Source organism: Pseudopodoces humilis, chromosome 18 (genome assembly GCF_049639895.1).
Source record: "Pseudopodoces humilis isolate 2021_Gansu_Grassland_sample_001 chromosome 18, ASM4963989v1, whole genome shotgun sequence".
Lineage (NCBI taxonomy): Eukaryota > Metazoa > Chordata > Aves > Passeriformes > Paridae > Pseudopodoces > Pseudopodoces humilis.
Genome location: NC_142217.1, coordinates 15,550,678 through 16,049,326, shown reverse-complemented (window position 1 = coordinate 16,049,326; position 498,649 = coordinate 15,550,678). Strand labels below are relative to the sequence as shown.

Genomic DNA, 498,649 nt, shown 5'->3' with positions numbered 1-498,649 from the left:
TTCAGTCCTGTCCATTTATCAGCCAGACTCTGCCCCACCACTCTCCATTCCAGCAAACCCACAGTCCTCAGGGATGGGTGCTGTGTCCATCTGGGCTGGCCCAGAGCCACCTCAGCAGCCTTTGAGGAGCAGGAATCAAACAGGGATTAAAAACCACCACGCTGAGGAAGGAAACCATCACAGGGCCTCTGCTTCAAGGGTAAATCTCAGATGGCATCGATCTGAAATTCTCTTTGTCATGCTGGGGAGGAAAAAAAAAAGCTTTAAAAAATACCAACCACCAAATCTGACGCCATCCTGGGTGCAATTAGCCCCAACCTTAATCTGTCGGAGCTGTGAGATCATACAGGTTGCATGAATGCTAATAAGCATTTGATATTTGTACAAGCTTTCTGGGGATGAATAATTCAATTGACTTCATCCATTAAATTTCCCCTATTAAGTTTTCAAGCCGTGGCTGGGTTTTAATGGCTGGGGCCACCTCATCCTCCAGACGAGGGGGCTTAATTAGGAATTTCAGCACACCCTGACAGAGCCACAGGGGCTGAAATCTCGGTGGCTGTTTGGGTTTTGAGCAGCTCGTGTCTCTCTGCTGGAACCTGCTGAGCCCCTGGAATAACTCCAGCTCACACCAGGTGGGTGCTCCATCCTCCTGCAGCATTCTGGTGCTGCCACAGGCTGGTTTAGCCCTTTCCATGGGGCCAGCCCCTCTCTGGATGCTGGGAAGGCGCTGAGGGGCTGCTTGGGATGAGGGATGTGCATTGGCACTGATGCACCCCCTGGATTTTGGGCACCACTCGATGATTCTGTGGGTCCCATCCAGCTCGGGGTATTCTATAATTTTCCATGATTGCCTGGCATTCAGTGATGCAGAGACGTCACCAGGAGCGTTCCATACCCAGCTTGGGCTGCTCCTCGTGCCAGGACCCTTCACTCGTGTACCCTCACTTGTAGGTCAGAGTTGGGCTGGTTTGTTCCAGCTGTGGATGAAAAATAATAAATAAATAAAAAAATAAAAATAAATGTTCACAAAGAAAGGGAGAAAATGCCAACGACCCTCATTAAGTCACACCACAGGGAAGAACCAGCTTAGTGATTTGAATATTTGATTGAAGTCCCCTGGAGCAGCTCATTCTGATTCTGCTTTGCCCCACGTGGAGACACAAGCTGCTGAGGGCCCGTGGCCACGTCTGCAGGATCTGTTGGATGCATGGAAAACAGCGTTCCCACCGGAGTTATTCCCAAAAAATGCAGTCACCACTGGACAACAAGCAGGGGGGCTCCATGCCAGGCAGGAGAAGGAGCTTGCTTACCCTCCCCTCCTCTCGCTGCTTTTATTCCTTATGTCCTTATCAAATCCAATTGTCCCGCTGGGCACCATCTTCCCAGGTCTTCCTCACTCTCTCCCCTCCCTGCCTCCGTGTCAATTTACTCTGACTAGCTCATTAATTAATTTTGCTCATTAACCAAAAGAAATCTCACCAATGATAACGAGTTCCAACACAAATTAATTCTTCAGGGAAGACCAGGCACTTCACAGCTCCTTGGCAGGGAATGTCCGTAGCCAGCAGGGCCCCTGGCATGGGGCTGGTGGCCACATGGACACAGGGATCATCCCAGGAAGTGGCCAAGGACAGGCTGGCCAGCAAGCTGGGATGGTGGAAGGTGTCCATGGAATGGGATGAGCTTTAAGGTCCCTTCTCACACAAACCATTCTGGGACTCAGCCCCATAACACAAAGGCCAGCTGGCTTCACCCAGGTGCATTCCCACCACACTCATTCTCCAGGTAAACATATTCAGCAGGAATTACAGCAGGAATGCCCCCCTCTGTGTGCTGCTGTGAGATCCCACTCCTCCCCTGTTTGATTTGAGCAGCAGGAGCAAAAGGCAGGGAAGACAAAGGGCAGGGAAGCTCCCTGCAGCCTCCTGGCAGGCAGGGATGAGTCAACGCTGTGCAAACAACTCTAAAAATACAAAGGCTTTATTGCAGATTAATGACACCATTAAATGTATTTCGCTGGCCATTTACCAGGTGTCGATCATAAATATTTGGGATTCGAAATAAACTTCTGTGCTGTGCCACTGTGGCGGTGTTTGTGTCTCTCCCACCTTCCCTGGATCAGCCCCGGGGCTGCTGATGGGGCTTGAGCAGGTGATGGAGACAAAGGAGCTGCTCCTGCTCCCTCCCTGCAGCACTGGGTGTCTTTCCACTCTTGTTTTCCAGGGATCTGCTGCTCCTACTGCAATGAGAGAGGATGAGCCCAGAGCTGGGCTGGTGGGCAGCAGACACATCCCACAGGTATCCCCTGCTGGCACTGCAGCCTGGCAGCTCTGCCCCGGGGGAGGAGAGCCCCTGGCTGCTCTCCCCAGGGCTCAGCCAGAGGCAATTCCAGGGGGAAACCCAGGGAAAGGACTCACCACAGCTCTCCAGCCTCCCTGGAAATTCCTGCCAGGCAGCCTGGGCAGGTCATGGTGTCTGGGTTGGATTCAGAAGCTCCCGGTGACAGCTCCCAGCAGTTTGGATTTTTCCAGCCCCTGGCTCTTCCTGGGAATGAAGCAAACATAATTCCCTCAGCTGTTTGATGTGCCTCCAGCACAGAGCTCCGTGCTCAAGGGACACTGGGAATGTTTCTCCGGGAGCTGGGATCCAGCCTGGAAATGGAGACAAGTCAGTGATCAGCAGGAGCGTGTCCTTCCTCCCTGTGAGGATGACTGCGGCTCCAAACACCCCAGGGAGGCTTCCCATGAATCCCACCACAAATCACAGGATTGGGACAAATCCTGGAGAAGAGGAGAACGTTTTAAATGGCCAGGAGAAACAGCAGCATCGCTAAATAACACCCATGGGGTCACCATCATCCACAAATCTTCATCATGCTTGGAAATCAAAATCTCTGATGGAGCATTAATTAAGTTTTCCAGCAGGATAAAACCACTTCCTTGCTTGGGATTTCACTCTGCTCACGAAGATTAAAAATACAGCTAATTAAAACAAGGCTGCCATGCAAGGAAAGGAAAAATAAAAGGTCTTGTTATGGCTGGGAGGGGACAGAGTCCTTCCAGATGCAGGTACAGATGACTCACGGCTGCTGAATAACCCCCCTGCTGTCTCTCTGCCATGGGGAAGGTCTCCTAGTGCTGGGAGAACTCCTCCAGCAGTTGTACATCACCTGCCAGGCAACAAAAATGTCCTGAAATTGGCTCCAAGGTAGCTGGTAGCCAAGTGGAGTGTTAATTAAACAGCCTGACTGGCTGTTCCAGACAGCTGCTCCAGAGCTGCTCTGCTTCCCCCCCAAGCCCTGATCATTTTCGGTTCAAATGAATTATTTTCCCTGAAGCATTTCTGAAGGACTGTGGAGAAAGGCTATCATTTCAGGCATTCCCTGCCATCCCTCCTGCTTTGCTGTCCCATTCTTCTCTTGGCCAAATTTATTTGGCCTGAAAAACCGGATTGAAATAGGTATTGACAGAGAGTACATCTACTGAAATGTGCAGGGGCTTCCTTCACTCCTCCCAGCCTTCCCCAGAGGCTCTGGCAACAAGCAAATATCCCGAAAATTCCCCGTGGAGAGGGACTGGGAAAGAGGAGAAGGGATGAACCAGGGCAGATGGTGGCCAGGCTGGGGAAGCCTCCATGGCGTTGATGTGTGTGTGGGCAGCAAATTTCCTGGCACAACCAGGGAAAAAAAAAAATGGGTCAGCACCATGTGAGCGTCCAGAAGTGTCCCAGCACCGGGCCAGCCCCACACACCCTCACACCCTGGTTTTGTGGGGAAACCAAGTCACCATTTCAGCTCCTGCAAAGCCCCAATACATTAAATCCCCCTTATTTACAAACCCAGCTCACCCTTTGCTTTTAATTACAGCGGGATAATTAAAGCAGCACCGTGCTGTTGCCTCCTTTTCCCACCCACATCCAGAGCCAGCGGTGGGAGGGCATGGATATCTCCTGGATATCTCTTGGATGTCTCCTGGATGTCTCCTGGATATCTCATGTATATCTCATGGATATCTCCTGGATGTCTCCTGGATATCTCCTGGATATCTCATGGATATCTCCTGGATGTCTCCTGGATATCTCCTGGATATCTCATGGATATCTCCTGAATATCTCATGGATATCTCCTGGATATCTCCTGGATGTCTCTTGGATGTCTCCTGGATGTCTCCTGGATATCTCATGGATATCTCCTGGATATATCCTGGATATCTCATGGATATCTCCTGGGTATCTCCTGGATATATCCTGGATATATCCTGGATATCTCATGGATATCTCATGGATATCTCATGGATATCTCATGATATTCAGAATTAAAAACCGCCGCGCTGAGGGTGAGGAGAGCCCCTCTTCTCATCAGTGGGGCTGAGCTTCCAAAGAGCACAAAATCCAGCATTTCCCTCTTTCTCCCTGCTAACTCCTCCCGGCTCTGGCCCTTGCCGGCAGCATCATCTAGCGGCCATGGGCTCCACACAAGGAATGAATGGCAGGATCGGGAATATCCCGAGCTGGAATCATGCCGGCCCATCCTGGGATCCCGTCCAGCTCCTTCCCTGCCCCAACACCCCAACAACCCCGCCCTGTGCACCCCTCAGGGCCTTGTCCCTCCATCTGGCAGCCTTGGGGCCGTGCCCATCCCTTGGGCAGGCCGAGTCCCGGCTTGCTGTTGCTTTTATCTATGAAATAATAATAATAATAAATAAAGTTCTGGACACGTGGCGGTGCGAGGATAATGGGGCAGCGCCGGGCGGGCTGAGGGGAGCGGGTAGGATCTGCCTGGGGTGCCTTGAGGGGGTGGCCGCGTTTTGGGCGATTTTGGAGCGTTTTGGGGGCGATTTTGGAGCGATTTTGGGGTGATTTGGGGGCGATTTTGCGGATCGGGAGTCCCGCGAAAAGAAGCGAAGCGCGGCGCCGGGGAAGTTTGTCCGCTGCGCCGCCCCGTCCGTCGCCAGGGCAACCGGCGTGCCCGCCATGGCGGCGCCCAGCGTGTTCCTGCTGGCCGTGAGCGGCGAGATCGAGAGCGGGGAGGTGCGGGAGGGCCGGGAACAGCACGGGAAACACAGCGGGACAACACGGAGGGATGGGGGGATCGTTCTGGCTCGGTCTCGGTGCTGCGTGCGTCCGCGCGGGATGAGAATCTGTCCGTCCCCGTCCCCCCCCACCCCGGCCGAGCCTGGCCGACCGCAACATCGCAGCCCCAAACCCATCCCAGCCCCAAACCGATCCCGGTCTCATCCCCAAACCCATCCCAGCTCCAAACCCATCCCAGCCTCATCCCCAAACCCATCCCAGCCCCAAACCCTTCCCATCCCCAAACCCATCCCATCCCCAAACCCATCCCAGCCTCATCCCCAAACCCTTCCCATCCCCAAACCCTTCCCATCCCCAAACCCATCCCAGCCCCAAACCCATCCCAGCCTCATCCCCAAACCCTTCCCATCCCCAAACCCATCCCAGCCTCATCCCCAAACCCTTCCCAGCCCCAAACCCATCCCAGCCTCATCCCCAAACCCATCCCATCCCCAAACCCTTCCCATCCCCAAACCCATCCCAGCCTCATCCCCAAACCCATCCCATCCCCAAACCCTTCCCATCCCCAAATCCTTCCCATCCCCAAACCCTTCCCAGCCCCAAACCCATCCCAGCCTGTCCCGGTCTCTCAGCACAGGCTGCCCTCAGCTCCCTGCCTCGGGCAGATCCTCACCCCCAGCTATTCCCAGGGAATTCCCGCTGAATCTCTGTCTCTCTCTCCCGCAGTTCCCGGGATTTGATGATCTCTACTGCAAGTTCTCCTTCGTCTACGGCCAGGACTGGGTCCCCACGGCGGTACAGCCCCTGGTCCCACCCTGTCCCCCTGCTGAAATGGAATTATTTTGATATAATATATCAATATAATAATATAGAATAGTTTGTAATCATTTTTAACTGCTGTTTATATAGTGTCGTTTATCAGCATTTTATGGTTAATGCCCGAATCCCTGTGTAGATCATAGGTTTTAGTGTGAGAAATATAGTTTAGGCTCTTGCAAAATATTATTAATATTATAATTATATTAAATTATTAAATATATAAATTATAATATAACATATAGTATATATAAATCATATAAAACACATAAAAATTGTATTAAGTTATTAAATACAAAGATAAATATAATTAGTATATTATATTATATAATATAATGTATATAATATATATAGTATATATAAATAATATATAATACATAATTGCATTAAGGTATTAAATATAAAAATAAATATAATTAATATAATATAATATGATCAGATATATTAAATATACCATAATATCATTATTATATAATAATAATTAAATTATATATACAATAATTATATTAAATATAATGGTCAGATAGATGAAATATAATATTATAATAATTACAATAAGTTATATCTTGTAATTATTATATTAAATATAATATAATAACGGTTAGGCCACAAAACAGGGCCTTGTGAAGAAATAACATCAATTTCATCTGCAGTGTGACACAGACTTTAAAAGAGACAAGAATCAAACCAAACTAAAAAATTCCCAGAACACGTAAAAAAGCTCAAAAGAATGTTAAAATACATCTCATCTCCATAAATACCTTTTTAACCAAGGCAGTGAAAGTATATAAGCCAACTGATTGTGGTGGAGTGTGTGCAGGTGCTGGGCAGGTCCTTTTGTCCCTTTTGTCTCCAGTTTTAAGGGTGAAGCTCTCTGGGGGCACAGGGCACGCCCTGGTGAGCCCGGGCTCAGCCCCCGATTCCTGCAGGGCCTGGAGGAGGGAATCTCCCAAATCACCTCCAAGAGCAGCAGCTCTCCCACCACGCTGGTCTGGAACTTCCCCATCGACATCACCTTCAAGAGCACCAACCCTTTTGGCTGTGAGTGCTGGGGTGGGGGCCTGGCCCCGCTGCCAAACCCCAAAGTCACCCCCGTTTCCCCGCAGGGCCACAGATCGTGCTCAGCGTCTACGGGCCCGACTTCTTCGGCCACGACGTGGTCAGGGGTTATGGAGCCGTGCACGTGCCCTTCGTGCCAGGCAGGTGAGTGCCAGCCTGACCTGCAGGACTCAAACACAGCCCTGGCTGGTTATTCTGTTGTTTCACAAATAAAAAACGTCCCAAAGATCTCCTCATCGTGTCAGTTCACGAGGATTTTCTGGCAGAGCTCTTTCATCAGATTAAGTTTTGGTAATCCTGTAAAATGCCCAAACTGGCCTGTAAAATGCCCAAATGTGGAGCTCAATTGCTCACACAATAAATTCCCATTCCCACCACTAGGAATGGAGGAAAAACCTCTTGTTCCTGTGCAAACAAACCCTTTCTGTGTGAGGGGAAAGTACCTGATGTGTCAGGAATTCTGTGCCTTCATAAACCTAAAACTCCTGCTTTTTATTCATCCCTGAGGTTCTGGGGGTCTCCTCTTTGTTTCAGGCACAAAAGAACCATCGCTATGTTCGTCCCAGAGTCCAGCTCGAGGCTGCAGCAGCTCACAAGGTAATAATTAATGACTTTAATTCATTAAGGAATTAATTTCTCTCCTGTCCTTAGCCACAAAGGCATTTGCAGCCACTCAGTGGTGCAGAGGTGAGACTGCTCTGTGCCATAACCAGCTTTGTGTTCTCTAGGTAAAAATCACATTTTCAGGTGCCTGGATCTTTTGAAAAGCTTTCATAAACATACTGACAACAATATTAATTCTGTTAATATAAACATATTAATATATGATGTTGATATATAATATAACAAAAATATTAATTAACTGCTAACTGCACTAAATTACTTCCTGAATTTTCTTGGGGCTGTTTTGGAAGGACAGAAAAAACACGAAAAACATGAAAAAAACAAATCCCATTCTACATTTTTTTAAGAAATTCAAGGTCTCCAAGCTTCTCTGGGTGATCAAGAGGAATTTTTCAACAACAGCTTTGCCACAGGAAGATTCTTCTAGCCCAGGAAAAAAACTGATTTAACAAAATCCGTATGAAATCAGTTGCATTTTTTTCCTTAAGGCAAAACTTCCCTTTGATTGCAGTAGATATAAAGAGAATCAGGTTTCCAAGCCCTCCTGGCAGTCTCAATCCTGTTCACCCCGTGCCCTTCATCATCCTCAGCCCCCCAGTTCATTATTTGGTGTTTTCCCCTCCCAGCTGGTTCACAGGGAGACGCCCAGAATTCACCGACCCCAAGGTGGTGGCACAGGGAGAAGGACGGGAAGGTGAGTCCTGGCAGCTCCTGCCTGCTAAAAAAAGAGCTCCACAATTAATCCCAAACCCCTTTTTTAACTGGATTCACCCCCATCCTGTCTGTGCCAGTGACCAGGGTGCGATCCCAAGGCTTTGTCACCGTTTCCTTCAACGTGGTGACCAAAGATCTGCACAAGCTGGGCTACGACGTCGGCCCTGCCGAGGGACCCAGCCCAGAGGAGCTCCACAGGTTCTGAGCTCCCCAGCACGTGCTCAAAGCTCTTTGGGCCTTTTTTGGGGAAAGGAGGAGCTGCTTCAACTCAATCATCCCAAAAAACACCAGCCCAGGAGGATTTGGGAAAATGACCAAGCCTAATCCTCTCAGTGAGGTTGAAGCGTGGTAGAAATTGATGTTATTGGTAGCATTCTGTGTTTTATTGATAACATCCAGTGTTTTATTGATAACATCCAGTGTTTTATTGATAACATTCTGTGGGTTTAGGGGTCAGACTAAAGCATGTAAAAAAGTATTTTTATAGTAGCCTTTTATACAGCTTTTTATAGAATTAATGACGTGGAAAGTTTCAAGCTGTAGCAGTTTCCCTGCAATTAAAACTTTGCAAACCAAATTTCTTTTTAGTGTTTTTTTTTCTGTTTGTTTGTTTGGGGGTTTTTTTTGGGTTATTTTTTTTGTGTTGCAAGTGAGGAATTGAAATTATTTCACCTCCCAAAAATAGTCCTGTGAAATGCATCCTCCCTCTAAGCTCTTTTAGGCTGAATAAAACTCTGTTGTGTCAATAGATTCATTTGTCTTTCTGCTGCTAAAAGGGTTTATTTGCTTGTGCCAGGATGTTTTTAAGGCCTAAATCATCCAAGCTCTGCTAGACTGAAAGGTAAAAGAGAAAAAGAAATGTTTCAATGCAGTGACTAATTGCTGAGTCATTTTCCTATAGAATTTTGGACATGTAACCTCTTGTGTTTGACTGCAAATCCCAGCAGAGCGACACCACCTCCCTAAAAGGGAACTACCAACACCTCCAGGTGTAGAAATCCCAGGAAAAAACACCCAGGGATGAACCACAAACCCTCCAGGACACAGCTCACCAAAACACCCAGGCAGAGATTGTTCTTACCCTCAGTGGGATGGAATAAATTTAATTTCTGGAAACATGAAGTGGTCACTGGAACCTTGCTGGGAGCAGCAGCATCTTTCATACAACATAGAAACACTTCTCTAAATATAATTTTAGGGATAATTTTTCATCTCCTGCCTTGGTTTTTGTTGACTCCACACTTGCAGTGGAGTTGTTTTGGTAATTTGTAATCTCTGAACTGAGTCACATTGGAATCCAAATTCAGAAGCATTTCCTGTTGGCTCAGAGGAGACTCCAGGAATTTTTTTGCCTCCCAAGCCCTTCGAACACAGATATTTATCCTGCTACTGGATTTGAGCGCTTCCCAAACTTCTGAAAAGGAAAACACTGAACCTCCTGCTGCTGCCTAAAGACCCAATTTCCCCTGGAGCACAGTTCCTGCCCACAGGGGATTTATTCACACCCAGCTCTGCATCCTGGTGCTCCTGAATTCCTCCTGTTCCAAAGGAGCTGTGGATGTTCAACCCCAGTGGGACCAAGCAGACCTGGGGCAGCTCCCCCTGACAGCTGAGGGGAAGGGAGGTTAAAAACAGTGAAAATCAAAAATCCTGAACTCTGTAAAACAAGGATTGAAGACACCCTGAGGTGTTTGAGCTGCTCTCTAAGCAGATCCCACACTGCTACCTGCTTTATTAGGGCTTTTTGCCTATTTTCTCTGGGTTTAGTTGGATTTTGGGAGGGGTTTTGGGCTCCTCAATGGCTGGAGCACATCTGAGAGCTTCACCCACCTTCCTCAAGGGCTGGGCAAGCTCCTGCAGTTCCTGTGAGCGTTTCCCCCAGGGGCTGATGTTTGGAATCAGCGCTTCCCAAGCCCAAATGCCATTCCTGGAGGGGCAGCTGTTGATATCCCTCAGAAACTTCTCCCAGAAATGGCCTTGCTGCTGCCTTCATTGTTTCCTGGTGAAATCTTTGCTCCTCAGGTGTGGCAGAGTGTTTTATCTCAATAAAGATGGGCACGACGCCGTGAGCAGGGAGCGGTGACAAGGAGGGGATTTTGGATCCCTCATTGCTCATGGAAGTTAAACCCTAGAAGAACCAGTGCTTTAAAACAGCCAAATCCCAGTAAAACCCAGCAGCAGGGGCTCCTGGTGATTTCCTCTCTGGAACACCCTGCTCCTTTCCTGGTTAATCATTCTCCCTTCTCCTCAAAGCTGCACTGAAATTCCCAACCCCAACAACAGCAGCACGAGGCTCTCGCTGGAGCTCTGCTGAAATCTCTCCCAGACAGAGAAATTGGTCTTTATCCCCCGAATTCCAGAAGGGCGGGGGAAAAAAATCTTCCTGGAGATGGAGTCCCGACACAGGAGAGGCTCCATCACAAACCAGGGAGGCTGGGAGATGTTTGGGGTCTCTGCAGCTCTCCCGGCCTGGAGAGGCTTTGGATTCAGTCCGTGGGAATTTTCCTGCTCTTACCCAGGGAGGGAGACAGCCAGGGACGGGCTGAACAGCAGCCTGGGGATCAAACCCTCCAGAAAAAAGGAAAATCATTGGGATAACCCTTAGGAATCGGTATTTTCCGCCTTTCCTAACAAAACGAGAAGCGGCAGCAGCGGCTCCTGCCCTCTCGCGGCTGTTCCCAACATTTAGGAAAACGCTGGAAGTGATTAATAACAATTAACTCCGAGGCTGAACGAAGAATTCCGTATTTTTCCCGTTCCTCCATGGAAATCGCTCGGTGGCTGCCCTGGCACTGCCCCCTGTCCCCAGAGCAGGGGCAAAGGCGTCCCGGGGCTGCTCCGCGGGGATCTGAGCATCCCCCGGCGCTGGGGGAGCGGCTCTGGCCCGAGGCTGCTCCACAGCAGCACTTCTGCGGCAGCTGGGAACCATCCCCATCTGAAAATGAGATGGATCCGAGCTGACAGCAGCTTCTCCCCAGCAGCAGCGTCGGGAGATCTGTGAAATGCTCCAAAGGAAATAAGAATAGGAATAAAATCAAGCGCTCAAGCACGGAGCAGCCACATTTGAAGAAAAGCAGGGGTTTTCCTCCAGCTCTTGACGGGTTTGTAGCGTTTCCTGTCATTTGTGCCAGTGGAGATCGGTGGGGATAAAGGTCCTGGATCCTCAGCTGGACACGGATCAGGACAGGACGGGACAGCCGGGGTGGCAGCACAGAGTGGAGCATTCCCCACTGCTGGGGACCAGCAGGAACATCCAGCCCGGGCGGTTCCTTGGGGTGGCAGCGCCCTGTGGCCACAGCTGGACGGGCTGGTGGCCTTGGAGAAGGAGCCAGGACATGTCCAGGGTGCCCCTCAGATCCGAGCCCCCCGTGAGGGCACTGAGAACCCCCCAGCACCCAGCCCAAGGTCCGGGCACAGCTGGGCAGCACATCTGGAGCAGCCACCCTCTCCAGTCTGTGATGTTTTGCAGACCCCACAAAACCCAGTGAAGAGCTGGGCAAGAACCACCCCGAGCCCAGCCCTGTCCCCTCTCAACATCCATCCAGGGGATCCCTGAGGGCTTTTTCCATCTCCTGAAGACTCCTCTGGGAGTGTGAGGGAGCTCAAACCGGAGTTCTGAGACACTCGTGGGGATTTGCAAACCCAGGAGCCACCTCCACTTTTGGGAGTAAAATCTCCCAAACCCGCAATTCCCGCACGGGCTGCAGAGCTCTGGGACCCTGCAGTGCATCCCCACGGGGGCTGGGGAGCACAGGACAGCACAGATCCCTCAGAAGCCATCCTTTGGGCAGGGAAAGCAGGGCTGAGCCCTCGGGAGGGAGGGAATAACACATTCCCAGGGGGATCTGAGGGATCCGTCCTTCAGAGCGAGGAGCAGCAGACGCACGGAACTGCTGAAGGCACCTATTTTTGGCTCCCTATTCAGGCCAGGATATTTAAGTACCCAAATTCACCTCAGAGAATATCACCAACTCCATTTAGTGCCAGACTTGCTGATGAAGACATTCAAAAAGCAGAAAAATCCCCACCACCATCACCCAGCACAACCGCAGGCAGCCCATGGGCTCCAGGGCTGCTACAGCGCAGCAGAGCTGGCTCCCCGGAGCTTGGAAAATCCAAGAATTTCACTCCATGGCCAGAAAAAGCCCTTTAGGAAGAAGGCAGACCTGATTTTCACAGGTTCCAGGGAAAGAAGGACACAAAGGTGTCTGATGATTTTCCATCGCACGCTTTACCCGAGGTGGTTCAGCCGCGGCGCTGAGGAGAATTCCCAGGAGGGTTCGGGGGTGGATGGGTGGGATCGGGAGGGTTGGGAATGGATGGGTGGGATCGGGAATGGATGGATGGGAAGGATGGGTGGGATCAGCCCACGCTGGGTCAGGGTCCTGTGGAGGATCCTCACCTCCATCCGCTGCAGCCCGGCGGGTGCTGATCCCGCAGGAGCCGGGACAGGGGTGGATTCACTCGGGAAAGTGAAATCCCACATCCCTGCTCCAGCAACGTTCCCCTGGCTCGGATGGAGCTCTGATCCAGCCTCCAGCGGTTAAACAGAAGCCAGGATGGCATTCCTGCCTGCCAGGATCAGGCTGCAGAGCTGGCAGCAGCAGTGTCCCAGCGAGGTTTCCTGCCGGGAAGCAGCGGGCAGGGAGCTGGGAAGACAAACCCCACCTTTGCTCCGGCTTTATCCGGGTGGTCTGAGGGGTCATTGATTTTCCTTCGCCTGGAATGGGAACGTGTTTGCTCAACGAGTGCCAAGAGCAGCTCGGGCAGAGCGATGGACACAGGTGACCCTGGAATGCTTTGGACAAAGGTCTGGAGTGACAGGACACCGGGAATGGCTTCCCACTGCCTGAGGGCAGGGATAGCTGGGATATCGGGAAGGAATTGTTCCCTGGCACAGGGTGGATCCCTGGAAGTGTCCAAGGTCCATCTGGACAGGATTTGGAACAACCTGGGATAGTGGAAGATGTCCCTGCAGGGGATGGGATTTTCTTTAATCTCTCAGGGAGTTTTCCCAAAACCGTGAGGGTCCCACAGCTCAGTCCAGGTCTGGGACAGCTCTGGGCTCTCCCTGCACAGCCCAGGATGTGCCCCAGGGTATTCCCCACTCCCCCATTCCTCATTTACCACCTCCCCATTCCCTGTGGATCACCAGACCCTGCCAATGAACCTCCCTCATGGCAACTGGCACCAAGGGGAACTTCCCACTCCTTGGCTTCAACAATTCCAGGGTGCAGCCACTCACCAGAAAACAGAATCGCCACCACCACATCCCACCCTGGCTCTTCACCATTCCCAATCCCGAGCTCCCAGACAAATGCAACTCGTCAACAGGGAAAAGGTGACCTGGGAAGCGCTTGACAGTTGAAAAAGATGGAAGTTTTGGACACGAGGGGTTCCTAAATCCCGCTGGTTCCCTGAAATGCAGCTTGCAGGGTGCTGCAGAGCAAGGGGGGGGCCCAGCCCCTTCCTCACAGTTCCACGGAAAGCAGCAGAAGGGGCAGAGCTGCACAAAGAGGCAACACAAACCTCAGCAAAACCTTCAGCAGCAGCAGCAGCAGCGTGGGTGAGGGGAAGCCAAAAGATAAATCCTTATCCAGAGCCCTTTTCCTCTGCAGGGCAGGAAAACCCTCCTGACTCCTCAGGAGAGGAAGAGGAAATGTGGGATGGGAGAGCAGCTCTGCAAGGTCAGCAGAAAGCTTGAGCACAGGCACAGCTCTGCTCACCATGGGCTGGGGCAGCTCGGGCTGCCCCGGCTCACACAGGCACTGGGACCCACTGGAACCCACCAGGAGCCACTGGAACCCACCAGGGACCCACTGGGATCCACCGGGACCCAGCTCCTCTGGAAGAGATCAGTCACCCCAGTTCCCACTCTGAGCCATTCAACACCTTCCATACAGCAGATTTAGCTTTAAATGTGCAATTCCAAGAGGGAATCAGAGAATGCCAGAATGGTTTGGGTTGGGAGGGACCTTAAAGCCCATCCAGTTCCAATCCCAACACCTCCCACTATCCCAGGGTGCTCCAAGCCCTGTCCAGCCCGGCCTTGGACATTTCCAGTGGTCCAGGAGCAGCCAGAGCTTCTCCAGGGAAGTTGGGGCGTTCCTGGGGCAGCAGCTGCCCCCAGCACCCCCGGCTGAAACCAAACCAGAGCCTTTTCCCCCCAAAGGCGCCTTTCCCACCTCCAGCCCCGCCGCAGCTCCAGCGTTAATTAGCGCTCATTGATTAGTGATCAGCCTGATTGGCAGCAAGCTAACCAGGGAACCTGGAGGGGCTCTGGAGAGGCAGCTCCTGCTGGAGCCTGCTAATGAAGTGCCCTTCAATTAGAGCAGCCAGAATTAGAAGGCTGGGAGTCGCTTCCAGGCTGGGAGCGCTGGCGCGTGATGAGTGGGACGGAGCCCAGGCCGAGCTGCAGAGCTCTCCTGGGAAGGGAGAACTCCCCAGGTCCTGTCCCAGCTCCCCAACCCTCCTTCCACAGCCTCCTTCCCTGGATTCCTGCCAGGACACACATCCAGAGCCTCCAGCGGGGCTGTTCCAGCGGTTTAAAGAAGGAGCTCAGTCACCTGCAACACAACAAATCTTCATTTTTATTGAGTCAGTAAGGTCTCAGCTGAGCCTGGTTTCAGTGAGCCATAGAAACCCTCACTCTCCCACCGGGAAAAGGCATGGATGCATCCAAGGAATCCACAGCACCCCTCAAAGCCGGGAGATCCCTCCTGCCACAAAGCTTCCACCAGCTCACCCCAAACCCATCACCTTCCTGCAAAACTCCACTGAGCAGGGCTTGGGTGGGAAGGGGACAACAAACACCAGGCAGAAGCTTGGAAAAAGCGACACAGCTGGAATAGAAGCAATACAATTTTAATTCTGACCAGTCACCTCCAAACCCCTCGTCTTTCCACTGTTCTGATGGCATCGTTTAAATATCACATCTGTGACATCGCTTTTTTGGGGGGGGGGAAGAAAAAAAAATGACACAAAGATACAGACATTATGATACAATAGTACAAATGATAAATTATTTATACAGTAAATAATGGCAATAGTCAGCACAAATCCAGAAAAAAAAAAACAAAGCAGCCGGGCTCCCAGGATTATGAGAAGTTTGGGAAATATTGGAAGGCTTGGAAGGGAAGAGTTGTGTGAGATTCTGCTGGGAAAAAAAGAGATCTCCTGTTTCTCCCCACCTGTGCAATATCCAGGCAGGGAGCACACCTCCAACTGGAACAGCCAAGGGGCACAAGGGGAACGAGAGCTGTCGTGGCCACGGGACTTGCCAAAAACTCTGACCACCACAACCCACCAGGGCTTCCCTTCCCTGCCCCCTCTAGAGAATAAAACTGAATAAATAACTGAGTTTATCTGGGGGGGGAATTATGCCAAGGAGTGTGTGTGTGTGTGTTAATTTTATTTAATTTTTTATTTATTTTTTTACAAGATATTTAACACTTTTCTCTTTGGTCAATTTGACCAGTAAGGCTATTTTAGGCTACTAATGTTTTAAAAATCAACAAAAGAAAAAAAAAAGCAAAAAAAAAAAAAAAAAAGCACTTGGAATATTTGCAAAGTGAGAAAGAGGAGAGGGGGGAAATGATGGGGCAGAGGGGATTCAATGGGACACAGAAACGTCCTCCAGAAATGTGGGAGGGCCAGGAGGGAGGGAGGATTATCCTGGAGAGCAGGAAAATCATCACAAAATGAGCTGGACCATTCAGAGCATCCCCAGACAGCGAGCAGCCTGTGTCACCTCTTGAGGACACAGCCCAGCCCAGGAACATTTACCAAACCAGCTCTTTCTCCTCCTAAACTCAGCTCCTGCCACAAGCCCTGCGCCAGGCTGGGATCTGGGCTTGCTTAGTCTCAGCTTAAACGTTTCCAGCACCACAATTTGGGTTGTGGCTTCTCAGGGAGTCTCCTCGGGGTTTGTTGTGCCATAAATGTCTCTGTTTAGTATAAAAGGGATAAAGTTCTGGGGGCTTGGGAGGAAAAGCAACAATTTGCCATTCAACAGCTTCATCAGGCCAGGGCTCCCTCCCAGAGCCAGAGCTTCAGCAATTCACAGGGACAGCTCCAACTGCAGAGGATTTCAGCATTTGATATTTCTTATCAACCTCATCTTGCCCCTAAGAAGTTCCCCAGGACGTGGCCAGGACTCTCGGCTGGAGAGACAATGCCCCATCCCGAGTGAGCTCAGCTCCAGTGCTGAGTAAATCCCAGTGGGAAGCGAGCCCTGGAGGAATCCTGGCACAGATCAGCTGGAATCATTTCCCCCCACACTGCAAGAATCACCCCCTTCCTCCTCCACACTCTTCAGTAACAACAGAAAAAGGCTTTTCCCTGCTCTGAAAGGCAACATCAATGGGGTTTGGTTTTGTTTTAAGGACAGGCTGGGTGTGGACAGCAATCCTCTTCCCTCCTCTACAAAAACAAGGATTGGGAATGCTCCTTGAGGATCCCAGAGGATCCAACACCTGCACAGGAACATCCTCACATTGAGCATTCCCTGCACTACCAGAGCTCCCCTGACCCACACAGCTCCAGTCTGGGATTGTGTCCCTGAATCTGATCATCCTTCATGGATCCCAGTCCTTCCACGGGATCCAGCCCCTCTCTGGCCCCACAGGGAATTGTTCCACCACAACACAACTCTGGAAAATTCTGTTTTACCCCTCTAAGGAAAGGCACCGAGTCCGTTCAGAGGTGCCCTGCAAGCAGGAAAAATCCCTTTGCGTGGATTTTTGGGAGAGCAGAGCTCAGCCCCCTCCAGCAGAACCCCTGAGCGTGGTGAGGAGTCCAGACATGGAAATTTATTAAAAAGGGATAATTCAGCTCCCAAGGGATTGCTGGACATGGAAGCAGTCATCCTACAGAGTGCACCTTCCAACAGGAAATATCAGTGGATAAAATGAAACAAGCTGTGTTTGTACATCAGGATTTTGAACAGCTCCACACGTTTTACAAGGAAAATAAAACCAAACAGCCTCTCTTGGGACCTTCATCAAGGCTAAAAGTCTGGGGATTGGGAAATGGGAACAAATCAAGGGAAAGGCGACTTTAGTGTTTTTTCTTTTTAATGTAGTCTTAAATCATGTTATGCTCAAATTCAATTCATCTAAAAATAATTAGTCACGAGGATTTGTTTTTGATTTGCATTATGAATACTTCATTTAAAAGTAAATATTTTAGTGTTAATCTTCCCTTTTAAACTCTCTTTACAGACACAAAGAGCTAAAACCATAAATAAGAGGGCATTAAAACCATAAAAATGACATTTGCCAATATCTTAATTTTTCAGCCAGACTTGATAAATCTATCAAAACCAGACAGTTAAATAAGAACCACATTATAAAAATTAGCAAAAAAAGGACTATTAGGTAACTCTGCAAACTCAAAATATGAAACTGTACTAAACAAAATATGTGCAAAAGTATACAAGAGTAACTGCATATAGCAAGGTTAAGCCTGAATTAGTTTTAAAGCTTGCCCCGGTGAAACTGAATTCAAAGTTGTCCCACTGTATTTCTCTTTTTTTTTTGCTTTTCTTTTTTTTTTTTTCTCTTTTTTTTTTTCTTTTTTTTCCTTTCAACTCACATTGTAAGTCAAATAAAAACAAAATACACATGAAAAAACTTCCAAACGAAGCTGGTACTGGACAAGCACAGAGCAGGACACTCACTCAGCACGAGTGCAGCCACTCACAGAGAGTTCCAGGAGTCCTTAGAGTAGTGTAGGAATTCAACACTGCACACGACAGCACGACTCGAGCATGGTCTTGGGTGTTTTGTCTGGGGTTTTGTGTTATTTTCCTTTCGAGACAAGCTTGCTGTTGTCAGTCACACCTCAGAGATACCAAAGCAGTGCAGAGTTTGCAATGTTTAATGCATAAAAACCAAGCCCCCCTGGGCCCTCCGGGTCGGTCTCTTCTAAGAGTAAGGACTATGGGTGAACCAACAGTCTAGAACTGTGTGTAGTTATGTGCAAAACATTCACTAAGCACTCGGAATCTCAGCTCTATCTTACTGGCAGAGGAAGTGACAGATGCAGGGGAAGAGTAAATTCAGGAATCCAGCACATGATCTGACATCTACAAAACAGCCAAGGGAGTTTTCCGATGGTGGCTTCTCCCCCTAGGAAGTGTGTTTGAAATGATTAACAAAGTAACAAAAATGGGCAGGATCTAACTTTGGTGGAAAAGTCTGAACATTTCACATGATGCTCAACAAGCCAAAGTAAGGTACCATCTGTAGCAAAGACTAGATTTAGATTAACTGGTAAGTAGAGACAACTCTTCAAAGATCATAACTGTAAACTGCAAATCTACTTCCAAGTCTCTCACACACCGTTCAGTCCACACAGGCCACGTTCGTTTCGCTGGAAAGACTTCAGCCTGGAAACACTAGGAAAAGAAAAGTTCCTTTAATTGGGTCTTTATAGGAGGAAAGGGTTAGTTGTATTTGCAGCCTGGGAGGCTGCTGGTGGCATTCCTGTACTGTGCAGAGCTTGGGGCATTGATCCTGCAATGCTCAGCCCCTGGCCCATCCTGATGGTGCCCATGGCCGGCAGCGGTGCCATCCCCACGGGCACGGGGGCCATGGAAGACAGAGGTATTGGCTCCATGCTCATCGGGGGCACGGCGCTGAAGGAGGGGCTGCTGCCCATCACGGGACTCGCTCTCATCTGGTTCAGGGTCAGTGGCTGAGGCTGGTTCACCTGGAAGGGGTTGATCGGAGTCGCTGTGGTAGCGGCGCCTGGGCGGGAGAGAAGGGAAGAGACAGAGGCGCTGCCATCAGCACCAGGGGCTGGAATCGTCTCTCCTGGCATCCCCATGCCCAAAACACCCTGTGGAGCACCTGCCCCCCCAGCACAGCACAGTCTGTTCCCCTGGAGCAGCCAATGCCTCCAGCACCCCTTCACTGACCCACAGCTCCCCCCTCTCACAGCCCTGACCGCAGGCAGAGGTTCTCTGGTTACCTGCAAAAGCCCTCCACATCCACAGCACTGATTTGATTTCTTGAACGCTACTTTGCAGGCTCTCCTTTACTGCAGAGAGTGAGTTTACATCGGATACCGGGGAGAAATCCTTCCCTGGGAGAGTGGGGAGGCTCTGGCACGGATTCCCAGAGAAGCTGGGGCTGCCCCTGGATCCCTGGAAGTGTCCAAGGCCAGGCTGGACAGGGCTTGGAGCAGCCTGGGATAGGGAAAGGTGTCCCTGGCCATGGCAGGGATGGTTTTTAAGGTCCCTGCTAAACCACCCTGGCATTCTGTGATCTGCACGTTTGCTCCAAGCTCTCAGCAGCCACCTCCATTTTCATGTTTCTGGCACCGAGCTCGGACAAGAATTCCCAAAGTAAACAACTTGTTTCCGAATTACAGCGGTGCTCAAAAAAGCAGAGCACAACTTTCCCAGCCTTTGAGGTTCCCTGGATTGCTGCCAGCCCTGCAAATTCCTTTTGCTGCACAAGCCCAGGATTATTTGGATGGCCCAGTGACCCCTCACAAACTTTCTGTAGTACCCGGGAAGGGCAGATACACAGATTTCCTCTCTCCCTGCTCACTGCCAAGGCTGCTCAGAATCACTGCTTTTTTCCTACTCAAGGGTTTTAATAAATTTACTTTTTCTTCCATTGAAAGAGTGATGAAAATAAATACTCAAAGAGCATTTCCAAGTGTTTAACCCTGTGAGCAACACAAGAAAATGTCAGTGCAAATTCATCTTTTAAAAAAACACATCTGCCACATGTTTGGTGTCACCATTTCAGTCTGCTCCAAGCAAGGGATCATTTTAACAGGCCCAGCTTGCAGGAGAACTGCAACAGCCATTTTTTTTTTTCCAAAATACACTGAGAATGTGTTTTCAGATCAAAACTGGCTCACTGTGCCAGCCTAGGACAGACTAGCCAGCAGATCACTGAATTACCCTGCAGTTCGCTCTCTGGGACCTCAGGCTGCAGTCAGAGATCTCCTGTGCCTGCTGCAGCTCCAGGAAAAGGACAATTCCAACCTTCTTCCACAGGAAACTCCTACCTGTTACCTTCCCAAGGCAATCTTACCTGTTTTGACAAAATCCAGCTGAAGTTTAGCTATTTGTAACAACCCCAAACCTCCTAACACAGATAATTCTGGGTGAGGGGAACTGCAGGAATAAAGTTCAGCTGCAGACCCTCTCGAGAGCAGAGACTCCGTGTTCTCAGGGACTGTCACTGTGCTGGGTGAGCCCAGGATGCCTCTCTGAGAGCCTCCTGCTCTTGCTCACCATCTGTTGGCCAACGCAACCGAGAAAACCAAGCCCAAATCTTTAACCCCAACAGCACTGAGCAGTTCAGGGTTTTCCTGCAGGAAGGGAAAGCTCAAACAGAAACGTGAGGAGTTGTGCAGAAACCAACCTGGTGCCAAGAATGGGTTCAGAGAAGTAACAGGTTGTGGTGGTTTAGACACCAGAGAATCCAGGTTCACCAGGGCAGCGTTGGGGCCCAGGAAGGACTCCGGGGTTTTCCGGGCCGTGCTTTGTTTGCCTGATGTCCCACTCGAGTGCTGGGACTCAAAGAGATCAGGACTCGTGGTACCGCTGTGCTGAGATGGCAGAGTGGAACCTGATTCAGCTGCAACAACACAAAGGGACAAACAGAGCTCCTGGTTAATCCACACAGGCAGGCACAGAGGGAAGGCTCAAGTGTGTGAGAGCAGAAATGCTTTTTGCTAAGTCTGTGTTAGTCAGGCTCAGTGTTTCAGGCTGTTACACCCTCTCAGCATGCAAGCAGGTCAGTGTTCTCTAGCAGAGCATGAAGAAGCTACAAGGCAGAGTTGCAGCGCTCTACTGATGGAATTCCCACAGCTCTGCTGCTCCAGGTGGGACTCACAGGCTCCAAGGAACAGATACTCCAAAGCCCTGGCTTGTGTCCTGGTCCTACACCACTGCTGTGCCCTTCCTGGCTGGATCCACCCAGGGTTTTCTTCTCAAAAAGCCCAGCTGTGCTTCAGGCAGAACCATCCTGAGAGCAATGCTACCACAGCACTGCCAGCTTTGATTTACTGACCACTGACCAGAGGAAAAATAGATCAGAGTATTCATAGAAGGTATTTTCTCATCTTCCTACTGGAATTTATGCATTTGAGAGATTCAGCATGGTTCTGGTTGAGTCTCTGAGCATAAGCCCTGCTCCAAACATGTTGGACATTGGAAATTAAGAAGTCCAACAAATTTCTGGGTCACTGCAGCAAAAGGTCACACGGTGCAGTTCCATGGATTACAAAAGGCCCATTCCCCACGAGTTCATGCACAGGCCAAAATGTGAACAAGGAGCTTTTACTGCTGCATCATCACTTCCTTCCCTTTGTGAAAACTGATTTTTTTGTCCAATAAAATTTAAGAACAGAGACATTTGTTGCTGTGACTGTCACCCAACCTGTCCACATGCTAAGAATTTGATTCGTACCTGGCTTTTTGGAAGTTCGAAGTGTGTCAAATTCAGAAAAATCATCTTTAACTGTACCATTCAAATTACTGAAGAGGTCAAAAGATGTACTTCCTGTTCAAAACAACAAGACAGCCCTGTCATTAACACATCTTTGGATGCATCACACAGCTGATCCTCCTGGAAGCAATTCCTAACCCATTCCTGTTACCAAGAAGCCACCACAGGTTCCAGGGCAGCAGATGGGAGTGCTCCTACTCTGAGCCAGGAGCTGGGAGGAGGAGAAATGTCACAGAATTGTCCTTTCTGGAACAACTAAATCAGAGCAGTTTGCTTTTGGATCAGTGTAGGGCACACCTGAGCATGCTGGGGTTTGGTTGATTGAGTGTCTGCATTAGAGACAAGCAGATCTCGCTGTGGAAGGAGAGAACAGAAATGGATTTACAGCCTCAATTATCAAGTGTTAATTTGCCCTCAAGGAAAACACCACCAGTGATGATTTCACTTCTGCATCCCAAGTGGAAAGGAGGAGGAATGCCAGAGCAAAGGTTGTGGAGATGGTGAAGCCCCGTTAGCTGAAGCACCAGCGCTCGCCCAGAGTTTGAGATCAATGGAACATCACCCTTGCAACGCTCTTACCTCGGACTGGAGGCAGAAAAATCACACCTGAACGATCAGCAATCACACTCCTGAACAGCTTTAAGGCTTGTGTGAGTATTTTTAATTAGCTGAAATGTTTTCTTAATTTACTTTTAACCTTCAACACATTTCAAGAAAGAAGAGCTCAACATGACAAACCCCAAGAGAAGGAGTGAAAACTGAATATAAAAACAATATTTATCAAGAACAAAGAGCCACCATAGCTAAAGGCTCGTTTCACAGTGCTCCAGTTATTGCCCTTTGCCCAGGGAAAAGCTGCTTTGACAACTTTTTGCAGCGCTCAGATTGCTTTGTCTGTTGTGTACTGGGATGAATGACGAGCAGAAAATGCATTTTGGATGCTTTTAGCCACGGTGCCAATATGAAAATGCCAGGTATTAACACTCATCAAGGTTGCATTAGTTACAGAGCATGAACAGACAATTACAGCAGCACCTTCTGCATCTTTACCAGGGCTCAGGGAGGGTTTCACACCCTCGCTCTGAAGGAACAAACCTTCATTTGCACCTCTAAAAGTCTCCTCTGAGCTGCTCAACCTGTCAATCTCCATCTGCAGAGACATCCATCTGCAGAGCTGTTTATCATGAGGAAAGGTGAAATTAGAGTATCATTCATTGTCAGAAATTAAGTCCTTGTCTAATTAAAGATAAAACCCAAGAGCAGCAGCAGTCCCAAGTACTCAGCAGGCAGCCACAAATACCAGGAGGAGACGCAGAAGGGACAGAGCAGGAAGCAGCACCACGAATTCAGAGCTTTAATTCCGAATAATTACATTTAAATTTCTTTTTCCTGCTGGTTCTTACAAGTCTCTTTTATTTTGAAGACCAATTCTGCTAATTGTTCCGCTTCTTTGAACCACACAATGCAAGTAAATAATTTGGACTTCTCCTCATTACTCAAATAAGTTGGATATGGGATGAGACCGTTGCTCACCAGAAGTAGAGAGAGGTTTGTTTGCAGGTGCTGATCCCCAAGGATCCACAGAAGATTTTGCTGCAGTAGAAGATGGCTGAGCAGGAGCCCAAGGGTCCACATTTTTGGCCAGAGGCTGAGCTGTGGATCCTGCTGGTGCTGCCCAAGGGTCAACAGAAGCAGCTGGTTTGGCACCTGCAAGAAGAATCAGCAGGAAGAGAAGTCAGTGCAGCTTCCCTCTGGAAAGCTTTCCTTGGAGACTGACCCCTCCCAGGGATTTATCTTTTACTCCCAACTGATCCTGGGATAAATGGGAGCAACAGCAGCTCCCAGCTTTTGTCACACTCTGAGCAACAACAGCACCAGGAAATTCTGAGCACGGCACAGGAATAAACAACTCCCCTCTCTGAACCTGAATACAAATACCTGCAGTTCCACCAAGAAAATAAACCTGCTGCCTTTGTTCCTGACATTGCCACCACGAGTGACAATCCCTGGCTGCAGGTGACCTAAATCACAGGCTCTATTTATGAACTCGGGGGAAAGTGAGTTTATAAAAAGCCCAAAGGTAAAAGGTGTGAGACACACAACATTAACCCTTGGACAAAGGAATCTGTAAGATTCAAAGGGAATGTTTTCCTACTCTTTTAACCACACTGCTATTTTATAAAAATATAATCAGCTTCCCTGAGCCAGCTGTGCTTTTTTATTCCCATTTCTAAGCACTCCTGACACACATCTAAGCTGCCCACTGATACCTTTATTTTCTTTTTAACCCAATGACTGTATGTTCAGGGTTCTCATTTTTACTGGAAGATGCTGACAACTCCTCATTTCTACAAATTCAATCACCAAAGGTTTAATTCCCAAATGAGGATTTTATAACCCAAGAGAACAGGACAGCATCACCCACACACAACAACTCTTTACCTTCAATATCCTGTGGGTTTCAAGTTACAACTGAGAATTATTTTAGCTTTTGAAACTCCATTTAACCCCCCTGGCATCTCAGTATTCCTGTAAATCAACAGAGTGCTGCACACAGTGGCACAAATTCCAGCTGGAATTTTGGGTTTTGTTTTATCAGCAGGCACGTGGTCACTACAGCTCTGGAGCAGGAAATGCCAAAACTCTCCAAGGAAGGCCCATTATTCCCACACCAGTACTTCCATTTCCTTTATCTGCCCCCAGAGCTGAGTTAGGAGCAATGCCACACTAATGACAGCATTTCCCATCAACAGCAGCTTCCCAAAATGTCCTTTCTTTCCTAAAAGGAGCACCCTGAGAGCCCTCAGGAAAATCCCTTCCCGGAGCTTCCATCAGCCCCACAGAAACCGGCAGGATTTGGGAAATGCAGTTTCATGAGTCATTTTTTTAATTCATAAACTTGCATCTTTGAGATATTCCTGGGAGAATCCAGCAGGCAGGGCTTGTGCTGTGGTGTAAGAAAGTTGGGAAGCACCGAGGAAACGCCACGGCTGGAACTGGTACAAGGAAAATCCTGTCAGAGGGTGACACATCAGGCAGGAGATTTGAGGAAAGTGGATTTTGGTTGCTTTAAGCCATGGAAAAATAAACTGAATGGCCTCAGGGCCCAAAATCTGGGCTTTTTCTCAGTTTCTATCACCAAAAAAAACCAGGTGACACTTGGAATGATGACCTGGCAGCTGGCCCAGGAGTTTTGTAGGTGCTTTTAATGCCATCATAAGCAGGGGGAAAAACCCCAAACAAGGCATTTCATTATTAAACTTCCAAATTTTCATCAGGAATCTGATGGTGGTGTGTGGAATGCAAATGACTTTGAGGAACTTTAGAGCAGAGGTTGTAGAATCACCAGCCCGAAGCAGAACTGACAACAAAGCTGTCAATCCTCATGGAAAAGATTCCCTTTGCACAGGAACAACCTGCCCTTTAAAAAAGTCAAAAATTCCAACAAAAACACAGATCCAGCTCCAGTTCCAAGTGTAACACTGTGAGGAACCAAGCAGTTTCTTATTAAAGGAGTAACTCCTTGGACAATCTGTGGCTGACCCAGACACCAGCCCACCACACAGGCAGCAACACACACACAAAAACCACACAAAAATATGGCTTAGTTGCCATTTAAAATGTGAAACACCGCATCTTTCCCTTCACAAATATTCCACGGATTTTGCATTGAATTCCTATGGAACAGTAAATATTTTAAATGGCAACCTGATTATTTTTTTTGTGTCTGCTACAAAAATCTTCATTTAAGTAATTTAATCCTATTGGTTCTGACCATACACAAACACATCACAATTCTCCACGAGCAATTCAGGATGTGATAAATTCAGACTGATGACCTTCCTAAGCTCAGCACCCTGCCTAAATATCAGATTAAATTCTGGGAATAGTCTAAATCCACGGCACTGGACACAACCAGCAGTGAGACACGAGTTGGTTTTGCTGTAAAGACAACAGAAATGCCACTCTGCTCTTCCTTAGGATCCAAACTGCACACACAAAAAACCCAACTGCTTAAAAAACAACGCAACTGCCATTGGTTTCTGCTTGCAAACGAGGAATTCAGTGGAATGAATGAAAATGGACTCATACACAAGCTGGACATGGAGGAACTTTGAAATGCTCGAGGTTTAAAAGCAAAACCTTTCCAAAATCCCATTGCTGCTGGCAGTTTGCTCTCACCAAATGATTGCCAGGGGTCAGAGGCAGGGGCTGCAGCTGTGGATCCTCCCCAGGGATCCGTTTGGTTGGCAGCAGCAGCGGCGGTGGCGGTGGCAGGAGGTCCCCAGGGCTCACTTTTGGGTGGGGCCGGTGCCGAGGAGGGCAGGGCATCCATCAGGTCCAACAAAGTGGTGTGCTGAGGGCAGGAAGAAACAGAGCTTTACTCAAGAGCATTGTCAGGCTGAAGTACAAACCCGTGAAGAGTGAAGAAGTAATTATTATTATTATTGTTATTATTTTCCTTTTACGCGCCTGTATCGACTAGTTCCAAATTTAACCCACATGGAAGAAGCTTTAAGCTACACAACAAAGCAAACCCAGAAGCATAAAAGAGCTCAGTATTAAGCTAAGTTTGTGTTACTGTATTTCAGCTTTTGGCAGCATAACCGGGAATTTCTTAGGCGAAGGCACTACCTCCTTCTTTTTGGGAATTTTAATTGTGTCTCTGCGACTCTCCTCCAGAGCCATCTGTAATCTCAGATCATCTCCGCGTCTGAGGCGCTCCTCCTGCAAAGGAAATCAACACTGGTGATATAGACCATGAGCCTGCTCTGAGCTGCTGCTCCCTGCAGGGCTCCAACCCTGCCACCCTGTGCTCCACAGGGCATCTCTGGGCTGCAATCTCCACACAACATCAATGAGGGAAAGGAGTTTTCCTGTGATTCTTGCCTGGGGAGCATCCTGTGCTCACAACAACAGCCAGTTTTGCTGGTTGGAATTTACCCTGCTGTTGTTTTATTTGTTCCAAAATTAGAAACACTACAGAAATTCAAGTGAACAACCCATTTTTTAAGTCTCACGATGGTTTTTCAGCATTCAAATCACCACTGAGGGTTGTAGGGAACTCCAATTTCCCTGGCTTTTGTTCGCTTCTCTCCACGCTGGTGCAAGATCCACCAAGGGAATCAAGTCTTGCCAACTTCACGTGTAATTTGAAAGTTTAAACGTCTGTAACTACAATGTTTATGCCACATTCAACTCCTTTAAATATCTTTTCTTGCATCATGTCTCTCAGAAGTTGACTAATAGCCCAGCTGGTATTTCCCTTGTCACTTTTGAAGCTACTTCAAATGCTTAGATTCTGATTTATATTTTTGTTCCCTTTATTGCCCAATAATGATAAAGTTTATTGGGTGATAGTTTCCCTTTCCAAGCACTCATGCTTAACTTACAGCTGTAAACTAAATTGCCACAGGAAGCCTCTAAAATATTACAGGCACTCAGCATGGCTGACTGGGATTTTCACTCAGAGATGAGATTTGACTTTGTTATATATTAAAATGCAGTCGTTTTATCCAAATTTACTCCAAATTCAGAATGAAGCTCCTAAGCATTAGCACAGTAACATAACACAGGTGATAGATTAGGAGTCAATTTACTTTAAACCAAGTTTTTTTTTATATTCTGGTACTTTGTGTCAGGTCACCCTCCTGTTCCAGGAACTCCCACCAAACGAACAGTTCCAAATTCCACTGGAATCAGAATCCACTGACATTAATGAAGCTTTTCAGGACCAGTCATGTTTTCAGCTCTTCCTAACTGAAAACATCTTCAGTAATGTGATGATTAACATCCTCCCACACAAAGTCTTCTCACAAAGTGACTGTCATCTTCCACTAGTCTCAACAGCTCGGAGGCTGAAGTTACTTTAAAAAGAGATTTAAAGAATAAAAATAATAATAAAAAAATAAAAAATAAAAACCAACAAACCACACACAAGATTCCACCTGGAACAAAGCCAAGCTGCCATAGAAAATAAATAGAAAATAAAATAACATAAAATAACATAAAGTAACATAAAGTAACATAAAATAACATAAAGTAACAAAGTAACATAAAATAACATAAAATAACATAAAATAACATAAAATAACATAAAATAATATAGAATAGAATAATAAAATAGAATAAAATAGAATAGAATAAAATAAAAATAGAATAGAACAGAATAAAATAGAATAGAATAAAATAAAAATAAAATAGAATAAAATAGAATAAAATAGGAAAATAAAATAAATTAAAAAATTTAAAAAATTAAAAAATAAAATAAAATAAAATAAGATAAAATAAAATAAGATAAAATAAAATAAGATAAAATAAAATAAGATAAAATAAAATAAGATAAAATAAAATAAGATAAAATAAAATAAGATAAAATAAAATAAGATAAAATAAAATAAGATAAAATAAAATAAAATAAAATAAAATAAAATAAAATAAAATAAAATAAAATAAAATAAAATAAAATAAAATAAAATAAAATAAAATAAAATAAAATAAAATAAAATAAAATAACCAAGTTGCAAATCTGAACTCTCCAAATACTTTGGAAAACCTACACGGGCACCGACCTGCTCCGCCACCTCCCGGCTCATGGCCAGCGCCAGCTGCAGCTGCAGCTCCTCTTCCCCACTGGTCTGGGGCCGTGCCTGCTCCAGCTCCGAGGACACTCGAGGGGATGTGGCTGTTGGGAGACAAAACCCAGCAGGTTCAGCACAGCAAACAGCAAAAACAGGGCTCAGGGTCACTTCCTGCACCCCATTTTCACTGTTTGGTCCCAAAGCTCCTTCGGGGTGAAGAGGTGAAGCTCAAGGGTGAGGGGATAAGTTGGGATAATTGAGCTCTGCATGACAGTTCAGCTGTTTAAAGGGGAAAATATTCCTGGAAAACAAAAGGGTTTTTATGGGGCTGTGATATCAAGAAGTACCCCCAGCTCGTGCTGGACATAGCCTGAGTGTATCAGAGCTCCTGACTTTAAAATGTTCAGATTTCACTGCTGAAGGAAACATTTGTGGGTATTTCTTCCATCTCCCAGTGTCAGTAAGGATCTGCTGGGAGTGGGCCAATATCAGGGTAAAACTGGATACCACCCACTTTTCTGTAAAATAATACAGTCTTAATGGGAAGATAAAGAACTATTCTTAACTGCTGAGCAGGCTTGGGGATAAACAAACCAGCTATTCAGACTCCAAATTTACACAAATACAGGACCATTCTCTGTTAAAAAAGAGTTTGGTAAATGGGTTGGGGGTGTTGGTTGGCTTCTGGGGTTGGTTGGGGTTTTTTGGGGGTCATCTCTTCCCCTCCACTTGAAGGAACAGTCAACCTTGACAGCTAAAATATGCAATTTCTCAATACACAAACCATCTTTTAGTGATGTTATCACACCAGGAGCATGTGAAATTCCCATCCTACACCACTAGCAGGTTTAGCACTATACAATAATTATACAATTTTGTGCTCTCTCTCTCTCTCAGACAATCCTTTAACATCCAAATCATTCACACAGAGATTTTATCTCACTTTGGCAAGGAAGTTTGTATTTAGTGGCTGGAATGATGATTAGCTTGGCAAAATATATCTTGACATTTAATACATTTAATTGAATGTTTCAAACTAGCCTGTCAAGCTCGAAGAAATCAAGTTTCTTTCTACCAGGTCAGCTGGGCACATGAAAACGAGATTGGCAAACTCAGTTTGAAAATCACTTTTTCATCACTGCTTTAATCCTCCAAACACATTTCCCAGTCTTGTTTCTCTCTCCTTAAGTTTCAGGCCAAAATGACATCACAAAACAAGTGGAACTTTCTCACCCAGCAGGCCAGAAGGAAGGAATGACCTTTCCTCCTTCCCACCACACCCCAAGGTGCCATCCCACCCCATCTGCTTCCAAAGGCACAAATTATTTTATCACCCACAACGATTCTTCCACCTTGTGCTGATCCTGAAGCTCTCAATCCAACCTTATTTCAATTAAGATGCTACTCATAGCTCAATTCTATTACTTTTTCGAACTTTCTCATATAAAATAATTAAATTTAGCCTGGTTGATGAGTACTTACTGCTCCAAGTCACTGCCAGGCTCTCCAATATATTATATTAAAAATATGATGATTCAAGAATGTGATCATTCCCAGCCACTCACCTAAGACAGGTAATAAATTAGCACGAATTCTAATCATTCTAATTCAAAATGGATGATTTTAAACCAGGATGGAGGTGGAGACACTTCCCTCTGGAGCCCAGAGAATGTTTTCTGTTTATCTTTGCCAGAAGAAGATTGAGCAGTTTATAGTTGTTCAATACCTTAAGCTTGCAAATACCAGAGAAAGAAAAACTATTTCATATAAAGAGGCAAGAATTCATGGTATAAACTGGCCATTGATAGATCTGAGATACAGATGGAGAAGAGCAGCTCTGCAGCAGGGATTAGAGAAGGAAAGAGCCCTAACTGGTTTAAATCAGAGCCTGGGACAAATGGGACACCAGCAGAGTCACCTGAGAACAGATGGCACCTGGACTGGGAGCAGGGAGGAACCTTCTGCTCTGCTGGGCTTAGAACCCTGAAGGAAATGGGATTTCCTGCATCCCAGCTTTTCCATCTCTGCTCACATCACTGCATTCCACAACAACCAAGAACCTGATGGCAGAATGACATTCAAAATGAAATGATGCAAAACGGGTTAAATCCCATTGCTCTTCCTCCTATTTCCACACACAGGAACAGCTGAATGCACCGCCCAGTGCATTCCTGCATGGAAAAGCTGGAAAAAGCAGGGATTGCATCCCACTCTGAGCCTTTCCCTGGCTCTCCACTCCCAGCTGAGCATGGGAAGGGCTGGCTTGGCTCTGGCAGGGAGTTCCATGAGCTCACAGCAGATCCAGGATCCCCACATGGATAATGCAGGCTCACACACACATATATACATTATTGCTTCTCACTTTTAGTCTTCCCAGCAATTCATTCTAATTGCTTTCATTAATTCTAAAAGGTATTTCCAGCTCCTTTTTACTTAAAATAAAAGGGGAAAATGTCCATTTGAAGTTTTTCCTTGGCCCTCAATAAAAAAACAAAGGATGGGAATGTTGCTATTTTCCACGTAAGCCTCTGCAGTGTTACAAAACCATCCACGTTAAAGAGCTGCCAGCACATATTTTATTTTTTTTGTTAAAGGATTAAGAGAAATTCAAAACACTCTTTTTGGGAGTAACCTGAGATTCCCATCCATATGGGACTCATCCTGCTCTAAGGTCAGAATTCCCAGGATCCAGCAGAAAGGTTATGGTGCCACACAAAGCATCCCTTATCCCCCAGCACAATTTATTCAGATGTTTATGTAAGATGGGACTCAATAGATCGATTTTGACCTGTTAATTCCTGCTTTGCTGGTAATTTAGAGATCCCAGTCCCTCCAGGCTGCCCAGGAGCAAATTTGTGGGGATCTGTTCCCACAGGGAGCACGGGGCTGGCTGCTGAAGGAAATCATCTGAAGGCTGAGTTAATCACTAAAGCAGGATTCTGCTGCACCATCTGTGCCTGGCCAGGCTCGGACAGCTCCCAGACACATCTATTGATAATTTCCTGTATTTTGGCTCTATTAAAAGGCCTCTGTAGCTGGTTATAGATCCTGGCTGAGTTAAAGTGGAATACAGGACACAGAGAGCAGAGCCTGCATTAATAATAAAAATCAGACTGTGTTTTCATTCAGAATGCTGGGCTTGGGGGCTGTTTTTGTTATTTCTGGGTTTTTTCTTTAGTGTTTTTTCTTTCTAATTTGCAGGTGGAATTCTGAAGAACAGGATTCAGCTCTCAGTCACATTTGCTCAGAAAGAAAAGCTGGTCCCTCACTCACTCAGTGAACCTACAAAGGTGGGCAAAACCAAAAGGGACTTGAAAAATTGAAGTAGGATCAAGGTAAGGACTCAGAAACCAACAGCAATTCACTTGGGAAGCAGGCAGAGATCCCATCTGTCAGTCTTCAAGTGAAAGAGCACTCAAATAAAGATGGGATAATTTTAAAAAGCCAAATGATGGAAAGGCAAATGCAAACTGCTTAATCTAGAAGAATTGTGTAATCCACCTTTCCCTTGGGAATGAAGGAATCTTTCAGGTACAAGAAGCGAGCTGGTAACGCTGATGAATATGACAAGGTGGAGCTGCTCAGCCTTCCTGCAGGATTCTGACAGCACTGAGCAGACTGAGAGCTTCTGAAATTCATTTAACACTCAACCAATTCCTTCAGGTTTGTTTTGTTGGGAGCATTTTCCTCTCAGGTGATCCCCACACCCCTGTGAATGGACACAGTTGGATAATTCAGTGTCACTACAAAGTCTGGATACACCTCCCACCTTCACTCTCAGCACCAGGAAAATAAATGTACGATGAGAGGATTTAATCAAGCTGTCAAATGACATCTGACAGGAGTCTGCCACATTCCTTCAACACCTCACAGTACGGGAATTTGCCACACTGCTCAGCCAGATTCACTGCTGGGTGATATTCCCTACATTCCCTGACTAAGATGGAAGGGTGGGGATGTGTTCCAACCTGCAGAGATGCTGAACAGCTTATTAAAGAAATAATTATTAAATAAAAGCCAAACCCTTTAAGGACAGGAGTGTTCTGAATGGAACAGGGTGGCCAGAGAAGCTGTGGCTGCCACATCCCTGGAATGTTCAAGGCTGGAGCAAGCTGGGATAGTGGAAAGTGTCCCATAGCAGGGAGCTGGGACAAGATGAGCTTCAAGGTCCCTTCCAACCCAAACCATTCTGGATTTCATAAATTCTTATTGTGTCAAACACCAAACAGCAATTTCTCTGAATTATTTTCAAGCAAAAGGGGAGACAGAACCAAAGCAGATGAGTGAACACAAACTTGCTGAGGCTTCACCAAACTCATTTTAAATAACAAGTCAACGTGAATAATCACTGGAAATATTAAACTGATTAATTCAGCTACAGCAAATTGCTCCCAGAATTCTTCCAGGTTTAAGTTAAAAACTTGGCATTTCCCAAGATCCATAAAAGTCCTTCCCAGTGCATCTTTCAGCATCTCCTCTCCAGCAGGCTCCTATCCCAGCCCAGCTTCCCAAACCCTCCTGGAGCACAGGGAAAAAGGGAAGGATGTGGGCACAACCCAAAATAACACCAGGACATCCCAGCTTGGGCATAACAGGATTGGATCTCTTCAAAAGTGTGGCCTCAGTAAACTTGGTTTTAAAACACCACCAGCATTTGCCAGGCTGGGAGCAGCATCCCAGCTCAGGCTTAAGAGGTCTAAATTAAGAACATCCTACTTTTCCCCATGCAGCCATAAATCCAGAATCCTATTTAAGTGGTCACTGGCAGCTGGAGATGAAACAAGGCCAGGAACAAGAGGCTGAAGTTTTTGAAACTGGATGACAAATGTCAGAAAAAAACCCAATTATTTAGACCCAAAGGCAGATTAGGAGTGAGGGACTATTGCTCCAGAAGATTTTAAATATGTACTTTATATCCCTCCCTCTCCTCAGTTGGTTTAGTTTCAGCACCACACAAGAATATTTCTTTAAGGTGAAATAAAACCTGATATCAGATTTGATGTAACTCTACAGAATTGGCATATCTTCCAAAATAAATAAAAATTATGCATTTTGTCATGGAAAATTTAATAGCTCCTAATCTGAGCATTAATTATTTATAGAGGGAAGATAAAACTAATTTTTCCCAGTATGTCAGAAATTGCTGACAAGATGGAGGTTGGGAGGAGTTTTATTTTTGCTTTTGAGTATCTCTCTTGGCTTCCATTTTCAGGTTATGAGACTGGATAGGAAAAAAAAACCCCACAAATACTTGTACAATTCACATGCTATAATGTGCTCCCTGGAATTATCCAAGAGATCTTCAGGGCCAACAAAGCCATTAAGGTAAAGCTTTGGTGGGAAGGATTTTATTAAAAACAATCAAGTCGCACCATTTCATTCTGCACAGTTTCTAAAGGATTTTTAGAGATGAAATGAAAATATTCACAAGGAAATAGGGAAAAATTTCCGTATTTGCTGCAGCAGTGAGGGATGATTCGACATCAGTCAAGAGATCCTTTTCCATCTTGAACTCTCTCACACTACGCAGGGTATCAATATTGCTTTTATTTTGTCACAAAGGATGAATCTGGGACACAAAAAACAGCAATTCTTTAAGAAAACCCCTTGTAGAGCAAAAATCCAATTGTTCCCATGCAAACCTACCCAGGCTGGGAAGCTGAAGGAGGAGTTTGAGCAGAGTTCAGTCAGTGCTGGCTGTGCACTGCAGCTGATTCAACATTCTCAACAAATTGACCCAAAAAGGCTTCACTGATTTAACCAAAATTGCACTTTTAGTCCCTGAAAGGAGAGGGCAGAGATCCCAATCCAGTATCCCAATATCCACTGGAAGTTACTGGTAAGCCGTCCTGCAGGGACTACCAAACTCTTTCAGCTCTTTCTTCTGCAAGAAGGCACTAAAAATGAGATTTTATAACCCAAAATAAATTCCTCAAGCCAGGGGAATGAATTCTGCAAGCCTCACCCGTGGTGTGTAGAAGGACCAAGAGTAAAATGTGCTGATAGCAAACAACTGAGGGACAAAACATTTCCTGTGGTGGTGCTGGCAAAAAGGCTCTGCCACTCTCCCAAACTTTATTTCTATTTGCCTGGTAAGCAGGTGTGCTAAACATTCAGCAAAGAGGGTGGCTGGACGTTTTGAAGAGGACAAATCTCATGCTGTAGATGGTAAATCTAAATGTCTCTGATCTCTTCTTCAAAGGCTTAGAGGAATGAAAGAGAATTCTGCCAGAATATACAGAGCAGCAACAGCATCTTCGGGATGTTCTAAGGGGAGGATTTCCCAGGAGTGAAGCAGAAATTCATTCCTTTTACAGATTCTTTTCTGAATCCAGATTTTTCAGCACAAAAGACGGGTATAATTAAAAAAAAAAAGAACACATGATAGATACAATCTCTTTCACTTTAAATAATGAAAAGCATCTTTTCTATCAAATTTAGCAGGCACAGGAATAACCCTACATTGATGTAACAGATTAAATGTCTGGATTTTAATGAAACTCCTTCCTTGTTTCCTGGGATAAAGCTCTTCCCAGTTTCCCAATATTAGAAGGACTTAGCACAGCTGTTCTGGAAGGTGCTGCTTTGCTTTGCTCCACTCAATTAAACCAGACAAGAAACACATTAAAAAACCTCAAAATATACAAAGTGACAGCCACCTGGATTTTTTTGCTGATCCACAGTGAAAAAAGTCCAGGAGAGTTGGAACAGAGGAAGAACCGAGGTGGGGGAGGAGAAAAAATCCTGAGATTTCTAAAGCTTCTTAGGGGGTGAGGAAATAAAAAAAGCTTAAGGAATCTTTACCTCCAAAGCAATCCTGCCACAGGACACAGACAGGGGAGTGGGAGCAGTAAATCCACACTTGGAATACTGAGAGAACAGCCAAAGTCGCTGCTTCTCCCATCAAAATTCCTAAAGCATCCGAGGAACAATTGAGGAAAACGCCCTGCATTGCTCAGCCCTGCTGGGAGGAATAGTTTGGAGCCTCTGGTAACATTTAAGATTCCAAACAATAGTTCCAGGCATTAATTAAAGTTGGGACTGGTGGAGCAATAACCCTGTGAAACCCAAGGTGTGCTCAGCATACCTCAGTCACTCATTTCAGCCCACCAGCCCAAGTTATAATTAATATTTCAAGCTAACTCTAAATTAAGAATTGTTGTTGTAGTCAACAACAATCTATAGATTTGAAAAGTAAAAATGTTGTTATTACTGAGGTAACAATATAGGAGTTTTTCTTTAAAAATTCACAGTGCTCAAGCATGGTTATTATAGAAAAGCTATATAAATATAGAAAAATTACTGTTACAGAAAAATTATGATGTTTGTTATCCTACTGCTAATTAAAAGCCAATATCAAAAATTCTCATAGCTGGAAACCTTCATTCACATTTTTTGTGCCCTCTATCCTAAAAATATTTCCTTTTGGAAATCATTTTATTCTGCTTGTCTCCAGAGCTTGAAACAGAGATTTTCTCCATCCTGGTTTGATTTTCCTGCTATCTCCTCTTTCAAATGTCAGCAGGGCTGACCCCACTCAAGGATTTATGATTTAAGAAGCACTTTGGGATCCAGGACATGACAAACTTCGGATTCCTAAAGCTGGTGCTCAGTGGTTTCTGCAGCCTGGCTCAGTCACAGCCCTCCACACACCCTAAACATTCATTTAAAGAAAAGATTTTCCTTCAGAATTAGACCACAACCACTGACATTCCAGCCAAAGCAGCTTTCATCAGATCATTGCTTACATTAAGGAGGATTTAGTGCCAAATCAGGCCTCTTCCTGACATGACAGGGAATCCCACCAAGCAGTGGTGGAAAGAATTTGTTCTTCCCACATCACTCTAATCATTTTTTAAGAATGAACTATAGTATTTAGTATTTAGTACAGACACTCACACACCAAATACTGAGAATATAAATACTTAAATACAGATTCAAAGCTCTCCTCCCCCAAGAACTGCTCAGTAAGCAATAAAGGAAATTAAACAGCAGCACTGTTGCCAAAGTACAATAGGAGCAGCATAAAGTAGCAAAATGATTCAGGAAATATTCTCTATTTCTTATTTATTCTTAATCAAAAACCAGTTTGGATGGGATTTGGAGCAATCTGGGATAGTGGAAGGTGTCCCTGAGCATGGCAGGGGGGTGGAATGAGATCAGCTTTAAATTCCCTCCCAACCCAAACCATCCCATGATCAAAACACATCTTCAAGAGCTCATTTTAAAACCAGAAACAAACAGAAAATCCCCTTCACACCCTCCCCATCACACCAAACACTGGGAGTTCCCAAGAGCAGCCTGGCAGCGCTACCTTTGGAACTGACAGTAAACAAAGGCTTCTGAAATCAATTTCCATCACTACATCCGTCCTCTCCAAAGCAAATATTTACCCAGGCCATCAAGAGCAGGGAGCAGATCCACAGAGCTCCCAGACCCCCTTGCAGGCAGCATTTCCACCCTCCCCAAGGCACCAATGGCTCCCACCTCCAACAGCAACTCCCCAAAGCGAAGGAGCGGCACTTTGGCATGTGTCTGCCTGTACTCACAGCCGTGGTAGGATGCTGGGGATCCTCCAGACTTTCCATACTCCTGCTCTGAGTAGCTGGTGGACAGGTTGGGCTGGCTGGAGCCTCGGCCAAAGGTGATCTGGTTGCTGCCCACCCCAGTGGCCACCTGAGCCATGCGTTCTTTGGTCTTCAGGGCTTGGGCCCTCTCTGTCTTGAGGCGCTCGTCGTCCTTCAGAAGGGACACCAGCTGCTTGGATTTCTCCCTCACGTTGATGCCCTGGTCTTTCCCATCTCGATCGATGTACTGAAAATCTTTCAATGTCTGGATAGCAAAAATATTCTCTTTACACTGCTGGGCCACCCTCTCAGACCCAGTTTTAATCAGGTAATCTAAGAGAGTGAGGGCCTTGTAGACGTGTCGCCAGTTCTTGCCGTGGTCGTTCAGTCGTTTCCAGATCATGCTCATAATTTCAGAAAAGGCCACAACATTGTAGGTCAGATCTGCTATTTCAGTCATCAACGAACTGGAAGGACCCCAGGGGTCATTTGAGGTCGCTTCCCGAACTTTTATTTCGGCCTCTGAGTAATTGTTCACAATGTTCTTCATCTGCCGTCTGATAGACGAAGTCGTCATTTTTATTTCCCTTTTCACCAAGCCAGATTCCAGAACACAAACAGCAAAGGGCTAAATCTGCTCTTCCAGGAACGTTTCTGAACTGCGAAGGCTCCGTAGCAGTGGCGTATTTGTGACACGTTCCACTACAATCATTTCCTCTCCTCAAGAGAATGACACGAGAAAATGAAAATCATGACCTGAGTGAGGAAAAAAAACAAAGCAGGTTAGTGGGGTCTGATTGCTCTGCACACTTGGGAGAAATTTTCCTAGATGCATTTTTTTCTCTTTGAATTTCTTCTGATTTTTAAAACAATTTGTTCTTCTCATGTGTCACATGAAACATTTAAGATTAAAAACCTGAAGTGCTGAGCAAAACAAAACCAAGAAGACAATCATGCTGATACAAAGGCAAAATTTTAAAAGCAAACCAGAAACAAAGTCCAACCTGGAGCCTTAGTTTACACAAAGCAAAACCTACCCAGAACTTTTCATTACAGAAATTACAGAGCTCAGATGAAACCACATGAGAAATTCCATGTTCAGCAGCTCTCTAGCAGCAGGAATTTGCATGCAGAGAGAACAAGCAAACTTCCTAAAAATCAACCAAGTCATTTTGGAAACCCTGGGTAAGTTTAAAGCCCTCTCGGCCTCAGGGCAGAGATCCTGTGGCCCAACACACTCCAACTCAAGGTGACCTTTCATGATAAGCAGATTAGAAGGAATTTTTTTTTTCCCCAAATGCATTTACTTTGTTCATTTGACAACACTCGGCACATCCACGCTTTCTGCTCTGTCTTTCACCCAAGCACAGAAGAATTTTTAATTCTATGAGAATGGAATTGTAAAGCCAAAATGATTGGCAAGAAAAGGCAAGGACAAGCTGTGGAGCTGGAAAGCTGTGTCAGTTCTTTAGTTAAGGTCACTGTTTCAAGTAAACAGAGGCCTATTAAGCTTTGGAATAAATTACTTGAGCAAACTGGCAGATTGGTCATTCCATTAACACAGAGCAGCCCTGAGAGCCCCAAACACTGAGCAGGGACTCTGGAACTGAGCTGGCCACGTTCACAGAGATGCCCATTCCAGATGTGCTTTAATAATCTTCCTCCAAACTCCCTAGAACCAGCCCCATCCCTTACAGAGATACTGCAGACAAGGAAAGCACAGATTTCAAGCCTGACATTGTTCTCATTCTTCAAATTACTGCAATGCCATTTGGAATGGAAGCAGAATTCAGTGTCAGTACAGGTCTGTAATAGCTTTTTTTAGCATAAAGACAAATTCCCTTCCTTGGAAACCTTTCTGGGCAGGTTTAACTACCACAGAACACACCTAATGAGTTATTTCATTTGATCTTCTTCCATTAAAGTTGATTTTTGGCAGAGTAAAAACCTCTTATGACATGATGGAAGATTAATTTTGAATGAAACCACTAAACTTCAGGCAAACTGCATCCCCCTGTTGTTGTCCCCAATATTTAGAAACAGCTGTAGGAGAGGAGCTGGCTAACAGCAACAGGAATAAAAAGGGGCATCTCCTGGAACATTTAAGTTCTGTGTGGATCAAAACCAGAATTTGAAAATGTTGATCCTACACGAACATTCCATGACTGGTCCTGACCTCTAGAATTTCACCTGCCCCTTTGATCCCTCTCTAAGATGTGACTGGTAAAATGTGAGGAAACAATAAAAATTAAACAGAAAAAGGACAGTGTGCATCTTATTTAACCTAAACCATTTCTTTTTGCCGAGAAGGGGTTAAGGCAAGTTCCCAGCAAAGCTGAAACCAGTTATCCAGGGGATCTGGAAGGTCACACTGAACTGGGAGGCAGCACAGGATCCAAGTGCCAGGGGGATCATGGACACAATCCTGATGACTATACAGATCCCAGAGCAGAAGAATCCAATCCCCCCCATAAAAACTGAGCTTTTTCAACCAGAAAAGCAGTGAAGAACATGAAAAATCAAACCCAGGAGAACTACAAAACCTTCTAAACCAGTTGGATAAAAAGTTCATCAAGCCTGACATCCTCAGGCACAAATCCTTGTGCAATGAGGATGAGAAAGAATATTTCTATTTCCTTGTATTATCAGCAACTGGGACACCCTGGATGCCAGCAGGGGCACACTGGGCTTCTCCCAACCCCTCTGGAAGCCACCTGAGCTCCCTGTGTCACCCTCAGCACGTAAAACCACGGTGACCACGCTCAGCTGACATGTTTCTCAGCTCCTTCATGTTTCTAAGACAGAAAACATCACCTTGGGCTTCTTTATGTCCCTCATGGTTTTATAGGAATTGGCCAGCTCCTTCTGAGCTGAGGTTTCTGAAATTCAGGCTATTTACAAGCTTCTCTGTATCTCCATCATCCCTGTGATGTTTCCATGCACGGATTAAACTCCCATTTCTTGGGATACACACAGTTCTCAGCACTCTGCATTTCAGATTTGGCAGCAACAAAAGTTTGTATCACAACACAGTCATTTACCGCTTAGCACTCCCCATTTATTAAAGGCTTCCTAAAATTCTACGTGCCTCTTGGGAGTTGTACTTCTACTGCACATTTCTTCTCCCTGTGCATTTCACCTGCCACTTTATCCCTCAGCAGGTCTCAATCTTTCATCATTCCTTTCAATTCAAGATTAATTTCAAATTTTACTAATTTGCTTCAATTTGGCTACCGTATTATTTTGGGCCAATCTGCAAAAGGGCCCTGATCTGTGGCAGGACATTTGGCTGGGAACCCTGTGAGAAACAACATTTACTCCTAACCCCATTTCCTGACTTTTAACTCACTGCAAATCTATGAAAAACATTCCTGCCTTATGAAAGTTTTATTTCTTTCAAGGCCAGGGATGAGAGGCCTTCCCAAAATCTTTTTACAAGTACACTACAGGAGCAAGTGCCTCACCTGTATCTCCCCAGTCAAAAATAAGTTTTATTACTTTACAACTTCACAAGCTTTTGGAAAAATCATTTTAATAATCCCTGAAGAATTAACCACCCTCACAACACAATTTTGCTTCCCTTTTCTCTTTCTTGCACCAAATCCAGCCATTTTTACACAACAGCACAGGAAAAATACTCAAAGTCTCCTAAGCTTTGGTGCACAGCAGACTGCAAGACAAGAACAACCCAACTCTGGCCCACTTTTAAAGCTGATTAAATGCAACACAAAGCTGTCAAGCTCTGAAAAAACAGAGCAAAGAGCCTTCATTCCCTCCCAGTTACACCCCAATGGGAAATCAGGCACTTGGTTTTGGAGAAGAAACCAAAGGAAGAACTCCAAACAGGAAGCTTTTCCAAGTCCGGAGTAGCGCTTTGGAAAAACAGCCCCAAGGGAAACACAGGGGAGAACACACTGGATTAAAAGAAACCAGCAATTTACACACTTCCAGGAAATGAAATATTTCACTTGTTGTTCTGTAAACCCATCAATCCATCAATGCTAAGTGATTCTTCACTTTTTTATCTTCCTGAAAACCAAGGCCTTTAATGAGAGAAACATTAAGGTTTGTTTTTTCCTTTTCTTGATGGACATGTTTTCATCTTACTCTACTCATAACCATAAAAACCAACTTATTCTAAACCTCATAATGAACACCCAAAGGATGACAGGATGGAAAGCTGATGGAGCTGGTGCTCCCCTCACCAATGCAGCTGTACCAATACTCAAGCTCCTGTCCTGGCAGTGGGACTGACCCTCACCTAACAGCCCTGTTTTTAACACTGCTTTAAACACTGCTCCCTCAATGGAAGCCTTTTCCTGGATTATCCCAAGCCTTGCAGCACTTCAAGAACCTCTTGTATCATTAAACAGATCAAAAAGCCAAACACCCCAAGTGCATAAAAGTGAGGAACCGTTTCTAACACATGATCAAACTCTTACACAGAAACTTTAGATTTTTTTTTTCCCCCCGAGACCTCAGTGAATTAACTTCTCACAACAAACCACAAGGAAGCACAATGCACTTGCAACTTCAGCAAAAATGTGAGTTTGCATTTTTAACAGCAGAGTTGCAAAGAAAGCAAAAAGTGAGACCAGTTGATTAAAGCTGTTTCTGGTTAGCAGGAAAAAGGCTCGAGCAGATTTCTGTCAAAGTTCAACAGTTTAGTCTTGAGGAGCCTTCCTCATTTTCACTCTTGGTCCCTACAAGCCATTTTCTCTGATTTTGAAGTATCCTGACATCTCCAAATGGCAAAGCAAACAGATGTGCAGACGAGCAGGTGAAGCTTCCCTGTGTTACCAGGGGGAACCTGGAGGGAAACATGCCGTGCCCTCTTCCCTATCCCAACACTTTCATTACCCAAATAATGAATTCTCCTGGTGCTTTCCTCCACACAACGTGCAGACAGAAGGGATTCTTGCCTGAACTCCTCATCTCTCTCACAAGATATTAAGCTCAGTGAATGAAATCTGCATGAGGAAACATCTTTAACTTGCTGAGACTAACACAGAACCAAGGCCAAGCCACAAAGTCCTTCATAAACTCAGTTCAAAGAAAACAGCCCCACAAATCCACCTATAGACAGGCTTTCAGCAGAATCCATTCACACCTCTGGAATGTAAAACTCCAACCAGGATTTGTCTGCACTGATAAAATGCCCTTCATATCAGCCTGAAGGTAAATATCTGCATAGCCCAGCTAAGCATACACAGGAAATATAGGAAAAGCCTTTAATATCAAGTGTGAAAATTAACATTAAGCATCAGGAGTTCACTGGATATTTGCATAAAATTTTAATTAACAGTATTACAGACAACATATATCCTTAGATTAGACATTTACAGTAAGTCACATGCACGGAAGGTGAGGTTTGGAAAACAGCCATTAATTCAGTCAGTCTCTGATCTGAATCTGCAGACATCAATCTACATAAAAAATATCCCTGCCTTGCAGCCTCCCCTCTCAGGTGGGAATACACACACCCCCAGAGATCTGCTCTCCTTGCTAGCAGGCTGCAATGACAGAGGCAGGAGGGACCTTTATTCTGGGATAAATCAGGGAATTCTTGCCAATCTGCAAAGGATCAGGCTCAGAGAAGGTGCTGATTGATGAAGAAGCTCCCCCAGACAGACACCAACACCCACGTGCACACACAACCCCAATCCCAACAAGAAGTCAGCTCCTATTTATGGCAAAGAAAAAGGATTCCCATTGCCTGACACTAAATTCTTATCCTGGTTTTCCTGGGAAAGCTCAATATGTGTCTAAATCCAAGCCCACTGTGTTTTAGGAAGTCTCACTTTCCACAAACAGCTCAGAAATCAGAAAAAAACCCGAGCACAAACCTTTATATAAAAATCAGGAATACAATGCAGAAAAAAACCCATTTTTCTTATACTAAATCCACACTGCCAGACAGATTTTCAAACCTCAATATTTCTCTGATTTTTTTTTTCTCTCTTCATTAATTATTCTCAGAGAACAACTGACCAGAGGGTACCATTACCCTGCCTATGATACAATATTCAACTGCAATCCAAATGTTGTTCCCAAAACCAAACAGGAAAAGGGGCAACTGTGCATCGTGGCCACTTGGAGGAGAGGACTGAGTGGAGACAAGACACTTGGCACTACACAGAAAATCCAACAAGCAGAACACTTATTAGCTCTCTTTTGCTATTCTACAGCAGAGAAAACAGCAATTCATGGGAATAAAACAGCAAAATGAAGAGCCTGAAAATCCCATCAATGCCCTTCCTCAACCTTCAAAGTTATTTAGGAAACGAGTTACAAATACAGATTGGCAAAGGGTTTGGAGAACAGGGTTAACTCCAGAGGAAAGGTTTCATTTCCATCTTTCCCAGCTTAAATGCTTGTCTTCTTCAGTGTAATTTCTGAGGGGAGGAAATGGTTCAAAATTCAAAGTTTTGGAAGCTTTCCACTCCCTTTTACAAATGAGAGAACAAGGTCAGCTTTCACAGAGAGCAGGTGGCCAAATTATTTCTTTATTTAAAGAGTTAATGGTGAAAGATAATTCTCCTTCAAATTTATGCATATTCATGAGTGCCAAGGTTTGATTCTGCACTGGTTTTACAGTCCTGTCTCAGCCTCACTGAAGGGAAAGCAGCTCCAGCCTGGGCAGACTTTCAGGCATAAAAGAGATTTACGGACACAAATCTGGTTCTGTTTTCTCCATAGCACCTTTTCTTACTCCTTGTCTCCTTAAATTCCCAGGATTTGAGTTCCACAGGGAGCTCATTTCTCAGAAGGTATGGGAAGGGGGGTGAGGAGCAAATCTCTAACACAGCAGCACCACCTGGCCACGTCCCTTTGGGACCTGCCAAGCCACAGGTGCTGGGGTTTTGTCACCCTCAGTTCCATCAGTCTTTGTGGGGTTTTGTCACCCCCATTTCCACTGGCCTCTGCAGCTGGAATTCTTGACAGGGTGGCTGTAAATGTGCTCTGAAGGGCTGGGAGAAGGGACAGCTCTGCCAGACCTGCAGATCACCACTCACGCCCCAAATCCGACCTGCACTGGGATCTAATTTTAGGATTACGAGCTTTGACAACAGCTCTTTAAAAATAACACTATGGCCAGGTCAAGTGTCACCCACAGTGCCACCTGCACTCTGGGCACATCCCAGTTTATTCTTCATGCAGCAGGTGTGCAGTGAATATCAGAATATTGCAGAATTACAGACCAGTGTGAGGTCAGGCCATTACGCACTGAACCAGAAATGCCAAATGCAAATTAATCCAACAGGGCAGTGAAAATACCTCCCCAAACTCCCCAGAGGGATTTTTTCTCTGGGGATTACCTGCTTCAACAAAAGCATTTCATCTGTTCTCTCACAAAATGAGTAGAAAAAAGATCACCTGATGTGTGCCTTGACTGAAAGGTAACAATCTGAAATAAATTCAGCTTACCAAGTACACTTGAATTGCATTTTCAACTGAATTAAGGGCAGTAGGAGACACTTCTCTCCTTTCATATTTTCCTTTTGGAAGGGAAGAGGATATCCAATATTCTTACCAGAGGATGTGCCTTAGAATCCATTACTAATTAGGGAAGTCCAGCCTTGTCACTTAGGCTGTTATGGGGTGACAGGCACCTGCTCAGGCCCTCACAGAGCAGCCTCAACACAGACAGAACTGCAAAAAATACAAGACCACAAAATGCCAGCTCTCTTCTTTAAGCCCCAGTGTTTTCCTACAGCACTGCAATTTTTCCAATTCATATTCACCTAAGATGTGTGCTCATGCATCAGACTCCATCCATATTTTGGGAATGTATTTTTGGGAAGATACCTGATACTTAAAATTACCCGATGATTTCATTAACTAAATTGATTTTGTACTTTTATTAATATGAAGCAGACGTCACCAAGTGCAGTTTCTCCCATCCTCCTACACACACCAGACATGAAACCACATTAATACACTCAGTAGACCAGAGGCAAATGCTCACCATGACAAAGATTAGGGGGGGAAAAAGAGTTTAACTCTCCGTGTTACTACTGGTAGGAGCTGAAGGATTAATACTTTTATTTTATGACATGGATTTCTAAAGAAGAGGATTGTTCAAGAAGAACAAGATGCCAAGAAATACCTGTCCATACATCCAAACACTATTTTTTCCAGTTTAATTAAGTGTGCTGCCTGCAAGCACCAACTACAAGCCTGCAAAGAAAACAAGAGATTGATTTAATATCCTACTCACATTCATCAATGTCCATTCATGGCATAAAATTTCAAGTGGCTTCCCTCACAGCCACCAGATTTTGCACAATCATCTTGAAAAGTCAACAAAATGTCTTTATTCAACTATCAGAGCTGGTAACTACATCAGATTGCTTTAAACCTCAGAAATTCAGGTACATGAGCTGTCTGCTCATGAGATTGGACTTGAGAAAATCCTTCCCTGAGAAGGTGGAAAAGCCCTGGCACAGATTCCCAGGGAAGCTGTGGCTGCCCCTGGACCCCTGGAAGTGTTCCAGGCCAGCTTGGATGGGGCTTGGAGCAGCCAGGGAATGTGGAAGGTGTCCCAAACATTCCCAAACAACCCAAACATTCTGGGACTGTGTCAATAAATTGTTGTACGACTGCAAAGTAGAAAACACATCCCCAAATCCTCCCTGCCCATCCCTGAAGGAACACTCTGGCCAAAGGCCAGGGCTCCAGAGGAGGATTTGCTGCCCAGCAGTGGGGCTCAGAGAAGAACTGAGGATGGGATTCTCCCAGCTCCTGCCTGCTCCCCTCTGCCTCCCAGCAGATCCGCAGGTGGAACGCTCCGGTGCCCGATCCCACACACCCGGGGAGGCAGCGGCACAGGGAGGGCTGGGGCTGCTCACTCACCCAACCAATTAATGCCAAGGTCACTCTAATTATTTGAAAGAACAGCCCAAATGAGGGGAGCAGAAGTCATTTCAACAGCAGTCTCCAGTTACAGCTCACTGGGCAAAGCTGCACCTGGGAAGCTCAAACTGGAGGTGAAGCCGATGGTTTTGATTTGGGACTTGGTTCAGCAGGAACTGTGCAAGGACTGCCAACAGGGGTGCTGGGAAATCTCCTTTTCCTGCCTAGTGACACAGCAATTCCATGCTGAAGACATCCATAGAGGAGAAATGTGGTCCTTCACTCTCCAAATTTACCAAATTTCATTAAATCTTAGCCCTGCCCTTTTCCCACCCTGATTTTAGCTCTGTCCTGCAACACCAAGTGTTCAGTTTTCCCTCTGACTCCTCCACATCTCCTATCTTTTCATACTATACACAGCACAGTTTCCAAAATCCTTCCCAAACCAACCCACCTCTTCTCCCCCTTCCTATCAGACCTGTCTAACGTGTCCAGCACCACCACCTTGGCAGGAGCAATTCCAGGAGAGGTTCCAGCTGTGCCAGCAGCAACCTGGATCTACCCTGGATTCTGGTTCCCAGGAAACAGAACTCAAGAATATTGAATAATATAAAAATAATTCGCTTTGGTCAACTTCTGTGGTGCCCCAGTTCCTGATTCTGAGCTGTATTTTTAAATTCAGCTTTGATGGAAGTCAATCACTCAAAGATTTTTTTTTTTCTTTAAACATCAGCGCATTTGACATAAGGATTTTGCCTCATTTTGCTGCTTCAAACTTTCCAATTCCTTCATTCAAGAACAAAAAAGAGTCATCCTTGTTCAACAACAAAAATATTTGTTATTATTTTATTATTATTTTGATGATTTTTGTGGAATTAGGAAAAAAAAAAGATCTGGTTTGAAAATGACAGTGAATCCCACATTCTCCTATGCAGACATACAGAAATTTTCAGCTGTCAGCATAACAATTCCTCAAGTTTTCTGAATCCATCCTCCAGCAGTAAAATTCTACCTACTCTTTTATCTATTCTGGATATTTAGACGGAAAATTATTTGAGTGGGAGGCAGCTTGTTCGTTTCAAAGAGGATGACAAAGACTTGTTACTCAAAAGCATCTGTGCCTGTTCCTTCATTAAAGGTCATTTTCTTCCAGTCAGATCTTGCAGAGAACATCTTCTACCCCCTTAGCTTTGATACCCTGCAAGCAGCAACTGGATCATGTCCTTGGAATTCCAGATATCTCCTAAGGAATCCACATGGAAAAGGCAATACCCACCTCTGTTTCCAAAGCAGCCAATTGTGGTTTGGGATATAAAATGCAATAAATCCCCTGTGCAGCACTGCTCCTCCCTGTCCCTCCCAGAGCTGTCTGGTGATTATTGTTTTGACCATTGTTTTCATCCAAGTCATTAAAAACATTCTCTCATTAGATTTAGAAGCAGAACACAAAAGTGGTTTAAAAACTCACCCGGCTCCATTTTCTCTTTTTATGTTTTTTTTCTTTTTTTCCAAGAGCTTTCCACCTAGTCCAAATGCAAGAAGAAATTCCAGCCCATTAACATCCATCAGAGAGCAGTAATGAACTCATCAATACTGCCCCAACCCGTGGGCACGGCATCTTGCTGAATCATTTGGTAACTACATCCTCAGCAGGAAGGGCTCACACATCCCTCCCCACACTGCCAGCAGACACCTCCCTGATGAAGGAAAAATGAATGTATTGAGATCTCCCTCAGCTCTGTTATCCCTCTGGATGGGGTTGGTGGTGCCTCTCCACACCAGGATTCCCACAGCCATCAAATCCTGCCTGGAGCTGCTCCCCCTGGACATGTCCTTCCTTTGCCAAGCCACCTGCAGGATTGCAAGGAGCTTTCAGCGCTCTTTCTTCCTATAAATGACACAAGGATTTGGTTTTTCCCTGCTTTTTAATGTACAATGGAAATACGTTAAGCCTTAAATTGAGTATTTAATTTGCAAAGAAAAAAACCAAGAAAATCCCCTCCACACCAGGTTACTGCAATCACACTGAACTGTAATTTTATTTTTGTGCCCATTTACAGAGCTGTGGAAGGAAAAACATCTTCCTTCAGCAAGAAGTTTTCCTAACAGTGACAGTTCTATGCATAAGGAAAGCTAAAAGCTACCAAAATCAGCCAGTCTTAAAAGAAAACAATTATCAAGTAACATGCAAGTTTAGCTGCCAAAAAAAAAAAGCCCATACCTGTGGCTGGAGTACAAGAGTATTAAGTTACAGTTCTCACAACAAAGGAAAAGGAACCTATTCTTGAAAAAAAAATTAAAAAATCAGTTAATGATATAAACAAAATTATCCTTAAATGTAGATTGGAGAACACTCTGCCAGCTTTGCCTTGCCCAGGGATGGCACAGCTGGGGGGCTCTGCAGTTTTCCATCTCTCTAAGTCCCCTCCTTGTGTTTACACTCTCAGCTCTAATGAAATCTCTAATTAACCCCACGAATAAATAGGGGTTTGTTAAGGTAGCCCTTAGAAAGCAAGGCGAGCTAATTCAGGTCTCAGCACCTCTGCTGCCTTAACACAGATGATGTCTCAGAACATACACTCACACATGTGTCTACATATCCTCAACTCCCACGGCTTAATTCAATTAATACTATTAAATCTTTAATGCTTGCCTTCAAAGGCTTTTTTTAAATTTTTAATAGCTCTCATAGGTGAGCACGAATGTTTTAAGTCTTTCTGCTATATTTTAAATAAACTCCTCTTTTCTTGCCACTTTGATGTTTGCCTTTCTGACAAACCTCTGCTCTGTGAAGCTGCTGCGACTTTGTTTTGTGTGCAAGGATGACATTACAAGCTCCAAAAGATATGTTAATCACCGAGCTGGAATCTGGGATTTTTTTAATTCCTCTCACCTGCCCTCTGGGCTGGGAGTTGGCACCAGAACAGCTTTCATCAAAACAATGAAACCCAGAAGGAGAGAAGAGGCAACTGGAGGGAGGGGGCTCTGATTTGCATCTGTTTAGCATGGAAGTGACAGGCGGAGCTTAATTCTCTTTTACTCTGCTTTCCCATGAAAGGAGAGAATGGCAAAGTCACCGTATTTTATTTAAATAGTTAAAATAGGAGATTTGACAAAAGACTGGTCAAGCTGGATGGAAGAATAAGCTTTGTGGTATTTAAAGGCACATCCATTTCACAAGTTTGATGGGCATTGAATTAGGTTTTAATTCTCCCCTTCTCTCATTCCAACTACCTTGAGACCCCTCCCCACTTTGCCCCGTTTCTAAATTTTGAATTTGTGAGACAAGAGACAAAGCTTTGACAGCATATTTCAGGCTTTTCTGTAAAGCATAAACTACAACAAGAAATTAAAAAGAAAAAAACAAAACAAAACAGCACAGACTTTCCTCCTCCTTTAAAGTTTATTTTTCTTCTGAGTAAGAAAACCCTTCTTAAAATAAAACTAAAAATCAGCATTTCCAGGGACAGGAAAAGGCACTATAGTATTATATACACTATCCAAGCTGACACAAAAAAGAAGAGATTAAAAGCCTGGCTGGAAGCCAAGGCATCCAGACACAATTTTGCACGGAGCGTAGAGAACAAAAGTGTTCCTGCATTCAGGATGTTGGAGCGTGTTTCCTGCACTCACACCTGAGAGCAAACAGCACTAAAAATCCATTTCAAACCAGGGATCCCAGTCAGGCCCAGATCAACAGGTCCCTCACCCCTCCTGAGTGAAAGACATGTTTGATCCAGACCATCTCCTGCACAACACACCCCTCCCTCAGAAAGCAAATTAAAAACAGAATAACAAAGACAAGCTACAAAACTCTCCTGCTGTTCTTCACTCCTCAACATTTCAGCAGAGTTCTCATCACACAGAGCACTCCCCAAAATTCCAAATCTCCAGCCATACACCACGTCCTGACTTTTAAAGCTGATGTAAATACTCCTGGAGGCATCCTACGGTCGTATTATGATGAAATTAAATATACACAGACACTATTGGTTGGCAGACAGACACCGAAATGGCAATTGCAGCACTGAGTGTGTTTAAAGCAGCAGGCCAGGCAAAAGGAGATTATTCACTAGGTAGTCAAACGTAAAAAAGAGCCAGACATTTCAGTCTGTCTCAGTGTCTCACAAAGGGGGCAGCGATTTGTAAATTTTAAACACAACACTTAAGCAGTTTTGCAGACTAAAAATCCTTTGATGATTTACCTCAGTGGTTCTCTGCAGTATACCAGTATAAAAGTGATTTCGCTGTACTCGAGCTTTTATACTTCTCTACAAGAATTCTGAAAGCCAAGTCAAACCAATCATAAACATTCCTGTATTTTACTTCCTTATTAAAGCTTCCCAAGAGAACCAGTAGACATATAAACATAAATATCTTTCAGAGGAGTCACCCAAGTACCAATAAAATCTTCAGAAAGTAGCTGCTTTGCTGCAAAAGTATGTAAAACCATGGGCTGCATAATCATAGCCTCGTGCAAGGACAGTCATGCTGTTCCTCTGAGCAGCAGATAGAAATTTCTGCTTTAAAAATATACATAAATTGAAAAGATTCTCAAAAATTACAGTATTAAATATTGATTTCTGATCTGCATTTGCATACTCCTAAGAAAAGTAGTCTGTGTCACCTTATGTCGTTTATCTAAAAACATTCCAGCAGAGGCATTATCTTGACTTTCTGAGAAACTCTTCTAAATTGGTAGACAAAGTTTAACTTCATGAACTCTGCTCAACAACAGCAGCAAAATATAGTAACACTTCTCATAGGTAATATGCATTCTGTCCTTAAAAAAGAAAAAATCACTGCAAGCAGCAGAACACTGCAAGGAGCAATCAAAGCCCTGCAATAAGGCAGGATGGGCTCAGAAGACAAATATTTCATTAGATAACACAACAGAGGGGAGCTTATGCTTTCCAGTGGTCATTAGAGAAAGAGGTTTTCATCAAAGAATTAAATACCTTGGCAGGGACATTTTAAAGATGCACCAGATCTTCCCTGGATCTGAATTTTGAGGGTAATGCCTGATCAGGAATTTCTAACCAGACATTACCAGTCACAATCCAGCAATGGCACAAAATGGGAGGCTGTTTCTCTGATTAATTAAAGTGAATGATTTAAAATATTAAAGTTCTGGTTTTCAAATAAAAATTGAAGTGCTTTCCTTTACATGCACCATGTGGCAGAGCACACTGTGCTTGACCATCCACCAGAGAACAGGCATGGTAAAACAGCTCTGCAGATAAGGATTAATTAATGATCTTCAATTCTGGCTGATTTCATAGGTTAGAGCAAACATCTCTGCCTTACTGCTGTTGTCACAAGCCTCATCCCTGTCCAAACAGAGCTGAAAGTCAGTAGAAAAGCAGCTTCAGCAGCAATTGGGTCAACAGATTTGGCTGAAGAAATCCTCATCACTAAAAAGAAAGAAATAAATAAAAATCAGAATGACAAAAGTGAGGTGATGCTTGGGGTGTGCTCACCCCATCAGCAGCACACACGAGGAACCTCCTGGGAACAGAATTCCTACCTAGAGGGAGACATGTCTGAAGGATTCTTTTGTGCTGCCATCTCAGGGGAGGAAGTTACCTTTAAAAATACTTTGTTTGCTCTGTCCCTGAGGAATATCAGAACTGTCTGTATCAGTTGCTTCAGTGGGGTTTGGCCCACAAAGGTTTTACTGGTGAACTGCACAGCCCTTACACCAGTGAGCAATTTACTCATGACATTACTCCCTTTGGACTCAGAAGAACTGCGTGAGAAAGAAGGAGCTTTGCCAACCTAAAGGTTGCACAATCAGGTGGGAAAAAAGAAGTACAAGCAAACCAGGGAGGGGGATAAATTGCAACTGACAAAAACTACAATCAAGAAATAGCTGGTGACAGATTGTTATTTAAGTACAAGGAAGTGATTTAAACAGGAGCAGTTGTAATAAGATTATACGATTCTCTATTAAGATTCTTAAAATGTCTTTGTTCTAGCAAAGCTCTGAAAAGACCATTGCCCTTGCAAAGGTTCAGAAACTACTAAATTGATGTTAAGTCCAGAAATTAATATGATTTGGGAGAATAAAGATAAAATGTAAAAGAACATCCCAGACATCATTAGGGGACCACGGGTGCTGTGGCATTTCTTGGTGGCAAAACTCAAACCAAACAAACAGAAGTAGGGAGCTTGCTCTGCTTGGGTTTCTGCTTTTAAATAATGAAAACTCCCAGGTTGATTTTAGAAGCCATCACATTATGTAAGTGACATCTCCAGAAGGGCAGGGAAGTCTCTATGAGGTTATACTGGAGAGATTAAACCAGTGTCTGGCTGCTGAATTTTAGCCATGACCCCCAGATTCCACCATGTATTTTAATTAATCAGTTCTAAAACTACAGCCCCCAAAACTGGCCATAACTCCTGCAACACTGAAAAGCAAACAAGGCAAGGGAGTCTTCAGATTTCTGCCTGGTAGGGTGAACATAAAACAACTCTAACTAAGGTGTCTGGCATGGTTTTAAACTAATAAGCAGCTTAGAAATTTCAAAATAAAACCAATTTATTACTTAATTTGTACAAATATTGTTCACTGAGTGCTGCATTCTGAGAAACAAAAAAGCCTCCAAGAGACAGGTGTGTCCCATGCCTGCAGAAGCAGCACAGAGGCCTCTCCTGCCTGGGTGACCCTCCAAACTCTCCTGGACCTCATGACCATTCAGGATTTATTATTATATGGTGACATGAAAGGCTCAGGCACTGCAGACAACATGGCTAAACTAAAACAGCTCTGGGAGGAGAGGCAGGAGCAGGGTGGAAGGAAAGGCAGGAACAGGGTGGAAGGAAAGGCAGGAACAGGAGCAGAAGCAGGGTGGAAGGAAACTGCAGAGATTTCAAGCACATATTCCAGCTAATTACTTGAGGCAGCTCAGGGAGCTCCGCTCCTGACAGGGGAAGGAAAACTATGCCTTGAAAACAATTTGTATGGATCATGACAACAAAACAAGATTTGTGTATTTGAGATTCCTTCAAACTTCCCCAGCCACCTCCACCATAAAACACAGATAAGGGGAGCCTCCAAGGCGGAGCTGCATCCAGGCCTGGGCTGGGACTGGTTTTACCCAGTCCCAGAGGCAGCTGCACTCCCACTGCCAGTGGGGACCTGTCCGAGCCTGAGTTCCTGCCTCCCCACCTGCACAGAGCTGGATTTTGCAAGCCAAGGCACAGGAGGCGTGAACAGCCCAAGCCTGACCTTGAACACAAGCTCGAGGCACCAGTTAGAGGCATTTATGTTAACAGCCCTGGGTGACAGGAACCAGAGAAACACAGTTAACAATTAATGCAACACAGGGTATTGGCTCTGAGATCAATTCAAGTTCAATTTTTGTAACAATACCAGAAAAATTAGCTGAAGGTTATCTATACAGAAGAAAAGCATCACGCTAGCATAGTAACTCAAAGTTATATTTTTATGTAAAAAGGCACAATAGTGAATTACAAACTGAATTCTGCAGACATCTCCAGTGCCAGTGCAACCAACAAACACAAAACAGTTCTATACTGACTTTCTAATTAGTATCATCATTCATACAAACTCCACTATTAGATATTTACATAAAGCTCAATCTTGGTAACTTAAGATACTCTCTTTAAACTCTGCCTACAGCCACTGGTTACCTACAGAAACCACCACAGAACCTTCTGACCCAACCACTTTGCCTTTATCAATGGTCTGGAGCAGCATCATAAAATCAAGCAAACCCTAAATTTGGAAACCAGAGACAAAACTGTTACTTGTAAAATGATAAATAAAGAATACCAGTTTTCCTGTAGCTTTCTACCACTCAGCGAGAGGCTCAGCCCAACAGCCACTGAGTTCTAGATCCATCCTGAAGCCCACAGCCTCTGAATTCACTCTCATGTTCAACCATTCTGGATTTTTTCTCCATGCAGAACAGGAAACAACCAGCTAAACTGATTAACTCAGACCTTTTAGGGTCTGTTATTCAGCACAGCCCAGTCCTTACCAAACCTGGAGCACACCAACACTAGCAGACCTACAATCAGCCCCAGCAGGTTTTATTCCAGAGGACAGCAATCCATGTTGTTCTCCTCCATGGAGTCTCCTGCCTTCTTAATGAGCAGCCAGGCTACTGAAACACACAAAAACCTGCTGTTCTTTGAAGCACTTAAGCCAGCAGGATACTGGTATGTTTCGATATTTTCCCTGCACAGATCAGAGCGAGGCAAAGTGGGAAAAGAACATTACAGGCGTTCCTACAAAGCAGGCACATTTCATTTTCTATTAGCAACATCCCAAGGGACACTTTAGCGCTCTGCAAATATGGCCCTGGAAGACTGGGAAGTTGCTTCCTGAGTACCAGTCATTAAAGAAAGATATTAGAATAACTTATATTCTTCTACACCAAGCAAAAGCCAGAGTCATTTCCCCATCCTACGTACGAGACCTAAGAAAAGCAAGATCAGGAATATCATAACTACTCTTTAATGTATTTCCCCTAAACTGATTATCATTTAATGATTTCTCTCTAAAGGAAAAAAAAAAAAAAAACAACCAACCACAGAAACAAAACCCCGATTTCTGTATCAAGAGAGACTATCAGCATTTTTATGAAGCAACAAATTAGGCCTTTGGCATTTCCCAGCAGTGATCCAAGATTTGAGGCTCCATAAAAGCTCCAAGTTTTAAAGCAATCAAATGGCTGACAGCTGGAACAAAACTAGCGTGATTAACCAGTTATGTAAATAATGATGTGGTCAGTGCAAGCTGAATTCATTTCTGCATTATGCCTGCATTATACCGGACATCAGATGTTTGTGAACTCTTCATTAAATGTGACTGTAGGAATAATGGAAGTGAAAACCAACATGAACATCACCAGCCAGGCTACCTGACAGCCAGGGACCTCTCCTCTGGTCCTTCCACAACCACCAGGTAACTCATAAACAGCACTTTCTTAGCCCAAATATTACCCACCACTGCTTAGCTTCTACCTAGTGAACAAGTCAACTTCTTTTTCTCAGGAGACAAGTCCATGGAGAGATGGAGAAAGATGGAGAGAGCCCATTTATTTACAAGGGTCTGGAGTGACAGGCCAAGGGAGAATGGCTTCCAACTGACAGCAGAGCAGGGTTAGATGGAATATTGGGAAGGAATTCCTCCCTGTGAGGGTGGGGAGGCCCTGGCACAGGTTCCCAGAGAAGCTGTGGCTGCCCCTGGACCCCTGGCAGTGTCCAAGGCCAGGTTGGACAGAGCTTGGAAAAAGCTGGGACAGTGGGAGGTGTCCCTGCCATGGCAGGGGTGACACTGGATGAGCTCTGAGGTCCCTTCCAACCCAACCCATTCTGGGATTCAAAGACCCTGTGAGTGCTACATTACATTTCTTAAAGGCTGATAATAATTTTCATTCCTCAGCAGATGTAAAAGTCAAGCTGCTGTGTCAGAGAACTTTTGTGACACAAGGCTAGCATTGCAGAATTACTTCATGGAATCAAGGAAATGACAATCAGCACCCCCAAGTCAAACTTCCTCAAATGGAACCCACAGTTAATTTGGCCTTATCAGAATTTGCCTTCAGGAATGCACACTCATGGGTCGTTTGTGCTTGATAATTTTTGATAACATAGTTAAATATTTAATATGGGTAAGATTATCGCTGAAATTCTGTCGAGCTAGTTTACCATTACTTCAAGCTTATAAAGGAAAATTTATCAAAAGTTTTGATTCTTCCCAGTAAAACTCCATACTTGAGTTTGTTCAAAAATAACACATCTGAGAATCAGCCAAGACAAACATATTTAGAAGTAACTCCTAAACAGGCTGCATTTCACTAAAGATACCATTACAATATATTTCTATTTCTAATTTTAAAAAATCATTCATCCCACATTTCACACCCCAACAATACAATTTCCTATGACCTCCTGTCTCACAAAACACAGCAACACACCAGAATTATGCAAGAGTTCTGTATTACCATAAAACAGATATTTCAGTGGGGAGAACAATAAAACTTAATCTCGTGGCCTGATTTGCATTTTGAACTCCTCGAGTCGGACTCTACAGCCCATAACATCTGCAACAGCTTCACAATCCTAACAAGTCTTTTAGGCCTCCTGTTGAAAATGGATGAGCATGTAGATAATTCAGGTTATTTTCTTAATAAATGAGAAGAAAAAAAAAATGTCCAATTGCTGTAAATTTAAAATCTCACTTGGCTTTTCAGATCAGTGTCGATACGGCACTTGAGAAGGGGGAGGGGGAAGAATTACACACCCATAAAACTGAGACCAAACGCTGCCAGTTTTAAAGCCTTAGAGCTTTAAATCTGAACATGAATATTTTAACATTTACATTAAAGCCTTACGGCTTTAAAATAGGGGACTTCCATTGTGGGCAGCCTGTGATAATTACTGCTTCAATATATTTTACAGCAATAATGTAATACAGCTCGCTGACTACCCAACGTTAATCTGTAGCATCACAGGTACTGCAGGTAAAAAAATTTAAAAAATATATATGAAGTACGTATCAGTGTAAATATATAGAGAGAGAATATCACAGAACCACAGAAAATCACGGAATTATTAGGGTTGAAAGGGTCCTCTGGAGATCATCTAGTCCAAGCCCCCCCCTATAGCAAACAGCCCCTTAAAAATTATTAAAAGCATTAATACACATCTCCGGAACAACGATATTACTGAAAATACAACAAAATAACCCCCGGCCCTCCGGGATGGAGGTGAACAAGGCGGGGGGGGGTCGGACAGGGCGGACCGGAGCCCCCCCGCCCCCGCGCCGCCGCCGGGAGCCCCCCGAGCCCGCAGGCCCCGCCATCCCCCGCAGCCCCGGGAGGCCCATCGGGAGCCAGGCCCAAACTTGGGGCCGCGGGGCCCGAAGCCATCCCCGCCGCCGCCCGCCCAGCCACCCACCGGCGACAACAAAGGCCACCGCGGCCCCGCGCCCTCCCCGCGGGGACCCCCGGGGGCCCTTCCCGCGCCCACCCCGCGCCCCGCGGAGGGGAAAGGCGGGGCCGCGGCGGGCGCCCGCCCGCTCCCCCCCCCTCCCGCAGCCCGCGGGAGCCGCGCTGACCTGCGGGCGCGGGGCGGGCGCGGTGTCCCGGTGTCCCGGTGCCCGGCGGCCGCGGGCTGCGCTTGACACCCACACGCACCATCCAACATGGCGGCGGCGGCCGCGGGGAGGCGGCGGAGGAGGCGGAACCGGCGGCCGCGCGCGGCCCCGAGGCGCGGCCGCGCTGAGGGCGGGGGGGACGCGGCGCTGCCCGTCCCCTCCTTCCCTCCCTCTTCCCTTCCTTCCCTCCCTCTTCCCCTCCTTCACTCCCTCTTCCCCTCCTTCCCTCGCTCCCGGGGCGGCTCCTCGCAGCCAAGCCCGGCGCCAGTGAGGAGCGAGGCAGGATCGGCCCCCGGGCAGGGGCGGCTTTTTGATGGAAGGAGAGCGCCTGGGGAGCCCCCTCAGTGCTCGCAACGCCCGGGGTCCCCCAAAAACCTGGGCGAAATAATACAAAAAAAGTCTGTCATTACAAAATAACCACAGTTATGGGACAAGGGAACGCTTTAGAGAAGGAAATCAACCCTTTAGAGAGGGTTCAGAGCTGGTTGTGATGGAAGGAGAACACTGGGGATCCCCTCAGTGCTCACAGAACCCAGGAGGAGCTGGTTTCAGAGCTAGAGATCCCCCAAAATCCAGAGACAAAAAAAAAAAATACAAAATAATGGCTATCAGTACAAAATAACCACATTTGTGGATGAGGGTACACTTTAAAGCAGGTTTGGGGCTGCCTTTGATGGAAGGAGAAGGCTTGGGGAACATACTCCCCCTCCACACTCAGCACCCAGGGGAAACTGATTTCAGCGCAGGGTAGACTCCCAAAAATCGAGGTCTGGTGTGGGCTGGCATCCCTCAAAGCAGAATCATAAAATGAATTAGTTCAGAAAAGAACTGAGATCAAGTCCAACTTGTGGCCAAAGACCCCTTTGTCAACCAGACTATGGCACTGAGTGCCACATCCAGCCTTTAAACACCTCCAGGGACAGCGACTCCACCACATCCTTGGGCAGCCCATTCCAATATTTAATCCATCTTCCTATGAGAAAATTCCTCCCAACGTCCAACCCGAACCTCCCCAGGGGCACAGCTCCCATTGCCTCACACGGCACAGATACTACACTTTCCCCTCTCCCAGTGGAGATGCAAATAGGAAATAAACAGATTTATGGCTAAGGGGACACTTTATGGACACATTTGTGGATCAGGGTTGCCACTCTGGGTGATGAAGGGGAGCTCAGCAGGGACACAGAGGCACGAACGTGGCAGGAGGAGCCGGGAGGTCTGGGTGGGTTGGAGCTCACGTCCTTCCCCTCGGGATAATGATTAAACCTGTGTCCGGCATTGCGGGCTGGAGGAGGTTTTGCTCCCATTGTAGTCCTCCCTGAATATATTTGTTCCCATCTTAAAACCATGAGAGACAATTCAAGGAAACAGGACTGCTCAGGAGACAGTCGGGATTGGCGCAGGCCAGGGGAGAAGCTGGATAGCAGAGCTCTGCTTGGATCACTGCTGGCACAGGGCAGTGCCGCTGGTTATTTAAAACCCAAATTCCTGAGGAATCGTGCCTTACGAAAGCATAGGAAAACAGAAATATAGAGCAAAATCCAGTTTATGAGTCACTGCTTTTAAGTGAAAGGAAGGTCAAGCTGAGCACTGCAAACTTCATCAAATCCCAGAATAGTTTGGGAAGGGACCTTAAAAACCATCTCGTTCCAAAGACACCTCCCACTATCCCAGGTTGCTCCAAGACCCATCCAGCCTGGCCTTGGAAACTTCCAGGGATGGAGCATCCACCACTTAGAGCCCAACCCTTCCTCCCATGGAGCCACTATCAAATCTGCCACAGATTTGAGGCTTAAATACAGAAGAACGAGGACTGCAGTGAAACACCGAGTGAGCTGTATTAAAAGCAACTTGTTTAGAAATGCTGCACATTCCAATGCCTTGAACACCATCTGGGAAGCTCCAAATCTTCTGCGGCGAGCTGTGATTCTGGCTTAGCTGCTAACCTTGAACTAGGCAGGATTAAATTCTGGGTGAAAAAAATAAGGGATCAGCACACATCTGATGGTATCAGCAGGAGCTGAAAGAGTACTTCCCCCTCTTCTTCTTTGCAAGAAAACAGCAATGATGGAAACCCAATGTTTCTGTGCACGTTTATTAATCCTAATGATCTGGTGCTGACAGCTCTAAAGGAGGAGAAGAAAGCTCTTGGTTAAAATAAAATGGGAAGAACAAGATTGTTCCTGCTGCCTTCTCTCCTGCCTATGTTCCTTCCAGATCTGGGCAGACAGCTCTCCAGAGCAGGAGGCAGCTTCCCCTCCATTCTCAGCTCCATCCCAGGTGTCTGTCTACATCATTAAGTGTGCAAAACAGCAAACCCAGCAAAAACCTCCTGCAGCTGGCACACTTCCACCAAAAAAACTGTTTTCTATCAACCAGATCAAGCCCCTTAGTGCAAGTAAAACAAACCAGCCAAGTAAAATCACTTATTTTTTGATTATTATATCCTTGTTAATGCCTTAAATTGCAGTGTTCCTGCTACCCTGGGCAGGCACATGAGTGCTAGAGCTGCACCAGCAGAGCTTTTCCCAAGGTGCACAGGGATGTTCCCTCCTGGTGGCCTTGTGGCAGTGGATTTACATCTCTTGCTTCATATTAGCAACAGGAGGTCGCTGTCCTGTGATTTTAAACCCAGGAGCTGGTGTAGAACACTTCCCTTTGGAGCAGGTTGTCCTGGATATTGACCCGAGCCATCTCTGATCCTTCCCAGCCCACAACATTTCAGCTGCGTTGGCAGAACCAGAGTCCAAGGCCACGATTTGCAGTCTGAGTTGGGCACCAGGAGCTGGCACCACCCTGATAACCAGCGGAGCAATTCACACGGAGAAGGCAGCTCACAGACTCCAAGATATCCTCGGATATGGAAGGAACTCACAAGGAACATCAAATCCAACTTGTGGTCCTGCACAGGACAACACCAAGGATCAGGGACACATTTCACTAGACCAGGTTGCCCAGAGAAGCTGCAGCTGCCACAGCCCTGAAAGTGTCCAAGGCCAGGTTGGAGAGGGCTTGGAGCAACATGGGATAATGGAAGGTGTCCCTGCCCATGCCAGGGGTAGAACTGGAGGGGTTTTGAGATCCCTTCCAACCCAAACTGTTCTGTGATTCTATGAATCCCACCCTGTGCCTGAGAGCATTGTCCACACATTCCTGCAGCTCTGGCAGCCTTGGGGCCGTGACCATTCCTAGGGGAGCCTGTTCAGTGCCCCAGCACCCTCTGGGTGAAAAACCTTTTCCTAATAACCTAAACTTCCCTGGCACAGCCCTTGGGTCCTGTCACTGGTCACCAGAGAGGAGCTGGTGGCAGTGGATCCAGCGAGTGGGAGTAGAGGGACCATTACAATGCAAGGAGCAGCAGGATAAGGAGTGGGATGTCTGGAATGCAGGAGGCTCTCCCAGAGAAGATGAGGAAGGCACATCCTCCCCCAGCTGCCCTCCCAACAAACCTAGGGAAGAGCAGCTGCCAGGGAGCCCCAGGAGGGCCTGTTCCACAGCCATAATGGGAATATCACCCACGTGGGGCTGAGCACACCACTAATTAGCTAATGAGTTTGTTCCAAATGTCTGGCCACGGTGCGAGGGACAACAGGAGCAGCACTTGAAAAGCCCTGAACGATGACAAGGGCATTTGTCTCTTGTCGCTGACCCCAGCCCCGCATTAACAAATAGGTCACAAACAACGGTGCTTTGCAGTGATCTAATCCTCCAGCCATATGTCGGCTGCCCGAAAAAAACACTGCACAGAAAACGCCCCAAAGCTCTGCAAAAATCCCAAGGAAAACTCGATAAATATATCCCTGCCGTTTGAAATTTGATTTCCTCACTCTATTGTTCCTCATTTCCTGAGAGCTGGCTTGGTGGATCACATTTTCTGCTTCAGTCTCCAGTGCTTGTAAGCAAACAAGGCTGAATCTCATTATCCTGATGCACGGCCCTGGCTGCGTGCAATCCGATCTCTAAATCACAGTCATTTTGCTCCTTTACTGATTTTCCTTCCCACTCCTAACCTGCAGGTCCTTCAGAGGAATCAATGCAGAAATAGAGACGAGCATCATCTAATGAAGGTGTGTTTAATGTTCAGCGTTTCAGGCTGGATTAAATAGCCAAGTGAGAAACGGCCTCGTGTCTCGGGAGGTTGGGCACCCTCCACTCCAGCGGCAGCTGGAGCTTCCCAGCCTTCCCAGGAAGCCACATGCTTCCACATGGGATAAATGGGGACTTCAGTCCCTAAGAGCCCAATTTGGGAAATCTGCTAATTAAATAGTCTGGGCAAACACAATCATCATTGTCCTTAGAGCCAAAGCAGCGAGTTGTTTCTCAACAAGCACAGACCCTCCCCGGAATTTTCTGATCTGTCTGCATGTTGCTGACAGTTATAGAGAATATATTCAGATTATACAACTTGGTGTTCACCCCGGGTTATTCTCTCCTGGATTCATGAATATTTCATTGAAATATGCAAAGTCTGAGTTACAGCCTTGTCTGCTTCAATTAGACACACGGATCCACGGGGTCTGCAGCCCTACCACGCTTCCAGGGTTTGTCTACAAAGCGAGGAGAACCAAAATAAGAGTTTAGCTCCCATCATATTTAGCCTGGCTTCTTCAAGCATCTTTAAATAAGGCAGAAAAGCAGAAGGATGGGAATGAGGGAGAGTAGAACCCAGTGAGCCTGTGCCTGAGTTCAGCTGGAAGCAACCCAAGCTAATCAGAACAGAGCCAGCAGGAGGGGGTTTGTTCCCTTCGTGATGCAGACAAACTTGCAGAACTGTTTCCAATGCAAATATTCCTTTTGACAAGTTCAAAATTAATACACCTCTAATATGGGTATTCAAACCAGACCTTTTCTGAACACGCTGGCAGATTCATGAAAAGAGAAGGGAGAATGCAAGCCCAGCACATTCTGATTTTCTCAAAATGAATGTGCTCTGACAGTGCAAGAGGCAGTTTGAATGTGCTTAGTTCTAGTAATTACCAAGTGTTGTGTTTCTTTAGAAGATGGAGCTGTTCTCATCATGTGGGCACCTTCCCTCATTCCTTTCTCCTTACTGCTCCGGAGGTGCAGTTTCTCCCATGCCACAGCAAGGAGCCAAGGCTACTGTGCTGCTTACATTAAATCCCACAGAAGCCTCGGGGTGAAATTCCACAAGTTTTAATTGACATAAGTCAGGGTGTTGTGGTTCCTGCCCTTCCTCCACCACCCCTTCCCATTCCCTCCCTGCCACCAGCACCGGCTTATACCACCTGTGGTGAAGATTAATCACTTTTTTTTGGAGGGGAGTGTTACTTCTCAGCCAGTTCAGCTCCCTGAACCAGCTCACCAGGGGCTCAGATCAGCACCCACATCAGCAGCAGAGAGAGGACAGGGCCATGCAAGGCCACACCGACTGCTGAGGAGGTATTTTTCTGGGTTTATAGGACACAAGGAACACATTTGACCTAAAGAGCCTGGATCTGCTGCTTGTTTCCAGGCTGGGAGCACTCACCCATTAGGACCATCTGCACAGTTTGGAGTGGCAGGCTCAGGCCCAGCAAAGTCAGGCTTATTTATTGTCACCATCTGGTTCCCCAAAGCAAGTCACCAAGGCAGAGCCTGTGAGCTCCTGCTGGAGGACAGGCATTCCCTTTTGCTTGGTACAGTTTGTTCTATCCCTCTTCACTTCCTCCTTGTCACAACAAGAGGACTTCCTGCCAGGATGGAGCTGATGGACAGAATTCCTCCTGCTCATTCCTGCAGCCACCCAAAGAATGTCACCCTGAGAGTCAGACCCTCCCTTTTGCCCCGGGCCCATCCTCAGGCTGATAGAGGCTCCATAATAACTTCCCAACTGCAGGATGACCTGGGCAGTTGCACAAGGATCTCACGTGGCCAGGGATTGTCCTCACTCCTCCCAGCTGTTTCTAACCTTGAGGGAAAATGCCCTGAGGAATGTGTCAGGAGATACGGTCCTGGCTCTGCAGAATCCTCTTGGATTTGGGTCTCCTCTCTCCTGCTGGGACAGGGATTTTTGGCTGGTCCTGGCTGGAAACTGTGACAAAAGACTTTGTACACTTGTAGAAGGGGGGGAAATGACGTGTACCTACAGCCAAGCACCCACTTGGCCACTGCTGGCAGAGGACGTGGTCCAACACAAGGAGTTCCATTTTTAAGCACAAAACCCCAGAAAGCGCCACATTCCCCACAGGAATCGGATGCAGCAATTCATCCACCCCTTACCTGGGGTGAATCAGGGGCACCAACACTGAAATCAGCATTGTCACACACAGTGTGGTGCTCACAGAGAGTTGGGGCATCACAGGGACAGCTGGAGCTCCTTTCACGTGGGCTCTGCTCCCAGAACATCTGATGCCTGGAAAGCCACCTCAGCTCCAGCCCTGGGAGCTGAGCAGCACAGCTACAGCCAGTTTTAGCTCAAATTTCAGAGCCTTGCTCTCAGACACAAAGATGTGACCCCCAAAGTAGAGCAAGTGCTGGAAGCTGCAGGTATTTTGTGTCTTTTAAACAGAGAGGCTGGAACAGTGCTGCCACAGCCCTGGATTACAGCTGGATGCCCATCACTGAAAAGCTGGTAGCTTTCCCCCTTGACAGATGAAAACTGAGAGCTGTCTGTTTGGTTTGTGTTTGCACAGCACCCAGCCAGTCACTTAATTAGTTGGCCCAATTTCTGGGTTTCTGATTCCCACTCTTGCAAGTAACTTCCTCCATTCCCAGGCTCACAGAGCCAGTTGAAACTTTCATATCTGCATGCACGGTTGTGACTCCAAACCTGTCCCTGCTGCCCCATCTCATCCTCAATGGGGCTTCCCAGAAGCTTTCACTCTGTAAAAAACCCTAAACAACGCTGCAGAGCTGTAAATACACGGTCCCTGTGTAATAAACAAGCAGATTAAAAAAATTCACCAGCTGGGCTGGAAGAGATTCATGACAAGCCATCGGGGCTCCACAAAGCAAACAAACTGCACAGCACTGCAGGCAAGAATTCCCCCAGAACGTGTTCAATCCTAACACTATCCAGCCAAGCTGCTCCATGGATCTGCCCTGCTCTGGGCACCTCGAAAACTTGGTGGAAGGAAAATGTCCCTCCTCAACAACAGCAAGTCTCAGGAGCCATTTGAGGACCTTAGCCAGTCAAGCAGGTTATAATTGGCTGTAATTAATACTCCTACGAGCTTCCACATTCTTATGGACTGAGATGGAGAAATACAGGACTGCTCCCTGACCCTGTGAACACGAGAGGAAGTCAAAGGGGTCTGTTGCCTTGTGATTTTTAGAAATCAAACATCTCTGATAGGAGAAGGTGACAGGCAAGCACCAGCACTGCTGGGAGCTGGCTGTGCACAGCCCCATTTTTTCTGGGGCACAAACCACAATAACCTCAATCAAAATAACTGCAGAGCGAGTTGCTACAGACAGCAAGTTTCCTCTGTCCCTCAAGATGCTTCCCACGTCACTCAGAGCGTTTTGGGAGGGACATGGGGTGCAAACCACACAAAACCACAACAGATTCCAGCAGTACTGAGAGTGGTCTTTGGTGAAACATCAGCTGAATAATCCAATCCAGGAGGGGTGAAAACTAAAGAAGCCCAAAATGCCTGATGTCATGAAAACCCCACATGTGTCAGCAGTGGGCTGGAAGAAGGGCTTGTGGCACCTGCACAGCTCAGCTGAGGAGTTCTTTGTGCTCAGCAGGATCTCCAGCACTCGGGGAGGAAGGGCTGGGCTGTGCAGGCCATTTCCTCCACAAAGCCACCGACTGACCCTCAAATGCAAACTGACAGGCACTTCCACACAGCACCCTGTGCCTTGTTCCTCATTACAGGCACCTTCCAGAGTGTGTCTGCATCAGCTTTTGCAGCTTGCCCTGGAGAGAGAACCGTGAGACTCTGATGTTTTCCCTCCAGGCAGGGCAGGACCTCTTGTTTTGCTCTGAGATCAGAGCCTGGGGGGAGGCAGGGAACTGGAGATGCTGTCACTCAACGAGTGCCTCTTTCAAGATGCATCTTGCAGACACAGCTCCAGTTTGGGAGGTGCCCAGAATTCCTGAATCCAAGGAGAACACAGTGTGCAATTCTGTCTGCTCACTCACTTATCAGTGAGGATCACAGACTGGTTTGGGTAGGAAGGGACCTTAAAGATCATCCAGCCCAAACCCCCTGTCATGGCAGGGACACTTTCTGCTATCCCAGGTTGTTCCAAGCCCTGTCCAGCCTGGCCTTGGACACTTCCAGGGATCAAGGGGCACCCACAGCTGCTCTGGGCAGCCTGTGCCAGGGCCTCCCCACCCTCACAGGGAAGAGTTTCCTCCTAATATCTAATCTAACCCTGCCCTCCTGCAGCTTAAGGCCATTCCCCCTTATCCTATCACCACACACCCCTGTGAAAAGTCCCCCTCCAGTTATATCCTCCCATTATCCTCAAACATTTGCTACAAACACTGCCAGTGCTCAGATTTTGGACTGGACACCTGGTTTTAAGCAGGATGGATGTTCTTATCTTCCCACACATTGGCTCCAGACCTTCATGTTTATCATCCTGCAGAGCAGAGGCCGAGAGCAGCAGCCACGTGCTGTTTTCCCCAGCCCTCCTGGGTTTCTCCCAAAAGCTCCATCCCTGTGGAGCTCCTTTCCCCAGACTCCCCATGGACTGGCACGTGTTCCACCCTCAAGCCTAAAGCCTCCCCTGAGCCTTACAGACACTTGGCACTTTCCCTAAGCCTTCGGCACCCAGGGGTGCTCAGGGAGATTTAAACATATGCTAAATTGATTTACTGAACTGTCTCTGCCCCGGGGAGCCAAGAACAGCACAGCTGCAAACCACTGGAGGCTGCATTCCTGATCCCAGCTGAGGGAGCAGCGAGCAGGTATCAGGTTGGGATATAGGATTTGTGCTAACCTGGTTTCCAGAGGGAGAAGACACAGGTGCCCACCCTGGAGAGGGGCTGGAGCCCCTGCTCAAGTTGTTTTTGAGCATCTCCCACAAGAGATTCCAGTCCTTTGCACCCAGTCCAGAATGTTCCTGTTGCTCCAGAGGTTTCCTGAGCTCCTCCAGCCACCTGGCCCTCCACATTAACCCCTCCACTTGGAGCTGGAGCTTGCCCACAATCAAACTCTTGCCCCTAATGCTCCTCTGAGCCCTTCCAGGGCATCCTGTGCCCTGTGGTGCCTCCAGCTCCCTGGCAATGCCAGAGGCTCAGTCATGGAGTATGCCGTGCTGGGACACACAAGGATCATTGATCCAACTCCTGGTCCTGCACAGACACCCCAGCAATCCCACAACAATCCCTGAGAGCATTATCCAAACACTCCTGGAGCTCTGGCAGCCTTGGGGCTGTGACCATTCCCTGGGGAGCCTGGGCAGTGCCAGCACCCTCTGGGGAAGAACCTTTTCCTCATAACCAACACCTAAACCCCCCTGACGTGAAATGGCTCTGAAATCCCAGTTTCTGCAGCACAGCAGGACATCACCGTGTAAAATGGCAAAGGTAACACACCACCGTGCCCTGCTGCCCTCTCATCAGCAGCTCCACCAGCTGCTCACCCTGTAGTGACCATCAGCCCCCCAGAGCAAAGCCCAAAAACCAGCAAAACCCAAACCCAGTTCCTCTTTCAGCCTGAGGGAGGAAGAGAGGGGAGGAAGGAAGATGACGAATCTGCATTTCAGATGCTGGAAGGAACACGGCGTAGAAACAAATACTTTACGGGATTTTGCCAAATGCTTTTGCTTGCTGCTGCATCTTGTGCCAAACACACCTACATGGGGAGGGTTTTTATTACCTGTGCTAATGTTAGTGCCTGACATCATCAGCCCTGTCAGAGCAATGCTGTTCCTTTGCCATCAGCTTCACAGGAAGGGGGCTCAGGTCCCCATTTTCCTGGGGATCTCAAATTCTTTCTTTGAAGCAAATGCCGTTTCCAGCTCTACAGGAATACTTCAAGAGAAAGCAGTGCCTTGGCTTTCTATTTAAGATGCAGAACTGCCCTCCTAGGAGTGCTGCATTTGCTAAGAGAGCAGAAAGCGAGAGCACACATCTTGGAGCAAACCCCTGGGCAGTGTTCCTCTAACACAGGCCAGATCCTGCTCTCATTTACACACAGATATCTGGAGTGAAATTCACTGAAATTACCCTGGATTGCCACAGCTGTGTCAGAAATCACAACCCAACACAGCCCCTGGGAGGAATTCATCACTTTTATTGTGGCTTCCTAAAAAAAAAAAAAAAAAAAATCTGCACTCAGTTTTTCCTCTTGCTTTGCACAGGTGAAAAATCTCCACTCAGGACAAGTGCCCTGACAGGGCTCTGCCACCAAACTGCAGCTTTATTCAGCTTGGTTTTCCAAGTGGATACAGGAAACACAGGGACAGGCAAGGCCACGTGTGTGGATTCTCCCGTGTATCCTCTGAGTCTCATTTCAGCCCCAGCTGATGACAGGCTGGGCAGAGTTTTCACAGCTATTTAATTAGTAAACATTTCCTGCAGATACTCAGCTGAGGAGAGAGGTCAGAGCAATGAGGGACAGCCCAACCCTGCATGAGACTTCAGAGAATCCACACAGACCTAAAGGAAGAAAAGGCAGCAGTGGAGAGTGTGGAATAAATCAGAGTGACAGCAGGGCTGGGGACTCTGAGGGGACTCAGGAGGGCAGGAAAGGGCAGCGTGGAGCATCCAGGGATCCGCAGCTGCACCTGCATCCGTCCGGCCACACACACAGAGCCCTTCAGTGCTCCATCTCCCCTCCGCTTCCTCCCTCTTGTCCTGCCCGTCTGGGCCCTGAATGGAGGTTTCAGGAGGAGCACAGTGCCCGGATTCTCTCTGGCCTTTCGTGGCGCATCCGGAGCTCCGCTCCAGCGGCCCCTCCGCCTCCTGCGCTGCCCGGGATGTGGCACCGCGCACATCCCCAGCGAGGGAACCTCCTCCTCCTCCTCCTCCTCCTCCTCCTCCCTCCGTGTCCCCACGGCTGTCACCATCTGCCCTGGCACTGCCCAAATTCCTGCCACGCGCGGTTCCTTCTCCCACCAGCAGCTCAGCCAAAACACCTCAGCCTCAGGTCAGCACAGCCCTGGGAGCTGTCCCCTGGGCATGTCCCCCACAGCCCTGGGAGCTGTCCCCTGGGCATGTCCCCCACAGCCCTGGGAGCTGTCCCCTGGGCATGTCCCCCACAGCCCTGGGAAGTGTCCCCTGGGCATGTCCCCCCCTCCAGCAGCCCTGCAGGGAGGGGACACCTCCCCAAAGCCCCCCCAAGGCAGCAGGATGGATTCAGAGCCGAAGGAGGAACCAGGGCCGCTCTTGCCACACTTCCAGAGGAAGGCATGACGTGAGCTGTGGCTTAATTGGTTATTAATAACTTCTTTGTTAACCAGCCAGCCCTAAGGAGGAACAGAAATTTGACTAGCCCTGTGGAGAGCTCAGTCACCCATCATTCACAATTTCTCCCCACGTTTATTTTTTCGCTCCCGGGAATCGCAGCTCCCCCCGGGTGACTCACGGCGGTGACAGCACGGTCCCCTCACCTACGCACGCGGCACAGGCTGCTGGGGTGGGGTTTTCTTTTTAATTCCTAGAAAAATAACAGATGCTCTTGTTGAGGGGGAGATTCTTGGACTCTGTTCAGGCCCCGGGCTGCGCCTGGATGTGACCAAATTCCCGGCTCCCCTCAAACGAGCCCTGTGGGAGCCTCGGAGCTCCCCTGCCCATGGGTGGTTACTCCACCAGCCGAGGCTGAGGAGCCTCTCCCCATGGCAAACACAGACAGCAAACAGCCTCCACACCCAAACCCCACACCTCCTGCCCGCCTGCTTTGGAACTTCCCGTTAAAGGAACCCTTTTCATTTGTCTCCCGTGCGAATCACGGCGGTGCCGTGACCCCCTGTGCTGACAGAACGTGGCACGGGGGTGTTTTCCAGCTTCAGGGGGCTGGGAATGGCTTCTGAGGACCCTCCAGAGCTGGCAGAGCATTCCCCACTCCCATCCATGCTGCAGCACCAGCCTATCTAGGAAACTTTAGCACGGGGACCTCGCCCTCTCCACGGCCAAGGATGAAGATTGGAGGCCAGACGCAGCTGCTCATCCCAGGAGCGGCCATCAGACATTTCCACAGCAGGATTCAGCAGAAAACATTCCTCCCACAGCTTAAAGCAGAGCCTGACCCGCATGAGGACACCCAGCAGGTCCCAGAGTTACCCCCAGGTGTGCTGGTGACCACAGCAAAGCCCCAGGACATCACAGCCATGGAGCACATGAGACCTGCTGCCAGCTGGGCACCGAGTGCCTGCTCCAGGTGGATCTGGACAGCTCCAGCCTCTCCTGGTGACAGGGAAGGAGCAGCCACCATACAGAAGGACAGCTCACCTCTTCTCCTGGTGCATCCCAGGGAACAGCAGGATCTCAGGAGTAGCTCCAAGACACAGCCACAAGGCAGAACACTCCCTCCTCAGCAGCCCAAACCCAAGAAATGCCCTCCACATCCTTTTATAGGGCCCAGGGAGGCAAATAACCTCCAGCTATGCTGGCCCTGATGATTAATTCGTTAATGGTTCACACCTCTGTAAATGATCCTGGCCTGAGCCCCCATGCCAGCCGCTGACAGTGACCTCATCCTGCAGCCCAAAACGGAGTCCTGGGAACTCCCAGGAAGCCCCCACTGTTTGTTCCCCTGAGGCTGCTCTGTTTGGGCTCTCCCTCCTCATCAAAACCGTGTTTGGCCCTTTCCCAGGAGGCCAATCCCAGCCCCATCCAAGGCTGGATCCCTCTCCAAGGGGATGACCCCATCAGTGATCCTTTCTTGTAGGTTTGGGGTTGAACTCCACACCTGAGGTTTCATGTCTTCCAGTCCTTTTCCAGGTCCATTTTTGGGACCAAAAGCAGAAAGTGAGGTCCTACCACCAGCTCCTTGCCCTCAGGCTTCTCCCATGAGAGCACAGTCCCACTTCCCAACCCACCTACACCACCAGCAAGCAGGGCCTGCTCTGATTTACCAGCCCAAAAACCCCAACACCAGCCCCAGCCTCCCATGCTGACCCTGAGGAGATGCAGCTCCACGTCTGGAGACCACCAGCACCTTCAGGAGCCTTTCACAGCCACACTGGACCCAGTGTGGCCAATTGTCCCTGGTTCTGCTCCTCCTGGAAATGTTTTCCTGCATTTGCTGTGAGGTCCAGAGGGGTCTGATCCTCTGTCCTGCAGCTACACCAGGGTGTAAATTGTAAACAGGGACACAAGTTCCTCAGTGTGGGCTGAGAAGTTGGGTTACACACAAGATCCGGCACTCAGGAGTCACTGACGCGGCCTCTGCTGGGGGGGAAAAGTGCTGAGGCTGAGATCCCGTCTGGGGGCCCTGACGTGGCCTTTTCTAGCCCAGGATGTCACCTCCTCTCTGCACGGGGCCTCAGTGGGGCTCCTGCTTCCTCCAGAGGCATCTGGATCCCCATCCCAGCTAGAGCCTGGATCCTGCAGGATTGATCCACATTCCCATCCCAGCTAGAGCCTGGATCCTGCAGGATTGATCCACATTCCCCATCCCAGGCAGGAGCCTGGATCCTGCAGGATTGATCCACATTCCCCATCCCAGGCAGGAGCCTGGATCCTGCAGGATTGATCCACATTCCCCATCCCAGGCAGGAGCCTGGATCCTGCAGGATTGATCCACATTCCCCATCCCAGGCAGGAGCCTGGATCCTGCAGGATTGATCCACATTCCCATCCCAGTTAGAGCCTGGATCCTGCAGGATTGATCCACATTCCCATCCCAGTTAGAGCCTGGATCCTGCAGGATTGATCCACATTCCCCATCCCAGGCAGGAGCCTGGATCCCGGCTGTGCTGCATTCCCAGCTCCCAATGCCGTCCCTGGGAGCAAAGCCCTGGCTCTGCACGGAGCCAGCTCGCCTTGCCCAGCCCTGCACCAGCCAGGCCCAGCTCAAAGCCCCTCGGGGGGCAAAGCCAGGCTTGAGACACCCCCTCCCCTCCCATGGGCAGAGCGAGGGGTCACTGAGGTCCTCAAGGGGCCGCAGAGGAGCCCGGAGCGGTGCCCAAAGCTCCCCAGGCTGCAGAGGAAGGGGAAAAAGCACCCCTCCCTCCTCTTCCTCCCTCCCTCGTGGGGATTTTGCAGCCAGGTAAACACAGGATGTTGATGAAACAGGGCTGGGCAGATTGGGCAAGCCGGGAGTCAGCAGGAGCTCCAGGCAGCTCCCAAGGCCTGGAATGGCCCTGCGGCCGGGAAAGGGCAAAGCTGGAGCCCCAGGCACCTTCCCCCACCTGTCCCCGGGGTCACGGAACTCCCCTGCTCGCAGGGAGGGGCAGCGTGGGCTGGTGGCCAAACCCGGGGCAGGGTGGGCTCCCACGCTCTGCTCCGAGCCCTCGGGGGATCCGTGGGATCCCTTGGGATCGCCTTGCAGGCTGAGCTGAACTCCAAAGCTCGAGCTTTGACACCCAACCAACAGCAACCGTGTGGCACCACACTGGGGACGCGCAGGGCACGGGGCTGAGGGGACAGATCCACCAGGATTCCCCCAGGATCCCCCAGGATCCCTCCAGGATCCCCCCAGGATCCCCCCAGGTTTCCCCCAGGATCCCCCCAGGATTCCCCCAGGATCCCCCCAGGATTCCCCCAGGATTTCCCCAGGATCCCCCCAGGATCCCACCCTGCTCACGGCTGGCACAGCGGGATGGGGCACCCGGGGACCCTCCGGACGCTGCAGGGTTCGGCTCCCAGCCCAGAAAAGGGGTCACACACTGCTCGGGCACCAGCCCGGCCTCTCCTGGGGTGCAGGTGCTGCTGTCACCCCCACGGAGCGGGAGCGGAGCGAGGGAAGGGGTTTGATGGAGGAGGTGACAGAGATGTCAGAGGGGCTGCCTGCCTCATTAGAGCCGCAGTGGAGGGGCAGGTGGCGCTGTCCCCGGTGTCCCCAATGTCCCCGGTTCCCCAGTGTCCCCGGTGTCCCCAATGACCCCTCAGTGTCCGTAATGTCCCCGATGTCCCAGTGTCCCCAGTGTCCGCGGTGTCCCCAGTGTCCGCGGTGTCCCCAGTGTCCCCGCTGTCCCTTGGGGCACTGCTGCCATCTGCTGGCAGGATCCCATCCTGCTCCGGTCCTGAGCCTGGCCGCTGCACCAGGCCTGGGGACCCTCTGTGACCCCACTGTCCTGTGCCCCCTCCCAGGCACTCTGGCACCACGTGTGGCTCCAGCCCGGACACCCCAAGGTTCCCCCAAATCCTCCCTGCTGCCCCAGGAAGCCAAACCCCAGAACTGCTCCTGGTGTCCCCCCTGGCACAGCTGGTTGTCACCCCAATAACCTGGGCTGCAGGTTTCTCCCACACCAACCCCTTCCAGTGCCCTGACACCCTCCCTGCCCTACTGTTCTCGTGTGGGATGGCCTGGAGCAGCCTCTGTGACAGTGTCACAGTGTCTGTTGGACCAGGGACAGGATCAGGCCCTTGGCCGCAGCGGTGCTGGAACAGCGGCTCTGCTGGGCTGCTTTCCCCAGGGAACAGCCAGCTCCATCCTCCCCAAGGCTGCCGAGGGGCAGAGGGAGATCATCCCAAGATGATTTCCTGCTGCATTCCTATTCCTTGGGTCTCTCCAGGATGTGGGGATTTGCTGAATCCCATCCTCCGTGTGACAGCCGAGCACATCGGAGCCTCTTCCCACGGCCTCCCTGACCCTCCTGGCCTTCTCCGTGTCCCCTGGGACCAGCAAAGGTTATCCCAATGCTTATCCCAGGATAAGCAGTGGGGATTGTGCCTCTCTGGACACCCAGCGATGCCCTGCACATCCCTCTCCTCTTCCCACGGGCACTGGAAGTGGCCTCAGTGGGGGTATTATGGGGCATTTGCTTTTTAGAAGCATTTGGGAAGTGGGAATAAGGTTTGGGAGAGGTGAATCGCCGAGCCCATGTCCCCACAATGGCCCTACAAGCAGCATGGCTCATCCCACCCCGGGCAGATGGCAGCAGCATCCTGCTCCTTGCTGGAAAATGCCCAAATCCACGGGCAGGGACTGCGCTGCAGCTGTCCCTGGTTTAATTCCTCGCAGCAAAGCGAGGCAGTGTCTGGCGGATTTTCCGTGCGCTCCATGCCCCAGCCCACACACAGGAAGGCTGAACAGCTCCGGAGACCTTCCCGCTGGGAATGCTCCCCAGCAGCGAGCCCTGCAGACTCAGTGCCTGACGCCCACGGGAGCAGTGGGAAGTTTTAGTGCTCAGTTTTAGTCTACAAGGGATTTTTTATTTTTTTTTATTATTATTCCCTAAGCCCTGCAGAAGAAAACTGGAAAAAAATCAACCCCTGCAAGGGGCCACAGCCCAAAGAGGCACTATCAGTTGTGCTGAAAGCTCGCTGTTCAGAGCTGAGCCACGGAGTGCTCGCTCTGAATTCCAAAGAAATCAGGTGTGCGCATCCACCCACCTCCCGCCGCCTCCGCAATTCCCACCCGCCGCGATTTTCTTGCTTCTGGAACAACCATTCCCACCAAGCCCCCTCTTGGCAGCTCAACCAGAGACTCCCCCACCAGCGCTGCCTGTGCTCTCCAAAATCTCCAAGCCGATCTTCCCCAAATCCTCAACCCGTGCCCAGTCCTTCGCCGTCCTGTTCCCATCCCAACCCCGCTGCCCAGCACTCACCGCGGAGGAAACGCCAAATCCTTCTGCCATCCTTTGGCACATGGATGCCCTGGCAGCCGGCTGGGGCTGGCGCGGCTCCCCCCGCCCCCGCCGCACATCTGGGCAGCTGTGGCCGCGGCAGGCCCCGCGTTCTGCCCCGGCAGCGCTGACATCAGCGCGGTTTCCTGCCCTCCGCCGCCGCACCGTGTGCGCAGAGCCCCGGGACAGCCCCGGGACACCCCCGGCAGAGCCCCCAGAGCCATGGAGTCGGTGGCCCTGTACAGCTTCCAGGCGATGGAGCAGGACGAGCTGCCCTTCCAGAAAGGGGACACCCTGAAGGTACAGGGGGGACCAGGGGTCACCAGCTGGGATGGGGTTGGGTGCTGTTGCTTTTGGAGGGGAACAGAGTGGGCACACGGTGACACCGGTGCTTTCTTTGTCCCTGATTTTAACGCTTCTGGGGCTTTCTGTGGGATATAAGGAGCCAGCCTCGAGGATTTGGGAGGGTGGAGTAGCGTTCCCTGCTCGCCTGTGCTGCCAGGGACGGACTCCTGCAGCTGGGACATGGCGTGTGGCCTCCCTGGCTACCAGTGCCACCAGCTGTGCTCTGTGGCAGCCCCTCGGGGCTGGGACACGTTTTCCCTGTCTGGGAAGCACTGGAGGTCACAGGGATGCAGCAGCAGGGAACACCCCTCAGGCACTGGCGTTGGGGTGGGCTCTTAGATGGCACCTGGGAATCCCAAAAAAAGCTCCAGGAGGGCTCAGAACATGGCTGGGGGACAGCAGCCCTGCAATGGGACTGAGGACACCCCTCCCTGCCCATCTGCTCATCCCTCTCGGGCTCCTCCCGCACCCCTGGCACCCTGGAGCCCCTCGGGGAGGGTTAGGGTTAAGGTTGGGAACCCAGAGCCCCAAAGCCTCCGTGCCATCCCTGCCTCCCGGCGTGTTTTCCCCGTGCCCTGACCCGGGGTTTCAGATCCTGTTTTCACAGCTGTGCCGGCCCCGGGCCCCTGCGTGGGAGGCTGGAAAATGTTGTCACACGGAAGCAGTGTCAGCACCCACTGCCACCATCCCCGGGGAGCCTGGCTCGTGGCCTGGCTGCCCCAGGGACAGATTTCACCCTCTTCCCTGGGCAGGGGCTTAGGACAACACCAGGCTCTGTGACCCCAAAACCCCCAGAGTGTGTGGGAACTGTCAGAGCCCCCCTTTTCCCCCAGGGGATGCTTGGTGGGTGTTGTGGGGTCTGGGGCAGCAGTGGGGTCCTGCTCAGCCCCTCTCCCAGGGGAATGGCAGCCAGGCTGACACCTCCCTGCTCCTCTCCCACCTCAGATCCTCAACATGGAAGATGACCAGAACTGGTACAAGGCTGAGCTGTTCGGCTGCGAGGGCTTTGTCCCCAAAAACTACATCAAGGTCAAGCCACACCCGTAAGTACCATCCCACCAGCCAGGCAACAATCCCAATTCCCAAAGGTCTGCCACGAGCCAGGGTAGTCCCACACGTGGGGAAACTGAGTCACAGAGATGGGGTCTGCCTGCCGGCTCAGTTTGTCGGTGCCACCACAGCCCGAGGGGACAGCAGCACACCCATGCACCCCCAAAAATCCAACCCTCACACCGAGCTGCCACTAAATAAATAATTGGGGAGCAACAAAGCGTTACGGGATTACGACTGTATTAAACACAATCCTATTACCGCGCTATTAAAGCCCAGCCTAATCCATCCCTGATTGAACCTGTGTTTTATGTATCCTTAGCCCCTGGTAAATCACATTTAAATGCCAGAGCGAACGCGTGGGCTCGGGGCAGCCCGGGGCGCATCCCACTGCTTCTCCAGCTTGGGATAACAACCGGGATGGGCGAGACAAAACCTCTTCCATGCAGCACCTGGAGGGCTGGCTCTGTGCTAAACTCCGTGGTTGATCATTCACCGGACAATTTTTACGGTAGCAAAGAATCTTCCCGGCGCAGGGAGCTGAAATACCCCGGCCCAGCCTCGGCAGGGGTGGGACGCGGGGATTCCGCTCCTGGGACTCCCTCGGGCAGGAGGGGTTTGTGCTGGAACCGAGGCTTTTCTGCTCTCCACCTAGAGGGGCCAAGGGAGGGGACAGGCGGCCGAGCGGGGGCCGAGGTGACAGCCCAGGTGACAGGATGCGGTCGCGGCTGTCGGTGACGCTCGCCCCGCTCGGAGGGGGCAGCGCGCCCGCAGCACCCTGCGGTGCCCCCCTAAAATACCGGGATGAACCAGGAGGGGGAAAGGAAGGGAGGAACCGCCGGGGGAGGGTCCCAGCCCTGTGAGGAGCCCGATGGAGGCCCCTCTCCCGGCGGCACCGGGGATCTCGGTGCCTCCACGCCGCAGGGTGCGGATGCGGTGCCGGGGTGTCCCCGGGGGTGCCCGAGTGGCTCAGCCCGGTGCCCCTCGCAGGTGGTACGCGGGCAGGATCTCCCGGTACCTGGCAGAGGAGCGGCTGCTCCAGCGCGATCACCTGGGAGCCTTCCTGATCCGCGACAGCGAGAGCGCCCCGGGAGAGTTCTCCCTCTCCGTCAAGTGAGTGCCTTTGGGACAGGAGGAGGGGAAGGGGTCCCCGCAGCCCCCGCTTTGGGCACCGAGGAATCGGGCCCCCCTCGTGTGTGCTGGGCAAGGGCTGAGCACCCTGCCCTGTCCTGGCCTCCTCGGAGCCGTGTCCCAAACACATCCAGCACAGCCTCGCACAGACCTTCCCCTCCTTCCTCGCCTCCATCCCCGCTGCTTCCTGCTCCCCCCACCGCTGCCTCGCTTGGGGTCCCTCGCAGGGACACCCCTAAACACAACCCTGTGGGTGATGATGGGGCTGGGGCCGAGCTGCACGCACAGCCCGGGGACACGGGAACAAAGCCCGGAGCATCCCCAGGGATGAAGGGCTGGAGCATCCCCGGGATGAAGGGCTGGAGCATCCCAGGGATGAAGGGCTGCAGGATCCCCAGGGATGAAGGGCTGCAGGATCCCCAGGGATGAAGGGCTGCAGGATCCCCAGGGATGAAGGGCTGCAGGATCCCCAGGGATGAAGGGCTGCAGCATCCCCAGGAGTTCAGCACTGGCTGTACAACGGGCAGAGCGTGTCCCCGGCTATCTCACCCCTTCCGTGCCCCGGCCAGGGGAGCGGGGGGGGGGCGGCCCCAGGCCAGGCAGGCACTTTCTCACCCTTTTAATCCCTAATTGAACGTTTCGGGAGCTTCTTGCCGCTAATGAAAGGGAGCCGCGCTCTGCCGTGCGTCACCAGCAGCGCGGCCGGGTCCTGCCCCTGCCTCTGGGCAGTGTGGGCACCCCAACCTCTCACCCCAGGCACACCCTGTGGGGTGACAGCAAGGGAAATCCTGCCTGCCCCATCCTCCTGCAGCGCGGGGGTCCCCAGGGGCACAATCTCAGCATCTGCAGCCTCCTGGCGTGTGGAGACCCGCAGCTCTCACCACGCCTCCCTCAGATGTGGCCCTGGACAAAGCCACCTGCCCTCCACGTGGCTGGCACACTGCCACTCCCGAGCCCCGCTGTGCCAGGGCCTGCACCCAGCTCTGGCTGCCCGTGGGGTGAGGTGTAGCAGGGCTCAGCTGTGGGTCCTCACTGCAGGGCCAGGAATGACCCCAGTCACCCCCACCACGGCAGGAAGGGTGCAGAGAGACCCATGGGCTCACCCCGACTTTGCCAGCACCCCCAGGCTTTACCCACCTCAGGGGATGCTGCCAGGATGTCCCCAGGGTGACCCCCATTCTCCTTCTGCAGCTACGGGAAGAACGTCCAGCACTTCAAGGTGCTCAGGGAGAGGAACGGCAAATATTTCCTCTGGGAGGAAAAGTTCAACTCCCTCAACAAGCTGGTGGATTTCTACAGGATGACCACAGTTGCCAAAGAGCAGCAGATTTTCCTGTGGGACAAGGACCAGACCCAGGAGGTACCACCATGGATGGGGCCACGAGTCCCAAACCCCTGCGTGAGCCCCCTCAGTGTCCCTGCAGAGGGGGACACGGACATCCCTGGCTGGCACTTAGCCTTTGGCTCGAGGGGTGAGGAGCAGGAGAGGGTGCAGCAGCCTGAGACAGGCAGTGCTGCAGGGAGGAAGAGCTCCTGGAGCAGCTCAGTGGGGCAGGGCAGGGCACACATCGCTGTCCCTTGGGCCAGGGGTGATGCCCAGGGCAGGGGGCACAGCCAAACACCAGCGAAGCCCTGGGGCAGTGCTTGTGGAGGTAGCAAAACTGGACTTTGGGAGCTGGGATGGGGAAGGCTCCAGCACCTGGAAGGACCTGGGAAGGAGAGGAGCTGCCTCCAAGGGTCCCCTGGGCACCCGCCTTGGGTGTCCCAGCAGCAAGAACAGGGAGCCTTGTGCCCTGGGGTGTTCCCCTGCAGCTGGGATCGTCCCCAGCACTCCACTCCTTCCTTTTCTAGCTTCTGTCTCTTCCAAGCAGGCGTCCCCAGGCTCGTCCCCATCCCGTGGTGGCACAGTGTCCCCATCACCCTGAGTGCCCAGGCAGTGCCACCACTCTGGGGGTTGGCAGATGGGGACCCCTCTCCTCCCACCAACCCCTGCCCTCGGCTTCCCTGCAGGTGAAGAGACCCCGATACGTGCAAGCTCAGTTTGATTTCTCCGCCCAGGAGGGCTCCCAGCTGCCCTTCCTCCGTGGGGACATCATTGAGGTCCTGGACTGCCCCGACCCCAGCTGGTGGCGGGGGAAGATCTACGGCCGCGTTGGGCTCTTCCCCCGGCGCTACGTCCACCCCATCTGCCAGTGACCGTCACCGCTGGTCCTGGCCCCAGTGTCCTCACTCACCAGAGCTGCCTCGTGCCTGTCCTGAGTGTCCACTCATCCCTGAGTGTCCCCAGGATGGTGCCTGACCCTTGTGAAACCTCAGCTGTGGCTCCCCTGTTCCCCAGAGCTCCATGACCCCCAGGGACGGGGCTGGCAGCGCCGCTCCCCGGGGAGGGAGTGGGCAGTGTTCAACCATGGCCATAAAAACTTTTCCAGAGCCACAATCCAGTGGGATGAGAGCAACAGAGGGGGTGAGCCCAAAACCCCAAACTTTGGCTCTTCTCCAAATCCCCAGCTCCAGGGAGAGCTGCAGGCAGCCGGGACACAACCAGGATCCACAACTCCACGGAGGAATTCCAGGACTCAGGGTACCAGGGAAGGCTGATCCAGGGGGATTCCATGCAGCAGGTGCTGTTCAGAGCTGCAATTTGTGGCACTTTTTTATATTCTTTTTTATTTAGGGCTGGTAAAATGTGTCTGGGCGTTACCTTCGAGTGTAGCTGCTTCTTTTCCAGCACTGCCAAAGTGGTCCCGTCCCTCCATTCACGCAGGTGCTGCTTCACTGTGGCTTTGCTTCCCTGCAGCCCCCATTTCCCCATCCCAATGCCTTTCCCAAACCCCTCCCAGGGGTTTTCTGCCCCCACAAATGCCCCCCACACCTCGCACCCTCTGGGATGTGCTCAAGGAATGCAGTGCTCAGAACACCCAGCTCGCTGCACCAGTGGATTTGCCACCCCACAATCAAAGCCCTTCCCAAAGGAACCTTCCGGCCCAAACTGTGATCCCAGGATGGGGCATCCCCACCCTGGTGGGTGCGGGGGCGCTTGGGACCCCCTGAAAACTACTCGGGACCCAACCCACCTTTCTCCACGCTGAGGAAAACCTCAAACTTGAGGCTTAAACAGTTTTTTTTTCCCTCTCCCAAGCACATTTCCTCGGCTCTATCCCTACTAATCACCCGACACTGAGGAAGTCGCGGCAGCGACTCCCGCCTCGGGCGGGCAAAGCCCTTCGCAAACATTCATTATCCATCCTGGGGAAAGCTGTCCTGCCGTGTCACACCCTTGTCACCCGCAGCGAAGCCAGTGCCAGGGAGGGGCTAAACAGGCCCTGAGACAAGGGGGACAGTGCGGACCCCCATTCCCCGGGATCGCTGCGCATCCCCTTCCCACCCTCTGGAGGCGGAGGATGCCAAGGAACCGCCGCTCCTGCGGCCGCTGGTGCGGCCGAACCTCCGCACAGCCCAGCCGAAGCCCTGACCCAGATTCGCTGCTTGTTGTTGTCTGCCCGGCCGGGGACGCTGCTGGCCCCGCGGCGGTGCCGGGACATCCATTCCCCAGCGCTGACTGCGCCGCCCCGAGCGGGCTCTGCGGGCACTGCCGGGGCTCGGCACCGGCACCGGCACAGCCACCGACACCGGCACCGGCACCGGCACAGCCACCGACACCGGCACCGGCACTGACACTGACACCGGCACCGACACCAATACCAGCACCGGCGGCCGGGGATGTGCGGGCAGCGCTGCCCTCTGCCCCCCGGTGTGTGACCGGGCTGGAGGCGGCGGGGAGAGGCTGCACCGAGTGCTCCGTCTGCATTTCCAGCGCTTTCATCCCTAAAATAATCCAAGGGCTTGTTTTCCTTACACAAACCAGGCTGAGTGGAGGCACTTTGCAGGCTCGACCGGCCCCACCAGTCTCCCCGAAACCCCCCGGGTCCCCGAAACCCCCGGTCAGAACCTGCCCACGAGGAGCAGCTCCCGGTCACCGGCAGCTTCCCCAGATGTCCGTGGTGAGGGGCAGGGTGCTGCTGCTGCTGAGGATGGAGGTCGGGGATGACACGAGCTCTGCCACCGTCACCGCGATCATCAGACCCCGCAGCCCTGAGGGGGAGCGGCTGAACCGGGAGGGATGGGATGGGGCAGGATAACCCCGGGACGGTCCCTACCCCTCTGCAGCCAGACCCTGGGATCTCCCCTGGGGCGAGGATGGAGTTTGGGAACGTTCAGCGGCACCCCGGGACCTCACATCCCCTGACTTCACTTTTGGGCTGTGCCACGCACAGACCCTCCCAGACCATCCCTGGGGTCCCCCCAACATCCAAGCCCTGGCAGCAACCCCGGGGTGCAGCAAAGCCCGGTGGGGATGGGGTCACCCCCCGGCACCTCCCCACCTCAGGGCTCCACCACCGGCTCGGGGTAGGCGATGCTGGAGCAGCCCAGGGCAGCCTCTCACACACGGCTGCACTCCTCGGGGTCCACAAAGGCCACGGGGGCTGGGGGACAGAGACAGGTGACATCTTGAGACCCCCCTTGGCAGGGTGGGGGCCAGCCCTGCACCCCTTCACCCCCTTCATGCCCCCTCCCACTGGGCAGATGTTGACCCTTTGCCGTGGCCACGGTTTGCAGACCTTGGCAGGACACCGGGTGGAGAAGCGAGGAGCACATCCCACGGGAAAATCCACCTATGCTTCCCCCACCTCATTCCCACCCTCAGCTCCAACACAGCAGGATCCATCCCACCCCTCACCTCCTGCTGCCCACACCCAGCCCGGCTCAGGTTGGACCTATTCCCACATTAAATCCAGTGACAGCTGCCCCGGGGGGATCTCCAGAGCCCCACCAGGACCTGGGGCTACAGCTGGAGGCAGCAGAGCTCTGGGGCAGGCACTGCCCATCCCCACCCACGGGGCCAGCCGGCTTCGTGCACCGTTGTGGCAATTTCCTGGGCATGGGCAGCAGCAGCAGCTCCTGGGATTTGCGTGGCAGCACGCCAGGACCATCAACACCCAATTATTTCTATGTCTCAACCAGCGCTGAACCCCTTTTTTTTTTTTAAATTGTTACGCTCATAAAATATTGAAATGAATGGAAATTAATGTCAGGCATAAATATGGATGGGCTGCACCCGCCCAGGCAGGAGCACGGGGACGAGCACGGGTGATCCCTGCACAGGACTGGCAGCCTTGTCCTGGTTCTCCTGCCTGATGACCTCCACCAAAGCAACCCTCAGCCTCCCAGTTTGTCCCAAACTCCAGTGGTGACACCTTGTGACTTTCCACAAAGGGAAAAAAGCCATGGGAGCATGGCTGGGTTGTGGGCAGACCACAGGCCGTGCTCAGCACATCCCAAGGATGCCAAAAAGCCCAACCCCGGCCGCCTTTCCCCAGGGTCAGAGTCAGTGCTGAGGCTCCGGTGACTCCGTCCTGCAGCAGCCGTGAGCAAAGCTGCCATCAGCGCTCCGTGCCTCAGTTTCCCCTCTCTAAAACACCACGTTGTGCACGGCTCCATGCAAATCATTGGCGGCTGGAGGGTGGAAAACGCTCCGAAGGGCAAGGCCGTGTCTGGATGTTGTATTCCAGCTGAAATGCCAGCCCCAGGCCTCAACTCTACCAATAAACACTTGGTGGGGCCTCAGAGTGGGTGGGAAGCAGGAGCAGAGCCTAGTGTCATACCCCACTGCCTCACTTTTAGACCCTCTGCTAAAAATGGGAGATTAATTAGGACCTTGTAATTAATGCTTCCATCTGCAGGAAGGGGGCCGTGTCTGCAGCGGGTGCTGCCTGTCCAGCTGGATCCAGCAGGAATGACGAGGACCAACCCGCTCAGCCACAGCAACCCAAGCCTGCAAACAGGGGCTGCACCCAATCCAGGGGTTAAATTCACCATGTGGGGTGAAGAAACCCCTGGGATGGGGAGATGGGGGACCCAGGTGCCACCACCCCTGGTGAGGCTCAGGTGGTGATGCTGCAGGTGTGGGGCTGTGCCAGCCCTGCAGCAGAGCCAGCACCCAGCACACCATGGCTGGGCTGCAGCATTTACCCCACATGCAATAAATCATTAGTGCACACACCCTGTGAAAGAGTCTGTAAATCTCCTGGCACAACAAAAACACCTGCAGCGAGCGGCTGAGGCGGCGAAAACCACAGCACGCTCCTGCCACGCCACGCACGCCCACACCCCAGCGCCCATCTGGGCCATCTCCCGTCATACCCAGAGGTCCTGGCTGCTGGCTCAGTGCTCCCCTCTGTCCCATTTGCTGTCCCCATCGCTGCCAGCAGCGCTGGGGTTTCACCTAAAACACCCAGGTTTGGTTCCAGCTCCCTCAGTCTCTGCTGCACCAATCACTGAGGTGTGGGGATGTCATCCCACCACTGGGAAATCCCTGCAGGGCCACTCTTAAAGTCACCAGCTCCACCCAAAACACCTCCTGAGCTGATTTTCTTTGGGAGCCAAACACTTGGATCTTCCTCATGTTGATGTGACACTTGGGGACACAGTGTAGTGTTTGACCTGGCAGTGCTGGGTTGGACTCTGATCATTTCCAACTTTAATGATTGTGTGATCCCAACAAATCTGTCATGTTCCTGCGTCCCCCAGCCCTGCTGCCACCTCCTGCAGAGGCCAGGCCAGGGCAGGGCACAAACCCACACACGATTTGTCACCGTGGGACAAGCAGGGCCACCGTGCCTGCAGAGAGGAGCGCTTTGATGGCCGAGCACCCGGACAGACGGGCGGCTTCGCCTCGGGAGCCTGACTCAGGCAGGGCCCTCATTTATCCGGTTGTGAATCCAGATGAGCCACACCAACGCCAGGGACAGACACACAGCCCATGGCACCTCTGCTTTTTTGCATTGGCGCAAGAATCTGACCCCAATTCCTGAAATTCGTCTCCAGCTGAGCTTCCAAGAGAAAAGCTCAGGAGAGCTTCCACTTCTCTGGCTTGTGAGCACCAACTGGAGAACCCAGGGTGTGTTTTTTTGCCCATCTCACAGTTATAAATGAAATGTGTCATAGCCAGATCTGGTGATGTTACCGTGACCATGCTGCAAACCCTACAAAGGAGGGGACAGGACAGGACAGAATAGAATAAGTAGTTTTCATTTGGAAGAGCCTTTCAACAATCTGGTCCCATTGCCTGACCAACAAACAATTAAGGGCATTGTCCAAATGCCTCTTAAACACTGACAGGTTTGAGGCCCTGACCACCTCGCTAAGAAGCCTGTTCCAGGATTAGAATGCCCTCTCCATAAAGAAATGCTTCCTAATATCCAGTCTAAACCTGCCTCAGTGCAGCTTTGAACCGTCCTGGCAGCTCCCACTCGGTGCTGCCGCCAGGACCCGCCCGGGCTCCGAGCCCCTGCACCAGCACAGCAAGGGTTAACCACAGGACAGAGCTCTTTTCCTGGAAAATACCGACTTACCAGCCGGCACATCGGGAAAGAGGGAAATCTCAGAGAAGAGAGACTTTTATTTTAAAAAAAAGAAAAAAGACAAAACACCCAAAGCCCTCTGGAGCCGCCCAGGACCCTCCGGCACCCGCAGAGCTCCGGGGGGCTCCGGGCTCGGTCCCGCAGGTGCGAGGGCGCATCAGCCGAAAGAGTTAATCGGGCTGGGCAGGGAATGTGTGAAGGCAGCATGTGACTGCAGGTGGGGCAGGGCGGAGGGATGAATCACTCTTTTCCTTTTCCTCTTTTCACTTCTTGCTGTTACCTGTCCGGCCCCGGCACTGCGCGCTGGCAGAGCTCCGAGCCCCGAGCGATGCGCAGGAGGCTGGGGCACAGCGTTCGCCTCCGAGCCACCCCCGGGCTGCCCCGCTCCTCCGGCAGCGAGAACCCGCCACGGAACCTCGGCCGAGACATCCTGCTCCTGGCCGCCCTGCGCTAAGCCGCTTTTCTCTTTGTTTCTTCCCCATTTTTTATTTCGTGCGGTGTTAGCGTTGTCTTGGCAGGGCGGAGGATGAGGAGGGAGCGGAGCCGGGGGTGAAGGACCTTCCTGGTGGTGTGGCTACACCTGGGGCCGGCTGCAGCTCCTGCTGGGGGAAGCTCCGAGTTTTCCTTGCCTGGAGCCCTCTGGCCTGGAGCAAAGCCTCCTCCCCGGCAGGAAGAGCTCCGGCGTGGCAGGAGCCCTTGGAAAAGGGAGCGGTGCCTTCCCCAAGCTGCGCGCTGAGCCGGGGAGGGTGAAGCAAACCGTGTGTTTAAAGACTGGAGAATAATTAATTCCTATTTATTGCCGACATCCGGCGCTCGCTGGGGGCACCGAGCTCCCTCGGGAGAGGGGACCGGAGTGCGGGGTCACCATGGCTTTCTCCCAGGTGCAGTGCTTGGACGACAGCCACGTCAACTGGAGGTCCAGCGAGTCCAAGCCTGAGTTCTTCTACAGCGAGGAGCAACGCCTGGCCCTGGAGGCACTGGCCTCCCGCGGCCCCGACGCCTTCTATGAAGTCCTGAAGAGGGAGAACATCAGGGATTTCCTGTCCGAGCTGGAGCTGAAGAAGATCCTGGACACGCTGGAGACCTACGACCCCGGCTCCGAGTACATCCCGCGGCACGGCAGCAGCACCGGCGACAGCGAGGGCGAGCGGAACAGCCAAGGGGACGAGCAGGACATGGCCCCTTCCCTGGAGTACTGGCCCCAGAGGTCCGACCGCTCCATCCCGCAGCTGGACCTGGGCTGGCCCGAGACCATCGCGTACCGCGGGGTCACCAGGGCCACCGTGTACATGCAGCCACCCATCGAGGGCCAGGCGCACATCAAGGAGGTGGTGAGGAAGATGATCTGCCAGGCTCAGAAGGTGAGCTGCGCCGCGGGGACGGGGCAGGATTGGCCCCAGGGCGTCGTGCTCAAAGTCCTGCCCAGCCGAGCAATCCCTGTCCTGCGGGAAGCTCTGCCCCAGCAGAGGCAGCAGGGCCGAGCGCGCAGGTTTTTCCTTGTGAGCGATATTTGGGGGGTCGGGTTTTGCTGAGGATGCTGCTAGCCTGGTTCAGCACTCCTGGCAGCAGCACAGCCCTTCCCAATATCCCCACAGCAGCGCCGTTCATCCCAGGGTCCCTGCGGGCCTCTGGGGGAAGCTGCTGGGGAGGAAAATGGGCTGAGCTGTGAAAAATGGGTTCTCCAGCTGTGAGCCCACAGTCCCAGCCACTCCACGGGCGTTATTCCCGCTGTGACAGCACATGGGAACCTGGGATTATGGTCTGGCTTCTGCATCCACCAGCTGCCCAGCACTGACCCTGGGGTCAGTCCTTGTGTCCAGCATCCGCCCACTCCGTGGCCCTGTGGTCAGAGCTTCTGGTCTGGCACTGACCCACACGAGGTCCAGTCTGGCCCGAGATGGCTGCGGTGCTCCGAGCTGGCTCATCCTGGCTGTCAGAGGAAAAGGATGAGCTGGTGAGCGGGACAAGGCTGGGCAGATGCTGAAGGGATTTGGGTTGAGACTTGTCCTCCCTGTGGCGTCAAACGCAGGAGCAGGGAGTGGGGATGCATGAGCCATCCCAAGGGCAGGAGGACCAGCCAAGGAGGGAGGTGGTGGCCTGTGCTAAAGGTCAGCAGAGGTGGGCAGATGTTGCTGGGCTTTCCCAGTCCAGTCCCAGCTGGGAAGTGCAGGAGGGGTTGGGACCTGCTGCTTTCTTGGTGCTTTGAAGCTCTTTGAGTTGTGTGCACCCAGTACTGTGAGAACTCCAAGGAAGGAGCTTCCCAACCCAGCAGGAAAATGGGGAGACCTTGCCAGGGTAGCTGTGGAGCAGAGGGGACAGGCTGGGATCCACCTGCACCAGAGATAATGCTGGGGTTTGCAGATCCTGGTAGGAGAGAGGGAAACCTGTGACATGCAGCCAGCAGAGCCTCTTCACAGCAGCTCAGGCAGAAAAATGAATCCCTCAAAACACTGAAGGCAGCAGGATCACAGGAATGGCTGTTGGGGGTGTCAGGGCAGCAGGAGCCATCTCTGGCCTCTCACAAAAGTCGAGGTGACTTGTCCTCACCTGGGACATTTTCCCTGCCAAAGTGCTTTGCAGCGAGGGCAAAGGGAAGGGAGAGCTGACATCCCATGGGATGGAGGATGGGACAACAAATCCCACAACAAATAATGTCTCATCTTCGGGTCTTTCCGGCTGCCTCTGACTCGGGCTTGCAGCTCAACCCTGGCTTTGCCTACTCACCGCTTCCCACCTGTCCCCACGCAAGCGGCTCCTCCTGAGTCATCCCACACCCTGCTCTGCTCCTGGAGCTGAGTCAGGCACATCCCCACCTCCCCTGGAGCCTCTCCAGACACAGGGACTTGGCCATGGTTGATGCTGCTGTGCTCATCACTGGCACCTTGATGCCCCCTGAGCAGGGCTGGGCTCTGCCTCCCCGTCCAGACGGTCCCTGATTGTGGGATGAGCCATGGTGACACCACTGGTGACATGCAGGAGCCTGCTTGGAGCTTCTGGTGCCTCAGGAAACGTAGAGATGGGTGAGTGCTTCATGCTGCAGGGTCTGGGGATGGCAGGAGTTACAGGGGCTGGAGAGTGGGGCTCTTCCGTGGTCTCCCACCACGTATCTGGGGACAGAAGTCCCTGTGGCTAAGCCTGCTGTCACACAGTGGAGCCCAGGTGACAACTTGTGCTCCTAAGGGTGGGGGACACTGGGCTAGACCACCCTGCTGATTTCTGCCAGGGCTCAAGGTCTTCACAGCAGCTCAGAGGTGAAAGTGTTTGGCTGAGGAAGCTGAGAGTGGACAAAGGGACCGTCCTGCTGCCACCACCAGATGTCACACACACTGTCCATGTGCTCTGTCCTCCCTGGGGAGATCCCTGCCCAACTGCCCCATCCCACCAGGCAGTGGAAGTGCTCTCCATCGAAGGAGAGGCTTGGGAGAGGTTCCCAGCTCCCTGCCAGAGGATGACCCTTGCTCCAGACCTGTCCCAGACGCTCGCTCTGCAGCGCTGCCGGTGCCACCCCCCAAACGCCACCGTGTGAGTCGCTGTCCCACGGCCAGGAGGGCAAAGGCCGAGGTTCAGAGCCCTGGGGAGCACTGACAGAGCCAGGGTGAGGAAGGCCAGGGATGTGAGGCCGCTCTGAGGGTCAGAGGAGCCCTGGTGCTGGCAGGAACGAGGCCAAATGCTGCCGAGCTCAGAGCCTCAAAGCCAGGCGTGCCAGAGAGGGAGATGCAAATGATCCCCTCCTCTTTCTGGGAATGAATGGGAGAAAGGAGAGGCAGGATCCTGTGGCCACGTCCCTGCTCTCCCTGAAAATCCCATCGTGGCCAGCAAGCAGGGGGTGGTGAGGGAGGTGGGGCACCGGCAGCTTCACCCCTGAGATTGTCACCAGGATGAGCCGTGGCACGGCCGCCTCTTCCTTGCTGCAGATCCCCTCAGGCTGCACAGTTCACAGGCTGGACATCAGGAACAATTTCCTCATGGAAAGGGTGGTCAGGCACTGGAAGGGGCTGCCCAGGAAGGTTTGGAGTCCCCATCCTGGAGGTGTTCAAGGAATTTGTGGATGTGGCACTCCGTACTCCGGGCTGCTGACAAGTGGTGATGGGTCCAAGGTTGGACTTGACAATCCTGAATGTCTTTTCCAACCTTAATGATTCTATGATGGAAGGGAGGAAGATCTCCCTCCTCTCCTCTTGGCTCTCTCTGACCAGAAACCAGAGCATGAAAACATTGACCTTGGCCCAAAGCCACTGCAGAGAGCAGTGACTTTGACCTCCTCTCCTCGCTTGAGGTTCCAGATTGGGGTTGTGGTGATGTAATTACCCTGAGCAACTTCCAGCAAAGGTTGGGAGGCCCTATTAATTACTGTTTACAAAACCTCTGCCGTTCCTGGATGAAAGGGTAGACAGGGGAGAGCAATTATTAATGTTACTTGTCCCACCTCTCCTCCATCCCAACACTCTTCCTCTAATTGTGCCTTGGTGCCTGCCTAATTTATTAAATACCCACGTGGTGCACCCCAAAAGTCATTATCTGATGATTCATAGTGAGACAATAAAGAGCTGCAACTTCCTCTATAAAACATGATCCTGCAGTTTATGTGCTCATCAAAGCTGTTCCAAAAAATCCCAACAGCTTCTGCCCGGTGTCCAGAGGGATACAACACTCGCTGTTCCTCAGGGATTGGGGACCTGCACATCTGCTGAATCTGAGGGGTTCTGGCAGCTCCGGGGATCCCAGCTTCACCTGTGTGGGCACTGGGAGCTGTAGATTTAGGGCTGATTTCCTCTGCACCCTCCAGGAGAACGGCAAAGGGATGGCAAAGCTTCCTGGGGTGACACAGCAGCAGAAGGGAATGTCCCAGCACCCAGCACTGCCCTGGCAGAGGTGACAGGGACAAGGGACAAGCTCGCTCCTCACAGATGGCACAGCTTGCCCCAGACTGTCCCATTCCCCAAGCTGGGAAGCAAAGAGCACGCAGGATTTCACTGCTCCAGAGCAGACAGGCCTCCATTCTTTGCAGATTATCCCTGTGCCAGGGTTTGGCATCCCAGGGCTCAAGGCCAGCAGCAGATTTCAGCCAGAAAAGGACAGTCATGGCATCGGGAGCGCTGCCAGCACCATCCTTGCTCTCCTGCCCACCTGATGCCAGGCCAGTGTTGGCACATTGGCGTGAGATCCCGGTGACAAACCGGGGCCAAGCCTGTCCTGCAGGCAAGACGTGGTGGGGAGGGAGCAGGAGCTGAGCAGTGACAGGATGCACCAGCTGAGCAGGAGGAATTGGCTTCAAAACCTGGGCAAGTGGGTGAGAGCTGGGCTCCCTTCCCGTGCTGGCCACCCTGCCTGCAGTGCCCTGCAGAGCTGGGGATGGGGACAGTGCCCTGCCCACAGCCCTGCAGAGCTCCCTCGCACCTTCAGAGCCACAGCTGCGAGCCAAGGCCTCGGCACTGCTGGGGCCACAGTGGGAAAAATGTTCTTTTCCCTTCAAAATGAAGGTCAGCGCTGTTCTCATCCCCATTTGACAAGTGCTCAGCTTTTCCCGGGGAAAACACAGCGCACAGGCAAAGTGACATGAGCACCAGGGTCAGAGGCAAATCATCTACCACCAAATCATCTGCCACCAAACCCTCTGCCACCAAACCCTCCTCCTCAAGCCAGGCACACACTGTCCCACCAGAGGTGTCCCTTGCCCAGGACTGATGGAAGACAGCTCAGCTCCTCCCCAATTTCTTGCTGAACAGGGTAAATCTGAGCCCAGAGCTCCCAGAGAAGCTTTGAACCTGTCCCACTTTGCATCCATGGCAATCCTGCCTCAGTTTCCCCACCAAGCCAACACGGATGAGCAAAACGCACGAGTGGGTGCACAAGGGAGTGAGGATTTAGCCTTTCACAGCAAAGCCTGGGGAGAGGCTCACAGGTGAGGATAATTGGGAATTCAGTTAAAATCGAGTGGCAAAGCCATAAAGTGCCCCCTCACCTGGCTCACATCTCCCAAAACACTCCTGTGTGGTCAGGGCTGGGGACACCAGCGTGGCATCAGGGACAGCAGGGCTGGGGCTCCCCACACAGCCTTGCTCTTCCCCCCATCGCCTGCAGAAAAGGAAGGGAAGAGCCAGCACTGTCATAACAATCCTCTGCTTAATTAAAGCTCTCCACGTCCTGTGGCACAAAACTAATTAAAAGGCAGCTCGGTGCTTTGAGAGCTCTGGATGTGTCTGAGTGTACAAGCACCCAGCACCATCCCAATCCCTTCCTTCCTGAGGGAGGAGCACCCTGGGGTCTCCCTGGTGTCCTCCCTGGCTCAGCCATGTGCCGTGGCCAGCAGGGCCCTCCTGGAAGGGCAAGTGGCTGAGAGCAGCCACCTGTCCCCAGCCCAGGGCACCTTCCAGGAGCAGCCACAGGGATGGGAGCGCTGCCAGCTTCCCAACCACGGGACAGTGACAGCACCCTGGTGCCTTTTCCCTGGGATGAGGGGAGGCAGAAATCCCTGTGGAGCTGCCCTCCAGATCCCCTGAGCTGCCACTCACCGCCACAGGTGATGCCATCACCAGGAAATCATCACCCATGGGCACAGAGCGACCTTTGGTGCCCAGGCAGGCATTCCAGTGAAATTCCCATTTTCCTCTCAGCCCCACCTGTGGCTGGGGGAGCAGCAAACACCCTGGGTACAGAGGCAGCTCCAGCCTGTAAATATCAGTGACATGTGACAAACACAGCTGTCACTGCCCTGCTCCTTCCCTGCAGCCTGGGGGGAAGGAGGGGTGCTGTGCAGCAGGAGCAGCACCCAGGGCTGGGCAGTGAGACCAGGACAGATGGACACACCACTCAATGATGATCTTGCAGGTCTTGATCAACCTCAACAATTCTGTGATCATTGGGCATCGAAGGTCTCCCCTTCTGATGCTCCCTGCAATGCTGACAGCAAAGGGACACCAAACTTCTCAGCCAGAAGCTGCACTCTGAATTTTGTGGAGCCTGTTAAAGGCAGGGAAAGTAGATTCACCTTCAGTAACCGGTTTTTCATCAGTAGATTATGCTGTGCATCACCACTGAAATGGTTAGGGTTGGAAAAAATATCCAAAGACCATCAAGTCCAACAATTAACTCAGCACAGCCAGGGCCACCACTAAACCGTGTCCCCAGGTGCCACATCTACCTCTCCTGGAGATCAAACTTTCCACAGGGACAGCAGAGGAATGGGAGGACTTTCCATCCTCAGGCTGTCTGGAGCTGGGGGCAATCCCGGGCTCCCCAAATTCCAGCCTCCTACAGGGAGCACTTTGCTTTGGCTCTCACAAAACAAGTGTTGACTGTACCTTGGGTTGTCCCTGGCCACGCTCCCCAGACTCACCTCTCCTCTCCCCTCTCCAGGTCATCGCCGTGGTCATGGACATGTTCACCGACGTGGACATCTTCAAGGACCTCCTGGACGCCGGCTTCAAGAGGAAAGTGGGAGTCTACATCATTTTGGATGAGACCAACGTGAAGCACTTCCTTCAGATGTGTGAGCGAGCCCACATGCACGCTGGACACTTGAAGGTAGGGATGGCCCAAGGGTCTGGAGCTAGGGAACCTCCTCCAAACGCAGGGAGATAATCAGAGTTACCATCTCTGCTCCCTCCTGTCTTGGGCAATCACAATCCTCAGTGCTAGAAGAGTTTAGTCCATTTTTCCTGTAGCCAAATCTGGAGGTGATGCCCAAATTCGGGAGCAGCAGGATGGAGGATGATGGGTGAGAGGTGGGGATGTGGATTTGCAGCAGAGCTGGATGCAGAAAGCCCGGGGGGCTGCTGGTACCCTGCCAGTGCTGGGACTGGGGCAGGAGCTCTGGAGGGGCACAGCCCCACAAGGATGGGCACAGGGAAAACCTGAGGGCTCAGCTCCTCCCGAGGAGCGAGCTGCCAAGAGGGAGGGAGCAGCAGATGCTGTGCCAGGGCCAGGTCCGTGCTGTCAGCAGCTCCCTGCCTGCTGCTGCCCCAGGGGCAGGACCGGCAGCAGCGGCCGCCGGCCCTTCTCGCGCTGTCGGGCCCTCCCGCAAGTCAGAGGCTGGAATTAAAAACTCGATTTTCCCCTTTTCCGGAGCCTCCGCCCCAGCACAGGGCCGGGAGCGGAGCAGGGAGGCTCCCACGCTGCCTGAGGCCCTGGCAGCTGCCAAGGATGCCCTCACTGCTCTCGGTGTGCTGGGCAGTGCACGCTGGAGGGACTGACCTGCCCGCACATGCCGCCTTCTCCGGCCATGGATGCACATGGAATCGCTCCTGGGCACGAATCCCATGGAAAACCAGGGAAGGCGAAGCACAAGGGGGATGTCTGTCAGTGCAGGGGTCGGTTGGGTGGGGCTTGGAGCAACCTGGTCTAGTTTAGGGTGTCTCTGCCCATGGAAGGGGGTTGGATTTAAGGTCCCTTCCAACCCAAGTGATTCTGGGATTCCCCTTCCACGTCCCTGTGTGAGCAAGGGGTGCAGAGAAAATCACCCATCACAGTGCTCATGCAAAGGCAGAGGAAGGCACAGAGGAGAGGACAGGGGGTTATGTCAGCCTCAGGAGCAGCAGCCAGAGCGGGGGATCCTCACTCCAGCCACAGGACAGTCCCAGGCTCTGCCCCGGGCACAGCACTCCCATCACCAGCATCGGATGCAAACACACCTGGGCATCCCCACAGCCCCACTGGGGGCTTGCAGACCCCCCCACGATGGCTCGGCCTCGCCTGTTGCTTGGCAGAACAGCGATGTTGCCGCTCCTGACGTCAGCCGGCCGCGTGCCCGCTGCCAAACACCCGCCGGGCAGGCCCGTGCCTGGGCAAGCTCCCCAGATTTGCTTACGGTGAGGGCCAGCCCCTGGCTGAGCAGGAACACGTAGGAGCCACGACAGCCTCACACCTGGCTGGCACCAGGTGAGCTCGGGGACCCCCACGCGGGGAGCGCCGGCTGGCCAAGCCTCGCACCTTCCCCGTCTGCAGTGCCAGGCCGGGCTTAATTGCTGCTCCCAACAATTAAAACAAACACAGCCCAGCTTTTCCCTGCGTCCAAGCTCCCTGCAGAGTCTGGGATCCCGCAGGCTGCTGCCGCTTCAAGACCAGAAAAGCCAGCGCTGACGCGCTCCGGTGTTTTCCTGCATTAGCAGCCCGGTGGCTGGACTGGAAAAGCAGGAGAACATCTGCAGAGCTCGGCAAATGTCTGGAAGTTGGGATTTGCCACATATTGCAGCCAATTCGCTGGCAGGGGATGCGGGAGGAGGTGAGGAAAGTAGGGCAGAGTCTGGGAGCTGCTTCGTAAGGCGGGAGATGTCACCGAAACGTCCCTCGTTATCTCGGTGCCGCCGCTGGGAATCAGCAACCGGCTGGGGCAAGGCGGGAGCTGCGTTGAGCAAGGGCTGCCTGGGCAGTGATTCACCCGTCCCGCTGCCTCGGCAGCGATTAAAGAAGCAGATTTTACTTAGCAGCAGTGGTAGGCCAGGAGGAAAAGGGACCAGCAGCAGGAGCGTTGTTCCCTGAGAGAAACCCAGAGCTGCTCCTTGAGTTTGGGTGAAGGTGGGCTCTGAGTGGGTGGTGGGCAGAGGGTGAAGCCGTGGGTGTCACTGCTCTCTGAGCAGCCCCAGGAGTGGGGATAACACGGGATAGGGGTGGGAATTGCCATCCCAGCCTGCTCGCCAGCCGGTTCCCAGCCCCCTCAGCACAGCACTGACAGAATTTAGGGTGCTCGGCACCACTTTCACCCCAGCCACAGCAGGCAAAAAGGGAAATGCTAGGAAAAATTCACAAAAAATTCCCCCCAAACCTTCTCTGTTCAGTGTGTGGAAGTGTGTGGAACTTCCCTGGAAACACAGTCAGGAAAGCTGTTGCTTTCACATCACCTGCACTGGATTTTCCTGCCAGGCATGGGGGAGCAGGGGCTAGGGGTGCATCTGGGCTCACACTGTGCCTGCTCATGGTCTCCAGGGAGAGAGGAGAGCCCAGGGAAGCAGAGGAGAAAGGCTGGAGGAGGGGAAGACAAATTTTTGATGCTTTTCTTTAAAAAAACAAAACAAAACACACAATGAAACAGCCACGGAGGGCATGACCCAGTGATGACACAGAGCCTTTTGCAACAGCATTACCAACATCCCAGCAGGAGCAGGAGGAATGCAGGTGCTTTCTTAAGAAAATACTTTCTCCCCACCCAAAAGGAGCCCATTTGCCCTGGGAGATGCTATCTGCTCTGCTGTGGAATGTGCCAGTGCCCTCCATGGAGACATTGGAGACAGGAGCCAGACTGGGGATAAAAACAAAACCCAAAAAAATCATTCTCACGGAGGCAGGGCTGCCCCTGCATCACTGGGTTCCCTGGGGAGGACACCCAGCTCCACACTCCAGGGACCTGCTCCCACATCACCAGGTTTCGTCTCCCGAGGGTGAAAAGATGTTTCCCCACTGCCTGATTTCCCACCAGCCCCTACAAAAAGGACTAGATGCCCAAATTTAGGAGCAGAGCAAAGGGGGAGCGTGGGGAAGGACAAACCCGCTGCAGCAGGTCCAGGTGGGCTGTCCTGGGGTCACCACCTCCCCCTGAAACCCCCTGCAGATCTCCTGCTGGGAGCAGGCGTGGAACCTCCTCTCCCATGGTGGCATTTGCATGGATTGCAGGAGCTGGGGAGCTCTTGGCAGCGCCACCACACAGCCCTCGCCCACGGACACCGGTGGCACCGGGTTCAGGAGCTGCCAAACACAGCCTGGCACATGGGCAGAGCAGGAAACTCTCCAAGCCGAGTCCACGGCTCACTGCGTGGCCTTGGGCGAGTTGCTTTATCTCCCTATCACTGTGGGCTCCTCTGAGCCGGCCATGATGAACCTTCCCACTCCTCAGAGGGGCTGTGGAGCATCCAGAGGATGGAGCTCTTGGAGGGGTGGGAGATGCTCTCACAGCAGCTCCTCACTCCTGCTCACACCTCTGCCTCTGCCTTGCAGAACCTGCGCGTCCGCAGCACCGGAGGGACCGAGTTCTTCACCCGTTCGGCCACCAAGTTCAAAGGGGCTTTGGCCCAGAAGTTCATGTTTGTGGACGGGGATCGAGCCATGTGTGGCTCCTACAGGTAAATCAGTGACATCTCCCCTCCCAGCCCATGGAGGGGTCAGTCGAAGGATCGGTGTGAACCCACGTGGTCCAAGGCCCTGGGACCCCTTGCCAGCCTTGCTCTCCTCCTCCTAAACTGGGAGATGATTTTCCCGAGGAGATTTGGAGTGTTTCCCGCTTTTGGAGTATTTGGGAGGGTTTCCCAAACACTCCCTACACCACCAGGTCTAGGACACCCACCCTTCTTGGGGGTGGTGGGACACACCAAGTGTTTCTGTGCTGATGAGCACAAGGAAGGACCAAAGCACCAAACCACAGCCAGTCCCAACTTTCCCACCAACCTCATCTTCTCCAGTCAATCTCCTACACAAGCTCTATTTCAGTTTGTTCAAAGGAAAACTTCCTTTGGTAGAAACAGACCAGCCCTGATCAGGTTTCAGGTCTAAAAGGCAAGTTTTATAAACATGGAGCTGAAACATTTCCTCATTTCTGGCCATAACAAATAGCACATCCAATTAGGAGTCACTTTTCTTAATTAACCCAAACTGAGACAGGAAAAGTAACCAACACTAAGGTGAAAAACTGACCCACTGCAAATACCTTTTATTTTTACTTCAAGTCCCACTGCTCTCACGACTTCAGCCCTTCGCTCTAATTTGGGATGGGAGCTATTTTGTCAATGCCATTATTATTATTATTATTATTATTAATGTTTACAGTGAGATCATGTCCCTGCTGGCACCATCGGTCCCCTGGGGAAGGCCAGGGCTGGGGTGAGGTGTTATTTACCAGGGAGTGCTCAGAGAGTCTCCAATGTGTTTCTGTTCCAGCTTCACCTGGTCCGCAGCGAGGACGGACCGAAACGTCATCACGGTCCTCTCGGGCCAGGTGGTGGAGGCGTTTGACAAGCAGTTCCAGGAGCTCTACCTCATGTCCAAGGGGGTGAGCCTCAAGTCCATCTCCATGGGCGAGGAGCCCGAACCCGAGCCCGTAACGCTGCCCTCCGTGGTGCCGGTGACCCCCGCCAACGCCGTGGTGAAGAAGCTGATAAACCCCAAATACGCCCTGGTGAAGGCCAAGAGCGCCGACCAGATCAGCAAAACCTCATCCGAGAACCAGGACAAAAACCAGAAGACTGACAACAAAGGCAAAGCACCCCCCGAGGGCCAGGGGGGCGAGCGGCACGGTGACGGGGCTGACCTCTCCCTGCTCATCCACCCCGGCCTCCTGAACCTGGAGAAAGCCAACATGTTTGACTACCTGCCCACCTGGGTGGAGCCTGACCCCGAGCCGGGGAGCGAAGTCCTGGGCTACATCAACATCATTGACCCCAAGGTCAAGAACGTGAAGCTGTCGCAGATGAACCGCATCAAAGTCTGCGACGTCTCCCAGGCCAGCGCCCAGCACCGGCAGATGCTGAAGAACAGGGAGATGGAGGCCAGGAAGAACTCAGACCAGGAGCTGCCTCTGCTGTCCCCCGGCCATAGACAGATCCCACAGCCCCCCGTGGAAGCTCCTGCAGCCCCCACTACCAGCCCCATCGAAAGCGTCAGCTGGACAACGAGGCAAGTGGGGACATTTGCCTCTTCACCGCTGGGCCACCATTTGAAGCCACAGGAGGAGGCATTGGAGGACGTCAAGCCTCCAGTTCCAAAGCCAAGGACCGTCCCCGTTGGTGTCCTCATGACCAAAGTTGTCACAAGCTGTGATAGAAGCACTGCCCTGGAGGGTGACACTCGGCCACCCCTGGCCGACCACACGGGTGTGAAGCAGGAGCGGGAGGAGAAACCCAACCGAGCTTCCATGGAGACCTGCCATCTCCAGCCAGAGCGGCCAGTGGCAGCTCCACAGGAGGACAAAGGGCCCCCCTGCACCCACAACGGGCTGGGAGAAGAGGAGGAGGAGGAGGAAGAGGAGTACATCACCCTCAGTGACCAGGAGAGCTACTCCAGCAGCTCTGCTGACCACAGCTACCGCCGCTCCAACGCCTCCTCCATCTCCGACGAGTACTTTGAGGTGAGGGATCGCTACGGGCCCCTCCGGAGAACCAACTCGGACGTCACCCACAACGGGGAGATCCTGCCCATGCAGAGGAAGCTCAGTGACCCTCATATCAGCCGGGGCACCTTCATCAGCCCCCTGGGCAGCCTCCCCTCCCTGAAGCACCTGCGCTTGGAGGACATGACGAAGAGGAGGAGCAACGCTGTGGAGATCAGGCGTATGCTGCCCCGCAACATCCTGGATGGCAACAGCTCCTACCCCAGCAGTGCTGCCCAGGTAGGACTTCTTGCTGTAACCTTATGTTTCTCTACCCTACAGAGGTTTGCAAACCTGGAGGTGACCCAGTCAGCTCAACCAAGGTGTGGTGTCATCCCGAGTTTTGGCATCATCCCGACCTTTGGCGTTGTCCTAGATGCTGAGATCAGACTTCCCATACGGGAGAATAACACCCTGCACGTGGCCATGGCCACCCAAGAGGTGGCCAAAGACGTGGTGGCCACACCACAGCTCTTGCTGTCCAGCGATGGGGACGGCTGCTAAAGGTTTTGGTGATTGAAGATTATCCCACAGCCCAGCAGCTCCAGGCACAGCTGTACAGATGTGCTGGGACTCGCTGGGCTCCATCCGCAGCAGCATCACACCCAGCTGGGGACAGGCTGTGCGTGCAGGCGTGTCCTTCCCAGGATTGTTTTCCTGCGCCTTGCCAGGGTGATTAGCATCAAAGGGAAAGCGCTCGGACACATAATTAGGCAGAGCAAGACAGCGGAGGAACAGGGACAGCAACCTCTGTGGGCAAGTGCCACAGTCAGCAGCTTTGTGGCTGATCCGCGAGTGACGCCAGGCCTTGTCACCCTGCTGCAATTCCACGGGGAGCCTGCCAGGATCCCACTGCCAGGAGCACGAGGTCACAGCAGCCACCCCCACCACATTGTCCCATCCAGGGGTGATGACACTGTGATCCCCCGATTCCCACCTGAGCTCTGCAGCCTCTTGCACCTCTGCCAAGCATTCTGGCTTCTCAAGGCTCCCCGCCCGCTGTTTTTGGGGCATTCAAACCCCCAGGGCAAAACCAGCAGCTGAAATCACTGAAATGGCCTGAGGTTACCCCAGCTGAGCATCTAATCTGTATTTACAGGGAATTAAATTTACTATCCCAGAGTCCACTTGCTTCTCCCTTCCCAGCCAGTGACAGGGAGCTCAGAGCTTTAATCCCTGCACATCAAATACCCCTGAGCCCTGCAGGGCAAGGAGCATCGAGCTCTTTGATGCTCTGTGACCCAGGTGCCACCTTGCTGGGGACGGCTGGGTACGCTGGTGTTCCTGCAGTAACTTGTTCTGGCCCTTTGATGAGAGGCAGATAATTAGCACAGCATCAGGGTTAGGAAAGCCAGCACTCAGTGGAGATGTGCAGGGAAGACTTTCTCTCATGTGTAAAAACAATAAATCAAAGTAACCCTTGATTAACTCTTGAAAACTCAAATCTGACAGAAATCACTGTCAATTCTCCCAAATATATATTTTTTTTTCTGGGTCCACACTTCTTAGGTGCTGGCCCATTGCCCAGCAGAGCCCAAAACACAGGTGGAGGCTCACTCAGGGCAAACATCATGTTTTCCATGTTGTGGAATCCAGTCCTCTCCCAGTTTCTCTCTGGAAATCACCTTCCCTAAATACACAACCCCATTCACACCTGGATGCGCAGCAGGATTGGGGAGAGCGCCAGGGACACCTGGGTCCTCTCCTGTCCCTAAAAGACAGAGATGTCTTTTAGCAGAGATGTCTTTTAGCAGAGAGATGACTCCAGGCAGGAGAGCTGAGCAGCACCAACATCTGTTCCTCATCATCTCTTCCTGGCCTAACTGCATCCCAGATGCTGGAGCTGCTGGGCGTCAGGCCCAAATGCAGTGCGGATGTGCACCCAACCCACAGTGGGGTTTCTCTCCGGAGCAGTAACGGGCTGGGGTTACCCCACAGCACCAGTGCAACCACAGCAGCACATCCTCCTCCAGCCAGGAGCAGCCATTCCCCACCACCATCCCACCCCTCTTGCCCCTTCTGTCCAATCTCCTCCCCAAAGAGTGCCCACAATGACATGGAAACCGAGTCCAGCCTCCTCCTCCTCCCACAGCTCCACTCAAACCATCACACCTCAAAGCTCTGGCCAAGCCGTGTCCATCCACAACACAGCCACCCCTTGGGCTTTGATGGGGTGGCTCAATCCCTCTTAAATGGGCAACATCCATAGGAATTGCTGATTTGAAAGAGCTCAGAGTCTCTCCAAAGGCTCCCAGAGAAGTGCTCAGCACCCAGCAGGATTCAGGCTCTGCTGAGCAAGCACTGCCTCATTCTGCTGGTGGGCAGGAGGGACAGGGTGTTGGTTCCTGGGGTGGGATACTTGGGAAAACCATGGCTTAACTTCTTCCCAAGAGCCAGAGAAAGTCAGGAGCCACAGGAGCCACCACCCAGCTCAGGCACATGATGAGCTCAGAGGGAGAAAATAAATAATCCTTAATCCTTCTCACCTGAAGCCATCTCAGACCTTGACACTGAATTTAAGCACCTAATTAAATCAATCTCAGACTACCTAAGCTAAACTGCTTTAACACAACCCTCCTGGTCACAGCAGCAGGTGACAGCTCCAGGGAGGCCTTTGGGACATTGGGACTGCCTGACAATCGGGCTGGTGCCAGCAGCAGCACAGTGAGGGCGATGGCAGAGGCAGGGCAGGTTGGCACAGCCAGCTCTGCAGCCTCCTGGCCCCAGCTCCTCCTGCCATCAGCACCTTGGCTCAGCAGGTCCCACCTCCCTGGTACCTCCACACAGGTGCAATCGCACCTCCGGATGGCGGCGCCGGCACGCCCAGAGGGGAGATAAACATCTGACCACAGCCATGTGTGATGGCCTTACCCAGTCCAGAATTGAGGTTAATGGTGCTCAGACCCGAGCCAAGCGTGTGTCTCAACCCAGCTAACGAGAGCCACCCCCGCAGTGGTGTTGCAGCTCACTGTTGTCTCCTGATGCCACCTCCTCTCCCAACCCTCCATCCTTTCATCTGATCCTGGCAGGATCAGATCCCACAGGCTGGGTCTGGATGGCTGAATGCTCTTCGGGCCTGACACGAGGGCTGAGATGATTGAAGTGGGTGTTTGGGCTGCTGCTGGAGAGAAGGTGTTGAGGTGCCTTGTCCTGGATTTCCAGGCAGGAGGAACTTGGCTCGGGACAGCCTCCAGACTGCCAGGGCTGCTTGGGAAGTGGCTGCTGGGAGTGCTGGAGCTTTTGGTACCACAGTCAGGAATCAAAGCAGCCATGGTTAATATTTGAGGCAGTTTTGAGCCACCACTGAATTTAGGTGAGGGACCAAGGGACAGAGGGGTTTGTCCATGAGCACACCTGGCACAGGCAGGTGAGGAGCTGGCCTTGCAGGGAGCAGCATCCTTCCAACAGCCAGAGCTCACCTCTGTCTCTGCTCTTTCCCAAACAGGGGACGCACATCTACCGCTACCGGCCCCGGACCCCCGCGGGCAGAGAGCCGGGCAAGGAGATCTCCTGCTCCCCGACGCACGAGAAACCCCTCGGGGCCGCCAAGTACAGAGGGGAGGGAGCAGAACCCAAAAAGACCATTGCAGGCAGCCAGCCCTACTGGCAGAGCAAGGCCTTCAGCCCCAGCAAGCCCACAGCACCTGGCCACGTGCCCCAAAACAACCCCAGAGCGTCAGGCAAACGCTTCACCTCCCTGCCCGAGAGCCAGAAGCCGGCCGAGGAGATGAGGACACCCCTGGGCATCCCGCTCTCCAAACTGTCCCAGTCCAAGCACCTCAAGAACAGGGTTGTGGGGGCCCAGGGTGCTTCTGTGGACTCCAAAAAGCAGCCCCAGGAGACCACGGGCCAGAAGGAGCAGTAGGGGCTGGTGATGGTGGCCTTGCAGAGCTGGTGGAACCCAGGCGCCGCCGCCTTCCTTGGGGCAGGGGGTTCTTGTTTACATTTACCTGGTCGGTGCACCAGTACCACATGGCCATGATGGACAGCCCAAAAGGCATCCCTGTCCAGGGTCCAGGAAGAGGTGCACAGCATCCACCCTGGGCAGGTGGCAGGGAGTGTTAGGAACGATCTTGGATGCCTCCTCCAGGTTGGGGTGACCTCCGATCCCGTTAAAAGCTGGAAAGCATCGCTGGGGAGCGGGTTGGAGCAAAACCCAGCGGTCTGTGAGATCAGCTGGCTAAACCCAGCCAGCTCCTTCGCCCAGAATGCTGCCTGGAAAGGGAGGGATCGTCCCTGATGGTGTTTTCTTCTGGTTATTTAAGAGACTTCTGTTACCATTTTGCACAGCAGGTCCCACTGCAGTCTGCCCTCCCTACGGAGGGTGAGCCGTGTCCCGGGACAAAGACTCCTCAAGGGACCCACCTCTTTTAACCTTGTACTGTAAAAAAGCAACCTGTTCATTAAAGCTCCCTGGTCCCACGGCAGGAGAACCTCACCTAAGACTATTAAAATGCAAGATTAGGTGGCCTTGGACTCAATAAACTGCAGCTCAAGGTGCCTTGGCACAAATGTCCAGCTAAATATTTTCTAACCCCCAACCCAAGCATTTCCCCATGTGCTCCCATCCCCAAACCTCCAGCAACCAGTAAAAGAAAAATAAGAAAAGAAGCCCCTTTTCACTGCATTTTTCCTAGGGAATGGGACCCAAGGTCTGAGCCTGAGCCCTGATGAGGAATATGTGCCATGAACAAGCCCTTGCAAGCGAGTCCCGCATTCCACTGCCAGCCAGCCTTGGGCTCTGCCCTGGCTCCGCACCGCCTCCCTGCTCCTGGGGGGCACTGAACCCTCCTTGCAGCTCCCCTGGCACCTCCAGCAGAATTTTGGAGCCAGAGGCATCACTTTTTGGAGGGAGGGATGGGAAGCACCCACCCCGCACCCCACGGCCACCCACGCAGCAGCCTTGGGATACGAGCAGGGAGGGCATTGGCACCCCCAAACCCACGGCAGCTGCTGATGCTTGGGAGAGGAGAGGAGGCTCCGGAGGCCTCATGAAGGGAAGAGACAAAGGGAAGAGCATCCCTTGGTGGATTCCCCACAACAGGTCCTGCTGCCACATCCTGGATCCCTTCCATCCCTGCGGTCCAGACCCTGTGCTCTGTCCCCTCCAGGGCAGCAGGATGAGGTGGGAATGTGCTCCTGGGCAGTTTCCCTCTCTCAGGACCGTGCCCACGAGTGCTGCTGTCTTTAGAACAAGTGCAGACCCCTCAGGCATCAGGCACTGGGGTCACCATTAAGCCCAGCTTGAGCAAATCCCAATTTCCAAGCATTCATCCTCTTGTGCTGTCCCCTCCTGCCTGGGAGCAGTGTTCCCATTTCTGTGACCATCCTACAGGCCTGTCCTCATCCCAGCTCATCCCCCTGACCTGAGGCTTTTGGGGGGCTGGCAAAGGGGCATCACCCACCCTATTCCCCCTCAGTCCAAGCTCCTGTGTTTCACAGGGAGTCAGCATTTGGGAACTCCTCCTGCTCTTGTGCAAGAACCCCTGGCCCCCCTCCAGCGCTCAGTTTATCCAGGCGCCAGCTACTCCCAAGATTTGCCTGGGCGTTGGGCACCAACAAAGGCTCTCCAGAGGCAGAGGCCAAGTGCTGAAAGCAGAGATTTGTGCCTGGGGCTGCAGACCTGCTCCCTTCCCAAAGGTGTTCACCAGCAAGTCACGGCACCCACGCCTGCCGAGGAGGAAGAGCAGGGAAAAACCCTGCAGGCAGCAGGAGCTCAGCTGGCAGAAGCTGGGACACAGCCCATGGGCTCTGCTGGGGTTAAATCCTGGTGGTGAAAGGCAGGTGGGGCTGGGATGGCCCAGTCTGTCTCATCTGTGATGCCAGAGCTGGGCAGAGCCATCACCAAGGTCTCTGTTCAGCAAAGGGATTTTAAACTGCCAGAGGGCAGGGATAGATGGGATATTGGGAAGGAATTCTTGCCTGTGAGGGTGGGGAGGCCCTGGCACAGGGTGCCCAGGGAAGCTGTGGCTGCTCCTGGATCCCTCGAAGTGCCCAAAGCCAGGCTGGACAGGGCTTGGAGCAACCTGGGACAGTGGAAGGTGTCCCTGCCATGGCAGGAGTGGAACAGGATGAGATTTAAGGTCCCTTCCAACCCAATCCACTCAGGGATTCTACTGAGTGTCCTTTATTAGCTGAGCCTGACAGGAGCTGGAGCAAAGCGAGCACCCTTGGGGCACACCCACCTCCTGTCCTGAGGCCTCCTGAGACCTGAGGAAAAACCTGTGCAACCAGCAGCTTGTCTTGTGGCTCCCCTGGATCATTCCCTCTGCCAAGCACCCTCACCTCCCTGCAAACACCGTGCCACGTTTGCAGGCAGCAAAGCCAAAACAAACCAGGCTCTGCAGCTCCCCGAGGGGATTTTCCAGACTTTGCCTGCCTGCCCTCCTCCTCTGGCTCCTTTGCATGGCTGCACCTGGCAGAGACAATGCTCAGAGAGCCCCACGGCCAAGGACAGCTCCAAACAACCATTCCCAACATCCAGGCGCTGTCTAACGCACAGGCCGATCTGCCCTGACAGGCAAAGTGCTCCTGTGCCTGGAGCAGCTCTGTGCTGCTCTTGGGGTAGTTAAATGCTATTGTCCCTTCTCCAGAAAGCCTCTGTCCTTTCATCTGACTTTTGTAAATATGCCTTGCTGCGTGCAGGGCTCTGCTTGGGCACAGGGGAGCAGCCACAGGACTGGGCTGGGGCTGCTCCCACCTCGCAGCTCTGGGTCAGAGCCTTTCCTGCCTGCCTGCACAGCCTTCCCCAGGAGATGGTGGAAATCATCTCAGGAGAGCCTCTAGAAATCATCCTGTAGTTAAACACCTGCCTTTGAAGCTGGGACCTGACTTTTTGCTTCCTGCTCCGCAGGGCCAAGAGCCCCTCTGGCAGAGGTGGGTTGACGAAAGCTCCCGGCCTCCCGAGGGTGCTCTGGGGCTGACAGAGGGGAGACACAACAGTGCTGGGGGTTCAGGAAGGGCTGGAGATGAACCACCCTCACTCCAGCCCAGAGCAGAGCACCGTCATCCACATCCCAACCCTGCAGCGGTGCCTCGTTCCGGCACCACCTCCTGCCAGGCACGTCCCTGGGCTCTGCGATCCTGCTTGATCCTGTTTGACCCAAAACTCCCGGAGCAGAACCGGGAATTCTGCTTTGCTGCCAAACCCTCCATCAGTCTCGGAGCGAGACACAAACCTGGGGAGCAGAGGTGTCCGCAGGAATGTCACCAGGGCAGGGGACAGCCCCACATGGAGCACCAGGGGGATGTTTCATGGCATCTGTCCTGGTGGAACGGCACACGGGGGCAGAGCGGACACAGGGGGACCACAGATTTTACTGACTGCTACAAACCAGGGTCCTGCTGGGCATCTCGGCCACCAGACTGAATATTTATTTCCAAGACCACCCTGCTGGGGAGAGAGGGTCCCTCAGGAAGGATCTGTGCTGTCCCAGCTCTGACCCTTCACTGCCAGCACGATGTCCCAGGACCACAGTGATGTCTGCAGTGAGTTGTGTAGATGACAGCTGCCAGCCCCCCTGCACGGGACACTGATCTCACCTTCATCCCACCTCTCCCTAAATCCCAGCCTCCTCTTCCTGCACCCCTCAGCTCTCCTCCCAGCCCTACAGTTTTATATTCCCAGCACCTGGTGCAATCCCCTTTGGCCATTCAGTGTTTGTCCCTTTCCATCCCAAGCTCTCCCTCCGGAGCTGCTGCAAACCCCAGCTCAGAACACCAGCAAAAGCACTAAAAAGTAGCAGAATTTTAAAAAGTGGGTCAAAAATTGAGCTGCCAGTCAGTAAATCAGATCCAGGGAGGTCAGGGCTGCACCATCCCCAGCCCTGCTGGGATCAGGGTGATGCAATGATCACACCTGGCTGAGCTCACATCACAACAGGCCTTGTGGGCAGGAAAAACCCCAAATGGGATTCGCCTGAAACCAGAGCCTTGCAAAATCCACTGTGTTATGGATACATTTTAAATTGTTTCCCGTTTGGATGGCCGGGATGAGATAAGGAGGGAGGATTCACTGCCTGGGTGTCTCCACTGGAATTGCCAGGGGAAGGAATGTCCCAGCCAAAACAATCCCCCAAAGGGCTGGCAGGGGTACACAATCCCATGGGCTGGGAGTGGGGCTGGGAGCCAGGAACCCACAATTTCCAACTCCAGCTCCAAACCCTGATCACCTCCAGGTCACAGAACCACCACATGGGCTGACCCTGCACAGGAACAGGGAGCCAAGAAATATTCCTGAAAGCTTTGGGAAGGGAGGGCAGCAGCTTGCACTGAGGGCAGGGCCAGAGGAAGGGAAAGGAGCCAGGTCAAGGGCTCTCAGGTTGTGGATTCCACAATAATAATCCTTTAATAGGAGGAGCCCAGATCATTGCTGGTACAAATAGGTAAACACACGGGAAAGTGCTTCAGCAGCGGTGGGGGAGGAGTTATTACAAATAAAAAGATGTAATGACAAAGGAGAGGTGGTGGGCTGAGTCATCACCTGCTCCAGAGAGCTGAGCAGACGCTGGCTGGATGGGGCAGGGACACGAACCCCGCTGGTATAACCCCTTAAAAACCCTCCAGGAGCAGAAATAACAATAACCAAATAAAAAAGCAGAAGGGTGAGGGGTGTGTTTCAATGAAAGAAGGAAATTGGAGGCCAGCAGATGCTGAGCAACCCACCTGCAATGGTGTAGAGCCCCGTGAGCAGCAGCACCAGGACAGGGGACAGGTGAAGGTCCCAGCCCAGGCAGATTTGAATTGAGAGGGCCCTGAGTACAGACCTGTGTGTGGAAAAGGAAACACAGGAGCTGGGACAGGGCACAGGGGACATCCAGCACCCAGGGGCTGCTGCAGGGGTGACACAGCAGGGAAACTGTGGGTACAGTGAGGACATGGAAACCTGGAATGGTTTGGGCTGGAAGGACTGTCACATTCACCCCCTGCCGTGGCAGGGACACTTTCCCTATCCCAGGCTGCTCCAAGCCCTGTCCAACCTGGCCTTGGACACTCCCAGGGATCCAGGGGCAGCCACAGCTTCTCTGGGCACCCTGTGCCAGGGCCTGCCCACCCTCCCAGGGAAGGGTTTTTCTCCTTGTATCCAATCTAAATCTCTCCTCTTTTATTTAAAACCATTCCCCCTTGTCCTATCATTATCTCCCCATATAAAAAGTGTGTCTCCCTCTTTTTTATAAGCCATTTAAATACTGCAGAGCCACATTCAGGTCTCCATGGAGCCTTTTCTGACAGCCAGTGGCACACACCAGGACAATGCTGAAGTCCCAGGGGGTGTCCCCCAGCCCGCAGGGAGCAGAGCAGGCAGCTCCAGCTGTCATTGCACCCCCGTGGGGGTGGTCACAGCCTTGTGGAAATGAGATATGGAGCAGAGCCTCAGAGCTGGGACACCTCCCTCAGCAAGAGCCGTGACACCGTGTGGGGATGGTTCCAGGCACCGTGACAGCGGCGGTGCCACCAGCACATCTCCACCCAGAGCTGAGCTCAGCCATCCCCAGCGCCCAGCTGGGGCATCTCCACAAAAACCTCCTCTGGGGAAGGGAATGAGGCCAGAAGGGGCAGGAAGAGGCAAGAAGAGCTGACTCCACACCCTGGCCCCGAGCTGTGATGGGTTCCCACAGCCAAGACAGCGGCTCTGATTTGACATCTCCTCACACACCTCTCTCCCAGCAGCAGGGCTGCCTTGCCCTGTCATGTGGGAGCAGCCTCTCGGGATTAGGAAGGTGCTGGGCAGGAGTTGTTTCCCATGTCACCCTTCCTGGCCCCAGCTCTGTCCTCCTGCTCTGCTCCAGCACATTCCCACACGGAGCTGAGGATCAGCACGGGGTGATGGAGAGGGGCCAGGCAGGATCTGGAAGAGCTGCCCAGGAGGGCTCCAGCAGCCCAAAACCCAGGAGGGGAGCACACATCCGGCTTCAACACGACACAAAAACCGTTCCCCAGCGGCTGAGCCCACGTTAGACACAACCTCAGTTAAATCAAATCAATCCAGCCACAAGAGCACTTACACCGTGATCTTGAGGATCCCAGTTCAGGGCCTCTTCCATGGCATCAGGACCTGGATTTACCCCACAGTCATGCCCAGCATTCCCAAGGGAGGTGCTGCGTGTCCTCAGCTGCACTTGGGATTGGCCGTGTGTCTGGGAGAGGCCTTGCCAGCACCAGGAAGGAATTCAGCCCTGGAATGACCTCTTGAAGAGGAACGAACTCATGGCCAGCCAGGCCATCACCTCCACCAGCGGCTCCTCAAATGTTTTCCCACTACAAACGCAACCCAAGCACAACTTGACAGCCCTGAGCAGCCCTAAGAGGACAACTGAACCCTCACACTGCACAGGCTTCGGTGACAAGGCAGAAAAGCCCCAACCGAGGGCTCTCAGCCACCTCCTGCCAACACAGCCTGAACTGGGAACCCAAAATAGTCCAAGCCTTCCTAGCACAGTGCCAGCCAAGCATCCTTGGTGTCTTCCAGAGCTCCTGGTGTCCCTCAGAGGGATCCATCACTCGTCATGTCAGCACCACCCAGGAATCTTTTTCCCCCTCGATTTTCTCCCCCTTCTCCAGCAACCCTGACCCACAGCCCTGGACATGATATTTCATCATTCTCGTGGCTTTCTCAATGCTTAATCATTTTTGCAGTCGTCTGCAAATGAGTCGAAGCCTTTGCTATGAGGAAGCAGAGGTATCTCCACCTCCCTTCCTGGCAACTCTGCAAGGGTGGGAAAAAATAAAAGCACATGTGACCGAGGCACTAATAAGACATCCCAAATACAAAAACAAGCTAATTAAAACCAGGTATGACCTATTCATAAAATAAGTCCTTTCAACCTCAAGAGGAGAGGAGAAGCCTTTGAAGTCAGGCTTCATAATCCAGAGAGATCCCTGCCTCCACCGGTGACCTCACCTGGAAACTTGTTCTTACCCAACTGTCGCTAAAGCCTTCCCAATAAAAGCTGACTTTGGAGACAGCTTGGGATTAACAATTGGTGAAGCCAGAACCTCGGCAGAACGAGTTCCCCAGGGTAGAGAGGAGTCCCCAGGGGCTCTCTGCCAAGGCTAGGACGCCTGTGCAACTCCTCACATGTTCCTAACTGGGTGGGAAACCATCTCCCAGCAGGATTTTGGGGGTTTTGGGCTGCTCTGCTGCACCCTGCCACGAAATGTGGAAGGCTGGGGTCCACCTAAAGGAGATTTCCAGAAGAAGAGGGTCTGCTATCCCCACTGGCAAAAAGAAGAGCTAAGGGAGCAGCGTCGATGCAGCGTCCCAGCCTGGGAGAACATGGAGCAAAAAATCCCTCTGTAAACACAAATCTGCAGGGAAAGGAGGCAGGAAAAGCCGGGATAATCCTGGGCTTTGAGGCGGCCCCCAGCAAGGACCAAAGAAATCCCTGGGGACACAGCCCTGCCTAATTGCTGCGAGTTTCACACTTGCCTCCCACACTCCCCATTGCGGCCACCACAGGGATGGGGACATCGGGCCACTTTGGCAACGCCCGGCGTGTCTGGAGACACTCATCCCAACCCACCGCTGGAAACAGCCATTGTCTGTAGGATTTGCTGCCAATGGAGCCAGATGCCAAGATAATCCCCTTATTAGCCTGATTCCTCTTCTGTTGCATCCTGCCTGACTCAGAGATCAGAGAAAGCTCAGCAGACCAAAGAAACGACAGCGCTGGCTGAAGGAAGGCTCGGGAGGAGGAATTTGGGAGTGTCCAGGGAGCTGCAAACACAAGGCTGTGTGGAGAAGGGCCGGGAGAGCCACAGAGGTTCCCACTGGAGCAGGCCCTGCTCAGGGGTCATCTGCAGGTTCATCTGGTGTTGGGCAAGAGGTGACACCACAACCACCTCCCAGGCTAAGAAGGAGCTTGTAGGACATCCAGACCTTCTGGGAAAAGCCATGGAGAGGCTGGAAAACAAAAGGACCAAGCGTGTCCCCATGGCTTAGTAGGACATCATTTGGTGAGAGAAGAGGGGACATGGGGGGTGCCTGGGAAGAGTCTGAAAAACAACCTCAAGCTACCAGTGATGTCCTTCTTCAAATTCAGACCAGCAAGAACAAATTACCCCAGCAGAAATCCTGTCCCAGCTTCCTTTCCTTTTAACCCCGGGAGGGATCTGTGGGAGCCCCACAGATCACAGAACCAGGGACCACAGACACACCACATGCTCCAGGATGTCCCTTGAGCTCCTCCTGGGTCTTTGCTGGGAGCAGGAAGGAGATGTGACTCGTGAGGAGCGTGACATTGTGTCCTGGACATTGGGACAATCAGAGATTAATCCAAGTGTCACTGCCCAAACTTGCAAACTGAGCTCCAAAAGCTACCAGGATGGTTTCAGGAATAGTGCTGTAGGGTTTGTCAGCATACACATGACTGGGATATAAAGAACATGAGTTATATGGAATAATTCCCTCCAGCAGGACAGAGCATGGTTCTGTGGAGGGAAATACAGGGGACAGCTGCAGCAACAGAGTCACCAGTGCCACCTCTGCCACTCTGGAAGCCCCGAGGTTGTGAAAAGAGCTGCCATGACCCTGCAACCTGCCTGTTAAAGCCAAAGCACGGTTGTCCAGGGTCAGAGAGCAGCTCAGGATGGCAGGACAGGGCTCTCCCAGAGCCAGGAATTCCCAGGAGCAGCGCTGGGCTCTGTCCGAGGTGATGCAGCCCCTGGTTGTGGGCTGCTCCATCCTCCACATCCCTCGGAGGGACAGCCACAGGATCCCCCCTCGGCTCAGCCCTGGGCCTGGAGCTGCAGAAACGCCCTGCAGGGAGTGATGGAACATCCAGAGGCTGGAGCTGGTGAACACAGGGACAGACACTGATGTGGGCAGTGCCCCTCCTGCCTCAGCTCGTGCAAAAGCGCTTTTCTTGCAGCCAGCCACCTGCAAAAGCACATTTCTTTTAGCCCCAGCAGAGCCCAGGTCAGATCCACCTGTTCCATCAGAGCAGGATTGCTCCCTGAGGCAGGTTTTCTCTCCAGCTTTTCTGAGCTCTTTGCTCTTGATCTCTGTCTCGCTGTCTCCAGCCCCCCAGGGCTGTCTGTGCCAGGCTCTCTCCTGCTTGTCCTAGACCTGGCATCACAGACTTTAGAGCTGTTTTACCTTGGATAAACTCTTCCCGTGGTTACCAGCTGTGAGCAGAGGCTGCAGGAAGCAGAGGGAGTTGTGAATGAGGTTAAAACGAGAGGAAAACCTCCCTGTGGAAAAGTGCCTGATTTCCAGGCACTGTACAGGCTTGAACATCTTGTAGCTGCAGCAAGGCTTCCTTTCCTGAGAAAACCCATGAGCCCCAAAGGAATTAATCCATCCCCAGTTCAGTCCCTGGCTGTCCCAGGTTCTTTGGGAATGCTGGAAAGCATCGCTGCCAGAGACTGGAGACAAACCCAGGCAATGCAGCCCAACCTCTGAGCATGTTTCACCCACAAGCTCTGCTACAAGGCAAGTTTGGGAATCCTGACACACAGCCTCACATCCATCGGGGCCCCATGCAAAGAAACATCACTGCTGGATCTGTCTTTGAACTCGTGGGATGTCACAGACAGCATCTGCCCACAGATTCCCACCTTTTGTCCCACTTCTTCCTGGAGCACCCTTCAGCAGATGTTCTCCCCTCAGTTTGGCTATAGAAGGTGTGAACCCAAAAATAACCTGATAGCTGGAAATAAGTCCTGGATTGGTCACAGAGTTGGAGGCAGGGCAGAGATTTTGGTGAAGATGAGAGCAGGAGTGACAGGCTGGAGAGGTACATCGGGATCCTCTCCCTTCCAAACCCCTGCTGGAGATACTCAGGAATTGTGATAATTTACCAGGGAGGGAGAGCCACCACTGCCCTGTGCAGGCCCCATCCTCCTGGGACAGTCCAGCATTATTCCCAGAGCAGAATTCAGGAGTCCTGCAGGATTCCTGGGAGTGGGGGACATGTCCAAGGCCACACTCCCCACAACAGGCTCAGGGCAGCTGTACAAAGCCCAGATGAGATGCAGACAGGCACAAACACCCAGGCCAGTGCCAGAAGAGCATAAATTGCCTGTCAGGAAGGAGGAAAGAGACAGAAAAAACCAAGGATATTGCTGCAGCTCAACGCTGGCTGCAGTCCCAGACCCTGTCTCTGCTCCTGATCCAGCCCTGGCTCACCCTCAAGAGCACATTTACACCCACAAATGGCTTCAGAGACCCTTGATACCCTTTTGGGTGTGGGGACATGGTGGACACCCCCTGGCATCCCTCAGCCCTTCAGCTCCTCACTGGACAATTCCCACCAGCTCCAAACAAGCCAAATGCCTTTTTATCCTTTTCCAGCAGGACCCAAGGGCTTTGGATAGGACGCTTGGGGAAGCAGGGAAGGGGTGATCTATTCAGTCACGCCCCTGTTAGGACCTGCAGGGGCTGGATTAGGAACTCGGCTCCTAAATGTCCTTTTCCCTGAGTACGTGGAGCTGACTCCAGCCTCACCGAAGGGCACTGGAGAAGCTGAATTAGCAGAGTTGTGTTAATTACCCCCCTGCGCGGCTCCTCCCAAACCTTTCGAGACTGTGAAATGGCCCATCTGCTGCGACAGAACTCGTTGTCTTAATCACACGACACATTTCTTACATTCCACTGGAAGCGACAGCGATTCCCCCGGCGGGGCTGAGGAAGAGCCCGGAGCCCTGCGGGGAGCAGGGGAGGAGCTGCAGGTGCTCACAGGTGCCCCAACCCCGGCTCCCCGCGGCTTGGCACGGCTGCTGTGCCAGCTGGACCAGCTCTGGTGCTTCCCCAGGGGATAACTCGGGAAAAGAAGGTGGAAAAAATAAGGTCCCCATCGCTTCTTAAAGTAAAATGTGGCCAAAGAGCCCCAACGTGGGATGGAGGGGAGGGGGGGTGTGTGTATTTAGCAAGAAAAACCTTTAAGACATAAAATTCAGGTAGCTGAACGTGATGCTCCCACAACTCAGCTCATCTGGACATCCCTGCTGGGTTTGGGAGTGATTTTCTTGTCTCCAGGAGGATGAGGAGCCACACGCTGCTGTGTTTGCCACAGTGGCCACAAACCCTGCTAGAGGTGCCCCTGTGCATGGAGCCACACAGGAAGGACCAACAGCCAGTCTGTCAAGGTCAGACAGAAATAAGAGGGAGAAAAAAAGAAATATGGGAGAGCCATAGCTCGTTGGAGTCAGCAGGAGCATGCAGGAATGGTTGGAGATGGATGTTTGGCTCCATGGATCCCTCCCCAAGCTCAGAGTAGCCTGGGGAAGACCCAATAAACTCCAACAAACTCCAGCATCCTCTGTGCAATGAGAAAGGAAACGGAGCTCCAAGGACACAGATTCTGGCAGGAGGAGGTGGACAGGGTGAAGGAAAGCGTGGGCAAGCAGTGGAGAAAGCAGGGGGGAATTCAGTGTGGCAGTGGTGGTGATGTCCCCGTGCCCAGGGTATCACAGGAAGGACAGAGGTCTGTCTGTCCACCCAAGCCATGTCTCTCCCAGCAAGGGAACAGCCACTGATGGTGTTCCTGTCCACCCTGCAGGAAGACTGGGAGGAGGAAAGATCAGCACAGAGCACCCTTTCCCTAAAAAACCCAGACAAGTCACCAGGACCAAGTCTCCCAGACAAGAAGCCAAGAGACAGGAGACTCGATAATTAATGGGAGCTCTGCAACTCGAACTTAATTACACGAAAGGGTGGCTGCACCCCAGGTACCTGGAGCCATGAATAGCAAAGGAAGCACCTGGAGAGGGGGAAGCAGGGAGGATGTTCCTGTCCTAGTGCCATCCCCAGCAGACAGCTTGGCTAATAGGACACTGCTCTGGCCAGGATTTTTCTGCGAGGCAGAATAAATGCAATTGGAGTGTTTCTGTGAAACTGCTGTAGCTGATCGTTGTTGCTGTTATCAGGGCTGTTCTCAGGGCATTTGGCTCAACACCCTGTAATAGACAAGGGGCAGAGCTGCTCACACCCAGCAGACTGAGGCTGGGGGAGAGATGGTTAATTGGTTAATTCTGTGGTTAATTCCACCTTGCTCCCAGGCTATAGGAGCCTTTCCCAAGGGGGGTGAAAGGGGCAGAGGACTTATACAAAACAGAGAAGTCACAGAATCTCGGAATGGTTTGGATTGGAACTTACAGCTCATCTTGTTCCAAACCCCTTCCACTGTCCCAGGTTGCTCCAAGTCCCATCCTTGGACACTTCCAGGGATCCAGGAGCAGCCACAGCTTCCCTGGGCACCCTGTGCCAGGGCCTCCCCACCCTCACAGGCAAGAATTTCTTCCCAATATCCCATCTAACCCTGCCCTCTGGCAGTGAGAAGCCATTTCCCCCTGTCCTATCACTCCAGGCTCTTTTTCCAAAGTTCCTTCACAGCTCTCCTGTAGCCCCTTTAGGCACTGGAAGGGGCTTTAAGGTATCCCCAGAACTCTCTCTTCTCCAGGTGAACACCCCCAGCTCTCCCAGCCCGGCTCCACACAGCACAATACACAAAATACACAAGTGAAAACAACAAGAAAATAATAGAAGCTTTCAAATAGTCCATGCAGAAAAAACAGCCCTGAAAGGAAAACCTATTCTAACAAGAAAGCAGAAAGGAACAAAAGACTCTTACCCATATTCCCACGCCAGTGTTTAAGGAAAAATAAACCACTACAACAACAAGGTCAGCAACGCTGAACTGCTGTGAGGGGGTAACAGATCCAGCAGTGGAATTGAGCTCCTTCATTCCTCTGCCTCCTTCTTCATCCTCAGCCTCACAGGGACAGTCACCGAATCAGTAACTCCTTAGCAGCCCAAGGGCACTTATCATTAAACAGCCCAGCAGCAGGAATTGTGCTTCCAAAGGTGCCTGGGTGGGCAGTCTGGCCTTGGCTGCTTCCCACCCCTCTCCACTCCCCAAAACGGCTTGATTTTGGTCTCTCACTAATGGGCAGGGTCGAGAAATGTCTGAGTGATGCCTCATGTGCTTCCCCCCCTTTCCACCATTCCAATACTATCAATAGCCAAAGGACCAGCAGTCCAGCCTTATGGATAAAGTTTGTTCCCAAAGCCCTCATCAATATCATAATTGCACTGCATGAAACCAGGCAAAGTTGGGGGTTTTCTGTGTTTTAAGGCAGAGATGAAACAGGAGTTGGGTGAATGCCTGAGCTGGAGCCTGGCATGGCAGCAAGGGCTGACCACGAGAGACCCCCAGAGAAGGGATCACAGAGTCATTTGGCCTGGAAAAATCCTCACAGACCATTGAGTCCAACCATCCAGCACCCCCACTAAACTGCTTTGCAATCCCTGGTGATCCCACCACTGCTCCGGGCAGCCTGTGCCAGTGCTTGACAACCCTTCCCATGAGATTTTTCTTAATATCCAACCTAACCTCTCCTAGTACAAGCTGAGATAGTTTCCTCTTGCTCTGTCACTTGCTAAGTGGGAGAAAAGACCAACCCCCACTGGCTGCATCCTCCTGTCAGGGAGCTGTGGAGAGAGGAAAACACAGCAATTCCTCTAAAGGCCAACACGAGATAGGCACAGGAAACCACCTTAGAATTCCTTGTTTGGGGGTATTTAGCCATCAGTTCGCTGTGCTGGATGCTTGTCTGGCTCCACACTTCCACAAGGTCTCACTAATAAAATAATCAGGGTGCAGTTAATGTGCCCATCGCTGAGCCAGGTCAGTGTTTCTCCTCTCTTTGAAGGAGCCGCGGCAGCACCGGGAGCAGCTCTACACATCTGTGAGAGGAACCAACCTTCCCCCTCAATGCTCAGCTGGAATCTGACCTGCATTAACACATCCAAAGTACCCACACATGTCAATAAATCAGCCTGGTGTATCCATTAACATTAAGGAAAGCACCTGATTTTATACTTTAAAGTCAATGAACCCCTCCAAAGTCCTTGGAAGTTTGTCTCCAACATAGAAACGGTGTCAACAAAGGTTAATTTTCACTTCTGAACACGCCAAAAGCTTTATACTCATTTGTAGGACATGATGGAAAGATTAAACCAAACAACCTCCAAATGCTCATCAATTCCACCACTGTTTTCTCTGCAACAGGTGAGGAGCTTGGAGTCTCTGGGACTGGGAGCTGCCTGGCAGCCAGCCGGCCATTCCACCCACACCTGCCCAAAGAGGGCTGGGAAAACAAACCTGGACAAGTTCAGCTCTGCACTATGGCGTATTTTTTAGCTCATCATTCAGGGCAGGCAAGAAACCTCAAAAAAACTCCCCAGCTTACCTGTGACGAGCTGATTTGGGTTTTACCAGCTGGAACCTACACCCCCCCACAATATTCCCAAGTCAAAGAATCATAGAATGGTTTGGTTTGGGAGGGATCATCTCATTCCAAAACCCTGCCACTGGCAAGGACACCTTCCCCAATCCCAGCCAGCTCCAACCCCATCCAACCTGGCTTTGGACACTTCCAGGGATCCAGGGGCAGCCACAACTTCTCTGGGAATCTGTGCCATTGTTTGAGCAAGTCCCTGACATCCACCTGCCATATTTAAGGACACAGTTTAGAAGATAAAGGAGCAGCACATGAACATTTTTAGAAAGCTCACACAAAACAAGTCTTTATTCTTTGTTGCAGAAAATAAATACAGGTGCATATTCCATATGCTTTTCTATAAAAGCACTCCTACAAAATCACTGAACTGCATACAACAGTACGACCTTTTTGGCTTTTAAAATGAAAATATTATACAGTCACTTCATTTTGTTATCATTTAAAGCACTTGTAGCAAGCAGCTTTGGAAAAGGAATGATTAATTTAGAAGCCAAATTCTTGCCTCAAGTGTTTTGTGGGATTTTTCCATCCTGTATAGTGCAACTAACCTAAAAGCAACTAGAACAGTTTTTTGTAAAACGTTTATTCCCACCAACCCCCCAAAAAACCCCTGCGAAGGGAAAAAAAACAACAACCAAACAGGTCTTAAAAACTGTTCTACCTTGATATTTAAACCAAGAGAAAACAAGAAGTGGCTCAATGGAAATATTAAGGTAAGCACGATGCTTCACAGCTCATTCTCTGTTCGCTTCCAGTTTGGCCCGGGGTGCTTCTTTAGAGGGAGAAGCTTTAATCATCCACTCCTATATTCCTGAAAAGGTACGACATGGACTCCCCATTGTGGATCCTGCGAATGGCTTCTGACAGGATCATGCTGATATCCACAGTCTTGATTTTGGGGCACTGAAGTTTTTGTATTTCGTGTGGAATTGTGTTTGTAACAACCACCTATAGGAAGAAAAAGTGATCAGGAAAACGTAGCTCTGTTATGTTTTCCACCTTTCATATGTGAAATGGAGTTTCACAGATCCCACAAAACCACTCTGGCTGACAAAACAATGTTTTACATTACTGCCAGGGTCACAATCTTTGGAAGAGCCATGTGTTGCCATAGGTTTCATGTATCCATGGATACTAATGGCACTGACCCTCCTTCCTTTCATTCAGCCAGACAAATCCAGAGGAGGTACAAAAATATCCCACCCACTGCAGGGAAAGGTGTCCAGCATCTTGCCACTTCCCACATTTCCCACTGCTATAGTTAAAAGACATGTGGATGCTAATATTCCAGCCACACAATTCCAGAGTAAGAAAGCCTGAACCAGGAACCTGGTTATTGACATATGTGTCAATAATCAAAACAGGAGAGAACTGCTTGCTTAGAGAAGCCCCAAATCATTGGATCAGAGCTCAGATTCCACACTTACTTCATCGATGGCAGACTCCTCGATCAGCCGGGGAGCGTCTGAGGACAGCAGGCCGTGGGTGGCCATGACAAAGATCTTGTAGGCCCCTCTCTCCTTGAGGGTCTCAGCTGCAGCCAGAAAGCTGTCAACATCATCTATGATGTCATCCTGCCAAAATCCCAGTCACCAAGGGTTCACCACACCAGACAAACCAACAGAGCACATCTGACTGGCAGCACAGCTTTACCAAGTGTAACAAACCCCAAACTATCTGAAAATTGCTCTTTTTTCTTGACAAGCCCAGAAATTACACTCTGCTTTAGAGAAATCATGAGTGCATCAAGGAATCATGGAATGGCCTGGGTTGGGAAGGGACGTTAAAGATCATCTCATTCCAAGCCCTGCCATTAGACCTTTGCTCAGAGTTCCACACAGCCTGGCCTTGAATGCTTCCAGGGATGGGGCAGCCACAACTGCCCTCATAGGGAAGAATCTCTTCCTTATATCCAATCTAACCCTACTTTCCTGTAAGTCTGAAGCCATTCCCCCTTGTCCTGTCACTGCAGGCCCTTATAAATAGTCTCTCTCCATCTTTCTTGCAGGCCCTCTCCAGGTACTGGAAAACCACAATTAGGTCACCCCAGATCCTTCTCTTTTCCAGGCTGAACAATCCAGAAAAAAAAAGCTTTCAGCCTCCCCTCACAGCAGAGCTGCTCCATCCCTCTGATCATCCTGGTGGCCTCCTCCAGACTTGTCCCAACTAGTCCACGTCCATCACTTCAGCTTCACTGGCATTTCTAAAGTCACCAATAGGAACAGGGTGACTCTCCCCTCCTGTGGTGTGCATGCAGCAGCTGAACCCCTTCAGGTAAGCACTGAACTGAATTTCACCTGCTCTGCTCATGGAAACAAGGTCCCAGTGCTGCTTTCAGAGTGGATCCCTTCAGAGCTCCCAGCCAGCTTTGTGAGTGTACTCAGTGCTGCCCCATCCTCTCCAGAAGTCCACCAGCAACCAAAGTTTAGTGGCTGATATGGAACAGATACTTGATTTCTGCAGCTTTAACATGTTTAATATGATTTAGGAGAACTGATGCCATCTCACTTACCACAATGATAGCTATTCTTCCTCCTACATCTCCAACAACTGTGATGGGTGGTTTTTCCTTGGGAATCAGCACTGATTAAAAGAGAAAAGAAAGAAAGAAAAGAAAGAAAAAAGAGAAAGAAAAGAGGAAATTTATATAATTTATTTGAACTATGGAAATGGCTGATGGGTCATCACTATTAGAGACATGAAGCAGCAACTATTTCAACAGCACTACTGAGAAAACCAGCAGGATTCTAATACATAAATCATTTTTTAAGCTTAATTAAAATATTAACTGTATTAATTTATACCTGAATTCTTTACCAATTCAATTAATTCTTAATTTCAACATAGAAACAGAGCGGCTCGCAGACACAACCAGTTCAGTCATCCATTGACAGCCACGCTGGGTTTATGCCCTGCAGTTTTGGAGGTGCAGCTGTAGGTCATATCCACATTCAAGCAAAAAGGAATCATATTCTCCCCACTATGAAAGATGTATTTTTTCTTTTTTCTCTGCGAAGAACCGCTCCTTTTAGACTGTCCATGCCTGCCAAACCAAATCCCTAAACCCACAAAAACACCAGGTAACACCTTCCCACACACACTTACTTACTGGGGATCTCCAGGCTGGGGTGGATAGCAGCTACATATTTGGCTGTAGGAGGGGAGTGCCGACCATCCACCATGTCAGACTCAGCATCCTGAGCTTCCCCGTGGATCACAGCGATTCCCAACCGCAAGCGCTCGGCAAACGACTGTGCCCTGCAGGGGAAGGGTTAACAGAACCCAGGAAAAGGTTAAATTTAAAATAATTCACCTGTGTACAATCCTAACCTATTTTCATTTTATTTCTAATGTTTCAGAGGGAAGTCAAACGATCCAAAAATTTTAGGAGAATTCACAGAAGAAATCAGTTGCCCCTCAGTATCTTGTTTTTATCAGGTTTGTTAAAGTTAGAATGACTTTCAGAACATCCATATGGGCCTTAAAGCAACAGGATAAATGCTGCAAGTCACAAAATGCTGACTACTCCCTTCTGCTTCACCCAACAGCCAAAATAAAATAACACTTCCCAGCCTTATACACTTCCCAGTGTAGAAAATAACACTTCAGCATCCTTGGAATCCCAGGCTTTAGCAGGACACATCTAACAGTAACCAAGAACAGCCCTGATGTCTGAATTGTCTACATTTAATAGGAAAAAAATTACTCATATCAAAAGAGAAAACAAGTGTTCACCTATTTATTTACTACTAAATAAAGACAATATCCCTGACCTGCTGACACATAACCTGAGATACCTTATGGAAAAGGGGATCTAGATGATCATTCTGCCTGACAAACCACACTTGGAGTTGAACAGCTTGGATTTTAATTAGCTGACATGAAGTTCCTTCACACTGCAGCATTTCTTCAACTAAAATTAGAAATTTCTGTAAAGAAGTGTAAGGCTAGTTGGGGGAGTGGGAAAAGCAGAGAGTCAGGAAAATAGGAATTTGCATCCCAGATATTGGAAGCAGCAAATACAAATTAGCACATCCATCCCACCTTACTTTGCACACCCAAGGGTTTGTGATCCTGCCTAAGCCACCCATCCAAGCCTCCTCTGGTCCAAGCAAGGCCAGCACATCCAGAGTGATTCACTCTGCTCTAACATCAGCACCTCAGACCTGTGCCTGAATCACCTCCTCTGTCCTTAAGCCTTATTTCACTATCCAAACAATCCAAAGTCCAGAGAATAATTTGCCCATTGTGACACTCAGTTAATTAAAAATGGAGAATCTTCCACCCTGTGGTTATCATACAGTTATAACGTTTTTGCAAGTATTAAATTACAGATAATTATTATTACAAACATTAAGAGTTATGACTTAGCAGGAATAATCCTATCAATAAAACCATATTAATTACCTTAAAATGCAGTATTAAACTGAATAAAGTTCAAAGTAACAGCCAAATGATTTATTAATTTTCCAGTGAGCTCAGAAACCACAGAGGCATTCTGAACTTCCCCACACAGGGGTTCTTTTTCACAAGCAGGCATTCATCAAAAGTATTTTCCTAGATTGTTTTCAGCCTGGATTAGGCTGAAACATCCAATTATCCCTCTCCCAGTACAATGTAACTCTTCAAATACTGTCCTTAAATACTCATAGGAACATGTGAAGAAGCTAAACAATAGAGTTCTGGGATCCTCTCCTCCATAAATCACTGCATGATGTGCAACTCATGTCTCTTTGCTGGCATTGACAATTACTGGATAAGCATTAAAATGCTGCAATAAACACTTGCCTCCACCCAAGAGGCAATACTCTGTGGAAAAGAAATGGAAAAGAAACAAATGTAAAATTACCTGGCCAAAACAAAAGAAATCACAAAAAGTACTGCTGGAGAAAAAGATGACAAAAACTGATTTGTTACAGAAAATAAGGAAAATATGGAGTATCACAATTTGTTGGCATGGAAGTCTAAATATCTTTTCAACAAACCCTTGGTTTGTCACCACAGCGAATACAGCATCTCTTAAACCATCATCCAGCTCTTACAGCACCTGCTGACAGCATTGTAATTCCAGAGTTTAGGAATGGTCAACTAAAAAGCTTCATGGATTAACAACAGTCATTCAACCACCAAAGATTTGACAATCACAATCATCTCAAACAGCAAACCCCATTTCACCATCTGTATTTAGGATCTGATCAGCCATGTTCTTAATTATGCCAGTGTTAAGAAAGTCATCTGGATTAATGGCATTATACTCCCAGCTGCTTTTCCTCATTTACAGCAGGAGTTTTATAATGTAAATGCACACAAATATAACATGATTAAAAACCTTCTTAATCATAAGCACTGCACTGATTTACCACATCCTTTTGTATATTTTTTTTCACTCTCAGATTTATTATGATTACAGCGATGATGTAAAAACTACACAGCTGACAGAGGAGAACTGGGAGGGGTGAAGGCTGCATCTTCTAATTATTGGGTATTTGTCCTTCACTTGATCCTAAGAAGAAAATCCCGACAGAGATTTCCTGCTCTAAGGCAAGAGAGCAGATCTTACCCACCTCTTTGCAGACGCAGGAGATTTGGCCACAATTACAGCATTCCTGTAGTCTGGTATCTGTAGTAAATAACAGATAGCAATGTCCACTTCATATCTTTAGACAGATTTAAACTCAGTAAGAATCAGAGAACTTTATTTTGCCAGAAGAATTTTAAGCATCGAATATTTTACCTATGAAAGCAACCTCAAGAATCCATGGTACATGATCAGGACTGACAGCTCAGTAAAAACATGTATTTAGAAAATTCAGATATTAACTTCAAACTGTACCTTTTATAAAGCCCATTTTATAGTAGAGATAACAGAGAAGTGACTGCTTTAGGACATCAGGGTTACACCCACAAGTGTTAAAAAAACCAGGAAACCATCAAAATTAAAGTTTCCTGTTCAACCCAAATTGTCTTTAATCACTAAAACCCAGAATTTTACAACTTCCTATTGTCATATAGAGCACCCCAAGAAAAGTCACGCCTCTCCATCACCTCATACTGACTTTCTATGGACCATCAGAAGGCATAAAACTTCCACAGTCACTGCACTGATCCTGGAGGCACAGTCTCACAGTGCTGCAAACTCTCCCACGCTGGTCAGCACGAGGAGATGCTGCTGCAAATGCTGACAGCACCAGAGGGATGAGACCAGGAACTCTGTGTTTCCCTCTGATGTCTGAGAGGTGCTTCAGGCTTCCCAACACAGTCTGCTCCTGAGTTTGCTGCCCCTGCCCCATTCTCATGCTGGTTTTTCACTCCAGGCTCCTGATCCCCCTTTAACCAGCATTTTACTCCCCAGCTCTCAAAAGTTTCTTACCCTCATGTCCATTTTCCCTGCTAACAGTGACTCTACATCAGATTTATCTGGCTTGTAACTTCCCAAGCATTCCACCATTCACACTTCCAGTTCTCCTTTCCAACAGCAACTACAACTGCACTTCTCCTGGTATCTCATCTTACCCCACTCCTTGCAAACAGAGACTTTTCCTTCACTGTGCTGCCCTGGGATGATCACCTATTTATTTATTATATATTTATTATCTGTTATGATCCTGGGATGATCTCTATGGAGAGCAGCTTAAAGAGAACCTGTCTGTCCTGAGCCAAGCAAAGTCCTACAGAGCAGGTCCAGTCCTCAGAATCCCAGTGTTAAGGGATGGAATACTCATCACCAAATACCTGCAATTTGATCTGTTAGGGATGGAATTCAGAGATTTGTGGGGATGACACCCTGTCATGCAGCTCACCACCTTGTCAGATGTCAAATACCCATTCTAGAGCACAGAAATACTTGGGGTTTCTGCAAACACAGGCAAAGCAAGTTCTTCCACAATACACAAACTGCACTGGCTGATTATTTTCAAAAGCTCTACCTGGAATGGGGGTGGGAAAAAAAAGGGAGTTCTGAATTTGGGCAAGGGCTCAACCAACAGAAAGCAAGAAATTTTCTAAGGACATCAGGCAACATTAACAATCCACACTGTTAGTAACTCCACCTATAAACTGGGAATTCAGCATGTTCTGTCCTTTACAAACACGGAGTTATACAAGGCTACAAAGATTAACATGACGGAAGGCATGGACAAGGCAGGACCTGTCACTTGACATAATAAAGGCTTTGATCTAGTTCAGACACCATTGCCTCATTTTTCCCCTGCCAAATTACCAAATTTGTTCTCGGCTTTTCAAAAATGAAGTTAGAAAGCCAGAAGTGTCATCCCAAAGACACTGAGGTGTCAACAAATCCATGTAACAAAGGGCTATGTCACTCTGGGATTAACACCTGCGTAAAGGAAAGAAGCCATAAAATATCCAACATTTGCCAAGCACACAGAGGAAAACACCAAATTATTTTCGTATCACAGGGATTTCACTGATTGGACTGACTTCATCCCAGAACAGCAAGTGATTCTCTTCACACCTAGGCATAAATTTCCAACGGGGAACAACTACAAGCCCTCATCCTCCTAACTTTCAGTGAAATGTTTTTTAAGTGACCTTCATTCTTATTAAGCTGGACTCCATTTCATGCTCCTCGGTACATCCCACCATTTCCACAGCTTTCAAAGCTCTGGCACTCCCAGCACAGGATATCCAGCAAGTTGTGGCCACCAGGAACTTGAGATGAATTCTGAATTCCCCCTGAGTGGCAATGGATCAAAGTTTGAAGCACAGATAAATGATCTGGCTGGTGAAGGTATTTGCCAGTACAGATCCCATGATCAGATCCATTCAGTTAACTCTGGTTTTAGAAAATCCCCTCATGGATGAGCAGAGAGGGATGAAGAACTGAAAGTATCTTTTAAAACTTCTCTACACATACTTCAGATCTCTACAAATGGTCATTTGTTGGACTGCACAGCAGACTCAAAGCTGCAACAATCCTGTGTAAACCATTAAAAGCTCCAGAATCAAAATGTGCTTCAAGACCAAATCTGGACCATGATCGTGTAATTGACCATAAACCACACTTTCAAGCAACACATCAAGGCAAAACTTGTCTTGTGTCTGTGTATTTGGTTTTCCACTTTTGTTCTTTGGTGGTTTTTTTTCAAGTTAGGAAGTGCTTACAATGTGCAATACTTCTCTCCTGGAACACAAGATGAATGACTGTGGCAAAGCCAGAGCCTGGAATTTTGTTCTGCCAATAGAGTCTTTGTCTCTATTACCAAATGAAATGATAATGAGGAATTCAAATGGTAACTGATACCCCAAACAGATTTTAACACTGTCATAACAAAATCATGTTGGTTTAAGTTTCTTTAAGGGGGTGAGGTGGGGTGTGTTTTGTTTTTTAAACTGAGGCATTCCTATCTCTATAAAAAGAAATAGCTTAGATTCAAAAGCAAGAGTGAGCTAAACCTTTTCTCTCACCAGGAAGAAAGCACTTGCTTTATTCCAAACTATCATTAGTCAGAGGCTTAACATGCATCTTATACCTACAATTATCATTTGCACATTTTGTACAGGCGAATCTACCATTAGCACTTCTCAAAACCCTTATAAAAATAAGATGGAGAAACAGAGGCACAGAATATCCCAAGTTAAGCTCCTCAAGTCAAGACACGCAGTCTGAGCAAACAGTGGGTGAGATTTCCACCCACCAGCCTGACTTTCAGAGCACAATCAATAGGCTCTCTCATAGTTTACAACTTCCAAAGTGTTTCTTCTTATGGGATTTAAATTTATACCCACATAAGCAGCCCAGCCTATAAATGTCAAGGAAACTGGAAATAGGAAAGGAAGAGGACATTAAGAGCAAGAAAATACTTTTTTTTCTTTCAGTGTTAGGGGAATATATCTAAGAAAAAAACAGCATTGCTGCATGGGTAAGAAAACATCAGCTCTTCAGGAAAGCAAAAGTTAAACCTGCGAAGAGAAGAACCAACAGGTCCTAACACTACTCGCTGTCCCAACATGACCCTTCCCCTCTTAAAATTCAGTTTGAAGAGTTAATCTTTTCAGAGGGATTTGCTTCAGATGCCCTGAGACATGACAAAAAAAAATAATTAAAAATATCAACTGTAATAACAGGCCTTCCTCACCTCTTCTTGGATGTACTGCAGTAAAAATGGGGATGCTCTCAAGTTATCAACTGGAATATTGAAGAAACCCTGAATTTCCTTCTGATGTAAATCCATGGTAATAAGATGAGTTAGTCCTTTAAAACAAAATAATATGACATACAGAAAAGCACATCAAGGAAAGTAAGAGAGAACAGACACCTGATTTTTCTAAGTTTCACTGCAGTCTGTCCAGAAAATCTCTAAGCTGCATGAGAACACTAAGTGAAAGTACACAATAAATTAATTTCAGTCCCTCTTAAGCACACTGGCATTAATGAGTTTTAAGGTTTCTACAGGGATTTTTTTAAAAGAACCTCAGAACACTGCACATATCTGACTCTGCAGTGCCACACTGAGGCAGGCAAGAGCCTTCTCCACTGGACATGGGACAAAATGGAAGCACTGATTTGTCCGATGTCACACAGCAAGACCCTGGCACACTCATTAGTTCTGAATTCCTGAAAAATGGGCCAAGCTCCTAATCAGAAACCTCAAAATAACAACCCAGATCACACAGTTTGTTGTAACTGTCTGCTTTTTCCCAGGGATGGCAGTGAAAGCAAAGAAGCAGAAAATGTGTTGAAGGCTGTGAAAATGAATAATCTCATTCTCCCACATGGTCTCAAATGTAAAGGACAAAGTGCATTTATCCAACAAGTAAAAAACAAGACAGAAATGACAAGGCACAACTGTTCCAGACTGTAAGAAAGGCCCAGGATGGTATTATGAGAGGTGAATACCACAGCCCAAAGCAGCTCAGCCCAGCAGACTCATTTTACCAGCTCAGTACAACTCAAAGTAAAACGGTCATATCAAATTTAGGTTTTTTATGAACTCATCATTTGGAAACATTTCTAATTACATTCTCCTTTTTACATAGGTTTTAAACCCATTAAAACCTTGGCAGTTATTTTTAAACAGAGTCCAAATTTGTGTGCAGATCTCTCTAAACCTGGAAGCTGACAGCAGGAGCCCCCTTCGCTCTGATTATTTAAGGACAGCCACATTCTTACCAGCTTTGCACATCATGGAGGCCAGCAATTTGGAGACAATGGAGCCCCTTTTCCTCATCTTGCACTGTTTGCTGTAGGGGAAGTAAGGAACCACTCCAATAATGCTTTTGGCACAGGAGGTTTTACACGCATACACCATGATCAGGAGCTCCATGATTGTGGTATTCACATCCCTGCAACGAGAAACATCTGCTTCTGTAGCTGGTGCATAAAAATCCTGTATTCACCGAAGTATTTAAACCCAGCAGAGATGAAGAGGGCACAATATTAGAGAACTGGTCATCAGCTAAGACCTGCATTTCTGCTGCCATTAAAAAAAAATGTCTTCACATTTGTAAAGTCCTTTTCACATAAAATTAAAGAATTTCTGAATCACAGGACACATTACCCAGGAAATGTTCCTCCTACATCTTAACTTGGTGATGGTGCTAGAGACAGGGAGCTGAGCAGAGAAGAATTTAAAGAGATTGACAAAAGCAAAAGAATACACTTAGGGAAGGAATGCAGAGACCATGGAGAAGGTTTTATTGCTATAGTCACTAAAAATTAAAATCAGAGAAGCTACCTTATGCCAAGGCTGTCTTTGTGTACATATAAAAACCCAACAAAACCACTATCAAAAACGCACCACAAAGAAAAGCCTCTATCCAGTTAATCTAAGCTTATTACACTGCATCACAAACATAAAAGGTGATTAAAAATAAAAACCAGAAGCATTCCTATGGACAGCCCACATCAAATGCTAGCAAAGGGTCTTTAAGCAGTTACTCACTTTGAAACCGTTTGGATGATAAATACATCCTTTCCTCTCACAGACTCCTGAATCTGCACTCGCGTTTCTGCCAAGAAGAGAAATATGGAATAGTTGCAAGAGCAAAATTCTTTTTAGAGTCTAAGAAAAGGGGAACCAATACATTCAAATTAGTATTTTAATCAGGTACATTTCCAATTTTGTTAATTTAATGCTCACCTCTGTTTGGCTCTTGATAAACCTGAACCTTCCCCATCTCAACTCCCAAGCGCCTGTGGGATCAGAAAAAAGGTATAAGTCAAGAAGGGGAGAAGAAGAGCAAATCTAAATGTAATGCAACAGTTACTGAAAAGGCTGCATTCTGTGGGAGAAAACCAAGGAAACAAAATCCCTAACCATAAAACCAGTAATTACAGTGAACATTTCTTTAAAAAGCACCTACAATTTCCAAAAGCTGCACTGCAGACTATGCCAAGCTTATTTTCCAGTCAAGCTCAGAACAAGCTGCAGGAGAAAAAAACTCTGGAATACTAAATCATGTAACATTTTATAATTTTTAATGTATTTCCTGCCCTACATATAAATATATACACACATGTGGCAACATACATGTGCACAATACTTAAAAAATCTGCTTTTAAATTATTCTTCTCTATAGAAAAAAGTCAATGTGGAGTGAAGAGGAAAGAGTAGCAAACACTATTTTATGGGCAATGGAAGAATAATATCTGCTGTATTTATTCCTTGTCAGCATTAGCTAGACCCCATCACTACAAAAAGGAGACCAGAGTATGCTGTGCACTCAGGCCCAGATTCTTTCCACATGTATCCTGAATTCCTTTGTACTCCCTGTTCTCTTCCTATCACACCCAAATTTGGGTAAATAAGCTTCTGGAAGAAATCCATCCTGTCTTAATATTCCCATCATGCATCCTGAATGGCACAGTAAAAATGTACTTAAGTCCTAAAAGTTCTGCAGAAGCTATTCATGGATTTAAGCTTAAGAAATGTTCCCATCCAAAATATACAGAGAGCAGAAGGGATGTAGCTTTCCTGCCTAAAAATACACTACAAGGAGTAAAAACTTCTGCTGTGATGATTTAACATTATGCAAACATTAATTATGCCACGTGTTTCCTATAAAATGCTGCAGCCAATCACAACCTGCCACAGAACAATTCAAACACAAGTTACTCCATTATTGAGCTGTTAAAACACACTCTCCAATAGAGCACACTCCATATTCTTGCAAATCATGGCAGTTTTCCCATGTAACTTTCTTTAAATAGGGAAATCAGGTGTCCAGTAAAACAAATCCCACCAGAATAACCCCAAGATTCCCTGCAGGCTTTACTTACTCAGCAATCCTCCTGGACAGCTCCATGCATGAGGGATTGGAATTAGCTGAGAACAGCACCAGCCCACCCTTGGTGATATTCATGATGGCCCCAATTTCAGTAGATGGCACACAAAACATCAACCCTAAGTTGTTCTGCCACTTCTAAAAGACTGCAAGAGATCAAAGATCATTTAAATCCATGTTAAGAAACAAAACAAAACAAAACATGACACATTTTCTGTTTAGAAAGTGAGTCTCCCAGAACCCTGGATATTCCAGCATTCTTAAAATCTGTTACCCCACTTTAATAGCTTCCCTACAGTGTTTCAAAGATTCCCCAAGACAACCCTCTAGCACCAAGGTTTTTTTCCTTTTTAACTGTTTTCCTCAGGCAATCATCCAGTAACACTGATACTTTTTTCCATCAGCTTGTCCAGTTCATTTTCCAGAACTGTGCAATGTTCATTGATTTTTCCAAAATCACAAAGACAGTCAGGGGTAGAACTGAGCTAAAAAGAGCTCCTGGGCCCTGGCGAGAAGAGTCTATTTCCATAGCTGAGTCTTTTTTCACTACTTTGCAGTAACTTATAAACTTACAAATAAGGGTGAAATGTAAGGAAGAATTCAATAAAGCTGGCAGCTGTAAATAATGACCTCTTGCACAGCAAATCCACTTGCTGAAGCAGCTGTTGTCATTCTTTGAAAGCAATATTTCACCTGTGAAAACAGGAGAAAAATATCAGGAGGAAATCAGTATCATTTGTTTTTTGTTTCAAATATAGGCACAAACCACTAATCTCACCAAGGATTTGATGGAATTCCATCTTTTTATTATTCTTTGTAAATCATATTTTCATGGTTACTTCTACTATAAATTTTAGTCAAATAAAAGGAAAAAAATGATCCCTTTGACCAGCATAGATTGAAGCAGCATTCAACTCAAAATCCTGCTGCACTTCACTTCAGCTGCATAAATAGTCCAACCCTCCACCACCCATTTCAGCATTACGTAGGAGACTGGAAATATGAAATACGAGTGGCATAATTTAAACCAAAGTAAACAGAAGTTACAGCTAAATCAGTAACTTCTTTCCTGGTAAACATCTGCCTGCTGAGAAACAGGATTATCTAATAGTCATGTGTAATTGGTTAGAAAAAGCTGATGATGTATCAACTATTAAGTACTCCAAAACAACAACTAAAAGAAAAAGAAGAGTTTTGTATTTACAGGAACAGCTGGCGAGGTCTGTAATGCAACTGCTTCACACCTCCTTTACAACCAGACAGTCTAGCTCAATTTAACTTTGTCAGAGGAACCCAATTCACTCTTGTGAAGAGCCAAAGTCAAGTCAGGAACTTCCTAACAACAAATCTGTTGGTGCAAGTCTGAGCTCTGCTCAACTGCCGTGAATGAAAACCTGCCTGTCATCAGAACTCCCAAACTCTGCACAGACAGAGCACAAACAGCAAGAACTTCTACCCCCAGAATGTCTGAATGTTTCATTGCGCTAGAAACAGAAGGTACCTCCATACCCCCAAAGCAAGACCTGTATCCCTCTCAAATTAAATACCTAAATAAAACCCCATTTCTTAGCTAGTGTTTCTCTGCTCTGCTGCTCACTCACTCCCTACAACTCCCAGCTGTCAACTAATGGCCATCACCCATCAAATATTCATGGTGGTGTTCAAGATCCATCTCAGCTCCACCAGAGCAAGCACAGACCTGAAATGTTTAGGTCTCAGAAGAGCACCTGAGAGCACCCTGCTTGTGTGCCTGGATGGGAACAGCACGGAGGCAACTTTCCATGCTACTAAAAGCATTCATAGAAGGCATATTTTTGTCCAATTGTGTGTGTTCCTTGTTTCCGTAGATTAGGGAAATAAGGAGCCTTAAGAGATCTGAAAAGATGAGTTGTTGGCTCCCAGCTATTGCTGAGGGTGCACTTTACAGCACAATAAATTGATGTATTTACAAGCAACAGTGAACACAGCTCTTCATGTAACTACAGGTCAAGGACTTGCTTGTGTACCTCAGCAGCTACAAGTGGGCTATGGTGCGTTTGGGCAGGGAAGTTGCATTGCAAGAGTAATATGGATATATCAACCTTCAGACAGGCGTTGGGATGAAAGCAAGCTCACAAAACTTTATTAAATGTGCAAAGACACGACTCCACAGGGGTACATGGGACCATAACCTTCTGGTTTGAGGTGGGCCAGCCTTCCAAGGTTGAACACAAGCAGCACAGAACAGGCTGCAGGACAAACTCCTGCCTTTGCTTTTGGGCTGCACACAATTACACAGACACATCATGATGAGCACAAGAATTACTGGGCACACATGGCTTTATGCTTCCATGAACTGAGCATGTCCACACAGGAAGCAACACAGGCAGGAATACCTGGATGGAATAACCATGGTACTAAGGAATGGGATGGAGGGAAGCCGCATCCTCATCAATCTCCCCATAGGGAATTTTCCCGTCCCTCCACACTCGCCGATCCCCCTGGGCTAACAGACCTTTCCAGCCCACACCTCCCTACCAGTCCTTCAGATGCTCCAGGTGGGTTACAGAGGCCCCGAGGTCCCCGTGGATCCCATCCCTCCGCCCCGAGAGCGGCCCGGGCACGCCGCAGCCCCACGCCGCTGCCCCTCACCTGTGGGACTTGCGGGGAGCCCGAGCAACCCCGAAAAGGGGCCGCCCACGAGAGGGTCTCCATCCCCTGAGGGGAGGGCGACGTAGCCCATTCCTCAAGCGTCGGAACCCCATGCGGGGAAGGGGGATGTCCTGCCCTCACACAGCCGGCTGAACTGGGCTGAGCGGGCGGGAGTGCCCCTCGCTGAAGGCCTTACCTGCCGGCTCCGGCCCCCCGGCCCCGGGAGAAGGCGGCCCGGCCGGAGGGGAAGGAGGGGGAGAGGCAGAGGCGGCGGCGGAGCTCAGCCCCTCCGGTGCTCCACGGGCAAGATGGCGGCGGGGCGTGAGGGAGGGAGCGCGGGCGGGCGGGGCGGGCCCGAGGCGACGCCCCCCCCCCCTCCTTTCCCCCCCGCCGCGCTGAGGGGACCCGGCCGCCGCCATCTTCACCCTCCGCCCGCCGGGGTTGTGGGTGCCGGGACGGCGTCTTGGAGTCACAGAATCTTAGAATTTTAGAATCGGCAGTGTTGGAGGAGACCGTCAGGATCATCCAGTCCGACCGTCAACCCAGCAGTACCACGAAACCGCATCGCCAGATGTGGATGCCTCTTCCAACACCTCCAGGGATGGTGACTCCGCCACCTCCCGTGGGTACCTGTTCCAATGCCTGACCACACGGACAATACAAGAATTTTCCTGGTATCTAATCTGAATCTCCCATGTCTCATCTTAAGGCCATTTCCAAGACCAGCCCGCTCCTCACTACAACATCTTTTCAGGGAGTTCATTAAGAGCCCTTGAGTATCCTCCAGAGTAAACAACCCAGCTCAGCCATTCCTTATAAAATACATTTTTTTCTAGACCCGTCCTGAGCCTTGTTGTCCTTTACTGAAAAAGAGAAGTACAGATCTGAGTCACCAACTGGGATGATGGGGGAACCCCAACACCACAATTCAGCTGCCCCCACACCAAAAATTACCCGTGGTGCAAAATCCATGTGGAATAACGTGGTGATGTCCACAGGGTGCCATTATTTTGGAGCTCACATCTGCATTCCCAGCAGAGAGGAAGCTCTGGGCATCTCCATCCCTGCCGGACACCGCGCTGCCATCTGGCCTTGGCCATCAGCAAAGTGTTTATAGAAAAAGAGACATTTCTGCAAAGTAAATTAAGAACAGAAACTATCAGTGGCCTCTCAGTTCCTTGTCAAAAGCACACGTTTATCCAGAGTCCTCTCAAGACTTTCCTTGCCACGTAGATTGATTGAACTGCACAAAGATTCTCTTTACATCTGAAATGAGACTCTTATTTCAGTCACCATGTTTAAAAAGAAAAAAAAAGCTTTATCCCAAGACACCCATGACAAAACTGCTTTGAGGAAGTTATAGTCATCCCACACAGACACACATCCCTCTTTTAAATACAAAACCCAAACACCATGTTTTTTCCCCAGACTGCACAGCTACAACCTGTTTTAAATTACACTTCTCAGTACACCCAAGCTGAACAGCATTTTATGGATCAGAATTTTAGCATAAAGATACAAATCAGGTAGTTTCTGCTGCAGCTTTTCTCATACAAAGCAATTAAATTTGATTATTCCTAGACTGAAGGGTGCACTGGAGCAAGGCTGATCATCCCAGCAGATATTTCTGTCCATGATGGCCTTAACGTAAAAGAGGAAAAGCCACAGACCAGCTCACCAAGCATGCCTGCAAAGGCACAACATTAAATTCATAGCTTGAAACCATGTTTCTGCCACTACAAGCTGCATTTTATACTTTAAATATTCACAGGCCAGTGTTTTCCCCAGATTCCACATTTGCTTCTTGCATTCCAAGACTTGGTCGTCTCCTTTTTTGATTTTTATTCAGCAGAATCAGAGCTGGGGAAGAAGAAGCCGTTTAACGTGGAGCCGTGGAGCAGATGTTGAGCACTCCACTTGCAGGCTCACAAAGCCAGGACATCTGTTAGAAATATGTGAACAGAGAGGCCATCAGCCTCTTAGGTGCTGCAGTGATCCTCTGCCTTTCCTACATCCCCTTCCAAATTACTGAGGTGGAAGGGAATAGTCCCGTCCCTCGCCATCCCCAGTCCATGTTTTTCTGCTTCCAGGCTGGTTGCTTCCACACAGTTGGTTCAGGATCATTGACCCAAGCAGGTTTTGTTTTGTTTTGTTTCAAGGCTTTCAGGGCAAAAAGGAAGGAGGGTGAACTTTTTGTTGGTCTCTTCACAGAGCAGCAGAGATTTCTCTTAGCATCAGTCTCCCTTGCAGGATTCTGCTACAGGCTGGTGTGACAGAACAGTTTAACACAGAACAACCAGAAACAACACATGGTGAAGCACTGACCCATAATGCAATTAGCAGCCTTCCCCAGAAGCATTTTTCAATACCCCAGGGCACTCAGAATTTGCTGACTGTTTGATTTGTGCTGCCCCAAATTCCTGACGTTGCTTAAGCAAACCACAGGACCGGGAACTAAATGATCCTGTCTTCCGATCCCTTTTTTATAAGGCTACTGCCTTTGTTTTCTTAGAGAAAAAAGATTAATTCCTTCCCCACCTCTGTCTTCCTGACCAGAGGAATACCAGTTTAAATCTCAGCTCCCAAGGGAAAGGGATTTGTTAATTTGACAATACTCTATCCAAACACTAGGAGTTCAACAAACAGTTGCTCCAAGATGAGCACATGGATTTTATTTCGTTTGCAATGATTCAATTAGCAGCCATCTAAGGAATTCTGAAAATTTGCTGGGTGTGAACACTGGCTCACAGAGGTTTATTGTTCTTAATCCAGATGTGACCCTGGCAAGCAGAGATGTGCAAAAAAAAAACTCCCCCCACACCACACCTAGTCCAGCCAAGGTGAAGGGCACTGCTCATCCAGCACTGGGCTGAACGACAGCCTGCATCCATCACCTGAGAGAAGATAAATGCTGCTGTCATCCTGGCTCCTGAACTCCATCCATCACTGCTCAGCCATGTTGACTTTTGTTTGTTTGTTTGGAGTAGTTTCTGTTTAAAAAAAAAAAAAAAAAAAGTGGGTATTAAAGCTCACCTACCAAACCAGCAGACAGTGAGAATTATCAGACATGGTGCACCAAAGAAACGCTCTGATTTCATCCTGACAGAGCTCTGTGGGTAGGTTTGGTCTCTCCCAACAAATAAAGGCATCCCCAAAACATCTTCTACTCTACACAGCCTGCAGGGAGGTTCTGCAGCACACCTTCACACTGAACACAGACCAAAAGCCATCACCTCCCTGCTCCCCTACCTTCAGCTTTATTGCCTGGGCGACAACTGTGTCAAATTTCCAGAAGATTCTGCCTTGATAGGCAGCTAGGGAGGCAGAACTCAAAACAACTACAAATGCATTCTGGAATTGATGGAAGGAGATGCAATTTTATCATATCTTGGGAGTGATCTGGAAATAGCATTCCCCATGTCTGGGAAGCAAAGTGCTTTAATAAGGGTCCTGGAGCAGGGAACACATCTTCCCTTCTTGAAGGGCTGTGGCAGTAAACAGCACTCATTGCTTTATCAAATATTACTGCTTGGCTGTGTGTGGGAAACAGGCACAGACTCATTTGTCACAGGCTTGTTTCCCCTGAGTCACAAAGCTCTGACTGAAGGAGCCCTGAGTTCAGGGCTTTTTTTCCTGTTTCCAGCTGCTCTCCCAGTTCCTGGTTAGTCTGTAATGTTTAACAGATCTGCTGCATCAGCTCCAGCACAGACACGGGGTTATCTCCACCCAGCCTCCCAACAAGGAGATGAGGTTTGTGGAATACCTGCAGTGTGACAGGTCCTGCACAGAGAGGTGGCTCGAGCTGGATATCAGGGCAAGGGTTTGGACAAACACTGCCCTGAAACAAAACCCAGCAGTGGAGCCTCCTGTTTGGTTCACAGATTCCCTCTGCTTTGCTGTGCATGGGCAGCTCTGTCCTGCACAGTCTGTGGAACATCCTGTTCACGTCCATCACCTGATGTTTATGGGTGTGGTTTGCCCTTTGAATGGCCTTTAGGCAAAATTGGTTGGACTGGACAGTGAAATCGTGTCATTTTAGGAATTTGAACAGCTACACAGTCCGTGACAAACACTAATTAGTGCTCTGTTCCTCTTTGTCCTACCGGCTGGGTCCCAGCATGATTTGCCATTTGCCTCACTAAGCTGCACCTCCTCTCCAGAGAGCACACAGGCACCATGCCCTGTGCAGGCATCCAGTGGGCACAGCAAGGGCTTGACTCGGTCACTGGAGAGACACTTTGCAGATGAAAGCAGAACTCAGTGTACAAGAGCAGCTCCTGTGCTTTGCCTGCACAGCTGCAAGGCGCAAAGAAAGATTTGGTACCAGCCTTGGCCCTTACGCTAAGCAGGAGCTGGGAGAGGTGCAGGGAAGCAGCAAAGGGCAACCAGCAAAGAGTAGCCTGTGTCCTCCCCAGTTTGGTGCCAAGCAGGAGCAGCCCTGGATCAGCAAGAGCAGATTAATGCCCGTGCTGGGAGTGGGACCCTCACCCAGCTGCTACACCAAAAAAAGGCTGAGCCTTACCCAGGTCTCTTCAGCCTACCCCACTTACTGATACCATTACCAGCATCTCCTTCACAGAGAAGCTTTCTACCAGAACCTCTCCTCTAACTCCCTGGATTATTTCCCGCCTGATTTCAGCAAGCTCTGGAAGAGACTCTGCTCTCAGACCCCTGCACTGTCTTTGACCTCATCAAACAAGTCAATTACCCAAGTTCAAGAGCAGGATACTTAAAAATTTTACTCACCAGGGAAGTCTCACCAGAGAAGAGGTGTGAGGACTGTGAGGCTTCCCAGAGGCTTTTACTGTCTCATTAAGCTCTCCTTAATGAGGATTTCCTCACCTGCTGCAGTGTCCCTCCCATTCATTTGCATTCACTAGCCTGCTGCTGGTACTTTCAAGGCTGTCTTAGCTCCCATTCCTTCCTCTTTCCTTGTAACTATTCTGAACCCAGTTTTTACCTCCCTGCTGCCATCCAGGTGCCAGGGAGAAAATGCTTTCTCCTCTTTTGTTACCGCTTGCCACGTCCTCCTTGCCTGGTTTCCTCCCTGACATCTCTGCAGCTTCTCCCAGCTAGAGTCACCTGCAACAGTCTCTCCTCCAAAGCAAGGCAGCAACAGCTACTCCTGGTGAGATCTCTGACTTAAATTCTTGCTAAAAGCTTGCTTGTTCTCTCAGCATAGCCTGGGCCACACACACCTCAGTGCCTGGACCCTGAACACCCCGGTGGCTCTGCCCATCCCAGCCCGCTGTTTGTAGGAGCGGGGCTGTTGGATCGGCCCCTCTGCAGGACCAATGAGACCTCACACCAGCAGGGCAGCGGGTTCAGCACCTTTCTCAATGACTGCAAATACTGGGAGGTTCAGGCTGTTCCGCTCATCCCACGGCATCTGAAAGAGCATTGACAGCAAAGCTGCGTCAGAGCGGGGCACAGCTGACAAAGCAGCCGTTCAGCCTCCTCCGATTGCCTGTTGGAAAGGATTTCCCCCTTTTTTCCTTCAAGCTTTTCTAGATAAGCATATGGCAAGTGGAAATATCAGAGAGAATGAACTGCCTCCTAGTTGGGAATGAGAGACTGACAATTATCCCTGTGATAATGAGATAGTCTGAACATGAGGGAACTTGATACAATGGGAGATTTATCTTGGAAGCAATCCCTTGGCAGCCTGGCCTGTCTTGCTGTCAGCACGGTTTCCCATTGCACAAAGGGCAGGGATCAGACTCAAGATGACAAATCCATCTCTGTCTCAAGCTCATCCTGCTCCATTACCAATGGCTTTTCCAGGGGTAATTCCTTAGGTCATCCAGATGCTCTGCTTCACTTAAATCATGTTGTCCCATGGGAATCTGTAGCCACCTTGGATCTCCAAAAGACCTGGAAAATTGTTTTCTTTCCTACCACAAACCGGGTCAACACTTCAACTCGTGACCTTCAAGGCTGCCATGACTGAGGAGAGAGGCAAGACAGGAGTCTGAAGCCTTGGTCCAACACTCACAGAGACTCTTGTCACAATTACGTGGACTCTGCAAACAGATAAGGAAAACCAGAAAGAGCAAACGTGGGTCTGCACAACCTTGACATGGCAATCGATGCTGTAGTTTACCTCCAGGAGCAAGTAAATAGCCCCAGAGTTACATGCTGCATAGCAAACATTGCAGTTTTATCTGCATGACAGGCAGCAATTTGTGGCAAAGGTTAAAATCTCTCTGTTCACTCAAGCTTGACAGATGATGGTCATGTTCCATTCCCTGTTCTCAGCGGGTTTGTGCATGAATGTGAGGTTAAGTGCATGTGTGCCTTTAGGATCACGACCTTCATTCAATACTGCATGGCCCAGCAGGCTCATAATTAATCCCCAGCATGTTGGAGTGACAGCGCTCACTCGTAACGTCATCCATGCAGAGCTGTGAGCTACGTGTAAATTCCTACATTCCGGCTGGGAGTCAGGGATTTTCCAGCTAGCAGAGTGGGGAGGCTCCAAGGCAGGTTTCTGACAGGACAACTGGTAGATTGGACTAATTTACAGGTAAATTGGGTAGGGCAGGAGAGGGAGGTGTGATACAGTGACTGCTCTCTCAGCTGCCAAGGATGGGCTGGGAATGACGACACTTCAGTGCTGTCTGTTATGTGGCCAACATTTTCTGCTCACAAAAATATAAGAGTTCCAGAGGCTTATGAAGCCTGTAAGAAAGTCCCCACCTTCTTCATCCTGGGCAGTTTGCAAACATGAAGCATGACCAGACTCAGCTCAGTCACTTTTTCTTCTTTCTCCTCCCAATTCTGGTTTTCAAATGTACCCAAAGGTCTGAAACTCAACAATAAACCATAACCACAGTCTGGCAATCAGATCCATGTGCCCCAGGCAAGTCCTCACACCCAGGTCATGTCCTGTCTGCCTCACTCATAGACCTGCTGCTAATACCAGTGGTTTGTTTCCAAATTCTAGATATTTAATCTTTTTATCTACTTGTTCTGTTACCAAAGACGAACCTGCTCAGTCAGGTTGGATCAAGTATTTTATCCCACAGGTGACACAACAGGCTGGGTATGTTTTACACAAGTTTATTAGGGGTTAATATTAATTCACCAACAGCACAAACTATCAGATCTCTGCTATTTAAGGGCTGCAAACATGACAAACACAGAGCATTGCTCAGAAATAGTTATGCTGTACATCAAATCAAATCTGAGTAACAGCAGCACGACCACTGATTTGTCCTGCTTGAGGAGAGAAAAGATGAGTGTCTTACTCACTGTTCCATTCCCTATACATACAGCCATTGCATTTAACTTTCTTTCTAAAGGCTCCATAAACAAGAGTCAAAAGGCACAAGGAGTAAAATGCCGCTACTTTGACCCACCTTGCTGCAGCTCCAGAGAGTTCTTCCATTCCCATTGCATGTTAAATCACAGCATATTCGAGATACCTCCAAAACACGAAATCACACCTCGTTAGCAAGTGCAGCCCTTCACAGTCCCCAGTCCCATGATCTGAGTTCTGAAATGAGGGAAATTGTAGAGAAAAGAAAGGCCCCTTCCACACCAGCACCTGCTCAGACCCTCGGGATCTCTACTTCCGAAGCAGACCTGGACTTTCGCCGGCTGGTCAGGCTGCCCAGGACCGACTCCTCGCTAAAGGCCCCTTCAAAGGTTGACAGGATGGACTGGCGAAACTTCTCCTTGAAATCTGGCCCCACAAAGACGTACAGGATGGGGTTGATGCAGCTGTTGAAGAAAGCAAGGCTGGAAACCAAGGGGATCCCTATGTAAAGCGCCAGTTTCATCTCATGGCTGGAAGAGTTTTTGGATATTTCCAGCAAGGAGAAAACATGATATGGAAAATAACAGAGGAAAAACGAGACTGTGACTGCAATGATGATTCTGTAGGGCTTTGCAGAGTTGGCCAACTGCCTTCTTTTCAGCTTGACAGCCACGACGCTGTAGCAGATGAGAATCACCACGAAGGGGATGAGGAACCCACACAAGAATCGCGTGATGATCATCGCTTTGTGCCGCACCCTCCACAGCCTGCGCGTTGCCTCGGACGTGTAATCATCAGACAGCGCAAAATTATTGTAACAGCTGGTGACGTTCCTGGAACTGACCACAGTGTCCCGAAAGACGAGGTACGGGGAGCTGAGCAGGACAGCCAGGACCCACGTCCCCAGCGCGATCCTGGCCGCCAGCTCCGGGCTCCTGCGGTTGTGAGACCAGACAGGAAAGGCCACAGAAACGCAGCGGTCAACGCTGATGACCGTCAGGAGGAAGACGCTGGCAAACATGTTGAGGAAGGCGATGGTGCTGTTCAGCTTGCACAGGAGCTTCCCAAATGGCCAGTGGAAGCCCAGGGCGGTGTAGGCGATACTGAGGGGCAGGAAAAAGGTAAAGATGAAGTCAGCTATGGCCAGGTTGAGGAACCAGACGGAATTCACCGTCTTCTTCATCTTGAAGCCTGCAATCCAAATGACGAGGCCGTTCCCTGTTACCCCCAGCAAACAGGAGATGCTGTACACCACCATGGAGAGGATGTGCATGGTCTTCTGGAGGCCAGAGTAGTAGTCATGGTCAGTGGCGTTCTCAGGCTGCTCCGTGGGACAGCTGGCAGAGAAGGGTGAAGGGGAAGAAGTGCTGTCCATCGTTAGCAAGCCAAGACCTGAAATCACAACAGATCTGTTTTCTGCAGCTCAAGAGAGGTGAAATATTTGTGAGCAACTGTGCACAAAATGTGTATGAAAAGCCAGATTACATAAATGAATTTATAATTAATATAAAGTCCTCTATAGCACGAGCAGCTGCACCTCACAGAAACCACCTCGACCAGAGAAACCAAACCCAGTTTTGCTGTTGGTGTCAGTGTCAGAACAACACCTTTATCAACAGTCCACAGCAGCAAGCCAGCATGGGCCAGCAGCAAAACTCTGGAAACCCAGATCCCCGCACTGTGATGGGTCCTCTTTGGATGACCAGTAACAAATTATGACAGCAAAAACTATCTAGGCTGGTAACAATGATGTTAACAGACTATTTCCTCACTGAGCCTCTTCCAGGGAGGTGCAGAGTAACACCCGAGCTGTATCCAAGTGTATCCATAGGCACTTTACCACTACGCTCTGCTGAGCCCACCCTCCTCTTCATCTCTCTCCTGTTCATCCTGGCACTTGCCTTGGCAGATCCCGGCAGGATTCACAGTGCTGTTCCTTGGCAGCCGGTGGTCTCACCCTCCTGACTGTGTCCCCTTCTGCTGCTCCTCTCCAAGGTGACTCACACTGCCTCACCCCATTTTCCCATGGCTTGGGATCACGAGGAATTTAGTAGGGTCACTTATGCCCTAATCTTCTTCCTCAATTTGTGGTGTGTTGATTTAACCCCTGAAGACCCAGAGGGTGCAGGTTCCCTGGGGCTGGTTGGCCAAGCCCACCCATTAACTCAGATTTGAAGAATGATGAAAACACGGCCCCTCTCCTGCCTGTGCCATTCATTCCCCTGGCAGCTCTCCCTCCTGAGCACCCAGAAATCCTTCTGGGCACCAGGGTGCCCTGCTGCGACGGGGGACAGGGCCAGCTCTGCTCCCCACAACAGCAGCAACGTGCCCAACCTGTGCCAGGGCCTGGCACCACCAGCTGTCCTGAAGACACTGTCCTGGAGACAGGCTGGGGGGGTTTTGGGGGTGCCTGGAAATGCTCCCTGCCCGGTGCAGGGTGTTGAGGTGCCCCATCCTTTGGCTCATAGGGGAAGTTGTAGGACAGTGGGAACACCACAAGGCTGGGGGAGAAACACCTGGGGGTACACGGCAGGCAGGGCTGGAGTTGTGGGTGACAGAGGAGGGGTGACAGCAGAGGGGTGACAGCCGCGGGCCCCCCGCCCCTTTCGGCCCGGCCAAGGTCACCCGCGCCCCGGGCGCCACGTGCGGGCCGCGCCGCCAGCCCCGCCCCGGCGCGGGCCAATGGGAGGCGGGGAGGGAGCAGAGCGCGGCGCTGATTGGTCCAGGCGCTTCCCGAGCGTATTCCCCGCCGCCGGTCCCGGGGCGGAGGGCGGCGCTGATTGGTCGCGGCGCGGGGGGGCGGGCCCAGGACGGGCTATGGTAGCGCGCGGGCTCCCGCGCAGTGGCGGAACCAGGATCGGGTAAGGACCGGGGCCAGGACCGGGACCAGAATCGGGGCCAGAACCAGGATCGGGGCCCGGATCGGGGCCCGGATCGGGGCGTGCGGCGTGGGGAGAGCAGGGCTGGGGCACGGCACGGTATCCCACGGCCGGTGACAGCGGCCAGGCAGCGCCGGTCCCCGCCACCCGGAGCAGGGCAGAGAGGCGCGTCACCAGGCTCTCAGGATGAGGGAGGTGATGGAGTCGGGATTCGGGGCGTGCAGAACTAGCTGGAGACAGAGCTTCGGGGATGGGGTTCCCCAGGTGAGGTGCCAGGTGTCCACCATCAGAGGGGACATGGTGGGGGAACTCATCCTGGCTGGGAATGGCAGCTGTGTCCCCCCCTGAGCCAGAAGCAGTGAGTGTGAGTGCTGCAGCAGCCTGTGCTGGGGGGACATGCAGGACATCCTGCTCAGAGCCAGAGCACATCCCTCGCAGCCATTTGCCCAGCCCAGCCTCTCTGGCAGTGAGGATTCCCACCCTGCCAGTGAGGCCTGGGCTTGGGCCAGAGCATGGCTGAGCATCCCTGCCCAGCAAGGGCGGCATGAATGGACTTCGGCAGCTTGGCACAAGGAAACCATGTGGGATTGGTTAATAACCTGCTCATGGTCCTTCACCCGTCCTTGCAGGGTTAATGAGTAAAAAGATTCATTGTTTTCTGCCGAGGCAGCAGCTGGGCTGTTATTCCTTCCCCAAGAGCAACAGTGGCATCAACAGGGCCATGGAACCAAGCAGAGGCAGAGCTGCTGCCTCTCAGGGCCTCTCAGCTCCACAAGATGCTTCAGTCAGGGTTTGGGGCAGGACTCTGACCTGCTGGGGTTTTGCCCAAGGGAAAGCAGGCAAGAGGTTTAAGCGTGCTGGGTATTGCAGCACGTGTTAAAATTGAGATCTGTGGGTTTGAGCACTTCACTGCCCTTGAAATTAAAGATCAGGCACTGCTGAGCTGGGCAGGGGGAGCTCAGGGAGGGGTGGTGATGGGAGAGTATCAGACATTATCAAAGCACTGTAATTAACAAACTGATCTTAAATCAGCAGGGGAAGCCTGAGGGTTGTGTGTGTTTTCCTCACCCAACAGCCCATGGCTGTTCCCAGGGAATACATGGGATGGCAGCAGGCAGCACACAGGGAGATGAGGAGGCACCCAGCCCTGCTGCCATCCCACACTCCACACTCCCCTGGCAGGTGATTCAGACCCAGCAGCAGCACCATGGCGAGCTCAACACAGGGCCTCCCCAGCGCTGAGCTCTGGGCCTCCCATAGCAAGATGCTGATAGAGCCACTGGACACCAATGACCCGGAGGTGAGAGCCCCTTCCTGGCTCCTGCCCAGCTGCTTCATTCACCCCCCAGCCAGCTGTGGGGATGCTGACCTCGTGGAGCCAGGGACATGGCAGAGCTCCTGGAACCCATCCATCCTCTGTGCCCTCTCTGTGACTGATTGGGAACAGCTGCACCAAGAAAAGATCACATCTCCCTTCTCCAGCACCTTTCCAAGCCCTGTCCCTGTGGTGGAGCATCCACATCTCCGTGCAGAGCCAGCATGGGTGAAGCCATTTCTCTCCTCTCCCAAAGGTGCACAGCATCATCAAGAAGGAGAAGCAGCGGCAGAGGTTGGGGCTGGAGTTAATTGCATCGGAGAACTTTGCGAGCCGAGCGGTCCTGGAGGCCCTGGGATCCTGCATGAACAACAAATACTCTGAGGGTTACCCAGGACAGAGGTATGGGGCTGGGCCAAGGCCCACCGACCCAAACCTTTGCAGGGTGGGAGAGGAACCACCCATCCTGCTAGGCCTCCCCTCAGGGAAGGAAGCAATGTCCTTATGCTGGCAGCCAGGCTTTTCCAGGACAGGCTCTGACCTTCTCAGCCTCTGTCCTTGGTCACACATGGGACAGTCTCAGCAGGGCCACATCTGCTGTGGCTGCACTAATGGGGCATCACTCCAGTTTCTCCCCAGCTTGGTCACAGGAACTGTTCTGAGTACTGAGTTTGGTTTTATGCCCTGCCCTGTCCTTTACTGCAGGTACTACGGCGGGACGGAGTTTGTGGACGAGCTGGAAAGGCTGTGCCAGAAGCGAGCCCTGCAGGCCTACCGGCTCGACCCCCAGAAGTGGGGAGTCAATGTCCAGCCCTACTCAGGTATTGGGGTGCTCAGGAGAGCCAGTTGGACAGGACAATTGCCCAGGCCTCCGTGTGCCCCAGCATTCATAACCAGCCCGGTGCGCTCTCGCTGCAGGGTCACCCGCAAACTTTGCGGTGTACACGGCCCTGGTGGAGCCCCACGGCAGGATCATGGGGCTGGACCTGCCCGATGGTGGCCACCTCACCCACGGGTTCATGACGGACAAGAAGAAGATCTCTGCCACCTCTGTCTTCTTTGAGTCCATGCCCTACAAGGTACAGAGAGCTGCTCCAGCCAGAGCCAGGGCGCAGTCATCATAAGTGCTGGTGCCTATTAAAGGTACCAGCATCAGGCTGCCAGCACCCCTCCTGCAGGACAGCACTGCAGCTGATCTTCACCACAGAGAGGTGGCTGAACCCTCCTCTTCCTCTTCTAGGTCAACCCCAAGACTGGTTACATCGACTATGACCAGCTGGAGGAGAACGCCCGGCTCTTCCACCCCAAGCTGATCATAGCAGGTAAGGATCACACCTGTACCAACCTCCCTGGTGGCACAGCCCGGGTGGGGGTGGCTCCCCGAAGCCAGCAGCACCCCCATAAGCCCATGGATGCTGCAGTGCCAGGAGGAAACCCCCAACAGCCTGCAAGGAGCTTGTGCACTGTCCCCAGCTGGGCTGTCCACACTGCAAGCCTGGTCCTGGGGCTGTCTCAGAGTCCTGCACATGTGCTCCTGTCCCCTCCTCATCGCCCGTCCCCGCAGGCGTCAGCTGCTACTCGCGGAACCTGGACTACGCCCGCATGCGGAAGATCGCCGACAACAACGGGGCCTATCTCATGGCTGACATGGCCCACATCAGCGGGCTGGTGGCCGCCGGCGTGGTGCCCTCACCCTTCGAACACTGCGACATCGTCTCCACCACCACCCACAAGACCCTGCGGGGCTGCAGGGCCGGCATGATCTTCTACCGCAAAGGTGATGGGAGAAACGCTGCAAGTTAACGCTCCTTCCTGCTCCAAGTGGGAAGGAGGCAGGGCAGAAAAATCCTGGGAGCATCTGGGGAGCCTCCCTGGGCTAACTCTGGCTCAGATTTGAAGAGGAGCAAGCACTGTGCCTGCTCTGAGCAGCCAGGGGGTGAAAGCAGCTCGTGGGAGAAGCTGCCTTGTGACCGTGTCCTCCCTGTCTCGCAGGGACCCGCAGCGTGGACCCCAAGACAGGCAAGGAGACCCTCTACAACCTGGAGAGCCTCATCAACCAGGCGGTGTTCCCGGGGCTGCAGGGAGGCCCACACAACCATGCCATTGCAGGTATGCAGCCAGGCTGGCTGCCATCTCCAGCATGGCACGGGGAGCTGGTAAAGGTGTCCTGGCAGGGCTCTGGTCCCCAGCAGCAGCACGGGAGCCTCCAGCTGCCCTACAGGGCTCACAGCTTGGGGACACTGTGGCAAAAAAAAAGGCAGCTGGTTGATCCAGCATTGCCCAAGGAGTGACCAAGCCTGTCCTATCCTGTGTTTTGGCTCATGGTGATGCCACCAACCTGGTTAGGGGAAAGGAAGGATCAGTCCATTCATTTGTTCAGCTCCAGTGTGGCTTCTGCTGGCAGTGTCAGTGCTGGTGGGAGCCCCCCAAAACTGACCCTGGCCTGCCTGTCTCCGCAGGGATCGCCGTGGCGCTGCACCAGGCCATGACACCCGAATTCAAGGCTTACCAGCAGCAGGTGGTGGCCAACTGCAAGGCACTCTCATCAGCACTGATGGAGATGGGCTACGACATCGTCACAGGTGAGGACACATCTTGCCAATGGGACGGGGCTGAGCCTGGGGTCTGACCAGGGCAGCGCTTCATGCCACGGGCAGGGCTCTGTTGGCACAATTCCTCATCCCTTGTTAAATCTCAAGTCTTTTGCTGAAGTTTCCTGCGGGAGCAGCATTTCCCCAAGCCCACGTGCCCACCAAACCCCTCTCTTTGCAGGGGGCTCTGACAACCACCTGATCCTGGTGGATCTGCGCAGCAAAGGCACAGACGGCGGCCGGGCCGAGCGGGTGCTGGAGCTCTGCTCCATCGCCTGCAACAAGAACACGTGTCCTGGTGAGGGATCCCACAAGCTCTGCCAGCTCCAGGAGCCAGGCTGAAATCCCTCAGGTGCTGGTTTTGGTGCCAGGTTTGGTGACGTGTGCCTCGTTGTGGTGCAGGTGATGTCAGTGCCCTGCGCCCCAGCGGCCTCCGCTTCGGGACGCCGGCTCTCACCTCCCGCGGCTTCCGGCAGGACGACTTCCGAAAGGTGGCCCAGTACATCCACAGAGGTGAGCCAGGGCTGTGGGGCTGTGTGCTCCAGGGCAGCTCCCCCAGCTGAGGAGGCATCAGCTGAGCCCTGCTGGAGCCATCCCCACAGCTGGCAAGGGAACACACCCACAAATGAGGAGTAGCCATCCTACCTCCACATCTGGACACTGGCCACAACTGGGACCAGCCAAACTCTCCCCTCTGCACGGGCACTGGGCTGAAAGCCTGTGTCTCTTGCAGTTTTCTCCCAGTTGTCCTCAGGAATTCTAACTTGTTTCCCAGGGCAGCAAGTCCCTCAGAGGGGAAGGAGGGAGGGAGCAGGGCTGTGTCCCAGGGGCTGCAGGGCTGGGAGAGCCCTGGGATGCAGCAGCTGCAGGGGCTGACCAAGACATCTCCCATCCCGGCAGGGATCGAGCTGGCTCTGCGTGTGCAGAAGGAAATGAGCCCCAAGGCCACGCTGAAGGAATTCAAGGACAAATTGGAGGACCCAAAATACCGTGGGGAGCTGAAGGCACTGAAGGAAGAGGTAGAAGCCTTTGCAGCCACGTTCCCACTCCCGGGGCTGCCTGTCCTGTAAGGGGACACATCCGTGCCTGCTCCTGGAGACACGGGAGTACCTGGGGCACGCTCACAATCCCCAGCCTGAGACCAACACCCCAGTGCCTTCTCCCAGCACTTCCCTGTGGAACTGCAGCAGCAGCTTCTCCTTTGGCTCTTACTCCCCTTTCCCCTCCCACATGGGGCACAGGGACCCCATGAGTACAACCCCTGTGGGGACACCAGCCCTTCACCACTGTGTCACCCTCACCTCATGGCCCGGTGCCATCCGGCTCCTGCTGGCTGTGGAGCAGCAGATGAGATTTCGGCTGGTCTGTCCACATTCCCTGGACACCCTGCCCATGGCAGTGTGAGGGACGGGGCTCCAGCTGCACAAGAAACCTCATAGGCATGAGAAGTGCCCCTGGTTTGAGCCTCAAGGATTTGTCTTCACCCAATGTGCCTTGCCACCTCCACAGGCTATGACAAGGCAAAGCCTTGTCCTGAACATCCCTCCTGGGATCACCATCTCATCCTAACCAGATCCTCCAATATTTTCTCAAACCCCTTGGCACAAAGCTTAGGTTGAACCATTTTTTAATAAGCACGGTAAAATTAAGAATTTAACCACCAAGAATTATAGGCTTTAAAAAATACGACAAATTTTTTTTCTTTTTTTTTTTTTTTTGTATTTCAAAAATATCTGAACCCAAATAAATATTTTTTTTTTTAAAAGTACATTTCTCAGACTAGTCATTTGGTGTTAACATCTGTTAAACTCTTGTGCAGTAACACTTACAGCACGACACTAAGACATGCTTCTTGGATTTCTCCCGGTCACACTCGCCCTAACTACTGACGCAAGCATTCGGCACGCACAGGCACACACACGGAACTCAACATGCAGGAATAGGATACAGTGCTTTTAAAATGAGAATTCATCACAGCCTCCTGGCAGCCCTCAGAGGCAGCTCCGAGCCCAGCCCCATCCCCGTGCCAGCAGCTGTGCCACCGGCAGGACCGGGTACCCTGCTTCTGCCTTCCAGTTAACTCTGATTCGGGGAGCAGTGGGGTGGGGGGTTTGTGACCCCTCCAACATCGGGGTGCAGTTTGGTGCTCTGACATTGTGCTCTGGGGCAGGTGTTCTCCTGCAGCCTGGGCAGCTCCCTGGATTCCCTCAGATGCTGTTACAGGAGCCTTCTCACTGTGCTGCTACAAGCCCCGGGTCCTGCCCAGCTCCTGGAATCTGCAGCGTGGGCTGGCCCCCACCCCCAGACCAGGGGGCTCAGGAGCCTCACGCTCAATAAAACCCAAAGAACTGGCCTGGAGGCACCCAGCCATCAGCTCCCACCCCTGGGGTGCCTCTCCCACCACGGTGAATATTGCTAGAGTATAAGCAGCTCCTCCCTGCCGAGGCAAGGCAGCTGTGGAGCTGCTCAGAAGTGATTGCTATCAGATGAAAGGAAATCTGAGCACTGTTCTCTGAGAAATGAAACCTTTGTAGGGTTAAGATCACCTACAGCTATGGCTGGGCCTCCTGGGGTGGGAGCTGGAAGCGGCAGGTTAGTGGAGAGCAGAGCAGGGGCTGGCAGCTGGGAAGAGCAGGTGTGGGAAACAGGAGCCCTCCGTCCTGGCCAGGAGAGGCTCCTGCTCTGAGGAATTCTCGGTCAGGTTGAACACTTCCTCTTGCTGGCAGCGAGGAGGGAGCCAGCGTGGCCGTGCGGGAGCGGGGACATGCTGGGCTGGCAGCACTCACGGAAGCAGGGGATGGCCATGCAGGGCACCACTGGCTCTGGCAGCTGAAAGGCTGGTGAGGATGGCACTGCCACTGCCAGGAACCTGCCCTGCTCCTCGTGGAACAATGGCCCAGGCAGGACGACAACACACGTGCCAGAACTCGTGGCAGGAGATATCAGTGCAAAGGTTGTGGCTTGTTGCTAGTCTGTGAGTATCAGAAACTGGAGACAGGGGAAAGTCCTAAAGTGCCAATACAGGGATTTGTACTGTACAGGAGCAGAACAACAGAGACAGAGATATTACAGAGGAAAGAGGAATTCAGCTCCCAAACACCAGCTGCGCTCGGAATCCCCCCAGTTTCTGCCACCACAAGCACAGAGGGCTCCAAATGCACAGACCAGTGTTAACGCCTCCTTTCCAGTCCACATTCAGAAGTTACACTGCTGAGAGGGGGACAAGCACTCCAGGATGTGTTTCTCCACTGCTCCCAGCTGCAGATAATCCCAGAGCTCCCATTGGGAATCGGGTAATGTTCCAGCCAAGCTTCCCAGTCAGAGCTGCTTTGTGGCAGAGGTGAAGCAGGTCAGACAGGTGGTAGTGCAAGTATTGCTCAACACGGCCTTGAAAATCAGATACTACAGGTTGGACAGAGGGAGCAAGAAGTGAGTTATTTATCAATTTATGAGCACAGCTGAACACCACAGGTCAGGACCACTGTGACTAAGATGAGCCACCATTAATCATCTGTGCCACTCCGTGCTGGAGGAAGACGTGAGTGAGTCAGCAGGAAAAAAGTCTGTCCCTCCCTCCCTCCCTTCTTAAACCCAAACAGCACTAGACTGCTTCTCAGCAGGAAACAAGCTCCTGTTTTGAGCTCCAGAGCAGGATGCTGGGAGCTTTCATCTGTCTGGTGTCACCTGCATTACTCATCTACCAAGATGCCTCTTCCCCCAGGGAATCTCACCTCAGCTTCAGTGTGGAAGTTTGGGTGTGCATGAATCAACCAGGGGGCACCTTGAATCACTTCAGAAAGCCAATTTGATGGACAGGGAGGCCTTTCACCAGCAGACTCAGTTCACATGAGACAGGAGGGCACAGGTAGGACAGGAAAAGGCTTTGAGCATGCTGTAAAGGTGAGCAGCCCCACAGAGACACTGCTCACCTTCAGCAAAGGCCACGCCACACTGCTTCCAACCACCACCTCAAATCACTATCACAAGCAACCCTTGACCCAGGAAATCCCTCTGGAGAGAACCACGAGGCCAACTTGGCTGAGCCACCACAAACAGCAATAGCCTTAAAAACAGCCTTTCTGCCCTGTTGGTTTATACCCCAGAGAGCCCTCTCCAGGGCAGAGGAGGAGGTGGCATGATCCTGAGGCACAGATGCTGGTGCAAAATGACAGCCTCCCCAAGGAGCCTCCCTGCCTCTAGGACACGGTTTTGGAGGAGTGCAGGTCTCACAGCAAGCTTCAGTGGGGTCTAAGCCTCGCTGGGGAACCCCAGGCTGTACACAGAAACTTCCCGGGCTCAGAAGGAAGATCACATTCATCTCCAAAGCTGCCTCACATTATTACCATAAAAAGAAGTTTAAAAAAAACCCAACAAACCAAAGAACAGATCAGCTCTTGTATGATCTTAGCTGTTCTCACCCCATAATCAGCATTAAAAAGAATTAAAACCAAGATTATCTTTCCTAGCAAGACTTCTCTTACTTAGAAGTACCTTGGGAGCTGCTACTGCCACATGGCACCGGGCAGAGCAGCCTGGGCCCAGAATCACCTACAAGACTCCAGAGGGAAGCGCTGTGCCAGGGCACAAAACTTTCAGCACTGACAGGAACAATCTTGGAGTGTCACCACCTTGGTGGTACATCCTTTATGGCACAGAAGCTTTGAAAGGAAAAGCTCTCAGTACTCAGGCTCAGAGAGCAGCAGTTCTGCCCTACCCAGAGCCATCTAGGAGCCCCAGGAGAGGTAGTCAGGAAGTGACCATGGCTCAGCCAGGAGCAGCACGCAGCAATGCCAGCCCTGTTTTACCACAAAGCACAAATGTTCCCAGCAAAAAAAATTATAAATAAATAAACTATTATAGATAGAACATAGAATCCAGTACATTCATCCCCAAACTCTCCTGAGCACTTGTACCTCACCAGCCAGGCAGCCTGTGGTTAACAGCCTGCTGTCTCACAGCGTGGCTCCAGCTGAATCACATCGTTTCCTCATCACGAAAAGCACCTAAAAAGAGGGCCCTCACCCTCCTTCAGTTCCCTTCTGTCTTTAAAATGCCACCCCTGCCCTCAAACGCTTTGAGGATTCCCAGTCTCCCTCCAGCCTGCTCGAAGGCGGCCCGACAAATGGGGCGTGACAAATGAACAAGGCACAGTGCTCTACATTCACAGCGGCCAGCCCTCGGGGCTCACCAGCGCTAGGGAGTGCTTCCACCTTCCTGATTCTAACCAAGCTGGAGAAACGGGAAACCCCTTCTGGAGAGAAGCATCTGTGCCTCTGCTGTGCTCCCACTCACCCAGGGACAACCTATCCTGGGAAGTGCTCAGAAACTTAGGAAGATGAGGGACATCCTCCACTGGCTGTGCACAAACCTGTGAGCTGCCGCCCTGCCAGGGGGCTCTGAGCTACACTCACATGACAGACATATCCGTGGATACAAAACTTCACATGGCCTTTACACCTCTGGTCACAGCCCTGGCTCCCTGCAAGGGACTGACAGTGCTCAGGCAGAAGAGTGCAGGACACTGTGCTCTGTGGAGGGCTGTACACTCGTCAGTATTGATCCCCGAGATAGCCCAACCTCCCCTCATGCCATAACCCCCCTGGGACGCTGCTGTGATCCACTTTAACAGTGCCCCTTCTAACATTTACAGAGTGCCCGATGGTTTATGTGATTTTTACACTTTTGGCTACAGGGATCACCAGAAATCCGCCCCCGCAGACCCAGATTTCTGCGGAGCAGAGACGCCGACACCTCGGCCCCTTCCCGACGTGTGAGAGCTACTGCAGGCAGCGGCAATGTCAAGCACGGATGGGCTCTGTCAGACTCCGAGCACGTGGGCACACAGCCTGTGCAAGGCTAGATTTTGTACAAAAAGCTGGGAACATAGTCAAATCTGAGCAGGGGGTTCCCCCCCTGCCCCGGTTCCTGAATGTAGTGCAGCTTCAGCAGCTCGGCCAAGTACTGCACGATTTTGATATCTTCGTTGGCAAGGCCCAGTTGAAGCTTTAGGAAGTTCATCCTGCGATTCACAACGGATTCCTCCGGTTCCCTTTCGCTGATGGGAAGGTGCAAATGATGGCAGAAGGTGAAGAGGAAGGCTTTAGAGCACAGCTGGGTGAGGATGCTTTGGACGTGCATGTAGTAGGTGCTGCCACGCTTGATCTGCGTGCGGTGGTCGGCCAGCCGGGCCACCACGGTGCCCTTGTAGAGGGGGCAGCGCAGGGTCTTGCTGTCGGCGTCCAGGATGCTCAGGTAGCGGCTGTAGCGGCTCAGGGCGTGCAGCACATTCACCCCAGCAGGGGACACTGCCCTGCAACAGCAAGAGAGAGGTCACGGATGGAGGGCAGACATAATTAAGCAGCAGGGTGTGTCTCTGTGCCTTGTATCCCGTGTAGTTTCCCCTCTATGAGGATGAGCTGGTGCAAGACCTCTGTGGGTGAATAAAGCCTAGGGGGGGACAAATAGGTTCTCCAGCCTGCCAGATCCCAAAGAAAGCTCCGTTCCCCGGATCCCCACATGCCCTGATCTGTACTGTGCATACTACAGCATAAACCACCACAGTTCAGGTCAGCTTCCTCCCTCTGTGACATGGAGAGGGAGCGATAGGACATCCCTGGTGAACAGACACATCTTACAGCAGCTGGAAGCCTCTCAGTGTGACTCAGAAACCCACAGCAGCTTCCCCTTTCCAAGAGCTTCACGTTCCCCCCAACTTGCTTTGGGAGGGGGCTGCTCTGAGGTGGTCAAAGAACCTTCTGAATTTCCTAAAAGAGAGAACCGTCCTTAACCCACAGCATTCCGTGTCTGAGCCTGGCCTGGCTATTTGTCACTCAGGTGCAAACCCACAGCATGCTCACAACCATACAATTACCCACCAAGCTTAACCTACTGTTATTGAAATGCAAATCACAAGCCTACGCAGCAAACCCTTCATCTCCTCCATTCTTTGTGGTGACAGTTGCTGGGCTCAGATATGGCTCCCAGCCTCAAACTGGGAGCCCCAACTGGTGGAGGGGCTGCCCGTGTGCCCAGGCAGCACCTTGCCTTAGGAGACACAGGATCCTTAAGGGAATAAATCGTTCAGCCTCTAAATTCCTTCCCAGAGCCATTCCTACAAATGGTTTGTGGAGAGCACCCACATTAAACTGAACACTTAATTAACATTCCACGGAGGAGAGCTGAAATGACTGACACATGTTACAGGCAGTTCTTAAATAAAGATTTCTGTTTATAAAAATTGCATCAAACCACAAACATTGAGCAAAGAGTAAACACTTGGGGTTTTTAAAAACATCACTGACAGAGAGCTTGCAAGCAGCTGTTGGCAGAGCTGTCATCCTGCCTCACAAGCACAGAAATGAGAGCAAACTCAGAGTTTTGGATAATTTCACCATCCACATCTCCCAGAAATACAATACCCTGCATCTAAGAAAGGAGGTTTCTGTGTTTTAATTTTCCTGCTGTTTATAAACGCTCCTGCAGGAGCTGTTCCAGCTGTGAGCACTTCCTGACACTCTGACTCATGTTTTCCACACTGGTGACAGCAATGGCCATCCCCTGCCATACCTGCACCCAAAGCACAGAACACATCCTGGAACACACCAAAAAATCCTTTTCATAATGTCAACAAGGGCAGGGCCCTTGGGCTGAGCAAACACTCTTTGCTAATATGAGCTGTGAAGCCACGGTTCTGGGTGTTGGGAAGGGGCACTTGTTTTGGGGACAGTTCTCACTCTCAGCAGAGGTTTCCTACAATCCCAACACTGTTCCTGCACAGCTCCAGGGGCCTTTCTTCCTCACCAGCACAGACCATCGTGCTGCACTCCAATTCTGACCTACAGATCTCATCACCTGCTCAATAGGCTCCACAAGAAAAAACCCTCCCCTCCAGCACAGCACCATTTACCCTAAAATTCCAGCTAGAAATGTGAGAAGAGTTCCAGTAGGAGATGGCAAAGCAGAGCGCACAAGGGACTCCAAGAACACTCCTATCAGATCATTCAGGAACCCAGCAGGACTCAGGTGTTTGTTCTCTGCTTTGCCAGGCAGAAATCTCCTGGGCAAGTAACTCACCTGAGGCAGGCAGCAAATGCCCAGCAGATGTTACAAACATTAACTCTCAAGTGAGGCTGGCTACGAGGAGACAAGACTCCTTTTCCAAAATAAATCCCACCAGCAGAAATCTGTGTCAGCTATGCTGACACTTAAGATCCCATACACAACCACTGCCCTCTGAGATGGGTACGTTCTTACCACACACCTCAACCCTACTATAGCAAACAGATCCTTGATTTTACCTCTGGAGTCCAACCAACTTCCACTTCTGGAAATCCACCAAGTGCAGAGCAGAGGTGACCCAGTGCTTCACGGGCTTGGCGTACGCGCCGCAGCTGGGCACGAAGATGGAGAGCGCCGTCACGAGCCTCTTGACCATGGCCTCGTCCTCCCCCAGCACGACCAGGGTCCTCCCGCTGAGCAGGGAGTAGATGGCGGGGTGGGCGAAGGGGTACTGGCGGATGAAGCGCAGCGCGTTCTGCCCGGCCTTCTTCCTGTGCCTTTCCCCGGCCGCGCAGCCCAGGTGGGCGGGAGAGGGGGTCCTGTCGGAGCACGTGGAGGCGGCGCTGCTGATGTAGCTCGTGGAGTCCGAGCACTCGTCCAGGCTGCTCTTACTCACCTCCCTGCTGCCCGTCAGGTAGCGCGAATCGAGCTCGTAGGGCAGGAGCCCCCCCGAGAGGCCGTCGTGGCAGGGGAAGCCCCCGCGCAGCCCCTGCTCGGCCGGCCGGTACGGCTGCGGGGGGATCCGCACCACCCCGTCCTCCTCGCACGGCTTCTGCCCCAGCTCGGGCAGCGGCTCCAGGAAGTTGGGGCTCTCCTTCCCGATACAACAGGCAGCATCCACCTGCACTAAGCTTTCCTGCTTTGAGATGTCATCCTGCCCATCATCGATGCCCGGGTTCAGTCTGGGGGTGAAGCGAAGGCCTCCCTCATCGTCATCCGCGTGGGGCTCCTCGTTAATGGCACTTGGGTAGCTCGCTTTGAAATCCTCTGGGATGAGGGACTCGGAGGGACACGTGCTGAGCACCTCGATGCTGTCCTCGCTGACCGTGCGCCGGCTGCCCACCTTGCTCCGGCCGGCCTGGGGGCTGGGAATGACGGGCAGGCTGGCCTGGCTCTCCGATTTTGTCAGCCCAGATCCTGATTTCTCCGTTCCGAGCACCTCGATGCTCTCCCCGCTACTGATGCTCCCTTTGATATCTGCATCCAGATAGTCCAGGTTCTCCTGGTGCTCAGACATCATGGACTCAGACATTTTGGGTCCTTCAGAGTCCTCAATTTCCTGCTCCATCTTGATGGGCACGCACTCCACACTGGACTTGTAGGAGCCCAGGCTGATGACCACTTTAGGAGCAAGGGACTCTTCCGAACACTTTTCATCTGTGGCATCTTGGCCGAGCCCCTGGCAGCCTCTGTACTGCTTTTCAGGAGGTTTTTCATCCAGGAAAGACACATCCTCAAAGAGGAAGTTGGTGACACTCTGTTGCTTTAGGAGAGCCCGGCTTATCTGCTCTGTCAAGAGGTAACACACATCACCTCGAAAAGTCCTCTCGATATGGTGCAACTGGTCAAGGGTCTGGGTGAAAAAATAAACATCACAGAGTTCCTCCAGTGTCTTCAGCTTCTTGTCAAAGCACTTGGCAGACTTGGCTTTGATGAGTTTGGGGGTGTAGGATGGCACATGGGTGTAAAGAGCAGTTTCACCAGGCTCAGCAGGGTCAGAGGCAGTCGGGTCTTGGTCGCTGCCCACGTCAGCCCGGTCCAGGGCACACTCTGGCTCGTAGGGGTGGAATTCAGAGTCCTTCAGCTTCCTGTAGGGATACGACCGGATTTGCCTCAGCAGGTCTTGGTGCTCGATGATTGACTTTTCCACACTGGCCAGCTCATTGGCCTTCTCAATGGCCTGGGTCGTGTAATACCCTTTGTCGTTGGCTTTCTTCTGTTGCTCAGTCTCGTTGTGCAGGACGGTCCTGGTGTAGTCAAGGTCTTTCAGTTTCTTTTCCAGTTCATTGGCAAAAGCTTTCCGGTTCCCCGTCTTCAGGCATTCGGAGGCTTTGGAGAACTCGGTGGAGAGTTCCTGAAACTGCTGCATGATTTTGTGCTCGTCAGCAGAAATGTAAGCCATGCAGAAGGGCCTGACAAAGCCCCTGGCCTCCAGGTCGTACAGGGTCAGGTGGTGCACGTAGGCAAAGGCCCCTTCCTTGGAGTCCCCCAGCACCACCTTGGAATCCTCCACAAAGTTCAGCTTCGGGTAGGCAGAGCCAGGAGGGTGCCCCACGAAGGATGCCTGATAATCCACAGACATGATCCGCAGGGAAAAATAATTGAGATCGAAGGTGCCTGACACTTTGGCGTCATCGGGGATGGTCAGGAGGGGCTGGGGCCCCACTTGCTCCGAGAACTCGGAGATGAGGATGAAGTCCCGGGTGAACTTGGAGCCGGCGACCTTGGCCCAGGGGTTGGCGCCCTGGCCGGTGAAGGGGAACAGCGGCACCGAGTACTCCTCGGGCAGGGGCGGCTCGCGGTACAGATCATCCTCCAGCTCCTCCTCCCTGGTGAAGGCCACCACGTCAGGGGCGCTGATCATATTTCCCGCAGGACGGGACCGACATGGAGCAGCGACGCGCCCCCGGTCCCCCCGCCACCGCCGGGCCCCGCGGGAGGCACCGGCGCAGCCCCGGCCCGGCCCCGCCGCAGCCCCGTGTCCCCCTCACGCCGCCGCCATGGCCGGAGCCGCCGCCTCCTCACGGTCCCGCAGCCATCTTAGAGTCACATGACCCGCGGCCTCCGACCTCGCTGGCAGGAAGCGACGCCACCGCCTCCTCCTCTTCCTCAGCTGCTGTTGTTTATTTTTACCGTCGTCGCCCTTTGTCGTTACCGACCCCGGGACTGGCCTAGTGGCGGCGGGAAAGGGGGAAAACCGAGACGGAGCGGCGGCGGGAGGGGACACTTAGGGACGCCGCGGGGCATCTCGGGAGTTGTAGTTCCCTGCCGTCTCCGCGGCTGCGCTTTACGGCAGGACGTGACGGTGAGGGGGAGCGACAGCGGAGCGCGGGAGGCCTGGGAGGTGAGGGGGGAACGGGGGGAAAAGGGCGGAAGGAAAGGGAAAGGTCTGCCCCAGGGAAGGGACAGCCCGAGGGGGGATCAGGGGTGGCGAGGGGACTGTGCTGCCCCAGGGAAGGGACAGCCCGAGGGGGGATCAGGGGTGGCGAGGGGACTGTGCTGCCCCAGGGAAGGGACAGCCCGAGGGGGTATTAGCGGTGGTGAGGGGGCTGCGGAGGGAGAGGGCAGCCCCAGCCGGGCAGGAGAGGGCCGGGGGACGGGCTGCGGGACCCCCCGACAGCTGTGCCTGGAGCGGGATGACGCTTTCTCCATCCCCGTGCGGCTCCGAGGGGCTGCCTTGAGCCTCCCGGGCTGGCCGAGCGGTGACACCAGCGATCTCTCCATGCCGGCAGGATCCGGGACGCGGAGCAGCAGCATGCCCTGGCCTCGCCTCCTGTGATGAACCTCTACGGGCGGTTGTTTAGCAGGGGCGGGATGCTGCCCCAGCCCTGGCGCTGCGTCTCGCGGGCCGCGGAGGATTTGGCGCTGCAGAGGATCCGCAAGGTCCTGTGCGTGGCGGAGAAGAACGATGCTGCCCGAGGGATCGCTGAGCTGCTCTCCAACAGAAGGATGCGGCGGGTAGGAACACCCCAGCTCCTGCTGCTCCCTGGGGCACGGAGACTGGGGTGGCTTTGCTGGCTGGGGAGGGTCCGTGCCATGTGTGGCAGCCCCAGCACTCCCGGCAGAGCTTGGCATGGACACTTCACGTCAGCGTGTGGCACACTTGGCGCTGTTTTATCCCTGAACACATGAGGGTACAGGAATGGCTTTGTTCTGTGGACAATCACCACTCGCCCAAATGTATTTGGGAGTCCTGGTCCTTGTGGTTTAAGTCCAGTGGGAACTCAGCTCCCTCTGCCCAGGCTGCCTTCCCCAGGCACTGAGCTTCATGGTGAAGGTTCCCTGGGTCATTCCTGGATTAGCAGTGTATGGCAAAGGCTTCAGAAACTGACACCATCCATCAGCATGCATTTCCCCATCTAAAAACACCATTTCTGCAGCATCAGCGAGTGTCAGGGGTTTACTGGAGGTCACCAAATAAAGCAAAAACAGGCTGTGGTTTGGAGAGGAAAGAATCAAAGATTTCTACTCTTTGTGCTAAGAATCACTTGCTGTTTCCAAACTAAGGAATTCCCAAACTAAGGTGCTACTAGACCAGAACCAGAGAATCACTGAGGTTGAAAAAGACCTCTGAGATTATCGAGTCCAACCTGTGATCACCATCTTGGCACCCAGACCAGAGCACAGAATGCCACATCCAATTGTTCCTTGAACACCTCCAGGGATGGTGTCTCCATCACCTCCCTGGACACTTCAGTAATGATTAACCCTTTCCATGAATAAATTCTTCCTGATGTCCAACCTAAACCTTCCCTGGGACAACCTGAGGTTTTTTTCCTCTCATATTGTCACCTGGGAAAAGAGGCTGACACCGACATGGCTTCAACCTCCTTTGAATAAAAGGTGTTATTGAGAACCTGGGTGCTGACAGTCCCAATCAAGACATCGTCCTGCCTCTGTAAAAAAAGCAGCAAATACACAATCTAGAAACTTCCATGAGTCCCAGTTAGGTGGGAGGTAGCCTTGGGGACACTACTTGTCACTTGGAACAAGATAGGAGTTTCTGAACACTGGCCAGCCCCATTCAATAAATCAGTTCCTCATTATTCATGGGGAGATAACCCTCAGGAATGGTTTAAAATCCTCTTACCTTGGAAATCACCATTTCAGTGACTCCACAAATGATACAGGAGATTTCCTTCTCCTTACTGCAATTCACATTAGCTCCAGTACCTGGTTTTCCTTTGCCATGTGCCTCTTGTGCTCCATCCCAGTGTGGACAAAGCGAGGTGGGATGGATTTGTTTCCTGTTAAAAAATTTAATTAAAAAAAAAAAAAGAATTTGTGTCCTGTTCAAAGACAGAAACTCAGAAATTCTCCTTTTCCTTCCAGCGAGAAGGGTTTTCCAAGTTCAACAAGATCTATGAATACGACTACCAGATATTTGGCCAGGTAAGAGTTTTCTCTCAATCTGCTGCCGGATTAATGAAGTACAAATACTAATTAATAAAAGCCATTTGTCAGGAGTTAAGAAACATGGCTCCAGCCATGGGGATGTTCTGCCCAAAGATGAGAAAAAGTCAGATGCTGTTCCCTTGGCTCAGCCATCTGTTTTGTTGCTCTAAATCTTTTAACTTCCTGGTTTTATGTCAGTCAAAAATACATTGTTTAGAATTGGGAGCTTCCTACAAAAATTGAGGATAAGGCTGTGGATAGAGCTTGTTATGGTGTATTAATTTTGGTTGCCCCAGCCCTGGAAGTGTTCCAGGCCAGGCTGGATGGGCCTTGGAGCAACCTGGGACCGTGGAAGGTGTCCCTGCCCTTGGCAGGGGTGGCACTGGATGAGCTTTAAGGTCCCTCCCAACCCAAACCATTCTGGAATTAACAGGAGAAAGGTGTCACTAATCATGTAAATTGAGAACTAAAGGGACATTTTGGGGCAGTGGGTAGTTTTTGGTGAGTGATGGCCACTAATTTCCTTGCTCTGTCTCTTGCAGAATGTTACCATGGTGATGACATCCGTGTCAGGACATTTACTGGCTCATGATTTTATCATGCCATTTCGCAAATGGTTGGTACCTCGTGACCCTGGCAGGAAGGGCTCTGTCACCTCCTGCCCCTCACAGGAGGGGGCCTGTCACCTCTTGTTCTCATCCTTGACACTGCAAGCACCTCCTTGACCCATCTTTGAGACACTGCTCAAAGACAAAGACAAATCTTTGAGACAAGCTCAAAGACAAAGGGACAGGGAGGGACTCTGACTCAGAGCAGGGTAATGAGTTCCAAATTTTATAGAAAATAGCCAAAATATTGTTTCAAATTCCTGTCTTCAGAGTGCTAAAACCCCTCAAAGACATAATACTGGTTAAAATACACCAAGGCAGACACAGGGAATTAAACTTATTCCAAAATGATATGATTTTTGTTCTTTGTTCAGCCAGGAGCTGTTTTGGGAAGCAAAGTTCTTTCTCTGCCTTACCTCCTTTTGTACTCTGGGCTTCAAATAGAAGAATCTGTTTGTTGCCTTCCAGATTTGCTGATTTCTCTGGCTGGTTTTCCATTCTGTGTTTTTAAATGTTACTCAGCATTTCATGTGAACTCTCTTGTCTGAAACAAGGCTTGTAATAAAATACATTAATTCCAGTACTTACACAGCACCAGTTAGTGTCTCACACATGGTGTTTGTTTTAGTTCATGTGATGCATACACGTTTCTCCTCTCTTTTCCAGGCATAGCTGCAACCCTTTAGCTCTTTTTGATGCTGAAATTGAGAAGTATTGCCCTGAAAATTACCTGGATATCAAGGTACATTGTGGTTAAGACTTTGAAACTGAGATCAGGGGTTGGTTCAACAAATATTGTCCCAAAGAGAAGGATGATCTTACCTTTGTCTTTAACATCCAAATTTCTGAAGTTTAGCAGATTTCTCCTGTGTTTCCTAGGACTGTAAATGCTGTTCATTTGTGAGACTGAAACTCTTTCTCATGTACAAGTAGTGCAGTGAAGGAAAAGCTAAAAATAGAAATGTTTTTTTCCAACAAGGTGGAATTGATGATTGTGTCTCAGTTTTACAGAAAAAGACATTTTTAGAAAACAGATTGTGGTACAATCTGCTCCAAGCCAAACTTTTTAACAGAATTAGATGTAAATAAATGACTCAATTCTTTTGAAAGCTGCCTGATCTCCCGAGACACAGAATTACAAAATGTTATTGCAACAACCCATCTCCATGGATACACATTGCATTTTGTGTTCAGTGAGTCATTCTGAAATGAAATGACAGAGCAAGTGGCCTGGAATGTTCTCTCTGTTGTTTTTCTCCTCTCAGAGAACCCTTGAACGAGAAATCCAGCAGTGCCAAGCCCTGGTGATCTGGACTGACTGTGATCGAGAAGGAGAGAACATTGGCTTTGAGATCATCCATGTGTGCAGAGCTGGTGTGTAGAGCATCTTCATCAGTCTGACTTCCATTAACAGTTTAACAAGTCCTTTAGCAGAGGCAAATTCTCAATTTTATCATGTCCACGTTAAATACTGGCTAATTCTAATAAATATGTGGCTGTGGTAGATCAGAAATGCATGCAGCTGTTGGAAAGCTGTAGAATCAGTTGACAGCACGCTCTCTCAATAGCTGTTTATTAGTTGCCCCTTTCTGTTGGTGTTTGAGTCTCTCTGATTTCTCTTCTGTCTGCATCTGGCAGTAAAGCCAAACCTGCAGGTTTTCCGAGCCCGCTTCTCTGAGATCACACTTCATGCTGTCAGATCAGCCTGTGAGAACCTCACCCAGCCCGACCAAAAAACCAGCGATGCCGTCGACGTCAGGCAGGAGCTGGACCTCAGGATAGGCACGTAAATGTCTGTTACTGTAACCTCAACACAAGGCAAAAATGCCCTCTGCAGTCTCATAAACCTGATTTTTAGATTGGATATGACTAAATGACATCTTATGTTTACTGGAAATGTGCTCTTTGAATTAGAGAATCATCAGCTCCCAAGATGGAGTCCAACCTGTGACTGGTCCCCTCCTTGTAAACCAGAGCAGAGCACTGAATGTCACATCCAGTTGTTTCTTGAGCATCTCCAGGGATGGTGACTCCACCACCTCCCTGGGCAGTCCATTCCAATGTTTAAAAACCTCTTCTGTGAAGAAATTCCTCCTGAAAAGAGGAAATTTCTCCTTGAAGCAAATATTAAATTTATAGCTCATGCAGCACTGACAAGCTTCTTCAGCTGAGTATTAAACAGAGTAAAATTAATGCTTAGAATATTAAAAAGACCTGAAGTGCTGTGATTATCATTCAACATTGTTTCCTCAGGTGCTGCCTTCACCAGATTCCAGACTCTGAGGCTGCGGAAGATCTTCCCTGATATTTTAGCAGATCAGCTAATCAGCTATGGCAGCTGCCAGTTCCCAACACTGGGATTTGTGGTTGAACGCTTTAAAGCCATCCAGGCCTTTGTTCCTGAAGCCTTCTACAAAATTAAAGGTATGTTTGGGGAACCACAGTCCTGGGCTCCATCTTCGAGGGTTTGATGTGATAGAAAGGAAAAACATTGGAGCAGCAAACGCAAAACACCGCAGAGGTGGTTTCCTGTTCCTCTGCCACGACCACTGAGCAGAGCTGGAAGGTTTCCAAGTTCCTTTGTGGTATTTCCATTTTGTGGCTCCTCTATCAGCCAGCTCTGTTGTCCATCACAGTGACCCATGACCATGAGGATGGCAGCGTGGTCTTCAGCTGGAAGAGGAACCGGCTCTTCAATCACACAGCGTGCCTGGTCCTTTACCAAATGTGTATGGAGGTAAGAAAGCTTGTAAATAGTTGCATAATCCAGATTCAGCCAAACATGTCCTGTATCTGTCTTGTTCAAGTCTTTTAAAGAACAGTTTGTGTAAACTCCTAAAGGAGATGTGGATTTTGCTTACTCTGTTTAGGATCCGGTAGCAACTGTTGTTGATGTTGTGAGCAAGCCAAAGAGCAAATGGAGGCCCCTGCCCCTGGACACTGTGGTATGTTTGAACTCTGGGAAGGGTTTCTTTGAAAAGAGCTTCGAACAGATGTTTTACTCACTGCTCTGAATTATCCACTAATACTTTTGGGTTTTCTGGCTCTTCCCAATGCAGGAACTGGAAAAATTGGCTTCCCGCAAACTGAAAATAAATGCAAAGGAAACAATGACAATAGCGGAAAAACTCTATACTAAAGGGTAAGAAGGCAAGACTTGGCTTGGTAAACTTAATTCTTTTAAAACTAAATGGCCTTTTGTTCAAAATGGGAAGCATCTTGGAATAACTCTCAAATGCTCTCCTCTCTTTCTTCCTAAGGCTCATTAGTTACCCTCGAACCGAGACCAATATTTTCCCCAAGGAGCTGAACCTCTCTGCCTTGATAGAACAGCAGACACAGGACCCAAACTGGGGGGAGTTTGCACAGAGGATTTTGGATCAGGGTGGGCCAAACCCTCGGAGTGGAAACAAAACTGATCAGGCTCACCCTCCCATTCACCCCACAAAATATGCCAGCAACCTGCAGGTGGGTGGAACCAGAAGGAATTGGATAGGTTGTGTTGCTTGATAAATAAAGATAAAAGTCTTAACGTGGTCATTAGCACAAAATCCTCATCTGAGATCCCACTGATTTTGTGATGTTTGGTTCACTTGGGAGGACACTCACTCTTCTCACTGTTTGATCTCAGGGCAATGAGCAGAGACTCTATGAATTCATCGTGCGCCACTTCTTGGCTTGCTGCTCTCAAGATGCCAAAGGACAGGAAACAACTGTGGAGATCAACATTGCCAATGAGCAATTCATTGCTCAAGGACTCATGATCCTGGCCCGAAATTACCTGGAAGTGTATCCTTATGACAGGTGGAGTGATAAGGTAATCCCCTTGAGTAACGTAAGTGGCACTTCACTGCCAACCTCAGACTTCTCTGCAAAACATCTTTTGACCATTACTGGCTGTTTCACTCAGAACCTTTGTCTTGAGTGAATGGACCAGGAAGCAGTTTCAAAGAGATTCTCCTTCCCTTCAGGTTATCCCGCTGTATCAGAAAGGGTCTCGCTTTCAGCCCACCACAGTGGAGATGATGGATGGGGAAACCAGTCCTCCCTTGCTCCTCACAGAAGCAGATCTCATTGCTCTCATGGAAAAACACGGCATTGGTCAGTATTGGGTTGCGTGGCCTCTTGGTCTTGGCAGAGGGAATTCTCCCCAGGGAATTCTCCAAATGTTGCTGCAGATAAGAAATCACTTAAATGTGCAGAATGAAGGGATATAGAGGGCAAAGTCCAACATCCTCAGGAGCCTGCAGTGTGCCTCCAGTTCCCAGGGAGATGGGCAGTTGCATGTCCAGGCTGTGCCACCAGCACCTTGCTGGCCTCAATGCCAGAGGGGCACGAAGGCAGTGCTGCTCCTCACCATAAGTCGTGTCCTTGTCCCTGGGCACAGGGGAAAATCACTTCTTGGCCCTGGTTTGACACCTCTCTGCTTGCAGGGACTGATGCCACCCACGCCGAGCACATTGAGACGATCAAGACGCGGATGTACGTGGGGCTTACGGCAGATCAGCGCTTCCTGCCCGGCCAGCTGGGCATGGGGCTGGTGGAAGGTGAGGGGAGAGCCTTTACAAAGATGGCAGAGTCCTTACTTGCTCCTTCCTTTTGCTTACCATTCCACATATTCCTCAGGCTATGATTCCATGGGCTACGAGATGTCCAAGCCTGACCTTCGAGCTGAGCTGGAGGCTGATCTAAAACTGATCTGTGAGGGGAAGAAAGACAAATCTGTAGTGTTACAGCAGCAGGTCCAGAAGTACAAGCAAGTCTTCATTGAAGCTGTGGCCAGAGCCAACAAGTGAGTGCTGTGTCTGCTCTCTTCCTCTTGCTTTGCTGTGCTTGGAGGTGTTGGCTGCTCATCTGGGGCTCAGCCTGGAGTGAGGGATCCTGTCACACTGTTTCCCTGGAGCTCTGCCCTCTGTGTGTAGATGCATGGAAAGGGATGACTTGCAGCCTGGCATGCTGTCAGGAGTTCCTCCCAGCTGAGGGTTTAAACCAGGATGAGTTAAGATTAAATTTGGGGGTGTCAACATGCACTGACCTCTGCTGTTGTACCCACACCTTTCCCATTGCAGAAACATGGTGCTGAGTCAATGTGCTCGTGGAGAAGCTCAGAGGGGCTGTGTGGGGGGCTCTGAGTCACTGCAGACCTGATTGCTCCTTGCAGAGACACCCAGCGTGCTCTGCTTGTTTCTTTACAGGTTGGACCAGGCCCTGGCTCAGTATCTGGGAGAAGCTGCAGAAATTCCAGAGCAGGATGAGGTGTACCCAGCCATGCCCGTTTCTGTTCGGAAATGTCCCCAGTGCAACAGTGACATGGTCCTGAAGACCAGGAAGAATGGCGGGTTGGTGACCTTCCCTCTTGTAGCCTCCTGTGTTGGTTTGTGCTTCTCCAGGCATTTATTTACCTCCTTTGGTAAAAGCTGGGAAACCTTGGGCTGCAGCTCACTGACTCCACCAGTTACATGAGCTGTGTGAACTCAGCTGAATCTCTTCTCCAGTAGGTATTTCCCCCATAAAATTGCAGTTTTGACAATTTCTGACAGCTAAGAAGATGTGAAAATGGATCCCAAACTGTCTTGAGTTTGCCTCTTCCTCACGCAGTGCCTTTGTCCCATGGCAGGTTCTACCTCAGCTGCATGGGCTATCCAGCCTGTAAAAGTGCAGTCTGGTTCCCTGATTTCGTGCTGGATGTGAGCAGGGACGAGAGCATCTGTGATGTGTGTACCCCCCGCCCAGTTCACAGGTAGGGCAGTTATCCCTTGATTGGGGCAGAGACTTCCATGGATTAGTCTGGGCAACCATTTTCCATTGCAGTCTTGGAAAGCTGGACTAGCACTTGGATTGGGGATGGAAAGAATATGAGTTGGGGAAACTGGCCTCCACATAGCAGAATCAAAACAATAAATAAAAATTCAAGGATAAATTGAGGTCTCTTGATGAGAAACTGGGAGACTTTGACTCTTCCTTTCCTTGCAGACTGAAGTTTAAATTCAAGAAAGGCAGCGTTCCCCCCGTGATGCCCCTGGAGTTCGTTGGCTGCATTGGAGGCTGTGATGAGATGCTGAAAGAACTTTTGGACCTCAAGTACTTGCACAGATCATCCCAACCTGCATTGTCCACCCCCCAGCCAGGGCATCACCTGCAGGCCAACCACTCACTGAACAGAGCCAGCAGTGAGAGCAGGCAAGCCAGGGGGACCTCAAACCTGGCACGGGGACATCTGCTCTCCATCAACTCCTCCAGGACCCCTAGGGCTGCTCCTGCAGCTGCTCCAGACGATGGCAATGCTGTGGTGTGCAACTGTGGGAGCGAGGCGCTGCTGCTGACCGTGCGCAAGGACGGGCCCAACAAAGGGCGCCAGTTCTACAAGTGCAGCTCCAGCACCTGCAACTTCTTCCTCTGGGCTGATGAGCAGCCACAGGACAGAGGCACCGCGGCTCCACGCAGCTCCACGCTGCTCCAGCCCGCTGCTGGGAGAGCCCCAGCGGGATTCCAGCGCCCAGGAGGAGGGAGAGAGCCCTTGGGAAGCAGCAGCTCGGATGCTGGAGGTGGCACAATGTGCAGGTGCGAGCAGCCCGCCGTGACTCGCACCGTGCAGAAGGACGGGCCCAACAAGGGCCGGCAGTTCCACACCTGCCCCAAGCCCCGGGAGCAGCAGTGCGGCTTCTTCCAGTGGGCAGATGAGAACGTGGCACCAGGTACAGCCGGGCTGGGGGCAGACACGAGGGCTGGGGGCTGTTCTTTAGCTGAGCAAAACAAGGAGCTGCTGGAGAGGGTCCAGTGGAGGGCACAAAGATGGTGCGGGGTCTGAAGCATCTCTCTGATGAGGAAGGACTGAGGGAGCTGGGCCTGTTTAGGCTAGAGAAGAGAAGGCTGAGGGGATCTCATTAATGCATGTGAATGTCTCAAAGGTAGGAGCCAGAAGGATGGTGCCAGACTTTTTTTGGTGGTGCTCAGCAACAGGATGAGGAGCAATGGCCAGAAACTAAAACACAAGAAGTTTGACCTCAACATGAGGAAGAACTTCTTTACATTAAAGGTGGCAGAGCTGTGGAACAGCTGCCCAGGGAGGTGATAGTGTCCCCCTCTCTGGAGACATTCAATTCCATTTGGCATGCCAGGGAATTTGTGCTCCCTCTGCCCTGGTTTAGGGGTACAGGGAAAGGGCAAGTCACTCTGGAGCTTTGATCAGAGATGAAACTGTACGGAAAGATGCTGAAAAATAATGACAAAGTAAGGATGCATAAGAGAGAACTGACAAAAAGGGACATAACCAGAAACAGAGGGGGAGATGTGGTCTGTGAGAGATCCTCCTTTTCCTCAGACATTTGGGCCTAAAGGGGTAAAATCGAGTTTTGAACCCCAAGTTCTTCTGTGCCATGTTTTTTCTGCTTCAGCTGCAGACCAGAGCATTCAGGCAGGCAGATCAGCTTCCCCTGTGCTGTTCCCACATATCTCTAATGCTACAACACAAATGGGTAACATTTCACTGTTCAGACAAGTCTGAAGCAAATGCAGGTTCAGGACTCATCTGAGAATCCTTGATCTGCTGTTTTGAACTTGTGTTTCTCACCTATTCATGTTTTCAAAGATCCTTCAATTCAAGTTGTTTATCTCTAGGCCCTTCTGGAGATGACTCTTTGAACCACTTTGGCAGCAATGGATACTCCAGAGGGTTGGGAAGCAAGGCCAAGAGACCAGACAGTCTCTCCTCAGGATCTGCTGCCAAGAAACCACGGACCTGCAGCATTTGCCACCAGCCTGGGCACACGAGGAAAACCTGTCCTCAGAACCACTGAGCTGGGATGGACCTCTGAGAGCCTGCAAGGCTGTGAACTGCAGGAGCCACCTCTGCCACAAGGAGCTGGACTCTGGGAACAAGTCCCCTGAGTGTTTTTTGGTGGGGCTGGTGGCAGGCTGCTCCTGCCAAGGGATGCCATTTGGTACAGCAAGGGTTCAACCAGCTTGGAAAAGTGGTTGCACTACCAGCTTTTGTTTCCAGCTGCTCTTCTGCTGAGCAGATTGGGAAAGTCTGAACTTTTCAAAGAAGCACTTGGAAGCTGAGGCTGTGGAGAAAACTGCGCTGAATCATCCCCCTGCGCTATCCTGGTGGTTGTTCCTGGCCTTTCCATGCAGGGAAGAGCTGGATCAGGGCCACCAGGACAGACACCAGGGCTGCCGAGCTCTGCTCAGTCCCTGCCTTTCCACAGTGTGGAATTTAAGTTCCCTTCTAAGCTGATGTTACCTGAGCAACATTCCCCTTTTCTGTCCCCCTTACCTGGGTTGTTCCTGCCAGTGAAGGAGGGTCAGGTGCAGAGGAGCTGGATCTGGTACTTGCCCTGGTTGGAGCTCAGCTGCAGTGCTCAGGAAAAAGCCTTCATTTTAGATGGTTCCTGAATCTGAGGGCGAGTTCTTCCTCAGACTTTGAGACATGCCTTTGTGATGCTGTTAGCTGATGAAAGTTATTTTTGTCAGACTAATGAGTTTCTTATTAAAATGTTATTTAAAATTTAAATTTGATGCAGTGACACCTTAACTCTGCCCAATTATTTCTTCCTACATAAAATAGTGAAGCTTTTACTGTAAAAGCATACAGCCAGATCTTGCTCTTTCCCATCACTGGAACAATACAGGAGCTTTCTTGGCAGAAACTCCTCACAGTAATTCAGAAGTGAGCTACAAAGAGATGGGAAAAGTGGTTTTTATCTCACCAGCTGCATCTGCTGATCTGGGACAGACAGACAGAGCTGGCTGAGCTGAAGAGAAGCTCTGTTTCCCTCTTCTGATTTCAGACTGAACTCCCTGGGAAGCCAGGCTGCCTCTTCCCTCACTGTTGGGGCTTCCTCTGTTCATCAAAGGCGGGAGATCCGCAGGATTCTCCGTGTGCTGTGCTGCCAGGACCTCCCGTGCTGCTCAGGATCCTGCTCCTGGGCACAGAGCAGTTCCTGGGGACAGGCAGGAGGCTGGAGCACTTGGAGGGGAGCCCACAACAGCACAGGTCTGAAACAGAGCCTGAAACCCTGCAGCAGTCCATTGCTATCAGGCCTAAATCCATGCAGAAAGTCAGGAGAATTTGGGTTGCACTTCCCTGTAGCCCTCACTCTCATCATTAACAGCCGTGGCTTAAAAATACACACCCTGGGCTAAAATAGCAGCATTACAAGGCTTTGGAATGCAGCCACTGAGCCAAGGCAGGGCAGCAGCCTGGCCAGACACCTTGGAATGGCAGCAGCAGTGGGGAGCAGGACACAGGGAGCAGGTTAAACCTTGCTGGTGGATCAGCCAGGAGCAGCTTTAGGAGTCTCACCCTGCTGAATGCTCAGCTGAGCCCTGTAAGTGGTACAAGCTGTGTCCAGACAGCTCCCACACTGCAGCCAGGCACTCTGTGGGTCCAGGGCTTTGGAAGAGGAGGAGGAAGACTTTGCAGGATGGGATCTGACCATCACCAAGCGCTCCAGGCAGCAGGGACACGCCCTGGGTGGTTCCCAGGATGGCCACCACATCACTGGGGTGTCACTTCAGCTCTTACCAGGGGGAAGGAGACAAAAGAGAGCTGACACCAGAGAACCAGTGTGCACAGGGAAGGTTTATTCTCATCACTAACACCTGGGAAGTAGTTTGGAGGAACAACTGTCAGACTGGGAGGAAAAGCAGGTTTTTTTCCCTCCCATAAACAAGATGATAGCTGTAAAGAAAACTAAACCACAACAGCTGCTCACAGTGAAGTCCACAGGATTTCTCCAGCTCCACCCACGTGCAAAACCAGCTCTTCCCATTAAATACAAGAATAAATTCCTTTTCTCTGGGACTAGAGCCAGACCAAACCCTACTAGCAGCCACTCAAAGGAAAAGAAAAAAAAAACAACAAAATACCCAAACAAAATGTATCTTCTTAATAAAAAGCATAAACCACTTCAGTTCTCGCAAACACTCTGCTCACAACATCATTCCAGCCCTGCTTCCCCACCCCATACCGTGGGGCTCCAGGGAATAAGGACCTCAAGACAGCAGCAATACATGTGTGAAAAGGTGACCAGACAGACTGGGAGGTGACACAGGACCTGCAGACAGACACTGGCAGCCACCCACCCACCGGGGAGGGGAAACAGCCCTGCTGCAGCCTCCCGCTGAAACCAGGAACATCCCCAGAACCAGCAGCTCCTTTTCAGGACCATCTTCCAGCAAAACACTACACGGGACAAGGGCCTCTTCTTCGGGGCAGCATCAACACTGTCAGAACAAAGAGGTAGGGCTGAGCTCACCCCTTCTGGCAGCTGGAAGGGTTTCCAAGGAATAAACCCCCAGCTCCCATTTGCTATGGCTGTACCATCCAGCACCCAGACAATCACCCAGATCATCCACAGGGTTTATTTTGGATTGGCAAAATCCTACATGTGGCTGAGTGCTGGCACAGTGAGACCACGTGGGGTGCTGGTGACAGGACCAACCCAGGACGTGGCACCTGAGGGGTCTGCAGGACACAGCAGCAGGAAGGGGCTGCTCCCCTCCAGATCCAGCTGGTCTCAGTGTGAGGGGAACCTGACAGCTGGGACAGGCAGAGGACATGGGGAGCCAGAGACCAAACATGCTTCACTGGGCTCCCAGCAGACAGAACTCACATCCTTGGGTTCAGCAGAGCCTCTGAGCCAAAGGCTCCTTCTGCCAGCACCCACCTCTGCTCAGGCACGTTTTATTCACACAGGAAACATTTCTTTTTCTCATAAAGTGCAAGAACTTTGCCTCTTACTGACTAGTCAACTAGAAGCATCACAGCCCTCACAGCAGGGAGCAGCAGGCAGGGGAGCAACACCCCACGTTCAGGAGCTCCTGACACACCAGTCACTTCAGCAGGACCTCTGGCTCGGATATGGCCCTGTAGAGCACAAAGCCCATCTCATCAATTTCCTCTTCCAACAGCCCAGAGAACAGGTTGATTTTGGGGTTGAAATAAGAAGGCAGGACTCCTTTCTCCAGAGAGGCCACCAGCTCCTCGAGCACCTGCTGGAACCTGTCAGCAAGGCTTTCCTCTGCCCAGTCCGAAGCAGTGTCACTGAGGTGCAGGATGACGTGTGTCACGGGGCTGCCACCCAGTTTGTGCAGGCTGGGCTGGCTCCTGCAGACGCCGTTCAGGATGCGGAGGCAGAGCTGCCGAACCCCGGAGTCGCCGGTATCCAGCTGCTTCACCCTCGAGACCTCCGCCCTGTAAAAGCTCTCCAGCCAGAGGTTTTCCACCAGTCCTTCAGGAGGAACAGCCAGAAGAACCTTGTCCTCCATTTCCACCACTGGGAAGAGGGTGATGCTCAGCTCAACCTGATCGTGTTTGACTTCCAGCTTCAGCTCCCGGGAGGCCACGATGGGGTGGATGGCACATCCCAGCAGGCCACCGATGGCAGGCCAGTTGATGGAGGCCACCAGCAGCTTGTGGAGGGTCTCGTTGAGCACGCTGGAAGAGAGGTACCGGCCCACAATGAACCTGTCCCAGGGGCTGCACCCACGAGGGAAATACCCCAGATCGATCCTCTTGATCATCCAGTACTGGGGGTTCCTCACCACGGTGTCCTCTCCCGAGATGAGGCTCCAGAGCCCGGTGTCAAGCACCACCGGGAGCATGAGGTGGATGTGGTCAGCTGCCAGGACCTCGAGGCCATCGAGCAGGGCTCCGCTGAGGAAGAGGCGGCCGAAGGGCAGCTCCGGGCACTTGCTCCGCAGGAAGTTCTGCAGGTGGGTGCAGATGCTCCTGGCCAGCTGTGGGACAAGGGACACTTGGATCTCGGGCACGGCCAGCTGGCTGCTGTGTGACAGGAGCTTCTCCTGCAGCGTGAGGCAGCGCAGGGGGCTGGACTTGACCTGAAGAGCCCCCAGAGGGGCAGAGCAGCCCTTGGGATCTGTGAGAAGGGGAAGGAGAAGTCTCAGCTCTGAGCACATCATCTGAAACCCTCAGCAACAGAGGAAAAGGCACAAGTTGGGTGCCCAGCTCTCAGCCCACCCCTCTGGAGGTGACATCAGCCTCACCAAGGGACTTCATCAAGCCCACAGCATTTCTCAGCCACGCAGAGCCCAAGCCAACCCCAAAACCCGACTGTTCCCAGCCTCGCTCCTCAGCCAGAGATGGGAACCAGGCAAGGGACTTGCTGCCAGGGTCAGAGAATCACAGGATATGCTGAGTTGGAAAGGACCCAAAAAATCATTCAGTCCAACTCCCAGCCCTGTACAGACACCCCAGCAATCCCACCCTGTCCCCAAAATTGCTGTCCAAATGCTCCTGGAGCTCTGGCAGCCTTAATGGGCTGTGACCATTCCCTGGGGAGCCTGGGCAATGCCCCAGCACCCTCTGGGGAAAGAGCCTTTTTCCTCATATGCAGCCTAAACCCCCCCTGACACAGCTCCTGTGTTCCTGCATGTCCTCACTGGTCATCAGAGAGATCAGTGCCTGCCCCTCCACCTCCTCACACAAGGATCCTCCAAACAATCCTGCTCTGGGTCCACTATCTCAGGACATGCCCTGGACCGAGTTGGGCCAGTTTCCCACTTGGAAAAACGCCATCTCTGTGGACAGCAAGACAAGGCAGCCTTTGTCTGCAGCAGCTCCCAAGCGCACCTTCCTACAGGCAGAGCTGACCCAGAAAACGAGCGCAGCCAACGCTGCTCCAGAGGAAACAAACGCTGCCACCCCCGCCCCACAGCGCTGGCCGGGGTACCCTGGGTGTCAGCAGAGGTCCTGTTCCCACAGGCATTGCCTAAAAAGGGGCCGTGGCTCCAGGAGGGCAGGCTCAGTCGGGTCGGCTTTCCGGACACGGAGCTAAAAATAACGCAGAGCTCCCAGCTCCTGGAGCACAACAAGGTGATCTTGGCTGGGCTCTGGGAGCCTCACCTGGCACCAGAGGCTGAGCTGAAGAGAGCAGAGGCTCACTGAGGTCTTCCCTTCTCTGCTTCTTGGGGGGTTTTGGTGTTGTCTTGATCAATGCCAAGTCCTGCCAGCTCTCCTCCAGGGACTTCTGCTCAGCTTTGGGATCGCCGTCATCCCGAGGGCTGGTGGCTCGGTCAATCAGCTGGAGGAAAGGAAAACCCAAGAGGACAAGCTGTTATCTTTGTTTTCCATGAATTGTGGGTGACAACAGTCCCTCTGGAGCACACACATGGCGGGACAGCCCCACTCAAGGCTTCTGCTCAGAAAAACATCCAGTTTGGGGAGCCACAAGTGTGCACATCATCTTCCTGTAGGTTTTACATGGAAAACAGATATCCAAATAAGCCCCAGGTGCCTTTTGGGATGGGATACTGTATCCCAAGTTTATCCAGATAAACTGAACTTGGATACACAGTCCCACAGGGTAGGAGCAGGCAGCTCCATGCCCATGGCGCTGCTGCCAGCACCGGTGCCATTTGTGCCGTATGCAAGGAACCAGCTCAGGAGCAAACATCGAGGTTTGGGGCACATCTTGCCCCACCACACTGGGGCTACCCAGCTGCTGTGATCCTCGCCCCAGCCTTACCCTCTTGACAGCCAGCGTGGCGATGGCCAGCACGGCCGCGCCGCTGACGCCCAGCACCAGCCTGGCGTTGGCCAGCAGCACATCGAACACGCTGCCCAGCCCGTCGATGACACCGCCCAGCCCGCCGTTCTCCTGCCGCCTGCCCCGCTGCTGCCAAAACGCCGCCATGGTCGCCCTGCGGAGAACAGCAGTGTCACCCCGAGCTGGAGGATCTGTCTCCCCGGGACAGGCACAGCCGCAGGGTTTGGGGAACGAGGGGATCCGCTGGCCCGCTTTCCTCCGGGACAAACGCTGCCGCCGCCGCCGGGACGCCTGGGTGCGGCGAGGGAGCAAGGGTCACCCGGGGAAACGACACCCCGGGGGAGGGAGAGGCATTCCAGGGAAGGAAGGGGCACCCCAGCGAACGGGCACTCCCGGGAAGGGATACCCCAGGGAAGGAAGGGGCATCCCGGAGAAGGAATGGACACGCCAGGGAAGGGTCACCCGCTCCTCAGCCGGCCCTACCGCAAAGCCTCGGGGGGCACCGGCGGCGCTGGGGCGGTACCGCGGCCCGCGGGAAGGGAGCCCCCCCGACCCCCGTGACCGAGGGGAGGCGGCACCGGAGGCAGCACCAGAACCGGGACCGGGACCGGCCCGGGCCCGGCGCTGCCCCCGCCCCGCACTCACCGCGCGCCCCCCGCGCGGCCGCAGCCAATGGGGGCGCGGCGCGGCGAGGCCCCGCCCACCCGCGCGCGGAAGTAGCACCAGGCCACGCCCCTTCCCCGCGTGCGTCACGGCCGGGGCGGGCCCGGGGGCGGGGCCAGGAGGGGGCGGGGCCTGGCGGGGCGCGGTGCCGCCGCAGGTTCCCCCGCCCTTCCGCCATGGCGGCCACCGGCGTCCTGCCCTTCGTCCGCGGCGTCGATCTCAGCGGCAACGACTTCAAGGTGCGGGGGAGCGGGAGCGGGAGCGGGGGACAGCCCGGCCCACAGGGCCCCAGAGGGCCTGGGCCCCGCTGGGTTGTCAGGCCTGGCTCGGCCCCCGGGGCGGGGGAATCCCGGCCCCGCCCGGGGTGGGTGACCCGGAGCAGTCCCGGTGCCGTGGGCACTGACGCCCATCGAGCCGCTATGGTTGAGCAACCCGGCACCCGGGGTCCCAGAGAGACAGGTGATCCCCGAGCCTCCAGCTCCCAATCCCATAGGAATGATCGATACCCGCCTGCCAGCTCCAACCCCCCTAGGGCTGGGTGATCCCAACCCTCTAGTTAACAATTTTATGGGACTGGTTGACCCAAATCCCCACAGCTTCCAATCTTTTAGGACTGGATCATCATGACCCCACAGTTCCCAGTCCCATAGGACTTCCCGATCCCAAACCTCCCATGACCACAGAGCATCACTCAGGCTGAGATCCCCAGACCCTCATCCCATGGGACAGGCGGTTTCCTCACCCTCCTCCTCCTCCCCAGGGCGGATACTTCCCCGAGCATGTGAAGGCGATGACGAGCCTGCGCTGGCTGAAGCTGAACCACACGGGGCTCTGTTACCTGCCCGAGGAGCTCGCTGCCCTCCAGAAGCTGGTGAGCCCCATGTTTTGGGATGGAATGGGGCTCCCCTGTCCCGCTGGGGCTGTGGGATCTGACAAGAGCCTGCTCCCTGCCAGCCTCGTGGCTCAGCAGCGGATGCTCCAGTGTCTAATAATAGCACTGAGCTAAAATGTGTGGTTAAAATGGGATGCAAGAGCTGTCGGGAGTGGGGTTGAGATGGACTTGCACGCAGTTTCACCTTGTTTCCCTAGAAAGCCAGGTTAAAAACCATGCTAAGATCCTCTGTCCTGTAGCAGAAGGGAAGGGTGATGGTCACAGTGGAGAGGATCAAGGTTTTTGGGGATTTTTTTCCTTCTCCTTTGCTGAAGTATGTGAAGAGCAGGATATCTGGCTTTGTTTTTCGGGTGGCTCGACCAGGCCCTTGGTGGAATTGTGGCTCAGCTTGGCTTTGGTGGTGTCCACGGCACATCAGGGACCTCATCCCGTCAGTGTCAGACAAACCCAGTGCTTTAAATGCTGCCAGAAGTCCCTGTCCCTGTGGCAGGTGCAGGGAATCCCTCTGTGCCACTCAGAGCCGTGCTCCTGCCAGCCCTGCCAGGTGCTCGGGGGCCACAGCAAGACTGAAATGCTGGCATCCCTCCCACAGCCTGCCAACTCCTTGTGTTCCTGAGCAGGCAACAGCCGGGGCTGGTGATGCTCAGAGGAAAACATTTCCCCAGGGAAATTCCTCCTACCCCAGCAGTGCCCACATGTGCCCGTTTCCAGATCACCCAGTGAGAGGTGTTTCCAAGGACTGGGATCTGTTTGCACGGGGACTGTGTGGGCCAGAGCACCCCAAACCCTACAGCAGGGCTGAGGTGTCCGTCCAGGGCTACCCCAGGGAATGAGGGATGTGGAAGCAGCACAACCAACCAGACTGGGAGTGTCACAACTGTGTGTGACAGGGCTGCACAAGTCCCCAGCTCTCCTGGGATGGAGGAGCCTCCACATCAATGTGGGGACCCAGCCCTTGCCCTGCACTGCCCCAGCTCTTCTCTCTGCTCATTGGGGCTTGTCTGGGGCTTCCCTGCAGGAACACCTCTCCGTGAGTCACAACAGCCTCACCACGCTCCATGGAGAGCTCTCTGGCCTGCCCTGCCTCCGGGTGAGTGTCCCCCTCCTGCCTCAGGGGTCCCCAGACACCTCTGGGATCTGAGGGCACCCTGGGGGCTCAGCAGGCAGCTGCATTCCTGCCCCTCTCCCCTTTGCAGGCGATTGTGGCTCGTGCAAACAGCCTCAAGAACTCAGGAGTCCCCGATGACATCTTCCAGCTGGATGACCTCTCAGTGCTGGTGGGTTCAGAGTCTCCTCAGCTGATACAGGAGCCAGCTCAGCCTCGTGGATCCCATTCCTGCACCTTGCTGGTTCCTTGTGCTCCTTGGGAGCACCAGCCCCAAGGCCGTGTCAGAGCTCCAGCTCCTGGCTGTTGGCAGGATTGCCCTCTGGCAATGCTTCCCTAAAGGCTGATGCCATGGATGGGTTCCCTGGGTTCCCTGTGTGCTGGTCCAGCTCCTGCTGTGCCCCTGGAGATACCCCAGTCCTCAGGTGGTGGCTGGGTGTGGGGCAGAGGCTGACAGCTGCTTTGTGCTCCCATTTTCCCAGGACCTGAGCTACAACCAGCTCACAGAGTGTCCCAGGGAGCTGGAGAATGCCAAGAACATGCTGGTCCTTAACCTTGGCCACAACAGGTGGGTCCAGGCTAGGGTGACCATCTCCCCCTCCTGGCCACGGTCACCTCTGTTGGTCACACTTTTCTCTGGGTCCTGCTCTCTGCCCCTCCTCGAGGGGCCGGTGCAGGTCCTGAGTTTCCCCATATCCCTGCAGCATTGACACCATCCCCAACCAGCTCTTCATCAACCTGACGGACCTGCTCTACCTGGACCTGAGCGACAACAAGCTGGAGAGTCTCCCACCACAGATGAGGCGCCTGGTTCACCTGCAGACCCTGATCCTCAACAACAACCCCCTCCTGCACGCGCAGCTCCGGTACAGCCCCGCTGCCCAGGCTGGTTCCCACTCTGGCAGGGCTGGGACTGGGGTTTCTGCTCCCTCCTGACGCTCTCTCTGCCCTGTGGCTCTCCCTGGTCCGCAGGCAGCTCCCGGCCATGACGGCCCTGCAGACCCTGCACCTCCGCAACACGCAGCGCACGCAGAGCAACCTGCCCACCAGCCTCGAGGGCCTGGTGAACCTGGCAGGTAGGGCCGGGGCATCCAGCCCCACAGAGCCCTCCAGGGGCTCTCCCAGCCCCAGTGTTGCTCTGGCTGGTGGTGTCACCCCGTTGTCTCTTCCCCCAGACGTGGATCTGTCCTGCAATGACCTCAGCCGTGTCCCCGAGTGTCTCTACACCCTGGGCAGCCTGCGGCGCCTCAACCTCAGCAGCAACCAGATCACGGAGCTGTCCCTCTGCATCGACCAGTGGACCCAGCTGGAGACCCTCAACCTGTCCCGCAACCAGCTCACCTCCCTGCCTGTATGTCCCTGCCCTTCTGTGCCATCCCTGCTTGTGATTCCGTGGCTCTCCCTCACCCCACCATCTCCTCCTTCCCCAGTCAGCCATCTGTAAGCTGACCAAGCTGAAGAAGATGTACCTGAACTCTAACAAGCTGGACTTTGATGGGATCCCCTCAGGCATTGGCAAGCTCACCAACCTTGAGGAGTTCATGGCAGCCAACAACAATTTGGAGCTGATCCCTGAGAGCCTGTGCAGGTAAGGAACGCACAACTGGATCTGCTGTGTCCCCAGAAGGGAACACAGAGGCTGTGTGGTCGCAGGTCACCCTGGGCTGGCCTGTCACCAGCATCACTGTCCCACAGGTGCTCCAAGCTGAGGAAGCTGGTGCTGAACAAGAACCGCCTGGTGACGCTGCCGGAGGCCATCCACTTCCTGACGGATGTGGAGGTGGGCACCCAGTACCTCTCCACCTTGGGCTGGCTCCAGCACAGCCTCAGCACCTCCCTGGAACCCCAGGGCTGGAGGGTGGGCTGGATGAGCTGAGGGCAGGGGAGCTCAGGACCTGCAATCTGCCACGTGGTTCAGCTCAGGCAGGCCGTGGTTTCGGGGCTCCTTCCACATCCCCTCATCTCACTGAGGCCTGGAGTGCTCTAAGGTCCATGCCACACTCTCAAATATCCCTGTGAGCTTCACTGAGCTCTCCGTGCCCTCCGTGGCAGATCCTGGACGTGCGCGAGAACCCCAACCTGGTGATGCCCCCGAAGCCGGCGGATCGTTCCTCGGAGTGGTACAACATCGACTTCTCCCTGCAGAACCAGCTCCGCCTGGCCGGAGCCTCCCCCGCCACCGTCGCAGCCGCCGCCGCGGGTACGTCTGTAGGGACGGGGGCACCCAGCCCCTCCTTGGCACGGCCCTGGGAGAGGCTGGGAAGTGAGCTGTGCTCCACAGGGTGCCTCGCAGGCTCTCACCCCGTCCCCGTGTCCCCAGGGAGCGGCACCAAGGACCCGCTGGCCCGCAAGATGCGGCTCCGGCGGCGCAAGGACTCCGCCCAGGATGATCAGGCCAAGCAGGTGCTGAAGGGGATGTCAGATGTGGCCCAGGAGAAGAATAAGAAGATAGAGGTAGGGTCTGGGGTGGGAGAGAGGCCCTGAGGGCCTCACAGTGGCCCTGGCCTACCTTGGGTGCCAGCAGGGTTCTGGTTGTCCCTAATTTGACCTGTTGCCATCCCACAGGAGAGTGGGGAGGCAAAGGCACCAGACCTGAAGACACGGCGCTGGGACCAGGGCCTGGAGAAGCCACAGCTGGACTACTCAGAGTTCTTCAGTGAGGATGTGGGGCAGCTGCCCGGCCTCTGTGTCTGGCAGATCGAGAACTTCGTGCCCACGCTGGTGGACGAGGCTTTCCACGGCAAGTTCTACGAAGCCGACTGCTACATTGTGCTCAAGGTACCCAGGGAGGAGCAAGGGTCCGCCCACATCCCTCCCTGGAGCTGCAGCCATTCCATCTCACACCCTGTCCTTCCCAGACCTTCCTGGATGAGAATGGTTCCCTGAACTGGGAGATCTACTACTGGATCGGGCAGGAGGCCACCCTGGACAAGAAGGCCTGTTCCGCCATCCACGCCGTCAACCTCCGCAACTACCTGGGCGCCGAGTGCCGCAGCATCCGGGAGGAGATGGGGGATGAAAGTGAAGAGTTCCTTCAGGTGAGGCCAACCTCCAGCTCCCCTGTAGCCCCCGAGCCCTCCTGTCCCAACCTCACCCCCTCTCTGCCCCCAGGTCTTTGACAATGACATCTCCTACATCGAGGGTGGCACGGCCAGCGGTTTCTTCACCGTTGAGGACACGCAATATGTCACCAGGTACAGCTGGGGACAGGAGCTGGGGGGATGTGTGGGGCAGGCAGTGCCCCACCTCCCACCGTGGCTGTCCCTTCCCCAGGCTCTACCGTGTCTATGGGAAGAAAAACGTCAAGCTGGAGCCGGTGGCACTCAAGGGGACATCGCTGGACCCCCGGTGAGTGGCCAGGGGACAGAGGGTCCTTGCAGAAGGTTCAGCAGGGTCCACCTGAGACATTATAGCTGCACTTCTGTGCTGCAGATGGGCTGTGCCAGCACCTTTCTACAAGATGGGTTCAAACCCCGCTTGGTGCCCTGCAGGGACCCCCAGGCTGGGGAGAATGCTCAGCACATCCCATTCTCTCCTGACTCCTCTCACCTCTCTCCACCAGGTTTGTTTTCCTCCTGGACCATGGCCTCGACCTCCTGGTGTGGCGCGGGAGCCAGGCCACGCTGAGCAGCACCACCAAGGCCAGGTAGGGCTGGTAGGGGTGCTGGGGGTGTGGGGAGCCCAGCTGCCATCTCACCTGCTCCCACTGCAGGCTCTTCGCCGAGAAGATCAACAAGAATGAGCGGAAGGGCAAGGCCGAGATCACGCTGCTCACCCAGGGCCAGGAGACCCCCGAATTCTGGGAGGTGCTGGGGGGGCAGCCCGAGGAGATCCGACCCTGTGTCCCTGATGACTTCCAGCCCCACAAGCCCAAGCTGTACAAGGTGGGGAGCCGCATCCATAGGGCCACCAGGCCTGCTGGGGTCCTGCAGACCCCACTCACCTCTGTCCCCATCCCCTCTGCAGGTTGGCCTGGGTCTGGGCTACCTGGAGCTTCCCCAGATCAACTACAAGCTCTCTGTGGAGCACAAGAAGAGGCTGAAGGCTGATCTGATGCCAGAGATGCGCCTGGTAGGATGGGGTGGGGAAGTTCTCCCAGTCTGACCAGTGAGACTGGTTTTGTGCCCCTTGTGCTTCCAGCAGTGCCCTGGGAGAGGGAGGTTCAGCCAGCAGCGCAGGGTGTTTTCCAGCTGGGAACGCCTGCAGGTGCCTGACCCCCTCTTCCCTGCGGTGCCCTCAGCTGCAGAGCCTGCTGGACACCAAGAGCGTGTACATCCTGGACTGCTGGTCCGACGTCTTCATCTGGATCGGGAGGAAGTCGTCGCGGCTGGTGCGGGCGGCGGCGCTGAAGCTGAGCCAGGAGCTGTGCAGCATGCTGCACCGGCCCAAGCACGCCATGGTCACCAGGAACCTGGAGGGCACCGAGTGCCAGGTAGGACATGGACCCCTCAGATGGGTGCTGGCTGCCTGGGAAGGGGCTGTGGCCCAGGGTCTGTTACCTGCTCCCCAGTTTACACCTTGAACACCTGGAGGTGCTCAAGGAATGACTGGACGTGGCGGCCGGTGTGGTGTGGATCACGGCTGATGTGGTGGGGATCGGTCACATGTTGGACTCGATGATCTTGGAGGACTTTTCCAGCCTTAATGATTGTGTGATGTAGGTGTTCAAGTCCAAGTTCAAGAACTGGGATGATGTCCTGCGTGTGGATTACACCCGGAATGCCGAGACAGTGCTGCAGGACGGCGGCCTGGCCGGCAAGGTCCGCAAGGACGCCGAGAAGAAGGACCAGATGAAGGCTGACCTCACTGCGCTCTTCCTGCCCCGCCAGCCCCCCATGCCCCTCAGCGAGGTAGGGCTGGGGACCCCCATGAATCCCCCAGGGCGAGGGGCCGGGTGCTGATGGAGGAGCTGGGGGGCTGACGGAACACGTGGGGCCACAGGCGGAGCAGCTGATGGAGGAGTGGAACGAGGACCTGGATGGCATGGAGGGCTTCGTGCTGGAGGGCAAGAAATTCACTCGCCTGCCTGAGGAGGAGTTTGGCCACTTCCACACCCACGACTGCTACGTCTTCCTGTGCAGGTGACACCTGGCTTGTCCCCTCTCAGAGGTTGCTGGACCACATTGTCCCCAAGCTCTGTGCCCAGCCCTCCCAACCGTGCCATCCCTCACATCACTCCCTGTTCCTGCCTTCAGGTACTGGGTGCCAGTGGAGTACGAGGAGGATGAGGAGAAAAAGAAGAAGGGTGAAGGCAAAGGGGAAGAGGAAGGTGAGGAAGAAGAGGAGGAGAAGCAGCCTGAGGAAGACTCCCAGTGCATCGTCTACTTCTGGCAGGGCCGGGAGGCCTCCAACATGGGCTGGCTCACCTTCACCTTCAGCCTCCAGAAGAAGTTTGAGAGTCACTTCCGCGGCAAGCTGGAGGTGACACAGTTTGGGGGTGACACAGGGGTGCCCCAGCTTTGTCTCTCCTTCTCCATCCCCTCTCTGCTTCTCAGGCTGAAACAGGGGACAGCAGCAGAGATGGGAGCTGGCAGGAGGGTGCAGCTGGGGCTTGGAGCTGTGTTTGAGAAGTCCCTGTGCCCCTTCTGACACCCACCCCTGTCCAGGTGGTGCGCATGACCCAGCAGCAGGAGAACCCCAAGTTCCTCTCACACTTCAAGAGGAGGTTTGTGATCCACCGGGGCAAGCGGAAGGACCGGGTCAGCACTCCCCAGCCCAGCCTGTACCACATCCGCACCAACGGCGGGGCCCTCTGCACCAGGTCAGTGCCCCAGGGCTGCTCCGTGCCCAGCAGCACCCACGGCTGCCAGATCCAGGTGGGATCCCTGCTGTGGGCACAGCTGATGGGTCTCCCGCTGATTTGTGGCTCGGGGGCTCCGTCTCCAGGTGCATCCAGATCAACACGGACGCTGCTCTGCTCAACTCCGAGTTCTGCTTCATCCTTAAGGTACTGCTCGTGGCTGAGCATCCTCTGGGCTGCCTGGGTGCCCCCCTGGGCAGCCCTGACTCCACTGTCCCCCAGGTGCCCTTTGAGAGCACGGACAACCAGGGCATTGTCTACACCTGGGTGGGCCGGGCCGCTGACCCTGACGAGGCCAAGCTGGCTGAGGACATCATGAACCACATGTTTGATGACTCCTACAGCAAACAGGTGAGAAGGGCTCAGTGCCACCTTACCTGGGTGACAGCAACCACCCAGGCCACACTCAGCCCTGTTCCTGCCCTTTCAGGTCATCAATGAGGGAGAAGAACCCGAAAACTTCTTCTGGGTGGGCATTGGGGGCCAGAAGCCTTACGATGAAGATGCCGACTACATGAAGCACTCACGGCTCTTCAGGTGGGCACTGGCCTGGAGGGGGGTGCTCCAGTCTGTGCTGCTTCCCTTCCTCCCACAGAGCCCCATTCCCCTTGGGAACCAACCAGCCAGAACAGCTGCTCCATCACATCCCTCACATCCCTTCCCTCTGCACCAGCTGAGTCCTAACAAACTCATGTCTCATGAATTCATCTCCCTGCAGATGCTCCAATGAGAAAGGTTATTTCTCCGTGTCAGAAAAGTGCTCAGATTTCTGCCAGGATGACCTGGCTGATGATGACATCATGCTGCTGGACAATGGGCGGGAGGTGAGCTGGGGGCATGAGGCTGTCCTGAGCCCAGATCTCCCTGCGGCTCTGTGGGCTGAGCCCAGCTGCTGATCCTTTCTGCAGGTCTACATGTGGGTGGGCACCCAGACCAGCCAGGTGGAGATCAAGCTGAGCCTCAAGGCATGCCAGGTAAGACCTCCCTCCATCCTGGGACTGTGTGGGGGAGGATTTGGGCACTTCCATCTCCCCTCGGGGCCCTGATGTGGCCAGTGCAGAGCTCTGGGCTGGGGAATATCACCCCTGGAGGCGGGTGAGGGTCAGGACCCCCACGGCAACGCTCTGCCCCAGGTCTACATCCAGCACATGCGCTCCAAGGACCCCGCGCATCCCCGCAAGCTCCGGCTGGTGCGGAAAGGCAACGAGCCCTGGCCCTTCACGCGCTGCTTCCACGCCTGGAGCGTGTTCCGCAAGCCGCCCACCTAAGGGCTGGGAGCACCCGGTGCTCCGGCCACGGCCCCCAGGCACGGCCGGACCCCGGCACCCCGCGCTGCCACCAACGCCAGGCTCAGCCTGGAGCCGCTTCCCCCCGAGCCGTGGGGATCGCTGGGGCTGTCCCTCTGTCCCCCCTTCTCCCAGCATGGGGCCCAGCTCAGCCCCTTCCCTTCCTGGGGGACAGCTGGGGTGGTGTGGGCCCCTGTCACACCCTGCCTGGGGCTGCTGCTGCTGCCCCAAAGCAGTGCCGAGCTCCCCCCGTGACTGGGGGACAGGAGTGGCTCCCAGTTTGGGTGGGAGGATGCTTTGCTAAGGAGAACTGGGGGGAGTGAGGGGCTCTCAGCCCTGGGCCTTACAGCTGGTCCCTGCAGTCCTGGGGGATAGACCCCCAGCAGGGATCAGCCCATCTGGATCATATCAATAAAGGCTGAACTTCTCACCTCGACACTGTCCCAGGCTCTGAGTCATTCCCAAACGGGGTCACCCCCAGCCCTGATCGTGCTCCTCTGCAGCTCAGGGGATCCCCAGCACTCACCTGGCTCCAAGGCTCAGCAAACACCTGCAGCCCAGACAGTTGATATTAAATGCTTTATTCTCAATATTAAAAACCAGTATTTTTAATAACTAAACAATGCTAAATTCATCTTACCAAAAAAAAAAAAAAAAAAAAAAAAGATGAGGTTGAGGCGGGGGGTTCTACCAGGGACGCTACAGCCCCGGCCTCGGCCGGCAGCAACAGAGCCCGAACCCCCCCAGCCACACACGTACCGCAGGAGAGCCCGGGGGGGCCACAGGTCCCCAAAAGGAGAGGGGCAGGGGCCAGCTGAGCCCCGTGGGAACAGCCACCACGGGCCAGGGGACGAGGCCAGGCTCAGAGCCCAGAGGGGATTTGGCACAGTGAGACCTCCAGGGTGGGGCAGCCCAGCCTGGGGCAGGGGGGGGCGGGGGCAGCCCCACCTGCCCCCCCCCCCCAGCACCAACATGGACCAGGAGCAGGAGCCGGTGTGTAATTCCACAGCCAAACATCCCAAACCCACCCCGTGGCAGGAATTAGTGTCGGAAAGGAGCAGCAGGCACAGAGCCCAACCTGGAGAATAGCCCTTGGAGAAGCCACTAAGAGAAAAAGGCCACCTGTGACCCCCCACCGTGCCCCTCCTCGGGCTGCTCGAGGCCTCTGCTGCCCACCTGGGAGCCAGGGGATCCCTGCTGGGCTCCCCTGGGGACAGTCCCTGTGCGGCAGGCAGAGCCTCCTGGCAGGCAGGGAACGGGGCTGTAAACTGCAGGGAGCTGGGCATGTAAACACAGACCGGGGTACGGGGGGGCCGTGCCCAGGGGCTTCTGGCCCCCCACTGCCCCAAGGGACCAAAACCGGGGGACAAGAGGGGGTCCACAAGCCCCAGCCCTCCCCGTGGAGCCGGGGAAGCAGCAGCATCCCCCAGGAAGGGGGCTCTGGAGCAGGGGACAGTGACACTCGACCGTGTATAAAAAAGGAATCTATCTTCCCCGGGAAGAGTTTGTGCCCCACGGCCCCGGCTCGGGGGCTCCGGGGCCGGCGGCCGGGCAGGGAGGTGCGTGGGGAGTGCCGGAGCCGGGGCGCAGCGGCGGCCGGCGCGGATGTTAGAGAGGAGACGAGTCTACGTTACATGGGGAGGGGGCGCGGGGGTCCAGTCGAGTCGCGCATCCCGGGAATCCGAGCACTGAGATGGGTCAGGGAGGCCGGCGATGCCTGTGGGTGAGGCAGCTCCTCAGAGGGAGAGCTGGTGGGGCTCAGGACAGGCATTGCTCCTGCTCCCCCTCCTCTAGAAGCCCCAAGGATCACAACTCCATCCTCCAGGGATGGATCAGGAAGCCAGGGCACTGCGCTGGGGCACCAGCTCCAAACCCCACTCCCACCCCAGGGACCACCAGCCCCTCACAGACCTCACTTGATGAGGATCCCCGTGGGCCGGGCCTCGTCCTCGCTGGTGTTCCTCAGGTTCTGCTCCGCTTCCTCCGAGGACCTGGAGCAGAGCAGGGTGAGAGGCACTGCCACGGCACCTCAGCATCTCTTACCCCGTTCCCACCCCACTCACGCCAGGAAATCCTTCACTTCCTCCACGGTGATGTCCCCGGTGGTGTCCAGCGGGTTCTCCATGCTGCTGTTGGGGGAGTCGATGGGGCCGGGCGAGAAGGCGGCCGGGTGCTCCTCAGGGGACCCTGGGGAGTCATGGGACAGGAGGGGTTGGGGACAGCCAGGACACAGAGGCAGGCTTGGAGCAGGGCTGTGGGACACAGTGTGTGTGCAGGGACAGGGTGGTCACTCACGGTCGCTGTCCGAGGGGGAGGGCTGGCCCTCGGAGCCGCGTGGGACGTGGGTGCCGTTCGCCTGTGGCAGCTTCGGTGTCACCGTCGAGCTGTTGCTGGAAGGCAACAGGGAGAAGTTATGGCCAGAATCAGTGTCCTGGGGTGGGTGTACAGGGGTTCCACCACACCAAAGCCCCCCACACCCCCGAGACAGCCCACCTGAGGCAGGAGGTGTCCTGGAGCCGGGCGATCTCCAGCCGGCACAGTGGCTCCGTCACATTCCTGGCGCTCAGCGAGAAGCGCTCGAACTCCGATGGCGAAATTAGGTAGAAACCTGCAGGGGGGGACAACAAGGAGCCTCAGGGATCCCTCACAGGGCTGCAGGTGAGGTCAACATCCCATCAACACAGATGTCACCTGTGTCCTCACCTTGGCCGTGCTTGGTGAAGACACAGGAGGCAATGCCACTGATGTCCTCCTTACGGATGCAGCTGTAGTGGACCTGGGGCCGCAGGCTGGGCACGGTGAAGATGTGGATGTCCCCCAGGTTGGTGAGACAGGCCAGGCAGTTTTCCAGCCGCTCCTCGGAGCCAGCGCTGGCCAGGCTCACCAGAGCCACCTTCCGCACCCGGCAGCCCTCGTGTGCTGTCAGCTTGAACTTGGTCTTGGCACTCACTTTGGGCAGCGTAAACACCTGGAGGGGCAAGAGGAGCCAGGCTCAGGAGGACAGGAACCTGCAGGGTTTAGGGGAGCACCTTCCCCTTGGATTCACCACCCTAGCACAGGCACAGGAGAGCCTCCAGTCCCTGCGTGATGAGGACATCCAAAGAGGACGTGGGACATTTTGTGGGACGCTGAGCCCCGCGCTCACCTTGAACTGTTCCTCAGAGGAGATGAGCATGGAGTGGCTGCCCTGCATGTCGGGGGCCTTGGCCAGGTCCCGAGACACCTCGTAGGGCTCGGGCAGGGGGTTCCCCCGCCCGTCCAGCACCGCAATGGCCACCACCGGTGCCCGGTGCATCAGCTGGATCTCCTTCCCCAGCACCGCCTCCACCGCCCGCTCCGAGAACTTCTCCTGCGACGGCACCTCCAGGGCGTAGGCAAACACCGACCCAGAATTGGTCCCTGCCCACATCGTGGGGCCGTGGTGGGCGGCTGTGGGGGTGGAGCAGTGTCAGAGCCCCCTCCCCAAAAACCCAGCTTGGGGGCTTTTCCCGGGGAGGGAGGGGGTCTCACCATCACGGAGGAAGGTGTCAGCGAAGTAGAGGCACCGCACGACCCCCGAAAGCGAATCATCGGCCGAGCGAGGCTCGATCCGCCGCTGCACCGGCGTCATCTCCACCTCGGGGGGGCCCGCCTGCTCCGCCAGCTGCGCGTTGGCCTCCTGCACCTGGGGAGGGGACACGGGGTCAGTCCCTGCTTCCTGGGGATGGGAAGCTGCCACAGTGGCCCCCACTCCCTGCCCACCTTGCTGGAGGGGCTGCTGGCGTTGAGCCTCTTCTTGCCCGACACGCGGCTCTTGCGGATGCGGCGGAAGGACTGGCGCAGGGACTTCTTGAGGGACTTCACGCGGGACAGGGGCCCCTCCATGGCCAGCGAGTCGTTGGGGTGCAGCGTACACCTGCGGGCACCCACCCTGCTCAGCACCCACCACGTCACGCCAGGGGCCCCCCAGCAGCGAGGTCCCCCCATACCTGGCCAGCACGGGGTTGCGCCGGTAGTAGTCGAAGAGCCCAAAGCCGTGGCTGGTGCCGAAGGCCACGAGGTTCCACTCGGAGTGGAGGGTGACGGCGGTGACGGCGGCGGGGGGCACGCACTGCACCAGCACGCTGGGCTGGAAGCCAGGGGGGAAGTGGAGGGGCCCGTTCCGGGGGGCCAGCCGGTCGTGGCCTTTCCAGGTGAAGCCCTCACGGTCCTGCAGCAGGTCCACGGTGGCCACGCTGACCGCGTGCTCTGACTTCTCATCGCTCAGCTCCATCACCAGCACCTGCAGGGACAACACAGACAGAGGGGCACGCTGAATCCCCCCCCAGACAGACACACAGCCGCACACCGGGGGCTAAACCCAGGGTAGGAGCCCTTCAAGGACAGCTATGGGGGTCTGCAGGGTTTGTAGCCCCCCTCAAGCTGTGGGTCCCCAACGGGGGAGCCAAGAGGTGCTCGGCAGCCCCTGCTCTGTCCGTGCCACCTTACCTGCCCCGCCGTGCCAGCCACCACCATCTTGGCCGTGTACTTGCAGAGCGCGATCTTCTGCACGCCCAGGCGCGGGTCATCGCTGTAGGGATCAAAGCAGCCCACCTGCGGGAGGGGACAGCTGAAGGGACAGCCAGGACCCCGCACACAGCTGTGGGGCAGCCCCCCCTGCACCCCACACCCCTCCACCAGCTGTGGCACACGGGCCACTCTGGGCATCACGCCCAGGAGGAGCCTGTCCCCACACAGCCCCTGGCTCTTTCCCCCATGCTGGGGCAGACCCGCGGGACGGGGCCCACGGAACAAGCGTCCCTTGTGTCCCCACAGTGCGTCACACAGCAGCTGTGCCCTGAGCCGGGGGACACGTTCCCGGGGCGCAGCCGGGATGGCTCCGGCAGGTGCATCCCCCGTGCCCGGCTCTGGGTATGGCCCCTCCAGTGCTGGCAGAGCCAGGAGGGTGCTGAGGCGTCACCCTGCCCAGGGGACCTCACCTTGCGGAACGGAGGCCACTCCTCCTCGCCCGCCTGGTTGAGGCTGTCGTTGTGCTCACAGTCTGTCTGGAAGATGTTGGCGGTGCCCAGCTTGTAGAGGGGCTTCAGGGAGACCCCCGAGGCGTCCCAGAACCGCACCGTGCCGTCCTCGTGCCTGGGCGGGGGGGTCCTGTCAGTGTGGGGCCCCAACATCTGCCCGGCTAACAAGAGCTGCCTGTGTGCTGGCAGCCACTGTGCCAGAGGGGGAGCACCACGGGGGACAGTGCAGAGGGTGACACGCTCATACCCAGCCAGAACACGGGGCAGCCCGCCCGAAAAGAGGGGCATCACCACACCATCCCATTCCCCACCGCAGGAACGGGTGTAGAGGTGTCCCCTGGCATTTTGGGTTTCTCAGGCTTCCTCCCTGCTGCCAACACACTCACCCGGTGAGGAGAAGCCCCCGCTGTGTGGGCTCCTGGGCCAGGTTCTTTCCCCCATCAATGGGCCAAGCCTGGAAGGAGGGATGGAGAGGGGATGAAGGATTGAAGCCCACTGGAAGGGGCTCAGCAGGACCCCTCCCCACCATTCCCATCACTGACCGCAGAGGATTGCCGGGGGCTCTGCTGCTCGCCCACACTGACGATCCTCTCCCAAAGCTTGAGGGGCACGTTGGAGACGTGGCAGGAGCAGGTGATGGCAGAGGAGTGGAGAGGTGCCAGGTACGGGGCAGGGATGGTGGGCCAGCCCGGCGTCTGCAGGTCGATGGCCACCAGCTCCTCCTCCACCAGCACCACAAGGGCTCGGGGGTTCTCAAAGCCTGGGGAGGGGTGAGATGGCTGCTGCACGTGGGGACCCCCACACCATCACCCGCTGCCCGGGGTGGCCCTGGCAGGACGTACCTCCCTCGGGCACCTCTGCGCTCTGCACGGTGAAGAAGTCAATGACACGGGAGGTGAAGTCGAGCGTGGCCAGGGTCTGGCCCTGCAGCACGCTGACACAGTGCCTGTCACCATAGCTGGCCCGTGGCATCCCCCCACTGAAGATGATGAAGGGGTTCCTGGGTGGGATGAAGCAGCTGCCATCAGACCCTGGACCCCCAAGTGCTCCCTTTGCCCATGTCCAGCCCACCCACCTACCCCGACTCGCAGGTTCGCCAGAGGATTTTGCTGATGGCTTTGCAAGGGAACGGCCCTGAAACAAAGACACCGACACTGTGGTTGTAGCACTGGGATGGGGAGGGGATCAGCTCCCCAGCCCCCCCAGCCCCCCATCCTGTACCGTAGGGGATGGTGGACATGACGGGCTGCTGGCTCCTCTGGCCGGTGCCGCTCACTGCCCACACCATGTACCCGCCATCGCTGTGGGAGCTGACGATGCTGCTCCCGCCCTGCTCCCAGGCCAGGCTCTCCAGCTGCTGCAGGGGCACACGGGGGGCTCAGCACTTGGATGGGGGCACACACACAGGGCCACAGCCCCACCAGACCCACGCCAGCCCCGGTACCTGGTTCCCCAGGAAGAGATGCTGGACAACACGAGTGCTCTGCTCCCACAGGACCACCAGACCCCGGCTGTAGCCGATGAGGAGCCGGCTGCCGATGCGTGGGTGCTCCTGGATGGACTCCACGGGCCCCAGCGCCTTCCCACAGCGGTAGTCATCGGGGACACTGCAGGGGGACATGCACAGGGGGTCAGAGGGGGGCTGGGGGTGCTGGGGACAGGGCATGGGGGCTGCAGGGCTCTCACCTCTGCAGGATCTCATCTGGGATGAGAGTTTTGTCTTCCAGCAGCATCAGGGTGGGCAGGGTGACAAAGTACACGGCACCACCCTCAGTGCCCAGGCAGACCATGGCACCAGCAGCCATCGGCAGGACCACGGTCACCCGTGTGATGCCAGGGGAGCAGCTGGGGGGGACACAGGGGCTGGCTCAGCACCGTGTTGGGAACATCAGAGAGACCCCAGACCTCCCCTGCTCCATCCCTACATTCCCATCTCCGTGAGTGCAGGAGGACAAGGACAGGGACGGCCTCAGTGCCGACAGCCATTAGAGCCATTAATCATCCCCAGGCCCTGCCAACGCCATAAAAAGTCCAGAGCTGTTCCCTGCACTCAGCATCTCAGTTGGGATCAGAGGAACATCCCAGTGGGGAAAACACCATCACGGAGAGGACCTTGGCCACCATCCCGCCCGGGGAGGCCAGCTGCTCCCACGCGCCGTTCCCAGCTGGCAGCGGCGCCGCTGCGGCCGCAGCCCCGCGGGGGAGCGGCTCTGACCCCCCCAGACAAGTACTTAGCGCTGCCGGACCCTGGGCGTCCCGGGAGGCCAAAGCTGCGGGTCTCTTCCAGGTGGGAGCAGCCCTCCTTCTGGCACACCTCCCACAGGTGCAGCGTGTTGTCGTCCAGCAGCGAGAGGAGCCAGCCCTGGGGATGGGGGGGATGACAGCGGCGTGTGTGAGGGGCTGGGGGGCTCCTGCCAGGTTCCCCCCGGGACCCCCACGTACCTGGCCGGGAAGGAAGTGCAGCTGGGTGACAGTGGCCGTCTCCTTGTGCAGGCCTGTCAGCTCCACACCCGGTGCACCATAGCTGAGGGAGCCGTCAAAGAAACAACGAGGGTAGAGCACCTCCCCCTTCCCCTGCAAACCTCAGGACCCTCTGAATTCCCTCAGTTCTGCCTGCAAACACTGGTTAGACCCCTGCCCCAGGAGAGCCAGGGCAGAGCATCCCTGGCTGCACCCCATGCCATAGCTGGCCTTGGCACCGCCACCCCCATCCGGGATCCACCAAGCACCTCCAACTCCAACCAGGACACTGGATCAGCCTGGGATCCACCAAGCACCTCCTGCCGGGATGTCCCGGGTCAGGCTGCGGCCAGCACACACAGCCGGGGTGGGTGTGCGAGAGGCGCCGGGAGCCCCGGCACGCACCGGCAGCGGGGTGGGGTTCGGCATGCGGCGGCACAGCCTCACTCACCCGACTGGTCCCGGCTCCTTCGGCGACGCCGCTCGCCAGGAACCGCGGCAGGACCCGAGCAGCGGCTCCAGCACCGCACGGAGCACCCCGGCCTGGCATCCCCAGCACCCCCAGACCCAGCCCGCTGCTCCCCACAGCACGGTGTCCCCAGTGCACTGTGCAGCCACATCTGGGCATGCCATGTGCTGGGGGTCCTTGTCCCTGGCCACCTTGCGGGCACGGGGAGCCAGCGGGCGGCTCTGCCCAGCCGGACGGGCAGGAGCTGTCTCTGGCAGTGCTGGGCACTGCTGAGCTGGAGAGCCAGGTGACAGCCACGGGGTTTTGGGGAGAGCAGACAACGGGGCATGGGAATGAAGCAGGGAGCACGCAGAGGGCTCTCGGTGCTACATGGATGGGGAATGCCACCTATCCTTGCTCATTCTGGGGTCTTTCCCCACCCAAAATAGTGCCACAAGCTGAGAGCCCTCAGGGCAAGTGGCTGGGGCACAGCAGTGTCACCAGCATGCGGGATGATGCTCCAAGCCCAGGGACCCCCAGCTGCCCCAGGAGACCCCCCAGGTGCTGGCTGCCCCTCAATGCCAGGCTGTCTGCAACCTGATCCACCCAGCCTGGCCGGGGAGCACCCAGGGGTGCCCCCACTAACCAGTAACGCCAGTCAGGCCAGCTCCGGCTGCTGCCTCGCCCGGCCCCGGCTCCCCCGGCACCGCCAACCTGCAGAAGCATCTTTTCGGAGGCAGCAGGAGCGGGGCTGTATAGGCACGGGGTACCACGCTAGGTACCACCCCAAAACCATCCCCGCAGAGGATGCTCAGGGCACCGCAGCCCCCCGCAACCTCATCCCCGCGGTGTCGGGGGGGATGCTCAGCTGGGACCGGCACCGCGGGCCGGGCGGGCGAGCGGGGCGGGCGGCGACGTCGCGGCCGGGCTGGCACCCGGGCGGTCCCGGCAGAACAAAACACGCCATCTTTGTGCTCGGGAGGCAGCGAGCCGCCGGCCTGGGGGAGGGGGAGAGCGGCCGCCCCCCACACCCCGACCCCGCTGCGGGCGCAGCCGCCCCCGCGCCCCCACCCCGCATTCCTGCGGCGCGGGGCCCCCCGAGCATGGGCCGCATCCAGCCCTGGCCGCTCGCCAGCAGCCCTCTGAAGTCTCCCTGCACGCTGCCGGCAACAAAGCCCGGCCGGCCCCGCTCGGCGTCCCCCGCTTCGGCCCCCCCAGCCGGGAGCGGGCTGCACGCCCACCGCAGCCCCTCTCCCCGGCGCTGGGCCGGCCGGAGCCCCCGCTGCGCCCCCGAGGGCTGCGCGGATGAGGCCAGGATGGGCAGGAGCCCCCCAGGGATAAGTGGGGTAACAGCAGGAAGGACCCCCACCCGGGATGACCCCCCGGGACCGCCGAGCCCTTTTTCCACCCCCGGCGTTTTGGGCGAGGTGGGGGTTTCCTCCAGCCGCCCCCTCGCCGCCCGGCCCAGCTGCAGCACAGCTGGACCGAGGGATGGACGTCAGCCGAGTGGGGGCTGCGGGATGGGCCAGAAGCAGCACGGCCACGTCTCCAAGCATTCTCCGGGATGGGGACAGCCAGAAGAGTGAGTGCAGGAGGGTCCGGGAGCTCCTTACCTCCTGCTCATGTGGGAGGAAAAGGATACAGCTTGACGGCTCCCGCCTTGGTGCCGATGGCCATCACACGCAGGACGGGGTCGTAGGCCAGGGCGCTGGGCTGGCTGGGGAAGCCATGCTCCACCGTCTGCCATGGGGACAGGCAGGTCAGAGCGGCACCCCTCACCTCTGACACCCCCAAACCTTCCACAGCCCCCCGCAGCCCCACAGCTCCAGCCCTGCACCACTCTGAGCATCACCCCTGCGAGGGGGGACCACAAAGATGCTGCTCTGTCCCCCAGTGCCACCAAGGAGAGCCTTGGGCAAGGAGGACATCGCTCCTCATCCAAATGCCACCCAGCACCCCAAAACCCAGCCCAACAGCCACACCACGGACCGGGGTAGGTCTGACCTTGAACGAGCTGTCCCACCGCCCGCCAGCACTTTGGGGATGGGACTCCCCTGCCCTAAACCCCCGGGGTGAGGACACCCCAGGAGAGGTGAGCGGGACCCCCACTGCCACATCACCGGCCGTCCCCGATGCCGGGCGGCAGAACCAGGCGAGCGGGACCCGCCAGCGCCAGGGACGTCCCCGCCGGAGCCGCGTGTCGCCCGCGGGCACCTTCCCAAGGAAGTCCCGGCCGTCCGGCGTGCCCGGGCCCGCCGGCTGGGGAGGGGCTGCCCTGGCAGCGGGGGGACGCGGGGGGCACCCACCGCCCCGGCCCGCGGTGAGGGGACCGCAGGGTTCCCGAGGGCAGCTCGGCTGAGCAGCGACGGCGCGATCAGAAGATACGGAGGCCGCCGGAGCCAGACTGGCCGGATCCTGACCTGCTCCCTTTGTCTGGGGCATCCGAGAGGCGCAGCGGGGCGGCTTTCCGCACCCGCCGCTGTCACCCCAGCTCCTGCTCCCCTCCCAAGGGACAACTTCAGTAGCATGAAAACGTCCCCAGCCCATCCAAAGCATCCCGGCCCATCCAAGCGGGTCCCAACACGTCCAAGGGGCGAGGAAGTGGATGCTCGTGGGTCATGCTGAATCCCCCCGGGATGCACGCTGCGCTGGAGGAAGGAGCTGGGACAGCAACAGCACAGGGACACCAGGGTGATGCTTTAGGCCAGAAACTAACACGATGACACCGGCAAAGATTCCCCAAAAAGCGCTGTCCCAGTTCCCCAGCACTCCCAGTCCCAAAGGGGGACCCGGCTCAGCCCCCCACCCGCAGCCCCCGCAGCGGGGCCGCATCCGGCAGGCTGTGCCGGCCGGCCAAGGCGCGCTCCCGGCCAAATTACAGCAAATCCCAGGCAGATCTGGAGCTCGGGAGGAAAAACAACCATTAATGGGAGGCAGGTGGGCAGCCGGCAGCCCCAGAGGCGGGACGGACGGAGAGGGGCTCTCCTCAGTCTCCCCCCTGCACATCCCACTGGCACACACCCACACAACCACCCAAAACCAGAGGGGCTCTGGCTGGGCTGAGCCTTGCACCACAGCCGGACCCTCATCCGCGGCAGACTTGTGGGGCCAAGGCTGAGCTGGGCACTGGGAGGTGGCTCTGACCCCTCAGCAGACACCGCACAGCCCGGTCCCGCTGCGGCACAGCACGGGGGTCCCTGCCGTGCCATGGCCATCTGGCCATCGTCCCCACCATGAGTTGGGTAAGTACCCCACAGTGGTGCCAGGATGCTGCCCAATGATGACGGACACGGTTTGGGCTCCTCCAGGGGCCACTGCCGGTGGTCTCCGGCACCACAGCCAGGGCGGGAGGTTGGTCCCAATGGCGCGGCGCTGCCGGGACAAGGGGCACCAAGTTCCAGGTGGGCACCCGCTGGCACAGCCCGATGTCCCGAGAGAAGGGTCTGGCACCCCAGGGCTTGTGAGCTTGATGAACTTGGGGGTCTCTCCCATCCCAAACGAGGGGGGCAAGTGGGGAAATTCGGAGGGAGGAGGGGGATAAGCGCTGACCTCTGATATTCCCCCAGGCCCCCCAGAGACACATCTTTGGGGTGACAGGGAACCCCAAGGCCACGGGGTCATCACCACAGCCCTTCCTGCTGACACAGGAGGTCCAGCGCCCCAGTATTCCACCCCTGGGGAGACTGGGGTGAGAGGCTGAGCCCCACACGGGGGATGCAGCCAGGGATGCTCCAAGGCCAGACAGGGTGTGGGACCACGGGTCACCCCAAAACGCCCGACAGCGAGGCCTTGGGGAATCCACGGGACAGGGGGAGTGCGGGAACCGGGGCGTTCCAGGGAACCCCTCCCAAGAGGGGCTGGGGACAGGGATGTCGCGCTGGTGAGGGGGTCTCATCCTGTCCCGGAGTGCGCCCTTCACCGCACGGGGAGGAGCGCAACCCCCGGGGCGCATCCCGCGCCCGTGACTCCCGATACCCACTCCCGGGGGTCTATCCTCCCGGGGCGGCCCAGCAGACTGTCCCGGGGTCCCCCGGCCAGGCAGCCCTGCCCTTTCTGCGTGCCCCTTCCCCGGGAACGGGGAGGTCCCGGTGCGCGGCTCCCCCGGGGGTTCCGCCGGTCCCGGGGGGCGGTGCCCCGCACGCCGCTCGCCTCCCCGCGGGCAGCATCCCGCCGGGGCACCAGAGCCCCGCGCCACCGGGGGGGCTGCCCGCACGCTGCACCCTGCCCGGCACCCCCGGTGCCTCCCGGTGGTCGCCGCCCCCCGGGATCCACCGCCGCGCCCCCCGCTCGCCCCAGGCGCACCTTGCTGAAGGCGAAGAGGTCGTGGCGGAGGCGGTCGCGGTGCGGGTCGGCACCCTGCCGCCGGAACCGAAACTTCATCATGGTTGGCCCGGCGGCGGTGGCGGCGGCGCGGTAGCGGGGGGGGCGGGCGCGGCCGGCGGTCCCGGGGCCGGTCCCGGGGCGGCGGTGGCGGCGGCGGGGCCGGGGCGCGGCGCGGGGCGGGGCCGGCAGGGGGCGCGGTGCCGGTGCGGGGTCCCCGGTGCCGGTGCGGGGTCCCGGTGCGCGCGCCCGCCGAGCCCGGGCAGGCACCGCCGCGGCGGGGGCGGGGCGGAACGCTGACGGACAGCTCCGCCCGCCAATCACCGCCCTGCAACGCGCGCCGCGCGCCGCGACCCCGCCCCCCGAGCTGCGCCTGCGCCGCCGCGGTTGCCGATGGGATGTGTAGTCTTCCAACTCAACGCCCTCTACGCTGGATTTATTTATATTAATTTTTAAATCCTCTTATTTCGGTGTTTTTCCTCCCCCTGGGCATGGTGAGGGACAGTGAGGACACCCCAAGCCTGTTCATCGTGGTCATAAAGCCCCCAAAAGCGTGGGGTGTCGTGGATTTACGGTCTCATCATGTGCCCCACAGCCATGGGGTGCATCAACATGGCGGCGCCCCGGCTACTAGGCCTGGAGCATCCTGCCGGCTCTCAGAATTAGCATTCGAGCCTCATTCCCGGCTGGCGACTCATTATTCCCGCCAGGGCTCCGGGAATGTTGTTCTCCACTCCCCCCACGGCATCATCCCAAGGTGGGACGGGGAGCAACCTGCCCGGCACCCAGTTTTGGGGTGAGTCAGCCCGGGCAGGGCATGGCTTCCCCTCCCTGCTGACTAACCCCGGCCCTGGGGAGATGCGGCTCTGGGGTGACGCGGGGTTTTGGGGTGGAAAACAGCCCGGAGGTGAGCGGGGAACGATGCTGCGGTGGTGGGCTGTGCGTTCATGGATGGAGGGGGCTGAAGGGCAGGCACAGCCCCGCACACTGAGGGTGGGGAGGCTGGCGGCACATGTGGGTCTGCTCTGAGAGGGAGAAAAGGAGGAAGAACTCAGAGGAAGAAGGAGAACAGAGGGGAGAAAGAAGGGGTAGTGAAAAGGGGAGGAGAGGCAGAGCAAGGGAATAAGAGATAAAGGTGTGAGGAAGAGAGGAAGAGGAGGGAGTAGAGATGGAGAGGAGGGTGAGGATAGGAGAGAGAAGGGAGAAGAACAGGAAAGAAGAGAGGAGGAAGAAGCGAGGCCACACACAAGACCAGCAACCTCACACCCATCCTACCGTCTCCCTCTTGCAGGAGTGAGGCACAAGGAGGATGAGGTGCTCAGCACGAAGTCGAAGCACAGGGTGCAGGCAGGAAGAAGAAGAGGAGGAGGAAGGCAGAGATCCCTGTCCCTGCTTTCTAGGACAGCACAGCCACCACATTTGGGCACCCTGTCCCTGGGGAGCCGGTGACTCCCTTTATTTAGAACCAGTTCCCTTCTCCCAACCACCTCGTTCCTGCCAGGGGGAATCGAGGCACATCCCAGCTCCCAGAACTACCAAACAGCCAGGCCCGGTGATGCTTTCTGCTTTTATTCAATTAATGCAGCAATCTATACAAGAAAAAAAAAAATAATAATGAAACCATGAAATTCCAAACCCTGACAGTGAAGAACCAAATTCTTCCTAAGAATCAACCGGAATTAAAAGATTCCCCCACATCAGACTGTACATAAAATAATCTCTGCCCCATTTACAGCGTTTCACACAGTACTTCTCGTATCTCAAACTTCAGAACTGTACAACTTTGTTACAAACCACGCTTTTTCCTAGGAAAAGCTTACAGGAAAAAAAATATTGCCACTTTATTTTTTATTTTTTTTAACTTCTTTTTGTAATTTTTATTTTTATTGGTAACAAAAAAAAATTAGAATCTTTTAAAAAACAAAAATTAAAGTCAGCCATAACTTCTAAGTATGGGCAGGGGAAGGAGCAGAGACATTTCTCAGCCGAATGTTTCTCCTCCTGTCAGAGAAAGGGAACACTTCTGGCAGGTATAAGACTTTGCTGCTGGTAAGGGTTTAGACCCCAGCCCCTCTGAGCCCTCCTCAAAGCCTGGCAGCTGTTTTGATCCATGGGCTTGGATAATTCCACCACTGACCCTTCTCGAGATGCATTAACAAACCCCAATTCCTCCTGCTCTTTGCAGAAAAGCAGGGATGAACCCCACCTTCCTCCCCCTTCCTTAGGAAAGCCAGTCCTCCTGGTCTGGGCACACGGATTGTCACACTGGATGTAGCTCCCGTTTGGGGCTGAGCACGGACACGCTGTGGGTGGATGGAGAGGTTGGACCACACACAACCACATCAGACACACGACAAAGCCAACGGGGTCAGGGCTGTGCATGAGCCCACCCCGAGGGGCAGATGGGAGAAGTTTTGCCTCCAAACTGGAGCTCACCCCACTCCCTGCTCCACACCAGCCCCATGCCACCGGCCTGACCTGAGGCCTGTGTGCAGCCCAACAGAGAAAATCAGGAATTCCTGATTTTGAATTCACAACTTGAAACAGTTCTGGTTGAAACTGTTCAACCAGACAGGTTACAAGAAGGATCCAAACCTTTGGATCTGTGTGATCGATTCTAGTTCCGAATCCAGGTTTCACTCTGATGTTGTTCAGTGCAAAAGAGTTAAAAAACCATGTTATCTACACATATACATCCGTGTCTATAGAAAATGCCTGTACAAGTGGGAAGATGGCCCTGCCTGCACGCTGGGGATTCCTCTCCTGAGGGATGCTGTGGGTTCTGCCCGCTTGCATCCTGCTCCCTCTCTCTCCAAGGTGTCAAGCCCCAACCAGTCAGGTTAAAAACCAAGAGCAGATCGTGGCTGGAGAGGAGCTCCTCCTGTCCCCCCAGCCACAGCTGCCAGCTCTGACCCACTGCAGGGATGGGAAGAGGGAAGGACGGGAAAGCTCCCGAGCAGGACACGCAGGAATACCAAAACAAGCTGGGAAAGGAAACTTGCACACGTACAGACTGCACAAGGACCAGGATGAGGTGATGGCTGGGACCATCTCAGAGCTAAGACCACCTCAGGATGCCCAGAGACACAGCCAGTGCCTCATCCCATGGAAGTCCTGCTCTGGGAAGCTGTGGAAAGGCTGGCTGCTCCAGCTTCATTCTGAGTTGACAGCAGGGTAGAGTATTCATATTGGAGAGGTAGGGATAAAATTGTGAGCCAGGAGAGCTGAGACCTCTGGCAGCGACCTCTGTCACCATCTGCACCCACAGCAGAGCCCAGCACCACAATGGGTAAGGGGGCATGGCCAGGATGGATCCAGAAAGACAAAGCCATCAGGAGGAGAAGGGATCCCTGCTCCCTGCATGCGGTTTTGCTATCACAGGAACGCCAAGCTTTCCAAAACAGGGGTTTGTAGCCAAGAGCTGGCCTGGATTTGCAGCAGAAAGCTGGGAAGGTGAGGAACAGCGCTTCAAATGCTACGTGTGGTCTGAAAACAGCATTTGCAAGGTTTCACAAGCAGTAGAAGCACAAACTTTTGGATCTCTGGACTGACAAGACGTGTTCCTTGAGAGGCTGTGCCTCAGCACGGAGCCAGTGGGGGCTCTCACCAGGGAAACCATTGGATAATCAGAGACAGACACTGGGGACCTCACCAACACCCCCACAGCCAGCACTGTGCTGAAGGTGATGGCAACATCCTCTGAGCTCATGTGACAAAATCCAGCCTGAGCAGAACCCCAACACCAGGTGAAAATCAGCAGGGAAGGGAAGGGACAGTGGGACCCAGATGTCAGCAAATGTCCTTGATCAGCACTGCAGGGAACAACGCCTGGGTGGTTGTTTTAGACCAGGAGCCCCTCAAGACAGCAGCAAACAGGTTTCAAAATATATTACATCTTTTTATTGCCAAGCGTGCAGACCATGAAGTGTGTGGGGGACACGACACTAAGAAAAACTACAATTGGAGGGAGGGCAAAGCAGTAAAAATTTAAAAATAAGACTACTCCTTACAACTGCCAACACTTGGGTTCAAAGAATCAACTGGAGGAAGTTTTCCTTAAAAGTACAGCACTAAATATGGCATCGGGCCCCAAACTTTGCAAACACCAAGGCTTTGGTCTGGGCTAACACAAACCAGGTGGGAGAAGAGGATGATGATGGCAGATGCTTTAACACAACTCCACAGGGCTGAACACCTGATTCTTCTCAGCATTTCCTGTAGCAACCAAGAAGCTCCCTACCCCAGGATCACAGGCAGGAATAAGTCAGGAGAAAGCAGGCAACTTCAGTGCTGGATGCACTGAACCGGGGCCAACATCAACCCCTGCAGCGTCCCTGCCCCCAGAGCCAGCCTCGGAGGGGACAGAGCTGCTCGGCTCCCCCAAGGCCTCAGCAGCTCCTGCTCCTGCTCTGTGAGAGTGCAGCCAGTCCCTCAGGATGGGACTGCTGGGAATGCTGCATTGACTCTCTCTCCACCTGGAAGGGGCAGTGGAGAAAGGCTCTTCTCGGGGGTCCCAAGGCACAAGCCCTCACAAGCACAGCGTCTCCTACTCCTCTTGGCTATCCCCAGCTCTGGGAAGCAGCACGTGCTCAGTGTGATCCCTCACCTGGCAGCCCTGAGATTCCAATATGGATCTCGAGACAATGCTGGGCCTCGTTTCCTTCCTCCTCAACCACAGCACGCCCCCAGTCAGACCAGCACTGAGAAACCAGAGCTCTAGTACATTCTTCTTGGAGAGGGCAGCGCAGGGACACAGGGCTGCGAGCCCATGCTGGCTTGGGAAAAGGGTCTGGTAAGGAAACCTTCGGCATTTAAAACACTAAAGTGCAACAAAAATGTCCTAAACCCTTTGAAATTGATCGCAGCAAGAGGGGTCTGCAAAGCTTCAAACTTCCAGTTACTGCAGGGCACCCTTAAAACAGACCCAAAAACCACCAGGTAAGAAGAGACCAAGGAGGCCTTTGGTGAAACAAGGAATATGAGCCCACCATGGAATTTTAGCTCCTGGGGTCAAACATCATATTTAGAACATCTGGAAAGGAAAAGTGTTAAAGCAAAAAAAACAAAACAAAAACCAAAAACAAAAGAAAAAAATACAATTCTTGAATGTTGCGCAATGAAACAGTTAAACTTTTTGGTGTTTTCAAAAGAAATCCCAACAGACAACCTGGCATAACTTTATCTGCTTCCTAAGGGAGAGATGCCCGCCTGACCCATGACTCAGGACACCATGTGCACTGGACATGTTCCATTCCTCACGTATGTCTCAGCATTCCTCCATTCATAAAAGCAAATCCTTCCTGTTTACTCTTCAGCCTGAAAGGAAAAACCAAAACTGAAGCTAGATGGAAGATAGCCAGAGGGAGGAGAAAGTTTTCACAGACTGGAGGCCAATCTCATCAGCTCCACGAGCCTGGGAAGTGCAATCCTCAGTGTCGCCTCATTTTAACTTTCCTGGCGGGGCTGCCGTCCTCCTCTTCCTCGTCACAGTCCTCCGTGTACTCGTAAGACCTTCGCCAATAGTTCTCAGAGCTGAAGTTGCTCCGTCTCCTATGTTTTGGTAAGAGGACAGAGCGCCTGTTCTCCTCCTTATCCATTTCTAGAATCCGTGGCCTGTGGAGAGGGAGAAAACAGGAGTGAGAGCACACCGTGACGGGATCCAGGCGCTCTCCTGGACGCTGTCTGCACCTTACTTGCCGTGATAGCTCCGCCTGTTTTCCCACTGCTTTCCCAGCACTGGCTACTGGGCAGAGCGGGAACACATCAGCAAGCTGCACCTCCCAAGGGGAGCTGAGAACTTGGCTATGATGGGCCAGTTCTTTCCCTTCCCAAGGCAAGCTTTGGCCTTTATCTTCACCAGGAACACTTCCAGTCACCTCTTTTTTTTTTTTACTTGTAGCTGGTGGCCCAAAGAAAAATCCCCTGGGCAGAAGGGTCTGTCTCTACTGCAGCAGAATTTAGAGCACAGAGCTGAGCTCCTTATGGTGCAGGATCAAACCTCAGCTCCAAAATCCTTTGTCCTCTCAAACATTAGCATGGTGCAATTGTTATTTCTGCAGAGCTGCCTCTGAATACTTTCTAGCAGGACTGGGCTGGTGGGCTGCACACACCATTTACTTTATCCGAGTGGCTCCTGAGAGATCCCACTATGATATCCATGAGAATTACCTGTTATACCGGAGTCTCTGAGGCCAGAGAAAGAGAAAAACATGTTTTTCACACCCATCTGCTGCAGAGGCCTATGCAAGCCATCCCCCACAGCCTGATAAGGTCACATCAGGCTGAAGAACAGCTCTGACGGATGTGCACATTTGTCCTGCATGATCGCTCCTCTAATTGGACACCGGCCCTCTGCGAGCTCCCAGGGAAGCTGCATCTGCAGCCCAGCTTCAGGTCTTCATCCATCCTCCCAGCCTGCATCCACGTGAATGAACACTGCTCACAAACAAACCATCCCCGCCCTCCTCCCTCCAGGACAGGTTCAAACAGGGCTGGGACCGCATGGCAGCCAAGCCCTGCGACCAAGTCAACTTTTGGGTTGTGCCCATTGTGCAGAGAATGCCATCTGCATCCTCAGGAAGCTTTGGGATTGGAATATGCAGGACAGCTGGCACACTGGCTATCCCTCACAGCCATGAGAGTGCTCACACCAAGGTGTTTAAGGGAAGCCTTGCTGCAGAGCTCAAGCTTGTCTGAAACCTCAGCAAGCAGCTTCCCTGAAGGTCACGCTTATACATCCACAGAGTCTGGTTTCTCACACAAAAATACAAACACAGAGCTCTGGAATCAAAACAGACCTGAGAAACTTCCCAAATCCTTAACCTTTCCCAGCCAGCAAACCCTCACATTCCCCCCCCAGGACTGCTTTCATAATATAGTTTAACGCAGCTGCACAGGTTGCTTGGCAATAGAGGTCAAAAATGATTAGCTGCAGGGAAACTATTGTTCTGAACGACTGCATTATCAAAAGCCAGCCAAATCTATTGCTTCTTCATTATGCCACTCACAGGATAAACAATGTAAGCTGCTTACAGCCAGAGCTCAGCCTCCACAAGTCTGGGAGGAACACATAAAGAGCTCATTCTGATAAAACAGATCTGGGCATTGCAGAAAGCACCTGGCAGGTGCAAATCAGAATGGTTTTAAATATGTTCTGAGGCCAGGAACCTCAGCTATGCAGTGATCCAGAGATACCATCCCAAACATTGCTCTTAGGAGAGATGATCCTACCTGTGGGCAGCATCAGGATCTGCCTTGCGATGGGACCGCTTTGGTTTCAGGATCTGGTCCCGGTTGTTTCCCGACAGGCGGTCAGAGTTATAACCTGGTGGCAACACAGAGCTACTCAGGGATTTTGTTTCCAATCGAGGCGCATCTAGTCTTGTTCTGCAAATATTTAAAGAGAAAGAGAATTTGCAAGGGGTTTCTACAGAATCACCAGTGTTGCAGCAGAATTCCCCACCCCAACCACACAGCCCGGGAGGAGGGGCAGGAATACCACCCTCAACAGCACAACAAACTGCAGCTTTGTGGTACTAAAAGCTTCAGAGAATCACAGAATGGTTTAAGTTGGAAGGGACCATAAACATCATCTCATTTCCAAACCCCTGCCACAGGCAGGAACACCTTCCCCTAGACCAGACTGCTCCAAGCCCTGTCCATCCTGGCCTTGGACACTTTCAAGGATGGGGCAGCCACAGCTTCTCTGGGCAACCTGTGCCAGGGCCTCAGCACCTTGACAGGAAAGGATTTTTTTTCCTTATACCTAATTTAAACATACTCTCTGTCAGTTTGAAACCATTCCCCTTTATCCTGCCTTGGCTTGGGGACACACAGTCATGGGATGAATGCAAGAAGTGCTGCAACCCAAGCTCTGGGACAAGAAGCTGAGCTGCTGGAGCAGCTGTGAAATCCCATGAAATCACCTGGCAATAACTCACAGCTCCAGTTAAGCCACCTGGGTGGGAGATGCCCTACAAAAGTATCATCACCTGCAACAGTAATAACTGCCTCCACCTGGAAACTCCCTCCTGCCCACAGATCTCCAGGGGTCAGGTGTTCCTCAGCCTGACTAAGAGGTGCAAAGAGTTGAAGTACAAGTCAGGAGAAGGTGTAGCAAACAGAAGCTGCACCGCATCCCTTCCAGCAGCTCTGCTGAAGAGCGAGCACAGCTTATCCCAAAGGAGAACTGTCACAGGATTGTAGCCATACACAGCTGGAGGAGGGGGAGAACCACTACTTGTTCTCCAGTGCTGAACTTTAGCTCCTGAGGGAGGTTTCCACAGGAGAATCCCAATCTAAACTTCCATTAGGAAGCACATCCAGCTGCCAAGCTTCTCTCTGCCATCAGGGAGAGCCTCTTCAGCTAATCAGGGCGATGCCAGTCTGGCACAGGCAGAGCTGGGCATGGCAGCCTGAGTTTGCCCAGCATGCCAGAAACAAGGAACACTTCCGAAGGCAGCTGCCAGGATGGAGTTTGTGCTAGTCCACGCTGTCATCCTGAGTTGTTCTCAGCTCTAGGGCTGGACCCAGTCCAGCCTGAACACCAAAGGCCTTGCAGATCCTGCCTGTGAAAAGTCAGGTGGTTTAAACAACTCTCAAATACAACAGCAACTGCAGGGCTGCAATTCAAACAAACCAACCCCCAATACACTGCAAGGGCAAGGGAACACCAGCCATGCTCCCTCTGGCCAGGTACAAGGAGAGCTGACACAAAAATAGAGAACAATGAATCTACCTGACTTAAATAGAGAAACTCTATTTATGAGAGTGAAAGCAGAATGGCAACAAAAGCCTCAAAAATTGCTTTCAATGGGTTCAATAGGTCTCATTTCTATGCCCACCTCCCACATTACCTCTCCCAGCATTTCATAAACTGAGAGCACCATTCCTCCCCTCCTCAGGCTCAAAGCAGTTCCAAACCCCGCTGGCTCCCGGCAGCCCTGTGATCCAACACACAGCAAACACTGAGTACTGAAGCGTTTATGACCTGCTTGGTAAGCACACTGCTCTGGAGAGTCCTGCAAAACCCCGCCGCTCCTCCAGCTCCCACAGCTTTGTTCTCCCGCTGCCGTCAGCGAAAACACGCTCGGAGCAGAGGCAAGAGCAGAGCCAGACTGAAATGTCTGGGACCCAGCAGGCTCTGGCAGAATTCAGAGCCGAATATCCCAGCTCCAACTGGGATGATCCAATCGATCTGATCAGGAAAGCTCAGGGCTGATCCTCACCACGAAAAAGAGGAAGAGGAGTTTCACGAGGCTGTTGGCTGCTCCCGAGCCTCTCGTGCTTGCAGGCCACCAGAGGAAGTAGCTGTTTTCCTGGTTGCATAACACCCTGTTCCAGGCAAAGTCGTATGATCCCGGGGATTGGGAATGGCGTTTGTGCAGCCATCCACGGCCCCGGCACAGGCAAAGGGCACGGCGGCCCACGAGGTGGCCGCCCTGGCCGGGGATAAGCAGCAATTAATAAGCTCTACTTGGCAGCAATCACAGCACAGCCTTTGGCAAACATTGCCATGGATTCACCAGGGCTACGCAGAAATAATTACCAGGGGGTTTATGCTTTGCTCAAGGGAAAAATCCTGGTGTGGTTTTATCTGGCCTGTCTGTAGGGTCAGCCCCTCACTGTCTGATGGGCAGAGACATTTCTGCTCTGACATGAAGCAAATCAGGCCCCAAAAATCAGGGTGGATGAGCAAACAAAGCCAGCAAAGCTACAGGCTCTGTCCCTTCAGCAGGAATGCACCAGGTCAGCTGGTACAACCAGGGACACCTCACTGCTCCTCCCAGGACTTAAAGGGGGCTTATAAAAAACACAGACAACAACTTTTTATGTGGGGAGATAGTCATAAGACAAGAGGGAAGAGTTTTAGACTAAAAGAGGGAAGATTTAGATTAGATATTAGAAAGAAATCCTTTACTCAGAGAGCAGTGAGGCACTGGCACAGGTTGCCCAGAGAAGCACAGGTTGGACATGGCCCCGAGCAACCTGGTCTAGTGGAAGGTGTCCTTGCCCATGGCAAGGGTTGGAACAAGGTGAGGTTTAAGGTCCCTTCTTGCCCAGATGCACTTTGAGGGCAGCCAGGCTTGACTGAAACAATCCAATACCCTCAGCTTAGCAAGGCTGGAGAAAGCAAGAGGCAGAGCCAGTTTAAACAGATGTGTTCGATATCTGCACCAGTTTGGGCACCTTTAGCTCATTTATCTGAGCCTGTCTGTTCCAGGGAACTGCTTCACAACCTAGGACAGGCAGCCTCTCTTTCCCAAACTTCAACCAAAGCAGCTACAACACTTGGAGATGCCTCCTTGTCAGCACTTGTGCTGCTTTTCCCTGGCTGTTTCAACACCATGAACATGACAGATATAAGTTCTTATCACAGCCTCTCTCTCCAAACCTCACGTGGCCATACCCAGCTGTGGGGTGGTTTGGCTACAGCCTGCCTTTCATCCCACTCTATCTCCTGCCACATCTCATCCTGCCTCCCTGGGTCTGGGCTGATTCTGCCTGCCTAATGCCTCAGGGCTGCTGTTTTTCCTGCCTTCATTCCATGGGTTTCTCTAACCAGATGTCCAACTCCACTCCGCTGGCTTTGTGCCATGTCCTCATAATGTTGCCAGACTTGTTTTGAAACCAACTAAGCCACCCAAAAGCTCATCCAGTCTGAATCCAGACCGCTTGCCTGCGAGCCTTATGTCAGCCTGGGCCACAACCATAGCCCTGCCACCAATGCCCACGTTTTTGGCTGGGTTTACAGGACTCAAAGTTGTGTATTTTCATTTACAAAGATGCTTCTTGACAGTAGAATTACTGCTAACACCTTCCAAGGCACAGTCTGCAGGGGTCAATGTGTGGCAGTCACAGTTTTTGGTCTCCTAGTAGAAGGAAATGAGGAGAGAGGGCATTTCTAGGCAGAAAATAAGGTTTTACTGAGGGACTTTGGGGAGGGGTTAGTTTACTTTTTCTCCATTTTCTTAATAGCTTCAGGAACAAACATTGATTGATGAAATGCCATCAAGAGTGCTCTTCTAGAACAGGAAGCCCCTTTCTAAATCAGCTTATGGAGCCTGGCTCCCCAACAGAGACTCAAAGGACAAGCTTTGTAATGAGCTCTGAACTTTCTACGTGTTTCCCTCCAAAGCCTGTCTTCCTCTCTCCCCAGGAAACAAAACCCATATACCAAGAAAACTTTCTCTCCTTCATAGGACATTCTTCATCTCAAGCATCAGCTTCAGAAGACTGTCCAGGTAACTCTCCCATGACCAGACACCTGAACACACAGCCCAAAACCAGAGTTTGATATCCCAGGTGTTTGGAGCTGGGCAGCCAAGGAAAGCCAGTTTGGGCCCCAGCATGGCTTGAAACCCCAGATATTACAATGAAGTGCTGCTGCACAAAGCCAAGAAGGGATTAACCCTGCAGGAACAGGTTCCAGCCACTTCCACCGCCAGGTACAGCACGACACGAGCGAGCGTCAGAGCGACACCTAATCAAGGTGTAAGATCAAGCCAGCAAATTAACAACCAAGGCAGTTTTCAAGTGTTTAAGCATCATGACACCACATCCATGTTTATCTTGCCGTCTGGAGGGCTTCAACACTTACTTTCGGAGGATGATGACAGCTCTCCTCTCCTTGATGTCCTGTGGTCGAATGCAGTGTGTGATTTCGTCGGCCGCATACCCACTGACAACAGAAACAAAAAGCCACCGTCAGGGAGATGCCAGGCAGAAGGAGAAAGTGGTTTCCAGCCTCAACAATTCCGTTTTGCCTGTACTTCCTAACTTCCACCAGGAATTCCTCCTCCAGACACCACCCCCCAGGCACACAGGAGCTAGACTTACAGGAAGGAACAAACATCGGGAAAGAATGAGGACAGTCAGGGGGTTTTGGGGGGGTTTATGACTCAATTTTTCAGCATACCCCAGAGGAAACTGCCACCTGCTCCAGCACTGTAAAATAAAACATGTAGAAATGTAGAACTGTAGATTCAGACCATTAATTTATGAAGAAAATATAAAGCAACAGGGGAAAGAAAATGAGCACATTCCTCCAAAGCATCATTTCAAACATGCCTGTGAGGAAAACCATCTCTCACAGCTCAGATGTGCAGCACACCCAGGCCTAAACATTTAACAGATCAAGGAGGTTTCTTAGCCACAAAGGGGTGCAGCTGTGGTAAGAGCTGAGCCTCTCACCCCCTTTCCCTGAGCACAGGCACCTCATCACCCTCCCCATCACATGGCATATCCTCAGCCACCACAAGATCATCACCAGCCCATAGCCAGTACTGATGGGGTAACCTACAAACTGAGACCTGCAAACCAAGCTGCACTCCTCTAAAACCTCCCTGTAACAGGGTGAAACAACTCCCTGGGCTGAGGAAAAGCCCAGGCTCAAGCAGTAGCTGATGTCAGCAGGAGTGTTTCACCATGTGACATGACTCCAGATACTCCATATTTTCAGCAGGCTGGAGAAAATCCACGGCCAAGGACAGCCAAGGCTTCTCCACAACACACTGGAGCATTTCCTCATGGCTGCTTCTGTTTTCAGCTGGACTCCTGCAGCCAGCACAGCAGGTGAAATCACGGTGGGTCTGTGGAGAGCGGCCACCACACCTGCTCTGACACACAAACCTTGCTGGGAGCACATCCCCATCACTCCAAGGGTGAGAGCCAGCAGATCCCAGCGGTGGGGCCTGCCCTCTACCTGCCGTTTGGAGAGTGTCAGCTCACTGACAGCCTTCTGCAGTCCAGGATGGGGAAAAGAGAAGCTAAACAACTTCAGAGCTTCCTGAAACACCCAACGAGGGCAGGAACACCTTGGAAGGCACTTGGGTGAAGGCTGCTCAAGCCTGCACACCCAGCCTGAAGCAGAAATCACCAGGCCCGGTGTCCCCACGAGGCTTTTCCGTGTCACTGCTGGCACGCCAGGGTCAGGGGCTGGCAGGTTATTCAGGACACCCTGAGCAGAGAACAGAGCTCACACGCAATTCTTCCCTGGGGACAGGACCGGGTTTCCTTGATGTGGTTAGATAACCCACCCACTCACCCAGAAACACCTCCTCACACACAGATTTACTGCTCTGTGAGGAGAGCTGAAAGTCTAAGACCTGACCAGTTAAAGCAGGGGTGGTGTCCATCCCCACCGTGCTCCAGGTGTTGCAGAACACGGCAGCGTTATGCCAAGGGGCCTGTGATGATGCTCTATTATGTTCCTGGAATCTCTGCGTCAAGCTCCAGTGAATTCATGAATATCACCCACGTTAACATTCAACTCAGCATCCTCAGCAGCACCCTCAACACCAGGGAAAGGTCTGCTCCCAGACCCAAAATCTCCATCATGCTATCAGCCTGGACACTCTTTGCACTCCTTCCCCAGGCAAGAACACCCTTTCCAGATCACTTCCAGAGTGGCACCAGCAAGTTTGTGCTCCCAGATGCACACAGCATCACACAGCAGCCCCACCACCCTGGTCTGAGGCCCTGAAGGGGGACACACCAGTCTGCCCCAGTGCCAAACTGGTGTGGGTAAACTCTGTTTGCACTGTATCATATACAGTGATAGCGTGCCTCTGCACAGGCACAGAAATGGAAGAAAAGGATTATTTGGTTGTGTCATACTTGTGCTGCCTTGTGCCAGCATGAACTTCTCACCCACTACCCAGCCTTACACATGCCCTGAGGGTGGGTGAAGGGGCAGACCCCCAAGAAAAACACCCATAATGAGACCAAGGATCTACACATAGATTGCTTACCCAGAGAACAAACCCAAAGTAACTTGGAAAGGAAAATCATGAATTCCTGGCCATGAGAACACCTGAGTGTGGCATCTCCATCCCAGAGTGTTTTCCAGAAGAACATGGGGAAGTGCCGACGTTTTCCATACACTACACCAAAAACCAAGCCCCAAGCCCAACCTAACCTGTCAAACCTTACAGCCCCAACTCTTCCCTGAGTCTCTTTTTCCATCCAGAAGAGCTGCTGCTGAGCCAGAATTGATTCACAGAGAGATAAAAGTGGATATTTTTGTGGAAACGTCACCAGAAAAGGAAGCCTTCAAGTTCTAGAGACTCTAACAAGAAAAGCTTGAACAAATCTCTGCCTCATCACCACTGGCACACATGGAACTTCCTCTGCACCAACAGCCTGTTCTGAGAGATCAGGCTATTTTGGAGCAGACAGCTGCAGAGAGATTCCTCCAGCTGGGAAGGAAGGAGGTTCATCCTCCAGCGACTCCAACCTGCTCTGATTATGCCTCCATCAGGCACGCCTCAAGACAACAGGAGGGACACACATCACAGCGTTCCCCTGCCATCACAAACAGCCAGGAGATGACCTGGAGCACTCTCCAGCTGCGGGAGGGAAGCCCGTATGGCACGAGCTCCCAAAACTTGGGAAGTGTTACCTGTGCCTTTCCTTCCTCCCACTGCAGCTGCACTCTTTCCAACACTCAGACAACATACCTGGCAGTTTCAGTGCTGAGATTTGCTTCCTGTGACAGCACCTGCAGGGCAGGGATCCACCTGGAACCCCCCACCCCAGCTGGCTCCACACACCCCCTGCTCCCTCCCTTTTTCCCAGCCCAAGCATTCTCAAAGCACAAGTTCCCCCAGTGAAAAGGCAAATTCCTCCATCTCCCCACCACTGCTTCTATTGATTGAAGCTCACCAAATTACTGTTAAAATAAGAAAAATATTTTAACCCCTCCCTAAGGAGCTGATGGGTCACAGGACTGGGATCCAGCAGCACACACCGAGCTGATGCTTCCTCCTGGCCTGGCTGCCACTGAGACAAACCTGCAGGAGCACCTGCTTCCCAGGGCTGTGGGAGAAGAGGGGACTGGAGGAGGTCATCTTCTAGATCTCAAAACCTACAAGAGCAAATCTTCCCTGCAGATGTGAAAGGAGAGGAGAAAGGGCCTTGCTGGAAGAGGGAAGGGCTCATTAGAAGGACATGGGGTGCCTCAGCCTTTACCTTCTGGCAGAGGGGCACAGCCCAGCCACGTGAATCTTGTTCCACCTCACCTGTCATTTGAGGGCTGAACACTTTCTAAGGAGTCTGGAGCTCGTTCAGTGTTGGCAAACACCACATCCTGCTTCAGGGCAGGCAAACAAAGCCGAGGGACAGGAATGGGGAAAGCCACTCTGCAAAATCCCTCCAGGATCAGCAGCTATGAAATCAGGAGCAGGAACAGGACGGGGGCAATCTGGGGCCAGCCTGAGAGTGTTGTGGGGTCAAAGACAGGGATCTGACAGCTTCCTTTAGATCCTCATGACTTCCACACATGCCCTGAACAGACACGGCTTCCCCGGCAAGGCTGCACGCCAGGAGCAGCCACTGACCCAGCAGGATTTGAATCCCAGACATTACAGGCATGCCACCTCTATCTGTGCCTGTTCCCCATCTCCAGGGCAACTGCCTCCAGCAGCTGTTTATCCACAGGAGAAAATGCCAAGTTTGGGGAGCTGACTTAGTCATGACCAAGGGCTGGATTTGGTGACACACCCCTGAGCAAGGTCTGCACCTCTCCTGATTGCTGGGGTTAAGATGGGAGACAAGATCTGCTTTGAGGCAAGGAATTGATTCCAGCCAGGATCCTATCAACACAGAACAGTCACTTCGGCAGAATCTCCCTCAAATGAGTGTAAAGTACCTGCTAACTGCTGTACCAAAATTGAAATAATCCCTGTTTTAAAGTCTATTACTTGCTGGAAGTCAGAACATCTGACCGTGATCAAGCTGCAGTGGGTGAGTTGGAAAGCAGCCCTAGAATTTGGTGGGAAAATATATTTAAGATATCTTTATTTGGTTTGTAGGATTGCTTCAGCCACATTAACAAACTGATTACAGTACTTCAGTGACACTGGCCAACAACCCAAACACCCCTGGGAGACACCTCACTCCAGTTCCAGGAGCCCTAAGCCAGCAGCCTCTTCCCAGCAGTTTTGAAGGAAGAGCAAGGATCTGGAATAAGAAAACCTCATTCTTTGGTCCTGGAGCAGAGAAAGCATCTCTCCTTCCTCCCGCCATCCTCCACTGCAGATCCTCCTCCAGAGTTTTTCAAGAGGCTTTGACTGCAAGACTTGAGGCTGACCCTGCATTAGCAGCTCTGCCAGAATGTTTCCAAGCAGGATAAAAACTCTCAATGTCTTTAAAAGAGGCCTCTGGCTGTAAAAGGAAGAACAACTATTTATCCAGGCCTGACAAGGAAAGACAGCAGAAGGGTTTGCATCACCAGCAGGAAAATTAGGGTAGAAAGTTTCCCTCCTGCTATCTCGGAGAAGTCAGGGAGCAGAGCAGCTGCCTCACACCCGGCAGTCTCCATCCCTGGGGACGGAGCTTGCTCTGCAGTAAAAAGATACAGGGCAGGATGGGTCCCCTTGGGTCCCATTTCACAAAATCACCCTGACCTCTGCCCCCCGAGCCCTGTCAAACCACCAGAGAATGAGAAAATGTCCTCAGCGGCGTTCCCGGCTCCCTCTGCAGCCTCCCTCATCCCTGGCTAATCCACACAAGTTACCTAACACCGGGGTACGGCGAGGATTAGTTAATGTTTGTGCAGCTTTTCCGAGATAAAAGCTACGCGAGATCTCAGCATTTATTATTGATGCACCAGTCAAGGAGGCCGTGTGTTTGTGGGGGGGAAAAATTCCTTCCCGAACCCTGCGGCGATCAATTTACAAGCCAAAGCAAGGGATTGTGTTACGGCCTGGGAGCCCAGAAAACCGGCCTGGACCTTCACCAGTCCAAAAAAATAACCCCCAGAAGGAGGATACAGCTGGTAGCACTGCTGGCAGCGTCCCGGTGATCCCTGCTCCTGGCAGGGAGCACTCTGACCTTCAGGGACACGAGGGACTGGCAGCCCCGGTGCCAGGATTGGAGCTGCCCTCCCCAGGAGCTGGACACCAGCGGGATCCCTGTGCTCCAGCCCTTCCTGTCCCCTCACCTGTCCGCTCCCCCTCCCAGCCCGGACCGGGAGGCAGCGGGATTAGGAAGCAGGCGTTTCCCGGTGCCAATCCCAGCTTTACCGCCGACCGACTGCGTGACCTTGGGCAGGTCACTCCACCTTCCAGGGCTCTTCCTCGACACACACGATGTCCTTTCCTGTGCCCGTGACCCGCTGCACTTCCAAGTGACAATCACGCGGGGCTCTGGGCTCCCTCTCGTCACCGGGCAGGGCAGGGCTCAGCATTCCCAGTTTACACACTGGGAACAGGAGGCCATTCACACCTCCTCTCCACCACTAAGGTCAGGTCAGAGAAGCACCGGACGAGCTAAGAATAGACCCAGGAGCCCCGTCCCTACCAGCTGCTCCGCTCTGACCACTCTTGGGCAAAGGATCCATTTTGTGCCTCAACGTGTTATTTTAACCATTTACGGGAGCTCAGTGGTTAGCAGAGCTCCGCGAGCGGCCACGCTCCCACCAGCATCTGCCTCAAGCCCCGTGGAGAGGGCACCCACCCAAATCCTCACCCACCAGGTCGGCAGGACCCCCCCAAATGGCCGCTTCACCCCTTCCACCAGAGCGAACCCCTGAGCTCCTCCAGGCGAGGCAGACGGAGCCCGAGGTGCGCCTCGTGATCCGCGTTACACAACCGGGCCCCGGCTCCTGAGCGGAGCCTCGGCAACGCGGGCGAGTTACCTGAGCACCGTGACGCTCCCCCTCTTCACGGGCAGGAACAGAACGGGCTCCGACACCCTGATGGGTTTGAACTGGAATTTACACCCGAAGCAGAGCGCCGAGTCGCTGAAGAAGGACACGGAGACGATGGGCCTCTCAAAGATATGGATGGGGTCCACGTGGGAGACAATGCAGCCCCCCGGCTGGTAGTCGTTGATGACGGCACTGTTCACAAAGCCCTCGGGGATCACCCGGTGCTCCACCAGCTTCCTGATCACCAGGTCGTGCACCCACTCGGGGATGGCGTCCACCTCCCCCCGCGGGTACAGCCGCTCCTGGCCGGGGCCTCGCCGCTGCAGCTGCGACCCGTAGGTGTAGCCTTCCCCGAAAAAATACTTGTTCCGCAGCGGAGCCCGATCCACCGTGTGCTCCTTGTAGAGCCCCTTCTCCGCCCGGGACACCACGTCCTCGATGCGCGCCTCGATCTTGGCGCACTCCTCGGCGCTGAAGAGGCGAAGCTGGCGGATGCCGCTTTTGACTTTCCGAGCTTCCTCCTCCTCCTTCTGCTCCTCGTAGTCGCTGGGCTCGGAGCCGGAGTCCTCCTGGTGCCGCCGCTTGCGGTCGTACGGAGGTTCGGGGGGCTCCCTAGGGGGGCCGCCGCCGCCGCCTTTGTGGCCGTCCCGGTAGGGCATCATGGACTTGAGCTTCTCCCGCAGGTCCGTGTAGCCGCTGCCGGCCATGGCGCGTCCGCAGCCCCCGCCTCTATCGATCCCGGCGCTGCAGGCGGCGGCGGGCGGCGGCGGGGGACGCGCAGCTGCTGCTCATGGCACCCGCCGCCCTACCGGGAGAGAGAGAGCCCCGCAGGACGGGGAGGTGAGGACGGGATCCCGGTACCGCGTCAGACCCTCTCCCACCCCCCCTCCACCGGAGACAGGACCTCCCGCCCTCTCCCTCCCTCCCTCCCGGGGCACGGGCGGCCCGGCGGACGCCACACTCACGGCTCGGCCCGGGGCGGGCGCGGACAACGCTGCCGGTGCTCACGCGGCGGCAGGGCCTGGCACATTCCCAGCGGCGGCCCCGGACGCCCTGCCCGTTCCCACCGCCGCGGCTCTGCCCATGGCGGGGGGCAACCGGAGGAGGTGTGGGGGGTCCCGTGCCGTGCCGGGGGACAGCGGCGGGCGGGGGTCTGGCGCGGCCCTTCCCGCTACGTCACCAGGAGCCGGCCCGACATCCCGGATCGCCCGCGGGGCCGCCCCGCGCCCCGCCCCGCCGCGCACGCGCCGCCACCGCCCCCGGCCCCGCCCCTCTCGCGCACGTACGGACAGAGCGCGCGGCCCGGCCCCGCCCCCCACGCGCACCCACCGGCGCCGTTAACCGGGAGCGGCGGCCCCGCCCCGCCCCGCCCCGCGCGGCACTGATTGGCCGGGGGGCGGCGGCTGATTGGGCGGTTGGAGCGCGCACGCGCGGAGGCGGCGGCAGAGGAGGGAAGCGCGCGGAGGCGGGTGCGCGGCGCCGGCGCCCCTTGGCGGACGAGACGAGCGCGACAGGTGGGCGGGACTGACTGAGAGGGGGCGCACGGGGAAACTGAGGCAGGGGCGGGATAGAGGGGAAACTGAGGCACCGGCATGGGGAAACAGACACGGAGATCGGTGGGGGAAATTGAGGCACCGGCATGGGGAAACAGATACGGAGATCGGTGGGGGAAATTGAGGCACCGGCATGGGGAAACAGATACGGAGATCGGTGGGGGGAACTGAGGCACCGGGATGAGGAGAGAGGCCCTGGGATGGATGGGGGAAACTGAGGCACGGGACTAGGAAACAGATGGTGACTGACGGGGACTCAGACACGGAGAGCAGCATCCCCCCTGCAGCCGCGAGCGCAACACAAAACCACGGACACCGAGTCATGCCGGGCTCCCGGGCGTGTATAAAACCATGGAACAACAGTGGGGCGGTGACAGGGGGACAGCGGCGGCTGGCCAGGCGGGGGACACCCCGTGGTCACTGCGCCCTCTGTCCCCCCGTCCGGGGTGCCGGCGGCCCGAGGCCATGGTGGGCTCAGAGCAGGGTGATCTCGCTGGGCGGCAGCGTCAGCCTCTTCTCCCGGGCACCCAGCAGCCTCTCCATGTGCGCGGCCACCACGCGGCACAGCTCCAGGCCCTGCAGAGGGACACACCGGGGGTCAGCGGCCGTGCCACCACGGAGAGACCCAACAGGGCTCCCCCCGATGTCCCCAGGTGTCCCTGACCTGCTCCAGCTGGAGCTGGGTGATGCCCTGGGCCAGGAGGTCTCCCAGGGTGATCTCCACGTAGGGATAGCTGGATCCAGCTGTCGGCCGCTGTGTCCGCGTAGACTGGATCTCATTCAGAGAGAACTTGGCGATGAGTTCCTGGGAGGGGGACAGGGGGGTGGCCAGTGTGCCCTGGGAACCCCTCCAAGGGGACAGGGAACCCCAGCTTGGACAGGGCCTGGAGCAAACTGGTTGGGTGGAAGGTGTCTGTGCCCATGGCAAGGGGGTGGAACTGGATGGGCTTTAAGGTTTGTTCCAGCTCAAGCCATTCCATGATTCCATGTGTCCCACTCAGCCCCACACCTACGTGGGTCTCCTTGCTGAGGAAGTTGAGGCCGTTCTGGTTGACGGCCAGGATACAGGGCGAAACGATGGCGTTGTTACTGCAGCTCTGGATGTAGAAGAAGGACGAGCCGAACATGGGGTAGGCGCTCAGCAGCCCTGCAGGGCAGAGTGGGGTCTCAGTGCCCACTGCCACCCCTGTGTGCCCAGTCCCTAGGGTGGCCTGCACCCAGGAGCAGCCACGGGAAATGGGTGTCCTGAGCAGGGCCTGGAAGCAGCCTGTCCTGTCCTGCCAATCCATCCTGCCCTCCATGGCCAATCCAGGCTCTGCAGGGACAGGGGCTGCCTGTCCTAGCAGCATCCCATCCCCATCATCATCATCATCACCCTCCAGGCAGCATCGCATCCCCAGCAGGACTGCATCTCCAGCAGCATTACAACCTCATTAGCACTCTGTCCTCATTAGCATTGCATCCTCTCCCTGTGTGCTGTCCCCTCACCCAGGAACTGTGCCCTGGCCTGGTGGGCGCTGAGTGCCTGGGCTTGCTGCACGTGCTGGGTCACCATCTGCAGCCAGGACTGCGGCTTCAGCAGGCGGAAGAGCTGCGGAGGGACGTAGTCCTGCATCTCCCGCCTGTGGGGAGCCCGAGGTCAGGGCCAGCGCTGGCCAGCAGGTCCCAAATCCTGTGGGACACGTGTTTCCCCCCCTGCAGGTGCCCTGTCCCCTGCCGTACGCGGTGGGGAGGTGGTGGCGGTCCTTGGCTCGGTGCTGGAGGGCGGCCAGCTTGGCCACGTGCGGGAAGTGCTGCTCTCCCGGCCTCGCCGGCGGCAGGACGGTGAACAGCCCCTTGAGGTAGTCAGGGAGCACCTGGAGGGGGGGGACAGAGCACAGGGACACGGCTTGGGGACGGGGCACGCTCTGAGGGAGACAGGGAGGTGGCCCCGGGGGAGGCTGATGGGGTGGCCCGACCTGGTTGTAGTGGACAGTGACGAAGAGCTCGTTGTCGAACTTGAGGGGCTGGCTCCAAACCACACGGCGGCACCAGAAGGTGTAGCTGGTGTCCCGGAGCTCCGTCTCGGCAGCCACGTCCAGGACGTATTCCCGGCGGGTCAGTGGCCGCACGCTCTGCCCTGTGCCACCCAGGAGTCTGAGTATGGCCACCACACCACCCGCATGGCTGTCCCATCCTGTCTTGTCCTGTCCTGTCTGTCCCATCCCTGCCAGCTCCTCACCTCTGTCGGTCACCACGAAGAGGATGTATTCCTCCAAAGCCTCTGGATTCTGCAGCCCCATCTCACAGCACAGCTCCTCGATGACATCCAGAGCCACCTGGGCACAGGGACAGGTGGCTGGGACACTGCCACGTCCCCCTGTTGTGCTCTGGGCCACCAACTTGTCCTGCACTGAGGCTCACCCCAGTGAGGATCTGCTTCTCCCACAGCAGATACAGCCAAAGGGTGCAGCCCCTCCCACATCCACACCCTCTGGGGTGTCACCATAACCTTGGGGTGCACTGAGCCTCCTGTCCCCTCTGGCTCACCGAGCACGTCTTGATCTTGAGGTGCCTCTCGATGCCACCGGGCAGGAGGAAGAGCTGGCGCTTGGCGCTGCGTCCGGCCTGCACGGGAGGACACAGTGGGGTGCAGGGGGGCCCTTCACACAGCAGAAAACCCACAGGACACCCCAAATCCTGCAGCTGTCCCTAAAGAACCCTCCCACTGGGATCATCCTGTCTCTTGCCCATCCTGTCCAGGTGAACCATCATGCCCCTGCTACATGTCCACATGGTTCCACTGGGGACCCCCCAAAGTGGTGAAGAGCAGACCCTAAGAAGGGCTGTGCTCTCTTGGGAAGATCCCCAAAAAGGATCAGCTCAGTTCCAGGGTGGCATCTGAGGGAGATCCCAAGGCCACAGAGGGAACCTGGACCCCATGTGGGTACCCAGAACTTCTGGGGGGACCTCAAGCTGACACCAGCCCTGTTCCACCCCATGGGCACACACGAGCCCCTGGCCTCACCACCATGGCCTTGAGCTCCATGCTGCTGGGGAAGAGGCTGCGGCCACCGAACTGCTGGGTTTTCCTCAGGTTCTGCTCGCAGGCTTTGGCGATGCCTGGCAGGAACAGGGACTGGGATGAAGGATGGGGCTGAGCTGCCACTCTGTCTCTGTCAGAGCTCCTCCTGAGCTCTGTGACACCCTGGTGTCCCTTCCCAGCACCCTGGGGTGTGCACGGCCCCTACCGTGGAAAGGCAGCTCCGGGTGCCTGCTGGCATCCTGCAGGAAGGCCAGGAGGAAGGGCCGGAGCACCTCAGAGCACTTGTAGTAGGCAGCGAGGATGTAAAGCAGCCTCCAGCCCCTCTGGCAGCTGTCCCTGTGGGAACAGCCAGGGCTGATCCCCTAAGCAGGGCGAGGGTGCCCGTGGTGGCACCCATCCCTCTGCAAGGATGAGGTCCCTGGGTCTCCCCCAGGCTGGAGCAGCTCGGCCTGGCCAGGGACGGGAGTGTCCCAGTGCCAGCCTCTGCTGTCCCATGTGGGTGTAGGGACTCACGGCTTGGAGCTGGTGTTGTTGGTGATCTGTTTGATGATCTGGCAGTACACCTCATCCCGCAGCACCTCGTGCTCCGCACACAGCTGGGGGGACAGGCACCTGTCACCCCCTGGCCAGGCCACCCCCAGGACTCACCGCCCGTGATGGATTTACCTTGAGGATGGTGCAGACAGCATCCAGCTCTGTCTGCCCCCGCAGGGGGTGGTCACCCATGAACTTCATCACGGCTGGGGACAACAAAGCCACACGGTGACACAGCTCAGCGTGTCCCTTCCCCAGGCACATGCTCCCCTGGGTGGGCACATGGAGCAGTGGGACCAGAACTCCCCTAGGACACCCCCTCTGCCCAGCCCAGCCCCACCCCCCTCCATGGACAGGGCTGGGGGTGGCTGAGGGACAGGGGGCAGGACACTCCTGCCCCTGCCTACCTTGGAAAGCCTCAGCAGCCAGTTTGTTGAGGCCACCATCCACAAATTCAATGAGTGACTCCTGAATAGGAATCTGGAGCAGTGGGGAGAGAGCCAGCTCTGTCACCCTGCTGGGACCTCAAAGGGAGCTGCAGGTGACAGCAGGACACCCCAGGACTCCACTTGCCCATACCTTGGTGAACGTCAGCATCTCTAGCACGCTTGGCATCTTCATCCCACGGGTATCCCTGGTGGAGAGACAAGGGAGCAGGTGGGCACAGGTGTCTCCACCATGGCACATCCCTGTCCCACCGCTGGACACTCACGTGGTCCCACGTCGTGCCGCACGGAAATGCCGCTGGGCAAAGGCCAGCATGGGACAGGCCCCGGTGACATCCCTGAGCTGCTCGACACCGTCTCCCTCTGGACCCTCCGCAAAGGTGGCACCGGCTGGGGACACCTGCGGAGCGGGGCAGTGGGCACCGGGCACAGCCAGCTCCGGGGGACAGCCCCAGGCCAGGACCCACCTCTGTTTTCCTGTCCAGCTCCTGGGCAGCAGCAGTGGAGGCCACGGCCACAGCCACAGCCGCTGAAGCCGCCACCTTGCCCTGCTTGTCCCTGGGCTCCTCTTTCCTCTCCGCAGGCAAATGGACGAAGTCGGGCGCCGCGACGGGCTGGACGTACTCGGCAGGGAAGAGCCCTGACCTGCCATGGATGGCCCCAAACTTCCACCCTGTGCCGGACAGATGGTGGGGATGGCCCCAGGCTGGCAGCCGTGGGTTCACCCCTAAAATTCTCTGCCTGCTCCCTCCTGCCTCTGCACCCCCAGCCCTTCTCAGGGATCTGGACGTGGGTTTTGGCTGGAAGCAGCTGCAGTTTGGCATCACTCAAGGAAAGGTATAGACCAAGGGCCACAAAGCCTGTCACCTGAGGGACGTGGGTGGTACCAGGGTGGGACCTGCAGGGGAGCATCTCCCTGTATCAGATCGGTCCCAAAAAGACCCCAAATCATCCTGCCAAGTGGTGACAGAGGCATGACCCCGTACTGTGCCCCAGACCCAGGAAGGGACGCAGCTCAGGGCACACCAGGGACACACACAGGGACAATGTGGCACCCACCAAAATCCTGGGTGCCTGTCTTCAGCTCCTCCAGGTACATCACCTTCTTGCGGACCACGCAGCCATAGTAGTAGTCTGCAGGGACACCATGGGGACACCACAGGCTGTCACAGGATGCAAAGCAAGAGCACAGCCACCTCCTCGGCAGGGCAAGCCATCAATCTACTGCCCCTGTGTCTCCCATCAAAGGTATTTTGGCATGGGGGGCTTTGGGGGGTCCCTCACCTCTCTCAGGGTGCTCCAGTGAGTGCAGGTGGATGATGTCCCCTTTGTGGAAGCTGAGCTGACCCCTGTCCTCCGGGCTGTAGTTCCTCACGGCCACCACATACTGGGAATCCTGGGCACAGGGGGTCTGGCACAGCCCATGCACGTAGGGACACCCACACCCCACCCAGCACAGGGACTTCAAGCACCCACAGCCTCAGAACCATTCTCCCAAATCCAGCCACAGTCCCCTGCCCACCCCAGCCCCCCAAAGGCAGGCACACGGGCAGGGTCTGACCCCCAGGACAAACCCACCCTGGCCCCAGGGCACCCCCCCACCTTCCTGAGCTCTGTGATGAAGTGGTCAACCATGACCTTGACCTGGGGGGCTTTGGGGGAGAAGAGGATGAGCTTCTCGCTGCGCAGGTTGAACTCCAGCATGTTCCTGGATGGAGTGGTCACGAAGAGCACGTCGGGGTAGCTGGGACAGGGCGAGGAGAGGCTGAAGCATCCGGAACCTGTGGCACCCACGGTACCCACCCCACCCTGGCCACCCCTACCTGTAGGCCCGCAGCACCCGCAGCTGCTCCCCGGGGACGTTGGTGCCCTTGACCACCCGCAGCAGCTTGATGCCAGTGTGGGACACGGCCAGGATCTGCACACCCGTCCCCACGCTGCCCTGTGGGGCCAGGACAGCGGCTCAGCCAGGGGCACGGTGACACAGTGCCCCCCGTGCTGAGCTGCCCCACGGCTGGAGCCTCACCGTGGCAGGGAAGAGGCGGGAGAAGTACACCTCACAGCCATCCCGGGCTGCAGCAATGATCTCCCTCTTGACATCCTCGGTGGCCACGGGGCTGAAGGAGTCCAGCTTGTTTTCCGCTGTGGGGAGGGGGAAACGCCTTCTGTGAGCAGCCCATTCCTGGAGAGGATGTGCACAGAGTTCCCAGCAAAAGCAGGGATGCTCATGCCCTGCCCATGCCTGGCAGGACTGTTGCAGAGACAGATGTGTGTCCCCCAAGCAGCTGGCTGAGACCTGACACTTGTGATGTTGTGGAGCACTAAATTACAGAGGGGTCATTACTTTTGGAGGCAAAACTATCCAGAGTTAAGCAGAGCCAGTCATGGCTTGGAGATAGCCGGGAGATGAGGAGAGGCACAAGAGTGGCTGGGTGTGAGCCCCCAGGAGGGACACAGGGTTACCAAAGAGGGATTTCAGGCGGAGCCGCTCCTCCTGGCTGATCCGGATGCAGGTGTCAGACAGCACATCATTGAAGATCTGGGAAAGGGGGTGAGGAGCAAAAATCCCTGCAACCCCAGCTTGCAACAGCCTCAGCTCCTCCACGGCAGCTCAGCAGGGGAAGGCAGATGGCCACAGTGGGATGAGTAAATCATCACCCCACTGGGGAACACCCCATGTCCCAGGGGATCCCGGGGGGCTGCGGGGCCAGCTCGGTGCCTCACCTGCCGGAAGATGAGGTCGAGCAGCAGTGGGTTATTGATGCTGTCCTTGGGGTAGAAAACCTGCCAGGAGAGAGACCAGGGCTGGGTGTAAACCCCCTTATTCCAGTAGGACCTTGGCACCAACCTGTCACCAAGTGTCCCCATAATCTGTACCTCCTTCCGGATGAATATTTTCCAGGGCACGTTGTGGTAGGTGTAGAAGTCCTCGCTGCAGCTGCGGTGCAGCTGGGTCTGGACCTGCTGCGCCTCGGACGGGAGCTCCCGTGAGACAAAAACTGCAAAGGGACAGAAAGCTTTGCAATCCCCAGGGGGAACCACCAACAGCTGCCTCCACCTGGGGAAACTGAGGCACGGGAAGCAGCTGTGCCACTGGGAGGGCAAAGTGCCTCACTCCACCGTGGTCCCACCAGGGCCACAGCTCTGCCCAGCAATACCTGGGGGTCTTGTGGCTGCAGGACGCCCTGTGGGTGCTCGCAGCTGGTACCTGGCACTTGGCACCGGCTTCACCGCAGCCACCACCTCCTTGGGCCCCTGTGGGGCACAGAGGGGCTGTGGTCAGTGCCAGTGACACCCCCAGCCTGGTCAGGGGGACACGGGGACAGCCACATCCCTACCACAGCTGATGGCACCCGGGCTGCTGAGAGCTGCTCCTTCAGGATCTGCAGGGCTTCCTCGTGGGGGTCCAGCTTCTTCCCAAAGAGCTTGCTGCCGAGACAGCATCCCACATCACCTGAACCCCAGCATCAGCTGAACCCCGGCATTCCCTGTACCTGACACCACCTGCAGCCCCATCACTCAGTGCACCCATCATTCCCTACACCCCATCACTCCCTACACCCCATCACTCCCTACACCCCATCATTCCCTACACCCCGGTGTCAGGACCAGCACGTGCACCCCCAGGCAGGAGAAGTGCGAGGCTTGGCTGGGGGCCCAGCTGTGTACCTGTGGGGCTGGGAGCTGCGTGGGGCTGGCTGGCACTGCCGGATGATGTTGCGGATGTCGTGCGTGGGCCGCGGGAAGTGCTCCGAGTTGAGCCGGGAATGCTGCACTGGCTCTCCCGACCACCGCTGGCCCACGGCTGCTGCAGAGCCAAGCACACGGCTCAGGGGCCCTGGCTCAGTGCCACGAGCCCCTGTGGCCACCCCATTGCACCGGGACCCCTTACCGGCCTTCTGTGAGTATGGCCGGGGGTGGGGGACATGGGCTGGCGTCCCCTCTGCCGCTCTGCCCTGCAAGGGACACGATGCTATCAACACCTGGCACCTCCAGTGCTCCCAGCCTCAGGGGCTGGCCCAAAGAGGTGCCCTGAAGCAGAGAAGGGGCTCGACCCCTCCTGGCCCCATGGCACTGACCGAGGGTCTGGGTGGCTGGCTGACATCTGCCCGGCACTGTGGGGATGGGTCCGGCTCTGTGCCTGTGACAGCAAAGAGGAGAGCTCAGTCAGAGCTGTGGGGTGCTGGGTGCAGGGATCAGACAGGGAAACTGAGGCAGGGAGCTGGGTGGGGATGTGGGGTGCTCGAGGCGCTCACCCCTCGGCTGACGCATCTCTGCAGCTACGGGAGGTTCGCTCCGGTTGGCATCAGTGCCACTGTTCCCCCCTCCCACGCCACCTCCTCCCTTCAGCCTCTGCGAGAGGATGGATGGCTTCTCCAGCTCCTGGGGGACAGGTGTCAGGGCACAGTGGCCAAGCCACCTGCGCCCCAAATGCCTCAGGCAGGGGGACACCCTTCTCACCCCATTGCCGTAGGAGAGCACGGGGTCAAAGAGACTGTCCAGGTACCGGTCCAGACCCTTCTGGCTGCGTGGCTCCCCCAATTCCCCATCTGTCAGGGGACAAGGCATGAACCACTGGCATGGCAGGGCTTTGTCACAACACTGGGGGGCAGGAGCTGGGGGGGAACGATGCCCTACCATGGGGGTGATACGTCTCTATGGAGGGCAGTGTGGGGGCTTTCACAGCTGGGGGAGGAGGCACTTCATCCAAATCAAATCCGTGTCCCAGCACCCTGCGGAGAGGGAGGATGCTCTCATCGAGCACCCACTGGATGCCAGGTTTCCCCTCAGGAACCCACCCACCCCTACCAGCACCCATCCAGCCCCACAGTGGGGCACCCATCCCTGCCCGGGTACCTACGGCCGGCTGTCCCTGCTGTGGCTCTCGCTCCCATCCCATGCGATGAGGAAGCAGGATTTCTGCCTGGGGAAGCCCCGCAGCAGCTCGAGGTCGGAGACAAGGTCCAGGACATAGTCATGTCCAGCCAGCTCAGCCCACTGGGCACCCGCCTTCATCGCCACGGACCAGCCACGCCAGCCCTCCGCCAGCCCTCTGCCAACAGCCAGACACTGGGGACGGGCACAGGCTCCACAGGGACACCCTGCCCATGAGCTGGGCCCTCGGGCTCCCACATCCTGGGGACACCAAAGACATCCCCAGGTGACATCGTGACCCGCTGGGTGGGTGGGTGCTAAGCCAGCACCTACCTGTGCTTCAGGACATCCCCTGCCAGGTCCTCGCCTGTGCTCCAGGAGTGGATGGGGCAGGAGAATTGGTCACCTGGGGAGGGACGGGTGGTCAGCGGGTGCCACCAGTCCCCCCCTGCCTGCGAGGGCGGTCACGGTGGGACCGACCCTCGCCAGCGCCGCGCTGCCCGCACCGTTGAAGCAGTGCAGGTCGAGGGCCATGCTGGCCTGCCGCCGGTTCGCCGTCCACTCCAGCAGCGAGGGGGGGAAGGTGCGGGCGGCCGCGGCGCCCAGCTGGGAGCGGGCCATGGCGTGCATCAGCTTGCGCTGGCACACCGGCTTGTAGCCAGCGAAGGCGTAGTCAGACACAAACCTGTGGGGAAGGGAGGATGCTGCAGGGGAGCGTGGGCAGGATCATGTGTGCCAGGTTGGGACAGGGGGCCACAGAGGGATTAAGAGCATCCCTGGAGGGATCTTGGCAGAATCCCGGGTATGTGTGTCAGGCTGGCTCAAGGCATCTTGGAGAGATCTCAGAGCATCTCTAGTGGGATTTGGCCAGTATCACTGGGCACATGTGCCAGGCTGGCCCTGGGGAACCTAGAGGGACATGGGCCCATATGCCAACTTGGCCAGAGGGATCCTGAAGGGACCTCAGAGCATTCCCAACAGGACCTGGCCATGCGTGCCTGTTGGGGTCTAGGCAGCCTCCTCAGCCATAGGTGCCAGGAGAGCCCTGAAAAGCCCCAGCAGTGCACGAGCACCAGTGTATTCCTGAGGGTCCCAGCTGTCACCATTCCCCATCCCAGAGCCCATCCCCAGCTCACTTGAGCAGGTACTTGTCGAAGGCAGCGGACGGGGGGAAGGCGCTGAGGCAGGTGGCCAGCAGCAGCCAGCCCCGCTCCTCATTGTTGACGTTGGTGTTCCTCCAGACCTGGTTGGCAGCTTGTGCCAGGAGCTCATCCCGCAGCCCCGGCACCGACAGCCCCTTCTGCACGATGTAGTTGCCAAAGAGGGTCTCCTGAGGGCCGCCCAGCCCCGGGTCCCCCATGAACCGCAGGATCTGCCACAGGGACAGCCAGGTCCTCCCTCTGACCCCGGGCACAGAGCAGGCAGGGGACTGGTGATGGATCCTGGGCTGTCCCACCTACCAGCTGGAAGAGGCTGAGAGCCTCGTGGCACAGCTCCTCATCCAGCCGGGTGAGGGGGGCTTTCAGTGGGGCCGTCAGCATCCCAAATGCCGGTTCCTGCGGTGACACCCGCACCCATGGCTACCTGGGGACAGCCTCTGGCCACGAGGGGCTGGCCCATGGTGCTGAGCGTGGTGTTGATGCTGGGTGGAAGCTGTGGGGCTGCCAAAGGGCTGGGGTGAAGGATGGGGCCAGCAGCCTCCTGGGAGTGGGGCAGGGAGGGGCTCAGGCTGTGCCAGCAGCACCGGAGATGGGTGGTGAGGCCTTGGCACGCATTGCCCAGAAAAGCTGTGGCTGCCCCATCCTTGGAAACGTTCAAGGCCAGGTTGGATGGGGCTTGGGACAACCTGGTCTAGCGGAAGGTGTCCGTGCCCATCGGAGGGGGTGGAACTGGATGGACTTTAAGTCCCTCCCAACCCGAACCATTCTGTGGTTCTTTGCCAACACCTTGGCAAGGCTGAGAGCCTCATCCAGGCCCGGTGCTGTCATTCAGGATGCTGGGGACTGGGAAACACAAGGCAAAAACAGGGATGAGGAAGAGGAATGGGGCAAAGTGACCGTGGGTGGGGCCGGGGTCCCGGGAGCAAAGCGACCTGGTCTCCCGCCCCAGCGTTCCGGATCCGCCCCGCGTCGGGCGTCCAGGAGGGCTCAGCGGGTCTCTCTCCGATAACCTCAGCAGGGTCCCCCCGGCCTCTGGAGACGACAGGAACCCACGGGGAGGGAGGGAGGTGGCAGCCAGCTCCCCACAGCACCACAGCCACCCCGGATCCAGCCTCTCTTGCTACCCGTGGTGTCCCCAGGGTGGAAGCCGCGGCAGAGCCCGGTGGGAGAGTGCGGGGAGCCACCACGGGGACCCTGAACCTCACTGCTGCACCGTGACCGGGGTGCCAGGGACTCCCCAAAAGCTGTCTGCCCGTCGGGAAAAGCTCCCCTCCGCCGGGCCGCGGCGCCCACCTTACCTGGAAGTGGCCCCGCACGTACTTGGCCATGGGGTAGTCATTGATGTCGAGCGGGAGGGTGAGCTGGGGGTCGGGCTGCAGCGCCGGCGGCGGCACCAGCACCACGCAGCCGGCATTCACCTCCCGAGCGGCTGCGGCACAGCGGGAAGCTACGGCACGGCCGTGGCGGGGGGAACGAGGGGCTGGGAACGATGGGGGTGCGGGATCCGCTCACCTGCAGCGGCCTCCAGCAGCCCCATCAGCTCGGCCGGGATCTCCAGGTGGGTGACATCCACCACCTCCCTCCGCGTCAGCTCCTGCCAGCAGCACAGGGATGTGCACGCTTTGGTCCCTGCCCCAGCGCCCCGGGTACCAGGAGCACGGGGATGGGCAGGGATGAGGGCACAGCAACACGTGTGCTCCCACCACACATCTTTACCTGCTTCATCCTCTCCTTCTCCTCCTCGGCCCGCCGGCGAGCATCCTCCTTCCTCTGCAAGCAGAGCAGCTGTGCTGAGTCCCACCGGGGGAAGGGAGGCTCTGGGGCATTACAGCACCCTGGGTTGCCATTAACCCCTCCCCAACATCAGCAGGGTTGTCACCCCGAAAAGGCATTGCCCATACCCAATGCGACACGGAGGAGGTGGCACGTGGGGGGGTTCACGGTCTGGGGATGCCACTGTGTCCTCTCCAGAGCCACCAGTGAACATGCAGCAGGGTGGCAGCAGGTCCCCTGGGCCCCCTGGGATGTGACAGGCCCCACCTCACCTTGAGGTACCTCCGGCGGTTCACGTAGATGTGCACCAGTGACCTGAACTTGATGAGCGTGCGCCGCATGCGCCGGTACCGCTGCCTGCAGGAGGGCACCCGTCACCTCTGCCACCCAGCAGTGCCCACCCGCCACGCCCAGGGACACTCACCTGGCCAGGTATCCCCTTGCCCGGCTCTGCAGGAGGACGATCTTGCGGCGGAGGGAGCGGAAGCGGCGCTTGATGAAGAAGGTGCGAGCATAGCGCTGGAGCGTGAGCGCGGCCAGGTGATGGGCACGGGCTCGCTTGCTCTCCAGTGCCTGGTACAGCTGCTCCTTCAGGAAGAGCTGGGAGCAGCGGTGAGGCCATGAGCTCCCCGCCTTGGCCACCACACCCAGGGCATCACCAGAACCAAGCCCCCTCCCGGGACAGTACCTTGGTGACACCGACGTAGTACATGCTGGGGTTAACAGGGCAGAGGCTCCTCAGCATCTCCACACAGTTGGCTCCATTGGGAATGACATTGGACCACATATCAACGAGGCAGCGATACCTGGGTGAGCCCATGACACTGTCACCACACAGGGCCCCGCTGGGACACCAGCACAGACCCTCCCTGTGGTGACAGACACTGCACCTGGAGATGCAGCTTCTCCCAGAGCTGTGTGTTGGCATGAGGGGTTCCCAGCTCCCATTGTGGGGGAACCCTAACTCAGATCCTGCCCCCCAAAACACCACAAACTCTGTGGTCTCTCCTCGCTGGAATGGCAGTGCCCAACCTGCAGCCCTCAGGCACCTGTCGATGAAGACGAGGAAGGGGATGCGGATAGGGAAGCCTTCCTTGCGGATGCGGATGGTCTCCAGGATCCCCGAGTACCGCAGCTGGGCCCTGACCACGTCGGCCTCAAACAGCCCTGGTTCCTGGGGTGGGGATGGGGAGAAGCATCAGCAACTGCAGGGGCAAACCCCCAGCTACCGTGTGCCCACGACACTCCCAGTGCCAGCGGGGCAGGAAGCACAGGCACCAGCACAGCAGAGCCCCGGCTCTCACCTTCTTGTTGTTGGGTTTGATGCAGCGCACAAAGAAGGGGTTGCACCTGTGACAGAGTGACCCTGTCAGCCACAGGGAACGGGGGACAAAGCCAGCCCAGCCACCTCAGGCTCAGGTCCAGTTGCCAACAGCCCGGTGGACGGCCTGGCTGCCCACCCTGCCCACCCTGACCTCTCCATCCTCTCCACCAGCTCCAGGAGGGACTGCTGGAACCGTGCAGCCACGGTTGGAGCCTTGTACCGCCTTGTCCTGGTGCTGCTCCTCCTGATGAGGCTCCTCTGCCGGGCCAACACCTGGGCATGGCCGAAGAAGAGGTTGGCCACCACCTTGGGGAGACAGGAAAGGTTAGAGAGGAAGGTGGCCGGGATGATGCAGCTCTCCCACACCCTCTTCACGGCCTGGCCAGTCCTTTTTTGTCCAGCCCTGGGCAAGATGCATCCCCTAATTGTGGCTGGATAGGGATGGGGATGAGGAAATGGATAATACAAATCACAGCAGCAGCCCATGTCCCTGTTTGTGCCAAGTGCTTGAGGGGTCAAAGCCCAGAGGATCCCATGGGTGAAGCCAGAGTCATCCTCTGCTTCTGGTCCCCCTGGGCTTCACCAGCTGTGGGGATACACTTGGGGACATGGAAAGGGATGTCTGGAAGGGCACCATTGATGCCCAGTGTCACTGCAGAGCCAGCACCAAGCAGGGCCCTACCTTGGTCCTGCTGCTGATGAACAGGTCCAGCACATCCTGACGGACCTGGTCGTAGTTTTTATCCAAAAACTTGTGAACCTGGCAAATAGCAAAACCTCATGTGAGGAGCCTGGCAGGGTGACAGGGTGAGGCAAGGAGCTCCAGGACCCCAGTAAGACCCCCAGAGATGCATTTCTCTCCTTGGCACAGGACCAACCTCCTCTTTAACCCTCCCTGCTGGACATCCCAATGCCACACACCTGGTAGGTCACCTTCCCTGCATAGTGCTTGATGGAGAACTCGGGCAGTGGCATTTTCGGCTTGGTGTACAGCGGGTTTGTCCCGTGGTGGTAGTGACACTTCTGGAGGAACGTGTGGTCAGTGGCCTGGGAAGGGACACAGGAATGACACACGGCTCAGGACATTCAGCAGCACGTTGCAACAAGGTGATATCCAAGGTTCTTTCCAACCCAAACCATTCTGTGATTCCATGATTTGGGCTTATCCAGCCTGGAGGAACCTGTTCCCAGCTAGTCCAGGACAGCCCAGGAGAAGAGCGGCCCTGGGCCTTGCTGGTTCCCCAGCCACAGTGACCTCCCAGTGCTGGCTGCACCTCATCATCAGGCAGCCCCTCACCTGGGGGAAGCAGCTCTGGTCATCCAGGATCCGGAGGATGCCGTAGGGTTTTTGGGAGATGAGGTCAATGCAGGGCTGGTTGTCACTGAAGGGGATCTCCTTCCACTCGATCTGCTCCCGGAGATACTCCTCCTGCAGGGTGGGCACCAGGTCAGCCCTGTGTCCCCAGCCCAGCACCAGGGCAGAGCCCAGCACTGCCCACCAGCCCCACCTGCTCCTCCTGGAACACAATCCTGTTGAAGAAGAACTGCAGATACTCGTTGGCATAGTTGATGCACAGCTGCTCAAAGCTGTTGAAGTTGAGGTCCTGCGAGAAGGAAGATTCATGGAGCCTGGGAGGATGGAGCTGGGATTGAGCCAGGACAGAGGTGGGATGAATCCTGCTCACCTCAAAGCCGTAGATGTCCAGGATGGCGATGGAGAGGGCCTCCTGCCGTGGGTACACCAGCTTGTTGATGCGGTCTGTGAGCCAGCCGAAGAGCAGGGAGTAGAGGGTCTTGGCAATGGCATCCCTGGGAAGGGGAGAGATGAGCAGAGTGCTGGAGCTCTGGAATGGCATCAGAGTACTCCACTGCCACAGCCTGCAGCCACCACAGCATCAGTTTTAATCACCACAGAGTCTAATCCACACTGGGGGACCTGATCATCCCCTTTCCCAGCTGGAATTTCACTTCCCCTGCCATCCCTGACCCCTCCACACCCTCCTGCAGTGCAGCCCCCTTCCCTCTACCTGGCATCCACGGCACTTTCAACAGTCAGAGGTGTAAAAATCTTCTCCCGCTGCGTTTCCTGGTTGGCAAATGGCATGATGGAGTTTCAGCAATATCAGCCACGGTCCCCAGGGACCAGAGACCCCCTCCCAGCCTGTGCCCCCTGCACTCACCGTCACCTTGAAGGTGATGGCTTTCTGCAGGCCCTCAGGGGACACCTGCAGCAGCTCAGCCACCGTCCGGATCTCCGTGGCACTCACCACCGTGGCGACCTCCTGGCAGTCGGTCTGCAGGACACAGAGATGCCGTGGGATGGGGTGATCCCCCATTTGCCACATCCCAAACTGTGCCCAAGGAGCACAGCTCGGCTCCCCGTGGAGCTCACCTCGTATTTCTCAAAGTAGACGTTGCCCAGGTGGAGGACGGAGGAGAGGATGCGGAAGATGCTGTTCTGCTCCTCCACGCTGAAGTTCAGCACCTCCATGGTGTTGAGCAGCCGGCGGAAATCCTCAGCATCATCCTTGCCAGGAATCTCACAGTTCCCACCCTGGCACAACCCTCTCAGTCCATCAGTGGGTCTCGGGGCGGGGCGTCAGCACCCAGCATGGGGGCTCACCCTGCCCTGAGCATCCTCCTCACCCACGCACTGAAGGCTCAGAAACCCACCAGCACCCTGAGGTTCTGAGCACCCCAGAAATCGGGCTGTGGGCGGGCTGGGGAGGGGACACACTACCTGGTTCAGGTAGTAGTAGGTCTCAGCGCCCTGCAGGCAGTACCGCTGCCGCTGCTGAGACGGCAGCCCTGCCAGCATCTCATAGAAGATGTGGTAATTGCGTTCACTCTTAGCCTGGAGAGCAGAGGACAGAGCTGGGGAGGGAGTGGCAGAGGGGGCAGAGTGAGGGGCAGAGCCCAGGACCCCCTCAGCACACACCTGGAAGACCACGCGGGACTTCTCCAGCAGGTACTGCGAGGTTATGGCACCGCAGATCAAACCGCTGCAGGGGTGAGAGTGGGCACCCGGTTGGAAACCTTGGTGTGGGCAGGGGCTGTGCCCCCCAACGCTTCCACCCATGCCCCAATGTCCCCCAACAAAATGGGAGCTCAGTGCTGCTCCCCAGATGCCCCACCAGGGACAGGTGGGCAGGGAGAGTAGTCTGCACCTGGCTGGAGCGCTGCACCCCGGGGTGATACACCCTGTCAGGATCAGTGGGGCTGAGAGAGGATGGGGTGGGATATGAGGACAGGGGTGGGAGCTGGGAATGGTCAAGGTGCCAGCCAAGTCACGGCATCCCTACCCCAGGGACAGCCACCTGTCCTCGGGTGCCATCACCTTTCCAACACCAGGTTTGTCCCATGTGTCCTCCCAGAGCCAAGGGACAAGGGGCTGGGTTGGGCTGGACACTCCCGGGGCAGCAGGGGACGTAGGGTGGGAGCAGCCACACACAGATGTTACTCAGCATTACTTACTCCTCCAGAAAGATTTCCACAAATTTCCCAAACCTGCTGGAATTGTCATTCCTCACGGTTTTGGCGTTGCCGAAGGATTCCAGCAAAGGGGTCGCCTCCAGGATCTGTTGTGGTGATGGGGAGAGCTGGGGGGGTCAGCCTGGGCACCCGACACACCACGGGACATCTCCAAGGCTAGGGCAGCCCCTTCGTCACCCTGCCACCCCCCCTGCCACCCCATGCTCCATGCAGACACTCGTGGGTGCCCAAATTGGAGGTGTGCACCACAGCCAGGTTAAATGAGGATGTGAGAGAACACAAAGACTCCATCCCTGTGCATGCACTGATTTCCTGCTGTCCCTCCTGCCTTTCCCCTGCAGCTGGGGTGCCATGGCCAAGATGCCACCACGATTCTCTGTCCCCCTGAACCATCCCAGCCCACGTGTCCCCTTGGTACCTCTATCTGCCATGGTCCAGGTGGAAGCGTTGGGACAAGGAGAGAGCAGCAGAGCCGTGAGGAAGAGAGCACTGGGAGGTGGGAGAAGAGGATGGGGACATGGGGACTCAGGGATGTCCTCACCTGTGGGGCAGCGCTGCGTTTCTGGCTGACAGCTGCCAGGTAGCTCAGGATCAGCTTGGTGGCTTCGGTCTTCCCTGAGCCGCTCTCCCCACTGAAACACAGAGTGGGGGCATGGCTGGGGCCATCGCCACTCAAGCAAGGGATGCCCACCCCAAACCTCTACCAGCACCCCATCCCTGGGGCCAAGACAGGCTGGTGGCAGCGATCCAGCAATTAGGGTGGTGTTAATTAGGGGGGCTGTGTGTGGGGACAGCCATGTCCCACCTGATGACGATACACTGGTTGTGTTTGGCATCCATCACTTTGGAGTAGGCGACGTTCGCGATGGCAAAGAGGTGCCTGGGGTGGGGAGAAGCACAAGGGGGGTGTTGTGCCACGCTGGCCCCGCACAGGGACCCCCCAAAGTGCCCCGAGCACAGACACAGTTGCTCTAGCACCCAGGGACTGAAGGTTCCCCAGGGTCTGCTGCGGGACCCAAGGGTGGGGGATGGAGGGTGGGAGTGACCCCATCCCCACGGGGCATTTGGGGACAGCCTGGTACTCACGGCGGGTTTTCCCCCAGGGCTCTGCCTTCGTACTGCTGCACCTGCTCCTTCCCGTAGATGTTGTAGAGCCGGTATGGGTTCACCGACACCAGGATGCTGCCGATGTAGGTCTGCCAGAGAGAGAGGTGGGGCTGCGAGCTCTCAGGGGATGATGGCTCCCCAGAGACCCCACACATACAGTCTTTGGGGGATGCTGTGTCCCCCTAAGCTTACATAGATGAGCTGGCGCTCAAACCGCGTCCGGATGTTGCTCAGCACTGCAGCCTCCTGGAGGTCCCTGGCATGAAGCAGAGGCTGAATTAGGGGGTGACACAGGGACAAGGGAGTGTCTGCTGTCCCCAGAGTCTCCTCAGCATCTCAGGAGGCTGAAGCAAAGCCCATGTTGGGTTGGGATGGGGTGGGATAGCAGGGTCAGGTATGAGGTTGGGAGCTGCAGCCCCACTGTCCCCCACAGCACTGAGTCATGGTGTGACAGGGACACTCACTCCAGCTGGGTCATGTCCTCCAGCCCATCCTCCTCCTGTGGCTCCTGGTACCGCATGATGGGCAGACTGCACAGTGACTGCATCTGCATGGAGCAACCACCCCACCATGGCAGGGATGTGCCAGCACCCTCAGACATCCCACCCACTCACCACCACCACCCCAAAACACCGTCTGTGACCCCCAAACCATGGGACATGCAGTCAGTGATGGCAGGAACCCCAAGAAAACACCTCATAGCCCCAAAACCAGTCCCCCGGCAAAGAGCATTGTGTGTCAGGTGAGAGCGGCAGCGCCGGAACACAGAAACGTGAGGGCACCAAGGCCACCTTGGGGCTGGTCCCAGGAAAACCTGGTCCTGAGAATCCCGGTCCCGCTCACCGGGAGGGGATGGCATCACCTTCAGTGGAGGTGATGGAAGGGGGCTGAGGCTGCTCCCCCCGGCCACGCGCAGGGGTGACTCAGGCCAGGTGTCACACGGGAGCCTGCGCTGGCCCCTGGCCAGGCGGTGGGCAGGAAAGCGGACACCCCGCAGGGTCACCGTGCCACCTGCGCCTGTCCCCGCCGGATCGGGTCTCTGCATTTCCATGCGCCAGAATCAAGTGTCCCCTGAGGGGCCGCTCGTGGGGGGACACACAACCGGTGATGATCCCCTTTTCCAGTCTGTTCCCCGCGGGAGGACCCCCGCCAGCACCCAGACCACCCGCAGCCATTTACCCCACCCTGAGCACCGCAAACCCCTCTCTGCACGGATGCCTTCGTGCCCGGGAGAGCCGTCGGGCACCTTAATTCGCCACCCTGTCCCGGGTCCCGCCGGCTGCCAGCTCACCCCCGGCTCCATCCCCCCGAGGGGGCTCCCCGCGGGTGTTACCTTGCTGCGCCAGGGCTGCTTGCTGCCCAGGTACCCGTCTGCCCAGGGGTGCCTGTCCCGCCAGCCGCCCGCCGGCGAGCGCTGGCACAGATATCGGGCGATGTCGGCTCCCCACTGGCCCGCCCACCGCCGGCCGCGCTGGGTGGGCTGCTGGGGGAGACCCTGCTCGGCTGTCCAGGCGTCGGGCATCTCCCGCACCCGCACGACGTGCTGCTTGGACCAGTGCTGCTTGTACATGCGGGATGCGCGCCGGAAGGAGCCCAACCTCTGCACCTGCGGCGTCACCACCGCGTAGCGCCCCGCGCCCTCCTCCCCGGCCTCCCCGTCACCCTCGATGGGCTCCGCCGGCCCCGGCGGGCGAGCGCCGTGGCGGGGGATGGCCGGAGAGCCGGGGGCTCGCCCGTGGGGTGGTGGGAAAGCGGCACGACGGGGCGGTGAGGGGCTCCGGTTGCCGCGTGGGTTGGAGGGGAGCATGGGGCGCCCGGCGTCGGCCCAGCCCCGGCGCCCCGAGGGTGGGCTCGGAGATCTGCGGGTGCTCCCGTCCAGCCGGGATGGGCGCCGGGGCAAGGAGGGCGAGCGAGTGGAGGGATGGCGGGTGGGTGGTGAGGATGAGGGGGCTTTGGTAGAGGCTATGCTTTTTACGAGAAGCGAAGCCAGGGACTGCGCCACGGAGCGCCCCACGGAGCGCCCCTTGGAAAGGCTGCGGCCCCCCACTTCAGCAGACGGCCTCGGAGGTGGGGAGTGGGGGGCCATCCCGGCAAGGGGCTGCCCGATGCGCTGGATGAAACTTTTGGGGGTGCTGGGAGCGGGGCTGGGCGGAGGGGGGACCCCGGCGGGACCCCTCGGGGCACCCTGCCAGGGGGGCAGCTCCTCATCCCAGGAGGGGCCGGGGGGGCCGAGGCGGCGGCTGCCGGGGCGGGACGATGATGCCAGGAAGGGGGTGCGCTGCAGCGGCGTCACCGCCCTGCTGGGGGGCTCGGGAAGCGGGGGCCGGGCCTGGGGGAGCGGCAGCCCGGGGGGGCTGCTCCGGCGCGATGACAGAGGTCTCCCCGCCGCGGGCCCCCCCAGGCGTCTCCCCCCCGGCCCCGGTGAGCGGGGGGCGGCCGGTGGCGGGGGGGGGGGCTCGGGGCCGAAGCGCCGGAGGCTGGCACCGAGGGACGGGGATCGCCGTGGCCCCTCGCCCCGCGTGCTGCCGGGCCGCGGACGGACGGGCGGCGGTGACGGGGAGCGCCCGGGGTTGGCGAAGGGGTTACGGAGCGACGGCCGGCGCGCAGCCCCCGGCTCCCGGCTCGGGGGCTGCCCCCAGGGCCCCGCCGGTGGGGAAGGGTCCCGGCTCCCCAAACCGGTGTTCTCCATCCCCGCCAGCCTGCGGCTGGAGCGCCTGTTGGAGGGCTGGGGGGTGCGGGACCCCCGAAATCCCTCGGCACCTCGCAGCGGGCGGCTGGGAGGAATGGAGAGGGATCGCTGGAGGAACTGGCCCAGAGGGCTCCCGCACGCCCGCGCTGCCGAAACCCGGCGTGCCGGGGATGCCGCGGGGCCGGGGGCTGCCGGAGGCGGCGGCGGCTCGTACTCGTCGTAGTCGTCCTCGTCTCGGGCAGCGGGCAGGTGCGGGGACGGCGGGAGGGGGACGTCCAGGCGGTCCCTGCCGAAAAGCTTGACCTGGGGTCGGGGGAAGAGCCTGAATTTCCTGTTGAGGGAGAGCTTGGAGGAGAGCGTCTCCCGCATGCCCCGGAGCGAGGAGGCGCTCAGGATGGAAAAGGGATACTCCTTCTCTTCTTCCTCCTCTTCTTCCCACTCCTCGGGCTCCTCGCCCTCAGCGATCTCCTCCAGGCCCAGGGCGTAGGGGTTGCAGGAGGATTGGGCATGCGGCGCCCACCCGCCCTCGCTGTACTGGATGCGATGCTCGGGGTACTCGCCCCCAGGGTACCCCCTGGCAAAGGACTCCCCAAAATCCTCGTAGGGGTCCCCCCTGTAGCCGAAGGGCCCCTCTGCCTCCTCACCGTACTCCGGGTCGCTGCTGTATGGGTCATAGAGGCTGAGGGGAGACCCACCACCATACACTCCCTCATCCTCGAGCTCTGAGTAGCCGTAGGGGTGCCCTGGCTGGTCACCGTCCTCCCAAAATCCCCCGTAGGAGTCATACTCCTCCTCTGTCTCATAACCGGGGTAGTCAGAGTAGGGGGTCGGCACCGCATCCTCAAAGCCGTACCCTGCTGGGTAGGCTGGGCTCTGCATGTAGCCTTCCTCCTCCTCGGAGTAGTTGTGCCGGGGGCCATAGGCTCCATCCTCTTCCCTGCTGTAGCCGTGCCACGGGCCGTACCCTCCATCCTCCTCGGCGTAGCCGTGGTGAGGGCCGTACTCTCCATCTTCCTCCTTGGGGTGACTGCGCCAGGGCCCATAGGCTCCATCCTCCTTCCTGGCATAGCCACGGCGGGAGCCGTAGCCTCCATCCTCCTTGCCATAGCCTCTCCGGGGGCCGTGGGCTCCGTTCTCCTCCTCGGCCCAGCCGTAGCGCGGCGCCGGCGGCTCCTGGGCCGCTCGCTGGGAGCGCCGGCGGGACGGCCGCCTCACCATGCTGCCCTGCCGCGGAGTGCCGGGCGCCGACAGCCCCACACCGCCAGGGATCCGCTTCATGTTGGCCCGGTGCCTGAGGATCTCATCTTCCGCGGGGAACGGCAGCTTCTTGGCACCGATACGGGACAGCCAGGCCGTGTCAGTCGCTCGGCTGCCCCCCACCAGCCGCCCGCGCCGGGAAAGCACCTTCCTGGCCAGCCAGCCCGTGGCAGAGGCCGCCTTGCTCAGCACCTGCGCCCGGGGCTTGAATTTCCTTTCCGGGCGCCGGCGGAAGAGCGACGCGCCGTTCTCGATGTCTTGCCCGCCCCGCCGCAGCAGCAGAAAGGATGGCTTGGATGCTGCCTCCTTCTTGGCCTCCTCCTTCCTCTTCTTGCCCACCTGCTTGAAGCGCATCATCAGGTTGGAGGTGGACTTGAGCACTGCCTTGTTCTTCTTCTTCTTCCTCTTCTTGGTGCTGTGCTTATGCAGCCCCCAGAAGAAGCGGGATGTGTTCTTGAACTGCCCCTTCTTGGGCCGACGCAACCCCAGGTTCTTGAAGCCCAGGAAAAGCTTCGAGGTGCTGCGGAGGCTTCGCTTTGCCCGGGCCTTCGGAGGTGCTGCTGCCTCCTCCTCCACAGCTGCGCTGGCTTCCACAGGTTCTTTGGGCTGTCCCTTGGCCTCTGCACCCTTGGCCCCTTTCTTCTTCTTGTCGGTTGTCAGCCCCATCACCAGTTTGGAGGTGCCCTTTACGTTCTTCTTGCCTGTTGCAGCATTGCTCTCGCCTTCCCCTTCCTCCGTCTCCTGCTGCACCTTCTTCCCACGGCCCAGTTTCATTGCCACTCCTGCCTTGGGCAACCCCTTCTTCTCCTTCCCCTTCCCCTTCTTGGGCTCCTCTGCAGCCACCTCCTCCTCATCTTTCTCCTTTTCCTCCTTTTCCTCCTCCTTTTCCTCCTTTTCTTCCTTTTCCTCCTCCTTTTCCTCCTTTTCTTCCTTTTCCTCCTCCACCACCTCCGTCTGCTCCGTCTCCTCTGCCTTCAGCAGCTCCGCATCTGAGCCATCCTCTGACTCGTTGGGATCCTCCTTCTTGCCCTTCTTCCCTTTCCCTTTTCCTGCCTTCCCTTTGGGCTCCCCTTTCTTGCCGGCCATCCTGGCAGTGTCGGGCGCTCATGCTCCGGCCCCAGCGGGGCCCTGGGAGATGATGCCCTGTGCGGGCAGGCGCCTGCTCCCGGCACAGCGCCCGGCTCCGGACCCCGCCGCCTGCCCCGGCTGCCTGTTTACCTGAGCTCGGCTTTGGCGAGGCACATGCCCGTGCGCGGTTCCCTCGGGCGCCGGTGGCCGCCCGCTTGGCATGGCGCTGGGCCGGTGGAACCGGCCCCGGGGCAGCTCGGCGGAGCCGCTCCTGCCTCCCGCGCACCCCGCGAGTCGGCAGCGCGGTGCCGGTGGCTGCGATGCGGCTGTAACCCAACCGCCAGGCTTGCGGAGGCATGAATTATGTAAGGGATGCACCACGCCAGCCCCGAGACTTTTCCGAAGGAGCAGGGAAGGGCCCTCGCTGCTGGGAACATCCCCCCAGGGGGACGCTGCGGGGGCAGCACCGGTACCCCAAAACGGGACCCTGCCACCTCGCCACGCCTCGGGGCTTCCTCTGCCCCTCCCTGAAGAATCAGCCTCTTCCTCCAGTCAGCACGGAGATGGATGAAGCCCAGAGATCCGTGAATCCAAATGACAGCACCAAGAGAGAGGCGTCGATTCTGCAGAGCCCAAGGTAGCAGTGGGAACACACCCAAGGGGAGAGACACAAGGGAAGGAGCCAACAGCAGACCAAATTCCACAGCCGTGCTGGGAAGCACTGAGGAGCCCAGAGCCCGCAGGGACACTCCTCATGCCATGCCAGGTGGCAGGTTCGTGCAGGGTGCCACACTTGCCCACACACAGCTGGCAAGAGGGGTTGTGTGTGCCACACGTGTGACCCACGGCAGTGCCAGCGGCGTGTTTGCGCACACACGTGCCCAGGCATGGGGTGACCACATCAAATGTTAATGCCAGGCCTGGATTCCTGCAGCTCATCAAAGTTTAAGCAGCAGCGCTGGGAACTCGCTGTCCCACATGGATCACCTGCAGGCAGCAGTGGGGCTGGTGTGGGCAGGACCAGCACCTGCTGCACCCCCTTACACGGGATGTGTTTGGGGAGACAGAAGCATCCAGCTGTGCAGCAGCTGCAGAACCAAAGAACCACCAGCAGTTGCTGGACTGAACCCATTGATCTCCCACAAGATCAGAAGAGCCCAAAGGCTGGCACCTCCTGGCACTGTGTTGTCCCCAAACCTTGTCCCTCCCTGCCGTATCTACAGCAGAGTGGCGTCCACCGTGATCCCATGGCTTTGCCTCCCCCCTGCATTAATTTCTGGGATAGACATAGCCTGGTCTGCACGGATGGAGGCAGCTTTGGAGTGCAGGGTGGGCAGAGCGGGATGAGAGGCACCTGGCAGGCATCAGAAACACGGGATCAGCAGGAGCCCTACCTGGCACTGTCACAGTCCATGCACAGGTCTGCCAGGGCCACTGAGCCATATGGGGCTGACAGGGCCTGCCCCACACCACCACCCTACCCCCTCCTCCTGGCATGGGCACACACAGCCTGGGCACCACGATGTGGCAGGGAACCACCTTGGAACAGACACAGCCCTTCCCTCTCTGCTGGCAGAGAGCAAAGGTGTACCCAGCTGGTGAAAAGCTGGTGCAGGTCACTCCCTGCATCCCACCACTCATGTAGCAGCCTTTGCCACCACCCCACTGCCTTCCACGGTCCCTACCTCTGTCCCCCCAGGCAGGGCAGCGGCCCCTCAGTGCTCTCCGTGCCCTGGGCCCTGGCACAGCTCCCGTGCTGTTGCCATGGCTGTGCCTCCCTGCCCATGACAAGGGCTCTTGGAGGGAGTGAATAAAGGGAGAGGGGGCTTCATCCCACACAGATGCTGCCTTTCATACCAGACCTCAAAAACACTTCCCCATATTCTTCATCCTGGCTAGAGGGTTCACCTCTGCCTTTGGCACAGCAGAGCTGGCCAAGAGGCTTTTGTGTCCAGGTGCAGTGGGGTGGAGGTAAATGCAGGGGTTCGGAGGAGCATCACACCTGGTGGCTGCTTCCAGGGTGTCTGGGCACGGCTGCATCCAGCAGCAGCGCTCAGGAGGTACCCAGGGTGTAAAACCTGGAAGTGAGGGGTCTCTGTGGTGGCAATGGGTATCAAGGCTCTGGTAGAAGGTACCCAGAGCATCCTTTGGTCAGATCTGTCCTGAATGTCTCCAGCCACGTGGGTGAGGCAGAAAAAGCCGCCTCACCCCAGGGACACGGCCCGGGGCAGCCCCGGTCCCACCGCCGCAGCCTGCGGTGGGTGCATCCTGTGGTCGGATGCAGGGAAGGGATGGAGGGTTCGGCCTTGGGGGTTCACCCGCCCCAGCCCGGCAGGACGCGCGGCTGCCCAGGACTGTACCTTCGGAGTGCCGGCATCGGCGGGCAGAGCTCCAGAGGCAGCAGCTCCACGTCTCCAGACAGGTCTGCGGTCACCAGCCGGCCCCGGCTCCGCTTACAGCCTGTTTCCAGTTACAGCCGGAGCAGGGCTCCGTGCCACCACACCACACCACGCCGGCCCCGGCGCTGCCGTGCCCCGGGAGCTCCGTGCTCCGGCACCACGGAGTCAGCCCAGGCACCACAACCTCCTGGTTGTGGCAGTACCTCTCACCACATCCCCTTCTCTGTCTTCAGTTCTGCATCATTGCAGAACTCATCCACATTCAAACACCTGTGAGCAGGTGAAGAAGCCCAGCCACAGATCTTGTCACTCCAGTCACTGCTCCAGGGATGCTGGGAGCATAGGGAGAAGCTGGACGCTTCCAGCAATGTGACAGCAGCACAGCCCTGCAAGCCCCCGAGGCACAGTGGGGTCTTTCCTTGCTTCCCCAAGCACCCATCACGCCCCCCACCTGGCTAATTTCCACCCCCTCCAGTTCCTGCTTTCAAAATGAGGATGGGGACCCAGCACATGAGCAATACATGGCAATCCCTGCCTGCCAGCTGCTGCCTGCTCCCCACGAGGGAGGTGTTATGGGAAGAGATAGGCCAGAGCAGATGCTGGAAGCACAGACCAGCTGGGCACGATGCTGGCGTGCACCCAGGAATATGCTGGCTGGCAGCCCTGGAGCCAGGTCACAGCACTGTGCCATCACCTCAGTCCCAAAGCCAAGCCCAGGAGCTTTCCTGGGGCAAAACAGCCCCGAGGTAAAAGGAATGTGGGGAAGGGGTGGTAGGAAACATGGGGTAGAGGGTTCCAGGGAAGGAGGGAGTGTTCTGGGGAGGCCGCTCTGCTCTGGAGGGCAGTGGGAATGTGGGAAGTTAGATGAGATAAGGGAGGATAAAGACAGCAAGCACAGGCAGGGACAGGCAGAGGAGAGGGGACACCACACACCTTGACTGGGAGAACCTGAACAACAGCGGTTGCTTAAAAACCACCATTGCACACAAAGTCCCTTTCCAGCAGAGCAGCACCTGCGAGCCCAAGGGAGGTGCCACCCAGCTGGGACACCCACAGCCACTCACCTGGGGTGGCCAGTGGCCCTGTGTGGGGCAGGCTCAGAGCTCTCAGTGCTCCAGCCCCGCTCCCCACGGGGACCATCCCACCCCTGGCAGCTGCAGGACCATCGCTGCTGCGCCCAGGGACCCGATGCATATTTGATGACTGCTATTATTCTCATCTCCACTCATGATGGAGCTGATCTTCCCTCACAGAGCTGGGCAGCAGCGGGGAGAGAGTGGCTGGAGGGACTCCTCCCATGGTCCCTGTCCCTTGCACCCCTGGTGGCACAGCTGGACTGTCCCACATCCCTCCCAGGATGTAGATGAGCCTCAGATGTGAACAGCTGGAAAATGGCCCTGACCCATTCTGGTTCCCCCAAACCACTGGAAGTTACGAAGAAATCACAGAACATGGGAGTGAGGAACAAATGCACCTCCTCACACCCCTCTCCAAAGGTGGCTGGGACCAACCAGCTGCAGAGGTTCTGGCAGGGATCTAGACACCGATTATCCCAAAAATACCAGAGCATCCTCTCCTCCCTGGACGAGCAGGACACTCTACCTGCCTTCACAACACTCCATTCTCCCCATTCCAGCACTGGGCTCCTGCATCCCACCAATCTGGGGACCATTTTCCTGCAGTGATGGAACCTGCCAGGGGCAGAGAGAGCATCCTGCTGCAGCACCCAAGCCGGGAAAACCTCTGCTTCCTTCTCCTGCAGGCAGGCACGTCCCAGCCTTAATGCGGTGGGTATTTATTATGCTGATTCCTCAGAATGCTAGGGCTTAACTGCAAATTACAATCAATAGCCCCAGTCCCCTCGGGGCAGGTTCATCATTTAGCAGGCGCAACCAGAGGAATTCAAAACTATTTGCCAGCCATAAATCCTCCTCTCCGCAGCCTCCCCAGCCGGCTCCGTGCCACTCACGATGGCTGGTTGGGGTGACCCTTGTCAGCATTTGAGACAATTAAGCTGTCACTGTGGATCGTGGCTCTTATATACGGCCCTGAGCAGCACTTTGAGATGTCACCGTGATGGGGTGAGGGGAGCTGGCTGAGGCGAGCCCGCCGCAGCAACCATCTTTCATTGAATTAAATGAATGTATTTGGAGGCAGAGTCACTCTTTATTACCTTGCAAACGATTCCTGACTAAATTAAATTATAAGAGGAGTGTTCAGCCAATCAAACCTGCTTGATTGCCTGGAACAGGCGTTTTAAACAGAGCACGCCTCGAGCTGTCGTTAGTTGCAGCGCTGGATGCAGGGTGGCTGATGGGCTGTGGGGAAGCTGAACACCCTGCTCCACACCTGGAGCACTGCACGGCTGTGCTCAGGCAGGGGAACGGCCCCAGGGATGGGCCAGGATGAGCACAGCCCCCTGGGAACAGCATGAATGAGCCTGCAGGCAGCTGGAAGAGCAAGGGAATGGCTGAGGGCAGTTTTCTCTAAGCTTTCCTCTTACAGCAGAGAAATGCAGGGTGTTGCTCTTTTGGGGGCAAATCCACAGCTCCTGCCTGCACCCACCCTCCTGCAGAGCCTTTCTGCCAACACACAACGAGACTCTGATCATATTTCCCTCCACCAGCTCCCCAGTGAGGGGCTCTAGTCAATGCATAAAATTCCAGAAAGGTTTGGGGTGGAAGAGAGCTCAAAGCTCATTAAATTCCACCCCCGCCACAGGCAGGGACGCTTTCCACTATCCCAGGCTGCTCCAAGCCCTGGCCTGGGACATTTCCAGGGATGGGGCAGCCTGTGCCAGGGCCTCACCACCCTCACAGGGAAGAACTTCATCCTAACACCTCACCTGTATCTCCCCTTTCAGGTTAAAATCATTCCCACTTCTGCCAGTGCATGCCCTTGTGGAAAGTCCCTCCTCACCTTTTTTATAAGCCCCTTTAAACACTGAAATGCTGCAAACTCCATAAACCTCAGGAGGCTGCAGTACAGATTTCCCCATTGCCCTTCAGATCTTGTCTTTTCAGGACTTGGAGATCTCTTGGAGGCAAACTCACAGCACAGTCTGCAACGTTTGCTGCTTTTAACCTAAGTGCAGAACAATTAGGGAAGCTCCTGGAAGAAGGAATACTGCAATTAAATGGTGCATTTTCAAATGCAGCTATAAACTTGCTGCCAAAAAAGCTACTCTCCCTGAAAAGAGAAGTTGGCTTTTTCTAGCTTAACTATTTTTACCTCATCCCCATTCCAATTTTAATCATGTATCTGTTCATTTTAAACAGGATAAAATGCCCATTTTCCTAAATGAAGCTAATTAGGCAGAGGGGGTTTTAACAGTGATATGCCAAAATCAATTTGAAGCCCACACTGAGGTAGCACCAGCTATTCAAGGATAGGATTTAGCAGGTAACACTGTGCATTTCAGCCTCACACCAAGCACCTGCACTACCTGGGCTGAGGATGAAGCCCTGTCAGCAGTTCTGGTTACCCAGCTCTGTGCCAAGAATTGGCAGGCTGCAGGATTTGGATGGAAAAATCAGAAACCCAGGGACAAAACAAAACCAAAATTAGTCTTTGTGAGGGCAACTCTGCCTGTGTGACCTTCATGGGAAATGGGAAGGGTGAGTTAATGTGCTGGAACAGCATCCCACCCAGCTCACACCGGGAAGGGCCAGCTTTCCACTGCCAGACAGGGATAATGTGGATAATTTTGGAGCTTGTTCTCCACTCACTGCCTCCGTGGTCAGGATTTCCTCTGCACTCCAGCTGTGAACAAAGCCAGGAACAGGGAAAGGAACTTACAGAGTTCAAAGTCACCTTCTTAGCTTGGGCACTGTGTATAGTATCTATTTATCTCCCATCACCAGTCTCTTCCAGCCACTTCATCTTCTACTGCTCCCTAAATCTCCTGTGACAGCATCCAGGATTCCTCAGGAGGCCAAAGGCAAAAAAGAGAGTTAGGAAACACACCAAGCCATCTACCCACCATTCACATGAAATAACAACTTTTTATTTTCTCAAATAAAATAATCCTTCCATTTCTGCTCAATCAGGTTGTGAGGGGTGGGGAGGAGCAGGGAGGAGGGGAGGAACCCTGCTCAGACAGGTGTCACACCCATCCTCACAGTTCTGCATCCACATCAGACCGAACCCTTTTCCAATGAAAGAAAATAAAAGCTATTGGCAGCTCTTGATCCCAGAAGGCAAGAGCTGTCCTCTATCAGGCACTCTGAATTGTTTAGCAACAGTATTCAATGGAAAAGCATGATTAAAAAAAAATCCCAGATTTCTGATGAACAATATTCAGACAAGCAATGTTTAACAGGGCTGGGGTTAAACTCATGGCATGGGGTGGTACCTTGAGCTCCTAAGAGCCATGACTGAAATTTAGAGGCATGGTTGGTGAGATCTCCACCTTGGGGATTAAAGGGCAGGACAACTCCTGCCCAACAAAGGAGGAAGCTCCCAAGGCAGCTCCTCGATGAGTGAGATGCCAGAAGTGAACCCTCACCCCAGACTACGGCCCTTCCATCATACCCCACCGCAGTCTGGCCAGGCTAATTAACCGTTACCAGTTTAATTTCTCATCTCATCTCAGTACCAGTTGGACCAGGATGTCCTACAAACCCCGCTGCAAGGCCATGGAGAGGCAAAGAGTGCCAGATTTTAATGTTAATCGAGGTGGGACCATTAAAAATTGGGGTTGTCTCAGCTGCAGAGATGTGTCCAGCAAGCAGGAGAGGGAGAGCTCTGATTCTGTTTCAGATCAATGCTTAAATTAAGGGAATGGATAAGCAGCAAAGCATCACCAATGTTCTCTCAGCCCAAAGCACAGGGCCAAATTTTTTTCACACAAACACTTCCCACTGGAAATGCACATGGATTCATGTGCAAACCCTACAAGGGGCAGGACACTGCTGGTTATGGAACTGTGTCCTAGAAGAACTAGCTCCTTTTAAATTTTTAAGAAACATCACTTGGCCTGAAACGCTGCAAGATGGAAAGCAATCTTCCCCATCCCCACCTGCAAGCACAGTAGCCTCATTTTCTGCCTTTCTCCAAGAGAAGGAGCTTCACAGAAGCTTTCTTGGCTCTGGAACACATCACCCTTTTTCTTTTTCTTTTCCTTTTTTTTTTTTTTTTTTTTTTGTGTGTATGTGTATGTGTGTTTTGTTTTTATGTGGTCAGTTCCAATTGCAGTGATTAAAGACAAGGCCAGGCACCAGCAGTTACTTCTTTACGATCTGAATGACATCTTCATGCTCCATCATATGGGTTAAGCCCACTCTTTGAGGGCTGTACTTTGTGCTTGTCCCCTTTGAAGCAAAAAACAGGGAGAAGGGTGAGATGACCAGAGACACCTGAGGACAGGGATATTCCAGTTGCTGTCTAACACTTACCCACACCAAGGCATATTTGAACTGGCTGGCTAATGATCTGTGAATCCGATGGCACTGCAAGACAGACAGGCAGAAGTTGAAGAATTTACATGACACCACTTTGCAAACAACTTTTTCAATACCCAGGAATTAAAAGAAACTCAAGTCTATGCCAGAATTTACAATAAAGACTTTAGGAGCCAGTTAATGTTATATAAAACCATACAGAACAGATACAGGAATCACCAGCCCACATAAAGCCCCATTCCATTGCTTCCATGTGCTTTTTCACTGGGCTGCTTTAAATAATTACTGTTTAAACCTTTTATAGCAGCTGTGAAAGAAACATGAGGCAGATAAAATCAGTAAAGGCAACAAAAGGAGAAGCCCAATCAAACACTGACATGTCCTGAGCTTTATGAAGCACAAATCACTGCAGGTCCAGGAGGAACTGCCTTCTGCACACAGGGTAATGTAAAAGATGCAGGAAAATTACCACATGTTCCACAGAGGCCCCTTTCCGTAGAATAATGGCATCTGTAAAGTCTGGTCTCTCTGTGGAGAAGCAGAAGGGGGGGGGGGGGGGGGGGGGGGGGGGGGGGGGGGGGGGGGGGGGGGGGAGGAGGGGGGGGGGGGGGGGGGGGGGGGAAAGCATTGGATTTCTATCAAGTGTGTTCTAAAATGCTGACACCATCTCACATCACCTTGTGCTTACTACTCCCAAATTCCTCCTTCCTGCTCCCAGACAGAACAGGGATCCAGTACCTAAAAGCATCAAATCAGCTCTCCACTACCCACAAGTGCAATTACCCACTCCACACAGTCAGCAGCTTCCTCACAACCCACCTGATCTAACCCCATCCCAAACCCTTAAGAGAAACAAAACCACCCAAGTCAAAACACACCTGATCAAGGAAAACCAAAATCCCCAAGATTTCAGAGCTTAAAAAGCTCAGAAAATTCCTTCATCTCCTCACATCCACCCAAGTTCAGCTGTTCACAACAAACAGAGCAAGTTACAGATGTGCCTTCATCTCTGGGAGAAGCTGCAAGTGGGTTATAAAGCAAGAGGAGAATCAAAGGCATGGGAATCACCAAGTTTCTTGCAGCAGGAACAGGAAACTTCTTCTGGATTGTGATGGGCTGAACAGCTCATCACAGTGTGCTAAACAAGGGAAAAAGCTGTGAACTTGCACACTTTATTCCCTTATATCACACAAAGATTTATGAAAATTCAGCTCTTGTAAAATACAACAGGAAGGCTATGGTGGGGTCCACACATGGCAGGGTCAGACAGAGCAGGAAGCATTTCCCAAGAGCTGAAAGATGATTAGGGAGTGCACAATTCCAGCATTGCCAAGGCACCAGCCCTGCTGGCAGCCTGTCCATGAGCAGCAGCAGCATTTGTGCCTTTCAAACCTTCTGTTCAGCTCGAGGTCACTTACGTCCCCGCTTCTTGGTGTAGATGCAGGTGAGTGCCAGGTATTCCCAGAGCTTTTCCAGCAAATAGTCCAGGTTCAGCTTCATGCCACAGCTGCAAAACACCAGGATCATCTGTTTACTGCTGCTGTGATTTAGGGATCCAGAAGAACAAGGTGAAATGTCTTTAATAAAGTGCTGGAGAATGAGGGGAAAGGCTTTAATGAAGGAAGGAGAGGAAAACCACAAGGTAAAATGACATTGAACTGAAGGAGGACAGGGTTAGATTTGGTATTAGGAAGGAATTCCTTACTAAAGGGGTGGAGAAGCACTGAAACTGATTGTACAGAGTCTCTGGCTGCTCCACCCCTGGAATTGTTCAAGGCTAGGCAGGATGGGGCCTGGAGAAAACTGATCTAGTGGAAGGTGTCCCTGCCCACAGCAGGGGGTGGGATGAGATGAGCTTTAGGGTCCCTTCCATCCAAACCATTCCATGATTCCAGAAGGGTGAACAGCTTTGAAGCAGCAAAGCCCCAACAGATATATGAGCACTTCCAAGAAAACAAGCCAGATTGACTCTGTCCTGCAGACAGCAAGAAGAAGTCAAGCTGCCTGCCTCTCCAGGGGAAGGAAATCTGGGAAAAGCTGCACAGCAGCTCTGCTTCTCACACCAGCAGCCCTGGGAGAAGTCCCTTCCTGGGAGTGTGGAAAGGGGTGTGAAATGAACCCCACACCAGGCAGACCAGCTCCTACCTGATGACAACACTGTGGGGCCTCCGAGCAAGACGATCCACCTCCTCCATGGATATCTGGTCAATCTTGTTATAAACCTAAACCAAAGGGAAAACAACACAGCCCTTAGAAAGGCAATTCAGCAACATGTACAAATACCAAGGTATTTGTACAGCACCTGAAACAGAAACACAGCTCCTGTCAGAAGATAAGCCAAGACTCTCAGTAAAACAAACTATTAAAATTCAGAAGCTTGAATATGAAGTTTGGCCTTTTAAATTCTCCCTTTGGAACATGTTCTCTGGTGTCTTTGATTTCATACAGACCCAGTGGCTACAAACAGAGCCCTAAAGGGACATGTGGCACACAAGGGACCAGACAGAGCTGGCAGCAGGGGAGTTGGAGGCTCTGCATGTGGGAGCAAAGCCCCGGCACCAGGATTGGAAGCTCTGCTGCTCCAGGGCAGCACCAGCCACAAGAGGGCCCAGGGAACACACACAGCACGGCTGCACATCCAAAGCCTATAAAAAACTCCCTGTTGAGCTGTTTTCCACCTCTTAAACCCCAAATCCTTACTGTTTTAGGAATGAGGAACAAGGGCATGGAGAAATAGGACAAGGGGGAATGGTTTTAAATTGAGAGGGCAGGGCTAGTTGGGATATTGGGAAAAAATTCTTCCCTATGAGGGTGAGGAGGCCCTGGCACAGGGTGCCCAGAGAAGCTGTGGCTGCCCCTGGATGCCTGAAGTGTCCAAGGCCAGGCTGGACAGGAGCAACCTGGGGTAGTGGAAGGTGTCCCTGCCCATGGCAGGGGTGCAATGAGATGAGCTTTAAGGTCCCTTCCCACCCAAACCATTCCACGATTCTGTGAAGTTCCAACATTTCCTTTGTCCCAGAAAAGAGATGCTGGATGAGACAGAAGCCAGGCTGCCCAGGATACTCACATAGAGGCACGGCATGTAGACCCTGTTTCCTACAATCACATCAATGAACTCATCAGGGGAACAATCCTCTCTGAACAGGACCTCAGCATTGAAGATTTCTGAGGTGGACACTGTCAAGGCCCAAATCCCAACACACCACAAGGGCTGAGCTCCCCGGTGACAGCCAGGTGCCAACGAGCCAGCACCAAAGTGACACCAAGGCTGCCCCACAGAAGGAAGCACTGGAACCGTGAGCTGCTGATGGTTTAAGGGTCTCCCATTTTAGGAAAGGATACTGTATTCGTGGAGGATGAGCTGAACCAGCTTCTCAGAGCACTGAGTCAATGTGACAGTGGAGTTGAAGGAAATGCCTCCACCCTTCTTGGGCTGCAAGAGGCAAAAAAGCAATGTAAGAACATTCTGCAAAACCCACAGCCCCCTCAGCCTGCCCAACACGAGAGGCAGCACAGAGTGAGCTCAGCTTTGAGCAAGCAGGCAGACAAGCTGTGCCTGCAGGAGCTCAGGAAGCCTCACCTTGAAGTAGATATTTGGTTTGCTTTTGTTCAGCCGGATACCTACAGATTCCAGTTCTTTCTCCAGCAAGGCCCTGCAGGGACACAGCACCTGTGAGGCTGAGCGTGGCCAGGTGACACCCAGACCTTTCCCTTTTTTATTCTTGTGTTGACACAGCCCTGCCACGAGCTTTCACTACACTCTGAAATGCCCTTAATGCAGGTCAGAGCCTGTGGTGGAAATCCAGGCTGCCAGCCATGCCGTAGGAATGACGCTTCAGCTGAGCACCCACTCCAGTCAGCAGGATGCTGCTCATGGAATACAACTCCCATCTCACACTCAATAATTTAATTCCTCATTCCCCAGGTGCTCTCCACAGCTCCTCAGGGAGCTGTCACATTTTCTGGGTACGTGGGAAGCCCAGAGCCCGGCCCACCCCTCGTTCCCAGCACACACTCACCTCTGCACCTCGCCCTTGGTGGCATCCAGCATCATGATAACGACATCTGCTGTCCTGGCCACAGCGATCACCTGCCGGCCTCTGCCCTTCCCTGGGGAAACAGGAGGTGGAGGCACATCAGCAAGAGGAAATAGCTAAGTTCTGTAACAGAAGCTCCTGCCCCGTGCAACAGCTTGAAAGCAAGAAAAAAGATCCTGCAGTGCTCTTCTGGCTGCAGTGAGCTGCTGGGAGCCCTGGCAGCTCAGCAGAGAGGAGATCAGTGCCAGAAGGTGCCTTAGGAAGCACAGGCACTGTTCTGGTGACCCAAGGGAATGGCTGCAGCTGTGTCAGGGAGGGTTAGGCTGGATATTAGGAAAAGGTTCTTCCCCCAGAGGGTGGTCAGGCACTGCCCAGGCTTCCCAGGGAATGGGTACAGTCCCAAGGCTGCCAGAGCTCCAGGAGTGTTTGGACAATGCTCTCAGGGACAGGGTGGGATTGTTGGGGTGTCCTGTGCAGGGCCAGGAGTTGGACTGGATGATCCCTGTGGGTCCCTTCCCAAATGTTCCATGACTCCCTGATTTCCTAAGCTATTTTCAGACACAACCAGCCAATGAGGACAATGACAACACAGAGAGACAAAGCCAACGTCTCTTCCCAGAACTTGGAGTCATGGGAGGACTGGCAGGAACTCAGGGAATTACTCAAACAAGGTTAGTGTTTAGCTGTAATTCCCCCTCCGCCCCTCCAGCATCTTTCTATAGATTTCCTCAGTACCAGAAAACAGATGAGCCACTCAACGCTCAGGCAAGGAGGTGAGAAGTGACTGGCTTGCTTTGGCTCCCACCTCCAGAAAACCATCTTTGTGCTACATATAGACCCTTCCGTGGGCTCAGGGATAGGAATCGTGCCTCACATGGATCAAGGACTCCAAAATTTGGGAAGACAATGGAGGAACTCTTAGCTCAGGAAACCTGTGTATATATCTGAGATTCCCAGGGACACTACTGAGGGCAAATCCCTCCTGTACATGAACACAGACATGAGCCAACCTTGAGCTGCTCCTTCAATGATTCCAGGCAGATCCAGCAGCTGAATATTGGCTCCTTTGTACTGAAAAAGAAATGGAAGGATTGAAAGTTGAAAGCTTTTTGCAGGGCACCTGAGCTGCCCCCAAAGCCACAAACATGTGTGGGGGTCCACATCCTGTGGAGAGTGGAACTGGATGGAACTGGCAGGCCAGGGGAACTCTGCACAAAGCTCATGGCTCTGTCCTGAGGCAAATTCCAGAGCTATGGGCTGTGTTCAGCAACACACACAGCTGTGCATTAGATCCTGACCTCCTAAAGCATCCTGTGACTGCAGCTGGACAAAGCATCAGGAAAACAGCACAGCAATCACGTATTCCCAAGTTTGGGGAATGGAAAGGATAAACAACCCCTCTTTTCTTGGTCTAATGAGAAAACTCAGTAGTGAACAAGTGCCACATCTCTTACTGTGACAGATCAAACCATTCAGGTGTGCTGCAGGTCTTACAGTACCAGGAAAAAAAACAGGAGACTCTCATTCCTAGGATTTGCAGGGCATTGGCTCTAGCTATTATTGCAGCTCACAGCTCTGCTTGAATGTGTTACATTAAACTCCTTTTCCCATCAATACAGTTGCTTTCATTATTTAACTCCCCTTTCCATCCTGACCCACATTTCCTCATTCCTCTTGGACACTTTTCAGTTTGATGCCCTTTATCATTTGCTTTACTGATGGATGCTGAGGTCACCACTAATAAAACCCCTCAAGGACAGGAGTAGCTGCATTTTGTTTTGGAAGTGATCACAGCACAGATTGCCTCTGTAAAGCTTCATTAAAAACAAATCTGTCAAGGTTTGCAGCCAGCTGGTCACTGGCACTGACAATGGTTATACAAAATTCAGTTGAGAATTGCTGTAGTGCTCTGGTCTGTCCAAGAGCAGCACGAAAATCCTGACCAGGAAGCCAATCCTGAAGAGTTCAGGGAAGTGCTACACCAGCACTCAAAAGTTTAAAGCAAAATTCAGCTTTGGAGACCTTTGGATGTCTCTGCTCCTTAGTGGCAGCACAAGTGTGGCTGGTGCAAACACAAATTTACACAGGTGGAAGAAAATCCTACTTACTTCTATGACTCCTGGGATGCAGGTCAGCGTGGTGAACTCGTAGGATGCAGCTTCGCTGGCGGTCGAGGTCATTAAACTCAGAAACGTGGACTGAAACACAAGAGATCAGCATCACCAGGCAGGAAAAGGTTCAGCAAAACAAGCAACACCAAAGCGCTCCTCAGGCTGTGGAAGTTGTGCTGTGGCTGTTCCAGGCACAGGGACTGAGGTGGTGACATTGTCATGGAACTGAAGTAAATCCTGTGTGCCCCTCCCTTCCTCAGCAGTGCTGGGGCTGGGCAAGAACAAACTCCAGGCAACAACAAGTTTCACAGGGCAGAGCACACAAAATGAAGGAGTGTTTCCTCATCTCCAACTTTCAGCTAAATCACAGAATCATGGAATGGTTGGGTTGGAAATGACCTCAAAGCCCATCTCATTCCACCCCTGCCATGGGCAGGGACACCTTCCACAATCCCAGCCTGCTCCAATCCCTGGCCTGGGACACTTCCTGGGATGGAGCAGCCACAGCTTCTCTGGACACCTGTGCCAGGGCCTCCCCACCCTCATGGGGAAGAATTCCTTCCATACATCTCACCTAAATTCCCCCTCTCTCAGTGTGAGCCCATTCCCCCTTTTCCTGCCACTTCAGTTCCTGAAAAAGAATCCCCTTCCAGGTGCTGTGAGGTCTCCACACAACCTTCTTCTCCAGCCCCAACTCTCTCAGCCTGTCTGCAGAGGGGAAGTGCTCCAGTCCTCTCTCCAACCTTGTGGCCTCTTGCTCCAACACTTCCATGTGCTTCTCTTGCTGGAGACACCAGAACTGTGCACAGGACTCCAGCTGGGATCCCACGAGATGAGCTTTAAGGTGCCTCCCAACCCAAACCATTCCACAATCCCAAACCTGCTCTGCAGCCATTGCAAACCACAGCCTGGAGACACAGGGACCACAGACACTCACTGACCTTCCCCACAGAAGGAAAACCGATCAGTGCCACTCGGGCATCTCCTGATTTCATCACATCGAAGCCCTCGCCCTTTGCAGCCGGGGATTTGGAGGGTTCCAGCAGCTGAGCTCTGTATTTTGCAAGCTTTGCCTTCAGCAGGCCCAGGTGATACTCAGTGGCTGCAATGACACAAACCCAACAGCTGGTTGGCAGAAAGTTGCTGGTGATTCACTTCTGGGAATGAGAACTTTCCTAAAAGGAAACACTTATGGATCTTGGTCAACATCTTCACCACTGCCAGGCACAGAGCTGCCCCCAGCTGTTCCATCAGCTTTTGGAACCCTGGGCACTGAAAGCAAACCTTCCAGGGATCTGCACAAAGTCAGAGTGGAGGGAAACAGCCAAAAAATTCCCGAGTTAAAGGAGCAAGGCAGAGGGAGAGCAGGTGCAGGAATGAAGGGCTGAAGGGAGCCAGTTCAGGAGAGAGGGATCACAGGGGGAGCAGCCCCTCTTGGAAACAGCCCCTCCTTACACCTGGTCACATTCAGCACTCCAAAATCAGCAGATTATTTTCCTCTCCTCTTGTCAGCTTTTAAAGACACATTTAACTCAGAGCTCACATGTGTGAAACTACTTTACTGCCTTATTCTTAGCAAAACACTTGAATTTACATCTAAACCAGAAAAAAAAGAAGGTAGCTGTCTCATTTTGTAGCAGGTAAAGGCACGAAGCTAAGCAGCTTACAGGTTTATTTTTATTATTAACTACAGCCTACAGCTCTGGCAGAGCCCATGGGGAGCCCCCAGACCGTTCAAACACCAGGAGCCTCCTGTGCCAGCAGCATGGAAATGTCCCCCAGCTCCGGGGGGCTGCGGCTGCAGCACAGGGCAGGAAAGAGAGCAGCCCCCATCCCAGCCCCAGGGCTCACCCAGTTCCCAGCACCCCGATCCAGCCCTGAGTGTCCTCAAAGACCCCCCAGCTTCACAAACCACCCCCATCCTGCCTCCCCCCATTGCCCTGACTGACACCTCTTTCCACAGACCCGCTCCCAGACCCCGCAACCCCGAGCCCCCCACAGTCCCCGGACTCTCTCTCCCAGCCCACCTGACCCCCAGACTCGCCATAGTCCCCAGTCCCCTCTTCCCTCGGACCCCTCTCAGCTCCCCCATAACTCACAGACCACTTGTGTCCCCTCACACCCGCAGAATCCCCAGCCCATCTGCCCGCCCTCCTCCGGACTCTGTCCGCCCGCTGTCCCCGGGTCCCTCAGCTTCCGGCCGCCCTCCGCACCTTTGTTTTTCTGCGTGCGGGCGATCTCCTTCTCGATCTCCGAGATCTTCTCCAGGATGCCCATGGCGGGCCCCGCTCCGCGCCTGCCGGAAGCGCCGCCGGCCGGGCCGTCCGTCCCCGTCACACGTCCGGGCCGCGCCGCGCTGCGAGCTCCGGCCGCGCCCCGAGCCCCGCGCCCTGGGTTCCGCCCGCCGCCACCGCGGGGCCACCGGGAGGACGGTCCCCAGGGAGGTGACCCCGGGTGGGGGCGAGAGCTGAGGGGACAGGAGGTTACGGAGGGACAGGCTCAAAGGGAAAGGTGTCAGAAAGCAGGGGAGGCGTTAAGGGGAGCCCCCCACCGGGACTGCCTCCTCCTGCTCCTCTAATTGAGGCTGGATCCTGAAAGGACCGCGGAGCCGGTGCGGGGATCGGGCTCTTCTCCCAGGAAACCAGCGACAGGACACGAGGAAACAACCTCAAGGGGGCCAGAGGAGGTTCAGGTTGGGCAGCAGGAGGAATTTCTTCCCGGAAAGGGCGATTAGATGTTGGAACTGTCTGTCCAGGGAGGTTGCTGGAGTCCCCATCCCTGGAGGCGTTCAGGGAAAGACTGGACGTGACACTCAGTGCCACCAAGTGAAAAGACGGGGATCGGTCACAGGCTGGGCTGGATGCTCTCAGGGGTCTTTTCCAGCTTTAATGATTCTGAGAGCCTGTGAATTAAGGCCATCAGAGGCTGCTGTGATTCCTGGAGAAGCCCTCAAGGAAGGAGATGAAGCGCAGCAATCCCCTGGAAGCAGGAAGTGGTGCGGTGGACAAACACACACGGACACAGACCCCTTCAATAGAGTTCATGTTTAATTTAGATGTTGATCGCTCCACAAAACTCCTCCTCGGCCCCCACACAGACACCCTCTGCTCCCACAGGGACATCCTGCTGCAGCCAGAGTGGTTCAAGAGACACCACATCCTCTCCCAAGCCCAAACATTCCATTTCTCACCTCTGCCTCCCAAATCCTCCCCTGGGCCGTTCTCTCTCACCACACCACGACATACAGAACATCTCCCCTCAACTCAAACAGGTCAAAGAAAAGGAAAAGCCAAAGCAAAGGCCTTTGAGCAGGGAAAATCCACACACCAACAGCCCCTGCAAAACCCTCAGCTCCACAACCTGCTCTGCACCTGCCACACATCCAGTCAGTTCTGGATCTAAACTGAAATTCCCTTCAGGATGGTGGGAAGAAGGCGGGCACAGAGTGGGATGCTCTTTCCACACCCCTCTCACAATGTATCTTGTCTCAAAAAAAACCCAACTTCATTGGTTTAGGGATAGTTACTCATGTTAAACACTCCCAGGGCCATACTAACTCAGCTTCTGCCAACAAACAGGGTTAATTCAACTAAACCAGATCAGAAATCCAAGTGTCCCACTGGCAGTGACAGCTCTGGGGAGCACAGGGACACTGATGCCACCACCAGCATTGCACAGACAGCTCAGGAGAGCTGGGAAGAGCCGTGGGAGCTGGGTCCCTGCACTCACACAGCACCTGGGAAGGAGGTTTCACCCCCACACTTGGTCACAGTGGAGTAGCACCACCGGTTTTCACCTCTGAAACCAGGACACCTCCCAGCACCATCCATGAGGAAACCCCTCTCCTCAAAAGGGGCTGAGTTTCTCTTGAGAGGAACAAAATAAAACAGGAATTCACTTCCCAAGTGCTCTGCTCCTAGCCCCTAATCACCTCAGTGCTGTCCCTGCACATCCTCCAGCAAGAGCCAAGGCACCAGCACACACTCCCTGGGAAGAGCAAGTCTCTCCCTTCTCTCCCACACCTCTCTCCACATGTGCCAGGGAGAAGGATTGATCCACGGAGAACAGCACGCACAAGGCAGCCGAATTCCGCATCATCTCCCGAGACCGTCCCGGCCACCCCTCCAAGCACTCAAAATCCCAACTTGGAATAGAGGAAAGGGGCTCTCCAAGCCCTGAATCCTTCCTCGTTAAGGCTTAAACAAGAGATGACTGCTGCCAAAAAAAGGAAGTTAGTTAAAAAGCAAAACCCCAAGCACCTCATGCCAGCACGTGGGAGCTTCAATCCCCTCTCCCGGGTGGAAAATCCATCCTCAGCACCAGCCGTGCCACACGTCTGCTTGGAGGAAGCTGGGCTTTAAAAGAGCCAGGAAAAAGGCAAACTAAACTCTCATAAAGCCCCGCAGGTGGAGCTGACAAGGTAAAAACACAACTGAGGCCAAGTTTAAAGTGTCTTTAGAAAAACCACCCCACACACGTACACACACACACTTTGGCACAGGAGCCTTAAGTTATGTCACTTGGAACATTCAGAGTCAGAGGGAGCTACTGGGAAGGGTATTTTTTTTTTTAAACTTTTTTCTTGTTTTTCCTTGTAAAAAGGTGTCAAGCAGTGGTGGTGAAGCATGAAGGGGGAGTACAAACGCTGAGCAGTCCCAGCTGATGCTGCTCAGCGCTTGGGCTCCAGTCACGTTCCCAAAGCTTAGCTGGATACAGACACGGATATAAAAACACAGACATTCCTGGTTTTCAATGTGAAAACAGTAACATGGAATCGAGTACTTGTGCATTTGCCATAGGGTCCTTTGGAAAAGGAACCATAAAAATAGATATATTTTTTTAATAAAAGTATTTTTTTTGTCTATTTTTTTTTAACTTTTTTTTTTTTACCCTTAACTTAAGTAAAGAGCAAATATACACCTACAAGCAGAGTTCAGATCTACTTTACTGAGAGCCTGGAAGTCCGTACATCAAATTAATTCCCAATGGCATATCCAGACACCGGAACAGCTCCCAGCTCCAAAGGGCTGGCATTCCTGAAAGATCTGCAGCTCCAGCTAACCTTGTTAGCCAGCAAAGCCTCATTCCAGCCTTACCTCAGCCAACACTCCCCAACAGACTCCAAAGCTGAGCCTCACACCCAGGACCTGGCTTTGGGAGCATCACAGCTGGAAATCTGGGCAAGAAACCCGAATCCGGGTGATTTCAACCCACATCGGGATATAACAAGGAAAACCTAAGCCTTGAGCTTACATTTCCTTATTACTCAGAGGCCTGAGCACTGATTCCAGCTACTGAGAAACAGCTTCCAGAGGAGAGCCGGGAGGAACTTCAGTGACAGAGAAACGAGCTGTGCAACAAGAAAGTGCATTAAAGTAGCTTAAAACCAGAGTAAAGATCAAATGGCCACTCGACAGGAGGGAGAATCAAGCTCCAGCAGCTCCTCAGGCTGGGTGAGTTAACATCCAGGCTCTCTCTCTCTCTCTCTCAAGTCCAAGGGGCAGGAGAGAAGCGTGCATTCCCGTGCTCCCACAGGGACACAGTTCTCCTGGCAGGCCATGCTCTCCTGCCCGGTTTGCTTCTGGGCGCTATCAGATCTGGACAGCTGTCATCGGAACTCGTAGATAGGAGCACTGTGCTCGGGAACGTGCGTTAAATTCAATGACTGATACCTGGCAGAGAAGAGAGGGAGGAGAGGATTACATGGAGCTCCTGCTTGGCAGCCACAGAGCACACACTGTGCTGGCTGCTCTTCTGTCTCCTTTTACAATCCCAGACTTTTCAGGCATCCAACACCCACTTCCCACAGTGCCAAAATCCTGAGAGGACTCAGCATCGTTCCTCATCACTCTACAACCCCTTGACAGGAGGGTGCAGCCAGGTGGGGGTCAGGCTCTTTTCCCACACAACTAATGAGAGTACAAGGGGAAACAGCCTCAAGTTGTGCCAGGAGAGGTTCAGGTTGGATATGAGGAAAAAATTCCTCGCTGAAAGAGTGGTTTAGACCTGGAATGGCCTACCCAGGGAAGTGGTGGAGTTACCATCCCTGGACATGTCCAGAAATCAAACAGACATTACATTTAAGGTTTAGTGGGAATGCTGGTATTCAGTCAAAGGCTGGACTTGGTGATTTTGGAGTTTTTTTCCAGTTTTAATAATCCTGTAGTTCTCACTCTGGTCCCACTGAGCCACCTGTAGCGAGGCAGCTTTCCAGGTGGGCTGACTGTGGTGCATTTTTGGACTCTCTTTGAAGTTCAACAACTTTCAAGTTCAAACAGTGTTTGCTACAAGTGCAAATTACACTCGAGTCTTTCAAAGCTCAGCTTGAGGGAATGTGTCTGAAAGCCTCCTGGTTCCTTCTCTCCCCCTGAGAGCTTCCAGCCATCCACCTGCTGCTCATGACAATGATGCAAGGGAAAAGAGCTCTCCACAGCTACTTGTCTCCAACAAAACCCCCACCAATTAGCTTTGACTGTTCTCTTGTCTTAACAGCAACACCCCAAGGACCTCGGAATACAAAACACCGGCCTAACAAGATTTCTGCCTGAAGGGAGCAACAGCCAAGCTGTTCCTTAGGAGAGAGAACTGAGCTCCCTCGCAACACTTCTCCATACCCTGTATCATCTTCCTTCCTCCACCTTGCCAGCCCAAATTTCCTCCCCTTTTCCATAAGGGCAGCACTTTATACCACACCAATGGACTGCACCAGCCTGCTCAGGCCAGTCACAGCCCACACCCCTGCCCCCAGGTCCAACCACCAGCCTGAATCTCCTGCCTGGACACTCCCAAGACTGTGGACAAGAAAGAGTCACAGCTTGGTTTAAGTCTTCAGGAGGCAGGAAGCTTCCTTACCATTCTGAACTCCTATGGTAGTAATAGCCCTCTATAGATGCTGCTGACTTCTGGAAGCAGATGTAATAGAAACCAGCAAAGGAAGCACCACTGATGTCCTTGATGGTGTGATCTGGGACTAGGAACTGCTCCTGCATGCAAAACACAGGCTGCATTTTAAAATGTTGGTCAAAGACAGCCCCACCCCACCTCAATCTGCCCTCCCAAACCAAATACTGGCACCCACTAACATGAAGATACTCCTGGCTGAGCACTCCCTGCACTCTCAGCAGCCCAGGGCAGAGACCAGTGTCCCTTCACCACCTGCCAGTGTAGGCACCTCACAGGGAAGCAGATAACTGAGAACAGAATGAGTTTTAAGAGTGCAGGAGATAAGTTTCAGCTCAACACCTGTTCCATGCAAACCAGAAGCCAATTGCAAAACTGGGAATCAGAGCTTGAAAATGAAGAGAAGGCTCCAGGGAGTTCTCACTGCAGCCTTTCAACACTTATGGGAAAGCTGGAGAGGGACTTTGCACAAGGATATGGAGTGAGGGGATAAGGCAAAATGGTTCCCCACTGCAGAGGGCAGGGTTAGATGCAACACTTGAGAAGAAATTCTTCCCTGTGAGGGTGGGGAGGCCCTGGCACAGGTTGCCCAGAGAAGCTGTGGCTTCCCCATCCCTGAAGTGTCCAAGGTGAGGCTGGACAGGACTTGGAACAACCTGGGATAGTGGAAGGTGTCCCTGCTCATGGCAGGAGGGTGGAACAAGGTGAGCTTTAAGGTTCCTTCCAACCCAAACCCGTCTATGGTGACTCTGAGATGATCCTAGCTGAAGAACAGAGCTGCAGACTGGCCAGTCTGCATCAAACACAGGCCCCACACAAGGACTGCAGACATCAACTCTCTCATCCTCTGGAGCATCACCAAACAAGATTTTCCTGTTGTGTTTTCAGCCATGACTGTAGCCCTTAAGGACACAATTAGCTGGCTAGACATGAGGCACACTGGAACTTGCAAGTACAGTGGGTTTTGGCAGGGTGAGATCTTTCATTAAACCATCATAGTTGGAAAAGCTGACACCTCAAGTCTCTGTCAGTGCCTTGCAAGCAACTCATCAGAGAAGGAGACAGGTAGGGTTTACCTTCCATCTCATGAAGACATAGTCCCCATTTTTTAGATCTTCATAATCAAAGTCATCAGAGTTAAATGTTTTTGCATACTGGTAAAAAGCCTGGAACTTTCCCTGAAACAAAAAAAAAAAAAAAAAAAGAAAAGAAAATAAAAGAAAGTATGTTTATTCCAGGAATTGAACTTCCAATACCAGCTGCTATTTAGGAGGGACATCTACTGACACTCACAGCAATATCCAGCCTGGCTGGAGAAGCACCTGGACTTCCAGAAGAAGAGATTTTGGCAGAAGTATAACAAGCATCAAAGCTCGGCAAACAACAGCCGAAGTAAAGGTGGGGATGTGATCAGGTGGCTGCTGTGGCCTCAAAACACAATAGCAGGTACACCCAGCACTGAGCATGGACATAGGTACCAGCTGCCCTACCTGTGCCAGTGGATCCCTTTCCCCTTCTCCATTCCATTTTGCAATAAGTCTCCAAAAATAAAGAATGTGTTCTCTTAGGGCATCAAGAGATGGGGATTGCACCTGCTCCCTTCCAACCCCATGGTCAACAAGAGGAGAACAAGACATCCCCTCCCTCATCACAGATCACAGCTTGCTGGAGAGACCTCTGTTTGCAAAGATCCCAGTAGGAGAAGGAGAGAGACAGCCAGAAAGGAGAGGTCTCCAGGCCTTTCTGCCAGCTCTTGCATGGGCACACACTGCAGCTCTCCTCCAAACCAGCAGCCCACACCCACCTTCTGCCCCAGATTTATTTACCCAGTGTTTACGATCCACGTCTTCGTCGGCGTCCCACTTGCGCGTTAGGAATGGGTGTTTTTTACTGATTATCTCGCCTTCGAAGAACGTGGTGAGGGTTGGGTACTCCTGGCAGAGGGGAGACAAAGGTGAGGTCACAATTGTCACCTACAGACACAAACCCAAGAGCAGAAAAAGCTCCATATGCTCAGCAAAAAACATCTCCCAGGGAGAGCTCCAGGCAATCTGAGGCTGCTGCTCCCATCCCTTGTCCTGCCCCAAACCTCTCCAAGGCTGACTCTTCCACACCCACATCCTCCAATGCACTTATTCCAACCTTTCTCTGACTCTCTCCTCCCTTTATGAAGCCAGAAGCCATTTCAGAGCTGGGCTGTGGGGAGGGGTTTGGAACACAAACCTGATAAGGAGCAGCTGAGGAGGCTGAGAAAAAGGACCCTCACTCTCCAAACTCCTTGATAGGAGGGTGCAGCCAGGTGGGGGTCGGGCTCTGCTCCCAGGGAACAAGGGACAGGACAAGAAGAAATGTGCTCCAGTTGCACCAAGGGAGGTTTAGATCGGATATTAGGAACAACTAAAAAAAGTGGTTAAATGCTGGGGTCAGTTGCCCAGGGAAGTGCTGGACCTGGCTGTATCCTGGGTCAGTGTTTGGACTCAATGATTTTAGAGGGCTTTTCCAACTTTAAATGATTCCATGAAGCTCCTAGCTGAATAATCACCTGTGACATTTGCAGCCAGCAGCATTCCCCAGCTGATACCCTGTAATCAAATCTACAACATGTTCAATCCCTCCACTTCCTATTCTGGGAGCAGCTTCTTCCACCCCACCAGGAGAAACAAGGAAAGCCTTTACTCAGCCCCTTTTTGTGTTGTTTTGCAGTTAAAACTCACCTCTGTAAGGCCTTTAATCTTCAAGTATCCACAGAGATAGGAGTTTTCCATATCCACATGCTGGAAAAGAGTGCAAAGTCCAACCATAAAAACAGGCATGAAGGTGCATGCTTGATCCAAAGCAGTTTCTAACCCTTCCAAGGATAATCTCAGCTCCAGCTGGTACACACTGTCCAGCTCAGTGCCCAATATTCATGCTGCCAGCCCTTTTCCACAGTAGGAACCACCTGGAAAGATCATTTGCAGGTGCCCAGCTCACCTCTGGCAGCCTCCACATCCCAGGCTTGATCCCAAGCCACCCTCTGCCCAGAACTCTGCAGCAGGAAGCAAATCCCCTTTCCAGCCGGAAGGGATCTGACTCACAGTGTTCTCCAAGAAAAAGCATCCCTGGAAGAATCATCCACACCCCCAACCTTTTGCAGGAGGCCTTTCTCCTTTTCTCTAAAGCTTTTATGCCACCTGTGTTTTGAGTTATCAGGCTACATCTCTCTGCTCCTGCTGTGCAGAAACTAGGCAAGGATTTGCCTGCTTCTCTAAAAGCAGGGATTTTCCAAGCTTTTCCCTGACATCTCCAGATCCACTTTCAAAACATGCAGTGAGTTATTCAGGGAAGTGCAAACCTCTGCCGTGAGAAGATGAATCTTCTCCACCTGTGATCAAAGGATGGTAACGTTTCCCTGTGCTCAGCACAGGGAGAGCAGGCAGCTCCCTCTCTTCAGCTGACATACGCAAAACAGCCACGTTTTTGGCACAAAAGCAGCGGTTTTAAGCACAAAAGCAGCGTTTTTAAGCACAAAACCACAGGCAGCCCCTGTGAGGTGGCAGCGTGCAGTGGAGCTGAGCAGCCATGGGATGTCCCCACCACAACAAATCCCACCAGGAACGTGGAGAATTGAACATAAAAATACCCCGCCGGCTTAGAATCATCACAGAACCACTGAGGTTGGAAAAGATCTGAGATCATCCTGTGACTGATTCACCACCTTGCCAAGCAGACCAGAGCACTGAGTGCCACGTCCAGCCTGTCTTTAAACACCTCCAGGGATGGTGACTCCACCACTTCCCTAGGCTGTCTGTCCCAATGTTTAATGACCTTTTCCATTTAGAAATTCCTCCTAATATCGAGGGACAGGGTGATGCGGGTGCTGTCGCAAGGGGCCGGCAGGGCGGGAACGGCCACCGCGGCCTGAGGCGAGCGGGTCCCCCGCTCGCCTCAGGCCGCGGTGGCCGTTCCCGCCCCGCCAGGGCTCGGCTCGCCCCGCCGCCCCCCTCACCTGCATGACGACCTCCACCTCGTAGGCGTTGCCTTTGCTGCGTTGCTGCCCGCGGAACTTGGCCCCGCTGTAGAGCAGCGAAGTGGCCACTCCGGGCTGCGCCGTGTTGATGGGGGGCGGCGGCACCAGGCTGCTGGCGGCCGCTCCGGTGGCAGGGGAGGAGGCCGAGCCCGCCGCCCCTCCAGCGCGGCGTCTCTCGCTCCGAACCGGCATCTCGGGGGGGTCCCCGGGCGCCAGCGTGGCCGGGGCCGGGGCGCGGCGGGGGAACGCCCCCCGCTCCGTTCCACTCCGTTCCGCCCCCTCACGCCGCGGCCGCCGCTGGGTCGGGGCCTCCCGGCAGCGCCTCCGCGCGCTCCCATTGGCCCCCGCGCGCGTGCCTGAGGGGCGTCCCATGGCTCTTATTTGCCGCTGGAGCGCTGCCGGCCGTTGATTGGTTGTGCTGCCGCCTGGTGCTGCTGGGAAATGTAGGTTTTTTTATGCAGGCGGCGCGGATTGGTTGCGGCCGGCGGCAAGATGGCGGCGCCCAGCCAGCGGCGCTGAACGCGGTCGGGGCGAGGTTGCTATGTCGTCTGGCGCGATGTGGCGCGGCTGTCGCCGGCTGTGGTGGGCCCACTCTGCGCCCGCTCGGCTTCCCCGACCGCCTCCTGCAGCTGCTGGGAGCGGCCCGGTGGGGCCATGCGGGCCTCGGGCCTATGCCCCGCCGGCAGGTGAGGGAGCACTCGAGAGGCTCCAGCCCCGTTTGGGGGGGGGGGGGTCCTGCCCTGGGGACCCTCACCCCGGGGCCACGCAGGGCAGGGCTGGGGTCGGCACGGCCTCGCGGGGACTGCGCTCGCCACGGCCGCTGAGCGCCCTTTCCCCGACATTAATGTGTGTTTGGAGCGGGCAGGGTTCACTGGCAGCACGGCCGAGCCCTCACTGAACCACTTTGTTACGCTCGTTTTCTGTGTTTTGTTGTGTTTTAGGGACTTTGAGGGAATGGGACTCGGATGGGGGTGGGGGGGTTCAGGTGTGTTCTGGTCCACCCATCCCGCCCGAAGACTTTGCTGGAATTATGTGGTTTTGAGAACAGTAAAATTAATCTCATTTTGTCAGAGGTGAGGCTGCAGAGTCGTGGTGACTCACGGCAAGGTTTTGGGAGCCACTGATGAGCCTCGGGGCTCCTCTGGGGTACACACACTTTAATCCGTTTTTAGAACTGTGCCTGAAGCACTTTCTGAGGCCCCGAAACTCACAGATCTCCGAGCCTGAGCAAATCCTTCCATTTCCCCAGCGGGAATGTGCTTTTTATAGCCTGGAATAGCAGACCTGCAGCCTGACCTGCTTGCTGTGCCCTTCACGAGACAGATTTATGGGTTTGGGATTTACAACCTGGTTGCTGTTGTCAAGGGAATGGCTCGTGGGTTCTGCCTGCCTTGTGGGAGGGATGTGAGCCTTTGGAACGTGTGTAATCCTGCTCTCACGTGTAAGGAGTGCATGTAGGAGTGCTGGTAGCAAAGGATGCTGCTCTTAAAATGAGACCTGACATTTCCTCAGGCTCACCTTGTTGGTGGGGCAGGTATATTTCTGAGCTGGACTGGAATGTTTGGGCTGCAGGGAGGAATGTCTTTCAGGGATAAATTTGTCCGGTGTGACTGTAGTTGTAGAATCTGGAAAGGTTGACCCTGAAACAAAACTCCTGAGGAGTGGTGGTGCCTGGGAAACCAGCCCTGCCACACTCTGAAGCAGCTGAGCCCCCCAGCCTGGCAGGGCTGGAGGTGGTTCTGTTTGCTCCCTGGCTGTGCACAGCAGCATTCTGGTTGTCACCACTTTCCTGGTGCTTCCCTGCTGAGTGGAGCTGACTGGAGCTCACAGCTTGGAAACTGTGGATGAAGGGCTGGAGTTTTGTGGCCAGCTCACCTCGACAGCATCTAAGATCTGTCCTGAGCTGTGATGGGGAGCAGGGGAAGGAGCTGTACACTCTCTGTTTGCTCTCTGAATGTTCTCTTTGCCCTCTCTTTTTGTCCCCAGAGAGGAAGAGGTTCTACCAGAACGTGAGCATCTCACAGGGGGAAGGTGAGTACGGCTGCCAGGATGGGATGGAGGGGCTGATCCCTGGGAGAGGTGTCATCACCCCACACCACATCAGCGTGGCACCTGCAGCCCAGGCTGTGTCAATGGCATGTCTGCCACCAGCTGCTGTGCTTCCGTCTCATCTACAGCAAAGCTGCATGGTGGAAAGCAGCTTCCAAGACCAAGTGTATCCAAGTGATGGTGGGAAACCTGAGTATTTCTGGTCCCTTGCTCCTGTCAGCTCCAGCTCTGAATGTGCTCCCTCTGTGGGGTTGTCTGTTGTTCCTTAGTGCCTGCTCCTCTTTGATTCCCCAGGATTTCTACTCTGATTCCCCAGGAGGCTTTGAAATAAACCTGGACCACCGAAAGCTGAAAACGCCCCAGGCCAAGCTCTTCACTGTCCCCAGCGAGGCTTTGGCCATTGCAGTGGCAACAGAGTGGGATTCCCAGAAAGACACCATCAAATTCTACACGATGCACCTGGTGAGCACAGCAGGGTGCAATGCTGAGACCTCCAAATGCAGAATGAGGAGGCAGCAAGTTGTCCTGCTTCTAATGTGCAGAAAGTTAGGGTTTTCTTGGGCTGGCCTGTCTAGAGGGAATCAGTGTCACTGGGGGAACTTGAGAAGGGGCTGGACAGTGTTATTAGGAATAGTGATGGGCAGGAGGAAACAGTGAGCTCTGGAGCAGTCCATGGCCCTTCTTCCCTGCTGCTGAATGGGCTGTTCCCAGGGATTCTGAAAGGTTTCAGAAGATACCTATTACATGAGCCATTTTGTGGCCCTGATCTCCTGCAGCAGTTCATCTGCCACAAATCCCTCTGCTTCTTTTTGGTATTGTACCATGGAAGCTGCTGCTTTTTCAAGCCTAGAATAACAGCAGTTTCAACTGCCTTTATCCCCAGACCACTCTGTGCAACACGGCGCTGGACAATCCCACGCAGAGAAACAAATCACAGCTGATCCGAGCAGCTGTGAAGTTCCTGGAGACAGACACAGTCTGGTATGAGATGGGGGCCCAGCTGGATTTTGGAAAGAGGGTTGGGTAAAGTGAGGGATGACATCTGCTCTCACCCAGTCATGGCATGGCTCTGATCTGTGTTGGTTTTTGCCTGTTGAATTAATTTAGATCAGTGCTGCACGTACAAACCTGGTTGGAGTGTGTGCACCCAAAGAGGGAGCATTGGATTTGGTGAACTCTGTTTTGGGCACCTCCATGCTGGGCAGGGGTGAGAGCAGCAGGAAATGAGCATCTTGAAGAAAAGAAAACATCTTTGAATGGCCTGTGGGAATCTGTCAGTCAATCTCTGGTATTGCTGTGCCACTACAGATAGCTCAGACTACTTGTACCAGTCCCAAAATACCCTTCATTCCTTAAAGTTCCCATGAGTTGTAGGATCAAGCCTGTTCATGCCCAGGCTCCTGTCCCAGCCTCCACTGGCAGCTGCACAGTTCCTATGTGCTGAGAGAGAGGAACAGAATTCTCCCCTCTGCCCGTGTGGCTTTGGTCAGTCTAGGGGTCAGGGAATGCTGAGCTGAGCCACTGGGCAAGGAGAAACAGGAGTGATCCCACAGAGAGCTGCAGTGGGGTTTGTACCCTCACCTAACTGCTAAACCTCACTTCAGCCTGGGGCTTCCTGCAGTTTTCAGTTGGCTGGTTCACTGCTGTGGTTTGTAGTAAGACAGAATTGTCCTCCCTGGAATAACAAAAAAAACCACTGAATTTGGGGAGGAGCTGGGGGATTGTTCACTGTCACTGCTGCCTGGGTGGACAGCAGGTCCCTGTTCCACTTGCTGTGGGTCTGGTGGGATCAGTGTCCTTCCCAGAGGTGTGTCCCAGCCTGGGAGTGACCATCCAGCATGGTTTTGTTCCATAATGTCCCAGCTATCGTGTGGAGGAGCCTCCAGCCTTGGCAGAACTACAGAAGAATGAATGGGATCCCGTGGTCACCTGGGCTGAGAAAAGGTGAGAGCTCAAAGGGTTCCTGGCTGCTTTAAGCCCTGCCCTGCTGAGCCCAGGAGCTCTGGCCACAAGCTCCCTGAGCCTTTCCCCATGGCTTTGCTAAGGGTTTGGGTGATCATTCCAGGTACAACGTGACAATTGGCTCCTCGACCAGCATCCTGGGGCCAAACATTCCAGCCAGCACCAAGGAAACCTTTGTCAGCCATCTGGCATCCTACAACATGTGGGCCCTGCAAGGTGAGCGGGGCTGGGCTGGGAGCTCTGCGCTCAGGCTGGGCCAGCGAGGAGGTGATTCCTCTCCACAGGGCAGGAGAGTGACTGTAATGTTTTTCTTCTGCTCCAAGTGTGGAGGTTTGTGTTTTAAATCTGCAGGCCAAGCCCTGACCTGCTTTTGTCACAGGCAGGGGTTCTCTTCAGTGCCAGTGGTGTTCAGGATCTGACTGTGCTGTCCCATGAGCTGCTTGCTCCACCTTAGCACAAATAACTTCTTTAATGCCAAACCTTCTAATGATTTAATCCCTAGCTTTGTTGTTACCAGGAAAAGAAATCAGGCTTAGTATTCCAAAGTGCCCACACTGTGCACTGTGCTCACTTTTTCATCCTTATATCCCACTTAATCTTGCCTGAATCATCTGAATGACACTGAAAGATAAAGAAATGAAGGGAGGTTTGCTTTGCTGCAGATCTAAATGAGCAGCAGGCACTGAAACCCACAAAAGACACAGAATGCTCGAGCCTGGATAGATACCTCTTCCCTTTGCACAGGGAAGGGTTATGGCAGAATAAAAGGAGGTGGTGTGCAGGGCATGGCCTTTGTCACTGCAGTGGCAGGGCCAGCACAGTGCTCTGTGCCTGCTGTTAACCACGGATCTGAGTGTCCAGGTGCAGGTGGGCCCTCCCCGAGGGGGTACCACAGCCTGTCTGTCTCTTCAGAGCATGTGAAGATGCTGCTGTAATGCTGCAGAAAACAGCCATGAATCTTGTTTGGTTTGGGTTATTCCCTTTCAGGTATAGAATTTGTAATCACCCAGCTGAAATCGCTGATTCTGTCCATGAGCCTGATTGACAGGCACATTACAGTAGAGAAAGCTGTGCTTCTGTCTCGCCTGGAGGAAGAATACCAGGTAAATTATGTTACAAAACAGCCCTATAATTCAAATAGCAATAATCTCAGCATGACAAATGCATCCCCCACCACAAATAACTGGCAGGGGAAGTGCCTGCTATAGCAGGAGACGTTCCACTCCACCAGTCTCCCTGTCTGAGAGCGTTCAGAGCGTGCTGCTGCAGAGCAACACCACAGGCACACCAGCCCAGAGTGCTCCCAGGGCTGCCAGTTGCTTTTCACAGAGCCCAGATGGCTGCTTTTCTCCCTCTCTAATCTGAAGTGCAAAGTTGTGGCTGGCTTCTCTTGCTGAGGGTTATCCAGCCTGGAGGCTTTGGTAGACACCAAGATATCAAGCTTGCTGGAAATTAGCCTGGTGTGAAGCTCCTCGTGTCCCAAAAGTGGCTGAAGTTGGGAATCTTTTCATCCTCCCATGAAGAGGCTTTACCTCAGACCCCAGTACAGATGAATCACATCCTCATCTCAAGATATCCCTGTCTCAGCAGTCGAGGATCATCTCAGCTTCTGAGGGGGGTTACCTATGCTTCACAAACATGAGAAGGGAAGCTGAGAGTTGCTGAGGTGCTTTGAGTATAATCCATGTTTCTCCTCTCCTTCAGATTCGGCGCTGGGGCAATGTGGAGTGGGCCCACGACTACGACCTGTGTGAGCTGCGTGCTCGCACAGCAGCTGGGACTCTCTTTGTTCACCTCTGCTCAGAGAGCTCAACTATAAAACACAAGCTGTTGCAGGACTGAGGCAGCTGGGCAGGGCACAGAAAGAAAATGTCCAGCTGGGAATTGCTGGCCTGACGCAGTGGATGGTAGCCACCTTCCTGCCATTCCACTTTTCCTGGGATCAGCTTCATGTGCTGTGGTTTTGTGGGCAACTCTTCACTTTATTGCCTGCTGCAGTGCAGCACACCAGGAGGAAAGGTCAAGGTGAGTTTCCTCTGAATCCCCAAGCCAGCAGCTCCGTCCTTTCCTGGTGTCTGTAACTCATCAGAGGAGCTCCCACAGAAGAAACAGCTTCCTGGGCAGGGCACGGCACAGACATACCCAGCATATGCCACATGTCTTCATAGCTGCCAGCTCCTGACACACACTTGTTATGGAAATCTGAAAACAGACTCTACTGCATCTGTTGTTCATCCCTCGGCGTGCCTGTCTGTAACACCAGGGTCTCTGTGTTCCATTAAAGACTCGCCCCTGTGAGGTACCAAAAGCTGCGTGTCTTTGTTTTAGTCACCAAACTGTGGGGTGGGTCCTGAGCTGCCAGGTTGTGGGCAGGTGCTGGGATGGCTCCAGGTATTAAAAATCAGACCAGAGCACTACAGAGAACTACAGTGTGAACCACTCCATGCAGCTGAGGAGGTAGCAAGGAGACGACTGTGTAGTCCTGGAGCAAGAAAGGTAAAACGTGGGCTCCAGCCATCTTTAGAAGCACAGAGCATGATGAGCTGAATCTGTGTTTGACAGGCAGCACCAGCCACGGGGTTTTCTGAGACCTGCTGTGTCCCTGGTGTGCACGCACAGCCACGCTCTCGTTTAACCTTCCCACCTTCTCCTTGCTGCCTGCCTGGAGCAGCGCCGGCCCGGCCAGCGCCATTCCTCAGAAGCTGCCCACAAGCGAGGTGGCAGCGGCTGTCACCGAGCAAGGAGGGGAATTAATGACTCCTCGCTTGGCTGTTGCGAGCGGCAGCGCGTGAGCTCCCGTGGAACCATTGATTTCCCTTCCTGCTGGCTGGGGGCTGCTCTGCTCACGCTGCAGAAAGCTGATTGCGAGAAGGGGTGAGAAGATGAGGCTCCCAGGCATACGGAGCCCCCGCCAGCCTTGTGCTTGCTGAGCTGGAAACCTGCTGTTATCTCGGGGGTGGTTTGATGGAGAGCGCTCCTCTCCCGAGCTGCTGCCTCGTGCCAGCGGCTCACGGGTTCCTGCCACTGAGCTCACAGGTACCGAAGCTTTCAGGCATGATATGCTGCGATGATTTGGTTCAATCAGCTCAGAGCTGATCCATAACCCCTTGTGACCAGGTCTGAGTTGTCTGCACGGGCTTTGTGCCAATGTGATGGAAGAGACAGGGCTTTGGATGCTTTTCCAGAGTCAAGAAGTAGCTTTCATTTGCAGTTTATGGTAGGATGGAAGAAATATGCATTGGGTCTGAAATGTCCCAGGCAGCTTGGGCACAGCTGTTCCTGCTGGGGGCTGTCCTGTGTGCCCCAGCTGAGGCAGCTGCCCAGCCCTATTCTGCAGGCTTCAGGATCCCTGTGTTATCCAGCTCCTTCTGCAGAGAGTTGATGAAGCAAATGATTTTTTGGATACAGGAACGGTTTCTGTCGTTCTCTGTTTGGAAAGCCTGGACAGATGGAAACCAAGCCGTGAATCTGCAGGCGTGTCAAGGTCCCTGGAGCACAGAGGGCTCCAACAAAGGTCCAGGAGTGTCTCTCCTCACAGTGTCCCTGCCACTAGGGCCAGACCTGCCTGTGCCCCATCCCCCTGAGTGTGAGGGTCTCTTACCTTCTCTGTCACTGAGATCTGCCACTGGTAGATGTTGCAGAGCATGTCGCTCTCTCTCTTATCAATCTTCCGCAGGCGGATGCTGTGGGACACGTTCATGGCGTTGACAATGGTGTTTTCATCCACGAGGAGCTGGGAAGTAACGTGATCGGATGAGAGGAGGGGGTGAGCACACAATGAACGAGCAGCACAGCAGTGCCCAGAGGGAGAAACACTCTCTGGCAAATCCCTGCTCATCAGGATGAATCCAAGGCTTTACCCTTGGCTTTGCTACGGTGTAATGGGGCATTATCCCTAGTACAGGTGGAGAGCTAGAGGCAGCAGCCTTGGCCCCACGTGCTGGAACGGGGAGTTCAGTGCAAGCAGGGCTGCTGTGCAGCTGGTGTTGAAGAAAGGCTGTATGTGCTCCAGCATGCCTGGAAATGGAAAATCACACTTGGAAGGGATTCCTGCACTGCTGATGCTGGCTGTAAATCTTCATTTTTGGAGAGTCCCAGCCTCTAATGGAAGCAGTGACTTCCCTCATGGCTCTAAATAGAGGGTGGCTTTGCTAACCCATAATGAGTCTTCTCCTGGAGCCAAGTGCAGCTGTTGGGCAAATGAATTCCCTTCTCTGTGGGAATGGATGTCAGTGAAGCAAAATGGGTGCGTGGCAGCGGTGCAGAACCGCCACCATCTGCACAGGCCATAAAGCAGCAGCTCCCCCGGGGGCTCAGGGGTCTGGTTTGTGTCTGTCAGCTCTTGATTACCTGGAGTGACAGGGGGCTGGGATAATCTGGACAGAGCAAAACCACAGCTAATGCAAATTCAAGTAATTTAGCCACTAAACGAAGGAATAATGGAGGCAAAAAGGGCAGCAGCGTTGCTGAGTGGAGCACTGCAAAGATGTTTGTGCTTTTGGAAAGGCTCCTGGGATCTTTGTTTGCACAGCAAGACTGAGGGCTCAGTGGAAGGCTCTATTTAGTGTCATATCCAGATCAGCTCATGGGCTCAGGAGCTCCAGGAAGGGATTTTGAAATCACTGAGGCAAACAGAGCCCCGGTGCAAGAAATTCAGAGCAGTGCTGAGATTCTGCTGAGGGAGCAGGGAGAGTCTGAACAAAACCAGCTATGAGGGAGTGGAGCAAAGATGCTGCCTGAGTGCCTGGAAATCAGCCAGAGCAGTGAGTTGTGCTGGAGGCAGGAGAGAGATTTCCTCAGCACCTCTCCTGGGCTGCTGCCACCAGGTTTTCGTGCCTACTCCCTCACAGAGATGAATTGTTTTGGTGCCCTCACCATTCGAGCATCATCTGGAAAATCCTCTTCAAGCTCATCCATGTCCAATTTCTCCTTGGTGGTGATGATAAGCTCCACCAGCTTTTCATGGTGTTCATTTTCCAGGTCCCGGCACCGGCTAAACGTAGAGAACACGGTTAAGGAAAAAACTGACCACACCACTCATCTGTGGAGATTAAATGACCTGCCAGAAGTTGCTGTGGTGTCAGGATATCAGGATACACACTTTCAATTCTTAATTGCACACTGAGTCTCATCCTTACTGCCAAATATGACAGAGGATTGAGAGGGGACCTAGGTTTACCAGGGAAATTGGAAGAGGCCTGCAGGTAAAAGCCAAGCTCTGAATGCAGTGCAATTATTTGCACCAGGCCATCAGATTCCTAGATTTAAAGGAGCATGACCTGACACTCAAGTACTTCAGTACTCTCATGTACCTTTTTTTCAGTACTCATCAAAAATACAAAAATGAACACCATTTAGAGAATATTCAACAGAATTGGAGATAAGCCATTGACTGCAATGGCAGGAATGTGCCTAGGAAACAGTCTAACCAGATCTTTCCTGTGTTTTGTCTTCTCTGCATGGAGAAGGAAGATTCCCAACAGGGTGAAAGCTGCCTAAATCCTACAGACTTTCAGCACAGAGAATTTTGATCTTTCTGTGCTCTCCAAAGTCTTCACATAAAGAAGCTGAGCACCTTAAATGACAGTTCCTCAAAGCTGGGAAAAGATATTTTCTGTTGATTAAAATAAAAAAAATAAAGTTTTTATACTGGTAGCTCAGTTTTGGACTTAGAGATGAGCTGTAGGCACATGACTGGGAGGTCCAGATTACCATACTGTGAAAAAGGATATATCCCTTGAATATTTTCAGTGAATGTTGATGCTATGACATCAATGCTTCTTTTAAAATCCTGTAGCAGTTCCTTAACAGAGGGGAAAAAGAGGAAATATCACAATGAAAACTTGCATAAACATAGCATGGAGTCAGGGAGTCTAGGAGAAATCTACAATTTATTGTAATTTGGGCTCACTGCTGTTACTAGCACAGTCAGAAACTGAACTCCCTTGAGCATTTAAAGTGTTTTCAAAGTGCTGCAACATTTTCTTCCTTTCTTCAGGGACAGAAAATCAGAACCAGTTTATTGGAGGGAAGCTGACTGAACACTACTTTTACCCAGTGTGTGGAGTAAGCCAGGGCATCCTTTGTTACCCTCTCCTATGCAATGCCTGGAGAGGGCTGTATTCCCTCCCCTGCCCTGCTGCAGCCTCCTTGTCCTTGTCTGTATGGAGAGCCTCTTGTCAGAAGCACAACCCCTGCCTGGGCTTTACTGCAGCTTTTGCTTTAGTCCTCAGAAATTAAAATTGCTGCTGCCTGTTCCCTCTCTCAGAAATGGCTGATGGAGAACCTGGGAAGTGTTGCACTAAAATGTCTTGGTACCTGAATCCTGCAAATCCAGCAGGGCACACAGGGAGAAATGTTTATGCTCATCCCATCAGTGACTGCAGATAGGTGAGAGCCAGCTCAGAAAACACTAAAAAGGCTCAATGCTGATGCAGTGGGGATCCATTTTGAGCTGCTGCTTTCTGCCATCCATGCTCACAAAAGTAAACTGCTGCACACAGGCCACAGCTCCTGCCTGCTCATTTTTAAACAGATTACTTTGGGTTTTTTCCTTCGATGAAGATGCACATCAGCAGCCCTGCCCTAGTTTTTGAGGAAAAGTCTGGGGAGGAAAAGGCAGCTATTATGCAAGCAAATGCAGCAAGCCAAGCAGGAATGTGTGTAATCTTATAGCAAAGATCAGCTTCAAAGAATGACACCTCTAGAATTCCAAATGCATACCCAATGCTATGCAGCAACTTGTGCAGACCTATAAAGTGATTGCACAACCTCCCTATCTCTAAAGTGTGGGAAACCAGCTTGGATAGATGTGATGGACATACTGTGTTCTGCTCTGAGAAACAGAAATCTGCTGTAAGGTATCCACAACCAGGGCCTGATCTCACCCTCATCAACTTGGAGCGGAGAAAGAATAAAACAGGGACAGAACATTTCCCTGAGTCAAGTCCTGTGCTCCCCTCTTTGTGAGCAAGCTGTTGCATGGGGCTGCAGTGACAGAAAAGTGACTCCCCAATATTCTGGCTGTGAGGTCTCCCATGTGGGAGCTTGGATCTCACCTCCAGGTCGTTGGACACCAGCGCTTCCAGGGTCATGAGTGCATCCCACAGCTGATGGATGTCCTCCTTGCCCTGGGCTCGTTTAGACTCAGCAATATCACCACTCCCAGCCTGATAAAGCTCATCCAGCCTCTAAACACAGAGATGCATGAATTACTTATAGTTTGTGTTCAGCACTCCATCGCAATTTAATTAACTTGTTACATGTGTGAGAAAAGTTCCTGCTGCTGATTAGCTGGAATGAAATGTGATGATTCAGGGAAAGCTCCAGATTTACATACTAGGTACTCAACAGTGTTGAGGTTTGCTACTGCATGGGGACTGGGAAAACTCTTTCCTCATCCTCCACTCATCAGAAGACTTTGCTCCTTCTGTGCTTCCAGTTTTGGTTCCCCTTCATTTCAAGCAAAAAAAGAACAACATTTAATTCTTGACATTGCTGTGAAGAAGAAATTAATAGTTGCTTCAGAGAAAGAAACGGGTCTAAATTTTGATCCACTTCCTGCCAAGGAGAATCTTGACTGACTTCCAGTAGGGTCAGGATTTAGTATTCTGAATATGGAATACCTATCATTGCCTGCTTCCTCTTACAGCAAGGATTTATTGCCCTTCAGAATTATGTATTGACGTCACTTTTGTATCAGGCAAGATTTATGTTTTCTTGGATCAAAAAAAAAAAAGAAAAACCTCTTGTGTTGAATGTATTATTTTCAAGTCTGTTTAAAATCAGTTAACAATCAACTGTTTAAAAAAGGAGGAAAAATATATATGTTTGATTATGTCTAATCCACTTCTCCTGAGAGGGAATGGAATGGGGTGAAATATAAAGGATTCTGTTAAAAACCCCTGTTAAGGCTTGTGTCTGGAAATGGGGTGGATTACCCAAACTTTGCAGTGTTAAAAGGGGGAAGGGGAGAGCAAGGTGTCTTCTTCTCTAATGTAAACAAGTTAGGAGGCTCAAAAGGCTCCAGAGCCACTCAAGCTGCACCTCTGGGAGCAATAACTTCAAAGTTCAAGGCCTTTAATCCTCCGTAACCAACTTCAGAGAGCGCAGTGATTTCACAGGTTACCCAAGTTTACATGAAAGGATTACAGACAGACAAACAGCCCTAAGAACAGCTCACAGACTGCAGTCTGCTGGGACCTCTGTGCCTTTTGAACTCCTCCAACAGTTTTAAATGATGGGGAAATGATGTTAAAACACTGTGTTTGGTTTTGATTCCAACTCCTCTAACATTTATATGAAAACTGGCATGCTAATCCCCGTGTCCTGTTTATAGAGAACCACAGAATCCCAGAACGGTTTGGGTTGAGAAAGACCTTAAAGATCATCCTGTCACATCCCCTGCCACGGGCAAGGACACCTTCCACTATCCCAGGTGGCTCCAAGCCCTGTCCAACCTGGCCTTGGACACTTCTAGGGATGGACAGCCACAGCTTCTGTGGGAATCTGTGCCAGGGCCTCCCCATCCTCACAGGGAAGGATTTGTTCCTAATATTTAATCTAAGTTCTTCCTAATATCCCATCTAAGCCTCCTCTCCTTCAGCTTAAGGCCCTTCCCCCTTGTCACCCCTTGCAGCCCAATCCATAGCTGAGCCTGTAGGTCAGACAGAGGTGAAGGGATAAAATCTGGACTCAGCTGTGTTTCTTTGGGTTTTGTTGTTGTTTCCTTGTTTTTGTAAGTTTTGCAGGGTTTGTTTTGCTGGTTTAGGGTTTTTTTATGGAAGATATAGAGAGAATGCAAGCTCAAGCTAACTGAATATTGATATCAGACTTCTGGTTGGAACAAGATGATCTTTAAGGTCCTTTCCAACCCAAACCATTCTGCTCTTCGGTGACTCTGGCAGTGCTGCCAGCTCCTAGAGCTGTTGGATGCAGATTTCCAGCATGAGTCAGCAAGGTTCAAGGCCCTGGGAGCAGACTGACTCAGCAGCCATCAGCCTGTGACAGGCACTGAAATAAAAGTGACCTGGTTTCCAGCAGGAGCCAGCGCTCGTGACTCTGCTGGTGTCACTTGTCAGGGACTTGCTCTCTCAGCTGACAGTGTTACCACGCTTTACCCCTCCCTTATTTTTTTATTTTTTTTTTCTCCTGTGGAAACAAAATCATGATCCATCTATTATACATGGTTAGAAAGGGATCCAGCTAGAAGCTACGCCCTGAGCAGCCACAATGGGTGGCTGTAGTTGAGCAGAATGAAAAGAGGGAGTTTCTGCTTTAAAGGACTAGAAATACACTAAAATGACTTTCTCTAATTTTTTGGTTATAGTTCTTTGAGGTGTTGTTGAGAAAATGAACTGAAGCAGAAAATTACTTGAAAATAAACTGAATATCCTGCAATTTCTTTCCTTTTCTTCCTGGTTTTTCAATGAAGGAAGAGCTATTGGAGGCTTCAAAAAGAAGGGGAGTAGCAGTAAACATCTATCTATCTATCTATCTATCTATCTATCTATCTATCTATCTATCTATCTTAAAAATCAACCTTATAAAAAATGTTTAAACTAAAAGGAAGTTTGAGCATTTCTATTTTCTTAAATTTTGGTGACTTTTCTGGATGGGAAAAAAATAAGTAAAAAACTCCACCCTGTTCATCCACATTTTTCTGTAAACCCTTGAAGGACTTTTACCTTTATAGAAGATAACATTATGACACATTAGTTTTGTTCTACACTGAATTTCCAGTATAGATAAAGGCTGTGTTAGCTGGTTGTAGTTTGCCCAAAGGGTAGAAATTTCAATCCCTATTTTTTACCAGCATAAAGTATTAAAAAACTTTTCACATTATGTCAATGGCATTATATTAGTTAATTAAACAATTTTCTTTGCATAAATTAAAAAAAAAAATATTCATGACAGAGCACTGGAAGAAGTTTCCCAGAGAGGCTGTGGAGACTCCATCCTTGGAGATATTCAAAGTCCTGTGAAGCCTGCTGTGGGTGGTCCTCCTTGACCAGAACCAGATGACTTCCAGGGATCCCTTCCACCCCCAAACACCCTGTGATTCTGCTATTAAGTATTGATTTCCATTATAACATTGTCAATCCAGAATAATTTTCCTAATTTAAATGGAGTTATCCCTATTTTCAGCATAATTAAAAGCTGAGAAATCATGTATTGAACAAACAAAAGTATAGCATTACCCTTTGGTTCCGACTCTCAAAGCCTGAGATTATTCTCTTGCTTTCTTGCTGGTTGACTGCCAGAATTTCACGGAGTCTTTTGTAGAACTTAGAGACTGCAGCTTCTCGTTTTTCATACTCTTCCAGTCCATAGTTATACAGGTTCTCAGAAACTAAGACAAACTCCTTCTTGTATGTGACAGCAGAGTCAAGGCTTTTTGCTTGTTCAGAGGAGCAACATGTTATGTTCCCTCTGCATCTGCAAATCTGAGCAACAAGACCTACGAGCTACTTTTATGTAAACTCTGTGGTTCTTGCTGGGAGCTGCCAAATATTCTGTCTGGGGCAGGACTGGGTCACCCATTCACGTTTTATGCACAGGATTTTGCTGCCTTAAGGGTATGGGGAAAACTGTGGCAACTTGAGGGAGGAAAAAGGCCTTGAGCAAGAGGAGAAAATACATTCACTTGTCTGACTCTTCTGACACAGCAGCAGAAGGAAGCCTACAACCCTATCTGTCTTCACAAGTGTGAATACAGTGCCTGTGTAGTTAATAAATACAGCTTTGGAGCCCACAGCCAGAGCACAGGATAAACTACTGACTTGGTAGCATCACAAAAATAATGTCAATTTTTCTTCTGCTATTATCTTGGCAATGGAATTGTTTCTGGAGTCTATTGTAGTTAAGCTGTGATGCATTTTTCCCCAAAAGCGTAATGCAATTTTAAGGAAGGTCAAGTTACTGGCCTTGACAATACTCTATTAATCTGAATGAGAAAAGAAAAAAGAAAAAAAAGTGTCTGCTTTCTGCTCTCCCGTGTAGGAGCAATGATCAGAAAAATGTGCTGGCCTGGAAACTTCACATTGCCAGTTCTGGCAGGTTGTGAGATATGCGACTTGTATCGTTCTGATTAGTCTGTTCCTATCTCCTACCACTTCAATTTCAACATGATTTTAGAGACTGTGCTCTTACAATCTAACTGACAGAGATTTATCTTCCAGCTCATTTTAAACTTTAAGTGGATTCCAGACTTGAAGAAAGTACAAAGTCTTGATTCTTGAAGGGTCAGAAAAGGAGGCTACTGAAATTGTGTTTGATTCAAGGGAAGGAAAAGGAATATGGTAATTACAACGGTGAGAATTTAAAACGCTGGGATTTCATGACCTGTTGGGGATAGAAACGAGTGGTTTTACAAATGGGATGTTTCAAGCTGGGCTGGCCAGCTTGCCAGTAATATAAACCATTTGTTTGGAGCCCTCATATTTCACAAGATATCAAGCCTTAAAGCTGTCAGTGGTCTCACAGCCTTGTAGTGTAATTTTTGGTACCATTCCAAAATTGAACACAGACTGTCTCAGATCTTAGATCAATGTAGCTTTCAGCTCTGGACAAAAGCAACAGATGAAGAGTCCCTGTGGATGCACTTCCTTCTTAACTCAAGGCACTACCTTTTAGCTGTAGGTATTCCAAACCCAGGAAGGATATGCCTGCAGCAGGTCCTCCACTCCAGGGAGGCAAGCCAGTTTGGCAGTTTCTCTGTCCTCTGCATACAGACTGTCAAACAGGAGTGATCCATTCAGGTACTCCACAAAGGCTGTCTTTGAAGAGAAACAGAGCAAAATAAGTAAAATAAAGATGCCAGCCTGCTGCCAGTCCTCAGGATGTGTCTCTCCTATAAGCACCTCAGCAGCAGCAGAACATTGGTGCAGAACATGAACAAAGCAGGAACACCAACCAAGCCATGAGAGCACCTTGCAACTGGAGTGAAACCCATCCCAGGGGCTTTGCTGCTACAACCCTGTAGCCTAAGGATAGAAAACACTGCTTTATCTCCTATCAGAACACAGAATCATAAAATGGTTTGGGTTGGAAGGGACATTAAAGATCATGCAGTCACACCCCCTGCCATGGGCAGAGACGCCTTCCACTCTCCCAGGTTGCTCCAAACCCCATCCAATCTGACTTGGAACACTTCAGGATGGGGCAGCCACAGCTTCTCTGGGCAACCTGTGCCAGTTGCCAGTGTAAGACATTACCACATGCAAACACTTATTGCAAAGCTATTTAGCCTTTCAGATATGGAGGTGGTGAACCTTGGGGAGGGACAAAAGGAAGAGTTGCAGGCATCCTCCCTGGCACTAAACACTAAAATTAAGCCACTGTGACCTTCTAGAGGTCTGGAATACAGAGCCAGGCTACAGCTGAAAGCATTCCACCTGGTCTTGCTTTCAGTCTGGTCACAGGACTACAGTGATCTCTGAAAGTCCTGGAGAGTTTAACCATAAAACTAATGAAAAGCTTAACTTAGTGTGGGGGAAAAAAAAAACCTATGAAAATGTTAACAGTTCACTCAGACCTGTAATTTTCTTAATCTTACGTCAGGCTGATAAGCTCCCTGGGTATGATTTACTATTTAGCTTTGCAGGGTCTCTATCTGTAGTTTAATTGTTCAGCCCAAAGAATTATGTTCCCCCACGTCATGTGTATTCCACAGCAGTTCCTGTTTCCATCCAAAAGATAAGATTCAGAGATCACAGAGGGATCTTCAAGCAGGGAAAAGACAAGTCAATATGTGTTGTGCTTCTTTGTCCTGAGCCAATACACAACCAGCCAAAAAAAACTTACCTGGTGGTACTCCAGCTCTTTCTGCTTTGCCTCTTCTACCTCCTGCAGAGCAAGGACATGAGCCTCCTCTTGTTCCAGTGGCTTAGTAAGATCTTGATACTTTAAAGCTGCAGTTTCTCTCTGAGAAATATAAATAAAATATCTGTATTAGATTATCCAACATTGCTCAACGAGGCTGGACATAAGCAACTGATCTTCTAGAACAGCCACCAGAGCAGCATCTGCATCTCCATTTCCTCATGGGCTTTTTATTAAACTACTTATAAAGTTTCTAATCTAATCCTCATCCCATTTTTTGTTGGCATATTGCTCTGTTTCTGCATTCAGTGCATCTGAGATAATTCAGTCCCAGGGAGCTTTTCTCTCTCCATTTTCTCATCTTTAGAGCTGTTGGGTTTTTTTCCTCTTTTAGCAGTAAGTTCTCTTTTGACTTCTAGAATTTGAGCTCAAAATTGATCAGTCAGTGAGGTTAATACATTTTCTAGGGTGGAGAAGGCTCTTTGGAGGAGTGGATGGCAAGGTAGTACCAGGGGCAAGAACCTCATTAGCTTGAAACTGAAGCTTGACAAATTTAAGTATGCAATTCTCTGACGTCCCTGATGAGCAGAGACTGCATTCCATGACCTGGAAAGCCCTTCCAGCCCTGTGGTATGAGCAATGTACATTCCAAATACAGCTCCTGCTCTGTGCCAAGCAAGTTTACAATTAATCATGTTCTTTGGTTACTAAAAAAAATAAAAAAATCCCTGAACAAAACCCCCCATCTTTGTTCCTTTGATCCCTGAGATGATAAAGCAGTTCCACAGGTTACTGGTGAGGATGAAGTGTCTTGTTCTCAGAAATCAAAAGTGGGAAGTGCATCCAGGCACCTGCTTGCCTGGCTTGTCAGTTTACTACAGAAACAAATCACTCTGTGAGCAGCAGGACCACCAAGGCTCCTTCCCCCTGGATCCACGTCTCAAGACTGATTTCCTCTGAGATTCTCTAAGAAGAATTGCACTCACACTGCAGCCTCTCTGTGGCAACACGAACCAGGCCCCTCTCCCACACACAGCTGCTGATTTTCACAAAATCTGTGAAGACATCATGCTCTGACACCTCTACCTCTCTGTCAGATTTGACAGAATTTGGCCTACAGGTTCACAGCTGTTATGTGGAAGCAGAATAAACACTGTGTGTTTCTGTGAGCCTGATTTCTGCAGGGAACCTGCCCCCAGTGCTGGAATATTGCTGGCACACCAACAAAGCAAAGGCTCTGTAAGATGCTGCTGCCTGATTTCCCAAGCAGGGAATGCAGAAATCTCACCGTGGAGTCTCTCACGAGCTTGAAGTCCAAGTACACCAGGCTTGGAAGATGAGCAACAACAAACAGCGTGTAGTGCTCCTGGCTGCAGAAAGGGTTCCCACTGAGGTTCAGTGTCCGTAAGTTTTTAAACCTCCTGAGATAGACAACCTGTGCCAAAGGGAAAGAGCTCTGTATTTCCCAGAGCTGGGGAAACTCAGCCTTGGAATTTATTGCTTTTATTACAGTCGAGTATGTATTCTGCTCCTCTGCCAAATTCACACGACAGTCAATTATGAGTTTTTAATGGTTTGGGGAAAGGAAATACTTAAATTCATGTTAGGAATATCTAGACAATGGGTGGAGAGAGAAGGCAGATGGGGTGTACAAATCACATGTCCTAAATTAGTAAGATGCCCTCAAAAGAACCCCAAATAAATCCTATAAAATAAATAAATTTTCTCATATGCAGCCACTTATGCCTTTTCTAGCTTTCATGGGAGACAATAGGAATTTTGCCATGGCTGAGAGCAGTCACAGAACTGGGCCCCCACGATTCAATAACCTAAAAGAAAAATTACTGCAGTAAGTACTTAACACCAGAGGACCAAAACCATAGCTCAGACTACTTAGAAATCCTAAGGAGAATTTTATCACCTAAGGAGGGGCTTGGACACGATGGCAAATGCCAGTTTTAGAATAGCTGATCCTTCAACAGGGAATATTTGCAAAGCCACGGAACACTCACATCTTCCAGAATGGTCAGGTTATTCTTCCCTATGGAGAAAATCTGCAGCTCTTGCAATGTGTCCATGTGCTCAATTTTAGATATTCTGTTACTGTAGAGACTGAGGTCCTGCAGCTTGACAAGAGTATCCAGACCCTCAATTACTTCAATATTGTTGAAGGACAGGTCTGGGGAAGAATTTAGAAATCAAACATTAAATTATTTCTTGCAGAACACCCTGATTTCCGCCCCTTAGCTCTGGATGTAGGAGTTTATGCACAGATTTTTCTCAGGGGTGGTCTGTATCCCACAGGAAAGGCTCAGCATTAAATCATCCTTCATTTCCATCTCCTCCTTGTAATTGTCTGTGAAACTTCTGAATGAGAGGAAAACCTGAAGTTAGTCCATGCAGAGTCCACATACACAGCCTGAAAGGGACTTCTGCCTTATGGGGAAACACAAAACAAGAGGTGGGGAAATGCCCTTAGAGGCGAATTTCTGTGATAAATCTGACACTGTCTTGTTTCTTGCACTCTGTCCTGCCACACCCATGGCACAGTTGTGCTCACTCCTCTAGGACCAAGATACGGCAATTCCATGTCAGTGGAGTCATGCAAAGGCTCACTTCAGCTGTTTCACTTACTGAAATGTCCTCTTCCCCTGCCAGAACATCTCTCCTAACACCAATACTCACCATGACTAAGGGCAAGCCAAGAGTCCTAAAGCAGTTTATGAGGTCTCCTGGGTAGCTGAGACACTTGTGTAGCAGCAGCTGAACCACTGCAGCCTTTGGGCAAACAAAATATGTGAGTGTGCTTCAAAACACTCTGCTTACACTGATCAGATTCACAAGTGCATCAGTCATCTGTGGAGCAGAACACTGCAGACAACTGGGCAGAGGAACCCATTAGACATTTCACAATGTGCTTACAAGCTGAAGCCCTGCATGCTGAGGATATATTTAGAATTCCAGCCAGCAACGTGGCTGCAGTTCCAGGGAATGCTCTAAGCTGTGCAGCTGTGTAGCTGCAAGCAGTTACAGAAGGCTACAAGGATGGGCACTCCTTGGGACAAGGATGACACCAAGCCCTTATGGATATAGGGATAAAGATGGTGGGTTGTAGGCTCTGGAATACCTGCAGCAGCTTTGAAAACACAATGCAGGCTTCTCTATCACAGAGGTGTTCCCATAAATATTCCTGAAAGTCACCCCTAAACACAATACAAACCTTGAAAACAATCTCGAAACCTCAGCTTCCTGTTCCTGCCACACCAAATGTATTAAACCCAGTTTTTAAATATTTGAAGGATTGTTTTGCAACTCTGATACTCAGGCATTTTGACATTTGACAGTCAAATAAGGAGACACACAGACAGCTGACAGCCTTCCCAGGGTAAGCTCCTATCAGTCGTGTTTGAGAAGTAAGGTGACATCGTGGTTTATCACAGATTGCTTTGCAACTGTGAAGGCATCCACCCTCCTCTGCCTGTGTCTCACCAAGCCATACAAGGTGAACCAGACTCTGCAGACCTTCTATCTTCTCAATGATGTTGTTGTCCAGCTGCAGTTTAGTCAGGTTCTCTAATGGCCACAGATTATCAATCTGCAGGATGCCTAAAGCCACAGGAAAAAAAACAAAAAAAGAAAGAAAATTGCTTTTCATGTGAGACAGCTTTGTTTTAGCAGACACACTGCCTTGCACAAGGAAAACACGCCCAGTCTTGCCTCCAAAAGGATTTTCAGCGTGTGATGAGTGCCCTGGAGAGCTCAGAGGTGCACTGGCTGGATGAGATTTCAATGAAACAGCCCACTTAACCTCAGTGTCCTGTGCCAGCACACGCTGCTCATCAGCGAGGCCAACGAGGCGTGCAGGGGATGCCGACTATGGCCCTGCACTCCAGTGGCTTTATGAATCCACTACTAAGAGGCCTTGACCTTCATTTTCCTCTCCAGCTCCAAGCAGGAGGTTTGGGATGAGACTCTGCTTTTCTCTGCATTTGCAGTCTAGCAGTGCCCAGCTCCTGCTTTTGTAAATGACTCTTCTGCTCCCAGGATTCTCATCACAGGAGAGGAAGTTGGAGTCTACTCTTTCTGTGAAGGCTGCAGTTTAGAATTAATCGATATCCCTGCATTTAGTTTCCTCCAAAAACAGAATCACAAGGGCAGGCTGTTAGTCATCACACCAAAGTATCAGGACCAAGGTGACAGGAAATACAGAACATTCTCACTCCCATTTCTCTTTCCCCTGCAATGGCTTCCCAGAAGATTTCATCTGCTGTGCTGCTATCCTTATTTAGTGAGGGTATCATAAACCAAGGAATTGCACACACAAAATAGTCACACAGTTCTGGATTTTGTATTTGTAAACAAATCTACGCAGGATCAGGTCAAGGGAGTATTTTCTAAGAAAATCAACTCATACACACATTATTTTATGGGAGCACACAAAGAATAATCAATAACAGATTTTGCCTGTGAAATTACCCCCCCCCCCCCAAAATACTCAAATATTAAGCCGAATGTTCTTCTTTTTCATTTTTTTGAGTGCAAGTTTACAACAGGTTTGACAGTAAGAGGCAAGCCATGGCAATGCTATGGATGACTAGAGAACGCCATCAGATTGGACTGTAATCACCATAATCTCCCAAACATCTCTCACATAATCACCAGCCATGGCAGAGCCTGCCCAGGGCTGGATTTGGCCATGTATAGAGGGGCCCAACAGGCCTGTGGCCTGTAGGTGTCACCACAATATAAATGTTAAATGAGAACAGCAGTGACAATATGAGTGGGAAGTGAAGCAGTTTTGAAGTTACCCATCAGCAAAAGCACCCAGGTCCCTCTGATGAAGCTCCTTTGTACAAGTATGAGCAAAAGTCCAAGCCCAGACATTAATTTTCACATCATAAATCCAAGCTAATAATGATTGCTCAATTGCCAGTTACCCACTTATTCTATTACCTTCTAGCAAAAGAAGAGGCAAAATATGTATATTTTCTGATACTCACTTTTAAAACTAAGTTGTAGCTGTGTCACAGCCTTAGGCTTAACACTCTCCTCTCTTGCAAGCTCTCCAAGGTTATCTGGACTCCTCTCTTCAATGGCTTTCTGAACCATTTCATCATCAATAATGTTTGGCTCAATATTACTGAGAAACTGACTCATTGTGAGATGGAATCAGCCTTAAAGGACGGAAAACAAAAATAAATGAAATCACTGCCTAGCTACTCTTTTCAGATGATCTTAAAGATCGTCTCATTCCATCCTCTGCCATGAGCAGGGACACCTTCCACTATCTCAGGTTGCTCCAAGCCCCATCCAGCCTGGCAATGGACACTTCCAGGGATGGGGAATCAACATCTTCTCTTGTCAGCCTGTTCCAATGCTTGACAACCCTTTCAGTGAATAAATTTCTCATGGAAATTTAAATATCCCTAATGTTGCCCTGGAGGCAAATGAGACTATTTGTCTTTTTCCGAACTGTGCAGTTAGTGAATCACTGTGAAGGACTTGAATCTTCAAACTTTTGCTTGTGTAAGATGTTTGTAATTACAGAGTAAGTTCTGATTTATTTTTGCATTGGACAGCAATGATAAATGTCAGAGTTTAGAGAGTTCTGTTCTCATTATGGCATCTCATTAACAAACCAAACCTCTCTGTGGCTGCGTGCACTACAGAGCGAGGAGCACCTGGCTCTGGATTTATCCATCCTTGACCTTCCTCTCTCTCTCTTTTTACAATCACAGAATGGTTTGGGTTAGGAGGGACCTTCAAGCTCATCTTGTTCCACCTCTGCCATGAGCAGGGATATCTTCCACTATCCCAGGCTGCTCCAAGCCCCTGCAGTGTCCAACCCGGCCTTGAACACTCCCAGGAATATGCGCTTGTCCAGCGTTTCTTCGGCCAATGGCAGTTCCAACCATCCCTGCCCGGTGTGTGGGAAGGGGCCACCGCCTCCCGCTCCCAGAACCCGCCGAGGCCCAGATCCCGGCCCATCAGGCCTCTCACCCGCAGGTCCCCTGGGCTCTGGGTCGGTTTCGTTCCCGTTTCCCACTTCCCACTTTCCTTTTCCCACCCGCGCCTCAGGGCCCGTCGCTAAGGAAGCCCGGATGCGTTGCTAAGGGTGGCACGTGACCATTCCAGCAGCCAATGGGCGTGGAGTGGGTGGGGAGGCTAGCTACCAATCAGAGCGCGAGAAATCCGTGTCAGCCAATCAGCGTCGGGACCGTGCCCTCGGGGCGGAGAGGGCTCGGATGATTTATGTTAACTTTATCCAATAATTTTACAGAGCATTTCGGCCTTTGCCCAATAGGGAATGGCAGTCTCGGTGTCCCCGGCTGTCCATCAAAGGGAGGGCGGTGAAACGGCCGGGACTACCGCGGGGGCGGGCCCTTCGCTTGACAGTGATGGACACGCGCTTTAACCAATGGTTTTGCAGCGCGTCCAGCAGCTGTCCAATCGAGCCCAGGGAGGCGGGACCCGCCTGCCAGAGCGCGCTGTGGCTGGTGCGCGCGGCTGTCGGTCAGGGCGCGGTGCGGGAGGGGTGGGCGCTGGGCCGCTGTTTGTTGTCATCCCAAGATGGAGTTTCTGCTGGGGAACCCGTTCAGCACCCCGGTGGGGCAGAGCCTCGGTACGGCGGCCTGGGGAGCGCGGAGGGGCCCGGGGGAGTCCGGAGAGACAGCGGAGGTTTCGGCCGGCGGGCGAGGCTGGAGGGAGCGGGGGGGTCTGGGGGTCGGTGAGGGGCTCTGGGGGGTCTGGGGGGTCTGTGAGGAGCTCTGGGAGCGGTGGGTGGAGAGTCTGTGAGAGCCCATGGGGGAAATTTTGGCTCGGTAATGGTCTCTGGGGCTTAGTGGAGGTGTTTGGGGGTTACGGGGATCAGTGCGGGTTGATGGGGGTCTGGAGGTGGTGAGGCAGCTCTGGGGGCTGTCGGGGGTCTCTGGAGGAGTGGGGGGGTCTCTGGGGAGCAGAGATTACAGAGGTGGTGGGGGCTTGGAGGTGATGGAAGGCTTTTACGTTTGGGGAGTGCTGGAGGCCTCAGTGGGGGGCTTTGGGGTTAGTGGGGTTTGTGGAGGGATCAAAGGGGGGACTTTGGACAGGCTGTTGTCCATGAGAAGGGAGTGACTCCACGTCGAGACGGATGCAGAAAGTTGTTGCATCCCCCCATCTCCTTTTCCTGAAGTTGAGTGCCTTCTTCCAGACCACCTTGTCATTGATCTGCTTTTTCCCAAAGTACTGGAACCTTCCTGTACCTCTGAGTGGGCAGAGGTGTTGGTTTGGTGTAGAGACCCAAATACGAACTTGGTTTTCAGCCTGGAGGCTGAATTGTGGTTTTGGTAACGCTTTGGTGCCATTAGCAGGTTATTCTGAGCAAACTTTCACTGTGTGGCCACTCAAGGCCTCCCTGGGCTGCTGTGGCTACTCCCTCCCTCCCACAGATGTGTTCTTTCATGGCTACTCATGTTTTGGTCTGGGTTGCCATGGCTGGAGCAACGAAGAGAAAGGAGAAAGCCTGAGCATCACTTGTGCAGAGTTTGGTAACTCTGAGTTTTCACCTCAGCTGGGTGGGCTCTGTTTTCCTTTCTGCAGGTTCCTCCTGCTTTCCTCTGTTAGGCCCTGAAGAAATTTAAGATCTCTGACATTGCGGTGGGAAGGAACAGGCAGGCTCAGGTTCCTGCAGTGCAGGAGGGCGGGCAGTCCCAAAGCCAAGGTGATGCTCAGCCGAGCATGTCTCCTGCAAGGGAAGGCTGGGAGAACTGGGATTGTTCTGCATGGAAAAGAGAAGGCCTTGGGGTTTCTTGGGTTTTTGTGGCCTTCCCATACCTGAAGGGAACCTGCAGGAAAGATGAAGAGAGACTATTTATAAGAGTTTGGAGTGACAGGACAAGGGGGAATGGCTTCAAACTGACAAAAGGGTAGGGGTAGATGGAATATTGAGAAGAAATGCTTCCCTGTGAGGGTGCCCTGGCACAGGTAGCCCAGAGAAACTGTGTCTGCCCCATGCCTGAGAGTTCAGGCCAGGCTGGATGGGACTTGGAGGAACCTGGGATAGTAGAAGGTGTCCCTGCCCATGGAAGGGGTGGAATGAGAGGGTCTTTAATGTCCCCTTCCACCCAAACCATTCTGTGATTCTATAACATACAGCTATACATAGTCTAGCCTATAGCTATTCTATGTTGATTTGATGGAAGTCTTTGAAAATCATAGTGGAGAAAATTTTGCTGAGTATCAGCTCATGCCTCAAACCTCTTTTCTAGTCCTTTCCTCATTCCCATGTGCAGGGACACCCCCTGGTCGAGGTAAAAGGCCCTTGCATGGGTGAGTCTCACGCTGTGCTTTGAGCATGGCTGGGCTCTCTTTGCCAGGCTATATGGAGCATATGTATAACTAGCTGTTTATTCTCAGCCATCTGGGGTGTTTATTTCTTCTGCTGAGGGAGAGAAGTGCCAGGAATCAGAGGAGAATAACGAGAACAGCTCAAGTGAAAGGTGATTTTAGAGTGGATTGTCTTTGTTGTGTTTGGCCATCAGAGCACCCCTGCCAGGACAGCTGCTGCTGGGCCAGGCCTCTGCCTCAGCCTGGGAAGGGAAGGCAGCAGTTTCTCCTCTCTTCATTGGCAGCTTCTTTTAGCATCACTCAGTGGTTTGAAGGAGCTGAAGAATTGTTGAGGGGCAGGAGGGCTAAAATCTGCTTTTTCAGCCTTCTGCCTCTTTAACTCCAGAGTGCAAAGGTTTTCACAGCTCTCACATCCCTTTGCTCGCTGAATGAGCGGTCGCTGCCAACTTTGAGGCTTTGAACACTGAGCTGCTTCCATCAGATAAGGTTAGGTGTGCAGCTTCCCTTAATGCAAAATTCAGCTGCACTTTCAGAATGTGTTGGGTTTTTTTACTCCCAGGGGGAAGAGATAACTGCAGATTTTATTTTGGAAGACAAATTTTTCTGCTTCTCCTATCGCTGCCAGTTATCCCTTTCTGAGACAGCAGTAAAACAAAAGCATGCCTTGTTCTCAGACACTGCTATTTGCCCAGTGCTTCCACAGTTTGTTTTTCCAATGAGCTTGTGGAATATAATTTTCACTTATGTTTCTCTTCATTCTTTGAAAGAAATTGAATAATTTTGTATTTCTGTTTAAACATATTGTGTTGTACACAGTTGTGATGTTTTCAAGCAAGGCCTAACACTCACCATAAGGGAGAAGTGCAGAAAATCCTGTAGGTCCATCAGCACACCAAGAATGTGTGTTCTCTGCCAGGAAGTAGCAGAGGTTCACCAGAAGATTTAATTAGGCCTCTACAATATCTGCAGATAAATGCCAGGTCTGAAAGAACAAAGATGTCAGAAAAGGTCTGGGGAGAGCTGAGAGAGGTAATACAAGGGATTTTCTCTTTTCTCCTCTTTATCTGGATAATGTCTGAAGCTAGGCAGGCTTTTTATGTTAACTCTTTTGCTTAATGTGGGAAAGTAATGCTAGGATGAGCTCAGAGGATTTGTAATGGAGATGGATAGAGTCTCCTGCATCTAAAGTGCCACTTGAAATGGCAGCCAGGTTCCTCATGGCTGAAACCTACCTGATTTTTGGACTGGCTTATATGGTACCCTCTATCTAATTCCCACTGGTGACACAGCAGAAACAATATAAGCCATCACCATGGCTGCTAATTACTAACCTCACCTAATTTTGCTATAATACAATGATTGACCTGTGGACGCTCAGCTGTCCTTGTGTCTCCAACAAAGTCCTCTCCTGAGAAGAGTGGTTGGTTTTCAGTGGGGCTGTTGTGTGGAAGGCAGGCAGCTGTATCTGAGAGATTCCTGAGCTCAAAAAAACCACCCATTTTCATTCCATATTGCTTTTTACCTGAAGGTTGCTGTGAAGGGAGCTTATAGCATCATTTTACATATAAACCAAAATTCTCACCCAGAATTTTGTAGCAGAATCCAATACTTCCCAAAGGTTTTGTGAGGTGTTTTTCAGAAGGTCTTTATGAAGGCTGGTGAGAGTCTAGAGGTGGAATTGGGTGCCATGGGTTTTGCAGGCTGCCAAGAACATTGAGATTGACAAGATCCTTTGTGGCATTGGGTGCTGGCCCAGTTCTTACGACTGAACTGTTTATTTTTTCCAATCACCACTGTGAATACCATCTTGAAGAATATCCTGAGCAGTGGGGAGCAGAAGAGCAGGAAGATATGTAGTAAAGCAGCACTGACAGACTGCTTGCTGTGTGGAGAGGGATCAGCCTGGAGAAAAAGCTGCAATTTACAGTAGTGGGAATTTGCCTTGAGATTCACCATCCTGCCATAAATTGTGTTTTTATCTTTCTTTGTTCAATGGAGCCATCTTTAAAGTGTCACCACTCTATTCAAGGTTATTAGAACAAATACCCTTGCTGCAGGTTAGCGAAAACATCTTTGACGATTAAAGCTGATTGAATTACAAGAATGTGGAGTGCTGGTGACTCTTTTTTGGCCATTCTGTTTATTTGATAGTGGCCATATGGCTTACATGTGAGGACACAGGAAAGCCTGATTTAGGTTGGGTTTTTTTTGGTTTTACTCTGGAGGCTTTGCAAAGGCTTCAAGGAAGTGCTTATTTGTTTGAATCCAAACCAAACCTTGCTGTTGCCCTTCTCATGCAGGTGCAAAGGGCTGACCTGGGGCAGTGAGGTGTGAAATGGGCTCCTCACAGGGTGCTGGACAGGGGCAACAAGGTCAGTTTTGGTCAAACTCTGGTCAGGGCTGTGTGTGCTGCTGAACTCAGCTCTTCTCACTGCAGCCCCAAATCTGCCTGACCCAGAACCAAAGACCTCCTCTGGGAATGAAGTTCAGCACCTGAAATAAGTGCAGTGAGACTTGAAAGTTAATTTTTAACAATACAGTAGAAATGAAGTTGTCCTGTGTGGCTGAGAGTGGGAATCAGGTGCTGCTGGTTTACACCCCTGGTCCCTGTTGCAGAAGAGAAGTTTCAATGCACAGTGCTGGTCTGGGCACTTGGAGTCTGTTTTTGGGGAAGAAACAGTGTGGTGATTTAATACAGAGTATTGTTTAAGGAGGCTACAAAAACAAGGTTTCAGCAAAAGATACAGAGGCACTTTATTGAAGCAACAGTGAGGCAGACAGCTCTTCAATTTATTTTTCTCAAAGCACTTGCAGTTTCCATTCAAGGCTTTTAAACTGATAATATATATGGTGGATACAGGCTGTATTCAGAGCTGCTGTTTTGTTTCCCCCCCCACCCTTTTTTTTTTCTGTTTTTATTCTTTTTAATGGGAAAAATGCTTCAGCTAAGGGGGTTTAAAACGCTTTTTTATTTTCCCTTCTATAAGAAGCACTTGAGCCTTTTCTTCAGGTTTCTTATATCTCTAAGATTTTTATGATTCTTAGAATAAAAACAGTTCCTAAATAAATTAGTTGATGGCTGCATGTAGGAACAGAGAAATGCATTAGAGCCAGCAGCCCCTGGTACTCCTGTGGGAGGCATTAATCCAGGCCTTCTTGTCCAAAATTTCCCTAAGTTTGCCTCAGAGTAAACTTACTACCTTGCTGTGCTGTAAGTGAAACATTTTTTTTCATTAGCTGAGCCTTTCCTCAATGCTAGAAATCAGTGTTTAAAGTGCACAGCATAATCTTAGGATGTGGGTCCCGTAAAATATCATTTTTGCAGCGTGCTGTTGGGCTCTGAATTCTCTCTCTCATCATTCATTGCCTTATAATGAAATAAAACACCCTTTGCATTTACCCACAACTATTGAAGCATTGTTCCTTATTCTAAGGAAAGTTTTTCTCCATACAAGGTGGCAGTAACTCTTCTTGCTGTATCAAAAAGATTAATTTTTCAGTGAAAAGGGCACAGAAGTTCTCAGAGCTGAAGTACTTTTCTAGGTGCTCCTGTAGCTGGTCAGTTGTTAGAAACCCACTCCCCACCACTCATTCAGAATTGTGCTTGTCATGCAAAAAGAGCCTGATGAAGTGCTTTTAGTTTTATAAGATTATTTGGATCTGCTTTCACTTCATGACAATGGATTATGTTGTAAGGAAAATCTCCATGAAATACGTAAATGGATGTCTTTGCTTTTGAAGGAGCAAATAAATACTGAGTCGTGAGTCTGGCAAACTTGGAGAAACTACGTACACGTGTGAAGCTGGGTAATTAGTATAATGCCATTTAATACTGGGTTACTAAGACTGGATTTATTTTATAGGCACAAAAGCAGATTGTAGTTCATGAAGGTATTATAACATGTATTTTTGGGTAATGCTGTTTTATCTCTTTCAGCATGGTACGCTTAAATGTATATTCCATATGCTTCTAATAGCCATCTATATGTGAGAGTGAGGACAGCTTGTTCCCAGTTTGTTACTGCTCTGTTCATGAACTCAGCAGATTTTTTTAAACTGCATATTTAAAATATGCTTGCCTAAAAAAACCACAGAAAATCCCCACAAACCCTTCCTACTGATGTAATATTTCATCCAAAACAATTTTCCCCCCAAAAACGTACTCTGTGTTTTCCTTAATGAGGAACAGTTTTAAGGTAGGCAGACTTCCCTATGATTTTGGAAACTATGTTGAGTTTTTAATTAACAATTTTTGAAAGTGTTGAAGGCATTTCTGGTATTCTCAGTGGCAGTGCTCGGTGGAGGGACAGCAGCAGCTCTTGCAGAAGTTTTGGTGAGATGATCCTTTCCTGGGAAGGTGCTGCCTGGTACCTGCAGGGCTGGGGCTGTTCAAGGCTGGCCTGGCAACCTCCTTCCTCATCTGGTGTTTCCTACATGACTAAAAGTAATTTCATCCTCTGTGTTTGGGTTTAAAATCTGTACAATGTGTAGGTGATAAATGCTTAAAGAGCACAGGGAGGAAGGACATTGTGGGAGCCCTGAGAAGTGAGAAAGTGCCCTGAAAGCTCAGCCCGTGAAATGCAGCAATGAGTCTGCACAGATCATCCAGAACTAGTTTTCCTCTTTCTCATTTGCATCTGCCTGGGGAATTATTAGTTTTCTATGTAAAAGAAACTTGTTGCTGAGCATAAAAATCCTACCAAGGATAGATAAGCCTTATCTTCTGTATTTGTGTAGTTATTCTGCTGATGGTTCTGCCTGATTGTTTCAGTTACTGTCAGTGGCAAAAGGCTCGTTTGAAATTGATGATTCTTCAGCACAAAAGATACTGGTCTAAAAGCTTTGTTAGAGCTGGGTCTCTCTTCCCATACAAGCAGCTCCTTTGCTTCAGGTGAGCATGTTTTTGTACAACCCAGGGAGTCAGATCTTCCAGCTATAGGTAACACTTCCCATTGCTCAAGAAGGGGAAATGCAAATTAATCCAGCCAGTCTATTATTGGCAGCTCTGTCTTTAAATTTAGATGTACAGTCCATGATTGTTTTCTACCTGCCAGAATTAAAAGTTGGGCTCCACAATGCACCAACTCACTTCAAAATCAAAGATTAAGGATGTAAAAAATCCATGCCTGTCTGTGTTTGAGCAATTCCTGGCATGGCTGTGTATGGATTATTTACCCATGCTCCTGGATCTTGGTTCAGAGCATTTGGCAGCTCGGTGTGGTCTCAGGGAGCATCAGGAGACTCAAAAATGAGGAGATACTCAGAAGAAACCTGTTGAATAAGTTGGTTGGTTACCTTGTAGCCTCCTTACTCCTTGAGAGTAGGACAGCTTGTTCCCCAGCTGGTCCTGAGAAACCTTCTGGGTTAAATTATCTTGGGAAGAAATTCTTTGTTCAAATTCAGATCAGGGAAAACACACACAAAGTGAAGGCACAGATTTGTGTTGTAAGCTGTTTAAACTGTGTTTGAATACCAAGAATTTTTCAGAGCACTGGTTTCGTGTTCTTAAGGCAGAAAAGACTTTGTTGCATCCCAAATGTGGTCAGGAATGTTGAAGATGTTAACTTGAACATGTTGCATCCTCTTTATTTTCATGGGATACGTTTACTGCAAGAAGTATGACTGTTTTCCTATTTGACCCAAATAACAAAAAAAAAATCCTGTTTTTTGCCTAGCTTAATAAATGCAGAAAATCCCTTTAAAAAATCTGGTATTTCCTGACTTTTTTTTTTTTTTTTAACTTTTATTTTGTCTCAATTATAGCTTTCTGCATTTATATTCCTTTTGGAAGGAAGGGGGTGCCTTTCCTTGCCCATAAACACAAAAAGCTACCTAGAGCATATTAAATAAATTGCAAGCTTCAGCAGCTTTGCCAGCAAATTTTGGAAAGTTTTATGATATTCTGGGCCTACAGGTGAGAGATATTTCACAGCTTTGTCTTCTGAGACTAATAAATATCTGTGTATATTAAATAGAAGCATTTTGCTTAAGCTTTGGTGACCAAATACTTACTGAAATACAGATAACTTTTTTTTAAAAAAAAGTCTTCAAGCCTTTAATTAGTAATTTTAATTAATAATTTTGTCCAAGAAGTCCTGCCTAAATAAGGTTTTGACTGAAGTGATCCAGAGATGAGATATTATGTTGTAGCTTTTCTTCCAAAACCTTGTTGATTACAATTGAAGCAATGGACATCTGTTAGGCTCAACATTTTCCCCTCTTTTATATAAGTTGTTGAGGATCTTAACTCCTCAGTTTTCACCAAAAAGCTCTCTGATCAGTTCAACATGAGGAATTTCACCAGTTAATTGGTTCCTAATTTAAGGATTAGGAGAGAAAATATGCAAATTTTATTGGAATATTTCATCTGGAGTGAATCATGAAATCCGTCTCCACACTGTGACCCAAGGTATTTCCTGAATTCTGTCTATTTTCCTGAGTAGTTGTTATGGGATATAGGCATGATAATAAGATGATTGATAGTGGGATGTAGAGGTTGGGCTGGATGCAGCATGTATTTGGGTTTGTGTTACCCTGAGCTCACATTTAAGCTGTTGTAGTAAATATCTTGTATTTTTCATTATCTTTGAGCTGCCCTTTCTCTACTGATTTTCGGTGGTTTTAATTAGAAGGGTATTTTGCTGAAAAGAGCGAACTCAGACCTTTGTGAAATTTTCTGCTAGTACAAATAATGGTAAATCTGAAATCACTTATTAGACAAGAAGTTGTTATGGCAACTATAAGATGGCTAATCAGAGAGTGAGATCAGTTTTTATTTACAAGTGTAATGAGCAATTAAGTTTGAGCAGCTGTCAGACTTGGAAAGTGATTAAAGTTCAGCAAACAACCCAAATGGGTCAGTGTTCAGTTCTGATGGTTTTCTGACACTGCAGCTTGATCATCTGTGGGTTTTACCTACTATAATTAAAACTGCCTTTTAAATCCCCATCCGTGCCAATGACTTGGCATAGCCAATGAGTAGAAAAACCTCTTTTTCCTACCAGGTTCCTTAATGGGTTTTGGCCTGGAGTCTTGCTGTGGGTAATGAGGTATTTCACGTGTAGCATTCCTTAAAGCAAAGCTCAGTTTGGATGCAGAATCATCTCCTGGCTGTGGTGATCACCAGGAGGGAGCTGGAGCGGTGCAGCCTCGCTCAGCCTTTGCACCTCTAAAGGCTCCCTTTCATTAAAGGCAGCATTATGCAGTTGTTGGTTGCTTAGGAAGCTGCTGCTGGGCTCAGGGGAAGGATGTGCACAGTGTACATGAACATTAAACCCAAAGGAAGTGGAGAAAGTCGTGATTCACCCAGAAAAAAGAAGGAATGCCCAGGAGAGGCTGACCTTGGTCGGAGCTGGTGAAGCTCTGTCATTGGGCTGGTCACAGTGAACAGGGCAGGCTGCTCATCCTCATGGTTTTCCCAAGCAGGAGGAGCTAGTTCTCTGCAAATTCCAAAAGATTGAACATGTTCTCAGTGGGAAGGTTACCCTCCCATCCATACTCTACACCAGATCATCCTGTTTCGTTGCTGGGGTTTGCTCCCCTGCTGCACGTGTTAAATAAGCCAAACTGTTTGTAAACCTTGCTCAAAATTTGTGTTCTATTTAGAACTTTAACTGTCCAAGACAGTTAAACCAGTAGTTATTTTCCAAAATTACGCTGCAGTCCCCTGATACATTTACATTTTTATTAATTTTGCCACACTAATGGTGTGATGTAATAGAGGCAGTTGCAGCGGAACGTGAAATGGATTGGGACAGCTCCTGACCTGAAGAATTTACAAAGTCGTGTGCCTAGATAACACAAGTTGGTGAATGGGGACTTAAGGGAAAATTAAAATGACAGTCTCAGAAATAGGCATTTGCATACTTGACCTAAACTTCTGGTATTTACATTTTCTATTTATCAGTCTTTTTCAGGCTTATCTACAGCAGTGGCACATGAGAAACAGAGCTGTAAAAATGGAACAGAATTTTTAGTAGGGTTATTAGAGACCAAGAAATCCACATTTCTCAGCCCCCAAGATGGGATTGCACATACGTATCTCGTTATTGCTGTTGCCTGATTTGCACTCGGGTTTCCTGAGGAGATTGCTTGGAAGTGTTTATCTGCTAAGCTTCTGCAGGCATAGCTTCGTGGAATGGGCAGCTGGCAGCAGAGCCTTTCAGTGACCACAGCATTGGCAAAAGTAATTCCTGTCACCTAGTGGAAGAGAAGCCAGCTCTCCCCTCCTCCCATGGTGAGCACTTAGTGTATTCCAGACGCTGATCCTCAAGCCGTGGAGATTTTGGAGAATTGGGATGGGGTTGGAGCTTGCTGCCTCTTGCACAGGCCTGGTGTCATCCTGTACAGCACTGCAAGGGAAGGCTGAAAAATTGAAATGCAAACTGAAGCCTTCACACTAGAAAACATGACCCATCAACCCTCAAAAGCTTCCTCTGTCTAGGACACAGCTCTCACCTTCATAGTTGTAGGAGAGCTGGGGGTGGGAACATGCATGTGGAATATGTAAAGCAAGAGCTGTTGCATTTCACTTGTAACACATTTTAATTATCACCTGTGAACGCTTGCTTAAAACTTTCATGTAGCACGCTGCAGCAAAGGAGTAAACCTGTTCTTGTGAGCACCTCCTTGTAGAAATGGGAGATTTTGCCTAGTTTTTCCCCTCACTCAGTAGTGTTTTCAGTTTTTTTTAGGAATGTGAAAATGTGGGCAACTGATTTTAGGAGTAACCTGTAAAAAATAATACAAATAATTCTAATGTAGGAGCGTGATGATTCTTTCTGCCTCCTAGTTTGTTTGCAGCAAACATGTTACAAGTGAGCAGGTGGGAGGGGGAGTTTGAAATATATGGAGATGGATTTTTAGAGTTTGCAGCTGACGTGGATTAAAAATTCTTAGAACATTTCATCCATGAAAGGCAATTAGTTTTGTTTTATGAATATGAAAAGCACGTAGCTTGTAAGTACTGGAGTGAAGTCCCAAGTGAGTTATTAGGACTTGCTTTACTCATGTAGTACAAAATTGGCCATCAAGAGCTGATAGATTTCAAATATAGCTCACTGACACACTGATCATCCATAACTTTTCATAAAGTCATTTTTTTTGGGCTCACCTGTAATTACTGGATGTTGTTGAAGTCCTGAATGGGACAGATAGTCACAGATCAGGACACCTCCTTGCTCTTGATGGTTATTACAGCATGTTGTGCTGCTGGGATATAGAATTGTGATACCTCTCTGCCTGCTTTCCTTACTTTCAGCTGCCCCTTTCTCTGAGATTCGTAAGTTAAGGCTGATAAAATGAATGGAGTCTGCTCTTTTCTTTTAGCAGTTGGTTTTTCTGGCATTAGGAAAAATTAATGCAGTCATTGGTTTTGGATTATTGGGGTTGTCTGTATGAGTAGTTCTCAGCCACTAATGGGTGCTTGGAAAATGATGATTTTTTTGAGCTTCTTTGTTTGTTTGGGGGGTTTTTTGGAGAGCCAAAACTGTTAAGAAATTTGGTATTTCTAGAGTTAATCAGCAGATGTTACTCATCCAGTATGTCAGTGCTTTAACACCTGAGATTCTCAGTTAAGGAACTGGTAGCCCAAGTTAAGGAATGACGTAGCCCCTCCAATGGTCCAAATTCCATGGAGAAACTAAAACGGGATGAAAACTCTTCGGCAAGTGGTGGGCTACAATCTAAGTTCTGGCTATGGAAATGAGTAAATGTTGATGATTTTGTTATAAAACACTGGCTGCTGGACAGTGTTCAAAGGAGAAGGAGATTTGGGTACCCATCCTGATGCACTGGCCTGTTTAAACAACACCGTGCTGATAAATTCTCCCACACAGAATCATACAGACACGTCTCAGCAGTCGCAGTTAAATTTAGAAAAGGCAAATCTGAAGGAGACCATTTCATCACCCAGGAGATTTTAATTTATGCTTTCATGCCTCTCATCCAGAGAAGAAAGATGGACACTCAGAGTGGGATGATATTAAACTACTGGAAGTGTTGCCTAATAGATCACAGATGTCTGTGAAGTGGCAAGTCATCATCCCCCCGACACAGCAGGACGAGGGGACACTGTCACGAGATGTGACATGTCATAAAGGATCATTGATTTCTTGCTCCCCTACTGTAAATCAAACATCTCCATTCAAATCCATTAAAATCCATTAATACAGGGCGCAGATTTTAAAATGGCTTTGACATTTCTGATTGAAGGCCTGGGCGTATCGATTCCTGACGTGAGCAGGTCCCTGTTTGTCAATCGTAAAGTAGCACCATCATCTGAAAATCGTGGGTTGGCAGCAAGGTGGGAATCTAGCCAAGGTCGCTAAAAGAGATGAGGAAACGTGCAGTGAAGGCTGAATTTTGGGGGAAAGTGCCTCTGAATCATGCAAATGGCTTGATGAGCTGGGAGCTGTTTGTGTATGACCTCGCTCTGAAGGACGGCTATTTACAGTACATGGGTCAACATGTGAGCTCTGATGAGTGTCAGGGCATGGGAGGAAGGTGTTTTTCTGTGCTTTGTTTCTAAAGCTGTGTAGAGTGGAGAAGTCAGATGGATTTCACTGTGTTTTAAAGAAGCAGTAGTGTCTCTCTGCCATCTGTTTTGGAAGACAGCAACTCACATACACATGTCATTTAGTGGAGTTTGCTGTCAGCAGCAACAATTTCTGCTGATGGGAGAACTTCAGGGAGAAGATTCATAACAAAAGTCTTTATTGTATAGAAACACACCGTTCTGCTTGGGATCCAGCTTCCAAATGCTTTTAAGGACTGTGACTAAACTACCATTTATGCCTGAGATGAGAGACATCTGAGTGCAGAAGCTGCCTGGACCAGGTTCTCCTGCCAGGCCTTTTTTGTGCAATACAATTGCAGATGGGAAGGTCCGGCTGGTTTTACACCCTGCAAATGTATCAAGACCTTTGAGATGTGATAAACTAAGTGAACCATGCTGATATGTTCCCTTGTGTGCTCTGATATTATTAGAGGGTTTTCTGTTTTGGTTTTCTTTTTGTTCAGGTGAAGCTCTGATCTGAGCACGAAAGAAAAGTTTTCTTTGTTGTACAGCTGTTAATATTTGTTTAGTATGTATTAATCCATTCACCTTGCTCCTGAAACTGCAGTGCAGCTATGCTCAGTTAATCACCTGGAGTTTCCTGCACCTGAGAGGCTGAATTTGTGGGAGATGATGGGTGATGTTTTTTCTGCAGCATATCTAAATCACGAGAATGTTGTAGCATGACTGTGAGTACCGTGAGGTCCTTAAAAAGGACTGTAATTGCGTACTATATATTCATGATTGCAGGTATGTGTGATCTGGAAAGCAGGTTGGAGGAAGTTTGGCATTTGGGTGGCACCTTCAAAAAGAAGAAAACCTGGAAGTTAATTGGAGAAAATGACAGTTCCCAGTTTACTGCTGTGCCTTCCAACAGCACTCGAGCTAAATACTCATTAGGATTGCAAGTATGCATGTCCACAGTGTCTCGTTATTTTATTTTAACATAGACTCTGCAGCCATTGCCAGCTATTCATTTATTCACCACCAGAAACTTCGGCAAAACAATTAACAGAGGATAAATGACTCGATCCTAAAGAGTTTCAGTGTGAGCATAGCTAAAAAACCAAGTGAAAAATCACAGTGCTCATGACAAGTGGATGGCCAGTGCTGCAGCAGTCCAACCCAAATCACGTTTTCTGTAGTCCTTTGCCGTTCAGATTGAGCCCGTTTGTTCTAGCTGACTGGCTTTTTCCTTGGAAGTGTGAAGCTCAGCATTTTCAGAACAGTGTGAAATAAGGAATGTAGAAAAAGGACTTGGAGCAGTGAGGTGGCTAATTGAAAAATGCTCTTGGAGCTGTGCGCTCTAACAAAGAAGCTGGCAGGGTTTTATGAGTAAGTCACTCCAGAGTTGAGTTTTGATCTTGAATTTTGAATGAGTCACATTTATATTTTAATAGGAGCGTTTTGATAAAAAGGAACAATCCTCCTGTTGGTTACCATAATGTCTAAGTGGCCATGACTGTCTTTTTAAAAGCAAATATAGAAAAACAAGAATAGACTGTTGGGTCCAGGAGTATCCAAGTGTGTTATTTGAGTGTCTGTCTCCCAAGTGTGATGCCTTGAACTCAGCAGCTTTGTGAGTACTGGGGGTCTTTGGTCTTATCTTCATTTTGCTTGGACAGCTGAAATATGTTTCCATGGCCTCTTTATGGTCTTTCCCTGGATCTTATTGATGGTGCTTCAAGGGGGTCATTGATGAATTATTGAATCCTAGAGAGACAACTGCAGTCACAAAATGTAATGGTGCTTTAAAGTGTAAAACAGTTCTATAGGCTACAGCTCAGAGATGTAATTGTCCCGCTCGTTTGAGCAATCTTGTCTGGTTTGCATTGCCTTGTAAAACCATTGCTATTTTCCTGAAAGCCCAGTCTGTAAAAGCATTTTTCTTTCACCCTCAGCTGATGCCCCTCACTTCTGAGAGAGCAACACTGCATTGAAGGGAGGGGGGGCAGCAGGATGGAAGCAAAAACCTGGTGATACAGCGGCTTCTTCTGATCCCTGTAATGCAGAGTGAAATATAACATATCTGACTGTTTGATTCACTAATTTCAGTGGTGGAGCACAGCTGGTAGGCAGGTGGACTGTTAAGAGACAAGACAAAGATCTAAGATCTGCAATCTTATGAACTTCCAAGCAAAAAGGAAAAAAGAAAAGCAACCACAAACCCCAAGATGTTTTATGCTGTTTGAACACCAAACACTTTTGGAGGGAAGGGGAGAATTTTGGACTTGGATCTTTCTTGGGTTTGGATCTCTCTAACACGATGCACTGGTGTGCATGTTTCTTGCATAAATAGAAGGTGATTTTTTGTGTGTAATAGAAAAATGTGTGAATTGAGAGTCTCTGAAGCAACATCTGGAGAAGACCCAAGAGAGAAAAACTGTGAGTTCTGTGAACAAAAAGATCTGTTCATTCGTGAGATTCTGATATTCAAACAGAAAACAGCAGTTGTGCTGTTTCCATTTAATGTTATTTCTAGCAAGTGCTACATTTAATTTTCCCTTTAGCCTTTTCTCCCAAGACCATTCTACAGCACCATAAAGACTTACTGGTACTTATAGATGGACTTTTGGAGAGATTTTTACCTTGGTCCTGTCATCATTCAGGCTGGAATAGCTGCTCTCAGTGCTTCCAGCAGTCAGAATTCCAGTCTCAGCTGTATAAACATGCACATGGAGCAGTAGTTTGCATTGAAAAGAGCAGAGAGGAGCTTCTTCAGGACAACCAGTGTTGGTGTTTCTCTGTGAGGTCACTTGTGACCTGATTTCAGGATGGGTGATAAAAGTTCTTCTGTTTTCTTCCTGCATTTAGAAGCTAATTTCTGCCCTGCCCTGTGCAATCTGTGATTGTACAGGAATTTCTGACCTGATTTCCTTGTGGTGACATTTCAGGTCGGAGCAGGTTGTTTGGGCAGAGGCTTGGCTGGGGATGTGTGCATCGAGACTGTTTGTACTGGGAACTTTACACTGCTGAACCCTCAGAGTGCTGTAACTTATACAGGATTTCAGTGTGAGCAGGGAAATGCTGATATTATTTGGCAGAGCGTGGAAATGTGGCCACAAGAGTTGGATCTCAGAGGGAAGGTGTGAATGGAAAAAATAGCACGATTTATTCCCCTTTTCCTCGCAGACTACAGATAAGCTGATGCTGTGTGTGCATATGCAGTGCCCAAGGTCTGCTGCGTGTCAGGCGTGGAGTGCCAGATTGTCTTTCTTCCCACCAGAACATTTATGCTTTAATTTGGGACACGTGGTGGGAACTGATAGCATCTTGTTTCAGGGAGAGACTTTCTGATAATCTCACTGGTGGTATCGTGTCTCTGTGTGAGACACAAACCCGGCATTATCCCAGCGCTCGGAGCTGCTCCCGAGTCAGGAGCTGTGCAAGGAGCCCTTGGCACCAGGCTGGGAGCTGCCAGCCCTTCTGTGATGCAATTAAAGTATGCCATAAACTCTTCAGTTCAGGGCAAACTCCTCCTCATCACCTTCCCTCTTATATTTTCTTACTGCACCCTGGAATCCTTTGGTCACATTCCAGAGTCCGTGTGTGAAGGAACTGGTGCCATTTCAATGCCTTTTAATGAGCGTGAAAGAGGTCAAGGAACTGATTATTGTTTCAAATGGGATTTGCACAATTTCCCTGCCATTCCTTTGTTCTGTGATAGTTTCCAAAATCTGTTTAATCTTGTCAGTCATATCTGGGTGCTATTTGAGGAGGAGCCTTCCAAAATGTCCATGAAATGTAGTACAGGTTATTGGGTGTTTTTAATTTACTGTGTTTTGGCTTTGTTGGGTAGGGATTCTCTTACAGCTGAGTGCAGAGCTGTTTCACTAGAAATCCAGAACTACAACCTGCTGTGTTTTGGTTCTAGAAGTGCTCTGCAGGCTTTCAATTCGTTGCAGCACAATACTGCTCTTCAGGCAAATCCCACCCAAACCTTCTCTGCAGCCAGTGAACTCCTTTGTACAGCTGAGAGAGCACTGCAGCAGCAAATCTGGGTCACACACCCTACAAAGGACACACAACTCCAGATGACAAGTGCTTGTGTGCTCTCTGTTGCTGAAGAAGAGACTAAAATTAGCTTCTGACTCTTACTTGAATTAAAAATTACCCAAGGGGGAAAAAAAAATAATTCTCAAGAAGGCAACTGTTATGTCTTTAACCCACACAGTCTCAGCTGTCTATGCAGAAATGCAAAAATAAAAAGGTAGTAACCATGTTTTTTGGGAGAAAGGGGATTTTGTTTTCCCTGGAGTGTCTCTGGAAGGGAATATGACCAAGGTTATCGGGGACCACAGATGAGCATTCCAGCGCTAACCTCTGTACAGTGCTGCAGCAGCATTTCTTGGCAAAATATCACAGGTTTTACCTGTGGAGTGCTGCCATATCCACATTTTGTCAAAATAAACCTTAACTCCGTGAGTTTTACAAGACCAGTGAGTGAATTGGCTGCCAGCACAACTTGGTGCAGGATCAGCATTTTCCAAAATCATACATAAAAAGTGATTATAGCAGACCAGAGAGTCTGTACATTGCTGAGTTGCTGCCTGATGCCAAATGCTGTCAAGAACACAAAAATTCATTAATATAGTTTAAGATTAAGGAAACAAATCATGTGCCCAGCTTCAGGAATACTCTCTATTTAAGGCATAATCTCTTATTTTGGAGCATTAGGCTTGTAAATCCTTTGCAGCTCTGGGGATCACCTTCTCTAGCAGATCAGATGTAGTGATTTTTTTTTTTTTTTGTATCTCTGAATGTTAAGGGTTTTTTTCTAATGTTAAATAAAATGTTTTCCTAAGCGATAAGGACTATATGGAGGTGAAGAAAGTTGATATTCTATAGCAATAAAACCTTATGTAGACTGTAAGAATGAAAAGCAACTAATAGAAGTGATTCTTACAAGTAGCTTTGCACAAAGATAAATTCTTGTATCCTAGAAAACATTTAACAGCTTTGCCTGTGCTGTAAACACAGTAAATTAAAAGCACTCAGTAATCTGCCCAGTATTTATTGGACATTATGGATGCTGTGCATCTCTCAAGCATAAGAATTTTCATTGACCAAAGTGAACTTTAGTATGAGGTGATGACAGCAAAAAAAGATCCAGCTGGGAGATTTTCAGCCTCCATTCCCTCCCCAATGGGTACCTTGTAGTGCTGCTTCTCAGAATGAGAAGTGAGGGCTGTTAGAAATGTTTTCCTGTTCCATATAGAATAATCTCCTTTTCCATGATGTCCTCTCCCTTCTGTTCAGCTCTCTCTTCTGGGGTTTTGCATATCTGCCTCAAACTTGTAATTGCTGTCTTTGGTGGAGCTGCTTTAACCACAATTTTGGTGTAGACAAGTCGCTGAAACTTGAATTACCTAGGCACAGTCTTTCTCCAAATAATGTCCCATAATTATGGCCTGTGGACATTTGTATCCTCAGTCACAGTGATGGAAATATTAACAGGAAAAAACCAGTGTTGATAAACAAAAAGAGATATGTGAAGTCCTTGGAGCCTGGTCTTTCCAAACAAAATCTGCTTTGTTCTGGGGGACAGATTGGGGTTAGCTGTATACAGAAAGATAGTTGGAGAAGATGGTACCTGTGGTTTTGTTTCTGCTTTGAAATGTTTAAAAGTGGATTTGCCTCTTTGCCTTCCAGCATTGGATGCCAGGGATCTGTAGAAAAACCAAGACTAATTTAGAGAAGGTCATGCTTGGCTCGAAGGGCCCCTTTTTAGATCTTTCTAGTGACAGGCTTTACGTTCAACTTGACATTATTCCTGACTGTGGGTAGCAGATAGGATTTGAATGCTGCAAGTCAGGAGTGTGAAAAATTCCAGGGATGTTCCAAGCACTGCTAGACAGAACTATATTGATTTAGGAGGAAATCCCAAGGAGGAAATAGTTCTTGTCAACTGATTACTACAAGTTATGGTTATGCTACTCTTGCAGATGTCTATAAATTAAACTGCCAACAGTTGGCATCTGCCACTGTCACAGTGCTATAGGTCATCCTTCCCCGGGAATTGAGTGATGCCAGAGTGACTTAACCTGCCACAGAAATAGTGAGGGAAGATTTGGGAGGGAGGCTGAGCTTGGGAGGTGTGTACAGAGCCCCAGCGTGGAGAGGGACATAGCATGGGACATATGTCATGATATCATGACCTGAACTGTTATGTGCTAAATATTTTCATGTGTTGGTGGATCTTTTCATGCTGAAATTCCTTGAATTCTGTCTCCAGGTTGCTATGTTTCCTCCCTTAATTCATGGGGAGGTATTATCTACTGAAACAGGGAGGAGGTCATGTTGGTTTGGGGGGATATTTTCCTAGCTCATAACTTGCCAGCAGTACAGCATCTGAAGAGTTTAAATTGGAATTAGCTGACATTTTCCTACTCTCCCAGGAATTCAGGAGTCTTTGAAGAACAGCCCATCTATGTGGGCTGGAGGGATAATTGATTCTGTCTGGAAACCTCTATGCTGATCCCTAAAACCAGGATGGAAGGATTGACATTGTTTACTGTCTGCAGGGATTTGTTTTTTTCTGTCTGTTTCTGAATAGTTTCAGCTCAGAGTAACTGAAGATGGATTGAGGTATAGACCTAACCAGGAAGATGTGAAAAGATTTATTTTTCTTTACTTTACAGAAAAGGCCACAGATGGCTCTTTGCAGAGTGAAGACTGGACACTTAACATGGAGATCTGTGACATTATCAACGAGACAGAAGAAGGGTATGTGCTATTTCAGCAGACTTGGAAAGGTCCCTGAACACAATCTTCCTCCAGTTGTACTCAGCATGTGAGGAGGTGCAGCGAGGCTTGGGGCAGATGCTCATGGTTTGAATGCAGTTTGCAGATCAGTTGCTTGGTTTTCCTGCTCCTTAGACCTCTCCTCTCCTGCTGTCAGAAAATACTGTATGATGCAGTACCTGTAGGATTCAGGACAAGAGGAAATGACCTCAAGTTGTGCTGGGAGAGAAACTTATTTAAATGACATATTAGGAAAAAATTCTTCACTGAAAGGGTGGTCAGGCACTGGGTCAGGCTGCCCAGGGAAGTGGTGGAACCACCATTCCTGGAAGCACTCAAAATCCATGTGGATGTGGCATTTGGGGATGTAATATAGTGGTGGGCTTAGTGCTGAGTTAATGGTTGGACTGGATTATCTAAGAGGGCCTTTCCAACCCAAATTATTCTGTGATACTTTCTGTGGTCAATCTCTGCTTGGGAGGGCTGGCATGAAAAACTTCTAGGAGAGGGTGCTACCTTTGTTTTTCAGCAGTTGTATCTCTGCAATGCCTTCAATTTCAGCTATTTGTGTAGACAGCTTTTCTGACACACCTTCTTTAGCACCAGAAAGCATTCCTGCTTGAAGTCTGCAAGAGAAGTGATCACTGCTCTTATTCCCTAAGCTTGTCAGAGAGGCTGTCAGTCTTTCCTACCTAATCAACAGCTCAGATTTTTGGAAACTTGGGGCATTCCTCCAGTCTTGACTTCTGTGATGCCTTGTCTCCTCACATATTTCTCCATGACCCTGGTTTGGTTGTAGTCAGATGATCTGAAGTTAACCCACATGCTTATGTCCAGCTGGAAATGGCAAAGGATTCATTTTCCCACAGTTTATGGGATGTGAAAAGCCTGTCTGAGCTGTCTGTTAAAATGGTGTGTTTCTCCTTCAGGCCCAAGGATGCCATTCGAGCGCTGAAGAAGAGGCTGAATGGAAATAAAAATTACAGAGAGGTCATGCTGGCGCTGACGGTGAGTGGGGGCAGGCTGGAATGCCTCAAAGGGCAGAACCCTTTTGTCATTTTCCTCTTCCTGGCACTCTCTTGAATGTACACACTATTTCCTTTAACAGCCACTGCTCTGCCCTTTTCTTCTCTCCAATTGCCTCCTCACTTCCTTGGGGAGAGCTGCTGGAAGCTTTGCATAGCGGTTTTCTGACTCAATTGATTTCTGCTTCTTTTCGTGGCTTTTATTCATCCCAAGCACTGACTGAGGAAAGTTAAAGTGGCTCAAATGGATCTGTTACTCTTAGAGGTTTTCCTTTCTACTCTCATTTCCCTGTGTCCAACCATTCCTCCACTCCAAGGCAACAGCTGTGGGCATATCTGCAAGTGAGGATGATGAACTTGCCATATTTTCGGCTTCATAAGTAGCTGATGCACAATTTCCCTTGTGAATGAATCTCTGTAGGAGACAACACATTAATTTATGCTGATCTCATTTCACTCAATAAAGTGTAAATTATATTCTGTGCATTTAGGCAGCACTGCTAAGGTGTGGGATAATTTAGCAGTGACCTTTCCTGCTGATGGCTTTAGCTGGAGGTGTCCAGGCAGCTCTCCTGAGTGGGGTGCTGGGCTGGCTCTGGCAGTAACTAGATGGAGTTATCCTGCTGTGGGAAGGTGATCTGTACAATTCTTTCACAGAGCTCTTGTTGCATCTCCCTGACGAGGCGTAACCATACTTCCTGTCTTCTTGCCATTTCCTATCCTGGATTGTCATTTTGACAGATTACCAAAGTCCAAACCATGAGATTATCCATTGTGCAGGAAAGTGCAAAATCCATCAGGAATGAGCCCGTGTCATCATGGCTGATGAAAGCAGCTGAAGGAGGAGAGTAATTACAGACTCCTCGGTACAGAGTCGCAGTGGTTATTAGGCATGGCTGTAAGGAGAAGTGACGTGTTGGATTTATCTCCATGCTAATCATGTTCTTCAGAGAGAAATCAACAGCTGTTCTTCCATGGCAGTTGAATGGCAAGTGGAAGGTGCCTCCAGCTAGGTTGCAGGGGGAAAATGTGTCAAAGTATAACCTGTCAGAGCATTCACAGGGGAGTGTTTTGAATGAGTGAAGATCATTCACCTGAATTCCCAACTCTAAAACATGGCTTATAGCTCAGAGCAACTGGGTCCAGCTGTGTTCCAGGCACATAGAAAATGGTGGAGTGGCACAGCACGATAATATCTCACTGTGACAGGATGTCCTCTGTCTTACCTGCTCCTGATGTGCTGCTGTGTACTTGGCTGTTCAGCTGCACCAGCTGAAAAGTTCTGCTATGAAGATGAAGAAACTTTCTATTTCTTTACCTTGAAAACAGGAAAGGTAGATCACAAAAATGCCCAATATGCTATCAGTGGGTGAGGTAGAGCTGAATGTGTAGAGGAGTTTTTTGGCAAAATTGGGGAAGAAGAGAGGTAGTAAAAGTGTAGTCTTCTCTCCATCTTCTCACCCTCCCATCAAAAAATCTAAAATAAATTAAAAAAACAGGTGCTGTGTATGTGATCAAGCTTTGCTCCAGCAATGAATGTTGGGTTTTTTTGTGTGTGTAGGTGTTGGAGACCTGTGTGAAGAACTGTGGCCATCGCTTCCATGTCTTGGTGGCAAACCGTGACTTCATCGATGGCGTTCTGGTGAAAATCATCTCACCCAAGAACAACCCCCCCACTATAGTACAGGATAAAGTCCTAGCACTGATTCAGGTACACAGCTTGTCTCTGCTTCCATATGTTGCTGCCTGAAATAAGGACTGTCTGCTTCGATGCTACGCATCACTAAACACGCTGTCATCGTTAAAAATGTGGCAAGGTTTTTTTTTTGTATATAAACTCAAACAATATATCCAGATTGGTGGGAAAAAGCAGACATGTACACACATAGATATTTTATCCATGGAGAACTGTCTGGATTCTAGTTAGAGAGGTACCACTGTGAAACAGGAGGATTTAATAAAAGGTAAATGGATGCTTTTGCAATTTAACAGTCATATCTAGAGGCTGGAGGCTTGCCTCAGTGATGAGCTTGTCATCCGAGGCCAGGAGATTTCAGAGGATTGTGCTTTTGGTGTCAGCTGCAGAACACTTGCCTTTCTGTGTGTCTGTTTCCCTGACCGGAAAATGGAGCTATTTCCCTCCATTAGAAAGCATTCTGCATTCCTTTCAAAGAAAAGTAAATGAGCATATAGGAATTAAAATGGTTTTGGTGTCTTTTCTCTGGTTATTGTGCAGTAAAAGCACGCTGTCAGTTCCTTGCCTGCAGTGGGAAGTTCAGACATGGGCCTGTCTGCCACTTCTCCTTCTGTGCAGCACAACAATAAACAGCCATGTTAATTCCACAAACCATTAGCCACACATGAGGAAACATTGGTGCCTGCCTGGAGGAAATCTGACAATTATAGGAAGCTTTATCACTAAGCTTCCACAGGCTACTGCGTACACCAGAGACTAAAAGACACTGCGTATTTAAAATGATATAAACCTGCTGCAGTGTTCCTTGTATTTACAAATGTGCAGCATCATTTGCCAGATATACTTCTGATTTTTATGGCAAACCATGCACTTGGATTTCTGCGGCTTTATTTCTTACTTGGATACAGGGATAGGGCATCCTTAGAGCATGAGAATGTAAATAAGTGATTTTCAGCCAGGAAATGGGTAGGGTGGTGGAATTAGTGGGCATGGTGTCGGGGTCTGTGGGGTCTCTTTATTTCTGCTTTATGATTTTATGGCCTTTTTTTAAATTAGCACAAAATTAATGAAATTATTGAAAGCAATTCTTGTGCATCTGACAGAGCCCTCACGTTTCTGCCTGCTCTGGTGGGAGAGCAGATGTATGCAGTGACCAGGAGACGAGGTTAAAAACTGTCCCATAAAGACAAACTGGGTGTGTTTCCATGTTGTTTTAGGGAATGTTGGTTTTGCTGTGCTCTTGGTTTAAATGGATTCCCAGTTGTGAATGCAGCTAAGATGGGAGTGTTTGTAACATAATCAGAAAGCCACAGTCATTGCCTCAGTGTATTAAACAGCTTTATCTGAGGAGACTTAGTGCAATAGAGCTAAAAGCCTCAATCTGGGTACTAAATGCTTTTTGATATAAAAAGCCTGAAAATTATGAAGGTTGCCTGTGGGTGGGTTCTGTTTGTGTCTCTTTAGCTGGAGGTGGTAGGGGACTTTGTTTTCCAGATTGCCTGACTAGTTTGGGAGAGTGATTGCAGTCACTCATCCCAGGTGCCCTATGGACACACACCCCCAAAATACCTTGTGACAGCTTCACTCAGCTTAGGCTGTGCTCCCTGGGGTTGGAGTTAACTTTGTCCCAGAGGGCTGATCTCAGCTTTGCTCCACCAACATTGCATTTATCCCTTTCTCTACCCAATTTGATATTGGGGAATTAATAAGAACAGCAATGAGAGGATTAATAGCCCAGACTTGGAAGCATGGAAGAGAGCTGTACAAACAGCTTATGTCTTCAGCCACACAGCTGGGGTATTCTTGGGCCTTTTCATAACAAGGGTAGATAAAGCTGCCATCAATTTTTTATCTAGAGACTTGTTTTGAGATGTTGAGCATCTTGTGTCTCACTTTCTCAACCTATTTCCCAGAGTACATGAATTAGCATATGTTATATAGTGCTTATCCTTCCTTCTTCACCTCGCTAGGAGGCCTTGGAAATATTCCTTGTGCCCCTGGTAAGAGCTCTCCTGTCACCCAGTGTCCAAACACTGGGATGGCCCCCAATTTAGGGGGTACCATAATATAAATACCATTTACAGTGGTATTTAAGTGACCTGTTTGGGCACACTGAGGATCCAAGTGGGATTTATCCTGAAGTATCTACATTTGATAGTCTGGCCCAAAGTTTTAGAAGCTCTGAATTCAGTCTCCCCTCTGTCCTACGTGTGTTTGGACAATGGGCAGGTCTCCTAAGCTCTAGTGTAGCTCCTTATCCATAAAGCAGAGCTTATATTGCAGCTGCCTAGTTGGATTGTAAGCTGTCCAGGACAGGGATTGTCTTGTAATGTGTGTAGACAGCACTTAAGACAATAGTGCCTGTCCTGCTTGTGACCTCTGAGACACACTAATGTATGTAATGCTCCCAGCTCAGGTGAAGAAGAATATAAATGGAAGTGTCTCCTTTCTCCAGGGGAGAGAACTGCAGAAGAGAGAATATTTTTAAAAGGTGGAGTGCAGAAGAAATGAGATCATTTTGCAGAATCCACAGAAAGCCAATGAAAGAGGGGATGCATTAGTACATGCTCCTGGACGAACAAGCTTCACTAAAAACTTGTGGGGCCGAATGCAGCATATTTTTGCCTCTAAGTTTCTTTAGAGTGAAGATTATTAAATAGAACATCTCTCGCCTAACACTTTTCTCTTTTGCTTGCAAATAGAGTTGAAGTGGTGAACACCATTATGTAGAAGCATCATTCAGATGGCTTCTGATGAAAATTGAAAAGGCAGTGAAATGGCAAAGGTGGAGTTACTTGTGCAGTCAAAATCTCCATCAGAATTGGGGATGTTTTGGAAGGTCGGTTCCAAGGAAACAATGGCTGTGTGCTGTCAGAGCTGTTTTCTCTGGCTCAAGCAGGGCTGTTTGGACTTGCACTGCATCAGAACAGTTGATGCAGTTAATTTACTCTTAACAAAGCTGAGAAGCAACCCCAGGATTGTCTGCTTGCACCTGATAATGGATTGTCTCCTGAGCACAGATGGTAGGAAATGCTCTTTCTTAGAATTGAACAGGATAGAAAAGCAAGTTAAAAATTAATATTATTTCTTATCTTACTTTGCTATCTTGGATTTCTGTCCTCTCAAATATAAAAAATGGTTCAAAGAGCTTTTAAAGTAAAAATAGTAAAAGAACTAGTGTAAAAGTGATGACTAAATGAATTAAGTTCAGAGCCCACACACGCGTCTCGCTGTAGTCCTGGATCCAGCACACTGCTACTCTGCTCCACACATGTGGGGGTTTGTGGAATGCTTCATTTTTTAATTGAGTCATAATATTTAAGTTTTCCCTTCCTCTACATTTTTAATATTTGGCTAATTTCCAACACAAGTGATAGGGGTTGAGGCTTTCAGCATATTGTGCTCCCAGAAGCTTTGTGAGTGCAGGAGGCTGGCTAGCCAAGAGAAGCACTTAGTACTCCCACCGAAGGAAAAGCTCAAATGTGAATTGAAGTCTTTTTAGACACCAGAGAATTTGATGCAGGAGAGATATTATGAATGTTCTGGCTGTGGGAATTTCTCTCTTTTAAAGTCATCCTTTGTGCCACACTGGGGTGTCTGAGTGTTGGATATGCTCTGTCAGAACCCAGGCGTCCTTAGTTCTGCTGCTCAGGGGAACTGTCTCTTTCACAAGACAAGAACCTCAGACAGGAACTTTTTTTAGAATTTATGTCTGGTCCAAATGAGACACTGAAGACAACTTGATGGCTGTGTTTTTCCTTTGGCAACAAATGAGGATTCATTTCACAAAGTGAATGGAGATTACTTAAGATGATTGTAGAGCTTTGTGAATTTTGGTTAGATCTGTTGAATCTTTCACACAGACCTTTTCTGGTGGGTCATTTGCTGTACAATATGCTAGGGAAGATCAGCATCAATCACTGCTGAGGAGAGGAGATGGGAAGAGAATTTAATGTATGTTCATGGATTTTGATGCTGTCAGGGGCTACTCACAGCTACTCTGCACTGCATTCCTGTCTATTTCATATCTGAATAAAATCTCTGGGTCTTAATATTTGCAGGAGCTTTTAGACCAGGTCTGATGATTCCAGCTTTCCTTTGAAGCTGAAATCCATGAAAGCTTTTACAGTTAGTATCTGAGATTAGTGTGGGGCTGGAGCTTCATTTGGAAGGTTTATGGATAATACCTTGTGTTTTCCAGGCTTGGGCTGATGCTTTCCGAAGTAGCCCTGATTTAACTGGAGTAGTGCATATTTATGAAGAACTCAAGAGGAAAGGCATCGAGTTCCCCATGGCAGATCTTGATGCTCTGTCTCCAATACACACACCACAGAGGGTAAGCTGCAGCCTTGCAGTTCCAGGGATGTTTTCCCAGGATGTCTAAATAGCTGGATAACTACTTGTTTTTCCCCTCCCATGTCTCTGAATTTGGCTCAGTTTCTCGCTCCTGGAAGGACATGTTAATAGTGAAAGGGCATGTAAAAGAGGCATAATACAGACTGATAAGCTATCTCCTCCCTTGAGTCAACATCAATCTGAGAAGAGAGAAGGAGTTTGTAATATTTAATCTTGTACCACAAAACCACCAAACAAAGGCAACTAATTTGTTCAAAGAGAGCCCAAAAGGATTTATGATTGAGATTTACTTCTTTTGCTCAAAAGTGGGGTTGCTTTTGTTGATGATAACCCTGAGCCAAGGTCTGCCTGTCTATAGAGGTGTACAGAGTCTGAATCTCTCTGATCCCATGGTAATGTGAGAACTTTACACTTCTGGAAAGTCTGGAAAGTTGACAGAACTGCTGCTTGGAAGTAGCTTAATGATCACAGGTGTTTTGATTATTCACTCTGAAAACTGAAGTTAATGAATCTTTGAAGCGCAAATGGAAGTGATCAAGGACTGAGAGATTACAATTCTTGTGTCAAGGTTAATTAAATTCAGTATCTATGTATCACATCATTTTTTGGAAGCCTGCAAGTTAATTCCTAGTTTAAAATAATTTATAATGACTTCTCTTTGGCTCTTGTTTTTATTTTGCTTCTCACTTTGCTTGTAAAAGTAAATGGATTTAAATGCTTGTGCATGGAAGATTTTTGAAGCTGCCAGTCTTTTCTAGTAGCTGCACTGACCTTTCCCACAAGGTGCAATTATGTTCTATATTTGAGCCTGTTTGGCCTGAGGTTGCTGACAAAGCAAGTGCTGTCCCAGCTCAGCTTTTGAACTCCTGTCTTTCTGATGTGGCAGAGTGTTCCTGAAGTTGATCCTGCAGCAAATACGCACAATTCCCAGTCTCAGCAAAGGATGAGCAGCAGTTCTTACTCTTCATCCTCTCCAACGGCATATTCTGCTCCTCAGGCCCCAGCCTTGAATGTGACTGGTCCCATCACTGCTAATTCTGAACAGGTATTGGCATGTTGATTCTTTCAAGTGAGACTCTTTCAGCAAATCTAATTAGAAATTAATTTGCAGAGAACTTTCATTTTAACTCTTTGGACTTTATCTCCTAGGTCTGGCTTTACTTAGTAATCTTTCTTCCTGTTATACTGTAAAATCTGGGCTTTGGATGTGTCTCTGTGGCCTGGTCATGGCAGCACAATCTGCTGGTCCAGCCTGCTCAGAGGTATTTTAGCAGTTATTCCCATTAGCCCATCTCCTTTCAAGGCACAGAATGTCTTGCAGATGCAGGAAGTCACGCCCTTGCAAATGTCCTAATACAGGATTTTCTTTTCTTCCTACAAAATTATAACTTCAGAGCCAAAGATTCTACTTAAAATATGTACATCTTTCCCCACACTGGAGTGAGGCACCACAGCCAAGGTCTGGCTTTAGGTGCTGTTTGCAATTGCTTCCCTTCCATACAGACACAGCACATCTGGGTTTGTGATGATAATTTTTTTCTTTTTCTGTTCCTTTTCTCCTGGGTAAACTTTTTATCTTTTTTGGGTTTTTTTTCCTGCTAGAATGTCTGGAGCCTGAGATATCAAGTCAGACAGAACCAGAGATATCTCAAAGTCAGTTCTTGAAAATGAACTGCTTAAACCAAAAGATTATGCAGTGTTTTGCTGTCTTGTTACCCCAATTTAGATTGCCCGGCTGCGCAGTGAGCTGGATATTGTTCGTGGGAATACAAAAGTGATGTCTGAAATGCTGACAGAGATGGTCCCTGGACAAGAAGATTCCTCAGACCTTGAGTTACTTCAGGTGAGTTTCCTAGAAAATATGATTCTGATCCTTTCTGTGCTTGTGTTTCTCTGGGGGGTGTGTTTTGTTGTAGCTTACTTCACAGCTACAAGCCCATGCTTGGATTCATAATGGATGTAGGCTGTGCCTGACCCTGGCAAGTGCCATCACTTGATTTTCTTCATTTTTTAAGGCTTCCAGTGACAAGGATTTCCTGACTTCCCTTGAAACTTGTTCCAGTGCTTTCCTCTTTGTGTAGCTAGAAATTTTTCCTACTGTTGAATATTAGGTCACCTTTACCACTAAGCAGCTTTAGAATTGCCACAGGTCGTGTAAGCCCTGAGCATTCCTGTTTCTTTTACACCCCCTATCACCACTTGCACAGTGTCAAAACACTCCCAGTCACTGTGCAGGAAAAAACTCTCCATATTTCCATCTGGACTAAATAATGCTGAGGGTTTGTGGATTCTCCACCACATGAAATCTTATCTATGAACTAATTGTCTTTCCAGAAGATATGTTTTCCTGAAGGTGTGGTGTCTTAAGGCAGGTGCTCAGGTGTCCAAAGGGCTAGATTGTAATCAGGAGGGATTTCTTTGCTGGAAAATCTCAATCCAGTGCAGCACTGTGCACCTCAAGAGAGAAAACAGTATAAATTGAGCTCGTGTCTCAGGCTTCACACCTATTTCCCAAGGCCAGTGGTCATGGGGTGGCCTTTTGGCTGAGGAAAGTCACAGAATCCCACAAATGAGGAGCACAGATGAGGAGCATTGTGATCTGGCATTCCAGCTGCTGCCCTTAATGTGGGATTTGCCTTTCCACAGCTTCAGAAATAGCCTTCTGTTTTGATCCTCCAGTGAGGAGGATGGGCAGCCACAGCAATCCCTTCGGAGGAAGGCAGGGAATTGCTCTCTGTGATACATCAGTTTGAATTCCATCCAAAAACTGGTCTCTCCCATGCAGTGGCATTGTGTGTTTGTCTCAGAGCCATCATGGCAGCTGAAGAGAGGCTTTGCAATAAAGAGCCTTTCAGTCACTGCCCATTTGGGTCGAACTGCTCAAAACAAAAGCAGCTTCCAGGAAACCATGACAGGCCGAAACCAAACAGTTTGCTTACACTGAGAAACAACCACCAGCATCTTGACAGTGTAACCTTAGAGCACAGCTTTAAGGTGAAAGAACTTGATCATAAAATGGAGAGACAGCAACGATTCTTTATTCCAGCTGGTTCCCTTCTGTGACTGATGCAGCCTAAATCTGAATCACAGAGCTGGGGAGAACCTGTTTTTGATCACAAAGGATGGTTAGTCTTTTGAGAGCTGTGAGCTAGGTGCTGCATGCAAGGACTCCTTGCTTTGAGGTTTATATAGCCCTCCTCCTTAAATAATTCCTGACATTTTCTCCAACAATCAAATGTAAACAGCCTGCTAGAGAGCCAGCTCTGAGCAGAATAGATAGGTACTGTCAGCCCTCTCGGAAAGGCAGCAAACAAACCTCTGAAATGTCACAATCTGCTTCGAAAGTGATGGGATCAAAACTGACATTGGAGAACACATTCCTCAAGCTGTTAAGGCAGCTGGATTGCACTAGGTGAAATTTATCCAGAGCTTAGGATGTCAGACCATGCAAGGAAAACAAACACATTTTTGCTTTCATCCTGGAGGTTGTGTACCAACAAGTCATCCTTGTTTAGTGCTGAATTTTTGCTGTGAAGTGGAGCTGGGAGGAGTGGAAGATGACAGAGGGACATGCTTTAGCTGGAATGTCAGTGCTTATTGAAGTAAAACCATTGGCCTGATCAGAGGCACCCTGCCATATGTCACATTTCTTCCTGCAGTTCTCCTCAGCAGACCAGTTTGACCTTTGTTCTTGAGGCCTTTCAGGACTACAGAATTCTGCTAAGTAATTGGTGATGGAAGAGATGTCCTGGAAGCATGAGAAATCCTGGTCTAGGCAAACTGAAATCTAGATTTCTTGATGATAGACTTCTAAAACAAATGCCCTCACTCTGCATTCCTTAAAACAATTCTTCTGAAACTCCCCATAGCCTTTCTGCAGTCTCTTGTCTGTGCTCTTGTTCAGTGGAAGGGAACATTTCTGTGTGTCTCAGTGCTGGAGGGTGTGTGAACACTCACCTTTTCGTGCTCCTGCTCCTTGGTTTGTCTTTACCCTCATGCTCTGTAGCTGGTAAATTCTGTGTCACCAACACTTCTCATCCTAGCACACACTTAGTACTTGTGGTAGCCCTGATGAACCTTTTTCCCCCAACATGTTCCACCATCCACATAATTTAGTTTTTAAGGATGATACTGCCAAAAAGAGCAGATTGAATTTTCCTTGAAAGCTCTCTTCTGGGAAGCTGTTGTATTAGCATGTTTTATTCTTAAAAAAGATGACTAAAATACAGATATTTATTTTCTGAAGTGCTCAGAGTTAAAGAAGAATCAGGAAGTTGAATTGTGAATAGGCTCTCAAGGTTTTGTGCCATCATCTTTTGAAGGGCGTTTGATTAGATGTGCTTTTGGGTGACATTTAATCATGCAAAGATAAACTTGTCTTAGTGTTTCTCAGCTGGGGGATATGTTTGGCTGTGAACAGAGCTCAACTAAATCTACTTATTGCTTGTTGCTTATCAGACTGTGTGTGCACAATGCATTCCTCCTAGGAACTGAACCGAACCTGCAGAGCCATGCAGCAGAGAATTGTGGAGCTTATCTCACGAGTGTCCAATGAAGAAGTCACAGAGGAGCTGCTGCACGTGAATGATGATTTAAATAACGTCTTCCTCCGATATGAAAGGTGGGGCACCTCTCCCAGCAACCATTTACATTCATTCAGGGTTTTCAGTTAAGAATAAAACAGGTCAGTTGGTGAAATTGGGCCTTCTGGGCCAAGGGTCTAACATGACACAGAGAACCAAACCACAGGAACCATTCACACAGTGTTTTTATGGCCTTTTATGGTAACATTCCTGTTTCAATTGATTCTTTTAATATTATGATTATTTTTTTTGTACTATGCATTGAATTTTTGTGGGCCATATCCATAAAATGCAAGGCAACCTTATGAAAACTATCTGAATGCAGAGACTCAAGTCTGCAAGTCCTTGTTGTGCAGGGCTGTACAGGACTTGGGACCAAAAATAGCACAGCCACAGTCACTAGTTCCCCTGCTAGCCCAGGCTCTGCACAAATCTCTGTGCTGCTTCCTGGCTTAGGGAGACTCCCATGAGCTCTCTCTGCCCTCTGATCTCTGAGCCTTCCAGTCCCAGTGCTGCTTCAAGGGGAGCTGCCTGAGGTGGGCAGGAGCATCGTGCATGCAAAGGGTTTGTTTTTAAGCAACACTTAAAATCTTGAAAAAGAAAAAGCAGCCTGTCTTGTGCAGAGTTAATGTTTTGAAGAGCTGGTCTGCAGGAATGATCCCCAGGGACAGGACTTGGGGCACAGGACTTTCGACACGTCAGACAAAGGCGCTGTCAGGCACATCTGCTGCAGGAGGTGACGCGTGATGCCGCAGTCTTGGGAAAGTTTAATCTTCCCCTTAATGACAGGCCTGGGGAGCGGGGCACTAAAGAGTACCCTTTGTTCCTTGCTCTTAGCACAGGGCTTTGTTTCTCAAGCCTTTAAAAATAAATTAGACTCTAGATCTGTGAATTTGTGCTGTCACGGCAAAGGCTGCAAAGACGACTCGGTGCCCTCGATTTTGCCTTTGATTTCGTTGTTCAGAGGAGATGGGGCAAACTTTGAAACAAACGCTGGCTTTTTGTGTGAAATGCTGTGTGTTTCATGCACAAGCAGGATTCTACAAGTGGCAGAGTGCAACTATCATTCAGGTTTAGTGTGGTCACCCTTAACATTTTTTCTATTTCCCCCCCTCTGCGACTTTGCTGACTGTGGCTGATGTGTTTGTAGTTATTATTCATGAAAGGGGAGCTGAGTGATGTTAGCAAGCCGTTTGTGGTGGAATAGCTGCACTGGTCTGAGCATTCAATAAATTCCAGTTCCTCCTCTGCTATTCCAAAAACTCCACATCCATCATTCTGATTCCTAGCACAGGGACCAAGCTCCGTCAGTGACTCAAGCAGGAGCTCTGGCCTTTGCTGTGAAGCCTTGGGATGTAAATGAACAGAAGCCTTTTGGTGAGAAATGAGGTGGGAGGTGTCTTAGGTTTTTCCAGCAAAGGGAGTTGGATTTCCAGTAATAGCAAACACCCACAGTTTCCTAAAATTGAAATTTGGGCCTGAATTTGGTTTTGCTGCCTTTTAAGTCTGCATTTTCCTCTTTTGCATTAAGAAAACATTTTAGTTTGCTTGACATTCCTTGTTGTATTTTGTCCATCTGGGAGAAAACCCGGAGGATTATATGAATATTACGGGCATTTTGCTGGAAAGAGAGACTACTTCTGAAACTACTTTGAAAAATTCAAACCTCCAAGAAATCATGGTGCTTTTCCATGGTAAGAAAGGAGATCAGACCGGCCTCAGACAGGCCATGGGAGCAGGTACTTCCCCTCCTGTTTTGAGTTCATAGAATCACAGAATGGTTTGGGTTGGAAGGGATCTCAAAATTCATCTAATCCCACCCCCCTGCCATGGGTGAGGACACCTTCCACTAGACCAGATTGCTCAAAGCTCCATCCAGCCTGGCCTTGAAGACTTTAATGAAAGCTGAGTTTAGGTTTGTGGCCCCAGGTGCATGGAGTAAAGAAGAGATCAGAGCTTGACTTCTTAGAAGTACGAAGGTTTTATCCAACATCATTACTTTTCCTTGTTGGAACGTACCAACCTATTTGAGCACTGGCTGTGACCATCTTTGAGCAGACTCAGAATGTTGCAAGCAGTGAATCTGCTGTTCATTGTCCCCTGTGCCACCCGTGCCTGGGTTGGGCTGTGCCACACACATATGCCTCCTCATTTACATTATTGCAGCAAGAGAGAGCTGGTGAGTGGGAGTGAGATGGTCCTTGGCTTGTTGAGCTGTGAGCATCAATCTTGCTGCAGTTCCTCCTGTCCCTTGGCTCACACAACAGTCTGTCACAAAGCACTTAATGATTAAAACCACCCCCCAAACCAAAAAAAACAACAAACCTGCAGTGTTTTTCAAGCATGTTTGTGCTGCAATATCAGATTAGTCAATTTAAAATCCAGCTTTGCCAAGAGTGCAACTTCTCAGGAATCTTCCCTTTGTCCTGGTTTGGAGTTAAAGCTTTCAGGCTTCCCTTTGGAGCTAGAGAAAACTAAGTTCAGTGGCAAGCATGTCATGGCTTGGTTATAAACTCGTGGTTTTTATTATTTATTGTTGGCTTTGATAATCCATGTTGGATTTTGGTTTTTTTTCCCTAAACAGATTTGAACGATACAGATCGGGACGCTCAACACAGAACACCAGTAATGGAGTAAGTACCTACTCCACTGATTCTCTCTGTAGTACTATCAGTACTATCAGCTGCAGTACTATCAGTAGTATCATACCTTTTACCTGCCCAGCCCTGTGTCCTGCCTGTACTGGCTAATGGTGGATGCCAGGAAAAGTAAGAATGTGGCAAACCCCAAGGGACAACTTTTAGCTCAGGAAGTCACTTCACACTAAAACATCTCTGTGTTTACAATCCTTGATGGATTTTCGTTCCTCTATTAACTTTTTTTGATTGCTTTTGAGTCTGTGTGGAATTAGGAGTTCACAATGTCCTTAAGCAATAAGTTCCACAGTTTCACTATACATTTTTACATATTTATTTCGAATTTATATATAACAAATATTTTGTTTACATTTGATCAAGTCACTTAATGATTTTTGTTTGCTTCACCTAATTTTTCTTCACTGTGTCTTACAATACCACTGTTCAGGTTAATTTTCTTCATGCCATTCATAATTTTAGGAGCCACTCTCATCTCCTATTTAAGCAGCCCCTTTCCAAGCTGCAAAGTTATAATTATCTAATAATTTTCTTTAAATGAAAACTCTTTTATGGTTGTTTTATACTGTTCAAGGTCTGAGTTAATGATGAATCTGTACTTCTATTATATTTTCTATTCTGCATTCATAATTATTTCCTCTGTTTACTTTGTTTTACCACTTCTTCAGTGTGATGCAAACTTCAGCAAAGACTCTGTATTGACACTTCAGTCACAACAAAGAAGTTTTGTTTCTGAAAACAGTTTATACCTCATGTGGAAAATTGTGATGTTTAATGTTGTACTGCAAGCAGAAATTTCTGACATGTAACTTCCGTGTTTCTTGTGTCCTGACAGGTGCTGAATGAGGTGACAGAAGATAATTTAATAGATTTGGGTCCTGGCTCTCCAGCTGTGGTGAGCCCAATGGTTGGAAACTCAGCACCTCCATCTTCACTTTCTTCACAGCTTGCAGGGCTTGGTGAGTGCCTGATCTAGATCATGCTCTCCACTACCTATTAATGTTGCCATGTGGCCTCCAAAAGGTTTGGGTATTTGGCTTCTAGGGGGATTAGAAGGCATTCCCCCTCTCCTGCACTGTGACAATCTGCAATTGAGAACCAGCCTGGCACAAAGGGAGGGATTTATTAATCAGAGGGAAGATTGATGGAAAGGGTGCAGATTATTGTTCATGGCAGAACTTGTACTACTATTTCTGCTTAGTTATAGTTCTCTGTGAAATCAGCCTGGTGAATGTTCTTGATCCTTCTACAAATATTTGAAACCTTTGGGTGAAAGGTTTTATGAAACTCTGAGGTGGTTTACATTAAATCACACCAAAGATTGTGTGATTGGATCACTGGGTTTGATTGAAGGTTCTCCACCTCTTTCAGCACTGCACCAAGACCATATCCCTTAGTTTGAAAGTGTTGATTTCACAGTAACTGAGAGAAAATATTGCAGAGAAAACTACTGTCCATGCACAAAATTTTGGACTGTGTTAGTGACCAGTAAATATTTCAAGATATTGGCAACAGGTTCACACCAATTCCCAAATGCTGGCTTCTTGATGAGGAGCACTTATGGAATGGTACTTCTAGGATGAATTAGATAACCTCTATATTTTTCTTTCAAGAGCACATGATGAGCATCCTCCAACCTTTTTTGAACAAAACTCTCCTCAGTGCTGCAGTTATCGATGGTGATTCAAATGGTTTGTTATTTCACTGGTTCACTATTTTTTCTTCTCTGGTTGCAGACTTGGGCACAAACAGTGTCAGTGGCACACTCAGCTCCCTCCAGCACAGTAATCCTCGTGATGACTTTGACATGTTTGCACAGACAAGAGGCAGCTCCTTGGCTGAGCAGCGAAAGAAGTAAGTTGGAGTTTGTCTTTAGCACTGAGTCATGGCACTGCTGTTTTCTAAGGGCATAAATCTGAAACTTCTTGACTTCACACTGAAAAAGTAGCTTTGGTGTATGTTTTTGTACTTTTAATCCTATCCCTATCCTTTTGGTTGTTATTAATATGAGCAAGTGGAGAAGTTCCTGCTGCTGGACAGAGCAGTCTGGCTGGGTATAGACTGTCTTAGTTAATGAGCTCACTGGAAACTTGGGAGTGTGCTTGCCTGTACTTCTGCCTTCTCCTAAAGGCTTGTCATCCCTTCCACCCGTGTTTGAGATACAGGAACAGAGGGGTCCTTCACCTGAAAGTCATGGATGTGCTTTGGCGACTGAATTACTGTCATCAAAGGCTTGGAAACAGAATTACCATCCAGTTAACTCTCCTTTTGGCCCCAGTCAGACTCTCACAGGCTGTCAAGGCAGCATAGCCTGGTTCCATGCTACCTCTGATTTGTTTATATGCATAGGGCTTGCATCTCTAGAGCTGCAAATCTGGCACTTTCAAGGGCATTTAACAGGTCAAATTATTTTAATGTAAAATAAATCTATGCAGGTATTAAGAAATCCTTTGATCCCTGTCAAGTGATATTCAACAAAAGACACACTCAGATATTTTTCTTTCATATGTTCTATCTTGCCTCCTGGCTTCAGATTTTAGAGGAAGTAATGGCTACCAGCAGTCAGAACATCATCAGTATCTTGTCTCAAGCTAAGAAATGGTGTTAAATAATCAAAAATTTAGAAAACTTGAGCCTGTTACTATACTGGGCTCTTTTATTTGCAGTTATCAATACAGCCATTGGTACTGCCTCAGCTGTTATCAGTGCTGAGAAGAAATGCTCTAATGTAGAGGGATAAGCCACCACTAGAGATTTTGGGTTGGGAGCCTTAATGTGCAGTTAGAAAGGAGATGCATTGCAGGAGAGATCTAATCGAGGTCCCTCTGTCTCTTGTGCTAAATGAAGCACAAAACTACTCTTCCCACACCGTACCTAATGGAACAAGGAGCACGGATCATCCATGATTTCACAAGGGAGGATTGCTCTGTCTTCCTCGGATTGTGCACTTTATAAACGGAGCAGCAGGGAGGAGGAAAGGCATGAGTGTGACTCGCTGTGGTGTGTAGGTGACAGCTCTGGGTGTGAGAGCTCTGGGTGCTGTGCTCACAGCTTGGGAGAAGCCAGCACAAGGAGGAGGGAGGGCTCCCCCTGCTCAGGCAGGCAGCCCCTCCCAGGAGCTGATTTACGGGCGTGTGTTTGGGTCTGCTGCAGCTCATGGTTCGCCAGTGTGCTCTGTGAGATGATGCTGCTGCCTCTGTCACCTGACTGCTGCATGTCCCTTTTGCATTGCAATTTAAGAAGCTTTTGACAGCTCTGTAAATAGTGCATTTCTTTGTCTGCTTCACTGCAGTTGCATAATTTCATCTCTCCTCAAGTCTCACTCTACCTCCCCCCGCCATGCACATATCAAGGTCAGGCTTCCAGATGTCATCTCCAAATCTTTGTTAAACATAATCTGCAATCAGGCCTCTTTTCACAGTCCCCCACTTGCTCTTGGACGTTTTTAGGGTGCCTCATGACCGGTTTGCCTGTCTTTCATAATACTGGTCTTACTCTCTTTGCCTCAAGGTGCTTTCCAAAACTAATGTGTGGCCTTTGTACAGAGCAAGCTCATCTTCTTGGGGTACACACAGTACCCTTCAAGTCTTATTAAGAAAAAGAATGTGCTTTATGGCTCCCAGGAGAGTAAATCAGGGTATCCAGAGTATTGTTCTCCCATGAAGAAAAGCTGGGAGAATTGGGATTGTTCAGCCTGAAAAAGAGAAGGTATTGGGGTGACCTAATTCCAGTAGCTGAAGGGAGCCTACAAGAAAGATGAGGAGAGACTATTTACAAGGATCTGGAGTGACAGGACAAAGGGGAATGGCTTCAAACTGAGAGTAGGGTTAGATTAAATACTGGGAAGAAATTCTTCCTTGTGATGATGGTGAAGCACTGGTACAGGTTGCCCAGAGAAGCTGTGGCTGCACCATCCCTAGAAGTGTCCAAGGCCAGATGGGACAGAGCTTGGAGCAACCTGGGATAGTGGAAGGTGTCCCTGCCCCTGGCAGGGGTGGAATGAGATGATCTTTTAATGTCCCTTCCAACCCAGGGCTTCCTGTGGTTCCATGATTGCTCCTGAGTGACAGCTGGGCTTTCTTTCTAGTTCTGTGGTTTGTTCTTTTCTTCCAGTGTGACATACGAGGATCCACAGGCTGTCAAAGGACTGGCATCTGCCCTGGATGTTCGGAAACAGAACACGGGAGGGGTAGGTCACGGCTCTGTGTTTTGTTATCCACGTGGAATCCAAGCTGGAGGCGGCTGCTTTGACTGAGCTTCTCATTCTGTATTCCAGCAGCGTGGTAGTAATGGCTATTTTGAAACTGATATCTGGGAGCAAATACTTGCTCAGTAATGATCTGCTGCACTCCAGTCTAAAAGACTTCAGAATCATAGTGGGTAAATTCTCCTGTGTCCTTGCAGCTTGTCTGGGGAGTCCAGGTCTTTGGCTGGAATCACTGCTAAGAATTAAATGGGGAATGTTCTGTGAACACTGATGTGCATTGGCTTGGTTTGGTTTTGCTTATGAAAGTCTTAATCTATTAGACTTTGCTCCAGGTGCATGGATACACAAGCAAGTTACAGGGAGAGAAATGATGCAGGTTTTTAATACTTCACATTCTTTGCCATAACTGCCCTCACTTGCAGCCTGTTCTGCCTGCCCAGGGCAGGCTCTTGCTCTCTTGTGTGGGCAGAAGAGCCCCATGTGTTGTCACCTCACAACAGCTGACACTTAAAACATGGGTGAGAGAACTTGGGCAGCTTTGTCTGCATCCCCCAGTGAAGGAGCTTTCAGATCATCCCTCGACCCCTTTCTACCACCCTGCTTTTTAAAAACGTGCTGCTCTTTTGTACGCAGCTGGGTTTAAGTTTTTAGAGACCAGAGCAAGTTCAGAGCTTTTTCCAGTCCAATTTTGGGCTGTGATGACCACTAGGGAGCACGGCAGAGCCAGCATAGCATGGGAGAGTAAATGCAGTGTGCACATGCCTCTCACAAGAGAGAATTGCCTCCCCTTGCCTTGGCTGATCACCCTGGTTCTTTAATGACATGTAGTGGGAGTGCTCTGGGCAGCTGGCATGCCTGGCAGCTTGTGCTTCAAGCCAGGGAGAATTTGTTTTGGGAGCCAGCTGGGGTCAGATCACAGCTGCCTGCCTGCTTGGGCCATCATTCAGTGGGAGCAGGGCCTCAGCTCTTACAGAGCATACCCCACAAACCTACCTGCTTCTTCCTGTCCCTGTCCCCCTGCAGAAAGGTCATTTATAACCCAGGTCAGCCCCATGACCAGCTGGAGCTCAGCCCCACAAAAACTCATGGCAGCAGTACTGCTTTTACTGAGGGAAAAGGGGAAGCATGAGGAGGCAGGGGCAGAAATATTCCTTCACAGGAATTCCTGAATCCAGTGTGACATCCCAAGCCTCCAGTATCACTGAGATGTTACTGGCAGGACCTGGGAAGGATTTGAGTTTCTACTCTTTGTTCCTGACTAAACAAATGCAAGAGGCTTGAATTTAACTGGTCAAGGGGGCTGTATTCCCTCAGTGGCCTCAGAGTCATGTCTTTATTTATTAACACTTTTGTTTCCAGCCAGTTCTGCTTTAGGCACCAGCACAACGTGTCATTCACACCAGCAGAGCTGCTGCTCTGCCCTGAGTGTTGTCAGTTCAAAGGACTGTGGCTAAGCTCATCTGAGGGTCAAAGTTTTTTGGGGTAAATGCCTTATGGGTTGTGGAACCTGGGGCTCTGAGATGTTGAGACTTTCAGCCTCTTTTCAAAGGTCCTGGAGACTGTATCATGTAGTCAGAAGAGCTTGTTTTGAAATGCAGTCGCTCTGTAATTGGTTAATGCTTTTTCTCAGCTGTTGTGAGGCTTGTGAGTGTCTCTTCTTAAAGGAAATAAAAATTAAACTCTCCTGAAGTTATCAGCCCCAGCATGTGTAGCAAAAAACTGGCAGTGCTCAGTAAATGAAAAGACAGGCTTTAATTTGGGTAGAGCTAATTTAAGAACAGCTCTGGGGAGGAGCCAAAAGCTTTGCAACACATTCTTCACACACGTCTCGTTCCAGCACAGTTGTCCAGTGGTAGAATTCAGCACATCCGACGTTTCTAATGTAGTCATTCTTGGAATGGTCTGCAGAGATGAGGCTGATCACGTGGCATTAGCTGTCTTTTAATGTGATTTAGCAGCTGGAAACAAGATGAGCTAAAAATACACTGTTTTCTTAATATTGCTTTTCCATGTTGGGAATTGCTTTTGTTGCCACAGAGTTGTTGCATGATCACAGCTGGGAGGAAAGGTGTCCAAGAAACAATTCTCTGGTGTTACACAGAGGGTAGATGAAATTGGAATGATTTCCCCCCCTTTTTTTTTTTTCCCTCAGAAAATGAGTCATAAAAGATTGCAGCTGATTCTCCATTACCTGTGTTAATGGGGACAGGAGAGGTGTCCTGTGTGTGCAGGTGGCAGGGTGGATGTACATAACACACCAGTGGCTCTCTGCTGAGCTCACCCAGCTCTGGGCTGGAGCCACTGCACTCTGCTGAGCCCCTCCAGAGCTGGAGATGACTCTGCATCCCACCCTGGCTCAGGGAGGAGATGCTGAAGGACACAAAACCATCTTAGAGTGTTTGTGGTGCTGTGCCACGCAGTCTGCAGCCTGCTCAGGGGAGCTGGATGCATCAGCAGTCCTTTGACCTCTGTGCTTTTCAAGAGGGGCAGCTTGAAAGGCTGCCAGGACACTGCAGCAAACTGCCCTGACTTCCCCTCCACTCAACACCATCTCAGAGCTGCTGTGCTGTCTGTGTGGGGCCTGTGTGCCTGCTGAGGTCAAGGACATGAGCAGGGTGTGCTGCAACCCATGGCTTCATAAACAAGGGGGAGTCCACAGAGAGTTTCCATTGCAGTCTGACTGGCTGCAGAAGCTTGTACAGCCTCACTTTTCCTTCTTCTAAGAAGATGACAAACATCAGCCTCACTACTAGCCAGTGATTGGTTTATTTTATTATTATTTTTATTTTTAAGGACATCATGGAGGGAGTGCTAAAACGCTGTGAACTGTCTGTAGGAAGTGCAGAATTCTGAGTGAGGTCTGTCCCCCCTTGGACAGAGCTGACAGGCAGAGGGGGACACAGCTGCTGCCAGAAGCTACTGTAGGCAACTCTGTGTGTGTATGTGTGTGTCTGTGTATGTGAAGTTTTTAACTGTTTTATTACTTTATCACGGGTTGTTGCTGTGGCTTCTCTCTTTATGGACCTTTCTGTTCTCAACACAGAGGAGAGGTAAAGGTGGGAACTCAGACATGGAGCCTATAGACAAGTGGCTAATTACACAAGGAATGGTGAGGACTTCACCAGTGAAGCAATTCCTACTGCCCACCCCAGTCCCTGACCCAGAATAACCATCCTCTGTTCACCTCTCGTCCTGCCCTATTGAACCGCTTGAAATCGGACAGTAAAAGGAGTTTATTTCCCACCTAGATCATTACCTGGGGCAAAGGGAAAGATTTGCACCAATTTCTGGTTTATACAGCACAAAGACCTGTAAACAACCGAATCATTTGTAGGATCCCACGTCACCTTCAGAAGAGGCCTGGGGATCCAATTGGTTCCTTCTACTGTCTTGATTTATTTATGCAGTATCCACTTTTCGAGGGATAAACACAAGTCTCATGGATCTTATTCATAAAGAGAACACTTGTTATGTGTCTGTAAAGCAGCCTTTTCTGGTAGTGCTTAGCTTCATGGTCTGGAATAAACATAGGGAAGTTGTAGGACCACATGTAGTTGAATTGAGTAATGTAGGGATCACTCTTTATGCAAGAAATGGAATGGGAGAACTGCTGCCCAGATTGACATCTTCAACCCCAGTGCCATTAGGAATCAGACTCCAGTAGGGGTACAATAGTGTTTCTGGCTTTAAGGATTTAATTCCTGTGTCTGGTGATGCCAGTGCCTTGATAAAATCAGGCTTCTGAAGATCACTGAACCTGTGCACATTCTGACCTTCTTTGAAGTTGTCCTTCATCAATGTGTTTGCAAAGAGAAGTTCAAAGCCTGCTTTAGGTGCAGAAGCTAGAAGAAGGGGAAAATAGCCTCAGCTATACCTTAAAGCCAAGTTCTAAGACCATTTTTTTGGATGATGTAATCCATCATTTTAAGTGTTTGAGATTATTACCAAGAATGTGACCTAACTGCAGAAAATCCTCCTGAGACAGTCCTGGCTGCAGGCGAGTTGAGAGAGGTGCATGGAGAATTTTGTTTGCTCTGGGTTGTGCTGGTAGTGCAGCCTGTGGGGCTGGGCACCAGGAAGCCCATGGAGCAGGAATGTCTCACTCCAGAGAAAGCCCTGATTAAGCTTTCCAGTGCCTAAAAAAGAGAAACATCCCAGAAAATTCAAAGTTTAGAAAATCCAGAGTGTGCAGTATCTACTCTATGAAACACTTGCATTTATTCTTCTGGATCTAGGGCTAATCCAAATTATTTCTCAGGGCCAGTTTAGAAATTTGGCAGAAGTTTGCACACACAGTGATGGGACAGGTGTTGTATCTGCCTGCACAAAAGCAGCTCCATGCCTGCTCACACACGTGGGTAAGCCCACTGTGGGTACCTGTCCCTGGGAGCCAGGGTGTCATTTTGGTGCTGTCAGACACCCACAGCTCACAAGGTGAGAGTGAAAAGCTGTAAAATGAGCAGCAGTATCAGCTTTGCCTCTGGTACTGTTGACTGTGGCTCACAGAGCTCTCGCTGTTCGGTGGCTCTGTTGCAGCCAGGGATGTGCTGTGCCACTGTTAGATGTTCATCCATAATGAATAATCCAGTGATTGAGTTAGTTCCTCTTCTTTGCCTTTCCACTGTTTACAAGAGCGGGGAAGCATGAAATCGGCACCCCTGCTGTTCACACCACTCACACCACTGCTTTATTAAAAAAGCAAACAGCATATTCCTTCATTGGCTTGTGGTTATTCAGTCTGGAAAAAGGATACTGCAGCATTCATGGAGGCATATGGATTTGGGGAGGGAAGGGGGCCTGGCTGTCCAACCAGTCACTGCTCTTACAAACCTGTCACCGTGTTTGTATGCTAAATACGAGAGAGAAATACCTTAAATAAAACTAAACTAATCATTAACTCCGTTTCTCTCTTAACTGGCCGTAGTTCTTAACAGTATTTATTAATATGACCTGTAGCATTTACAATGCCAGTGGGTAGCTAGAATCCCAGGTGTGAATTTGATGTGCCCATTCTGTGGGGTACTTTTTGTACTTCGATGAGGAGGAAAGGGGTGAGCTGACACTGCTGTTCCCTGTGCCTGTACAACACTGAGACCACTCAAAAGGAATTCCCCACCTGCCAGAGTGGTTCTCACATCCCTCACGACCTGACATTGTTCTGTACAAACTGTGATACATTTCAGCTTTGGGTTGAGTCCTTCCTACTCCTTTTCTCTGCATCCCAGTTCACCACACACCTTTGCAGTCTCTGGCTCTCCTCTCCCAGTCAATTTGGCAGCGTTGTTCTTGTTTCCAGTTAACCTGTGGCTCAGTTCTGCCATCAAGATGATGCCAGAACTGTGGAGACAGACACAAGCCACACTTTTATCCATCCCAGCTCTACCTACAAAACTAAAGTAGAGAAAATGTTTCTGGTTTTCATATGTGTGAGGGATGGGAGGTGAGCTGTTCCAGTGACAGATCTGTCTGCAGTGTGAGGTCAGGGTTTTGCCATGCAGGTCCCACACAAGGCTGCACAGCAGCAGCATTTAGGCACAGACTTTACCACAGAGCCATGTTTTAGTTCAGGTCTCAGTTCCCTTCTCATGAGATTGGACAGCTATTGAAATTTGCATTAATATATTCCTTTCTTAGAAAAATCAGTCAACCCACTCACATGCCAAATGGATTATTTGTTATGAAAGTAAGAAGCAGGTGTTGCTTAAGCCACCATGTCAGGACATTAATTGGGACAGTGGCAGGGGAAGGATGAAACTGAACCAGAATTCACAAGAAGTGATGTGAACACCACTCAGCATTCTATCTTGACCGCCAGCAGCATGCCTGGCTAGAGAGGAGAGCCTTCTTTGCAGGGAAGATAGGTGAGTAAAGATTAAATGAAACCTCTGTTAATTAGTAACCAAGTGGGATGCTGCTATGTGCCTTCAAGAGAGAGAGATAAGGTCTGAGATGTGGAAATGACTTGGGTAACGTGATACTGTTGAATAACATCTTCTTAGAGACTGAAGCGCTTGAATTGCGGATAAGCCCCAAAACAGACACGTGAAGATCTCATTTCTTCCATCTGGTGGGACCCCTCTCCCTGTTGAAGGCAAGCAGGTGCTTTCCCTTAGCCCAAGACCACGGGGGTCTCCTTACCCAGCCGTGGTGTTTTTCAGAGCACATCCCAGTGCCCCGTGTCAGCGAGGGCTGGCACTGTCTGCACACGCCTGTCACATCCAGATGGGCTGGTTATTGTACGGGCACAACAGGCTCTGCAGCCAAGCTCCCCACTGCGGAAACACAGTTATGGGGAACCAAGGAGTTAATTTAATCCTTACACCTAAAGTCAAGTGTGTTCTAATATTGAGGCCAAGCAGCTATTTCAAGATCACAACAGCTTTAAATAGATGGTAAGGCTGTAGTAGTAAGCTGGAGTAGCCCGCTAGAGTGCTCCTAGTGCTGCTGTAGGAATGACAGACCTTTACTACTGCTAACCAACGAGGGGGAGTGAGTAGCAACTAACCAAGAACTGGTGTCAGCTTTGTTAAACATCTAGAAATAAGTGGAATTAACTAAGCTATTACAAGGCAGTAGTCTAGCAACAATTAGCATAAACCTTGTTAAACATTTTAAGAACATTAATGAGCTCACCCAGAGACCTGAATTGTCATTTCATACCTGCTTCTTTTCCAGTGGGATCATTTTTAATAGAAATAAAATGTGATAATAATAACCTTAAACTGTCTTTTTAAGGGTAGAATATTGGATTTTATGACTTCTGAGGAAATATATTGGCAATACTCTTTGGCTTTTGATTGCTAGTGAGAACATCAACACAATCTAACTTAGATAAGTAGGAACTTCAATTCCAGGTTCCTGTGGGTTTTGTGGGATTGAACACTCACTTTTGTTCTTCCAACCCTCATTTCCATTTCCCTTTCAGGACTGTTGAGATGATCCCATTTGTAGGATTTTCCTAAGACTAAATAAAAAAAGGAATTTAAACAATCAGCCCAACTTTTAATTAAAGCCAGTTACTTAAAGTATCCAAAAATATTTTGTGACTTAATTTCCATTTACTTTAAGTATAGACTTTAAAAAAAATAAAATTCACAATATCTTTTTTACGATCAGCTCTTGCAACCAGCACTATCTGGGGAGCTCTCTTGCCAAGACTGAGAGCTTCACTAGACCATGGAAGTTTGCATAATCAAACTATCAACAAGAGTGTCCCATTCCAGAGTTTTTCCCGTGTAGACTGTGGCTGCCACTGCTGCTTGTTCCCAGAAACTGTTGTCTTTTTTTAATGTGTAAGCTAGTTAATTTATTTTTACATTGCCCCTGTTGGAATTTAGGGATTAGTTATAACAAAATTCCCCTGCGCATTTTACAGTTTAGGGCTTCTGAAAGGGGAAGACTTGCCAAGTACCCAACTGACTGGCAAAAACTGAGCTTCTCTGTATGGTCAGATTAAAATGAAAAATGAATGGTACAATGTTATCATTAAAATAATTTAAAACTTCCAGTTGCTCTTTGAGAGTTTCCTCCATCTTTATTCTTGAACAAATTAAACCCGACACATGTAACCCGTGTTTTATGAGGAAATGGGGCTCAGAGTCTGAGGGAAATAAACTGGAAGCTGAGCATGGAAGGAGCAAATAGATACAGACCCTCAGCACTTCTGTGGGTGCTCTGGGAGATGGGAAGCTTTTTAAAAGGTCAGTGCTGAATAGAAAACAGCTGACACACTCAGATGTTTACCTTACAGCTTTGTCTGCTTCTCTGCAAGAAGTGCTCTTGCACTTCTGAGGGCTTTGTTTGTTTGTTGTAACTAACTCTAGCTGAAAGTAGAATTCCCTTTTTTGCTTTTTTTTTTCTTTCATTTTTTAAAATTCTTACGAAACACCACAGCACAAACTCTCGTTCTGCTGAGCTGCTCTTCGAGGACTTCTGCAAATTCAAGAGTCCTGTGATTCTCAGGAACTCAGTGCTTCAGCAGTCATCTGTCGTGTTTTCAGGATAATCAAGATTTGAGATCTGTTCCTTCTAATACAGGGACACAGTGCTGCCACACTTTTTAGAACAGCTGCTCTTATATTCATAAAATCATAAAATCCTGGAATGGTTTGGGTTGGGAAAAAAAGCTCATCTCATTCCAGCCTGCTGCCATGGGCAGGGACAGCTTCCACTATCCCAGGTTGCTCCAAGCCCCATCCAACCTGGATGTGGGGAACACTTTCAGGGATGGGACAAACACAGCTTCTCTGGCAACCTCCCCACCCTCATAGGGAATAATCTCTTCTAATATCTAATCTAAATCTCTTTCAGCTTGAAGCCATTTCTCCTGGTCCTGTCACTGCAGACCCTTATCTAAAATCCCTCTCTAGCTCTCTTGGAGCCCCCTGTTCCTGTAAATTTTATTCACAGAAAAGGAAAAATAAACCAGCTATTTTCCTCCTCCCTTCCATGCACGTGTTCTTATCCTTAGAGAAACATAAGCACCTTTCTGAGCTGCAAACCAAGCAACAGCTCAGAGGCTGCACCTTCCACAGTGTTACCTTGTGCATGCAGGTTAAGCAACACAGGAGAGAGGCAGCAATTCAACTTCTGCAGTAGGCTTTAGGTTGCTGTAGACTGAATAAGTCCATTACTTTATATCTCTGAAGCCTTTATATCTCTTTATTTTATAAAGCTGTTAAACCAAGGAGACAGTTTTACAAAATGCAACTTGGCCTTGGGAAGGAACGTGTTGGAAAGTGCTTAGAGCTGTTCCCTTGTGAGTAGCTTCAGCTCACATTGTGTGTGCATGATGCAGGAAATCAGAAAGGGGCAGTTATCCTAAATCCAGCCCATTCCAGAGGAAACTGCAGTAATTTATTTTCTGTTTGGGATCTTTATGAATTTGCTGGAAGCAAAATGACACCTTGTACCTCTGATCCCAGGAGTTGTCACTTTGTCCAACCACCTGAAAAGTCAGAACCTGGCCACCTTCCTGGTGCTGCTCTTTGGGGGAAATGCTTTGGATTGAGTTCTGGATTTCCAGTTCTTTGACACAACTAACCCACTTTAGCACACCTTACCTCAAGCAAGGTCTTAACTGGCCTCCTCAGTACAAATGGCCATTTGAATCTGTGAAAAAATCCCTGAGGAGCTTTGCTAAAAAGCCTCAGCCTCTGTGATCCAGCATCTGTCCATCTTCCTCTGCTAGAAGTGCCTGAGAAAACTACACCTCCCAGGAAATGCATCTGCAGAGCCTCTTCCAGCTCTTCTTATTGAATCACAGAGTCATTAAGGTTGGAAAAGACCTCCAGGACCATCAAGTCCAACCATTAACCCACCACTGCCAAGGCCACAACTGAGCCATGTCCTGAAGCACCACATCCACAGGGATTTTTATCACTTCCAGGGCAGGTGATTCCTGTGAGAGACTTCAGGCAAAGCTGTGGAGAACCCCTGACACCTTTTCTGTCTAGGAGAGTCCCTCTAAGAGTGCCTGGTCTCCTCCCTGCCAGCCCCACTGCCCTGGCCTGGAACTCGCATGTCTAACATTGTTTTCCAACTATTTTTCAGGTTGTCCTTATTAGATCTATTGTGGTGTTTTCCTGTTTACCTCAGCAGGCCTCTGTTGTATTTAAGCAGTGTAGTTAAGTCAGGAAATTCTACACCTAATAGTCAGTAATTTCCCTTTGCTGACCCAGTTACCCTTAGCACTGTGTGAAATCTCTGCCCTTCAGCTGCCTCTGCACTGCCTGTTGCAATCACACCGGTATCGTGACCAGTTCCCCTGCAGGGGCAGAGGCAAACCTTCCATGCCTGAGTGTTAAACTATCCCTGGAGCCTGACCTGCTCTGGAGAGCCCTGCTGCAGCTCTGGGGCTGTGCTCTCCTCCTCTGCCCCATCCTTTTCCTCCTCCCTCACCTTTGAGACTCTGCACTTTGCACTGATACACGTTGGGCTCTGCTGCCGAGGGTCACCCTTGGCAGAGGAGCAGGAACTGGGAGCTGTGAAAGTTTTGCTTTAAACCCTTGTGCCAAGGCTTGCCAGGGCTCGATGGTGTGGTGGGAGGAGGATCTGGGAGGAAGCATGACTGTACCCTGAGCTCTGACTTCTCCACCTGCAGGGAAAACCAAATTGTTTTCATAGGAGTGTTGCCTGAGGACTGTGAGCCCCTCTTTTCTCTAACCTTTCACTGTGGCTAATACCCATTTTAAAAAAACAAAAGGTGTAAATTTAACATTTCAAAACCTAACTGATATCCAGTATTCTACCCTTAAAAGCATTTCACGATCAAGATTAGAATCATCAGTCCATCTTGATGGTTTTAATACGTGGTCGAGAAGTTACTCATCTTACGCTGGCATCCAGTCACGTCATTCCCCATAATCTTTCTCTTGTTTTTTTTAGCCTTGTTGTTCACAATTTCCTTTCCAAGTTGTTTCTTTATTTGAAATGCCATTTATATTTTGTTGCCTTTTTTTTTTTTTTTCCAGCACATCTTACATCTTTGTTTTTGTTTTGTTTTTAATCTTATTTCTGGCGTTTTCCATCGCTCTGTGGCCATGATTGTGGATGTGTTTTGGTTTTTGCCTGCCTTGCTGTTCTCTCGCTGCACTCCCTAGATCCCTGTTGCACAGTCCTCTGTCATGGATGACATTGAGGAGTGGCTCAGTACCGACTTGGTGAGACTCTTTATATTTTCATTTTTCACTTGCACGGGTAACTTTCAATGCATTGCTGAGTTCCTGGTACTTCTCATAGCGGGAAGCAGTGAAACTTCCCAAGCAGAGAGTTTGGTTCCCTTTGAAGGGAATATATAAGCAGGAGGAATCAGAGTCATGTTCAGCAATTCAACCAAAACACTTTTTTTCTGAGCTGTTTTATTTTCCCTTTTCCATGTGAACGTCACAGAATAGTGTGTGTTCCAGAAAACGTGGGATTCTGATCCTCAAATAGGGAAGCATTAAATATGGGCTGAATTTTTCTGCACCAGACTTAAAGTCCATGTTTAAAGCTGCATTATTTAGACAGGATCTAAGTTCATGCTTGTGTTGAGGCATGCTTTTAAGAGATGCTGGATCAGGGCTTAGATTCCTTTCAAATCAAGATGTCTTTGTTAAACTGGCAAGCAATCTTGACATGTTTCATAATAGTAATTATAAAAATTTATAACAATCTCTCTTCAGTGTTTATAACTTTCTCCTAAATGGTTATTGTCTGGTAATTATTAAACAAACAAACAGAAAGCAGAACTAAAAGTAGCTTTGCCTTCACCCTGGAGTTTGTTTTGCTGTCCCAACACACATTTGGTTTAAGCAGGATACAGCTATTACACATTTATTCTGTTTTGATTTTTTTCAATGTAAGCATGACTCAAATCAGCCAAGTGCATTTTGGGGGGTGGGTGGTGGGTTGTGCTCACACTGTTCTTTTAAACATGGTTTTAGTGAACTGAACCTGTGCTCACCATATCCCCAAGGATCATCTCCATTCTTCCAGCTTCAGACAGGAAACTCCCAATTCCCTTAGGGTGTCCCCCAGCCCTTTGCTGCTGCCTGCTCAGCTCCCAGCTGGGAGCTGTGGGATTCAGCTGGAAGCAGAGCTGCAGGCACCCTCTGGCACGTCAGCCCTGTGCTCTGGCACTGGAGGAGCTGGCTTTACTGCAAGGAGGAAAATTCTCCAGAGGTGCCTGAAGTGCTTAAACACATTCCAGGTTCAGTGTTTGATTTTGGCAGACTGACTGGCTGTCTCTGAAATGTCACTGGGTTCCAGCTGCAGGTAGGTTTGTCAGGCCTCGGTACAGGAGTCACTTCCAAATTTAATTACAAACTGGCCTCATTTTGTTAAAAAAATACAGTAAATGTAGCATGTCCACTCTGCTTAACCAATAAACTTTTGCCTTTGCTATTTAAATTAGTTTAGAGGGAGAGAAGATCTGATGGAGAGATATGGAGGTAGCTCTGTGCATCTGTCATCCCCAGCACAGACTTGCTCAAAAGGAACAAAGCAGAGAAGTGTCCTGGAAATGCCTGAGCAAGCCTGGGGATGTCCCTGGGTCCCCATTCCAACCCTATGTGGGTGCAGCAGAGAGATGCCTGTGAAAATTTGGACTGGATTTTTGTTTTTCACTCTGGCTCCCCTCCTCCTTGTTCTGTTAACAGCTGATTTAAATTCTCTATTTCCCAGGCGAGGAAGTTGAAGGTTAGATAGTTGTTATTTCCTTACCCTCTTTGGGGTCCACTGGACACAACTCTGCTTGTGAAGGGGCTGCTATGTGAACCTTTGGAAACCTCAGTGCAGCAGGAAGCCAGGATATGCTCAGGCTCTAAAATGTGAGGCCAGTCAGTATCTTCCCACTCCTGCTAGAGAAGCCAAGTATAGACAAATACTTTACGTTTTCAAAGCAGTTTCAACATGAGGTTTTCAACCAGTATTTTTACCCATCTTAAACATCCTGCTAGATTGACAAGGACGCCTTTCCCTGGACTTTTAATTTCCTTATTTGAAGTGCACATTGAATTGCACAAACTGATGGAAATGCAGTGACCCTGTGGCATTCCCAGCCTTTGATTCTGATGGACAAACATTAACTGCTGTCAGTATCCTTCACCCAGTTCACCCTGGTCTTGTCTTTGTACAGCATGGACACAGGAAAGCTGCTATATTTTTGTATGAAACCTAAAACAAACTCTCACAGGAGGAATGTTGACCCAAACAATTTTGCACATGTCCTTTGTCAGCTAAAAATGCATTTTACTTGAAGACACAATGCAAACCACAGTCCTGACTTTTTTAAGGATGGTGTGACAGAAAACATGCCATCTGGTACAGTGTGTGTATGACTCACACAGCTCAGATTTGGACCAGAATTACTGTCTGAAGAGGAAACAGCACTGGACTGACATTGAGATCCAACAGGGAAAGCTTAGCTATCCACCAGCAATCTTCAGAAGCACCTGAGTGCTCACCCTCCTGCTCTGCAGCGCAGTGAAATGTCAGTCCCCACTGGCCTCCCGACGTGAGAGCCGTGTGATTTCCCCAGGTCGCCCTGCTCCAGTGGTTAATATGTGGAAACAAGTGGTGGAAACTGTCCAGTTGTATTAAAGGTGGAGGGGATGACAGGGAGGGGAAACACGGCCTGTGCTCACGTGCCTTTTTGTTCCTATTGCAGAAAGGCACCGAACTGGAAGAAGGAGTGACGAGTGAAGGTAAGCAGAGATGCCCATGGCTATGAGCCATTCTCAGGTTAGTGCTCAGATGGAATTTGCTCTGATCCCTGCTGAGATGCTCCCTTCTCCCAGCCTGATGTTCCCCAGCAAATGCTTCCATGCTCAGAAAGGCGGGAGGAGAGCATTTCACAGCAAAAGGTTCATATTTATGGTGTGGGGAGCCCTCCTGGCTGTAAGTGCTTCCCTGCCATCTTCCTTGGCTGTGCTCTGTGTTTGTGCCAGCAGGAATGTGTCCCCGAGCTGCTCAGCCCTTTGGAATGATGTTTCCCTGGTTCTGTCACAGCCAGTGGCATAGTGTGGGTTTGATTCCAGCTGCTGCCTGAGCTCGGGTGTCTCCAAGGACGGCTGTACCCTTTCCTGAGGAAGTCAGGCTGTACCAGTATTTGTGCCTGCAAACACAGCCCGACAGGATGCCAGGCCCTGGAATTTCAGCCCCTGCCAACCTCTTTCCCTGGGGCCAAACCCACGGCCCCCGTTCTTACCCGTCTTCCTTCTGTTTTTGCATTGCAGAGTTTGACAAATTTTTAGAAGAGCGAGCCAAAGCGGCGGAGATGGTTCCCAATCTGCCATCCCCTCCCCTGGAAGCCCCCACTCCTCCGACAAATCCTTCCAGCAGGAAAAAGCAGGAGCGCTCGGAGGATGCCCTCTTTGCACTGTGAAGGCGGCGCGGAGCCGCTCTCCCGCCCCTGTGCTCCGCCGGCGAATGTCGCCGCACGGCCACTCTGTCCTCCCACAGTCCTTGGCTAACGACGACTCCTGTCCCCCCCATTCCATAGTTTGCTTCTCCTTCCCTCCCTCCCCAAGTGATCCACCCCCACAAGCTGACTCTTTCTATTTAAATCCAACACTATTCCTGCCAGACCACGATTCTCCAGCACTCGCTTAATCCCCTCCTTCCTGTCCCAGCTGCACAAAACCAGCTCTTGATGCTGAAAACCCCTTCAGAATGCACGAGTACGTCACACTGGGCTGAAACAAAAGCCCAGGGGGAAGAGAGCAGCCTTGCCCTTCAATTTATGTAGGGATCATCCTCTTCTGTAGGCAGGTCCTGCCAAGTAGACGGCTCTGTCAATCAGCATGTAATTGACTGAGCTGGAATGTTCAGGAGGAGTGTGTCTTTATTTTTAGATAAAATGTTAATGTATTGGCTTTCGTGTTGGATTCGACAGCAAGGAACAACTGTTCCCCTTTCAACATGTGCTTCACAAGTTAAAATCCTTTACTCTCCCACTCACACATCTCCTGGTACCATATGGTGGTCGCTTTTCCCCACTTTCTGTGGCGTTTCATTTCTAAATCTCACAGGGTATTTTTTGCCTTGTGTTTTATCTGGGCTTGCTCTAATTTGAAGCAGTCTGTTGGCCATGTCCAGTAGCTCTGGCAGTTGATAAGGATGGAAAATGCTGGGCTAAATGGCTGCTGTAACAATGGCACAGGAAGCACCTTGCTCTTTGGGAGACCATTCTCACACAGGAATTTTCCTGGTGTGTTTGCCTTTTAAAATAGCTCAGTTATTTTCTCCTTACCTTAGATTCCTTCTTTGGTGACTGTAGAGCTCTGCATTTGGTGTAAACACCCATGCAGATGGATGGGACTTGCTCATGGATTGGGTGTGAACTGAGCTTCCTGGATTCCCTGCCATGCCTGGTAGGATAGACACACTGATTCTTGGGGGTAGGGACGAGGAAAAGAGGCAAACCTCAGAGGTTTGTATGGAATGCTGAGGGAGATGGTTACCATGGAGGGATTAGCCCTGCCAGCCAGTGCTGGAGGTGAAACTCCTCATTTCCTTTCAGTTTTAGGCCTGAGAAAGTGTTGAAATGATTGTGACCGTGCTATTTGTAATTTCTGGAATGTCCTTTGATCCCTCTGCCCTTCATTAGCTCCCGGCTCCTACGGGGCTGCAGTCTCGGTGCAAACAAGCATATTCCCTTGCTTGCCAGAGGCATGGCCAGGATTCCTGCTCCTCTGGGGCTGCCAGAAGGGATTCCAGCATGTGTGCCTGCCTTGCTGAGCTGACAGGCAGAGCTGGAGCAGGCAGCTCCAGCCATCGCCGCATCCCCCAGCGTGTTCCTTGGGAGGAAGCCAGTGGTGCAGGATGGCAGGATCAAAGAGAGAGCTGAGCAGTGCATGGCAGGAGAATCTCCCATCCTGACAGAGAGGTACTTTATCAGCTAAACACCCGTGCAGGCAGCAGGCTCCGGCCCCTCTTCCTCAGGGTGCTCCTTGGCTTAGGCAACCTCCTTCTGACCTGACATGTCTGAGCTTCCCAGGATGCTGATGTGTGTCAAGCTCTCTTGAAAGTTGTTCTAGGCCAAGTGATAGAAGCTTTTATCTGAGCATAGCATTTTATCAGCCCACACCATTCTCTCTGAGGACCACCCCCTTTGGGACGTTGTGACACACAAAGCCTGTTACCAAATGCCTGATTGCAGCGCTGATGGACTTTGACAGCGGACACATTAATCTTTGAAGGGAAACATTGTTTGGTGCAGGATTTCCAGGCCGTCCCAGGTCAGGTTTCACTCTGTGTTCTCCCTGCTCATCGTCTCATCTGTCCTGCCCTGCCTGTAGCCTCTTCCAGGATCCCTCCATATGTAGCTGGGCCCAGGCAAGGCTGTCCTGCCACCCCTCTGCGCTGATGTGACACCTCATCACTGTTCTGTGTAGCACGGCTTACAAATGGACAGGGGAAACCAGTTTAAAGATGGAGATAACTTGAGGATCAAGCTTTTCTCCCCACTTGCTGGCCCTCTCTCCAGTTGAAGCCCTTCTGTGTGGGTCTGCAGAGGCTTTCTCCAATTCCATCTTCTCCATGGCTAATGGAACAGTCTGCCTGAGCTGCATTGCACCCTCCTGCTCTCACCCACTGCCCCCACTGCTCAACACAAGGTGAGCCTAATGCTCAGGGATTGGCACTGCCAGCTTGCTGCAACACGTCAGATGTGGCCACCAGTTCCCAGAAACCTGAGGAAACTTCTGTGGCAACGCTGCTTTGATTTCAGATGGTGTCCGGTGATCGCCTGAGCAGTTTTGCCAGCACAGAATGAATTGCTGGTATTCCTGTCAATGCAGAAAGCTATGTGAGTGTTAAAAGTGTGAATTTTCTCTTCTAAATCCTTGAAACACATTGACCCTGTAAATGGCCACATCAGGTGATTCTAAGCATGTTAATCCAGCTTCCCTGCCAAGCCAGAGGAGATAATCGCATTGCTCAGGCATGGGGACACTGTCAGATGGTGCAGAGTGGCACGGATGTCACCGTCACCAAGCCCCTGCAGTGTCCCACTGCTGCAGCTGTGCTGGCCCTTCATCCCCCACCCCTCAGCCGAAAGGTGCTGGGGGAGTGTGCTTTTTAAGGCTTTTTTCTGTCACATTAAACTTGTCCTGCAACCTCCAAGGTGTTGCGTTAGGGAGAATCTGGACCCTATCTGGAAGATTCTGCAGAGCTGTCAGTGGTTGCTCTCTCCAGCTGGGAGGAAAAGAGGTGGAATGAGAAGGCTGGGGCTGGGGGAAAATACAGAGTGTGTGTTGGCAGAGCTCAGGGGGCTCTTTTGGTGTGTGCAGCCCCAGGCTGTGGGGGTCCCTGCTGACACTGTGCATTATCCTCTGGAAAGCCGTGGCACTGCTTGCAGGGAGTGGCAGGTGCCACCAGCACAAGTGGTGGCTTTGCTGGAAGTAGGGCAGCTCCCAGGAGATGCCTTCCTTGGGAGGAAACGTACTTTTGGAAAGACCTGGGATGGATTTGGAGCCCAGATCCACCACACTTGTCTCTCAGGGCTGGAAGCACCAAAGGGAACAGCGTGTGGCAGAACAGGTGGTTTAGCCCAAACCTTCTTTAACAAATACAAGAGCTACGCTAGAGCTTCCCAAATGTCCTGTATCAGGATCTCTCATCTTCCCTGTCCTCTTGTGGTCTGCTGAAAACCAGAGCAGTGGGAACTGTTTGAGGGAAAGGGAAGGGGCTTTCCACTTCAGGAGACCAATTTCTCAATTTATCCTTCCTCGCTTTCACTCTTAAGTGCTTCCTCTGTGCAAGTGGGCAGAGGACTCGCGTGGCTCCTGCGAGAACAGGGATGGAGCTGCAGCCTGATCCACTTTCCATAAGAAATAACATCCCAGCGCTTTCTAGGCATCTTAGGAATCACAGCTTGACATTCAACGACACTAAATTATTCTCGGGGTCCTTTGTAAGTTCTAATCGTGCCCTATTCTAGGTTAAAATATTTATTTTGTCTATATATTTTCTTTCCAGTGTGTTTTTTAACCTCTTACGTTAACTCTTCATGTGCTGAGATGTAAGGAATCAATGGTTTCTATTTAAATATATCCTTTGGGTTTTGTTTTGGTTTTTTTAATTGTTCTGTGTAGATTTCAGCTGCATCTTTGACAGGTGTAATAGATAACAATGTGCTGTACAAACATTTAGGGTGTTTAGGGTGTAGGTAAGGCTCATAGGAGAACTGCTCATAAAAACGTAGCACGGTGTCTCTTAAAGGGAACAGTGTAAACGCTGAAACTGGTCCATACTGGGACCCTCACGTAGCCTCCAACATACCTTTTCCCTTCTGATTATCACAGCCTCCATCTCTGGGATGTGCTGATCAAACCAGCTCTGTCATCCCCAGGGCTGGTCTTGCACCTCCAAGCTGAAGGATTTTTTTATTTGTTTGTTTGACTTCATCCAGCATTTTTTGATGGGATACACTGGCTGTTTCCACTTTGACATGGAGGGCTGGGAGCTGGCTGTGGTGGCGAGATGTTTCCCTCCAGTGGTGGAAGAACAGATCCAGGCCGTGGTTTCAGGCCCAGGGCAGGGGTGATGGTCCCTCCATGCAGGAGCTCCCAGCCAGCACAGCCTGACCCTGCTCCTCTGTTCCCTGCTCTCCTGATATCCCCTACAGGGACAGGATGTGCAGCCCAGGAGAGCAAACAAGGTGGATTTCCAGCACTCTGTTTCATCTGGTGAGTTGTTGAGTCTCCTGTGGGTGCTGGGAGCCCTGGAGTGGGAACTGCTTGTGCTATCTCCATCCCTGTCCATCCCCATCCAGCTCCGTCATTGTTTACCTCCTCAGGGCTGACCACAAGCCTTGCGGAGCCTCCCCTGGAAAAAAACAGCTCAGAACAGTTATTTTTATGGAATTAGTGAAGCAGTGAGTGGATTTAGAGCTGTGTTGGAGGTAACCCTTCCGCTGCTGTGGGCTCCCACCAGCCAAGGTGGCGAGATGCCCACACAGCACCTTCCACCCATCCATCCCAAACCGCAGCCTCCGGAGCAGGCTGTGCCTGCCTGCTCCCAGCCCAGGTTCTGCACACCTCCTCCTCACCTGGAGAGAGGTGAGGCTGTGTATCACCAAAAGCCAGCTGGCACTGAGCAGCACCGAGCTCTGCTGCTGGTTCTCTTTAGCCCATGGCAAATCCACTACTCCAAAATTCCCACCCTGCTCCGTGTTTTTATGAGTACGAGCTCCTCATTCCCTACATGTTCCTATGAGCTGTTGTTAACCCTACAAACGTAACCTGTGTAATAGCTTCTCTGTATATTACAGCTGTAGGCTTTCCAGATAAAAGTGGATAATATTTATTTACTGAAGATACTGGATATTTTTTTGTTTGGGAATGGGGTAGGGGGAGAAAAGGGACATAACTGTTTAAAGAGATCAACTATGTAAAGAGAAACAAAATACACAAAAAGCAGAGAAACCCAACACTAAAACATCGCTGTATTCAAGTAGAGTGTTTCCGTTAAGGACAAGACAACTGTATTAATCTGCCATTGTTTAACTTGCTCCAGAAATCATCTCCTTGGTTCCTGCATGTGAGATATTCCAATAAATTCACTATCAGTGTGAGCTGGGGGTGCTATCATCTGTCTCTCAGCTGGGGACTCGCTTGGCTCCACTGCCCGGCCTGAGCACAGGGAATGAGTGAGCACAGGTGACATGTGCAGCCCTTGGGTACCCACCAGATGTCAAAGCTGGTCTCCTCCAGGAGACAGAACCTGGCTATTCCCACTGGGAGAAGGCTTGTCCCCAGCAGTTGCTCTTTGTGTCTTTGCATGGCTCGTGCTGTCCTCTGTGCTGTGTTGCCAGTGCTGCTAAATTTGTGTCCCACCAAATTCTGGCACATCTTTTGAGGGTGGCATCAGGCAGACACGGTGGTGACAACCTGGGTGCTCGGTGGGACACTGCCCACCACCGATAGTCCTTGGAGAGCAACTGTGGATCACCACCCTGGTGACCTAGAAAGTGATGTGTGATGTTCCCAGCCCATCCAAGGGCCACTTTCCTGACTCATCAGCCAGGAATTTGTTCTGACATCCCCATTACGATGGTGGGTTTGATGGGCAGAGAAGGAAGAGCACCAGCTTAGGAACCCTGGAGAAGTGGCACTGGCCAAAACTGAACCAGTCTGGCAGAATGGTGCCCTCTGTTCTGCACATGGAGATCCACCCTGGTTGTTCAAATCTGGGGAAAGGGGGGTGTGGAATAGCTGGGAAGATGGGTTTCCCCTCCCTGTAGTCACATATTGGCATTAAACAGCTCTGCCCCAGCTTGCTTACCTCACACGGATCATGTGCCTGGCTCAATGTCGGATACATTCAGGGAGGATCCTGGCCTGGATCTGTTGGGAAAGGTGTGGAGCTGCTACTGCCCTGACAGGGCAGAATCACACAAAAAGCACCGGATCAGAAATGTCCAGCGCTGTGCAGGAGGGGCTGTGGGAGCAGGGGATGTGGGAGATTTGGGAGCAGGGACTGTGGGAGTGGGGGATGTGGGAATGGGGGCTGTGGGAGCAGGGACTGTGGGAATGGGGGATGTGGGAACAAGGGGCTGCTCCTTCCAGGGGCTTCACCACACTGTCCTCTGCAGCCCCACGGTTACACTCATGAGGGAAAGATCCCTCTAACCCCAAATTGTGCCTCCATCAAGGGCCAGAGTGGGTGCAAAGGGAAGAGTGTAAGAGCAAGACAAACACATGGGGACTTGCTTTTCCCACGTGTGCCTCTCCAGCCGCTGGTGATCCAACTCCCCAAACTAAGCACGGCTTCCCCAGGTTTGTGAACCCTGATGGGATTCTCTTCCTCCAACCTGCTCCCACAGCGACCGTGCAAACTCCCAGCGTGGGCTGGGGGCTTCCACACATCACTGCCCTCCACCGTGGGCTGCCAAGCCCGGGCACACAGCACGGCAGGAGCCCCATGTGGGCACAGCCCCGGGCAAGCTGAGTGTCGCTGCTTTCTGGCATTGGGCAGCAGCTTTGGATGCCAGTGCAAATGGGAAATGACCACAGGTGCGTTTACCTTTCACCATTTCACCCGAGGGTAAATAAACCTGCAGCGGGGGCTGCACTGGAGTGCCACCAAACTTGGCTGCGCCTCCCCAAGCTGTGGCTCAGGAAGGGACAGTTGGCAGCCGAGTTACAGGCAGTGAAGGAGAGAAGAGGCTTTTAAATGTGTTTGCGACAGAAATTAATGATTAACGCCGCGCTCTGCCAGAGCAAAACAACCCCCGGGGCAGGCAGGATGCCAGAGGCTGGGCACGGAGCACGACACGCTGCTTCCAGCGCAGGGCTGAGGTGTGCCGGCAAGTGGAAAACACCCGGGGGCTCGCTCTGGGAGAGCCCAGCTGGCTGAGCGAGGGGCCAGCAGGACGGGGGATGCTCCGTTCTGGGGCTGCCGCTTTCAGGCACGGCCCGGAGCCGCCGGGGAGATGCTCCGCAGCCTGAGCCCCGCGGAGCCGCACCAGCCTGCCCGGCCGGCTCGGTTGCCAGAGCCCAACCATCCCGGGGCCGGTTTGTTTTCTGTCTCATCCTGCGGTTTCCTCCCAGCCTGCTCTCAGGAAAACGTCTCCGCGACTCCGGAGCGACCACGTGGCCCGTCCTCCATCCCCGCAGGACTGACATGATGTAATCGCGGGCCCCGAGCCGTGATGTAGAATCACTCCACTCAGGGCTGCCGCGCTTATTGGCTGCGTGGCCCTGGTCCTACGGGCGGGGTTTTCCCTGCTCCGCAACCCAGCGCACCCCCGGGAGCCCCACCCCGCGTGGAATCCATCGCCCGCAACAGCTTCGGCCTTCCCCAGTGCGGAGAGGATGCTGCTGTGTCCTCCCGACCCCGGAGCAGCATCACGGGTGGGCTCCCGGCGTCCTCGGAGCCTCTGGATCGGGATCGGGGAAGGGGCTTGAAAAAATCTAGCTTCGCACTCAGTTTGTGCAAAAATTAAGCTGTGTTGGCGTGTGTTATTTCTCCTTTCCACGTTTATGTGTGATTTTCCCCCTCCTGTGTTTGTGTGGTTTTGCCCCTCTATATCCCTCAGGGAAGGCTGTGCCCCGGATCTTGCATGGGTTATTAAAGGTCTGTGACCCCTGTGCTTGCACAAGGCTGCTCTAAATCCATGGGGGGCCAGGGCACATCCATCTCCCCAGCCCTGGAAACCTGCCCTCTCCTCCCACAGCACACGGACTGCACCAAGGAAAGGGAAACACCACCAGCACAGAGCCTGGCTTCTCCCCAGTGACCCCAATAAAAACGGGGGGGAAGCACACGGTCCCCTGCACGTCCCATGGCAGGTCATGGAACTCCCGAGCGTGTGATCAGTGCTCCCTCAGTGATGTTTGCTGAGGGTGAGGGATGTCTGAGCTGCTGATGGTGCCCCATGTGTGGGTGACGCTGCCCCAGCTGCTGGCACAGAGCTGAGCCAGGATTCCCTGGGCTCGTCCCCAGCTCGGACACAGGTCAATGTCCCCAGATTGAAAAGGCTGGAGTGGGGTGAGGGTGCAAAGGGGACAAGCAGGGCTCTGCACCCCCAGCTCTGCTGCCCAGCTCTGTGTGGTCCCCAGTGAGCCCTGGGGTGCTCTGTGCCACGCAGAGGATCTTGTATCACACAGGGGTGCCCGCTGTGCCTCTGTGTGGGAGCCAGTGAGACCAAAGAGAAGTTTCTAAGGTGCAGTCAGGTTAAATGAATTCCCAGGCAGCCTCAGATTGTGCTTGGTGGCACAGAAGAGGAGAGGGCAAACTTCCAGAGAGCTGATGTTGCAGCACATTTTCTTGTCCTAAATGAATCCCAGCAGCAAGACAGACCATGGAGCTCTGCAGTGCACAGGGCACAGCATTTTCCTGGCACAAAACTCTCACACTGAGACCTGCCACGCTTGGGCAGCAGCCACAGCACTGATCCCAAAGGCACCAGCATTTTTCCTGGATCCCACAGCTGATGGCCCCCAGGAGGGTGCATGGGCTCAGCTGAGGCTCACAGGGCAGAGTTGGTGTGTCCCTAAGCAGGGGAGTGAAAGCTTCTCCCATGCCAGGCCATGCCGTGGGCGGGCAGCACAGGTGGGACGTGCTCTGAGCACTGGAACTGGGACAGGGAAGGCCCGGGGCCCTTGAGAGGGCTGGTCCAGTGGCCCAACCTCGCCCTGGCACGTGGCCTCCACGAGGTGCAGAGGTCTGTGCAGCCGGGGCCACCACCTGCCCACACCGGCCCTGCCTCCTGCTCCCTGCATGCCCCGTCTGGGACTCGGGGGGCTCAGTGCCCAGCCCAGGTGTTGAGAGCCCAGCCCAGGGCTTTGGTGCCTGTCCTTAGGGTTTGGTGCCTGTCCCCAGGGGTGAAAAACGTCCCCAGGGGCTCAGTGACAACCCCAGGGATCGATGACATTTTCCTGGGCTCAGTGTCTGTTCGCAGGGCTCGGTGCCCATCCCCTGGGGTTAGTGACATCCCCAGGGGTTGGTGACGTCCCCAGAGGTCGGTGACATCCCCACAGGACCGTGTCCTGCTCAGGGATTGCAGCCTGCGCTTCTCCCTGCCCAGCTCCTGCTGCACCAGCTCCCTGCCCGGTGCCGCGGTGTCCCTGCCCGGTGCCGCGGTGTCCCTGCCCGGTGCCGCGGTGTCCCTGCCCGGTGTCGTGGGGTCCCTGCCCGGTGCCGCGGCGTCCCTGCCCGGTGACCCCGAGGGTCCCCGCTCGGTGTCTCCGGCAGTCCCGGTGCGGCGGGGCGGTGCGGGGAGGCGGCGCGGGGCGGGACGCGGCGGCGGACCCGCCTCCGTCCATCCCCCCCTCCCGGTGGCAGCTCCGGGCACGGTTCGCGGGAGCAACTTGGCGGCTCGTCCCCGTGGTGCCTGTGCCCGGGCCAGCGCGGCCATGGCGGGCGGCCGGCCCCGCCACCCCTAGAACCGCCCGAGCTACCGGAGCCACCGGAGCCGCCGAGAGCCACGGGAGCCACCGGAGCCGCCGGGATGAGCGCTCTCGCCTTCGACGACGCGGCCCTGGAGGGGCTGGCACCTTCCCTCGGCCTCTCCGGGGCCAGCGACATCGACACGGCCCTGCTCAGCGACATCGACGGTGCGTCCCGGCGGGGACGGGACGGGACACGGCCGGGGCTTGCGGCATGACCGGGACCGAGCTGGGGGTGTAACCGGGGCTCGGTGCACGGCGGGGCTCTGGGCTCGGTGCAGTCCTGGGGATCGGTACATGACCGGGACCGGGCTGTGGCACGGGCGGGACCGGGCTGGGGGAAAAGCAGGCTCGGTGCACGGCCGGGGGCTGGGCACGGGGCGCTCCCGGCTCTCGGAGCATGGTCGGGACATGGCTGGGTGTACCGGGGCTTGGAGCACAACCGGGACCGGGCTGGCGTGTAACCAGGCTCGGTGCAAGGCCAGGACCGGGTTGGAGGCATAACCGGGTCTCGGTGCGCGGCCGGTACCGGGCTGGGGGTATAACCGGGGCTCGGTGAATGGTCGGGCGCGCTCGGTGCATGGCCGTGGCCGGGGGTTCCAGGCTCGGTGCACGGTCAGGGAACTTGGTACCGGCATTTGGCCGGGCCAGCGAGATCGGTGCACAGCCAGGACTCGGTGCACGGCCGGCGGACCGGGCTCGGTGGCGGGCCCGGCGTGGGGAGGAGGGTCACCGAGCTGCTGGAGCGCGGAGTCGGTGCAGAACCGCTCTGGCTCCGTTACCGGGGCCGGTCCATAGCGGGGGGCTCGGGGTGGGGGAGCACAGGACACCGGGACCCCCGGGCTGGAGGTGCCGCTGCCGGGACAGCCCCGACGATCCCCCCCCGTTCCCGGTCACAGCATCGTGTCGCCGGTGGCCCCGCCCCTCGGTGACGTCACCGGCGGGGTTACTCTCGGTCGTTCCCTCCAGGCCGCCCGGGTTCTCCCAGCCCATCCAAGCGGGATGTGGTGAGATGGGGAGGTTCTGCTCCAGCCCCGGGGCTGGCACCACTCCCCTCCCCGCCACTCTGGGCTCCGTGAGATGGGGATGCTCCAAGGGCACCCATTCCCGGAGGAAACCCACTTCCCAGTGGGACACATTCCTCAAGGGGACCCGCTTCCCACCACCATAGAGCACCACGTGTCCCGAGTTCAGTGTTTCCAAGGCTTTAGCAAAAAACCGGGGATCCCAAAAATCTGGGATCTCAAAAAATTGGGGGTCCCAGCTCTCGGCAAGCCCCGCACCCCCTTTGCCACATGCTCCACCAGCTCTGTCTATCCACGCCATCCCGCACAGCCGGTGGAACACGCGGCAAGGCGGGCACGGGACTTCAACCTTCCAAGACCTGCCCCACTGTGTGGTCCGTGGTGGTCTCCCTTCCAAGATCTGGGGTGGAGATGCCATCCCAGGTCTGCAGGTTCGTCCCGGTGGCAGTCAGGGTGGATCAAAGCAGATCCAGGTGCCACCTGCTTTTCTTGGCGACGTTTTGGCGTGGGCAGGGAAGCAGGAGCTATGCCAGGGCTGAGTGGTGCCGTATGGGATGAGGTTTTCCCGCTGTGGGGTTTTGCCGTGCTCCTTGTATCACAGCCAATCGGGCCACCTCGTACCCCACAGCTGCCCAAAGTGGGTTTGTCACTGGTCCCTGGCTGGCCACGGCTTGTCCCTCATCCCTGTCCCAACCCTAGGGTGATGTCGGACCAGAGATGTGGGTGCCCTGAGCCTGCTGGGACCTGCCAGGACCCACAGATGAGTGGGTCTGCCCCACACGTTCCCACGGGGGAGGAGGTGGCACTGGTGGGTGCCCATGTCCTGCTGATGGCGTGGGTGACAGCGGGTGCTGCACGATAGAAACACCTGGAAGGTGCCAGGAGGATGGGACAGCCGTGCCCACCCCCAGGCTGGGCAACAGGAGGGAGCACCCCCTCTCTGCCACCCCAGACTTTGCTCTGCACCACGGAGCAGCCTTGGCGTGGGGCGGGGGGCGTCTCTTGAGTGTAAGGGGGGGGCTGGGAGCCCCCCGGAAGGACACCCACCTGCCCAGGGCAGGATGCCGAGGGCTGGGTGTTTTTTGGGCTGTACCAGTGCTGCGTGCAGACCCCGATCGTTGCGGGGTGACCCCTGGGCAATGAATGAGGGGGGTCACAGCGGGCTGGGGGGGCGATGGGGGCGGGCAGAGGGGTTAGCGGAGTGTGACCCCGAGTAACCGCGGGAGGCTTGCGGCGGGTGCCCGAGAGTAACCCGGTGCCGGGCTCACCTTGGGCGCCGGGGGCTGGCCGGGGGCGGCCGGCGGGCGCGCAGGCGGCGATTGGCGGAGTCGCATCACCCCATCCCCGGCCGCGCTCCAGCCCTGGCGCGGGGAGGGCGCCGGGGTGGAGGCGAGAACATGGCTTTAAAATATCCCGGGGCCTCTTCGCTGCCGGGCACGGGGCTGAGCGGGGGCTGCAGCCTCCTCCTGGGGACCTGCCCACTCCCACCTGCATGGAGTGCACCTTTGAAGGTACCCCCGCCTCGCCAGCCGCCTCCTCCTCGCCTGCCGGGGTCACCGTCATGGTTCCTCTCGGAGCGCTGCACCCTGTGGGGAGGGCGGTGTCCGGGGCCCGTGTGGCTCGGTGGGGACATCCCGGGGGTGTGTGCGGGGCGGGGGGTGCCCTGGGGGGTATCCCGGGGTCTGTGCGTGCAGTGGGGTGAGCCTGGGGGCAGCGGAGTGTGGGGGGGTCCTGGGATGCGCCCGGGATGGGAGCACCTCTGCATGGTGGGAGAGTCCCAGGACACCTCAGTGGAGGTGTCACAGAGACCCCGATGTGTCTGTGGGGACACCCCAGGGCGCCCAAGTCCCGTTGAGTGGGACAGACCCTCGCTCAGGCTGTTTTAGCCCTGTGCTTGCCCAGCTGCCTTCCTGAGGACTGTTGTGGTCAAACACACCTGGCACTGCGGTCTGGCACATCCCGGGGATGCCACCCCCCTGTCCCAGTCTGAGCACCCCCTCCCCTCGATACAGGGGCTGATCTGGGGATTGTTGGGGCTCCCAGTACAGAATAAATGAATGAATGAACGAATGAGCTGGCAAAGCCTCCATCGATATCAGAGACACGCTGAGATGTGCCCTGCCACTCCCAGACCAGCTGAAAAACGCTGACTGCTCTTGGCTAAGCCCTGGCACCCCCGTTTTGAGCACGGTGCCTCAGTTCCCACAATTTCAGGATGGGTGGAAGGCTGAGAGGATCCAGGCACAGCAGATTCTTGGGCTCTCGGGGAATTTTGCCTCTGGATTATGGGGATCTGCCTCCTAAATGCTAAACTGTGGGGAGGGCAGCAGGGGGCCAGCCCAGGCCCACCTTGGGAGGTGCGGGACAGCAGCTGACGGCACGGGGGGTGTTTTACAGACATGCTGCAGCTGATCAACACGCCGGACAATGACTTCTCGGGGTTGTTCGACTCACAGTTCAGTGCCCCGGACAGCGCCGTGTCCCCCTCCACACCGGGCACCCTCAACACCTTCCTGGGTCCCAGCAAGCCGCCCCCCGCCGCCCCCACCGGCAGCGCCTACACGGGGCCCCCCGGGATGGCCACCTTCACCCCGCCACCCCCGGCCCCGCTCCTGCCGGCGCCACCCCTGGGTGTCAAGGAGGAGCCATCGGTGGTGCCCAGCAGCCAGCCCCAGCCCCAGCCCGGAGTCATGCTGGCCCCCAGCTTCGTCCCTGCGTCCCCCAGCCCGTTCACTCCCCAGCCCTTGGTGGGGTACCAGAACCAGCACAGCTTCTCTGGTGAGGATTTGGGGGTGCAGGGGGTGGAGCGGGGCTCCCAGGGTGGAGGTCTCGCTGGAGGGGGGATGTGTTCCCTGCAGGATGGGGCTGTGCGGGGTTGGCTGGTGCCAGGGGCTCTCTTAACGCTGTTCCCTGCTCCATGCCCAGCTGTGCAGCCTGGGAGTGCGGGGCAGACCCTGCCCAGCCCCCTGCCCACCCCACAACCCAGCCAGCCCGTGACACTGCCCGGCCCCGTGCAGAGTGTGGCACCCCAGCAGCTCCTGGCCCCCGCCGCCCCCAGCAGCCAGTCTGTGTCACCACAGATCCAGCCGGTGCCGGTAAGCCCAGGGCCGGGAGTGGGGGGTCCCGCTGACCCCCACGGCCCCGCTGACCCCCACTGCCCCTCAGGTTCTCCTGCAGCCCCATTTCATCAAGGCTGACTCCCTGCTGCTGACGGCCGTCAAGACAGACGCCAGCAGCGCCAAGACTTCCACCATCGCCTCCCTGGCCACCAGTGCCAGCGGCTCTGCAACCCCGCTCCAGGTGCCGGTAGGTGCCAGCACCGAGAGCTGCAAGGTGGGGAGATGTTTCAGGACCATCCCTGACCCCACCCTGTACCCCTGCAGGCGCTGGTGAGCGGAGGGACCATCCTGGCCACGGTGCCGCTGGTGGTGGACGCGGAGAAGCTGCCCATCAACCGGCTGGTGCCCAGCGGGAAACCGGCGCTGGTGCAGAGCCGGGGCGAGAAGCGCACGGCCCACAACGCCATCGAGAAGCGCTACCGCTCCTCCATCAACGACAAGATCGTGGAACTCAAGGACCTGGTGGTGGGCACCGAGGCCAAGGTGGGAGCAGGGGGCAGTGGGGCAGGCCTGGGTAATGGGGGGCTTTGCCCAGCATTTGGGCTGAACCGTCCCTGCCCACTGGCAGCTCAACAAGTCGGCGATCCTGAGGAAGGCTATCGAGTACATCCGCTTCTTGCAGCAGAGCAACCAGAAGCTGAAGCAGGAGAACCTCGCCCTGAAGATGGCCATGCAGAAGAACCGTGAGTGGAAGGGCAGCTCTTGGGGTGGAGGGCTCAGCTCCGTGCGCCCAAGCAGCCGTCAGCTCACTCTGCTTCCTGCAGAGCCTGCGAAGGACCCAGGGACCCACTGCAGCCGGGGGGCCAAGGCAGAGGCGCCCATGGAGATGGTGAAGGCGGAGGTGATGGAGATGCTGACACCGCCGCCCTCAGACGTGGGCTCGCCGTCCCACAGCAGCCCACTCTCCCTCAGCGGTGGCAGCAGCAACAACAGCAGCGACTCAGAGCCTGACAGCCCCCTCTGTGGCCATGGCAAGGTGAGGGAGGGCTGTGGGAGGATCCCCCTGCCCTGAGTGGGGCAGGGGATCTCCTGCTTCGTGTCGGAGGTGCCAAGAACAAAGTGTACCAGATGGGGAAAGAGCTGAGAGCCCTGGTCTTGTTCTCAGGCTGCTCCTAACATGATTTGGGGCTGGGTGTGGAGGCAGTTTTATTCTACCCTAAAATGTGCTCTGTGCCCCATGCCCACAGCCTGAAATCCGTGCCCCTGTATTCCAGCCTGTGCCTCACCAGCGTGCCCTGGACCCCATGCCCTGTATCCCACTGCCTATATCTCATGCCTGCCCCCCACCACCACACCCTGTATTCCACACCGTGTACCCCATGCTCTGGATGCCGTGCCCTATATCCCATGCCCCATATCCCATGCCTGTGCCCCCCACCCCTCGTCCATGCCCGTGTCACAGGCTCACAGCAGCTCTCCCCATGCAGGTGAAGCAGGAGCGCCCGCTGCCCTCACCCAGCAGCCAGGGAATGCTGGACCGCTCCCGCATGGCCCTGTGCACCTTCGTCTTCCTCTGCCTCTCCTTCAACCCCCTGGCCTCCCTTCTCCAGGGTTCTGGCTCCCCAGCCCCCCTGGGGAGCCAGGACACTGCTGGTCCCGGCAGGAGCATCATGGCTGAGTCTGGCACTTTGGGTAAGCTCTGCAGTGGGTTGGGGGACATTGGGACGGAGATTGTTGGGATGGGTGGGGGATGGAGGCTGTCAGGGTGGGCATGGGCTGTTGAAGACCATTGTGGTGCAGGATGTTGGGGTGGGTGTTTGGTCAGAGCTACCTGGCTCGAGGCTGTTGGGGTCAGCACGAGGTGAAGACTGTTGGGATGGGGGATGTCAGAGTGGTGACCATCGCAGGGGAGGTGATCATGGTAGACATGAGGTGAAGGCCATCAGGGTCTCTGGGTAGGTCTGCGATGGGCGACGATTGGGGCAGAGGCCATTGGGTGGATGCTGCTGGGATGGGCACAGGGTGAAGGCCAGTGGAATGGATATCCTGGGGTGCGTGTGAGGCAGAGACCATTGGGGTGGAATCTGTTGGGGTGGACACGATTGGGTGGAGGCTCTTTGGTGGACATGGGATGAAGGCCACTGGATGGAGACCCTGGGGTGGGCACAGGGCAGCACTGGTGGGGTGTTGCTGACCCCATCCCTGCACAGAGGACCCATGGGGGTGGACGCAGTGGCTGTGGCCCACGTTGGCTTTCTGGGCGCTGAACGCGGCGCTGGTGCTGGGTGCGGTAGTGCGGCTCTTCGTCTGCGGGGAGCCCGTCACTCGCCCCCACTCCGAGCCCTCCATCCTCTTCTGGCGGCACCGCAGGCAGGCTGACCTCGACCTCGACCGGGTACGTCCCACCATGCCCCCCATCCCCTGCCCCACCTGCCCTGTCCCCTTATCCTGGCCACACTGACCCTCTCTCTCTCCGGGGCGCAGGGAGACTTCGCGCAGGGGGCCCAGCACCTGCGCACGGCGCTCGGGGCGCTGGGGCGGCCGCTGCCAGCCTCCCACGGGGACCTGGCCTGCAGCCTGCTCTGGACGCTGCTGCGCCACCTGCTCCAGCGCCTCTGGGTGGGTCGCTGGCTGGCTGCCCGCGCTGGGGGGCTGCGCCCAGACCCCCCGCCCGCTGCCCACGTCCGCCAGAGTGCCCGCGACGCTGCCATGGCTTATCACCGCCTGCACCAGCTCCACCTCACCGGTACGGCCCCGTGGGGCTGAGGGAAAGGAGCCCTGTGCCCTGCATGTCCCCACAAGCTGACCCCATGCCTGAGCCTCCCGTTCCCATTCCTGTAGGGAAGCAGGCTGGGGGGCATCTGCTGGCCATCAACCTGGCACTGAGCGCTGTCAACCTGGCTGAGTGCGCCGGTGACGCCATCTCTGTGGCAGCGCTGGCCGAGATCTACGTGGCGGCGGCCCTGCGGATCAAGGCCAGCCTGCACCGCTGCTTCCACTTCCTGGCGGTGAGTGTGGTGCACTGGGGTGTCCCCTGTGTCCCCTGGGACTGGGGTCTCAGGTCCTTCCTGACCCCCTGCTCTCCCCGCAGCGCCCCTTCCTCTGCAGCGCCCGGCGTGTGGCCCTGTCCCACGGCGGGGCCGTGCCCCCTGCCATGCAGTGGCTCTGCCACCCCTTGGGCCACCGCTTCTTTGTTGACGGGGACTGGGCGGTCAAGGGTGTTCCCAGGGAAACCATCTACAGCTCTGCTGGCAACCCAGGTGACCCCAAGCTCCCAAACCCTGCACCCCCCGATTTGGGGTGTGGTGTACCTGCTGACCCCATCTCTGTGCCGCAGTGGACCCGCTGGCACAGGTGACCCAGCTCTTCCGTGAGCACCTCCTGGAGAAGGCGCTGTGCTGCGTGGCCATGCCTGAGCCCGGCCGCCCCACTGCCCAGGGAGAGGGGTGAGTACTGGGGTGGGCACCTTCTCCCCCTGCCTGGTGTGGGGCCAGCCCCCTCACAGCCCCTTTCCACAGGCGGTTCTCCGATGCCCTTGAGTACCTCCAGCTGCTCAATGGCTGCTCAGATGTCAGTGGCACACCGGGCCCCAAGCCCTCCATCGCCTCTGGCTTGGCGGCTGTCACAGGTGAGGCTGGCGTGTCCCCCATTGGGATCACTTCATGTGGAGGGCCATGGGAGTGGAAACACCCTGCTCCTGTGTCCCTCCCACCCCACAGGCTCCGACCCCGTGTCCAAGTGGTGGGCATCCTTCATCGGCATCGTTATCCACTGGCTGCAGGGAGATGAGGAGGGGGCTGAGCGCCTCTACCCGCTGGTGGAGACCATGCCCCGGGCACTGCAGAGCTCTGAGTGAGTGCTGGGGACATCGGAGACAGGGGTGGCACCTCACTGCGTGTCTTCTCTCCCCCTTGCACTGGCACGGCCTCTCTGAATTTGGAGCACCTGGTGTGTGCTGAGGAAGGGCCCAGCCGTGCACAGCGAAGGGTCTGCAGTGACCCTGTCCCCTCCACCTTACAGGAAGCCACTTCCCCGTGCTGCCCTGCACTCTTTCCGAGCTGTCCGCGCCTTGCTGAGCAAACAGGATGGGAGCCAGGCCACCCTGAGCCACTGTGAGAAGGCCAGCAGCTGCCTGCGGGAGAGCCTAGAGCTGGGCAGCCCCTCCAAGGGCACCATCGACAAGGTGAGCTGGGCTGGGGAGGGACGAGGTGGCCGCGAGCCCCCGGCCCTGGCGGGAGGTGCCCCCGACCCTCGCGGGGGTGCATTGTAGTTGCATTGCATGTGTCAGACTGGGAGTGCAATGCCCCTGCCATGCAGCCCGGCGGGGGTCCCGCACAGCAGCGCCTGCCCGCAGCGACCTCCTCGGCACCCCCGTCCGTCTGTCCGAACCCCTGCTCACCCCGATCCCCTTGTCCCTGCAGGCGGTCCAGCTCCTGCTCTGTGACCTGCTCCTGGTCACCCGCACCAACCTGTGGCAGCAGCAGATGGGGGCCAGCCAGCAGCGCAGCTGCCTCTATCAGGCATCCGCCCTGGAGCTCCGCGGCTTCCAGCAGGACCTCAGCAGCCTGCGGCGCCTGGCACAGACCCTGCGCCCCGCCATGCGCCGGGTGAGCCCCCGACCCGTCACCTGCTGGGTCCCCTGGTGCCCTGCACCTGGCTGTGCTCACCGCTCCTCCCAATCCAGGTGTTCCTGCACGAAGCCACTGCCAGGCTGATGGCCCGGGCCAGCCCCACGCGCACCCACCAGCTGCTGGACCGCAGCCTGCGCAGGAGAGGGGTGCAGGGCAGCAAAACAGGTGGGCACGGGGTGGGAGATGGGGTGGGACACCTCAGTCCTCACCTGCAGCACCCCAGCAGCCTTGGATTTGTAGTGGGACAAGGGTGGGACACACCACTCTGCACCGACAGCATCCCAGCCTGTTGGGTGGTGGCACATGGGGTGGGATAACTTTGTCACCACCTTGGAGGATGGGAAATGGGGTGGGGCACCCTGGTCCACACCTAGAGCAGCTCCCACAAGGCTTGGGTGGTGGGACACAGAGTGGGAAACCCCATTCTGCACCCACAGCATCCCACCAACCTTGGATGGTGGGATATGGGGTGAGACATAGAGTGGAACACCCCTTTCCCACCTGCAGCACTCTGACACCACAGATTTTGGGTCATCAGGTGGGACACCCCACCTGCAGCACCCCCAAGAGCTGGGACACGTGACCCCCTCCACTGATGGTGTCAGCAGCTCCAGGGTGGGCGAATAACCCCATCTCCGTGCCGAACCCCCCAATATTTATTCAGCGATCTCCATGGGCACCCTCGGTGCTGACCTCGGCTCTGTCCCCCGCAGCTGGCGAGCCAGAAAGCCACCCCACGCCACGGGAACACGCCGAGGCGCTGCTGCTGGCCTGCTGCTACCTCCCTCCCAGCTTCCTGGCGGGCCCGGGCCAGCGCGTGGGGATGCTGGCCGAGGCTGCCCGCACGCTGGACAAGCTGGGCGACCGCCGGACGCTGCACGACTGCCAGCAGATGATCATCAAGCTGGGCAGCGGCACCACCGTCACGTCGGGATAGGTGGGGAAGGGGCCGCCAGCCCCCGGCCACCCCCGGGGGTGCGGAATGTGGGGCGGAGGGAGGCCGTGCCTCAGTTTCCCCGCAGGATGATGTTAGGGAGCGGGTTTGGAGGTGAAGGGGTGGGTGGGGAGGGGTGGGGTGATAGCTGGCGTGGGTGCGGGGTGGAGGTCCCAGCCTGGGGCAGCCACACGTGGGGTACCCCGGGTGGGCTCCCCGTCCCCCCGGGGACCGTGTCCGTGTCCCCAGCCCGCGTGGGGGACGGGGCGTGGGGACCTCTAGTGACACCGTCGCGGTACTGCAGGGCACCGGCAGGCGCGGCAGCGACCCCCGGGTGCCACCCGAACCCCCCCAGTGCCACCTGCAGCCCCCCGCTGTCACCTGTACCCCGCAGCGGGGGCCCCTCCTGGGGTCTCTGCCCGGCCCCACCGCTGCAGGGTTTGGGTTTGGGGCTCGCTTTTGGAGCCGTGGCCCCATGGCAGCGGGGAAGTGCCCCCTCCCCAGCCGTGCCCACGGTAGGCAAGAGGGGACACCCACCCCAGCCCCTCGTCCCCAGCACTGATCCCCCCCATTAAGAGCTGCCACCACCCCGGAGCACGGGCAGGCTTTGGGAGAAGGGATGGCAGGGTGGCACGGGGCTCCTGGGGGGCTGGTGGGTGCCTCTGTGTCCTTGCTTCACCCCCTCTTGTACATAGACCCCCCTCCCCTCGCCTCCCCCCACTCCCCTTTTCCCTTTTTAAACGGTATTTTCATAGTCGGAGAGTTTTGTACAGACAATTAAAGCTGATTATTTATACTGGTGTGTGCTGGATTGGAGGGGGACAGACACCAAAAGTAGGGGGCAAGGGGCCCCCCACAGCTGTGGACCCCTTGTCCCCACAGGGCTGCACGGGATGGGGGGCAAGGGTGGCAGGGATGGGGACACTGGGGGCTGAGGGACCCCAAACACCCCCTCTTTACCCCATGATGTCCAGGAGGCTGCTGCTACCCCATACCCCATCCCCTCCAGAGAGACTCTTGGGGACAAAAGACCAGCCAGGGGCTGTCACAGCCCGTGGGGGACCCCAGCAGCCCCCCAAGGATAAAGAGAGGCCACGAGCAGGGCGCCACGTACTTCCAAAACAATCGTTGTATCTTTATTGACGCTCTGAATGCAATGACCTGTTTTTTTTACTCTTAAGGAAAATAAACATCTTTTAGAAACAGCTTGTTACACACAATCTTCAGTGTGAAGCAATATACTAATAAGAACACTAGTCTTAACATTTACAGTCTTCATATATATTATATATATGTATATGTATACATATATATACACTATATAATGAGGCAATATATAATACACACGGTTTACCATTTTACAGTCATATGTACAAGATGTCACTAAAAATAGCCAGATTTCAGGCAACACTGCCAAGGACACAGGGATTTTTTTTTTTCTTCTTTAAATTAATTTTTTTTATTATTATTATTATTATTTCTCCCTTTTTAAAAATTTTTTCTCACCTCCTTTTTTTGTTTTTCACTCCCGTGTCCAAGGCAGCTGCTGAAACAACAGACATTGTGTGGCCAGCAAACCTTGGGGTGGGTGAGATGGAGGGGACACAAGAGGTGGTGGGGACATGGGGCGCTGGCTCTGTGGGGGACATGGATGGGACCAGCAGTGTGCCCCCTCTGCAGGATGCTGCAGAGGTTGGGGGCAGCCAGTGGCTGTTTTTAGGATGAGATTTGGGGTTGGCTCACCCTGGGCTGGTTGCTACCTGTGTCAGGGTGTGGGTGACACAAAGATGGGCTGTGGAGCCTGGGGTCACCAAAGTGCTGGACAGCCCCTCAGCTCCACTGAGGTGGCCAGGAAGCAAAAGCCGAGGGAGCTGAGCAAAGGCAGGGCAGTGAGGGGTGAGCCAAGCCCATGTGGAAGGGAGGAAACAAATGCCTCCTCCTCCTCCTCCAGTTCAGCACACAGAGCTGTGGGGTTCAGCACAAGCACAGAGAGCAAAGCTCCTACAAGAGGAGCCACAGAAGGGGTTCTGGTGAGGCCAAGCACAAGAAGAAGGGTGAGTTTTGGGGGGTCCTGGACAGCAGGACCAGGTGTCCCCAGCCCAGCAGTGCCAGCGCCACATGGAGTGGGAAGGTGGTGGGTGCAATGAGTCAGGGTTTGGGGTTTGGGAGCGGGGCTGGGGCAGCCCAGTGGGTGCCCACCAGCCTGGCCAAGCACCCTTAGCCCCCCAGCACCCTGGGTGTGGGTGGGGACAAACAGGAGATGGAAGAACAAAACGGAAAAAGCAGAGTGGTGTTTCAAACAGCAGGCCGTTGTTTGCCTTTTTTTTTTTTTCTCATTTTTCTCTTTTTTCTCCTTTTTTTGGTCTTTTTTTTTGTCTTTTTTTTATCCTCTTCTTCGCTGAACTATATACAGACACAATGAGGTTTGCTGAAGGCAACATCTCAGATCAGATCAGTGTGATATTGAGAGCCGGGACCCACGGAGGGTCCGGCGGCCCCACAGTAAGACAACATCGCCGGGACCCCCCCCTTGTACACGGACACCCCCCGCCCCCCTGTGCAGCCATCGCGGGTGGGGGATCCCGATCCGTCCCCCGCGTATCCAGACCGGGTTTTACCGGGACCCGGCGGGAGGGAAAGCCCGGCGCTGGCTCGGCCCGCTCGGAGCGGGCTCGGGGGATCCCGGGGGTCCCGGGCAGTGGCGGGTCCCCGGTACGGCCCGGCCCGGCTCCGCTCTGCTCCAGGCGCTGCCTCCTCTGCCGGTCCCTCGCTGGCGGTGGGGCGGGTTCCCGCGGGCGCTACACCGGCTGCCTCTGCGGGGAGAACGGAGCTGTCAGCCCGGGGATCACGGAGAGGCGGGGAGTGGCCCTGGGTTGTCCTCATCGGCCACCCCCGCCAATAACCGGGCATTCACCCGGGACCCAGCGCTTTGAGAAGGGGTTCAGCCATCATTCACCACCTCGTCTGTGCTCAGAGAAGGGGATAAGACCCCTCAGACCCAGCTGGGGTGTCCCAGACCCAGCAGCACCCACCGATATCCCCAGGGATGTGATGCCCATACAGAGCTGAGCATCCAGGATGGGTGTCCCCAGGAATTCGGGGTCTGAAGGCAGGTCCTCCTGCCACAGGGAGCTGCAGATCATTGAGGGGTGCACAGGGGGGCTCTGGGCTTACCTTATGTTTGGGACATCTCAGAGAGAAGCTCTCCTCAGTTAATAAGCAACCTGCGAGGAGAGGACAAGGATGTGTCAGGTGACACCCTGCACTGTGAGGCAGCTGCCCCTGAGTGGGGGGAATGCAGTGTCCCCCTGGTCCACGGCCACCCACCATCCACAGAGTTTGTGTGAAGAGCTCAGCTGAGGCCAGAGAAGCTTGTGACACCTGCTAGTGCTGCTGGCAAAGTGGGCACCACCATCCTGGCAAGCCAGTGAGCCGCACCCCTGACCCTGGAGCATCATTCAGCTGGGTCAGAGAATGCCCAGGACCCCGTGCCCCAACCCCGTGGCCGGGCTCACCTGTGTCGACGGCACATGCGTAGTGGTAGGTGTGGGGACACCCCTTCTGGCAGCAGCCCACAGTGGCTCCCACTTGCTGGCAGCTCGAGCACTTCTGTACACACACCCGGGAATTCAGAGCAGGGAAGGAGAGATGTGGAGAGACAGAGAGACCCTGTCAAAGCCCAGCACAGAAGAAAACCACGACAGCCCCAGCAAGGGCAACGTGAGTGTCCCCTGATCCTCTCCAGCCCCTCCTTGCCTCTCCCAGGCAACATCCTTCCTCCCGTGCCAGTGCACTGTGAACCACACCATGCCTGTCACTTGGCTGTCTGCAGCCATCCACAAGGTTTCTACCTGCCACACCACTCCCCTGGATGACACTGAGCCCACAGCCATACTCCATAGGCCAGGAGGTGAAGTGACATGACATGGATTGTGCCTGGTGACTGCCGCAGGGATGGGAGCACCTGGTTCTGCAGTGAGGGCAGCAGCCTCCAGCCAGCCATGAAATGAGCACACAGGCTTGGGAACACAGCCAGCCCCCAAATCTGGCACTGGGGGACTTGCTGGAAACCCCCTGCACAGCCTCTGATGGGAGGCTGTACCCTTCCTCTGCCCAGCACTAAAAATCCCTGTCACAGAATCCCAGAATGATGTGGAAGGGACCTGAAAAAACCTCCTCTCATTCCAGTCTCCTCCCACAGGCAGGAATACTTTCCACTAGACCAGGTTGCTCCAAGACCCATCCAGCCTTGACCACTTCCAGGAACGGGCCAGCCACAACTTCTCATACCCCTCAGCAACCTCCCAGTTTTGCTCACGCAATGTGGCCTTGCTCCAATCACTGTGGAAGAGGAGCAGGGTCACCCCCTCCCTCCAGCTCCCCTTCCCCTGCTGCCCACCACGGTGGCATCAGGCTGCATTGTGCCCATTTTCATCTCCCACCCTGCGGCATCTGTCCTGCTCTGAGCCACCCCGTGCAACACACGACTGGGCCAGGGGATGTGACAATCCCAGGGGAGCCCAGTCGCCTTCCTAAAACACAATACCATAGATTATTTCTGTGCCTAAAAGGGAGAGTTCAGGTGCTATCAGAGACGCAGCAGCACAAATTTCGCAGGGACTCAGAGGGACTCATGATACTGAGCACCTGCCCTGCTCTCCCAGGGCAGAACTATTCATTTCCATCCCGACCGGAGGCGCAGACACGGGAATGACGTTGGCTGAAGGAGGCCAGCGGAAGATGCCGCCTCGGGCGTGTGGCCGAGCTCTTACCAGGTCGGCAGCCGCCTTGACAGCCTCCTGCAGCCCATAGAGCTTCCCCGCCACCAGGAAAACCCCAGCGGTCCATACGGCACAGGCCTCGTGCAGCCAGTGCTCCTGCGTGTCGCCCGCCGGCTCCTGCGGCGGGGACTCGGCCTTGTGACATTCGTGCCGCCGGGGCTTTTCGGCCGCCTCCTCGCCCTCTGTCCTCTCGTCACAGCAGTAGCAGCTCTGCAGCCGACGGAACATTCCCCGCGGGCTGGAGCGCAGCGAGCTCTGCTTGGCCGCCTCGGCGGCCGCCTCAGGCCGCGCCGCCTTCCCCCCCCCGCCGCCGCAGCCGCCCTCAGTCCCGCGGGGCGCCCGCTCGGCCGCGGCGGGCACGGTGGAGTCCTCGCCCGGCCCCTCCGCCCGCGCCTTCTCCTTCAGCCGGGATTTCTTCTTGGGCAGGCAGTCCTCGGGATAGTAGGGCCCGCAGAGGTCCCCCAGGTCCTTGTAGTTGGCGGGGTTGCGGCAGAGGCAGCAGACCAGGCACGCGGCGCTCAGCGCCTTCGACACCACCGGCCCCATGTGCATGGTGGAGGAGGCGGGCAGGGCCGCCCGCGGCCGAGGCGCCGGCCCGGCCGGTCCCCGCTGCAGCCGCGCCTCGTCGCCGGGCGAGTTGACGACGGTGCAGGTGGTGGAGAACTCTCCGCGCCGCTCCACGCGGACGTAGGGAGCGAAGGGCGGGGCGCGGCTGTCCGCCCGCAGCCGCTTGCAGGAGATGTACTTGAGCCGGATCTCGGGCTCGGCGGGGTGCAGGAGCGGGGCCTGCTGGGGCTGCTGCCGCCGCCGCTTCCCGCGGCTCTTGCACCGCGCCGGCACCGCCTTGGCCTTGCCGTGGCCCAGACGCTTCCGCTGCCGCTTGGAGTAGCCGTTGTAGTTGGAGTGGTTGGCCCGCGGCTTCGGCCCCCGCGCCGGCCCGGCGGCGGAGCGTCCCTCAGCAGGGCCATCGCTGCTCCCCGCCTCCTTCTCCTCAGTCTTTGGTTTCTTCTCCCGAGGCGCCTCCTCCGCACCTCCCGGGCCGGCTACGCGCTCCCGGGGCAGTGCTGGTGGCAGAGCAGGGCTCAGGGGCGCCTTGGCCATGCCCAGCGCTGCTGCTTTGCCCTTGCGGTTCCTCTTCTTGGGCAAGAGCCCCAGGTTCTTGGCCACCATGTTGGGGCTGGACTGGGTCCCCCCCGGCGTTGACCCACAAGCCTCCCCCTGGCAGCCGTCATGGGGCAGCTTCTTCCCACCACCCGGCTTCCCCTTTGGTGCTCGGCCATTGGGGTTCCGGCAGAGCGGCTCAGCCACCGGCATTGCGGGCACCTTCTGTGCTGCCGCCAGCTTGGGCAGCCGCGCATCGCCCACTGCCACAGCCACCCCACTGTGTTTCACCACCCGCTCTGCCCCAGCCGGGCTCAGGGAGGACCCGTAGGCAGCTACTGTGGCTGCCACTGCTGTGGCCGCTGGTTTGCAGGTGAACTTCTTCAGGTTGGGTGAGGTGATCTTCTGGACGATGGCCTCCAGCTTGAGGCCGCGGCCCTTGCGGGGAGGCAGCACTTTGGTCTTGGTGGCCTCCTGGAAGGCCGCCCGGGAGGTGATCTTGATGCAGACATCAGGAGCCTCCTTTGGCAGGGGGGGCTTCGGGATGGCTTCACCAGAGCTCTTGGGGGGCAGCTTGGCTTTCACCTTCTTGGCCACCGGCATCTTCTTGAAGAGGCTGGGGGGACCCTCTGGCTTCTCCTCCTTCACACCACCGCTGTTGCTCCGCAGGACCAGGTTCCTCTTCTTGGTGGGGATGGGGGAGATGAAGGTGGACTTCCTCTTCAGTGAGTGCAGCGGCCGCTCCGACATCTTGCCCCCCACACCTGGCCCTGCTTTGGGCAGCTTCATCCGGGCACCCACCTTGCCCTCCTTGTGGGGGCTGCCTGGCGCTGGCAGCTTGAAGGCTGGTGGGAGATGGTTGTTGGATATGAGCTTTTTGGGTGCTTTGCAGTTCTTCAGCCGGACATCAGCTGCCCGCTTGCCCCTCTGCCGCTTGGTGTAGAAAACCTCCTGTGTCTTTGTCCGGGAGCGCAGGATCATCGACCTCTGGTCCCTCTCCCCGGCTTCCACTGCATCCCCCTCCAGCGGTGTCGGCCCTGCCACCTCCTCTGCCGCCACCAAGCCGGGCACCAGGAGGGTGGCATCACTGGTGTTTTGGACCACCCTGGGAGCGGGCCGGCTGTTGCGCTTCCTGGTTTTGAAAGCCACCCGCTGCTTCACGCCACAGCCGGGCTTCTTCCCCAGCTTCTCCTGGTGCGCGGGGGCCTTCAGTCCCTCCAGGGGGGCAGGGGCGCGGGGCTCGGCCAGGGCGGTGAAGGATCGGGTGCACATGCGTGCCGGCAGACCCTCGGCTGGAAACCGGGGTGTTTGGCTCTGGGCACTCTTGCTCGGTACCTCCGTCTGTCCGTCTGGCCCCAGGCAGGCACCGGCCATGCTGCTGGCTGCTGGCAGCTCATCGAATGGGCTCAGCACGGTGCTGCCAGGGCCATCCCCCTCTGGCAGCCGGCAGTGGACCCTCTTGTTGCGGAGGCTCTTGCCCCGTGAGACAGGCTCCATCTTCCCCAGCACATTTTCGGGTGTGATTTGCTGCTTCACCATTACTGTTGAGGTGGATTCAGCATCAGCTGCCTCCAGGTGGGATGTCTCCCCTCTGCCATTCTCCTCCTCAGGCTGGATGTGGGGCAGAGAGGATTTGAACCAGCTCTTCACCTTGGTCTCCGTGCCCACAGCAGGGCCCAGAAGGATGACAGACTGGCCAGAGAGGCGTGGGGTGGGAGCTGAGCTCTCCTTCTCCACTGTGCTGACAGTCTCCTCAGCAGACACAGGCACCTCGCTGGAGGACAGCACAGCTGGCATCTCCGGAGGCTTGGGTGGTGAGGCATCATACGTCACTGACTTCTGCTCCGAGCCAGCCAGCTCACAGAGTGAGGAGTACTCCTCTGCCTCCAGGTCTGACTCCTTCAGATCTGGCGAGGAGATGATGGGGATCTCACTGAAGTCCCCAGCTGAGCAGCAGTGCCGGGTATCCTGCAGCCATCTCTCACTGTCTGCCTTTGTTGCTTCATCGTAGGTCAGTGTCTCCTCCTCCTCCTCCATCACCTGCTGGCCAAAGTCCTGGACTGGCTCACTCTTTGCTGGCTGCTCTCCATCGCACAGGTCCAAGCCGCAGGCGTTTTTTTTCTCCTTGCAGGAGCTCACCAATTTGCTGGGGAACAAGCCCTTGGGGAGGTCGGTGGCCTGAAGATCTTTCCACCGCAGGCAGGCCTCACCCAGGCTCTCCTCCGGCCAGTCAAAATGCTCCATGGCATTTTCGGACGCCACCGAGTTGGCGGTGGTGTTTGAGTAGCAGCTGTAGCCGGTGGCTCCCGCACTTGACGTCGCTGCCGGCATGCTGGGCTTGGAGTTGAAGGCCAGTGGGGCAGTGTCCTTCAGCACATCCTTGCTTTCAGTGGCTGCGAACTCCACCTGGGAACCCTCGTACACCTCCTCGCTGAAGTCCTTCCCCGTGCTGGCCCCTGAAGCTTTGTCCAGCTTGAGGGGCTCAGTGAGCGTGCTGGAGTCACCCTGGCTGGGCCAGGCACCCTTTACCATGGAGTCCAGGCTGGGCCGGTGGTTCTCCAGCTGGAAGGGGGACTTGGTGGTCTCCTTGCCCAGCATGGGCAAGTTGGCCCAGGCTTTGTCTGCCTTCTCGCTGATGGCATCCTGCAGGACGATGATCTCAGAAGCCAGCTCCTCCTGGGACAGGGCGCTGAGGAGCAGTCGGGGGCAGTCCCGTTCATTGCTCACATACTTGGTGAAGGTCTCCAGGGGGAGGGTGGCGTGGATACTCTGGAAGGAGTCATCTGATTTGGTGGACATGTCATCTGGAGAGGTCACAGAGCAGGTGGACACTGACTCAGGCTTTGCCTTGGAGTTGCTGTTCACGCGGGCAGGGCTGCGGTTCTGGTTGCAGTACAGGAAACTCCTCTCCAGCTGATCCTCTGACCCACTGAGATAGTCAGTGTCCTGTGTCTCAGCGTGGACAGACTGGGGGGTGCTCAGTGGGTCAGACAGGGGGGTCCCCACCTGCTCTGCCGAGTAGGTGCTGCTCTCAGGACTGCAGTGCTGCCCCTTGAGCTGCTCAGGGGTCCTTGCTGGGGTCTTGATGCCCTTTTTCTGGGGTACAGATGCTTTGGAGAGCAGCAGCTGCTGGACAGTGTTGGAGATGTTCTCCACCTGGGAGGTGAGTGCCGTCAGGCTCTGCAGGCTCAGGTCTGACAGCAGGTTTTCAGGCAGCTTCTCCTTCTGCAAGTTTTTGCAGTTCCCAGATTGAGCGTCAGGGCTCGTTCCATCAGTGGGAGAAGGGTTCAGCAGCGGCATGAAATGGCTGTGGTCAGCAATGCCGGCCGGGAAGGCACCAGCATTCAGCGGCTGCTGGCTGTACTGGAAGTTCTCCAGGTTGGGCATCAGAGGGGAGGGAGTGGAGCTGTAGGATGGGGACCTGCCGACAGAGCGAGCCGGCGAGTGGCTGGCGCTGGGGCTGAAGGTCTGGTAGTACTGCTCGGGCGTCCGGACGGGCGGCGCATCGCCCTGGCAGTAGGTCTGGCCTGGCTGGTTGTAATGTTGGTACTTGGCCAGGTTTTGGTAGTGGAGGGTCTCTGAGGCGTGATGCCGCCCCTGCATGGGCTGCGGGGGCTGCGGGGGCTGCGGTGGCTGTGGGGGCTGCGGTGGTGGCGGCTGCGGGGGCTGCGGCGGCGGCTGTGGGGGCTGCTCGTAGCCGATGCGGTTGGGCTGGTAGCCGTGCAGGTTGGGCACGCGGGGGCCAGGGGCCAGGCTGGCAGCGCTGCCCAGGGGCCGCTCCAGCGGCGGCTGCCCCGAGGGCGCCGTGCAGCTCTTGTAGGAGTGTGCCGGCTGGCTGCCCCCCGGCACCGAGGAGTAGGTGGAGGAGGCAGGGAAGGACTGGGAGTGCTGCCCGAAATGAGGGCTCTGTGAGAAGGGCATGGGTGAGGAGACATCGTTGGGCAGTTTCTGCCGCTGCAGCTTGGGGTAGGGGAGTGCGGGTGGCTGCTGCTGCTGCTGCTGCTGCTGCTGCTGCGGCTGCGGCTGCTGCTGCTGAGGCTGCTGCTGGAAATGAGTCCGGAAGGGCAGCGAGGTGGCCGCGGGCTCATGGTATGGCCGCCCACCCGCCAATGCCACTGTCTTCTTCATCAGGTTGTCCTCATACTTGGCCACGCCACCGGGCAATGCCTGTGGCTGGCCACCCCACGCCTGCAGGCTCTCGTCCCCGGAATACCGGGCCGGATAAGGGCTGTTCTCCTGCACGGTGTAATTGGAAAAGGCTGGCCTGCCCTGCAGCTGCTGCCCCGCTAATTGCTTATTTCCCCGGTGGTATTTCTCCACGGCGCTGTTCTCATAGCCCGCGTACGGCAGCTGCTGCTGACTGTAGTACTCCTTCGCCACCAGCCTCTGCCGCTCGCAGTTCGGCCCTGCCTGACTTTGATGCCTGTAATTCTCCAGGCGTGATGTATCTTGTGAAGTCGGCTGGTAGCTCTGCTGGTTGCCATGGAAACCACACCTTTCTCGAAAGGACTGCATGGCGCGGGCTTGTTATCTGCGAAGAGAGAGAGGCGAGAATTCAAATGAAGCGTCGCCACCGCGGTGGGCCGGGGACCGAGAAGGCCGGTGTCACCTGCACCATGGGGACATCATTGCCTCGCCTCACCTCAGCTGCTGGGCACTGCCCCACTGGGCATCGTCTCACAGCCGCCCTGGAACACAGCACGTGATGCTGCATCACCTCGCATTGCCCTGCATTGTCTGGCATCACCCCATGGTGCACTGAATTGCCTGCATGGCCTTGCATTGCTCTCCAACACTTCACCTGGCGTTTCACCTCTGAATCTTGTTGCCTTGCATTCACCCTGAATTGCATTGCCCCAATTTGCCCTGCATTGCATCGCCTCCCACTACCTACCCTTGCTTCGTGTTGCCTTGCATTTCATCACCCTGATTTGCATCGCCCTGCATCACATTGCTTTGCCTCATCCTGCATCACATCACTTTCCATTTCAACTCCCTGCACCACTGTGTTGCCTTGCATTGCCCTGCATCGCCTCCTCCTGCCTCACCTCACATCACCCTGCACCACATCACCTTGCATTTCATCTCCCTGCATTGTGCTGCCCTGCATTGCATCGGCTTGCATTGCCCTGCATCTCATTGCCCTGCCTCCCATCCCTGTGCACTGCACTGCCCCGGAGGGCAGCAGCTGGCTCTGTGTCACCTCGCATCACTCTGCATCGTGCCGTGTCGCCCTGCATCACATTGCCTGGCGCTGCATCTCCATCTTGCAGCATCCTGCATCCTTCTCTATCCCACCTCCCTGCATCGAAGCACTGTGCCCATGGGCAGGAGGGTGCTGGGGTCTGGTTGCCTCCTCCTTTCCTGCAGTGGGCTCAGCCACCCTCCTGCCCCTGCTGCTGCTGAAGCTGCCCATCCCTGCTGCCCACCCCTCCCTGCCTGGTCACCTGGTGCAGTGACCCCCCACATCATGTTGGGGTCCCTCTGCTTTGTGTTTCACACACCCACCACCCCTCACATCCGCAAATCACTCCCGCCCTTCTCACGTGCCTCCCCAGGGATGCCGGGATCCTGCCAGCGCCTCTGCACACCCCTCTTATCGCCATTCTTTTTAATTATTGGGCTAATTACTGGAAGCAGCAGCGCGGAGGGCCAGAACCGCAGGCTCTGCTGCAAAAAAAGTCATTTCAACTGGCTGGCTCTGCCCATCTCTGCCGGCTGCTGCCTCCCGCAGCCCCCCCGGCCCCAGCGATCCCCCTGCCCCGGCGCGATGCCATCTGGAAGCTGTCTGCTCCCGCCAGCAGCCGTCATTACCGAGTGCCTCGGCACCATCGTCATTAAAGCTCCCCATTTCCTCACCCCTCTTGCTCTGGGAGCAGGGACACACCTGGGTCACTGGTTTGATCTCTTAAGGCAGTCAAGTGGCTTGTGGGGGCTAATGAAGGGCTTGGTGGCAGGGGGATGCATCCTGCCTGTCCCCAGCACCGGTGGGTTGAAGGTCCTGGGGTGGACACAAGCCTGGATGAGATAGAGATTTGTCAGTCTGGGTTAGGGCAGCCCCAAGGGTCTGTTGCTGTCCAGGGACATCCCCAGTGCTGCTCCCTTGGTGACACCAGTGCTGTCCCCTCAGCCTCCCTCAAGGCAATGAGTATAACAAGAGGAGAGGATGGAGTCTCATGCTGGCAGCGTCTGTCCAAGCCCATCCCAGCTCCTGGCACACTTCCCTGTGGAGCCAGAAAGCCTTGAGCCAGGACATGGATTTCTATGTGTCCCCACATGTCCCTCCATCACCCTCATGCCACTGCCACAACATGCCAAACACCACATGGTCCCTTTGCTGGCAGTTCTGCCACAGCCACTTAAACCACACTGTTGGCTTGACGAGTCCCAGCTCAGCCCTTTTCCTTGCAGCACCCACCAGTAACACCTCAGCACCTTTTGGGGTCTACACACACACACAGGGCTTTACTTAGCTCTGTTTCCATAAACACCAGCTGCTCAGGCATGCACCAAGCACACAGTGTCCTCGGGCACCACTGGAGCCAGGCTCAGTGCCACCCACACCAGCCCAGCACCCCATCCCTCCCTGTTCCCCATCCCCTTTTGGGATGTTTTCCATGTCACATACTGCAGTTGGATCTTGCAGGCTCTGTGGACAACTGGATGCAGCTAAAGCCTAAATTCCAGGGAAAAGATGGGTCAAAAAAATCTGAAAAGCTGGCACAAAAAGCCCCTGCCACAGCATGGTGTCCTGTGCCAGCCCTGTGCCAGTGCTGCTGGAACAAAGGCAGGAAAATCAAAGGCAGGCTGTGGGGCAGCCCTGGGCTGTGGTGGGAGAATTAATGGGAGCAAAGGGCCCTTCATGCTGTGTGGGAGTGGGTTTGAAAAATGAAACTGGCTTGAGAAGACCCTAGGCTGAAGCTTTAGGGGGAGCTTTTCTCCCCTTTCTCCTTTCTTATTAATTATCATGATTAATTAATTATTGTTATTAATTAATTATTGTTAATTTTCCAAACAGCTGGGACAATGTTGGGATGAGCAAAAGCGCACGGTGTGAGGGGACGGATCAGTCACCGGCACGCAGAGGTGGGGATGCACAGAGGGAACGTGTTCCAGCTGAAATCCTACAAGCCCAGAGCCACGGTCCCATGTCCCTGTGGGCCCCTGGGAGGGGACACGCTCATCACCAGCAGCACCCGGTGCTGTTGGCAGAGCCAGAGGCCAGCTCTGCCCTCGGATCTGCCACAGCGTTGCCGGGGAAGGGCCGTGCCAGATGTTGTGCCTGATGTAGGCTGTTTGCGAGCAAACACTTTAATGGCATCAAATCAAGCTGTCGACAGCAGGGAGGTTACGGCCTTCCCCCGGAGAGGGAGGTGGCTGTGGCTGGTCCCAGGGGCCCTACCCACTCACTGTCCCTGCTGGATGTGCTCTCCTGACCCTGAAGAAGCTTCCAGCCACTGCCTCTGAGATGGGAATCGATACAGGGCTGTCGGTGCATGGCTGTGGCTGGACACCTGCCCTTGGCAAACCCGTGCCGTGGCCAGGGCTCATGGAAGGGAGAGGGCAGGCACCTGGGGCCACCACGGTGACCAGCACCAGCACCACCCTGTCCCTGTGCTGTGCTCACTGCTGGCTACAGCCACCACAGAGCATCCATCCCCTTGGTGCCAAGGGAGCATGGACACCCCAGCACAGCCCCTGTCTCACTCATGGGGGACACACAAGGACCTGATGCACCTCCCAGCGCCAGGGCACAACCTGGGGCCGTGATGGTGCACGGGGTCATGCTGCCACGGTGCTGGGGCTGATGCATGGCACAGGAGCTGATGCATGGCACAGGAGCTGATGCATGGCACAGGAGCTGATGCATGGCACGGGGGTTGATGCATGGCATGGGAGCTGAAGCATGGCATGGGAGCTGATGCAAGGCACGGGGGCTGATGCATGGCACGGGGGCTGATGCATGGCATTGCCAGGCCAGCACACACAGTGGCCCGCAGCCCGCCTGCTGCTCGGGAGGATTTGTGCTGCGTGGCTGGATTCCGTGTTATTTTCCTCCCCACTACTCCTCCCTCCTTCCTTCCTCCCCTGCCTTCTCCCCTTTCCTCCCCCTTCCTCTTGCCTGGCAGGGACATGGCATGGCCGGATCCGGAGCCCTCTGAAGGCAGCCCAGGACTTCCCGTGGCAGGGACCCTCGGTAAGCACCCGAGACCCCCAAAGCCTCAGCCCCAGGGGGCAAAGGGCGTTCCCCGTTTCCCTGCACGCCGGCCTTGCTTCCCAGCTGCTGCCTCATCCCGCGGGGCCTGATCCAGCCCTGCTGCTCCTCCGGCTGCTCCCTCGCCTTCGCTGCTGTGCCATCAACAAGGACTCAGCGACTAAAAATAGCAGCGTGCTCTCGCAGGGGGATGCTCCTCCATCGGAGCAGCGCTGGCACTGCGGACACCCCGTTCCCCACCCCAAACCCCCTCCGAAGCCGGGTCCCACACCCAGGGGTGCAGCCCCATCCGGAGAGGTGCTATCGGAGCTGGAAACGAAGGGATTGGACCCCCCCGCCGGATCCCCCGGCAGCTCTCAGGGAGGGGAATAAGCGCCTATCGAGTAGCGTCAGCCCCGGATTTGTTTAATTGTGAGCTGGTGGAGTTTAAAGAAACCCTTTCTGGCTGGCTGCCACACCGCAAAGTGCTCCGGAGAATTTGATTATTAAGGGAGGAGAGAAAAGGGGAGGCTGCGGGGGGGAGCCGGGGTGTGTGGGACAGACCAGGAAAGGGCATCCTGCCTCAGGAGCTGGGAATGAGAGGAACTGGGGGGATGGAACCCAGACTGACCCCCCTCAGCAGTGCAGAGGGACCCCTGGGGTTCGCCGGGGGTGGGAGCAAACCCTGCACGCAGTTGTGGAGCTGCTGCTGTTTGTCCCTGCACCCCACAGACACCCCACTGCCAGAGCAGCCTCCCCTTCAATGTCCCCTTCTGTGAACCCCTTTAATGCACCCTCTCCCCGGTGCACCCCTTAATGCGCTGTCCCAAATAAACCCCTTTAATGCACCCCAATAATGGTCTCCCTCCCCAGTGAACCCCTTTAATACACCTCCCCAATCCCTCCCATCATCACCAGCATCTCCCACCACGCCAGTGCTCCGTCCCAGTGCAGCGCCTGGGGGGGTTTGGTACCCCAGGGCAGCCCGCAGCCCCCCCAGCCCCGCGTCCCGCCCCATTTCGGCGCTCAGCCGACCGGAGCAGCTGTTCCCTGCACACTTCACTTGCCCGCAGATGATGATAAATGGAGCTGGGGCTGCGCCGCCCATTGCGTGGGGGTGGGCGGATGTGGGGAAGGAGGAGGAGGAGGAGGAGGGGGAAGGATGGGGTCCTCATCTCCTGCAGCCCCCACCCAGATCACGCTGCTCCTCCCATCCAGCTGCTGGGGAATTCCCAAGGCAGGTCCCCCCCTTACCCAAACCGCCCTCCCCGGGGGTTGGAACCTGCCCAGGGAATTCCCATCGCAATGGGGCGCATCCCCATCCCCAGATCAGCGGCTCGTTTAGGGGCCACAGTCCTTCACTGCTGCTCCCCCTCCCAGCTCTGCTCCTCCCCAGTGAGGAATTTTCCTTGGGAAAAAATCCACCGCCTGCGAACCGCACTCATGACTCAACGTTTCTGCTGGCCCCGGTTCCTCTGTCGCTTGCCAGGGGAAGCCCGTGGCCGCCCCAACCTCATCCCCTCACATGGAAATCCGGCTCAGCCGCCAGCTCCAGCCTCTCTCCCCTTGGTTTTTCCTCCTTTATTTTAGAAGGGGGAGATTGGGTCCTTAATGTCAGGGATGGGAGGTTTGCAGAGGGTTGGGCTGGGGAGGATGATGGGAGGTTCTGGGAGTCAAAGCAAGTCGCTGGGTTTTTTTTTTTTCTTGGTGGTGGAAAATGTCATTTGGTAAGGGAGGATTTGAAAAGGAAGGGAGGAAAAAAAAAGGGGGGAAAAGAGGAAGAAAAAAGGGAAAAAGAAGAAAAAGGGGTAAAGGAATAGAAGAAAAGAGGAAAATAAAAAAGAAAGAAAAACACAGAGAAAGAGGAAGAAAAAGAATAAGAGAAAAGAAGAAAGGAAAAGATAAAATGTATAAAAAGAAAAAAGACAAAAAGACAAAAAAAGGGGGGAAGAAAGGAAAAAAGAAGGGAAAAAAAAAAAAAGGCTGGAGGCTTACAGCAAAACAGATGCTCAGCCTGAGCCTTCTTGGGCAAATTCCCTCTCTGGAGGTGAACCGTGTTCCACTGCAGAGCAAAATTCATGGCCGGATGTGCCATGGAGTGAGGCTCCACATGATCCCACTCCCAGCCAGCGGCTGGACATCGACCCTGGGGCTCTGAGGGGAGAGGAAAACCAATCCTGCAGGAGGCTGGAAGCACAGCTGAGGTTAGGAGGGATGCAGCAATCCCAAACCCAAATCCTGGCCTGCCTGGAGCTGTCAGTACCACAGTGCCAGGGCACCGATGGGCACAACCGTGGCTGTGGGGTTGTTGTCACCACCATGGTGACCTTGAGCCAACCCTCCAGCCTCACCCCAAGTGAGCAGCACGGGGCAAGCACAGGGCCAGCGTGACAGCCTGGCCAGTTCTCCACATGCTCACATTCTTCTTCTTTACTCATTTTCTGCCTGACAGGTTGGGATCCTTCTTCCTTCCTCCCTTCCTTCATCCCTCCCCTTCTGCTCTCAGCCTGACTCACTTCAATTCCAATAATACTTAACCATTCCAATCATTACTGTGACCGCTAATATTAACCCTCCCTTCTTCTCCCACATCCTGTTTGTCTCCCCTGCCTCAGTTTCCCCTTGAAGCAGGACAGAAGCTCCATCCCTGCAAGGAAAGGCAGACGCCATGTCCTTGGCACCCTCCTCTGGGATGCTGATTCCCCAGGGTGGTTCATCCTGCTTGCAACAAAAATAAAAGCAAATAAAAGCTCTCCCAGGTATGGGAGAGGGAAAGGATCCCAGTCCTGGATCTGCTCTGCATCTTGTGAGCTGGTTGCTCATGGATGTGGTTGGATGCATAAGGCTGCACTCCCTGGGGAATGTGACAGGGATGGCTCTTGGTCCCCTGGCACCTGCTGACCTTTCAGCTGGAAAATCCACTGGGTTGGAACCAGGACCTCTCTATAGCTGTGCCTCAGTTTTCCCACTGTAGAGTGGTCTGGGCTTCTGCTGGGATCCAGTGTTGATGCTGGGAAGTGCCAGCCCAGGAGCATGAGAATGGAGCAGGCTCGTGTCCCAGCTCCTGGAGGATCCTGGACCTCCTCCCCAGTGGGTCTCTCCATCCCCAACAGAACCGGAGACCCTGAAGGATGACAGGTGGCATTCTCAGGACATTCCCAGCTCTTCTGAATGTGCCACTGGGTCCAGGCCCTCTGGTCACAGCCAGTTTTTCTATCAGGAAAACTTCCAGCAAATTTGCCACATCCAAAAACAGGAGGCCCCAGGTGCTGTGGGATGGCTGCTGACAGCAAAGGACAGACCCTGGCACCATCCCATGCCTTCTCCCCATCCCAAACTCTGTCCGGGAGGACATGAGGCTTTGTCCCAGTGTCCCCACCATGTCGGGCACATGGGACATTTACACCTGTGTTTTAGAGGAGCGCTATTCAATTATCACTGGTGATCCCAGAGAGATCCCCAGTCCCTGTCTCACTGAGACCCCCTCACTGGGATTCCTGGTACAGGGGGCATTACCCTGTCCCCCTTTTGCCTTCCTGTGGCAACTCCTGCCTTCACTTTTGAGGCAGCCAACCTCATGATCCAGCAACCAGCAGCTTTCCACTGCCATCACAGCAAAACCCCTCCGATATGGGCACCCCACAGATGCCACGTTTCAGCATCTGCCCTCAGACAGGTCCATGCAGCAGAGCCAAACCCGGCTGTGCGCTGCCGGGCTCTGCCCTAAGCCATCCCCTGCCGGCAGCAGACAGCTCGGTAATGAAGTGTAATGCTCTGACACTCCCCTGAGTGACAGTGGCCAGCACTGGCTGTGTCCCCACGGCTCAGCACGGCCTCCTCTGCCTGCCAGAGAGGGGATGAGCATCCCCCTGCCACAAGCAGGGCTGGGGGCTGCAGAGTGGTCACCCGCTAGGGGATGCTGAGCAAGAATCCCCTGGGGGAAAGGAAAAATAAGAATAAAACGGTGTTGAAAAAACAAATCATGTAAAAAAAAAAAAAATATATATATATAAAAGAAAGGAAGGTTGAAAATAATAAATTGAGGTTTGATGCTGTGTGGTAAATTATTTCGGAATTATACATTCTCCAGCTTCAAATCCTGAAGACAAATACTGGGGCAGGTGAAGTGGGAAGCAGATTTCCAAAGGCCTTTTCCCGGCTCCAGGTTATTGACTCTGTCAATCACAGCAGGCGCCGTCCCCACCTTTGGCACCCCGCAAAATCGGTTCCTTTTGTTCCTGCTGAAAAACTGGGGAGGGGGAAGAGGAGGGGAGAGGAATTTGGGGCAGGGAACTTCCAAAAGAGATGATTAAGGAGTTAATCTGCCTGAAATAGATAAGGAGCTTAGAGCTGCTGGTATTTGACTGTCCAAGTTTGGATTCAGCGTGTCTTAAACACTGGCTGGAATGTACTTAGATATGACCAAAGTACATGTCCCCCCGAGGAATTACCAGGTTGCCAATTAGATTTGCTTCCCAGATTCACTAAAACCTTCACAAGCTTCTTCAGAGCAGGAAAATTGCTGCCTGTCCCTGGGGAGACACAGAGCAGCCGCTGCTGCCTGGCCCCGCAGCCAGCACAGCACGGCATGGCACGACTCGAGATCCCAGTGGGCAGCCACAGGATTTGCAGGAAGGTGGCACAGCCAGGATGATGGCAAGGCAGGGATGCCTGTGCCAGGGTATGGGGGCACCAGGCATGGCCTGGTGGGTGCTGCTGGGGGAATTTGTGTGGTTTTGGGTGCTTGGGGTGCTGGTGCCTTGCCCTGGTCATGGTGCCTGTGCACTTGGGGGGGTTTTAACCAGAGCAGGCTCAGCATTCCACGGGGTTGCAGAGCCACGGCTCTCCCTACCTCCAGCCAGGCTCACAGTGCTGCCACACAGCCAAATCCAACCTAAAACAGCCCAGCTCAACCTCCAGGCAGGGGACACAACACAGAACAGAACCATGATGGCACACAGGGAAGGCAAGCAAACACCGAAATGTGAACAAACCCCAGCGGTGAACACTTGGCTCCTGGTCCCTGTGGGCACCCGGCACACCCCAAACTCATCACAACCCAATGCTCAGAGCAGTGAGAACCCCTGCCCATGCCAGGGTGAGGGTCACCACTTTGCCACAACAACTCCACAACTCCAGCACTGGGACGAAGTACAGGTAGAAGAACAACCCCTGCCAAAATCCTTCCCTATCCATCAATTTTAACCACTGCATTCCCATCCTTGTTATTTATGGTGCTTCATAACATGATGGTGAAAGTAATGAAGTTTGGGGGGCTGCATGACCAACACAGAGATAGGACCAATATTGGGGATCCCACCATCAGCTCCCACATGCAGGCACCAAGTTCCTTTCCAATCCTGGGCTGTATTTACTAAATCTGAGCTCGGTTTCTGTGCTGGCATCCCAACCCCATTGGAAAGTGTTGGGAGTGGCAGCCGGTCTCACCAGGCTGGTGTGGCACTGTTGGAGTGGCAGCAGCACTGTGATGGAAAGTTGCTGGAACATCAGCTTTGGATGCTGAGTCCTGGTAACAGTTGCTATGTGAAACATTCAGAGGTAGAATTTACTGTCACAGTTAATAATAGATGAAGGTTTTAGAATTTTTGATGCTTTACATTTTAAGCTGTTTGATTTATAATGTTTCAGAAAAGGGTGGGGGGAGGCAGGAGCTGAACAGCAGCACGAGGTAAACAAAGCAAGTGGGGAGGTGGGCAAAAGGTTCCATCCACCTATCCATCCATCCATCCATCCATCCATCCATCCATCCATCCATCCATCCATCCCCGTTCCAGAGATGTGCTGAGATCCCTCATGGCCAACAATGGGATGGGGTCTCCCCACCAACCACCAACACCAGTGAGCACCCTGGCACAAAACCAGGGCATGACTGGGATGGAGCCCCTCAATACCACATCACACTTCATTCTGGGGTTTTTTTTGCCTTCATCTCTTCTCCCTGTTTTCATTCCGGCGGGTTGCTGGGTTATTTACTTGCTGGCGCTCCTCTCTCCTCTCCTCTCTTGCAGGTGTATTTCAAGTAGCTCCGTAAATAGCAGCGCGCGGCGTGCCTGCGGCAGGGCGCGCGGGTCCTGCTGATTAGGAACACGCTGCCAAAAAAAAGAAGGGTCTCACTTCCCTGCCAAGCTGTCACCCTGTTTCCACAGTGTCCTGGCACGTGGGGATGCTCCAGCTGGATCCCAGGGGCCTGGTGTCCACTCCTCCCTGGAAAGGAGCGGTGAGCGCAGGTGCTGTGTGAAGAACCTCGGTGTCTCATGGTGTCCTTTGGTGTCCTCCGTGTCCCGTTATGGGCACCAAAGCCCTGTGATGGCTTCAGCTCTGGCAAATTCTTCCTGCTTCTTCCAAATGCTGGAGCATCCAAACATTTCCAGTGTGTGTGTGGAGCATCCCAGCACCTCAGATGTGTGGTCAGAAGGATTTAATCCCAGCTCAGTAGGGCTTCAGGTCATGACATGAGAAGCAGAGGGGGACTCCACACTTCCTCCACCAGTGCTGGGCACGCAGTGACATCTTGACAAAACTAGGGGGTGGGATGGAAGAGAGGGGTTTTCCCTCTACTCCCCCAGACACAGAGAGGAGATACTTTGCAATGCTGTTGGGAGGATGTGGTGACTGGAGCCTCCGACACCTGAAGACATTCCAGCCCTAACCAGCTCCATGGCTCCTGCCAAAGCCCTGAGTGCACACAGGGGCTGCCAGACCCCAGGAGGTGGCTGAGGTGCATCCCACACCCTCCAGCCCCTCAGGAACTCCTGTTTCCCCCAGGACTGAAGATTCCCAGGGGTCCTGGGCTGAGCTGCCCCATGATGTCTCAATCAGGGCTGTTCATTGCTGTATTTACATACGCACATCCCGGCTGCAGCCGAGTATGATTTCCTTATAAAGTGGCTTTGACACACGGGGTAGCTCGCCTTAATGAGGAGGGTGATTCCACAAAGATCCATTACTAATGGGCTTGGGGCAGTCAGTGCCCGTGCACACAGGCTCCCAGTGCCAAACCCAGCACTCAGATCTCCCCACGGACCACCGGAATTACACCCACGGCTGAGCCAGTGCTGGCAACCTCTGGCTTGGTGGGATCTCACCCTGATCCCGGTAAGATCCTGTGCCTCAGCCAGCTGCCTCTCTGCCTTGCATCAAAACTCACTTGGAGGTCCAAAAAGGCAATCGTGAGGCACATCTTGGCATGGAAACCACTCAACCCTTCCCAAAAAACAGCTCCAGGGAGGGAGATCGAAGTCAGCACAGCACTGGAGTCCCCCAGTACACACAAGGTACCTGAAACATCAAACCATCCACATCCCTGTCTGCACAGGCACCCATTCTACGAAGGCACCAGCCTGGCACCAGCTCTGCCAGCAACCAGCCCGTCATTAGCAGAACTGCCTAATTTAAAATCATATTACAACCCGTGACTCCCACGAGAGCAAGTCCCTCCCTGCAGAGCCCCGACAAATTCAATGCAGAGGTTCATCCCCACCACTGCCCCCGGCCTCCCCCGGGGACCCCCGTTAGCGGCGGGTGCCTCGTTATCCGGCCTTGTGCCGACGATTGGCTGCGGCTCGTTCGTGGTGTTGAGCAGCTTTGCCCCAGACACCTTCTCCTGTGACCGAAGGCACGCTACGTCCCAGGGCACTGTCACAATATATTAAGACGCAGCGCTAAAAATAAGCAACAGCAAAAATAAGCAGGAAAATCGCGGTCCCTGCCTGCCCCTGCCGGCCTCGCACCGGAGGAGCTCCCGCTGCTGCACGCGAGCTGGGGAAGCACGTCAGGAACGAGAGGATTTTGCTGGGTTTTATTAAAAGGACGTGTTTTTCTCCCCTCCCTCCGCCCCCATCTCCAGCCTCTCTAAGGAGCGAGCCCCGCGGTGACACACAGCACTTGGTGACAAATCATCCTGGGGGTGGGCGGTTTCTCTGCAGGCTGGTGGTTCTGGGCATGGCCACAGCTGGTGTGAGGCCCTGCCTGTCCCTCTGGGGTTGGAGCAGATCCTTGCCCACCCCACACAGCCCAGGATGGGGCTCTGCCCCTTGATGGGGACACCGCAGGAGCCACGGGTGCTGCTCCGTGTGCCCAGCCATGATGTGCCATCAAAGGACGGATGGGTTTTGGCCAGCCCAGTGTTAGCCACAACAGCCAGGCTGGCCCCCTGTGGCTACCCCCATTCCCACAGCTCCCCAACATCTGCAAACACCCCGTTCTCCCCTCTCGCTGCTAGCCAGGCACGTAAGTGCCGATGTGGCACAGCCCATGGGATGGGAGCTGGAAGAATCCTCTACCCGGGGATGCGTCTTGGAGCACCTGGGGAGAAGGCAAGAGGCTCCTCCTGCCACCTCCACCCCAAGGGGTACCATCCTCCGTGCCGGATTCCTCGGGGCTGTCGGAGGCACCGGCAGGGACACAGCCCCTGCGTGTCTCCAGGAGATGAAAGAGCAGCTCCGGGCGCGGGGACGGCTCCGAGCCTCCAGCCGAAGGCGTGCGGCCGCCCTGCTGCCTCGGCTGCGGCTGGAACGAATGCGTGCACATACCTCTGCCCCGGCACGGCTGTTTGCTCTTCTCTTCCGCGGCTGTGATTGATTAAAGGATCAGGGACATCTGAGAATGGAGACAGCAGCGGCAGCAGCAGAAGCAGCTCCCTTTGGACTTGGAGAGCTTCCTTGCCTGCTGCTTGCTGCTGCCGTTGCCTGTCAGGCAGCTTTTAATCAAGGTTTGCTTATATCTGCAAAGGCCTTTCCCAGAGGGATGAAGGGAGGAAAAGAGGGGGGGAGAGTATATTAACATGCCAGCCACCCTCCCTCTCCCTCTCCTTTGTTTATGGAGAGGGTCAGTGCTTGGAAACGGCTGGCGGGGACCGGGAAAGGCGCTTTGGGGGTGCTGGATTGTGGTGCAGCTCTTGGCATGCCCAGGTCTCATGGCATAGCCAGGGGGAGGGAGGGCATCATACTCAGCTGGGATTGCTCAATAACAGCACCAGTGTGTGGAGGGAGCAGGACCTGGGGGCCAGGGCTCGGTGGCTTCCTCTGGGTGGCCCTGGATGCCTGGCATGTCCCCACAGGGACAGCAGGGAGGGGACCAACCTGTATGCCCCCCAAATCGGGGTCTCAGCCCAGAGAGACCAACAGCAACCATATGCTGAGACCAGCACTGTCCAGACACCAAGAGCACTCAGGTGGAGAGAGCCCAGGCCACCCCATGCCACCCCTGGCCTCATGGAAGGTCAGGGTCTCCATCCTCATCTTGGGACTGCAGTCAGGATGGCCACATCACAATGCCCCATCTCCTTTCTGCAGGGTGGGCTTTGGTAGTGAAACCAGGACTCAGAGGGACCCACACCAGCCCCACACCTGCCCCAGGGCAGGGTTTGCCCCATGGCACTGGGAATTCAGCACTGCTCAGGCTGGGAGCACCCAGCACTCCACCATCACCCACCACCAGAGCCGTGCACACCCGCAAAAGCCATATGGGAGGACAGGTGACCCCCAGTCCCATGTCCCCTCATCAAGCACTGTCTCTGTCTCCACTGCCATTCCCACACATCACTTTGGCTCTCCACGTTATCTTATTGCTCAGCTAATGACCTGCTAAAAGTATTATGTGAAAAACCGTGCTCTTAGCCAGCCATTAGACTGGTTAGGACCAGCGGGTCATGCTTTATTGCTTTAATAACGGAGTTTATGAAAGGTCGTCTCATAACTGATAACATGCATAATTTTTGTAACTTAATTAATGCTGCTAATATACTGGAGTCTCCATCAGCTGCTGGTGCAACTGATGCGCAGTTTACATCCCAAGCAGGGATGGGAAGAGTATCCCAGGCCAGGCTCTGCCCTCTGTCCTTGCCAACCAGCACCCACAGTGGGAACGCAGTTCGGATCCACACCAAAACCCCACCGTGCCTCTTCTCCACACTGGAGCATCCCGTTCGGAAATGCTCCAGCAGAGACAGGGAGTGCTGTGAGTGGGCAGAGGGAAATGGGAACAGATCCAGTTCCCAACTCCACAAGCCTGAAGGGAAGGGATTTCTTTGCTTCTACTCTGCCCAGCCCATGGAGAAGACAAGGCAGATGTGGGACCTGCAGTCAGAGAGAGTTTTACCTGTGGAAGAACCAAAAACCTCCGAGGGATGGGAGCTGCTCCAGCAATCCCATACATCTCTGCCTGAAATTACAACTGAGCAAAGGACTTTTGCCTTGATTGGGGATTTGTGGCTGTGGCCCAAGAGGGTTCCCCTGGGAACTCCTGGACAGACCCTGCTCCTCTGGTGATGCTATGGGCAGCCAGGCTGGCACAGGGCAGGATCCTGCTGGAACTGCTGCCTTTCTTCCCAGAACTGGTTTTTAAGGACAACCTCCTTGACAACAATTTTGAGAGTATTTTTTGAGAATTCCTTTCAAGAACACCCTCCTGTGAGGGTGGTGAGGCCCTGGCACAGGTTGCCCAGAGAAGCTGTGAATGCTCCATCCCTCGAAGTGTCCAAGACCAGGCTGGACAGGGTTTGGAGCAACCTGAGATAGTGGAAGATGTTCCTGCCCAATGGCAGGGGGTGGAAATGGATGGTCTTTAAGCCCCTTCCAACAGAAGCCATTCTATGATTCTGTGGCAAGTACACATTTTTCTCATTAAAAGGGAAAAAAATACAAAAGCAAACAACTTCTCCCCACTGCCTGAGCGCACACCTGGGGGGCTGAGCATCCACAGGGGAAACTGGGAATCAGACGCATTTTCCAGGCAGCAAAAACAAGCCATTCCCTTGCAAAAAAAAAAATAAAAAAAAATAAAATAAATAAAAAAATCATGTAAATAAGAGCCCAGGTGCATGCGGTGTGCGAGTCCCTGATATGCTGCCACCAGCAAATCTGGTGAGCTGTGAATCCGCGGCACCGCGCATCCAACGCTGCAAATCCGAGCTGCTCCAGTCGCCTGCTTAGTTTTGCAAATTCTTTCCTGCTGGCTGAGAAAAGCCAATATGTCTGCTGCTCCCGCTCCAGCGCAATAATTGTTCAGCACTGGTTATCATCCTGCCAGAAAGGCACGAGCTACCGCTGGGGCACTCTGCTTGCTGTAAATGCAGCGAGATGATTTCCTAGCAAATGCAAGTTTTCCAAGGAAGTGGGTGGAATCTGCTTGTCTCTGATTAGACAGCTTGGGTTTTTGTTTTCCTGGTGCTTTAGAGAGAGAGAGAGAGAGAAAGAGAGAGAGAGAAAAAAAAAATAAAAAAGGCATAAAATATGTGGCTTTGCATCCCCTCTGCCCTGAATCGCAGGCTCACATGCATCCAGGCGATGGTCCCCTTGGGACTCGCAGCTTTGCCCACACTCTGAGCAATGATCCCGTGGAATGAGGCTATGATCTTTCATCAATCATTGCCGAGCGCTTCTCCCTCCCGCGCCCGCTCCCTGGGCTGTGCCCGCTGCGAGCGAACAGCCCCACAGCTCTGCTTCCCCTTCGTGCCTCCAAAAATCAGGGGTGCAGGCTTGGACCCCCAAGTGCCTGGGGGGGTCAGGACTCTGCTTGGGGACAAAGGGCACAGGGCAGCCCCTCTTTCAGCTTCCCAGCTCAGCACAATCAAGGGATGCTTAGGGGGGATGCAGGATGACGGAGAGGCTTGCAGGATCAGAGGGTAAATCCCAAATTCTGGCGCAGCAACCGGAATAACCAGGATGCTGCAAGGGAGGTGGGATCAGGACAAGCCCTGAGGCTGTGGAGAGACAGGTCTGCCTCCCCCGCCCTTGCCAGGGGAGGAAAAATGACTTGAAATTAAGATTTCCTGATGTTTAGGGGCTTGGAGACCTTGACACCCCCTGCGTCCATCTGGCTCTTCCCCTCTTGTGGCAGCTCGCTCCTGCGTTCCTGTCTATCCGTGAATACCAATTATGGTTTAGGAGAATGTATATCTGAGATGTGCAAATACAAAAGGCAGGAAATAAAAGTCATCTCTTACTGAAGAGGAGAGGTAACCATGACTACCTGGGACCTCATTTAAAACTGTGCCGGCCGCAGGCTAAAAGGCAACGCTTCCTATTGTTACACACGTTTAGGGAAAGCTTTGAAAACCCGTTTTCCCCCCCAAAACCAGCTGGAAAGTAAGAATGAAAACGAGAATTGGAGGTGGGGGGGTGGGAGGGAGGATATAGAAGATATTTATTGGTGTTTGTGAGCTGGCTTTGCATCCCACCTGCACGAAAACAGCCGGCGAGCTGAAACTTCAAATGAGCAACTCGGAAGGAGACGGAGCGCCAGCGGCTGCGGCATCGTGGCTCCGGCGCCACGTGGCAGCCGGCCGGGAGCCCGGGCCACACGGGCAGAGCTGAGGCTCCAGAGCTTGGAGGAGGAGGCACCCCTGGAGGAAAGTGGGGTGCGAGTGAGTTGTGAGGGCTCCCCATGCTGTGAACGCCGCCAGCGTGTGCTCAGGGTTTGCGGGGAGCTGGTGGCTCTTGGTGCCGGCCCCAGCTGGCACCCAGACGTGTTTTGCCCACTGTCAGAGCCTGTGGTTGGTTGGATTTTGGGAGTGCCCTGGGCTTGCTGAGGTCTCACGTGTGGTGGCTGCTGTTTGCATGCCAGATCCTGCAGCCTGCAGGAGGGATGGCGGGGGATAACCGGGAATTGCCCGGCTGAACCTTTTCACCAGTCAGACCTGCAGGGCTGGTGCAGAGCCAGGGGACACCGGCTCGTTGTCCTCACTCAGCAAAGACACCCCATTGCTCCAACACATGTGTAACCACAACCCGTCCCAGCCACATCAAAGACCAGGAAAGCTGTCTGCCAGCCACCAGCCTCGTCAGGACCTCACGTCGCTTCGAGCTCGCGGTTACAAGGCCAATGACCAGGCAATTAAACTGACTTTTGGTTCAAAGGCCGTCCCACCTGGCACACTCAGACAGCAGGAACCACCTCAAAACCAGATGCTGCTTTCTCAGGGATCTGTGTTGGGCACCAAGAGGCAACACTGTGGATGCAGACACACGTCACATAGCCCTCACCTTCACCCAAGTCATTCCTGGGCACCTGCCACAAGCTCCCACCGGCAAAGCCCTCCCCTGCCCCCTGCCAGCACTCCGGACCCACACCTGGGACCACACAACGGGGCTGCAGGCAGGAGCCCGAGCCAGGAATTATGGTCTGTACAAAAGACAATGACAGTGAATCTTGTTACTGGCTTTTCAGCAAACGTAATTCCTTTTTATTAGAAAATTAAAGGGTATGAAAAGCTTTCCAAGGCTGAAGAGCTGAAATGTGCTTTCATAAAATATGCGGCGTCTGATAAAACGGATTTGCTTGTCTGCCTGCCCCGGTCCCCTCCCCCTCCTGGCTATTATTCCTACTGGCAAGGTGATGCCTTTTGCCAAAACACCGATCCCAATGTGGCCAATGGAGATTCCTGGGAGCAGTGCTGCTCCCCAGCATCCAGGTCATCCCACCATCAGGCACCCCACAGCCTGCACCTGTTTGAGGTTGGGTTTGGGTCGGTTTTTTAACTAAATAAAACTCTGAGGGGCAGTTTTTCCCCTCCAGGGTTGCAGGTGAAGGCTGACAACCCAAACCATTACCCCAAACGCAGCAGTGAGGACGCATCAGTTGCTGGCAGAAGGTGAAGCCAGGCAGTGGCAGACAGAAAGCAACGGATTCCCCCAGACATCAGACCAACAGCAACTATTAAAATCTTCCTGGGAAGTTCCCTCCTGAGGAGAAAGTCATGTGCCCTCCCTTGCCCCAGCACCGAGCTGCAGGCGAGAGGTGCCGAGGGCCTGTGAGCTGTCAGTATCAGGCAGTGGGCAGCTAAGGTAACATGAAGAATCTAGATTTCTTCCCTTTAATCGTTCCCTCTCTCTGTCTCTTTCATCTTTTTGATGGTCTGAGTCAACTTCCCATGTTTGTGAGGTTAAAGATTCTTGCTATCTCCCACTTGGGGCTGTGGGACTGGCATAGGCCAGGGACCACAGCACCACAGAGCGATGCTGGCAGACGGTGCTGCCTCTTCCATCTCTTGTGGGCAGAACGCCCTTTGCTACCCCTCCACAAGGACCACAACCTTGGGGATCACCTCAGCCCTCCACGTTTTTTATTTCCATTCCATTACCAGGTCAGTTTTGCCTCTGCAAGTCCCTGGGGATGCATGGCAATGGGATTCATCCATCCCCACACAGAGATCCCCACAAAGGAACCTCGCTGTGGCCACTGTGTACACAGGGCTGGCACCCTCTGGTTTGTCACCCTTGGGCTTGGCAGGAACAGGGGAAATGAAACAACATCCCCTGAGTACCATCAGGGACACGTCAGCTGGGAGAGGACCTGGTAGCCCTGGCCACTGTCCCCAAATGACTCCAGCCCTGGAGATGCGACACAGGGGCACAAGGCAAGGGGACAGCAGCACCACTGGCATGCACCCACTGCAGTGTGCAGGACAAGCCACTGGACATGGAGTCACTGGGCTGGTGGGGACAAGGACAGGCAGATCCAGCTGTGTTTCTGCCACCATGCTGGGCGCCAGCACCGCTGCCATGGGGAGACACAACTCCAGCAGCAGCACCGTGTCCCCACATGCCCCCTCAGCTCTCTTGCAAGCAAATGTGCCATGACCCAGCTACAGCATCTCCTTCCCACCCCATGCACCCCAGCAGCCAGGGGTTCCCTGTGCCACTGTGGGCTCCCGGTGCCATGTGAGTGCTGCCCGGCCGGTTATTACCACAGGAAAAGCTGTAACACTACAGCAAACCTCCCTGCTCAGCCCTGCTACAAATCAGGGTCAGGCGGCAGCGCTGTTAGACAGAGCCTGCCGGTACGTGCTCCTGCTCCTAATGTCCTCCTGCCACACTCTTAATGGGGACACACAGGAGAGCGACGCGACGAGGCAGAGGCTCGGCCCTGCTGCCCATCTCGGGGCTCCTGCCCCCAGAGCTCCCCACCGCCGGCAGAGCTGGGGGTTAGCACCAGGGAGGCACGGCCAGGGATGTTTTCTTCCCCGAGGCTGCTCTGGCTTTACCTTTAACATCTGCAAATGTGGTTAAAAGTTTGCCGAGCCTATTTTTAGAGCCTCTCGCCACGTGCGATTTCTCCATCGTGAGACAGGAAACGCTGATGAGGTTGTTTGCCACGGGGCTGCTTTCTCCTCCCTGGATGGCTCCTCTGGCCTGTGCCATGAGCCACTGGTGCCCCTGGTCCCTACCTCCCAGGGTGTCCCACAGTGGCAGCTATGGCAAACCCAAGAGCTGAAGGTGACAATCTGCTGGAGGGAGCTGGACCTGCACCTGCCACCACGATGGTCACACCGGGGTCCCCATCCATGGTCCCTAGACAGTGGGGGGACAAATGTGTCCCAATACCTCTCAGGGACTTGAAGGCAAAACTGACCCTGGAAATGGAAATACAAAACCTTGAGGGTGAAACCAGGCCCCAGCATTATGGACCTTGTCCACCTTCTTGCCCCGTGCCTCAGTTTCCCCACAGGAACAGTATTTTGCTTGGCTGCCCACCCTGGAGCAGTGCTAAGGGCCTCGACCAGGGGATTTATCAGCACTGGGCACAGGGACTGCCAGCACACAGACCCTGGCAGGGGTGTCCACTACCCCAGCACGGGCAGCTCATCGTCCCCACCACCACGCTGAACACTTTGGAGCCAGAGCAGACCCAGCTGCCCCATCGGGCTCCTGGGCCTGGATCGGTGTGGCGAGCTGGCAGCACGCAAGCGCGGCTGTGGCCGGGCGGCGCGGGTACCTGCTGTTTGAATGTCAACACCTCATTTATACATCTTGATTGGCTCTCATCAGCCATGCTGCGCTACACCTGATTGCTCCGAGCCGACGCGGGGTGCCAGGCTGCAGCGCCTAATTCCAGTTAATTGGCCCTTCATCCGAAGCAAAACAGAAATACAGGAATAAAGAAACAATAAAGCATCCTCCCCCGCTAAAAAAAAAAAAAATATAAAAATAAAAAAAAATTAAAATCTTGGCGTTCTGCGGTTTGGTTTTATTTCGCAACCGTGAGCAGGCCATGCTGAGGGCTATGGGAATTCCTTCCCTGGAGTGCTGGACTCTGCGTGAGCTGGGAGATATTTTGCCACCCCACTCAGCTCACTCGTGCCCCCCCTCATCCCACAACGAGCCCTGCGTTCGTGTCACGCTCGCCTGTGCTCCTGCTCCCGCCCGCTCTCGCGAACCACTGAGGCTGAAATTTCAATTAAGAACGAGAAATAATTACCCGCCGCTCCACATTTCCTCTAAAATGGTAGCCAATGCCGGCGAGCCGAGTCACCGCCTCCTGCCACGTCCTGGCGCTCACCGGCGGGCTGGCATTCGGATGACATTTCCAGGATAATGCCGGCCCAGCTGCCGCACGCTGGTGGCTGCTCCCACAGCCATGCCGGGAGGCCGATGCTGGTGGATGCTTGGAAGAGATGCTCTCTTCCTCGGTTGGGAGTGAGGTTGCTGCGAGCCCCTGCTGCCCTGGCTCAGCCTTTGAACCCTCTGCCCGCTCCCAGCCGTGCCCTGGGCCGGGATGCTGGTCCCCTGCTCTTCACCTGGCAGAAGTGATCCGTGATAATGACTTGGCTCATCTCCTTCCAAGCCGCACGTCATGGGGAGCCACCACGCTGCTGTCCCCATGCACAGGGATGGGGCACATGGGGATGTCCCACTCACTCCCAGGAAGATGCTGAAGTGCTGGAGTGTGTCCAGGAAAAGGCAATGGAGCTGGAGAGGGATGTGGAGCATAAGGAGCGGCTGAGGAAGCTGGAGGGGGTCATCCTGGAGAAAAGGAGGCTCAGGGGAAAACTTCTCACTCTCCACAGCTCCTTGACAGAAAGGTGCAGCCAGTTGGGGGTCTGGCTCTGCTCCAGGTTAACAAGCAATAGGACAAGGGGAAATGGCCTGAAGTTGAGCCAGGGGCAGTTGAAGTTGGATATTAGGAAAAATGTCTTCACCAAAAGGGTGGTCAGGCATCAGAATAGGCTGCCCAGTGGTGGAGTGTTCATCCATCCTGGAAGTGTTCAAAAAACGTGTGGATGTGGCACCCGGGGACATGGTTTAGTGGTGGGCTTGGCAGTGTTGGGTTATTGGTTGGACTTGATGGTCTTAGAGGGGTTTCCCAACCTTCGTGATTCAATGATTCTATGCAGGAGGGCAGGAACAAGAGGATGGGCAGCACCGGGGCAGGCAGCAGCCTTGGCATTGGGAAACAGCATTGGGAAAGGGCAGATGGACCAAGTTTCAGGACATGTCTCCAGCCTGGGGCTGTGTCAGCCTCCTCCATGGAGCTACTCCAGGCAGACACCCCAGCCCAGCGCTCACCAGGGCACCTCAGACCTGCCCACAGCTCCACAAATCACACTTCTTGCACTGCTTTATTTTAGCACAGCCAGAAATAAGAGAAACAAGCTACACTGGGGTTGGAAAGGGCACAAAACCCAAATCAGAGGATGATCTGGCACCTCACAAGTGCTCTTGCAGTTTTCCCTGTTGAGACAGCCTGTCCTGGCTCCAGCTGTTGTCACCCTGTTGGGGTGACACAACCCTGTCAGAGTGACACAACCCCACTGCAGATCCCCACAGTCCTGCCCCAGAGACCTGTGGGAGATGCAGACCCTGTGAGAAGGTAGAGATGGGACACTGACCTAGGCTCCTCCATCATGAGGATAGATGAGAATGAGGGAAGAATGAATAAGGATCCACGTTGCAGCAGAACAAGCTGGTGTGGAAGATGTGCCATGTCCCCAAAACCAGACCCTCTACCATCAATGTGGATGGTGTCTTATTTTCCCTGGATGTTTTCCCATTCCTCTTCCCATAATCCAGAGCTGGGGGGCCACTGCAAAGCCTGCAAGTCGCGTGACTCCAGTGGCAGGAGATGCAGGAGCCCTGGGCAGCGATCACAAGAACGGGAAAAGCAGCAACCTCAGGTTGCAGATTAGCTTCATTTTACAGCCAGGGAGGCAGAAACCTCCCGTGGTTCAACATCTTGCTGGAGACCACACAGGGAGCCTGGGGAAAGCCAGGGAGAGGTCGCAGGTCTCTGCGGGGTGAGAGCATCCTCTCTCCAGGGAGGGAGGGAGCTCAGAGCCAGCAGGACCCCACAGCGGCCCCAACCCATCACCACACCCCAAACCTCACCTGGGGCCACACGCTGCACCCCTTCCCTCTCTGACCCCAAACGGTAGGGGCTGCAGAAACCAGTTTGGAGAAGAGAGAGAGGCTCTTTACCCAAGTTTAAATGCACTTCCCTTGACTCGGTTCCCAGTTCAGCGTAGAGGAGACCCAGCTTGGCCGGCAGCCACGGCGCTCAGCTCTGCACGTCCCCGCCGAGAGACACATTCCTCAGCACTGCAGCTAAGTGCAGCACAGCCTTTGAGGCCTTCACCCCTCCTTCAATGATAATTTATGCCCTCTGACCCAACTCCCCCTTTTAAATCAGGCTGATCAATAGAGAAATCAGACAATCCTTTTAAGAAACTATCTCATCTGATCCTGCCAGCTAATGATCTCTGCTCTCCTTACAGCTGTTTGCAGATCTGTAGGCTAGGCTGCTGTGGGAAGGAGGAGGAAAAAAAGCCACTGGGCCAAATTCCTCCTTCCTCAGTCCAAGCAGGAGCAACAACAACACTGATGATTTGTATGGAAGCAAAAGAGGAGATGCCAACTCCTGGTTTTTGGAAAACAAGCCAAGCTGCAGGGAAGCACTAGCTCCCAAAATCTGCTCCCTCGTCCATCTCACTACCAAACATGCTCTTCTGCCATCCTGGGAGCCCTGACAAGACATCCTCACTCTTCTTACAGGCTCCAGCTCCCAGGCTTTCCAATGCCTCCCTTCCAAATAAAACCCAGCAACACAAAGCAACAACCCCCAATCTGGTTTCTGGCTGAGCCATGGTCACCCACACCTTGTTCCACACACAGCATGGCTCCAATGGGATGCCGTGAGCACTGGGATCTCCATCACTTGGCTGGAAAACCCTCACCCCTCACAGGGATCCTCACTTTACCAGGCCATCGACAGCTCAGGGGTGCAGCCGCCTCCTACCCATGGAGGAGCTAAGCCAGATCAATGGAAGAGGGAGCAGTGTCCAGCACAGCGCTGGGAATGGTGTGGCAACGTCCATGGAACAGCCTCCAGAAGGGCTTTATTGATGGCAGCTGCATTTCTATTTAACTGGCAAAGGAACAGGGTTAAGCAGCGAAGAGGGAAGCATCAGAGAACCCTTTAAGTCCTCTAAGTAAATCAGCTCCTGGAACAAACACGCTCGGTAGCCAAATGTCCCCTTCTCCTTTGTGTGCGCAGAGATATTGACATTTATTATGATGCCCAAACCACCCAGAGGAAGGATGAATTCCTTGCATCCCAGGGCCGTTTCTCACCCTGGCACACTCACAGGGATTTCTCCCCTGCCAAGGCAGGGCTTGGCCCCCAGCACTCCCTCCTTTAAAGCTCCCAGGAGGCAGGATGGGTCCGTGTCTTGGGGATACTCGGCACCTTCCCATGCCCAGCGGGAGCCAGGAACCACGCTGCAAGCCCGGGACACCTCCAAGGTCCCCCCACCATATGTCCCCTCCCACCCAGCCCTTGCTCTGAAGCCCAAGAGCAGATGCAAAAGCCAAGAGGTCTGAAGGGCTGCGGCAGCACAGCACGGTGCAGGTCTTGCCACAGCAGTCACAGTGAATTACAAGGTATTAGAGCCCCGCGCTGCCGTGTCTCTGTGCAGCAGCAGTCACGGTGAAGGACATGCTATGATAGGACTAGAGTCTCCTCTGGAGAATCCAGTCACCGGCCTGGTGGAAGGCAGTGGTATGAGAGGCCAGCCCTGTTCTATAGATCATGTAGCGACAGGCATGTGAAGGACACGCTATTACAGGACGAGGCGAGCTGAGAGCCGTGGGGTTTGGGGAGGGGGGGACGGCTGTGCCTCGCTGGATCGCTGAGTGCCCACGCTTTGCGAGCCAGCAGCCGTGAACGTTTTTAATTATGCTTTCCTACTTTATCGAGCATCTCATTTTCATTTACACGCCAGCCATCTCCACCTGAGAACGTGGCTGCTGCTGCTCCTTTCCAGCACTGCTCCCATATTCCCTCACGCATCAGCTGGAGGGACCCAGCAGAGCTGGAGGTCCATCCTCAGCACAGGGGATCCATTTGGTGACCCACCTGCCCTGCAGCTCCCCTGTGCTCCCCACACCATGCCAAGGACCATAAGGGAGCTGGGCAGAGCCTCCCTGATGCTCGCTGTCCCTCCCTGTCGGAGCAGCCAATTTTAGTGGCTGCCATAAATGCAGCAGGAGCAGTGTCCTCTGGTGAGGCATCGAGCGGTGACTAAGAGAGGAGATGACAATAAAGCAGAGGAAGCAAGGTCTGACTGCAAAGCAGCAAACCACCCCCCCTGAATCCTGCTCAGAGGCACTGACTGATGATGCCCCCCCCAAACCAGAGCCTGAGCCCGGTGAAGGAGGGCTGGGCTCTCTGGGGTTCACGCTGAGCCCCAGCACAGGCTTGGTTTGGGTGGAAATCCCATAAACAAGAGGGGAGAAAGGCTTCTCCCATCAGGACACCGGGCTGGAGTTCGAGCCTCTTAGCAAAGCACACAGGGAGACTTGTGTACAGCCCCTGAAGATAAATCTACCCCCTTAAAGCATTCTCAGGGGTGAATGCAGTAGAGACTGTGCAGGACTTGACAGCTCGAGGTGTATTTATGGTGCTTTGGCACCGGGGATACAACCAGTTGGGATTTTTGCTCGGTTCTACCACTTGGGCATAACACAGCCACAACAAACCCATTTGAATACCTCTTGTTTCAACCAAGGCAGAGATCCAGCCTATTCCCTGCGGAGCAAGCGCCAGACCTGGGGCCAAATTAATCTCCGATGGATCTCCATCAACTTCATGGAGTTACAACTACAATTTGGCCCATGCCTGACACGTAAATCTGCTCATTTTTCTTCCAAATCGTCCAAATACCGCAGCATTTGTTAGCGCAGGAGAGGGGACACATCCTCCGGGAGAGATCTCTTTGGATACCGCGCCAGCCCTTTCTTTTTTTTATTTCCTTTGCTGCCTGGGATAAAAGGCAAGAGAGACAGACCGTGGTACGTGTCTGAGCTGTTTGGGAAAGAAATAGGAATTTCCTCCTGCCATTCCCAGTCTTTTGATAGGCAGGTGGGATGCGAGCAGGAATAACTCAATCAAGACAGAGCAATTTTTAATTAATTTGTGGATCCCTTCACCGGCTGATTGCCTTGGAGACAAAAGGGAAGCCTCTCCTTTAACACTTGTGTGTGCCTGGTACTCTGAGCCTCCCCTTTTCACCGGCACATCTTTGGTCTTGAAAGCTGCACAAAAGGAAGAATTCCTTGATCTTTTGCCTCGGCTTTTGCTAAGACGGAGACACACATGAGGGGGAGCTGGGTTGGGGGGTTTTTTGGGTTTCTTTTATATTTTGGGGGGATTATTAAAGCTCAAAATGCACATAGAGAGAGGTGAGGAAGGAAAAAAAAAAAAAAAAAGAAGGATGGGGGAATAAAAACCCTCAAAGCTAAGAAAGGAGAGCGTTTTCCGTCAACACCTTCTGCCCAGCCCGCTCCATCCCCAAGGGGAGGGAGTTGAAAGGTTCAAGCTACATCAAGTGGTGAGTAATGCAGCAGGAGGCTCCTGCTCGGGGCCAGGCTCTCACCCTCTGCCATCCTCCCTGCCCCATGCCCGGTGCTGGCAGGGCAAAGCCCAGCTCTCACCCTCCCCTTCTCCCCCCAGCAGCGACCGTGGGGATGCGGGAACTTCCAAGGCAGTGAGTGACACCACAATTATCGATTGCCGGCTGCAAAGGCTTGCTCTCGCCTCCCCCCCTCTTCTCACTTGTTTTCTTCTGTGCAGCAGTGCCAGCCTTCAGAGACTGCTGCTGTAAAAGGCTCAGATTGACGGGGTGTCAAGATATCCACTGCCCCTGGCTTTTAACGTTCCCTTGCAGGGGGGAGCGGGAAGAGCCCCTGCACCGGTGAGGGGAGCTTGGATAGCTCCAAAAGAAAGGGAGAAATGAAAAGCCTCCCTCTCTCCTCTGTCGAGGAGATGCTCTTGAACCACAAGCAGCTTTTTCAGCCTCAGCTTGGCTGCGTGTGTCTCGGAAATCTCAAGATGCTGGGAAGGGGGAGAGGCGAAGTGCCAGCCGGCCCCAGGCAGCCCCAGTGTCCTGCCCAAAATGAAGGCACCCAAGAAAGCCACCACGCTCCCCAGCAGGTCTCTGCGGGGTGACACGCACACCTGAGCACCCAGCAGGTTTGGCAGTGGCCATTTTAAAGGTGGGGAAAACAAGACACATCCAGGCCAGATGAGGTCACCCAGAAGAGGCTGCAAAAGGACTGGGACACCCCAGCTTGGGCAAATCCTCTGCTGTTCAGCACTGATGGCACAAGGGGTGCTAGATCAGAGGCTTTTCCTAGCAAAGACTGGCAAAGCAGGAACTCCGGGTGATCCCTGGATCCCCCACCGAAGTCTCCCTGCCCAGTGGCCCTGGGATGGTCCCTGCCAGCCCTGTCCCCAGCTCAGCTGGCCACCCACAGCAAGTGCCATCCCTGCCACAAAATGGGGACGGTCACCTGCCTGTGGAGGTGTTTGTTTGCAAAGCCTGGTGGCACCTTGGGACCGTGGCTAAGTGTTACGTGCTGGAGCCAAAGGCCTGAAATTAAAGCCGGCTCCACGACTGTTGGTGTCGACACCTGGTGATGGGAGGAGAGGGATCGATGATGGAGAGTCTGTCGCTCCTGATGCATCGCTGTCAGGGTCAATACACAATTCCCGGGGAGATCAGATGTCCAGGTTAACTGCTTTGCCTCTGTGCTAAGCCGATGGGCTGGCAGAGCCCCATCCTGCTCACACATCCTCTTCCCCAGCCACACTCACCCCACAATCACCAAATGCCACTGACAGCAGCCCTGGGGCTTGTGGCTCTTGTTTTCATCCCTGCAGAGCTCAAGTGTAGTTCAAATGGGTGCCCAAGGCTGGGAAAGGGACACAGGGACAACAAGGACCTGCCCTCCAGGAGCTTTCGGCTGCATCAAACCAGCCAAGGGCAGCATCACCATGGGACCTCGTGGGGGACACAGGGCTTGAGGACAGCCACCACCTCCTCTGGCCACCCAAGGGGGCTGGGAGGGAAGTGGGGGTGATGAGACTTCTGCAGGGGAGAGCCCCATCTGCCAGTCTCCCTGTGCACCCCTGTCCTGAATTCCTGAGCAACAGAAAAGGCAGGAGAGGAGGGTCCTGCAGGCTCAGTGGTTGTGTGCTACTCCTCAGCCTGGGTGGGCAGAGCATCCACGTGGCTTTGGCACAACACCTGTCCCCTCCAGGTGACACCGCAGACCCTCGTGGGACACGAGAGCCGTGACAGCAGGGCTGCACTGTGCCCTCTGCACCAAGCAGGCTTGTGGCACCCCACAGCACCCTAAAATCATTGCAGGGAGCACAAGCAGGAGGCAGAAGCCCTGCTTTGCTCCCATTCCCATGTGCCACGCTGGGCAGGATCCATCCAAGGGGTCCTGTGAGGACGAGAGCCACCCGCAGCCAGGCTGCAGCATCTCACCCCGACAGCTCCCGGGGGGTTTCAGCTGCTCATCTCCTCCAGCACAGCACAACATACCCAGAGGATCCCACTGAGACCCCTGAGGAGGGGACTGGGGGGTCCTACCTGCTGCCAGCCCACGGAGCCAGCCTGGGGGGGACACAGCATCACACCCGGCACAGCCAGACTTACACCAGCCCCCCCAAAAAATCCCAAGAAAACAGAGCGCGGCATGAATAACAAAAGCAGCGATCAGTAAAGACTCTCCCAAGAGGCTGCAAGTTCTTCAATTAGAGCTCGCATTATAGGAATGAGAAACTCCACGCTGTCTTCTGTACGGATAACACTTTTTTCCCCCTCTCTTTTAAAGAATAAAGGGAGGGAGGGAGGGAGAGGAAGGGCTGCATCTCTAATGCAACAGACAGGTCTGCTGAGATTCACTTTGGCTCTTATTTTGACTTTCATCTAAAAGAGCTGCCCTGGGAATCCATTAAGTCCAATTTAAATCGGCTCTCCGCCCTCACGGCTTCTCCCCGCCTTCGTGGCCCCCCCAGCTCCCTTTTCCCCCCTCCTCGGAAGCAAACAAACACAAAAGCAAGGCCAGGCAGGGCAGGCAGCGAAGGGCAGGCAGCGAAGGGCAGCACCGGCGCGGTTTGGGAGCCCTTCCCTGGGGGATTACAGCCTTCCCCAGGGCAGTCGCTCCATCTTTATTTTCGCCCAGATAATCACAATCCGGCCACGTTTGGATGCCGCCTCGGTATCCCCCACCTCAGTGGTGCTTTTTTTGGGGGACCAGTGAGGTTTCTGCTTCTGCTCCCCGTACATCTCCCCCCTCCACACACACACATATATTCCCCTGGTTTTATTCTTTTTTGAGGACAATTAGCTCCATTAACGCCGCAACCGGCAAAGTTGGACGGGATATAATCACATACCTCAGGTTTGATGGGTTGTTTTTGGGGTTTTTTTTTTTTGGGAGGGGGGAGGTTTTCCCCCAAAATCATTCCTCTGCCTTTGGGAATCATCCCCTCATAGCAGCCTCACAGCCGGGCGAGGGACGGACCCCTCTCCTTTCATCTCACCACACTCATTCAAGCTCTGCTTCTGTCGTATAAGCAGTTTTCCAGCTCTTCCCCCCCCGCCCGCCCCGTAACACACCCGCTCTGCATTGCATCCTATTCATATGTTTTCAATCATCGCCGTTTCGTTATTTAAAACAAAAGCACACGGTTCCCCACCCCCGGGCAGCACTCCGAGCCCCCTCACCGGGCTCCACGGCTATTCCCTGGTTTGTTTGTTTATTAATGTCAACGGAGATTTGGAGGCAAAATTTGCCGTGGGAGAAAGGGAGCGGGAGGTGAAAGTCCCACCGAGGGGCTTTCCAAAGGCGCAGCCAGATGTGCAAACCCCACGATTCCTTGGGTTATCTGCTAGATCCATTTTTTCCTGCCCCGCCAGCCACCAGAATAAAAGAAAGAAAATCCATCAAGTCAGCGTTCTCACGTGCAGACAACGGCAAGGAGAGCCAGGCGCCCGCCCGCGGCACCGCCGCAACTTTTGGAAGTATAAAACCATGCACATCCATAACTCCTCAATTAAATAAACCTCCCTGGGAAGACTTCCCTCTGCAGAGGCTTTCGCAGCCCCGTGCCCATTATTATTTTAACTTCGCAAAAGTAGGGAGTCAGGACAAGCAAAACGAAATCCATCCCCTTCCACACACAAACATTTCCAAGTCTCAGCTGTATCTTTGTTCAGACACCCATCAATCGGCAAGTCAGGAGGGGTTTTGGACCGGTTGCAAATTTCTTTATTACTTCCAGAAAAGCAAAACAACCCACCCCCCCCACCATCTCCACACGCCCCCCGGCTCCTCCGTTGCTGCTGCAAACAGGACACACACACAACACACACAACACACACAACACACACACGTATAATCCCCCCCCTCCCTCCCCAAACTCCGCGATGCCGGCGCCGTGCATCCATTCAATCGCAGCAGCACACGAGTTGCACGAGAGAAAAAAATAAATCCGGAAAAAGCTCTGTCCGTACACCCCTCACTCGCCACCCCCCCCCCAGTTCCAATTCTGCTGTGGCTTCAGCAAAAAAAAAAAAAGAAAAAAAAGAAAAAAAAAAAGCACAAAGATGTAGCTTGCAACAATACCTGCGATGGTCCTCGCTCTCTCCTCTCTCTCCTGCTGGCTCGCTCTCCTCCTCTTCCAGAGCACAGTAGCCAGATTAGATCCTTAGAAAAAAAAATGTGAGAAATAGCACAATTCTCCTTTTTTTTTTTTTTTTTTTTTTTTTTTGCTTCCCTTCTCAGCAGCCCTTCTGAGCTCCTTCACTAACCATTATTCATAGACCACTAGGGGATATAAGGTAATTAGAAACGGCCCTATAGCATCCAGCCTGAAAATGTAATGCCAGCGGTAGGAGTGGTGGAGGGCTCTGGCTGCGGGCGGCTCCGGCAGAAAGTGCTCGCTGGAGCTGGGGACCGAGGTGAGAAGTGGGGTGGAGGAGAGGGCGAGCGGCAGCGGGTGCTGGCAGCTCTCCCGACAGAGATCAGGGTGGCCAGGGACACCGAGCGGCACCGGTTTGGGTTGGGTTTGGTTTGTTGTTTTTGTTATATATATATATATATATTTTTTTTTTTGGGGGGATTTTGGAGTGGGTTCGCCGTGCCCGTGTGAGCCGTGCTGGGGCTGCGTGTGTGTGTGTGCGCGCGTGTGTGTGTGTGTGTGTTTGTGCCAGGAATAGCAATCAGCAGAGGCAGCACACAGAGCGCAAAAATGCCATCATGCAGGGTCAACAGAAAGCTGCAGACATTTTTTCTCTCTCTCTCTCTCTCTCTTTTTTTTTTGTAGGCTTAATCCTCTGGAGCGGGGGAGAGGGAAAAGGAGGAGGCTGCTGCCTTCTTTATAGTTTTGATTTTTTTTTTTTTTTCCTTCTTCCAACCTCGTAGGATCAGATTAACCCCCCTCCCCTCCACGCACACACACACACACACACACACACACACACACACTCACTCTCTCCAGCCCCAGCCATCCCAACCCTCCGCCAGCACTGCACCGGGGAGATGCCGGAGTCGGCGCAGGGTGGGATGCGGGTCTGGCCGCCGCGATGAGCTGGGTGGGATGAGCTAGGTGGGCTCGGCAGGGAAGCAGAGCAGGAGGGAGGCAGCGAGGGGGGGAAGCGGGGAGGTGGAGGCAAATGAACAAATCACACCTGCAGCTTTCTGCGTGCCGGAGCCAGCTGCAGCCCAGGCAGCGACCGGCAGGAAAAATCCAGGCGTGCGGGCTCCCGGCACCGTCATCCGCGGGGATTTTAGGTGCACGGTGAGCCGATGGCAACTCATCGCTGGGAGCGATTGATTTTGGGGAGGCTTATTATTAGCGGGAGGGGGAAAGGGAGGTGGTAACAAAGAACAACCCTTCCACACGCGCACTGATTTTTTCCAAGGGGTAAATAAAAGGCGTCGCAGAGGCGAAGAGGGGGAGCCGGTCCCCTCGCCAAGGGACGCGGAGCTGTGGTGGTCCTGGCACACCGGATCGCTGCCCGAAGGGAGCAAACGCCCAGCCCTGCCTCCTCCCACGACTCCGCTCTGAGCCTCTCGTTAATTGAACTAAAGCTGTTCACCTTGATAACGCAGCACGGCAGCAAGTTTCCGAGCCGTACGCGGGGGGCTGGAGAGCTATTTGATCCACTTCCAAGGCGCTGCCTTTCAATTCAACCCCTTGCTCTTGAAGGATGGATAACCAGGCCCTCTCTTTTCCCTGTTAATTACTCGAGATAGGAGGCATCAAGCTGCAAACCAGACCAAGCCTCATAAGGGGACACAGCACCTGCAAAAGCAGACTGCTTGTTCTCATCTCCCCTGTCTTTTTCCTCCCCATCCTCATCCTCATCCCCATCCCCATGGCAGACCCAGCCTGGCTGTTTGTAGGTAACACACCACAATATGCTCCCAGCCACCTCCAGCTTCACACATGCCTCTCTGCAGGATGGTAAATCAAGCTGGGACCTCGTGGCTCTCCAGGGATTTGGTGTTATTCCCTGTAATCACCAATCTGCCCTGCCCTTCACACGGAAGAGCCTGGCACTGTTCGGCATCACGAGCTGTGACTGCCACCCTAGCAAAGCCAAGGTGGGATGGACCCAAAGGATGTCACCCCCAGCTTCTCCTCTGGGATTGACAGAAGACTAAAGGATTTGTTATTTTTACACTACAATCCAATAAATTCAACAATCTGGTCCATCCATGTTATTTCTCAGCTCTGCTATGTTTGAAATCCCCACCTCCAGCAGTCCTGTGATTTCATAGAGACCTCAGCCCTGCTCTCCTCCAGCCCTGACCTCACCGTGGTGGGAAGAAAGGTTGAAACCACAAGCCCCAGAGAGCCCCATATGCAAATTAAATCACCACCAAACACTTTGGCTTTCGGTAAACACTGTTATTTTTCTGGAACCTTTACAGTTCTGTGCCTACCATTTACGGGTTCAAAAAGGCTGATTTCATGACTTCTCAGCATTTCTGAGGTGTCAACACCCACATCACCTCTGTTTGCATGACACGGTCATGTCTGTCTAAGCCAAACCACTGCCTGGGTGGGAGACCACCACCTCTAACACCAATTAACTTCACTCATTAAAACCTCCAAGTGAGCTTGGAGGATGACGCTGCTCAGTTGTTCAGATGGAAAAGTTTCCAACCCCTTGATAAAATTTGGATCTGGAGCATCCCGGAACAGATGTCACCCTGAGCTACCACAAAACAGCACTGCCAGCATCAAATACCCTCTTCCCATCTTCCCTGCCATGAGAGCAGGGCTCACCTTGCTGATCAAAGTCAGAGGCTTCCCTGGATGTAACCCCGCACCTCCTGCCCCGGAGAGGCTCAAAAATAATGACTCATAGCAATGTTATTTCTGGAGCTGCTAAAACAAAGGCACTCTGGCTCCCTTGGCTCCCTCGGTGTCTCACCGCTTCGACCTAAATGATAAGGCATCCTGAGAAAATCTCCCCGAGCTTTTCCCCTCCAGCCTCCCCTTTCATACAGCCCTGACATGACTGGCCAAACTGGGTTCCAAGGACCTCCCCAGTACCTACACTGGGTGCTTTAAGCTGGCTCCTTCTCATTCATCTTTCTTTCATCCCTCTCCCTGGTGGATTTTCCCTCAGCCCCACTCCCAACCATCCCAATGGATTGCTTTCTTTCCCTGGCCAGGGTGCCACACACCCCACACGTGCGGTGGCTCCTTGCAGGCAGGGAGCAGCAGCCCTGCTCTGGCTCTCATCAAGCTCCGTGCATCGGCTCTGAGCGGATCCGATGGATTTTCATTTCCTAACTTTGCCCTTCGGGCTATTTCTAACGAGCTTCCTCACGCTTTAAAAAATAAAAAAATAAAAAAATAAAAAAAAAAAATAAAAAATAAAATCCTTCATCTTGCAGCGCCGTGTCAGAATAGCAACACTCGGGATGACTGTGCCTGCAAGGGGGCTGGAAATTAATTATACCACAGTGGCTTTAGGTAGGGATCTATCCAATGACCTCTTCGTCCAGCTCCCATCTGGGACCCAGGGAACGGCCAGAAATCCCCTCCCAGAGCAAACAGGCTTTTTTTGGCCTTGAAAAATGTATTTTTGTGGTGTGATGTTTGGTCTGTGCAGCACAGCCTTGGGCGTGGAGCCACCACTGTCCTCCTGTGACCTCGTGGCCTCCCCGTACCCCACGTCCCCAGCCTTGAGCCCCCTTGTGTAGCCTCTTCCTGCAGCACCGGGTCCATCCAACCCTCCTGGACTCATCCCTCCCACTGGGAGTGAGGAATCAGTCCTGGGCGCCTTAATTTCCACTAATCAGATGTTTTAATGAGTTTCTCAGCGGCCAGCACATCCCACTTCCCACCACCACCCCCTCTGAGGCCGGCCCCGCTCCCGCGCCGTGCCGAGGCCCCTGACATCTCGAAGGCTTTCCTTGGTGGGAGAGCAGCGATTATTTCTCTCAAAAGGTCTCTTATAATGGAAACCATCTCTGCATCCCTCCTTGGTCTCCTCCTGCCGTGACCCAGGCTCCGTCGAGAGGAGCTCTGCTCCGAGGCAGCGCCGTGTTTCCATGGAAAGAGTGAATAGCAGAGTCTTCCCAGTGGTTTATTAGAATTCCTTTTACTTCGATGGAGAGTTTTAGAGCAAAGTAGAAAGGCTTTAATGTGGGGCTAATGGAGCCCCTGGGAAGTCCAGGAAGGAAATCTCCCCTGGAGAAGAGGAGGCGTGAGGAGAGGGAGGGCAACTTTCAAGACAAATTCCTGGACAGGTTGAAATTTTTTTGCAGGAGCCATCTCAGGCAGCGAAAAATGGAAATGAATGTTTGTTTTATTTTTAACAGATGTTACAAAAGACCTGCCAGTAATTCAGCGAACGATGCAAAACCTAGATCCCACTCACTTTTCCCGGCATGTCTTCCATCCCCTCCCTCTCCTGCTCAGTACAAATGCTTATTTGCATTTAGCATATCATATTTAAAAAAATAAAAATATTAGGCAATAAAATAACAATCATACGCCACTTCATTTCCTCCCTCCCTAAGGCTTTGGTTTCAGGTTAAATTCTTGGTTGGAGCAGCTATTAATTGTTTTTAATAAATTTTTCTGTCTCCATATTTCCCAAACCTATATTCTACTCACCCACTTCGGGGGGTGTCCTCTTGCCCAGGCCCCCATCCCTCTCTCTTTCCCTGCTGTTCCCTCAAGGAACAGCTCTTGACTCTGCAAAGTGTTTGGAGTCCCAGTGTGAAACACAGACTGCAGCCTCTTCTTTGGGAAGAAATACAGGGATTTGCAGTTAAGAGATGGGGAGATGGAAAGGGGAGGAGGCACAACAAGGGGGTCCTAAAACCACCCAGCCAGGGGCTGGAAAAACAGTAAGAGTGTGGCTGTGAACACACACCACAGCACCTGACCAGCCCACAGGGAACTCCAAAGCTGATCTGAAACCCACCACGATGCCAGAGGGTTATTTGGGATGAGATACAGCATTTGTGAGTGACACACATGAAAGCCAAACCTGGGAGGCCAGTGACAGTCATGGAATCCCAGAATAGTTTGGGTTGGAAGAGACCTTAAAGCCCATCCCATTTCAACCTCCTGCCATGGACAGGGAGACTTTCCACTAGACCAGCTTGCTCCAAGCCCCTTCTAACCTGGCCTTGGACACTTCAAGGGATGGGGAAACCACAGCTTCTCTGTGCCAGAGCCTCACCACCCTCACAGGGAAGAATTTCCTCCTAATATCCAATCTATCCCTGCCCACTGTCGATGTGAAGCCATTCCCCCTTGTCCTGTTACTCCATGCCCTTGGAAAGAGTCCCTCTCCAGCTTTTGTAGTCCTGGCCAGAGGAGCACTGAATCCCACAGATACCAGATTTCCTGAAAATGAGCAACTTTGGCAGCTCCTGGTTTAACTCTTGCCTGCAAAACACAAGCTGCAATGGTTCCCCTTTTCATGCCTAACTGTGAAATACCACTTCTCCTCTGGATACCCAGCTTTCCAAACAGCAAAATCCCAGGAAAAACTGCAGGGGGCAAATGCAGAGTGATTTTCTGCCCGGTTTCCTGTGAGCAACCTGCATGCATAGCCTCAGGTGGCCCATGATCCCACACACCAGCATGTCCTGTGCTGGATTCACTCCATCGATGCCTTGTTTGTGGGATCCCAAGCACGAAAGGAGGGGAGAGGCCCCGGGGAGCAGCTACAGGCCAGTACTGATACAAACAGGGTGTCCCTGCACCCACTATAAGCCCTAAAATCTGCATGATTTCCAGGCAGAAAATGGCATCTGTGTGCATTTCCAGGTGACGGAGGAAAAGTGGCTGTTTTCACTGAGCTTTCTCCTCTTCCCGTTACAATCCTGCACCTGGTTAGCAACTGTCGGAAAGAGGTTAATCACAGTCCTTAAATCAGGAACCTCGTTGTGGAATGCTCGGGATGCACATCTGTGCTCTCCATGGCTCATCCCTGGCGGCATTTGGAAGAAGGCAATATGCCAAAAAAACCCCACCCCCAAAGAAGCCACCCAACCCCCCTGAAATGAGTGACAAGCATCCCAGGGTGCAGGATCCTGCTGATTCCTTGAGCCGGTTCTGCAGCACATGTGAAGGGCTCATGATTCCCCCAGCCCCAGCACGGCCGTGGGTTATTTCAGATAATATGGTGTTGGCACAGCTATTATGGGGCAGAAAAGGCTTTTGAGGGATTGGGGTTTTGCTTGCTGGCCAGGAGGCATCACCTGGAAATGCCTTGGGAGTGAACCATGGGGATCAGGGGTGGTCTCACATCCCAACCCAGAGCTCAGCCCTTGGCAGAGCAAAGGCTGGAGCTGCAGCAACCTCCAGCTGCCCAGCTTGGCTCCTGATTTCCAAGCATTGCAAAGCCTGGCCTGGCTTTGCTATTTCTAGGCCTGTCCCAGGGGATTACCCTGCCCTCCCTGTTTTGGGAAAAAGAAGCATTTCAGAGAGTCAGAGCCCTGGTGCTCAGCCGGGCCCCGGGCTGGAGGTGCGGCAGAGACCGAGGCTGTTCCACACACACACACACACACACACACACACACACACACACGTGCACAGTCCGGAAAATGGAGAGGAATTGATCCCGGAGGCAAATCTCTTTTGTTCTAACCCCGCTGCTGTAACTGGATCTCCGCAGGTTCTGGGTTCAGAAGCTGTGGCGGATCACATCGCTTTCCTGCCTTCTCCCAGTGCCAGCTTGACACTTTCCCCCCTCGCCGGCAGCGAGGGAAGGGGAGGCATCGCCGGTGGGAAGGGGAGGCATCGCTCCCAGCGCTCGTTTACCTCAGCACGGTGCACGAGGGGTGTACGGCGGTAATGAGCAAAAACCTGGAGGGAGCCGATTGCAGAGCCACGGCATGAGACCACCCCCAACTCACAGGCTGCCCCTTTTTAACGAGGTTCCCCCCCATCCTCCTCCCCGCCAGGCTCCCCGTGCCCTGACATCCTCCTGCCTTTCCCCGCTGTCTCCTTCCGACTGCAGAAATGCTGATTCACAGAGCCCGGCGCAGGAGGCGTTTGGGAGGCAGAGAGCAGCAAACACCGCCCCAACACACCCGACCTCCCCGGGCGCCTTCACACCGGGACTGGCCACAGCGGAGTCGCTGCAGATTAATCTGCTCTGTGCTTATTCCAGCACCTTTTCCCAGCGATTCCCTCGCTTCTCAGCAAGGTGAATCCATCCCCTCCGCTTCCCGGGAGAGCTCGCATGCGAATTTACCTCCCCTTTCTGCACGGAGGAAAGCAAGGTGAAAGATTTGATGCCAGGATCCCAGCGGGATGGGGTGGATGGCACTTCCCCAGGGAAGTACCCTGCCTTCCAAGCAGTAGGGCAAAGAGAACAGCACCTGACCAGCCGCCAGGCAAGTGTCAGACCTCACTCTTGGATGCTTTGATGCATCACCACCAATCCAGACCCCATCTCCTCCTTCCAGGGCAGCCAGTGCCCGGTGGCCGGGTCCGTGTCCCAGCTGGTCCCTGGCATCCACACCACGTCAAGAGCGCTGCGTTGTGACAGCAGCCGAGCTGCCCGCCCTGCCTCACCTTCCCTCTCCTCTCCTGCCAGCACGGTGCAGCTGGTGCAGCAGCAGGGCTGAAATCCGAGACAGCTAAAGGATGGGTTCTTGGAGCAGGCTGTAGGAACGGTGTTCCCAGCAGCCCAGGGCAGGCAAATAACTGCAAAAGCAGGGGATGGCTGTCTAAGCATTTCCCTTCTCACATGTCCAGGTCCCTTCCTTCTGGGACAACCACAATACACTGTAGGAGAGCTCAGGTGAACAAATCCATCCTGTTCTACTCCATCTTGCATTCCTTGACCCCATTCACTTCTCCTCCCTGAGGCCACTTCATCCCAAAGTCACCCATGGTGCCACAATGGATGCAAGCAAACACGTGGATTCAACAGCAGGATGTGACACAGACTTTCCTGTTACCCTCACACTCCTCCCTGTGCCGTGTCCCTCTGGACCAGCTCAGCTTGGATCAGGTGGGATCAATCCCAGAGCAGGGCATGCAGAAGATAAACACAGTAAGACAGGCAGGGAAGCTAAAATTGAATCCAGATTTGCAATCCCATGGGAACACTCTGGATGTGTCTGGGGACACCAGGGCATCAGGACACCCCTTGCCACCACCATGCTGCTGCATCTGCAGCCCCGAGGCTCAAAGACCAAATCCACCTTTTACTTTAATCCTTGCACGGATTTTCGCAGGGTGCATCAAAGCCGTGCTGGTCCACTCTGTGACCGCCTGCCCACAGCCAGTGGCCAAGCTGGGCTGCTCATCTGGCTCCCCAAAAAGCCATGGTGCATCTGAACAGATTTCCACCATGCAATTGTAAAGGCCCCAGTGGTTTTGAATAGGAGCCCCTTGAGGTATTATCTCAGCAGTGCCTCGAGGCAACCACCTGAATCCTTCCCTGACTGCTGCACAAACCTGGAATGTCTCCAGCAGCCGGGGATTATGGACAGACCTTGCAGAGGAGCCCCCAGACTACCACAGCACAGCCAGCACCATCAGCTCTCAGATGCTCCCACGTGCGGCCAATCCTCAAAAAACAAGGCACGGTGATGTTAAGAAGACCAAAGCCCAGATGCCAAGGCAGGAAACCGAGCTGAAGTTTTCACATTAATCATATCAAGCCCTATTCTTTTTCATCTATTTCAAGGCAAGTCAAAAAGAGGTTCACACTCTCCCCTGGCAAACCACAGAGGATGACGTGAGCCTGTCTCTTGCATTGCAAGTAGAGTGTGTCAAGCAATTAGCAAGTCATCAGGAATTCAGATAGGGTGGGCAGGATATGATCCCTCAAAGCTCTGGCAGGAGCCATACCCACCCTGGAGTTTCCCATCAGGCATGGAAGTCAGCAGAGGGAGCAGGGGCTGTTGGTGAGCTCCCAGGAGGAGCAGACACCGTGTGCCGGCAGACCTTGATGCCATAAACCACCTCACGTTTAACCTGTGCTGTAGCTCAAAGGGCCTGAGCATTCAACACAGATTTTTCCTTGCTCATTCCTCAGCAAGGTGGCCAGGGCAATTGCAAGAATCCTCAGGCATCCTGCAGGCCTGCTGGATCAACCTGAGCACCCCACACATGACACATCCCTGGGTGTTCTGGCATCGCACCAACTCTTGCTGCTCCCACCAGTTTCACTCTCTGCAGCTGTGACCACACTGGCTTCCACTCAGCATCCTCCCAGCAGCCCAAACCCTGCTCTCCTGGAAGTTAGTGGCAAATCCCATGGAAAAGCAGGAGCGAGCCTTCCACATTTTCACTGGGATGACATTTGCACTTTAGTCCCTCAGTGCTCCTAAACCCAGACCACACCAAGGCCTAGCACAACACAGAGGTGGAGCAGGACCATCTCACCAAGAGCCACCTTGGTGGCTTGCAGCTTCCCCAGACACCTCTCTGATCCCCACGAACACCCAACCAGCCCCAAAAGAAAAGAAGGAGGATTATCCTGAGGTGTGAGCAGACAACCTGGGAGCACACCTCCCTGTGCAGAAGGCGGGTGGCACAGGGGATGCCTAATCTGCCACCCGCCCTTTCTCCTCTCCATTGCCAAGGTAGCAGCAGACAATGCTATCTGCTGGCTTGTCAGCCGGCCCTCCTCCCGCCGTCTCTTTAGCCAGAAAACTCTCCATCTGTCTCCAGATGGGGTGTTTCTACCACTCCAGTCAAACCGATTCAGAGTGGAACAATGATGCTTTGTTAACAAAACAATTTTTGTATGTCAAGCCCTCCTTCTTGCGGGTTTTTCTCCCCCCTCCCTGGTCCCCAGTGGGTCAGCTTTGTGTGGCGTCCTACATTTTGTTGTTTCTTTCACATTTTAAAGGCTCCGTATTTTAGTACAAAAGGTGCCTGCGGAGCAGCTTTTATCTGCGAGGCAAGATTTGACACATACGCAGATCACAATTGCGACAGGAGGTTCGTGATGTGGTGGTTAAGGGTGGTGTCAGGACCTTCAGAGCAATGAAGCATTATTTCCAGTGATTTTTGCCTCCAGGATAAAAATCAGAGCTGGTCCGACGCTGCATGTATGGCTTCTGTGAGCTGGAATCCCCCGAGGGCTCGTGGAGGGGGCAGAGAGGGAAAGTTTGAGCTTGCTTTGGTACAGAGCTGGCATCACCTGTGTCCATCCATCCTTCTCGCATCCTTCTGTGCCGGACAAGCCACTTCTGTCACTTGTGAGCGGAAGGGATGGGTACATGGAGCAAATCTACGTGACTGTGAGTAAACTACAACCCTCTCCCCAGCACAGTCCCCATGGTGGTCAGGAAATCAAACCTCAGCCCTCCCATGGCCAGAGTCTCTGACCAAAGATCCTGGGGAATGTTTGACTTCCCCCCAGCTACCCGGGGTTGGATCATACCCCTTGACTCCTCACCCAGCAGCAGGAAGGAGAGCTCTCTTTCCTCTTCCAAATACATTTCCACCACACAGGCCTCCAAGAAAACCAGCTCTTCCTTTATTTTTCTCTCTTTTTTTTTTTTGCCCTTAAGCAACAAGCACACAAACCACCTTCTGCTCTGCACAAACCAGCAATTCCCAGCAAACAACCAAACTGCTGGCTCCTGAGCAAGCAGCTCCGTGTTCCTAAGGAGGCTGGAAATTTCTACACAAGGGGGACTTTTTCTTCCAGCTCCCTCCACATTTGCAGGGAAGGTCCCTCCTCCTTCCTGTCCTCAGGTAACAGCATCTTCATGGAAACACCAATATTTTTATGAGTCATCCTCCTTCTTCCCCTCTCCTGCTCTGTGGCCAACACCCTTCTGCTTTCAAGATCAAAGCTGAAGGGGACCAGCTGTGTCGAGTCCTTTCCTTTCCAGCCCTTTCCATCTCCATTTGCAGCCGTCGCCAGCGCGAGTCCCTGCTGTTCTGACAGCGCTTTGTGCCGCCCATCCCACACCGCAGCTCTGTGCCCTCTGCCTGCTCCCCCTCCATCCCTCTCCTGCCATCCCAGCTCCTGCTCCAGCCACACTGGGAATACAGGGAACCCTCCCTGGAGCTGGGCTCAGTCCCCTCTGGCATTCATGGGAGCTGCCCTGCTGGCTGCCCCAGCTGCCTTGCCTGTCATGTGCCGATTCAGAGGCAGAAATGTGCTCAGAGAGAAACAGGATAATCTGCTTCCATTGAAATCCCATCCTAATTCCCTGTGTTTGGGAACTCCTCCGCAGACCAGAGCATCTCCCTTCCAAACAAGTAACTCCATGGGGATCTTCACTCCAGGCTCCTTTCAGCGAGGGTACAACCTTGGCTGGGAAAGTCCAGCTCCTGCTGTGAAAGTGGCTGAGGGAATAGGAATCTTCCTGCCTATCCAAAAGGCTGAACATCTCACACAGCCTCCGGTGCTGCAGCAGGGATTTGCAATGTGATGGGATAATTAAGAGTCAGGGATGTGCTTCTTGTGCTTCTTAACTGCCAGAGGGCAGAGTTAGATTAGATATTAGGAAGAAATTCTTGCCTGTGAGGGTGGGGAGGCCCTGGCACAGGTTGCCCAGAGCAGCTGTGGGTGCCCCTCGATCCCTGGAAGTGTCCAAGGCCAGGTTGGACAGGGCTTGGAACAACCTGGGATGCTGGAAAGTGTCCCTGCCATGGCAGAGGGGGTGGAACGAGACGATCTTTAAGGTTTCTTCCAACCCAAACCATTCTTGATTCTTGACACATCCAGGAAAATCCATCCATTTTTGGTCTCCCAGTGAGTGTCATTTGTGCTTGTTTGATGGAAGCTACCTCCACGTGCAGTGACTCACAGGTCTGACAGGTCCCTCTCAGGGTCATACACCCCATCCTTTACAACATCACATCTTGTACCACATGCACCTCCTGGGTGTTGCCATCACACGTCGTGCACTGATACAATCCCTCCTTCCCAACACCTCCTGTAACTCAGCCCAGATCCAGCTTGGAGCTGTCTCTCCTACAAAGACTTTGAAGAAAACATAGCACAGAATTAAGTCTTGGTGTTTTTATATGTAAAGCACTGAGTTTAGCTGCTAATTGTAATTCCCAGCAGAAAAGGATGGTTAGTAGTGGTGGGTATATTTACCAACTCTTTTTAAGCAAATGCCGTGAGGCAGGAAATCTATTGGTCCTCATGGAAAGCTGCCTGGGTTGCTGCTGCAGGCACCTAAATTCAAAGTTTCACCATGGCTTTTTGAGTTTTGTGCTCTGCTAGACACATCCCTTTCAAATCTCTTCTCTCAGGAATGCTTTCCCAGCCTCTCCCCTGCGGTCACGCGTGTGTCACCGTGACCTGCCCATCTCAGTGAGGGCGGCAGCATCTCCGTCCTTCTCCAGCCACTCCACTGACTTGCCAATAAATTAAAGTCAGGGGATCTACTTGACTGCTCTCCTTAGCTGCTCTCTCCAATGGGCTGACTTATAAAATACCCACGTCCTGGATTTCTGGGAGGTTTTCACTGAGAGCACATTGTTTTTCCCCAGCAAAGCCAGAAAAGAATTTACAGTCGGTCCACACAGCGAGACTGCTCTGCTTTCTCTTTCCTGGGACAGGAACCCAGTTTGAAACAGATTGCTAGCAGCTAAATGCAAGTTCCTTAGCAGCTTCCAGAGTGAAAATATTCCCTCTCCAGATCTCCTTTTATGTCCACAACACATTATTCCGGTGGAGGGCTCTCTTGCTAAGAAAAGCTCTGGTAACTCCCAGCCTTGTCTCCAAAGTGGTTCAGGTGTGGGAGCCAGCTCCCCTGCAAGCATCCCTTGGTCCTGCTGCCCAGCTGAGATGTCCTTAATTCCTCCATCTGTCCCCTCCAGGCTCTGGCTGGCTCGGCTCTCAGACAGTGAATACATACAGCAGGCTGCAAGGCTGCTTGTCCTAAATATACACTTTTCCCACAGCTTCAGGAGAAACGATGTCTTCTAAGTCCCCCAGCCCACTCCTTGGGGTGCTTCTGGGGCTTTCCGTGCTAAGATGCCTTTGTCCCACACACTGCATGCAGACAGACAGGAGGTTCACACCAAAACCCACCTCTCCTCTCTGCCTTTAACTGAACCAAAACAAAAAACAGATGGAAAATCAAATGCTGGCAGTGTGAAGCATGTGGGCTGCACTTGCATCAGCCCTCCTGGAGCTGCAGTGTATTCCCTCCTGCTCCGGGGTCCCAGGGCAAGGCCAGACCTCCCCAACCTCCCCAAAAGGGTTACTGGTGGTGGAGATCCTGCCATTCCCCCTTGCCAGCCGCCAAGCAGCATGGAGGTGGGACACAGGGAAGGAAGGGAAAGACAGAGGCAAGAGCAGGCTTAGCATTTTCACAAGTCCAGAAGGAACAATTTCAACCCCCAAGCACGATTTGCACAATGCACAGCAAATGAGGCACTGGGGCTGCAGACAGAACACTGGGGGGACAGTCACAAACTGGACACAGCTGCTTTTAACCAAGCTCCATCCATCCCACACACTCCCTGAGGCACAGACACTGCGGAGGAAACACCTTGAGACCAGAGTTACAGCTGTCCCCTAATGAATGCACGGCGTTCCACGGCCATAAGCTGCTCAGATGTCCTTAAATCCAGGATTTCTTACATGCTCCGTGCTGACTTTGTAACCTTAATCATGTATTTTTTCGTGTTGCTCTTGTGCACACGTGAGCTTATCTCCTTTTACTGCAGGCTCCTCTTTTCACTCTCTTGTTAAGATAAACAATACCCACGGACTCTTCCATATCCCACCCTGGGAGTGCATCGGTGTCCCCAGCCTCCCCTGAACACTCCCCAGTTTTGCAGAACGAGCGGTGGGGCTGCTCAGGCTCAACTCCAGTTCCTGCTGGAGCCTTGGTCACCCTCAGATGCCTGGAGGTCGCTCCCATGTGTGGATGAGCATGGATAACCCCCATGGCACACTGAGGATCCAGGCATGGCGCAGGAAGAGCAGGAGCAGAGGGAGCCCGCGGTGGGGGCAGGGACCAGCAGCGTGTTTGTGGAGTAACGCTCAAACTGCCATAATGGATCGCCTTGTTTACACTGGGCCCAGGGAAAATCACTCCAGGGATGGAGACACAGAAGCGTCCAGAAGCCTCTGAGAGCTGAGAAGCTCTTCAGACTCTTGCCTCTTGCTTACAAGATCATTCCCCCCGCCTAGCCTCGTGCATCACTGTCAAGGGGCGGAAGCTTTAAAATCACTGTAGTAAAAGGGGAGGGATGAGGAAAGGAAAGGAAAAGTATGATCGGATGGGAATGTGGCTTTTCCACTCCTCCTTGCCAAGAGGAGCCCTCAGTACCCAAGGACGCACCAAAAAGGGCCACAGGGTGCAGCGAGAGTCCAGTGACAAATTGCTGGGAGAGGGAAAAGAATAAATAGGAGCCACCTTAAGGGAGGGGAGCCACCAGCAGAACAGTTAAAATGACTAAATACTTTCCCAATATCACTCCTCCACGTAAGCATTGCTGTAATTGCCCTTGGGATGTTGCACAACGGCGAAAGGGAGGGGCAGGTGCTGGCAGGGAGGGAGTGAAGGAGTGCAAACCTCCAAATCTCCATCCCAGGCGCTGCTGTCACTGAGGAGAGACACTCATGGATGTCTCTGCCACCTCAGGCCCTGCTGCTGGATTTATCCCCCCGAGGGGCCATTCCTCACACGAGCTGGAGGACTCCCAGGAGGACTCACTCCTCATGCCTCTGAGACACAGCGGGCTGCCCCAGGGAGCAAGAGCAAAAGGCGAGGAGGAACAGAGCCCACGCTGCACTGTGTGGCCAAAAAAAAAAAGAGAAAAAGAGAGACAGATATAAGGGCTTCATTCAAACGCTCTTGCTCTCTGGAAGTCTCACGCAGAGCAGCTGGTCTTTAAGACTGTTGCAAGCACGCCATGCAAGCACAGAACCCTTCCATTCCTGGGTGCTTTCATTAGTGACACTCAGACAGGGGCAGCCACTCGACCCCCAAGAGAAGGAAAACGGCTGACTCATTCTTCCAGCAATGCTTGAGAGCAGGACACGGTGCTCGAGCTCTGTAGCAGCAGCGTGGGTCCTCTCCTGCTTCCTAAGCCAGATCACCGGATCTGGGCTCGGATGCCACACACACACACACACACACCAGCTAATCCACAGATGTGCTGGGTCCCTGGATAGAGCATCCACAGCCTTTGCTTCCAAAAGCTGCCTGCTGATGCTCGAGTCGAAAGGGAAACCTCTGAGAGATGCAGTCTTGAGGTTTAAAACATCTGTGGGCCATCAGCCATTAAATGGGATGCTATGCTGGTTTGCTGCTCTCGGGTCTCACGCCAGGTTCATCGCTGTGCCGGCTGGGTACCGTCCAGCAATGCATTAAGTGATGTGACTATTTCTGTTCTCATCACATGTTTGCTCTCATCCTCTCCAGGGTGTGTGCGGGGGGAAAAAAATCACACATTCATTATGGAGTGTCATATTTTGGTAAGGCTTTTCGTTTCTCTGCGTAACACCGGGTTCTTGGCAGAGGAGAAGGGGGATTTTGTTTTCCTAATATCCATGTACTCAGGTATTTCTGTTAGAGGACGCAAAGTCAAAGAAATGCTAATCAAATATCCAGGAGTGCACAGTGCTGACATCCGCACCTCGCTACTATATGGCCTTTCATTAGCATTACCTAAATGTACGACCGTACAAAGAGCAGATTTCCTTAGCAACAGGGCTGCCTTCATATTTCCTCCCCACTACCCCCTGCCCTTAGAAGAAAAATGACTTCAGCTCTTTCTCTGAGCCCTGCTCTGCGCTGCAGCAGTGCTCTACGCCGCTGCCAGGCTTTGCTATATGCCGCATCTGGGACGCCTGCCTCTCCACGCTGGGATCCATGAGCCATAAAGCAACCTCTTGACTTAGCTCTTCTGTACAGCCACAATAAAACTCCTCTTTTCCTAACGGAGCATATGCAAAACAGCCCTGTAACGGCAGAGGGGGGATCCTCTCCTCCAGATGACTTACAGCTCCCATCACTGAGGGAGGATGTCCAGCATGCTCAACGGAGCCGGCATTGCTGGCTGGTGACTCCTCTGCTCCCTGCCACCTGGTTCAAGGGTGACAACTGCCCTCGTCCCCAAATGGCACTGTAAGACACCTTTGCCTTGGGCAGGGAGCTGCCAACCCCTCCTCTCCCCGGATCTGGGCCAGGAAGACGGAACACTTCATCCTCCGCGCTCTCCCCCGGTGCCACAGCCTGGTGCGCTGGGCTATTTTAAGAGCTCGTCTGGGAGACTGGCACACGCACCGCGCTGCCGGGAACTCCCTGCTTCTGTTTCAAAAAAGCTGGAGGCTGGGAGCCTGCTGGGACTCACCCCTGTGATTCCCAAGGTCTGACCCTCCTCTCGCTGGGACTGGCGCAACGCTGCTGAGTCAAACGGAATTAGTCCCAATTAGCACCGGTGAAACAGGAGGAGAATCGTGCCCTCCCCGGCATTTCAACCCCCCCAGTCAGAGGCTGGGACCACTGAGCCTCCCCCTGCAGCCATGCCCCTGCTCCTCATCTCCCTGCTCTCCAACCTGCTCGTTCTGTGTCGCCATTCCCTGCCTTTTCCACACGGATACTCTCTCCCTTTCCCATTATGATAGGGTCTTTGATTGCACGATCGCATAACTATAATGAGACAAATATTTATTTTGCAGATATGGGTTAATCAGACCGAAGGTATAGAAATATTTCATGCGCTAATCAGAGTACCTTCAGCAATCAGTATAGTAAATAACTCAGGTAAATTAACATAGGAGAGTTCCCTTATCAGGTTTTAGTCTAAGATATATGTGCATTAAGGACTAATTTGCTCTCCCCCCTCAGATTTGGGCTGGAGCCCAAGATGAGGTTGAGACCAAGGTTCCCTCCCATCAGCTTTCACTGAAGCTGTGCAGGCTTTGCTCCTGGCAGGATCAGACGCCAGGATGAATATTCAGCAGCTTAAATGCCTTTGTTTTCTGTGCTCTGCACCTTTAAATTTCCAAGGGCTCTGCTGTTTTCAGCTCAGACAGCCTTTTTGCATTCAGTTCGCTGCAAGCTGACACAGAAGACACGATGGAGCAGGTTGTGTCTCCTGCTCTGAGCCCTTCACGCCACTCTGGCAGCGTTCAGGGGCCATATTAAGAGCTGCGAGTAATTAGTGAATTCCTCCTGCCCCAGTGCGGTGCAGAGCAGCCGTACCAGGCACTCCTGGCAGGCTGGCAGTGGCCAGAGGGCGTACGTGGTGCCAAGAGCATAGGTGGCTGTGGGAACACTGACCTCCCTGCGGGTCCAGAGGGGTCGAGTGAGAGCCCAAGAAGGGGTCCTGTGTTCAACAGGCCTTCCCAGGGCACTCACCCAAGCTCCTGCAAATCAGCAGTCCCAGGAGACACCTTACAGAATCATTAAGGTTGGATGGGAAAGGCCATCAAGAGCTGCCCAGACTCCTCAGGCTCAGTGTCCCTCACTCTGGTGTCCCCAAACCAGGAGTGGCTGTGCTCCTACCCCAAAGCAGCTCCTATAACTGCATTTCCCCTGCTTTGCTCTGAAAAAGCTCCCGCAGAGGAAACGCAGAGGATCTGCCCTTGCCTCTGTCATGTTTTGGGATCCCAGAGAACAAAAAGCACCGGAGGAATGGCAGGCATTATAGTAACGATGGTGACAAATTTAATTAGAGCAGGAAGCTCTGGAGTGGATTTCAAATGGCAACACGGCATTTTGTGTGAAAGCATTGCCTCGCTCCCCCCACCCCCGCTCCCTCCCTGCCTCCACCACGCGGCTCCATCCAAACCCACCCCACCCTGCGGGATGCATCCCTCTAATTTTCCCACATGTTGTCCCCTTCATCCTTTCCCCACCCCCCCTACACTCCTGAACCAACACATTCCCGCGGTCTGGAAAATGCAACCGTAGAGCAATTCAATAATACAGCGGCCAGATGTGCAACAGTATATCCAACATGTCATTCAAAGGAGCCCTTCAGTGGAGCCGAGACATGCTATCCCGCAATCTTAACTAATACATCCTGAGGCCCTGGAGGAGTTGATGGATGTATACAATTCCCTTTCCTACAGCTGTGGTCCCTTTTAGAGGGGGCATCCAGACTCAACAATAGCCCTGCTGTTGCTTTCAAGACAGAACCTCTTCAGACAAACCGGGCTTAATCCTGACCCCAGTTACGCCCGCCCGGGCTCTGCCGAGGCCGGTGGGGTTTGGGAGCCGAGGGCTGGGAGCAGGATCCAGCCTCATGGAGACGCTGTCTGCAGTTTCACCTTGTGCTACAAGGCTCTGAGAAACCCTGGTAACTGGTTGGAATATAACCACCTTGGGGAAAAGGCAAGCGGAGAGGAGCAGGTAATAAGATTTCTAACTGGTGCTGGTAGAAAGAAGGAAGTAATATAACAGTTTAATTAATCTATGCCTATTAGCGTTATTAAAGAAAACAGGGAGCTATTGGAGATTTACCTCGGAGAATATCATCAAACGGGGACCTTCTGCGGGGAATTTTATGTCTCTGTGCCCAATTTATAACCAGCACGGAGGTGTGGTGTTAGTGACAGCCAGTGCTGAAATGTCACAGTGCTTAGAAGTCATTAGCTGGGGACACAGGGAGAGAGAAAGAGAGGATGGAGGAGGGGACAAGGGAGAAATGGGGAAGGAAGGAAAAGGAATTAATTTAATTAAAAATATCTTTAGAGCCTGTCTCTTGATTTGTGTGGTTTTGGGGCTTGGCAGAGCTGCTGAGAACGGTGTGGAAAGAAAATCAAGGTTGCTGGGGCTTTTTGAAGCTGATAAAAAAAAATAAGCACACTTTTCATGTTCAGGAAGATAAATCCCCATTTTCTCAGTCTCAAGACAATCCAGTTATTTACTGACAGTTTTACTGTGAAATAAAAAGGGCTTTAAGCTTCTTTCTACTTGATGTCTCCATAGCCTGAATATTATTAGATCCCAGCCTGGTGCAGCTGGAGTTTTGGTTAATAAATTTAACGTCATTAGGCAGAAAAGCCTTCGACTGAATGTTGCAATTCTTTTTTTCCCCCCCCACTTTTTTTTTTTTTTTTTTTTTTGCTGTTGCAGTCAGACTGTATGTAGGTGGTAAGAATCAAAAGAAAGGAAGTACGCTTGGCAAATAGGGGAGCGCTAAAAAAAGGTTTTGCTCAGGCTGGGGGTTCAGTGCGAGGGTGTTTCGCCCACAGACGAGGCAAGGCTGAACCCCCCCCGCAGGGGATGCACCCTGACGTGGCGCCGGTTTCACAGCATCTCTCAGGAGAGCAAAACATTCCTGATTTCACAGTGATGGCATGTCTCAGGGTGCTCGTCCCACTCACAGGGGTGACACTGCAGATGGCTGTGCCACCGCCACCACAGCAAGGTCTCGGGTAGCCCCTGGAAGCACCAAGATGCTCAGGGGCTGCCTTGGTGCCACCTCCATGGAGCTGTGCTCAAGGAGGCTTTTCTGAGAAGAGAAGTCTTTTTTCCCACCCAAAATCTGCCTTGAGGCCATTGCAAGGCCAAGTGTTGGCACAGCAAAATGTCTTGGGAGGGCACATGGCTTGTTCTTCCCATGGGGAGCCAGATGCAGCCCCCTGCAGCAGGGCTAGCCCACATGGAAACAGAGCTCCCACCAAAATCCAGGCAGGTTTCTGCTCTCCCCCTCAAAGCTGCCTCCATCTCGTGCCTCCCTCTGCCACCCCCTGTCCCCAGCTGCTGCCCCTGCCATGGCTGAGCCTTCTGCCACCACAAAACACGCCCACTGTGAGAAAGACACTGAGGAAAACATCACAGCACCCCAATTCCCCACCACACACCTCACCTGCCTCTTCCCCAGCTCCTGCCCTGCCACCTTCACACCACATGCAGGTGGAGACCATGGCCAGGCCTTCCCTCCCTGCTGAGCCTGAAACATGGCAGGCTTGGGGGAACGCTTCATTTGGGGGAGATGGTGCTGACATGTCGGCTAAAAACACGTCCCACACGCTGGGTTTCTAACCCCAAAACCTCACAGGTGTTGTGGACACCAAGAGGAAACTTCTGTGGTGGATGTGGGACACTGAGTGACCACCCAGCAGCTCCGCCATAGGCCTCACTCCAGAGAAAACAGTCTCTAAGTCCTTTTACAAAATAAACAGCGGTGGCTGGAAGGAGAGGAGCAGGAGAGGGGTATCAGGGAGATAGCGAGGGGCCAGGGCTGGGCAGGGATGGCTGTGGAGCTGGGGTGCCGGGACAGGAAGGAAGTGGTTGTTGTGGGAGTAACGTCAGGAAGAGCCTCAGCTGGGGCCTCTCGGGGAGAGGGGAGATCTGAGTTCATGGGATGGCTACGGGGAGGAAGCGCTGAGGGAGACGAGCCAAGGGAAGAGTCCAGTGTGGGGATGGGGAATGGTCTGGTGTGGGATGGAGAATGGTCTGGTGTGGGGATGGGGAATGGTCTGGTGTGGGGACAGGGAATGGCCTGGTGAGAGCCCAGTGTGGGGACAGGAAAGGGTCAGGCGTGAGGATGGGGAAGCATCCATTGTGGGGATGGTGAAAGGTCCAGTGAGGGCACAGAGTATAGGCCAGTGTGGAAATGGGGAAGGGTCTGGTGTGTAAATAGGGAAGGGTCCAGTGTGGGGATAGAGAATGATCTGGTGAGGGGACAGAGAATGGTCCAGTGTGGGGATGGGGAAGGTGTGAGCATCCACTTGGGCAGGGGTGTGCTGGGAGACACCTATCGTGGGAGAACAACTGATCCCAAAAGCCTGCTGGATTTGGTTTACTGCCCTGCCAAAGCGATTTCTAACAAAGGTTGTTTTATTTTTTAAAAAAAAATTCCCCGTCTGCTGAATAAAAGCGAAACAAATAACCCCAAGCAGTGAGGCTGGGTGATGAGCAGCAGATGGCTGGTGATAACAGGTACCTTCATACCTGTGCACCCCTAATCCACAGCCTTCCCACTCAGAGCTCCCCAGCTCCATGGCTCTCACCAGCCCAACAGTTCCAGCCCAGCTAGGGGATATGGGAGTGCAGACAGCAGCGAGCTGCTTTAGGGAAATCCAGTTTGGAGCCAAGTCAATGCATGCAGAGTCATTAATCTAGGTCTGGTGCCAATAGGGATGGCTTTGCATTAGCCGGGCCCCTTTGTAGTTCAGACAATCAGTTGCATTCAACCAGCGCAAGATAACGCTGCAGAAAGCTGAGACCATCACAGCTCATTCCTCCTGTAAGGGGCGGGGGGAGAGGATTTACAGGCAAAATAGCATTGCATTAATGGGACTGCTCAGTATTCTGCACAGACGCTGGCGGATAATGTCTTTGCAAACTAACTGCAATAAATTAATTAAATTAATCTACTATGCCGTGCTTGTCCCCACCCAACATCAAATTCAAGGATGATCAGGGTTTGCCTTATCCTCCATAGCCTACGAAAGAATCTGATCTCACTTGCTCTAGAGTTTCTGAGGCACTGAATTGCAAAGTACCACCTGCCTCACTAAACTAATCACCAGCCTGGTGGTTTAGATCACATCAGTTTTACATGTAATTAAGACTGTCCAGGAGGGCATGCAGCTGCTTACATGGTCGTTCCCTCTTATACAGCAACGTGCCTCCTGCTCAGATAGGTGCAATTAAACAAGCCTGTTCACAGTCATTAAGCATTAATGCACCTCATTAGCATAAGAACTGGAAGAAGCTTTGATGCAGGGAACCCCGCAGGAGAAGGAGATAGAGAGAGATGTACATACAGACAGGAAGGCGAAGGGCTGGGCCACCACCTTCTCGTGGCCCCGACCAACCATTCCATCTCCATTTCTCCAAAGCAATGAGCCATGCCGTGCCCTCCTCCCCAGAAATGGGTCTGGGTTATCTTTCTCTCCCCCTCCCCCTCTTTCTAAATTATGCTGGTGGAAAAAAAAAAAAAATACACCACACCAAACTGTTGGGATATTAACCTAGCGAATCCATTAATAAGCTGAACTCTCTGTTGGCTTTGACACAGCACACTAAAGCTTTAAAGAGACAGGGCCCCAGACACTGGAGATAGGGGCAGAGACAACAGCACTAACAAAGAGCCACTGTTGCCACGGCCGTGGCCATCTCGGGTAGGTCCAGCTGTCTTTGGTGTTCTGTTTTCCAGACACAAAGAGCAGACTGAACCGTTTTGGTCTGAATGGCTTTCATTTGATGGTAGAGAAAATGAGAGGGAAGAAAGAAGCTAAGTAAAGTGTCCAGGAGAGGGAGAAAAAAAAGAAAAAAAAAGAAAAAAAGAGAGACAGGAGAGGGAAAAAAGAGCATGGTGTGCTGCAGGTCTCCAGTGAGAAAGGCTGCATCTCCCCCAGAGCACAAAATGGGGCTGTCTCAGGGAGCAAAGGGAAGGCGACATGGTGATTTTGGAGCAGGATGGAAGTGAGGATCCGTGGGCAAGCAGGATGCACACTCCAGGGAAACCAGGATGGATGCTGCCTGTATCTCACCTGCTTGCCCAACACTTTGCACAGCAGTGTACTCAGCACTGCCAGGCCACAGACTGCAAACAGCTTGTCTAGCTGGGTTTTAATCTCAAGGGAACAACCTGTGTTTGTAGAGCCCTTGGCCCCTCTGGGCTCAGAGCCCGTTAGGAGCCTCTAGCCTGGACCAGGCGCGTTATCATGCAGAGCCTCAGCCAGCTTCACTGTCACCATGGCAAGAAATGGGCTCGCACGAGGACGTGAATCAGCTGGAAAAAGTGAATCTCCAAGTGAAATGTCTTCAAGGAACCACCACATGCTACCGTGGAGCCGCTCCAAACCCACACCTCAGCCCAAACTGTATCCCAAGGCATGAATAACACTTCTGCTGCAGCCTCAAGATGCCCACGTCATGCCCTTGCATCTCTACCAGAGGCCAAACCTGCATCCCATAAGCTTGAAAAACAGGCCTGAAACGTCTATTCCAGGTTCCCCCATTATAAAGCACAGCTCTGAAAGCCAGAGATGGAAGCTGAGACTGGATAAATCAGTACCTACCCACTGGAGAGCCACACGGGCTCGTCCCTACAATGCGCTCTCTGGCCTCCATCTAGTCCAGCTCGTAAGTGATAAAAGCGTCCACGACTGCAGCTCTCATCTGGGAAGAAGAACAAACAACCCAAGTAGATCTTACCACTGGGAAATGGTTTCTAAGGGTCTCCAGAGATATCCTCTTTCCTACGCTCATTCCATTAGTGCTGTGCATGCTCCATTGTCCCAGTCTCGCCCTCCTTAGTGGTTACATCCTACAAACACAAAGAGATTTCGAATCCCCCGTAGCTCTTTGGCCCATGATGATAATAATTTTCCCTCCTTGAGCACCTTTTATCTAGAGATCTGGAAGCATCTCTCTGGCATTAATAGCTATTAGCTTCTCCACCATCGTGCAACATAAGGTGAGCACTGTTACATCTCACAGCTGAGGGGAACTCGGGCACAGCACAATTAGGAATTCACTCCTGCCAAGTGGTACATCCTCTTGTGCCCTATCAATGGCACAGAGGTGGTGGTGTTCAGTCCCTGGATGAATCTGGTTAAATCCTAAAAGATTTGCCAACAGCGTCAGCAAGAGGAAGAGATCCCAGGCTTGTGCCTGAGTCACCAAACCCTCTGTTTTCCCTTCTGTGCCTAGAGAAGTCAATGGAAAGTCTCCCATGGATGGTAATGGGAAATTCAGGCTTTTTGAGTCAGTAAACAGCTTTTTTTTTGAGGGGGGGGTGTGGGGAGGTTTGGGCAAAGAGGCTTTTACTGCACAGTCATTTTGATAAACCAAGGAGCCGAGCTTTTACCCAGCAACAGGCTGGGAGAATGACTGATGGAGACCATGACCCCAGTGAACCACAGCCTTGCTCCCCCAGTCCCTTCCCATTTGCCTTTTGTAATTACAATTAGTAGTGGGGGCTGGCAGGTGGGGGAAAAATGAAATAAAATAAACTAGAAACCCCTCCTGCCCCGCTGCCAGCCCCTCATTGTCTGCAGAGGCTGGCTGGGGCTCTGCACACTGCAGTCCTCTGCCCATTGTACTGCTGAGAACATGCGAACAGACGCTCTCGGGCGATGGGTTTTATTGAACGCAACTTCAATGGCAAATGGAGAGAGAAAAGGGGGGGGGGGGAGAGGAAAGGAAAAAAAACATAAAAAAAGCCTTGAAAATCCATGCCAAAAAAAAGAGGTGGGGAGGGTGTTTTTTAATGCAATCAATGGCTCCTTCCTATAACTCTGCCTGTTGTGAGGAAATTTCTTTCCAGTAGCAGCCAGCAGCAGTCCCAAGGCTGTGACATTGCTGTAACGCTTGGAGCTCAGCTCTCTATCTCTGGCAGCAGCCCCGTCTTTTTGTCATTATTGGCTGTGATTGCAGGGGGTGCACGCCAGCTCGCCGAGTGCTGAGATATTGCTGCCTTCCCCTCCCTCTGGACAACCTGCCCTCAGAGAGGAGTTTGGGGAGGGGATGAGGGTGAAACAGGGAGCTGAATTCTCTCTGCCTCCCCTGAGTACGCTCTGATCCAAGCCCACATGGATAGGTAGAGGTCCCCAAGGCCCTTTTCGGAAAGCTCATTAGGAAAGTAGTGACAGATGCATTAGCTATTAAAAAAAGGCGGGGGGAAAAGCTATCATAGAACTTTAAAAAAAAGCAGCAGCAGCCACCCGACAGTTTTATTGCTGTCAGATCCCTTTTTTTGTGGGCACGTTGCAAAGCAGGAGAGGTTTGGGTAAATATCTGACGCACGCACGCACTTCCCATGCTCTGGGCTGTCTGTCAATAATCCAGCCAGGGTATTTCTCACACCCTCAGGAGGCAGCTGCCAGCTCTGCCCATTGCCACTGCAGCTACTCACCCTTCCTATCCACCCCCAGCACCTCCTGGAGAGGAGGTTTTGGAACAGGCATGTCTGGCTGCATGCAAAGCTGCGGGAAGAATCTGCCAGGATGCCACAGGGGGTGAAAAAAAATGGGCGTCAGCTGCTGCCATCTCTGACTCCAAGCTGCAGCCTGGGGAGGACAGGTCTTGGCATGAGATGTTCCCTCCTGATCTAAGCAGAGGCTGCTGAGATGGAGATTGAGTCTTGCATGCCGGGACCTGCTGTCCCTGCAAGCTCCAGCAATGCTCTCCATGAAAGGACAGGTCACACTGTGCAGCTGCACTGGACACCCAGGCCTCTGTCTCTGTCCCACACCCCACACCACAGCCCAGAGCCCTCGGAGCTCAGGGAACAGGTGTACACACATCAGTGGGAGGAGCTGCTTCCCTGCACCCAGGGTGAGTGACACATCTGGCAACAGCTGGAAGCCACAAAGCCCCACGTAGGGACCAGGGACCGGGCAGGAGGAAGGTGGGAAATGCTGGCTACTGGATGAAGATGCTCTGGATGGAGGTCTGTGGTGGGCAGAGGGGCAGATGATAGGGATGATGAGGCAGGATGATGGCATGGGTTTTGTCCCTCCCCATCCTATGAACCAAACAGGCCACCACTGCTCTTACACCTGTGTGAAGAGCAGAGCCCAGGTAGCAACAGAAGAACAACAGATGTTGCACCTGCATGATGGCTCCCGAACGGCGCCAGACGAGCTGGAATTCACATCTGAGCCACAACGGCAAAGCTCTTCCCACAGACAGCAGTGGGAAACAGGGATCAAAACACCACTTCCACACACAGGCTCCCAACACTGGGTCCTGCCTCCACACACTGCATTTTCCACAGAGCATCCTCATCACTATGAGACAGTCAAGCCAAACATGTTCCCCCTCTAAGACCTCAGCATCCCTCAAAAAGTGGGCACAGATATTTCAAAAGGAACTATGGGGGTACCAGAGGCAGCCATCAGCCTGTGCCCCCCACCCTCACCTCCTGCCACCTCCCAACCACAGTCAGGAGGCAGAAACCTTGCTGGAGGAAAACAGCAGCAGCAGCAACCGTCCCCCTCGGTCGGGTTTTAAATGGCTCTCAGATCCCTTCAAACAAATCTAAATGCACCGATCCTATTGTGTGCATAAATCTTTGCACCGGGGCCTGCACGCCTCCACACTATTGATAAAGAGAAACGAGTCTTAAATATTTAATGAGCGAATAAACCCGTTAAGAGGATATGATTAACTGCACGCCACGGCTCTGCATTTAAGGTGTCCCTGCTGTACCTTTAGAGGGGTTTTATTTTTAAGGGAAATCGGCAGCAGCAGCTGGTGGAAGCGAGCAGCCGGGCTGTGCGGGTGCCGCACGGACGGGAACGCCGGCACAACGCTCACTCCGGAGGCATAAATATGCCACGGGAGCCCAGGCTGTTCAGGGGGGCTGGGGGGGCTGTACTGACCCAGCCCGATGGCAGGGAGGGCAGAAAACAGAGCCAAGGAGGTTTGAGGTTTTAGGTGAGGTGGCAGGAGCCAGGCTGTCGGTTAGAGAAGACACGTGAACTCCGCACCTTTCCATCTCGCCCGGCAGCGAGGGGGCTGCTGGGGGGGATCAGGAGACCTTGGAGTTATTTCCAGCTGAACCACGGAGCTGGAGTGTGACCTTGGGCAAGTCACTTACGGTCACCCTCTGCCTGGAGTCGAGCTCTGTGAGAGGCAACTGGAGTCTTGCCTGCCGAGGGCGCGGATCGAGGCAGTGTTGGGTGCCAGGATGGTTGAACCTTCCTTTTCTCCACCTCCACCGAGCTGGCAGCAGCCTCAGCACGGGGCTGGAGCACTGAGGGCCAGGGTACAACACACCAGCCAGCCCACAGGATGTTTCTCAGGCACACAGAGAGCAGCTGATGGAAGATTTTATGAAACCAAGTGCTATAAATGTCCCCTTGCTATGTGACTTTTTATGTTTCTAAATTATTTTGATCATTATTTTTTACCAGAGTGAGGTGAATAATACACAACAAACCACCGTGAATCATCAGTCCAGTTTTTAGATATGTTAAATTTAGCTGTTTCGGTGCCACCTTTTTGTTTATATTCTCCAAGTATTTCTTGCCAACAAGTTACCGGCAGGGATTTTTGGCCAGGAAGGGGAAGAAAAAAGAAAAAAAAAAAAAAGTGAGACAGACTGTTAATTTCTGTTAACTTTAAGCATCAACGAAAGATCCTGGAAGAAAGTGAGTTTCAAATTCTTAACTGCAACAGTTTCCCTCCCCAAACCTCAAGTCTAAAAATTAAGGCTGCCCAATCGGGAAGCCAAAACCCATCATGTGATGTGAGATCCCAATTAAAAAGACTCTCATTCTTGAGACCGAGTACTCACAAAAGAGCAAAGACCGCGAATTATTTGCAGAAATTATCTGGAGAACAATTTTGAATAATGAATACGATGGGGGAAATCGCAGTCACTTGGAATACTTAATGCAACTACAAAAAAAATCACCAACAATTTGCGAACAGAAAAGAGGTGAAACACATGGAATAGATCATTTAGCACAATCCTGCCACCACCAGTGACTATTCCAAATGACCAAGGCCCCTGCCTGGCTGTAAATGCTGCAGGAATTAGCAATAGAGACTGATGGACAGATGGAAGTCATGCTTGGAGATACACTTAATCAAAGAGGCTGTGCCACCACAGCCAACACGCCCGTGACCTGGTAAAATCAGGGTGAAATAACTCGGGAAACAGGATGTTCAAAGCAGCCCCGGGCAGGAGGAAGGGATGCTCCGGGTGACGCAGCCAAGCGGAGAGCAGCTGGAGAGGAAGAGGAGCTTTGACACATGCTGGCCAAATCCCAAGAGGCACAAGCACAGAGGAACACCAAGGACAAGCTTCTGTGTGATTGTGGCTGGTGGAAGGGGTGGGAGATGCCCAGGGAAAGGAGAGGTTCCAGGTAGGTCTGGATTAAACACAGGTGGGTGCTGCATCACCAAATGATGGCTTTGCCATAGGAAATATAGTCCCGTCAGCCAGGGACTGTGAGTATCCAGGTATCCCCAGGGTCTGAAGCTGAGAGATGGGGCTCCAGCAGAACCCACTCTGCTTCTGCCACCTCCCTTCAAGTGCTGGGCTGAGCTAAACTCTGGCCTCACGCTGAGAGCTGCTCCCATGGCCGTGCTTAGAGTATGCAGGACCTGCAAGAATCTGCTGAAAACTGAATGGTCTTTCTTGTCCAGGAGCCAAAATCTGTCTCTTTGGTCGATTTACTTTATCACAGCACAAGCTCTGCATTTCACCTACCAGCAACGAGCATGGAGGCCAAAACCTCAGCACTGCCTGTAGTGTCCAGCTGGGAGGAAGAATCTAAAGGGAGAAGGCAGGGAGAATTTGGGGGACAGGAGGAGGCAAAGGAGAAAGGGTTTTGGAGGACATTGGGGGACCACAGCAGGGCATGGAGGAGATGGGGACCTTGTAGGGCCAGGCAAAGTCTGCAAGCACCGCTCAGGTGGAGAGATGCTGGGCTCTTCCCTGCACCAATACTGAGAGAGGAAGAGCAGCAAAGGTCTGGTAGAGATGGAGCTTTTTCACATCCCAGCCTGGTCAGCTGACATTTATCAGGGTAACAAAAGGATACAGCCTGATCACAAGACAGGCTGACAGTGCATCTTCCCCTTCTGGGGAGGAAAGTCAAGAGCCAAAGTTGTAAAAAGTAGTCCAGTCATCTTTCGTATCTTTTCCTTCCTGCAGTTTGATGCGTGCAGGGATATTTCCCCTGCTTCTTTGAAATGAAAGACGAAAAAGAAAGCAGAAAATTCTGCATTTTAGGTGCAGGAATTAAAAATAAATCAAATTCTTCCAATGTTTCAGGTCAAATATTCCCCAAAGCTTCTGTTCTGACAATCTAAGAATGTAGAAGCTACATCTCTTCAACTCCCTTGAATTCATCAGGATGTTGCTATCAATCTGTAGCTTCAACAAGCCTGGCTGAGGATGCTCAGGAAAGCCTGGTTGTTATATGCCTGGACTGCGGCAACCAGAGAACCACTCAGGAACTGAGAGACTCATTATTTGTTATTAACTCACCTGGAATCTCTGATTTCTTACATGCTATTTTGCTACTTGGCTGCAGAGCGAAACAGCTCCTCAAAAAATAGAAAAAGGAAAAAGTGAACCACCCAGCAGCAAAGGATCATATTTCTAGTGGATTCTAGTAGGTCACCAGCAACTGCATCAAAAGAGTGTCCTGGGGGCTTCAGTGTTTGCTTCTTGTGCCCCTTTATTTACTGTTGGTTCCCTCTGTGGCAGCAATACCAGCCCCTGCAGAGACTGCCCTGTTCCAGCCTCTGCTTTTCCAGGTTTAGGCACTGGGTATTTATTGCATTTGGCTGTTTTCAGAGCGTGGGTGTTTGCTTCACATGTCCCCATAGAGCAGAATCCCCTCGGAAAACTGTTCCAGGCAGGAAACTGCTTCTGCTCCTGGTCAGGGAATCACATGGGGAAAATCAGTTTCTTTTTCAAAAAATCCTCCAAGTGAAGAGTTTGTTCCGGAGAGATGGAGAACAGAGATTCCCATGGGCTCTGCTCCTGCCTGTCTGATGGATTCCCCCCAGCATCAATTTGGCTGGTACAGTGGTTGCTATAATGAATTTTTAGGGATAACAATTTGTTGGGATAATGACTTTAGGTGCACAGGGCACTTCTATGCCCCAGCTCTCCTACAGCATCTGCCTGTTACCTTGCTAACCTCGCAGACAGAGAAACTGAGGCACAGGGCTGGCTCTGGAGAGGGACAAGGCTCCAGCAGCACCTCCAATTGCAGCACTCAGGTGCTCCATGGATGCTCCAGCATCACCCACCCAACCTGGCTGAACTTCCCAAGGTCCCCCAACAAGAGATCTCCTGTGTCCCCTCTGTCCCCAGCTCAGCTCCCATGAGCTGCTGGCCCTGGTCCCTCTCTTGGGCATCACTTTCTGCCTCTGGCACCCAGCAAACTCCTCTCCCTAGCTCCTCTCCCAACAGTGGGCTCTGCCCCACTGATCTCGGGGTGCCCCCTGTGCCAGCACCATCCCCAGGAGGGCATCACAGCAGGGCTGGTGCATCTCCACAGTGGCTGGGGACAGCAGGGAGGACAATGACATTTGCTGCAGGAGCCTGACATTGAACCCAGCCAGTCAGAACGGCGGGTGTTTTGCTGGCAAGGGTAGAGGCTCTGCTCTGACACCGTCAGCGAGGGGACAGGAGAGGGAGGGGAAAGGAAAAAAGCCGAAGCAGCAGCCAGACAGCTGCCTCTTCCTCCTCCTCCTTTTGTGCAGAAATGTGGTTTTGTTTGTCAGTCAAACAGATTGTTTTCTCCTTCTTTGCAGGCCAATTGTTTCTGCTCCTGCAAGATAAGGGATTGAAAAGGGCTATATTTTTATGGCACTGAATCCAGGCCCTTCGAATTGGAGGGGAGACATCAAGTGGGAGAGGGATGCCGGTTCAAACCAACACTCCTCTCCCCAGCTCCACTCTCCAATCCCATTTCCACCCCCATTTTCCTTTTTTCTCCTTCCTTCTCCCGCCTGGAGCTGCCTCTCAGCCCTCTCACTATTTAATCTCCGTCTCTCCAGTGGACTCAGGAGGTTTACACAGCTTCATCCTCTTTGCACCATCTGCTGAAAAGAATCCGCCTTTCCCCTGCTGCTCTGTCCAGCGGCTCCTCCTGCCACCCTCCCCCTAAAAATGGGGAAAGCAGAGCCAGTGCCACTGCATGTGACATCCAGAAGAGCAAAACCCAGGATGGGGAGGTTTCCTTTTCTGCGAAGGATTTGCCCAGAAAGCACCTCGGAGAGCCAGACCCCAGAGCGTGGCAGGAGCAGGATGCAGAGATGAGAGAAGAAAATGATCAATAAGAGCAAGCCCAGGCCAGGGTAAGACAGCAGAATCCTCTCTGGGCTTCTACAGTGGGTTCAAGGAGCCTGTGTCCAGTCTTCCTCTTCTTTCTTGTTGAACTCCCCCAAATCCACAGTCCAGACGGGATGCCGTGACTCCCAGTGAAGGAAAAGCTGGAGCGATGACCTCTGAATGACCGCCAGCATCCCCAGGCTAAAGGACCTGGAGAAGGTCCTTGCTCCAGGGACCACCAGGGCTAGAGGCATCCTCACCCTCGCTGTATCCCAAGCACGAGTCCTTTGCTCCCATGCGCTGATCACATCGCACACCGAGGGAGGATTTGCCTCTCCTCCTTGGGGGATGAGAGCCTAGAAGGGGGCAGAGTGGTTCATATCCAACTCATAAGCCTCTCAGAGCTCAGGCTTGAGGACTGAGATTCACTCAATTAATTTTGCTTTGGCAAAAAGTCCATTTTTATTGCTATTTCATGCCTTCAGTATAGATTTTCCCTGCTCGTCTCAAAGGGATAATAAAACCCGACTCGTTCTTTTTATAAAAGTCTCACACTCCCTCTCTCACTAGGCTCTGTGTTCCCCAGCTAGAGATGTAAATTTAAAGGGGAAATGCTGTCATTTAAAACAAAACAAAACCAAAAAAAGCAACTCAGAAAGCCCAGCTTTGAGCATATTCCAGCTCTCAAAACTAGGCCGTGCAACCAAAGCAAAAACCAAGCTGCCACCTTCCCGCGGTGAAGCGGCATTCCCGCAGTGATCCCAACCTCCCCCAGGGGAACTGGGGGTGACTGCCAGCCCCAGGAAGCCACTCTCCATCTTGCAGGGCTGGTGGTGGCCCTCTGCTTGCTGGGACGTGTAGTTTTTGCCAGCTGGGTGCTGGTGGGCGCAGGTGGTGAGCGCTGCTTGGAGCGAGCTCCTTGTGCCTGGATGTGATGCTGGAAGCTCAGCACCTGCACCTGCCTCCCACCTCCTCCTCCTCCTCCTGCTCCACACCAGGTGAAAGCTTCGCTGCTGCTGGACCAGTCCTCCTGAGGGAAATCCCAAATCCACGCTATTCTGAGCAGGTGGATTTGGAGCGTGTTTTCAAGCAGGCAGTGGGACAGGATGGTGGCAGGACAATGCACAGCTCTGCCTGCTCCACCCCAGCTGCGATGCATCCTGCCTGCTCTTTGGAAGGGCTGTAGCTGTGGAGGATCCCTCTGAGAGGTGAAGAAGGGAAAGGGAAACTGCCTTTGCCTCGTGCCCTGCTGCCATGACCTCCTGGGGGGGATAGGATGCAAGCAGCGGAAGCCAAGTGGAAGTCTTGTCATCAGTGGGTGGCAGCAATTGCCTGGGGACAGGGCGGGGTCCCCAGCACCATCAGGATTTAAGAGCAGGTTACACCGAGGTGCACTGGCACGGCTGATGCAGCCCTCTAGGACAGACTCAAGCCTCCTGCCTTGGCTGTGTGTCTGATTTGCATAAATCCACCATCACTGGGACTCTGCTGCCTGAGCAGGAACCAGGAGCAAATCCAAAACAGAGCGAATCCAAAGCAGAGCGAAGCTGCGCGAGGCAGGAGAAGCCACACAGGTGCCCACACTGTGCCAACCCGGCACAGGACCAGACTGTGCCAAAAGGTCACAGCCAAACCTTTCATATCCAAATGTTTCTCTTTCTCCCCATCCTGTATCCTTCTCCTGCACCCCCCCTGCCAGGCTGCCTGCACGTCCTGGCTGCCAAGAACTCGGGGCCCTGCCTGCATCTGGCAGGGCAGGCAGTGCCCACGGTGAGAGGAAACGCACAGCTCGCTCTGCTCCTGCAGGTGTGCCTCAAGCAGACAAAAGTTGTAGGGCAGCTAACAAGGATGAGAAGGAGAGGAAAGACAAGAAAACCCCAGGTGACACCACACTCCCTGGCTAACTGATGATCCAGCACCTCCAGGCTCACCCCTGGTGCCCCCAGCAAGGCTGTGGCACAGCTCCATCAGTTAAACCAAATTTGTGCCATTTCCTCTGATGGCAGAACAAATGGTCCTTCCCCGTCGTGAGCTGCCAAGCCTGAGGGATGCTACAGAAAAGAATCCTGCACCTCCCGCATTTCGGGGGAAAATCAGTTGGAGTTCCTAGATTTTCCTGCAGAGCCCTCACAGGATTCAACCCTCCAGGCTGGAAAATCCTTAGTGCGCGCTGACAACCTCTGCAGCTCAGGCAGAGGCGAGAGATGATTAAGACTGGCTGAAATCTCCCAGGACTCTGACATCTGAGAGGCCCCATGCAAGGCAGAGAACCACCCCAGGCTGCTCCTTGCAACCTGCAACTCCCCTCACCTTAGCACGGAGCTGAAGGGAGACCAGGGACCCAGCGGGGCCAGGAACCAGGTCACCGCTGCTGGTTTCCAGGCAGCAAAGGTTTGGAAGAGCAGAGGATCATTTAGCAGAGCGACAGTGAAGGTTCAGAGCAGAGCCTTCAAATTACACGCTACAGAGCACTTTTCCTGCCTAAAAGGTCTCTGAAATGACTGTGGCGGCTCTGAAACGAAGCACTCTGTATGCAATTGTTCCCTGGGGCTTGCAGCGGAGACAGAGCCGGGAGAGGAGAGGTGGGTCTGCGGTCCCTGGCACGGGCAGCTCCTCATCAGACGAGGATACACACTTCTTCTGGGCTCCACAGCACAGCACTGCTGCTTCCCTAAATCTCCCTGGTGGTTTCTACCAGTTGTGGTATTTTATTTTTTTTATTTTTTTTTTTTCTCTCACTTCCTGCCTTGAACTTCACACAGCTCCTGGCCAGGGCTGCAGAGCTGCTGCTCAGGGTGTGGGTTGGTGCTCCCAGCCCCGTGCACAGACCCTCATTAAACCCCTCACCATCATCACTCGCCACGCCTCGAGGCACACCTCAATCCCATGGGGAGCAGGGAGGGAAGAGCACTCAGGGGGAACATGTCCTTTTCTCCATTTCACTTGGCTTCTTCCCATCTTTCTCCACTCCATCTCCCAGCAGCTTGAGGTCCATTTTCATCAGGCAGTGACAGTCACCGGGAGAAGCAGCCTCAGCACCGGCAGGCACCACACAGAGCCAACCTGTGCCTCGCCCACCGCAGGTCCCCCCACCCTCTGCCACCAGCTCACAGGTGACAGCACCCACATCCGCTCAGCCACCTGGGGCAGACACACTGCCACCCTGGGAAAGGCAGCTGTGGGGTAGAAGCTCTCCACAAAGTCCTGGCACATAGCAGGGAACCATTTCTGCACCATCAAGGAGGCTCCAGCGATGCCCAGGAGCTGGGGCAGCTGGAGTTGAGCTGGGAGAGCCCTTGGAAGGGCACCACCAGTGATGCCCTCCCTCGGCTGGCACACGGCCCTAGGAGCACTCTCCCATGCAAAACCCCGATGTTGTGTTTGTTCCTCCACACCATCATTTTGGGAGGTCACCTGAGGGCAGCCAACACGGGCACCGCTGGCAGCCAAGGGTAAAGCGGGCAGGGGCCAGAGACCACAAGAGCTTTCAGCAAGCCAAGATCTGCTCACATCTAAGGGATGGCATCACTCTCCATCAAAGGCAGTGGGGAACAAACAGGCACCCCAACAGCATCCCCCTCTGACGTCAGTGAGAACCTCCGGCAGGTCTGCAACATCAGCCACGCTTCCAGCGGCCAGAGAGCCCTCGGGATGCCGACCCCAGGGGCAGCTCAGCACCTCTGTAGGGATCCCAGCGCCACGCTCAAGGTGCTGCTCCAGCTGCACATTTCCAGGGAGAGTGGGAATGGGGACACACACACACACACTCACACACACACACACAGAGGAATTTAAATGGAATTTCACAGCTGCAGCAAGAGGGCACAGGAGGGGCTCAGGGCTGTCTATCCAAGATGCACCATTACCATGTCCCCGCTCGGCATTTCGGCACCACCGGCCGGGAGCACCGCGGCCACCCGCACCCGCGGGACCGGGGGGGCCGGGGAGCCCCTCCGTGACGTCACCGAGCCAGGAGCAGGCTCGCGTTTTGGGGGGATACCAGGCGGGTTTGGGGGGGGAACTGGGGGGGGCCGGAACGCGCTAGGGTTGGAAATACGAGTGCGGTGCGGTGGGAGCGCGGGCGGAAGGGAAGGGAAGGGAAGGGAAGGGAAGGGAAGGGAAGGGAAGGGAAGGGAAGGGAAGGGAAGGGAAGGGAAGGGAAGGGAAGGGAAGGGAAGGGAAGGGAAGGGAAGGGAAGGGAAGGGAAGGGAAGGGAAGGGAAGGGAAGGGAAGGGAAGGGAAGGGAAGGGAAGGGAAGGGAAGGGAAGGGAAGGGAAGGGAAGGGAAGGGGATGTGGCGGCGGGTTCGCGGTGCCACAGCGGGCCCGGCGGGAGCTTGCAGCCGCAGCTGCGACGCGAAGCCCCGGGGAAGTAACGGGGCGGGGGGCAGGGCCCCCCCCACCTCCGGCAGCGCCCCGCTCGCCCGGCCCCTCCGCTCCCCTCGCTCCCTCCGCCGGCCCCTATCACCAGCCGCCCTCCCCGGGCCCTCCCCGGGTTCGGCGGCCCGCCCGGTTCCCCCGGAGCCGCGTCCGGGGCCCTACTTACCTGGCGGGCCGAGCCCCGCTGCCTCTCAGCGGCGGCGCTGGGGGGGGGCGGGCCCGGCGGCCATGCCCGGGCGGCCGCGCCGCTCTCCCGCGCCGTGCGAGCCGCCTCAGCGGTGTCAGCGGGCGGGAGCCCCGCGCGGCGCCGGGAGCGAGGGGGGGGACGGCGGGGGCATGACCGAGCGCCGTCGGAAGTGCACGCGCGCCCGCCGCCTGCCCGCGACCGCGGCGACACCTGCCGGCAGCGCCGCCGCTGGCACCGGGAACGGCACCGGGAACGGCACCGGGAACGGCACCGGGAACGGCACCGGGAACGGCACCGGGAACGGCGGCGGGGGCTGCGCACAGCGGGGGCAGCGGGGCGGGCAGCGGGGCACGGCACACTGGGCAGGGAGGGCACGGCACACCGGGCAATGGGGCACGGTACACCGGGCAGCGGGGCGGGCGCTGGGCATGGCATAGCGGGAATCGGGACATGGCATAGCGGGAGTCGGGACATGGCATAGCCGGAGTCGGGGCACGGCACACGGAGCACCGGGCACAGGGCAGGCGCTGGACACGGTACACTGGGAGCCGGGACACGGCACACCGAGCACCGGGGCGCTCCACGCAGGGCAGCGGGTGCTGGGTGCCAGCAGCAGGAAGCGTATGGCAGCTCCTGAGCCGGGGGACCAGGCAGTGGAGGGTGGAAGCGGTGTTTGGTACCGGGAACCCTGATGGGTGCAGGCGCTGGGCATCGGGGACCATTCACGAGAGAGTGGCACCGGTGGTGGGTGGAGGGAACCCCCCGGGCAGCACCTGCCAGGTGCTGGTACAGGGCACTGGAGGGTGACACCGGTGCTGGGTGCACCTAACGGGTGCTGGCACGGGGCAGGATGAGGTCCCTGCAGACACACACCAGACCCTGGAGCCGGGTTTGGAGCGGGGACTGTCTCTGGGCTTCAATCTACATTTGGATCAGGCTCTGCACTTGGGTCTGTGTCTGGATTTAGATCAGGATTTGGAACTGGATTCTGATCCACATCTGGATTTGCATTTGGAGCTGAATTTGGATCCACATCTGGACTTGCCTCCAGAGCTGGATTCAGATCCTCATCTGGATCGGAGTCTGGGACATGCTTCGTTCACAAAAGATGGATGTTGCCTTCCCACCCCCTGCTCTCCGAGCATTCCATGGGTGCTCAGAGCACCATCACCCCACTGATGATGAGGTGTTCATCACTGCCCACTTACCCTGCTCTGGGCAGCCTGGAGGCCGTCAGGGGGAAGCTGGGGTCTGCAGCAGTGTGACAGGAGCCCTGACCGGGGGAGCAGAGGGGAGGGACGAAATGGCAGCGATCCCGCTGGCCTTGGCTGTGCTCAGCGGTGCGTCTGGGGCTGAACGTGCTCCAAGGAGGAGCCGAGGTCAGGGAGGGGGATGAGTGCAGGAAACATATTAAGTGAGGAAAATTGGCTGCAGCCAGCAGAGCTGCCTGATGTTTGCCTGGGATTTTCCTCTCCAGCAGGTATCGGGTGTAAGCCCTCGCTGCTGGGTGCTGGCAGCTGGTTATTCATGAGCGTCTCGGATGTGCCACCGGCCACCAGCACCTGCTGTGCACCGAGAGAGGTGGCATCCAGGACTCCTCCGTGCTTGTGTCCCCAGTGCTGACACCCAGCTTTGGCCAAGGCGACGTGTGCAGATATTTTAAGAGGAAGATTCTGTGCTCTCACAGCTTGACTGCTAATTTATAATCCTGTTTTCCTATTAAAATAAAAGCTTCTCTCTTATTCCCGAACGTGAGAGCCAAAGCGGAGCTCTGAGGAAGTGCCCTGTTTGCAGAACACACTGAAACACACAAAGGAAACGAGGCAAAACCAGCGTTTCGCACGTTTTTTGAGCCTCATTTTAGCTGGGACTTGGAACAGCAGAAGGGAAATCTTTTCCAGCAGGATGTGCACAGCGGGGGTGTGCGTGGAGCTGCTGGTGTCCCTTTGGAGCAGGGCCACCTGCCTGCCGAGGGACAGCAACCGCTGCGGGTGCCTGTTTGTTCCCGAGGGGTGGCAGGTCCCTTGGGCATCCCAGGGATGAGGGATGGAGCAGCACGTCCCCCGTGGGGCCGGCCAGGCGGGGATGGCAGCCGATGGCAGGAAATACCTGCTGCTCCGCCGCTTCCCGGCCAAAGCGAACAAGAGGGAGAGTGTTTGGAGGGCGGCTGCGGCCGCGTGTGGCAGGAGGGGCCTCGGAGGGACACACAAGCCATTGTTCCTCGAGGATGTGGGGCGGAAATTTGGATGGACCCGTTGCGTGCCGCGCTCCCAGCATTGCCGGGACTGAGCCCGTAGTGAGTGGGATGCTGGATGTGCTGAAGTGGATCAGGTTGGGAATTCATTGAACACTGTTTGGTGGAGAGGTCGCTGATATTGGTGGTGGGACAGCCTCAGTGGAACAACCCCTTTGAGAGGCTCTCCTGCTCCTTGCAGCTGGAGCGTGGCACATGCCCAAGGACTGTCAGCCTTTCCAGAGCTTGTACTGGTATTTATTGTGCCCCTGCAGTAGCTCTGCTGTCTGCCTGTTCCACCCGCACCCCACCAGCCTTGCAGCAACCTGGAAAGACATTTAATACAGGCTGGGTTTGATCTGCACTTTGACATTCTTTCAAGTGTTCCCTGGTGTTTTCCTGTCGCTTGCACAGCGCCTTTTCCCACCAACGCTCCCTCATTGCTGTGAAAAGGAAGAAAAAAGGCTTGCAGAGTGTGCCCAGCCTTGCAAATCCCTAATTACCCACCGCACATCCTGGCAAACGGGCTTCCCTTTGAGCAGCGCTGCTGTCAGCAGGGATGGGGTGCAGGCTCTCCCCAGTGTGGATGACGATGCTGGTCCTCCCATTGCCCTTGCACAGAGAGCAGAGGGGTTTGTCTGGCTGCTCCCACCTGGCTCTGCTCTCCTTCCCCCAGCACCCAGCCCTGCACCGGCTTCCAGACCTGACGAGGTTTTTAAGGAGAGAGGCTGGAAACAGGGAGAGAAGAGAATGTGCTTCTCCCTTTCTCAGGAACTGGCCAGATTGTTTCCATTAGGAAAAGCTGAGGATCCAAGTATTTGTCAATGACCAGGAGAAGATTTGCTGATGGAAGCTGCCGTTCCCTAGAATAATGTTGAGCGAGGTGCTTGGCGTGGACCCATCCTTTTATGGTAAAATTAGGGCTAAACGCTGTGGGGATTTGCATTTGAAGTTGATTGATACGTGGCATTAGTGCACGCGTAGATAATTTTGTATTTTGAGATCGCTGAGCAAGGAATAATTTTTATTTTGGGTCAAAGATAAGGGCATTGTGTTGAGATGAAATATGAAGGGGTGCTGATCTGTGTCACGGACACTGCGTTTCTCTTGGCTGGGTAAGGGGATGGCAGACCTGCATTACCCATTCCTGCCCTTGCTTTTAAGTGCTTTGGGTCTGTGCCTGATGTAAGGAGCAATCCCCTCCTGTCACTTAATGCCAGGACACAGTTCCAACTTTATGAGTTTTGGAGTTTCCCATTATTTAAAAAAAAAACAAGACAAAACAAAAAACCACACAAAAAAACCCCACAAAAAACCAGAAGAAACCTCTATTTTATTTTGTTTACTTATTTTAGTAGCTGAAGGCTGTGCCACGTTAATTAAATAGAGCAGTGTGTCTTGATCATTACAGGAAAGGTGTGGGGAGAGCATTGCCAAGCTGGCAGTGCCTTCCAAACCCACCTCTGGCAACCTGGACTGATGCTGTCAGCAGCACCTCAGCCCTCCCAGCTGCTCAGTTCCAGTCCCTGCCCTTGCACTTGCTCTTGCAGCACATCCCAGGCCAGGTAGCATGGCTGGTGTCACACCAGGATGGGCAGCTGTTCCCTTGGCAGTAAGGACAGGGGTTCAGCATTGCTGGGGACTCAGGAGTGGGGGAAAGGGGTTCCCATTGAGTTCTCAATTCACAAGGGACAAGGAGGTGGTGGCTGCTTTGCTAAATGCATCAGCACAGGGCAACTCCAGACATGAGAAGTCATCCCTCCCTCCCTCCCTGGAATCACTGAATCCCAGAATGGTTTGGGTTGGAAGGCACCTTAAAGCCCATGCAGTTCCACCCTCCTGAGGCAGGGACACCTTCCACTATCCCAGGTTGCTCCAAATCCCCCAGCTGGGGCAGCTTCTCCAGCAGCCTGTCACCATCCTCACAGGGAAGAATTCCTTCCCAATATCCCATGTCTGCCTTAAGAGTAGGAAGCCATTCCCCCTTGTCCTGTCACTCTATGCTCTTGTCCAAAGTCCCTCTCCAGTATATCCATCCATCCATCCATCCATCCATCCATCCATCCATCCATCCATCCATCCATCCCTCCCTCCCTCCCTCCCTCCAGCCCCCAGCAGGAGCACAAGGACTGTTTTGGCAGAGCCAGGTGGCAGGAGCAATGTGGTTCATGGGGTAAAAGGAGCTGTAAAAGAAAGAGAACTGCAGACATTAATTAGGCAGTCGGTGAGATCCTCAGGTGCTGATAACTCAGCAGAAGCACGGGGCCATTTGCATGCAGATGTCCCAGAGATAAGAAATTATCCCCTGCCCCCTCTCCCCGCGGTGTCCCTCCTTTGGTCGTGACCCAGGGCCACCACAGCTGGCAGAGCAGGGTGACAAACCCCCTCCTCCTCCACCAAAGCAGGTGGAGGGAGATAAAAAGGAAGGGGAAGGAGGAGGGAGCAGAGCTGAGGAGCAAAATCAGCTGCACTACAAAACGCCCCGAGCAGTCACTTGTGCTTGAGGCCATCCCTGCTGTGTGGCCGAGTGGCTTCTTCCAGGCCTGGCAGGAGAAGCCCGGAGGGTTGGGAAGGGGGACTGGGATAAGGGAAGGAGGAAAACGGCCCCAGTTCGAGCTTCAATAGCTTTCAGAGGTATTTTGGGGATGAAAGCTGCCCTGGGGCCCCTCCCAGCGAGCAGCATTGCTGTGGGTTCGCTGCGAGCATCGCGTTTGGCTGGCTGGCGGCTTCCTTGGTGAGCTGAAAATGGTATTAAAAAAAAAAACGAGGAAAAAATAATAATAAAAAAAGCAAAACCTACAACAACAAAAAATATAGCACCAGCCCCCCTCCACTCCCCCCTCCCCCCCCCCCCCCCCGTCTCCACCACCCAACAACAACCAAGAAAGGCAAAATCTTTCACAAGCCCGGAAGATGTCACCATAGAAACAGAAATCAGACCCACTCCACGGATCCTGCCGCCTGGGAAGGTGATAAAATGTTTTCTATCGATTGCTGTCGGGAAAGTCACTGCTGATAAGCCATCCGAGGAGAAATGGAGCGGGGACGCGGGGACGTGGGAGCTCTTCAAATGAAGCTCCAGATGGTCCCTGGGCTGTCCCTGTGCAGCGAGCGGGGACCGAGGGGCCGAGGGCTGCCCGGGGGTGGCTGCTCTGGCCGGGCTGGTGCCAGCCTGTGCCCAGAGAGGTGTGAGTGTGCCGTGCCCTTGGCTGCTGCAAGCACCAAGCGGAAAGCTCAGTGCCTGCTTTCCCGCTCGCTTCTGCAGCACAGCAGCTGTTCCTGGCTTTGAGCTGAAAGAGAGGAGCTTTGGATTGGATATTAACAAGGAATTCTTCCCTGGGAGGGTGGTGAGGCACCGGCGCAGGGTGCCCAGAGAAGCTGTGGATGCCACATCCCTAGAAGTGTTCAAAGCCATGTTGGATGCAGCTGGGAGCAACCTGGGATAGTGGAAGGTGTCCCTGCCCATGGCAGGGGGTGGAATGAGATGAGATTTAGGGTCCCTTCTAACCCGAAGCATCCTACGTCTCTGTGCCATGTCGGGACAGATGAACCTCCCCAACTCCCCATGTGGCACCACCAGCATTTCACCCCCTCTTGCCTCGCCTTGCTGGGTATCACTGGGATAATCCCCGCGGTGCTTTCCAGCATTCTGCCCTCCCACAATCCGGATTCCCAGTCCCCATTTGCAGGCTGGTGGCTGCTCTGCAGCTGGGAGCATCCCTGTGGCTGCGGCGCCGGCTGGGAGGTGCGGGATCTTCCCGGCGGCTCTTCCCAGGGCTCCGCACAGCGCCGGGGCCTGGCTCGAGCGCCCTTTGAAGAGATGGAAAATCCTATTATCTGCTCATTCTTTTCGCAGTGTGAAGCCTCGGAGCATTCAGCAGCAGTCGAGTGTGGTCTGCTGCCTGCAGCTCGGAGCTGCCTCCGCTCCCACCCACGCGGGAAGCTCTGGGTCACCAGGGATGGGCATCACATTCCCATCCCCTGATCCGTGCATTTCCCATCCCCTGATCCGTGCATCTCCCCACCCCCTGACCCGTGCCAGAGCTCGGGGATACAGCTGTCCCCACAATACCACTGTTCCAGCAGTGGGGTGCAGAGAACACGCAGGGAAGCAGTGTGGGGGTCTGTGTGCTGATCCCCTGCTCCGTGGGGAGCCGAGGTTGCTGCTCCAGCCTGCAAATCCTCACGTCATTAAGGCCGGGAAGGTGTAACCCATCTCACATCCTCCATCCCCGAGGCAGCTTTGCTGCCAGTAATTGGCAGCAATAAAAGAGGCGGTTAATCCAGGGCAGCGTGGGATGCAGGCACAGGGATGTCTGCAGTGAAAGGCACCCTGGCAAGGAGGAGCTGAGGAAGAATACGCTCCTGGGCACAATTTGCAGCCCTGGAGAGCTGGTTGGATGCCACGGGGAGCATTTGCTGGGGATTTTGTTAATGATGTAGGCGCAGCCTTCCCAGCTTGGCCTGCGCTAAAGCCCTGGCTCACACAAGCTGAGGCTCTTTGGCTTGAACTTAGACCAGCTGCTTTCCACTGGCTGGTGGATTTTTGCCTTGTTGCTGGGTGGTTCCATGAGGGAGATGAACAAAGGAGCCTTTAGTGGGTGATTTCACCTTAGGGGTTTTTTTTTTGGAGGAGAAGGGAAGGGTTAAACCATGCCTTGTTACTGAGTTATTTTAGGATGGTAGCGCTGAAGGGACTGCGAGAGGATTTGTCTGCACATGGGAAGATGGAATTTAATCAATATTGACAAGAGCCATTCACCAAAACAGGCTCATTCGCTAATGAAAGCCAGACCTGGTGTGTCCCTGGGGAAGGACAGCTTTGGGAAAGAGGGGAAGGAGGCACTGGAAAGACAGAGCTCTCACTCCCATGCTCCTGGTTCTTATGAAACCAGGCTGCATTTGGGATTGATTTTCCCAGCACAGAAAGGCTTTGGCTTGTTTGCCTTGTAGCTGCAAGGAACGTTGCTTTGCAGCCATGGGACCAGCCCCTGTGGCTGCAAAGCAACGTTCCCGTCCCTGCCCAAGGATCTGTGTCCATGTCATCCCCCAGGCACAGTGTCCCAGAGCCAGGCAGAGGCTGGGGTGTGTGTGGTGGCAGCAGAGCCAGTCCCACACAGAAGGCTCAGGATGCAAGAGAGCAGGATGGGGTTGCAGGGTTTTGCCCTCCAGCTCAGATCACTGCCAGGAAGCAAAGTCTCCTTCCATGAGTGGAGGAGATTCCATCCAAACCATGAAATCTGGTGGGTTTTCTGTCACCTGTTTAACTCAAAACACCCACTGAAGCAGTGGGAGAAGACTGGTTTCATCAGAGTCTTGTGTTTTCCCCTCTACCCTTGCACTTAAAAGCAGGAAATAACCAAGACACCTCTGCAACCAGCCCCTCCCAGCAATGTACTGCATGGAGAAGAAACCTAATTTCTGTGGTTGGCAGCTGATATTTCCTGTCACTGCCAGCTCTGTGTCCTGGAGCCAGGCTGAGCTCGTTATCCCACAGTGGACAAAAAGTCCTGCCATTCCCTGTGCCCCCCACCCCCCTCCATGCATCCCCAGATTCCTGGAAAGCCATGGAAGACGGCGATCCAGGCGTCATCCCTCTCCATCACAGCATCCGTGTGGAGCAGCAATCGGTCTCTGCTGTGTGGAGGACTCGACTTAATTTGTTGGGCACTTTTTTCCCCCCTCTAAAAGGCAGCACTGTATCCCCCAACCTTCTGGTGCAGCCGCGGGGCTGTTCCCGGAGCGTGGGGGCCGAGCGGGATGCAATTGGAAAAAAGGAAGATTTTGATCCTCCGCCAAGCCCACACAATCCCATCCAAGTTCACACTGGCAGATAATGAGCTTTAATGAGCAGGCCACACTAATTGGTAAGTGATCCCAGAACCGTCTGTGGCAGAGGCGAGGGAAGAGCAGCGGCAGCTCAGGGTGAGGAGGGGGCCGGGGCTGAGCGGTCCCTGGTGCTCCAGAGGGAAGGGGCTGCCAGGGATGAGGCTGCTGGCAGCGAGGGTCTGCTTCCTGCTGGACTGCCAGGGGGGCTGTGAGAGGGACTGCAGGATCTGTTCCTGGGTGCCATCTGTGTGCTGGAGTGCAGCAGCCTGGCCAGCAGGTCAAGGGAGGGGATTCTCTACTTCTGTCCTGTCAGGTGAGACCCCCACCTGCAGAGTTGCCTCCAGCTCAGGGGCCTCTAACATCAGAAGGATGTGGAGATTTTAAAGCAAATCCTGAGGAGGCCAAGGGCTGGAGCATCTCTGCTCTGGAGACAGGATGAGAGAGCTGGGAGTGTTCAGCCTGGAGAAGAGAAGCCTCCAGGGAGTCCTCAGAGCCCCTTCCAGGACCTAAAAGTGCTCCAGGAGAACTGGAGAGGGACTTGGGACAAGGGCCTGGAGTGACAGGACAAGGGGGAATGGCTTCCTACTGCCAGAGGACAGGTTTAGATGGGGCATTGGGAAGAAATTCTTCCCTGTGAGGGTACTGAGGCTCTGGCACAGGTTGCCCAGAGAAGCTTTTGCTCTGTGGGGTGATGAGTGGCCAGAGGCCAGCTGGCACCTGCAGCCCTTGGACCCAGAGTGGGGCAGGGTGAGCCTGGGTGGCCAGAGAGCGGATGGTGCTAATCAGAGACATTCCTAAGGCAATCCTAATCGAGATCATTGTAAATTCCCCTCTCAAATGGAGTGGAAAAATGCTATTAAGCTAATATAACATCACCAGGAAGGACGCTCTGCCTCCACTGTCTCCAGGGAATCAGGCTGTAATGAGGGGAAGGAGCGGGAGATGACAGCAGCTGGAATGGTTGAGGTGGTGGGAGCTGCTCAGGACCACGCAGCCCTCCTTGGCTGTGCCCTGCCTCAGTTTCCCCAGATGGCCAAGGGGCCTTGAGCTCTGCTCCAGCAGTCAGGGGACCCTGGGAGATGGCTGAAGTGCTCATTGAACCACTGTAAAGTCAGGGGTAACTGAGGCAGAGGACAGTTTGTCAAGGACAGCAGCAGGATCCTACCTCCCCTGGGCACCTTGGTGCCACATTCTCTACGGAAAAGGTGTCTAAGTCATATTGTTTAAATACTAACACACTGAGGAGAGCAGCTGGAGCAGAAGGCTCCAGGGAGACCTTAGAACACAGGGTACCCAGAGAAACTGCCCCATCCCTGGAAGTTTCCAAGGCCAGGTTGGACAGGGTTTGGAGCAAACTGGTCTAGTGGAAGGGGGGTGGAACTGGGTGGACTCGAAGGTCCCTTCCAACCCAAAGCATTCTGTGATTCTGTGCTGGACATCATGATGTGGTGGATTTGGGAAATGCCTGGGCAGGGATGAGCACCTTCATCAGCTGTCTGGGGGTGCAGGGCTGGTGGGGGTGACCTCTGCTATCACCCCAGAGGGACCGACAGGAGATGCATGAGCATGAGCCCCATCAGCAATCATCATCAGAGCCATCGTTGGATGGGACCAGCCACACCCAGGGATGCTCAGGCACCCCGGGGGCTGAGCAGGAGCCCGGGGACCTTCCAAGGAGCACAGGAGTGGTCAGTCCCCAGCCGCAGCTCTGCCAGCTCCCTGCAGCAGCCGTGCTCCCTTCCAACACTAAGTGGCAGCCTCTGCCCGGCTTTGGGGCAGCCCCTGGCAGCGCCCGGGCAGCGGAGTCTGGGCTTCAGCATCCTCAGAGTGGGCTTCAGCATCCTCCGGGGGGGCTTCAGCATCCTCCGGGGGGGCAACAACATCCTCGGGGAGGGGCTACAGCATCCTCTGGCTCCCAGGACTCCCAACCAGGGCGAGATGTGCGTGGTGCCCACCACCACTGAGGGTCCTGCCAGGGGACATCCTCACCCCCACAGCCCTGGATGGCAGGCTGAGCCCTGCACAGGGTCAGATCGGGTCAGTGCCGCCTGCTAGGAGGGAGATAAGGCGCGGGGTTGGCAGCTGTTGGTACCATCTGCTGAATTAGAATCACAATCCACTAAACAAACACTGTCTTGGGGTAAAAACGTGCTGCTTAAGGCAAGGAGGTATTTCTGCTGCAGGTATTGCTATGACCCGAGAGCCCACTGTGGGGATTTGCAGTGCTATCAAGAAGCACAGGGATAGAAATGAGTCCTGGGAGTTGAATCCTGCTTGTGTGCATGTCATTGTGCCTGTGATTATGGAAACACGTTGGGACTTGTGTTGGATGAAGTGCTGACACTTCAGGGAAAGGCTGCTCTGGGTTTTCTGCAGCACAGGATAGGAGGAAAGTAAAATAAAAATAGGTCAAATGACCATCATGGGTGTTTTGGTGGAAGGCAGCAGTTCAAACCAGCGTGGGAGATCAAAGAGACAGGCAGCATGACACAGGACAGCCCCTGCTCCCTTCCAGGCATTGTCCTTGGCACAATGACAAATTTCAACCTTGGGAATCACACCCGGTTTGCCAAGATATCCCTGTGTAGAGCAGGAACCCTCGCTCCCACACTGAGCTGGTCCCACAGCCTGTCTTGAACCATCAGGACACAAAATTCTGTGTGTGAGGTCAGGAGTTCCCCAGTCCTGATCCACCTCAGCACGTTCAGGCAGTACAGTCCTACATGGACTTTATAAAATAGAATTCTACACTGGTTTAGGTTGGCAAGGACCTTTAAAAGGTCACATACTCCAGCCCCCTGCAATGAGCAGGGACATCTCTAAGTAGATAAGGTTCCTCAGAGCCCTGTCCAACCTGAGCATGAATGGGACACCCACAGATTCTCTGGGCAACCTCTGCCAGCGTTCCACCACCATAAAAATATCACCCCTTTATATCTAACTCAGCCTTTTTTCAGCAAGACACAGCAGGCTGTAAATTTACGTGCACCACAACCTGAAAAGCTGCAGGTGCTTTTTTTCCCCCGGGCTGGGGAGCAGTGCAGGTACAGCTGATGCTCAGCCAAGGACGCGGTGGCTCCTGGCAGCTCCCGGGTCCCATCCAGCCCCGACAAAGCCGTGTGAGCCCCTCGGTGCCGCTGCTTTGTCACAGCCCAGCGCTCACACCGGGTTTATGGCAGCTGAGTCGGCTGGCACGCGTTCTGCTCCACATTTATCCCTTCCAGTTTTGGAGCGAGCAGCAGCTCGGAACCATCCGCCCGATGGAAACAGCCCTGGGCTGAGCGCGGTGCCTGCCCACCCTGTCCTGCACCGCCCACGCTCCGGAAGGCTCCTTCTCCTGTTAGATAAACAAGATATGTGCTAAAACACCCCCAAATCCTGGAGAAACCCAGTCTCCAGCAGGCCTGGGAGGTCTCCAAAGAGTCCTCTTCTCTCTGGGATCAAGCAATGGGATGTGTGGGAATGAATCGTAGAATCATTGAAGTTGGAAAAGATCTCCAAGATCAGCAAGTCCAACTTCTGAACGGTGCAGAGTTGTGTTGAGGGGGTGGGGACTGGGGATATTAGACTGGATATTTGAAATTCTTTCTTTCTGGAGAGAGTGGTCAAGCCCTGGAACAAGTGGACAAGCCCTCCCTTCAATGTCCCAAGCCTATCTGAGAAGCATTTGAAAAATGCCTTTAATAATATGCTTTAGCTTTTGGTCAGCCCTGAAGTGGTCAGGCAGTGGGACCAGAGGATTATTGTAGGTCCTTTCCAGCTGAAATTGTTCTACTTCTATTCTATTCTATTCTATTCTATTCTATTCTATTCTATTCTATTCTATTCTATTCTATTCTATTCTATTCTATTCTATTCTATTCTATTCTATTCTATTCTGTTCTGTTCTGTTCTGTTCTGTTCTGTTCCGTTCTGTTCTATTTTAAAACTCATTCCCACATCCACCTTGGAACCCCTTTGTGCTCACATGCCTCACCCCCATGGCCAGACTCAGGCTGCTGATTTATTTCCATGGCTGCCAGATGATTTGTGGCCTCCTGCCACCGCTCAGAGGACAGGGACACTCAGATGAACCCTCCAGCATCTCCCCCCGCACCTCCCTGGTGTAAATCAGCCCAGCACCGGTGATTCCAGCCACGCTGATTTATGCCAGCAGAAGGACGCTCCAAAGCTCAGCCGTGATTTAGAAATCCTATTAGAACCTGGCCAGTTCTGCAGGAGAGCTGCAGGAGGCTGGTTTGGCTTCTCCTCCTGGAGAGAGGGATGCAGTGATGGGCAGTGATGGCACTGGCAGCCAGCTGTGCTGTCGTTCTGTGGCTGACTCCAGCAGGATCAGTGCTCCAAGAGCTTCATCTCAGGAAGGTAAAACCTCCTCTGTGATTTGCAGCAGGCAGGAGAAGCCAGTCCCATCTGCTGCCCCAGGCACTTACTCTCATTTTTTTATTAAAGCTAATGTGAGAAACAACAGGGCAGCAGGAAAAGTGACTTACATGGGCAAGGTTCTTGGGGAGGGAAGAGCTGTGAGGCAACAGGAGCTGAATTTGCCTTCATGGGAACCCTGGAGAAGATGAGCGTTATTTTGTGAAAGGGACAGTGAGGCAGACAAGCCAAAAACATCACCTAGAAAGAAAAAGAATCTCTCAGTACTCTCTCATCCTCCTTTCCTGGTCCTTCCTCTGGTCTCTGCACACACTCAGGGCATTTTTCCCTACATGATGCTCTGCAGCTGGTGCTTGGCCACACAAATCACCCCTCAGCCAGGCTAACAAATGACTAAACAACTGCAAAGGCACTTTGCAGCATCCTTTTTTTCACCAGCTTTAGCAGCAGACTGGCTTTTACAGCACAGCTCTCCCTTCCGTCACTTTATCCAGCCTCCATAATGTACCACCCCCTCAAGAAAAAAAGAGGAAAGCAGTTTAAAACCAGGCCATTGCAGAGAAACAGCTCCCACATGGAAAATGGCTCCTCGAGGGGTGCTGCAGCCTCCCCTGCTGCCATGGAAAGGCCAATTAGAGCTGGAAAAAGCTCCCAGGGGAGTGCTCAGGTAGGAGGTTTGCTGCTCTTTTGGGGTGAGACTCGGAGCAGCCAATGCTCAGATAGGTGTGAGGGTCTGCTGGTCCCACCAGTGAGAAAGGGGCTGCTGAAGACAGGGAAAACCTTTCTGAAGGAAAATTCTCCCGTATTTTCTGGCATCCAAAGGTGGGTTTATGCACTCATGGCACCATTGCTGCCAGGAGCAGAGCATCTTCCACACCTTCCCTTGCTTCTTGGCAGCACCATCACCACGATGCTCCATCCTTATTCCTGGAGTGGGGAGACCCACAGACCCCCAGTTCCCACCACTGTTCACTTCTCAGGGCCCTCCCAGTGCTTAAATACCTTAAGTGTGCTGGTGCTTGTGTGGCAGCCTGTGGAGGGGGTTTTGTGAGTGATCCATCCTTACTTTTCCCTCTGCTGATGGCAGGATCAGACCAAGCCACCAGCTCCTTTCCCCAGTGTCTCCAAGCTCAGCATTGTAATTATCTAATTATTTGTGTTTGGGGGGTGAGAGGGGAGCTTGGGGGGAGTGAAACTGAACTCTGGGGAGGACACAGGGCATCCCAGGGACATCCCCAGCCCCACAGCAGGGTTTGACCTTCACAGATGAAATCTTCCCCCCTTTTTCCACCTCTCTCATCCTTCCCTTCCTCGTCCAGGAAAACAAAATTTCTCACACAGAGCTTGGGCCAAGGAAATGCCACACCAGCAGCCACAGCCTTGGAGAGCTGGGGACATGTCGTCCCTCCGAGGGAACTCCCTGAAAAGTCAAGGCTAGGCTGGCACTGTGTCTAGCACACTCAGAGGAGGCTGGATTTACTTCTGACCATAATAATCATGTAATGCCACAGCCTTGCCGTGTGCCCTTGGTCACATCCCTGGCTCCCGGCGTTCGGCAGCGCTGATGATGCTGTTGGAGACCGTGGGTGAAAATATGAGCAGGATGGAGGGATGGAGCAGGAGGCTGCTGGCTACACACTGTGCTCCTGGCAAGGCTGGGAGCTGCAGACGTGTCACACGGCTTCTCCCTCACGGTCTCCAGGATTAGCTTAATAGCACGGGGAAATAACAGGATGAAAAATTCACTCCCCTCCAAGCACTAAAAGCCAAGTTTCAAGGTTAATTGTCTGCCCTGTAGGAATAGCTTTTACACACTGCAAGGGGCTTAATTAGTGTCATTTTAGCCAAGCAGAGAGAGCGTGCCCTGGACCCATACTGCATGCCCCCAAGCCTATTTTCCTCTCCACGAGAGGTGATGGATTGCAGGCAGCTTCCTTGCACCAGAACTCAGCAGGGACAGGTTTGGGGCTGATCATGGAACCCCAAGATGCTCCTTGACAGCTGTTGCAGCCCTGAGCCCCATCCCTGCACCTACTGCACTCTTAGGTGCTGCAGTGAAGTGCTGGAAAGTGGCTGGATCCTGTCTCTGTGCCCACAGCTGCCCTTGTCCCTGCTGGCCAGGGGAGCACCCATCCCCACTTGGGAGAGCACACTGCCAGGCCTGGCTTTAAGGAAAGCACAAGGGGGATGGAGGGAATTTCTCTGCCCAGTCAGGGCTGTCCTGTGTGTTCCTACCAGCTTTGGGCCACTCTCCATGCAGCCAAGATTTGTTTTCAGCCCAACACTGACCCCAGAGAGAAGCCAGACAAGGTCCAGCACCAAGATAAGGGGAGAGGCAGCTGAATACCAGGGTCAGTGCCAGCAGCAGGGGCTCTGGTGGTACAGGGGCAGCAGAGTGACTCAGGACTTCCCCAGCCCAGGGCAGCCGCTTTCCATTGGAGCATTCTTGGCAGCAGGGAGAGAGCCCCCATGGAGGGTCCCATGCCCTGGCTTGGAGCCACCAGCAGCCCCCAACTGGTTTCCCATCACCAGGCATCCATCCTCGCTGGGCTCCAGCCCACAGATCCCACGGGGACAGCCATGACCCCCCCTGCAATCCAGGCCAGGAGGCTGCCCTGGATGCCTGCCCATCTGGGCTGGAGCAGACCTTGGAGAGGAGCAGCCCGTGGGGATTTTAAGTTTTGCCCATATTGAAGATTTCATGGCAGCCCCCATTAAACCCATCTGCTGGTACAGCCTCCTCATTCCTGCTCCAGCCACACTTCCAGTTGGGCTTTCCTCCTCCCACATCCCACACTCTGCTGTGGCCAGTGGGTGCTGGGGCCACCCCATGCTGCCAGCTTCACTCTAGCCTCTCCCCCTTCTTTCCCTGACCTTTGGATTCGATTTCTCCCTGTTAGCCAATGTCCAAGCAGGGTCCCAGGGGCTCTCCACCAGCAGAAACAAACCACAGCAGAAAACATCCATCCCAACAGACAGGGCTGGCAGGGAGCCCCCACACTCCTGCCTGGGCAGTGACCCACATCCCAGCCACTTCCCTTCTTCATGGGAATCTGCAAAAATACCCCAATCCTTGGCAAGTGGGTGATGCTACAGGCAGGCACCCTGGCAAAGGGAATGTCTGGATTTTGGTGCTTTCAGGTGGGTGTGGGAAGGGAAGATGCATGAAGGAGGGAATGGGGGCAGCATCTTTCTTTAGCAGTAAAGGGATTAAATATCTTAAACCTGAAACAAGTCTGCTCTGGCTTAGGTGGGGAAACCACAGAACTTCTGCTTCATGCCATTTTATACAATCAAAGACCAGTTTGGGCTGAAAAGGTGAAGGAAGAGAAACAAAAAGTTGGCTCCAGCAGTTTCTTTGTGTTGAAATGAGTTATCACCCAGTAATGGCACCCAGCTCCCAGTCTGCCTATGGGAAGATCACGGCAGAAATCCTTGTTACTCAGTTTTGGTGGTGGGTCCAAGGGCCAAGGCACTCACAGCTCACATTCCCCTCCTGCTGCTGTGGCTCCAGGCTCACAGTGGTGAGGAGTGATGTATTTTTAATTCGTTTAAGGGAATTAAGCTCATCTGTGTCTGACTACTCACACGGTCTCCGCTTTCATTAATTTCTGAGCCGCTTGCCTGGATTCCTCTGGCTCTGGCAGGGGTTTGGCATCACAGGGAGACCAATTTCCTGAAAATCTGACAGATGTGAGTCACTGGAGAGCAGCAGGAGACCCCATTTGCCCCTTCCCCACAGTTTGGGTCACCCACCACATCAGTCCCATAGGCACATTCTGCGTTGCCCATGATGTGATGCTGGAGAGCAGCGTGCTGGCAGCTGGAGAGCCTCTGCCCTCCTGAGGTCCCCAACCTTCTTTTCAGGGTCCCCAGTCTCCTCCCTGGGGTCTCTGACCTCCTTCCCAGGACCCCGACCATCTTCCCATCTTCCTTTTGAAACACTTCTTTGAGGCACCTTGTAAACAGATGCAAAAGCAGGGGGGAAAGAAGAGATAATATAAAAATAGCAGCAGCAGGAGTGGGTTTGAAGTAAATAACAGAAAAACATCAAAGAGGAGGGGGAGTGATGCTCTGAGGAGGTATTTATAGCTGGCTCTGTGGTTCCTCAGACCTGTGTGTTCCCATGGAACCTCTTCCCTGTCCCCCACAAGCATATGTTTGTGTCCCTGCCTTGCAGTCAGCCCTTCCCCAAGAGTCTTCCATGTGGATTCAGCCTGAAGGCAGAGCATATCCCCACAGCTTTTAGAGACCACTCAGGGAAAGGCTGCTGCTCTTAAAAGGTTCTGAGCCCAGCATTCTGTGGCACTGAGCATTGGGATCAGCCACTTGCTGTGGGGGCCATCACACCTGGCAAGAAGCAGCCTCCACTTCCAGGCTTTTTTTCTCTGCCAAGTCCTCAATGAGAGCTTTTTCTCCCCCACAGCCCTCCTGGGGGTCACATTTGAGAGCAAGGCTGATTGCCTGGGAAAAGAGAGGCACCAGCAGAGCAAGGGATGAGAGATGGCCACGGAGGGAGTGCTTGGTGCTGTGACTCAGCCCCCTCCCTACGATGGATCCACCCCATCCCTCCTCGATGCTGCAGCGAGCATTGGGCATCTGGATGGCTCAGCTAATGGTGACACCCTAATTAGATGTGTCTGGAGCAATGAACCTTATCCCTGGGCTGCTGATGTGCAGGGAAGTTTTTTGGAGGCAGGTTCAGCCCTTTGCACCTTACAGGCAAAGGCACTAGGGGTGCACAGGGTGGTTTGTAGGTGCAGAGGAGACCTGGAGGGGCAGGAAGCATTAGGGAAAGCTGTTCAGCCTCTTTGAAAGCACCCAAGGGCAATGGGGGTCTTTCCACCTCTGTCATGGGGCCAGGGAACACGGTAGCAGTGACCTTTTCAGCTGCCTTCTGCTTTGGGAAGCCTCAGCTTCTCTTAAAGCATCTGTCCCCGTGAAAAGTGCTTTGGAGGGATTTAGGGCTTTGGGGGAGAGCAGATTGGCAGTAAACCCTCCAGCCAGCTGTGCAGAGTCAGGACCTTTTGGAAAAGGGAAATTTGGGCGATTTCCACCCACCTGGAGCCTCAAAATGTCCTCCTTCTTTGCAGCCATCTCCCAGGCTGGGGAAGCAGCCGCTGCTCTGTGGTAACTCTGCACACCCTCGCTGCTGCTCTCTAATCAGACACGGGCTTTGCAATTAAGCGGCACAGAGTAACCGTGGGGACAGAACCTGCTGTTTGAGCCCAGCTCAGACGAGTTTAGGGAGGGAGAGACCTGATTTCCCACTTAGCAGACAGGTCACGATCGGTGGATTCATTGATCCCAGAAAGCAAAGCCTCCGCTTCATTAGAGACATGCTGGTGATGAAGGTGGCCTCGGGGAGCAGGGAAGCTGTGTGAATCCTTCCCTAAATGTTATCTCTGCAAGCCTCAGAGTGCAGATGTTGGGAAGCTGCTCCAACAGGATGGCTTCCTCTGGAGGGAGCCTGCTCCATCCCACTGTGCCATCACATGAGTGGCTCTGAAGGGGCACTGGAGCTCCCTGGAAATGCTGAGGCTGGAAAAATGCACTTTTAACATCTCTGTGTCTGTCTGCCCCTTCCCTGTGTGCTTCTCCCCACCGAAGTGTGACGAGGGCACGATGCCCTGGCTCAAAGCAGGGCAAGCTGTGGCTGTGCCAGGGCAGAGCACCCGAGCGAGACCCAGCTCCCACACAAGGTTCACCTGCAGTCAGCGTGGAATTCCCAGAGCCTGGGGGGTTTGTGAGGGATGTTCACCCAGAAGCACGGACACAACAAGGCCCTGGGGAGCTGGTTCAGGTGCAGGCAGCAGGGGCAGAGCAGAGAAGAGGCAGCCCCATTGACTGGGCACACTGAAGCTGGGCAAGACCCTTGTGCAAAGTCCTGCTCGCTCTGCTCCTGAACCACGACCGTGTGTATACAAAATGCTCTGACTGTACCAGCCAGATCCTGCTCTGTCCTCTGCTGCATTCCTGATTTTCCCTCCCCAGGTCAGCTCTCCCAGAGGGAGGTTTCCACACTGGCTCCTGCCAACAGTTACTGGCAATAACTTCTCAGTGCCCTTCAATGCAGCTGCTCGAGGCAGCAGATGGGGATGGGGGTTGAAGCTGAGCCAGACTGGCTGCTTTGCAAGGAGAGTTAGCTCAGGATAAGCTGGGCTTATGCAAGTAGCTCCATCTACTCCCAAAGTTCCTGTTCTCTCCTGTACCTGTTGGGATCCTGATGTTACTGGGAGCAGTTTCACCGCGGTGAGCGTTGCCCACAAGCTGGAGCAGGGCCCTGCACCATCCCCTTCCCTGAAATCACGACTCTGCATGGTAACAACACCCACAGGCAAAAAGCAAGGGAAGGACCGTGAGCCTTCCACATGGAAATTTTGAAGGTTTTCCTGGTTCTCTGCATGAGGGGAACCACGCAGGGGATGCAGCTTTTAAGAAGGTTTCTGCTCCAGGGAATCACGCTGTGCTGCTGGTTCGGGGCAGGGATGTATCATCCCGCTCCTGCAGGTGTTAGGACTTTTTTTTTTGCCAATTCTTCCAAGAAAGCATCTCCCGTGGGCAAACCTGGCTGGCAGGACTCCCTGACGCCAACACAGGCATCCTCAGCTTTCACCAGTGACAAGCCTCCCACGCCGTGACACGTCCCCTTCGCAGGGGCAGATCTTGAGCTCCCAAGCATTTGGCTCCAGTTTCTGGCTCATGCTGAAACATGGACGAGCTGGAAGCAAAGCATCCTCTACCCAGCTTGGCTTGCAGTTTAGGAGCATCTCGGGCGTTTGGAGAATTTAGGGACGTGGAGGTGGTGTTGGTTGTTCTCTGTATCCCTGGGTATTTAAGGGAACTCAAGGAACAGTGGGGGCATGGAAAGGAGGAAAGGAGCAGCTGTCTCTCTGGATTTACAGGGATCAGCAGCTGAGCAAGTCCTCAGCATAACCAGGGTGTAACTGGGAGCAGAGTCTGCCTCACATACCATATGCTCCCAATCCACTGCGCTCAATCAAGCCTAATAAAATTGATAGGGGAGCATTGAAAATCTCGTGATTAATTCTTTATGATCTGTAATAGGGGAGCTGTGTGCCAATTACTCAAGTAAATCATTCATCAGAAAATAAATAGAACTAACCTCCAGCACAAACACTAGAGGATTTCCACCAGGATTGCAGATCTGGATTGCAGCATCACACTGCTGGTGACAGCACATTATCTGATGGAGGACACAGGAGTAGCTGCAATTTTGCTGCTTCTCCCCAAGGTTTCGGCTCTGTGCTCCAGCATTATTTGTTGCTTTTCACCACACGTTTCAATGATCTGTCCTTGATCTCCATGACCCATCAGCACAGGCCCTTGCAGGTTTGCAAGGGCCAAACCCACAGGATCAGCTTTATTTCAGGGCAGGTTTGAACATGGGGACCATGGACAAAAAATGGGAACAAGACTTGTCTTTTATTTTTCCAGCAAGGAAACCAGTCATTTGGCCTGGAAACTTTTTTCCTGGTCTTGTAAGGAGAGCCGTCCCTCTTTGCCGAAGTTACCGGACTGCAGTTTCCCAATCAATGTCCCATTTCTAAGGGAAAACCACCCAACAGCACTCCCTGCCCCAGATTTCCACATGTGGGGAATTTCCCGGGTTGTGTTTGAAATCTGAAATGCTCCTGAACAAACTGAATTTTGCCAAGCCACAGTGACCTGCTAACACACATTCAGCATCCTGCGCCATGATGCAACTCCGTATTTATCAGGGGCCTTTTGGGACCATGGTGGGATTTCAAAGGGCACTGAGGGAGTTCATGCTGAGAAAGGACTTGGGAAAGCTGAGGGCAATGTCCTCTTCCTAAGTTTGGTGCTCAGAAAGGGAGAGCTGGATTAAAGGCATGGAAGGAGAGGGATGGGCACATAAAATCCAGCCTTTGCAGAAAGCCCTCTCTGTCTCCTTCACAGCTGCAGGGACGTGTCCAAGGTGGGATGAAGGGCAGAAAGGAGGGGCCCCCACTGCCACAAATGCCTTCTTTCCCTCTTACATGGACAAACTTCCACGGACAGGGAATTTGGCAGTGGAAATGGCAAGGAGGCTCAAGTGTGATTCGCTGCCCTAAACACAACTGAGCTGGTGGCAGGACACTGGATTCTGCAGCACGTGCCTTCACTGGGTGACAGGACAGACGTTTCCATGACAGCCCAGATCTGCTGACCTCGAATGAGGAGCCAGTGAGACAGTTCATCCTTCTGCACCTCCTCACCATCCATCCCTCAGCCTGACCCATTCCTCCTCCCACTGTGCCACAGCATCCTTGTCCTTTCCCAGCTGGCAGCACTGGCATCACCAGGACACCCTTCCCTTGCAGCCAGGACAGTGTGGAGGTTTCTCCCTGCTAATTCCTCCTGGAGAGGGACGTTAGCATCTCACACATCCCAGCCACCATCGCTTCCCCCACTGCATCCCTGTCGCCCTTCCTGCTGCTCCCAGCACCCAGCTGGTGGGATTCAGAACAAACATCCTCCCACCTGCTCCCGCAGCCCAGCCTGGGAGATGGCAGAGGCGATAATTACACACTTGGCACAGCAAAATTATCCAGTGCGGGGGAGAAGAGGCCGGAAGCAGCTGGAGATCATCCATGGGGAATGCTGCTCCCACCCACAGCGCCTCGGTGTGTGCCTCACCCCAAACCAGCCTGGTTCACACCATGAATGTGCTCCTTGGGCCCTCTGTGAGCACCCTGAGTGCCAGAGCTGATGGTGCAGGGGGGAGCTGGGGATGTGCTGGAGCACCGAGGGGTTTGCAGCAGCAGAACTAAGGAAGGCTGGTTTCCCGTGGTGCCAAACTGGGATCCCTGGGGTCTGCTGAAGTGTATCCTCCAAGGATGCCATATTCCTGGGGAGGGCTTTAAGTGAGCCATCATTCATGCACACTTTCGGTGCCTGCCAGGACACGTGTACTTGGATATCTTGTCCCTTCCCTGCTCCCATGAGACCTCTGGGAGGGACACTTGCAGCTCATTCACACCGTATTTATTTTTGAAGAAAATGTATTTCCTTGCAAAGCAGGATCTGCACAAGCAGAGACCCTCAGGGGTCTACAGGGAAGATACTACCCTATTTTCCAGACAGATCCAGGACTGCAGCCCATGAGGTGCACCAAGCAGAAATATCCTAGAGAGGACTGAAGATGAAAAAGAACATGAGTAGTAATAATAACAGCAATAAAAAAATATACGGCACTGGCTGAAGGGAGAAGGCTGCAATGAATTGTCCTTAAAATACATTTAGACTCGGTGGTTTTACGTTTTGCCCTTCAATGAGTAATATTGGTCAAGAGACATTTAATTTCCTGCCAGGGAGCCACTGCAGTTGTTTCCCAGCTCCCGGCCCTGGTGTGAGCACTGAACCGGGACAGGGCAGGGGATGGGCAGGGATTCATAGAATCATGGAATCATAGAATGGTTTCGATTGGAAAAGCTCACCTCATTCCTTAAAGATCATCTCATTCCACCCCCAGCCATGGGCTGGAAACCTTGCACTAGGCCAGGCTGCTCCAAGCCCAGTCCAGCCTGGCCTGGAACCCTTGCAGGGATGGGGCAGGCACAATTCCTGTGGGCAAAAGGAACGGGCAGGGATGCGGCAAGGGGCAGGCACGGGAGCTGGCAGGGAACGGGCAGGGGCTGGCAGGGGACAGACGGGGGCTGGCAGTGCCTGTCTCTGCCCCCGCACCAGCGGTGCCCGCTCGGTTCTGGGTCCCTCTCCCGCCAGGGCCGTCCCACTGCCGGCCGCACTCCAGCTCCCGGTGCGGCCCCGGGGATCCGTCCCGCTGCTCCCGCTGCTCCCGCGGACAGGGTCGAAGTCCATCCCGGGCCGCGGGGCCGCTCCCCGTCCCGCCGCGGCCCGACACGATCACGCACCTGCAGCGGAGGTCAGTGCTGTCCCCGCCCCGCAGGCCCCGGGCCCGGCGCGGCTCCGGGCCCGGCCCCTCCCGGAAAGGCGGGCCCGCGGCTCCCGGCAGCGGCTCCCGGCAGCGCCACCGCGGGCGGGGCGCTCGGGCCGGGCCGGGGGCGCGGCGGGGCCCCCCGGCCATGGCGGGGCGGCCCGGGCCGGGCGCGGGCCGGCGGGAGGCGGCGGCGGGCGGGGCCCGGCGCTTCCCGCGGGAGTGCTGCGAGGGGCTGGGCGGCCTGGACTACGGCCAGGTACCGGCGGGACGGGCCGAGCCGGGCCGGGCGCGGGCGGGAGGGCGGCCCCGGGGAGGGCCCGGCCTGGGGCAGCGGGGGGGAGTCCGGGGATGGATCCCCCGCTCCTCTCGGTGCCGCCGCGGGGCTCGGCAGGTCCGCTGGGAATCTCCCCTGGGTTGTGCCCGTAGGTGCAGCAGGACTCGGTCCCCCGTCCCCCAGGTGCACCCACCGCCCTCCCCAGCCCGGTTCCAGCCCAGCCGGGCCGGCACGGTGTGAGCAGGACGCAGGGGCTGCACTGGCACTGCGTGAATGCTCGGGGGTGCTGCCACCAGCTCACCCGGGTGCCCCTGCAGCTCTTTTTAAATGCCCATGCAGTTCTCATCCAGGTATCCATTTATCTCTCACTCAGGTGCCGATACAGCTCTCAACCAAATGCCCATGCAGCTCTCATCTAGCTGCCTGTGCTGCTGTCCCCCAGTTGCCTGTACAGTTCTCAGCCGTGTGCCCATTTGTGTCTCACCCAGGTGCCCATGCAGCTCTCACCCGGGTGTCCATGCAGCTGTCACCTGGGTGTCCATGCAGCTCTCACCCAGGTGCCCATGCAGCTCTCACCCAGGTGCCCATGCAGCTCTCACCTGGGTGTCCATGCCGCTGTCACCCAGGTGTCCATGCAGCTCTCACCCAGGGGTCAATGCAGCTCTCACCTGGGTGTCCATTTATGTCTCACCTGTGTGTCCATGCTGCTCTCACCCAGCTGTCCATGCTGTTCCAACCCTCCCTGACTTTGGGGCTGTGATCAAGCGGGCACCGCTTGCCACGGTCATTGATCCCCCACCGTGGGGAGGTGGGGGCAAAGTTGAATGTTCTGTGCCTGTTACGTGGCTGTCCCAGCAGCTCGCAGAGACAGCTCATCCCTTTAGGGTTCCCCTTTTATCCCGAAAAGCACACGCCAGGCACAGGCCAATCTGCCTCCCGCTGGCAGCCGCGAATTTGTTGAGCAGGAAAAAAGAAGGTGAGTGCGATGTTCACGATGGAGCCTGCCAGGAGTTAGTAGGTCAAGAAGCTTTTGTTCAGCCCGTGCTAGCACTGTGCTCAGCACCGTACAAAACGAGAGGAAAGAAGCTGTCCTGGTCCCACGGGATTGCCATTGAAGCGGGATTAGACAGTTCGGCCCCGGTGCCAGCAACTGCTTCGGTTGTGGCTTGACAGTTCGGAGGGACGAGGTCTGGTGGGGAAGGGCTGCTCGGGGGTGAAGGAGAGAGGCTGTGGAGGTGGGAATAGGGGGAAATGGGTCTGGATCAAGCCATAGGGGCTGTTCCCGTTGTTCCCTGCCAGCATCCATGTCCCCAGGGCTCGGATGAAGGAGCCTGGAGGATCTGTGGCAGTGGTGGTTTGAGGGCAGCTGTGGATTCCCGTGAGGATCCTCCCTTTCCCCAGGGCTGTACAGTCTTTGCTCCTGCACTTCGCACCTTGGGCAGTCATGGCTGGGCAGGGGGTGCTTGGAGTGACTGGATATGCCCTGGACCAGCATGGGAGCTGTTCCCACAGCCATTTCTCTGGGCTAGGAGAGGTGCTGGGTTTACCAGCCCCGTTCCACAGATGACACTGTGGCTCTGGTTCTTTCCAAGAGCCTGTGAGGAGCCAGTGGGAATTTCTCTCCTGGACAGGCAAGATGGAGCTGATAACTTTTTGAGCTGTGCCTGTCCCCTGGCATCCAAAGGACTTGCAAACACAGCTGTGTTGGGGAAGCAAGAACCTTCCACGCCTCAGTGTTGTCTTGGTTTTGTTTCAAGTGAGGGCTGGGCTGTTTTGATTTTTGTTTTCAAAGGTTTTGACCAAAAAAAAAGAAAATATACTGGCTCTTTTTCATTCAAATACCAGTACAGGGAGAGGGAGTGAAGAGGGAGAAGCAGCATGGCTTACTGCACGTAAAAATGCTGACAATGTCAGGGAGCCATCTTGGGAAAAATCTCTCTTTCTTAAAAGGAGAACTGCAAGTTTTAAGGGGTTTTGTTGTTGTCATTAAGACAGGAAATTCTTTTGCAGCTCCTTATAGTGCAAATGCATTCCCCCTTGCTGTGGAGGGGTTTGCATCACTCTGATTTTATGGGAGACAAGTTTGAAGCTGACACAGTTCATTGCTAGGGTGTTCCATGCAGATCAGCATCCCTGGGACAGTCCTGATGAGCTGAGATGCTGTGGAATGGTGCTTCCTCTCCTAAAACACTCATGAGCTGGCAGCTGAGGGCTGGTGCTCGTCCTCAGAGCAGCAGTGTCACCTCTATCCCTCTGTCCTTTTGGGCATCCCAGAGAGCCCGGTGCCCTTGAGGTTTGGGGGCACAGCTTGGAGAAGCCCCCATCCTTCTTTTGGGCTTTGCACCCTGACATAGCGCTTTGCAAACTGTGACAACACGCTGCTTAGAGCTAGTAAAAGGTTCATCAACCCTTGGGGCAGCTGGTGGGTTTGATTCAAAGTGAAATGTCCCTGTGGGATCCTGCACTCCAGTAACCATCCCTTCTTCCACAGGTGGATGTGGCAGCCATGGTGTGGCTCTTTGGCTATGTGGATGTGACTGACACTGGTTTCATTGTGGCCGTCCTCTCAATCGCCTTCAACCCTCTCTTCTGGAATGTGGTAAGAACTGCCTTTGTGCCAGCTCCTTTACTCTCAGCCTTCCTTTCCCAGCTTCCTTTGGGAGGAAAAACCTCTCTTGGGAAGTCTGCTGGGCTGAGTGGGGGGAACTGTGCTCAGCTAGACCTTAGGAATGGGTGATCAGGGAGCTGTGCTGGAGCTCCTGGGGCTGAGGGTGACTGTGAGGGCTGTCACAGAAAAGGTGAAGGTGGAAGCCAGCACAGGATCTAGAAGGAATTGGGAGCTGAGCTTGGGAGAGGGAGCAGAGCAATGAAACCCATTCTTCAGCCACATGTCCCACCCAGCAGCCAGGCACTGCTCACTACTGGGACTGAGCATGAATGGCATTAATCCCCATCAGGGTGACTGCACTGGATATGTTGCCTGCTGCTTCCCCTTGAAATGCGTTGGCAGCTGTTCGTGTGGATGGCAGGAAGCAAAAACAGTCAGCCAAAAGTTAGCCTGAAAAAATTCCTCCTCCATCATGCTGCAAAGCCTGGCAGAGAGCTGCAGGGCTGGCAGCAAGCCAGCCCTAGGAGGAGCAGGATACCTGTGCATGGGTGATGTTTGCTGTGGGTGCCACAGTGCTTTGGGAGCCAAGGCTGGAGAAACCCCCACTGCCTGTTACTGCTGGATTCACTGCCTTCTTGCAAAACCAGCAGGAGTCATTGCTAGTAGCTGTGTTGTGGAGCATTCCAGAGCCAATGTGCTGAGCAGGAAGCCCAGGCTGGCTGCAGGACGAGGTGACTCCCACCCTGCAGCACCCTCAGCAGCACAGCTGAGGCGTGGAGTGAAACATCCCTGCGAGCGCTCCTGGGAATGGGATGTCATCTCAGCCATGATTCCCAAATCCACCTGCCAAACCTCCTTGCAGGGTTTCTCTCCCTGGAGAATTCTCCTTAGAAAGGCCTTATTTTTCCAGAGGGGGAGGACTCCTCTCTCTCTGGGTGCGGGGGCTCTTGAAATTATCTCACGCTGGGCTTTGGAAAAGGGAGGATCTACTGGCTGTGAGTCACTTTGGAAACCTCTGTTGGAGCTCTTTGTTGCAGCCTCCCTAATTTTTCATGCAACTCGTTATTAAAAAGTCTCACGGTGTCTGAAATGCGAGCTGGAATATGCCACATTATTTCGACTGTGGAGTCATCATTTAGCATAAAGAATCAATGAGCAAGAAGATTCAGGATGTGGTCTCTGGGGGGAGAGACTGGCTCCAGCGAGAAACTGCATGAAAGGCAAAGAAAAAAAGTTCTTTTATTAGCATCTGCTGCTATGCCTGCAACTAGTGGGATGCCTGCAGCTTGGGAAATAATGTTGCTTTTTGGAGCAGGAGTTTGGCTGCTGTTAAAGCACAGGGAAAGCTGATGTAAGAGCAGAAGTTTGTTGTTCTGCGCTGCTGTTGTCCCCTCGCAGGGACTGGAGAGCGGCACGGTTGGCAGCAGGTGGCACTCCAAGCCAGACGTGCAGGGCTGTGCCTGGGAGCAGGAGGTTTGAGTGAGCAGCCTGAGCTGGCTGTTGGGGAAAGCTCTGAGCGTGGAATTCTGTGTTTCCCTGGCTGGAACGGGCCGGGAGGATCTTGCAGTCCTTGTGCCTCCATCCTTGCTCTGCTCAAGCCCCCGAGCATCTCCCTGGTGTTTTCAGTCCCAGTGTGTGCCTCACACCAGGCAGTGCTGGAAGACTGTGGGTACTGCAGCCCTAAACAAGCCCCCACTGTTGGGTACATTTCAGCAAGAGTGGCCCTGGCTATCCTTGGATTTTCCCTGACCTGCTTCCTTTACCTCCTCCCCATCCTTTTATCCATGTGATCATTGTCCCCTCCCTGCACCCAGCCAGCAGCTCTTCTTTCTTTCCCTACATCTCTGCACAGACACTCTCTGTCCTTGGCTGTTTGAGTTCCTTCCCAGCAGCTGAGATTGCTTCTGAATCTGAATTACTCTGGGTTTCCAAGAGCTTCAGTGTAAAGACTGGAATTCTGCACAATGCCAAGCACTCTTTGCTCTCTCTGCTCAATAACTGATGTGGGATGCTGGTCAAAATCTCTCCTGTGCATGAAATTCCTGATTTGGATAGAAATTGGGTGGTGATGTATTGATTTAGTTCAGTGTCTTAATTCCCTGTTTCTGCTGAACTCCAGCCAGGTCTGCCTCTTCCAAAGTTTGTGCTGGGTTGTCCTTGCTGTGCTGTGCCTCTGAATAAAAATGTGGTGGGGAAACCCTGGCTTCTTAGTGCTTGGATCATGGAGAAGCACAAACTCTGGAGGCTGTGGAGGAGTGTGGCCTCCAGAGAAAAACGTGATGCTTGTCAGGTCAGTGGATGTACTTTGGGTAAGAGCAATTTTGAGGACCAGAGCCTAAATGGGGCAATTTGCAGACTCCAGCTGGGCTGTGCTGATGCTCCCTCCTGTTCTCTACAGGGGAGAAAAGCTCTTTCAGAAGGTCTCAGGACTTGAAATTCCTACCTTCCTCCCTGCAGGCATGTGCAGGAGGGTGCTGGCAGTGTCTCTCCAGGGCCACCTATTGCATTTCCTCACCAAACCCTGGGCTTGCACACCCTCTTCTACTTCCACCCCCTTCAAGCCAGTTGAAATCCTGCCTGTCCCTGGACAGGTTATATTGTCCATGGCACAGCCTAAATGTGTTCCTGCACTATTCTCTCATTTTTCTCATTTTTTTCCTCTCTCCTGCTCGTGCTGTCTCTGCTTTCCCACCCACCTTGTCTGTTAAGAGAGGAGCTGCTGGGAGCTGTGGTCCCACAGGATGCAGGGTGCAGGTGAGCTCTCAAAAGGAAGCAGGGGAGCTGTTTTGGGAATTAAATCACTTAAAAACTCCCCAGGGATATTCAGTGCAGCCAGCAGAGCTGAGCCACCATGGGGCTGTAGAGGGGCACCCAGCAAGGAGCAGGCACATCTCTGGAACTGTGCCATAAAATGTTAATGAGGCCAGAGCAGCAGGAACTTCAATAAATCCCATCTGTGTTTGGAAAGCCGCAGAACGATGGGAGAAACTTCTCATCCCTTGGTAACTAAGGAAGGCATTAAATGAAAACTCCTCAGGGACAAACATTTTCAAACCAAGAGAGGCAGATAACCTGCATGCAGGAGGCTCTAAAGAGCTGGCTGAGCCTTGGCACATGAGGACTTTCTAGAAAGCTGGAAGGTTTCTGTCCCTCTCAGTAGCAGCCAGGCATAGCCATGAGGCCAGCAGTCTGACGTCCATCACCACGCAAGTGAGTTTTAAGTGGGGAGTGCATCCATCAGCAATCTTTTCTTGATTTGAGCCTCTTAAAAATTTAGGTCTGGCGTCATGGACCAATTTAGAAATGGCTCATCTTCAGCTGGCGCCCCAGAGCTCACTCCTCCCATCACCTCCGGTCATCCTCTTGAGACACCCGTGTGTCTCACAGGAATCTGCAGGGTGAAACCTCAAATGTCACAGCTAGGAACAGGCTTGGTATAATTTAGTGTGATTTTAAAGAAAAAGACCCCATCAGACAGTGATTTTATTTTTCAAGGTTGCAGCTTTTGCTGTTCAGGGTAACACAATCTCTGTTCTAGACTTCTGTCAAGCGTTTAAGCTGCATGAGGTTTTGATTAAAGAAGTAGTTGCTCAGGGACCTGGGCTGACAACGCCTGGCTCCTGATGGATGTGTATCTCTTGGTTCATTTATTTTTAATTTCCCATCCTTTTCTCCTTCTTTGGAGACTGAAGGAATCTGCCTAGTGGGTAAGAAGTGTTTGCACTGGAAGGGAGGGGGGAGATTGCAGGCACTGGCAGTCTGATTTCACCTACGTCTGACCACTTCTTGCTAAACTCGGAGGAAGGTGCCTGGCCCAAAACATCCCCATGCTGCTGGGAAGTAAATGGAAGCTCAGGAGTTGTCGGGATTCAGGCCTCAGTGAGCCAAAGTCTGAGAAACCTTTTGGGGACAGGAGAAAAAAGCCTGATGCTGGGAGATTTCAGCAGCTCTCACTGCCTCTTAGAGAAGGAAAAGATTGAGCTGTGGCTTGAAGGTGGTGTGTCAGCTCCTCGCTGGGGAAAGGAAATTTCAGGGTATAAAATAACTGTGGAAGGCTGGGATGGCAGCAGAGCCTTGCAGGGAGTGCACTTCAGTTGCCTGAAGTTTACAGGATTGGGAGATGAATGAGTTGGGATGATTAAATATTTTTTTTCTGGCCTTCAAATTTTGTCAACTTGTGAGACTTTTGTGGGCTCCCCCACAAACCTCTGCCTTCCTACAGCTACAGGGGAGAGCAGAAAACAGCCCTCAACCAGCTTCTGGAAAGTGCTTTTAGACCCCATCATATAAGCCATGGCACAGTGGCGATGATTATCTGCTTATAACAGATGCTAGATCAATAGCGGGGCTTCAAGCTACGCTGCAAGGCAATTGACTGCAGAAAGTGTTTCTTTATTGGGGTAAAGCTGGGCTTGCAACGAGGCTCAGATCCGCTCTTACATCTCCGGTCTTAAAATGTCACCACCAGCTCTGATGCCTTTCATCCTTTGTGCAGGGAGAGAACGCGCATTATTCATAATTGGACTCTCTACCAGGCAGCAATAGCCATTTTCATTTCCTACAATAGCTGAGAAAGAGTGAGGATTTGCCTTTTTTTTTTTTTTTTCCATCTCCCAAATAGCATTTAGTGGCAATTTTATTCCAAGTGACTTGGTAACGCTTTCACTCCGGCAGCGAGGGCTTCGCAGCGCCGCTGTAACGCGTGGAAGCGGATGGCATCGATTCTCCAGCTCTCGTAACAGAGCCAGTCCTGCCTGGGTGTGTAACACCAGGACTGTTTGTCTCCTAAATTTAGCTTTTCCAGTGTGTTGGCACAGCTGCCAGCCACATAACGAGCACCAAAACTGGGTCGCACCCTCCGGCGTGCCGGCTGGAGCGGCACAATTAGGAGCGCTGTCACCTTGAGGGAGAGCCACATCCTTCGTCCCAGCGCTGCTTCCCACAGCCTCACAGCTGGAAGTGGTGGTGTTTTCATCTAAATCCTCTTGAAGAAGCTGTGCAATATATTTTGATGATGTCCCTGCAGGCTGAGCTGCCTGTGCTGGGGGTGTTGTGGAGCCCAGCCTGGCCAGGCAGCTGTGAGCTGAGATTTTTTTGTCTGTGTGTTGAGCTGGGCACGGTCTCAGGGCTCTGGGTGAGGTGGTGACAGTCATTCCAGCATCTGCCCACCCACCATGCACGGGTACCTGCCAAGGCAGGCTGTGCTTGGGAAGCTGAGCAATTTCTGTGCCTGTTCCTGGAGTGAATTTGGGATCCAGCTGGTGTGCGATGTGCCTGCTCAGCATTTCTCAAAACCAAGGTCAGAATCTGCCTCTCACCTCACAGCTGACCCGATAAGCAACCTCCTTTTTTTAGCATCTGCAGAGTGCTTCTCTGAAAACCCATGGTCTTTGTTGTATATACTGGACTTCTCTTGTTTAGTATTTTAAAAATAAACTGCAGGCTGCTGGCAGCCCTGCTGGAATAAGTCAGCACACACACAAAAGATGAAAAAAAAATAATTTAAGCCAAGAGCCTTGTTTCCATATGGATCAGAGGATTATCTGTAGACCCTGGAAACTGGAAGAGGCCCTTTCTTCTCCATCCCACTCCATCCCTCTCTTGCCATCCTGCTGCTAAGCCTTCTCACGTGCTGATGAGGTGCTGCTCATGAGAGTCTGTGACCACCAGGACAAGGGAAAAGGTGCAGCTGGAAGCAAAAAAGGAAATGGTTTTATCTACCCAGACCAGGAGGTGTGGAAGAGGCAGCTCCTCCCGCTTGGCCCTGGGATTTGGGTGTTTGTGCATAGCCTGGGGAGTGGGAGCTGCTGGAGCCCCAAGGAGAGAAACCCACTGCCACCCCTGGAATGTCAGTGATCCAGGGGCTGGGCAGGGGCCTGCCACAATCACAGATGTACATTCCAGCTGTGCTATGGCACAGGCTGTTTAGCAGAAGCCTGCCCAGTTCCCAGAAGGATGGGATCTCCCAAAATAGGGTTTTGATGAAGAAATGCAGACACGCAGTGTTCTGGGTGCTCTTGGGTGATTATTTCTGCTGCGCTTCCATCACGATGCAGCTGCATCTTCTGCATGTCTGGAGACTCATGGTGGGGAGGGAGGCCTTGGGGTTTCATGGTGGGGGTGCTGGCTCTGGCTTGTGGCAATAAAATGCCACCTCATTTTCCCTATTTTTTCCCCCCTGGATGAACTCCTAGGGGACACATCTCCAGTTGCTCACATGGCAGCAGCAAATGGACGGGAAAGCAGATCAGTAAATCACTAAAGCAAAAACCTCCATGTATTTTCCACCTCTATAATGACCTCAGTGATATGTACAACTGGAAATGGTTCTTGGCAGGAGCGTCCCACATCCCTGCTCTCCTGAGTGCGGCACCAGATACTTCAGCAGCCTGATCACAGCAGTGCTTGTTGGACATTGGTTCCTTGTAAATATTAGGAGCCTCATCTTAGTTAAAGCAGACAAGTATGTGCAGCCTCCCAGGCTGCCTGCCTTACATTCCCCTTCCTAAGGGATCCTGACAAAGCTTTAAAACCCCTGAGAACAAATCCAGGGGGAGACAGTTGATTGTTGGAAGCTGGTGCTGATGTATTTTGTTGATAGATGACATGAGCTGTGGACACAAGAGTGTGCCTGGGGTGGTTGATATGTGGCAGAGGAGCAGTGCACTGGCTGTACAGAACAAGGGGTTTTGATTTTGGAGGGTGACCCCAACCCAGAGGAAGGGCTGTGGAACCGCTACCTGAATTTTCCTTTTCCATACCAAGCCATCTGAATATCTGTGCTTGCTCCCATTTTCTTAGGAAATTAAAAATTTGGTTTCCAGAAAATCTGGAAGCTCCAGCCTTTTACACCTGTGCATGACTTCATCAAACTGCCCTGTTCATCCAGTGGATATTGAGGTCAAGGAGAGGAGGACTGGTGGGAGCTCCTGATTTTCCCATGTGTCATTGAAATCATGAACCTCAATGATGAAGCAGAAACTCACATGGATTGGACAATATCTTGGATTTTTCCTTTGTGAAATATCTTTTTTGTTCCTTCTTTTTTCTTCCCCATACCAGGGATGATGCAGCCACGGGCTCATTCTGCAGGTCTGCATGTGCAAGCTCTGCTTTGTCTGGCTGAAGGGTTTTCACTTGCTATCTGTGTAGGTACATTTTTGGTGCAATCCTTTTTATACTTTGGGGAAGAAAAAGGCTATGAACAGCTCACAGCCCTGAAAAGGGTGAAATGGAGATGGTTTTTAGCAATCTTCTATGCTTTTGGCTGTTGCAGGAAAGCCTGACCGTCAGGGCTCCCAGAACGCCTTCGTCACCTCCTTTGTGTGGTGGGAGGTTTGCTCGTTATCTGCTTTCTGCTTCACTTATAAGAGAAGCTGTAATTGTAGCAGCTCCTTGCCATAAAAGCACAAAGACATTTTCTGTGAAGGAAAGTGTACATGCAGCTTTTATGATCCTTTACAGTACTTCTTCTGCCCACTTTTCTTGCCTCCTGTCCTTTGTCCAGCATCATCTCTGTGCCTGCCTGCTGCTCAGTGTGCCCACCTCTGGCTAGAACATTGTCTTTGTACCTTTTAGACTGAAAAAGTTGGTCATCCTCCTTGTCAGTCTTGCTGAGTGAAGAGAAGACAGACCCCCAAATCCCCCCATGTAGTCAGGTGTTCCAGTTCCTGCCTGTTCTCTCAGAGCTGTCAGCCCAATAGCAGATGCTCAATCTGCATCATCCCAGGTAGGGTTTTGGACTGGGGAAGAGAACCTTGTCCATCTGTCTGTGACTGAGGTGCCCATCCACAACAGGAAGTAATACCAAATCTGATCACTTTGAGGCACACATGCCTGTTCCTATAAAAAACAGAATGACCTCACATGAGATACTGTATTTTTAACTATGAAGCATTCCTACTAAGTGCCCTTTCCTGTTTATTTTTACCAGGACATTGTTGTAATGACTGCAGACTTACTCATTTCATTCCCAAGGCTGGAGAGCAGCACTGAATTAGTTTCATTTTGAGATTTTGTCATACAATCATTTTCCAGAGACTGATGTTCTCGGAAGCCAAAGCAAGTGCGTTGCTCAACGGAGGAGCATTACTTTTCTTCCTGTATCCATTAAGCTTTGGTCACCGGTGTGGATGTGAGTAGATCCATATCTGGAAGAACTTTCTCAGCCCTCTATCCTCCACCTCTGTGCAGTCCTCTAGTAGAAATGTGTGGAGCAAAAGGCTGTGAGAATCTTTGAGCACTGGATGCAGGGCTGGTATCTGTATCCCAGCACTGGGTTTTGAGGCTGCAGGAGGGGAAAGGAACTCCCCTAGGATGCAGATCACAGGATCTGAGGATGACTGAGTGTTCACTCGGCTTCTGGGTTACTTTTCTTGCATTGAACAGATGAACAAATACCGTGGGGCACATGGTTACACCCATCCACACCCAGGGGAACCCCGGTGCTGACACAGAGGGGTCCAGTGGTTGTGTTTAACCCTTCAGGCTGTTATTACTTGTTGTGCCCGTGTGTTGAACATCTCATCCCTGGGCAGAGGGGAACAGAGCCCCTGTTACATAAAGATCACATTGTCCCTCTCTATTGTTGCTGGCACCACGGCAGCGTGGCAAACATGCGTGTCCTCAGTGGGAAATGTTCCCAGGGGAGGCTTAACACGGAGCATGGAACATGATCTGGAGAGGACAGGAGGCCCTTCCAGACGAAATCAGTGCTTTGCTGAGCATGGCCAGTGCAACCAGTACCTCTGTTCCAACAACCTCTCACTCCTCTGTGAAGCAGTATTGGATTTCTCTTGCATTTTGTGCTCTCAGAGGTGGATTTATTTTTTCCTCCCCCCTTCCCTGTCCCCCTCCCATCACAGCTCCTGGGGGAACGATGAGCAGGTACACGGTGTCCAGAGGATGGGTGTGTTGGGACTCCATATTAGCAGACTTATTCCAGAGAATTAAACCCTAATTTCACAAAAGGGCAGCAGGAGAGTGGCTGCAGCTCTGGGAGAAGCTGAGTCGGCTTTGTGTGTTGTTTGCAAATAGCACAAGAAGTCCTGGTCTGAGCCTGCTGATCCTGGTCACTGGGGTATTGTGACCAAAAGAGTAATGGTTGTGTTTCTTTTCTATTTAAAACAAAAATTACGAATTCATGTACAAAGAAACCAGCCATGCATCCTCTACTGTGCTGTCACCTCTTTTGGGTTTCAGACAGGGCTTTAAAATGTTCCTATTCCTCTTCCACTTCATCTTTTTACCACCCTGCTGCAAAGTGTTCCTCTGCAGTGCCTTGTCATTGTTTCTCCCTGAATTAATTGTTGTGTGTAATTGTGACCTGCCGCAGGACGCTGCCTTGCTCTATTAGGGAGAGGTGCTAATGAAGAACATTGGGTACCACATGACAGGAGAGCAAGGCTCAGCTCTCCAGGACGTGGACTTGCTGTACTGTTACTGCCAGCCCGGGCAGAAATGGTGTTTTTTGGCTCTCATCACTCACTGGCTAATGATTGTAATTTTTACTTGCTGAGAAACTCTGGATATCATGGACTTCATTAACAGATACATGAGATGCTACCAGACCTGCATTAGGGGGAGAGAGGAAGAAAACAACCCCTGCGTGGAGGCAATTTTATTATTTATCTGTAGCAGTAGAAGGGATGCAGAATTAGTGTGGGATTCGGCGGTGTGGCTAATGAGCTGGGCTGAGCTGGAATCCAAGCAAACCTATTAGTGAGAGAAAACTGCAAAGATGATGCCCAGGCCTGAAAACCTTCACATCAAACATAGGATCCAGTGCTGGGATGGCTCAGCTGCTTTATCTTCCTCTGTGTGGGGCTGGGTGCTTGTGTGCTGCTGCTTGCTGTCACCCACAGCCTTTCTCCATCCCCTTCTCTCCTGCCAGCTCCTTCTTACTCATACATTGGGTGAATTGGAGCTTCTGATTTAATCTTTAAGACAACAGAGCCAGAGTATTTTCACTCCCATGGGCCTCAGCTCCTTGAGTAATTGCCTGAATTGAAATATTGCAGTATCCAGCCCCAGTTTTCGGCTGCAGACAGTGCAGGTTGGGCTAGCTGGGGACACTGGCTGCTCACAGTGGTACCTAAACCTGCATCTGCAAATAAATACAGGTCATACAGGAGAGAAAGAAACACCTGATTTAGCTGACATCTCCAGTATAGCTTTACACAGTCTCTTTGCAATGAATCAGAGGCTGCAATAATGTCACTTGTTAGGTGACCTCAATCTCCTTTTACCTGGAGCCTGTGAAGGCTTGTTTCAGTTCAGGAACAGGATATTTCTTACATAGCACGCACTGACTGAAGATTGACCATTTTCACTCCACCTGGAATAACTGTTTTTTAATCAGGCTGACCTTATTTGCAACGGCGATAGCAACTGGAACCAGAGGTTTGCAGCAGCACTGGAAAGCTTTGAAGAGCAGAATAGATGCTTTGTGACACAGATAAAGCTTTATCCCCACATTTAAAACCAAACCCAAGGTACTGAAATGAATTCAGAGGTACTTGACCTCAGCACTGCGATCCATTGGGATCCAGGGCCTCATTTGGAAATAACACAAGTGAATGGAGGTGCAAAAGTAAAAGGGGAATCTTAAAAAAAAAAGAAGGAAAAAAGAGAGAAGGAGAGATGTTTATCTTGTAACGTGGCATTTGTACTGAGTGCTTGCTGACAGTGTGGTGCAGCAAAGAGCTTGTCTTCCTAAATCCGTGCCAGTTCAAACATCGTCAGTGCTATTGTTGGATCGCTTTGTTTGAAAATGGGTCTGTTGGGTAGACAGCCTGGTTCAGTGAAAGCAGCTGTGTAGAACACTTCAGGCACTTCCTCAGCTTTGCTTTATTTAGGGCTGCATGAGTACGAGCAACAGGAAAAAAACCCATGCAAATACAGGATGTGAGGTGGGCAGAATATTCTCAGTCACTCAAGAGACTGGCATACACCTTTGCTTTTGGTTTGTTTATGAAAGTGCCTGCTATGGGCTGCCTGTTTCCAATCTGTTTGCCCCAAGGAAAACACTCTGAGCTTCAGAGAAACGTGTGAAAATACAAGGCTTGTGGTTTTCTGGATGGGAACTGTGTGCAGTAGGAAGCTGTGTGTGGGCCAAGTCATCTGGGCATGGAAGATGAAAAGAAATCTGGCAAAATACTTCCTCGTCCTGCTCACGAGATGCTCATCTGGCAGCACTTACCTTCCCTCTGAGCTCCAGCAGAGCCCCACATATTTGTGCAGGGGCAGCTTCTGCCTTTCCCTAACCTCAGGAGATTATTTTATTTGGTTGCATTCATGGTTTAGAAGAGCTGGCTGTGTTCCAGCTGCTCCCCATTCCCCCATCCCCTCGTGTCCCTCCCACTGTTGGGCCATCCCTTCCACGTCCCAGGCTGGGACTGGAAGGGTCCTTCTCCATCCCGTGCTGCACTCTGGAGAAATCATTATTTCACAAATAGCTTTTCCATGGGATTTTCTGGCTGGGAAGGCCGGGCTGGGCTGTGCAGCTTGATTCCCTGTGGCAGGAGCACATCACCCTTCACTCTTAGGGAGCTGCTCATAAGGGCTCCCCATGCCCACTCTCAGAATTAATTAACACAGTTTGTTCTGGGTTATTGAAATCACCTGCCTTCAGCTTCCAGCTCTTTGGACATAAATCCTGAGCACTTTGATTTGAGGAGAAACTGTTCAGATTTTGTGTTGGAAATTGCTAGCAAATGCAGCCCATATTCTGTGTCATTTTTGTTTTTATTGAAGAGGAGAGGATGTGGCTCATGGAACATCGATGGATCCAGGCTGCCTTGGCATACACTAAGCAAGGGCTTGTTTTCATTGCAGCCAGCTAATGAGATCCTACTTTGACAAATCACATAAACACTATTAGAGAAATGAAATTTTTTATCTCACTCTTTATCATGAGTGGATTCAAGGTAAAGGCTCGTATGGAGGTAATCTGGAGGGATAACTCTGAGGTAAAATGTACCTAGTCTTTATGAAACCCTTATCTGTTTACCTGCAGGCTTGTTTTACCTTCAAGGCTGTTAGCTGAGGTGACCTGTGCCATTTCAGTCCAATTAATTTCACTAGGCCTGGGTGCAGAGAGGATTTTTTTTTAAGCTAAACGTGGTGGAGGCAGGCTGGGTTGCTTCAATATCCTTCCACTTGTAAAGAAGTGGAGTCACTTTGCTCTTCTCCCTGTGTCAAAGTGCTCAGACTGGACCTTGTTGACCTCCTCACTGGCAGCATTCATGAGGAAAGATTCACTAGAAGAGGGACTCCAGCTTGTTTCATCCTCTTAACTTGCTGGTTTGGGTGATGGGCAGTGTAGGCAGTGAGGGTTTGTCATGCTGTCTCATCTCACCGCACCTTTTTGGTTTTGGAGAGCAGCCCACCCTGCTCTCTGCTTCTAGGTAGTTCTTTTCTTCAGCTCATGGATGTTCTCCTTTGTTTGAAGCCCTTTGTGTGTTCCAAACGCCGTGTTCCAAACCCCATGTTCCACTGTGAGAGCCTGCAAACATGTGGCTTTTCCCTCTGTGCAGCTCTTTGTCACCTGGGTGTGCAGCCCCAGTGTTCCAGCTGGCTGTTCCTCACCTCAGTGTCCTTGCACAGCCAGGCCACACATCTCCTTTTCTCTCCAAAATCCCACTCCTGTTTCTTTTGGCTGGAATAAACAATAAACACCCCATCCAGAGCCAGTGAAAGGCAATGGAAAAATCTTCCTTGCGTCAAGTAGACGCCTTCCTTTCCAAACTGAAAGCCCTTGGCAGACGTGGAGGAGCTGGGCTGTGCTGCTCAGCTGTGGCTCACTGACAATGTGGTTACTGCCATCACACCAGTGAGGGAATGGGAAAGGGGAAAATCTTAACTGGTATAGCTTGCTGGGGAGGCCTGGAAAACTAGCCCATCCCCGGGGACACTTGCCAGCCCTCAAACCAGGGTGCTTGGAGCCTCCAGGCTCTGCCAGGAGTCCCTGCCATGCTCTGGCTCCACGTGCATGGGCACAGACTGTCACCTGTTGCCCCAGAGCCTGTTGCTTGCCATCAAACCATCTCTGGGTGAATATTTTCTTGGGTTATTACCATGAAAAAGCCTTTACAAGCTCCAGGGACGCAGTCCTCAGCCTGGTTTGCCTCACAGCTCACATGAAACTATTGAGACGGTGCTTGTCTCTTCTCATATCAGTTCAGTGTTTTAATTGCATGAGCTGGAAGCTGCTGCTCCAGTACATGGTGGGGGAACTTCACAAGGCTTTAATCATTTGCTAAAAAGCTTTCAGGCTACATTACCATCTCATGGCTCTCTGTAATGGAGAGCCTGTGAGTTGAGAAACTTTCAGAGAAGTAACTCAGTCTCTGCATCAGGTACTCCAGGGCTGCCAGTTTTTCCTGGTGCGGGCAGGAAGCAGCTAAGCAAAAGTGGATCCCTCTGGGATGCTGGCAGGAGCGTGGCAGCTGTGACCAGCTCCTGCAAGGCCCTGTGCTGGCAGGAGGGGCTCAGAGCCTCATGGTGGTCTCCTGGTCACTCCAAGTGCCAGCTTCTCCTCCTGGGCAGTGTCCAGTGGGGATGGCTCAGCCTCCAGCCCTGCAGTGTCAGCTTTCCATGGTTTAGTGCTTGCAGAGGTGAGGGGTGATGCTCCCACCCCACCAAAGGGACAGCAGGTGATGGCACGTGGGATAAAGGCTGCTGGATGATCTGCTGTCCCCAGTGGAGGAGCACAGCTGAGAACTGGTGGTTCATAGCACAGGAAAGGTGGTGGGTGGGGAATGCCTGAGGCTGGAGGAAGGAAGACCCTCGATGTCTGCCCCGTGTTGGGAATCACCAGCCAGCGATGGGCACTGGAGTGGGCACACAGGAGTCCCCACAGCCCAGCTCACCCCTGCCTGTCCTCCAGGCCCTGCCCACGGGGTGGCTTTGGAGCCCTTGTGGGTTTAGGAGCCATTCCCAGGTGGGTTTAGGAGCCATTCCCAGGGCCATGTGCCCACCCAGGGCTGGCCTGGTGCTCACAGCAGCACACAGAGAAGGAGTTTCGTGCTTTGGATCGGCGGCACCGCTGCTGTGCAGGGAACGTGACTGCAGGGAGGTGAGGCTAATTGCTGCAGCGAGTCAAGGACTGTTTAAGCAGCTAATTAATTCCTCCTAATCAGCCCTTGATCTGTTGAAAACTGCATGGCATTATCTCCTCTGCTGCAACACCTTGATAATTCCTGTCTGAATGGCCTTCACAGAGAACATATTTAAATAAACTCAATAGAGATTTCAGACAGATAGCAACTATAATTACCAGCTTGTACAAATTAAAACCGTGGTTTGTTCTGTTCTTTTTCTCCTGCCTTCGCTGCCCAGAGCTCCTGCTAATCATGTTCCTGCTGCCAGTGGCACGCAGGTCCCCGGGGCATTTTCTGCACATGCCTTTGGAAATCCTGTGCCTGGTGCTGGGCTGGGCTGATGTGGCTGCACATGGGCACATGCCAGCCTCGAGTGGTGTCACTCCTGTGCCAGGGGCTCAGTGCTGTCCTGGTGAGCTGCAGGAACAGCCCTCACACATCCTGTGGGGCAGCAGTGCACGATCCTTCCCAGGACCAGCCCTGCAGTTTCCCCCTCCTGTCTCTCCTAAGCTTTGCAACCTCCCTGGAAACACAGGATTTTTCACACCTAGGAGGGACACACTCAGCCAAAGTGATTCAGGCTTTCAGCCTGGCCACAGTGTTCACCTAGTGCTGTTGGTGCTTCCCTTTGGCACTGGACTGTCTGCACTGAGTGCTGCTGGCTGTCACAGGGTGCTGAGTAAGGAGGGGTAAGGTCAGGCCATACTCATTTCCTCCACAGCCACTTGGGACAGCCAGAAAAGGCTGGCTCCTCTGGCATTTGGCAAAGGTCAGACAGCCCCAGTGCTTGCATTTCCATTCCAGCCAGCTCTGCTTCCCTGCCTGCTCCTGGGAGCACCACAACCAGGGCCTGGGTGCTCAGGTCTGTCTTTTTCCTCCCTGTCTTTAGATAAATGTATTGGCTGTGAGCAGGGTCGTTTTCCAGCATCTGAGCAGTGACAGCAGAGAATGTCCTTATGCTTTAATGAGGGATTACAGGGAATCAGAAAGGGAAAAATGGATTTTTCATGATGGAAACTGGTCGATGCCTCTGGTCTCTGTGGGTGAAAAAAGGGTAATATCAGGTTTCGTGCTCTTTCAGCAGGTCAGGAGCCAGCTGGGGCACATCTTTCCCAGTGGGAGATGCTCACATGGAGCCACCTAAGCCCAGAGACAGGGATTCTCCTGTCCTAGCACCAACTTACCCCATGGCTGGCCTAGGAGAGGTCAGACTGAAGGAGAAATTTGTTCTGTTGGAAGAAATTCCTTACTGTAAGGACAGTTAGGGCCTAGCACAGAGAAGCTGTGGCTGCTCCATCCCTTGGAGTGTCCAAGGCCAGGTTGGAGCAACCTGGGATAGTGGAAGGGAGTGGAATGAAATGAGTTGAAGGTCCCTTCCAAGCCAAAGCACTCCCTGATTCTATGAGAATAAAATTGCTCAGGCCAGTTTTGTCTGACGGTTTTTAGTGAGTTGGGGCTGGATCACCCATATATCCAGGGTTTTCCCCATGAACTTGCATCTTCTTGGGACTTGGGCTCAGATGTATCCTGTAGAGCTCATTGTTCTTCCTCTCGACTTCTCATGGAATTTCTGACTTCTGGACCTCTCAGCAGGCTTCCTAGACCCCATGGGATGGGGAAAAACCCTTCATGCTGTCAAATACTATGAGATGGGTTTGTGAAGGGAGGACAACCTGTTCACTGTCATCTTTTCTCCAGCCCAGACCTGGACACTGAATATTTTCATTCCAACAGTTTGTCCAGGGCAAGGGCATCCCAAGAAATGTGCAGAGCATCTCCCCAGGTGGATGATGGGATTTTGCAGGATGCAGACACAGCCCCTCTACCCCTCAGGAGAGCTGAGAAGCAGACACTCACCTCAATCCTCCCATGCCTCAGTTTCCCTTGATTTGAAAGGAGCTGCTAATCCATCCCAGCCTCCCAGGAGTGCCACGAGGCTAAATTCACCAGTCCCTGCACGTTTTTCTTTGGGTACCATGGTGATGGGGCAATGTGAGGACATAAAATGACTGATTTGCATTGAGATGCAAGGTGTCCCTTTGTCCTGAGCCTTTGGGCTATCTGGTTTCGTTGCCCATCTCTGGGGCGAGCCAGATATAGCAATGGAGTCACATGAAACAGCACAAAGGCTTTAATTCAGAGCTGGGACTGAGCAATTAAAATGTAGCGTGTTCAGAAGGCAGCTTCCCTGGATGGCAGACAAAAAGAATCAATTTCCTTCAAACAAATACTAAATATTAATGAGAGGCCATGGTCTGCCATGCACACAGAGCTGGAAAGAGCATTTCCCGTTGGTTACTGCGGAGGCAGGTTCGTGAGATGAAATTGCTTTTTGAGTGGTTATTTGTGGCCTTTCTCGAGGTGGCTCGTGGTTTGCCTGCCCAAAAAAAGAAAAGGAAACGCAGAGCATTTCCATTTTCCATCAGGGCAGGCACTGGGGATGTGTGCCCGTGCTTTCATTTTTGTTTACGCACTTGCCCGAGCGGTTGGGGAAATGTCTTGGATCGGTTACGTAGAAATCAGCCCCAAATTTACGTCTAGGAGGAAGCAATTCCCTGGGAACATCAGCCAGCTGAGCCTGCCCCCGGAATGGCCTGCCAAAGGCAGAACATGGGACCCAAGAGCATCCCCAGCTTTGCAGCCACATCCGTTCGTTGATTTATTTCGATAATGAGCGTTGGGGGAAACATTAAAAAAATTACTTGCAGCCCTCACCAAGGATCCTAAAGTGAAAGCAGAGTGCTGGGAGCTTTGGAAGAAGAATTTTTTTCTATTGCTTTGACCCTTGGGTAAGTCAGGAAACTTTGAATTAACTCCATTTCCAAACTTGGAGTTGGAAGAAAAATAAAAATGTTCCTCTTTTTCCTTTTCCAGGAGGCACAGCCCTGACATGGGGCTTGCCCATGGTCAGCACAGTGCCCACCCTAGCTGAGAGAGCAAACAGCACTCCAGGAATGGGTGCAGCCTCCTGGGAAGCTGCTGGTCTCAGCCCTACTCTGTCCCACACATGGCCATGGAAGATTCTGGAAGCATTCTGCATCCGTCACACACTAAATAATAACACATCAGCTCATGATTTTATAAAGCCATTAAGGCAGCTGTGTAGCTGTGGGTCGATCGAGTGCTAATATTAGCTCAAAACGACTAAAATTAGAAAATTAGAACCAAGCCTGAACTAATTAGTTGTTCAAGAAATAGAACCAGAACCGGAACTAATTAATTGTTACTGAAATATCGCCGCGGGACCCGGTGGGTGCCGCCGCTTCCAGCCCTGCGGTGGCTCCCAGCTTTGCTTGGAATGGCTCCTGTGTGGGCTTGAAAAGGAGCCTGGGGTCCCATCTGAAAGCTGTGACAGCTAAATAAGAGTTGGCCCCTCAGTCCCAGCTGTGTGATGCAGCACAAAGCGGGCTGTGCTGGGAGTGATCCCATTGCAGCTGCTGCCTGGAGCAGCCCCTCATCCCAGCCTTGCTGCCCAGATGTGCCTTTCTAAAGGTGAGGGTAATTACAGTGACCTGGCTCCCAGCAGCACACCAGCCCTTCCCTCTGATCCCAGCAGCCCTGCCTTCTTCTCCTTCAGCTCTTCAAAGCTCCCTGAGCAAGCCAGGAGCTGCCATCCATGCAAATGCTGCCAGAATAATTTCCAGGGAATTAGGAAGCTGGTACAGACAACTGGCACATGGCTGCATTTTTCCATCTGTGACTCAAGTCACCTGTATGGTCACTTCTTTTTACTTTCCAAAGGTGGTAATGCACCTTATATTTATTTTTTCACTCTCTCAGCACTCAAACAGCAGCGCCGATTTTAGCAGCAGCGTGACGCACGGTGTTTTAAATTCAATTTAGAATACAAACTATTTATACCAGCCAGAAAAAGGCAGTGAAGCAGCTCTCTCTGTCATGAGTGGATTTGTAATTTCAGAGCAATCATTGCATAACTAATTGAATCAGCTCTCAGCATGTGAAATCAGTGCCCCTGCTTATCAGAGGTTTTCATCGTTCCCCCCTCCTGAAGCCAGCAGTCCCCCTCCACCAGCAGCACTTTGTGCTTCTACATCAGCCTGGGAGGAAAGCAAGACCTGCAAAGCTACCTTTTTCTGCTCAAATTGAGCCAATAAATTACCAAATACATTCAGAGCAGATGAAGAGCTGGGTTGCAGGTGCCCCCGAAAGCTGCCCAGGCTCCATGCGAGGGAGTGAAGTGCATTTGAAGCTAATCAAGTGCCAGCCATGTCTGAGAAGCAAATTGGTGCTGAGATGTTCTGCTGACTCCCGCTTCCTGCTTCATTGCCCAGGTGTGCTCTCTCTCTCCTTGGCTGGAATTTCGGGTCTGGTGTCTGATCCAAACCTCCAGCTTGGCTCCTGAAAGTGGAGCCAAAGAGAAGAAACAAATATAGTGACAGCTTTCCGAGGGATGCAGGAAAGGTAGAAAACAAAGTAGCTGTGAGGATTTTTATCAGCTGGGAGTGCCAGGCCTGGATTTGGTGACTGGGGTGAATCTGGTCTTGCAGATTTTGGGAGCAGCAGCCTCCCAGGGTGAGAGGGCACCTCCTCATCTGTGGGGTGGTTTGGGAAGGGGCCCATCAGCATCTGCAGATCAGGGAGCTGAACGTGGGAACCAGGAAAAACGTGCTGTGAAGGATGCTAACACCTCCCAGGGATGCTGTGTGTGGATGTGTGAGTCCTGGGCTGTCACTGCTGGGCTGGGATGGGTGAGGAGAGCAGACTAAACCTGAATGGCTACAATTGCTCATGAAGGCTGAGCTGGTTCAAGTGGAAGCAGTTCTCTGGGCAAAGGTGGAAGATCTTGTCTTGAGGAAGCTTGAGAGAGGATTTGCAAACTTTTCTGGATAAGCAGAGGGAGAGGTTGTTCCTGGTAGGTGTGGTCCCTGAGATTGGATGTGGGAGATGCCACAGCCCCAAAAATGAGAGCTGAACGTTCCTGTGGTGCATCCCATGCTCAGGGATCTGTTTTCCTTTCAGGAGAGCAATATTCAGATCCATGGCAGGGGCCTTTTGTTTTTGGTGGGCAGGGGACAGCCTTAACAACGCTCTCATCCTTGTTAGACACGTGTCCAAGCCTTGTGTTCCCTAAAACTGATGTGTAGGGTATTTTCTGGCTTGTTTTTTTTCTTTTTTTTCATGAGCCTGTGCCTTGATGCTGCTGTCTGACCTCGTGTGCAAGGGCACATGCAATGCAAGCAGGGCTGGCACAGGCAGGAGAAGCAGCTCTCATCCCCAGGCTTGGTTCAGCCATGTCCCATCAGTGGCCTCCACTTGTTTCTTTCACAAAGCCACACAGATAAAATGTCCTGAACATGTGAGGCCGAGCCTGCGGGATTTATTCTCCTGGGGCAGCGTGTTCCAGGCACCCCAACCACCCACTTTGTTTTCCCTTGTCTCTCCAGGTAGCCAGATGGGAGCACAAAACACGAGCACTCAGCCAAATCTTCGGCTCTCCCCACGCTGCCTGTTACTGCCTGGGTGTTGCCATCCTGGTGCTGAACTGTGTGCGGAGCCACTGGTAAGGAGCTCATCCTGCTGCTGTATATCCATGGAAAAAAATGACCCTCTGCACTCAGGGGGGGAGAAAAGGGACATTTTCTCAGCAGTGTTAAATCCAACCCCAGCATATTGCTTTCCCATGGTTGGATAACTTCAGCCAGCAGCAGATTTATTCCCGGATTTGTAATAAAGATGAGGGGCGCAGCAGCAGCGTGGCCAAACCCATCAGTTTCACCGGTCATTAAGTGTCACAGGTTACCTTGCTCTGCTCCCTGGGGATGTTTCCTCTCTCCTGTGAGCAGCCCAGGTGGCAGGGCTGTTTACACAGGATGGATCATATGTAACAGCAGAATTTTTTAATTTTCTTGTAAAAATCATAAACAAAATTAAAGCTGCTTTTAAGAAGCCACAGTTTCCTGTGCAGAAGAGCAGGATTACCTGTGCACTTAACAAACAGTCTCTTGAAACTCTTATCTGCTATCTCTAAACACTACCTGTGCTGGCTAATAGTATTGTATGACTGATACACCATACTCCATGGGAACATGTCCTTTAACGTTCCCAGTGCAGCAGAGAGGTTTTACTGCAGAAGATTTCCTCAATGCCAGCAATTTATCTGTGATCTGGTAGGCTTTATCTCCACTGCTGTTAGGGAGAGACAGACTCACTAAATTCCCAGATTCAATTATACCAGGGTCAGAGCTAATGGGTTGTTTAGTACTCTGGGTAATTTCCCAGGCGAAGAGTTCTCAGGTTGGAATTTGCACATGTATTTAAGAGCTCTGCTTTCCTGGAAATGACACCAGGACCTGCCCTTGCCCTTCTGTGTTTGTCCCAGCTCCTGCTGATGGCAGAAACTGAAAGGAAGCTTGCAGTGAACAAGGCTATAATCGAATGCAGAGGGCATGTGTGTGTGCTGCTGATGTCTTAGTGACACAGCGGGCTTGGATTTTGCTGGGGAATGTCTCGACAGTCTCTTGCACAAATTACATAGTCACTTGTTGTCTGGGAAGCAATGCAAAGCCTTGTCCTTGCCTTTAATTAAAAACACAGCTGGTGGAGGGACAATCTTCATTTCCAGTGGTCCTGCTGGCTCCTGGGTCAGCGAGGCTCACGGGTCACAAGGAGGCACTGAGAGGGAACTGCTGGGAGAGCCAAAGTGGCCTCGTGTGTCCTGGACTGTGTCACACTTTGTCCCTGCAGAGCCCTCAGAGCCCTACCAGGGCTGGCTCTGCTCTGTGTCATGGGTCTGGGGGGACTGTGGGACACGCTGAGTTTGGCTCTGCCTGTGCAGCCCAGCAGTTGGGCCCTGCAGGAAGCAGCAAGGTTGATCCAGGGGCTGGAAAAGCTCCATCTGGGCCTTGGGTTTGGAGGAGAGGCTCTAGAAGATGGGGCAGCTCAGCCCCAGCAGAACACAGATGAGGCACCAGCCCATCCCGATGGACCAAAGCCTTTCAAATTATTGCAACAGAAAGTTCCTTTTTCACAGATGTTCCCACATAGTTGGGTTGTTCCCTCCCCTTTCCTTGCTCTTCTGGCAAGGCAAGCCCATAACTGTGGGGGGGGATTGGGTGGTTCCAGGGTAATCATCAGAGCAGAAACTACTGAAGTTATCCCAAAACACACCTGGGAGCCTCACTGCCTCCATTCCCAGCTCAGTGAGCCCTCCAGGGCTGCCCAAGGCTTATTTCTCCAGCATGGAGAGCTTTTGCTGCTTGGCAAGGATTCATCCTGCTCCTTAGCCTTGCATGACGGTACCAGCCAGGTCCAGTCCAGGGTTCTGCTGACCAGAGGGGCTTCATGTGACAGTCACTGTCATCTCAGTGACCAGTGATGCTGGGAGAGACATGTCTAACCTGCTCTTGCTATTTTGCTTTTCCCTTTATTTTATTCTCTGAGTCACTTTTATTGGAGCAGGTTTTCTGCTCCTCAGCCCCTCGAAGACAATCCCTTGGCGCGGGCCAGGGTTACTTGTGCAGAGCGTGAGGGCTGCTGATAGTGAGCAAAAAGGCAGCCTCAGGGGTCCCTCCACCTCCAGTGCTGTAATCCAGCCTTTAAAACTCCTCTTTTCCTGCTCTGGGGAGTTGTTACGTGGGTGGAGGCTGCCAGGGAGCGATGTGGAGCCCAGGGGATGTTTCTTTTGGCTTTAAAAGCCTGCTTCCTTTTTGCAGCTGAATTCTTGAAAGGCTCTGAGCTGGGGGCGGAGGAGGGGAGGGCAGAGCAGACAGAACTTGGGGAGGGGGTTGGCATTTTGGCTGACAGCACCTGGGAGCTGGGGTGTGTGGCTGCTTCACCACCTGCCCCCCGCAGGGTCTGTGCTGCGGTCCTTCCTCAGCAACAGCACCACGATGCTCTCGTGTCAGCTTGTCTCCAAAAGGATACCTTGCGTGTAAGAAGAGGGATGTCTTTGTGCTCAGTTAAGCAATTAGATGCTTCCCAGCTCTCAGCTTCATTATCAGCCTTGGCTTGCAATCCAGACTGACCTGTGACCAGGGGGGACCTGCTTAGTCAAGTGCACAAGACAAGCATCCTTAATTGCTTTGGTGCAATGATTATTTTCATTACAACAGTTTCTTTTTGCAAGAAGCAAGGAACTTCCATCACCAAGGCTCTTATCTGTGAAAACAATTCCTGAACTTTTGAACTATCTGCACTGTGTGCAGTTTGTGACTGTTATCTGTGTGACATGGGACGTGACAACCTTCACTGTCCTCCAGGCTCGCTTCTGGTATCGCTCCCTCCTCCCTCACCACGTTGTTGGTATCTTTCCCTGCATCAGTTTATTCACAATTAGCCACTGGCACTGCCTCCAAACCCTCCTGCACTGCCTTTGGCACTCCCTGGCACGCTCCCCACCCTTGGGCAGGCACACAAGGAGGTTCTGAGCCTCCCTCCTGATGGGTCTCAAGATGTTTGCCTGAGCTTAAAGGCAACAGCCACGTGCCCACCTTGACTGGGGGGGCTGCAGGTGTTGGGGTGTCTCAGTGTGAGTCCCACAGAGGCTGTGCCAGGGCTTAGTGGCATCGTGCTGCAGGCTGGCATCGAGTCCTGCGTTGATGCCACGCTCTGGGTCTTGCCTCCTGTGTGGATTTCCCACTTGGAGCTGATGCTTCCAAGAAAATAAATCCACTCTGGGATGGGATTTGCACAGAAAAGGGGTTGTTTGTCATTGCCAGGTAGTGCCTCTCACCTTATGCTCAATCCTGTTTAATTTTGTGAGCTGGCACCATGAATGAGTGTGCTGTAAATGGCATTGATCCCAGAACCACATGGCCCTGTGTGCAGAAGTGACCAAGTTTGATGATGGGAATCGAACATGGACTGACTGAGCCGATCCCCCTGTGAGCCACAGTGACAGAAATATCTGATACCTGTTCAGGAAAAGCGCCAGGGAGCCAACAGCACCTCCTGCCCACGGCATCCAGATGAGGAAACCTCACAGCTCAGATGTGAGGCAGGGGAAGAAGCTGCCACAACCCCCAGCTGACCTAAATAACACACACACCCCAGTGCTGTCAGAAAAGCAAAGTCATTATTGGCAAAAGAAGCTGTGAGGATGATGACCGGGCTGACAATTGCCAGTGGTATCAGCAGGACGATTTCGGTGTTGTTGAGGTTGCTGTTTTCTAATGAACAAGATCTTTTGTTGCAGCTTGTGCTGCTGGGCACCACCGGATGGTTTTTATCCCCTTTGCCTCCTTTAGCCAAGAGGAACAAAACCTCAGGCGTGGGGGACAGAGCGACGTCCCACACAGTGACTGTGGCACCTCGCAGTGGTGGCTGTTGTCACCGAAACCCTGGCTGCCTGTACCACTGCTGCTTCCTTGCTGCCTGCTGGCCCCTGGCCCAATTCTGCTCCAATTGTGCTTATCAGCCCCAGTTTCCAGGCTGGTTTTTGGGATCAGTCAAAGGGAGCACTGCTGGGCTGCTCCCTGCAGCGACCCAGTTTGCTGGATGAGGTTTTTGTCCTCCTTTAAGGAGAGGGATGACAAAATACACTTGGTGGGGGCAACAGAGAGATGCCCCCAACAAGACCTAGAAACCTCAGCTTCTCTTTTAGTACAATATTTCCAGGTTTTCTTCCTGCTCCCATGTGGCCTTTGGGGATGTGTTTCGGACTGTGACTTGTTAAGTTTTCTGGTTGAATAAATCAGCACCTGATGTGCAAACCTGGCTGCACGTCCTGTTCGTGTCCCAGCCAGAGGATCTGCTGCCTATTTCCCTCACTCCCACTTTATTCCTGTGAACCCACTGGTGTGACATGTCCATTCCCACAGTGCAGAGCCACTCTGAGTGGTTTTCCAGTTCATATGGTTTATTATGTGGTAGACAGAAAGAGGAGGGATTCAGACTAGATACAGGGAAGAGATTTTTTATGAGGAAATGTTTTATGTGGAAACACAGGTTGCCCAGAGAAGCTGTGGCTTCCCCATCCCAGTGGCCAAGGCCAGGTTGGGTGGGGCTTGGAGCAACCTGGGATGGTGGAAAGTGTCCCTGCCCATGGCAGGGGTTTGGAACTGGGTGGGCTTTAAGGTCCCTTCTAACCCAATCCATTCTGGGATTCCCATGGAGCACTGATAAAACTTCTGAGTGTCTGAGCAAGTACCTCTCTGTTTTTTATCTGCTGAGCTGAACAGTGCCTGCTGCCTTGGCTGCTCCTCTCCTGCCAAGAATTAGCCAAATCTGCCAGTTTGGCCAGAGCAGAGTTGGAGGATTTGGGCTTTTCCCAGCTGGTGGAGAATGTGTGCCTCTGGTGTCATGCTTCAAATTGGCAAGTGTGGGGAGATGTCAGGGGAAGCCCCATTACCCCATTTTGCCTTTGCAAAAGCTGGGAGCATCTTCTAATTCCCCCCCTCATGGGGACAGCAGCCAGGGATGTGATCAAAGTAGGTCTCAGCCTCCCCACCCTCCCCTGTGCTGGAAGAGGGATGGCTGCTCCTCACCATGGCAATCACTCTGCTCGGCACAGAAGGCAATTCCAGGTACTGGGACAAAGCCTGGCTCTAATTGATGTCCTCTTGGATGCTGAGCGGTGCCGCTGCCTCGTCGTGAGCCTGAAATAAACGCTGTCACCAACGTGACTCAGAGGCACATGAAGGAAGGGACTGGTTTCATGACAGACTGAAATATGTCATATTTCAAGAGACTGGCTCCCTAGCAAGGGAAATGCCCAAAACCTTGTCCTTTCCTGCCAGGGAGGGCGAAACACGGCCAGGGAGGCTCCCTCACCATCGTGGATGCTGGAATAATTGATGGCTCCGTGCTGCTTGTCACGGCCCAGCACCGAAAATGCTTAAAAGGTTTATTTACCAATTCTGAGAACTCCTGAGCGCATCATGTTTAATGCAAATAGAGAGTGTGTTTAGGAAGATATAAACCATTCCTAGAGGGAAAGGCAGTCCATTATCTCCATGCAAACACCTCCCTCCCTAGCTGTAAGCCATACAGCAGGGAACTGAGCAAGACATGCTGATGAGAATAACTAATGCAGGCCTGTCCAACCATGGAAAGGAGGGATGGGATCATCTGGAGCGGGAGAGACAGCTTTGCCAAAACAAACCATACCATGTGCTGGTTGCAAAACTTCCAGTGCTGATTCCCAGCCAACCAGATCATGCTCTTGAAGCCGCCTTTGTTCCATGTTCCAAGACCAAGTCAGGTCATCAGCATTGGACAGAGGAGTCCTGAGGATGTGAGAGAGTGTGAACCCAGCTCATCCAGAGCAGGTTCTGAGGGCTTTGCTCTTGCTGTACCTCTTTCTGCTTTGCCATCTCCTTGCCAGTGCCTGGGATCCAGCACAGCATTGCTGTCCCAGGTTTGCCTTCCTGGGGATCAGCAAATTGCTGTAAAATCCTTCCTGGTGCTGGTGCCCTCTGGATAGGTCCTGGCCAGGTGTGGAGCCAAACCCTCATGCTGTGAAAGGCACACCCTCCTCTGTGTGAGTAAAGAGCTGCAGAGCATCCCTGGGGGTGTCAGGGTGTGTTTTGATTGCACAGCCAGGCCAGGATTCCTCAGGCAGAAAGGCACATCCCTGCAGGGGGATTGCTTTCCTCCCAAACCCAGGCAGTGCTGGGAGCAGGGACATGGATTTTTTGGCTTCCTCATAGAGGAGACTTGTGTCATTTCAAAATAAACACCACAGAGATGATGCAAAGGATTGTGCAGCTGCTTCTGCTTCACAGTGCAGCCAGATTTGTGCCTTCCCATCAGAAATGATTTTAAACTAAGCCAGTGTGAGCCAGGTGAGCCCAGGGAGCTGTGCTGGGCACTGGAGCAGGGCCAGCCCTGGGGACTGTGCCTGCATCGCCTGGGGCCACGCTGTTGTTCCTCTGTCTGCGCTTGGCTCCTGGGAAAAGGAATTTCCCTGTAATTTCCAGAATGTAAAGCATCCAGATGCTGTGGTTCTGCTCGCTTCTGAGCGTATTACATTTATTCCATGTTTTGTTTCCTTGCTCCAATCCAAACTGATGATTAAATGTTTTGTTCTGGGGTCCTAAAAGCTCCTCAACAATAGAAAGCCTAGTGGGAGCAAACTCCAAAGTGAACAGAGAATATCATCCAGGTTCCTAAACCAGAGTGTAAGTATTATCCTGGACTTGCTTGGTGCATGAACTTGCCACCAAGCCTTTGAAGGACGTGTTTCCAGCTGCCTGGCCTTCAGCCACGCAGGCAGGACTGTCTCTCTCGGCTTTTATTTGGGCAACAGGGAAAATCCAGAGGTTTGCAGGGCTTAGGGAAGATGGACACCAGGGGAAAAAGCTATCCCAAGCCCTGCAGGTAGCATTATGGAAGCACTTTCCAGCTGAGGAGCCCAGGACTGTGGGCAGGAATAACTCTCCTGCCCCTGGCAGACAGTGGTGGCTGGAAGCACAAGAAAGCTGTTAATTCCACTTGAATTTTAGCCTCCAGGGTGCTCATTAAAAAAAGGTTCCAAGTTTCCTACCTCATGTGTCAACAACATGTGGAGAAACGCTGTGTAGGGCTCTGTGGGTCTGTTATCTCCTCTCCTGTTATTAATGGTGTTTTTTTAATCACAGCGTTGTCTCTTTTGTCATCGCGCGTTTGCGTCGGAGCCGTGTGCGATGCAAATCCTGCCAAGCCCTGCTCTGGGCAGAGCTCAGGGGGCTGAAGGGAGGGGTCATCATTATTCCAATCACAAAGGAGTATTTGGAAGGTCAGAGCCGAAATGCCTGACCCAGCCTGGAACGGAGGAGCTGTGCTCGCACTGGAAAACGCCTCGTCTCTCTCGTATTTTCCTTTCGCCGTTCCAATCCTCCCCCTGGCTGTCAGGCTCCAGCTGTGAATCACTCCTGGGCACGTGGCTAACACATGAATGCTGCAAAATATTTTGATGGAGGGGAACGGGGGTGGGAGCACGAGATAATCCAGCCAATTGTTCCCAACCCTTCGAGTCCTGTGCCTCCAGCATTTGCAAGGGCGTCTGTCCCAGAGCTCTCAGTCATGCTGAAAAGTGGGATTTGGTGAATAAGGAAAAGCATTTGATATCACAGGTCAGTGGGACTGGTATTTCCAGGAGTGAGCAAGGGTTGTAAGTAGAAATAGCTGCCCCAGATTAAGCCCTGGCTCCTCACAGTCTTCAGCTGATTGCTTCTCCCATTGGGAGGCTGAGTAGGCCTGGGTGGAAAAAAGGATTTGGAGAGGGAACCTCTTCAGCAGCTTCCACTCCCAAATCTCCACATCTCCCAGGGGAACGTGGGTGATGTTAATCATGGGTTGCTGCTTGTAACAGCCCTTGTTGTCTCCCCAACAGCTTCACAGAAGCCATGAAGAGCCAGCCGAAGCTGGAGAGCTGGGACTGCCTCTGGACCTACTACACAGGCTTGGCCATCTCAGCTGTAGGGACCTTGTTTGTCATCTCCAGCTTCTTAGCACTGGGATTCACCGGGACCTTCCTAGGTAAGCACTGAAAATCCAACAGCTTTACCAGAAAGTGCATTTAATCCTTGCAGGGATCTCTTGCTAGGGCACAATCCTGTAGGAATTTCCTCATCCTTGCCTTCAGGGCTGTTAGATTTGTCATTATGATACCAAAGGATGACCCAATCCTGCTGTTACCTCAGTTACCACACACAGAGGGAATGGCACAGTGGTTTTATACAGCAAATCCCATCACCTCCAGCATCAAGCCTGGAGGTTTGGAGCACAGCTGCTCATCTGCCAGCCCAAACACCCTCCAGAAAAGCAACCCCAAGTTCAAGACCTCACAAGTAGCCCTGGCACAGTGGGTGTGAGCTGTCCAGCAGCCCTGCTTCGAGCACCCACCTGCTCATCACACGTGCTGAGGCAGGATGTTGTTTGCTCTCCCCTCTGCAATAAACCTGATGTTCGCTGACAGATCCTTTTATCTGCCGCTTTATGGCAGAAGGCATTTTCCACTGTGCCTGCTTTCACATTTAGAGCGTAATTCTGTTAGCATTGTTGACTTTGAAAACATGCCAGTATGTGTGGAATTCATAAAAATAAAGTAGAGACAGGAACAATAAATATCCAAGGAAAGGGGCAGCTCCTGCTGGCTGAAATAATCACAGCCCCAGCTTTGACACCTCATTTAGGCTGTGCTTTTGCAAGTGCTTTACAAACCAGATTCAATTAGCTCCTGTGGCGGTGTTAGGAAGAAGAGAGGGACTTAATAAGCCTTCCTGGTTTCAAGTGGAGTTGCAAAGAAATGTGTTGAGTTGGCCGAAATCCTGCTGTCAAAAATAGAGCTCAGCACTCCTAAACGTGTGCCCTCACCCTCCATGTGCAGCCTCGCTCCTGGGCCCCTGTCACACCCCTGTCCCTCAGCTACTGGGCACCAGCATCCTCCAAAATCACCAGCAGCCCTCTGAAGTGATGTCATGCCTGTGGAGTCATGTCCAGAAAGGCCAGGCACAGGAGTACCCATCAGCAAGAGCTGCTTGAACGCTCCTGAAGTTCAGCCAGATCTGGAGTTGTTTACGTAAAGCCTGATTCATCCCACCAGGAGGATCCACTGGACTTGAACCGCTGGGAAAAAGCAAACAAGTGAGTCAGGCTCAGCGTAAGAGGTGAGAGGGCCCTCTCCCTCAGATCTGTATCCCCCAAGGCAGGGAAGAGCTGGGTGCTAGTGGTCCATATAAGGCATTTCTGCTCCATCCTCTCTGCCAGGGAGGCTCTCTGGACACGCCAAGGACCAGCTCTCTCTGCTAGCAGGGCATGACGGGCACCAGGGCACAGCTGAGTCAGGCTGGGGACATTCCAGGAGCATTTCAGGCTGGCTCAGAACCTCTGCAGCACTGAGGCATGGCCCAGCTGGAGGCCCATAGAGGATCCATCCTTGGACTGGTAACAGCTTCTCCACTCCACACAAGCCCCATGAGTCCAACAAATTCTTAATGGAGAATGTCCCTCAGCGTGGTTTGTTCCCCAGCCATGGGGAAGACAACGGGTCTGCAGGTCTCTGAGTATCCCATGTGGGATGTTCTCTTGCTCAGGACTCTCTCAGGACTGGTACTTCCAATATCCATGCAGGATTTTAGTGCTGCCCTGGTGCTGCAGGTGGAGCAAGGACTCCAGATAGCAAAGGGCTGCACTGTTTGGCAAGGAGAGGGCATCCAGCTTCTTCTCACTGTTGACATCTGAGCTCAAGAAAAGTTTTTGACACACAGACACTTCAAAAATTACTGGACCTGGATGTGACCCTTTGTGGGTTTTTCTACAGCAATGAGGGCTGAACCAGGCAGGGCACAGGGATGCCTGTTTAATTCCTTCCTTACAGCACATTCAGGTTTTGGAGCAGCTGCAGAACACTTTGTCTCTCTAGTGTGGGCTAAATGGTGCAGTGGGAGCTGTGTGAGTCACCCTTCTCCAGCAGCCTGGCTGTGCCACCCCATCTCCAGCACGGCAGCACCAGCTCCAGATGCTGTTTGCAGCGGCTGGATGTGGTCCCTCATCCTGGCAGAACCATCCCTGGTGCCCTGTGCCCTCACTGGGATTCAGGCATCACTTCAGCACCCTCCTTGTTTGCCCTGTTTCCCAAAACAACATGGTGATGAGGGCTTGGCTTATCTCAAGGCTGAGGACATGGAGAGGCTGCTTTGCCTGTGACATTTTTTCCAGCACTGACCAAGATTTCAAGTCAATCTGAACTGACCAAAGTCTGTTGCTGGGCCTGGAGAGGCTGACAAGTCTCCAGGGTGAAGCAGAGGTGGTGCTTCAGCCCAGGTCAGGCTCCAGGGATTCTGGGGGACCTTGCAGAGTGCACTGAATGGCTTTTTGCTGCTGTCATCCCACCCTGTGCAGTGAGATGGCTGCACAGACCTCCAGCAAAAAAATAACTCAAATTAGATGCCAAAGTGCCTTGGCAAGGCTGATTCCTGATTTGAGGGCTCATGAAGGCACAGGAGATGCTCAGGGTGATGCTGTGCAACACAACACACAGTCCTGTCCCTAAGCACCTCTCTGAACATAAACACATATAAACCACCTCTGTGCTGGTCATGTTCATTGACCTGTGCAGGTTTAGAGGCAGAGATTACACTGGAAAATCTCCTGGGGAGTTGCCTGTGTGCTCCTGCTCATGGGGAGCCTGCCTGGAGGGTTGCACAGCCCCACCAGTGCTGGGCACAGATAAGTCCCTGCCAGCCCCACGGACCCAAGGCTTTGTGTGAACCTCCTCAGTGCCAGTGCCAGAGTGAGGCGTTCAGCTCAAAGGCGAGGGCGGGCAGGGGATAATGAAGCATTTTGACACATAAAAAAGCACAGAAATGGGCTGTGGCAGGGGGTGATGTGTTCTTTCTACCAGAACAATCTCAGAGATGAATTGCCAAGTAACTGTGAGAACATATAGTATGAATACAAGGCAATTATCTCACTTAGTGGCCTGTAGTTAAAGCCCAAAAGCATTGTGTAATTGGGCAGGGGCTGTTTATCCTTAGAAATAAATGTTTTAGCACCATGTGAGGTCAAAGAAATTACAATACTATCCAGGTAATAATAATAACCTTGAATAGTTTGCACTCCTGTAATGCCTTTCATCTGGATTTGTGAGCACTTTCTCACCATACATTAATCCTCACCACCCTCTGTGCTCTAAGAAAGACTGATGTTATGATCGGTGCACAATAGCACCGGGAGGGACGGAGGAGACTCGCCCAAGGTCAGGGAAGGGGCTGGCAGCAAAGCTGGGGACACAGCCTGGGCTGGTGGCAGTGCCCTGGGCTGGGGGACCCGCTGCTCCTCACGGATCAATGCTTCTGCAGTGGACATGGAGCATGGGTGGTGCAGTGGATGGAAAGGAACAGAACTGAGGAAGGGTTTGGAGCAGCAGGAATAGCTGAAAGAGCTGGGAGAGGGGCTCAGCCTGGAGAAAAGGAGGATCAGGGGGAACCTTTTGGCTCTCCACAACTCCCTGACAGGAGGGTGCAGCCAGAGAGGGGTCAGGATCTGCAACAAGGGACAGGGCAAGAGGAAATGACCCCAAGTTGTACCAGGGGATGTTTACATTTGATGTCAGGAAAAAGTGCTTCACCAAAGGGGTTGTCAAGCCCTGACACAGGCTGCCCAGGGCAGTGGGGGGATTTAAAAGTCGTGTAGATGTGGTGCTTTGTGGTCTCACTTGTAAGACCAACAGAGCCAGATATCTGCATCCTGGCCCTTTACCCCCCCAGAAATGTTGTTCACGAGCTGCACATCTCCTTGTCATTTCTTTTCCAAGCTCCTTTCAGGAGGGTGGAAGGATTACTCCAAGGTAGATGGAAAGCTGGTTGGGTGCTGACAGTTCTGAAAGCTTTCCTCATTACAGATGACAATCACCCATTATCATCATCATCACTGTGCTGATAACTGAGTGTTTTGTAGGCAGAGGTGCTATTTTCTGAAATTCTGAGAAACTCTCTGAACTATGAGGTAAGGGTGACATTATGGATGAGGACATTTGGTCGTGGTGGTCATGATTGTAACAGCTCCAAACACCATTACACGGCACTGGGTTTATTTTCACATTAAATGGATTTGATCCCATGCACTTGCTTCCTCATGGAGTGGTGTTGAGCAGGCAATTTTACAAATGCAAAAACCAGAATCAACCAGTTGGGACCTCGAGAGCTGTGTCCTGATGGGGGACGTGGCTGCCACAACCTCACTGCAATGCAGGAACCTTCCTCGCAGGCAAAGAGCCATTCCTGGAAAAGCTGATAGACACAGAGTAAACAAACAACTTATTTGTTGCTGTTTCCTCAGCCTGGAAGTCAGTGCTGAAACCCTTTTCTGTGTATCCCTGGCAGGGATGCCCTGTGGCACGGGGAATCAGTGTGCCAGAGCCCCCCCCCCCACGACTCCCAATTTCATGGAGCCTAACCAGAAGCTCTCTGCTTGCTCTTAGGTGATTACTTTGGCATCCTGATGGAGGAAAAAGTGACCAGCTTCCCTTTCAGCATCCTGGATAATCCCATGTACTGGGGCAGCACAGCCGTCTACCTGGGCTGGTCCCTCATGTGAGTACGTGCCCCTACAAACACCTCTAGTTGTAGGGCGAGTGTGGGGCCAAAAAGACACTCTGTGATGGCAGAGAAAGCACAGCCTGCCCTGACTTCTGCCACCCCTGGCTATTTTTGTGTGTGGAAAATCTTGTGCTGTCTCGAAACACTCACAGCATTTCTTGTAGAAAAATAAATAGCGGCCAAGTGCTGGGGGAGAGGAGGCATCAGCAAACGCTCTGCAGCTGAATGAGGTCCTTGGCAGGCTCTGCACGTGGAAAAATCAACATTCAGGGCCAAATTCATGCAGGGTGTCACTCGGCAGGGGCAGGGCACTGGTACTGGGGAGCAGTGTGACCCTGCAATTACTCTGAAAAAAGCAAAACAAACCAAGCCACCCTTTCCCCCAGCCCACGGTGACAACACTTCCGAAACACTCCTTGTGTGATACAACACAGCTTAATAGCCTGCTTAGGAGGAAATGAATAGGCTGTAATTTAGCAGCAAATGAGCAATATACTCTATTCAGTCTAACAAGTTTGATGTGGGTTTCATTTAATATCACATTTTATTTATTTGCCCAGGAGAAAAAAAAAAACCAAAAAAAAAAAAAAAGAACAAACCTGGCTGTGCTACTTCAGGAGCCCATGAAGTGTTACAGGCCGTTATCACTGGGCATTTTGCACTGGTGCTCCTGACTGTGAATACCTCTCCTCTGCTTGGCTGGAAGAAATTAAGTGCTTTGCCACTTTCTGGTCATTTTTTTTCAGCCATGTGTGCAGCCCCTGGTAATAAGTAAAGCTGATGGTTTCTCTCCTGTCTCCACTGAACCTTGCTGCTGTTAGTTCTGCACTTGAAATCCCCCCAGGTGCTGTCAGGGTTGGCTGCATGAGGCTGTTTCCCTTCCTGGCAGAGCCACGGCACAGGATGGGGTTTAAATCCTGGGAAATGGTGCAGGAGAGCCAAAGGCAGGCAGAGTTGGCCACAGGATCTGCAGCAGCACCATGGAAATGTGGATATTGCTGTGGGAAGTGGGGCAGAGCTGGGATAGGATGAGTCTCCCACACCACACCACGACCCCCACAGCAGCACAGAAGTAGGAATTTGACCAGGAGGAATTACAAGGAGATCTTTATTTGTTTTAAAATCAGCATCAAACTACTTCCTAAAATCTTTGCAGAATTCACTGAACCCTCCTGAGCTGTTTCTGTCACAGAATCCCTTCTTCACCCCTCTCATTGTGGTTTTCCACCACAATTCTGGGCCAGAGCAGCTAGAAGCAGCTCAGGATAGCAGTGATTGCCTCCTTTTTCTCATTAAAAGGCTGCCACCATTAAGCCCAGTGAGGCATGACAAATAATTGCTGAGAACAAATTGCTGGAGCTGTGCAAAGTGGCACCAAGACACCACCCACCTGCCTGGGGGAAGCTCAGCACAACCCTTCTCACGGTGGTTTTGGCTGTTTCTCTTCCCTGGGACCTCAGTTCGTACAATCACAGAATCATTTAGGTTGGAAAAGGATTATAAGATCATCGAGTCCAAACATTAACCCAGCACTGCCATGATCAGAGCTAAAACATGTCCCCAGATGCCACATTTACATGACTTTTAGATCCCTCCAGGGATGGTGACTCCACCACTGCCCTGGGCAGCTCTGCCAGGGCTTGACAACCCTTCCAGGGAAGAAATTTTCCCAATATCCAACCTAAACCTCCTGTGGGGCAACTCGAGGCCATTTCCTCTTTTCTTGTTGCTTGTATCCTGGCTTCACTCTTCTGTCAGGGAGTTGGAGAGAGTGAAAAGGTTCCCCCCTGAGCCTCCTTTTCTCCAGGCTGAGCCTCCCCATCTCCCTCAGCTGCTCCCAGTGCTCCAGACCCATCCCCAGCTCTGTTCCCTTCTCTGGACACCCTCCATTGGCTGATTTTTTGGGGGGGTCCACACTTTCTCCTGAGGTTCCAGAGCTTTCAGAAGATGTCAGGTGTCTGCCCTCAGAGGCCAGGGCTGATGTCCCATCTCTGTGGCAGCAGGAGGGATGCTGGAGGAACACTGCAGCTGTCTGATTCTGGGCAGACCTAAAAGAACAGAGCACATTTGTCCTCCCTTGGTGATGCACCACAGTCCTTATCATGGCATCAGAACCCAAAGGATTGATCCATTCTCATCCATAAGGGATGAAAACATCACATTTACCAGCTTGTCCTCTGACTCCAGCCCAGCCTTAAAAGCATCTAGTGAGGTGACCCACAGCCATGGGGAGCTGCAGCAAGGCTGGGGACAGACAGCTACCCAAAAACTACCCCAAAAAAACTCCTGCCAGGACAACAAAACCTTCCTGACTGATTCATCATCGCTGCTGCAATCAGATGTGGCCCAATATGTAGGTCAAACTCGTAAGAGGACAGGAACAGTTCACCCAAATGCTGCTCATCACCTGTGTCGAGCAGCCTCATTTCTCCTGCGAGACAAATGGAGCATTCACTGTGTGGGGACAGCTTTGTGTGCCTCTGGTAGGGAAGTGTTCTAACTCACAGCAACAGGCTGTGTAAATCAGAGCTGGAGCTGCAGCCAAATGATGCAATTAGAGGTCTTGCTGTCAACAAACAATCATGTAAATTTGTTCTCTCTGATAGGAATCAAGAAGGAGACATGACTAAGCATGTAATAGCAGGGGCTTGGGAGAGAAGGAAGTTGCCCGAAGCTTCCTAATGAGGGAAAAAGTTATTACAGAATGAAAATGGTGAAGAGGTGATTTGTGGGTGCCTCTCCAGGGACTGACAAAGCTGGATGGTTCCTGAAAGTGGCTCCAGTATGAGGTTTAGGTAGTTCAGTCTCTCTTTCTGCAGGTGTGTTTTCCCAGCAGCACAAGTCACCTTGCACCAGGCTTGTGGGATGTTTATCCTCATAAAATCACAGAATGGTTTGGGTTGGAAGAAACTTGAAAGCTTATATTAATTGTCCCCTTTAATTAGGACACTGGTGATTGCCTTCAACTGCTGGTGGCAGCTCTGAGAGGGATGAGGGCTGGCTGTCAGCAAATAAAGTATTTAGCTGGTCCTTGGTGGAGAAATGTGCAAGGCCAGGCTGGACACGGTTTGGAGCAGGCTGGGATTGTGGAAGGTGTCCCTGCCCATGGCAGGGGTGGAATGAGATGAGCTTTGAGATCCTGTCCAGTCAAAGCCATTCCATGATTCTACAGTTCTATGACATTTCAGAGCAGGAGGTGATGAGGATTTTTGGTCCCAAAGCTATGGTCTCTGCTAAAAGGAACAGCCATCTCCATTGTATCCTGAGCTCTCGATCATCTCTCCCCACGAGCAGACAGCGAGGAGCAGTGAGTGGCATCGGTCCCCTGTGCTGTGCCTGGTGACATCTCACTGGAGGACACATTCCTGATACACCTTGAAATGTCTTTAAAAGTGAACCAAGCCCCCAGCACCCAGTCATGATGCAGAACCCACCCCAGCACCTTTCCCAGGGCAGGAATAGACCTTCCCATTTCTCCTCCCATCCCTTTCCATCCCCATCCCTTTCCATCCCCATCCCTGCTCTGGCTGAGCCACCACTTGGATGTGTGCGATGCCATACACTGCTCTGGCTGCCTTTTGTCCCCTGTGCCCTGGGTGGCCCATCTTTTTGGGACATCAGGCATTTCCCTCAGAGCATGGGCTGGGAGCTGCAGCCATATGTCAGCAGCTGCTCAGCCCTTAAACATCCCTATAATCTCAGGATTTAGCATCAAAGCAGGAGCTCTCATAGCAGAGACGTGCAGGGATCAGACTTAAAAGAAGTCACTGAAGTAGGCTGGGGAAGAGTCTTTGCCAAGTAACATCTGTCTAAGACAGTTAACATGAAGCACAAAAAAAAAAACCCCAACCCTTTTGTTTGCTTCTGTTTAATGAGCAAGCGAGAGCTCTCTGCAGCCCAGTGTCTCATTTCACTTTCTCAACCAGGTCTTGCATAAGCCCATGTACTTACCTGATCTTTTTCCTTCTCTTTCAAAACAGGCACGCCAGCCCAGCTGGCCTTTTGCTGACAGCTGTAGTGGCAATTTCCTACACAATCGCTGTGCTGTACGAGGGGTGAGTAGCTGTGCAGAGCTGGAGAGCTTCTAATTATTTCTACCAGCTTTAACTCTCAAGGTTTCAGAGAGCTGCACAAGTAGAGATGTTTTTTTTTCTCAATTAATTCAGCGGGGAAGAAGGAAAACAGAGGATTATTTTTCAATTGTTTTGATAATGGGCAGATTCCACTCTGAAACTATTTGCTGAGTTCTAGGAACATTTGTGCATTTTTTTATTTTTATCAAAATGAGGCCTTTTTTCCTTTTGGGTGCCGGATTCTGTCTACAGAAGAACAATAAGGAAGGCAGTGAGAGGACTCATTGTGTCTTCAGAGGAGCCCCCTACAAGAAGCACTTACATTTTGTAGTTCTTTGGATGGGCTTCTCTGCTGTTTTGCACCACAATAGCCCAACCACAGCACAGGATGGAGCTGCACAAAATAACTCCCAGAGGCAGCAGTTGTCTTTTGTATTTGGGAGGGAGGAGGAGGTGCAGAGAGCCATGGTCTGCATGAGGGGGAGTCTGGGTGTGTGCTGAGCCTTGTCCTGCTCGGCACAGGGATGCTCCTGTAGCTGCTCCACAATCCAGAGAGGCTGAAACCACGATTACCACGGCACAGGAATAGTCGGGCTGTGCCATCCTGTGAAGGACAAATTTTGTAGGCCCAAAGGTGAGCGCTCAGTAGCCTTGATTTTAATCCTTCCTCTCTTCTTTTGCCCCTCTCTTTTGTCTCTGCCCCCTCTCTCCCTGAATTCCCATCCTCCCTCCCAACTGCAGGCCTTTCACAGAGGAAATCTATCGCAGGAAGCAGAAGGGAGTGAAGAGCAAGTAGCCCCAGGTACGTTTGCTGATGGGGGCATTCCAGGGGCTGCTTTGCTGGGCTCCCCCACCAATGAGCACCCCTGCCCAGTCCTGCCTTCCCTGGCTCCTCCCGAGCCCTTCCCACACTTCTCAAAGCATTTCAGCTTCAAGCCTCTGCAAAATCCCAGGCAGAGAGGCTTTTCACAGCAGCAGTGGTGTCCGCCTCTTGGCACCTGACCAGCAGCCCCCAAATTGTTTTGATTATACACTTGAGAATCAGTGCGAGGGAAAATTGCTGGGAAGCTTTGAGGCTCCAGGCTTAATCTGAATCAGGCAGAAAAAAACAACTGTTGGCCATGGCAGGTGCTCCAGACAGTGGTAGGGATGGTGTGAGAGGGCATGTGTGCCTGCTCATCCCTCAGGGGAATCGGGCATCCCTGCTCCAGCTGCTCCTTGCCCGAGCCACAAACATTTCTGCCAGTGGGCTTACCCTAAAACCTCAGCCCAGGCTTTTTTGGGGAGCCAAAGGCTTCTGCAACAGCACAAGCTCCTTTCCTGGGGGTTCATTGCCATCTTGGAAGCCCCAGTGCATTTGCCTGCTGCTTGTTGTAGAGTTGGGACAGTCCCACAGCACCGCTGAGGTTTTGGCAGCACCGTAAGTGCTGCTCTGACAGAGCTGCTGTGGCACCACCGAGGTCCCCCATGGACTCCTGTCCCTTTGCCTTTTGCAGAGCTCTCTCTCGGGTACCTCGTGCCTCTCCGGTCTGATTTGCCCATTTTTCTGAGATGTATCCTAGTAATTAACCCAGCAACCCTTAATGAGCCGACTGAGCTCCCTGCAGCACTGGAAGTGACCAGAGGAACAGCCTGAGCCTGGTGGCAGCTCCTTGCCTCAGCCCACGGGAGATGGAAGTCCCTGTCCCCACATCTCTGTCCCGGTGCTCTCCGGGAGTTACGCAGTGCAGGACCTCCCCACCTCTTCTCCCACACCGATTATTGGAGACCTGCAGGAAAGAAGGAGTTCCCTTTGGACTGGAGGGAAAGCAGAGTAGTGACAGAAACACCGGGGGCCTTTCATGAGCGAGCTCTGAGCATCTGGAAGCACCGGCTCCTGAAGATCTTCTTGGTGCTGCCTAAGAACCACGAGAAGCAGACAAAGCTTGGGTGCAGCAATGGAGAGAGCTCAGGAGCCCCTGAGGATTCAAGCACAGATGGGGAAGGAACAGGGGAAATTGCTGTGAGCTCAACAACAGCAAAAACCTAAAATCCAACCCCTTCTTTTTTGGGAAGGGAACCTCCCCATCCAGAGCTGCGGTTTCCCACCCGTGCAGAGCCCTGCAGTGTCTCCACACTATTGCAAAGTGACTGAAAAGCACAGGAATGTGAATGTATGACCTAAACCACAGCCCAGGGGCATGGAGGGATGGCAGCTGTCCCGTGGGGAAGCCCCAGCATGGAGAAGAGCCAGGGGAAGAGTCAATCCCTGTCTGTACCTCACAGGTATCCCACCCCTGGCCATGTTAATGCCCCAGCCCCTCCTTTTCCCTGTGTCCACATGAGGGTCCTGCTGCCTTTCCCACCACCCAGTGCCTTCCAGCTGTTTTTCACCGTCTTGCAGGGGCAATGGGAGGGAGGGAAGAGAGGGACAGGTTTGTTCCTGCCGTCCACACCGTGCAGCAGCCAGGTATGGATGTGCCCCTCCACCCCTGCCACCAACCTCACCATGTCCCAGAATTGTCCAGTGCTGAATCCTGCCTCGAACAGAAAGACTCCAGAGGTGATGCTCCAGCCCCAGGCTCTGTTTTCACAGATTCCCAGAACAATGTGAGAAATGAACTGTAAATGATCAAACGAGCAGGTGCTGGAGAAGGGAGCTGTGCTGCTGCCGGCTCCCACACGGGCACTGGAATGTGGGGCCACATCTCAGCATCACATTGTCCCCTCCACAGAGGGTCCTCCCTCTTCTCAGTGTCACCTCCATGAAACGGTTCCGCTTCCTTTTGCTTTTACACATTGTAATTAACTCACCCTCCAGGCATTGCTCAGCAGAATTAAAAGTGTTGGTCTCTTTTCAGTCCGGCCTCCATTTCCTCCGGAAGGGCTCACAAATGCTGTGTTTATGTTTCATCACTTCAGAACCATTACACATAGATTTATTTTTTTATTGCCATCTCAACCACCTTCCTCTCAAAGATTTGGGCATAGTATTTTATTTTTAGATAAGTTTCCACATTCCCTTCACAGCTAATGTTTATAGACGGAGGCTAAACCGGCCCAGTACCCATAGCAACCATTGAGGAGAGGATACATTGCATTATTCAGACAATTTATGTCAGAGTTGCCAGTCCTGGCTCAAAGTCTCTGATGTCAATAAACTTGCATTTGTTGATAAGTGAAATCAGTATTTACTGAAGAAGCACATGCTCGTACGGGAAGAATTATTCCTAATGAGAACACAGCGAGGGCTGTATTTGTGCAGTTTCATTCCCGGTCTGGGGACCATGTGTGCCTTTCCTAGTCCCTGCTGCAAGGCCAGAAGGAACCCCAGTTGTACCATTCCCCTCCCCAGCCAATATCAGCCTCCTAAAACGTGTGTCTGTCACCATAAACCCCAGTGGTGGAGCTGCTTCCCATGCCGTGAGCGCAGGGGTTTGGAGCTGTGCTGGGACTGGCTTCACAGACTCCTTCCCCCTTGATCTGCCATTTCCAGCCTTTCCCACTTCCCAGCCATTCTGTGGCAGCTTTGCATTGCACAAGGCTTTCTTCTGGGGCTGTGCCAGACACATCCCTGGTTTTAGTAGCTCTTTCCACAGAAGCCAGCACGGATTAAACATCTTTGCTTTCACAGAACTGGTTCTGGCTGCCATAAAGTTGGAGTTGGATATTTTAGAGGCATCTGCTCTCTTCCCTGAAGAGGGATGGTGAGGAGCTGGAAGTTGATGTTCCAGTCCATCTCATGCGGTCAGAGCCCACCTTTCTCCCTGACCAGTCCCAGTCCCAGTCCCAGTCCCAGTCCCAGTCCCAGTCCCAGTCCCAGTCCCAGGTGTTGCTGTGCTGTTCCCCAGGGCTGTAGGGAGGGAGACACAGAGGCGCCATTATTTATGTTGTTTTATGGTATTTAAGAGCAAGGGATTAGGTGACTCTCCTTGGTTATAAGGAAAAAAAAAGTGACTCCTCTGCAATTGCCTAATATTTCCAAGAATTTGAGATTACACAGGGAGGGGGTGAAACCTTCAGGCTGAGCACGAAGCGCTGGTGGTGCCGCAGCTGTTTCCCCTCTTCTGGCTGCAGCTGGGACACATCCTGCATGGATGCAGGGATGGATCTCGTGGCCAGGGTCAGAACGTGAGTCCTGCTGCTTCCAGAGGAGAGACCAGCACTGTGGGACCCCCAGGACCAGCCCGGTGCAGCCCCAGCTCTGCACTGGCACAGGCAGGAGCGTCCAGCTCTTGCAGAGCCATCAAGGACCAAATGGGGTCCCTGGAAATGGGGTCATGGGGCCATTTTCATACCTTCATGCCTTCAAAATCCAGCACAGGGCCTGCTGGGACCACTGGAGCTTGGCAGGGGGGTTGTTTGCAGCCTTGGGAATTGCTTCACGTGATGCTGTGTGCTGACGCCACAGATAACGCTTCCTTTGAAGTTTGGGATATTTCTCCAGAGCAAACACCAGGAAAGGAGAAACTAGTTAAATCTCAACTCCTACCTGGCAGGGACAGCTAGGTCACCAAGGCCACAGCTCTGTGCTGCCTCAGGTCCCGCCATCCCACCAGACAACCTCTGTGCCCACTCTCACGGAGGTTTTCTCTGCCTGGTTGCTTCCATGGCTCCCCCACACATCTCCCTCCCATGGAACTGCACATGGTAATTCCTTGGGATGAGAGGATCAGCTGTACAATAAACACCCCAGCAACAGGGATGCAGGGCCAGCTCCACACTCGCAGAATGTTTCATCCAGGAAAACTCTGGGAAGCGGAGGCTGCATCCTCTGGTCCTTCCCCTGATGGTGGTGACATCCAGGAGCAGGGACACATTCCCAAAGGCTCTTCCCTCCGTTGTGACCGCCTGTAACCCCGTGCCAGTGTTTGCTTTCGCCCAGGGAAGCTGTGCTGCCTTGCCCCAGGGATGGCCACCGGCCCTTACGTGGCAAACAAACACAGAATAAACACGTGGCGCAATCGGGGCAGCACGTGCGGCACTGGCAGCGCTGGGAATTCGCCATTCCCGCCCTGCTCCTGCCTGCTGAGTCTGCTCTTTGGCTCTTTGGGAAGATGGCAGGAAATGAGGAGCTCAGGGCTCTGGTGAGGGCTCCCAAACCCATCCCAACACTGAAACAGAACCTTGGCTTTTTTGCCAGTGGTTGGGATTTGATGTAAAAACAAAGATGAACTCAGAGTTCTGGGTGCTGCTTTATTGAGGATCCCTTAATCCAGAGAAGGTGGACAGGGGACACGACAGAATTTATCTTTGCAGGGGAATAAACCAGTCTGTTTTATCCCTGTTGTGTAGGGAAAGCATTCTGGACTTTAAATGCTCACAAAGCAATGGGGAGACTGCCCTGGAGGGAAACTATTCCCCTGTGGGAAACCCCCAGTGCAGGAACCCAAACAAATGCCTGGGATGCAGGATGGGGGTCCCAGGGCTGAGATTCCCGGGTTTTGCCGGCAGGTCCATGCTCAGGGATCTGGGATACAGGCAGTTCCCAGCTCACTGGTGTTCAGGGAAAGCTTGGAAATTTCCCCCAGTGCCAAGAGAGCAGCAGCAGCAGCAGCACATGCCCACTGTCCCTGTGGCATCACCCCTGGCATCAGGGACAGGGTGGAGAAGACTCCATCCAACCCAACCCAGCCCATTTCCACCCTCACTCCGGGGGTCCTTACGCACGGAGCTCCTGCCATGAGGCAGAGGACAAGTTACGAGGCTGTTTTCTTTAATTTTCACACTCAAAAGCTGCCCCGAGACAGCCCGGTGAGCCATATCCTCCTTGGATCCAGTTTCAAAGGGAAAAAATGGTAGGAATGTGCTGCTTTTTCCATGTTGCGTTTTCTTCGGGAGGAGCTGTTTATGGAGCGCGGCTCATTTCCCAGTCAGGGTCGCAGGAGGGCTCAGAGCCGCCAGAGTCCTGGGAAGATGTCGGGGCCAGGCTGGGATGGGAGCCTCAGGGGTCCTGGATTTGGCCACTGGCTCAGCTTTTGCCCAGCTCAACTCCCCCAAAACCCAACCTCAGCCCCTCCGGACTCTCGGGAGCAGATGTGGGGCCTGAGAGGAAACATCTCCAGGCTCCGAGCTCTCAGCACTCCCCCTCCCTCTGCCAGCTCCTGCCTGGCATTGCCCACCCTGCTCCCTCCTCCTGGGCTGTCATTTCTGTCCTGCCAACCTGCCAACCATCGCTATTTCCACAGGAACCTTCCTGAAATCCACAGTAATGCAGCCACTGGGGTCACCAAGCCTCCCTCTCCCCTGAGCCTTGTATTCCACGCCCAGTTGCTGCCTATCTCCAGTTACAGGTGACATTCCTCCTAAATCCCAGAGAAGCTGAAGGAAATTCTGCTCTTTGGAAGGAAACAGAAGGTGCTGGAGTTTGGGGACACATCCAGGACATGGAGACACCTTTGTTCATGCTGACAGGATTTTGCATGACCTGTGGGCAAGAGGATGGGATGAAAGGAGATGGAAACTGGGAGCAGGGGATTTCCAGGGTGCTCCGAGCCAGGATCAGCATCATGCTGAGCACGTGGATGGTGCCTCAAAGGACCTCTTGCCACTCCTTGCCTGGGTAACTCCAGGAATTGGGGATTTGAGACATCTCAGGCTTTCAGATCCTCTGTTAATCAAATCCCAAGTGCTAAAAGGAATCAAGAGACATGAAAAGTGTTGCTAAAGAAGCAGGGGTTGGGGGAGGGAAACAAATAAAGACAACCCCCAGTCCCCAGAGAAGGAGCAGCTTCTGCATCATATCTCATCTGGGAAAAATTATATTTTGGGAATTACGTGCTTCTTCTGAAAAGCTTTAAAGAGATTTAATAAAATGAGACAAGCTAATAATATAGGAAATGAATAGCAACCCTGGATGCTGCATCTTGATTTAATCAGATGCTTTTCCTCAGGGGGACAAGCAAGAACTATGGCTAAAGTCTCCCTTCCCTTCCCTACCCAGCTGCTCCCCTCTTCCTCTGACCATTCACTCCTCCCACCCCAGGGGAGCAGCCAGGGCAGGATTTGGGGTCCCACAAGTCCCTGCTGTTCACCAGCAGCTGCTGGGAAATGCACAGCCCACGCTGGTTCTTTGGGAGCGGGGTAAGGAGCTGGACACCCTCCAGGGAGAGGGGCCCTGTCCAAAGAACAGTCCTGGGGGAGAAATTTGGGAGCCAGGAGAGCTGGGCTTGGCTCCATGTGCACGGTTGCTCCAGAGCCCAGGAATGCTGTGCGCTGCTGCACAGGGGATGAGCCCCTGGTAGGATGTGGAGCATCTCAACAGCGATGATAAGGAGCTCATGTGGGATGTGACCCTCTCCAAGGCCTGGGACAGCTGCAGGATCTGCATGTGCCAGGTGGGAACAGCACAAATGGCTCTTCCACTCCTGTTTCACTGCTCAGACCTGCAGGACCCGGCCGTGAACCGAGGCCAGCCCGGCCCCGGGGGGATGATCCTTCCCAGCTCTGCAGCACACTCAGAAACCAAACTCATGTTCTGATGTAATTGTCCTTTTCCAAGTATCCCCTGCTCGCCTGTCCCTGTGCTGGGCACCCCAGTGCCGCTCCTGCTTCCTGGAACATTTTGCTTCCTACATTTTTGCCGTGGTGCTGCTGCTGTGAGCTCTGTTTTGCTGCTGCACAGTTCGTCCAAGCCAGGCCCTGGGGAGCCGCATGTTCTGTCGCCGGGATGTTTGTGTGACTTTCGTGGAATTTCCTTTCCTCAGCCGCTTGCTTGCAGACACAGGGTGGGTTTTTCTGGTTGGCAGGTGGCTGGTAAACCGAGGAGCGTGAAAATAGGGAGGGAAATAGCAAGAAAACAAGGATTGATCTGTGCTGAAGGTGATTCCATTAAAGGTGTCACTGGGGTTTGTGCAGAGCATCCTGCCTGCGGCTCTGGCTGTGCTGAGCTGCTGCATGAAAGAGATTCCATCCTCCAAAACCAGACAAGGAGCAAAACATCCCACAGACAGCAGGGGCAAACTCTGGCAGCCGTGGGGGAAATGCCCTTTTACCTGCCTCTGCTTAAGCCTTGGGCTATTTGCAGTCAGGTCAGAAATAGGTGGTGATTTGTAGAAGAGTCATAACCGTGGGAAGGCTTTGCCTTGCAGCGAGGTGGATCCTTTATCATCAATCACAGGCAGCGGCTCCCAGCAAATGTGCTTTGCTCTTACAGGAGATGAGTTTCTAGATGAGCCTGGGGGGACTCAGCTAATGCTGTGTAATGCTCCCTGCTCGGGCTCTGCGTGACTCCATGAGGAGCTGGGCTCTGGGATGGCACAGGCAGTGCTCACGTCCTCTTCTCTGGGAGCTCCCACCACCCCCAGCTCAGGTCCCTGACATCCTGTCCTTGCTGTCAGGGGGTCCCTGGCTCTGGTCCCACTCCACCAACCCCACAGGATCCCAGTGCACATCTCTCTCCTGGCATGCTCTGCTCAAAGAATTGTTTAGAAGGAACAAATGGATTTTTTTTTTCCTGTCAGCCAGGAGCAGGTTTCAAGCAGGCTATTTTTACCTGCTCCTGACTCTATTAATAGTTGTATGGCCAACAAGAAATGCTGATCGAGATATTCGATTTGTCTGTCCTCCAGAGGTTGCCACTTCCTATTCCCCCTGTTGTTTTCCATCAACAGATTCAATTAAATGATCTTTTT

At 52.6% G+C, this 498,649-nt stretch overlaps 22 protein-coding genes and 2 long non-coding RNA genes across 46 annotated transcripts; 10 read left to right on the top strand and 14 right to left on the bottom strand.

The window, feature by feature from the left end:
- Window positions 1–4,960: 4,960 nt before the first annotated feature.
- B9D1 (B9 domain containing 1) lies at window positions 4,961–8,995 on the top strand. The gene is made up of 7 exons (XM_005523201.3): window positions 4,961–5,031; window positions 5,761–5,829; window positions 6,780–6,891; window positions 6,957–7,053; window positions 7,444–7,506; window positions 8,160–8,227; window positions 8,325–8,995. The coding sequence occupies exons 1-7, from the start codon at window positions 4,975–4,977 to the stop codon at window positions 8,450–8,452; spliced, it is 594 nt and encodes a 197-aa protein (XP_005523258.1). The 5' UTR covers window positions 4,961–4,974; the 3' UTR covers window positions 8,453–8,995.
- Window positions 8,996–18,650: 9,655 nt separating this feature from the next.
- EPN2 (epsin 2) lies at window positions 18,651–56,964 on the bottom strand. Of its 5 annotated transcripts, none has more exons than XM_014252690.2 (9): window positions 56,898–56,964; window positions 36,853–37,626; window positions 28,283–28,407; window positions 26,358–26,450; window positions 25,905–26,079; window positions 23,256–23,429; window positions 21,684–21,776; window positions 20,634–20,849; window positions 18,651–18,998 (listed from the first exon to the last, which is right to left on the bottom strand). In XM_014252690.2, exons 2-9 carry the CDS (start codon window positions 37,445–37,447, stop codon window positions 18,679–18,681), a joined length of 1,791 nt encoding a protein of 596 aa, XP_014108165.1. In that variant the 5' UTR covers window positions 37,448–37,626; window positions 56,898–56,964; the 3' UTR covers window positions 18,651–18,678. The 5 variants fall into 5 exon arrangements, with proteins under 5 accessions (XP_014108165.1, XP_014108163.1, XP_014108167.1 ...); XM_014252688.2 differs by having other exon boundaries at window positions 56,819–56,951; XM_014252692.2 differs by having other exon boundaries at window positions 28,295–28,407; window positions 56,819–56,951.
- Window positions 56,965–67,265: 10,301 nt separating this feature from the next.
- Window positions 67,266–69,285, bottom strand: LOC148182941 (uncharacterized). Its single transcript, XR_015774065.1, has 3 exons — window positions 69,207–69,285; window positions 68,369–68,415; window positions 67,266–67,415 (listed from the first exon to the last, which is right to left on the bottom strand). It is a non-coding gene; the product is annotated as an uncharacterized LOC148182941 (long non-coding RNA).
- Window positions 69,286–73,668: 4,383 nt separating this feature from the next.
- On the top strand, window positions 73,669–78,703 carry GRAP (GRB2 related adaptor protein). Its single transcript, XM_005523070.3, has 5 exons — window positions 73,669–73,789; window positions 74,780–74,877; window positions 75,875–75,997; window positions 77,207–77,375; window positions 78,026–78,703. The coding sequence occupies exons 1-5, from the start codon at window positions 73,712–73,714 to the stop codon at window positions 78,209–78,211; spliced, it is 654 nt and encodes a 217-aa protein (XP_005523127.2). The 5' UTR covers window positions 73,669–73,711; the 3' UTR covers window positions 78,212–78,703.
- A 5,008-nt stretch (window positions 78,704–83,711) lies between these two features.
- On the top strand, window positions 83,712–101,021 carry SACK1G (scaffolding CK1 anchoring protein G). Its single transcript, XM_005523069.3, has 5 exons — window positions 83,712–84,797; window positions 90,793–90,960; window positions 94,363–94,487; window positions 95,299–96,745; window positions 99,951–101,021. The coding sequence occupies exons 1-5, from the start codon at window positions 84,303–84,305 to the stop codon at window positions 100,368–100,370; spliced, it is 2,655 nt and encodes an 884-aa protein (XP_005523126.2). The 5' UTR covers window positions 83,712–84,302; the 3' UTR covers window positions 100,371–101,021.
- Window positions 101,022–115,006: 13,985 nt separating this feature from the next.
- PRPSAP2 (phosphoribosyl pyrophosphate synthetase associated protein 2) lies at window positions 115,007–134,843 on the bottom strand. 6 transcript variants are annotated; one of them, XM_014252695.2, is made up of 14 exons: window positions 134,372–134,843; window positions 132,520–132,615; window positions 130,580–130,756; window positions 127,568–127,687; window positions 126,990–127,140; window positions 125,851–125,903; window positions 125,653–125,719; window positions 124,881–125,053; window positions 123,847–123,962; window positions 120,313–120,368; window positions 117,858–118,006; window positions 117,261–117,331; window positions 116,176–116,322; window positions 115,007–115,696 (listed from the first exon to the last, which is right to left on the bottom strand). In XM_014252695.2, exons 5-14 carry the CDS (start codon window positions 127,106–127,108, stop codon window positions 115,538–115,540), a joined length of 1,110 nt encoding a protein of 369 aa, XP_014108170.1. In that variant the 5' UTR covers window positions 127,109–127,140; window positions 127,568–127,687; window positions 130,580–130,756; window positions 132,520–132,615; window positions 134,372–134,843; the 3' UTR covers window positions 115,007–115,537. The 6 variants fall into 6 exon arrangements, with proteins under 6 accessions (XP_014108170.1, XP_087920010.1, XP_005523124.1 ...); XM_088063884.1 differs by lacking the exon at window positions 130,580–130,756; XM_005523067.3 differs by lacking the exons at window positions 130,580–130,756; window positions 132,520–132,615; window positions 134,372–134,843 and adding an exon at window positions 129,822–129,962.
- Window positions 134,844–136,710: 1,867 nt separating this feature from the next.
- LOC102114484 (chemerin-like receptor 1) lies at window positions 136,711–139,323 on the bottom strand. 2 transcript variants are annotated; one of them, XM_088064098.1, is made up of 2 exons: window positions 139,221–139,323; window positions 136,711–138,278 (listed from the first exon to the last, which is right to left on the bottom strand). In XM_088064098.1, the coding sequence occupies exon 2, from the start codon at window positions 138,259–138,261 to the stop codon at window positions 137,179–137,181; it is 1,083 nt and encodes a 360-aa protein (XP_087920224.1). In that variant the 5' UTR covers window positions 138,262–138,278; window positions 139,221–139,323; the 3' UTR covers window positions 136,711–137,178. The 2 variants fall into 2 exon arrangements, with proteins under 2 accessions (XP_087920224.1, XP_005523123.1); XM_005523066.3 differs by lacking the exon at window positions 139,221–139,323 and adding an exon at window positions 138,788–138,855.
- Window positions 139,324–139,681: 358 nt separating this feature from the next.
- On the top strand, window positions 139,682–145,441 carry SHMT1 (serine hydroxymethyltransferase 1). The gene is made up of 12 exons (XM_005523065.3): window positions 139,682–139,747; window positions 140,948–141,065; window positions 141,337–141,482; window positions 141,786–141,901; window positions 141,999–142,159; window positions 142,321–142,402; window positions 142,645–142,857; window positions 143,073–143,189; window positions 143,540–143,662; window positions 143,853–143,969; window positions 144,074–144,184; window positions 144,572–145,441. The coding sequence occupies exons 2-12, from the start codon at window positions 140,973–140,975 to the stop codon at window positions 144,739–144,741; spliced, it is 1,449 nt and encodes a 482-aa protein (XP_005523122.2). The 5' UTR covers window positions 139,682–139,747; window positions 140,948–140,972; the 3' UTR covers window positions 144,742–145,441.
- A 2,611-nt stretch (window positions 145,442–148,052) lies between these two features.
- On the bottom strand, window positions 148,053–154,396 carry SMCR8 (SMCR8-C9orf72 complex subunit). Its single transcript, XM_005523064.3, has 2 exons — window positions 151,969–154,396; window positions 148,053–149,981 (listed from the first exon to the last, which is right to left on the bottom strand). Exons 1-2 carry the CDS (start codon window positions 154,311–154,313, stop codon window positions 149,528–149,530), a joined length of 2,799 nt encoding a protein of 932 aa, XP_005523121.1. The 5' UTR covers window positions 154,314–154,396; the 3' UTR covers window positions 148,053–149,527.
- An 83-nt stretch (window positions 154,397–154,479) lies between these two features.
- TOP3A (DNA topoisomerase III alpha) lies at window positions 154,480–165,964 on the top strand. Of its 2 annotated transcripts, none has more exons than XM_005523063.3 (20): window positions 154,480–154,754; window positions 155,182–155,407; window positions 156,782–156,841; window positions 157,387–157,460; window positions 158,119–158,194; window positions 158,718–158,826; window positions 159,091–159,234; window positions 159,706–159,876; window positions 160,089–160,189; window positions 160,323–160,397; window positions 160,512–160,594; window positions 160,713–160,920; window positions 161,084–161,269; window positions 161,424–161,553; window positions 161,886–161,999; window positions 162,079–162,244; window positions 162,648–162,791; window positions 163,070–163,192; window positions 163,426–164,147; window positions 165,070–165,964. In XM_005523063.3, the coding sequence occupies exons 2-20, from the start codon at window positions 155,228–155,230 to the stop codon at window positions 165,246–165,248; spliced, it is 3,045 nt and encodes a 1,014-aa protein (XP_005523120.2). In that variant the 5' UTR covers window positions 154,480–154,754; window positions 155,182–155,227; the 3' UTR covers window positions 165,249–165,964. The 2 variants fall into 2 exon arrangements, with proteins under 2 accessions (XP_005523120.2, XP_014108268.1); XM_014252793.2 differs by having other exon boundaries at window positions 154,480–154,793.
- A 1,053-nt stretch (window positions 165,965–167,017) lies between these two features.
- Window positions 167,018–171,595, bottom strand: MIEF2 (mitochondrial elongation factor 2). Its single transcript, XM_005523062.3, has 4 exons — window positions 171,447–171,595; window positions 170,943–171,117; window positions 170,321–170,498; window positions 167,018–169,334 (listed from the first exon to the last, which is right to left on the bottom strand). The coding sequence occupies exons 2-4, from the start codon at window positions 171,108–171,110 to the stop codon at window positions 168,289–168,291; spliced, it is 1,392 nt and encodes a 463-aa protein (XP_005523119.2). The 5' UTR covers window positions 171,111–171,117; window positions 171,447–171,595; the 3' UTR covers window positions 167,018–168,288.
- Window positions 171,596–171,736: 141 nt separating this feature from the next.
- Window positions 171,737–181,145, top strand: FLII (FLII actin remodeling protein). Its single transcript, XM_005523060.3, has 30 exons — window positions 171,737–171,865; window positions 172,387–172,497; window positions 173,537–173,608; window positions 173,715–173,795; window positions 174,106–174,191; window positions 174,328–174,489; window positions 174,596–174,699; window positions 174,799–174,974; window positions 175,054–175,211; window positions 175,319–175,403; window positions 175,676–175,823; window positions 175,944–176,077; window positions 176,189–176,401; window positions 176,482–176,661; window positions 176,735–176,817; window positions 176,897–176,971; window positions 177,186–177,269; window positions 177,336–177,507; window positions 177,590–177,694; window positions 177,864–178,055; window positions 178,285–178,473; window positions 178,565–178,704; window positions 178,819–179,044; window positions 179,230–179,384; window positions 179,510–179,570; window positions 179,646–179,774; window positions 179,854–179,960; window positions 180,142–180,247; window positions 180,332–180,397; window positions 180,557–181,145. The coding sequence occupies exons 1-30, from the start codon at window positions 171,803–171,805 to the stop codon at window positions 180,689–180,691; spliced, it is 3,798 nt and encodes a 1,265-aa protein (XP_005523117.1). The 5' UTR covers window positions 171,737–171,802; the 3' UTR covers window positions 180,692–181,145.
- A 249-nt stretch (window positions 181,146–181,394) lies between these two features.
- LLGL1 (LLGL scribble cell polarity complex component 1) lies at window positions 181,395–193,048 on the bottom strand. 2 transcript variants are annotated; one of them, XM_014252456.2, is made up of 23 exons: window positions 192,917–193,048; window positions 190,257–190,354; window positions 188,149–188,230; window positions 187,938–188,068; window positions 187,393–187,551; window positions 187,151–187,313; window positions 186,928–187,063; window positions 186,786–186,840; window positions 186,549–186,706; window positions 186,249–186,466; window positions 186,093–186,160; window positions 185,668–185,821; window positions 185,177–185,281; window positions 184,678–184,970; window positions 184,451–184,604; window positions 184,220–184,373; window positions 183,855–184,138; window positions 183,413–183,677; window positions 183,203–183,317; window positions 183,005–183,099; window positions 182,773–182,896; window positions 182,621–182,700; window positions 181,395–182,426 (listed from the first exon to the last, which is right to left on the bottom strand). In XM_014252456.2, exons 1-22 carry the CDS (start codon window positions 192,995–192,997, stop codon window positions 182,622–182,624), a joined length of 3,171 nt encoding a protein of 1,056 aa, XP_014107931.1. In that variant the 5' UTR covers window positions 192,998–193,048; the 3' UTR covers window positions 181,395–182,426; window position 182,621. The 2 variants fall into 2 exon arrangements, with proteins under 2 accessions (XP_014107931.1, XP_014107933.1); XM_014252458.2 differs by having other exon boundaries at window positions 187,953–188,068.
- Window positions 193,049–194,487: 1,439 nt separating this feature from the next.
- ALKBH5 (alkB homolog 5, RNA demethylase) lies at window positions 194,488–211,808 on the bottom strand. Its single transcript, XM_014252734.2, has 5 exons — window positions 211,550–211,808; window positions 210,573–211,389; window positions 204,534–204,614; window positions 200,165–200,320; window positions 194,488–198,547 (listed from the first exon to the last, which is right to left on the bottom strand). The coding sequence occupies exons 2-5, from the start codon at window positions 211,289–211,291 to the stop codon at window positions 198,364–198,366; spliced, it is 1,140 nt and encodes a 379-aa protein (XP_014108209.2). The 5' UTR covers window positions 211,292–211,389; window positions 211,550–211,808; the 3' UTR covers window positions 194,488–198,363.
- Window positions 211,809–212,591: 783 nt separating this feature from the next.
- Window positions 212,592–234,593, bottom strand: MYO15A (myosin XVA). Its single transcript, XM_088064320.1, has 64 exons — window positions 231,207–234,593; window positions 230,338–230,465; window positions 230,066–230,129; window positions 229,853–229,962; window positions 229,572–229,646; window positions 229,308–229,398; window positions 229,185–229,190; window positions 228,749–228,852; window positions 228,213–228,276; window positions 228,015–228,128; window positions 227,667–227,828; window positions 227,455–227,568; window positions 227,302–227,360; window positions 226,960–227,083; window positions 226,783–226,878; window positions 226,572–226,703; window positions 226,196–226,321; window positions 225,957–226,034; window positions 225,426–225,580; window positions 225,255–225,300; window positions 225,000–225,124; window positions 224,639–224,756; window positions 224,375–224,550; window positions 224,223–224,307; window positions 223,894–223,947; window positions 223,690–223,771; window positions 223,476–223,606; window positions 222,478–222,573; window positions 222,154–222,389; window positions 221,524–221,702; window positions 221,351–221,423; window positions 221,004–221,195; window positions 220,781–220,875; window positions 220,604–220,692; window positions 220,399–220,525; window positions 220,222–220,283; window positions 220,035–220,098; window positions 219,812–219,950; window positions 219,481–219,571; window positions 219,301–219,397; window positions 219,020–219,141; window positions 218,867–218,926; window positions 218,606–218,681; window positions 218,169–218,284; window positions 217,966–218,084; window positions 217,745–217,886; window positions 217,427–217,538; window positions 217,202–217,276; window positions 216,610–216,815; window positions 216,409–216,542; window positions 216,276–216,330; window positions 216,104–216,176; window positions 215,829–215,902; window positions 215,676–215,758; window positions 215,368–215,498; window positions 215,145–215,239; window positions 214,667–214,744; window positions 214,359–214,455; window positions 214,096–214,256; window positions 213,860–213,993; window positions 213,626–213,759; window positions 213,151–213,284; window positions 212,802–212,942; window positions 212,592–212,713 (listed from the first exon to the last, which is right to left on the bottom strand). Exons 1-64 carry the CDS (start codon window positions 234,591–234,593, stop codon window positions 212,612–212,614), a joined length of 10,200 nt encoding a protein of 3,399 aa, XP_087920446.1. The 3' UTR covers window positions 212,592–212,611.
- A 6,677-nt stretch (window positions 234,594–241,270) lies between these two features.
- Window positions 241,271–251,167, bottom strand: DRG2 (developmentally regulated GTP binding protein 2). The gene is made up of 13 exons (XM_005523057.2): window positions 251,050–251,167; window positions 249,778–249,938; window positions 248,834–248,923; window positions 247,736–247,796; window positions 246,708–246,798; window positions 246,269–246,341; window positions 246,031–246,121; window positions 245,756–245,853; window positions 244,834–244,910; window positions 244,107–244,195; window positions 243,158–243,216; window positions 242,683–242,736; window positions 241,271–242,598 (listed from the first exon to the last, which is right to left on the bottom strand). Exons 1-13 carry the CDS (start codon window positions 251,111–251,113, stop codon window positions 242,512–242,514), a joined length of 1,095 nt encoding a protein of 364 aa, XP_005523114.1. The 5' UTR covers window positions 251,114–251,167; the 3' UTR covers window positions 241,271–242,511.
- Window positions 251,168–251,865: 698 nt separating this feature from the next.
- Window positions 251,866–260,082, bottom strand: GID4 (GID complex subunit 4 homolog). The gene is made up of 6 exons (XM_005523056.3): window positions 259,725–260,082; window positions 258,451–258,510; window positions 257,563–257,670; window positions 256,813–256,914; window positions 255,689–255,819; window positions 251,866–254,508 (listed from the first exon to the last, which is right to left on the bottom strand). The coding sequence occupies exons 1-6, from the start codon at window positions 259,935–259,937 to the stop codon at window positions 254,445–254,447; spliced, it is 678 nt and encodes a 225-aa protein (XP_005523113.1). The 5' UTR covers window positions 259,938–260,082; the 3' UTR covers window positions 251,866–254,444.
- Window positions 260,083–260,219: 137 nt separating this feature from the next.
- On the top strand, window positions 260,220–266,047 carry ATPAF2 (ATP synthase mitochondrial F1 complex assembly factor 2). The gene is made up of 8 exons (XM_005523055.3): window positions 260,220–260,431; window positions 261,732–261,776; window positions 262,111–262,256; window positions 262,678–262,775; window positions 263,658–263,738; window positions 263,860–263,972; window positions 264,744–264,859; window positions 265,461–266,047. The coding sequence occupies exons 1-8, from the start codon at window positions 260,287–260,289 to the stop codon at window positions 265,596–265,598; spliced, it is 882 nt and encodes a 293-aa protein (XP_005523112.3). The 5' UTR covers window positions 260,220–260,286; the 3' UTR covers window positions 265,599–266,047.
- A 1,035-nt stretch (window positions 266,048–267,082) lies between these two features.
- DRC3 (dynein regulatory complex subunit 3) lies at window positions 267,083–281,735 on the bottom strand. The gene is made up of 12 exons (XM_005523054.2): window positions 281,579–281,735; window positions 280,068–280,184; window positions 278,591–278,757; window positions 277,867–278,013; window positions 276,561–276,680; window positions 275,421–275,533; window positions 273,956–274,130; window positions 270,815–270,946; window positions 269,489–269,559; window positions 268,632–268,755; window positions 267,358–267,489; window positions 267,083–267,196 (listed from the first exon to the last, which is right to left on the bottom strand). The coding sequence occupies exons 1-12, from the start codon at window positions 281,733–281,735 to the stop codon at window positions 267,083–267,085; spliced, it is 1,569 nt and encodes a 522-aa protein (XP_005523111.2).
- Window positions 281,736–283,118: 1,383 nt separating this feature from the next.
- Window positions 283,119–340,169, top strand: TOM1L2 (target of myb1 like 2 membrane trafficking protein). Of its 4 annotated transcripts, XM_014252674.2 has the most exons (16): window positions 283,119–283,200; window positions 302,100–302,184; window positions 303,132–303,210; window positions 304,789–304,938; window positions 309,125–309,259; window positions 310,166–310,324; window positions 311,006–311,122; window positions 313,767–313,900; window positions 316,447–316,495; window positions 317,352–317,475; window positions 318,253–318,370; window positions 320,630–320,705; window positions 323,767–323,832; window positions 331,325–331,384; window positions 333,874–333,910; window positions 334,442–340,169. In XM_014252674.2, the coding sequence occupies exons 1-16, from the start codon at window positions 283,149–283,151 to the stop codon at window positions 334,588–334,590; spliced, it is 1,590 nt and encodes a 529-aa protein (XP_014108149.2). In that variant the 5' UTR covers window positions 283,119–283,148; the 3' UTR covers window positions 334,591–340,169. The 4 variants fall into 4 exon arrangements, with proteins under 4 accessions (XP_014108149.2, XP_005523109.2, XP_014108150.2 ...); XM_005523052.3 differs by lacking the exon at window positions 323,767–323,832 and having other exon boundaries at window positions 334,442–340,168; XM_014252675.2 differs by lacking the exons at window positions 323,767–323,832; window positions 331,325–331,384 and having other exon boundaries at window positions 334,442–340,168.
- Window positions 340,170–343,996: 3,827 nt separating this feature from the next.
- Window positions 343,997–354,546, top strand: SREBF1 (sterol regulatory element binding transcription factor 1). Of its 2 annotated transcripts, none has more exons than XM_005523051.3 (19): window positions 343,997–344,269; window positions 347,524–347,904; window positions 348,052–348,221; window positions 348,292–348,432; window positions 348,510–348,728; window positions 348,814–348,928; window positions 349,010–349,221; window positions 349,673–349,877; window positions 350,396–350,580; window positions 350,670–350,931; window positions 351,027–351,193; window positions 351,277–351,445; window positions 351,523–351,631; window positions 351,704–351,813; window positions 351,905–352,037; window positions 352,206–352,368; window positions 352,607–352,792; window positions 352,870–352,981; window positions 353,530–354,546. In XM_005523051.3, the coding sequence occupies exons 1-19, from the start codon at window positions 344,164–344,166 to the stop codon at window positions 353,751–353,753; spliced, it is 3,369 nt and encodes a 1,122-aa protein (XP_005523108.1). In that variant the 5' UTR covers window positions 343,997–344,163; the 3' UTR covers window positions 353,754–354,546. The 2 variants fall into 2 exon arrangements, with proteins under 2 accessions (XP_005523108.1, XP_014107936.1); XM_014252461.2 differs by lacking the exon at window positions 343,997–344,269 and adding an exon at window positions 346,604–346,637.
- A 103-nt stretch (window positions 354,547–354,649) lies between these two features.
- Window positions 354,650–428,705, bottom strand: RAI1 (retinoic acid induced 1). 5 transcript variants are annotated; one of them, XM_088063800.1, is made up of 7 exons: window positions 428,615–428,705; window positions 393,542–393,622; window positions 378,527–378,599; window positions 358,523–364,163; window positions 357,266–357,359; window positions 356,925–356,974; window positions 354,650–356,563 (listed from the first exon to the last, which is right to left on the bottom strand). In XM_088063800.1, exons 4-7 carry the CDS (start codon window positions 364,145–364,147, stop codon window positions 356,549–356,551), a joined length of 5,784 nt encoding a protein of 1,927 aa, XP_087919926.1. In that variant the 5' UTR covers window positions 364,148–364,163; window positions 378,527–378,599; window positions 393,542–393,622; window positions 428,615–428,705; the 3' UTR covers window positions 354,650–356,548. The 5 variants fall into 5 exon arrangements, with proteins under 5 accessions (XP_087919926.1, XP_087919924.1, XP_087919923.1 ...); XM_088063798.1 differs by lacking the exon at window positions 378,527–378,599; XM_088063797.1 differs by lacking the exons at window positions 378,527–378,599; window positions 428,615–428,705 and adding an exon at window positions 416,341–416,541.
- A 21,366-nt stretch (window positions 428,706–450,071) lies between these two features.
- Window positions 450,072–451,062, bottom strand: LOC148182940 (uncharacterized). The gene is made up of 3 exons (XR_015774123.1): window positions 450,974–451,062; window positions 450,539–450,665; window positions 450,072–450,237 (listed from the first exon to the last, which is right to left on the bottom strand). It is a non-coding gene; the product is annotated as an uncharacterized LOC148182940 (long non-coding RNA).
- PEMT (phosphatidylethanolamine N-methyltransferase) lies at window positions 450,753–492,876 on the top strand. Of its 3 annotated transcripts, none has more exons than XM_014252803.2 (8): window positions 450,753–450,984; window positions 453,765–453,872; window positions 473,389–473,504; window positions 481,257–481,402; window positions 485,847–485,958; window positions 489,945–490,019; window positions 490,779–490,839; window positions 491,534–492,876. In XM_014252803.2, the coding sequence occupies exons 2-7, from the start codon at window positions 453,780–453,782 to the stop codon at window positions 490,831–490,833; spliced, it is 597 nt and encodes a 198-aa protein (XP_014108278.2). In that variant the 5' UTR covers window positions 450,753–450,984; window positions 453,765–453,779; the 3' UTR covers window positions 490,834–490,839; window positions 491,534–492,876. The 3 variants fall into 3 exon arrangements, with proteins under 3 accessions (XP_014108278.2, XP_005523107.3, XP_014108277.2); XM_005523050.3 differs by lacking the exon at window positions 450,753–450,984 and adding an exon at window positions 451,145–451,255; XM_014252802.2 differs by lacking the exon at window positions 450,753–450,984 and adding an exon at window positions 452,099–452,249.
- Window positions 492,877–498,649: the final 5,773 nt, after the last annotated feature.

Excerpts from the sequence above, each read along its gene's own strand:
- B9D1 (XM_005523201.3), top strand. The coding sequence starts at position 4,975 with ATGGCGGCGCCCAGCGTGTTCCTGCTGGCCGTGAGCGGCGAGATCGAG. Across the intron at positions 5,032-5,760 it reads GCGAGATCGAGAGCGGGGAG|TTCCCGGGATTTGATGATCT; the intron begins GTGCGGGAGGGC and ends TCTCTCCCGCAG. Across the intron at positions 8,228-8,324 it reads ACAGGGAGAAGGACGGGAAG|TGACCAGGGTGCGATCCCAA; the intron begins GTGAGTCCTGGC and ends TGTCTGTGCCAG.
- EPN2 (XM_014252690.2), bottom strand. The coding sequence starts at position 37,447 with ATGACGACTTCGTCTATCAGACGGCAGATGAAGAACATTGTGAACAAT. Across the intron at positions 26,080-26,357 it reads AAATTCCCAAAAAGAAGGAG|CACACCACTTTGTTGGACCT; the intron begins GTAGTGCCTTCG and ends TCCTGCCCTCAG. Across the intron at positions 21,777-23,255 it reads CAAACCTCTCTCTACTTCTG|GAAGTACATCTTTTGACCTC; the intron begins GTGAGCAACGGT and ends TGTTTTGAACAG.
- GRAP (XM_005523070.3), top strand. The coding sequence starts at position 73,712 with ATGGAGTCGGTGGCCCTGTACAGCTTCCAGGCGATGGAGCAGGACGAG. Across the intron at positions 73,790-74,779 it reads AGAAAGGGGACACCCTGAAG|ATCCTCAACATGGAAGATGA; the intron begins GTACAGGGGGGA and ends CTCCCACCTCAG. Across the intron at positions 75,998-77,206 it reads GAGTTCTCCCTCTCCGTCAA|CTACGGGAAGAACGTCCAGC; the intron begins GTGAGTGCCTTT and ends CTCCTTCTGCAG.
- SACK1G (XM_005523069.3), top strand. The coding sequence starts at position 84,303 with ATGGCTTTCTCCCAGGTGCAGTGCTTGGACGACAGCCACGTCAACTGG. Across the intron at positions 84,798-90,792 it reads TGATCTGCCAGGCTCAGAAG|GTCATCGCCGTGGTCATGGA; the intron begins GTGAGCTGCGCC and ends TCCCCTCTCCAG. Across the intron at positions 94,488-95,298 it reads GCCATGTGTGGCTCCTACAG|CTTCACCTGGTCCGCAGCGA; the intron begins GTAAATCAGTGA and ends TTTCTGTTCCAG.
- PRPSAP2 (XM_014252695.2), bottom strand. The coding sequence starts at position 127,108 with ATGTTTTGTGTGCCATCTACTGAAATTGGGGCCATCATGAATATCACC. Across the intron at positions 117,332-117,857 it reads CCCCAGCCTGGAGATCCCCA|TGCTGATTCCCAAGGAAAAA; the intron begins GTAAGTAAGTGT and ends TCTTTTAATCAG. Across the intron at positions 115,697-116,175 it reads AGGAGTCTGCCATCGATGAA|GTGGTTGTTACAAACACAAT; the intron begins GTAAGTGTGGAA and ends TTCTTCCTATAG.
- LOC102114484 (XM_088064098.1), bottom strand. The coding sequence starts at position 138,261 with ATGGACAGCACTTCTTCCCCTTCACCCTTCTCTGCCAGCTGTCCCACG.
- SHMT1 (XM_005523065.3), top strand. The coding sequence starts at position 140,973 with ATGGCGAGCTCAACACAGGGCCTCCCCAGCGCTGAGCTCTGGGCCTCC. Across the intron at positions 141,902-141,998 it reads CAATGTCCAGCCCTACTCAG|GGTCACCCGCAAACTTTGCG; the intron begins GTATTGGGGTGC and ends CTCTCGCTGCAG. Across the intron at positions 144,185-144,571 it reads GGCCCAGTACATCCACAGAG|GGATCGAGCTGGCTCTGCGT; the intron begins GTGAGCCAGGGC and ends CCATCCCGGCAG.
- SMCR8 (XM_005523064.3), bottom strand. The coding sequence starts at position 154,313 with ATGATCAGCGCCCCTGACGTGGTGGCCTTCACCAGGGAGGAGGAGCTG. Across the intron at positions 149,982-151,968 it reads AAGTTGGTTGGACTCCAGAG|GGCAGTGTCCCCTGCTGGGG; the intron begins GTAAAATCAAGG and ends TTGCTGTTGCAG.
- TOP3A (XM_005523063.3), top strand. The coding sequence starts at position 155,228 with ATGAACCTCTACGGGCGGTTGTTTAGCAGGGGCGGGATGCTGCCCCAG. Across the intron at positions 155,408-156,781 it reads CCAACAGAAGGATGCGGCGG|CGAGAAGGGTTTTCCAAGTT; the intron begins GTAGGAACACCC and ends TTTTCCTTCCAG. Across the intron at positions 162,000-162,078 it reads GGGCATGGGGCTGGTGGAAG|GCTATGATTCCATGGGCTAC; the intron begins GTGAGGGGAGAG and ends CATATTCCTCAG.
- MIEF2 (XM_005523062.3), bottom strand. The coding sequence starts at position 171,110 with ATGGCGGCGTTTTGGCAGCAGCGGGGCAGGCGGCAGGAGAACGGCGGG. Across the intron at positions 170,499-170,942 it reads CCACGCTGGCTGTCAAGAGG|CTGATTGACCGAGCCACCAG; the intron begins GTAAGGCTGGGG and ends CCTTTCCTCCAG. Across the intron at positions 169,335-170,320 it reads AGCTCAGCCTCTGGTGCCAG|ATCCCAAGGGCTGCTCTGCC; the intron begins GTGAGGCTCCCA and ends CCCTTCTCACAG.
- FLII (XM_005523060.3), top strand. The coding sequence starts at position 171,803 with ATGGCGGCCACCGGCGTCCTGCCCTTCGTCCGCGGCGTCGATCTCAGC. Across the intron at positions 177,508-177,589 it reads ACAAGCCCAAGCTGTACAAG|GTTGGCCTGGGTCTGGGCTA; the intron begins GTGGGGAGCCGC and ends TCCCCTCTGCAG. Across the intron at positions 179,045-179,229 it reads ACTTCCGCGGCAAGCTGGAG|GTGGTGCGCATGACCCAGCA; the intron begins GTGACACAGTTT and ends ACCCCTGTCCAG.
- LLGL1 (XM_014252456.2), bottom strand. The coding sequence starts at position 192,997 with ATGATGAAGTTTCGGTTCCGGCGGCAGGGTGCCGACCCGCACCGCGAC. Across the intron at positions 186,161-186,248 it reads GCCCCCGGCAATCCTCTGCG|GCTTGGCCCATTGATGGGGG; the intron begins GTCAGTGATGGG and ends CCCTCCTTCCAG. Across the intron at positions 183,678-183,854 it reads CCTCTGAGGAACAGTTCAAG|GTGTTTACGCTGCCCAAAGT; the intron begins GTGAGCGCGGGG and ends TTGCCCCTCCAG.
- ALKBH5 (XM_014252734.2), bottom strand. The coding sequence starts at position 211,291 with ATGGCCGGCAGCGGCTACACGGACCTGCGGGAGAAGCTCAAGTCCATG. Across the intron at positions 204,615-210,572 it reads GGGAGCGTCACGGTGCTCAG|TGGGTATGCGGCCGACGAAA; the intron begins GTAACTCGCCCG and ends TTCTGTTGTCAG. Across the intron at positions 200,321-204,533 it reads GCTGTCATCATCCTCCGAAA|AACAAGACTAGATGCGCCTC; the intron begins GTAAGTGTTGAA and ends AAATATTTGCAG.
- MYO15A (XM_088064320.1), bottom strand. The coding sequence starts at position 234,593 with ATGAAACTGGGCCGTGGGAAGAAGGTGCAGCAGGAGACGGAGGAAGGG. Across the intron at positions 224,308-224,374 it reads GCAAGGGGATACCTGGCCAG|GCAGCGGTACCGGCGCATGC; the intron begins GTGAGTGTCCCT and ends GCCCTCCTGCAG. Across the intron at positions 217,887-217,965 it reads CGGGTGCTGCGGGCCTACAG|CTACCCCGACGTGCTCTTCG; the intron begins GTAGGGGTGGCC and ends GCCCTGTCCCAG.
- DRG2 (XM_005523057.2), bottom strand. The coding sequence starts at position 251,113 with ATGGGCATCCTGGAGAAGATCTCGGAGATCGAGAAGGAGATCGCCCGC. Across the intron at positions 245,854-246,030 it reads GCTCATCCTCCACGAATACA|AAATCTTCAATGCTGAGGTC; the intron begins GTATCCTTTCCT and ends TGTCCACCTCAG. Across the intron at positions 244,911-245,755 it reads TCTACATGCCGTGCCTCTAT|GTTTATAACAAGATTGACCA; the intron begins GTGAGTATCCTG and ends CCTTTGGTTTAG.
- GID4 (XM_005523056.3), bottom strand. The coding sequence starts at position 259,937 with ATGCCGGTTCGGAGCGAGAGACGCCGCGCTGGAGGGGCGGCGGGCTCG. Across the intron at positions 258,511-259,724 it reads AGGTGGAGGTCGTCATGCAG|CATGTGGATATGGAAAACTC; the intron begins GTGAGGGGGGCG and ends ACTCTTTTCCAG. Across the intron at positions 255,820-256,812 it reads ATGTCTTCATGAGATGGAAG|GAGCAGTTCCTAGTCCCAGA; the intron begins GTAAACCCTACC and ends TTTTGCATGCAG.
- ATPAF2 (XM_005523055.3), top strand. The coding sequence starts at position 260,287 with ATGTCGTCTGGCGCGATGTGGCGCGGCTGTCGCCGGCTGTGGTGGGCC. Across the intron at positions 262,257-262,677 it reads AATTCTACACGATGCACCTG|ACCACTCTGTGCAACACGGC; the intron begins GTGAGCACAGCA and ends CTTTATCCCCAG. Across the intron at positions 263,973-264,743 it reads CAACATGTGGGCCCTGCAAG|GTATAGAATTTGTAATCACC; the intron begins GTGAGCGGGGCT and ends ATTCCCTTTCAG.
- DRC3 (XM_005523054.2), bottom strand. The coding sequence starts at position 281,735 with ATGAGTCAGTTTCTCAGTAATATTGAGCCAAACATTATTGATGATGAA. Across the intron at positions 269,560-270,814 it reads TGGTGTCCAACGACCTGGAG|GAACTGCTACAGGATTTTAA; the intron begins GTGAGATCCAAG and ends CCCTCTGTTAAG. Across the intron at positions 267,197-267,357 it reads AGATCTCAGTGACAGAGAAG|GCTTTCCAAACAGAGAACGA; the intron begins GTAAGAGACCCT and ends CCATCTGTCCAG.
- TOM1L2 (XM_014252674.2), top strand. The coding sequence starts at position 283,149 with ATGGAGTTTCTGCTGGGGAACCCGTTCAGCACCCCGGTGGGGCAGAGC. Across the intron at positions 283,201-302,099 it reads CCCGGTGGGGCAGAGCCTCG|AAAAGGCCACAGATGGCTCT; the intron begins GTACGGCGGCCT and ends TTTACTTTACAG. Across the intron at positions 304,939-309,124 it reads AAGTCCTAGCACTGATTCAG|GCTTGGGCTGATGCTTTCCG; the intron begins GTACACAGCTTG and ends TGTGTTTTCCAG.
- SREBF1 (XM_005523051.3), top strand. The coding sequence starts at position 344,164 with ATGAGCGCTCTCGCCTTCGACGACGCGGCCCTGGAGGGGCTGGCACCT. Across the intron at positions 349,878-350,395 it reads GGCTGAGTCTGGCACTTTGG|AGGACCCATGGGGGTGGACG; the intron begins GTAAGCTCTGCA and ends ATCCCTGCACAG. Across the intron at positions 352,369-352,606 it reads CCAAGGGCACCATCGACAAG|GCGGTCCAGCTCCTGCTCTG; the intron begins GTGAGCTGGGCT and ends TTGTCCCTGCAG.
- RAI1 (XM_088063800.1), bottom strand. The coding sequence starts at position 364,147 with ATGCAGTCCTTTCGAGAAAGGTGTGGTTTCCATGGCAACCAGCAGAGC. Across the intron at positions 357,360-358,522 it reads TCAAGGCGGCTGCCGACCTG|AAGTGCTCGAGCTGCCAGCA; the intron begins GTAAGAGCTCGG and ends GTGTGTGTACAG. Across the intron at positions 356,975-357,265 it reads CGCATGTGCCGTCGACACAG|GTTGCTTATTAACTGAGGAG; the intron begins GTGAGCCCGGCC and ends CTCTCCTCGCAG.
- PEMT (XM_005523050.3), top strand. The coding sequence starts at position 451,145 with ATGGCGGGGCGGCCCGGGCCGGGCGCGGGCCGGCGGGAGGCGGCGGCG. Across the intron at positions 473,505-481,256 it reads AACTGTGTGCGGAGCCACTG|CTTCACAGAAGCCATGAAGA; the intron begins GTAAGGAGCTCA and ends TCTCCCCAACAG. Across the intron at positions 485,959-489,944 it reads TACCTGGGCTGGTCCCTCAT|GCACGCCAGCCCAGCTGGCC; the intron begins GTGAGTACGTGC and ends CTTTCAAAACAG.